Source organism: Schistocerca nitens, chromosome 3 (assembly GCF_023898315.1).
Source record: "Schistocerca nitens isolate TAMUIC-IGC-003100 chromosome 3, iqSchNite1.1, whole genome shotgun sequence".
Taxonomy (NCBI): Eukaryota; Metazoa; Arthropoda; class Insecta; order Orthoptera; family Acrididae; genus Schistocerca; species Schistocerca nitens.
The window spans coordinates 381841478-382418193 of record NC_064616.1 but is presented as its reverse complement, the minus strand read 5'-3'; the positions used below and the strand labels follow the sequence as shown (position 1 = coordinate 382418193).

The 576716-nt window shown below is 42.4% G+C and overlaps 1 protein-coding gene across 1 annotated transcript; it reads right to left on the bottom strand.

Moving 5' to 3' along the window:
- Positions 1-141025: 141025 nt before the first annotated feature.
- On the bottom strand, positions 141026-542638 carry LOC126249243 (liprin-alpha-1). The gene is made up of 26 exons (XM_049950901.1): positions 542471-542638; positions 521376-521379; positions 521050-521210; positions 460446-460610; positions 388721-388795; positions 380559-380678; positions 375361-375438; positions 373142-373309; positions 368973-369092; positions 326238-326375; positions 308748-308904; positions 306257-306378; positions 290430-290542; positions 275812-275944; positions 261008-261225; positions 253540-253732; positions 245176-245265; positions 228499-228662; positions 228267-228314; positions 223863-224043; positions 214432-214595; positions 207405-207599; positions 190809-191072; positions 157251-157407; positions 156973-157089; positions 141026-146896 (listed from the first exon to the last, which is right to left on the bottom strand). The coding sequence occupies exons 1-26, from the start codon at positions 542636-542638 to the stop codon at positions 146810-146812; spliced, it is 3600 nt and encodes a 1199-aa protein (XP_049806858.1). The 3' UTR covers positions 141026-146809.
- Positions 542639-576716: the final 34078 nt, after the last annotated feature.

Genomic DNA, 576716 nt, shown 5'->3' with positions numbered 1-576716 from the left:
GCGCGTTGTTGTCAAAATTCAGAACAGGTCGGAAGGCCATGCCCATAATGCTAAAACCGTTCTGAACTGGGGAGAGGCTTGGTATTGATTTAGAGAGTTGTCAGGCGCCCTCCTTAAGCTTATCGTGCAAAATTCTGTCCAACTGGCGCGTTATTGTCAAAATTCAGAGCTGGTCGGAGGGCCATGCCCATAATGCTAAAACCGTTCTGAACTGGGGAGAGCGCCGACAGAGTGGTCAAGCGGTTCTAGGCGCAACAGTCTGGAACCGCACTACTGCTACGGTCGCAGGTTGGAATCCTGCTTCGGGCATGGGTGTGTGTAATGTCCTTAGGTTAGTTAGGTTTAAGTAGTTCCAAGTTCTAGGGAATTGGTGACATTAGAAGTCAAAGTCCCATAGTGCTCAGAGCCATTCGAACCATTTGAACTAGGGAGAGTCTTGGTATTGATTTACAGGGTTGTTAGGAGCCCTCCTGAAGGATATCGTGCAAAATTCTGTCCAACTGGTGCGTTATTGTCAAAATTCAGAGCTGGTCAGAGGGCCATGCCCATAATCCTAAAACCGTTCTGAACTTGGGAGAGGCTTGGTATTGATTAACAGAGTTGTTAGGAGCCCTCCTTAAGGATATCGTGCAAAATTCTGTCCAACTGGTGCGTTACTGTCAAAATTCAGAGCTGGTCGGAGGGCAATGCCCATAATACTAAAACCGTTCTGAACTGGGGAGAGGCTTGATATTGATTTACAGAGTTGTTAGTCGCCCTCCTTAAGGATATCATGCCAAATTCTGTACAACTGGCACGTTATAGTCAAAATTCCGAGCTGCTCGGAGGGCTACGCCCATAATACTAAAACCGTTCTGAACTGGGGAGAGGCTAGGTATTTATTTACAGAGTTGTTAGGAGACCTCCTTAAGGAAATAGTGCAACATTCGGTCCAACTGGCGCGTTATTGTCAACATTCATAGCTGGTCAGAGGGCCATGCCCATAATGCTAAAACCGTTCTGAACTGGGGAGAGGCTTGGTATTGATTTATAGAGTTGTTAGGAGCCCTCCTTAAGGATGTCATGCAAAATTCTGTCCAACAGGCGCGTTATTGTCAAAATTCAGAGCTGGTCAAAGGGCCATGCCCATAATCCTAAAACCGTTCTGAACTGGAGAGAGGCTTGGTATTGATTTAGAGAGTTGTTAGGAGCCCTCCTTAAGGATATCGTGCCAAATTCTGTCCAACTGGCGTGTTATTATCAAAATTCGGAGCTGGTCGGAGGGCAATGCCCATAATACTAAAACCGTTCTGAACTGGGGAGAGGACCGGCCCGAGTTGTCGAACGGTTCTAGGTGCAAGAGTCTGGAACCGCAGGTTCGAATCCTGCCTCGGGCATGGGTGTGTATGATGTCCTTTGGTTAGTTAGGTTTAAGTAGTTCCAAGTTTTAGGGAATTGATGACCTTAGAAGTTAAGTCCCATAGTCCTCAGAGCCATTTGAACCACTTGAACTAGGGAGAGGCTTGGTATTGATTTACAGGGTTGTTAGGAGACCTCCTGAAGGATATCGAGCAAAAGTCTGTCCAACTGGCGCGTTATTGTCAAAATTTAGAGCTGGTCGGAGGGCCATGCCCGTAATGCTAAAACCGTTCTCAACTTGGGAGAGGCTTGGTATTGCTTTACAGAGTTGTTAAGAGCCCTCCTGAAGGATATCGTGCAAAATTCTGTCCAACTGGTGCGTTAGTGTCAAAATTCAGAGCTGGTCGGAGGGCCATGCCCATTACGCTGATACAGTTCTGTGCTGGGGAGAAGCTTGGTATTGATTTACAGATTTGTTATGCGCCCTCCTTAAGGATGTCATGCAAAATTCAGTCCAAGTTATTTATTATTGTCACAATTCAGAGCTGGTCGGAGCGCCATGCCCATAATCCTAAAACATTCTGAACTGGAGGGGGGGTGGTATTGATTTACAGAGTTGTTAGGAGCCCTCCTTAAGGATATCGTGCAAATTTCTGTCCAACTGGCGCGTGATTGTCAAAATTCAGAGCTGGACGGAAGGCCATTCCCATAATGCTAAAACAGTTCTAAACTGTGGAAAGGCTTGGAATTGATTTACAGAGTTGTTAGGAGCCCTCCTTAAGGATATCGTGCAAACTTCTGTCCAACCGGCATGTTATTGTCAAAATTCAGAGCTGGTCAGAGGGCCATGCCCATTATGCTAAAACCGTTCTCAACTGGGGAGAGACTTGGTATTGATTAACAGAGTTGTTAGGCGCCCTCCTTAAGCATATCGTGCAAAATTCTGTCCAAATGGCGCGTTATTGTCAAAATTCAGAGCTGGTCGGAGGGCAATGCCCATAATGCTAAAACCGCTCTGAACTGGGGAGAAGATTGGTATTGATTTAGAGAGTTGTTAGGAGCGCTCCTTAAGGAGATCGTGCAAAATTCTGTCCAACTGGCGCGATTGTGCCAAAATTCACAGCTGCTCGGAGGTCCATGCCCATAATCCTAAAACCGTTTTGAACTAGGGGAGAGGCTTGGTATAGATTTACAGAGTTGTTAGGCGCCCCCATAAGGATATCGTGCAAAATTCTGCACAACTGGCATGTTATAGTCAAAATTCCGTGCTGGTCGGAGGGCCATGCCCATAATGATAAAACCGTTCTGAACTGGGGAGAGGGCCGGCCAGAGTGGCCGAGCGGTACTAGGTGCAACAGTCTGGAACCGCACTACCCCTGCGGTCGCCGATTCGAATCCTGCCTCGGGCAAAGGTGTGTGTAATGTCCTTAGGTTAGTTAGGTTTAAGTAGTTCCAAGTTCTAGGGAATTGATGACATTAGAAGTGAAGTCCAATATTGCTCAGAGCCATTTGAACCATTTGAACAAGGGAGAGGCTTGGTATTGATTTACAGGGTTGTTAGGAGCCCTCCTGAAGGATATCGTGCAAAATTCTGTCCAACTGGCACGTTAGTGTCAAAATTCAGAGCTGGTCGGTGGGCCATGCCCATTACGCTGATACAGTTCCGTGCTGGGGAGAAGCTTGGTATTGATTTACAGATTTGTTAGGCGCCCTCCTTAAGGATGTCATGCAATATTCTGTCCAACAGGCGCGTTATTGTCAAAATTCAGAGCTGGTCGGAGGGCCATGCCCATAATGCTAAAACCGTTCTGAACTGGGCAGAGGCTTGGTATTGATTTACAGAGTTGTTAGGAACCCTCCTTAAGGATATCGTGCAAACTTCTTTCCAACTGGCGCATTATTGTCAAAATTCAGAGCTGGTCGGTGGGCCATGCCCATGATGCTAAAACGATTCTTAACTGGGGACAGGCATGGTATTGATTTACAGAGTTGTTAAGAGCCTTCCTAAAGCACATCGTGCTAAATTCTGTCCAACTGGCGTGTTATTGTCAAAATTCAGAGCTGCTCGGAGGGCCATGCCCATAATGCTAAAACCGTTCTGAACTGGGCAGAGGCGTGGTACTGATTTACAGAGTTGTTAGGAGCCCTCAGTAAGGATGTCGTGCAAACTTCTGTCCAACTAGCGCATTATTGTCAAAATTCAAAGCTGGTCGGAGGGCCATGCCCATAATGCTAAAACCGTTCTGAACTGGGGAGAGGCTTGGTGTTGATTTACAGAGTTGTTAGGACCCCACCTTAAAGGATATCGTGCAAAATTCTGTCCAACTGGCGTGTTAGTGTCAAAATTCAGAGCTGGACGGAAGGCCATGCCCATAATGCTAAAACAGTTCTGAACTGGGGAGAGACTTGGTATTGATTTATAGAGTTGTTAGGAGCCCTCCTTAAGGATGTCATGCAAAATGCTGTCCAACAGTTGCGTTATTGTCAAAATTCAGAGCTGGTCAGAGGGCCATGCCCATAATCCTAAAACCGTTCTGAACTTGGGAGAGGCTTGGTATTGATTAACAGAGTTGTTAGGAGCCCTCCTTAAGGATATCGTGCAAAATTCTGTCCAACTGGTGCGTAATTGTCAAAATTCAGAGCTGGTCGGAGGGCAATGCCCATAATACTAAAACCGTTCTGAACTGGGGTGAGGCTTTGATATTGATTTACAGAGTTGTTAGTCGCCCTCCTTAAGGATATCATGCAAAATTCTGTACAACTGGCACGTTATAGTCAAAATTCCGAGCTGCTCGGAGGGCTATGCCCATAATACTAAAACCGTTCTGAACTGCGGAGAGGCTAGGTATTTATTTACAGAGTTGTTAGGAGACCTCCTTAAGGAAATAGTGCAACATTCGGTCCAACTGGCGCGTTATTGTCAACATTCATAGCTGGTCAGAGGGCCATGCCTATAATGTTAAAACCGTTCTGAACTGGGGAGAGGCTTGGTATTGATTTATAGAGTTGTTAGGAGCCCTCCTTAAGGATGTCATGCAAAATTCTGTCCAACAGGCGCGTTATTGTCAAAATTCAGAGCTGGTCGGAGGGCCATGCCCATAATGCTAAAACCGTTCTCAACTTGGGAGAGGCTTGGTATTGATTTACAGAGTAGTTAAGAGCCCTCCTGAAGGATATCGTGCAAAATTCTGTCCAACTGGTGCGTTAGTGTCAAAATTCAGAGCTGGTCGGAGGGCCATGCCCATTACGCTGATACAGTTCTGTGCTGGGGAGAGGCTTGGTATTGATTTACAGATTTGTTATGCGCCCTCCTTAAGGATGTCATGCAAAATTCAGTCCAAGTTGCATATTATTGTCACAATTCAGAGCTGGTCGGAGGGCCATGCCCATAATCCTAAAACAGTTCTGAACTGGAGGGGGGGGTGGTATTGATTTAGAGAGTTGTTAGGAGCCCTCCTTCAGGATATCGTGCCAAATTCTGTCCAACTGGCGTGTTATTATCAAAATTCGGAGCTGGTCGGAGGGCAATGCCCATAATACTAAAACCGTTCTGAACTGGGGAGAGGACCGGCCCGAGTTGTCGAACGGTTCTAGGTGCAAGAGTCTGGAACCGCAGGTTCGAATCCTGCCTCGGGCATGGGTGTGTATGATGTCCTTTGGTTAGTTAGGTTTAAGTAGTTCCAAGTTTTAGGGAATTGATGACCTTAGAAGTTAAGTCCCATAGTCCTCAGAGCCATTTGAACCACTTGAACTAGGGAGAGGCTTGGTATTGATTTACAGGGTTGTTAGGAGCCCTCCTGAAGGATATCGAGCAAAATTCTGTCCAACTGGCGCGCTATTGTCAAAATTTAGAGCTGGTCGGAGGGCCATGCCCATAATGCTAAAACCGTTCTCAACTTGGGAGAGGCTTGGTATTGCTTTACAGAGTTGTTAAGAGCCCTCCTTAAGGATATAGTGCAAAATTCGGTCCAAGTGGCGGGTTATTGTCAAAATTCAGAGCCGTTGGAGGGCCATGCCCATAATGCTAAAACCTTTCTAAACTGGGGCGAGGGTTGGTATTGATTTACAGGATTGTTAGGAGACCTCGTTATGGATATCGTGCAAAATTCTGTCCAACTGGGGCGTTATTTGCAAAATTCAGAGCTGGTCGGAAGGCCATGCCCATAATGCTAAAACCGTTCTCAACTGGGAAGAGGCTTGGTAATAATTTCATAGTTGTTAGGAGCCCTCCTTAAGGATATCGTGCAAAATTCTGTCCAACTGGCGCGTTATAGTCACAATTCCGAGCTGGTCGGAGGGCCATGCCCATTACGCTGATACAGTTCTGTGCTGGGGAGAAGCTTGGTATTGATTTACAGAGTTGTTAGGCGCCCTCGTTAAGCATATAGTGCAAAATTCTGTCCAACTGGCGCGTTATTGTCAAAATTCAGAGCTGGTCGGAGGGCCATGCCCATTATGCTAAAACCGTTCTGAACTGGGGAGAGGGCAGGCCAGAGTGGTCGAGCGGTTCTAGGCGCAACAGTGTGGAACCGCATTACCGCTACGGTCGCGGGTTCGAATCCTGCCTCGGGCATGGGTGTGTGTGATGTCCTTAGGTTAGTATGGTTTAAGTAGTTCCAAGTTTTAGGGAATTGATGACCTTAGAAGTCAAAGTCCCATAGTGCTCAGAGCCATTTGAACCATTTGAACTAGGGAGAGGCTTGGTATTGATTTACAGGGTTGTTAGGATTCCTCCTGAAGGATATCGAGCAAAATTGTGTCCTACTGGGGCGTTATTGTCAAAATTCAGAGCTGGTCGGAGGGCAATGCCCATAATGGTACAACCGTTCTGAATTTGGGAGAGACTTGGTATTGATTTACAGAGTTGTTTGGAGCCCTCCTTAAGGATATTGTGCAAAATTCTGTCCAAGTGGCGTGTTATTGTCAACTTTCAGAGCTGGACGGAGGGCCATATTCATAATTCTAAAACCGTTCTGAACCGGTGAGAGGCTAGGTATTGATTTAGTGAGTTGTTAGGAGCCCTCCATAACCATATAGTGCAAAATTCTGTCCCACTGGCGCGTTATTGTCAAAATCAGAGCTGGTCGGAGGGCCATGCCCATTATGCTAAAACCGTTCTGAACTGGGGAGAGACTTGGTATTGTTTTACAGAGTTGTTAGGAGCCCTCCTTAAGGATATTGTGCAAAATTCTGTCCAAGTGGCGTGTTATTGTCAACTTTCAGAGCTGGACGGAGGGCCATATTCATAATTCTAAAACCGTTCTCAACCGGTGAGAGGCTAGGTATTGATTTGGAGAGTTGTTAGGAGCCCTCCTTAACCATATAGTGCAAAATTCTGTCCAACTGGCGCGTTATTGTCAAAATTCAGAGCTGGTCGGAGGGCCATGCCCATTATGGTAAAACCGTTCTGAACTTGGGAGAGGCTTGGTATTGATGTACTGAGTTGTTAGGAGCCCTCCTTAAGGATATTCTGCAAAATTCTGTCCAAGTGGCGTGTTATTGTCAAATTTCAGAGCTGGTCGGAGGGCCATATTCATAATTCTAAAACAGTTCTGAACTGCTGAGAGGCTAGGTATTGATTTAGAGAGTTGTTAGCAGCCCTCCTTAACCATATAGTGCATAATTCTGTCCAACTGGCGCGCTATTGTCAAAATTAGAGCTGGTCGGAGGGCCATGCCCATTATGCTAAAATCGTTCTGAACTGGGGAGAGACTTGGTACTGTTTTACAGAGTTCTTAGGAGCCCTCCTTTAGGATATCGTGCATAATTCTGTGCATCTGTCGTGTTATTGTCAATATTCAGACCCGGTCGGAGGGCCATGCCCATAATGCTAAAACCGTTCTGATCTAGGCAGAGGCGTGGTATTGATTTGCAGAGTTGTTAGTCGCCCTCCTTAAGGATATCATGCAAAATTCTGTACAACTGGCACGTTATAGTCAAAATTCCGTGCTGCTCGGAGGGCTATGCCCATAATACTAAAACCGTTCTGAACTGGGGAGAGGCTAGGTATTTATTTACAGAGTTGTTAGGAGACCTCCTTAAGGAAATAGTGCAACATTCTGTCCAACTGGCGCGTTATTGTCAACATTCATAGCAGGTCAGAGGGCCATGCCCATAATGCTAAAACCGTTCTGAACTGGGGAGAGGCTTCGTATTGATTTATAGAGTTGTTAGTCGCCCTCCTTAAGGATGTCATGCAAAATTCTGTCCAACAGGCGCGTTATTGTCAAAATTCAGAGCTGGTCGGACGGCCATGCCCATAATCCTAAAACCGTTCTGAACTGGAGAGAGGCTTGGTATTGATTTAGAGAGTTGTTAGGAGCCCTCCTTAAGGATATCGTGCCAAATTCTGTCCAACTGGCGTGTTATTATCAAAATTCGGAGCTGGTCGGAGGGCAAGGCCCATAATACTAAAACCGTTCTGAACTGGGGAGAGGACCGTCCCGAGTGGTCGAACGGTTCTAGGCGCAAGAGTCTGGAACCGCAGGTTCGAATCCTGCCTCGGGCATGGGTGTGTATGAGGTCCATTGGTTAGTTAGGTTTAAGTAGTTCCAAGTTTTAGGGAATTGATGACCTTAGAGGTTATGTCCCATAGTCCTCAGAGCCATTTGAACCACTTGAACTAGGGAGAGGCTTGGTATTGATTTACAGGGTTGTTAGGAACCCTCCTGAAGGATATCGTGCAAAATTCTGTCCAACTGGCGCGTTATTGTCAAAATTTCGAGCTGGTCGGAGGGCCATGCCCATAATGCTAAAACCGTTCTCAACTTGGGAGAGGCTTGGTATTGCTTTACAGAGTTGTTAAGAGCCCTCCTTAAGGATATAGTGCAAAATTCGGTCCAAGTGGCGGGTTATTGTCAAAATTCAGAGCTGTTGGAGGGCCATGCCCATAATGCTAAAACCGTTCTAAAATGGGGCGAGGGTTGGTATTGATTTACAGGATTGTTAGGAGACCTCGTTATGGATATCGTGCAAAATTCTGTCCAACTGGGGCGTTATTTGTAAAATTCAGATCTGGTCGGAGGGCCATGCCCATAATGCTAAAACCGTTCTCAACTGGGAAGAGGCTTGGTAATAATTTCATAGTTGTTAGGAGCCCTCCTTAAGGATATCGTGCAAAATTCTGTCCAACTGGCGCGTTGTTGTCAAAATTCAGAACAGGTCGGATGGCCATGCCCATAATGCTAAAACCGTTCTGAACTGGGGAGAGCGCCGGCGGAATGGTCAAGTGGTTCTAGGCGCAACAGTCTGGAACCGCACTACTGCTACGGTCGCAGGTTGGAATCCTGCCTCGGGCATGGGTGTGTGTAATGTCCTTAGGTTAGTTAGGTTTAAGTAGTTCCAAGTTCTAGGGAATTGGTGACATTAGAAGTTAAGTCCCACAGTGCTCAGAGCCATTCGAACCATTTGAACTAGGGAGAGTCTTGGTATTGATTTACAGGTTAGTTAGGAGCCCTCCTGAAGGATATCGTGCAAAATTCTGTCCAACTGGCGCGTTAGTGTCAAAATTCAGAGCTGGTCGGAGGGCCATGCCCATTACGCTGATACAGTTCTGTGCTGGGGAGAAGCTTGGTATTGATTTACAGATTTGTTATGCGCCCTCCTTAAGGATGTCATGCAAAATTCGGTCCAAGTTGCTTATTATTGTCACAATTCAGAGCTGGTCGGAGGGCCATGCCCATAATGCTAAAACAGTTCTGAACTGGAGCGGGGGTGGTATTGATTTACAGAGTTGTTAGGAGCCCTCCTTAAGGATATCGTGCAAATTTCTGTCCAACTGGCGCGTGATTGTCAAAATTCAGAGCTGGGCGGAAGGCCATTCCAATAATGCTAAAACAGTTCTAAACTGTGGAAAGGCTTGGAATTGATTTACAGAGTTGTTAGGAGCCCTCCTTAAGGATATCGTGCAAACTTCTGTCCAACCGGCATGTTACTGTCAAAATTCAGAGCTGGTCAGAGGGCCATGCCATCATGCTAAAACCGTTCTGAACTGGGGAGAGACTTGGTATTGATTAACAGAGTTGTTAGGCGCCCTCCTTAAGCATATCGTGCAAAATTCTGTCCAAATGGCGCGTTATTGTCAAAATTCAGAGCTGGTCGGAGGGCAATGCCCATAATGCTAAAACCGCTCTGATCTGGGGAGAAGATTGGTATTGATTTAGAGAGTTGTTAGGAGCCCTCCTTAAGGAGATCGTGCAAAATTCTGTCCAACTGGCGCGATTGTGCCAAAATTCACAGCTGCTCGGAGGTCCATGCCCATAATCCTAAAACCGTTTTGAACTAGGGGAGAGGCTTGGTATTGATTTACAGAGTTGTTAGGCGCCCCCCATAAGGATATCGTGCAAAATTCTGCACAACTGGCATGTTATAGTCAAAATTCCGTGCTGGTCGGAGGGCCATGCCCATAATGCTAAAACCGTTCTGAACTGGGGAGAGGGCCGGCCAGAGTGGCCGAGCGGTACTAGGCGCAACAGTCTGGAACCGCACTACCCCTGCGGTCGCCGATTCGAATCCTGCCTCGGGCAAAGGTGTGTGTAATGTCCTTAGGCTAGTTAGGTTTAAGTAGTTCCAAGTTCTAGGGAATTGATGACATTAAAAGTGAAGTCCCATATTGCTCAGAGCCCTTTGAACCATTTGAGCAAGGGAGAGGCTTGGTATTGATTTACAGGGTTGTTAGGAGCCCTCCTGAAGGATATCGTGCATAATTCTGTCCAACTGGCACGATAGTGTCAAAACTCAGAGCTGGTCGGAGGGCCATGCCCATTACGCTGATACAGTTCTGTGCTGGGGAGAAGATTGGTATTGATTTACAGATTTGTTAGGCGCCCTCCTTAAGGATGTCATGCAATATTCTGTCCAACAGGCGCGTTATTGTCAAAATTCAGAGCTGGTCGGAGGGCCATGCCCATAATGCTAAAACCGTTCTGAACTGGGCAGAGGCTTGGTATTGATTTACAGAGTTGTTAGGAACCCTCCTTAAGGATATCGTGCAAACTTCTTTCCAACTGGCGCATTATTGTCAAAATTCAGAGCTGGTCGGAGGGCCATGCCCATAATGCTAAAACCGTTCTGAACTGGGCAGAAGCGTGGTATTGATTTACAGAGTTGTTAGGAGCCCTCAGTAAGGATGTCGTGCAAACTTCTGTCCAACTAGCGCATTATTGTCAAAATTCAAAGCTGGTCGGAGGGCCATGCCCATAATGCTAAAACCGTTCTGAACTGGGGAGAGGCTTGGTGTTGATTTACAGAGTTGTTAGGACCCCACCTTAAAGGATTTCGTGCAAAATTCTGTCCAACAGGTGCGTTATTGTCAAAATTCAGAGCTGGTCGGAGGGCAATGCCCATAATACTAAAACCGTCCTGAACTGGGGAGAGACTTGGTATGGATTTACAGAGTTGTTAGGCGCCCTCCTTAAGGATACCGTGCCAAATTCTGTCCAACTGGCGCGTTATTGTCACAATTCAGAGCTGGTCGGAGGGCCATGCCCATAATGCTAAAACCGTTCTGAACTGGGGAGAGCCTTGGTATTGATTTACAGAGTTGTTAGGTGCCATCCTTAAGGATATCACGCTAAATTCTGTCCAAGTGGCGCGTTATTGTCAAAATTTAGAGCTGGTCGGTAGGCCATGTCCATAATCCTAAAACTATTCTCAACAGGGGAGTGGCTTCGTATTGATTTACAGAGTTGTTAGGAGACCTCCTTAAGGATATCATGCAAAATTCAGTCCAACTGTGGCGTCATTGTCGAAATTCAGAGCTGGTCTGAGGGCCATGCCCATAATGCTAAAACAGTTCTCAACTGGTCAGAGACTTTATATTGATTTACAGAGATGTTAAAAGCCCTCCTGAAGGATATAGTTCAAAATTCTGTCCAACCGGAGCGTTATTGTCAAAATTCAGAACTGTTTGGAGGGCCCTGCCCATAATGCTAAAACCGTTCTGAACTGGGGAGAGGCTTGGTATTGATTTAGAGAGTTGTTAGGAGCGCTCGTTAAGGATATCGTGCCAAATTCCGTCCAACTGGCGCGTTTTTGTCAAAATTCAGAGCTGGTCGGAGGGCCATGCCCATAATGCTAAAACCGTTCTGATCTGGGGAGAAGCTTGGTATTGATGTACGGAATTATTAGGAGCCCTCCTTAAGGATATCGTGCAAACTACTGTCCAATTGATGCGTTATTGCCAAAATTCCGAGCAGGTCGGAGGGCCATGCCCATAATGCTAAAACCGTTCTGATCTGGGGAGAAGCTTGGTATTGAAGTACAGAATTATTAGGAGCCCTCCTTAAGGGTATCGTGCAAAATTCTTTCAAACTGGCGCGTAATTGTCAAAACTCAGAGCTGGTCGGAGGGCCATGCCCATAATGCTAAAACAGTTCTGAACTGGGGAGAATCTTGGTATTGATGTAGAGAGTTGTTAGGAGCCCTCGTGAAGCATATAGTGCAAAATTCTGTCCAACTGGCGCGTTAGTGTCAAAATTCAGAGCTAGTCGGAGGGCCATGCCCATAATGCTAAAATCGTTTTGAACTGGGGAGAGACTTGGTATTGGTTTACAGAGTTGTTAGGAGCCCTCCTTAAGGATATCGTGCAAACTTCTGTTCAACTGGCTCGTTATTGTCAAAAGTCAGAGCTGGTCGGAGGGCTTTTCCATAATGCTAAAACCGTTCTAAGCTGGGGAGAGGCTTGGTATTGATTTACAGGGTTGTTAGGAGCCCTCCTTAAGGATATCGTGCAAAATTCAGTCCAACGGGCGCGTTATTGTCAAAATTCAGAGCTGGCCGGAAGGTCATGTCCATAATGCTAAAACAGTTCTAAACTGTGGAGAGGCTTGGAATTAATTTACAGAGTTGTTAGGAGCACTCCTTAAGGATATCGTCCAAACTTCTGTCCACCCGGCATTTTATTGTCAAAATTCAGAGCTGGTCAGAGGGCCATGCCATCATGCTAAAACGGTTCTGAACTGGGGAGAGACTTGGTATTGATTAACAGAGTTGTTAGGCGCCCCCCATAAGGATATCGTGGAAATTTGTGTCCAACTGGCGCATTATTGTCTAAATTCATAGCTGGACGGTGGGCCATGCCCATGATGCTAAAACGATGCTTAACTTGGGACAGGCTTGGTATTGATTTACAGAGTTGTTAAGAGTCTTCCTTAAGGATATCGTGCTAAATTCTGTCCAACAGGCGCGTTATTGTGAAAATTCAGAGCTGGTCGGAGGGCCATGCCCATAATCCTAAAACCGTTCTGAACTGGGGAGAGGCTTCGTATTGATTGAAAGAGTTGTTAGGAGCCCTCCTTAAGGATATCGTGCAAAATTCTGTCCAACTGGCGCGTTATTATCAAAATTCAGAGCTGGTCGGAGGGCCATGCCATTAATACTAAAACCGTTCTGAACTTGGGAGAGGGTTCGTATTGATTTACAGAGTTTTAGGAGCCGTCCGTAAGGATATCGTGCAAAATTCTGAAAAAGTGGCGCGTTATTGTCAAAATTCAGAGCTGTTCGGAGGGCCATGCCCTTAATGCTGTAAGCGTTCTGAACTGGGGAGAGGCTTGCTATTTAATTACAGAGTTGTTAGGAGCCCTCCTTAAGGAAATAGTGCAACATTCTGTCCAACTGGCGCGTTATTGTCAACATTCATAGCTAGTCAGAGGGCCATGCCCATAATGCTAAAACTGTTCTGGACTGGGGAGAGGCTTGGTATTGCTTTATGGAGTTGTTAGGAGCCCTCCTTAAGGATGTCATGCAATATTCTTTCCAACAGGCGCGTTATTGTCAAAATTTAGAGCTGGTCGGAGGGCAATGCCCATAATACTAAAACCGTTCTGAACTGGGGAGAGGGCCGGCCCGAGTGGTCGAGCGGTTCTAGGCGCAACAGTCTGGAACCTCACTACCGCTACGGTCGCAGGTTCGAGTCCTGCCTCGGGCATGGGTGTGTATGATGTCCTTTGGTTAGTTAGGTTTAAGTAGTTACAAGTTTTAGGGAATTGATGATCTTAGAAGTTAAGTCCTATAGTCCTCAGAGCCATTTGAACCATTTGAACTAGGGAGAGGCTTGGTATTGATTTACAGGGTTGTTGGGAGCCCTCCTGAAGGATATCGTGCAAAATTCTGTCCAACTGGCGCGTTATTGTCAAAATTTAGAGCTGGTCGGAGGGCCATGCCCATAATGCTAAATCCGTTCTGAACTTGGGAGAGGCTTGGTATTGATTTACAGAGTTGTTAAGAGCCCTCCTTAAGGATATCGTGCAAAATTCGGTCCAAGTGGCGGGTTATTGTCAAAATTCTGAGCTGGTCATGCTGGTCATGCAATATTCTGTCCAACAGGCGCGTTATTGTCAAAATTTAGAGCTGGTCGGAGGGCAATGCCCATAATGCTAAAACCGTTCTCAACTGGGAAGAGGCTTGGTAATAATTTCATAGTTGTTAGGAGCCCTCCTTAAGGATATTGTGCAAAATTCTGTCCAACTGGCGCGTTATTGTCACAATTCCGAGCTGGTCGGAGGGCCATGCCTATAATGCTAATACCGTTCTGAACTGGGGAGAAGCTTGGTATTGATTTACAGAGTTGTTAGGCGCCCTCCTTAAGGATGTCATGCAAAATTCTGTCCAAGTTGCATATTATTGCCACAATTCAGAGCTGGTCGGAGGGCCATGCCCATAATGCTGAAACCGTTCTGAACTGGGGAGAGGCTTGGTATTGATTTACAGAGTTGTTAGGTGCCCTCCTTAAGGATATCGTGCTAAATTCTGTCCAAGTGGCGTGTTAATGTCAAAATTTAGAGCTGGTCGGTAGGCCATGTCCATAATGCTAAAACTATTCTCAACTGGGGAGTGGCTTCGTATTGATTTACAGAGTTGTTAGGAGACCTCCTTAAGTATATAATGCAAAATTCAGTCCAACTGTGGCGTCATTGTCAAAATTCAGAGCTGGTCGGGGGGCCATGCCCATAATGCTAAAACCGTTCTTAACTGGGCAGAGACTTTGTATTGATTTACAGAGTTGTTAGAAGCCCTCCTGAAGGATATCGTGCAAAATTCTGTCCAACCGGAGCGTTATTGTCAAAATTCAGAACTGTTTGGAGGGCCCTGCCCATAATGCTAAAACCGTTCTGAAATGGGAGGAGGCTTGGTATTGATTTAGAGAGTTGTTAGGAGCCCTCGTTAAGGATATCGTGCCAAATTCTGTCCAACTGGCACGTTATTGTCAAAATTCAGAGCTGGTCGGATGGCCATGCCCATAATGCTAAAACCGTTCTGAACTGGGGAGAGGCTTGGTGTTGATTTACAGAGTTGTTAGGACCCCACCTTAAAGGATTTCGTGCAAAATTCTGTCCAACAGGTGCGTTATTGTGAAAATTCAGAGCTGGTCGGTGGGCAATGCCCATAATACTAAAACCGTCCTGAACTGGGGAGAGACTTGGTATGGATTTACAGAGTTGTTAGGCGCCCTCCTTAAGGATACCGTGCCAAATTCTGTCCAACTGGCGCGTTATTGTCACAATTCAGAGCTGGTCGGAGGGCCATGCCCATAATGCTAAAACCGTTCTGAACTGGGGAGAGCCTTGGTATTGATTTACAGAGTTGTTAGGTGCCATCCTTAAGGATATCACGCTAAATTCTGTCCAAGTGGCGCGTTATTGTCAAAATTTAGAGCTGGTCGGAGGGCAATGCCCATAATGCTAAAACCGTTCTCAACTGGGAAGAGGCTTGGTAATAATTTCATAGTTGTTAGGAGCCCTCCTTAAGGATATTGTGCAAAATTCTGTCCAACTGGCGCGTTATTGTCACAATTCCGAGCTGGTCGGAGGGCCATGCCTATAATGCTAATACCGTTCTGAACTGGGGAGAAGCTTGGTATTGATTTACAGAGTTGTTAGGCGCCCTCCTTAAGGATGTCATGCAAAATTCTGTCCAAGTTGCATATTATTGCCACAATTCAGAGCTGGTCGGAGGGCCATGCCCATAATGCTGAAACCGTTCTGAACTGGGGAGAGGCTTGGTATTGATTTACAGAGTTGTTAGGTGCCCTCCTTAAGGATATCGTGCTAAATTCTGTCCAAGTGGCGTGTTAATGTCAAAATTTAGAGCTGGTCGGTAGGCCATGTCCATAATGCTAAAACTATTCTCAACTGGGGAGTGGCTTCGTATTGATTTACAGAGTTGTTAGGAGACCTCCTTAAGTATATAATGCAAAATTCAGTCCAACTGTGGCGTCATTGTCAAAATTCAGAGCTGGTCGGGGGGCCATGCCCATAATGCTAAAACCGTTCTTAACTGGGCAGAGACTTTGTATTGATTTACAGAGTTGTTAGAAGCCCTCCTGAAGGATATCGTGCAAAATTCTGTCCAACCGGAGCGTTATTGTCAAAATTCAGAACTGTTTGGAGGGCCCTGCCCATAATGCTAAAACCGTTCTGAAATGGGAGGAGGCTTGGTATTGATTTAGAGAGTTGTTAGGAGCCCTCGTTAAGGATATCGTGCCAAATTCTGTCCAACTGGCACGTTATTGTCAAAATTCAGAGCTGGTCGGATGGCCATGCCCATAATGCTAAAACCGTTCTGAACTGGGGAGAGGCTTGGTGTTGATTTACAGAGTTGTTAGGACCCCACCTTAAAGGATTTCGTGCAAAATTCTGTCCAACAGGTGCGTTATTGTGAAAATTCAGAGCTGGTCGGAGGGCAATGCCCATAATACTAAAACCGTCCTGAACTGGGGAGAGACTTGGTATGGATTTACAGAGTTGTTAGGCGCCCTCCTTAAGGATACCGTGCCAAATTCTGTCCAACTGGCGCGTTATTGTCACAATTCAGAGCTGGTCGGAGGGCCATGCCCATAATGCTAAAACCGTTCTGAACTGGGGAGAGCCTTGGTATTGATTTACAGAGTTGTTAGGTGCCATCCTTAAGGATATCACGCTAAATTCTGTCCAAGTGGCGCGTTATTGTCAAAATTTAGAGCTGGTCGGTAGGCCATGTCCATAATCCTAAAACTATTCTCAACAGGGGAGTGGCTTCGTATTGATTTACAGAGTTGTTAGGAGACCTCCTTAAGGATATCATGCAAAATTCAGTCCAACTGTGGCGTCATTGTCGAAATTCAGAGCTGGTCTGAGGGCCATGCCCATAATGCTAAAACAGTTCTCAACTGGTCAGAGACTTTATATTGATTTACGGAGATGTTAAAAGCCCTCCTGAAGGATATAGTTCAAAATTCTGTCCAACCGGAGCGTTATTGTCAAAATTCAGAACTGTTTGGAGGGCCCTGCCCATAATGCTAAAACCGTTCTGAACTGGGGAGAGGCTTGGTATTGATTTAGAGAGTTGTTAGGAGCGCTCGTTAAGGATATCGTGCCAAATTCCGTCCAACTGGCGCGTTTTTGTCAAAATTCAGAGCTGGTCGGAGGGCCATGCCCATAATGCTAAAACCGTTCTGATCTGGGGAGAAGCTTGGTATTGATGTACGGAATTATTAGGAGCCCTCCTTAAGGATATCGTGCAAACTACTGTCCAATTGATGCGTTATTGCCAAAATTCCGAGCAGGTCGGAGGGCCATGCCCATAATGCTAAAACCGTTCTGATCTGGGGAGAAGCTTGGTATTGAAGTACAGAATTATTAGGAGCCCTCCTTAAGGGTATCGTGCAAAATTCTTTCAAACTGGCGCGTAATTGTCAAAACTCAGAGCTGGTCGGAGGGCCATGCCCATAATGCTAAAACAGTTCTGAACTGGGGAGAATCTTGGTATTGATGTAGAGAGTTGTTAGGAGCCCTCGTGAAGCATATAGTGCAAAATTCTGTCCAACTGGCGCGTTAGTGTCAAAATTCAGAGCTAGTCGGAGGGCCATGCCCATAATGCTAAAATCGTTTTGAACTGGGGAGAGACTTGGTATTGGTTTACAGAGTTGTTAGGAGCCCTCCTTAGGGATATCGTGCAAACTTCTGTTCAACTGGCTCGTTATTGTCAAAAGTCAGAGCTGGTCGGAGGGCTTTTCCATAATGCTAAAACCGTTCTAAGCTGGGGAGAGGCTTGGTATTGATTTACAGGGTTGTTAGGAGCCCTCCTTAAGGATATCGTGCAAAATTCAGTCCAACGGGCGCGTTATTGTCAAAATTCAGAGCTGGCCGGAAGGTCATGTCCATAATGCTAAAACAGTTCTAAACTGTGGAGAGGCTTGGAATTAATTTACAGAGTTGTTAGGAGCACTCCTTAAGGATATCGTCCAAACTTCTGTCCACCCGGCATTTTATTGTCAAAATTCAGAGCTGGTCAGAGGGCCATGCCATCATGCTAAAACGGTTCTGAACTGGGGAGAGACTTGGTATTGATTAACAGAGTTGTTAGGCGCCCCCCATAAGGATATCGTGGAAATTTGTGTCCAACTGGCGCATTATTGTCTAAATTCATAGCTGGACGGTGGGCCATGCCCATGATGCTAAAACGATGCTTAACTTGGGACAGGCTTGGTATTGATTTACAGAGTTGTTAAGAGTCTTCCTTAAGGATATCGTGCTAAATTCTGTCCAACAGGCGCGTTATTGTGAAAATTCAGAGCTGGTCGGAGGGCCATGCCCATAATCCTAAAACCGTTCTGAACTGGGGAGAGGCTTCGTATTGATTGAAAGAGTTGTTAGGAGCCCTCCTTAAGGATATCGTGCAAAATTCTGTCCAACTGGCGCGTTATTATCAAAATTCAGAGCTGGTCGGAGGGCCATGCCATTAATACTAAAACCGTTCTGAACTTGGGAGAGGGTTCGTATTGATTTACAGAGTTTTAGGAGCCGTCCGTAAGGATATCGTGCAAAATTCTGAAAAAGTGGCGCGTTATTGTCAAAATTCAGAGCTGTTCGGAGGGCCATGCCCTTAATGCTATAAGCGTTCTGAACTGGGGAGAGGCTTGCTATTTAATTACAGAGTTGTTAGGAGCCCTCCTTAAGGAAATAGTGCAACATTCTGTCCAACTGGCGCGTTATTGTCAACATTCATAGCTAGTCAGAGGGCCATGCCCATAATGCTAAAACTGTTCTGGACTGGGGAGAGGCTTGGTATTGCTTTATGGAGTTGTTAGGAGCCCTCCTTAAGGATGTCATGCAATATTCTTTCCAACAGGCGCGTTATTGTCAAAATTTAGAGCTGGTCGGAGGGCAATGCCCATAATACTAAAACCGTTCTGAACTGGGGAGAGGGCCGGCCTGAGTGGTCGAGCGGTTCTAGGCGCAACAGTCTGGAACCTCACTACCGCTACGGTCGCAGGTTCGAGTCCTGCCTCGGGCATGGGTGTGTATGATGTCCTTTGGTTAGTTAGGTTTAAGTAGTTACAAGTTTTAGGGAATTGATGATCTTAGAAGTTAAGTCCTATAGTCCTCAGAGCCATTTGAACCATTTGAACTAGGGAGAGGCTTGGTATTGATTTACAGGGTTGTTGGGAGCCCTCCTGAAGGATATCGTGCAAAATTCTGTCCAACTGGCGCGTTATTGTCAAAATTTAGAGCTGGTCGGAGGGCCATGCCCATAATGCTAAATCCGTTCTGAACTTGGGAGAGGCTTGGTATTGATTTACAGAGTTGTTAAGAGCCCTCCTTAAGGATATCGTGCAAAATTCGGTCCAAGTGGCGGGTTATTGTCAAAATTCTGAGCTGGTCATGCTGGTCATGCAATATTCTGTCCAACAGGCGCGTTATTGTCAAAATTTAGAGCTGGTCGGAGGGCAATGCCCATAATGCTAAAACCGTTCTCAACTGGGAAGAGGCTTGGTAATAATTTCATAGTTGTTAGGAGCCCTCCTTAAGGATATTGTGCAAAATTCTGTCCAACTGGCGCGTTATTGTCACAATTCCGAGCTGGTCGGAGGGCCATGCCTATAATGCTAATACCGTTCTGAACTGGGGAGAAGCTTGGTATTGATTTACAGAGTTGTTAGGCGCCCTCCTTAAGGATGTCATGCAAAATTCTGTCCAAGTTGCATATTATTGCCACAATTCAGAGCTGGTCGGAGGGCCATGCCCATAATGCTGAAACCGTTCTGAACTGGGGAGAGGCTTGGTATTGATTTACAGAGTTGTTAGGTGCCCTCCTTAAGGATATCGTGCTAAATTCTGTCCAAGTGGCGTGTTAATGTCAAAATTTAGAGCTGGTCGGTAGGCCATGTCCATAATGCTAAAACTATTCTCAACTGGGGAGTGGCTTCGTATTGATTTACAGAGTTGTTAGGAGACCTCCTTAAGTATATAATGCAAAATTCAGTCCAACTGTGGCGTCATTGTCAAAATTCAGAGCTGGTCGGGGGGCCATGCCCATAATGCTAAAACCGTTCTTAACTGGGCAGAGACTTTGTATTGATTTACAGAGTTGTTAGAAGCCCTCCTGAAGGATATCGTGCAAAATTCTGTCCAACCGGAGCGTTATTGTCAAAATTCAGAACTGTTTGGAGGGCCCTGCCCATAATGCTAAAACCGTTCTGAAATGGGAAGAGGCTTGGTATTGATTTAGAGAGTTGTTAGGAGCCCTCGTTAAGGATATCGTGCCAAATTCTGTCCAACTGGCACGTTATTGTCAAAATTCAGAGCTGGTCGGATGGCCATGCCCATAATGCTAAAACCGTTCTGAACTGGGGAGAGGCTTGGTGTTGATTTACAGAGTTGTTAGGACCCCACCTTAAAGGATTTCGTGCAAAATTCTGTCCAACAGGTGCGTTATTGTGAAAATTCAGAGCTGGTCGGAGGGCAATGCCCATAATACTAAAACCGTCCTGAACTGGGGAGAGACTTGGTATGGATTTACAGAGTTGTTAGGCGCCCTCCTTAAGGATACCGTGCCAAATTCTGTCCAACTGGCGCGTTATTGTCACAATTCAGAGCTGGTCGGAGGGCCATGCCCATAATGCTAAAACCGTTCTGAACTGGGGAGAGCCTTGGTATTGATTTACAGAGTTGTTAGGTGCCATCCTTAAGGATATCACGCTAAATTCTGTCCAAGTGGCGCGTTATTGTCAAAATTTAGAGCTGGTCGGTAGGCCATGTCCATAATCCTAAAACTATTCTCAACAGGGGAGTGGCTTCGTATTGATTTACAGAGTTGTTAGGAGACCTCCTTAAGGATATCATGCAAAATTCAGTCCAACTGTGGCGTCATTGTCGAAATTCAGAGCTGGTCTGAGGGCCATGCCCATAATGCTAAAACAGTTCTCAACTGGTCAGAGACTTTATATTGATTTACGGAGATGTTAAAAGCCCTCCTGAAGGATATAGTTCAAAATTCTGTCCAACCGGAGCGTTATTGTCAAAATTCAGAACTGTTTGGAGGGCCCTGCCCATAATGCTAAAACCGTTCTGAACTGGGGAGAGGCTTGGTATTGATTTAGAGAGTTGTTAGGAGCGCTCGTTAAGGATATCGTGCCAAATTCCGTCCAACTGGCGCGTTTTTGTCAAAATTCAGAGCTGGTCGGAGGGCCATGCCCATAATGCTAAAACCGTTCTGATCTGGGGAGAAGCTTGGTATTGATGTACGGAATTATTAGGAGCCCTCCTTAAGGATATCGTGCAAACTACTGTCCAATTGATGCGTTATTGCCAAAATTCCGAGCAGGTCGGAGGGCCATGCCCATAATGCTAAAACCGTTCTGATCTGGGGAGAAGCTTGGTATTGAAGTACAGAATTATTAGGAGCCCTCCTTAAGGGTATCGTGCAAAATTCTTTCAAACTGGCGCGTAATTGTCAAAACTCAGAGCTGGTCGGAGGGCCATGCCCATAATGCTAAAACAGTTCTGAACTGGGGAGAATCTTGGTATTGATGTAGAGAGTTGTTAGGAGCCCTCGTGAAGCATATAGTGCAAAATTCTGTCCAACTGGCGCGTTAGTGTCAAAATTCAGAGCTAGTCGGAGGGCCATGCCCATAATGCTAAAATCGTTTTGAACTGGGGAGAGACTTGGTATTGGTTTACAGAGTTGTTAGGAGCCCTCCTTAAGGATATCGTGCAAACTTCTGTTCAACTGGCTCGTTATTGTCAAAAGTCAGAGCTGGTCGGAGGGCTTTTCCATAATGCTAAAACCGTTCTAAGCTGGGGAGAGGCTTGGTATTGATTTACAGGGTTGTTAGGAGCCCTCCTTAAGGATATCGTGCAAAATTCAGTCCAACGGGCGCGTTATTGTCAAAATTCAGAGCTGGCCGGAAGGTCATGTCCATAATGCTAAAACAGTTCTAAACTGTGGAGAGGCTTGGAATTAATTTACAGAGTTGTTAGGAGCACTCCTTAAGGATATCGTCCAAACTTCTGTCCACCCGGCATTTTATTGTCAAAATTCAGAGCTGGTCAGAGGGCCATGCCATCATGCTAAAACGGTTCTGAACTGGGGAGAGACTTGGTATTGATTAACAGAGTTGTTAGGCGCCCCCCATAAGGATATCGTGGAAATTTGTGTCCAACTGGCGCATTATTGTCTAAATTCATAGCTGGACGGTGGGCCATGCCCATGATGCTAAAACGATGCTTAACTTGGGACAGGCTTGGTATTGATTTACAGAGTTGTTAAGAGTCTTCCTTAAGGATATCGTGCTAAATTCTGTCCAACAGGCGCGTTATTGTGAAAATTCAGAGCTGGTCGGAGGGCCATGCCCATAATCCTAAAACCGTTCTGAACTGGGGAGAGGCTTCGTATTGATTGAAAGAGTTGTTAGGAGCCCTCCTTAAGGATATCGTGCAAAATTCTGTCCAACTGGCGCGTTATTATCAAAATTCAGAGCTGGTCGGAGGGCCATGCCATTAATACTAAAACCGTTCTGAACTTGGGAGAGGGTTCGTATTGATTTACAGAGTTTTAGGAGCCGTCCGTAAGGATATCGTGCAAAATTCTGAAAAAGTGGCGCGTTATTGTCAAAATTCAGAGCTGTTCGGAGGGCCATGCCCTTAATGCTATAAGCGTTCTGAACTGGGGAGAGGCTTGCTATTTAATTACAGAGTTGTTAGGAGCCATCCTTAAGGAAATAGTGCAACATTCTGTCCAACTGGCGCGTTATTGTCAACATTCATAGCTAGTCAGAGGGCCATGCCCATAATGCTAAAACTGTTCTGGACTGGGGAGAGGCTTGGTATTGCTTTATGGAGTTGTTAGGAGCCCTCCTTAAGGATGTCATGCAATATTCTTTCCAACAGGCGCGTTATTGTCAAAATTTAGAGCTGGTCGGAGGGCAATGCCCATAATACTAAAACCGTTCTGAACTGGGGAGAGGGCCGGCCCGAGTGGTCGAGCGGTTCTAGGCGCAACAGTCTGGAACCTCACTACCGCTACGGTCGCAGGTTCGAGTCCTGCCTCGGGCATGGGTGTGTATGATGTCCTTTGGTTAGTTAGGTTTAAGTAGTTACAAGTTTTAGGGAATTGATGATCTTAGAAGTTAAGTCCTATAGTCCTCAGAGCCATTTGAACCATTTGAACTAGGGAGAAACTTGGTATTGATTTACAGGGTTGTTGGGAGCCCTCCTGAAGGATATCGTGCAAAATTCTGTCCAACTGGCGCGTTATTGTCAAAATTTAGAGCTGGTCGGAGGGCCATGCCCATAATGCTAAATCCGTTCTGAACTTGGGAGAGGCTTGGTATTGATTTACAGAGTTGTTAAGAGCCCTCCTTAAGGATATCGTGCAAAATTCGGTCCAAGTGGCGGGTTATTGTCAAAATTCTGAGCTGGTCATGCTGGTCATGCAATATTCTGTCCAACAGGCGCGTTATTGTCAAAATTTAGAGCTGGTCGGAGGGCAATGCCCATAATGCTAAAACCGTTCTCAACTGGGAAGAGGCTTGGTAATAATTTCATAGTTGTTAGGAGCCCTCCTTAAGGATATTGTGCAAAATTCTGTCCAACTGGCGCGTTATTGTCACAATTCCGAGCTGGTCGGAGGGCCATGCCTATAATGCTAATACCGTTCTGAACTGGGGAGAAGCTTGGTATTGATTTACAGAGTTGTTAGGCGCCCTCCTTAAGGATGTCATGCAAAATTCTGTCCAAGTTGCATATTATTGCCACAATTCAGAGCTGGTCGGAGGGCCATGCCCATAATGCTGAAACCGTTCTGAACTGGGGAGAGGCTTGGTATTGATTTACAGAGTTGTTAGGTGCCCTCCTTAAGGATATCGTGCTAAATTCTGTCCAAGTGGCGTGTTAATGTCAAAATTTAGAGCTGGTCGGTAGGCCATGTCCATAATGCTAAAACTATTCTCAACTGGGGAGTGGCTTCGTATTGATTTACAGAGTTGTTAGGAGACCTCCTTAAGTATATAATGCAAAATTCAGTCCAACTGTGGCGTCATTGTCAAAATTCAGAGCTGGTCGGGGGGCCATGCCCATAATGCTAAAACCGTTCTTAACTGGGCAGAGACTTTGTATTGATTTACAGAGTTGTTAGAAGCCCTCCTGAAGGATATCGTGCAAAATTCTGTCCAACCGGAGCGTTATTGTCAAAATTCAGAACTGTTTGGAGGGCCCTGCCCATAATGCTAAAACCGTTCTGAAATGGGAAGAGGCTTGGTATTGATTTAGAGAGTTGTTAGGAGCCCTCGTTAAGGATATCGTGCCAAATTCTGTCCAACTGGCACGTTATTGTCAAAATTCAGAGCTGGTCGGATGGCCATGCCCATAATGCTAAAACCGTTCTGAACTGGGGAGAGGCTTGGTATTGATTTACAGAGTTGTTAGGAGCCCTCCTTATGGATATCGTGCAAATGTCTGTCCAACTGGCGCGTTACTGTCAAAATTCAGAGCTGGTCGGAGGGCCATGCCCATAATGCTAAAACCATTCTGAACTGGGGAGAGACTTGGTATTGATTTACAAAGTTATTAGGAGCCCTTCTGAAGGATATCGTGCAACATTCTGTCCAACTGGCAAGTTATTGTCAACATTCAGAGCTGGTCGAAGGGCCATGCCCATAATGCTAAAACCGTTCTGAACTGGGGAGAGGCTTGGAATTGATTTCCAGAGTTGTTAGGAGCCCTCCTTAAGGATTTCGTGCAAAATTCTGTGCAACAGGCGCGTTATTGTCAAAATTCAGAGCTGGTCGGTGGGCCATGCCCATAATGCTAAGACCGTTCTGAACTGGTGAGAGACTTGGTATACATTTACAGAGTTCTTAGGAGCCCTCCTTAATGATATCGTGCTAAATTCTGTCCAACTGGCGCGTTATTTTCAAAATTCAGAGATGGTCGGAAGGCCATGCCCATAATGCTAAAACTGTTCTCAACTCGGGAGAGGCTTTGTATTGATTTACAAAGTTGTCAGGAGCCCTTCTTAAGGATATCGTGCATAATTCTGTCCTACTGGCGCGTTATTGTCAAAATTCAGAGCTGGTCGGAGAGCCATGCCCATAATATTAAAACCGTTCCGAACTGGTGAGAGGCTAGGCATTGATTTCCAGAGTTACTAGGAACCCTCCTTAAGGATATATTGCAAACTTCTGTCCAGCTGGCGCGTTATTGTCAAAATTTAGAGCTGGTCGGAGGGTCATGCCCATAATGCTAAAACCGTTCTGAACTGGGGAGAGGCTTTGATATTGATTTACAGAGTTGTTAGTCGCCCTCCTTAAGGATATCATGCAAAATTCTGTACAACTTGGACGTTATTGTCAAAATTCAGAGCTGGTCGGAGGGCCATGCCCATTGTGTTAAAACCGATCTAAACTGGGGAGAGGGTTGGTATTGATTTACAGAGTTGTTAGCAGCCCTCCTTACGGATATCGTGCAAAATTCTGTCCAACTGGCGCGTTATTGTCAAAATTCAGAGCTGTTCGGGGGGCCATGCCCATAATGCAAATCCGTTCTGAACTGGGGAGAGGCTTGGTATTGATTTACAGAGTCGTTAGGACGTCTCTTTAAGTATATCATGCTAAATTCTGTCAAACTGGCACGTTTTTTTCAAAATTCAGAGCTGGTAGGAAGGCTATGCCCATAATGCTCAAACTGTTCTCAACTAGGGAGAGGCTTGGTATTGAATTACATAGTATTAAGAGCCCTCCATAAGGACATCGTGTAAAATTCTGTCCAACTGGCGCGTTTTTGTAAAAATTCATACCTGGTCGGAGGGCTTGCCCATAATGCTAAAACCGTTCTGAACTGGGGAGAGGCTTGGTATTGATTTAGAGAGTTGATAGGAGCCCTCCTCAAGTATATAGTGCAAAATTCTATCCAACTGGCGTGTTATTGTCAAAATTCAGATGTCGTCGAAGGGCGATGCCCATAATGCTAAAACCGTTCTGAACAGGGCAGAGGCTTTGTATTGATTTACAGAGTGGTTAGGCGGCCTCCTTAAGGATATCGTGCTAAATTCTGTCCAACTGGCGCGTTATTTTCAAAATTCAGAGATGGTCGGAAGGCCATGCCCATAATGCTAAAACTGTTCTCAACTCGGGAGAGGCGTGGTATTGATTTACAGAGTTGTCAGGAGCCCTCAGTAAGGATGTCGTGCAAACTTCTGTCCAACTAGCGCATTATTGTCAAAATTCAAAGCTGGTCAGAGGGCCATGCCCATAATGCTAAATCCGTTCTCAGCTGGGGAGATACTCGGTATCGATTTACATAGTTGTTAGGAACCCTCCATAAGGACATCGTGCAAAATTCTCACCAACTGGCGCTTTATTGTAAAAATTCATAGCTGGTCGGAGGGCCTTGCCCATAATGCTAGCCGGCCGCGGTGGTCTAGCGGTTCTGGCGCTGCAGTCTGGAACCGCGGGACTGCTACGGTCGCAGGTTCGAATCCTGCCTCGGGCATGGGTGTGTGTGATGTCCATAGGTTAGTTAGGTTTAAGTAGTTCTAAGTTCTACGGGACTTATGACCTAAGATGATGAGTCCCATAGTGCTCAGAGCCATTTGGACCATTTGAACCATAATGCTAAAACCGTTCTAAAATGGGGAGTGGCTTGGAATTGATTTAGAGAGTTGTTAGGATCCCTCCTTAAGGATATCGTGCAAAATTCTCTCAAAATGGCGCGTTATTGTCAAAATTCAGAGCTGGTCGGAGGGCCATGCCCATAATGCTAAAATCGTTCTGAACTGGGGAGAGGCTTCGTATTTATTTACAGAGTTGTTAGGAGCCCTCCTTAAGTATATAGTGCAAAATTCTGTCCAACTGGCGCGTTATTGTCAAAATTAAGAGCCGGTCGCAGGGCCATGCCCATAATGCTAAAATCGTTCTGAACTGGGGAGAGACTTGGTATTGATTTACAGAGTTGTTAGGAGCCCTCCTTAAGGATATCGTGCAAAATTCTGTCCAACTGGCGCGTTGTTGTCAAAATTCAGAGCTGGTCGGAGGGCCATGCCCATAATGCTAAAACCGTTCTGAACTGGGGAGAGGCTTGGTATTGATTTACAGAGTTGTTAGGCCACCTCTTTAAGGATATCATGCTAAATTCTGCCAAACTGGCGCGTTTTTTTCCGAATTCAGAGGTGGTCGGAAGGCTATGCCCATAATGCTAAAACTGTTCTCAACTGGGAAGAGGCTTGGTATTGAATTACATAATATTAAGAGCCCTCCGTAAGGACATCGTGCAAAATTCTGTACAACTGGCGCGTTATTGTCAAAATTCAGAGCTGGTCAGAGGGCCATGCCCATAATGCTAAAACCGTTCTGAACTGGGGAGAGGCTTCGTATTTATTTACAGAGTTGTTAGGAGCCCTCCTTAAGTATATAGTGCAAAATTCTGTCCAACTGCCGCGTTATTGTCAAAAATCATAGCTGGTCGGAGGGCCATGCCCATAATGCTAAAACTGTTCTGAACTGGGGAGAGACTTGTATTGATTTACAGAGTTGTTATGAGCCCACCTTAAGGATATCGTGAAAACATTCTGTCCTACTGGCGCGTTATTGTCAACATTCAGAGCTGGTCGGAGGGCCATGCCCATAATGCTAAAACCGTTATAAACTGGGGAGAGGCTTGGTATTGATTTACAGAGTTGTTAGGAGCCGTCCTTAGGGATATTGTGTAAATGTCTCTAAAAGTGGCGCATTATTGTCAAAATTCAGAGCTAGTCGCAAGGCCACGTTCATAATGTAAAAACTGTTCTCAACTCGGGAGTGCCTTGGTGTTGATTTACATAGTTTTTAGGAGCCGTCCGTACGGATATCGTGCATAATTCTGTCCATCTGTCGTATTATTGTCAAAATTCAGACACGGTCGCAGGGCCATGCCTATAATGCTAAAATCGTTCTGATCTGGGGAGAAGCTTGGTATTGATTTACAGGCTTGTTAGGAGCCTTCCTTAAGGATATCGTGCAAGCTTCTGTCTAACTGGCGCATTATTGTCAAAATTTAGAGCTGGTCGGAGGGCCATGCCCATAATGCTAAAACCGTTCTGAATTAGGTAAAGGCTTGGTATTGATTTACAGAGATGTTAGGATCCCTACTTACGGATATCGTGCAAACTTCTGGCCAAGTGGGGCGTTATTGTCAAAATTCAGAGCTGATCTGAGGGCCATGCCCATAATGCAAAATCCGTTCTGAACTGGGGAGAGACTTGGTATTGATTTTTAGAGTTGTTAGGTGCCCTCCTTAAGGATATTGTGCAAATGTCTGTCCAAGTGGCGCGTTATTGTCAAATTTCAGAGCTGGTCGGAAGGCCAAGTCTATATTGGTAAAACTGTTCTCAACAAGGGAGTGGCTTGGTATTGATTTACAGAGTTATTAGGAGCCCCCCTTAAGGATATCGTGCAAAATTCTGTCCAAATGGCACGTTATTGTCAAAATTCAGAGCTGGTTGGACGGCCATGCCCATAATGCTAAAACCGTTCTGAACTGGGGAGAGGCTTGGTATTGATTTACAGAGTTGTTACGCGCCCTCCTTAAGGATATCGTGCAAAATTCTGTCCGACTGGCACATTATTGTCAAAATTCAGAGCTGGTCGGAGGGCCATGCCCAAAATGCTAAAACCGATCTAAACTGGGGAGAGGCTTGGTATTGATTTACAGAGTTGTTAGGAGCCCTCCTTAAGGATATCGTGCAAATGTCTTTCCAACTGGCGCGTTATTGTCAGTATTCAGGGATGGTCGGAGAGCCATTCTCATAATGTTAAAATCGTTCTGAACTGGGGGGAGGCTTGGTATTGATTTAGAGAGTTGTTAGGAGCCCTCCTTAACGATATCGTGCAAAATTCTGTCCAACTGGCGCGTTATTGTCAAAATTCAGAGCACGGCTGAGGGCCATGCCCATAATGCTAAAACCATTCAGATCTGGGGAGAGGCTTGGTATTGATTTACAGAGTTGTTAGGAGCATTCCTTAAGGATATTGTGCAAAATTGTGTCCAACTGTCGCGTTATTGTCAAAATTCAGTTCTGGTCGGAGGGCCATGCCTATAATGCTAAAAGCGTCCTGAACTGGGGAGAGGCTTGGTATGGATTTACAGAGTTGTTAGGCGCCCTCCTTAAGGATACCGTGCCAAATTCTGTCCAACTGGCGCGTTATTGTCAAAATTCAGAGCTGGTCGGAGGGGCATGCTCATAATGCTAAAACCGATCTAAACTGGGGCGTGGCTTGGTATTGATTTACAGAGTTGTTAGGAGCCCTCCTTAAGGATATCGTGCATAATTCTGTCCGACTGGCACATTATTGTCAAAATTCAGAGCTGGTCGGAGGGCCATGCCCAAAATGCTAAAACCGATCTAAACTGGGGAGAGGCTTGGTATTGATTTACAGAGTTGTTAGGAGCCCTCCTTAAGGATATCGTGCAAATGTCTTTCCAACTGGCGCGTTATTGTCAGTATTCAGGGATGGTCGGAGAGCCATTCTCATAATGTTAAAATCGTTCTGAACTGGGGGGAGGCTTGGTATTGATTTAGAGAGTTGTTAGGAGCCCTCCTTAACGATATCGTGCAAAATTCTGTCCAACTGGCGCGTTATTGTCAAAATTCAGAGCACGGCTGAGGGCCATGCCCATAATGCTAAAACCATTCAGATCTGGGGAGAGGCTTGGTATTGATTTACAGAGTTGTTAGGAGCATTCCTTAAGGATATTGTGCAAAATTGTGTCCAACTGTCGCGTTATTGTCAAAATTCAGTTCTGGTCGGAGGGCCATGCCTATAATGCTAAAAGCGTCCTGAACTGGGGAGAGGCTTGGTATGGATTTACAGAGTTGTTAGGCGCCCTCCTTAAGGATACCGTGCCAAATTCTGTCCAACTGGCGCGTTATTGTCAAAATTCAGAGCTGGTCGGAGGGGCATGCTCATAATGCTAAAACCGATCTAAACTGGGGCGTGGCTTGGTATTGATTTACAGAGTTGTTAGGAGCCCTCCTTAAGGATATCGTGCATAATTGTGTCCAACTGGCGCATTATTGTCAAAATTCATAACTGGTCAGAAGGCCATGTCCATAATGCTCAAACTGTTCTCAACTCGAGAGTGGCTTGGTTTTGTTAGAAGCCCTCCTTAAGGATATCATGCAAAGTTCTGTCGAACTGTCGTGTCATTGTCAAAATTCACATCTACTCGGAGGGCCATGCCCATAATGCTAAAACCGTTCTGATCTGGGGATAAGCTTGGTATTAATTTACAGAGTCCTTAGGAGCCCTCTTTAAGGATATCATGCAAACTTCTGTACAACTGGCGCGTTATTGTCAAATTTCAATGCTGGTCGGAGGGCCATGCCCATAATACTAAAACCGTTCTAAACTGGCGAGAGGCTTGGTATTGATTTACAGAGTTGTTAGGAGCCGTACTTAAGGATATCGTGCAAAATTCTGTCCAACCAGAGCGTTATTGTCAAAATTCAGAGCTAGTCGGAGGGCCATGCCCATAATGCTAAATCCGTTCTCAACTGGGGAGATACTCGGTATCGATTTACATAGTTGTTAGGAACCCTCCATAAGGACATCGTGCAAAATTCTCACCAACTGGCGCTTTATTGTAAAAATTCATAGCTGGTCGGAGGGCCTTGCCCATAATGCTAGCCGGCCGCGGTGGTCTAGCGGTTCTGGCGCTGCAGTCTGGAACCGCGGGACTGCTACGGTCGCAGGTTCGTATCCTGCCTCGGGCATGGGTGTGTGTGATGTCCATAGGTTAGTTAGGTTTAAGTAGTTCTAAGTTCTACGGGACTTATGACCTAAGATGATGAGTCCCATAGTGCTCAGAGCCATTTGGACCATTTGAACCATAATGCTAAAACCGTTCTAAACTGGGGAGAGGCTTGGTATTGATTTACAGGGTTGTTAGGAGCCCTCGTTAAGGACATTGTGAAAAATTCTGTCCAACTGGCGCGTTATTGTCAAAATTAAGAGTTGGTCGGAGGGCCATGCCCATAATATACAAACTGTTATGAACTGGGTAGAGGCTTGGTATTGATTTACAGAGTTGTTAGGCCGCCTCCTTAAGGATATCGTAAAAACTTCTGTCCAACTGGCGTGTTATTGTCAAAATTCAGAGCTGGTCGGAGGACCATGCCCATAACGCTAAAACTGTCCTGAACTGGGGAGAGGTTTGGTATTGATTTACAGAGTTGTTAGGCGCCCTCCTTAAGGGTATCGTACAAACTTCTGTCCAACTGGCACGTTATTGTCAAAATTCAGAGCTGGTCGGAGGGCCATGCCCATAATGCTAAAATCGTTCTGAACTGGGGAGAGGCTTCGTATTTATTTACAGAGTTGTTAGGAGCCCTCCTTAAGTATATAGTGCAAAATTCTGTCCAACTGGCGCGTTATTGTCAAAATTAAGAGCCGGTCGCACGGCCATGCCCATAATGCTAAAATCGTTCTGAACTGGGGAGAGACTTGGTATTGATTTACAGAGTTGTTAGGAGCCCTCCTTAAGGATATCGTGCAAAATTCTGTCCAACTGGCGCGTTTTTTTCAAAATTCAGAGCTGGTAGGAAGGCTATGCCCATAATGCTAAAACTGTTCTCAACTAGGGAGAGGCTTGGTATTGAATTACATAGTATTAAGAGCCCTCCATAAGGACATCGTGTAAAATTCTGTCCAACTGGCGCGTTTTTGTAAAAATTCATACCTGGTCGGAGGGCTTGCCCATAATGCTAAAACCGTTCTGAACTGGGGAGAGGCTTGGTATTGATTTAGAGAGTTGATAGGAGCCCTCCTCAAGTATATAGTGCAAAATTCTATCCAACTGGCGTGTTATTGTCAAAATTCAGATGTCGTCGAAGGGCGATGCCCATAATGCTAAAACCGTTCTGAACAGGGCAGAGGCTTTGTATTGATTTACAGAGTGGTTAGGCGGCCTCCTTAAGGATATCGTGCTAAATTCTGTCCAACTGTCGCGTTATTTTCAAAATTCAGAGATGGTCGGAAGGCCATACCCATAATGCTAAAACTGTTCTCAACTGGGGAGAGGCTTGGTATTGATTTGCAGAGTTGTTAGGAGCCCTCGTTAAGGATATCGTGCAAAATTCTGTCCAACCAGAGCGTTATTGTCAAAATTCAGAGCTAGTCGGAGAGCCATGCCCATAATGCTAAAACCGTTCTGAACTGGTGAGAGGCTAGCTATTGTTTTCCAGAGTTGCTATTGACCCTCTATAAGGATATAGTGCGAGCTTCTGTCCAGCTGGTGCGTTATTGTCAAAATTCAGAGCTGGTCGGAGGGCCATGCCCATAATGCGAAAACCGTTCTGAACTGTTGAGAGGCTTGGTACTGTTAGGAGCCCTTCTTAAGGATATCGTGCAAAATTCCGTCCAAGTGGCGCGTTATTGTCTAAATTTAGAGCTGGTCGGAGGGTTGGTTCAAATGGCTCTGAGCACTATGGGACTTAACTACTGTGGTCATCAGTCCCCTAGAACTTAGAACTACTTAAACCTAACTAACCTAAGGACATCACACACATCCATGCCCGAGGCAGGATTCGAACCTGCGACCGTAGCGGTCACGTGGTTCCAGACTGTAGCGCCTATAACCGCACGGCCATGCCGGCCGGCTGGTCGGAGTGCCATGCCCATAATGCTAAAACCGTTCTGAACTGGGGAGAGGCTTGGTATTGATTTACAGAGTTGTTAGGCGCCCTCCTTAAGGATATCGTGCAAATTTCTGTCCAACTGGTGCGTTATTTCAAAATTCGGAGCTGGTCGGAAGGCCATGCACATAATGCTAAAACCATTCGGAATTGGGGAGAGATCTGGCCGTCTTGCAGGCCGAGGTAGGGTTTAGCAAGCGTGTAAACAAGCAGTAGAAGCCCTTGACATATGCGGGCGGTCACTATATTGCTGTAATGTAAGTCCACGATGACTCTCCATGAAAGGCAACAAAACGTGTCATATGATATCGTCGACGTACTGTTATGCCGTAGGGGTGCCGCTGATGACAACCAGAGGGGTCCTACTAGAAGAGAAATGGCATCCTACAGCATCACTTTTAGTTGTCGGGTCCTATGGTGGGTGAAAGTGAGGTTGGTAGCCCACCACCGTGTGGGGCGTCTCCGAACAAATTTCCGTTGATCATCGGTGTTCAGTACGAAGCGGGACCCATCACTGAAGATATTTCTGCCCCCGTCAATGAGATTCCAACCGGTAGATGTGTCTGGAGACGCCCCAGATAGTGGTGGGATACTACCTGATTGTCGCCCGCCCATACGGCTCGACAACCTCGAGGCACCTGGGGTGCCGTTTCTGTTCATAGCAGAACGTGTTTGGTTGTCATCCACTGCACCCTTATAACACAGCGGTACGCCGACGATATTCTACGCCACGCTTTGTTTCCCTTCACGGCAAGCCATCCAGGTCTTACATTTCAGTAAGAAGCACGGCGAGAGTTTTCGCTGCTTGATTTCAGGCTTCCCAAACCCTAACTTGGCCAGCAAAGTCGCTGGACCTCTAACCAGCTGAGAACCTGTGGAGCGTTGTGGGAGTAGCTCTAGATTTTGACTATTTAACGTGCCAACTGAGAAGAATTTGGCACGATGTCTCTCAACGAGACACCCAACAATTCTACCAATCAGTGCCATGCCGAATAACTGCTTGCATAAGAGCTAGAGGTGGACCAATGTGTTACTGACTTGCTCAATTTGTAAAGCACTTTCTCTTGAATAAATCAACCAATTTTTCTGATATTTTAATAATTTGTTTGTCTGTACATGTAACGTCATGCTCAAATACATCCGAACGACTTGAATTGGGTTTCGCCTGATTTGTACGCAACCCACAAAACACAAATGTCTTGCAGCTCGTTTCCTCTCTTTTCCGTACTGTCGTTTGACTATACAAAATGTTTATTGCAAGAGACCACAAAAGAAGTGCTCTTATGGCTTTCAATCCATATGCAAATTAATGCGATGATAATACAAATATTTATTAAAATAAATGACATTTCAAAAAGCAATATCACCTTGAAATTATATGACGTAAATTTTTGTATTGGACTCTATCAACTATTGTTCCTGTTAACTAACCACGAAAAATCTTAAGTATAGTTTCAGTCACAAGTAACAAAGTGTACGCACATTTAAACTTGAAATGAAATGGCGTAGAGTTTTGTGCTAGTAGGAGATTCGAACTCAGTACGTAATCGAATTGTTAACTAAGCACAATCAAATGTTAAATATCGTAACTTTTCACCAGTAATAAGACTATTGAAACTGAAACGACAAGACGATAAAATTTTACCTCTCCGGGATTCTCAGCAAGCACCTATCGTCGTTGACTTCTAATCACCAACTGACGTGAAAAAATGGTTTATTTCACCAGTAGAGTCATGTGGACATGCCTCAACTAGAAATAACATGAGAGAAAGTTCTATGCTGACTGGGAATCGAACCCTGTACTTATCATCGTTGTTGCCTACACATGAAGAGAGACTGAATATCGAATACTTTTTCATCAGTAACTAAGAGTGGCATTTTTTACCTTGAAATGATATGATGAAAAGTTCTGTGTCTGACTGGGAGTCGAAACCAGTACCTGTCGTTATTGTTGACAAACAGTGGAGAAAATCGTAATAATTTGTCACCAGTAGTCTCGTGTGCGCATGCTACACCTTGAAATGACGGGATAAAAACTTTGGTGTCAGACCCGGGTTAGAACACAAACACGCACCAGTGTTGGAGACCCTGAATGGTTCGGAACTATGGAGAAACAATGAAATGGTGGAAATGTATCACCTCAGGGGAGTCAAACCCAGTGAAACGGGAGATGAGAGTGCGAGTCAAGTCCAGCATCAATATTTCCGAAATCTTATGTTCCAACACAATAAGTAATAAGTGCCCCGTGATCTTACATGACGACTGGCTCATTGCTAAAAGAACTCTCGTGTAATAGGGCTTACTGGTGACAGAGTTTCAATATGACGTGACTTCCGCCTCAGTCATGGGCCAATCTACACCGACTAACAAAAATGGTTCAAACGGTTCTGAGCACTATGGGACTTAACATCTGTGGTCATCAGTCCCCTAGAACTTAGAACTACTTAAACCTAACTAACATAAGGACATCACACACATCCATGCCCGAGGCAGGATTCGAACCTGCGACCGTAGCAGTCGCGCGGTTCCGGACTGAGCGCCTAGAACCGCTAGACCACCGCGGCCGGCTACACCGACTAACCTCCAATATGTAGCGAAGGAACGTCGTGCTTAGTTTGAATTAGGAACTACGCTGCAACAATACATTGTCCAACGCGCTTTACCAGAGGTGAAGAGGGGCTGTTTGTGCTCGTTAAAAATGATTACCTCATGTGAGAATCGAACCCAGACCTTAAGTACACGGAGCTAGAATCTTTCCAGCAGACCCCTAACATACACAAGGCAGGCGTTCGCGCTTCTATAGTAAAGAAGAATGCTACACACTGAAACAAAAATTCTGATCCGTAGAGTTTGCTTACAACCTGTTCGAAACATTGTCTCCTTGCTCGTTCACGTCGATATTTACTAGCTGCCTTAGTTACCCAGTGTGTGCTTTGGACCCCATTTTGTAATCACTAAAATAAAATCAGCCACCTGCGCGAACTGGCAGCACGGTAGGATGCGGAAATATCCGCAGGTAGTGTTACTTATCACTTGTGATTCTGTACTGATGTATATATTTATGGTGGGCTCATAAATATGTCGCTGTGGAAACGCAAAGGCAACTTATCGAGTACACCCTAATCTTTAGGATTTTAAATTGCATTTCGTCTCATGTAAGTACATTTCCAAGGTTCAAATGGCTCTGAATACTATGGGACTTAACATCTGAGGTCATCAGTCCCCTAGAACTACTTAAACTTAACTAATCTAAGGACATAACACATATCCAAGCCCGGGGCAGGATTCGAACCTGCGACTGTAGCGTTCGCGCCGTTCCAGACTGAAGCGCCTAGAACCGCTCGGCCACAACGGCCGGCATTTCCAAGGGGGTAGTGACATTTTATCATGCAACATTTTGCATGTTGGACATTGATGTTTATAACCCTCGAAGGCCAAATTTACCTGAAAAAGTAGATTGGTGCGTAACTTAATGGAGATTTTGTTTGACGTGTTGTTAATATACTCATCAGTGGTCATTTTGTACTAAACTGTTCTTGCCGTATTGACAAAATGTTGCCTGTTTGAAGGTTACGAGGATTGTAGATTAAGCGTTATAAAAAGGAGCGTGAAATGGGAAAAGACTAACATTTTTGATATTTTGTTCTCGTAGGGTTTGATAGACGGTTGTAGGCAGCGGAGGCAGCTGGGAAGATTTTGGTGTCAATGGAATAAGTGCATAAAAGTAAGCACGTCCAAAATTGTTTACTCATTTCTATTAGAATCGCTTCGACGTGAATTATTCGCCACATCCAATAAGAGCTTTGATGAATGACATTATTTTGGTTTACCAACATGGAATACCCCGGTTACCGGCAATTGTGATGAACTGCGACCATTTTACCTCCGTGGGACATTTATACTCAATGTCGGGTGAAAATGAAAGACGAAAGCTTAAGGATAAACATCCCATAAGCTATAAGGTCATCAGAGACGAAGCAGGAGCTACGGGTGGGAAGACTGGGGAAGAAAATCAACTTTTCCCGTTCGCAGGAGAGGTCCCACCATTTGCCTTCATCGAATTAAGAAAATGACAGAAAATCAAAATCATAACGGTCAGACGGGGATTAAAACCACTGTGCATTAACTTAATAAACAGAAAATAGTGCGGCGCGGAGTGGTGGCGTGGTTTGAGGCGCAATGTCACGGATTGAGCGGCCCCTCCCGTCGGAGGTTCGAGTTCTCCCTTGGGCATGAGTGTGTGCATTGTTCTTATCATAAGTTAGTTTAAGTAATGTGTAAGTCTAGGGACCGATGACCTCCGCATTTTGGTCGCTTAGGAATTCACGCATTTTAACAGAAAATAGAGGCTGGCCCTTACGGAAAGTATCTGAAGCAAAGGCTAGTGTGAGTCCCCAAAATGTTTCTTTATGCATATGGTGTTCACAACTGCATCCCAAGGATGTGTGAGTCGCACTTGTGATCTATTACCAACAACAGAGACGCCACGCAGTCGCAACACACGAAAAGTTAAAAGTAATGTCACTATTGTACGACAACACGTCTCTACACGCTATTGACTTCATTAAAGAAGTTTGGCTGGAAAGCAATCCCCAACGGACTACTTCTTCAGATTTAGCGCCCTCAAGTGGTTATCTATCTCGCTCCTTATCGAACAACCATCAAGAACTATTCTATGTGGACGTAAATGCACTTTACACTTAGATTATCGACCTCTTTATCTCCAAAAGAGTAGCTCTCTTCAGGCGTGCAATCCAAAAACTGTCTGACTGTCGTCAGATTGTTTTAGTTAATGGGTGGAGAGAATGTGTTGATCATTAATTTCTTTCTTATGTTTTTCTGTTATATTCCATAAACCAACGAGAAACGCAATTAATAGAACGAAAGGTATCTGTAACAAGAGACTGCCAAAAACATAGCGTTTTAGCAAGATATTACGCACTTTTGACCACCACATGGTCTGTGTCTAGTGAAGTCCTGTGTCCTACCCAAGAAGCATTTCAGGGTTACCATAGAAATATGCAAATTTTACAGTGAGGGTAGACCCACACTTAATCAACTGAATTGTGTAATTAAAAAAAGCTAAGATGTGTGTCGGTATAAGTAGTAAAATATAAGTTTTAACAAGGCTGCATGTCACAATTCCTTAAATTTTTCACCTTTAGATCTACAGGGTACTAAATCAAAATTGCTGTGAGACTTAAGATGGTGGAGTTACGATTTCCTTAATGGTTTTCGATCTAGAAGCTTACAGGTCGGTAAGGGAAGTCAAAAGCCGACAAAACGATTAAGTTTGTAGCTAGATTAGAACCTAGAACAGAGGCAGCGTTTTCGGCAGGAAGTGACACGTTAACACTTTTTTTTTCGTCTGTGCATAACTCACTTATCTTATTTATCATAGAGGGCAGCCAGCCCTCTGGCGAACACCCTGAGCTACCGTCCCGGCGAGCCAGTACTGCTACCCAGGCTTCTCAGTGCATATTCTTCATTAACAGAGAGAATTAGTAAGGTTCAACATGAGATTACTTATAGATTCTGTGTAGAATGACCTTTATGGAATCAAATATTAAATTAGACACCCCCAATGTCAAACTTTAAGTGAGTATCTACCAGATTATTTATCGAGAATGGCGACGACATATCAAGTGAATTTAGCAGGACAAGGCCGAACACATCAAGAAGTAAATCGGCAACACACAGTTGCCAAACGCATTCTGAAACGTTGCCAATTCTCCATTAGACTAGCTATGGGAGGAATACGTTGGCTCGGTTGAGGTGTTGAGCTGGCTAGCAACTGGGACTCTCTCCTTTCGAAGACGCTGCAAAGCTGTCTGTTGCCTCATTGACTGGCAGCTGAAGTATCTGAAGCATAGCCCAGAGCTTTATTTTTTCATTCCTGTAACTATGATTTTGATCTAAAGTATAGTTACGAATAATTTCCAGTCTCACCGACTGTAAATCGGACATCATAAATAAAGAGTGGGGGGGGGGGGGGGTAGCGGGGAGGAATAATTTGCATGGCCCTACTCTTCGGTAGCTGCCTAGTTACATTTCCCCTTCAAACTGTGAAATTCATACACCAGACACGTTACACCTCTTTTTATTTTCTGGCATCATCCGTGGTTACACGGCAAAAATTATGAGGAGGTGACACTTTTAATTCTTTCGATCATTATGAACTGAAAAACAATTTTTCCTAAGAACACTTTCATTGGCATATACGGAAAACTACGAATGACTTAAGGTTTCAAATCGAGGATGAGCGAAGTGGGTTTAAGAAGTAGCAAAGAAGTGTGTCCAGCGAGTGTGTGCAAAGCAAATTCGATTCGTGCCTCTGCTGACACAAAGACAGAAGCACTTGTCATCAGGACATGTAATGTTTCTCGTTAAGAGAAACTGCCATTCTGTTTGTAATAATCAAAGTAATGGCTCTGAGCACTATGGGACTTAACATCTGAGGTCATCAGTCCCTTAGAACTTAGAACTACTTAAACCTAACTAACCTAAGGACATCACACACATCCGTGCCCGAGGCAGGATTCGAACCTGCGACCGTAGCGGTCGCGCGGTTCCAGACTGTAGCGCCTATAACCGCTCGGCCACACCGGCCGGCAATCAAAGTAATGAATAGTATAATCCAGTCGTAGTGAATACAATATAATCGCTCATATTGCTTTGTCAGTGAAAGCCAAATGTATCTGATGAATGGGAGTGTCAACATGCAGTACACTTTAAACGGAGGGAAACCAATATGTAACATGTCCACAAGATTAGCATGGGTTAAAGTTTCTATGGAGTGCTTCGCATTAGCGAAGGTTGCTCTGCTTTTAGTTCCTGATAATTTCACGCATTTCCGAAACTTCGTATGAGAATTAACATAGTGTAACTGTTGAAACAGATTACTGCGTTAAACAGTACACAGTTTGTGGCTGAAGATGGCTCCGATGATATGCAGTATGAGTCCGAACTACTCTGACTTGTGAAAAGTCAAAGACGGGTTATATCTTCTTAGTAACGTGTTGCTCACTACTATAATTCGTTGCTTGCTTCAGTTATTGTGTGAATTCCCGGGGCCGGTTCTAGAATATTTTTCGGAGCAAGCGACTTAGCATTTGGGGCCCGCCCTCTCCCTACTTTTCCCTCGTAATTTATCACTCGTATAAATTTTCGATACTAAAGGTGATATGCACAGTATACAAATCTAGCGTTTGGGAGCCAGCGACGTCGTATGCGGCCGTTACTGATTGTGATACAGCGTGTATAGAAATCTTCCAGTTGTGGCCCACTCTCAGCTTGGTACTACGTAACCAAGGCAGCTAGTAAATATCGATGTGCACGAGCAAGGAGAAAATGTTTCGAACAGGTCGTAATCAACCTATAGGAATTAGAATTTCCTTTCAATGTGTAGCATTCTTCTTTACGACAGAACCGCGAACCGCTGCCTTATGTAGGTTAGTGGTCTGTTAGAAAGATTCTAGCAGCGTATGCTTAAGTTCTGGATTCGATTCTCATATGAGGCAATCATTTTTAACGAGCACAAACAGCCCCTCGTCACGTCTGGTAAAGCGTATTGAACAGTGAATGGTTGCACAGTGGTTCCCATCTCAAATTAAACACAACGTCCCTTCGCTACCTATTGGAGGTTAGTCGGAGTTGATTATGCCATGAAGGAGGCGGAAGTCACACCACGCTGAAACTCTGTCACCAGTAAGCTCTATTACACGAGAGTGCTGTCGTCATGTAAGATCACGGGACACTTTTTTTCTTATTGTAATGGAACATGAGATTTCGGAAATATTGATGCTGGACTAGACTCGCACTCCAATCTTCCGTTTCGCTGAGGTGATAAATTTCCACCATTTCATTGTTTCCCCATGATTCCGAACTAGTCAGGATCTCCACGACTGGCGCTTGTTTGAGTTCGAATCCTAGTCTGACACCAAAGTTTCTATCCTGTCATTCCAAGTTATTGCATGCGCACACCAGACTACAGATGACAAATTATTATGATTTTTAACGCCTCTCCGCACATTATCAGCAATAACGATGGGTACTGGTTTTGACTCCCAGTCAGACACAGAACATGTTCACACAGAGATGTTCACATCTCGCTACTGGTGAAATAAAGATATTTCTAACGTCTGTTAATGACTAGAAGTCAACGACAATAGGTGCTTGGATAGAATCCCGGTAATTCGAATTTTTTTCATCTCGGCGTTTCAGTTTCAATCATCTTACTACTGGTGAAAAATTACGATTTTTAACATTTGATTGTGCTTCGTTAACAATCTGATTAGCTACTGCGTTCGAATTTCCATCCAGCACAAAACTGTATGCCATTTCATGTCAAGTTTAAATGTGCGCACACCTTGTTACTTGTGATCGAGACCATAGTTAAGATTTTTCGTGGTTAGTTAACAGGAACAAAAGTTGATCGACTAGAGACCAGGTTTCCAGTCCAGTACAAAAATTTTCATCATATAATTTCAAGGTGAAATCACTTTTTGAAATGTCATTTACTGTAATAAATTTGAGTTGTATAGGCGTAATTGCTGTGTCATCTATAATAAAATGTTTTCTGATATTTGTATTATCGTCTTATTAATTTTCATCTGGATTGAAAGCCACACAGAGCACTTTGCTTTTGTGGTCTCTTGCAGCAATCGTTTTGTATAGTCAAACGACTGTGATCCGCGTGGGTTGAGGCGCCTTGCCAAGTTTAGCGCGGCTCCCCCCGTTGGAAGTTCCAGTCCTCCCTCAGGCATGTGTGTGGGTGGGTGGGTGTTGTCCTTAGATTAAGTTATTTTAAGTTAGATTAAGTAGTGTGTAAGCCTAGGGACCAATGACCTCAGCAGTTTGGTCCCATAGGAACTTATTACAAATTTCCAAATTTTGTTCAGACGACTGTGCCGAAAGAGAGCAAAGGATCTGCAAGACAGTTACGTTATATGGGTTGCATACTAATCAGGTGAAACGCAATTCAGACCGTTCGAATACTTTTAGCATGATAGTACATAACATCTACCGCTTTCCGTCCCGTTCAGGTAATTGCTGCGTGATGCGTCTTTTTTTAATTTTTGCGTTAAAATGTATTATTTCGACCAGGTAAGACTCACGAAACGGCAACGGCGGGAAAAATCGAAGAAATTAGAGCCCGAACGGTGGTTTATCGACAGTAGCCCTCCTCACTTTATGCTGGCGAATAGAGCGAGGAAAGAGGATACTGGACGTTTTTGTCGACATATTTCGTGATATGCAGTGATGTTGGAAAGCCTGCAGGCCATTGAGTTAGTGGTAGCCGTCGTTTGTCGAAGAAGACTTCAACATTCTTCGACACAAATTGAAAGACTCTCCTCGCGTGTGATCTCACTCATTACACGTGAGATTTATCTCAGAGATACTTGCCTGCTATCTGGGCCAGTTATGCTTTGCGTTTGTAGTCACGTCTGGCTCACGTGTGTGCTCTTCCCTAGCTTGTACGGCAATAAAAAAGATTTGAACACAATAAATCACGTGAATGGGTACATAAATAGTTAATCATGAAATTTTGTAGCAAAGTGGATAACGATTTTAGGTTTTGACTGCACATACTATGAGTATTGGGGCAAGGGGGCCATCACCCCAGAGTACTGTTATCCAGGATGACGGCGATGACGTCATGCAATATGGCAGCCGTGACGTCATCCAAGACGGCGGCTTTTGGCAGGAAATTTGAATTTTGGCGGGAAGATAGGTCAATTGGGCTACCTCCACTGACCTAACCCCCCTCCCCTCCCCTCACCCAAAACAATGGCAGGAAGTTCAAATTCCAACAGGATAATGCATCATACCACAGTTACCTCTACTAACCTAAGAAAATTGTGCGAAGATAGGTCACTTGGGCTACCCCCACTAACCTAAGTCACCCGACTGCCGCCTCTACCTAGGAACTGGCGCCAACTTTGAATTTTGGCGATAAAGATAGGTCAATTGGGCTATCTCTACTAAGCTAAGAAAATGGCTCGAAAGAAAGACCGTTTCGACTAACTTAAGTCACCCGACCGCCACCTCTTCCTAGGGACTGGTGGGAAAAGGACGCAGCCTGCACTGGACTGGTACAATTTATTTAGAAATAGAGAATATTTATCACAGTGACAAAGAACACATACTCTGACATGCCACACAGCATACAGACCTGCAAACTATTCCTAAATAACTCATGTATATTGCTCTACACACATACCTGCTAATTGTAAACTGTCAAACTTGTACAGCCTACAGACATGCAAACCACTCGTAAATAGTGCAATACATTTACGTCCAGAGAGCCAAACAACTTGTAAATTGTCAAAACAATAATCCATCTGAAAGACTCTGCGCGCCGGCCGGTGTGGCCGAGCGGTTCTAGGTGCTACAGTCTGCAACCGCGAGACCGCTACGGTCGCAGGTTCGAATCCTGCCTCGGGCATGGATGTGTGCGACGTCCTTAGGTTAGTTAGGTTTAATTAGTTCTAGTTCTAGGGGACTGATGACCTCAGGAGTTAAGTCCCATAGTGCTCAGAGCCATTTGAACCATTTTTTGAAAGACTCTGCAAACATGCTTGCTAATCATCAACTGTCTAAATCATGCACCAGTCTTTATTTAAACAATTAGAGACAGCACCACCATCCAGTGTGTTCACCAGGAGGTCCGCACTCCAACTGACCTAGCACACAGTACCACCACCAGAGGGCGCTGTCGTCCATCCCATGACATAATCCAAGATGGCAGCCATGACGTCAGCTGATGACGGAAGTACCGTTATCCAAGATGGCGGCAAACAGTGTGTTCACCATGAGGTCTAGAACTAGTGCAGAGAACCACCACCAGAGAGCAGTGCCATCCTTTTTTTGTGATGTAATCCAAGATGGTGGGGGGGGGGATGGTGGGAAAAGGACACTGTCTGTGCTGGACATGAGTCTTTATTTTGCAGGCAGCCTCTCCAGCACTCGATCTGGAGTCCAACTGACCTAGTACACAGTACTGCCACCAGAGTGTACTGTCATCCCTCTCATGACATAATCCAAGATTGTGGTCTGGAGGGGGTAAATGGCGCAAAAATGACTCAGCTGCACTGGGCTACTGGGGAGAGTGAGGAAGGAGTGTTTTGTGATGGGCTTCGTAGCGACAACACTTCGCTGTAGAAATGGCCTACGAAGTCACCGCCACACTTTTAATAGCGGGCCGACCGGTCCGCTGGAACAGTGAACAGAAAGATGAAAACCCAAACACTCGGATTAAATGAAAGTCGGTACTTATCTTTATTAACGACAATACAGAACACAGTGGTGAACATGGTCTACAGAAAACTGTCTAGTTCGAGTCGGAGCGGCTAGGTCAGCATCGGCTGACGACAAACAACAACTCTGCTGCGATGAACACACAACTGACTAGCAGGTACACAATTCGGTGGCGAGTCTACAACTGAGCGGCGAATCCAGAACTGTCCTAGCGCTCGCGACTCCAGCGCTTAAGAAGCCAGAAGCCAGCGGTGGCGCGCGCTGCTTATGCGGACGGCGTCCGGACTTTGATGCTGCCAACCTTTTGGCAGCGGGCTCAGTTGGCATTACTGGCTAGGATATAACACTCCTCCCCCCCAAATCTCCGCACCGTCGTTGAATAATGACGTGGCGAGCGTCGACGGCGGGGGAGGGGTCTGGCCGCAGACGTAGCAGAAGAGACCGGGGCGGAGACTGTTGTCGGTGGCAGTCCCCGGTCCGCTCCTCAGCATTGGCTGCGCGGGGCCTCGGGAAACACCGACTGAAAACCGAGGTCAGGGTGCACGCCTGTGACCACGGGCGCAGCTTCTGGTACTGGACGCGACGTGGCGTCGGGACCCACGAAGAGAGGCAGCGTCTCCTGACGCTGCGTCGACGGCTGCTGAGTGGGCGCCGGACAAGGCGCTGCGGTGTCAGACTCCTTGGGGGTGCCCAAGGAAAGCGGCTGCAGGACAGGCTGCACAGCCACCGCTTGGGAAGGCAGCCCGGCTGAGGGGTCGACGTCCATCAGCTCCGAAGGCGGTGGCGACTGAAGAGGGACCGCAGGCGCCGGAGCGACCACCTGGGGCGCTCCCGGATGAAGCTGCGCGGGAGGCATCAACGGGACGGGCTGTCGGCGTGGTAGCGGCGACGGCTGCTGCTGCTGCCCTGGGGGCGGCAGCGAAGTCGGAAGGCGCGGCTGGAACCCGCCGCGGACCAAATCTGTGGACAAAGAACGAGCGGCAGAATCCGGGCGGCCAGCGCGGCGCAACTGGTTCTGATGCCTCCTGTGCACCCCAGTAGCACCTTGAACAGTATAAAAACCGCGACCCTGGACACTTATCACGGTACCACGTTCCCAACGACGGCGACCGTGATAAACTCTGAAAAAAAACGGCGTCGTTGCGCTGAAAACGCGTGCGATGCTCAGAAGCGGCGGGTCGATCCGGGGGGTGCAACAACCGTAGTAGGGTGCGATGACGACGGCCGTGGAGAAGCTCCGCAGGCGAAGGGCCGTCGCGTGGCGTGGTCCGGTACGACGACAGGAACGTGATGAGGGCCTGCTGACGAGAGTGCGTAGCACGAAGGCGGTCCATATGATCCTTGAATGTGCGTACAAAGGGTTCCGCTGCACCATTCGATTGAGGGTGGAACGGCGGAGTAAGAACATGGCGAATGCCATTGGCAGAACAAAAACCTTCAAATTCAGCAGAGGTAAATTGTGGACCATTGTCAGACACTTAAACTTCTGGAAGACCCTCAATACAAAAAATTGAAGTCAACGCCTGTATAGTTTGTGCAGACGTTGTAGACTGCATGGGCACAACAAACGGAAAATTACTAAATGCGTCTATCACGATGAGCCAACGAGAATTCCAATATGGACCAGCGAAATCAATATGTACTCGCTGCCAGGGACCGGCAGGGCGTGCCCACTCAAAATAGCGTTGAGGCGGAGCAGCTTGGTGTTCGGCACACGTCGAACAATCTGTAGACATCTGCGTAATCTGCTTATCAATGCCGATCCATGTACAATGACGGCGGGCTAGCTGCTTGGTGCGGACCACTCCGCAATGACCTTGATGCAACAAGTCGAGGACCTTGGATTGGAGCACTTGGGGAACCACTACACGAAGCTGGTCATTCTCGGTGCGTAACAGCAAAACTCCGTGCGAAACAGACAACAGATGACGTTGCGGATAATAGCGACGAACCACAGGATCCGATATGTCCTTTGCCTTGGACGGCCAACCACGTTGAACAAAACGTAATAGTAAGCTCAGATGAGGATCCGTAGCTGTCTCCCGTGCCACCTGACGATAATCAATCGGAAAATCCCGGAGGGATTGATGCTCATCGGCGTCAATCTGATGGCAAGAGTCGTCAGAGGAATCGAAGACATCATCCGCAGCAATCGGCAATCTAGAAAGCGCGTCAGCGTTTGCATGCTGAGCTGTAGGGCGATACAGTATCTCATACTGGTAGTGTGATAACAAAAGAGCCCAACGTTGTAGTCTCTGAGCTGTCCGCTGAGGAACTGGTTTAGACGGATGAAACAGTGACGTCAGGGGCTTGTGATCTGTTACTAAATAGAATGGTCTACCATAGAGGTAGTGATGGAATTTTGTGACACCGAACACAATAGCCAACGCTTCCTTGTCCAATTGGCTATAATTACACTGAGCTTTGTTTAGCAATTTAGATGCGAACGCAATAGGACGTTCGGTGTTACCGACTCGGTGAGACAACACAGCACCGAGGCCGAAAGAAGAGGCATCACAAGCCAACACCAGAGGTTTGTTAGGGTCGTAATGGACCAGACAACGATCATTCAATAAAGCCTCTTTAAGCTGCTGAAAGGCTGATTGGCAATCAGCTGACCACACAAACGGAACATTCTTACGGCGGAGACGATGCAACGGTGCAGCAATCTGTGATGCATTAGGTATAAACCTAATATAATATGTCAAGTTGCCAAGAACTGCTTGCAATTCATGCAGATTGCGAGGGGCGGGCAAATCACGAATAGCTGCTAAATGTGACTGGGAGGGATGAATGCCTTGAGCATTAATAACATGTCCCAGATACTCCAACTCCGTAAGGAAAAATGAACATTTATCGATGTTGCAACGTAGGCCTGTCTGAGACAACACTGTAAACAAACACTCCAAATTACGGAAATGTTCAGCAGGCGTCCGACCGGACACAACAATATCGTCTAAATAGTTGCAACACGATGGCACATTAGCCAAAAGTTGGGACAAAAAACGCTGAAAAACAGCCGGAGCTGACGCACAACCAAAAGGCAAACGCAGAAAACGGAACAACCCCAACGACGTGTTTATGACAAAATACTGTTGTGATTGCTCGTCGAGGGGCAATTGCAAATATGCTTCACGGAGATCAATTTTGGAAAAGAAACGAGCTTCCCCTAACTTATCCATCAGCTCGTCCGGTCTAGGTAAAGGAAAAGAATCAATGACAGTCTGAGGATTAACTGTCGACTTAAAATCAGCACACAAACGTAACTTGCCAGACGGTTTCTTTATAATAACTAAGGGAGAAGCCCACTGGCTCGTTGAAACGGGTTGAATAACACCGTCGTTTTGCCAACGACGAAGTTCATCTTCTACAGGTGCCCGGAGGGCGTGAGGCACTGGACGAGCACGAAAAAATCGAGGCTGAGCATTATCTTTTAACGTAATATGAGCGGCAAAGTTCGCAGCACAACCGAGTTCGTCTTTAAATATGTCACTGTATCGGTTACACAAATCGGTTATGCTGTCTTGAGGAACAACAACAGAATTAAGTTGCAACACATTGTCTTGGATAGACAGGCCAAACAAGTCAAAACAGTCTACTCCGAAAATGTTTACACTGTCTGTAGCGCGGAGCACTGTGAATGAAACTGTTTTTGTGTTGCCACGGAATGTGGCTGGGACACTACATACACCTAACACAGGAATTTGTTCTCCACTATAAGTAGCCAAAGAATGTTTTGCCGCTGAAAGTTTAGGGCGGCCGATAGCCGCATTCGTAGCACTATTTATGAGAGTCACAGACGCACCAGTGTCTAATTGAAAATTGAAGGTCTTATCCTGGATGCGTAGCTTCACAAATAGTTTATTACACTGTCTCTGGATCGGTGCAGTGGAGGCGGAAGACACAAAATCAGTGCGTTTAGCGCGTGGTCGCTGCTTACGACAACTCGTGGGTTGGGCGGGTGGAACAACAACTCCCGCTTCACTTGCAGTCTGTACATTACTTTTTACAGCGTTTGAATTACGCTTGGGTCGCATAGCAGAGGGCTGGGTGGGTGGCTTATTTCGAACAAGTTTATTACCCACACGAACCGTGGAAGAGTCTTTAAACGCGACCTTCTGGGCGGGCTGGCTTTGAAGAACATGAATATCCATGGGCTGGGCAGCACTAGAATTGTTCTTGCGTTTACGCAAACAAACAGTCTGGATGTGTCCTTTCCTTCGACAAAAGTGACAAACCGCGTTTCTTAACGGGCAACGTTCACGAGGATGAGCAAGAACACACTTAGGGCAAGACTTAACTCTATCATTTTGCACACGCGGCTGACGAATGTGTTTAACATGACGCGGCCGGCTAGTGTTTACAGTCTGACTCTGCCGGTGGGGCCGCGGGCGTGACATAACTTGCTTAGCACAGGCAATTTGAGAAATACATGGCTGATCTAACTCACACTCAGCATAGTCAAAAGTATCTTGGGCTTCAATAATGTTCATCACAGTCTCTAATGACGGGTCAGGCAACTTTAAGATAGCAGCACGAATACGAGAATCTGCAATGTTTTGAGTAATAGCGTCTCGTAACATGACATCACTGTAGGAAGCTCCACACACACAATTAAAGCGGCAATGACGGGTGAGGCCCCGTAAATCTGTTAACCACTGTTTATTAGATTGATGTGGCAGTTTCTTTAATCTGAAGAACTTGAATCTGGCCGCTGCCACATGAACTCGCGACTCGAAATACTCAGCAAGCTTGGTAACAACAACGTCATAGTCTAAAGCTTCTGGCTTGGATTCCGGGAACAACTTACAAAGTAGTCTATAGACTTCCACGCCTGCAGTGGAAATTAAATAAAGCTGCCGCTCATTACCTGTGATTTTGTAGACTGACATGTGCGCCTGCAACTGCGCGAAATATTCTTGCCATCCTTCTCGTGATGCCTCAAAAGCACGAAAAGGCGGTGCTGCCTGTGCTTGTTCCTTGTGTGGTGGTGGATTAGCCGCTTGTTTGGCGATTGCTTCCACCAGACTTTGTATTTGCTGACTCTGTAACAAGATCAACTGTTGTAATTCGGCAGACATAGTGAACACAAATTAAACCAGCCCCCAAAATTCTATCTCAAGAAACAAGTTGAACCAGCCCTGCACACGAGTTCGGAAGTCCTCGTCGCCAGTTTTGTGACGGGCTTCGTAGCGACAACACTTCGCTGTAGAAACGGCCTACGAAGTCACCGCCACACTTTTAATAGCGGGCCGACCGGTCCGCTGGAACAGTGAACAGAAAGATGAAAACCCAAACACTCGGATTAAATGAAAGTCGGTACTTATCTTTATTAACGACGATACAGAACACAGTGGTGAACATGGTCTACAGAAAACTGTCTAGTTCGAGTCGGAGCGGCTAGGTCAGCGTCGGCTGACGACAAACAACAACTCTGCTGCGATGAACACACAACTGACTAGCAGGTACACAATTCGGTGGCGAGTCTACAACTGAGCGGCGAATCCAGAACTGTCCTAGCGCTCGCGACTCCAGCGCTTAAGAAGCCAGAAGCCAGCGGTGGCGCGCGCAGACTTGCGGCGATTTCCTGTATCGCTGGCGCTGCTTATGCGGACGGCGTCCGGACTTTGATGCTGCCAACCTTTTGGCAGCGGGCTCGGTTGGCATTACTGGCTAGGATATAACAGAGTGAACTCTATTTATTTTGGAACATTTCATTTAGGGATGGAGTATATTTATCACACTGACACGAAACACTCGCCCTGATGTGCTTGGGGTCACAATACACAGTCTGCAGACCTGTAAACTACTTCTAAATAACGCTCTCCAGACATGCATACAACTCCTAATTTACTGAAATAATTTCAGCACAGATATACAAACTCCTCCTAAATAATGCAGTACACTGATGTGCAGACACGAAATCAACTTGGAACCTGTCCAAATAACGCATAGCACAGCCTGCAGACCCGCTCGCAAAATAATGCAACAGACACACAACCAACGCGCGCAAGCACCGTCAACCACCCCGTGTCCACTAGACCGCACAGGAGGCTACAGGCAGCCCCAGCGAAGTGAAGCGCCTCACAGCTGTCAAACCACGCACAGCTGCCCTCATACAAGAGGTGGCGACATGCTTTTCATACTTGATACCTGAGAAATTCCTCTCGAAATACGTGTTCACCTAGGCAACATTGCTGACGTGACCAGGCAGGAGCACAGAAGCTCCAGGGGCGCGTGAGCCGGCTCAGCCACGAGCTGCCGCCGGACGCAGGTGAAAGTTGTTTCTATTTTTGAGCATACAGCCAGTGTTATACTGACATCACAGAAACCCAAGGCACGCTCACGCTGGTCTCATATGTGAGGCGCCTCTGGGGAGCACGTGTCTTTACTGTTGATGTCACAGTAGCACAGACCACATTGTTCCCAGCACAACACAAGAGACATGTCTAACCATGGTTAACTGTCCAGCATGATTGACGCAATGCTGCAAAGTGTGCGTGCATAGCTGCAAACCATCGCAAGCGCATCTAACAAGGTTCTTATACTGATGTCACATGACTATAAAATAAGAACTCAGTCGAACTAGCGGAAATTGTATAGTGTCCCTGAAATAGTTAATGCTCGCTTTCTTGATTTCTCGGCTTGTATGCACGGAAATTCTTGCCCTAACAGAACCTGTTTACGAAAATAGCGCAGAATACTGTCGAATTCAGTCTTCCTCGCAGATCTAATGTGATACCCCATCCATCACGTGTTACCCTTCCTGCTTTCAACACACACAAACGTCCCCTCCACAATGTAGTGGCTCCTATATCCCAACACAAAGGATGTGAATGAATCGAGCATTATGATTGGCTCTTATCGAATATACCCGCCGAATTACTGATGCCGCCACTATCAAAGCACCGTCCACCTTTTTTGCTTCTGCAGACGAGACTTTTCAGCGGTTATTTTACACAGATCGCCATATTGCACTGGCAATTTATCTTACAAACTACCATACATATAGTCAAATACGGAAAGACTCTTACTCATTTACACTGCTCTCCCACTGAGGACAGGAGCTTGAATATCAGTGGGCGAAACCGATCTCCAATCTAGCAATATATCACTGCGTACCATGTCGATGTAGTAAACATACAATTCGTATCCTGCGCCAAACAAAATTATCCCTTTTACATCATGCTCACATATATCGCAAAGACAGACACTACCGTATATATACTCCTCTCAGCACTAGATACTTTCTGGCAGCCGACGATCACATGTCATCCACACCCAAAGTGCGACCAGAGCACCCTCAGCGGACCAAAGTCACTCTCAGAACTGTTTTACAAATTCGGGATCGTTTCCCCTCGGCACAAACACGTTACTGTTTCTGCTCCGAACCTGCTTCCTTGCTTGCTCGCTTTTCTACACATATCTCCAGACTCAGGGATTACAAAAACACATGTATTTTTCCGCATGGTTAGCCATAATATTATACCATTTTCGCGTCACTTCTCGATATCAAGCACACAGCAGTAGCCTACTGATCGCACGCGCAACACAATTCTGAAGATGTAGACTGGAAATTATTTCTCTACAAACCCAAAACTTTAGCTAGGTGGGGCGTGCTGTAAACCACTGATTAACTAGAAACTTGTCATGTCTGCAAAGACATTTACTCGAAACAAATAGAGCAAACTCATATTTCCACTCTCGAATACCGATGTTGGTGATGCAGTAGATTCCAAATCATCCCTATACTTTACAAGGTCAACTAAAGTGTTTCTCATGTCTAGAGAACCAGAAAATGTGTCTTCCACACGTTAGATACACACACCACAATCGACCTTCTCTCAACAAAATGTGCAGAAGCATTCAACCGAGCAAATTACATGGGTGGGAATAACGATCCAGCGCAAACACACCTCCATATTCAATCTTCTCAAATTTCCACGCAATCACGAAAGTTATCCAACACGTACTAAGTATTAGTTCGCTATTTGGTCGTCCAGAGGACAACACGGTTAATTCATCTACATTCCTACATTCCAACAGGCGTCTCCAGTCTGATAGCTCCTACCGTTAACAGGAAATGTGAATCACCACCGCACAGGTCACAGGCACTGCAGGCCGAGCACGTACAGGTAGAATGTTTATCCTAAGAAAGTGGTCACATATATATTTTATCCCTGTACATACAACTAAATGATACGATCGCGATCTCAGTTTAACGACATTCGACAATGAGCAAAGTATCGGAAATACGCTCTGTTTATGGCTGTGTCTCTTGAAATAGAAATGTCAGTACCACTCTTATGACTTGACATACTCTTCCCATGCTATCACAGTACTCCACGTCAAATCCATACCGTCCTTATGAATGGAAATAGTCATTTCCTTTACAGATGCCGGAACACAAACACATACTTTATAAGCCTGATGCTCAAATACGAACATATCACACACACCCTACTACTAAGTATAATACTTCATCAATAACCGATCGTTGGCGACATGAAATAATACTGAGAGAAACTCAACCATGGGTGGACATGTCTCAAAAGTTTTTCTTACGAGTGCTACCACTGTGTCTAGAAAGAGAGATGTAATCGGCCAGATGTTAAAAAAACTCGATCCCAACAACTACTCTATGTTATTGTCACAAGCGGTCATGTTTCTACAGGTGCACACAAATATCCATGTTGAAAGCTATACTGGCTTTATAAATCGAGGTACGACATTACCTCTGAATAAGGTGGTTTTTCTATCCAGACAAATACCGAGAGGGTGATCGCTGGTGTGTATATTATTAGACCAGCACTCCAGTTACACGTAGCCCTCGATGCAACCTTGTTATAAAATGGCTGAATATTGAAAGTGATTCGGCTAAGGGACGTGGTATGTAAGCAGTATCTGCGACTCCCTCACACCCCCAAGCTAGATATTTCTATAGTACTTGTAACGTATACTGACTCGATACCATATCAGAGGTTCTGCAATATATCCACTGAGTTATAGGCGATGACTGATTGAGAAGGAACACAAGCAGTATTAGTAGATTATGTGCTGATTAAGGTCATAAGAAAATGTACACTAGCTTTTCAGATCTGTAGTGCTACACTATCTACTAGAAATGATGTCCATTATTTGGAATCAAGTCTTTCCATTCAACCACATACCTGCATCGGATCACACCCACAAGTAAATCATATTTCTGGCACTCTCATATCTCGAAACGAGACACCTTTCTCGAATATGTCTGCTACAGTAAAATTCCAACGTGGTTTTAGTCAGCCCCTACGCATCTTGCAACTGCTCCCATTTCTACAGCTTAGCGCATGTGATCGTTCCAATTTAAGTCGGAACTGAGCAGAAGTCAGAGAAAGACATATCCACCACCTTCTGCAACCCATGTATAAACAGAACGACCTGAGTTAGTGTGTGTTTTGACCATTCGGTGGAAATGAGTGCAATGTGGAACGTCTCCGAACTAGATACAGATACTGCAGACCAAAGGAGATCTGTGTCCATTCAAATCTATAAGCCCAACATGCTATCATCGTTATTCTGCACAATCCAACAGAGAAAATTACGAACTGTAAAAGCTCCGCTAAGTTCACCTGATATAGAACTCACCTAGGCGCCATTGCTCATGCGATGACGCATAGCTGCGATGTGGATCCGGCGCAGAGAGAGAGTTGTCGCAGTGCTTCCCAGAGTAGCATTCCTTACGGGACACCCAGTCCGTCATCAAATTTACCTCTCAAAATGGTACTGCTGCCTATGCAGGACAATTCTATTAAATATACAGCTTTTGATCCATTGCAGAGGACAGTTTAAGGTTTCATCACCCGTACTGTAGGATGATGACTGTATCCCAAATGGCTCTGAGCACTATGGGACTTAAGATCTAAGGTCATCAGTCCCCTAGAACTTAGAACTACTTAAACCTAACTAACCTAAGGACATCACACACATCCATGCCCCAGGCAGGATTCGAACCTGCGACCGTAGCGGTCCCGCGGTTCCAGACTGAAGCGCCTATAACCGCACGGCCACACCGGCCGGCACCGTATCCCACAGACTGTACTGTAACTAACAAGAGGCGCTTCCTGTGACCCTGTGTCGTTGTTTGAAACATTGTCTTCTAACACGCTTCGTACACTGCCATACATTTTGCTTTTCTGCCACAACTTCGAGGCTTGTCTCAGGTCCTAAACTGACATTAAGATGCTCTGATCCACGGCCTCTCACAGAAAACTAGACACCGCACGGTGTAAATCATTTTGTTACTGCAATACCATAACACGCGACACACGGTGGATGATTTTAAATAAAAGACAGTTACAACATAAAGAAACTAGAAGAGTTTGGCTGCGTTATGGAGAGTTTACAAACTGATGTCCGAAAGTGATTGACGACCTCTACATTTAAACTCATCTGTCACAGTTATGGAATAGATGGTGGCTCTGCGTTCCCTTTCGACTGATTTCTCATATTGCACTCATGTACGCGATCACTGTTTCACTGCTAGCAACCCCCAGACGTTTTCACCCATCCACAACACTCATTCCTCAACTCAAGCAAGCGTTGTCAGTCAATCATTATGTGGTAACCAACTGCGCACCAATGCATGGATGGTAAGGAAAAGACGCCGCCGATGTACTGTAATAATAAGCAACACAGTTGATAGCGCGAACAATTTTAGCAATTTTACAGTAACTTCAACACCGGCCAGTGCCGTTTCCAAGGGGGCCGTCTTTTTGCAGTCGGTGGGTGTCTCCGACTCCATGACCACCTCCCCAGCAGCTTGCGTTTCCGTGTCGGCCGGGGAGTGGTCGTTTGCGTTTCCACGTCTACCCCTGTACTGGTGGGGGTCAGCGCCTCTTCAGGCGTCGTGCGAGATGCGAGGGCAAGGGCTACCCTCAGTTGTGTCAACTGGCTACGCATCTCATCCAGTTCCGCTCTCACGACCGTCCTCTCCTTCGCCATGGCGGATTTGAGCGCGGCAACGGCGTCTCGGTGGCTTTCCGCAACGCTTCGCGGAACCCACCGTCGTCGTCTTCGCGGCGGCGCGGCCCGCTTCCCCTACTTGATTATGGGGCCGGGGCGTCCGCCTTGTCTTCTTGGGCCACCACCTCTTCACGTGTGGCGACCACTTCCTGCCGCTTCCATGACTTCAGGTAGCCGCAGTTGTGCGAATTTGCGGCGTGCGCACCGCCACAGTTCACGCACGCGGCCGCGGTTCCCCTCGGTTTGTCGCAGTTGCGTGTATCGTGCGGTTTCCTGCACTTCACACACGCAACTGCGCCCTCGCAGGTCCTGCCTATGTGTCCCATGTTTTGACAGTTATAGCACTGTAATTGTGCCACGGTCTTCCACGGACTGCAGGCCGATGTTAACAACGTCAACGAGCGCGTTGCCGATACAGCGGCAGACGCGCACGGTCGCGCCCGCGAAACGTAAACACCTTCGCAGTAGAGGAGGACAGACAGGAAAATTTCACGGACGAGCTCCGCTCGCTGCTAACAGCGATGAAGGAGATGATAAAAACCCTCCGCGTGGAACGCGAACAGGATACGAACACAGAAAGGTGAGTTTCGGCAATTTTTGAATAAAGAAGCAGTATACAGGGTGTTACAAAAAGGTACGGCCAAACTTTCAGGAAACATTCCTCACACACAAAGAAAGAAAGTATGTTATGTGGACATGTGTCCGGAAACGCTTACTTTCCATGTTAGAGCTCATTTTATTACTTCTCTTCAAATCACATTAATCATGGAATGGAAACACACAGCAACAGAACGTACCAGCGTGACTTCAAACACTTTGTTACAGGAAATGTTCAAAATGTCCTCCGTTAGCGAGGATACATGCATCCACCCTCCGTCGCATGGAATCCCTGATGCGCTGATGCAGCCCTGGAGAATGGCGTATTGTATCACAGCTGTCCACAATACGAGCACGAAGAGTCTCTACATTTGGTACCGGGGTTGCGTAGACAAGAGCTTTCAAATGCCCCCATAAATGAAAGTCAAGAGGGTTGAGGTCAGGAGAGCGTGGAGGCCATGGAATTGGTCCGTCTCTACCAATCCATCGGTCACCGAATCTGTTGTTGAGAAGCGTACGAACACTTCGACTGAAATGTGCAGGAGCTCCATCGAGCATGAACCACATGCTGTGTCGTACTTGTAAAGGCACATGTTCTAGCAGCACAGGTAGAGTATCCCGTATGAAATCATGATAACGTGCTCCATTGAGCGTAGGTGGAAGAACATGGGGCCCAATCAAGACATCAACAATGCCTGCCCAAACGTTCACAGAAAATCTGTGTTGATGGCGTGATTGCACAATTGCGTGCGGATTCTCGTCAGCCCACACATGTTGACTGTGAAAATTTACAATTTGATCACGTTGGAATGAAGCCTCATCCGTAAAGAGAACATTTGCACTGAAATGAGGATTGACACATTGTTGGATGAACCATTCGCATAAGTGTACCCGTGGAGGCCAATCAGCTGCTGATACTGCCTGCACACGCTGTACATGGTACGGAAACAACTGGTTCTCCCGTAGCACTCTCCATGCAGTGACGTGGTCAACGTTACCTTGTACAGCAGCAACTTTTCTGACGCTGACATTAGGGTTATCGTCAACTGCACGAAGAATTGCCTCGTCCATTGCAGGTGTCCTCGTCGTTCTAGGTCTTCCCCAGTCGCGAGTCATAGGCTGGAATGTTCCGTGCTCCCTAAGACGCCGAGCAATTGCTTCGAACGTCTTCCTGTCGGGACACCTTCGTTCTGGATATCTGTCTCGATACAAACGTACCGCGCCACGGCTATTGCTCCGTGCTAATCCATATATCAAATGGGCATCTGCCAACTCCGCATTTGTAAACATTGCACTGACTGCAAAACCACGTTCGTGATGAACACTAACCTGTTGATGCTACGTACTGATGTGCTCGATGCTAGTACTGTAGAGCAATGAGTCGCATGTCAACACAAACACCGAAGTCAACATTACCTTCCTTCAACTGGGCCAACTGGCGGGGAATCGAGGAAGTACAGTACATAATGACGAAACTAAAATGAGCTCTAACGTGGAAATTAAGCGTTTCCGGACACATGTCCACGTAACATCTTTTCTTTATTTGTGTGTGAGGAATGTTTCCTGAAAGTTTGGCCGTACCTTTTTGTAACACCCTGTATATCGGCCTAGTCGCAAAAACTCATCTCAATCCCGGTGTGTTCGTACGAGTGGCAAATTACATATGCCAGCGTTCATATAGGCTAGCTGCGGGAGGACGCACCACAGTTTATATCAAAACGTCACTAAAAAACCATGTGGCACAGCTGCAGCAACTGCTCGGGCTTGAGACTGCTGCTGTTGCAGTCACAACCAAGCTAGACAAAATCACGTTTGTGGCAACCTATCGGCCTCCACGAGGTCTACTCGATCCAACGGACTTCGAGGCATCGATGACCATTCGCGGCAAACGTTTGTCGCGGGGGATTTTAATGCTAATCGCTCCGACTGAAATTCCAGGGTGACCAACAACAGTAATGCCACTTCTGCACATCGTTAGGAGGCAAAACGGAATAGTACTGGGGCCCCACGATCATACGACGTACCCAACAAAACGGCGGGCAAGCGCATGTCTTAGGGCTGTGGGAAACGTCACCATAGCAACTACGGGAGTCGCACTCTACTCAGATCACCTTCCTATGTTGTTCGACCTGGAGATGACAGGTAGACAAACTGCAAACCGCTGTAGGCCACTATGGAACATAAACTGGGAACAATTTAGAGAAAACGTACACTGTCCGAGAGCCGGACGAAGCAGGTGTAGAAGAAACTACCAGGAGATCCACTCAAATGGCACTACAGGCAGTGGACGCTGTATGCCCCAGAGGTCCACAGAGATGGTGGGACGATTCTTGACAGTCCCGCCCAGAGATGCTGGAAGCAAATGCTCACAAAAACCAGGTATTCCGGGAATGTTGGTAATCTTCCCCCTAGTTCTGCGTCGTTTAGTAAGGTATAATTTGTGGAGCAGTGTTTTTAATCGTTTCCGTTTGAATGCCATCTGGGCCAGCGGCTTTCCTATTTTTTAATTTTCTGATTGCCAAGGGAACCTCTTTACGTGCAAAAGGGGCAGTGACTCCATTATTCGCATATGGTTCAGTTAGTTGTCTGCGTAGTTTGTGTGTTGTCGGTTGTCTTGTGTATAGCCGTCTTCGGGAAGGAGTTTACTCAAAAGGCATTGAGCAGCGCATCGCCAACATTTTGTGAACGTGGGATCCGGTCTTCCAAGCGTTGACAGTGCTGATGGCGTTTCTTAACGCTCTGTTTGTATCTTAAAAGGTGGTCCCCAGACGTTTTTTCGTGTGTTGGAGTTTACAAATTTGTCCCAGTGGCATTGTCTGGTATTTTGGAGTTTGTATCGTTGTTTTGCGTCTAAGCAATGTTGTACTCTAATGGTTCATTCCTAAGGTGTCTTAGATTTTTGGTAGTAGCGTCATTTGTCTGTTGTTTCGTTTCTCAGACTTGTTAATGTGGTGGAACATGGCATTACTTGTTTTTATATTTAGAGGTGAGTTCTCAATTATCTGTTTAAGTTTATTACACTCTGCTTGGTTTAAGATTAGTCATTACTGTAGTGTGTTGTGTATGTTTGTGTCATTAGTCCTCGTGTGTTAGTACTGCGGCTTTCTCGACGTCTCCAGGGCCTTTGACTGAGTGTGGCATGAGGACCCCCTCTACAAACTGTTAAACTGTTTGTATTGGCGGTACCAAAGCCACAGTGGGGCTCATCGCGTCTTCCCTAGCGTATGTGCCAGAGACGGCGCGTCGGCAGCTAGGCAAACACTGGCGGGAGTGCCGCAGGGGTCCATATTCGACTCCCTGCTGTACTTTCTACACCTCCAACACGCCAAAGGGGAGAAGATCGTTTTAGTACTAAGTGCAGACCGCACGGCTCGGCACACGGGGTGTCTTAATGCATACATCATGCGCCTGTGCCTGTAGATGGCATGCGATGCACTGGGAGCACGGGCCACTAAGTGGCATCTAAAATATAATGCCACAAAGACGCAGGCCCTCACAGTTACAAGGAAAACAGTGCCTGACGACCTCCAGCCGGTGCGGAATATGGAAGGCCCCGTCCCATGGTCTCGCACTGCAAAATATCTGGGCTTGACTCTCGATAGGCACGTCACATGGGGCACACATAAAAGAATCTAGGAACAAAGCGCTTGGCATACTGCAGGCGCTATGTCCAGTATTAAATCCTGAAACCACCTTACACCCACACTGTGGCACCGCGCAGTATTGATTCCCTCTGTGATGGAATACGCGGCCGTAGTGTGGGGGAATGCAACCGATTGCCACATCCGATGCCTACAGGGATTCCAGGGTAGAGCGCTAAGGCTGGCAATGCATATCCCGCGCAGTTTCCTAACGCTGGGGCTGCGTGAGCTAACAGAAATTCTCATGATAACGGACGGGGTAAAATAGACTGCACGGGTATTTTATGGAAAGGCACAGCAGTTAGTGAATAGACTAGTCTCTAATTTAGGAAATCGGCTGCACAGAAGGGATACAACCCTGTGATCATATCTGCAATGATAATAACACTCTGTTATAGCTCTTGGTTCAAATGGCTCTGAGTACTATGGGACTCAGCTGCTGTGGTCATAAGTCCCCTAGAACTTAGAACTACTTAAACCTAACTAACCTAAGGACAGCACACAACACCCAGCCATCACGAGGCAGAGAAAATCCCTGACCCCGCCGGGAATCGAACCCGGGAACACTCTGTTATAGCCAGATAGGTGAAAACCCTAGAACGTATATTACTCACAAACACTGATGAAACACAAAAAAGATAGGGAAAAATAGAAGACACAACGAATAGGAACTGCGGATATAGTGGGAAAGCATTTAGCCTGCACAATTTAGAGGCTGTAAAGAATTGCACAAGAAGGTTGGAGCAGAGCATCTTGACACTTTGCCTGAAGATGATCGATACGAAACTCACTGAAATGTTGTGACAATATGACGCCACCACTCGGAAGATCACCCGAGATGATTTTATTAGTACCGTTACCGGTTTTGAAATGGTACAATTTTTCAACATACGGCTTGCATGCTGTTTTCCGTTCGAAGCCTGTAACGGACGGTATTTTTTCAATAAAGTAATCTAAAACCAGCTTGTGACTAGTTGCTGCTGTACAACATTAACGATAACTGTGTTAGAAAGTCTTTTCTGATGACTGTTGTCTGGTGGGAGAGGAGGGGGGCGTGTACGGAAGTAAAACGTGGACAATAAGCAGTTGAGACAAGAAGAGAATAGAGGCTTTTGAAAGCTGGTGCTACACAAGAATGCCACACAGTACTGTTCAATGTGCATGAGTGCACAAGTTCGGCAGTCAACAGTTACGTCACTCTTAGATGAGCCCATCCACCAGGCAGGGTCGTATCACATCGGATGGAAAAATCGGCTTTTAATTGTCCTGCGGCCCAAACCGGCATAAAAAAACAAAATGAAATCGGTTTGCAATTGTCGTGAGACTGGCACAAGACATGTTCAACACGCTGTCCATTGTCTTCTGCCACAGGATGAAATCGGGAAACGGCATGTTCCACAACAGATCAGAATTTGTCGGGGTTCACTTTCAGAAAGCGTTGCGCAATTCGTGCCTTCAATTCAGCTACGCTCGTTATTGGAGCACTGAACACATGTTTCAAGTAACCCCACAGCCGAAAGTCACGCGGATTTACCTCAGGTGATATGGACGGCCAGGCTGTAGGGAAATGACGGCTAATAATTCTAGCAATTCCGAAATGACTCTGCTGCAGCAGCCACTTCACTGGCTGTGCAATCTGCGCAGGAGCGTCATCTTGCATAAAAATAATTCTATGTACACATCCACGCTACTGAAGGGTGGAATGACGTTGGTGCGCAAAAGGCTCTAATATGGTTTACCAGTGATGGTGCAGGTAACAGGACCCTCGGGACTCATCTCCTGGAAAAATATGGTTCTACAATAAACGATGCCGCAACACGGACCACAAAGTGACTTGTGCAGAATGAAGTGGTACCGGTTGATGTGCTTGCGGATTTTCCGTTGCCTATATTCTACAGTTCTACGTATTGACATATCCTTGGAGATGGAAATGGACTTCACCCATCCACAGTATGTTCCATGGCCATTCATTGGCCATTTCACACATCAACAGTATGTTCCATGGCCATGGCCATTTCTATTCGCTCGAGAAATTACAGACCGAAGGTTTATCTTGCTGGCAGGTCATTAGGAAGCAACTCCTGAACATCGGTGATTTGCATGGATATAAGAGCTTGATGTTTCGTAGGATTTTATGCATCGTGCTCGCGGGAATGTCCAACGTTCGGGCATTCCCCACGCACTCATGTTTGCACAACTCCCGCGACCCCACCTGCAATGCTGTCTTTTTATTTGGCAGTAAGTTCCTATGGGACCAAACTGCTGAGGTCATCGGTCCCTAGGCTTACACACTACTTACTCTAATTTAAACTATCTTACGCTGAGGACAACACACACACCCATGCCTGAGGGATGATTCGAACCTCTTACGGGGGGAAGCCGCGCGAACCGTGACAAGGCCCCTGACCGAGCGGCTACCCCGCGTGGCTGCAATGAGATGAGCACATCTTCAGCACACACCGGATCAGCTGCTTCCCTCTCTCTACCACACTGCACTTCAAAAGAGTCTGTCTTTTCAAATTTTGCCATCATTTTCTACAGACCCTTAGAGGAGGAATTCTGCAGAGGTGCTAGTGCACAGTTACCGGTCGTGTAAAATATCTTTACCAGCAACGTGCGTCATGGGGGACAGTGATGTTGGGCGTCTCGGACGCAAACTGAGGAACAGCTGTGTGCCGCGCGTCTGTTGGTGTGCATATTCTGACGCGCCATCTATTGGTAAAATTTTCGCCTTTTTTTTCCCCCTATGACGTTCCCACAGCGTCAATAATACACTGTACAAATTTGACGTTTTGTGAGCTGCGGTTGCCTTACTACAGCGTTTTGAAACTGGAATTCGTCACTACTGACCATTAAAATTGCTACACCAAGAAGAAATTCAGATGATAAACGGGTATTCATTGGACCAATATATTATAGAATTGGCATGTGATTATATTTTCACGCAATTTGGGTGCATAGATTCTGAGAAATCAGTACCCAGAACAACCACCTCTGGCAACGGCCTTGAAACGCCTGGGCATTGAGTCAAACAGAGCTTGGATGGCGTGTACAGGTACAGCTGCCCATGCAGTTTCAACACGATACCACAGTTCATCAAGAGTAGTCACTGGCGTATTGTGACGAGCCAGTTGCTCGGCCACCATTGACCAGACGTTTTCAAATGGTGAGAGTTCTGGAGAATGTGCTGGCCAGGAGAGCAGTCGAACATTTTCTGTATACAGAAAGGCCCGTACAAGACCTGCAACATGCGGTCGTGCATTATCCTGCTGAAATGTAGGGTTTCGCAGGGATAGAATGAAGGGTAGAGCCACGGGTCGTAACACATCTGAAATGTAGCGTCCACTGTTCAAAGTGCCGTCAATGCGAACAACAGGTGACCGAGGCGTGTAAGCAACGGCACCCCATACCATCACGCCGGATGATACGCCAGTATGGCGATGACGAATACACGCTTCCAATGTGCGTTCACCGCGATGTCGCCAAACACGGATGCGACCATCATGATGCTGTAAACAGAATCTGGATTCATCCGAAAAAATGACGTTTTGCCATTCGTGCACCCAGGTTCGTCGTTGAGTACACCGTCGCAGGCGCTCCTGTCTGTGATGCAGCGTCAAGGGTAACCGCAGCCATGGTCCTCCTAGCTGATAGTCCATGCTGCTGCAAACGTCGTCGAACTGTTCGTGCAGGTGGTTGTTGTCCTTGCAAACGTCCCCATCTGTTGACTCAGGGATCAAGACGCGGCTGCACGATCCGTTACAGCCATGCGGATTAGATGCCTATCATCTCGATTGCTAGTGATACGAGGCCGTTGGGATTGGCTCTGAGCACTATGGGACTCAACTGCTGAGGTCATTAGTCCCCTAGAACTTAGAACTAGTTAAACCTAACTAACCTAAGGACATCACAAACATCCATGCCCGAGGCAGGATTCGAACCTGCGACCGTAGCGGTCTTGCGGTTCCAGACTGCAGCGCCTTTAGCCGTTGGGATTCAGCACGGCGTTCCGTATTACACTCGTGAACCCACCGATTCCATATTCTGCTAACAGTCATTGGATCTCTACCAACACGAGCAGTAATGTCGCGATACGATAAACCGCAATCGCGATAGGCTACGATCCGACCTTTATTAAAGTCGGAAACGCGATGGTACGCATTTCTCCTCCTTACACGAGGCATCACAGCAACGTTTCACCAGGCAACGCCGGTCAACTGCTGTTTGTGTATAAGAAATCGGTTGGAAACTTTCCTCATGTCAGGACGTTGTAGGTGTCGCCACGGGTGCCAACCTTGTGTGAATGCTCTGAAAAGCTAATCATTTGCATATCACAGCATCTTCTTCCTGTCGATTAAATTTCGCGTCTGTAGCACGTCATCTTCGTGGTGTAGCAATTTTAATGGCGAGTAGTGTAATTATGGACACGGTATGTATACCTCATTTTCTCAGCATATTTACAGTTGTAAGGAAATAAGCAAGAGTTGAATATTTTGCAGCATCACAACAATCACTTTGTAATACGTCTGTACAAGATGGTGCTTAGAAGAAAGGAAGAACTCATCATTCTAGATGAAGGATACTGTTGTAGATACGGCAGCGACCTCAGACTTTGCTTCAAATCAGCATGCGACTAACGGAATCAAGGGCTATAAAACTTTGAGATTCTGCTGGAAATGGAGTTTTGCGAGACTGCTGAGTCAGAGAGAGAATGTGATAAACTAATCATTATTCTGGTATGCTGTTATAGGAAACAAAGTCCGTTGTTATTGTGGTAAACGTGCTTGTTTGAGGAAAAAGAGTGATCTTACTTTGAGATCGTGTTGTGGTACGCTGTACATCCCACACAGGAAAACATTTTTTGTGAGAAAATTATTGCGTTTGTGACAGGAAAATAAGTTACGTTTAGTGAGGATAAAATGGAGTGACTCGATTCGACAGTGGGTGAGTTCCAGAGTGGCAATCCAAACATCCGACCAGTCCGCAAATGGTCACTAGATTTTCGTCTGTTAATCATCGCTTCTTTTACTCCTTCAGTGATTTCGGAATAAAGACAGCTTTACCTTTTTGTGTCAGAATTAAGATCGGATGTGAAGCAGTTGATTTAAAGAGTGCACTACCAAAAAGCTTTCTTTTCTGTGCGGAAAATATGGTTGTTTATGACTCACTACAGGTTAAATGTTACTATTTTGTAATATAAGTGCTCAGCGCCAGTACTTTTTTCTTGCTAAATTTGAAAACATGCAATTCATTGTCTAACAATATTACTGCTAATTTAAATTCAATCATGATAGCTAGTGCTATACATATTTCACATTTATGAATTTTGCCGTTCAAAAGAGAGCATTAGTTGTTGGACAACGTTCTTCTTGTCTGCATTTCTAATCCCTATGAAACGTACGCAAATACAGTACCTTACGAAGATTTTTGTACCTAAATGCATTATTAACTTCTGATAGAAACAGAAGGCAGTCGTATGTTTGAACTTCCCGCGCTTCCTGTCCAACAGGTGGAGGTTGACGTGTCGCTGATATCTGTTTTCTAGAGAACATTGCGACTGTTAGTGAACGGTGTGACGAATTGGACTTGCATTCGAGAGGGATGAAATCCAGATTCAGCTTGACGGAGGTTTCTTCGAAATGTACAGGCCAATATTCTTCCCCAATGAGATCCAATCCAAATCTGTGCTCCGCCTAAGAGACTTTTCGACGCCATAATGAACAATAATCTTCCTTTCACCCTCAAACTTGCTCAAATTTAGCATACAGAGTTCTATCCAACTGAAACTCTGTCATTTGTTTTAATGGGTTTCGTTGTGTTGATTAAGGTTGATGCTCCAACATTAACAGTAGTGTTTAACGTACCAGGTCATTACAGACATGGCCGTACAGGGTGGCCGAGCGGTTCTAGGCGCTACAGTCTCCTGCCTCGGGCATGGATGTTTGTGATATCCTTAGGTTTAAGTATTTCTAAGTTCTAGGGGACTTACGACCTCAGCAGTTGAGTCCCATAGTGCTCAGAGCCATTTGAACCATTACAGACATGAACGGGGAGAACAACGGTCTTGCCTATTTCCAAGCAACTATTCTGCTATTCGCCTTATGCTTATTGAGGAAGTAATGGGAAATAGAAATATGAAGAGCCATGGTCAGATGGGGATATGAACCACATTCCTCCCGAATAGTGGTTCAAACCCCTGTCCATGCATCCAGACTTAGGCTTTCAGTGATTTTGCTAAATCCCTTAATACCAATGCCGGGATGGTTGAAAGCGAACGGTCGAGATCCTTTCCCAATCAGAGCTTGTGCTCCAAAATTACGAATCCTACACTAATCGATTTAACATACTCGCAGTAGCTTAATCAGTATGGATTGTACCAAGCGAAATGTTATAACGTACAACTGATGCTCGACAACTTCTTTCACAGCTGCACAACGTAAGTCAGTTTTCGGAAATAACCTTTTTTGGTGAAGGGAGAACAGTAGAACAACAGACAGTTTCGTGCGGTCGGTCACAACTGTGACAGAATTCACGTGCTGAACGTTTGACCAGAGCAGAGCCGAGGCTATCGTAATGAGTAATTACTCCGCCTCAATGGAGAAACTTAAATAGGAAAAGTGAAGCTTAATAACCGTGTGGGGCGCAGACAAAGGCTAGATAGCCTCAACGCCGTATTTAGCATGCCGGCTTTCCCCGACTCGCTGGGACACACGCCTGGATCAATACTAGCGCTGGCTGGGAATCTCATTCACTGTCTGAGACAAAAGAACTATCCGAGGTAACTCTTTAAAAAAAATTACGTTCGTTGTAAGTTCGACTGAAAATCTTGAGTGAGACGTGCGACCATTTTACATGATTAATATGAGTCAAAAAAAGCTAACAGATGGCAAAATTTAGTCACTAGATATTAATGGAACGCCTTTTCTTTCATAACACGTATCTAGCGTAGCCCATCTACAGATGGTGTGCTAAATTAACAACACATTTTTATATTAGAGATGTGAGTGCATACAGAAACGTATTAATACGGACACAAAGGTTTGAAAATGAAAATATACTCCTGGAAATTGAAATAAGAACACCGTGAATTCATTGTCCCAGGAAGGGGAAACTTTATTGACACATTCCTGGGGTCAGATACATCACATGATCACACTGACAGAACCACAGGCACATAGACACAGGCAACAGAGCATGCACAATGTCGGCACTAGTACAGTGTATATCCACCTTTCGCAGCAATGCAGGCTGCTATTCTCCCATGGAGACGATCGTAAAGATGCTGGATGCAGTTCTGTGGAACGGCTTGCCATGCCATTTCCACCTGGCGCCTCAGTTGGACCAGCGTTCGTGCTGGACGTGCAGACCGCGTGAGACGACGCTTCATCCAGTCCCAAACGTGCTCAATGGAGGACAGATCCGGAGATCTTGCTGGCCAGGGTAGTTGACTTACACCTTCTAGAGCACGTTGGGTGGCACGGGATACATGCGGACGTGCATTGTCCTGTTGGAACAGCAAGTTCCCTTGCCGGTCTAGGAATGGTAGAACGATGGGTTCGATGACGGTTTGGATGTACCGTGCACTATTCAGTGTCCCCTCGACGATCACCAGTGGTGTACGGCCAGTGTAGGAGATCGCTCCCCACACCATGATGCCGGGTGTTGGCCCTGTGTGCCTCGGTCGTATGCAGTCCTGATTGTGGCGCTCACCTGCACGGCGCCAAACACGCATACGGCCATCATTGGCACCAAGGCAGAAGCGACTCTCATCGCTGAAAACGACACGTCTCCATTCGTCCCTCCATTCACGCCTGTCGCGACACCACTGGAGGCGGGCTGCACGATGTTGGGGCGTGAGCGGAAGACGGCCTAACGGTGTGCGGGACCGTAGCCCAGCTTCATGGAGACGGTTGCGAATGGTCCTCGCCGATACCCCAGGAGCAACAGTGTCCCTAATTTGCTGGGAACTGGCGGTGCGGTCCCCTACGGCACTGCGTAGGATCCTACGGTCTTGGCGTGCATCCGTGCGTCGCTGCGGTCCGGTCCCAGGTCGACGGGCACGTGCACCTTCCGCCGACCACTGGCGACAACATCGATGTACTGTGGAGACCTCACGCCCCACGTGTTGAGCAATTCGGCGGTACGTCCACCCGGCCTCCCGCATGCCCACTATACGCCCTCGCTCAAAGTCCGTCAACTGCACATACGGTTCACGTCCACGCTGTCGCGGCATGCTACCAGTGTTAAAGACTGCGATGGAGCTCCGTATGCCACGGCAAACTGGCTGACACTGACGGCGGTGGTGCACAAATGCTGCACAGCTAGCGCCATTCGACGGCCAACACCGCGGTTCCTGGTGTGTCCGCTGTGCCGTGCGTGTGATCATTGCTTGTACAGCCCTCTCGCAGTGTCCGGAGCAAGTATGGTGGGTCTGACACACCGGTGTCAATGTGTTCTTTTTTCCATTTCCAGGAGTGTATATAAAAAAAATTGTTTACAGAAATACGTACCGCGCAATACAATGTAATTACAATGATGTGTCAAAGAAGTCTTTCGACTTTTAAGACAATGTTCTTAACTTATTCACATAAAGAAGGAAACATTGGTATCACACGGAGACAGCAAGCAGACGAATGAATGAATATAGCGGCTCACTACTGCATAGGTAACCTCGCTTATGGTCTGTGGCGTGTAAATGGTGCTGTCGCAGCCCGCCGGTACAGGATAGTAAACCTTTACTTAAGATTTGTTTTACAATAAAAACAGAAATTTATACAAATTCAAAACAGAGCCTATTTCATGCCAACATACAGGCAAAATAAAACATATTTAAAACAAGTGGTAAAAGATAAAAAAGTAAACCGAAAAACTTAAACCTTAGCATAAAACCGTAGATATGAAGAAACTCGTTTTATTTCACTCTATTTGTACGCCACAAATAAAACAAAGGGTAGTACAACTGTTCTAGCGAGAGTTTCAGAATAGAAATTAAGCTAGTAGCTCATCAATGATGTTGAAAAACCACTGTTAATACTTGTTACTTGTTCATTGACTGCACTATCTGGGTTAGTACGACGGTGAGCATAAATTTTAAGGTCTTCTGAAACATCCAAACTGATGTCAACATGACGTAACTGGTGGTTATCGTCCCTCAAATGATAGCCTAGGGCACTACTAATACTTGCGTAATAGTGCTCCCTGAATCTTGTTTTGAAATCTCTTCCCGTGTTGTCTACGTAAATATTGTCACAGGACTCGCATTTAATACTATAGACGCGTGCTTGATTGAATTTACCTAATTTTTCATCCAAACTGTAGCGTAAAAATAACCCAAGTCTTTTCTTTGTACGGAACCCAACCCGCACTTTACACCTCCTGAAAGCACTGGTAATTTTGACGCACCAGGGGCCAAAATATGACATAGAAATGTGATGACTTTGTCTGTAAGTGAAATTGTCCTCATTTCTACTTTATTAAAAATCTTTTTACCCTAATTTCGGATGTTTTTCCCTGCGAAACCGTTAATTAAGCCAAGCTGTAGTATCGTATTAATTTGTTTGTTAACTGTAAAATTGTCCAGTCCTAACTTTGCCACCCGACAGAACATTGAAGAAAAATACGTACGTTTATGTGTAGCCTGGGTGACAGGAATCAGCCGCTATAATTGGATCTGTTGTAGATGGCTTCCGATATATGTCAATATTCAGCTTTGAGCGTCACCTTGAAATCTGCAGATCTATGAAATTTTACGAACCCTCATTTTCAAATTCTATCGTAAATTGAACTTTTTTGTGCATGAAATTAAAAGCTTCTGCTAAAGCCTGAAATTCGTCATAGTCATCTAGATAAATAATGAATATCTCATCAACATACCTGCAGTAAAGGAGAATTTTCTTACAAAGGTCTTTGTGAAAACATGAACAAATATATATGAAAGGAAGCCAGAAAGCTCATATCGAGCCCAGCTTTCTGGTAATATGGTTTTTGATTGAATGTCAAATAGTTAAAAGAAAGAGACAGCCTAGTAAGCTCAATCGGTTCCACTCATTGGATGCACTCATTTTTCCAAATTTCAAAATCTGTCACTAATTAAGGCTACAGAGGTACTCTTATCTTCTTTAGTTACTAGCACATTATTTTAATGTTGCTTGGTGTTAAAGTTTTTAACATTAGAAAACAAATAATTTGGAAGTTGCTTTATCGTTTAGTGGAAAGTAAAGCACTACATGCTTTTACGGCAATGTCAGTTCGCGCAAACTGTGTAGCCTTAATTAATCACAGAGAATACATTTCCAAAGCCTTGGAATTTTTTTACATGAAATGACAGAAAGAAATACAAAAAACAGCTATTGTCAGCTTTCAATAATGATCTTAAAACCTATATCAATAGCTCAAATTGTATGTTATATTCAAAATTTAAAAGGAAACGATTAATTAACAAAAATGCCAAAATTTCGGTCTAAGGTTAAGTTCCATAAAATAGGCCATCTTATCTCCCCAGTTAGCAGTGCTTGTCAAAATCTTAAATACTTACTTAATAGCTTTTGAGATACCAAGATAAAAGAGGTGTTAGTTTACATCATTCCTACAGTGTAAAAAATAATCACGAAATAGTGTACATTTTTAAAAGTGTAGAACATCCAACTTATGCAGTACTTGCTTCGTTCAATATTAAGAGTCTCTTGACAAATATTCTCTCTGAAGAAACTTTAGATGTTGTCTTGAATTTTCTTTTGAAATCTGGAAAAATTGAGTATTCCGCAGCAGTGGAATTGATGGAGCGTACTTGGCTGTTTCTTTTAACTACTTGACATTCAATCAAAAACCATATTACCAGAAAGCTGGGTTCATTATGGGCTCTAACCTTTCTGGCATTCTTTCAAATATACTCGTTCATGTTTTAGAGAATAAATTTTTTAATGCCCACAAAGACCTTTGTAAAAAAAATTCTCCTTTACTGCAGGTAAAGCCTACATAACAGTTTACATTAATAAACAAAACGAATAAAATAAAATATAATAAAATTAATACTTGACAGCTGCTTCGGGAGGTATAAAACATGGAGAGAGATGCACAGAATAATTAAAAGGAGAAATAATTATCAACGTAACCACAGAAGGTACAAGGAACTTAAGCAATGTCAATAAGATAAACAGAAATGAATAAATGCGGGAAAATGGAGGAATGTGAGGGAAAAACAGTGAACGCCATCTTTGAGAGTGTTGTAGTACTGCATATAAAAAAAAGTTGAACAATACACAAATATAAAACGAGCAAACAGGAAAAAAAATTAACACTATACTCAAAACTGTGCCTCCATAACAGTTTGCATTAAATAAATTAACCAAGTAAAATAAAAAAAATGTTCCGTTGGGTGACGAAGTTAGGACTGGAGGATTTTACAGTTAACAAAGAAATTAATACGAAAGTACAGGTTATTTAACGGTTTTACAGAGAAAACAATCCGAAATTTGGGTTAAAAGATTTTTTAATAAAGTAGAAATGAGGACAATTTCACCTACAGACAAAGTCACCACATTTCCATGTCATATTTTGGTCTCTGGTGTGTCAAAGTTGCCAGTGCTTTCGGGAGGACTAAAGTGCGGCTTGGGTTCCGTACAAAGAAAGAGACTTGGATTATTTCTACGCTACAGTTTGGATGAAAAATTAGGTAAATTCAATCAAGCACGCGTCTATAGTATTAAATGCAGGTCCTGTGACAATATTTACGTAGACAACACGGGAAGAGATTTCAAAACAAGATTCAGGGAGCACTATTACGCAAGTATTAGCAATGCCCTAGGCTATCATTTGAGGAACGATAACCACCAGTTTCGTCCTGTAGACATCCGTTTGGATGTTTCAGAAGACCTTAAAATTTATGCTCATCGTCGTGCTAACCCAGACAGTGCAGTCAATGAACCAGTAAAAAGTAATGGACAGTGGTTTTTCAATATTTTTGATGAGCTACTACCTTAATTTCTATTTTTCAGTTATCACTAGTACAAATGTACTATCTTCCATTTTATTACCGACCGAGGTGGCGTAGTGCTTAGCACGCTGGACTTGTATTCGGGAGGACGATAGTTCAAACCCGCGTCGGGCCGTCCTGATTTAGGTTTTCCGTGATTTCCCTAAACCGCGTCAGGCAAATGCCGGGATGGTTCCTTTGAAAGGGTACAGCCGACTTCTTTCCCCATCCTTCCCCAATCGGAAGGGACCGATGACCTCGCTGTTTGGTGTCATCCCCGAGTCAACCAACCAGCCAATTTATTTTATTTCTGTCGTACACATAGAGTCAAATAAAAGGACTAACTTCGTAACTACGATTTTATGCCTAGGTTTAAACTTTTTGCTTTACATTTCTATTTTTACTACTTGTCTTAACTATGTTTTATTTCGCCTGTATGTTGGCATCAAATAGACTCTGTTTTAAATTTGTGTAAATTTCTGTTCTTATTGCAAAACAGATCTTGTTAAATATTAATGGTTTACTGTCCTGTATCGGTGGGCTGCAGCACCCCAATTTAAGGGGGGACGTAGGAGAAAATGGACGTGTTTACATAATCCAACACAGCTTTTGGTGCTTCAGAAATAACAAAACCAAATTTTGCACGTGAGTTAATTATGTTATGGGCTACATACTCGATTTTTTTCAAATTTTTTTCTCAAAAAGTTTTTTCATGGGTTTGTTGGCAATTTTCGCAACACATGCTATCACACAAGGAACATTTTCTCAAAAATTTCTTTACTTACAACTTTCATATTCTTGTAGGTAATAGGTAGTAATCAGATAAACAAACGTGCGGAACAGTTTCTTAGTATCAGTTCTAGAGCTCTTATAAGTATTTTTATGCGTATGAAGCAAAGCAGTTTCTGTTTCACAGAAAACTAAACAATTTTAATCGAAATACACTTAGAAAAAATTTGTGCCACAAGCATTTGTGTTATACTATGAACAAAGTCTGCAGAAAATATCACTTTTCTATCTCCAATGATTCAGAGGAAAATGTTCCTTATACACTGAAAAACGAAAGTTCCGGGAAATGCACGTAAAAGATTTTATAAGGATTTAAACAATAAAATAGTACCTTACTGTTAACCATGACCACACATTTGGTCTTCTTGCCCTTCTTGTACTTGTTTCCTTTTTATCTAATGTGTCTGGCGTGCCCTTTTGGCTATATGCTTCACAGACAGTTCATAACATGCAACACGTGCAGTATCTATCTTCTTCAATAGCTTCTCGGTGAAGCAACCTGCAACAAATCCTAATCCAGTAAGGGTCCTTATTCTTCAAATGTTACCATCGTTAAACTCCATAGATGCATCATATGTGGCAATTTTAACAACAGTAGATGAGCTAAATGTTGCAGTTGTTTCAAAGAAAATGCCTTTTTGCATGCTGCACATCGAATTTTTTATTTTTATTTATTCACCCAGACGCGTTTCGCCTTTTTTACAAGGCATCTTCAGTGGGTGTCCTGAAATATTACATGATTTGTCCTTTTTACACATAGGTTATGGTTTCACAGCTAGGTTATAGATTTAAAAAAGTTACTTAATTTTTTTATGAAATGGAAAGGTACTTACAGGTAACTTCTAATTCACTAAATCTAAGCAAACTGCTTTTTTTCATCTGGCAACCAGGTGGATCTAAATGTTGTTTTTGGGCAGCTCTCCCAAATGAGACTGTTAAAGCTTTCATTCAGGTTTTGTGTTCCACCATGGGTACATTTCTTTAACAAATCTGGAAGAGCTATAAACTGGAATGTTGGCTTTATCGTGCTTCAGACGGCTTCAAGAAGACTGTGTTTATGTGAATAGGTTTTGTTTCCTGTTTTTGCCTTCTTATATTTGCACCAGAATTATCACACAATTCATGTACTGGCTTCTAATCACTTGACAACTTGTGAAATAATATTGCCCACACTGCCGTCTGCATCGCCTTCAAATCTCCAGTGTTTTGCCTTATTGATTTGCCATAATATGTTTGCAAATTGTGAATCTCTTTGTCAGTCAGGCGTTGTGGCCCATCATTGAGTTTTATACCTTTTTGTTCTCGTTTCACTTTCAGAAGTCTCCCGCCCATCCTCTTCTGAATGTGCCACATACACTCTAGCTTTTCAATGTCGCATCCATTTCCATATGGCTTGCTCTCTACAACAGATATGAAAGCACTAGAATCTCCGTCACAAAGATATTTCACATATCTAACTCCATGCCTCATTTCGCTCCGGTGAAATATTAATTTCATTCCTGCTGGCTCCATGCCACCACTAGAACCATCATAATCCCTGTTGCAAATTATTTTGTGTTTTTTTGCCATTGTCTCTCTTCTTCCTTATTGTCTAACGTCTTCCTCTGTGCACAAATAGAGCAATATTTGGACATCATCTGTACGGAAGTGTGGCCCTTTTCATCCATGTGCTATCACATAAAACACATAGATCTGTAGAAGGCAAAGGGTCATTTGCTACTGTCTGAATGTCTTTGTTAAATAAAACTGCCTCTTTCACTGTTGCTGACAAACTGCTATTGCATTCTGTTTCCAAGGGGTTCAGAAGATGATTGTTTAGTGTTGAGTACGTGGCAGACAGAGATGGCATATTCATTATTGCACAAAACAAATTGCTACCTTCCCTTCCAACACATCTCATCCCATAACAGAATCTTATGTTGGCTTCATACACCCAATTCTTAGCAGTTAATGTTTTCAGTTGAATGTCAGTTTGACAGCTGTCACAAAACAAGTGCATATTACACACAATACCATCTCTGTCATTGCTGTCATATAATCTTAAGGATTTATTGCAACTGCTACCACATGCATACGAATTTTTAATGGTAGAACACATAATTTCTAAATCAATTATCCTAAAACCACTATTCACTTCGTCTTTAGTGGACTGAAACTGTACACTAGTTTCAAGTTTCTTCTGCTAACTGCTCATCGTCTTAGCTTCACAATTATCTTCCGCTGAATCATGTTGACTCACTTGTAGAAACTGTTAATTCACACGTAAATGGCGAGCTGTAGCCACTTTCTTAAACACTTTACCACTACATCTAGGCATTTTAAACGGTAAACCACACAAAAAAGCTTGAACACAGACGCAATTCTCAGACTAACAGCAGAACTGAAATGTTATATTTCTGCTCCAGAGACAATAACAGCTGCCACCACAGATAGCTAGCGGAATGCAAAAATAACACGACGTAAACGGGTCCACAGCATTCTATACTCTTCTACTCTTCTGATGCTTTCATGACAGCAGGAAGTAATAAAACATCGCAAAGAGTGTCGTCTAGAAAAGTGGGCGTGGTGCTGCACAGTGATTGAAACAAGACAGCTTTTTCATCATTTGTAGTTCGAATTAATCTGTGAAAATTGGAGACAGTATTTCTAAAATGCTACAGGACTATCTGGTGGCCAAAATTTGTTTTTATCATTTTTGACCAATTTTGCCTACGTTTCCCCCTTAAACGCCACCGAGCGTATGTGAGGTATCCCACACAGTAGTGAGGGCTTGTATATTCATTCGTCTCCTATCTGTCGTATCGATATTTCTTTCTTTATGTGAATAAAGGAACTTAATGATAGTGAAAGTGGAAAGATTTCTTTGTCACAGCGTTGTAATTATATTGTACTGTGCTACATATTCCTTTCTGGGGATGGATAGCACCAAAACAGTGATCGTGTATAGGACTGCAATGTGAGGAATCAGTCAAAATGGAACGCAGAGCCATAGCTATTCTGCCACTGTGACAGATGATTTTAAATGTAGAGATCATTAGTCACTTTCGGACAGCAGCTTGGAAACACTGAAAAACTCCGCCAAACTCTTCCAGTTTCCTTAAGTTGTAGCTGTCTTTTATTTAAAATCATCTGCTGTGTGTGGCGTGTTATAGTAGCCAGAGTAACAATATAATTTACACCATGTGATGTCTAGTTTTCTGTGAGAGGCAATGGATCAGAGCGTGTTAATGTCAGTCTAGAACCTGACATACATCTCGAAGTCATGGCGGAAAAACAAAATGTATGGCAGTGTACAAAGAGTGTTACAGCAGAAAAAAGACAATGTTTCAAACAACGACACAGAGTCACAGGGGCAGTCTCTTGCGACTTACATTATGGTCTGTGGGATGCGGTCATCCTCCTACATTACAGGTGATGAAACTTTAAACTGATCGCTGCATTGGATCAACACCTGTATTTTTAATAGGATCGTCACATGTGCTCGATGCCGGCATGCATGTGATATTTGTTTTCGATATATGGGAGGAGAGAGATTCGGTAAAAACCTTGTCGAGTTCTCTATCGGATGAAGTTAGTGGAGCTTTTTCCTCTGTTTCCTCTGTTGGATGGTACAGAATAACGATGATATCATGTTGGGCTGATAGACGTGAATGGGACCTGAGGGTCGTGGATATGCTTCAGCCTGTAGTATCTGTAGGTAGTTTGGGGACGCACCACAATGCGCCCATTTCCACCGAATGGTCAAAAGGTGGTGGCTATGGCTTTCTCCGACTTCTGCTCAGTTCCGACTTAAATTGAAACGACCACATGTGCAAAGCTGCAGAAATGGCAGCAGTTGCAAGATGCGTAGGGACTGACTAAAACCACGTTGGAATTTTACTGGCGGCCGCGGTGGCCATGCGGTTCTAGGCGCTTCAGTCTGGAACCGCACGACTGCTATGGTTGCAGGTTCGAATCCTGCCTCGGGCATGGACGTGTGTGATGTCTTTAGGTTACTTAGATTTAAGTAGTTCTAAGTTCTAGGGGACTGATGACCTTAGATGTTAAGTCCCATAGTGCTCAGAGCCATTTGAACCATTTTTTTTAATTTTACTGTAGCAGATAGGTTCGAGAAAGGTGACTCGTTTCGAGATATGAGAGTGCCAGAAACATGCTATGGCATCGATACAGAGTGCGTTACAAATACTGGAGAAATATCTAGTGGTGGCTGTGTGAGGGGATTGCAAATACCTGTTTCATACCACACTCCTTAGCAAAATCACTTTCGAAATTCGGCAATTTATTAATAGGGTGCACCATCTATTGCAAAAACAGACATAATGTCTTATGGGATAACAGCAATCAGTGATTATATAACGTTACTTAAAATCCGTCTTGATTGCAAATTTTTTTTTTTATTCATATGACCGGTTTCGGTTCATTCAGAACCATCTTCAGATCTGATATTTCAGTTACAGGAGTAACCCGTCCAAATCCAGCAACTTTCACATATGTGACGTAGCATGTGAAAGTTGCTGGATTTGGACGGGTTACTCCTGTAACTGAAACATCAGATCTGAAGATGGTTCTGAATGAACCGAAACCGGTCATATGAATAATAAAAAAAATTTGCAATCAAGACGGATTTTAAGTAACGTTATGCACCATCTATATTTAGTGTCATGGTATTTGTCTGGAAAACTAATTCATTCATAGGTAGCCATACCTCGATTTATAAAGCTGGTATAGCTTTTAACACGAATACTTGTGTGCATATGTAGAACCAAGACCGCTTGTAACAGTAACGTACAGTAGTTGTGGGGGATCGGGTTTTTTAACATCTGTCGGTTTGTAAGACGATTACACCTCTCTTTTAAGACACGGTGGTAGCACTCACAAGAAAAACTTATGAGATATGTCCACCCATCGTTGATCTTAGGTCAGTATTATTTCGTATCACCAGCAATCTGTTATTGACGAAGTATTATACTTAGTAGTAGGGGGTGCATGATAGGTTCACCTTGAGCATCAGGGTTATAAAGTATGTGTTTGTGTTCTGACATGCGCAAAGGAAATGACTATGTCCAGTCGTAAGGAGGGTATGGATTTGATGTGGAGTACTGTGATAGCAAGGGAAGAGTATGTCAAGTCATAAGAATGGTAGCGATAATTCTATTTCCAGAGCCACAGCCGTCAGCAGGGTGTATTTCCAATACTTCGCTCATTGCCAAATGTCATTCAACTGAGACTGCAATCGTAACATTTAGTTGTAAGTACAGGGATAAAATATATATGAGTTCGGTTTTTTCCTAGGGCGATTCTGTCTCTGCTTGCTTGGTGTGCAGTGCCGGTGACTTGTGGCAGGAATGATTCCTGTTTCCCATTAACTGTAGGAGCCGTCCAAATGCAGAGGCCTGCTGGAGTGCTAAAATTTTAGCACCGACCAATGATGTGACAGCATGTTTCCCAATTTCAGTATCATAGCTAAACCACCCCTTTTCCACTATGCGAGTATCATTGCGAATGTAAATAGATGACTGTGCAGTAGGTCCAGTAATTGTTAATTGTCGAACACACGCATTATCAAATTATACCAGACAGCGCTCTAAATATTTCTAGCACCTCGACCACGGTGCATAATTTACGATCTATCTCTATGTGTATGGGAGTCACAGATCATTCTCTGAATCTTAGGATAAAATTAGAGACTAAAATGCCTCCCTGCACTGTCTTTGACCAGCCCACCCTGCATCAATGTTACCGATTTAATCTGCAGCTGACTGGAAGTGGACCGCTACATTCCGCATCTCGTGAATGAATGTAGCTAGCCGAGTCATCGCCCATGCAAGTACACAAGATTTCTCCAGATGCTCCCATGTCGAGGAGGTTAGCACCACTTATCGGTGTATAGTAACAGATTTGAAAATGTTGTGATGTAATAGCAGATGGTTAAGAAGAACAAGAAGCGGGTGATTTTTATGCATGATGGAGCTCAAGACAGATGGAGTTCGAAGCCTTTTACATAAATCAACAACGCTATCAACTGTAAAGTATAGTTCTAGAGTCTAGGATCAGTATGTGGAAGGTACTGGTACGAGAGAAAATAAACACACGCACTCCTAAGGCTACAACGTTCCACACGATAACAGGCTATAATGGCAGATTGCTTGAGTTTCCGACCTATCAGTCGTGTGGAATGCAGCGCTGTTACTATTCCGATGTAATAAATATATTTCCAGTGCATGACATACATCCTTCTTGCTGGTTTCTCTACGATAAACTATGGTATCAAACCGTAAAACGAGAAAACTACTAGCTTAAAACAGTAGCTCTGTGTGATACATGCACAATATAGCTTTTGTGAGGTGTATAGCGTCCACTGTCCACATCTGATCATGGTACAGAAATTATGCTATGCCCACATGAATCCTATATAAAATGATCGTTAGTAACGGAGAATACCTCTTACAAGGAAACAGATAAACTCATAGCAGCGGTGTCCGACATGTGAAATTACAAGTCATGCCATCACTAACTCTGTAAACAGCACATCCCTCAAGCAGATGTATACACAGGGGATTGCAGTGTCTCACAAACACCTATCGCTAACTTAGTTATGAAACTGAAGTATCGATTTTACACTTAACATGCGACAGGAGAATGGAGTATATTGCATAAATCTTGGTTCGTTTAGAGGAATGTGTCACGTTTCATCACACATGAGATGGAAGTCCACTGATGGCCGAGAGGTTTACTGTTAACGATCGCTAGTAGACATTGCTCTAAGACCCACACAGGACAAGCAGTTGTATACGAGTCGAACGCAGGTTATGCCACACAACTGATGCATCCTGACAGAACATCAGGAAAAAAAATGGTCAAATGACCTGCAGCAACTTCTCCCTCTATCTCTCTCTCTACAATGCATCATCAGTCTACCATTAAATCGTACCTCGCTACAACTCCATCTCAACCAACCAATACATCCACTCTATGTTGTCCTTTAATGTACATCAAGTAAGTTTAGAGGCAGATGGTTCTCTGTCTTCCTGAAAAGCGTCAAATACAGTAGCCAACTTGCGTGTATCATTGTTACCTCAATGGACATGCAGTAAAATGCTACCTTGACAGAAAAAAAAGTGACTGTTTCCCTGGTTCCCTTCACTTCCATGTCGATGTTTTCTCAGATACCTCTTGCTGTCGCATACTTTTTCCCATTTACAAATTGTTGTGCACCATGCAGAAGACATGCAAGTACTTTCTCAATTTCCCTGCAGTTCGGTGTATATTCCATCAATATATACGTATTTTCCGCAGTTCTATCGATTTTCTTATGTCAGTTCTACCCATGTGATCAAGACATAACCTCTCGTACCGTGTTCTAAAATTGATTGTAAATGTAGTACAGCTGCCAACACCTAGCGCAAATGCACTGATCAGGAATTATAGTATAGCACTGTAGTAGATTGTATCCAGTCGCCTCCACCCTGTATATTCCAAAATAAACAAAGTACACTCCTTCCTCTCACCAGCAGTCCAGCGCAGGCTGAGTCATTTTCCCCTCAAGATAGCCATCTTGGGTTACATCATGGAATGGACGACAGAGCCCTCTGGTGGTGGTACTGTGTACTAGATCAGTTGGACTCCAGACCCCATGGTGACCACACTGTTTCCTGCCATTTCCCCCCACCCCAGATCGCCATCTTGGATTACATCATGGAATGGACGATAGCGCCCTATGGTGGCAGTACTGTGTACTATGTCAGTTGGACTCTGGACCCCATGGCGACTACACTTGATGGTGGTACTGCCTCTAATTGTTTAAATAAATAGTGCATGCAAAATAAAGACTTATGTCCAGCACAGGTTGAGTCCTCTTCCCGCCATTTCCTAGGATGAGGTGGCAGTCAGATGACATAGGTTAGTGGAGGTAGCCTTTCTTAGGTTGGTAGAGATAGCCCAATTGACCTATCTTCCCTCAAAAGTTCAAAATCCGCCATCTTGGATGACGTCATCGCCGCTATCTTGGATACACCTGGCAACAATGGAGAGTGGGGTGGTACAAACATAGCTCCACTACTATCTCTGCCGCCGGAAAAAGATCCTGCAAGAACGGGACCAATGAAGACCGAAGAGAATCGTTCACAGTGACATACATGCAGTCCTTCTGTAAACTGCTGCAGATTTTAAGGGTGGACCATCAACAAGTTTTAGCGTGCAAACCATTCAACGATTCAACATCGATATGGGCTTTTGGAGCTGAAGGCTCACGTGTGTAATCATGATGACTGCACGACACAAAGCCTTATGCCTTGCCTGGGCCCGCGCCCGGGTTCGATTCCCGGCGGGGTCAGGGATTTTCTATGCCTCGTGATGACTGGGTGTTGTGTGATGTCTTAGATTAGTTAGGTTTAAGTAGTTATAAGTTCTAGGGGACTGATGACCATAGATGTTAAGTCCCATAGTGCTCAGAGCCATTTGAACCATTTGAACCTTGCCTGGGTCTGTCAACACCAATGTTACACTGTTGATGACTGGAAACATGTTGCCGGGTTGGATGAGTCTCGTTTCAAATTCTACCGAACAGATGGACGTGTATGGGTATGGAGAAGACCTCATGACTCTATGGGCTCTGCATGTCAGCAGGCTACTGTTCAAGCTGCTGGAGGCTCTGTAATCGTATGGAGTGTGTGCATTTGGAGTGATATGGAACCTCTGATACGTCTAGATACGACTCTTACAGGTGGTACATATATAAGCATCCTGTCTGATCACCTGCATCCATTCGTGTCCATTGTGCATTGCTACGGACTAGGGCAATTTCAGCAAGACAATGTGACACCTCACACGTCCAGAATTGCTACAGAGTTGCTACGGGAACACACTTCTGACTTTAAACACTTCCGCTGGCAACCAAACTTCCCAGACATTAACATTATTATTGCGCATATCTGGGATGCCTTGCAACTTGCTGTTCAGAAGAGATCTCCACCCTCTCGTACTCTTATGGATTTATGGACAAACCTGCAGGATTCTTGGTTTCAGTTCCCTCCAGCACCTCTTCAGGCATCAGTCGATTCCATGCCACGTCATGTTGCGGGACTTTGGCGTGCTCGCGGGGCTCTACATAATTAGGCAGGTGCGCCAGTTTCTTTGGCTCTTCAGTGTATACACATTCGAAACTGTTAACGGTACTTTTTGAAAAAAGTAAGCTAAAACTAATTGTGGCTGGTTGCTGTACACTATCAACAAAATAACAAAATGCTCCTGTGTTGATAATGGTATTTTCGTACTACGACATAGCTGTCCGCCGGCCGCAGTGGCCGAGCGGTTCTAGGCACTTCAGTACGGAACCACGCGGCTGCTACGGTCGCAGGTTCGAATCCTGCCTCGGGCATGGATGTGTGTGTGATGTCCTTAGGTTAGTTAGGTTTAAGTAGTTCTACGTCTAGGGGACTGATGACCTCAGATGTTAAGTCTCATAGTCCTTAGAGCCATTTGAACCATTTGAACATAGCGGTCCGGGAGGGGGAGGGGGGCAGGGGTAGTTGCCCCTTCCTAGAATCTGGTGTACAGACTTTTTATGCGTTACAGAATTTTCCAGCGTTTTTGGAAATAATTAGTTGTAATTCTACTGAACCGTAGATTTAGAATTGCCAAATGTAGAGGGAAACACCTTGGCTTTAGCAGGTACTGCATAACTTGGATTAGTTTATTTGTCAGTCTGGTCACGGGAAATTATATTGTTTCCTTGTAGCAGTGGCTATTTCGGCACTGTTTTGCTGGTATGGCAATTGTGAGTCTTATAAGTACACTGTCGAAATAGAACACAATGGTGAAGTTCACCTGCCCGACAGTCATCGCTAGTTCTCACTAGGACATCTCTTTCCATAGTGGCCATCGCAATTACATCGTAGTTTACTATGTGTCCAGAACAAGACTCGTCAAGGCTTGCTGAGAATGCATTCAGTTTTACTTGACAGAGCGATTGTAGATGGCTCTAAGGAACACGCTGCAATGTAGGAGTGTTCGTCTGTATTACATTTATGGACTCAGTGGCATCACTCGAAAAGAAGATAAAAAAAATATGAAATTTCAAGATCGTATAAACGCACCATGAAGAGTATTTTATTAAATGAATTAAATGATATGTTTCCTACACGTTTCTGTTGATATTCAGTGGCACTTACTTGATATACTTATTTTTCACTGTCAGACTTTCACTTCCACGTGTAAACCTAATACTGTTGGTAAGTGGATGAACATATTTTTTGTAAATATTTTCTAGCTTCATTTCCTGACTAACCTGATTCGCAGAATGTAATGATATGAGAATGTAATAGCAGATCGTTAAAGCAGTCTCGATACTATAAAAATGAAATACGCTTACCTTTTTTTTGGTGTAACAATAATCTGTTTCCTAAATATTGTTTGTATAACTACTGAAGGCGTGAAATACAAGGTGGTTTGTATATTTCCTGTTAAATTAGTCGAAATTGGCAGTTTTAGAATCTTGCCTCCTCCTGGAAAAATTTCTGCGGACGTCCATATAGTATGGCATCTGAAATTTGTGTGGTATTATGAGGCCAATCCATCACAAGTAGGACATGAGTGATCGTCGTGATCGATCCTGTTCAGTAGCTTGTGCGATTTGCCGACGATCAATGGGAAAAGCCGTCAGTGCTCGAGAATCAGACTGATCAATTTGAACATAAGAGGTTTTGGGCGAATCGAATTCCACATCAGTTCCCATAGGTAAGCTAGAGAGAATATCTGTGTGTGCATGGTGTGTCGTAAGACAGCAAGGTAATGAGCAATGTTGCAGCTTCTGTGCTGCACGATCAGGCACGTCTTTCATCGGATGAAAAAGAGCTTTCAACGACTTATTATTAGTCACGAGAAAAAAAATTCTGTACTGCAGATATTGATGAAATTTCGCGATGCCTTATATGGTAGCTAAGGCTTCATTTCCATCGGACTGTAGTTATCTTACACGAAATGTACTCGCAGTTGCGGATATGGACAACCATCAGCTGTGTAATGGCATGACGACAGCGAAAATTTGTGCAGGACCGCGACTCAAACCCGGATTTCCCGTTTATCGAGAGCGGTTGCCTTACCATTAGGCTATCGGAGCACGGCTCACCACGAGACCCAAACTTCCATATGTCGTCGTTCCTGCATCACAGCCTGTAATCGTACATCCATTATGTATGTTCCCATACAGGAGAGACATTTTAACTGAGAGTCACCTATCCGGCATCGGCAGATAAATATGATATTGCAGTGCCGGTGTTGTTCTGAAGTACTGTGCAATATTCGTTCGGACATGCATGCATCTCCAAAGAACAGGCACTGCAGGTACTACAGACGTTATGAAATACATGAAATATATTTGCAGTTGCGAATATGGTCAACCCTCAACTGTATAATGGAATGACGACAATGAAAATTAGTGCAGGACCGCGACTCGAACCCGGATTACTCGCTTATTGCGAGCTGTCCCTGGACGACGGGTAGGGCAGGGGTCGCCACCCAAGACTTGGCCATCCCGCCGCCATGCCCAAGCATCGTGTTCTAGGATCGAAGGATCAGGGAGAAGATGTAACCGGACTGTCTATGTTGTTTTATTTATTTATTTGTTCAATTTTTTATAATTTTATAATTTTTTATTTTTATTTTTTTAATTTCTTAATTGTATTTATGGGTTTATTTTTGTTTCAATAAAAAAAAAGATCCTACAACTGCCGCAGCCGAGCGTCCGAGTGGTCTTCTCGTCTGTTGGGAGGGGTTCCCTCCTATTCCGTCCGTAGAGGATCAATATGCTCGAGGATTCTTCTTCATTTTCAGCATCTCATACCCGGAACGCCCCAGTGAGCAGGAAGATCCGCAAATAATGAACGTAAATAATTTGCAAAACGGTTTCTGTACTTCGGGTGGCGGCTGAAAGCTGCATGTGTCGTCCCGTCATCAGTAAGGACCAAAAGTTGAGTGTACCTTTCTGAGCATCGCAAAATATGTAGTAAACGGCCATGCCTTTTAACCAGTTAACGGCGTTCGTCCTGGTCGATGGAAAGTATACGCCGGCGGGGCGCAATATATCATCAGGGGAGATAGACTCCGGCAATCGCCGCAAGAGTAATGCCAGCATGTGCTGCGTCAGTAGCCAGCACTCGCTGGTCGTGGCACAAGTCAGGCAGTGTGCATCCGAGTCAACGACTGAGCAGGTCGGACACAAGGGGTCGTCCATCAGATGAATAGGATGTAGCCTCTGACGAGTAGCGAACTTCCCATTCACAACCACGTATCACAATGAACGTCGCGTCGTAGGTAGAAAAGGCGTGTGTACCGCTCGCCACACCGTGTTGCAGGCAACCTCAGGACTTCTGTGTGCAACTGTATTGATAGGTTGCTGCTGTTTATAGAGGTGATAATAGTCCTTCGTGCTGGGCATCCGTGTCGTCGGAAGGTCTGACCGTAATTAGCTGACATCAATCAAGAACTCTCTGATGTGAGCGAGTGCCGGTGAAATATGTCCTACAGAAACCGGAGGTGCAGAGAGTGTGGTGCCACTTCATCTATCAGGGTGCCCGTCAGAGTGGCGTGGGCAGAGGTCCACGTGCGACACATTGTGTTCAGATAAACCGATCGCGCATGGTTGTAGACATGAATTAAACCGATACCGCCAGCCCGCTGCGGCAGTGCCAGGGTGGCGTATCGGACTTCAAAAACGAGGCCGGCGCTCACGAAATGTCGATATGCTGCTTGAAATCTGTTGGCCATCGTAACCGGCAAGGGAAGGACATGCGCAAAATAGTTCAGTCTGGAGACGAGATAGGTGTTGAAATAACGTGTTCTGAGGAGCATATCCATGCGACGCAATTTGTTGCCCCGTGTCAGAGCACGTGTCTGGTGTAGAAGCCGGTGGCACGTAGCCGCCGCCGTGCGGCGTACATTGCTATAGAACTGCAATCCTAAACATTTGAGTACGGGCACCCTGTCAAAGGGCACCGCCATTGCGTGGGAAAGCCCCCTTCGACATCTATGCATTTTGTCTTCTCCACGTTGATGACGCTCTCAGCGACTGCCCCGTACTGGCGTAGTCACTGAATCGCCATATGCATTTCATCCTCTGATCTGGCCAGGAACACCATATCATCGGCGAATGCACCATAACGGAGGGTCATGTCCCGCATTGAAATGCCTGCTAATCTCTGCCGTAGACCATGTAAAGCTGGTTCAAGCGCTGCTGCAAATAATATACCCGACAAGGGGCACCCTGGTCGCACCGATCGTTCAACAACAATGTGACCAGACAGGTAACCATTGTCCATCATGCGGGAGCGCGCTCCGTGGACCAGTCGAAGGACTCTTGTCCAGACTCTGGAGAGAGGCCCATGTGTTCCAAAACTGCGTGTAGGAAGCCGTCGTCGACGCGGTCGAATGCGTGGTCAAAATCGACGGCGACAAGGGCGCCTCGTATTTTGCAGGCCGCCGTCAAAGCAATTACGTCGCGGTATGCTCCTAACGCTGTATAAATGTCGCTGACACCACCTAAACATGTCTGATCGGTGTGAATGTCTTTCCCGATAGAGGTGTGGAGACGCGCACGGAGGATGCGGGCGAAGATCTTGTAGTCGTTGTTGAGGAGTGTGAGTGGGCAAAAGTCCTGCGACCTACAACCACCATTCGGTTTCGGTACTGGGATCAAGATGCCGTCTGTGAATTCCGTGGGGACAGTAAAATCAGGGAGGATCAGTTCTTGAAACATTTGGAGCCACTTGTCGCCAATAAGGTCATATAAAGTGCGGTAGAATTCGAGGGGTAAATCGTCAGGCCCAGGCGATTTGTTCAGTGCTCCACGTGCCAAGACCGATGTCAGCTCGTCGGACGTAATGGGCAACAGCAGACTATCATCCGGTACCACGTCCCTAGGGGCGGCAAAATCGTGCAATAGCTCGTCATAATCACGTACGTTTTGCGGATGTTCCATGTACAAGGTCCCATAGTGTCAGGCGAACGTGTGCGCTATGTCCGTTTGCGTTTGCGTCACTCAGCGGCCACCCTCCTCTGTGTTTACCGCCATCATGAGCCGACGTTTGCGGTGGCGCCTCTCACGCACAATGTGATAGACTGATGCCATTTCGTTGGGGATGCAGTCTTGCACTTGCTTACGGATGCGAACACCTTCTAGCTGCTCTGCCCTGATGCGAAGTAGACGAGCTTTGATGCGTTGTATGGATGTCTGACGTTCGGGAGACTGTGGTTGCGTCACCAGCTCACGTAACGCTGTATAGTAAAATTCCGATGTTGTCCTTTGCCAGTTCCATCTATCACGCCCATAGGCCATCAGGGTCTTGCGGAGTGCAGGTTTGACACATCCCAGCCACCACAGCAACGTGGAAGCATACATGGGCAGGCGCCTGAAACAACGACGTCACGTCTCAGTAACTGCTTGCCGACACACTTCCTTGCGAAGGAGGGTGACGTTCAGCATCCATGGGCCTCTGCTGCGTCTTGTGAGTTGTTGGGGTAAGGTGATAGTGCAGATATACGCGAGATGATCTGTGAAGGCCGTCGGCCAGAGTACTGCACCACGGGTTGCTGTGCAGAGGGCATGCGAGACGTATATCCGGTCCAGACGACTGGCAGAGTCGCTGGTAAAGTGCATGTATTCGCACTTGTTCTCATGATGTAACAGCCATGTGTCGTGGAGCGTGAGGTCACGTACCAGTGCTTGTAGAGGCATGGGACGTAATGCGGCATCTGGTCCTCGGGCCACAGAACACTGTTAAACTCGCTGCCCACTATGTAATGGTCCATATTTCTTTGCGAAAGTGGGGCTACCTCCTCCGAATAGAAGACATGCCCGTCACCGTGCTGCGAAGTACCGGATAGAGCGTAGATGTTAACGAGGCAGACTGCGCCAAGTGTGAGGGCGATGCCTCATCTGTTCAACAAGTATGTCACGTCCATTGCTTCCATGCCATCTCGGAGAAGGATGGCCGTTCCCCCTGCGCCATCACCAGAGGGTAGACTGTAGGTGGTGTAGCCATATAGGTCTAAACGCAGCTCGGGACAGACCTCCTGGTGAAGGCAATGTCCAAGTCTGCTGCTCTGATGATGTCGTGTAACATGCGCTTCTTGACAGTGGAGTGGACACCATTGACACTGACTGTTCCCACATGGTAGGACTTAGACATATCAAGTGTCAGACACAGTGTGCCGGTGCAAGCCCACGGAGAGCTCGCACACCACACGGCCATCCAGCCGCATGACATGCATTACTGTGCCATATGATCCCCTGACTCGCAGAGCCCTCCAGGCTAGATGTCAGCCATGGGCTCTGGAGGAGGCAGCGACGTGTGCTGTGCATCATCGGCCTCCATGTCGTCTGCCCAATCACCAAGAGAGGATTGGGAGGTCAGTGGTGGCTGGTCACTTCCACAGGAGCCCACATTTTGGGAGTCAACCCGGTGCGCCTCGTTTTCAGGGCCACCAGATGTAGGGAAGTGTTCCTTGTCGTCAGGCGCCTTCCGGTGAATGAGGCCGTTGGAATCCGTTGCAACTGTAGGTGCATCAACGGAGTTGATGTCTTCCGCCATTCTCACATCCCTGTCGCATTCTTCAGCTGACAATCGCCTCTTCTTGTGTCGCTTGGGTGATTTTTGCTTGCGGGTCCGAGATCTGACATTTATTGGAGGGCGAGGTTCGACACGGTTTCGGTCATCAGTAATCCCTGTGTCCAATCCCGACAGTGATAGCGGCTGGGTGCCCACGACGCCGCGGTGGGCAGAGGTTACAGGAACCTCTGCACCGTTTGGCTGCGGTGGTGTTGTCGGCAGTGGCGGCGGCACTGTCTCTCCAACGGAGCTCGCAGCGGCTTGAGGTAATAGCAGGTTTTGATCACCCATCACATCGTGTCGTGCCGCCTTCACATACGTTAGCGGGAGAGAGGTCATCGTGGATCACTGGGGAAGGTCATAGCGGGGCACCTGAACGAGGCGGTGCTGCAGACACTCAGTTCTAACATGGCCCTCCTGGCTGCAGCCCGAGCAGGTCCTCGGTTAGCCATCATGTATAACAATTGCGTGGCAGCCGCCAACGAAAACATATGGTGGAACGTGCTTCTAAGTTCTGTGCGCACGTGTCGTATCCCGTTAAGGACAGGGTACGTTTTGAATGTATTTCATTTCTCCTCTGTGTGGCTCAGAACTATGCCATATGCCCGCAGCGCATCAAGAACAAGGTTGGCGGGCACTTCGAATGGTGGTTCAAAGATGCACACGGTACGCACCCGGAGACCAGCACAGTCAACTGCTACCACGCTCACATTACCGTCTGCGTGGCAGAAGCGAAAGCCGTTTGCAGACCGCCGGAGGAGTCTGTCGCAGACCGCTTCGTCAATCAGTTTGAGGTACTCGGTGCTAGATACAATAGACAAACGAATGCCTATCAGTTCTTGCGGTTCTATGTGCATGATGTCTCGAAGAAACCGTTCAGCTTCATGGGCCTTCGGTCTCGTGTACGATGCGTTGAATGTTAGTTTGATTGTAGCTTGTTGATTTATTTATTTATTTAATCGTATGGCTAGGTCCCTCCGTCGGGCAGACCGTTCGCAGGGTGCCGGTCATTCAATTTGACGCCACTTCGGCGACCAGCAGTCAATGAGGATGATAGGATGATGACGAGGACAACGCAACACCCAGTCCCTGGGTGGAGAAAATTCCCCGACCCAGCCGGGAATGGAACCCGGGCCCAGAGGATTGACAATTCGTCATGCTGACCTTTCAGCTACCGGGGCCGGACAGCTTGTCGAAATGAGAACGCCACGGCGGGTTGGTACCGGTACTATAAGGCAATACAACGACGCAACCGCGCGCTAGCGGGTAAACAAACAATGCCTACGGAGCGCTGCTCGCCGTGCCGAGCCGCCCGCACGGATCACGGCTGAAAGCCGACAGTACCATTAGGCTATCCGAGCACGACTCAGGGCCTGACCCAAACTTCCATGTGTCGTTGTGCCTGCGTCACAGCCTGCACTCGTACATCCATTATGTATAGTCTCGAACAGGGGAGACATTTTAATTGAAAGTCGGTTGCCCAGTATTGGTACATAAATACGATATTGCAGTGAGTCGAGCTTGTATAGCCTAATGGTAAGGCGACTGCTCGCGATAAACGGGAAATCCAGGTTAGAATCCCAGTCCGGCACAAATGTTCATTGTCGTAATTTCGTAATAGGTCTACAGCTGATAGTTGTCCATATACGACAGGCATTGCAATGTCGTAGTTGACTTGGATTTTGTTTGACGTCTTATACGTGAATGCTATGGGGCTCTCTTTCTTTCCAACTTTGTGAGATAAAATTGCCACTATTCCATGTGATGATACATCAACAGTAAGTAAGGTCTACTATCGGTTTCTGTTGACCTAATGAATAAGATATGCATTTTTCAACTTTTGAAAAGATCATTCCAATTCTTCAGTCAATTGTAAAACAACATTTTTACGCCAGCTATTTGATCTTCATTTGGAATAAATTTAATGTAGTAAGTTTTCCTGTACGTCTTTAGGAGAAAGATTTAGTCAAAAGATGAGCGCCATGGACGTCAGTAAGGTGTCCTAAATATTCAATTTTGTTATTGAAAAATGAACATTTCTGCACATTGCACACAAGTCTTGCGTCAGTGAAAACTTGAAAAACTGATTATAAATTTTTGAGATGCTATTCTGGTGTTAGTATGGACACAATGATGTCATAATAATAATTTCAGGATGACGGAACTTTCGACCTCACTTGTTCAAGGAAACATTGAAACAATGCAGGAGCAGATGCACTTCCAGAAGGAAGCTGATAAAATCCGACGTGCATATTGACCATATAATTTTTTCTTTCCTCATGCAGGGGAAGTTGAAGGTAAACATCGGCTAAATCAATTCTGAAAAATAATCGTCCACCCGCTAGGCGATCCATGAGGTCCTCATGTCGAAGTCTGAAAGAATTAATTACTGTCTGAACGTTAACTGTGACTTTAAAGTCTGCACAAAGTCTGATTTTCCCGTTCAATTTTCTAGTGATAACTAGAGGAGATGCCAAGTGGCTTGCAGAAATGCAGTTCAAAACATCAATTTCTTCCCGTCTGTAGAGTTTAGTTGCAACTTCATTGCGTATGGCGCAAGGTACCATACGTACAAAGTTGAACTTTGGTTGAGCATTGTCCTTAAACGTAAAGTGCACTTGAGAATTCTTTACATGTCTCAATGTGCCATCTAACGAATGTCTCTATTTGTCACACAGCTGTTGAATGGCGGTATGGAAAACTTGAGTATCAATATTAGCACATTGTGCTCCTAACACAAATAAATCAAACGCCTCCACGCCAAAAATGTTCGGACCAGAGCGTAACTGAACTTCTGTTAATGACACTAATGTAATCGTATTCTTATATTTTGCTTGCAAAATGCACGTGTCCCAAGAACAGAGATACTTTCGTCATTGTAGGCTGTGAGGTGCAGCCTTTCGAAATTGCAGGCTATGAGGTGCACATGTGATTTCTGTAGCTTAGAGTATCCCATTTGCTCATGCGTATTCTGATTAACTACAGTAACTGAAGCACCAGTCTCTAACTGAAATAATGTAGTTTGATTGAAAATCTGTAAAGACGTGGGCAGTTTGCAGTTACTCCTCTAAATGTAAGAGGTATAACTTGCGGAAGACTGCATTCGTTTGACGTGTGAGCAACGGAGGGTTTTGCTGTTGGTCTATTTGCGGAGAGCCGATGCGAATGAGCAGACTTTTACATTGTGCGTGTAGCTTTGCAATTCTACGTTTGCGCCTGCAGTGCCTGTATTTTCAAGCGGGACAGGAGAGAATCGAGAAAATGAGATCATATTTATGTCTATTTTCTCAATTTTAGATTCGTGTGGAACGGAGTTTACGTTGCGATTTTTTTGCAGTCATACTAACTGTGTGTATCCTGACTTATGGCCGTGTCGGCATTTTGCTTTGCGGAAAAAGGAATTTCTGCTGTCATGTGTTACATAACATTTGACGCAAGACTTGGAAGCATGTGAACTTGCAGGAAAGCTGGCTGGGGGCCTCGTGCACTGAGCACACCGCTACTTGCGGCTGAACATGCGCCGTGCGGTTCTAGGCCCGTTTACAACAATACCCTGTAAGCGTTGCACAAGCAGGCATGTCAAATTTTATTTCCGCGTTGTCTCACACTTCCTGAGATTCAGTCACTTTAAATCTATCAGTGAAACCAGGATTACGACGCTTTAAGATCTCAGCCAGAATTCTGTTCTCAGTAAGGTTGTGAATAATAGCATCGCAAAGCATTTCGACTTGAAATGAAGCTCCACAAGCGGAGTTCAATTTAAAAAACCTCGTCGTGCCCTTGAGTTCAGCGATCCATTCCTTGTAAGCTTGATTACTATGATGACGCGTACGATAACATTTTACACGAGTAGTAGGAGTTACATGTACCTGAGACTCAAAGAAGTCGTCTATCTTCCTAACTATTTCCTTGTTGGGTAGGTTTCGGGGTTCTACAAGGGAGAATGAATTTTTGGTACAGTCGCGCTATTATAATTTGTATCTTTGAAAAAAAAAAAGAATGGGCGTCTTCAGTTGAGTCGTTGTTGTAGGCTACAAAATGCTGCACCATCTGTATTTTGTACTCTGTCCGGTCCTTGTGTTTTGCATCGAGGGAACGGAAGGGAGAATGCGGCACTTGGCCTCCATAATTCTGTGCTTTAATCATCATTGGCCGCTGAGCTTGTTGTGCATCAGGCAGTCTGGTAATACTCGACAGTAGCGTTCATTATGTGAATGTGTACATTATCTGAATATAACTGATTCGCCTACATGAGCAATGGATCCACCTTCTTCAGTGCGGATGCACAAGTACGTCCGACCTCTTGCGGGAATCTCAGAGTAGCGGGCGACGAGGAAATGGACAGGGAGTGCGGATAGATGGCGCTCGCTGGGAATGTGGGTCGGCCGTGAGGCGTGCTGAGTTGTCCGCACAGTCGCGCTGACACTGTGTCCCCGATGGCGCACGGTTAACGCACCTGCCCAGTAAGCGGGAGAGCCCGGCTTCGAATTCCCGTCCGGTACACACCTTCACTCGTTGCCGCTGATTCCGCGTAATGTTCCGATGCAGCTGACATCATTAATCCCTTCCCTTTCCTTTCACCCCCCCCCCCCACCTTCAATTTACATACAAGTAACGTTTATATTTGTTGCCTCTGAAACTGATGAGTGCAGTGAGTGATGGATTTCCTGTGGTTGCCATTTTATACAAAAAATTGTTGTTGTTGTTGTTGTGGTCTTCAGTCCTGAGACTGGTTTGAAGCAGCTCTCCATGCTACTCTATCCTGTGCAAGCTTCTTCATCTCCCAGTACCTACTGCAACCTACATCCTTCTGAATCTGCTTCGTGTATTCATCTCTTGGTCTCCCTCTACGATTTTTACCCTCCACGCTGCCCTCCAATACTAAATTGGTGATCCCTTGATGCCTCAGAACAAGTCCTACCAACCGATCCCTTCTTCTAGTCACGTTGTGCCACAAACTTCTCTTCTCCCCAATCCTATTCAACACCTCCTCATTAGTTATGTGATCTACCCATCTAATCTTCAGCATTCTTCTGTAGCACCACGTTTCGAAAGCTTCTATTCTCTTCTTGTCTAAACTATTTATCGTCCATGTTTCACTTCCATACATGGCTACACTCCATACAAATACTTTCAGAAACGACTTCCTGACACTTAAATCTACACTCGATGTTAACAAATTTCTCTTCTTCAGAAACGCTTTCCTTCCCATTGCCAGTCTACATTTTATATCCTCTCTACTTCGACCATCATCAGTTATTTTGCTCCCCAAATAGCAAAACTCCTTTACTACTTTAAGTGTCTCATTGCCTAATCTAATACCCTCAGCATCACCCGACTTAATTCGACTACATTCCATTATCCTCGTTTTGCTTTTGTTGATGTTCATCTTATATCCTCCTTTCAAGACACTATCCATTCCGTTCAACTGCTCTTCCAAGTCTTTTGCTGTCTCTGACAGAATTACAATGTCATCGGCGAACCTCAAAGTTTTTATTTCTTCTCCATGAATTTTAACACCTACTCCGAATTTTTCTTTTATTTCCTTCACTGCTTGCTCAATATACAGATTGAATAACATCGGGGAGAGGCTACAACCCTGTCTCACTCCCTTCCCAACCACTGCTTCCCTTTCATACCCCTCAACTCTTATAACTGCCATTTGGTTTCTACACAAATCGTGCCGGCCGCGGTGGTCTAGCGGTTCTGGCGCTGCAGTCCGGAACCGCGGAACTGCTACGGTCGCAGGTTCGAATCCTGCCTCGGGCATGGGTGTGTGTGATGTCCTTAGGTTAGTTAGGTTCAAGTAGTTCTAAGTTCTAGGGGACTTATGACCTAAGATGTTGAGTCCCATAGTGCTCAGAGCCATTTGAACCATTTTTTTCTATACAAATTGTAAATAGCCTTTCGCTCCCTATATTTTACCCCTGCCACCTTCAGAATTTGAAAGAGGGTATTCCAATCAACATTGTCAAAAGCTTTCTCTAAGTCTACAAATGCTAGAAACGTAGGTTTGCCTTTCCTTAATCTAGCTTCTAAGATAAGTCGTAGGATCAGTATTGCCTCACATGTTCCAATATTTCTACGGAATCCAAACTGATCTTCCCCAAGGTCGGCTTCTACTAGTTTTTCCATTCGTTTGTAAAGAATTCGCGTTAGTATTTTGCAGCAGTGACTTATTAAACTGATAGTTCGGTAATTTTCACATCTGTCAACACCTGCTTTCTTTGGGATTGGAATTATTATATTCTTCTTGAAGTCTGAGGGTATTTCACCTGTCTCATACATCTTGCTCACCAGATAGTAGAGTTTTATCAGGACTGGCTCTCCCAAGGCCGTCCGTAGTTCTAATGGAATGTTGTCTACTCCCGGGGCCTTGTTTCGACTCAGGTCTTTCAGTGCTCTGTCAAACTCTTCACGCAGTATCATATCTCCCATTTCATCTTCATCTACATCCTCTTCCATTTCCATAATATTGTCCTCAAGTACATCGCCCTTGTATAGACCCTCTATATACTCCTTCCATCTTTCTGCTTTCCCTTCTTTGCTTAGAACTGGGTTTCCATCTGAGCTCTTGATATTCATACAAGTGGTTCTCTTTTCTCCAAAGGTCTCTTTAATTTTCCTGTGGGCAGTATCTATCTTACCCCTAGTGAGATAAGCCTCTACACCCTTACATTTATCCTCTAGCCATCCCTGCTTAGCCATTTTGCACTTCCTGTCGATCTCATTTTTGAGACGTTTGTATTCCTTTTTGCCTGCTTCATTTAGTGCATTTTTATATTTTCTCCTTTCATCAATTAAATTCAATATTTCTTCTGTTACCCAAGGATTTTTACTAGCTCTCGTCTTTTTACCTACTGGATCCTCTGCTGCCTTCACCACTTCATCCCTCAAAGCTACCCATTCTTCTTGTACTGTATTTCTTTCCCCCATTCCTGCCATTTGTTCCCTTACGGTCTCCCTGAAACTCTGTACAACCTCTGGTTTAGTCAGTTTATCCAGGTCCCATCTCCTTAAATTCCCACCTTCTTGCAGTTTCTTCAGTTTTAATCTACAGTTCATAACCAATAGATTGTGGTCAGAGTCCACATCTGCCCCTGTAAATGTCTTACAATTGAAAACCTGGTTCCTAAATCTCTGTCTTACCATTATATAATCTATCTGAAATCTGTCAGTATCTCCAGGCTTCTTTCATGTATCTAGGACACTGGACTCGCACTCGGGAGGGCGACGGTTCAATCCCGCGTCCGGCTATCCTGATTTAGGTTTTCCGTGATTTCCTTAAATCGCTCCAGGCAAATGCCGGGATGGTTCCTTTGAAAGGGCACGGCCATCTTCCATCCCCATCCTTCCCTAATCCGATGAGACCGATGACTTCGCTGTCTGGTCTCCTCCCCCAAACCACCCAACCCCCTCTTCCATGTATACAACCTTCTTTTATGATTCTTGAACCAAGTGTTAGCTAAGATTAAGTTGTGCTCTGTGCAAAATTCTACCAGGCGGCTTCCTCTTTCATTTCTTATCCCCAATCCATATTTACCTACTAAGTTTCCTTCTCTCCCTTTTCCTACTACCGAATTCCAGTCACCCATGACTATTAAATTTTCGTCTCCCTTCACTATCTGAATAATTTCTTTTATTTCGTCATACATTTCTCTAATTTCTTCGTCATCTGCAGAGCTAGTTGGCATATAAACTTGTACCACTGTAGTAGGCGTGGGCTTCGTTTCTATCTTGGCCACAATAATGCGTTCACTATGCTGTTTGTAGTAGCTTACCCGCATTCCTATTTTTTTTATTCATTATTAAACCTACTCCTGCATTACCCCTATTTGACTTTGTATTTATAACCCTGTATTCGCCTCACCAAAAGCCTTGTTCCTCCTGCCACCGAACTTCACTAATTCCCACTATATCTAACTTTAACCTATCCATTTTCCCTTTTAAATTTTCTAACCTACCTGCCCGATTAAGGGATCTGACATTCCACGCTCCGATCCGTAGAACGGCAGTTTTCTTTCTTCTGATAACGACGTCCTCTTGAGTAGTCCCCGCCCGGAGATCCGAATGGGGGACTATTTTACCTCCGGAATATTTTACCCAAGAGGACGCCATCATCATTAACCATACAGTAAAGCTGCATGCCCTCGGGAAAAATTACGGCTGTAGTTTCCCCTTGCTTTCAACCGTTCGCAGTACCAGCACAGCAAGGCCGTTTTGGTTAGTGTTACAAGGCCAGATCAGTCAATCATCCAGACTGTTGCCCCTGCAACTACTGAAAAGGCTGCTGCCCCTCTTCAGGAACCACGCGTTTGTCTGGCCTCTCAACAGATACCCCTCCGTTGTGGTTGCATATACGGTACGGCTATCTGTATCGCTGAGGCACCCAAGCCTCCCCACCAACGGCAAGGTCCATGGTTCATGGGGGAAGACAAAAAATTAAATACGCTTAATTAGAATATGAGTGTAGTAGAAAGACAAACAGTAGAATTCTGTTATTTTGACTTCTACGCTGAAAAATGATCTCGTCGCCAGATATGTCTGTTAAATCAAACTCTAGTTTTCCTTCCTTCTTTCAGAAATAGCTGTTGTGTCCGTAGTTGATACAAGGTGGTATAGAACACTACGAACTTTTCATAAAATCAATACTTTTATTTACACTATACGCAAAGTAAAGCACCGGTATCTTATACATAACTTCGATTTCCTGCTTCTCTGCTTCACACTGCTTCTCATACAGTCAATCACTGAATCGTCTGTTCGATATTATTGATCACTTGCTAACAGTTTCAGTTAGCGAATACCGGACATAGCGAGTACGGCGGTGGAACGATGCCAGCCTGTCCGTAATTAAAGTTGCAGTTTCAAAACGCTGTAGGAAGACAACCACTGCTCAAAATGACATCAAATTTAAACGGCATATTATTGACGCAGGAGGAAATGTGATGGGGAAAAATTGACGAAAACTTTAAAAACAGATGGCGCTTTAAGCGTCTGAACGTAAATGGGATCGGGTACAAACGGCAAATAAATCTCAATAAGACAGCTATGCACATTACACCTTCCGTACTGTTCGATGTGGATGACTGCACAAGTTCGGCAATCAACAGTTGCGGCACTGTCAGGTAAGCCCATCCAGTCAAGGTCGTACCCACATCGAGTGCGAAAAATCGGTTTTTAATTGTCCTGAGCCCAAAAAACCGCATACCCTGGCACGTCTGCTCAGCACCCCCCACCCCGCTTATGGGTCCTCATTCTCCATTGGCTTCTTACCCCCCTCCCACCCTTCACTTTTCCTCTCCTTCCCCCCTTTTTTTATTTCTCCATCATCTGTCCAGTTTCCCCCCCACCCGCTCTCGGCTGTGGTATGTCATATTTGTGCCAACTTTTTAGTGCCGTGTTTAAGTGAGTGTTCAGTGTTGTGCGTCTTTCCACAGTGTTGCGAACAGAAATCATGCTGTCGCTGGGTGTGTATTTTATATCTTGCGAACAGAAACCAGACTGTCGCCGTGTTTTTTTTAACTGTCTGTCTGTTATTTTTCTGCTTCTTGTGTATTCTCTTAGCATCATCGCCCATGTGTTTTATGTTTTAAGTTCTAGAATTTTCTGCCATTTTACCTTTAAGTCACCGATTTTATCGCCAACTGTTATTTTTTATTATCTTCCTCTTTTTAACACAAATTCTGTAGGCTGCAGAGCGGCGTAATCAGCTGCTGCCAGCCCGCCCCCTTCGGGGGGAATTGAAATTCAATAAAGAAAAAAAAAACGCATAAAGACCAAAATGAAATCGGTTTCTAATTGTCGTATGACTGGCACAAGACATGTTCAATATGCTGTCCACCGTTTCTGCCACAAGTTGACACTGACAGACAGCTTGTTCCACAACAGATCGGAGTGTGTCTGGTTTCACGTTCAGCATGCGTTGCACAACGCGTGTCTTCCATTCGGCTCCGTTTGTAATTGGACCACTGAACACAACACTTTTCAGATAAACCCACAGCCAGAAGTCACACGGATTAAGACTGGCTGTAGGGAAATGACTGCTGATAATTGAAGCATTTCCGAAATGACCCTACAGCAGCTGCTTCATTGGCTGTGCAATGGGCGCAGGAGCACCGTCTCGCATAAAAATGATCCACTGGCTGATGTGCGTGCGAATTTTCCGTTGCCCATATTCGCAATTCTGCGTATTGACATATCCTTGGAGATGGACATGTGCTTCGAATGTCCACAGAACATTCCATGGCCGTTCATTGTCCACTTGCATGGGAGCAAGAAATTAAAGAGCAAACACTTGTCTCACTGGAAGATCAGCAGGAAACAACTACTGAACATGGGTGATTTTGTATGGATAGCAATGCAGGATGTTTCGTCGGATTTTATGCACCTTGCTTGCAGGCACATCAAACATTCTGGCAATTCTCCATGCACCCCATGTTTGCACACCACTGTGCTCGACCCTACTTCCAATGTCGTGGCCAAATCTTCGACAGACGTCGGATCAACTGCTTACATCCCTCTCTCAAAAGAAGGTTCAAAAGAACCTGTCTTTTGAATTTTGTAATAGTTTTCTTCAGACCCTTACCAGATATTTGACCAAAGCCTTAAGTGTCCACAACTTCCGCAGAGCTACTGGCACACAGTCACTATTTTTGTAAAAGAACTTTATCAGCAATGTGCGACCTTCATGGAGACAATCACAATAGGCGTCCCACATACACAAACTGAAGAACACCAGTGTGCCACGCATCTGCGGGTTCGTGTACTCTGATACTCTCCCTTGACGTTTCTCCCTGTGTCAATAATATGATGTTGAGATTTGGCGTCATTCTCAGCAGTGGTTTTCTTTCTACAGCATCTTGAAAGTGGGACTTGAATTATAGACACCCTGTACTTGGTGTCAGGAATAAGTGGGTGATAACGAGCAACACTGTGGGACAGCATTCATCATCTTCATCTCAACACAATGAGTGAGAATGATCTGTTTCTGACTTTTTCCACATGATTCCTTTGACAATGTTTAATTGTTTGGATGGAGGGGTGGATGTAATGTGCGACTGGTGAAGTAGACCCAGTCAACAATAGAGGGAACACTAAAGACCCTTATGGCGGTTTGCACACAGTTAAGTGTGGGCTGTGTAATTTACTGGGGCATTGCGGTCTTCAGCTGTGATCTGTTGGCACAAATGCGTGCGGATAATATGGGCTTACAGAACCGGGTAAATACATGAAGTGAGGATAGATACTCGTACAGTATATCAATAACCATCCTAGATGCAAGTATTGCTGCCCTAGTTTTCCCTTTCTCGGGAAAATCGAGAAAGTATACGTTATGTTAGTACACTCCTAGCACCACTTCATTCACATACTCAAACTATCTGGAGTTGATTTCTGTTAACTTGTAATGCTCTTCACACTCAGTTGTACTCTGGAGCAGTTTATACCTCCAATGTTATTTATATGGCAGGAAATTTAAGGCAACCACAGATCATGCAGCATTAAAGTGGGTATTTGGGCTGAAAATACATCAAGCAGATTAACATTTGGGGCACTGAAGCTTAGTGAGTTTGAATTTGAGGTAAGCCATCAATTTGGCAAGAATCACAGGAATGTAGATGGCCTCAGTAGAAATGTTGCTGCGTTATGAAGAGGTCACACTGCTGAAGAGTGACAAATGGAGCAAGCAGCTGGAGAGTACAGTAAGCTTTTTGTGATGCAGCCACAGTTGATCATGCATGATGGGTTGTTATGCAAGAAAACAAAACTCTGACAACATATTGCAGTTACAGCCACACTGCAGAGAAAGCATTAAGACAGGCACACAATCACTGCTAACAGGCCACGGGGCGTAAAGAACCGTGGCGCAACATGTGGCAGAACAATACTGTTGTTATGCATTTTAACTGGATGTGGAACAACACGTGAATAATGTTTAACATGTGCACCGTAGGCTGAATTGAGCCATCAGCATATTCCACTGCAAAGATTACCAGTGGTTAATAAGCAATTTGAAATGACTAGAATGACGCTCTATGTCCTTCGGTACAAATTCTGGCAGACTGTTTTTGCTGCAAAGAGAGAATGGTAGTTATCCAATTCCACAAGCCGACACAGCGGCTCAAGTCATGGTAAATAATCACATGTTGAAGTTTGGTGTCCCAGAAACACTGATCCAGATCAGGGAATCAACTTCATGTCATAATTAATGAAACTCATAATTAATGAAACAGCTTTGTCATTTATTGTGCATTTGTAAGTTAAGGCCAAGTGCATTATATCCACAGGTGAACAAATAGAGTTCATCAAACCATAGTGAAGACGTTAAGTCATTATGTAAATTGTCATCATAACAACTGGGATACACTGTTAGCACACATGGCCACATCATATAATTCCTAGCTTCAGAAAAGCGCAGGCCTCTCGCCACATGTGGTAGTATACTGCCAGAAAATGACATCACCATTTGATTTGATCAAACCTAAAGTATATAAGAATGGAGAACCAGTACAGAATTACACAAGAACTTTGTGGGAGTTACAGAAGAATGTACAAAAACTCAATACAAAGGCACTTGAATTTCAGGAATAAACAGGACAGCAGCATGCAAAGTTACCTGAATATCATATAGGACTGTGGGTGACATTGACAAGCTCTCACACCCCAAAGGGAAAGCAAAGAAATTCTTCTTTCACTCTCAAGGTCTGTATCAGGTAAATGAAATGACCTCACCAGTGAATGTAAATCTACAATTTCCTACCCATACTACCATCATCCACGTTCATTATTTGAATTTATTTGGGTGTCTTGTTAGTGTAGTAAATTGGGGTGGGGGGAGGGTGTTGTTTTGTTTTCTATGAGCTGTGGATAGTAAGAGATAGTGTTTGTTTATTTTGTGTACGGTTATAGTTACCAGTCGCAGCGCTAGCAGATCCCAATGTCAGATACGCATGTTACGCTATTCACCTGTGTCCTGTCATATCAGAAACTTTAGGAAAATTTGTACATATTGATATGAAGGATATCTTGCTCATTACACCAGATAGCAAAAACCAAGCACTGATGTCAGCCGACAAGCTGCAGTGATGTGAAAGAGAGCAAATTTCAATATACCCTTTGATGGTATTCCAAACTGTCAAGGAGATGTGTGAGGCAGTGTTGTTCCTTACGTGCAGTGGAGGGGGGAGACTGGTGTGGAAGGATATCCTAGGACATCCTCACAACAGAACCATATTTTCAGAAGTGGGATCTCACTAGGTATACTCAGAATTTGAATCAATTATATTTATTACCACTTGCTACAAGCAGGGTCATTCAAAGGGATAAAGGGAATGGAACACTTGAAACTACGTGACTGTGGGATACTACCGTAGAGTGCACACAATGCTGGCAGCTCTCTGTAGCATATGGATGGCATTTGGAATGGTAAGTGGTGGTGGTGATGGACTGGTGGGCCCAGATACACACTATTGACTGACAGAAATGTTTTAGTCAACTGTAAGTACATATCACATTGTTAGTAATGTGAGGCAGACATTCTTCACTCCAGTGACCCTGGCCAGCATCATTTCTCACAGACTGTTTCCACCATGGTTAGTAGATGACCTAGTAGTGACCCTGAGATGATGGCATCAGGCCAAGTGACAGCCAATGGGCTGACTGTAGGCTATGACCTTGGCATCAGAGGGGTCCTCCTACTCCTGCTGAGATGGCATTCATCAGTAGAATGGCCATTCTTGTGAGTCAGGTCCCACATGTGTCCACTAAAGAAGTGGGTGGAGACTGCCATTTATGGAACATGACCTGATAGCCACTGACAGGACTCTGGTGATGACAGGCACGGACGGTAGGACACACTGTGGCACCAAATCTCACATGGAGACTCAATGCAAGTGGTGGCTCCCCTGACCTGGTCTTGAACCCATGGCTACAGCTGGTGGTGTCTAGTCATCTCATTGTCTGGCATGGACCCACTGTTGTGATGCTCCTGGTCCCCAAATGAATCTGTCTCAAAATACATACCTACACTCCTGGAAATTGAAATAAGAACACCGTGAATTCATTGTCCCAGGAAGGGGAAACTTTATTGACACATTCTTGGGGTCAGATACATCACATGATCACACTGACAGAACCACAGGCACATAGACACAGGCAACAGAGCATGCACAATGTCGGCACTAGTACAGTGTATATCCACCTTTCGCAGCAATGCAGGCTGCTATTCTCCCATGGAGACGATCGTAGAGATGCTGGATGTAGTCCTGTGGAACGGCTTGCCATGCCATTTCCACCTGGCGCCTCAGTTGGACCAGCGTTCGTGCTGGACGTGCAGACCGCGTGAGACGACGCTTCATCCAGTCCCAAACATGCTCAATGGGGGACAGATCCGGAGATCTTGCTGGCCAGGGTAGTTGACTTACACCTTCTAGAGCACGTTGGGTGGCACGGGATACATGCAGACGTGCATTGTCCTGTTGGAACAGCAAGTTCCCTTGCCGGTCTAGGAATGGTAGAACGATGGATTCGATGACGGTTTGGATGTACCGTGCACTATTCAGTGTCCCCTCGACGATCACCAGTGGTGTACGGCCAGTGTAGGAGATCGCTCCCCACACCATGATGCCGGGTGTTGGCCCTGTGTGCCTCGGTCGTATGCAGTCCTGATTGTGGCGCTCACCTGCACGGCGCCAAACACGCATACGACCATCATTGGCACCAAGGCAGAAGCGACTCTCATCGCTGAAGACGACACGTCTCCATTCGTCCCTCCATTCACGCCTGTCGCGACACCACTGGAGGCGGGCTGCACGATGTTGGGGCGTGAGCGGAAGACGGCCTAACGGTGTGCGGGACCGTAGCCCAGCTTCATGGAGACGGTTGCGAATGGTCCTCGCCGATACCCCAGGAGCAACAGTGTCCCTAATTTGCTGGGAAGTGGCGGTGCGGTCCCCTACGGCACTGCGTAGGATCCTACGGTCTTGGCGTGCATCCGTGCGTCGCTGCGGTCCGGTCCCAGGTCGACGGGTACGTGCACCTTCCGCCGACCACTGGCGACAACATCGATGTACTGTGGAGACCTCACGCCCCACGTGTTGAGCAATTCGGCGGTACGTCCACCCGGCCTCCCGCATGCCCACTATACGCCCTCGCTCAAAGTCCGTCAACTGCACATACGGTTCACGTCCACGCTGTCGCGGCATGCTACCAGTGTTAAAGACTGCGATGGAGCTCCGTATGCCACGGCAAACTGGCTGACACTGACGGCGGCGGTGCACAAATGCTGCGCAGCTAGCGCCATTCGACGGCCAACACCGCGGTTCCTGGTGTGTCCGCTGTGCCGTGCGTGTGATCATTGCTTGTACAGCCCTCTCGCAGTGTCCGGAGCAAGTATGGTGGGTCTGACACACCGGTGTCAATGTGTTCTTTTTTCCATTTCCAGGAGTGTATTTATATGGGTAAGAGGTGCCTTTATAGCATTATTACCCAGCCACTGGTCTCATAGCTCACAAAAAGAGTCTTACCCTGGTATGGTGACATCACCCTGCCCACTTTGGCCATTACCACTGTGCAGTGCAAGTTTTGCGGAGTACACGTGGCCTGTTTCACAATCCTTTTGTGTACACGTTTTTCTAGCCCACTTCTAGCCACACTGTGCTTACTGGCCCACAGTCGTTACTGCAATATTTCATGGCAGCTTTCTTATAACTTCTTACTAATCACACTAAAAAGTGGGGAGTGACACTACACCAATTTCCTCCACAGGCAAGACCTGGGCCCTAGGGTCTTGTACAGGACCAGTTCTTTACTGTGTCTACTTCCACCTTTGATCTATAAAATAACCACACACTACTAGATTGGCAACTTTTAAATGCTATACACTTACTACATTAAAGTTTATCTGCTTCCCATCTTCCCCAAGCTCTACAAATTCATTCTCCTCTGATATTTATACTACAATACTCCTCATACACTTACTACGGCTATCATAACTTCAGCCTCTCCTAGTATTGCTTTTATTTATTTATTTATTTATTCCATGTGATCTGATGGCACACAGTGTGTTGCAGATATCGGAAAATGTCATTTAACATTGTTAACATGTATTAATGTAAGCCTATAGTATTCTAATGTATTATATTGCTCAATGTTTTCAATTTAGCACAAACAGCAAGATTACTGTTCTAAGTATTCATTTACAGAGTAAAAACAGTGACACAACAAATATGACTTCATGGCTTTGCTAAATTTTATGTTGTCTTCGATGGACTTAATACTAGTGGGAAGACTGTTGAATAGTTGGAGGCCCATGTGGAAAACTCCCTTTTTACACAGTTGAGTGTTTGTACGTATAACATGCAGGTTTGCGTTTTTCCTGGTGTTGTGCTCATGTATTTCATTATTTTTTACGACTCTGGCGTCAGTTGGCACTATATGTTTTCTGAAGAATTTTAGAGTCTCAAGAATGTAGAGGCAAGGCAGTGTAAGGATTTCTAACTTTCTGAAGATGGGTTTGCAGGAGTCTCTGGGTTTGCTCCCATTAATAATCCTCAATGCTCTCTTCTGGATTCTGAATGTGCTCAGAGCAGTTGGAGCATTTCCCCAGAATATTACACCATATTTTAGGTGGGCTTGTATATAAGCGTAGTATGCACTGGTTAATGTTTTCAGGCTAGCACATGTTTTCAGTACACTCAATGCATAACAGCCAGTACAAATCCTGGCATTTACCCTTCCTGTATGTGTATTCCATTTCAGGTCATCTTGAGCCCACAGACCTAGGAATTTGAAAACAGTGTCGGTATCTATTGACTGGTTATTTATAGTGACAGATGGCTGAGAGGAATTTGCATTTTGTGTTTTGTGGAAGTTCATGGAAGCTGTCTTTTTGGTGTTGATAGTTAATCTGTTGATTTTTGCCCAGTTGCTGAGTTGATCAGTAGCCACGTTCACAGCTTTTTGCACCGCCTCTGTATTCCCCCCTTTGAGGAGTACAGTTGTGTCATCAGCAAATATTATTGTTTTGTGTGCATCAACATTCAGGCTCAAGTCATTAATATACAGGAGGAAAAGTAGGGGTCCCAATACTGAGCCCTGTGGAACACCTTGCTTTACAGTTTTATTACTTGATAGTATTTCGTTTATTGAGTTGCTTTGTCTATTAATATATTTCATGCTGACTCTCTGTATCCGATTGGTTAGGAATGTAGCAATCCAGTTGTTTGCAATTCCTCTGATACCGTAGTGTTCTAATTTTTCCAGTAATATTTTGTGGTCAACAGTGTCAAAAGCCTTTGACAGATCCAGGAATATGCCTGTTATGGGTTGTTTTCTATCTAACAGTTCTAAAAGCGTATTTATGCAATCATATACTGCAGTTTCTGTCGATTTGTTGCTTCTCAACCCATGTTGAGCTAAACTTAGTAAATATTTTTTTTCAATGAAGTCCATCATTTTTTTGGACATTATTTTTTCAAAAACTTTATAAAAGCAGGATGAGATTGAGATAGGCCTGTAGTTATTCATATCTTTATTATCACCTTTTCTGAAGACAGGAATTACTTTAGAAAGTTTCAGAGCTTCAGGGAAGATACCTGCCTGGAAAGAACAGTCACAGAGGTGAGTTAATGGTTCAGCAATTGTGTGTTCACAATTTTTGATTACAGCTGCTGGGATACCATCAATTCCAGCTGAATATGAATTTTTTAACTCTCTGAGGGCTTTTGCAACATCGTTTTCAGTGACTTTGGTAATGAAAATTGACTCTGCACATGTGTGATATTTTTGGTTTGCTGGTTGGTAATTTGTGTTAGGATTATTTTGGACCAGTTTTTCAGCTATGCTTGTAAAGAAATTGTTGAATGAGTCCACCACAACTTTGGGATTAGATATAGATTCATTGTGGAGTTTGATTTCTATGTTCGTATGTGAAGCTTTCATTTCCCCTCTTTCCCTTTTTATGATATTCCACATTGCTTTTACTTTATTGCTGGATTTGTCAATGTACTCATCATTCTGCATCCTTTTTGCTTGTCTTATCGCTCTTCTTAGGATATGTGTGTAGTTTTTATAGTATTCTGTTAGTTGGGGGGAGTCACTACTTTTTTACATAACATGTGGAGTATTCTTTTATGTTTGCAAGAAATTTTTATAGCTGGTGTAATCCAACTCTTGTTTCTATTATTATTTATTCTTACTGGTTTTTGCGGAAAGGCCTCTTCAAAGTGGTGGATCATTTTGTCACGAAATATGTTGAATTTCGTGTTGACATCATTGACTGTGTACATCTCTGTCCACTTTTCTTTACTAAGGAGGGCATTTAGCTTGTTCAAGTTCTCTTGGGTGAAAAACCTTCGTAAAGTTTTAGGTGGGACTGGGTTTGAGGTATCTTTGCTAACATCGACCTTTAGAATGACAGCTTGGTGGTCACTGAATCCTGCATTGTATACTTCTAGAATTGGATTAAGTTTATTTCTATTTGCAAAAATTTGATCTAGAGCTGTCTTGGATGTGGGTGTTATTCTAGAGGGCTCGTTTACAAGGCCATGCAGATTATAAGTTTTTGCAATGTTAATCAATGTTTCCCTGTTTCTGTTGTGGGTGAGAAAGTCTATATTAAAGTCACCACATATGATCACCTCCTGTTTCCTCTGACTTATTTTGGATAGAAACAAGTCCATTTGTAACAGAAAATCATTAATACTACTGGAGGGGGGACGGTAGATTGTAGCTACAATTAGATTTAGATCTGTAAGCTTTATGGCTGCACATTCAAAGATCTTATCTGTTCCTATTTCCTTTAGGGTAGGAAGTGGGCTATATTCAATGTGTTGTTTGATGAAGATGGCAACCCCACCAAGTCCATCATTTGATCTGGAGTAGTGTTCACACAATTTGAAGTTGGGTAGTGAGAATAGCTTAACCACATCAGTGCAGAGCCAGTGCTCTGCTAGGCATACTACTGAGATATCACTGAGTTCACTGGTCAGCAAAATGCTTTAGTCATCAGTTTTGTTGCTCAAGGATTGGACATTGTGATAATAGATTTTCAGGTCTGAGTGGGGTTTACTCAGGGGGCTCGAAGTCATATTTACTGTGTCACTGACCTTTAGTTTAAATTGTGCTGTATTCCAGGTATGTTGACTTCTGAGCAGTTGTGCAGGTTCTGTTGGTCGTCCTTGGCAGCCATCTCATCTTCCAGGTGGGCCTGAAAAGTATCCACATGCACTTCACACTGTTGAGGCATCACATTGACGTTTTGGAGGGATGTCTCGATAATGTTCACCATCAAATTATTGATCCTTTCAGGTTGCTGACCTTTTTGAGGGGTCAGGGGGTTTGTGTTTCGTCTCTGTGACTTCGTGACCCATTTGTCTAGTGTAGTTTGCACAGTATGGTCCCTATTACTCTTTTTATTTCCCATCTTGTTTATCTTTATCCAACTGCTTATTAGCATCTGTTTATGGTTTCTGACTTTTGGTTTCTTATTGTCACCCATAGTTGTCAGGAAGGCCAGTCTATTGCAGATAATCTCCTTGCCACATTTGTTTAGGTGTAAGCCATGTGTTGTGAAGTGGTTTCTGGCTAGTCTCTCTATTTCAAAGTTCACAGCAATTCTTTTTTTGTACGCGTGTTTAGCTAAATTCAGAGCCTGAATCAGGTGGAGGTTTGCAGTATTAATTTTACTATTAAAATTTTGAACATCATATCTCCTGGGTATAGGATGGATAATGATATTCATTTTGTGACTTAGATCGACTATTGGTTCCAGTGGTTCTACCACATGCTTCAACATTAGATCGAGAGGTTTGTCTATGTCGTTAGAACCCCCTACTACAATCAAACTATCACGTGTACCGAAGCTTCTTGTCAAATATTCTGCGTTTTTTATCACTTCTTTTAGTGGGGCGCCAGGTATTACTATGCTTTTTACCTGGTATGAGGGCCCTAGTTTGTCTTGCAGTATTTGAGCACAGTCTCTTCCATGACTGTCACTTAATATTAGTACTTTCATTTTTTCCGAGATTTTCTTGCTATGTAACGTTCTGGAATTTCTTTCGTTTTTGTCCTGCACATATATTGATGCTTGAGAGATTATGTTCGTCGGCGGATTATTCATACACTTTGTGGCGGGTTGTTCACTTTGGGTTAATTTTTGCGTAAGATATTGAGCAAAGTTAGACTGCAAATTGACCTTGCTAGCATCTTGCACCCGGCGGTTATCAGTAGTTACACTTTTAAAATCACTTTCTGGATCCATTTCACGTAGGCGTACCCCCACATTAGCTTTGTTTTCAGTTGCAGTTTGTTTACATTCAGATTTTACAGGGCTACGATCACACGTGGCGCTAGACAACACACGATTTCTGAGCATTGCATTCTGAGCACGATTTACGGCTTGTCTATTTCTCGTAGTACGTTGTCCCGTCGAACGCCAATTTTTGTTACCGATATTTACGTTCGGTGTGCGGACAACGAGTTCATTGTTCGTGGTTTTATTGGTTACTGCCACTTCAAGTTCATTACACTTCACTAATAGTTCATGATACTTCACCAGTAGGCTTTCAAGCTTCAGGTTGAGGTCCATTATTTCTTGTTTCAACGATGTAATTATGTGATCCTGCGGTTTTAGAGTATTGTTTACTTTGGATTCAGCTGCTTGTATGATGCACTGGCGGCATGTCCACTGTTCTTCACTGTTAAAGTATTTCATGTTAACTTTGACGCATTTTTCGTGATACCAGTAATTACAGTTAATACACAGAATACCTCGTATAACTCTTTTCGAACATATTTTGCACTTATTACGGTCGAAATTCGTTGGAACTCACAAGGGTTCCTGGGTCTGTACATTAACATCAATTATAAAAAACTTATTTCACTGCTAGATCTCTTCCCATGCTTATGCACAAATTACTTCTAACTCTCCATCCCACACTTAAAAACTAAAAATGACACTCTTTCTTTGTTAATAACTTATCCTTAACATATCAACTTTATCAGCACATGGTATGGCTTCATTAAAGTTTTACACTTTGGTGTCTCATCTGTCTATCTAGTGGTTTCTTAACCCTTTGTTTTGGAACAACTTTCAGAACTTTGTGCTTGCAACAAAAGTTTCCCCTGTACTTTCCCAGGAAAAATACTCCCAGAACTATCATCACAAGAAAATCACATACAGAACTACCATTCACAACACTTCAACAAGTAGTCCTACATATTCCTCCCATTGTAGTGATCATTTGAATTCCCCCCAAAATGCTTAATTTTCTGGTACTCCAGCTACTCTAAAATAGCTTCCTGCTGCCTTGTGGCACTATACCATGCAAATTATATCTTAGTGTATTTGTCCACCATTTAACCTCTAAGCCGGATGCAGTCATCCACCCTGTTCCAGAGGAAGCTTCTCGGCCCGCAAGGTCTGGGCATTCACAGAGGTTGGATTTGCTACTAGTTGGGAGTTCCAGTGTTAGACAAATACTGGGGCCCCTTAGGAGCATGGCTACCAAGGAGGGGAAGGAACCCAGTGTGCACTCTGTGTGCATTCCAGGAGGCGTCATTCTGGATGTGAAAAGGGTGCTCCCAGATGCCATGAAGAATACAGCGTGCATCCAACTGCATGTGGTGGCTCATGTCGGTACTAATGACATGTGTCACTTCAGATCGGAGGAGATTCTCTCTGGTTTTGGGTGACTAGCGGAAATGGTAAAGACTACCAGGCTTGCTTGCGAGATTCACACCATCTGCAGCATTGTTGATAGAAACGACTGTGGTCCTTGGTGCAGAGCCGAGTGGAGGGTCGAATCAGAGGCTCAGGCGGTTCTGTGACAGTGTAGGCTGCAGATTCCTTGACTTGCACCATCAGGTGGTCAGTTTCTGGGTTCTGCTTAATAGTTCAGGAGTCTACTTCGCACAGGAAGAGGCTACACAGATACTAATTGGATCATTTTGCTGACCACTGAACCCAGAAGAGAGAGTTGCTGAACCGTTCAAAGAAAACTTGAGTCTCATTTCAAATAGGTACCCCAATCATACAATTATAGTCAGTGGCAACTTCAGTCTACCCTCAATATGCTGAAAAAATTATACGTTTAAACCTGGCGCAGGCATAAAACGTCATCCAAAATTGTACTGAATGCTTTTTCAGAAAATTATTTTGAACAATTAGTTCATGATCTCTCTTGAATCGTAAATGGTTGCGAAAGCATACTTGACCTCTCAGCAACAAATAATCCTGAACAAATAGAGAGTATCATGGTGGATACAGGGATTAGCAACCACAAGGCAGTTGCTGCTAGGCTGAATACCGTAACACCCACAACCATCAAAAAGAAACTCAAAGTTCATCTATTTTAAAAAGCTGATAAAAATGCTCTTAACACCTTTTTAAGATAGGCCTACTTAGGGATTACAATTACAAATAACCTAAATTGGACCAATCACATAGATAATGTTGTGGGTAGAGCAAAACGAAAGACTGCGATTCATTGGGAGAACACTTAGAATGTGCAACAGGTCTTCTAAAGAGACTGCTTACACCACACTTGTCTGCCCTATCCTGGAGTATTGCTGTGTGGTGTGGCATCCACATCAGGTGGGGCTGACAGATGACATCGAAAAAGTTCAAAGAAGGGCAGTTCGTTTTGCATTATCGCAAAATAGGGGAGATAGTGCCACAGACATGGTACATGAACTGGAGTGGCAATCATTAAAACAATGGCGCTTTTCATTGCAACGAGATCTTCTCATGAAATTTCAATCACCAGTTTTCTCCTCTGATTGTGAAAACATTCTGTTGGCACCCACCTACATAGGGAGAAATGATCATCATGATAAAATGAGAGAAATCAGGGCTCGCACAGAAAAATTTAAGTGCTCGTTTTTTCCATGCACCGTTCAAGAGTGGAGCGGTAGAGAGACAGCATGAAGGTGGTTCATTGAACCCTCTGCCAGGCAATTTATTGTGAATAGCAGAGTAATCACATATATGTAGATGTAATTGGTTTGTCTCGGATAAAAGACATTCCGCATGACAACTCTACAATGACTACAGCTTTCTGCTGCTGGAAATTAACTTTGACATGATGTTCAGACACTTTTCAGGCTCACATTGCACACTTCACACACCTCAAATTCGTTGCATGCATCAGACAGTGGCTGTGCTGTAAACAGTTCACTGCGTTTGTCAGCTACTTTCCCTGGAAGGCTGTGACACAGTACTTGCATTCGCACTACATTCTGAACCCCACGTGTAAACTCTTCGATAGATTTTGCCCTGTCAACTTGATCATCCACTCATCTCCTCTTTCTTTTTCTCTGTTCACACTGCCTCTGAGGAGATGTAAGAGGCAATCAAAAAGTTTCCATTCAAAGTCATACAGTCCAGAATCGATATGCTTGCTATCACCCCATCAACGCACCAGGTTCAAGTGTGGTGCCAAGTCCTGCCAAGGGACTCATTGCGAGTGGCAGCTGCCACAACCCAATCTTGAACTCTCTGCTGCAGCTGGCAGTGTCAAATCGTCTCATCATCTGATGCATACCTAATCAGGTGGTGCTACTGGACTCCGAATGAATCTGCCTCAAAATTCATTCTTATTTATACAGCTTGGAGGCACCTGTGTTGAATTATTACTTCACCCATGGTCACACAGCTCTCAACAACAATCTTACCCTGCTCACTTAATCCATTACGGCTGTGTGGTTCAAGGTTCTGCTGAGTACTGCTAGCCTGTCTCGCAATCCTTTTGCGTACATGTTATCCTATCCCACATGACACCACACTGTGCTTACCAGCACACAGTTGTTACTGCATTACTTTTTGGTGACTTTCTTATAATGTCTTACTGATCTCTCCAAAATATAAATAGTGACACTACATTATTGAATGGTAGAAAGTGTGACATCTCAGGACCGACTTTTTGGCTACTGGCAGCAATAACAGGAGATCCGGCTCTAAACCTAACGTATCCACTACTGTATTAGACAGATAATCCTCTAGAAACACTGTCCAATAGGAATTTGACTTACCTGAACACTACCCTGGATCCTACAACATTTGGTTCTCTTAATGAGTTTATGATCACAAAGAAGAGGCCATTAGCATGGAACAGATGTTCCAACATAATCATTAGTACCACAGCAGGTACCATTAGGGCTCCATGGTTCAAGTTTCTGCTGAGTACTGCTAGCCTCTCTCGCAATCCTTTTGCATACATGTTATCCTATCCAACACAACACAACACCACACAGTGCTTACCAGCACACAGTTGCTACTGCAATACTTTTTGGTGACTTTCTTATAATGTCTTACTAGTATCACCAAAATATGGATAGTGACACTATATTACTGAATGGTACAAAGTGTGACATCTCGAGACTGACTTTTTGGCTACCAACGGGGGCTATGGCTCTAAACCTAATGTATTCACTACTGTATTTGACAGATTATCCTCTAGAAACACGGGGGGCTATGGCTCTAATCCTAACATATTCACTACTGTATTTGACAGATTGTCCTCTATATACACTGTCAGGTAGGAACTTGACTTACCTGAACACTACCCGGGACCCTACAACACCTGGTTCTTTTGATAAGTTTATAGCCACAAAGAAGGGGTCATTAGCATGGAACAAATGTTCCACCATAATCGTTAGTACCACAGCAGGTACCAGCACAAGGTCATTGTAATAAGAATCTCATCTTCAAATGCCATCTTAATCTTGGTTCTTGCACAGCCCAAGTCCTATCAATAGCAGAGAAACATCCTCCCTCTCTAACTTCAAGTCCATTAAATTACAGCTGAGTCGGTCAACCGTAAGGTTTGGACAGTTACAAGTGTATCACTCTCCATACACCATGTGACAGAGTCAGCAGTGAAGAAAAAACAGTCAGTGTGGAAACTCTAAATAATAAGAGTGTAATAAAATGTAAACAGTACTATGTTATTTTAAGCAATTCTCAGGTTTAGCAGCAAAATGAAATTTGGTGGACTAAATCTTCTTAAGGGTGGAAGAGTATTTTGGCAACACACCTCCATCCAGAATTCACATCCCATGGCAATGTGCACAAGCTAGCTGCTTATGAAATCCTCCTGGGGGGGCTGGAATATTGCTGAAGCAGCATGGTCCCAGACCCCAGCCTGCCACAGTGGCAAGCTAAAATTTCTCAGGGGGTGCAGCCTTTGTCATCTATGTGACGACAAATCTGGGCAGAGCCACTATAAACCTCCATATGAGTGTCTTACAGAATAAATAAATTTATTGCTGATTGACTCTACAACCACCAGAGAGCCCATAATACACAACCCACCGACCTGCAAATGCCATCCTGAGAGACCATCCTGCCATTAATGGTGTCCACACCCCCAAACACATTGTACTTGGTGTCAGAAGTAAGCCAGTGATAATGAGCAACATTGTGGGGTAGCATTTAGCATCTTCTTCTCAATGTGGTGAGAGAGAACAAACTGCTTTTGGACTTTTTCCACACAACTGTGTCGACAATGTCCAACTGTTTGGGTTGGACGGTTGGAGGTAATGTGTGACTGGTGATGTAGACGCAGTCAACAATTTGAGTGACTTTAGAGGGAACACTAAAGAAATTTATGGTAGTTTGCACACACTTAGGCAGGCAGTGTAATTTATTGGGGCATAATGGTCTGTGTGCCCAGTCTTCAGCACTTATCTGTTTTAAATACAAAAGGACCAGGTATCAGGCCAAAGAAAGTAAAAAATGTGCATGTAGTGCCCAGATGTAAAGACTAGAAGTGTGTGTAATAAAAGTTTAATGGTGATATCAGTATTAAGTCCTTTCCTGAGATATTTTTCCTATTGTTGTAGACACAGGCTTTACAATGAGCAGATTATGGGAACTAGAGGTTGTCACTATGGAGGCAGTTCAGGCTTTGCTTGAACAGATGGCACAAAAGGGAGCCAGTAACACAGGCTCACAGAAGCTAGCAGAGGCATTAAGTGAGGGTAGATACTCATACAGTTCGTCAGTACCCATCCTAGATGCCAGTACCATTACATGAGTTCTCGTTATTCAGGAAAATCATGAAAGGATCTGTTAGCATCTCTTGGCAACATGTTGACAGCTGCAATGCTGGAATGTTGTTCACAGGAACAACTGTTGTGAATGGCTAAGTTATGGTTGATGGGAGATGTGAAAATGTGTGTTATGTACCATGAAGAGTTAAGAAAGGCTCAAACATTTGAGGCTCTGAGGGCATGCTTATTACAGCCTTATAGGAGCAAGAACAGTTGTGGTCATTGCCAGGAGCAATTTATTACTGTATCACAAAAGCAGGATGAGTCCATCAAGAGTTTCGTAGACAGGATTGGGGAGCATAATTTGAATATTTATGAGTTGGTGGAATGTGGTGCTACAAAAAGTTCATTCTGCAAAAACCAAAACATAGAGTGTTAGGCACATTTTAGCAAGGATTACCAACCAATGTCAAGAAAGGCACAGGCAGATTTTTCTAAAGACTTAGCAGGAGCAATAGGAATGACAGCATCAGTGGAGGGGTTTGAGGTGGTGAGCCAGGTCCAGGGTGGATTTTTTCTGCTTATGTCAAATGTTTGCAACATGGATGACCAGGCCACATACGGCAAGATTGCTGTCAACCATAGTGTGGGAAATGTGGAATTGTAGTTCATTAGTAATGGGACAGTAGGCAGAATCAGGGGCAAGATAGAAAGGCAGGAAGCTGCTACAGGGCTACCAAGTGGCACTCCCAGTAAATTTTAGTACACCTAAAACATGTGCAGAGGCAGAATTTTGCTTAATCGGCCTAGCTGATGGAAGGAAACATAAGCCTTAGTGGACACAGGTGTGCAAATGTCTGCAGCAACTTTGGACCTCATAGGGAAAGAGGTAGTTCAACAACTGTGATATAAGTTATATGGAGTAGGTGGTAGTGTTGCCCATTCACTGGGATCAGTGATGATGTGTTTTCAGATAGGAGCATAGAATTTCTGGATAATTCTCAAAGATTTGTACATGGGCTGTTGTATGCCTACAGGAAGTAGTTGGTGAGCAGGTAGTGCCCATTGGAATAGGTAAATTTGGGACTGAAGACACACACTTGTCTAAAGGGTTGTTAGTCACCAATTTGAAAATTTAGGAGGTGAAATGATTTGGGTATGATAAATTCAGACCCTAAGCATAAGTAAACTGCCATTTTAACTGTATTATTGAGGGAAGTAAAACACTTCAATGGGACAGAAAGATAAGCAGTAAGGAATTGCTAGAATTTGAGGAGCTATTTAATCCTCCTGGGTTTTGCCAGCAACCATGCCAGCACAGCACAGAAACCCAACTGGAAATGAGCCACCTGTGTATCATAAGCCATACCACATACCACATGATGTACAGCTGGTCATGAAGGTGTTTATTAATCAACAGTTACAGGGCGGCATTACTAAAGAGAGTAACAGTCCTTGCAGGCAACGGCAATTATAATAATAAAAAAAGTAAACAAGTGGAACTAAAGCTGTTACTACAGACACCCTAATGATCATACAATCACAGACACTTATGCAGTACCAAAAATAACAAACTTTGCAAAATTTGCAACAGTGCAGATATTTTCATCCCGCCATGGGTCTGTGAAGTGACTATCATCAGAAGTAACATGAGAAGACAGGCCAAAAATGAAATTTACAATACCTTGAGGACATTACCAATATCACTGTATGCCTTTTGGGTTAAGGAATGTGCCAGCCACATTTCAGCATTTGTTAGATGGCATTTTTTGAGGGTTAAAAACAAGGCAGTGTATGGTATATTTGGACGACATAACTGTCTATGTGAAATATATGGAAGAACATGTGCTACAGCCAAGGGAAGTATTGAGGAGGTTATGTGCATTGCACCTAACACTCAGTACAGAGAAGTATCATTTCACACTGCAGGAAGTATGATATTTAAGAAATATTATCTATCAGTCATGATGGGGGTCCAGACAGATCTTAGATTATTTATATGATATTTATATGATAGGAAATTTAAGGTAACCACAGATCATGCAGCATTAAAGTGGGTATTAGGGTTGAAAGATACATCAAGCAGATTAACACTTGGGGCACTGAAGCTTAGCGAATTTGAATTTGAGGTAAGCCATCAATTTGGCAAGAATCACAGGAATGTAGATGGCCTCAGTAGAAATGTTGCTGTGTTATGAAGAGTAGGTCACATTGCTGCAGAGTGACAAACGGAGCGAGCAGCTGGAGAGTGCAGTAAGCTTTTTAAGATGCAGCCACAGTTGATCGTGCAAGATGGAGTGTTATGCAAGAAAACAAAACTCTGACAACATATTGCAGTTACAGCCACACTGCAGAGGAAGCATTAAGACAAGCACACGATCAGTGCTAACAGGACATGGGACGCAAAGAACCATGGCGCAACATGTGGCTGAACAATACTGGTGTTATGCATGTTAACTGGATGTGGAACAAAATGTGAATAACTGTTTAACATGTGCACCATAGGCTGAACTGACCCATTAACATATTCCACTGCAAAGATTACCAGTGGCTAATAAGTGATTTGGAATGACTGGAATGACACCCTATGTCCTTATGTACAAACTCTGATGGGGAATTTCTATGTGCTGACTATGAGAGATCATTTATGCTGCAATGAGAGAATGGTAGTTATACAATTCAGCAAGGTGACACAGTAACTCAAGACATGGTAAATAATTGAGTGTTGAAGATTGGTGTTCCAGAGACAATGATTCGGATCAGGGCACCAATTTTATGTCAGAAATAATGAAGTAGCTTCGTCATTTCTTGTGTATTTGCAAGTTAAGGACAAGCACGTTATATTTCATGTGAACAGAGGGAGTGCATCAAACAATAGTGAAAATGTTAAGCCATTATGTAAATTGTCATCATAACAACTGGGATATCCTATTAGCACAACTGGTCATAGTTCCCAGTCACTAAAATTTTCTACCTTTCCATTCTGTTTGTCAATTCAAACCAGATGTGTGTAAAGCCATTAATTCCATAAAACTTAACTTTGTCTAAGCAATTATCAAGATCCATTCTGTTTGTCAATTCAAACCAGATGTGTGTAAAGCCATTAATTCCATAAAACTTAACTTTGTCTAAGCAATTATCAAGATCTACGCAATCAAAAAATGCCTTGGAAACATCACAAAAATACCAACTGGCAATATATTATTGTTTAAGGCTTTTATTATTTGATGAGTGAATATATAAATAGCGTTCTCTGTTGAGAAACCTTTCTGGAATCTAGACCGCAACCGACATGATAAGTATATTGTTTGCAATTAAGTGTGTGATTACTCTTGAGTACATTACTTTGTTGAATATTTTGACAACAGATGTCAGTAAGGAAATTGGACTACAAGTGTATAAGTCTAAGTCTGTCTCACCACCTTTCTTATGAAGTGGCTTAATAATTGTGTATTTTAACCTGTTTGTAAAGATTCCCTTTGCTAGTGATGCATTGCATATATCACTAAAGACATTACTTATTAAATTGGAACGACTTTTCAGAATTCTACTTAAAATTCCATCAACCCCACAAGAGCTTTTGTTTTTTAGAATTTTTATAATTTCAATGAATGATGCTGGAGCTACAACTATTTGCTTAATGTTTTGTGGAATGACATTTAATGTATTCTCTTGTTTCTTTAACTGAACCATATAATCCTACATTTGATGCTACATTTAGAAAGTGATTGTTAAAACAGGGTGTATAGACGAACAAGGAAAAAAATTCCCACATTTCTCCCGGGTTTCCCAGTTAAAAATACACTTTCTCCCGGGTGAAAACACTCTTTTTTCCCTGTTAACTGATAGTATATTTTCTCTCGGAACTGTATAACTTATCAGTCCTTTGAATGATTATGGTTTTACACATGGGCGTAGAATTTTCCGGCGCTATCAAAAACCAAACACAGGGAATGGTTTGATAATTCTGGTAAATTTCCGTGAAAGACTGGAACATTTTTGCTGTGCCTCCATTGTTGATAAGGTTGATTGTTCCAAGGATCTTGCAGCATACAGCTGACTGTAGACAGCCATCCGAATTGTTCAGTGTATCAACTGTCATTGAAAATGGAGAAAACAAAGTGTCATGCTGTTACTAACATTTTATTTGAAGAGTTGAACTGCCACAGAAATCAAAAGAAAATTGGCTGAAGTTCACATGGTCTCCGTACCACCATTGGATATCATTTACTTTGGTATTAATGAATTTAAACACCAAAGTCCAAGTGCGGTTAGGCCACCCAGCTGAGGACCTCACTAAGGAAATGGTAATGCAAGACTGTTGAATAAAAATTCGTGAGATTTCTGACACTGTAGGCATCTCAACTAAGTGAGTACATAATATCATGCCTGGAGAATTGGCTATGAAGAAACTGTGTGCAGCATGGGTGCCATGATTGCTCACAGTCGACCAAAAGCGCATTTGGCACAACATTTCAACACAATTTCTGCCAATATTTAATCACAGTCTGCAAGAATTTTGTGCCAACTTGTGACTTGATCAAACCTAGATCCACAATTGCACACCATAGTCAAAACAGCAGAAAAAAAATGCCGAAGGCTGGTGAAACTGCACCAAAGAAGGCAAAGACCATTTTGTCATCTGGTAATGTGATGACCACTGTTTCTTGGGATTCCCAAGGAATAATCCCTATGGATTACTTGGAAAAAGCACAAGCATAACTGGACCTCATTATGCATGATTGTTGATCATCTGAAACTTGTGTTCCTGAAAAAATATCAAGGTTAGCATGCAAAACAGTGCTCTTTCACCAGAAAAATGCACGATATCACACATATAAGTGATAACAATGGTGAAAGTGCATGAATTGGGCTTTGAATTAGTTCCTTATCCACCCTATTCATCAAACTCAACCCCAAGTGACTTCTTCCTGTTCCCTAAACCGAAACTTTGGCTTGCTGGCAAGAAATTTCCAACAAATGAAGAAGCGATAGTTGCAGTCAGTTAGCGCTCTGCAGAGTTTGACAGAATGTATTTTTCCTTATGAACTTGCAGCATGCTACACATGAAAAATAGGTCTGCAACTTGTCTTATAATTTAAATAAATGGTTGTAGCTCTGTCTAACTTGCACTGGGAAGTATCTTTTTCTTATTTCTTGTTCGGACTAGTTTCAGACACCTGCCCCTGCGTGACGGTCAAAGCAGCACTAAGGCCAACTTGACAACAATAAATACACCAAATGCCTGTCTTATGTGGTCTATTTACTGCTGTTGACTTGGCCATAGTGCCGCTCTGACAGTCACAGCAGGGGCACTTTTTGTTATAGGCTACCGCCTGTATTTATCACACTTATGGCATGAATGCTTTGGAAATGACAAATGTCCAAAAGTAGTCACCATCACAAAAGTAAAGAAGATACTTCTTAGTGTAACTTATGACAGAGTTACAGTCACTTTTTTCACCTATTTTCCCAATAGGATGAGAAAGTTGGAGGATTGCTGGACAAGTATATATCATGTAAAGGAGACTACATCGAGAAGTAAGGTGAGTTGTTTACAAAACAAACATTTTTATTTGCTTTTTTTTTACCAGAATCATCAAACCACCCTCGTAGTATAAGCCATGCAGTATTTTCCAGTGACTTATAAGGAGGAGGAGCTATGGTCTTTCTTGGGTTCAGAAAATTATTATAGAACATTTATATTGGAATTAGCAGAGACAGCATGAACGCTCACTCACTTACTGAAGAAACTGAGTGAAGTTCCACCGCACTTCAGAGAGTTGAATTACGGGAAATGTGAAATTAAGGGAACTGTAGATGACTGATCCTGTTTTGATTTTTCCAAATTATGTAAGGAAATTCGTCTTTTCATGTAACGTCAGACATCTGATACTTGGCTGCATATTAAGTCAAGACATAAACACAGTGGAGCATCCCTAGCCTCTGCTTCATGTCAGTTAAATAAAACAGAGATAAATTATTCTACTACAGAGAAGGAAATCCTAAGCTTCATACATGGTGTTACATACTTCCAATGTTATTTATATGATATGAAATTTAAGGTAACCACAGATCATGCAGCATTAAAGTGGGTATTAGGGTTGAAAGATACATCAAGCAGATTAACACTTGGGGCACTGAAGCTTAGCGAGTTTGAATTTAAGGTAAGCCATCAATTTGGCAAGATTCACAGGAATGTAGATGGCCTCAGTAGAAATGTTGCTGTGTTATGAAGAGTAGGTCACATTGCTGCAGAGTGACAAACAGAGCGAGCAGCAGGAGAGTGCAGTAAGCTTTTTAAGATGTAGCCACAGTTGATCATGCAAGATGGAGTGTTATGCAAGAAAACAAAACTCTGACAACATATTGCAGTTACAGCCACACTGCAGAGGAAGCATTAAGACAGGCACACAATCACTGCTAACAGGCCACGGGGCGTAAAGAACCATGGCGCAACATGTGGCTGAACAATACTGGTGTTATGCATGTTAACTGGATGTGGAACAAAATGTGAATAACTGTTTAACATGTGCACCATAGGCTGAACTGACCCATTAACATATTCCACTGCAAAGATTACCAGTGGCTAATAAGTGATTTGGAATGACTGGAATGACACCCTATGTCCTTATGTACAAACTCTGATGGGGAATTTCTATGTGCTGACTATGAGAGATCATTTATGCTGCAATGAGAGAATGGTAGTTATACAATTCAGCAAGGTGACACAGTAACTCAAGACATGGTAAATAATTGAGTGTTGAAGATTGGTGTTCCAGAGACAATGATTCAGATCAGGGCACCAATTTTATGTCAGAAATAATGAAGTAGCTTCGTCATTTCTTGTGTATTTGCAAGTTAAGGACAAGCACGTTATATTTCATGTGAACAGAGGGAGTGCATCAAACAATAGTGAAAATGTTAAGCCATTATGTAAATTGTCATCATAACAACTGGGATATCCTATTAGCACAACTGGTCATAGTTCCCAGTCACTAAAATTTTCTACCTTTCCATTCCGTTTGTCAATTCAAACCAGATGTGTGTAAAGCCATTAATTCCATAAAACTTAACTTTGTCTAAGCAATTATCAAGATCTACGCAATCAAAAAATGCCTTGGAAACATCACAAAAATACCAACTGGCAATATATTATTGTTTAAGGCTTTTATTATTTGATGAGTGAATATATAAATAGCGTTCTCTGTTGAGAAACCTTTCTGGAATCTAGACTGCAACCGACATGATAAGTGTATTGTTTACAATTAAGTGTGTGATTACTCTTGAGTACATTACTTTGTTGAATATTTTGACAACAGATGTCAGTAAGGAAATTGGACTACAAGTGTATAAGTCTAAGTCTGTCTCACCACCTTTCTTATGAAGTGGCTTAATAATTGTGTATTTTAACCTGTTTGTAAAGATTCCCTTTGCTAGTGATGCATTGCATATATCACTAAAGACATTACTTATTAAATTGGAACGACTTTTCAGAATTCTACTTAAAATTCCATCAACCCCACAAGAGCTTTTGTTTTTTAGAATTTTTATAATTTCAATGAATGATGCTGGAGCTACAACTATTTGCTTAATGTTTTGTGGAATGACATTTAATGTATTCTCTTGTTTCTTTAACTGAACCATATAATCCTACATTTGATGCTACATTTAGAAAGTGATTGTTAAAACAGGGTGTATAGACGAACAAGGAAAAAAATTCCCACATTTCTCCCGGGTTTCCCAGTTAAAAATACACTTTCTCCCGGGTGAAAACACTCTTTTTTCCCTGTTAACTGACAGTATATTTTCTCTCGGAACTGTATAACTTATCAGTCTTTTGAATGATTATGGGTTTACACACGGGCGTAGAATTTTCCGGCGCTATCAAAAACCAAACACAGGGGGAAAAAAACGCGTTTTGGAAAGATCTTTGATGTGCAGCAACATGTGCGCTGCATATTTTCATATTATGAAAGTATAAATTTGAATTCCTTCACACACCGCATGTTACTTTCCGAAGCATTGAAATTGAGATTGCGATGCCCTTTTGTAAGCCAGTCACAGCTCATGTCACGTGGTCTTGCCAGCCGATGACAGCGGGTATTCAGAGCTTAGGACACGTGATATAGTCAGCCAATAGCAACATCACTGTTAAGCAGCGCGAACACACAAACAGAAAAAGTTAATGGTTTAAATTAATATACATACTGTTGCCACACGAAATGCAAAGCTTTCGCGTACAATATTGGCCTATAAGATTAATATGCTGCAAGAGAAACTACGCTTTCACATATAATGTTGGTCTTTTACGCGTGTATTACAATTTAAGATATATTACACAAATGTGCCAGTAAAATTTTTAATAATGACATAAATTTCTGATCTTCTGGGCTCGAAATTCATCTGAATGGCTCGTCATCAAAGAGTTGAGTTTAAATGAGAGTGAAACGCTCTGTGATTTAAGAAATTCATCGTACACTCTCGCACATACACTCCTGGAAATGGAAAAAAGAACACATTGACACCGGTGTGTCAGACCCACCATACTTGCTCCGGACACTGCGAGAGGGCTGTACAAGCAATGATCACACGCACGGCACAGCGGACACACCAGGAACCGTGGTGTTGGCCGTTGAATGGCGCTAGCTGCGCAGCATTTGTGCACCGCCGCCGTCAGTGTCAGCCAGTTTGCCGTGGCATACGGAGCTCCATCGCAGTCTTTAATACTGGTAGCATGCCGCGACAGCGTGGACGTGAACCGTATGTGCAGTTGACGGACTTTGAGCGAGGGCGTATAGTGGGCATGCGGGAGGCCGGGTGGACGTACCGCCGAATTGCTCAACACGTGGGGCGTGAGGTCTCCACAGTACATCAATGTTGTCACCAGTGGTTGGCGGAAGGTGCACGTGCCCGTCGACCTGGGACCGGACCGCAGCGACGCACGGATGCACGCCGAGACCGTAGGATCCTACGCAGTGCCGTAGGGGACCGCACCGCCACTTCCCAGCAAATTAGGGACACTGTTGCTCCTGGGGTATCGGCGAGGACCATTCGCAACCGTCTCCATGAAGCTGGGCTACGGTCCCGCACACCGTTAGGCCGTCTTCCGCTCACACCCCAACATCGTGCAGCCCGCCTCCAGTGGTGTCGCGACAGGCGTGAATGGAGGGACGAATGGAGACGTGTCGTCTTCAGCGATGAGAGTCGCTTCTGCCTTGGTGCCAATGATGGTCGTATGCGTGTTTGGCGCCATGCAGGTGAGCGCCACAATCAGGACTGCATATGACCGAGGCACACAGGGCTAACACCCGGCATCATGGTGTGGGGAGCGATCTCCTACACTGGCCGTACACCACTGGTGATCGTCGAGGGGACACTGAATAGTGCACGGTACATCCAAACCGTCATCGAACCCATCGTTCTACCATTCCTAGACCGGCAAGGGAACTTGCTGTTCCAACAGGACAGTGCACGTCCGCATGTATCCCGTGCCACCCAACGTGCTCTAGAAGGTGTAAGTCAGCTACCCTGGCCAGCAAGATCTCCGGATCTGTCCCCCATTGAGCATGTTTGGGACTGGATGAAGCGTCGTCTCACGCGGTCTGCACGTCCAGCACGAACGCTGGTCCAACTGAGGCGCCAGGTGGAAATGGCATGGCAAGCCGTTCCACAGGACTACATCCAGCATCTCTACGATCGTCTCCATGGGAGAATAGCAGCCTGCATTGCTGCGAAAGGTGGATATACACTGTACTAGTGCCGACATTGTGCATGCTCTGTTGCCTGTGTCTATGTGCCTGTAGTTCTGTCAGTGTGATCATGTGATGTATCTGACCCCAGGAATGTGTCAATAAAGTTTCCCCTTCCTGGGACAATGAATTCACTGTGTTCTTATTTCAATTTCCAGGAGTGTAGTTCCGGTGTAACTGCCAGACTGGTACTTTGACGGTAATGTTTTACAAACCACCATTCGGAATATTTTCCCGTGACCTGTTAGAAATAGGTTCATTTCTGCAGTTGCCAGAGGGCGCCAGATGACATGCATCACCACGCTTGTGCAGCTATGAAGTTGTAGGGAGCCCGTATGTTCGTACGTGTTGAACATTAAAAGATCTTACGTCATAAAAGAAAGAAGATATCATAGGATACTCCAAGAGCATCGGAATTTCGTGACCCATACTGAAATGTGCACATTCGAAGTCCACATTTGTATGTCCAGATTCCCAGTGAAGTAGGCCACAAGCTGATATTAAGTTTTTGGTGTGGTTTTTGGAATGTAAATTTTCTTGGAGTACCAGTACTGTGTTATCTCATGTTTGGTTCTTTTTTATGGCATAATGCCATATGTGCAAGAAGTTGAAAATGCGCACTTGAAATGCAGCGAACAGTGTGTGGAATTAAACACTTTGTTTGAAATATACACTACTGGCCATTAAAATTGATACACCAAGAAGAAATGCAGATGATAAACAGGTATTCATTGGACAAATATATTATACTAGAACTGACATGTGATTACATTTTCACGCAATTTGGGTGCATAGATCCTGAGAAATCAGTACCCAGAACAACCAGCTCTGGCCGTAATAATGGCCTTGATACGCCTGGGTATTGGATGGCGTGTAAAGGTACAGTTGCCCATGCAGCTTCAACACGATACCAAAGTTCATCAAGAGTAGTGACGCGTATTGTGACAAGCCAGTTGCTCAGCCACCATTGACCAGACATTTTCAATTGGTGAGAGATCTGCAGACTGTGCTGGCCAGGTCAGCAGTTGAACATTTTCTGTATCCAGAAAGGCCCGTACAGGACCTGCAACATGCGGTCATGCATTATTCTGCTGAAATGTACGGTTTCGCAGGGATAGAATGAAGGGTAGAGCCACAGGTCATAACAAATCTGAAATGTAATGTCCACTGTTCAAAGTGCCGTGAATGCAAACAACAGGTGACTGAGATGTGTAACCAATGGCACCCCATACCATCACGCCAGATGATACGCCAGTATGGCGATGACGAATACACACTTAAAATGTGCATTCACCACGATGTCGCCAAACACGGATGTGACCATCATGATGCTGTAAACAGAACGTAGATTTATCCAAAAAAATGACGTTTTGCAATTCGTGCACCCAGGTTCGTCTTTGAGTACAATATCGCAGGCGCTCCTGTCTGTGATGCAGCGTCAAGGGTAACCGCAGCCATGGTCTCTGAGCTGGTAGTCCATGCTGCTGCAAACGTCATCGCACTGCTCATGTAGATGGTTGTTGTCTTGCAAGCGTCCCCATCTGTTGACTCAGGGATCGAGACGTGGCTGCAGAATCTGTTACAGCCATGAGGATAAGACGCCTGTCATCTCGACTGCTAGTGATACAAGGCTGTTGGGATCCAGCAAGGCGTTCCATATTACCCTCCTGAACCCACAGATTCCATATTCTGCTAACAGTCATTGAATCTCGACCAACGCGAGCAGCAGTGTCGCGATCGATAAACCGCAATAGCGATAGGCTACAATCCGACCTTTATCAAAGTCGGAAACGTGATGGTACACATTTCTCCTCCTTACACAAGGCATCAAAACAACATTTCAACATACAACGCCAGTCAACTGCTGTTTGTGTATGAGAAATCGGTTGGAAACTTTCCTCATGTCAACACGTTGTAGGTGTTGCCACCTTTTGTGAATGCTCTGAAAAGCTAATCATTTGCATATCACAGCATCTTCTTCCTGTCGGTTAAATTTTGCATCTGTAGCATGTCATCTTTGTGGTGTAGAAATTTTAATGGCCAGTAGTGTATTGTCTGCCTCAGCAGAAAAGATTAATAAAAGAAATTTTCTTTAGCAAACCGACAAAAATAACTTCATTTTTCTGCATGGCAATTAATGCTTTACTGTTAGAAAGGTGGAAATAAAATAAAATCTGCAACTAATAACCCATTTTAGCCTTCCATAATCATGTGAATGTATTTTAATTCACTTGATAGCTCCCAGCCACAAAAATCTGTTTTGTTTTCATTTGACGTGAGAGCAGTAAACGAAGAGAAAACAGCAAAATCGCTCAATGTAAACACGGGTCACGTGGAGACAACCCACTTCCCAACTGTAACTCAGACTGCTCTGCGCATCAGCCCTGGCCTGGATCTACAATATTTCCGAACTGGGGCAATATCCCACCACTACCTCGAGCATCTGAGATAGAACGTCAAAAATTTTAAAAAATCTAATTTTGAAAAATATGTTCATTTTGTAGCGCACATCATTCTGAAGAGTCTGATGCATAAAACACAATTGTTCGAGGAGATGTAACACATGTTATTTGGTCGTAAGTGTGCCAAAGTGCAGTGCCTTGCCTCCTCACACAGCAGTCTTCTATCGCGCATCACTGTTATTCACTCTGTGGAATTGAAACGTGTATATTTTGTAATGGATGCCATCAAACCATATTCAGGACAGTGGAAGTTAAAATGTCTTGTGGTGCCTCTCCTGCTTACAGTCAGCTGGTTTGACATCCTGTCCCTCTTCTTCTTTTTTTTTTTTTTTTTTTAAAAAAACTCTTCAGAAAATTTGCACTCTTTATTTCCTACCAGTTAACAACTTGCTGCTTTGTGTGACATAAAATTAAATATAGGACACACAAACCCAGTAAAGACATGAGACAAGCAAGACAATACACATTTCTTCAATCCTTAGTTCCTAGAATTTGTCTCTCTCTAATCTTGCTACAGCTTTACATGGTGTGCTTTCCTTTCTGCGGAAGAATGTATTACCTCCTCAAAGTTCATCAAAAGTTTTGCTACATGAAAAGTTTAAATGTCATTGTCTAATAACTGATAAGCTGTTAATACAAATAGGACCCAAGACTGGTGTGGTTTCCCGATCTGATTAGGTCTGTTTTGTCACTGTCTGGTAGATAAAACAAAATAGGCCTTTCTAATACTGCAACAATTGTAACATACACCAAATAAATGAGACTCCTTTAGCACAAACAGTCTTTTTTGTAATGACAATATAATTCACAAAGTACCAATATCAAATGCCTATTAGGCCTACTACAAGCAAAAAGCTTTATGTTACGAAATAGTTTTACACTTCACTTCATTCATATGCTCCAGTTTCTCAAGCATGAGATCGAATAGTAGTACGAAGTTTTTATACAAACTTGGAATCGTCATATTGTTCTATAATTTGTGTGATGTCCCCGTTTCTTCTCTTTCCTCGCTCTAACAAATAGTCTTGTTATCACTAATTCTGTAACTGTTCTTGCCAATGTCAAAGCTTATTCACAGGTTGACTTCACTAATTCTGCCAGAATCACCGGTTTAGGTATCCCGCGATTATTCTCCAGTTAGGCGTTGTTACATGTTCGTACAACGCGTTTTCCGCACTTCTTCCAGAATAGAACTTAAAGTGGCTGCTAGCTGGGGACTGTACAACTGGCCCTTATTAGTATAGCAATCTCGCCAAAAATTTTCTGTCAAAATTTCATTTTCTTGGATATACCGAGAAGGTAATACATAATCTTTCTTACCTGTTATTCGTTTATTTCCACTCGTGTAGTCTGAATCTATGGATTTTGCTAGGAATTATAACAACATTCATCATTCGCAAACCCAATCAACCACAGAATCAGACAACGGTTGGCATTCATCCGTTCGGCCTTACTCCGCTCAGCTCGTATTGCCCCTGTTGTCTGTAGGAAAGTTTGTTTCTACATGCGACAAGGATTCCCCTGACAGAGACATCATGTACACTATGCACGCATTCACAAATCAACTTACGATTCATTCAGAAATCAGAATGTGTTCAAAAATGTTCAAAAAACGACAGGAATGCCTTTCAAAGTCATATGAATAATCAATAGACTAACGTGCGCTAGATGTTAGTCGCTTTGTGAACAAGGTTTTTCCCCTCAAGAATATGAATTGCCCCCCCCCCACCCGCCCCCCCCCACCCGCCCCCCTCCTCCTAGATCTGGGCCTGCTGCGCATGCATGAACCTGGCAGCTTGGGTGCTGCAGTAAAATTTTTCCTGGTAGCATCTAGCTGCTTGCTGCGAACTGCTTACACAGCCAACAGCCACATTTATGTAGCCAGAAGTGGGAGAAGGTACTACTCTACTGCACGTGCACATGATCCTGCTCGTAACTACTAAAACGAATCTAATGTAAGCATTTGTGATGCCACGCTCATCCGAGGCAATTTGTTGTTATGAAGCATTGCATAGTCTTCCTAAAGCCTTTGACACATTTTGCTGTTGGCAGACGCTTGTATGAGCACTGTGTTTTGTTGCTGTATATGGGGCATTTCCTTTGCAATTTAAGTTTTATTTTCGTTTCTCTCGTTCATGTTTTATTGCTGCAGTATTATTCTGCAGTAGTGGGATACAGTAATATCGGTTCTTACCAGACAAAACTACAAAAATTTAACTGAAAACAAAAACAATGGAAAATTCCTGGAATTCTAAAAAATTCCTGTGTTTTTCCCAGTTTCCTCCTGGATGAAAAAGTTTCCGGGGGTTTTCCCAGATCTCCTGGGTCATATACACCCTGTAAAAGTACTTGCAACATTTGAATTATCATTGTCTTTTAGTTTAATTTTTATGGAATATTTTATACTGACACTATCCTGTCTCCAATTTCGCAATGTCCCATACAGTTTTAATCCTACTATCTGTCAGGACGTGCATACTTATTGACATTTTAATGAATTCCATTAAAATAATACGGTATTTTTTGCAGTATGCAAGCAATGTGAGATCTTGACTTACTCTGGTCTTTACATAAACCTCCCTCTTCCTCTCACAAAACATTTTAATTCTCTTAGTTATCCATAGCTTACTTATTTTTTAAATGGATCTCCTGGATATTTTTTTAGGAAAGCAACTTCCAAATATCGACACAAATTTACTATGGAATAAAAATTTGACATTAGCATATCTTTCTATATATACCTCATCCCATACCATCCCTTTTAGCTTACTCTAACACTGTATCCTGTTCTCATTAATAAGCCTCACTGCTTTGTATGAACCTGCCTCAGGGTTTGTTTATTTTGTGATGAAGAGGAGGAGGTGGAGGCTGGTGGCCAGAAGACATCCTTGGGGGGGGGGGGGGGGGGGGGGATGGCTATAAGCTCTATGGGACTTAACATCTGAGGTCATCAATCTCCTAGACTTAGAAATACTTACTTAAACCTAACTTAACCTAAGGACATCACACACATCCACGCCTGAGACATGATTCGAACCTGCAACCGTAGCAGCAGTGCGGTTCCGGACTCAAGCACCTAGATCTACTCGGCCACAGCAGCCGGCGACTTCCTTGCAAACCAACCACATTTTCAGAAGACAGGACCTCACTGGCTGTACTTATAATATGAACCAGTCATAGTTACTACCACTTCTTACAACCAGAGACACTCAAAGGGACAAAGAGAATAAAATGCTTAGAACTATGGAACAGCGTGACACGTGACACTACTGAATGGTAGAAAGTGTGATAAAAATTGGGATTGACTTTCTGGCTTCCAGCAGCAATAACAGGGGCAAAGTCTCTCAATCTAACATATCAACCACTGCACCTGCCAGATAATCCTATAGAAATATTGCCAGATAGGAGCCTTATCTACCTGAACACTACCCTGTATTGTACAATACTCGCTTCTCTTGACAATGTTATAGCGGCACAGAAAGGACCATTAGTGTGGAATAGATGTTCCAACATAATCAACAGTACCACAGCAAGTACCCACACAGGGCCATGGTAAAAACCACCTCATCTTTGAATGCCATCTTAATCCTGGCTCTCGCATAGCTTATGTCTATCAATGGCAGAGAAACATACTACCTCCGTAATTTCCAGTCCATTACGTTACATATGAGTGGGTCATCCCTAAGATTTGTAAAGTTACAAGCACACCAGTCTCTGCACACCATCTGACAGAGTGGGCAATAAAGAAAAAACAGTGAGGAAGTTGTAAATACGAGTGTAAGAGGATGTAAACAATACTATATTATTTGATGGACCGAATCTTCCCAAGGGGGGAGTAGTATTCCAGCAACACCCCTCCATTCAGAATTCACACCCAAAGGCGAGATGGGCAAGCCAACTGCATATGAAATCCTGCTGCCAGGACTAGAATATCGCTGAAGCAGCACAGTGCAAGACACCAGTCTGCCACTGTTGCGACCTAAATTTTCTCACAAGCTGGCGCAACACTGTGCTGCCTTTGTCACCTATGTGACCAAAGGTGGTGAGCTCTGTCACAACCAAGCAGAGCCACTACAAATACCCACCACTGAGACCCTAGCAGTACCTCGTCTTCATCTGCAACCGACGACAAGATACCACACGCCAGCCACCAGTGCTGGTGCCACCAAGAGGGAACCACCTTCAGGGTGACTTTGTCCAATCCCAGGACATCTCTGAGAGGTTCAGGATTCAGGGTCTGTGCACCATTCCACCGGACACCTGAGTGCCTGCCAGAAAGGGAGGCTGTCTAGTGCACATGCCTGTTGCCTACCAAACAATGACATTCTTTGAGGTAGCTCTCCTGCCCAGCATTCTCACACTGCTGCAGCCATGCACATAACCATACGTTATGCCAAACTAGCAACTGCTGCCTAGATGTCTTTGCATACCACTGTCAATCTCATTATGAGCATATCACACAATAAAGACTGTTATTGCTAACTGACAGCTTCTGATTCTAAAAGCACCAGATAACATGTGTGTGTGTGTGTGTGTGTGTGTGTGTGTGTGTGTGTGTGTGTAAGTATAATCTAACTTCTGCACCATTTCAGTGCAGTAATGTGTCCATTGTAAATAAGTATTACAGTAGTTGTATTACATGTTTATTACCTTATAAATAAATAAAAAACTTTTTTATTTTAAATTCAGTGCGTTAGTATTTGTAAAATGACTCTTAGTGTTCATTAAAAAATGACGATCATTCCACTTGGGACCTGTGGAATGGTACATTAGCTTATTTGTTTTAGTTGTAAATATTTGTCATGTACTGTTGTTTTTCTGACATGTTCCACATCCTGGAGGACCTCCTCACTACGGATCAATTGGAATGAAAGTAAATCTAATCTAATCTAATAGCTAGTAACATGTAAACCATCAAACTGCACACGCCACCCTGAGAGAACTATCTTGGCATTAACGGTATCTGCACCCCTAACACCATTACAGGATATATGAAACAAAGAGAAGTAAAACTCTTTTATATCATCTTACAGAATTACAGAAGAGGAGGTGTAGGAGTGGGGGAGTGGGAGGAGAGGGAGGGAGAGAGGGGGGGATTCAGGAGTGTTAATACTGAGCTGTCAGTCAAATTTAAGGGCTAAACATACAGAGCACTAAATGGTAGGGAAAAGTAAAGTATGGGCATAATGAAGGATAAAAAAAAAATTGAAGTTGGTCTATGGAAAACATGAACTAAGAGAATGGTGTAAAAATGTGTGCAAGTTAAGAGCAGATGACTGTTAAGAGCTTAGTACCCCAGTCTGTAAATCCAGTTTTAGGTTTTCTATGGTTCCTCAAAATCACTAAAGGCGAGTGTCAGGCTGTTTCTTATGAAAAGTCCATGTCCAATTTTTTCTCTCATTTTTGTCCAATATAAGCTTGCACTCCACCACTAATGGCCTCCTTGTCAAGGGACATTAATTCCTACTGTTCCTTCTTTCTTCAGTGGTGCTAAGACAGAGGATTCAATTAACCTGAGTTCTCAGACATGTGTAAAACTCTAGCCGTCTAGTTCCATAGCATGTTCGACTTAACTTCTTAGGTCATCAGTCCCCTAGAATTTAGAACTACTTAAACCTAACTAACCTAAGGACATCACACACACCCATGCCCGAGGCAGGATTCGAACCTGCGACCGTAGCGGTCGCGCGGTTCCTGACTGTAGCGCCTAGAACTGCTCGGCCACTCCGGCCGGCTTGGCAGTTGGACATCAGTTTTGAATTTTGCTGGTGTGAACATATATCATCTTGGTGTTTGTTTGACCTGCACTTGCTTTTTAATCTTCCTCAACCTATCTCTCAATCCTATCTAATATTTCTGAAAGCTAGGATAATGTTTCTGCTTTCACTTTTACATGTGTTTATCAACAGTACTACAGGGTGTTTCAAAAATGACCGGTATATTTGAAACGGCAATAAAAACTAAACGAGCAGCGATAGAAATACACCGTTTGTTGCAATATGCTTGGGACAACAGTACATTTTCAGGCGGACAAACTTTCGAAATTACAGTAGTTACAATTTTCAACAACAGATGGCGCTGCAAGTGATGTGAAAGATATAGAAGACAACGCAGTCTGTGGGTGCGCCATTCTGTACGTCGTCTTTCTGCTGTAAGCGTGTGCTGTTCACAACATGGTTTATTCCTTAGAACAGAGGATTTTGCTGGTGTTGGAATTCCACCGCCTAGAACACAGTGTTGTTGCAACAAGACGAAGGTTTCAACGGAGGTTTAATGTAACCAAAGGACCGAAAAACGATACAATAAAGGATCTGTTTGAAAAATTTCAACGGACTGGGAACGTGACGGATGAACGTGCTGGAAAGGTAGGGCGACCGCGTACGGCAGCCACAGAGGGCAATGCGCAGCTAGTGCAGCAGGTGATCCAACAGCGGCCTCGGGTTTCCGTTCGCCGTGTTGCAGCTGCGGTCCAAATGACACCAACGTCCACGTATCGTCTCATGCGCCAGAGTTTACACCTCTATCCATACAAAATTCAAACGCAGCAACCCCTCAGCGCCGCTACCATTGCTGCACGAGAGACATTCGCTAACGATATAGTGCACAGGATTGATGACGGCGATATGCATGTGGGCAGCATTTGGTTTACTGACGAAGCTTATTTTTACCTGGACAGCTTCGTCAATAAACAGAACTGGCGCATATGGGGAACCGAAAAGCCCCATGTTGCAGTCCCATCGTCCCTGCATCCTCAAAAAGTACTGGTCTGGGCTGCCATTTCTTCCAAAGGAATCATTGGTCCATTTTTCAGATCCGGAATGATTACTGCATCACGCTATCTGGACATTCTTCGTGAATTTGTGGCGGTACAAACTGCCTTAGACGACACTGCGAACACCTCGTGGTTTATGCAAGATGGTGCCTGGCCACATCGCACGGCCGACGTCTTTAATTTCCTGAATGAATATTTCGATGATCGTGTGATTGCTTTGGGCTATCCGAAACATACAGGAGGCGGCGTGGATTGGCCTCCCTATTCGCCAGACATGAACCCCTGTGACTTCTTTCTGTAGGGACACTTGAAAGACCAGGTGTACCGCCAGAATCCAGAAACAATTGAACAACTGAAGCAGTACATCTCATCTGCATGTGAAGCCATTCCGCCAGACACGTTGTCAAAGGTTTCGGGTAATTTCATTCAGAGACTATGCCATATTATTGCTACGCATGGTGGATATGTGGAAAATATCGTACTATAGAGTTTCCCAGACTGCAGCGCCATCTGTTGTTGAAAATTGTAACTACTGTAATTTCGAAAGTTTGTCTGCCTGAAAATGTACTGTTGTCCCAAGCATATTGCAACAAACGGTGTATTTCTATCGCTGCTCGTTTAGTTTTTATTGCCGTTTCAAATATGCCGGTCTTTTTTGAAACACCCTGTAAATACTTCACCTCCTGAAGATGATTAATGGCCAGAAACCCTGCCTCTCATTTTATTGCTTTTATGAACAGAAAGAAATTATACTTACCAGAAAACATCTATTGGAACAACTACATCTGGACACACCCACAGTTAAAACCATGGTGCCTCCAACCTTTGTAAATTTTAGGACTATTAGATACTTGCATGACGGATTAGAACCTTAGTCACATTTCACATTTTCTTGAAAAATTATTCAGTTCTGCATTCAATTTATTTCCCAAAGAGTAATATGAACTATTTTATAAAAATCTGCATTCTGTTTATATGATACACTAATAAAATGTGCATGAAATATTTGATAATTAAAATAGCTGAAACTGCAGCCTTTCAAATTTGACACTCAGGTTTTCATATTTGCATAGATCTTTTGCTGCCAAGCTGGATGATATATTTCTGGAAAGAATGCAGTGAGAAGCTAGTTGTTTACAACACTTCTTGAGATAATCTACATCTACATCCTTACTCCACAAGCCACCATACCATACATGGCAGAGGGCTCCTTCTGCTACTATTAGTTATTCTCTTTCATGTTCCACTAGCAAATAGAGTGAGGGAAAAATTACTGTCTATATGCCTCCGTACAAAGCCATATCTCTCTTATCTTGTCTTGTCTTCACTGTCCTTAAGCGAAATGTGCATTCGAGGCAGTAGAATGATTTTGCAGTCAGCTGCAAGTACAGATTCTGTAAGTTTTCTCTACAGTGATTCACAAAAAAGCATTATTTCACTCCAGGGATTCTCATTTGAGTTCACGAAGCATCTCCACAATACTTGCATGTTGATTGAAACTATCAGCAGAAAATCTGGCTGCATGCCTTTGAACTGCTTCAATATTTTCCTTTAATCTGACCTGGTGGGGATTCCTAACACTCTAGCAGCACTCAAGAATGGCTTGCACTAGTGTTCTAAACATGATCTTTTTAGATGAGCTGCATTTTCCTAAAATTCTCCAGATGACCTAATGTCAGCCATTTGCCTTACCTACTACTGGTATTACATGTTTGTTCCCCTTCATATCACTTTACAATGTTATGGCTAGATATTTAATCTATATGATTGTTCCAAGTACCAGACCACTAAAACTGTATTCGAACATGATATGGTTGTTTCTCTTACTTATATGCATTAACTTACATTGGTCTACATATAGAGCAAGCTGCCATTCATCACACGAACAAGAAATTTTGTTTAAGTATTCTTGTCTCCTCCTAGAGCCAATCAGTGATGACCCATTCCCATACAACATAGTGTTATCAGCAAACAGCCACAAACTAATGGTCACTCTGTCTGTCAGACCATTTATGTGTGTAGAGGACGAGATCAGTCCTACCGTACTTCCCTGGGACACCCCTGGTGATACCCTTGTCTCTGATGAACACTCGCCATTGAGGACAACATACTGGGTTCTGTTACTTAAGAAGTCTTCGAGCCACTCACATATTTGGGAACCTAACCCATATACTTGGACCTTCGTTAACAGTCTGCAATGGAGTATCATGTCAAGTGCGTTCCAGAAATCTAGGTATATGGTATCTGCCTGGTAACCTTCATCTGTGGATTGCAAGATATCGTGAGAAAAGGGCAAGCAGAGTTTCACACATATGATGCTTTTTAAATCTGTGCTGATTTTGGGACAGCAGTTTCCCCATCTTAAAAAAATTTATTATATTTGAACTGAGAATATGTCCAAGAATTCTGCAGCAAACCGATGTTAAAGATATTGGACTATAATTTTACAGGTCCATTCTTTTACCCTTCTTATATACAGTAGCCACCTATGCTCTTTTCCAGTTGCTTGTGACTTTGCATTGGGCAAAAGATTCACAATAAACACAAGCTAATTAAGGGGCTAAAGGCCAAAGAGTACTCTCTGTAAAGCCAATTTGGGATTCCATCCAGGTCCGGCAACTTATTTGTTTTCTAGTCTTTTAGTTACTTCTTAATGGCAGAGATGCCCATTTCTTTGTCATCCATACAGGGGTCTGCACAACGGTCAAATGATTGTATATGTCTCTCTGATCCTCCAGTGTGTGAAATTTAAAACTTCACTTTTTCTTTTGCTGCCTTCTAGTGCCACACCTGACTAGTTGATGAGCAATTTGATGGAAGCCTGCAACCCACTTAGTGATTTCGCACAGGAACAGAATTTTCTCAGGTTTTTGGCATGATCTCATCCTAATACATGACTGTGGGACTTCTTGTATTCTTTGGGCATTGATCTTTTTGTAGCCGCCTGAATTTCTAGTAAATTTTGCTTGTCAACATTTCTGCATCCTTTTTTGGACTAAGAGTGCAACGATCTCTGCCTCTCAGCATTTTCTGAATTTTGTTATCAAGCCACGTTGGATCTTTTTCATCCTTAATACACTTACCCAGCACATACTTCTCTAGAGTGTGATATACAATCAGTTTAAGCTCTGCCCATAATTCCTCTACATCAATCATATTGGAACTAAATGATGCCCATTCATCATCTACATTGGATGCTAACAATTGCTTATCTGCTCTTTCCAGCATAGAAACTCTACTAGCATTCTTGATGGATTTATGTACTTAAGTAGCTGCTGTCAATATGATGAAAACATGATCAATAATCCCTGTATCTATACACCTATACCAACATTACTGATAAGGTCAGGCACAACCTAACCTAACCTAACCTAACCTAACCTAACCTAACCTAACCCAGTATTTCTGGTGCATGTGGGTTGTCATGCTAACTGTTCAAGACAATTTTTGCAGAATATGATCAGAAGAACTTCACAAGACTCTCTCCCTTTACCACCTGCTAGTAAATACAAAATCAAATAGGGGTAATGCAGGAGTAGGTTTAATAATGAATAAAAAAAATAGGAGTGCGGGTTAGCTGCTACAAACAGCATAGTGAACACATTATTGTGGCCAAGATAGACACAAAGCCCATGCCTACTACAGTAGTACAAGTTTATATGCCAACTAGCTCTGCAGATGATGAAGAAATTGATGAAATGTATGATGAGATAAAAGAAATTATTCAGGTAGTGAAGGGAGACGAAAATTTAATAGTCATGGGTGACTGGAATTCGTCAGTAGGAAAAGGGAGAGAAGGAAACATAGTAGGTGAATATGGATTGGGGGGAAGAAATGAAAGAGGAAGCCGCCTTGTAGAATTTTGCACAGAGCATAACTTAATCATAGCTAACACTTGGTTCAAGAATCATAAACGAAGGTTGTATACCTGGAAGAACCCTGGAGATACTAAAAGGTATCAGATGGATTATATAATGTTAAGACAGAGATTTAGGAACCAGGTTTTAAATTGTAAGACATTTCCAGGGGCAGATGTGGATTCTGACCACAATCTATTGGTTATGAACTGCAGATTGAAACTGAAGAAACTGCAAAAAGGTGGGAATTTAAGGAGATGGGACCTGGATAAACTGAAAGAACCAGAGGTTGTAGAGAGTTTCAGGGAGATCATAAGGGAACAATTGACAGGAATGGGGGAAAGAAATACAGTAGAAGAAGAATGGGTAGCTCTGAGGGATGAAGTAGTGAAGGCAGCAGAGGATCAAGTAGGTAAAAAGACGAGGGCTAATAGAAATCCTAGGGTAACAGAAGAAATATTGAATTTAATTGATGAAAGGAGAAAATATAAAAATGCAGTAAATGAAGCAGGCAAAAAGGAATACAAACGTCTCAAAAATGAGATCGACAGGAAGTGCAAAATGGCTAAGCAGGGATGGCTAGAGGACAAATGTAAGGATGTAGAGGCTTGTCTCACTAGGGGTAAGATAGATACTGCCTACAGGAAAATTAAAGAGACATTTGGAGAGAAGAGAACCACTTGTATGAATATCAAGAGCTCAGATGGAAACCCAGTTCTAAGCAAAGAAGGGAAGGCAGAAAGGTGGAAGGAGTATATAGAGGGTTTATACAAGGGTGATGTACTTGAGGACAATAGTATGGAAATGGAAGAGGATGTAGATGAAGATGAAATGGGAGATAAGATACTGCGTGAAGAGTTTGACAGAGCACTGAAAGACCTGAGTCGAAACAAGGCCCCGGGAGTAGACAACATTCCATTAGAACTACTGATGGCCTTGGGAGAGCCAGTCATGACAAAACTCTACCATCTGGTGAGCAAGATGTATGAGACAGGCGAAATACCCACAGACTTCATGAAGAATATAATAATTCCTATCCCAAAGAAAGCAGGTGTTGACAGATGTGAAAATTACCGAACTATCAGTTTAATAAGTCACAGCTGCAAAATAGTAACACGAATTCATTACAGACGAATGGAAAAACTGGTAGAAGCGGACCTCGGGGAAGATCAGTTTGGATTCCGTAGAAATGTTGGAACACGTGAGGCAATACTAACCTTACGACTTATCTTAGAAGAAAGATTAAGAAAAGGCAAACCTACGTTTCTAGCATTTGTAGACTTAGAGAAAGCTTTTGACAACGTTAACTGGAATACCCTCTTTCAAATTCTGAAGGTGGCAGGGGTAAAATACAAGGAGTGAAAGGCTATTTACAATTTGTACAGAAACCAGATGGCAGTTATAAGAGTCGAGGGGCATGAAAGGGAAGCAGTGGTTGGGAAAGGAGTGAGACAGGGTTGTAGCCTCTCCCAGATGTTACTCAATCTGTATATTGAGCAAGCAGTAAAGGAAACAAAAGAAAAATTTGGAGTAGGTATTAAAATTCATGGAGAAGAAGTAAAAACTTTGAGGTTCGCCGATGACATTGTAATTCTGTCAGAGACAGCAAAGGACTTGGAAGAGCAGTTGAACGGAATGGACAGTGTCTTGAAAGGAGGATATAAGATGAACATCAACAAAAGCAAAACGAGGATAATGTAATGTAGTCAAATTAAATCGGGTGATGCTGAGGGGATTAGATTAGGAAATGAGACACTTAAAGTAGTAAAGGAGTTTGGTATTTGGGGAGCAAAATAACTGATGATGGTCGAAGTAGAGAGGATATAAAATGTAGACTGGCAATGGCAAGGAAATCGTTTCTGAAGAAGAGAAATTTGTTAACATCTAGTATAGATTTAAGTGTCAGGAAGTCGTTTCTGAAAGTATTTGTATGGAGTGTAGCCATGTATGGAAGTGAAACATGGACGATAACCAGTTTGGACAAGAAGAGAATAGAAGCTTTCGAAATGTGGTGCTACAGAAGAATGCTGAAGATAAGGTGGGTAGATCACGTAACTAATGAGGAGGTATTGAATAGGATTGGGGAGAAGAGAAGTTTGTGGCACAACTTGACTAGAAGAAGGGATCGATTGGTAGGACATGTCCTGAGGCATCAAGGGATCACAAATTTAGCATTGGAGGGCAGCGTGGAGGGTAAAAATCGTAGAGGGAGACCAAGAGATCAATACACTAAGCAGATTCAGAAGGATGTAGGTTGCAGTAGGTACTGGGAGATGAAGAAGCTTGCACAGGATAGAGTAGAATGGAGAGCTGCATCAAACCAGTCTCAGGACTGAAGACCACAACAACAACAACAGTAATCCATAGGTTAAATTCACTTCCAACTAATATTGAGTGATCTGGATATTTCTGTGATACTGACTGTAGACTTTCTTTGAATGATTCTACAACTGTTATGGCAAATTGTGTGGCCAGTAAAACCATCCAATGGTTAACTTAAGTTCATCCACGCTGGTTACTTGCATACAGATAATATTACAATCAGATTCAATTTCCACCTCACCAGACACAGTATTTTTGTCAATTGCAATGAAAACTCCCCCTCCGATGGCACCTAACCTGTCTTTTTCCACGTATGTTCAATGCCTCATTAAATATTTCAGAGTTTTCTATTTCAGGTTACATATAGTTCTCATTTCTGAGTATAATTTGAGTGGAACAGCTTGTCTTTACTTTGTAAGTGATCTGACTTCACTCTCTGTACATTGACTAGTGAGCATTCATCACATGACCTCAAGCTACTGCCTATCCTAAAAAAAGAAACACACAATCTCTGCATGTACTCTGTTACCTGAGTAGCTGCTTCCTTTGTGTCTTGCACCACTGACCTATCACGAGGAGTCCTACAATTCACACCAGATTATGCAGACAAAACCATCACAGAATCAATCAAGCCATCGGTTGAGATCCTCTATTCTGCTCCAAACCTAAGGACCCCAATCAACTCTAGGAACAATGCTGCAAATTGCAAGCCCTGCTTGCACCCTGTGTGAGAGGCCAACACAGCCTTCATCACTTCTGCCAGCTGCTGATACGAACTGAGGATGATCTCAGAACACAAGCAAAAGGTGTCGTTGCTGACAACATGGGACACAACTTGAAGATGACTGCACCCTGCACCCTCAATAGCCCCAGGTAGGGCTTTCTCCACATCTCGGATAAGGCTGCTGACAGAGATACATTGTGCACTTCTTTCTAGCTCTGTAAGCCTTTTTCCTATAGGCTCTATAACACACCCAGCATTGGAGCTCCCAATAAAAAGCAACCCCTTCTGCCATGGTCCTACTTGGTCCCTGCCGAACAAACAGCCACATGTCAACTCACAGGGCGAATGAACGAGGCCAGGTCACAAGGCCAAGCCCCACACTGAGTCTCCACCTTGAGCAACACAACAGTGTTATGGCCGGCCACTCACTCTGTGGTAAGTGAGGATCCCCTGCACCAGGTGCACTGGAAGGTGCCTCACCAGCAGAGCCCATTAGTGAAGCAAGTGACTCCTGGGGTGTCTCTTGCGAAATGCCAGTTCCTCCACTGCCACTACAGCCTGAGGCTGCAGGCTACACATGGCTGGCCACATCCAACAGCGTCTTCAGCTGTTCGTGAACTGCAACCAACTCCTCCTGTGTTCGCACACTTCCTGCTCTCTCCTTGTCCATGCAACCGCTAAAATTCTAATGAATGCAACAGGTAAAAAATAAAACCTGCTGTCTTTTAGACAAGGATCTGCACTAACCAACTTGTTAAAAACAAATGCAGGCTACTAGAGGGAATACTGAGTGTATCGCTGACACTAGTTCCTTGTGTGCAGGCAGACACAAACAGAGGATCTACTCTTGAAGCGGTCCACAAACGGAGGCTGGCCCCTGACAAGGAAAGGAGAGAGTGGGTAGTCACATTAATATATTCAAAACTATGTGACTATGGCACTGCAGGCATCACTAAGCTACACTACAGAAGCTACAAGCTACAAAGGATGAAAAGAAGACATAGAAATGACTCCTGTCACCTTTTGTATACAGATTTGCACTACCAAACTTCTTAAGATCACACAACCTAGCTACTAGAAAACACTGAGACTACTTCACTGAACAATGACAGACAAGGATGATCAGTCGATATCAAATGTCGCCAGCCTAAATAGTGACATCTACTATAGCATCACTAGAAATGGATGAGTGATGTGGATGGTGAACTGCTTGAACTGTTGCTAAATGTTGCAGGCAGACAATCAAACTCTCAACTGCAGCATCATCATTACTTGCGAATCATAATGCAGTCATTTTACTGCAAATAAGTCTGAGGCCGCATTATGTTAAGATTACATTAACTAGTGTAGCCATCTTATTTCTTTGAGCCTCACTTACTGGATAACCATTTGTGTAAATGTTAGTTCAGAAATCTTGGTGAGGTGACCTTCACAACAGACAATTTATCATGTTCATGATCCATTGACTTCTATGGGATCCACAGCTTTCAGCAAACATTGGTCTCAGGTTATTTTGATATTTTAGTTTTTTTGTATTTTCACCCTTGAATTTGTAAATTTACTTATTTCACAAAATATTTTTGTCAGCTTATAACAACACACACACACACACACACACACACACACACACACGCGCGCGCTTGCACTAGGAACATCTGTTGGCGAATTATAACCCAGATGCTGAAGAAGAGGGTAGCTGAAAATATATAGTTTTCTTGCATGAAATGCTTGCTGTAAATGTGAATGCAGGAAATAAAGCACAAATATGTAGCTCAGTGTTTCATAAATCTAAAAACTAGAAATAAATTCATTCAGCCAATATAGAGATATGATGACCAATTTAATCACAATGTGTCAAAATAAACATAAATGGAAAGCATTAGGCTGTCAAGATACGTTCCCAGTACACATTCATTGTCTCAACCTCTCCCCCCTCCCTTCTCCCAAGTCACCTTCATAGGTCTACATTACATTGAAGTACTCGGGTGTAACTCATGATCAAGTACAAACAGTCAGAAATGTGAGAATAAAGTCTGTGAAGAACTTTATTTACATATTTCACTATGTTTAGATGTATAACATGTTTGACTTGTGACAAATAACAGTAAATAACAAGATAGTCACATTCTGCACTGGAAATAAAACTTTCAAATCAGTTTTCTATAGTTAAGTTTATTCATTGCCTTACTCAGTACACAGCACTCTTCACTCCGAACACTGTACAATACATAAAATGTATTTCCATGCCTAGTTAACTAAGTTCCAAAACAATTTATTTTAGTTATGGGAAATGCTGCTTCATTTAACGTGATTTTCCAACCAAAGAATATTTTTCCACATCTGATAAAATGTTTTACACTTACATATGCTCACTTTTTTATTTTTTTATTTTTATGACGAAAGGCATACAGAAATTCTGGAAAGAAGCACAATAAAGCATTAACTTTTACACAAAAAACTACTGCTTGCCATGTGTCTTTAGTAAAATGTTAGTTTCCTCTTTAAATACAGAAAATTTCAAGAGCAGTGGAATGTGAGCTTTTCTTGCACTGTTAATTTCATTCTCAACATTTTGAGAGTAATTTTTTATTGACGCTGAAATATTTCTAGCATATATTTCTTAATATGCCAAAAACATTATTCTCACACTGATAACTGCAGTAGCTTTTACACTCTCTTCATGCAATGCCTGATGAAAATATTTATTATTACATAATATTGTAGAATATCCAGAGTGAAATTGGTTTTTCAGAGCTTGTCTCTTTGCTTTCTTTCTCTTTATTATACCTAGCATAACTTTCATGTTGGAGATGTACTCTGAATTCTACCCTATGAATAAAGAAGAGCTGAAAATGTACTGTTGTTAAAAATAAAAGCTGCACACTTCAAAATAACTTATAAAACAACAACAACCAACCCTGCACAATTATAAATGGTGAACACGCATCTAACAATGACAGCCTGCTGTAAGGACAAAATTTTCAGCTCAGAATTTCTACTATCTTTTTAATGCTACACTACATTTGCAATGTGATTCCACAGCTAAACAGTCAATGGTTATCATGCTGAACGTAATTTTTACATCAAGACTTGCAAATATGGTAAGTGGTAAAATTAGAAACATGTATTCCAGCCTCTCCAACAGTTCCCAAAAACAAAAGTATGCATAAACCATAAAGCAATCAACCATTAATCTGGTGGCCACAGTTAGTGACATCCCCCAAGAAGTTTTAAATACAATTAATCAAACAATTTTATTTTGGTGCTAACTGTGAAGTACATTGAAATAATCTTATTTAAAGCAATAAATGACTCTTCTTAGGAGTAAACAAGAATTTTGAAGACATATGTGCTTCAAAGTTTTTGTTTCCTTGGGAAAAAAATATGACTCATAAATATCACTTCGTAATACCCTTATTTCATTTACTATCACTATGTCATTTACTGGAGGGGCTTCAGTAGGTACATGGCATATTAAGTTGTCCCCATATACATGTTTACAAGTACATTTCCATCCAGCTATGATAAATAGTAAACAGCTGACAAGCTGAAATAACATACCACCAACATATGTTACTCAATTTTAGTGATTTGAAAGAGAATGTAAGTTCTACCAAAATCACAATCAGCATCAACATTTGTAATGCAGTGACATAACCACAAAGAAGCTGTACACTGAACATAAATAAACCACAGAATATATCAAAACAGTTACTGTGTGTAAAATTAATAAATGCACCTTTGATCAACACATCAGTCAACTTAATTTCTTGTTAAGTCGATTCACTGATAAATACATAAGCTATCTTATGTATTTGTTTGACGTGTAAACAATAAATGAAGTTCTTTACAAGAAGTACTATTTACAGTAGTTCAATAAATAACTTAAATTTGTAGGTGAAATTGTAAAGGAAGTTAATAATTAAATAAAAAATGAAAGCCACAGATATACATAAAAGTAATCAAGAAGGCTGCAACAATCAGAAAGAACTGAAGGTCATGGTAGAACAAATGAAACAAAAAATCCTAAGATGCTAGAACCACAGATTTCGTAGATTATATACAGAGAGATGAATCAGGCAATTCACATAGTCTGTGGCAGAGGTTATCACCAAATGATAAAGAATGCAAGATGTAGACGAGAGAGAGAGAGAGAGAGAGAGAGAGAGAGAGAGAGAGAGAGAGAAGCATGGAGGGGGCAATAAGATTATCATTCTTTCTTGGGATCGTGCTTTTAGTGTCATGATAATCCCCTTGGCATCTGGCAAGGCTTTGATGTTTCTTCATTTCTTTTGCTCATTAGGAAGAAACATGTTATTGTGGAAGCCTGATATTACATATTAATTTTGAAGAATGTATGTCTGTCTTACTGTGACCTTCATTTCTTTTCTGTGAGTGCAGTACAGTCAGATTCATGTATAGTGTAATTACTAAATGTGATGTAGAGCAACTCTCTTGAACAGCTACTTAATGTATTGGAGAATGGTACTGATGGTCAAAATGGTAACTTATAACAGTACTGAACACAAATTAACAATTGTTAAATAATGGAGTGACTTTACAATAAACATTATAGAAATATCTTAGGCAACAACATGCAAGTCTATTTTACTCTTAGCCACAAAGTTACGCAAAATGCATGTAAGCAACATATAAGATAAATCTCGAGTAAACCTAATTTGTCTACATGTTCTGATTAAGAGCAGAAAGTAGTTTTCAAAACATTCATGCTAAACACATCAGTCTTGGACACACTGAAAAAAGGCAGAATTAACTTTATAAACCTATATCATCCCCCATCAGTCAACTGTAAAAATATACTTCATTCAATGAATATATATAATCTCGAGTCTGATAATTATGAAAAATAATTTAAGAGAGAGAATACCAGCTGCTCGCAATTAAGACTTTTACGCATCTTTCAGGACATTTTTCCTCTGAAATTAATGGTGATCTATCTTTTGTACTTTGTAATGAACTGTTTGGATGGAATAAATTGTCTACAATGCTGATGCTTCCCCATAACAAAATTAATTTGCAAGCATAGCCTTCATTATTCATCCAGTACCATCACCATGCACTAGTGGCCTTTCATTTATGGTAAACAGGGATATGTTCTTCACTGTATTACGACAGGTAAATGTGGGAGGGGAAAACCACACAAACACACCTCCACAGCATGTTTCACACATCAGCCAAGTCAAATAGGATACTCTTGAACCTAAAATGGCAATGGCAATCACTAACATGGAAGAAACATGTACTAAAAAGGAAAAAAATCTAAGACAAAAGTCGAAAATGATAGAAGAAAGTCGACAATTAAATATGGTGTAACATACATAAAAACACACAATCTTTAAAGAACAGTTCAGCTAAATGGATGGAATTGTTTGATTGGAATGACACCAGTTCCTGCAACAAATGGACAAATAAACATTATACTGTCAGTGATTTTCAATTACAGTGATTCTTTATGGCACTGTGAAGCCAGAATACTTCACCGAATGCTTCACAAGTCACATGGTGAAATATTCATAATTACAAACCACTAACAGAAGTTCATCAATTTTTCTCAGAACACAGCACCCTTTTTCAAAAATGAATTGAAGAATTAATTTTCTCAGCATATACAAAGACTCTTGTTGCCACAGAAATGTACTACTTATTAACCTTAAAAGCATCCCCACAATAATCTATCCTTGCAGTGTTTCCTTGAAATAAATAACATGAAAAGGAAAATAAAATAAAAACATTATAGCTGTGAAGCTGTGTTCTGATGTGAAACTGTAGACTTACATAAAATATAAATTCCAAACATAAAGAAATTGTAAAAAAATTTAAAAAATTACCTACAAGTTGCACAAATGTTGTCCTTAAAATTCAACTGAAAAGAGAGGCTTTTTTAATTTACTTTGTATTATGATACAATAGTTTCTGTGCTTACTAATTATATGCACTATTATCAGAAATGTACAAACACTTAAAAGTAATTACTGCTGGAACAAGAAACTGCTGTTATGTGTGGAGATGGGGGACATTTGCAGCAGTAGATATACTTTCACAAAGCATTTAGACAGACAATGCACAAAGACACAGACTGGGTTTTATGTATACAATCTTTCCAGTGTGTTTACAGTTCAATATGTTTCTGTTCACTGCACCATTTATTTATTAGGCCAGCACCTATTAAAAACATCCACATTATTTAAGCAAGTAAGCAACATGTGGCAACATTCTATACAAAATCAGAGCTATTACAGTATCTTGTGGTTTCACTTACATTATTGACAGTTACTTATGTGAGAGTTTTTTTTACAACTGTAGGATTTATTTCATTGGTCCTTCTTTAGTATTTAGACTAAGGAACGTATCTAATGACAATGTAGCAAGAAAGATTTATTATAGCCAATGAAATATTAGAGAAAAGGCCATATCACCAGTTCCAATACTTCACTTCAGGAAATTATGAGTATAAAATAATACTGGAGACAATGGATACACAGTGTCTGATATACATTCTCATACAGCAAATTTTCCAACATATTTGTACACACTATTTATACAACTTCCAACAACTTTGGTAACCTTTTCATTTAACTAGAATCAAATATCAATTCATGCAATACAATTCTTTGAAATAATCTTCATTTTGTACAATTACCTAGGCTCATAAACTTCTATGAATTTCAACATGTCATCTGCCACCATCTTCTACATAACTGAATGCTTTCTGAGCAACAGAGCACCTCTTTCTGATAATCAGTAATGATGTGATGACACTGAACAGTTTCAACAACTACCGGAAATGACAAAGTAATGATTTAAATATTCAGGAAACATTACACATCACTTATTAATATAATAATACACAATACAATAAGCGGAAATACTGACTTTATCCGCACCTGTGTCTCTCCGATGGCACTGGCTCGCGTAATAATGCATTTACAATACTTAATATTACTCTTAAAGCTCTCTGTCGTCGACGAAACATAACACTAGATTTTTTTTTTTTTTTTAATAAATGTCATAAACAAAACTTAAAAACTTCATCTCTCGACAAGGATGGAGGTAGCATAGGATTCATAGTGGGCATTTCTGATGATTCGACAGTAACACTACACTCTTTAACAGTTCTGAGAATCGACTGGTTTTTCCTTTTTAACACTTTGTACAACACAGATAAATGAGTTAATAATGAGATTCAGTTCTGCTGATGATTTAGTTTTTGAAGTTCAAGAAATACCTAACATTCAAAATGCAATAAAAGAGTTACAATATCACTGTCTGACTTATCAACTGACGCTTCAAAACTCTACACACATTTTATTAGAAAAGAACAGAGTTTGTCCATGGAAATTCTACCAAATATTATACAAATTTTGTAAGCTGCAGCAGCAAAGGTACTACAGCTCATTATACTCCAGTCACAGTGACCGGTCATTAAACATTTGCTTAAGATAAGTCCAATTGCTTGGACATATTTTTATATCTTAAAACAAACTCTAGTTTACAGTGTCTTATAAAACATCAACTCCTACCATGTTACTGATAATTTTAGACTTGATGTAGTTGTGTACATTTTAAATAAAATATCAGTTATACAGTATCTTGTCAATACAATGACTCAGAAATGTACATCTTGTAGGGTTATGTGATCTTCTGGAAGCAGAACCAAACATATGGACACGATGCAAGCAAGTCACTCAGTACATTTCTTAACAATCTGGCAAATAACACAGCCACACACAGTCAAGCAATGTCCACAGCAATTTATGTGTGTGGGTGTCTTGTAGTGTAATATCAAGATTTGGGTAACTCAGATTCAATTCGGCGTTCTGTTGCTACCGACAATAAGTTGTTGAACTCCATCTCGAGCATCTGCCGTGCCTGCAAGGAAATTTAAGAAACATTTTAAGAATCATATACAATTTACTGACTAACAAGTGTCAAAAGGCAAACATATTTATTCATTTTGTTCAAACTTGATGTTTGTGAAGTGTTATTGTGAAGTAAGCAAATGTCCTTTTTCAATCCACAATGGCCTATCATTATTCATGGGTATTTGTAAATAGTAGCAGCTACAGCTGCCAATAAACTAGCTCTGATAAACACTTTTTTAATAAGACTACATGTTCATGTCAAGTATTAAGCTTTCAAGAATTTCCAACATATCAGACTGGAATACAGTACTTGTAACACACAGTTGTACAAACAAGAAATGAAGAAATTTGTTAGTTTATATGGCCACTACTGACATATATATATATATATATATATATATAAAAACAAAGATGATGTGACTTACCGAATGAAAGTGCTGGCAGGTCGACAGACACACAAACGAACACAAACATACACACAAAATTCAAGCTTTCGCAACAAACTGTTGCCTCATCAGGAAAGAGGGAAGGAGAGGGAAAGACGAAAGGATGTGGGTTTTAAGGGAGAAGGTAAGGAGTCATTCCAATCCCGGGAGCGGAAAGACCTACCTTAGGGGGAAAAAAGGACGGGTATACACTCGCACACACACACATATCCATCCACACATATACAGGGATATGTGTGTGTGTGCGCGCGAGTGTATACCCGTCCTTTTTTCCCCCTAAGGTAGGTCTTTCCGCTCCCGGGATTGGAATGACTCCTTACCTTCTCCCTTAAAACCCACATCCTTTCGTCTTTCCCTCTCCTTCCCTCTTTCCTGATGAGGCAACAGTTTGTTGCGAAAGCTTGAATTTTGTGTGTATGTTTGTGTTCGTTTGTGTGTCTGTCGACCTGCCAGCACTTTCATTTGGTAAGTCACATCATCTTTGTTTTTAGATATATTTTTCCTACGTGGAATGTTTCCCTCTATTATAACCTATCATTTATATATATATAACAGAGGGAAAGATTCCACGTGGAAAAAATATAAGCTTTTCCACTCCCGGGATTGGAATGACTCCTTACCCTCTCCCTTAAAACCCACATCCTTTCGTCTTTCCCTCTCCTTCCCTCTTTCCTGACGAGGCAACAGTTTGTTGCGAAAGTTTGAATTTTGTGTGTATATTTGTGTTTGTTTGTGTGTCTATCGACCTGCCAGCGCGTGTGTATATATATATATATATATATATATATATATATATATATATATATATATATATATATATATATGAATGACTGTAATGACAACAATGATGAATCTTTGACTGTGCTGCATTATTACCACATGACAATTTACTTCTTATGGAAGACAGTGTGATATTCACATGTAATCTAAATCAATGGTTGTGAACAATGTGTTGGACAGTTCAGTAAGCCAGATGGAGTTTTCCACAAGCTAGCAGTCTGCCATCCTCCTTGAATTAAAAAAAAAAAAAAAAAAAATGTTTTGGATCACCAGTCATTCGACAACTGCAGCTGCCTGACACGTAGTTCAGAACATACAAATGCACACAGATTTTTCCACCACTTATTTTCTTAGTCTTAGTTATGATCTGTGACAGTCTGCCCTTCAGCTTTCAGCTTTGCCCTCACTTTTGGTATTGTCGGCATTATCATATACAATCTTTTACACACTGTCACAATCTTTGATGATTTGAGTCACTCCCAACACACCGGAAATATTAATCATGCACATCATTTAACAACAAATTTTCTACCACGTAGGGACATTGCACTGATGAAGTTCAGAAAGCAGCCCTGTGTACAGTGAGTAACTTGGGATCAGAGCTACATCAGGAGAGATATTTCAAGGCAATGTCTGTGCAACCAAAATGCAGCACATATTGTCACTCCTTGTTGGATCATTACTACTTATACAAATTATTATTATCATCATACAAAGACACAGGACATCAAAGAAACCTTATGCAACTATAACAGTTACACTGCTCTTGCAGTTATCTTGTTACTACAAAATTTGCATAATCATACATGGAATGGAATGCGATTCTGCCTGGCAATCTACGCAAACAGGGATGAGAAGTAAAGAGACAGTGTAGACTTACTGCCAGCACCTCACTGCTGAATGTCAAGAAGCAGACGTAACCAGAAACTTGGAAGGGGAGAAATTCTGGGAATAAGTACTTCTCGGTCAGCAATACCGCCCATCACACACGGAATACTTTGAACCACTGTAACACAGCATCTGTTCTACATGTTCAAGGCAACCCTGAGCAAAATACTAAGCTGAGTCACAATAATGATTAATTTACTGACTGTGCTTCAAACTCACGAACCAGTAGGAGGAGGATTAGAGGTGACTACTAATTTTATGATAGTTATCAAGGGAATTTCTTACTGAAAACAAATGCAGTTTTTTATGACAGTTGGAATGTGTGGAGTTTGTTAAAAACTGTCAAATTTAAGAAAGCCAAAAATTATAGGTTAAAAAATGTCAGTTTACTGACAGTGAATGTTGGCCAGGATGATTGTGAAACTGAAAAAGTGTTGTCAGGCCGTTTCCAATCTATGCAATTCAGAGAAGCTTGAGGGGGTGGGAAACAATGTGTATGTGAAGCAGTCATTGAAGTAGAGCTTTGATGTTCAGTGGCATGCTCCCTTGAAAAGGCTGTACAGCAATTAAAGTACATGTAGTATATGACAAGACCACTTTCACATATGGTTCTGCTTCTGATGGAGAGGACACACTACTGATAGGACAGGAATAGGATGTAGCGTGTGGATGCAATGGACAAGTCTTGCACCTAGACTTCCAAATGTGTTTGAACTATGTGGCAAAGGTTTGGAAGTTGGACTGGCATAAGAATGGACCAATACACTTTATAGATTGATTTGGTGGCAGAAACCACTTTGGGAGAGGTAGGATTCCTCATTTCAGTGTACAATTATTTGTACAGGCCTCTGATTCCCCAACCACCCCCATGAACTGGCTGCAAAGAAACACCTCCCTCATCAGTGGCGTAGCGTGAGGCGAGACTTTGAGACTTCGTCTCCCATGTATTCATGCTTAAAAAAGATGCAATAGTAATTAATAATAAAAATATAAAGAACTTTCTACTAAGAGCACTAAATGTGGGAAGACATCAGTTTTGTAGCCCGTGCCGCCGCACTCATGAGTATTGGTGTATCTGCCTGCTTGAGACTCGACTGCTCTCAGTCTCTGCCTCCCTTCCCTTACCTGGCTGTGTGCGCCTGAGTGTTCTCGGCTCCCCTCCACTTCCCCAAAGGCCGGTGCGCTGCACTTGCTAGCAGGTATCGAGACTAGTCTCTGTCGCTCCTATGCTGGCTTTTAACACGGAAGTGAACAGTCGCGCGGTTTGTGTTCATAGCCATTCTTGGGTGAGTTTAGTGCATATTTTCGTTGTGTCGCCAACATGAGTGAGCCAGCAACTGTACACCTTATAGAATTTTTATTGAAAACGCCTTTTTCTACATTAACGTACGAAAAAAAGTGCGAATTGAAGGACAAACGACCTACTCCTATACTCAGGGCAGTTTTAAGTGAAGCCAAATAAAAACGCACTTTTCAGACAGCCTGGTACGAAAAGTATGCTTTACTGACTGCAAATGCAGTTAATAACAGATTATATTGTTATATATGTCTTCTGTTTGGTGGTGAAAAGGAATGATGCAAAGAGGGCATTTGTACAATAAAGAACTTTGACAGGAAAACACAAAAACATCAGCCATCAAAACGTCACCTGCAGAACAAAGAATCATTTCAGTTATTGGGAAAAAGTAGAACTGAGCACGCCCTTTCTGAAGCCGCTCATCTGACAGCGATAAAATACAACCAACAAGTTGCATCCAGCAGTATAAATAAATAATACTACACATTGATCTTGCCAAAAGCCGAGAAGCGATTCTTCTTAGTGTTGTAGCTCTCTGGGGCACTCTGGGATGCACTCTGGGTGCCCTGTGTGCACAGTAGATACATAAGTACTTAAAGAATGTGTATAGGGTGGTTTTGGTGTGGGGTTGGTGGGTGGGTTTCTTGTTTTTTTAATTGTGTTAGAATATTTCTTATCTTTGCGTGTCATTTTCTTATCTATTATACACTGTGTGTGCGATGTGAATACACAGTGTTAATAAGTGCTTAAAGAAGTATATGTAGGGTGGTTTTGGTGTGGGGTTGGTGGGTGGGCATTTTACTCTTGTAGTTGGACTTAGAGTTTTTCACTGGCTGTGCGCCTCCGGCACCGCTATATATATTTACTTAGCTCGTGTTGCTGGAAAATCAAGTTGGAGATAAGGATTGCGCAACTTCCGGTTGTGGTTGCGCAGTAGCTGCCTTGTTAAGAGTGAGTGCTTAAGAGAGAACGGTCATTCGGCAGCAACACGGGCAGCAAGACTGGCTCGTCTTATTCAGGCAATTGTATTTCTTTGTAAACAAGAACTAGCCTTTCGCAGCCATCGAGAAGACGAATCCTCCAGCAACAAAGGTAACTATCTGGAATTGTTGGATTTACTAGCTCAAGGAGAGCAGTTAATCCGAGACCATCTGTCATCATCCTCAACCTTTAAAGGAACGTCTTCAGATATACATAATGATGTAATAGAAATGATAACTCTGGCAGTTAATGAGAAAATAAAATCTGAAATTAAGGAGTGCAATTTCATTTCGATTCAGGCTGATGAAACATTAGACGTATCATGTAAGAGTCAAATGAGTATAATATTCAGGTACTGTATTGCAGACAAAATTGAGGAAAGATTCGTTGGATCTTAAGATGTTTCTGGGGATGAAACTGCTGAAGGTTTGTCAAATATTGTTCATGCAGTATTGAAAGAATGGAACGTGAAAGGAAAAGTGGTTAGTCAAACATATGATGACGCTTCAGTAATGGTGGGCAGAGAAAGAGGACTACAACAATTGGTGAAACAGTTCTGTCCCTATGCGCTGTTTCTTCATTTTTACGCACACCAACTGAATGTGGTACTGTTACATGCCTCCAAAATCATACGACAAGTATGCATGTTTGTAAGTGATCTTACTGCATTCCATTCGTTTTTCAGCAAATCATCAAAACGAACTGTATTGCTAACTGAGACAGGATTTAAACTGCCACATGCAAGCAACACTCGCTGGAACTTTCGTTCCAGGCCAGTTTCAACATCTAGTCATTTCTCAGGACTATATAGTGTTTTTAATTATATATTTGATGATACAGACTCTCAGTGGGACCCAGAATCTTTGAGCTGTGCTTTGGGAATGAAAAGACAGATGGATGATCCTACGTTTGTCTACTTGCTTTGTTCTACAGTGGGTGCTTTGTTTATGTTGACCATCTCTTTAATGTTATTCAGTCAAAATATGTCAGTATAACTGCTTGCCATGATGAAATAAGAACTGTTTTGAGAAACTTACGACAGTTAAGAATGGAAACATTCGTTGATGAATGCATTAAATGCAGCTTGTGTTTGAATGGCAGCTTATCATTCTGTGACAGTCAAAAGACATCTCTCAGGTCACTAACTTACGAGATACTGTATTTGCAAATTGTTCAGATGGAAAGAAGGTTTCAAGACTTTCCCCAAATTCAGCTTGTTGAACTTTTGAACAAAAAGTGTTTCCCGAACTATGAAAAAGAATCATTCCATGTATGAAAAAGAATTCCCAAAGTTGAAACTGCTTCAATTATTGGAACAGTACCCTTTTTTCAAACAAGAACAAGTTGTAAATGAACTGTGTAACATATACGCTGCTGAGAAAAAACACTTATCTCCAAGAATCCTCTTAAAGTACATTGTCAACAATGATTTAGATTCTGTTTATGAAGAAACAACGAAGTTCCTGCATTTAGTTTTGACCCTACCAGCAACTACAGGAAGCAGTGAACGAAGCATGAGTACTCTTAAATGAGTTAAGAATTATTTAAGGAATTCAATGTCCAACATACAGCTGTCGTGTTTGAGCACGTTAGCAATAGAATAGTCACTACTTGGAGAGCTATCCAGTGGTCAGATCTTTGTAAACCGAGTTATAGACTTATTCGTGGAAGGAAAAGACAGGTGCATTGTACTTGTGTACAAGAAAATGTAAGTGCTTCTTCTCTTGCTGCTGGAGTTCTACCAATTTGTCATCGTTTCTTGAACAAGTTATTATTATTATTATTATTATTATTATTATTATTATTATTTGTTGCGGTGGTAGTGGTAGTAGTAGTAGTTGTTGTTGTTTTATTTGCATTTTGTTTCATTTGTTTAAAGTATTGTTTATTGTACTATTTTGTCTCCCTATAGTAACTGCAGTCTCCCCAACCTTTCCAACCACGCTATGTCACTGTCCCCCATTACCAAATATCATCCCAGAATGAAATAACTTAACAAAAGCTCCAACATGGCTTCACTGTTAATGCTTCTCGTATGTGATATGTGATTCAGAAGTTTCACTAAATTAACAAAGAAATACATATGGCCTTTCTGCACTACAACAGGGTTTTCGATTGAGTAAATAGGATTCTGATTTTGCTAATAATGCAAGGGAAAGGACTAACATATCATCTAGTATTTTACATCCAAACTTGATATGGTGGAACAAAAATACCATTACAAAAAGGGAAAATACATGAAGAATATATCACCCAACAGAGAGTTGTGACAAGGAAGCAATCTGCTTCTCACTGTGTATGCTGATCTGTTAATATGTACTGGTTGGTAGTTAAAGCATCCCAATGGAGCTCACTCAATCTTGAGACACTTTAAAACATTTTTATTAGCTGATCAAAGAATAACAAACAATCAGATAATAATATCTGGTTTCATACCTTATGTCGTTAATATATTTTTAAAAATGCATGAATAAAATAAACTCAGTGACATTTGCTGGAAAATAACCAGTGTGAATTCTATAAGTCCTGACAATTGTGTACATTTAAGTTTTCTGGGTTGTGTACATTTTAGTTTTCTGGGTTGTGACATTGCAGAGAACTTGACAAATGATACTGATATGAAAATGAAATTCAAGGTTTGTGCTGTATGAAACAAAGACAATCCTGTCCCTGACATAAAGGTTAGAGGAACAGTTGGTGATTGTGAGAAAAGATGAAAAACCTTTTTTTCTATTTCTGATAAAAAATATTGTGATCCTAGTTGTATTTTGAGTGCTGAATTGAAAACTGTTTTTGGTTTTTTTCTGTCAGGGATAGTTTATGAGTAATCGCAATTTTATTTCTCTTTTCAGTTCCTGATATAGTGCAGCAAACGTGAGGTGAAATTCGTCAAACAAATGCACATCTTTATGATGTTATAAGTTCATCACATTAATGGAGGGTGGGATCTAACATATAACACAGTAACCTTTGTGTATACACATTAAAGCATTTATTTGACATGAGAAATTACAGAAAATTGACAAACAATGAGCCACTGCATTGTAATGCACATCACTTTTTTCTCTTGTATTGTGAATCTTTCTTCTCTCGAATGATATTCCAGCAATAATCTGCTAACATAGAAGGTACCCACTTCCCTTCATAGCGCCTTTCTATGGTAGAAATGTCTTTATGGAATCTTTCCCCATGTTCATCCGATACGTCACTACAACTCTCTGTGAAGTAGTCCAGATGAGAGTCCATCATATGTACCTTCAAAGACATATTGCACCCCAAATCCTGATATGCTTTGATCATATCCTTCACCATTTCATTGTAGTTAGTAGCTCTTCTTCTTCCAAGGAAGTTTTCCGACACCATCTTGAAACAGTCCCATACGTTTTTTCTTTACCAGTTAAACATGCTTCAAAATTTGCATCTTTCTGCAGCTCCCTGATTTGTGGGCCCACACATACATCTTCCTTTATTTGTGCAGCTGAAAGATGGTGGAATTTGGTAGCTAGATATGCAAACCCACAGCCTGTTGGATCCATGGCCTTCACGAATTGTTTCATCAGGCCAAGTTTGATGTGAAGTGGTGGAAGCTACCAGACTTTCACGTTGTACATTCTTTTCGCCAACTTTCCATCTTCGCCTAGGCCATTTCGTTTTCACGTAGTCAGAATTTCGGTCTCGACTATCTCACTCGCAAAGAAAACATACTTTGTGTAGCCTTGTTGCATTCCCAGTACCATAGCAATTACCTTGAAATCTGCACATATTTTCCATTTGTGTTCATTGTATTTTAATGAATTTAGCTCCTTTGTACGAATTCGTAATTCTCTTTTGTCAAACTAGTGTAAGGTACTGGAACAGAGGGTATTTTATTTCCGTTGTGGAGCAAAACACCCTTCAGACTTGTTTTCGGTGCATCTATGAAAAGTCTCCACTCCTGTGAAATATAGGTGAAGTTCAGCACTTTCATCAGGCCAGCAACGTCTTTGCAAAACGTCAGTGTTTCGTCAGTTGAAAAATAAGAAATAAAGGCATGTTCTCTGTGCCTGAACACACTGATTTTAGTACTTTGGTGCAGTAGATTATACTCTTGTAATCTTGAACCAAGCAGCTGCGCCTTTTGGTTACTTAGTCCTAGATCACGTACTAAATCATTTAAATCTGCCTGTGTTAACAAATGTGGTGATGACTCACTTGTGCAGTGATATAAAGAATCATCATCTGTGATTTCTTCAGTACTACTTATTTCACTGTCACTCGGAATTTGACCTCGGGCTCTTGAAGGTACTGGAAGGTTGTCGGAATGCTGCACTGGCATTCTCGCTAAAGGCACATCTGGGTAAACAATGTGCCTCTTCGACTTTTTCTTTGTAAAACCCTGAATTTTTGCTAGACAGAAATAACAATCAGTGACATGGTCCTTAGGCTCCCTCCACACCTTGGGAACAGCAAACAACGCCACATTCTCTTTACCTTTCCACCACTGAATTAGTTTGCAGTAACATGTAGCACAACAGAAATGTGGTGTCCATTCTTTATCTTGGTCTCCTACCTCTACTCCAAAGTAATGTTTGTATGTTTTTCTTTATGACTGAAGAAATTTTCTTCCTATTTCTGGCAAAAGTGAACTTCCCACAGATGTAGCAGAAGTTGTCCGGCTTATATCAACATCCACGACGACGTAGCATTTGTGCAAATTTAAAAGTACCACTCTGGTAATACACCTGTATTAAATTAATAGTAGGGAACTAGAGGAACGCTGATGTGTAAAAACAAGCAGTCGTTTTACCTTCAGCACCAGGCTCAATCAGTTTACACACAGGAACTAAAAGATTCAACAGTGCTCGGAAATATGACACACAGTTACTTGTCAGCCAAAACACCCACTCGTTAAGACTGACACAAATTGCGGCTAACACCACTGTTGTAAACTCGATGCATCTGCCCCTAGGAGGCGTGAAGCTTTACTGCGGAGGCAGCGACCGGCTGTCGCCGTTCGAGTTAATGAGATGTTTCAGGTGGTCTTAATGACATAGGTGTGGCGGGGGATAACCTAATGATGTCTGATTCTTCCCACCTGCTGTTGCACAAGAAATTATCACGTTCTATCACTACTGGATACGGCAACATACCCGTATTTCTCTACAACGTCTCTGTGTATGCCTTAAATTGTGAATATACATATATATACATATTACATAAAAAGTATCCCTGACAACGATATTTTGTTTACATATTGGAATTTCCCATGGTAAAATGGTCTAGAAGCACAAACTTTAATATCAGAAATAGAACCCATGTCGAACAGTGTTACAGCTAACTGAAATGAACTGCTTGAGGTCAGTTAAAAGCTGCACAAGAGAAGACCACATTGAAAATGACAATAGCCAAAATGACTACAGACAACACCATGAATTAAGACTACAAATGATTACAGGATGATGTGATCTATTCAGACATTGTGGTGATGAACTAAAAGTTGCCAGCTATTTTTCTTCAACAGAAGTTCCCTTCTCAACTCCTTCTGAGCCAATATCTTTTGGTTTAGGGTACTTTAAGTTTTAATCTTTATCAACCTGATGTAGTCATATTTTGCCTTTTTCTTTTTATACAGAGATGCTACAAATTTTATGGCATTTATAAATAGAGAAACCACTTTTTCACCAGCCTCAGAAAACACTGACAGTTTCATACCTGGGTATTTTGAGTTGGTATTTGCAGGGCAAGTGCCATACCATTAGAATCAAAGCTTTCATCAAGTGCAATTAGTGCTCCATGAACTCCAGACTCCAGCAGGTTGTTAGCATATTCCTGGAAATACGAGGCCAAGAAATACATTTCTGAGCTGAATAATGACATGCAGTATTTTATATAACAAACAGAGTGACAAATATCTTTTACATTCTCTGCAATTATAAAATGTGATCCGCAAATGTTCTAACAGTTTAAAATTTTGGATATATAAACAATACCTTTAATCCAATAGAAGTGACCCAGCGGATGACTCTTTCATTTGACCAAACCAATACATCAGTCAGTTCATTTTCAGATGATTTACGCCGCTCTTCCAGTTGCTTACGATCATAGTTCAGTCTCTTTAAGCATGATATTCCATACTGTAGACTAGTCCTGAATGAAATAAAGTTAAATAGAATTGAGAGTAACTGAGCTGCATCTTTATAGACAATGGTACAGGGACTTACCTTTTTCTTTATTTGCCAAAGTAAATATTTTTCAGTACATATAGTGTGTGTCAGTTCTTACAGTTCCAATCGTGGCATATTGCATGATCATGTGGAAACAGTTTTACAGTAATAATAATATCAGAGACTTTTTTAAACATGTAACTGAGAAACAGTTTGTATATTTCTGCTGATGGAGGATACATATACATATTTCAAATGATCATGTTAAAACCATGTCTAATGTTTATGTTAATGTTTAACTTTGTGTAGTAGTAACACAGACACTGTAAGCAAAAGTAATTTCCTTAAATTACATATTTGAAATGTGTAACCATTTTGACAATATAAATTAAAGGAAGAGGTAGATACCCAGTGTTTTTAAAAAAAAGGTTTTGCACAATTTCCTATTGCTTACATTTTTTATTATTCATATAATTATATTCATATAATTTTGTTGTGTTTTCTGAAAACTGTTCTACTCTGAGGAGTGTTTTTCCAGATTATAGTGCTGTACTAATGCTGTGAATGTAGAAGAGCAATGTATACAGTGCTCATTACTGTAATAGTTTTGTTACTGACAAGGATCCTTACCACACATGTCAGTTTAGACAATTTCAAATGTGGCGAAGTGCTACAAGAGTTTTGTTTAGATTTTCTGGAGTATGAATGTAAAGATGCTTAACTTCCAAGTTTCCTCATTTTTTGAGGTACACACAGCACTGTAAATGTGATTTACAAAACACAAAAGGTCTCTGAATGAATATTTGCGCAACTTATACCAGACTACAGACAACACAGTGTACGATGTTATAGAACAGTGGAAATGACAGCAAATCATGACAACTCCAGCATAGTTACATGACTAAATGGATGATATCCTCATCCCCATAATAGTGAAAAGAGAAATTTAAATGGTAGAAAACACAATATTCAATTCAGTAGACTATGGCACATAGTACATACTATTAGTGTTATTTCACCACTATTGTAATGCACTGAGGACAGGAAATACACGTCTATGCACAAGCCTTCAGTTCTTTAATTTTGTAACCATAGTTTTTATATGGATGACTTCTCTTTCAGTAATTTGGGATGTTTCTCTGTCCCAGTTCATTACAGTTAACAACACATAATATAGCACTCTATTGCAATCTCTTCATAAAAAGCCCAGTTAACATGATGAATAGATAATATGAACGGACACAAGCTGGACAACTCTTTACCTGTACTTCTGAGAAGAAGATACTCTACTATAATGCAAAAATAAACCACTTATTTATAACTAGGTATTTAAAATAGTTTATTCAGTAGACTATAATTAGTTTCAACCATCCAATGTTACATAATGGTTGTCACATCATTTTATCAACTTCCAATGATGTCACCATGACCGGACATCAAAACCTAACAAAACACTAAAAGTTTTTATTAAATCTCTGGAGAAATAATGAACCAGAGAAGTTCCACAAAATATGAGAAAATGAATGTTAATGCATGCTGTGCAAAAAATTAGAGCAACGAGGTGAAGGTTGCGGCAACTCTCAGAATTGGTACAATACAACTTAAAGCTATGAATATCTTGCACTACATAAATTTCACAGCTCTTGCTTTGTTGTTTTTATGTAGCAAGTTAATCATCTGAATAAGAAATGTCAAGCAAAACACTGGTTTTGGTATCCATCAGTAACAGCCTCAACAAAGCAGTGCAAATCAATTCAATATGTGTGCCACATATCATGCAGGAAGGGTGGCCAATGTGGAATGACATACAATCAGTTTCCCATATGTCCTCAAAAGTTGATGTAAAATTCATTTTTTTTTTTGCCTTGAATAACTCTGGAACAACTCCCTAATGCCAGTGTGACACCATCTCCCTTAGCAGTTGTGTGGTAATAGGGAAACCAAGTGCTTCTGTATTGAGCTATAAACCCTGTGTAAAAAGTTAAACCATGTGCACCTACTAGATATAAGCAAAATAAAGCATGAAGAAAATGCCAGACACAGGTTTCACTTAAACAGAAATGGAAAGCTGAAGTCAGTGAGTCAGATAGTGGAACTTTGTGACGGACTGCATGAAACGATGGACCCAGAGTTATTATGAATGCGAAACTCTTTAGTTCCTTTTCTGTCTTTTTTCACTCTGAGTTCTTTCTTTCCGCCAGCAACTCAGGTGAGCTGTCATGAGAGATTTCCGTGCAGGGGTGTGATACAGTGTCGTAAACATGCTTCTTTCTGCAAGCCCTGAGCAAAGAGATGGTCACCACAGCTGGGAGCCAAGGGAGGCCAGATACATCCAGATGCAGTAACAACAGGTGGTGTCCTGGTGAAACTAGGAGACTGGAAAACTTCATGGCTGCCCAGCCTTAAGAATGCTTTTTAGATAAAAAGAGATCTATGCGGCGGAAAAAAAGCTTTGAAAGCAAAAAACCACACCACAGGAAGAAAGGAAGAAAACAGGTGTTCTGAATTGAGCTTGTGGAGCTGGGAGAGCCAGCACAATTTCTATAATAGTGAGCAGAACATACTTCATCTTGGGCAGGCAGGGAGGACACTTCATCTTAGGTGGGCACTGGGAAATCTTCAACTTCATGACCTAATCAGCCATCTTTGGCTCTGTCTTACAGAGTTTGGACTTTGTTGCAAAATGTATATAGATGTCATGGCCAGACTCACAGTCAGCAGCCACCATTTCAGTCATCCACTATGGTAGAACTATACAAGCATGGTGAGAATGAGCAGCAACGACAGGTTCCATGATGAATAGACCATGAATTTTTATTTTTTTTATTTTGAGATTGATTTGGCTTAGCTGAATTCACACTTGCAGGTCCCTTGACTTACTAGGTGCTAAGGCAAGGAAAGTGCTGCTTTGATATAAATTTCTAGAAATTTTATTCCTAGTCTGGTCTTCAATTCCTCTGATTAGTCGCATTTTCAATCATTGGAATTTATATGGGGACTTTTAATCATTTTATTCACAATCCTACACTCCTGGAAATTGAAATAAGAACACCATGAATTCATTGTCCCAGGAAGGGGAAACTTTATTGACACATTCCTGGGGTCAGATACATCACATGATCACACTGACAGAACCACAGGCACATAGACACAGGCAACAGAGCATGCACAATGTCGGCACTATTACAGTGTACATCCACCTTTCGCAGCAATGCAGGCTGCTATTCTCCCATGGAGACGATCGTAGAGATGCTGGATGTAGTCCTGTGGAACGGCTTGCCATGCCATTTCCACCTGGCGCCTCAGTTGGACCAGCGTTCGTGCTGGACGTGCAGACCGCGTGAGACGACGCTTCATCCAGTCCCAAACATGCTCAATGGGGGACAGATCCGGAGATCTTGCTGGCCAGGGTAGTTGACTTACACCTTCTAGAGCACGTTGGGTGGCACGGGATACATGCGGACGTGCATTGTCCTGTTGGAACAGCAAGTTCCCTTGCCGGTCTAGGAATGGTAGAACGATGGGTTCGATGACGGTTTGGATGTACCGTGCACTATTCAGTGTCCCCTCGACGATCACCAGTGGTGTACAGCCAGTGTAGGAGATCGCTCCCCACACCATGATGCCGGGTGTTGGCCCTGTGTGCCTCGGTCGTATGCAGTCCTGATTGTGGCGCTCAACTGCACGGCGCCAAACACGCATACGACCATCATTGGCACCAAGGCAGAAGCGACTCTCATCGCTGAAGACGACACGTCTCCATTCGTCCCTCCATTCACGCCTGTCGCGACACCACTGGAGGCGGGCTGCACGATGTTGGGGTGTGAGCGGAAGACGGCCTAACGGTGTGCGGGACCGTAGCCCAGCTTCATGGAGACTGTTGCGAATGGTCCTCGCCGATACCCCAGGAGCAACAGTGTCCCTAATTTGCTGGGAAGTGGCGGTGCGGTCCCCTACGGCACTGCGTAGGATCCTACGGTCTTGGCGTGCATCCGTGCGTCGCTGCGGTCCGGTCCCAGGTCGACGGGCACGTGCACCTTCTGCCGACCACTGGCGACAACATCGATGTACTGTGGAGACCTCACGCCCCACGTGTTGAGCAATTCGGCGGTACGTCCACCCGGTCTCCTACATGCCCACTATACGCCCTCGCTCAAAGTCCGTCAACTGCACATACGGTTCACGTCCACGCTGTCGCGGCATGCTACCAGTGTTAAAGACTGCGATGGAGCTCCGTATGCCACGGCAAACTGGCTGACACTGACGGCGGCGGTGCACAAATGCTGCGCAGCTAGCGCCATTCGACGGCCAACACCGCGGTTCCTGGTGTGTCCGCTGTGCCGTGCGTGTGATCATTGCTTGTACAGCCCTCTCGCAGTGTCCGGAGCAAGTATGGTGGGTCTGACACACCGGTGTCGATGTGTTCTTTTTTCCATTTCCAGGAGTGTATTTATACCCACTCATGCCAACACCTTAACATGCCCTTTTGTGAATCTCACTGAATCACTGTGCATCCTACACTGACTGTCAGTTCAATCCATGTTTTAATGAATCTTTGCATTGTTATAATAAATTTAACTTGAGTGTGACATGTAATTTTATACAGTAGCTATATGAAACCTTTCTCCAATACATTGATTGAAAAAAAAAATTGCAGCACCAAGGGGGAGTTGTGCAACATAAACAAAAGTTGGCAGGTGTGTTTCTACATCTGAAATATGATGTATACTCATATTTCATGCCAGTCACCTAAGAGTGGTGCTAGTAGCGCCACCACGAGGATGCGAATCAGGTTTTCTTTAAATACATGCTGTTACAGTCATTAGTGTTGGTTAACCTTTGAGACTGGATGTGGTGAGTTGATATTAGTTAAGAATGTCATTAAGGTGACAAAGATGCCGATATCAGCACCTCACTGAGTTTGAATGACATTGAGTAATATGGCTATGAGAAGCTGTATACTCCTTCCATTATATTGTAGAAAGACTTGGCAGGAATAAAGCCATTGTACATGATTGTTGGCAGTGGTGGTCATGAGAACATACAGTCAGAAGAAGACCAGGCTCCAGACGGCCACATGGCACTACTGAAAGGGAAGACCATTGCATTTGCCATATAGCTCCATGGCATCATACAGCATCTGCAGCAGCAATTTGAGCAACATCTGGCACCACAGTGACACAACAGACTGTTACAAATTGGTTACTCTAGGACAGCTCTGAGCCAGATGCCCTGTAGTGTGCATTCCACTGACCCCAAACCACAGTCATTTGCGACTTCGGTAATGTCAAGTGAGAGCTCATTGGAGGGCAGAGTGGAGGTCTGTTGTGTTTTCTGATGCAAGTTGGTTCTGAGATGGTGTCAGTGATGGCATTGTGTTAGGAGGAGGCTAGTTGAGGGCCTCCAACCAATCTGTCTGTACAATACACACACTGGACCTACACCTCAAGTTACGGTCCAGGTTGTGATTTCGTATGACAGCAGGAGCACTCTTGTGGTTATCCCCCACACCCTGGCTGCAAATTTGTACATCAATCTGATATTCAACCAGTTGGGCTGGCATTCATGAACAGCATTGCCAGGGGTGTTTTCCAACAGGATAATGGTCACCCCCTTACCGCTGTTAACCTAAAATGCTCTACAGTATGTCGACATCTTGCACTGGCCTGCTCGATCACCAGATCTGTCTCCAATTAAATGCATATGGCACATCTTCAGATGACAACACCAGCATCATCCACAAACAGCATTAACTGTCCCTGTATTGACAGACCAAGTGCAACAGGCGTAGAACTCCATCCCAGAATTGACATCTGGCACCTGCACAACACAATGCATGCATGTTTGCATGCTTTTACTCAACATTCTGTTAGATGTACCAGTTATTAATGTACCAGCATTTCACATTTGCAATGGTTTATCTCGTGCTTACATAAACCTGTGATCTTGCCATGTTAATCACTTAAATATGTTAGAGAGACAAATTTATTTCCAAAATATCATTACTGTACATTAATTATTTTTTGGTGTAGCAATTTTTTTTCTGTCACCATATATCTATGCAGCCATAGACCCAAATTGTCATGTTTGTTAGGGCCACCTCTATTGTCACTCCAGATTGCAGAAGTTTCTGTGATGTGACTTTTTAAATTAATTTCACACGATTTCAAGGATGGGGCAATCAGCTTGCTGATTAAGTCATCTGTCACAGGTCTTACAGAAATCATAGTTTCACATGATGAGTCAGAAAATAAAACTGGAAAATATTCAGAACAAATTTTTGTTACTATATAAATCACATTAAGATAATATTGAAAGTTAAAAATCTGAAACATTAGAAGAGAAGAACTGACAGAACCCTGTTCGACATCAACAGAAATAAAAATGATGCCTGTCTGAGGAAGGGACAGAAAACAGATTGGAGACACTGTTTTGGTAATGTTCTGTTAACCTTCACATCCACTTTGACTGTAGGACAGCACCGACACCAACAAAGCAGCAAGGAAAAGGGCATAATGCCCCACGAACAGCCTGCACTTTATTAGAATTGCAACCAGTCATTTCTAGAATTCTGTAATAAATAAGAAATCTGTACCCAGGTTCCAGAAAGGCAAGCACCCCCTCTTGGTCTTCCCTTGTGGGTGCCTATGACAAAGCACTAAATGTGCATTATCTTACAAATAAGTTCAATCTGCTGCAAGTCTCTGTGGATGAGCATTCGCCATGCCTATTAGCAATAACAGAACATATACTGAAAGTCACTGAAATTTGCTAATCCAGTACCTTCGGAACCTGACAGTGCCAAACTACTGAAAATGTCAAATAACTGAGTGTCATCTACAAACATCAGTGCATGGAGTGTGAGACACTAGGTAAACAATAGATGATCAGTCTTTGATTGTTTATTGTATGTTCTCTGCTTCTGTTAAGGTTATAAAAATGTACAATACTGTATAAAACAATGTAAAACAACATTTTAGAGAACAAATGAAAAATAAATTATGCCTATATTCTGTACTGTAATTTTAAGATTTTATGTTAAGTTCAGGACATACAGTAGTATACTGCAGTACAGTACTGTGTATGCCTTATACTACAGTACATGCAGTATTTTCAAACTTTACTCACTTGAAATAAGAACTAATGTTTTTTTAATTGGTCTGATTTTTTCTTCAAAAAATTTGCTACATATGGTACGCAAATTTACAAGTTCTTCAGTGCTGTATGATTTGCTGCTTCCAGCAAATCTTATAAATGTATCAATAGTGGCAGCTGCTTCATTACAGGTAAGTGGAGGTGTTGAGTTTATTACATCAGTCCCTTCTTCTTGTTGTGGCCCTATCACACTTTCTACTGTCAGTTCATCTGATAATGATTCGACTACAGGTTCTTTATTGTCAATATCTATCCAGGCCAAAACTTAATCTTCCAGCAAATTTCTTATTTCATTTTGGGCAATATCTAACAGTTTAACAATAGTATCATTTTCAACTGGAATAGTGGAGTTTATATCTTCTTCATAGGCCTCTAAACATAATTTTCACCAAGAGTAACAGGCTTAATTGTATTCTACACCACAGTGGTTTCTGGAATAGACCATCACTGAACAGTCTGAATTGATAAGCTCTTGAAGAAACGAAACTCTGTAAAAACATTTCAAATTTTGAATTACTCCCTGATCCATTGGCTGAATCAGGGAAGTAATGTATGCTGAATGGTAAGTGACAAAAATATTCCCTGAGATCAAGTTAGACACTGGAGGGTGAGCTGTACAGTTACTAGCAACAGTAAAACACTGCTCTGTTCAGGAAAACCAAGGTTTTTTTTATTGTCTCTCATAGGAAGTATAAATTATGGAAAAACCTGTTCCTTAAACAATTCTGAAGTCATCCATTCTTTGGAATGAACTCCATAAATTATAGGAAAATTTAAAACACTTTTAAGAGTTCTTCACTTTTTGGCTTGCCAGTATCATAAGGAGCCAACATGTGTTCACCCAAAGCATTTGAACACAACAAGACTGTCAACTGATCTCTGTTTTTAGTTTTTGGCACACTTTTTATCTTTATCTGCCAAAGGCAAACAAATCCAAAGTAGACTGATTTCATCGGCACTGTAGATCCGACTAGCAGTTAAGTTATCATGTTTAATCAAATAACAAAAAGTTTCTTTGAACTCTTCAGCTGCATTTTGATCTGCCAATTGTAGCTTCTCACCTATATAAAGCTTCCAAATTCAATGGTGAATTTTGAATCAGTATAGCCAACTGTAAGAAAATACATATTCAGTTTCTATTAACTCCAAATCAGCATATAACTGTTCACCTTTATCCATAATCATAGGCGCAAGTACAGGTTTTCATTCAGAGCTTATGGCACAGAACCACTTGTACAAAATTTCATCCCATTGATCTAGTTTGGGCTTTTTCAAAGTTTTTTTGGCATTCAGTGTCTTTTACTGCAACAGTCTGTGAGACAAATTTTTAAAGTTGACCTTTATTTTTTTTTTTAATATCATAATTGTTGAAGAACCAATTTTATATTCTTCAATAAATTTATTTCTATTCTCACCTTTCTCAAGCCAATTTAATGACATCAATCTATTATTGTGTTGTTAATATAACATCTATATGTTTCACTTCCACATTGTTTTTGAGAGGTGCTTGATTGAGAAAACATTCACACAACAATATACAGCACTACTGTAGTTGTGATACAGAACAGCACTAATTGTGATTACACTTTACAACACAGCTTTTTAATCACTGTAGACCATTGTTACATGACAGGAGCTGCCTGAAAGGCGACTGAAACAATTTTTGGCACTACATGACTCAAAGTTATTGAATGCTGCCAAGCACAACCAAATTCTGCCAAAAAGCATCTAAAATATTCAGTATGTATGAAGTGATGCCAGATTATTGAATGTGCCAGACTGTCAGATGCCAGATTAATAGGCTTTTACTGTACTATTAAAACAGTGGCACAATGTACATTGAACATTGTGCAAAACTCATCAAATGAATTCACAACTGTGAAGAAAGACTTACCATCAGCTATAGAATGGAATGATTACAATGAAAATTTGTGTCGTACTGGGACACGAACCTGGATTTCCCACTTATCGCTGGTGCAGGAAATGGGCTTTACGTGTCAGCCCCAAGAAAACTGTTACAGTACCATTTACAAGGAAGCATTTCCAGCACACATACTCAAATCTTAAGCTTCTCAATGAAACACTACCTGTAGAGAAGGTAATGAAGTATCTAAAAGTAAATCTGGATGAGAAGCTATCATGGACTGCTCACAAAAAGAACAGATGTTCCAAGGCGAAAGGTACTCTTACGAGTACTAGGAGTGCCTCTGGGAAAAACTGGAGTCTACTCCCAAAGAGTAGGTACTAGATGCACACTACCATAATAAGACCTATGGTAATGTATAGGACTACATTAGGGTGGAACAAAGTAGAACAGAAGGTTGCTGGTAAGGAGCTTGGCAAAGTGCAGAGACTGGCTTGCTTAGCCATAACAGGCTGGATTAGCAGCACACATACCGATGGGATGGAGACTATGCTGGAGGATGGACATGCCCCCATAACACCTCTGGATTAAAATGGAGGCGGGGGCATACAGGCTAAAAACTGGAAATGACTGGATACCCTTCGGGTATCCTGAATCTCACACATATATGGGGAACGTGGCAAATACAAAAATGGTTGGGGAAATGCAGGCTGACTACAAATTAACTTCTAGCTGCTTCAATAAACCTTTCAGTGTAACAATTAGCAGTAGGGAGCAGTGGAAGAACAAATGATGCCACTGTGCAGGAGACATAATCTGGTTTACTGACGGGACAAAAACAGACGAAGGCACTGGGGCTGGGGTCTACAGGGTAAAGCCTAGACTAGACAGTGAAATCTCTTTAAGTTAACTGACCACAGTCCTGCAGGTGGAAATACCTGCTATCCAAGTGTTCACAGAGGTGAATTTGCATAGGCGTTACAAAGATCATAGCATCCACATTTATTCAGACAGCCAAGCAATTCTGAAATCTCTGTCAACCCCTGCAACAAGATTGAAGATTGTTGCAGAATGCCACAACGTTCTCATAATACCAAGGAGAAAGCAACAGGGTAAACCTGCTGTAGGTCCCTGGCCAATCGTAATCAGTGACAATGAAAAAGCTGATAGGCTAGCTAGGACAGGTGCGATGACTCCATTTACTGGATCGAAACCTGTCCTTACTGTCACTAAGGCAATGGTTAAATTAAAACTATGAAACTGGATCAGAAGGCAGCATGTAGAATATTCTACCTATGATCCAAAAACAAAAACATGGCAAGCTAATGATGTAAAAGTAATTTTTAAGAGAAGTTCTGTAAACCTGAGCTTGAAGAGGAGACAGAATAAACTCACAGCACGACTGATGACATGCCATGGGTATTTTAAGAAATACCTACATACAATGGGTATAGAGTTGGAAGCCTCTAGATGTAGATTGTGTGGGGAGGGTAATGAAGCTGCACCACACCTGATCTTCCAGTGTGATGTATTGGAGATCACAAGATGAAACATTCGCCCCATCAAGTCCTGAAGAAATTGTGTTGAGTAAATGGCCAATAAAGGGCCTCCAACTACTCTTAAATAGTACTGGTTGACTTTATTAGAATCACAGGGAGTGAAATCACACAATAAACCCCGTTTTCATGGGCAATAGTGGGCTAGGACATCTGTTGTTTTAATCTCCCTGTTCAAATCAAATCAATACTAGATCGAAACTTCTGCCAAGCTTAAGTAACTTAGTCAGTCAGGCTCCAGATCTCGGATGATAAACACCTACTGAGTGTCAAGTTAAGTGATCATCTTTCCCTGCCTTTTCCTCAAAGAATATTTTTAAAATTTTGTGCGCATTTCTGTTTAAGAGGTGTATGCTCGCATTTTATAAATGTAAACTTGCACAATCTGTTGTGCAGTTTTCATTTCTTCTGAACAACCAGCTACATAGCTCACTAAGGCATCAGCATCCATTGGTGTCACATCAAGAGGATAGCAAGTTGCATATCTAGGATTCTGTCTGCTTTTATAGTTTAGTTGTTCAATTAGTCTTGCTAGGATGTGTGCATTGTGTGTGCAGATGCTGGAGCAGCTGGACACAGTTCACGAACAGCTGAATGTGCTGTTGGCTACAGTCAGCTACCTCTAGAGCCACATCGGGGAGTAGCGGCAAAGGAGAATCTCACATATCACACAGGACATCTCAGGTGTCGTTTGTTTCACCCACAAGCTCTGCTACCTAGCATACCCGATGTGGTGGATGTATCCACACAGCAGAGTGAGTGGTGAGTAGTAATGTGTTCACATCGCTTGAGACAGAGGGCCAAGGTGGAGACTGGTCATCTGGCCTCACACATTCACCCTGTGAGTCGACAGGTGACCACTCCTTCAGCAGGGTCTGAGCAGGCACATGGAGGGAGGGAATTACTAGTTATCGGGAGCTCCAATGTTAGGCACATTGTGGAGCCCCTTAAGCAGATAGGGTGCAGGGCTGGAAAGACAGTCAATGTTCACTCAGTATGTCTGCCAGGGGTTCTCATCTGAGACGGGGAGGTGGCATCACCTGCAGCCATCAAGTGTGCAGGGTGCAGTCATCTGCAAGTAGTAGCTCATGTCAGCACCAACGACACCTGTGAATGGCTTCTGATACCATCCTCAACTCAAACAGGCGTCTGGCAGAAGAAGTGAAGGCTGCTGACCTCGTGCATGTGGTGCAAGCAGAGATTGCAATTTGCAGCATTGGTCCCAGAGTTGATCGGGGTTCTTTGGTTTGGGGCCAAGTGGAGGGTCTCAACCAAAGGATACATGAACTTTGTGACAGTCGTGGCTGCAGATTTCTAGACCTGCATTATTGGTTGGGGATTTGGAGGACTCCTCGTGATAGGTCAGGAGTGCACTAGATGAAGGAAGCAGCTACTCAGGTAGCAGAGTACTTGTGGAGTGCACGTGTAGGATTTTTAGGCTAGGTGGTAGATTGAGATACTCTGACGAACACTCGCCAGTCGATACACAGCAAGCAAAGTCAGACCATGTTCAGAGTAAAGATATTTCAACTGTCAAACTTTTATCAGTAAATTGTCAAAGTACTTGAAACAAGTTCCCAAATTTCCTGCTCTCCAGGAAAGTTCTCTCACTCAAATTATTCTCGGGACCGACAACTGGCTGAAACCTGAATTTCAAAGCTCCAAGATATTTAGCGACTCATGGATCATATAATGGAAAGACAGATTAGAGGCCATAGCAGGGAATGCGTTCATTGCAGCTGACAAAAATATTGTCCCTACTGAGATCAAAGTTGAGTGTGACATTGAAGTTATCTGGTCATGTATAACAAGTCTATGTGAAACCAAGTTAATTGTTGGATGTTTCTACCAACCACCTGATTCTGCTGTGACAGATGTGGAATCATTCAAAGAAATTCTACAGTCAGTAGCATGTAAATACCCAGATCATGCATTACTAGTTTGAAGTGGCTTTAACCAACCAATTATAGACTGGGGTGTCCACAGATTCATTGCAGGGGTATAGAAATATCTTAAACCCCACAGCTACAAACAGGCTGCACCTTATCAACAACATCAGTATAGAAAGGGGATTAGCAATCGTGATGTCATTATAGAAACTATGGTTACAAAAGTTAATAAATCAGTTAAGAAGGGTAGAAGAGTGTTTCTGCTGGAAGAAGCATATAAGTAGTTGTTAGCATCTCATTTAGATAGTGAACCGACATCAGTTAGTTCCAGTAAGGTGTTCGTAGTGCAATTATGGCCTAAGCTTATGCATATTGTAAATTGTATTCTGGAGAATTATGTGCCTAGAAAGTGGATTAAGGAGAAAGAAGACCCGTCATGATTCAATAATGACGTACAGAAAATGCTGAGGAAGTAGAGGCTGATGCACTCTCGGTTCACAAGAAAATGAGCAAATGATGACAAGCATATGTTAGCAGCAATTCATGCATCTGTGAAAAGAGCTACACACAAAGCATACAACAACTACCACCATCATACCTCAGCAAAAGACCTGGCAGAGAATCCGAGAAAATTCTGGTCCTATGTAAAATCACTAAGTGGGTCAAAGGCTTCCGTTCAGTCACTTGTTGGCCAGTCTGGAGTGGCAGTTGAAGACAGCAAAATTAAAGCCAAAGATTTGAATTTCATGTTCAAGAAATTATTCACACAGGAAACTCAAACAAACATATGGTTATTTGACCATCAAAGGACTCCTTTATGGACAACATAGTAATAAGCATCCCTGGTGCAGAGAAACAACTGAAGGCGTTGAAACAAATAAGTCATCAGGTCCAGATGCAATACAAATTTGGTTTTTCCAAGCATACTCTATGCCACTGGTCCCTTACTTAGTTAGCATTTATAGTGAATCTCTTGCCCTGCGCAAAGTCCCAAGTGATTGGAAAAAAGTGTAGGAGACTAAAGTGTATAAGAAAGGCAAAAGAATGGATCCGCAAAATTATTGACCAATATTCCTAACATCGGTTTGCTACAGAATCCTTGGACATATTCTCAGTTCAAATATAATAAATATTCTTGAGACCGAGAAGCTTATGTCCACTAAGCATCACTCATGGGAAACTCAGCTTGCCTTTTCCTCACATCATATACTGTGAACTATGGGTGATGGGCAACAGGCACATTCCATATTTCTAGAAATCATATGACACGGTGCCCCACTGGAGGCTGTTAATGAAGGTATGAGCATATGGAATAATTTCACAGATATGCGAGTGGCTGAAAGACATCTTAACTAATAGAACCCAGTATGTTGTCCTCAATGATGAGTGTTCATTACACGCAAGAGCACTCTCAGCAGTGCGTCAGGGAAGTGTGATAGGACCACTGTTGTTCCTTATACACAGAAATGATTTGGCAAACAGGCCGCCATGTCATCCTAGGCCCACAGGTGTCATGGGATGTGGATATGAAGGGGCATGTGATCAGCACATTGCAGTCCCAACCTTACGTCAGTTTATGAGACCGGAGCTGCTACTTCTAAATGAAGTAGCCCCTCAGTTTGCCTCACAAGTGCTGAGCGCACCCTGCTTGCCAACAATACTTGGCAGACCAGGTAGTCGCCCATCCAAGTGCTAGCCCAGCCCGACAGTGCTTAATTTCAGTGAGGAACCAGTGTTACCACTGCGGCAAGCCTTTGACCGTAATGTTGCATAGTGATATGAAATGTTGCAAAGCAATACGAAATGTTGCAAAGCGATATGAAATGTTGAAAAGTTATATGAAATGGAACAAGCATGTGAGAATTGTGGTAGAAAAGGTAAATGATCAACTTCAGTTTATTGGGAGAATTGTAGGAAAGTGTGGTTCATCTGTAAAGGAGACTGCATAGAGGATGCTAGTGCGACCTATTCTCGAGTACTGCTCGAGTGTTTGGGTTTCATACCAGCTCAGATTAAAGGAAGATGTGAAAGCAATTCAGAGACAGGCTGTAGACTTGTTACTAGTAAGTTTGAACAACATGCATGAGTTATGGAGATGTTTTGGGAACTGAAATGGGGACCCTTGGAAGGACTGAGAAAACTTACAGAAGTGGCATTTGAAACTGACTGCAGAACAACTCTGTTGCCTCCAACACACATTGCACACCAGGACCATGATGATAAGATATGAGAAATTAGGTCTGATATGGAAGCATATAGATAGCCATTTTTCCCTCATTCTATTTACGAGTGGAACAGGAAAGGAAATTACTAGTGGTGGTATGGGGTACCCTCTGCCATGCACTGTAAGGTGAATTGCGGAGTATCTATGTAGACATAGATGCAGATGTAGATGTAAGTTAAGGCAGAATATGTATGTTGTTGACCATTTATATAAAGAAACGAAACTACATGTATTTAAGGAAAAGTACAATCAAGCCAAATAAAAGAGACATTGTGGCAGACCTTTCACACTTAAGAAAAGAGATAAACAATGCTGCATGGAGCATTCAGCCAACATAGCAATGGCATCATGGATCTCAATCAATAAACAGAATAAAACCAGTCAGCATTAGACATGAAGGCCACCTACTGAAAGATCCAAATACACTATGCAACTTGTTCAATAAGCACTTTATCTCTCTTTTTGCCCAACCAGCCTCCCTTGTATATCTACAGGCTGACACACCAAAGAATATAAGACATGGCTTAGGGCTTGAATTTGTAGAGGTGAATCAATAGGAGATATGTAATGGAATCCAAGAGCTGAAGAACAAGCAATCATGGGATGGGATATCATCTCGAGTGTCCCTTACCTATCTTACAAATTATAGTATTAGTGAAAATATATATCCAAGTGCATTAAAAGTAAGTGTTACTCAGCCAGCCCATTAGAAGGGAAGTAAGGACAATGTTTCAAATTACAGACCAGTATCACTAATGCCAAACTCCAGTAAAATATGTGAACCAGTTATCCTATCCCAACTCATAGCCTTCTTATCAAGATATCAAATGCTTATTGAATCACAGAATGGATTTAGGAAAGACCTAAGCATGGACAGTGCTGTTCTCAGTTTCTTCCATTAAGTATACATTAATATAGAACAGGATATGCACACTGCTGGAATATTTCTCAGCCCAAGCAAAGCTTGTGACTCAGTAAACCATGGGCTTCTCTTTACATAAAAAAAAACAGTGTGGGCACACAATATTAACATTACCTCAAAGAAACTTCTAGCTATGTACCTCATGAATCACAAACAGTGTGTCAAACTGAAATACAAAATTTATAATAAGGTTTTAGCTTTCAAACAAACAGGGGAAACAGTGATACAGAAGACCCTCAATGTTCAATTCTTGGCCCTTTCCTTTTCTGGAACATATTACACTAATAACATTGTACATATGTACAACTCTCACACTGTAAATTATGTTGATGACACCTCAGTTTTATTCTATGGCAAACACTCCAAAGAAGTGGAATTTTTATGTAACTAATGGGGTATTAGAATTAAGTACATACTTCCATGCTCATGGACTCCATCTGAGTAAGTCCCAGGTATTAGTATTTGCAACTGGCAGCTTACAACACGCATATATAAATGACATAGGCAGGATAATGGTTGAGGAAGTAAACAACTGTAAATTCCTATGTGTCCATCAGGACCCAAACCTTAAGCAATTTAACCATATTAATGGTGACACTGTTTACACCACCAATAGATATACAGCCCCTTAGGAGATTACATTGCATAGATTACATTCCATTAGAACTACTGACAGCCTTGGTAGAGCCAGACCTAACAAAACTCTACCATATGGTGAGCAAGTTGTATGAGACAGGCGAAATACCCTCAGACTTCAAGAAGAATACAATAATTCCAATCCCAAAGAAAGCAGGTGTTGACAGATGTGAAAATTACCAAATTATCAGTTTAATAAGCCACTGATGCAAAATACTAACACAAATTCTTTACAGACGAATGGAGAAACTGGTAGAAGCCGACCTTGGGGAGGATCAGTTTGGATTCCGTAGAAATGTTGGAACACGTGAGGCAATACTGACCCTATGACTTATCTTAGAAAATAGATTAAGGATAGGCAAACCTACATTTCTAGCATTTGTAGACTTGGAGAAAGCTTTTGACAATGTTGACTGGAATACTCTCTTTCAAATTCTAAAGGTGGCAGGGGTAAAATACAGGGAGCGAAACGCTATTTACAATTTGTACAGACACCAGATGGCAGTTACAAGAGTCGAGGGGCATGAAAGGGAAGCAGTGGTCGGGAAGGGAGTGAGAAAGGGTTGTAGCCTCTCCCTGATGTTATTCAATCTGTATATTGAGCAAGCAGTAAAGGAAACAAAAGAAAAATTCGGAGTAGGAATTAAAATCCATGGAGAAGAAATAAAAACTTTGTGGTTTGCCAATAACATTGTAATTCTGTCGACAGAGCGAAGGACTTGCAAGAGCAGTTGAACGGAATGGACAGTGTCTTGAAAGGAGGATATAAGATGAACATCAACAAAAGCAAAACGAGGATAATGGAATGTATTTGAAGTAAATCGGGTGATGCTGTGGGAATTACATTAGGAAATGAGACACATAAAGCAGTAAATGAGTTTTGCTATTTGGGGAGCAAAATAACTGATGATGGTCGAAGTAGAGATGATATAAAATGTAGACTGGCAGTGGCAAGGAAAGCATTTCTGAAGATGAAAAATTTGTTAACATCGAGTATAGATTTAAGTGTTAGGAAGTCGTTTCTGAAAGTATTTGTATGGAGTGTAGCCATGTATGGAAATGAAACATGGACGATAAATAGTTTGGACAAGAAGAGAATAGAAGGCTTCGAAATGTGGTGCTACAGAAGAATGCTGAAGATTAGATGGGTAGATCACATAACTAATGAGGAGGTAATGAATAGAATTGGAGAGATTAGAAATTTGTGGCACAACTTGACTAGAAGAAGGGATCGGTTGGTAGGGCATATTCTGAGGCATCAAGGGATCACCAATTTAGTATTGGAGGGAAGTGTGGAGGGTAAAAATCGCAGAGGGAGACCAAGAGAAGAATACACTAAACAGATTCAGAAGGATGTAGGTTGCAGTAGGTACTGGGAAATGAAGAACGTTGCACAGGATAGAGTAGCATGGAGAGCTGCATCAAACCAGTCTCTGGACTGAAGACCACAACAACAACAAGGAGATTACAAAAATCATTATGCTGTTACAAACCTGATATTATTCTTGATATAAGAGTGTTTCAAATGAAATATTAAAACCTTTTGGCAACTTAAGTGAACCACTCTTCACCTACCTTTGTCATGGCCAAAGGCATTTTTTTACTAACAGAATAAAAGATGCAGAAGTGAGAATCATCAATAAAAACAGGGATAGCTATATTGCCTAATTACAGGCTCATTTCAGTTTTTTCAATCTTTCCTCAATGTTTTGAGAAAGTGGCCTACAAGAAAAAACTGTCATTTTTTAGAGCACAACTTGTTAACTGCCACATGCTTTAGCTTTCATAAAGCACTCGTCTCAGAAAAACCCATAAATGATCTCACAAAGGAAGTCCTGGCAGTGAAAAACCACAAAATTATCCTTCTGGTACATCCAGTCAATATATAAAGGCTTGCAATTGTATGGACCATTAAATTCTACTTTGGAAACTAAAATATTATGTCGCAAATGACCTCTTGCTTGGACGGAGTCTTATACTCATCATCATCATTTTAAATACAGGGCTTAGCCATCATCCAGTTCCCGGCTTCACGAAGTTTATGTCCACCATTACTGGGGTCAACCTATGCCTCTCATTCCTATCGAGATGTAGTTCAGAGGATTGCAATTTCTCTCTCATTTCAGTCCATGATGCTTCCACCTATCTCCATATATTCAGATATTGCCTCATTAACAGCACATGCATTCAATTCATTGCAAACATTGTGGTTATCTGACATTGTTAGGGGGAAAAAAAGGATAAGTGTTTCTTTTTTATTGTTTCGTGTGCTGCTTGATATTTGTGCTGCTTTTCATCTGTATCATTACCATAACTCGTGTCACAGTCAAGATATTTAAAATGTGCCACCTGCCAAATTATTTCTTGGTTAATTACTATCCTTGACCATACTGGGTATTTACCTTGAAAGACCATAACTTTCATCTTATGAAGTGAGATTTCAAAACTGTTATCTTTACATACTTGCTTTAGCTGATTTACTGCTATATGGAGATCATTTTCACTTTCTAGTGTTGTTACCTTATCATATGCAAATAGTAGTGCACTTTCACTTCTGAGCCAAAACAGTTTGACCATTGCCCATCATAAGATTGAATGCTGCCAGGTAGTATTGCAGGTACATGATGCAGAAAGGAAAGCATGTGAGCACATCAGAGATAAACAAGCAACTGTTCTAGTGATAAAACGTGCATCAGGTCATGAAAACTACTGACTTGAGTGACCTTGATGAAGTGCAGATTGTTATGGCCCAGCACCTGGAAATGAGCGTCTTGTCAGGTGGTCACATGCTGCTGTCATGAGCTCCTACTGAAAATTGTTGAGGACAACAAAGTACTGGATATTCACACCCCAAAAAAGAACTTGGAGGTCTGATGCTGCTGCCCCCCCCCCTCCCCCCAATAAAGCAATATATGTGGTGAGCTGGTGCTAGCACAAGTGTTTTGGAGCACACTGTTCAGTGCATATTGACAACCATGATGGTCCACAGAAGATAACTCCTACATGTTCCCATGTTGACCAAACATCATTATCAATTACAATTACAATGTGCACAGAATCATCAGACAATGGAAATCTGCCTCCAGGTCAGATGAATCACATTTCTTGTAACACCAGTTCAATGGCTGTGTCAAGATATGTTGCCATCAAGGTGAACAGCTGTTTGAAACATGCACCACATTGAGGATGTACGCTCGTGGGGGCAGTATTATGCTATGGGGGAATTCACCTGGCCTTACATGGGACCTCTGGTAGTAATCAAAGACAATATGACAGGTGTGGACAATGTAAACGTTATTCTGGATGACCTGCATTCTTTCATGCTCAACAGAGGAGGTCTATTATAGAAGGATAACTGTCCATGTTACAATGCTAGAATCATCAATGGTCTGTGGAGCATGATAGTGAAATGGCATTGATGATGTCTAGGCCATCAAATTTTCCCAATATGATCCCAATGAACACACCTGGGACACTATTGGGTACCAGCTCCATACACAAACCACACAGGAATTGCTGCTGCTTTCATCATCATCTTTGTTTTCCTTTCATCTACATCTACATCCATACTCTGCAAACTACCATGAAGTGCACGGCAGAGGGTACATCGCATTGTACCAGTTATTAGGGTTGCTTCCGATTCCATTCCAGTATTGAGTGCAGGAAGAATGACTGTCTGAATGCCTCTGTGCTCGTTCTCATGGTCCCTATATGAGCGATATGTAGGGGGTTGTAGTATATTTGTAGAATCATCATTTAAAACCAGTCCCTCAAACTCTGTTTTAGACTTTCTTGGGACAGTTCACATCCATCTTCAAGAGTCTGCCAGTTCTGTTTCTTCAACATCTCTGCACACTTTCCCATAGGTCAAATAAACCAATGACCTTTCATGCTGCCCTTCTTTGTCTATGTTCATTATCCCCTGTGAGTCCTATTTGGTACAGGTCCCACAAACCTGACCAATATTCTAGAATGGGTCACACAAGTGGTCTGTGAGCAACCTCCTTTGTAGACTGATTGCATTTCCCCAGTATTCTAGTTATAAACCAAAGTCTACCACTTGTGAACATTTAAAGCAAGCTGCCAATCTTTGCACCACTTTTACATATCATCAAGATCTTATTGAATATTTATGCAGCTTCTTTCAGACAGTAGTTCATTACAGAGACCCACAAGGTCATTAATATACAACGTGAACACTAAGGGTCCCCACACACTTCCATGGGGCCCACCCTAAGTTACTTTTGCATCTGATGATATCTCCCCATCCAAGGTAACATGCTGTGTCCTCTCTCCCAAAAAGTCCTTCATCCAGTCATAAATTTCACTTGATACACCATCTGACCAAACTTTTAACAATAAGTGTACATGTGGTACTGAGTAAAATGCTTTTCAGAAATCAAGAAATACTGCATCTACCCTACTGGCTTGGTATAAAGCTTTCAGTATGCCATGTGAGAAAAATACAAGTTGAGTTCCACATGATCGATGTTTTCGGAATCCATGCTGGTTGGCATGGAGGAGGTCATTCTGTTTGAGACACTTCATTATGTTACAGCTCAGAATATGTTCTAAGATCCTGCAACAAACTGATGTCAAGGATATTGGATGGTAGTTTTGTGAATCACTTCTACTATCCTTCTTGTAGAAGGGGCATGGTTTTTTTGTTTGAGGCATCTACGATAAATTATAGTAAGAAGAGGTGCTATTTCAGCTGCAAATTCAGTATAGAATCTGATAACAAAAATCAGAGGCTACATTTGCAAACTGAAGCACAAGAATAGAACTATACTTGTAATATAAAACATAAAATGTAATGTCCTATGTTGTTTGGTACTGGGTCCACTACTGTTTTTAACCATGATACATGACATTTTAATGACTCTCTAAATATGGATCAACAGCAAATATTTCATTCCTACACCTTAAACTAATCATATACTATTCCAAACATACAAAAAGACAACTAGCTATTACCAGAAATAGATATTAATGAGCATACACTGAATAAAGAACAACAAGCAAAATGCTAGCTATTCTGTTCTGTAACAAGCTAAACCACAGTCAATACACAAACTAATTGAGAAGCTCAATCCAATATGTTTAAAACAGAGAGCATATCTCACTTTGATGACTTGAAGGTACATTAACTTCTGAATCAGACTGATGAGGTCAAGGTGAAAAGATCCCCCAAGTGGAATGGAGATGAAGTTGACATCAATGAAAGAAAGAAGATTAAGCCTTAACATCCTATTGACAGTGAGAGTGTTGGAGAAGGAGCTCAAGCACACATTTAGGATGACTGGTGAAGGAAATTGGCTGTGTACGTTTTAAATGAGTCATCTTGATATTAGCTTCATAAATTTATAGATACCATGGAAAACCTAAATCTTTATGACTGGACAGAGATTTGAATCCTGGTCTTCCCAAATGCAAGTCCAGTGTTTTGCCTGTCAGTGATAACAAAGAAATCTTGTTTCAGTTACACTGGTATGTATTTCTTTAACGGATAAGCTGGAATTTCATGCCATTGTAAAATTCTCTGTTTTGGAAAAAATATTGTTGACAAAAATTCAAAGTTCTTGAAGGTTTACAACAATTAATACCTGGTTGACTGAAAATGTTACAGTTCTCTTTAAGACGATCCATGTAAAGAATGTCCCAAAACTGCAACCACAGATTAAAACATTATAAATTGCAAATTTTAGGTTTGGATGATCAGCAGCTACATGTGTATGAAGGAGTGATGCCACAGGCAAAACAGAAGAAAGAGTACGGTACCATGTGGTTATAATTAAACTGAAGATGTTCCGAGTGCTGCAGTGCGGATTGTATGCAGTACACAATGCTGAAACATCAAAGGTATGTTCATTAATTGGTACTCTTGGACAGTATGCTGGAAAAACATAATAGTTCCACTTTCCACCTCAAGTAGTCAGAATGTGGTATGGATGCAAGAAAAGGGGAGGAATGATCAAACACATGATAATGGTGGTTCTGGCACATTTATTAGGGTATAAAGTTATATAAAGGAAGTTACAACATGTGTCAGGATGGTTTTCAATCAGCAACTTGTGCATTCATAAGAGCATAGTTGACAGTTGCTAACAGCATATCCGGGGTGATCAAAGAGATACGTCATTGCATGCTATCGCTCAGATTAGGAAGAGCCCAGATGCATCCCTGACAGACACAATCTTTCAGATATTTCCACAACCAAAAGACACATGAATTTAGATCGGGTTATATGTAGAAGGCCACACATCTTGAAATTGCCTGGAGATGATGGGGTCATCACTGAAGATTTCTCAAAGCAGACCTATCACCTGGCAAGCAACATGTGGTTTCACCTCATCTTGCATGAAAATAATGGTACAGTTGCATTCTTGCAAAGCTGGAATCATCTGTTGCACAAGAAGGTCCTTATAATGTGCAGATATCACTGTACGAGGTGTGCTCAAAAAGAAACCAAACTTTTGAAACGGTGCGCCAACCAGCACTGAAAGAGCACTGCGGCTAGAGACCACACCTAACAGCAGCTTTAGGCAACATACTGCCACTTGCCTTGTGTCACTGGGACAATTAGTATGCGAACCACAGTGGCTGAAGTAAGCACGTGTACAGCCTGATCATCGGATTAAGTGCAATGAAGGAGCTTGAAGAAAAACATGGGTGTGTGAAATTCTGCTACAAACTTGTTTAAACTTTCACAGAGACATTTCAAATGCTTATCCAAGCATACAGGGAGGACTGTACGAGTTGCACACAGTGCTACAAGTGGTTTAAACATTTTCAATAGGGCAGAATGTCTGTCTGTGATGATTCCAAGTCTGGACATCCTTCCACATCAAAATATGATGGCCATGCAGATAGCGTTCATGCTGTGATTCACAGAAATCTTTGTTTAACTGTTTGGGAAGTTGTTGACAATGTGGGCATCAGTATAGCAACATGCCATCAAATTCTGAGTGAAAAACTTGAGATGCATCATATCAGCGCAAAATTCGTACTACGTTTGTTGACTGAAGATCAGAAACAGACCTGTGTGAAATGTGTGAAGAACTGCTTGCCACTGTTAATGACAATCAAAACTTTCTTATGAACATCATAACAGGTGAAGAGACGTGGGTATACAGCTATGATGCTGAAACGAAGATGGAGTTGTCACAGTGGGTCGGCAAAGGGCCACCTCATCCATGAAAAGCACACATGAGTCGATCAAAGATGAAGGTGATGGTTGTGTTTTTTGACTACAAAGGCATTATCCATCATGAATCTGTGCCACATGGTCAGATGGTAAACAAAGAAGTCTACCAGGAAATCCTAGTGCACATGAGGGATGCTGTGTGCAGGAAGAGGCCTGAATTGTGGGAAAATCAGAGTTGGATGTTGCATCACCATAGTGTACCAGCTCATGTGTCATTCATTGCCTGCAGCTATCTAGCACAACACCACATTCCCATTGTGTCCCATCCATTGTATTCTCTGGACCTAGCCCCTGCAGACTTTTTCCTGTTTCCTAAACTGAAAAACACGTTGAAAGCACATTGTTTCCAAACCATATAGAAGACACAGGACAATGCAATGAGAAACCTGTCCACCATTCCACAAAATGCGTTCCAGGAGGCATTCTGAAACTGGAAGAAACAATGGAAACGGTATTGCCAGTAGAGTAGACTATTTTGAAGGGGATAGGGCTTAAAATGTTGTACAATAAGCAATAAAGCTGATACAGGAAATGTTCGGTTCTTTTTGAACACACCTCATACACCTACCGGGCCTGTGAGGTATCATCTCCATGAAGAAAAATGGACTGAAAATGAAGGAGCTGGTGAAACAACATCACACAGTCTCATATGGTGAGTGAGGTGGATGTTCCTGTACAACATGTGGCAGAGTAGAACCACATGTGCAACAGTTCTGTGCATGCACAGCACTGTGCAGAATAAAATGAGATTCATCTGGCCAAAGACTATTCCCTGGCACAAGTCAGCGAAATTCTGGCAATGCAGCACTGCTATTGCTGCCATTCTAATAAAAAAAAACTTTACCAGCAGTGCAAAGTCTTTCTTCTAAATAGTCACTGTGCTTTGTATGGATAACTTCAACCTTCTTAATGCTTTACACCAACTGTCACTTCACAAACAGAATCAACATGTGTTGCCAAGCAACAAGCAGCATAAAGATGTCAAAACAGGAAACTTTTCCCATCCTGATAGCTTCCAGTGCCATATTTTCAACTGATCACTGAAAGTGGAACTTTCTTTCTCTCTCTCTCTCTCTCTCTCTCTCTCTCTCTCTCTCTCTCTCTCTTTTTAATGAACATACAGTGTTTCAGTGTCCTCTGATATATACAGCCTGCACTGCAGCACTCAAACATCATCAGTTTAGTTATAACCATCTGGTATATTCCACACTGAGTTAATTATGAAAAAATTATGTGTAAGACAAGCACGGCAATCTTTGAATTAGATGGTTCTGCAACAGCCGCAGAATATTTCAGGATGAATGAAAATTTGTGCTGGAAAAGGCTCGAACCCAGATTTACCGCCTGTGGTGAGCAGTTGCCTTAACCAGTTCGGCTCTCCAAGCATGCTTCCAGGAGTGACCCAAATCTCAATTTGTCCTGTGTCTACTCTTCATACCACTTCACACCCAAAAATAAAACAGCAGTCAATGAAATTTAGTGACCCTGAATGAAAAAATGTGCATTTGACTTCATCTATCAGAAAAGTTAATCACTAACATTTTCTTTAAAGTAAAAGGTGTTATTTTTATTGGCTTCCACGCAAATAATTCAATAAATCAGATGACTATTGCACACGACATCTCACCAACTTGAGGGAAAAAAATATGTGAGAAAAGACTTGGACTGAAAATAACAATAATAATAATAATAATAACAACAACGATCTTTCAAAAAGACGATGCATCTCTCCAACAGAAATGTTCACCCTATCCCTAAGATTCAGCACCCTCTGACTTCCACCTATGCCCACATTTTTATGAATTCGTGGCTGCAAACTGTTTTCAATCCTATTCAATAGCTGTGACAGCCACAGATGGGTATTTTGGAAAATTTTCATAATCACATTTCAGTCACTGAATCTGCTCACTGGAAAATGAAACAGAGTCTAAACAAAAAGTAAATGCATGTTTTACCTAAAAAACACCTTTCACTGTCTGTCCAATATCTTTTTAACATAAAACAGGTAATCCCTAAAAATTCACTAGACAACAAAGCATTTCTATTAGTCACTCCTCATACAAATATCAAATTCTCTTGCTTCAAGGATTTAAAAAATACTGCTAGCTGTATGAGAAGTACAAAGGTCTTTCATAAACAGGTCTCCACTGTTACACATGTAATTGGCTTGTTTATTTTTAGTAAATGCTTCTGTAGTGAAGTCAATATTAATCTAGCATCAGGGGGTGAACAGCAGTTTGTAACAGAGCAAGTTGGGACTATCCTGTATTTCCTTACACCACTCCTGACACAATTTTATTTTGTTTTGTTTCTGACATATTCTTATTAACAGTAAATATACAATACAGATACTTCAGGAGTAAAGGAGACCATTCACTGAAAAGCAGAAGCATTGAGCCATTGACAGGCATACACAAAAAAAGAAAGAAAACTTGCTAGCCCTCAGAGTAATCCTTTTCCAAGCTAGAGTACACACACACACACACACACACACACACACACACACACACACACACTGTCTCTTTACAGCACTGGCTGAAGCGTTGGGGTTGTATCAGATAGGATGGGTAGAGGGAGACAAAGGTAGGACGCAGGGAGATGGGATGGGGGTGGGTGGCTAGCAGATAAAAGGGAGGCAGCTAGCTTGTTGGTTAGGAATGCAGGAGGAAGTTGGGATTGGGCGAGGGGGCACGTGTTTACGGGCTAGGCTTGTGATGGATGGGTGTCAGTGCCAGTGGAGAGCTGTGCACACTGAATGTGATGCAGAGACATGAATTGGGAGGGTGTGGTACAACAGAGCAAGGGAAAACTGTGGGGTGGAGGGTGTGGGATACTAGAGATTGAGGCCAGGACAGTTACAGGAGTGAAGGACATGTTGTAAGGATAAACTCCTGTCCACTTAGTTTAGAGAAGCTGGTGGTGAGGGAAGGATCCAGATGGCCTGAGCTGTGGAGCAGTCATTGAAACTGAGCAAATTACACCTGCTTTCAGAGGTGACCTGGTCTCCGATGGGTGGCCACCACCAACAGTGGATGACACACTTGTACAGTGATGAGCACTCCCTTTCCCAGTATGCTGAAGATCTCACGAAGACTTTCACAGATAGGTGCTACACCCCCCCCCCCCCATATAAACAGGTTTCTCATGCCGTATTCTCACACACCCCCAATCCTCCCACCTACCACACCCAAGAAACAGCTACAAAGTAGTGTCCCTCCCCCCTCATCACCATTCAATATCACCCCGAACTAACAACTGAACCTTTTCCTTCACCAGCACTTTTTTTATTTATTATCATGCCCTGAAATGAGGGACGTCCTTCCCAGATCCCTTGCAGCCCTTCCAAAGTGGTGTTCTGCCAGCCACCGAACCTACACAACATCCTAGTCCAACCCTACGCCACTCCCACTCCCAACCCATTGCCACAGATATCATATCCCTGTGGAACACCCTGGTGCTAGACCTGTTGAAATGCACCCACCCAGCACTTCTTACTCCATTCTTGTCACAGGCTTATCCTACCCAACCAGAGGCAAGGGTAGCTGTAAAAGCAGCCATGTCATATACCAACTCCGCTGCAAACAATACACAGCTTTTTATGTCAGTACGCCTGCCAATGAGCTGTCCACCAGCATGAATGGCCACCGCCAAACTGTTGTCAATAACAAAGTTCACTTCCCAGTGGCACTAGATGTAGCTGAGCATAAAATGCTCAATTTCAATGGCTGCTTCACAACCCAGGCCGTCTGTATCCTTCCCTTCACCACCTGCTTCTCTAAACTACACAGGTGGGAGTTATCCTTGCAACACATCCTTTGCTCCTGTAACTGTCCTGGTCTCAAGCTCCAGTAACCCACTAGCCCCACACCCTCCACCTAGCAGTTTCCCATTCCTCTGTCCTATCACCCCCTCTCAATTCACATCTCCACCACGTCACCTTCATCGTGCGCCATTCTACTCTGGCTCAAACCACTATGCCCACATGCCTAACCTGTGCACCTGCAACCCATCCCTCCCACATTCCTGGTTAGTAAACTGGCTGCCTCCATCATCTGAGCCACTAGCCACCCATCTCCCCCCCCCCCCCCCCCTACCCACCTCACCCAAAACAGCCCCCATCCCCAACGTAGACCACTTACTGAAATGTAGCAGTGGCAGTGTGTGTCCAGCTGACACCATATAAGGGCATAGGTGTGTGTAAGGGGGGGGGGACATGCACGTGTTTGGGCATGTGCACATGCACCTGTGCACTCTACCTCATGAAAGGATTGCTCTGAAAACCAGCATTTTTTTTCCTGGTCTGCTTTACTCCTGAAGTATTTACATTCTACCAGATCTTTCCTGTAAATACATGATAGTTACACAAAACAGATAATTTCTTACCAATTCAGTATTTCATTAAAATTTATTATTTATGGAATAGTGTTCAGACTAGTGAAGATAACAGTATATTTGGTTTCTATGGAAACATTTTCTTTAAAGGAATATTCAAGATGTATGCTACAGGCAAACCAGGTGATGCTGAAGTCTTCTATGAGAAAATAAAAACCAAACTAAACTAAACTTCATTCCATCTGAACAGGCCTTGGAAGGCCCAACAGTACTGACCGACCACCACGTCATCCTCAGCCACAGGCATCACTGGATGCGGATACGGAGGGACATGTGGTCAGCACACTGCTCTCCCGGCTATATGTCAGTTTACAAGACCGGAGCCACAACTCCTCAACAAGTAGCTCCTCAGTTTGCCTCACAATGGCTGAGTGCATCCTGCTTGCCAACAGCGCTCAGCAGACTGGATGGTCACCCATCCAAGTGCTAGCCCAGCCTGACAGCGCCTAACTTCGGTGATCTGACGGGAACCAGTGTTACCACTATAGCAAGGCCATTGGCTCTATGAGAAAATTGCTGTTTCTAAATTAATAGTTCATATTTGAAAGTTCTAATTCTCCCCTTTTCAAGAAACATTTTACCTTTTCCAAAAACCTCGTATTTCAAAAGTTATTTATATTCAAAATTTTTGTGTTCTAGAAAGTTCCAATCTTAAACTGTTGTTATTTACACAATTCAGTACCATAGTTCTGCAGCCCTGATTTTTCTGGTTCCAAAAATGGCCACTTTCATTAAAATAACTTGTGATTTTGTTAATTATTCAAATTACAAAATTTCACTTTCTCGGAACTTACTACCTAACGTATAGTAAGACTGTATTTCAATAATAGCAGTTTCTGATATTACATGCATCTATAATATGCAAGCTTTGTACATGAAGCCTCAGTCCATTGGTACTCCCGGCTGTTCCAGTCTGTGACACACTATAGAACGTGCAGTTATTAAGTCATTGCCCAAGAGAGAAAATGTACACACCATGTAATATTCAGTATAGCCATATAAAGTAACATGTTAGCCTACCAGAAGTGAACTTGTTGCTATGGTTCTAACTGGTATAATTCACTAACCTGCTTCAAATATTAAAGCTCCTGTGTGTAAATAAATATGAAGAGATCAAAAATAAATTGCTGCAGTGTGGTGCACTTTATTCAACATAAAAATGTTATCGGATCTATTACTAGCAGAACAAAAGACCAACAGAAAGCCTAGCATTGTATGACAATACTACCAAGGCAGAACTTCACACTGATGCTAGCAGTTATGGTATAGATGCAGTTCTAGTGCAAATTCAGGAAGGTGTTTATGCTTCCAGAGTACTGCCCAAGAGCACTCTCCAAGATGAATTACTCTACAACTGAGAAAGAGAGCCTTGGAGCTGTTTGTGCCATCAATGAGTTCTGGCTGCATTTATTTGGTGAACCATTTATCAGTGTGACAGGCCACCATTCACTACACTGGCTGCTAGCCTGAAGGTGCCTTGAAAAGCAAGATGTGCACTGAGGCTTCACGAGTACAGTGTCACAGTGGTATACAAATGCACACTCAAGTACAAGGATGTCCACTGCCTTTCAAGGAATCCTTTGGCAGAACACAGCAGCTTTCATGAAATCTTAGTCATAGCTACACTAAATGACAATGCTGCTGAACAGAGGGTATATCCAGCACTTCTAAAAACCACAAAAGTCTTAAATGATGCGGAACTGACCAAATGACGATTCAAGTTAATTAATGGAGGGGAACTAAGATTGCGTGAAGCATAAATCTTGCTCGTCATCCCAGCTCAGCTATGGCCAGCTATCCCAAAGTATTGCCATGAAGCTCCAACAGCTGAACACATGGGATTTGTAGAGATTCTAGACAGAACTAGACACAGGTATCAATGGCCAGGTCTCTACCAACTCATTAGACAGTATGTGAATCAGTGTAAGGAGTGCCAGAAACAGAGGCACATGCCGCAGTTGCCTTCAGAGCATTTGGTACAAATTCCTTCTGCAGCTACGTCATGCCAATGAACTGGATTTAACTCTTTGGGAGGTTCCCAAAGTCAACAAATAGGAATCAGTGGATAATAGTCCTTTCTGGCTACCACATCTGTTATGCTGCCATCAAACCTGTGTCGACTCCTGAAGCTCTGGAAATTGGAAAGTTCCTTGCAGAAGAGGTTATTCTGAAACACTGAGTACCCTATGTGATGGTCTCTGATGATGGAAAAGTTTTCCAGTCAAGAGCAGTATTAGAAGTAATTTCACACTGCAACATCATAAACAAGATGACAACTGCCCGTCTCCCACACATGAATGGCCTCACAGAATGCTTTAGTATGATGTTGGTAGATATGCTTTCGATGTACTTTGATGCTGAACAGAGAGACTGGAATACAATACTGGCCATCGTGACATTCACATATAACAAAGTGAAGCACAATGCAACAGGCTTCACAGGCTCCATAGCCACAAGGTCAAAACGCTAACCTATACACTGATTCTGTTTCAGCTGGATGATACTCAGGATGACTAAGTGAAACACCCCATCACCAGGGCCAAAGAAGCTGGCTCACATACAGACCATGAATACCAGGAGAAAGACTGAGAACACTATTATGCCATGCACTGGTCAATACGATCCAGCCTGGGAGACTTGGTATGGATTTTTTCACCTGAACGGAAAGTAGGACTATTGGAAAAGTTATTATGTGCTACTTTAGGCTGTATCCTAACCTTTGCCACTTATACAATGTCACATACAAAGTCAGGGATTCTGGCCCTTCATCAAGAAAAAAAAGCATAGAGACATCGTCAATATCCTACATACCGAGCCTATCACAGTTTTGGGACACAAATCGAGATGGGGGTTCTCATTCAAGGAAACTGAAGATGCCCTCAAAGATCGCAAAGCTTTGATGGGAGGGGCTACCTCCAATTTCCATCATATGTAGTGAAGAGTATGTGGTAACACAACCAAAATGTGAGGATCTGCCAGTGCTACCATACAGAGGACCACTGACAACATCCATATCCATGGTGTTGTAGTTCACTTAAATGACAACTTCTGAAACAGCTGGTCACTACTGTTTCTCCAAGGGAGGGAGAAATGCCATAAGCTGTGCTGCACGCAGTGTGGGGTAGTGGTTAGTGTCACTGCAAGATGTGCTAAGGACAACACCATTATCAACTATTTGTTATTTAGTATTTATCATTTGTGGAACGATTTTGTAATTTCTCATGTTTGTCATGTTTGTACATTCTGGGATATTTGACGTTTGTATAAATACCAGCGTTCTGGGACATTTGATGTTAGTATAAATAGCTGCACTTCACATCTAAGCATTCAGTTCTGCTTTGTTCAGACGCTGGTGTTCATAATAAATATGTTTTCATTGCTAAGTGTTGTAGTTTCACTGACAACCCTCCTTTGGGATTGAACTTGAGTGTGGTTATGTCGTGACATTATGGATAAAGTAACTGCTCACGCAGACTTCATCATACAAGAACATTACTTCTGACTTCTGCAGCTGCAGTTCTTCACACACTTGTTTCAGGATAATCTTCTACCTATGTAAATGCAGATCGAGCATGCGAATTTTATAAGATGTATCATAATTTCTTGTTGTTGTAGTTAATAATATTGTGCCTATAAATTTCTGGAATCATTACCATGTCAATCATTTCCATGTCAAAAAAACAGGACTGAAATTTAATGTTAATGTTATTCATACTATATGGAATCACCGAGACTGCTCTGTGACCAGTATAACCTCAATATGTATATAACAAATGGATGACCTAAGACACATTTGTAACTACTGTGACAGACAGTAGTATCACAGCCAGTGCATAAAAGTACACAATCAATTAGAAATCAGCAACAACATCTAACACGACAATCTATGCCAGTGAGTATTAAATAATCTAACGTAAGTAAATTGGCCCATACTAAAAAGATATTTGTTAGCAGATATATGTTTATTAGCACTTTCTTGTAGTTTTGACCAATACTGTTTTTATTTTACTTGGTTCATTTATTTAATGAAAACTGTTAGATAGGCACAGTTTTGAGTATAGGGTTAATATTTTTCTTGTTTGTTCCTTTTATATTTGTATATTGTTCAACTTTTTACTTTTTATTTAAAATACAATACCACCACATTCTCAAAGATGAAATTTACTGTGAGTTCCCTGACACACTTCCATTTTCCTGAATTTATCCATTTCTGTTTATTTTATGGATATTGCTTAAGTTCCTCATATATTCTGTAGCTACAGTGATTATTCTATCTTTTAATTGTTTTGTGTATCATTCTTCATCTTTTACACCTACTGCATCACTCTCCATGTTTTATACTTCCTGAAGTAGCCTTATCAAGTACTAATTTTATTTTATTGGTATTTTTATTAATATAAACTGTTATTTAGGCTTGCTGTTCCAGTTTTGTGTTAAAGTTTTTTCCTGTTTACTCCCTTTATATTTATTTACCATTTACCTATTTACTTTTCACATTGCATTACCACACTCTGTCAAAGATACTATTCACTGTATGTTTCTCGCATGTAACTTCTTCTCCAATGTTGTTAACAAACATTGTAACTTCTTTGGTGACAATAGTCAGTAAATGTCTGAAGATGGCCTTGTAAGCCGAAAATTGGCTAACACAATAAAAGTAATACTGTAGAACCAAAGCAAACTAGTGCTTTCCATTTATTGTACTGTTGGCTACCAAGAACCAATGGAAGATTCAGTTAACTCAATACTATGATCTGTAAGAATAAGGGATTTTTATTAAAAGAACCATAAGGTATATTTTGTGTTTTCTGATTTATATATTTTCACATTCTACATCTGTATATTTTTCTATCAGCAAAACACAGACCTGTGATATTTTCTATATTAGTCATAAAGTTCGTTTTATTATGAATGCTCCGACTTAAGACTAAAAAAACCATCTCCACACTATCTACTTCTAGTTTTTTCCAGTTATTCCTCAAAAATGTTCATATTGTCAACCACGTCTCCATTTATATCAATGAAAATAGTCAAATTTCGAAAATATTATATAATTGGATAAGCAGAAAAATCTACTCACTAAGTGGCCTTCTGCCAGAAGAAGGAGCCACTGGCTCCAAAAGCTTGCTCATTTCTTTAACCTTTATGTGTGTGTTTTTCTGCCACCACTTGATGAGTAGATTTTTCATCTATACAATTATATTAAGTTTTTTGTTTAGGAAATTTATGTTTAATCCCTTGGCATCTTTAATCCTGGTTGTTGTGTGTGTGTGTGTGTGTGTGTGTGTGTGTGTTTTGTAATTAACCCAGTCATAAGAAGAACCCAATCTGTTATGAATAGCTAACCGTAGCAGATGTTTCTAAATGGTGCAAGACTGAAATAGGGAAGATATAAATTTAAATTTGACTGAATGGAGGAAATCACATAAAAGGACGGTGAGTCTGTGCTTTACCAGTAACACATTTTTTATGCAATTCAGTTGGTGAACATTTTATATTCAGTCAAAAAAAAAAAAACATTTTGGCCATTTCTGCTTACCTGTGGAAACTGTCCACCATCTTCAACTGTCCACGTAAGTCTTTTTTATTAAGATGATCGAGCATACGAGCATCCACTAGACATTCCATGAAGGTTGTGCGATATTGTGGCAGGCCCAGGGAAGGTAACCATGCATTCCCCACCCATTCATGATTCATATCTCCAAATGCTAATGTGGTACGTGATGTCTTTGGTGCTGATGGACTTGTCAGAGAAACCATCTCCTGAATGGCCAGTCGGAGTTTCAGCCTGTGAAGCGGGTTGCTGTAAAACAAATTCCACTTGTTACATGTATATCACAACTATGCATAGAAAGGAGTAACACAAAATAATGTATTTATATTTAACAAGAAAACAACAACAAAGCTCTAAGAAGACATGCAAAATAAAAAAATAAAAACAAACAGGGAAACAAAACTTATTGCAATTCAAATAAAGGATTAATACAAGTAAAATAAAAGGCAGGAGGGACATAAACTTCTTATTTCATATGAAATTTACAAATTTTGCATGAGAATTTACATAGTATTTCTTCTGTGCTGCTCAAAAAATGCAGACAATAACTATGGTAGTCTGTGTTCACAACTATACGTTCTTGTTTCAACCTTTGGATGACTATGGTGAACTCTTTTTATGATATGGCAAGGAAAGAATAATGTATACCTGGTATGATATCTGTCTGTAGTGTAAGTATTCTGAAGGGATAAAAATCCTGTCAGAATTTAGAGTGGAAAAGCAACTTTCAATACCAGCAGAAAATGTAGAGACTGTCAAATGTGTGCAACTTCAGTGAATGTAGTGTGGCTTCCATGTTCCTCTTTTCACACTTTAGTGAAGTGTTAATATGGTGGCTTTTGTTGGAAGAGAACTAGGAACTCATGATAATTTTCCTTTAGGAAACTTTCACAGTGTTTGGTAGGAGAGTAATGGTTTCTTTAACCATCTAGCCAGGCTGACACACATGTGCGTGCTCAGCACTTTCTGTATGATTCTGCAGGGCATGCTGCTATCATGCTGGGTATAACTCCTGGGCTATTTGTAAGCCGGAAATTACTATTCTCCTGTTGAATCTTTTTCTATTTCTCTGGAACATCAGGAGTCAGATTTTACACGTTCTCAAGTGTCACAGTCAACAGAAATGGACACGTTATGACATATCTGACAGCACCATAAGATACACCAGCTGTCATACACTTGTAAGCAACAAAATGTTGACCAACAAAATGTTGCTAACAATTTATGGTAATATTATGAAATTTATGTCTAAGCAGCACAAAAAATCCGTAAACATGATTTTCCACTAAACTACAATTTGCCCTCTTATTAGAAAAACATGTTTGCACTGCAAGTTGAATCAGATGTATTATATTACTTCATACTGTATAATGAAAGTTGTTATTTTCAACCACTGGATGTCACTTGAAAATCGATGTGATTGTCTGAAACCATTAGTGACAATACAATAATGCAGTTGTGTTGAAATTATTTCTTCAATTATCACTCAACAGCTGTGGAATCTCCTCAACTATGGGAGAGATTGTAACAATTTATATTTTGCTGTGCAGCAGCGACGTTGACAGTGAGACTATATTCTCACAATATGTCGAAACAAGCTGGATACTTTGGTGATGAGGGTGATTATACTGAATACAATGAATTCAGTGAAGACTCTACAAATTTGGGAAGTGCCAACAGCAGCTCTGAGGAAAACTTCAGTGACAGAAATGAACAATCAGAGAGAGATGTTGGAATTGCAAGTTTTCACACATGGAATGAAACTGACTTGAGTAATTTTCCTCAAACTCCTCCAGGTTGCCCTTTTATCTGAAGCCTGAAAGTAACAACAAATTTAGATACAAATACTGCACCACTTGAAAATAAATTTTTTGACAACATTTTGATTTGTATCCTGGCAAACGAAACCAGTAAGTATGCATACTAGGAAACCTCAAAGAAGGTGTGCTGTATGTTGTTGTCAAAGAAATGCTGATGGGACAAAAATACAGAAACAAGAACATGGAGCAAAGACTGCAATGTGGGCTTGTGTATGGAGCCTTGCTTCAGGATATACCTTACTCAGAAAAATTATAAAGAAGTTTCTCTAGGGTTTAAAATGAACACAACTGTCACATTTCCCACATTACAAATATTAAATGTCAATAAATAATTACTTCTAAATTCAGGCTTTGGTTTTCTTGTTACACTCCTTTGATATAATCCTTATAGCTATTCTAATTATCAAATAAAACCAGTGCACAATTTAATACAGGAAAACCAGAAAATTAGTGGCAGTTGGATGATTAATTGATTAGATTTAACAGGCTTAACACAAATGTTTCACTGTTTACCAATAACAAAAATAAATGTAATGTGTGGTGTTAGCAAATATAATTCAACTGACAGGTATATTTTCATTTTCAACATAAGACAAAAATAAAGAACATACTTGTAAAATAAGTTGACAGAAAATAACACCAAAATTAGCAAAAACTAACTCTTGAACTGGCCAAAAATAACTCTGGTATTGATCAAAAACAGCACAAAACTGGTAACAAGTAACATCAAAACTGGCAAACATCAAAAAATGCCCAAAAAGACTGAAATTAGCACTAAAACTCAATTATTTTTACCCACTTTTAACACCTGACAAGTAGTCAGTGAGATGTGGCATGATTTCTGACATCAGCATGTGCAGTAGTCATGAGCTGGTTTTATGTGGTGGGGGAAGCAGCTTACTCAGACCTGTGATGGATGTGTGTTTTGGGTATGTATTTGTACTCAAGTTCATCAAACAATTTATTCTGAAAGGTAACAAGATTTCTCTCTCTTTCATGTGTGCCTATCATCATCAGCTTAATGCCACTGCTATTAGGTGAGTGGTCTCCTTTACTCCTACATTATTTGCATTCTGCCAGAACTTTCTTACTATAAGCAGTTATTTTATCATTTCTATATGCAGCTCTACAAAGTAGTGATACTTTTCTTATGATGTTTTTGTATAAGCACTTGAATTCTGGTGATTATTAATGGAGATTAAATGTAGCCAATGCTTCTTTTTCCGCTCTCAGTGATTTTCTACCTATATTTTTAATTTTTTCTAGTGAATATAGAGTGTGAGGCAGTTGAGACAGGCCACTCTCATATATATCCAAAATGAATAAACATATCAAGCAGTTTTTGGCAAGTTACAGCAGACAACAGGGCAAATTTCCTGATGTTTGCAACAAATTTTTATTATTTATAGTCGCTGAATTACAACATCCACATTGATTTTTCAAATGAATCTATATACTTTTTTCTATGGAATTTGAAAGAAGCTTGTAAGAGAACTGCAATGACATAACACGTATGGGACTTGATCAAATAGTATCAAGATAACAGTGCTGCAAACCACTGTCCCGAGAACACGTAACTCAGGTATGGTTCTAGCATTTACATGTGTGCTTGAAGCCCAACAGTCTGTGTTCCATTATTGTACCAATCTGATAACTTGCCCATAAAGCTACTAATACATTCACAATGTATATGACAGTCTGAAAAATAAATATCATCTATGGTAAATGTCACCAAACTATTAGAACAGCAGTGTGATTGTATGCTGAAGACTATCAAGATCACACCAAGCACTCACGATCTGTCTTTGCAAACATTATAACAAAAGTTCTAGTAACTGGAAGTGCGGAGGATAAAATATGGCAATGAGAAGGAAGAGCAACTGATGAAAGTAATGTAACTAGCATTTTAGCAAGTCACACAAAAAGCAAATGATGCAACTTTTGGTGCATTTTTTCAAAGCATGCATTATCAGTCTCTGTTTTATTGACGGGAATCTAAATACACTCAAGTATTTTGGGTTCCTAAGACATGCTGCTGCCATAGTTATTGGAAGACAGCCCACTGGACATAGGGCAATCAGTGTGGCACCAACATGATGGATGTCCCTCCCATTCAGCACATGTCATAACAGACACCCTTATGAGAACCTTTGGAGAGAATTGGAATGATTATTCAAGGAATGCAAAACGATCTGCACACTCATCAAATGTAACATTTCTACTTTCATCTGAGATGAAAATTAAAACATGAGATCTATTAGGAAACACTGATGGCTCCCAAAAGCATGAACTGCCTTGTAACAAGGACCTGTGCTGCCATTAACTACACATGAAAGTCAACAAGCAGTATTGTTTCTCTGGAATGATTTTACAGTGTATAACAATGCTCAAAGTCAATATTTTCAGTGCTTGATGTGCCAGCTGTGTTGGTGAACACAGGAACCCTACCTGAGTTACGTGCTTGCTCACATTTTGTACAGTGGGGCAGACATCTGTAGAATATCACCTCCTGACGGCACGCGATTGGTTTGCAGCACTGTTCTCCTGATACTATTTGATCAATTCCAATACATGTTATTTCACTGAATTCTCTTAGGAGCTTTTTCAGTTGCCACAGAAAAAGTATACAGTCCCACCAGAAAAACACAAAGTTGGCGTCATAATTCAGAGACTGTAAACTATAAAAATTACTTGTGGAAGTCTGGAGATTTGCCATTTTTTCATTCTGGGCACACCTGGGGTGGCTTGTCTTAGATGCCTCACTTTGTATGCCTTTATTCTGTAACGTCACAACTATACAGATATTATTACAGAGTTGACGACAAATATATTTCATTCAGAAACAAACTATCATAAACACAGACTGAGTGTGCACTAAGCATTCATAAGAATACCCACATGGCAAAGAAAATAAGGGCCTTCTTTAAATATCGTCAAACCAAATTTGGTTTGTTGTGATGTCCTGAAGTTTGCGCCGAGCTATACTCCCTTCATCATAAGAATAAACCTGATGTAAACAAACACAAACGTGATGATTGGTCAGCAGATGTAGCTCTCGTACACTGATGTTCTTCCACTCTTGGAAGTAGATCCAACTTATGTATTACATATTTTATTAGTGAGTCACTGTAAATGAAACTTTAAGACATTCTGATATATTAACAGCCATCAACGTTTTCGTTAATCATACTTTAGCAATGTAATTTTTATTTCAAAAATTGTATACAGTCACAGTCTCTGTAAGTGCTGCTTGTGCTCTGATTGTCTCACTGTCCATATGCATCGCAAAAATAGAGGACACTGCTACCTGCTTCATAGTGAAATGCACGCCAAACACTGTTAATGGCTAGAAATAAGTTGTTCTTAATGTTTTTCACAACATTACAGAGAAAATCGAGGTTTAACGTTTGTTGAGAAACACGCTAGAATAAATATAAGAGACAAAATTTTAATTGTAATCTTGGTGTAATTGGTAGTGTAATCGTTCGATAACTGAGCGGGCTGCTGGATGGTGGTTCGAAACCTGTGGTGATCAACAATTTTTTCTGTTGCATTTGAATACCTAAATCATTTAAATATGAAATTAATCAGTATGTGGTAATTAACTCATACTTAACCATCATTTTTTCAAGGAAAATGCACATCTTCTGGTTTCTAATTACATCTCACATGCAGAATTCTGGTTTTCATTCCAAATACAGATTCTGAATTATCAATATATTATAAAAAATTGTTACAGATTTTGAAGTTAACAAAACATTACACAATGACACTTTTTGGAGAAAAATGAAAAATCAAATACTCATTGCTTGAACATGCCCACTGTTTTATAGGACAGATATGGTCTCACACGAGCCAAAGTGATAAGCATCATAGAAACACAGAAAACAATTTTCATGGTGTCGAGCACACTGTACAAATGCTACATTTTTACAGTTGTAACCATACCACCACTATCTGAACCCAATAGATTTGATCTAGAGCCAAGTTAATGGACCTGTCAAGAGAAATAACAAGACATTTAACCAGCCAAACTTACTGGAACTAATGAATAAAGCTTTGTGACATGTCACTGCCGAACGATAGCGAAATGCACAAGAGCATGTCATAAAAGAAAAGGAGGAGGAAATGTGGACATTTTGGTGGCTTGGGATTCTGTTGTTGATTGTCTCATTACCAGCATAGCAGTACTGAAATGTACCACTTTCCTTGGAGACCGATATGAAAGTAGTTCAGAGATTACCAGACGACTGACTGTAATACCTTCAGTGGCTTCAATATTTAACTAAATGGTGAAATTCCAGCTGTTTGCTTTTACGCTGCACATAGCTCATGTAGAAAAATTATCCTTGTTGAAGTCTGGAATTTTCATTAATCTCATTTTTAATTACAGTACTACGTTACTTAAGATCATCAGCATGTTTTCCTTCAGGTCACCTAAGATGCGTATCGCCTGAGTTCTACCATTATTTCTTCCTGTTAAAACTAAATGACAGTCAAGGCTATAGTGTTCTCTACTCATCTCTCTTTACATATTTACTGCAACTGTTCACACCACCGCAGATTAGTTGGACTAGGTGGGTGGCCAGTGCTTCCCAAGTTAAATTCGCTGATGAAGCTGTTGTCCTGTATTAGTTCCAGAAAACACAGAAGAATACAGAGTGTAATGTTTACATAAGGTTTATTCTTATGATGAACAGAATATAGCAAATAACATGTAGCCCTGTAGGGTCTGCTTGACAGCCCCAGTACATAATATGGACTGCTACACATGGAAAGAACCGTGGGACATGCACTTTGTTTATAGTGTAGCTGAAAGCACTAGTCTAAGAGCCTCATCCAGTGTACTGCAAACATTTCCCTGCATGAAGATGTCCACAATACTGCAATCCACTGTCGGAATATCGAGACATTGATAGTACACAGAGACAATGCAAGCAAACAACGAATGGTGCCTACACATACCTCTGAGGAACATGGTCTGTTATGCTTTGAGAATAGGTCCAAGGAAAGCACATGAGCAATTGCCATTGAGTTTGGTGTTCATCGTAGTTTACTGTGAAATGTGTTGTGGAGTAATGGCTTCATCCTTTCAGTCCTGTCAGAGTACTGACCTTGGAACCATTACCCATCTCAGCTAGAGTTTGCACAGTCATTTCTTTAACAGCCTAACTACGATTCTCTGTCCTACATCCACATCTACATCTACATACACTCCACAAGCCACCATAAGGTACATGGCAGAGGGTACCCTGTACCACTACTATTCATTTCCGCTACTGTTCTACTCGCAAACAGAGCAAGGGAATAATGACTGACTGTACATCCTAATTTCTCATATCTTATCTTTGTGGTCCTTATGCATGATGTATGTTGGTGATAGCAGAATTGGTCAGCAGTTGGCTTCGAATGCCAGTTTTTCTTAATAGTGTTTCCCAAAAAGAATGCTGCCTTTCCTCCAGGGATTCCCATTCAAGTTTGCGAAGCATATCCATAACACTTAAATTTTGTTCAAACCTACCATTAAAAAATTTAGCTGCCATCCTCTGAACTGCTTCAGTGTCTTCCCTCAATCCAACTTGGCACAGATCCCAAACACTCGAGCAGCACCCAAGAACAGGTCGCACCAGCATCCTACATTCAGTCTCCTTTACAGATGAACCACTCTTTCCTAAAATTCTCTCATTGACCATTAGCCTTCTCCACAATAATTTTCACATGCTTGTTCCAGCTCATATCGCTTTGCACTGTTAAGCCCAGATATTTAACGACTTGACTGTGTCAAGCTGGACACTAGTAATACTGTATCCAAACAATACACGTTTGTTCTTCCTACTCATCTGCATTAACTTACATTTTTCCACATTTACAGTTAGCTGCCATTCATCCCACTAACTAGAAATTTTGTGTAATTCGTCTTGTATCTTCCTACAGTCACTGAACTTTGACACATTACTGTACACCACAGTGTCATCAGCAAACAACCACCTAGTTAGCAGCCTTCAGTGGGGCACAGTGTCAAATGCTTTCCAGAAATCTAGAAATATGGGGTTTGCCTGTTGCCCTTGATTCATAGTTCTCAGTATATCATGTGAGAAAAGGGCAAGCTGAGTCTTGCATGAGTGCTGGTTTCTAAAACCATTCGTGGACATCAGCTGCTTAGCCTCAAGATAGTTTATTATATTCAAACTGAGAATGTGTTCAAGGATTTTGCATCAAACGGAAGTTAAGGATATTGGTCCATAATTTTGCAGGTCCATTCTCCCTTTCTTATATACTGGAATCACCTGCACTTTTTCCAGTCACCTGGGACTTTGTGCTGCGCAAGAGATTCATGATAAATGCAAGCTAGGTAATGGGCCAATGCCATACAGTACTCTTTGTAAAGTCGAACTGGGATTCTATCCAGACCTGGTGATTTAATTGTTTTCAACTCTTTAGGTTGCTTCCCTATGCCAAGTAAGCTTATTTCAATGCCATCCATTCCATACAGGGGTCTGTTCGATTGTCAAATGACAGTATGTTTGAACAGTTCTCCTGCATGAACAATTTCTTGAACGTGAAATTTAAAACCTTGGCTTTTTTTTTTGCTGTCTTCAACTGCTACACCAAACTGGTCAATGAGGGACTGAATGGAAGCCTTAGACCTGCTTAGGGAATTTATGTACAACCAGAATTTTCTTGGGTTGTCCGACAAATCTTTTGCTAACATGTGACGTTGGTAGTCGTATGCTTTGTGCATATATCTTTTCACAGACACACGAATCTCTACCAACCTTCGCTTGTCATCACTTGTATGTCCCCTAGAGTGCAACAGCCTGTTTCCCTCAGCATCTTATGAATTTCGTTATTAAACCATGGTGTATCTTTTCCATCCTTTATCCACTTACTAGGCACACAGCTCTCCAGACCATGATTTACAATCTGCTTGAACTTCGCTCATAATGCCTCTACATCCATCTTACTGGTACTAAATGATGCCAGTTCACTGTCTAAGTAAGATGTTAATAACTGTTTACCTGCTCTATCTAGCAGAAACACTCTCCTAACCTTCTTGACTGATTTATTAACGTTCGTAAATAATAGCTGCAATAATGACATAATCGCTAATCCCTGTTTCTATACTGACATTGTCAATAAGGTCTGGCCTATTTGTAGTTCCAAGGTCTAAGATATTTCCACTGCATGTGGACTGACAAGCTAGCAATTTTCTATACGCAGCAGGTTAAAGTCATCTCCAATTAGTATTGCATAATCTGGGTATTTACACACTATTGACCATAGACTTTCTTTGAATGACTCTAGAACTATCACAGCGGAATTGGGTGGCTGGTAAAAAATCCAACAATTAACTTAGTTTCACCTACACCTGTTATACACAACCCGATAACCTCACTGTCACATTCAGCTTCAACCTTAATACTGGAAGAGACAATATTTTTGTATACCGTAATGAAAACTTCCCTTCTATGGCCCCTAATCTGTCTTTCTGATATATGTTCCACAAGGAAAATTACCAAACAGTGTACATTTTGAGAAGTTATTTTCTTTTCTTTAGATAACCATTTCAGCATCTCAATAATGCCATCTTCAGGCTCAATACGCAGTTCACATATAGACAGTCAGATACATTGATATACGCATACTGGAGCCATCAGTATCTGGATACTGTGAATTCGTTATTCGAGTGTTTCCTCTAAACACTTGGCAACAAGACTTGACATACTACAGTCTGCTAGTATTGATATATCTGATTGTCCATAAATGAGGTGCATATTGTGTCTGAAGATGGCATTACCAAGATGCCGCAACTGGTTGTCTAAATAAAATAAAATAACTTCTCAAAATACATGGTCATTTAGCAATTTTCCATGGTATGTATTTGACTAGCCACTGTCTTGTATTCACAATGGATCAACAGGGAAGACTCTGTTTCCAGAATTTTTCTGTTTATGGATGAAGCTAAATTTACTCAGGAAAACATATGAAGTTGTCACTACTCTAATGTGTGGATGGATGAATATCCATGTACAACAGTTATGGAAAGTGTTTGAATGATATTTCTGCCCTTTGACTGTACAAATTTCTGTATTTTATATTACTCTCATGATTTTGGCCTTAAGCCATTATCAAGTACAACAACAAGAAGAAAGTTTTTGTACAAATGTATAGAAAGGGAAAGGACTAAAATTTTGCATCAGCATTCCACTCCAATGCCAGATTAAAATTATCAAACCAATACTCCTAACATGTTGGCTATAATTAGATTTTGTGAAGTGAAGGCGATCGGCCACTATGTTGTCTGTGGTGACAGGTAATACCTGAAATTTGGTTTTCTTGTCCACATTCTTGATGCTGTGGATCTCTGAATATCCAATTCCCCATCAATTTCTGAAACTGAATGTCCCATGCATCTAGCTCCAACATCATTCCCTGTTAGTTCTTGTTGTGCGCCTATAATCATGCCAGAAATTTTTTCACATGAATCACCTACGCACAAATGACAGCTCCGCCAATGCTCTGCCTTTTCATACCTCACATATGCTGTACTACCACCTTCTGTATATGTACATATCATTATCCCACGACTTTTGTCACCTCTGCATTTACTACTATTTTTGGTTCCTAATAAAATGCATAGACATAATTTTGGGATCCACATGAAAATACTGGCCATTAATGTACCATCTAATGGTAGATTTAGTTTGTATTAATATCCAATTATGTCACAAATAACTTTAATAGTGACACCCATCTTCAACATGCTCCCCAAAATCCACAAACCTAACAATCCTTGGTGCCCCATTGTGGCTGGTTACAGTGCCCCCACTGTAAGAGACTGAGCCCTTGTTGACCATCATTTGCAACCAATTGTCTAAAACCTAGCCTCCCACATTAAAGATACCAATCACTTCTTGCACCAGCTCTCCACCATCCCCACACCATTACCCGAGCGGTCGACACTTGTCATTCTTGATGCAACCTTCCTATACACCAACATCCCTCATGCCCATGGCCTGCTATGATTGAACACGACCTCTCCCAATGCCCTGAAGATCCAAAAGCTATCACTTCATTCCTCATACACCTAACCAACTACATGCTAACCCATAACTGCTTCAACTTTGAAGAAGGTATACAAACAAATTTGTGGCACAGCCATGGGTACCCGCATAGCACCCTCCTGTGCCAACCTCTTCATGGGCCACCTAGAGGAAACATTTCTAGCTTCCCAAAACCCTGGTCTTGTTCAGGTTTATTGATGACATCTTTATAATCTGGACCAAAAGCTAGGACATCTTATCCTCATTCCTTCACAATCTCAACACTTTCTCTTCCATCCACTTCCCCTGGTCCTCCTCCACCCATCGGGCCAACTTCCTAGATGTCGATCTCCTCCTCTCAGATAGCTCCATCCACATCTCGGTCCACATCAAAACCATCAATTATCAACAGTACCTCCACTTCTACACCAAAACATCCCTCCCGTACTGCCCGGCCACCCATGGCAGGCACATCTGCAGTAATGAGAACTCCCTCGCCTAGTATGCTGAAAGCCTCACAAAGGCCTTCGCAGACAGGCAATGCACTTCGGACCTAATGCACAGACAGATCTCCCATGCCATATCCCCCCCACACCCCTGATCCTCGCATCCATCCCAAGAACCAACCATAAAGAAGCGTCTCCCGTGTCACTCAGTACCTCCCAGGTCTGGAATGACTGAACCGTGTCCTGTGTCAGGACTTTGATTATCTATCATCATGCCCTGAAATGAGGGACATCCTACCAAAGATACTTCCATCCCCTCCCAAAGTGGTGTTCTGCTACCCACCAAACCTTCACAAGATCCTACTCCATGCCTATGCCACTCCCACCCACAATCCTCTGACACAATGGTCATACCCTTGTGGAAGACCCAGAAGCAAGACCTGTCCAAGCCACCCACCCGGCACCACCTATCCAGTCCTGTCACAGGCTTATCCTACCCAATCAGAGGCCGGACCACCTGTGAAAGCAGCCATGTTATACACCAGCTCTGCTGTAACCACTGTACAGCATTTTACATTGGTATGATAACCAACCAGCTGTCAACTATAATGAATGGTCATTGCCAAACTGTTGCCAAAAACAAGGCGGACCACCCAACGGCACAACATGCAGCAGAGCAAAACATGCAGGATTTCAATGGCTGCTTCACAACCAGTGCCATCTGGATCCTCACCCCCACCATCAGCTTTTCTGAGTTGTGCAGATGGGAGCTATCCTTATAGAACATCCTTTCATCCTTTGCTCCCGTAATCACCTTGTTCTAAACCTAAGGTAGCTCGCTGTTCCCCCCACCCCCACCCAATAGTTTGTGTGTGTGTGTGTGTGTGTGTGTACACCATCCCCTGTCCCAGTATCCCTGCCCAATTCATGTCAGCTAGTTGTGTGCTGCTATCTCATGTTCCAGTCTGTAAAATCGTGTGCCCAGCCATCTGCCACCCCCCCTCTCTACCTGCACCCCTAACGAGCCCACAGACTGCTCCCCAATCCCCTCCGTGCCTCAGCCCACCCCATCCTGCAGCCCCACCTCACCCCAGTACACTCACCTTGAGCCAGGAAAGAGCTGCTAGTTGAACTGAGCACAATCTAGGGAGACAGGGGTGTGTGTGTGTGTGTGTGTGTGTGTGTGTGTGTGTGTGTGTGTGTGTGTGTGTTTTTCCTACAAGCTTGGAAAAGGGAGTTCATTCTGAAAGCTAGCAAAGCTCTGTACCTTTTGTTTGTCTACATATCGACGACACAGTACTTCTGCCTTTTGGTGAGCTGTCTCCTTTATTCCTAAATAATGAGGTTCATAACTGGGCACTTCAGCCACCCTCACTTTCAGCACTTGAGACCCAACCGTTCTGACTGAGTATTTTCCAGATATTGACATACTGTACATTACTTGCAAATATATCAAGGGCAGACACCACCTAATCAAATGCCACTGATTCCAACTGTGATTAAGCAGAATAGTTAGTATCACCAAACAATATCACAAACCTTCCAGTGCAGGTGTTGCCTTGAGATTTCACAGTGGACCCATCGGATGGGACATAGGCTCCCTTTGACTGCCTCAGTTTGGACGAGGTAAAAACTGTGTAACTTCTGCCCTATATGCCTATTTCATGCACAAGGGGTGTGATAGTTGAGGATACTGATCTTAATGATACTCTAGAGCTGATGAAACAATACAATTACTTCATCAAAAGTGCTACAGCTGTCAGTCTCCCAGTTTACGGCAATTCACATGCAATAAAGGCAACTCCTCCTCTATTTAACTTCACTGTGTTTATGATACAGATCTACATTATTATCAATGAACTACAGTTTGATCCTATAATCTAAACCGTACTTAGACAATGGCTATGGACTCTAATTGATGTGATTTTTTTATGCAGTGGTGTATCTTTTGCTGTGTCCCTTGTATTCTTCTGGTCATGTATCTGGCGGTGTTTGTACCATGCTGTATTATTCTCAATGCTTTAGCTCTGCTTATGTGTGTTCTAATTATGTACTACAGAATTCTACCTACTCCAGACAGGACAAAAACAATGGATGTTGAAAGAAACTGTGTGCATCAGAACTTGGAAGCCTGCACTAAAGAAAATATGTGAGCTTGTGGTACTCTTAATACTGATGAAAGAGAGACCCACTGTGAGAAAATGGATCAATAATATCAGAAAATAATGAACAGAATACATCTATGTAAACTAGAAAACTTATAGGAACACAATGCAAAGTTCAATAAAAAACATAATATTTAGTTACGATCAAACATTAACAATTTATTCTTTCATAACTAAACATGTAATGTAATATACAGGGTGAGGGGCAGCTAAGCCATAACACCCCTTGTATCTCCCCAACCATAATAGATACAAAGATGCTGTTTGGACAGTGAATTGCAGGGGCAGGGGCTACTTGAATACATCACATTTCATGTTTGTGCTATTTTTTATTACAGAGATATGAGGCCACATTTGGCTTCTTTAAATGGAACCCTATGTTAAACTTTAGCGTAACATGATGGGCTTAAAAGACGAAGACGGTTTCAAATATGTGTATATCATAATATTGAGGCGAACAGTTTTTGAGACACAGATATGTTCTCGTATCGTGTTCGTCCTTCGAAGTGGCATCATCCAATGCAACCTTTCCTGTTGTGTAGAGTACATGGTAAACGAGGAGAGTCCATTTCTTACACAAACACGGCCATTTACCTGACAATAGTAATACATACTGCTATATTTTGCGCAAAAGTTAACTGATGATGTCGTGCAAACATTATTCAGTTATTTGACAACTGTGATACCAAAATAGTAGACAACATACAGTATTAAAATACTGCAAGATGTTAATACATTTTAAGTAGCAGAAATACTAATGTAAATGAGGAGGCCCTTATTGGTCACAATTATTTCATATGTATTTGTTTTTTTATTTGAAAATATTTACTATTGATCACAATACGAAGCAAATACACACAAAGATGCAAAATACATACTGTAAATGGTACAAAACTTTACTGAAGCATGTGCTCAAAATGCTTAATCTCTGCTGCAATGCACATCTGTAGTCGCCATTCGAATGATTTGTGAACACCCGCGAGGGTGTCACGTGAGATATCAGCGCACGCTTTGATGATACGTTGCTTCATATTGTCTAGCATAGTTGGTATTTGAGCATACATTTTACATTTGATTGTTCCCCACAGAAAAAAAAAATCAAGAAAGGTCAAATGAGGAGACTGAGCTGGCCACTTCACTTCAGCATGTCGTCCTATCCAACAATCCAGGAACTTTTCATTTAACAGCTCTGTAGCCACACAGGAAGAGTGAGCAGGACAGCTGTCATGTTGGAACCACATGCACTGATGCGTAATTAGTGGTACCTCTTCCGGTAAAATGGGCAGAACGTTTCACAGGAACTGTGCACAGTTATTGCCATTTAGTATACCCGGAATGACATACGGCCCCACAATGACATTTCTGACAATGCCGCACTACACGTTAACACTCCACAGTTACTAATGCTGTACCTGTCGAAGCCAATGAGGGTTCTTTATTGACCAGCAATGCATATTATGCAAATCCACATTGCCATGGTTGGTGGAAGTCACTTCATCAGTAAAAAGCACCCATTGAAAAAACATTGGATCATCTTGTAGGTGCTGCAGAGCAAACCGGCAAAATTCCTGGCGCTGGTCGAAATCCACATGGGAGAGTGCTTGATGTAATGAAAGGTGAAACGGGTGAAATCTATGCTGGTGCAATATGCATAGAACACTTCTCTGACTTATACCACATTCTGAGATGATACGTTGCGATGAAACAGTACGGTGGTTATGCACCAACGCTAGAATGCCCTCTTCATGTACCTCTCCAGTTGCAGTTTTCTGCCTTGTCCTCTGTATGGCATTCCATGATCCTGATTCAAGTAGTTTCTTGCAAATACATGCAAGAAATGGTGACGATCAGTATACAGCTCTCCGTATTGCTTTATTGCTCTAACAGCATTTCTTCTGCTTTCACCATACACTAGAAGCGTATCTAACTTTCCTTCATTGGTGTACATGTCTGCTCCAAGAAACTGTGATGGAAATGCGATGTCTCATTAACCCAGCAGCACATTTATACCCTTCTCTCCAGCTACCTCGTGCGTCAACTTACGGCGTTATTGAGAAGCAGGAAAACAAAACCTTCCCTGTTAAGCTCCTCAGTAGTCAACAGGAAAGGTCACATTGGAAACGCCACTTTGAAGGATGGACATGATACGGGAACATATCTATGTCTCAAAAACTATTTGCCTAAATATTACGATATACACATATTGGAAACCATCTTTTTAAGCCCATCATGTTACGCTAAAAATTAACATAGGGTTCCATTAAAAAAAATGGCCTCATATCTCTGTAATAAAAAATAGCACAAACATGAAATGTGATGTATTTAAGTAGCCCCTGTCCCTGCAATTCACTGTCCAAACAGCATCTTTGTATCTATTATGGTTGGGGAGATACATGGGGTGTTATGAATTAGCTGCCTCACTCTGTATATAACACACAATGTTTTTTTAGTTATTGTTTGTTTGTAGGTAACAGACACAGCAACAATCAAACCTTCAATAACAGGTCTGAATATTTAACAAGTAATTGTATAGTCTTCCATAAGTTGAATGTGAGAAAAATGGATTTTTCTTGCAGTAAATCAACATTTTGTAGTCATATAGCTGACTGCAAGGTGCCACAGAATGACTCTGTATCATGGGTAGCTGAACCCTAAAAGGGCATAGTGAGAATCAATTAAACTGATTAAAAGGTTTTCACTGGTGGGACTGTGGATGATGACATTAACAAAGTCAAAAAATATCATTCAAACTGGCCTAGAATTACTGTAATCTGCAATCATTATATTGGTTATAAAATGACATGAAATTTTCCCATCCATACATTTAGTCTCTCTCTCTCTCTCTCTCTCTCTCTCTCTCTCTGTGTGTGTGTGTGTGTGTGTGTGTGTGTGTGTGTGTGTGTGTGTGTGTGTACACACACCCTAACAACAAATTTATGCAGGTACAGTTCTAATGATTAATTAATATCAATCAAATACTACAGCTTTTTTATGTGTAATCGGTAATTAGTTGTGTGATGACAGTAATGAAAAAAATTAAATCATATTTGCAGGATTTATTTCTTTCAGATGGACATGACAGACTCCAATTCTCAATTACTCTTACCTTATTCCAATCTCCCTTTGGATTTCAGTATCACTGAGTGCACTCATTATAGCTCCTGACTTTACATTGGCACGGCATGCAGCAACGTACCACGCAGGCATTCCCACCCATAGCTCCAACCATGCAACAATTGTCGGACCATTCCACAATGCAAATGGAGTTCCTGCCTTCATCGCTTCAGCCAGGAGCTCATGCCTAAAACAAGAAATCACTTAAGCTGTGGATTTTTATAGCCTAGAATTCTGTAGCACGACAGTCTCAGTTACTGTTTCATATCACATGGACACAGGTTTCATTATTGTCAACAATATCAAACTACTACAGTCTCCAAAGACTTTTTATTATTTCCTTACACAACTGGACACAGAAAATCCATCATTGTCTTTGTGGCGAATTATGAAACAAAGTGAATAATTGTAAAGATTTGGGATCCGCCAATTCTCCTTCTCATATGCTATGAAAGAAGCAGTCGTATTAGTTTGTCTATGACGTGACCAACAATGTGGATACAGCATTATGAATTCATGCATATGATATGATAAAGTCCACATGAAATGGCAAATTCAAACCTCAACATTTTTCATCAAAAATGTGTATTTTTTCATGCTGATGTGTTCTCCTTTTTATACTATACAGACAAATGATATGCATCTCATCTATTTTCAGAGAACACACATACAAAAGTGTTTAAAGGACAGTGTCCCCCATATACGTACAGAAGATAGTATTGGTCAAAAGTAACTGTTTTAATTTTATGTGTGGAAACAAAGCTCGTTAGGCACCCATCTGTTGAAACTACAAGAAGTTTCCCATGTTGTTATAACCCACTTTTTAACATCCTTTAGCCATAATACCAAAAGAAACAGGAAAGTGTTTAAAGACACATCATTAGCTTTGAATTTGGTGAAATAAATGTGTGTTATCAATAATGCATCATATACCGCCACCTTTAAATGTCACCATAGCCAGAAATCCAAAGGGCTAACGTCAATTGAATATGGAGGACACACTGCTGATCATCCTTACACAACCCAACACTAATTAAATACACTATCTTTGGCACAGATAGCAGCTGTGACAGGGCATGGCATGGAAGCAATGGGGCTTTGGTAGGTCACTGGAGGGAGCTGGCACCCCATCTGCACACACAAACAACATAATTCATATAAATTCCAGGGACGGGGCCAATGAGCTCTGCTGCCATGTTCAATCACATCCCAGTTGTGTTCGATGGGGTTCAGATCTGGCGAGTTGGGGGGCGGGGGGAGGGGGGGGGGAAGGGGGGGGGGCAGCACATCAATTAGAACTCGCCAGTCTGTTCCTCAAACCACTCCATCACACTCCTGGCCTTGTGACATGGAACATTATCTTGCTGAAAAATACCACTGCTGTCGGGAAATATGATCATCATAAAGGGATGTACACGGTCTGCAACCAGCATACAATACCCCTTGGCTATCATGGTGCTTTGCACAAGCTCCACTGGACCCATGGACGCCAATGTGAATGTTGCCCAAAGCAAAATGGAGCTGCTACCAGCTTGTCACTATACCCCAGTACAGGTGTCAAGCAGCTGTTCCCCTGGAAGACGACAGATTCGCGCTCTCCCATCAGCATGATGAAGAAGGTATCAAGATACATCTGACCATGCAATGCTCTGCCACTGCGCCAGCATCCAATGCCGAGGCTCACATGTCCATTTCAGTTGTAGTTGCCAATGCTGCGGTGTTAACACTTGCACATGCATGGGTCGTGGGCTGTAGAGGCCAATCATTTGGAGTGTTCGGTGTACTGCGTGGTCGCCACATTTGTACTCTGCCCAGCATTAAAGTCTGATGTCCGTTCCACCATAGTTCGCTGCCTGTCCTGTTTTACCAGTCTACCCAGCCTACGATGTCAGTCATCTGTTATGTGGGGTGGCTGCTCAACCTCATGCCATCTAGACATCATTTCACCTTGTTTTCACCACATGTTGAAGACACTCACCTCTGCAATCATCAGACACCCATTAAGTTAGGCAATTTCTGAAATGCTCATGCCGAGCCTCTGGGCCATCACACTCCACCTTCAGTCAAACTCAGATGGATCATGCAGCTTCCCCATTCTATGCACGGACAGCACATTCACTGATACTACATGCACCATGCATGTCTCTGACAAATAGTCATTCCTCAGCAGGTGACACTGCTATCGCCTGGACAGGTTTATATCAATAGCAGGTCAGTGGTCATATGGACTCTGCACGGCCATACAATATGCATAAGTCCCACCTATTTTTTCCCACTGCACAAGTTACATTCTCTAATAGTATAGGTCTTTTCTTCTTCTTCTTCTTCTTCTTCTTCTTAGATCTTCAACCATCAGGTTGGTTACCACCAGTTCACCATGCTTTTCTGTCTTCGGCCTTCCTCTCGAGAGCAGTATAGGTTGTGCAGCTGGTATCCTCCACGATCTGGTTGATATATTCTAGTCCCCATCTACCTCTTGTATTTTTACCTTCTGCTGTCCCTTCAATGATACTTTTAATGATACCATCATCTCTCAGCAGATGGCTCACCCATGTGTCCCTTCCATTTTCAATTACCTTCAGGAGACAAAGCTTCTCTTCCTCCACTCTGTGAAGCACCTCTTCATTTGATATCATGTCTACCCATGAATCTTGAGCATTCTGCAGTAGCACTACATCCTGAAGGCTGTTATTTTTTGTTTTTCTGTTTCTCTGAGCATCCATGTTTCCCTTCCATACAGTAGCACACTCCAAACACATGCCTTTATGAGGTTTTCCCCCAAGATGTTTGTCTATGCTGCTTGATGTGAAAAGGTTTCTTCCCTTATTAAAAGCAGCTTCTGCCCAGTTGATTTGGCTTCCAATATCCTTTCTTGACCTTCCATCTCATGTAAGTTTACACCCCAGTCATGCAGAGAATTTGACAGTCTCTAGTTGGTCATTGTTAAGTGAGCATCGGGCAATAGTGTTTTGTATGCCAACTACTAAGATTTTTGTTTCACCTTTATTAATTTCATATTATAAGAAAAGCTGAGGGTGATTTACTGAACTGTTCTGTAGTTCTCAGGCCCTACAAGTCTCTCACTCACAATTAGAGCCCATAAACTGAAAAAGTGAGCCTGATGTTATGCTTCCATAATCACCTTACAAATTGTATCTGTCCACACATTACCTGAGTAATTTATTATTCCTCTCTGTTTGAATTCCACTTCATTTATAAATAAGATTCTACATGTGAACTGTGGAATACAAGCCACTGACAAAATGGTCTTGTGGCCTGAGAACTTGTGCACAGTACGAGTGACATGGGTAAAGTAACATCTCTGATAGTACCGACTATGTAAGCAAATGATTCATGCTTTCAGCAGCTACAGTTCATCTCAAACTGTTTTTGGAGTTATCCTTACTTGTCCCTCCATTCATTTCTCTACATTCACTGTGGGGTTTTAGTGGAGTACACTTTGATCCTTTGCACTGTTATGAATGTTTCTGTACCTGCATGTCACTGGCATAACATGCAGAATATTTTTGTCTTCACTTGGAATGCAGCAATGTGGATATTCTTTTGGCATATATGACATGTAAATGTTGGTTAATGTCACTGCTTAAACTATGGAAGAAGAATACCTTGTTTACCATTTCTCAAGTGGAATAACATGACTCAATTTCAAAGCAGCATTACACATACTACATGGAATCACTAATATTGTTCTGGAACCTGCACAAATTAAATATAATCTGTATGGAACAGTTGATGCAGAGATTGCTGTGACTGCCTTTGGCACCAAAGTCAATTGAAAAAGTACAAAAACAAATGCGATCAATAAAAAATGTCCAATGAACTTCTACAGGAAGACATCCTATGCCACTGAGTACTGAACACTCGCAACAACACAAGTAAATTACTCCAAATCTCAACAGACATTTATTTCTGGAGATATGCCAATAGAACTTTTTCTTTATTTTTGACCAATGATATATCTGAGAGGAAGATAGGACATTCATGTTTAAACACCTTTTACATTAAAGTCAATGTCACTACAGGAAAGAATTTTTTTTTTTCTACATCTTTCTTTTTCCTTGTGTCACCCATGCAAGTCATCCTTGGTAGTGTTAAAAGTTGTGTTTCAGAAGTCTTCAAAACACAACACTAATAAAGCACAATGTTAGGATGCTGATACGTCACAAGATAACTATTTGCAGTTATGAGGCTTCTTCATCAAACATTAAAAAAATTAGGACAGAATAATAAAATACCCATAAGTCTTTACCACAGAGCCAAAATTGTCTAAAATTATTTAACAGCTATCACATACTTAAAGTACATGGTAATTTTTGTACAAAAACATCTATTCCTGCAGAGTGTGAATATTTCACAGGAAAATTACATTTAATGAAAAATTGAAATTTGTTTCATTTTTATAAAATATATTAGTGTCAGCTATAGAAAATGAGTTGCCTCATGCAAAGTACTGTGAGAGTCTACACTTTGTGCCAAAGAATAAATGAAACAGATTATTTACTCTCATGTTCCCAATAAAACATTCCACTAAAACATTCCACTGACATGCATATATTTATGGGTTTATACTTCAAGAATGCATCATGAGTAACACTGAGTGGTAATAGTTTTTTCACTACAGACACTAAACAAATCACAGACATGGAAAATCCTCTAAAGGGAGTCATGAACATAACAGTTTTCATCATAATGAGCTAAAAATTAATTAAATTCATCCTAAAAAATCAGTGCAAACAACAAAACTTGCAATGTTTTTGACATTTCATACAACCATGCTATCTATAAACATGCAATTAAGCATGAAGATGAATTGTGGGAGATTTAAAACCATATGAAGCAAGCAATATTGGTCAAACTCTGGTGGAATACATCCAATAATCAGTCTAAATACTGGCAGCCCTCCTTCAAAGCTACACAGGTCCATTACTTTTCATTTCCTTCATTCAAACATTACATTGTTGTTTAACATACCAGTTAGTGTTTGTTCACCTACAAACAATGTAACTATTGTCAAGATGTTACAAAAGAAACAAAGAATGAATTGACTCAAATACACATTTTAATGAAATTATTTCCACACCATGACTGCATAACTGACTACAACTGATAATATCTATTCGGCATTGCATATTACTGACAGTTGGAGAACAAAGATGTTTCCAGAACAGCAACAGTGTTCACATTGACCAATGACTCGTGAACTTGACAAAAACAATGCAGTCAAGAACACAGGCCACATGAATGAAGAAAATAATCCTAAAAAGTGTGGTACCAAGTGTAAAACCTTAATGCATAGAATCTGACTGAATTAAAGCAATAGATCAAATGAAGATATCTGGAGACAATAAATGTTTATTCTGAAGAAACACATTTCAACACCTACAAAAAAGGAAGTTAATGTTTTAGGAAGTTTTAACACAGTCAATGTACTGTCTATTTCAATGTGATAAGACTCAATAAGAAATCAAATACAAAAAAGTTAAGAGGCTAATGATGAAAGTTCATTATATACTGTTGTCCAAAATTTCTCAGGTACTCTTAGGACATCGTTTTTTTTTTAAGACATATACTCCAGTGAAGAAAAGGAACATTTCAAATATTTGTGTTACTGGCATATACAATTTTTAGAGTACTTTAAACACAGCAACACAAACAGATAATACAGAAAGGTCATAACAAAGCAACAAAGCAATTGCTTGGCATCCCCACTGGGGATGTTAGGTTAAATAATGGTTAAAATGAGGTATGAAGCCAGTATTATGGCCTCATATTTAAGGATGGAACTGGCAGACAGACAGCTTCTGGTCAGCACACTAGCACACAAACATCCTTTGTTCAGTTCCAAATGCCACTGAAGCATGATGTGGAGTTAGGGTAGAAGAAACTTTTGAAAGTTAAAGTGTTATTTCAGAATAGCAGAGTATATGTTGGCTTTCAGTTTACTCTTGCCCATTCTGTTCATTTCTACAACCACTATAACAACAGGAAAACAACACTACATTATACAAGATATGCCACAGTCATTCACAAACACAGTTACACATCAGTCACAAGATGCACAGAGATTATATGACGACAATGGCAATCCACTTTCGCTAGAGTACTGCCACACAATCTGCACAGGGTATCCCACATTGTCACTATGCTCCGTCACTGAGCTGTGGATTAATCACACTAGAATCTATTTTTGATTGACAAAACACAAACTATAACAAAAAATCTGTTTCCCATAACTTTACATCTGCCCTAAGCACATAAGTGGTTGTTACAGTAAATAAATCTCTTATAATGAAAATCTCTTACTTGAGTATTTTAAAATACCTTTATTTGTGAAGAAATTAAGATGTCACGGCCTACATATTTGTAGAATGAAAAAATAGTCACAAAAGCCACGTATACTTTGTAAATAATAACATCAAGTTGTAAACTGATATCACACTCTCAATTCTCTACCCCCAGTTGCCCCAAAACTGTGTACGTGTACCTGGCCACTTGATTGATTCATTATTGCCATGACGTCATTATAATTACACAAAACAGTGAAATTAAAGCTTCACAATTTCCATGAACTGGATAAATACAACTTAAAGACTATGCTACTAACTCTGTCACACAATGCTGATGATCTGAAGGTAGATAATTTATTTCATCTGACCTATTTTATCAATTTTCTTTTCGTTCTGCACTCACTCAATTATGACTTCCACGTTTTCACAATTCAGCAGTGAGTTTACATTCCAAAGTCATTACAGTCATTCACACCATTTTAATACAATCTGCAGATATCAGGCCCCTGTTAAAGGAAAATCTCTTGGGTGCTCATAAAAAATAAAATCTTACCAAAGCAGATAGAAGCTGCTTTATGGCACTGTAAGTAAGAGAAAAAGCTGAGCACACATAAATAACAGTATACATGCACATATATGCTGAAAGCGTACATAACTCAACATTTAGTCTGTAACACCAAAAATCCTTAAGTTTTATACTGAGGTACACACTTTTTCTTTTTCCGTCGATCAAAATCACCCTTCTGTCCAAGCCCCCCACTGAGGCTTAGGGTATCACCTCCTGAAATGTCAGCATCACCATACGCTGCTGACATAGCTGCTGCTTCGGCCACTGGAATGCCCACACCAAGCATTGATGGTTCCTTTGCTTTACCCTATTGAGAAAAAAAATCTTATCTACTGATTTGTCCATGACATGAACATTCATCACATCAGATAAGCTATGTATTAAAAATTGGGATACAATGCAAAGAACTTTTTTTTTTACATTAAGAAAATGTACTGAAAATGAATGCAAACTATGTGTTACATAGAACAGAGTGAAAACTCAGTTCGTACATTCTGTTCTGTTGTGAATGATGGAAAGTAGCATAACATTTCTTTTAGATTCTCAGTTTTCAGTAAACCTTCAATCAATCATGATCAAATAAGCTAATTCCTCAGTACTCAGATATACATCAAACTGACTGGGGATGTTAGGTTAAATAATGGTTAAAATGAGGTATTTATTATGTTTCCATTTTCAAATGGGCAAACAACTTTTGTATCTAATAAAGGCAACAATCTCAGTGACAGCTGCCTGTTACAATGCATCTGTTCTTGATGACTCCAAGTCACCAAGAAATAATTAGAATGACAACAAACATACTGATAAAATCCCAGTGGAAGCTAGCATGGAAAGAAACATTTGACTTTACTGGAACACAAATGTATAGGTCACACAATGTGTGCGACACAAACTAGTAATGTGAGCCTCACTTCCTTTAGTATTTTGGATATCACTAAACTTCACATTTACTGTCCACATTTGTGGTAATGGTTCTGACATTGTGACAGCAGAGGAAGGGTGAAGGAAGATTCTTATTAATTAATTTTTTTTGTTTCTAAGCCTATATTGGTAATACTGCTCTCAAGCAACATAAAAATTCCACCTCATTTCTTGTAATATGTTTGAAGTTTCATACTTGGATGGACAATGATGCTTCCAAGCAACATTTAAGCTCTCATAAACATCCATATTATGTTGTCCCTGATGAAAAGTTTCCAAGTGCAGTGCATTTCAGAGGACACAATGCAAGTTATGTTAGCATCAGTTCACAATGTAGCAATTTCTTTTGATTTTTTGGTGCTGTTTTTTCTTTTGCACTGAAAATTTCTTATAAATGAAAAGAGGAAGTCTTAAAGGTTAGTTGTTATACAAATGTGTCAGCTAATTCTTAGCAGGGACATTGCATATGGACTGGTCTTTTCTGGGAAGAAGCAGCCTGACTTTGGCTACAGAATGGAAATCAAATCCAGAATAAGATGAAAAATCCAGAATAAGATGAAAAATCCAGAATAAGATGAAAAATCCAGAATAAGATGAAAAATCCAGAATAAGATGAAAACAGCAACTCCTGTAGCAGTGAATGACATATGATATGACCGTTTTGATCAGTGACCAGAGAATGGGCCAAAAGGGAAGCTGTAGGATTTGCCCTCAGAGGCACATGATGGTAAAATATGTAGAATGGTTGCACACTTTGGACCAAAAAAGAATTTTTTTAAGGACATTTCGCAAAATGCAACAATTTATGTAGCCACAGGAACAATGTTTTAGTAGTTACATTGAAGCAAACATGCACTTTTTGTGGGCAATGATATGTACAAGTAACATACTGTATTTTGAAAAACTGCATGTAAAACTGTTCACATGATTATACACATCTAATTCAAGTAACTTGATGCTTTTTATTCACAATATTTTTGCATGTGTCAAATAAAGGGTCAAGAACATAATAAAATGAAGAAAGTAAGAAGAATTATAAAGAAGAAGCTTCAATGCTATGTGGTCTTATTTGTTTAAATTTATTAATAGCATTTTCCATGTTACTTGTCTCTGTTCAGCTATTTTTTAAGTTGATCAGTGTAGCTGTGGGCCATGAAGAGTAAGTGGCACTATATTCTAATATTACCCTGACAGGAAATTAAAGTTTACTACATAACAGAAAATCAGAAATTCATGTTAACTGATTCCTCCACTGCTTCTTGGAACAGCAGCTTCATAATTGTGAATGAAAAGCACAATAGTATATATGTTCTACTGTAACATACACAATACTGTGCTTTTTATTTATAAGTTATAAACTTATATTTATACACATATATTGATGAAATGGGCAGCTGCAAATAGTGCAATGTCTCTAAGAAAGTGGACAACAATAGCTTCAAAAGCTAGCAGACATAGAAATTTGGTGAACATAGTAAATCTGTACAAATTACAAAAAAATTGCTCAGGGTGAGACAAACAATTATTGATATATACAATTAACTGGATGGGTAGACCATTACAAGTATTTTAATGCCTGTCAAGTGTCCATTACTTTTTTATTAGTTTGAATAAAACAGAAACAGTGAGGCTCTACTCAGACCCAGAAAAGCTCTTGCGTGGCATCAGAGGAATCCCAGTAGAGTGGTTCGGATTATATCTTAAGCAAACAGCAAGTAGAAAGCAGTAAGAAGACACAATTACCAACCTTTCTACTCTGATTATGGAGATACTGCACACAATGTACCACACAGATCAATATTAAGACTATTATTGATCCTTCTGTAACCAAATAATTTACTGTTAAAAGCAGAATCACTATTAGTACTCTCTCTTCACATAAACCAAGTACTTTCTCTAGTAACAATCGTCAATTCCATAAGACCAAACTCTTCTCATCCCAAATACTAGTTCAGCATCAAAACCACTGTCTCACCTCACACAAAATGAGCCCTCTAATGAGACATGCTTTTGAGCAAACCCATACCGATCGTGTGTACTGATTTCCTGATGCAATCTCCTGGATATTGCTTTTCTTATCAGCCTACAGTTATGTATTTGCGTTTCACTAAAGACTGGAAAATTTTACAAACAACCTTAAATATAGCTAGGTCAAAATAAATTGCAACATTTGCTACAAATATTGATGGCAATGTGACAATTTTGTACTCATGGTCTGTCTTATTACATTTGTAGAATAAGTTATATTGAGTGGCAGGTCACACTTCAGTTCCTTGTAATATGAAGTTTAATTATGTATTATCATCATTTTGCTTCAATTTCCATTCAAGATGTTTTAAAAGTACATCTCAAATTCACTGACATCATTCTTTTACAGTCTTTGAAGTTTTATAATTTGACAGTTTTTTAAGCTTAACCATTTTTCATCTTTATACCACAAAACTGGAAGTTTCTTATCTCAATGAGAAGAGTGTTTATCCATAAAAGTTCATACAATAACCTTAGCTTTATGTTTCAATATATTAATTTTGCAAGTCTGGTTTAGTCTAAATGAGGCCCACATACAATTTATTTTGTTTCTTCATATTATATCTTTTGAGCTGTATTCGAACTTCCTGGGAAACAGATATGTAAGTGCCTCACGGTGTTCAATTGAGTAGAAACCTAATTAATAATAATAATAACAACATGAAGCAGTCAAAAGTAAAACTGTGATTTTTCTTCTACACTGTTTATAGCCTGAGACATTCCATGGACACCAGTAATGATGAAATAAACTCGTAGGGAATGAAATGTCTTCCAGCCCAGATAGAAATAATGTCAGTTCAGCATATCGTTAGAGCTCAAATCACCTTTATACACCACAGGTACAGAGCCTTTCAACGTTTTACATCATGGAGGAAGTGGGCTACCACTTTCTATTGTATAGTAAGAAGTAGCAAAAAATGTTGATGGCAGTCTTTTTTCTTTAATTTCATCCAGTAATATCACCACCACCACCACCAGCAGCAGCAGCACCACCATCACTACAAGTTGTATAAAACTGACCCAGAAAGTAGATTTTGTAGGCAATTAAGATGGTATGAATTCACATTATATTTAATGTCTTTCACTCACTGTCTGCATTTCACCTGATTGGATCATCCTGGCAAGTATACTCCCCACTTTTATGATGCTGTAAATAGCATAAAGTTTGCTATTGTATTTGTTTCAACAGAACAAAGAAATCACAGCAAACCACATGACAAAAAGATATGGCAATGACTTGTATGTCTGTTAAAAAGCACAACTCATTAAATTCAACAGAATAGTATCAAGTGGAAGCTTCAGAATGCACAGATACACAACTATTATGGGCTGATGTCTACGAAAGTGTTACACAATCAATCAACTCACTTTTACTAGCAAGCTCTTAAATGTATAAACAGATAAATGTCAAGAAGTAGTGAAGGCATTTTGAACTCTGGGTCTTCCACTGGGTAGCCTACAGCACTGTTTCACCATAAAACCTTCAGGAATAAAGCATTCACCAGATTTTTTAAAGAATGTGATATATGCACATTCTAGAGCTTTTGACTTTAAATATTGTAGGCTGCGAATTTTTAAAACCCACACAATTAGTAAAATATGAGATTTGTTTTGCGTTACATACAGGAGTTCTGTTTCACAAAGAAAAGATAAAAAAGAAGAGGTGTGAGAAGAATAAAAAGGAGGCAAAAATTTCTAATAAAAAAAAAAAAGAGGGAAAATGGACATATACAGAAGGAATTTTATTAAAAGTGGACAAACTATGGCACTTTTTTCCTATGTAAGTCAGTTATGTAACTTGCTTGACAGTGTAACATTAGTCCCCCTATTTATACACCCATAAGTCCAAAATAATATGAACATCTGCTTAATAGCATGTTGGTACACCTCTGAAACACAATGCAGCAGTGATTCTGCATGGCATGGGTTCCAACAAGTCTTTGGTAGGCTTCCAGAAGTATGTGTCACCACATGTCTACGTACAGGTCACACAGTTCTTAAAAATTATTGCCCAGAGGTTTCAGTCCATGGATCTGGCATTGGATAATACCCCAAATGATTTCCATCTGGTTTGAATCAGGCATATTTGGTGGCTGTAATACCAATGTCAGTCCACTATCATGCTTCTGAAATCACTGTAGTACAATTCTGGCTTTATGACACGGATAGTTATCTTGCTGGAAGATGTCATCATTGTTGGGGAAGACATCAAGCATGAAGGGATACAGGTGGTCTGCAATAATGTTCACATTGTCCACAGCTATCATCGTCCCTTTAATTACTACTACAGGTCCCACCAAAGGCGAGGTGAATGTTCACCTCAGCACATTACTACCACCATCAGCCTATGTGCGTGGCACAATGCATGTTTTGAGCAGCTGTTCACCTGGATGACAGCAACTCCCAACACAACAGTCACCTGGTGTAACAAGAAATACAACTCATCCGAGCAGGTGACACATTTCCAATCTTGATGATCCCATGCCGACTAAAATTGTAATTAATGGTGTCGATGGGTCAATGTGGGGGCGCAGAGTGGTCACCTGCTACCAAGTCCCACGTTTAAAAATGTGCTGCACTTTACACAGTGGGCAAGATTCTGGCCTCTGTGTTCTGTGATGAGGTGTGGATATCCAATACCTTACTGCCTACTCATGGTTTTCCCATCTTTGAACCACTTTCCATACATGCTCATCACAACAGCATGCGAATAGCTGACCATCTCCACCATTTCTGACATGTACATTCCAAGGTGCCAGGCCATAACAATCTTCTCTTTGTCAAAGTCAATAATTTCAATGGATTACCTCATTTGCAGCCCATATCAACAATATAAAGTTTCCCCATTTTCTCTGCTTCACTTATATATGGTACTTTCCTTATGACATTCTACAACTGCAACATCACTAAGTGGCATCCAATCTCACAGTGGTCACTGGTCATAAGGTTTTGATACATCAGTGTGTATTAGATACAGGACAACAAACAGTTGAGGAGTAAAAGTAAAAACTCATCAAACATCAGAGTTATTGAGTCACTGAAAGGCACTGTAAACAAAGGTTGCAAAGCTCTGGATCTTGTTTGTTATGTGCACTTTGACAAATGAACACCTCTTCTACTTCACAAACTTTTATTTCTTAATTTATTTACAGTATAATATAATTCCCTTCTTTGTCATCTTTCAAGTATTTTCCCCTCTCCCTATCCTGCAACGAGGCAGATTGTGGTTCAAAGATTAGTAAAACTACTAGTAATATGTACTGACTCAAAACTGAACTGTGAACTTCACATAAACTATGTCTTCAAGAATACATCTTGGGTGAACCACTTCATGTGGAAATTAACTGATGAGTCAATAAGGAATATCTTAGTATAGCTTACTTTGGACTTTTTCAGTTATCTTACAAACTGTTACTGTTGGGACACATCTGTCATTCAGCGATGTTCTACTTATAAAGAAAAAGGTACTACAAATAATGTCCAAGTTTGGTCCCACAGAACACTGCTGTCCTCTATTCACTAAGGTCAAAATATTGAAAGATGTAAATCTCTGTACCTACATATCACTGATCTATGTTAAAACAGTTTAACAGATTTTGACACTAGAGAGAATACATTTATCATGACACCAGAGACAAAATGAGTTTTAACATTCCTAAACACAGAGTGACGAAACAGTAAACTCTCACAAAGTGAACGGTCTGAATTCTTTTTAATAAACTGTCACATTCTGAGATGACCAAACCTTCAAACAATTTCAAAACTAAGCTGTATAACTGGTTAGTTGACAATCCATTCTACAGTGTAACAGAATTCTTTGATACCTTTAATGTTAAAATTGACTTTTAAGACTCTGATTTTAAAGCTATATAACTGGTTACTATTAAATGTTAAATTTTTACGTGTATTGTGAATACTGATTTTCAATATTGTGGGTGCAACTGTAGTAGACCTACGTTATTACTCTGTGTGGACGGTGCCAAATACAGAATCTGAATCGGATACAGTAAGTGTAGTTTTGGTCTGTTGGTTCCCCATAGTCCAGCAATCCATATTTCTCTGAAGAGTCTAGTTATTTTACCTGTATCTATTACAGTGGAACCTCACTTAATGAGCACCTCCCATAACACATAATTTGCATAACGAGCAAAACAAACTGTAAAAAAATTATTCACTTGTCAAGTGATGTTTCACATAATGAGTGATGACGATTTAGTGTGCTGTCACCAGCCACTCGTGTGTGGCAGGGGAAACATTTAACAATATGAACACCTTTCACTGTCAGCACTGGCATATGAACAAGGTCTTTCGCACTTACTGCAGTCTGGGTTTAGTGCTCTTTTTGCTACCATATTAATGCAGCTTATATCACACATTTTTCTAAACTTGGGTTCACACAGTGTTGTTTTGTATGCAAATTTTAATAAACTTCACAGAAATGTCCCCAAAGATAAAGCCACAAGACAGCAACCGTAAAAGAAATAAAATGACCTTTGAAATGAAATGTAAAATCAATGAAAAATGCAAACATGGTGTGACCATTGCTGATTTAGTATGCACGTACAATTGGTTTACGTCAAATATTTGCACTATCCTCACGAACACGGACAAGATTAAAGAGATAGATGCTTCAAAGGGAGTGACAAGAGTATCTAAACAATGGTTTCATATTCTGGGCAATGTCAAAAGGTCGTTCCTTATATGGATAAATGAAATGCAATTGCAAGGTGACACTATTAATGAGAACATCATTTGTGAGAAGGCGAGAATTATTTTTGCTGACCTCGTTAAGAAGACGCCAGGATAATCAGTGGCCGAGAGTGGTGCAAGAAGCTTAAGAGAAGAACCTGTAGCCACAGCGTTGTGAGGCACAATGAAGCAGCCAGCTCCAACACAAAGGCAGCAGAGAACTTCATCAGCAACTTCAAGATGCTTGTAGATTCTGATGGTTATGTGCCGCAAAAGGTTTTTAGTTGTAACGAGATAGGTCTATTCTGGAAAAAGATGCCAAAGTGTACCTTTATAACAGCAGAGGAGAATGCATTGCCTGGTCACAAGCCAATGAAAGACCATCTCACACTGCTATTCTGTGCCAATGCAAGTGGCGATTTGAAAATCAAACTGCCGGTTGTTTAGCATTCAGAAACTCCACAAGCCTTCTAGAAATGTACAGTCCAGAAGAGCAGGTTAAGTGGGATGTGGAGGTCCAACAACAAGGCTTGGGTGACACATGATATTTTATTGCAACTGGATCAATGAAGTGCCTCATCCTTAGATGAAGAAATACTTGCTTCTGACGAATCTGCCACTCCGCGTCTCGCTTGTTATGAACAGTGCTCCTGCCCATTCTCCAGGCCTACAAGATCACCTCCTTAAAGAATTTCAGTTCATCAAGATCCAATTTCTGCCTCCCAACACCACTCTGCTACTCCAGCCTATGGACCAGCAGATTATATCTAACTTTAAGAAGGTCTACACTAAAGCACTCTTTGAGCACTGCTTTGAACTGACTGAACCCATCTATCTCACTCTCAAAGAGTTTTGGAAATATCACTTCAACATCATTGCCTGCATCAAGATGATAAAAAAGGCATAGGAAGTGGTTACACAAAAATAACTTTCATTTCTGGTTGGAAGAAGCTTTGGCCGGAATGCATTGTCAAATGTGACTCCGAGGCATTTGAGTCAGTACCTGTGAAACCTGTAGTCAACGAGATTGTGCCTTTGGCCAAGAGCCTGGGACTAGAAGTGGGTAAGAAAGATACTGATGAACTTTTGGAAAATCACAGCCAAGAAATGACCACCAAAGAGCTTACAGAGTTGCAGTGTGTTTCACAGCAGGAAGTTGCGGAGAGGAGTTCTTCAGAGGAGGAGGTGGTGGTAACAACAAAGCAGCAATTTTCTGGAGCAATAAGAGAAATGCTGAAAGCATGGGAATAGGTTGCATTGTACACTGAGAATTATCACCCCAATAAGGCAGTGGCTACAGATGCTACAAATTTATTTGATGATAAAGCTGTGTCACATTTTCACTAAGTGTTAACGCATCAGCAGAAAAAAATGACTATACATAGCATCATAGTAAAAAAGAATTAGTTACGTATCATGAATAATACAATACATACTACTGTAGGTATAATTTTCTTTGAATAAATGACACGAATAAGTTAAAACTTTTAGTACTTTTTCTGCATGGAATATATTATTGCATTTCATTTTAATTTTTACGAGATAAACTATTTCACTTAAAGGTGTTTCGCACTATGATTAAGAATCTGGAACAAATTATGCTCACTATGGGAGGTTCCACTGTATATCTTTTAACAACACATAAACAACACTGGGAAGAAAAGCTAACAGGCTGCAAGGCATTTTTTGCAATAGTCATTGGTTAAACTGTTTTATATAATAAATTGAGTATCATGTGATGACAAAGAAAGAAAAGAACCATGACTTTCAATAAATAATTATCTTTGTTTTTAAATGCTCATACATATCAATTTGACTGTCAGTTACATGAGTAAGCCCTTGGAAGTTTTTGCTATGATTAATTTCTTTCCATAAAAAAATTATATTGACACAGAAGAAAGCACCAAGATCAAAAGGCAAAATAAGGAATACTGACCTTCTCTTTCTTGCTGAAAAATCTACCGAGGGAAGATTTGATGCCTTTCTTCTTCTGGGCAGCAGCAGCAGCTGCAGCTGACGCACTGACAGGTGTAGTACTGGTAGCATTCTTGTGCAGCGAGTCTTGACTGCTGTGACGAGAAGACAGAGGGGAGGGAGGTGTGGAGTAGCCCCCCGGCCTGCTGGACACACACACTCACTACTCTACATCAGCCATCACCACATAAGCAGCCATGTCACCAATATATACAACTGCCAACTCTAGGGCAGTCCTTCCAAAAATACAAAACAAATAAAGGCAGAACAATATCACACTTCAATCTGGTGCCACATTTATTTAAATTTCTTCAGTTATTGCAAATCAAAGCAAAACGCCAGACCACTAGGGAACTGTGGAAACTGATCAAGATGTAGTCTCAAATTACCAGAAGAGCAACTGCAATGGAGTTACATCATTACAGAAAATTTTTTAAATTTATTTATAGTTTAATCCAGTGTTTAATGCCTTTGCTACTGCAAGAATGCAAACAAATTTTGATTCCTACATGCGAGCAACTAGTTATAAAGAACTCAGAAGAACATTCTTTCCTCAACATCAGTGTTTAATCCGCTTTGTATAAATGTTTTGCCGACATTTTAAATTGTAACAAAATATTTCAGAATCTGCATAAAGCACTTAAAGTCATTTAAGCATATTGTGACAAAGAATCGGTCCAGGTGGTAATGTAGCAAAAATGCTGCAAGATAATCTGATGAGATGAAATGGGAAAATTCCTAGCATTCCTGCAATTCCAGATTATATTCCAATTTGAAGAGATAACAAATGTAGTGTGAGAAACATGAGTAGACGGGTTTCCACGAAATACTGCACACTGTTTAGACTTCACAGATATGGCAAGCATGCACAAAACTAGTGGAAAAGTCACGATACTCACAGCTAAAAGGCAGGAAAAGACTTATGTCCAATAGATATCTGCTGAACACAGAATAAAGAGGCGTCTTATTTTACAAGTAGAGTGACAGTTTTATAATAAATATCCACTAAACACACGAAATCTTCTTCATTTAAATAAAAACCAAAGAAATTACCTAAACATTTGGGCTGAAAATTTCTGGTACTTTCATTCAAACAGAAAGTATTTTTTAACTATAAGACAGTTGAGATTATGGAGCTTCTTAACACCTAAATCTCCAGTACAGCCATGGTACATACACAAATAAATTTGTTTATCGAATCAAGATTTGTTTAAATTGAAGTCCTGTTTCAACTGTGAGGACAAGGAAACCAACTGTTTGGACTTCGCATGTGTGCATGCTCCCATAGTCTTTCATTTGGGTCAAGCAAGATAAGAGCCAAATCAACACCTTTTAAAAATAACTAAATAAATTATTGGCCATTTTAGTTTTAATGTCTGACAATTCAAATATCAGTTCTGATTTAATGGAACAATAAAATAATATAGTGTTAGTGCGTTGTAACATTAGGATGATGTGTAGCAAACAATATGCACCTAACCCACTTTTGCAACAGTGGTGTCCAGATAATCTGCACTGTACATTTCTGTTCTATTTAGAACAAAGGTAAGAGAGAGACACTCTGTGCAAAGATCTTTGATAAAAAAAATCTATTTCACTGTATATTTTCAAGAAGAGAAGTTTTAGGGTTTAACAACCCACTGACATCAAGGTCATTAAAGAAAGAGCACAAGCTTGGATTGTTTCAAGGAAGGGGAAGGAAATCAACTGTGCCATTTCAAAGAAACCATCCTGCCATTTGCCTGGACAGATTTAGGGAAATCATAGAAAACCCAAATCAGGATGGTCTGTCACAAGTTTGAACCATTGTCCTCCTGAATGTGAGTCCAGTGTGCTAACCACTGCACCACCTCACTTGGTACTATAGCATCACAACCAGCATGTAGGATACTCACTGCAATGAGCTTTCAGTAAACTGCTCTATGGCTGCAAGATTGTTTCGATGTCAGAGCTGTGACATAGCTGTGGTGATGGCTCTATCTAGTTTCTCATGCTTCTGAATGCAGAATGAAATCATAGAAATGGTGCAAAAAGTTTCTTTAACTGTAACAATGAAGTAGTCTAAACTACAAAATACAAAGTGATGCAAATGCAAAAGTGATACATGCACAGAGAAAATATTTAGATGTGTGGAAATGGCTATAATTATAAGCATGGTAACTACATTTCAGCAGTGTGTTTATGACAGAAGCCTATTTGTGCAGATATGCTTCAATCATACAGTAGCATGTGATTAAGCAAATGGAAATTTACATTTTCTCATATTCAGTTACTGTAAGGTACGTTTCAAAATCACAATAACATTATCAGATGTCAGCTACCGGCATATTAATGATTCAAGAGAACAGCTATGAGCTTTAATTTAAGTAGCGTAGATTCTCCTGAGCAAAAATTGGTGAGTTAGTGTCATATTAATTTTTTTTTAGCTTTCCTAAGACAGTTTAATAAAAACAGTGATGTAACAAGTCTACTTTTAATTTAAAAATCTTACTCCTCAAACTTCAAAATTAATTCTGCCACAAATAACTTTACACGGTAACAAAGAAATGCCCCAAGTTTAAATTAAAGCTGCAATTCAGTGAGTAAAATGCAAGTAATATGTGTGAAACAGGGATTCAAAAATGAAAATCAGATTAAGAGAAATGAATGTAAATACAGTCACTGCATAGTTACAAAGAGGTTCTTAAGAGCCTACACAAGGAAAATATGATTAGACTGCACTGCATTAAACTAATGTGAAACAAATAATCTTCTATATAAATATTTTACAAATTGTAGCTTTTGTTTTACTAAATAACAGTAAAACAAATTAACTTTTCTTTGCTAAATATCTGTTAAGCAGATACACAACTGATGGCAGTGAATTACAGCTTTAATATTCCAACATGACTTTCACACCTATTGTTGTTAGTTTGCACAAGCTGTCATAATTTTTAAATAGCCTTTCTACCACGTTACCACATTCACCTTATTCCATACTTCTTAAAATATGGTATACATCACAATTTCTATTTCACGTGGAAGAAGCAAGAGATTTATTAAATCTTATGATAAAAACTGAATGCAACTATTCTTTTGACATCTGCTAAGCCAATTGCTTTCAGAAAGGAAAGGAAACTGCTTTCAACAGGAACAGTGAACAAACAGTAACATAGCATTTCAAGAAAATTGATTAATACGTCACAATTTATTTACTACTAAATTCAATATGTATAGTTTCTTCACCATATTTCATTAAAGTAAAACATTTTACTGCTTAGTGAGCCACCTAAACTAGTATACATTTTCCCTATCTTTATTTTTTAAGGCGTCAGTTGTAAATGTATAAATAAGCTATGGTACTTGCTATTCAGGATGGTTGAATAGGTACTATTCAGGATAGTCGAACAGATACTTTACCCCTGCATGTAATAGTAGTGTAAATACTTTCCCGTTTGTAACATCAATGTTATTAAAAATAAAATACAGTATTTACATATTCTTTACAACGAATGTGTTGAGGTATCAGTACTAAGTGAACAAAACCAATTCAGCTAAAATTATTAGTCTTTAGTTGCACTGTCAATAAAAATCAAACTCTCGTGTGTATGGAAATAATCTTACAGACAATTCAATCAATGGGAGTGAAACACACTATCAAAAAGATTAAGGCTGAAAAGTAAATATGAAAAGCTGGACTGAGCAGTTTACATTTGTGCCAGTTATGTTTAGAATCAAATGCAAATATGGTCTCCTTAGAACGAAAAGGTTTGGAATTCTTGTAAACACTTCCTATTAACTTCAAATGTGTACTACTCAGCGGTTTCCGATGTCCTGTATCAACAGAAAAGAGCTGCACAATATGAGACATCGTTTCATAAGACCCTAAAAACTTTTCTCTGTCAGCCCACAGCAATGAAAAATCTACATATGTTAATGAGAACCATAAGAGACCACCTATGAGGCATAATATTTATCATCAGCTTCCTCAATGATTTTAAACCTATGTAACATGAAATATTTAAAGAAGAGAAGTACTTTCATGAGGTAGCCATGAGATTGTACATTTGACAAGACAGATAACTTGAAAAATGTATTTATTACATGAAAAGTAAGCACATGAAACATCCAAAAACTATTTTTTTTATTAACTCAAACTCGTGACAGAACTAGCATTTACTCCAAAGCTATTACTGTCCCTTACTAAGCCAGTGATTTAACAAGATCAAAAGTATTTATAATTGGCTACTCTAAGAAAGTGCCAATGAAAATTCTAAGTATCAGAAATTTTTTGCACTACTGTATCTCCTTTGATACGAGAGACCAAATACAATTTACAAGAGATGCTACAATAAAAGAACATGCAACTTCTGACACAACAACTAACCTTAGAGCAAGTCCAGGAGATGGCATTGCTACTCCAGAGCCAGTACGCCTGTGACCAAAGAAGGACATCTGTATTGTCAGCACATTAGTTACACTTGTGTGCTTGTATACTGTGTGCAGTCCATATAGGACCGCAGAAAGTTTATTACTCGTGTGGCGGTTATAGTTCTTTATTTTTTCAGGTCAGTGAATTTGTGACTGACTTGTGTAGTAAATCAGGTTCACGGGCTTACCTGCGAAGTTCCTCCTGGCTCTGTGCTAGAGCCTGAGCAACACGTTCAAGGCGCAAAGAGCGAGCTGTCAGAGGGCTTGCTGCACCACTTTCTACCGATCCTGGGACAGGAACGCCAGTAGTGCTGCCAGCATCATCCTGTGACAGTTCTCCAGCCAGCTGCAACTGTAACAAGTTTTGCACCCTCAGTAATGGAATTTTTAATGAAATTATGCTACCAAGGAGTAATAGAATTACATGCAGAGATAGCTAAAGCAATTATGTAACACCACTGTAGAAGGGTGTTCACGATAATTTTCAGCTGTCCTTTCTTAGTTGGCACTGAAGAGAAATCTCAAGTTATTACAAATTGTCCCTGAATTATTAACAAAAACTACTACGTACACAGTGCTGAAGGTAAATAATAAATGACACAAAAATTTTACATGTTAATGCAAAATCCTTGGAAAAGGGGGCGAGGGGAGATGGCATGGCAAACCACTACTTAACTTGTAACTGAGCACTGAGCACAGGACTGAACTGATATGCAAATCACAAATTCAACATTGTAACTAAGTTATGATCCCCTTCTGAGCAACAGCATGTGAACTGCTACCACGCTTTTACCAAGAACTTGCAGTAGGGTGGAAAACATTATTTCACACATTTGTTCCTCTAGAAGGTTAATGTTACTATTGCAAATTTTACCCAATTTCTCCCCCCTAAATGCCTTTAAAGAATATAAAAATATCAGAGAAGAATTACAGTATGAACATCACTGCCAAACTGTGATAGCAACAGTTTTGTCATTTATTTTTCCTCTGGGACGGTCATGTATTTGTGAGATCCACATTCGATGAACCTGTGCTCACAATGGAGCTGGCAGTTGTTTCTGTGGCCAAATGCTTTTTCTGATACCACATTGATACCTCAGTATAAGCAAGGCATGTTTGTACTTATTCTACAAACTATATAATGTCTGTTACGTGTTTTTTTTTTTTTTTTTTTTTTTTTGATACTTTACTGTTTGTCTGTTGTGGCATAAATGGGAAACTAATCAGGAATTCTCCTGAGCATGCATGTAAAATTGCTTAACTCCCCGTGTGTGTGTGTGTGTGTGTGTGTGTGTGTGTGTGTGTGTGTGTTCAATGTACTAGAGCAGTACATAGCAGTCAATAATCAGCACACAGATCTTATCTAAGTCGGGCTCACATTGTCTCACACACTAGCACTCTACACACTACATCTGGTCATAATTAATACATGACCATATATAGCTAAAAGCCTTATAGAGAAAAAGTTTTCATTCAAAAAGTTGTCCATTTTAGTATGAATATTATTTTGCTCTGTTCTTATATGCCAAAATTAGTGAGAAATGTTCCATCAATATTCTTTTTACATTTTGTTTCGTTTCTCTGTACGATGTGCAGCAACACTGTGTTTTCTATCATAATATTTATGACCCAGCAGCCAATCAATAGGCACCAGCTTCTAGTATCATCCCTGAATATCATCTTTTAGTTCTGGAACATTTTTACATACGTTAAAAACAGTCAAAAACCTTAAGTTTTCTGCTCCAACATCAATGTTTCATCACAGTTCAAATTAACACTGTTAGCATTATGCTACAGAACATACAAGGCATTTGTTGCTCACTGTGAACTAAAGTGCACCAAGGCACACTTGAGAAAATATCTATAACCCACTTGTGACGAACGTTACATTTCTGAGGAAAAACATTGCCTTAGAAAATCTATAACATAACACACAACTCAAAAGTGTAATTCAGCTCAGCAAGAACACAAAACTAAAGAAAGATTTATATTAGTTCATAGCATCTACAATAAAATACATGGAGCACAATCACAGTAGTTTGAATTTGAAAATGTCTGAAGTTAAAAAATTTTCTTTCCAAAAGCCTGTAGTAGAAAAAAATGATAAGTTCATGAGTAAGGAAAGAACTACTGGACCAGAAAAATACTATTGAACAAAACATGACAACTCTGCAGCATTGTTCCCTCCTACTTCAGTATAATGACTCTTTTACCTTTGGTGTCTCATTGGTTAAGGGCAGCGGTTTTATTCCTTAGTTACTTCTGTATTTATCAAATTCGCTGTCCACAGCAGTTGTTCACAATGAGTTTGTTTTATTTACTTTTCCTTTTATGTGTTTAGAGAACAGTGGTAAGCCAAAATGGTGTACAGACGAACTATATACCAGACTGTTTAAGGAAAAGGATATCATCGTCTACACACATAGATATATTGAATTAAAGAATGAACAAAAGGCAACTTTGAGCAAAATTAAACTGCTCAGATGTTTCTTCAAAACACTGTATAGTCATTTTGTATTATAAAGACAAATTTCCTTCTGGCTCCAAAAGAGGAAGTCAACATTTTGTGATTGACAAACTGATTGAAATAGTTGAGAGAGAAACTCTTGGGGCACACTTACACATATGCCTCAGTAGAGATGGGCTGCAACTACAGATTTGGCAGTAGGTAATGGCTGCAAGTTTGATCCAGTTAATAAGAAATAAAACTGAAGAGTTAATTTCCTTTAACTGTTTTTTTTCCTTTAAGGCAGATGAAAGAAGTGTTCACAGAAAGTAAACAAATATGAACATAAAGAAATGTTACAAATAAATCTAACACAAGATGCAAGTGTTTGTAGACAGGAAGACACAAAGAACAACATAGAATGCATGTCAATAACATAGGGTTTTATCAGCAGGGAAATACTGGTGCAAATCTAGATATAAGTTCTCAACAAGGAGAGGGAAAGTATTGAGAATTTGAAAATAGCTTCCTTATTTATTGGTTTAATTCGTGTAGCATAATGACCATAAACATAAATCAACAAACTTCTAATCAAACGAGGTTAATAATGTGTTAACACAGGATTTCTCAAAAATGTCTAGAAATATATACATATAGAAATAATCGAATAAAAAACTAATAAAATACAATATCTGACCCATAACATTTTCTAAGCACTGGAACTTCAACACTACCTGAAAAAAAAATGTGAAGCACTCTGAAGGGGAGGATGAAATGAAATGACATAAGACTTCATGGTTTGGAAGTGTATGTAATGTTATTTCAGTGATTTCACTATCATGTCAAATTTACAAGGAACTTGACATGATCAGTCCACTGATCAGTATGATGCATTTTTCTCTGGCCTGGATGCATGCACTGATTCAGTTGGAAACGGTGTCATTAAACCATTGTATTGTGTTCTGAGACAACCTGGCCCACAACTGTTTCAACTGGTCCTCGGTATCCTGATAGTGGCACTGGGACGGAGTTGACATCCGAGCTGGTCCCAACAATTCTAGAGATGTCGATGACCACTGGAGTACATCAATATCGTGGAAACAATTCATACAGAGACGTACCATGTGTTAATGAGCACTGCCCTACTGAAAAATGGTATCACAATACAGTTGCATGAGAGGTAAACCATGAGGATGCAGGATGCATTTGTGAACTAGTAATGAACTCCCTGCAGCATTCTGTGTCATCCCAAATGATTAATCAGAGACTGTCAGCAGCTGGACACTGTCGCATGAGTAGGCTGCCATTAACACCACAACACAAATTACTCTGTTGGGAGTGTTGCCGTGGCCAGAAAATGTGGACTGCTGATTACGTACTACCATTTTGTCATTAGGGTTCCCTCGATCACTACCAGTCACAACTTTAAGTCATACACAATAGCTCCCCACACCTTGGCACCAGGAGTAACACTGCTGTGCATCTCCCACGCATTGGAAGAATGGGATCTATCCCCAGGTCAGAGCCATGCTTGTCAACGGTCATCTATGGGAGTGTAAAACTGTAATTCATCACTGAACACAATGCAATACCATTCATCAGCAATCCACGTTTTTTGGCCACGGCAACACTCCCAACAGAGTAATTTGTGTTGTGGTGTTAATGGCAGCCTACACATGGGACAGTGTCCAGCTGCTGCTGACATTCTCTGATTAATAGTTTGGGATGACACAGAATGCTGCAGGGAGTCCATTACTAGTTCTCAAATGGCCGTTCAGATATGAAGGGGTTATGATGTTCCTGGTGCACCAATATGGCAATCTCCCTTGTAGTGGACAGACGTAGCTGACCAGAACCTTGATGGAGAGTATGCGTGCTCTCATGTTTCGGTACAGTCAAACATTAGGGCCACTGCCACATCCAAATTCCCCAAAAATTTGTATATTGCACGACTTCACCATGGGCCAAGCGGAGACCCACAATTAGGCCTCTTTTGAACGCTGTCAGGTGCTAATAATGCTGTCTCAAATGAGTACATGGCCTCTTCATGAACTTCATAGTGATTACACAACATGTGACACTTTTCACACCCCTTATATACCCCACCATACAAAAATATGGGAAACTTCTTTTTTAACACCATGTACATAGACAATATTGTGCACTGGTGCAATTTTGATGTTGCAAAAATAATAAATATATGAATATACAGAAAACTGAGATACGAAGGGTGGTTAAGCCTTATGTAATTGCATATAATGCGCTAAAGAACCAGTTATCACTATTTGAGCACAGAAACTGAACATGAAAACAGAAGCCAAAAGGCAGAAAACAATGAAAATATAATGACACACCAACAAATTACTTACTCCTCATGAGGAGGCAAAATCCATTGGAATCACAAAAGTTCCTACATTTTGTGGGTCCCACGTCACTGTGAAAATGTGGTGGCAATTCTTATTCTTACCTGGAGAAGACATACTGCAATATTAAATGTAAAACTGGAGCACACTTAAAAGTTCTAGGTGTACTTGCCCTTGAATACAGGGAACCAGAATGGATGCAAAGCTCCTATCAGACAAGCAGGGCTCTTAGGACAGAACATAGGATATTAATAAACTCAGTTAGAAGAAGCCCCTTTGGAATCATAAATTCTATCACTGAGATAAAAAATATTGTTGCACTCACAGAAAGACTAACTTGGCTGATAGACAGATTAAGTACCAACACTCAAAAACAGAGCCACTTTAGGACATGGTTATATAGTATCAGAACATTTGGATTTTCAAGGTTCCAGTGATTATAAGCACTCCTCAACATTTCACAGTTTTTCAAGAAAATAGGGGAAGGTTATGAGGATAAAAACTTGCAACTGTGATCTACATGTACAAACAGCTACCTGTTATAAGAAATGAAGGAGGAAGGGGAACAACTGAAAATCAGCCACAGGTGAGGTTTTAGTGGGGTTCTCATCATTCTCATCACTGTCAATGTGAATGCTGGGACTGAACAATTTCCCCTTATTGGAAACATAAAATAGATAACTTTCCAATCAAATGTTAAATGTGTGAATCAATTAAGCTTAAAAAAGAGATTACCACTGAATATTGTAACTGAGTTTTGGGTTTTCATTTCAGATATGCATTCCTCACTTCTCACATGGAAAGTCAGTTTATTTATTGGGATGACAATGTGTAACACGATACCAGAACCAAACTACAAACTACTCTGTGTGTGTGTGTGTGTGTGTGTGTGTGTGTGTGTGATATTCTGTTTTCTCACCATCTATGCAAGTCAACATGAACACACATAACAATACAGTTATAGTTTCTGAGTTAATGTGTTACTGTACCACAATTGCAAAATCACAGCACAGCTTCCCACCCCTTTTTAGCATTTCAGTCTGAACAAATGTTAAAACAGATAGATATCTTAACATCCAATAAAACAATGTTGTACCTTTAGGGCACAGATATTGTGACAAAAAGAACTGTAATAACTGTATTACCTCATATAAAGCTTCATATGTATACAGATAATCTTTCAATTAAAGGTAACTGTATGTCACCAAAATAACAGTATTTTGTTCAGCTACCTCATTTGTTATTTAAAACTCTTTAATTCACTGTCGTACGATCATTCAAAATTAACTGAATTGCAAAGTATTTAAAAATTCTGGTCTGATCTACCGAAGATAGAGGTCACAAGTACAGGAGCAGTGCTTGCTTGTATGAATGTATGTGTGTTTTCTTTCCTAAAGAAGGCTTTTGCCAAAAGCTAAATGTGTAACAGTCATTTCATTGTGCCTTTCTGTAACTCAACATGTCATCTTTACAACAAGTAGGAATCTATCCTTTCCCAGATTTTTTTCCCAGAGTGTCCTTTGTTGTATTTACGAACCTTATTTCCCATTAATATGTTAGGCACACACACACACACACACACACACACACACACACACACACACACACAGAGAGAGAGAGAGAGAGAGAGAGGTGGGGAGGGGACGGGGGAGGGGTGGGTTAAGTTGATGTGAGTGAATATACCTTTAATTTAACTCATATTAAGAAGTGTAAATTTTATGAAGAAGAAGTGTATATTTTATGAAGAAGTAGTGTATATTTTATGAAGATTCCGTATGGTGTTCCACTTCTTATGAAATGTGTTATTATTATCAGTGTCTAGATAAATTAAATCTACATATATATCTTACAAAACACAAGATTACTGCTTCTTGTAAATAGTAAGTAGATGAAGATGACAAGGGAGATGATATTCTGTAAGAATTTGACAAAGATCTAAAAGAACTACAGGACAACAAACCAATGGGTATTGATGACATCCCTGCCAAACTAATAAAGAATGCTGGTGACAGCATGAAAATGATGAAGCTTAAACCTATTAGGTCCATCTATAACAGAGGAGAGATACCAACAAACTTCCAGAAATGCATCATTGTTCCTATATCAAAGAAGGCAGCCGCTAAAAAATGTGAACAGTAGCAAACTTTAAGCCTAATATCATATGCATAAAAAATTCTCATAAAAATAGTTCTGAAGAGAATTGAAGAGAAAGTGGATTAGGAACAAGAGAGGCGATTCTGGCAGTGAGACTCCTTATTGAAAAGCAATTACAGAAAATAAACCAACTTATATTGCCTTTGTAAACCTGGAAAAGGCATTTGATAATGTTATTTGGCAAGACATGTTCAGAGTGCTGAGGAAAAGTAGAATGAAGTACAAAGACATCTGTGTGATACTCAGTTTCTATAACAATGAGGTGGCAGTGATTAGGAAATGTCACCAGGAACAAGAATCAAATACTAGAAAAGGGGTAAGACAAGGGTGTGCTCTCTCTCCTCTTTTATTCAATGCTAACATCCAGGGAGCTATAGACCAAGTGTGAGAAACTACTGAGGTGGGGAAGATAGACATGCTACATTATGCATATGATACTGCTATTAGTCACTGAGGTAAAAGATCTAGAGGAAGTCCTCAGAACAATGGAAAGGATTTTCTACAATCAGTGGGGAATGACAATAAATAAGAAAAAACTAAAGTGATGGTATGCAGTACAGAAGCAGAATATGAACCTCTGAGAATGAGAATTGGAAGAGAGGAACTGGAAGTGATAGAGGAATTTACCTACCTGGGAAGCAAAATCACAATGGATGGTAAAAGCCAGAAAGAAGTTGTGAGCAGAATACAACAGGCCAAAAATGCATTTAATCGGAGGAGGAACTTACTCACCAGCAAGCAAATCAGTCTCAAAATAAGGAAACATAACAAGAAAGCCCTGTACGGATGTGAAACTTGGACAATGGGAAGAGAAGGGAGAAGATGGCTAGAGGCCCTGGAGATGTGGTGCTATAGAAGGATGATGAAGATCAGCTGGAGAGACAAAGTAACAAATGAAGAGGTGCTTAGAAGAGTACAGGAAACCAGATCTCTGTGGAGGTACATCCAAACAAGAAGAGACAAACCTGTAGGGCACATCCTAAGATACAACATCACAGGAACAATAGTAGAAGGAGCTATTGAGGGAAGGAACTGGCAGGGGCAAAAAGGATATCATACATACAAGAGATTATGAATGATGTTGGAATGTAAAACATATGTGGAAATGAAGAGGAAGGCAGACAGAAGAGATGAATGGCGGTCTGCTGCAAACCAACCTTAGGGTTGATTCCACCCAGATTTAATTAATCAAAGCACAACTATCTAATTTTTCATATTCTCTAGTTCCCTCTCAGTTGTTTTTGTTGTCGCCCATGTTGCTGTTGCTGCTGTTGTTGCTGTTGTTGTTACTGTTTCTGCTGTTTGCTAGCATATCCCGTTAAGAATTAGACAGAGTAGTTCTTCATATATCCCACAAAAGTTGCATAATCATCGGCAATTTTTCATCAAAAATTTACTGTGTGCCAACATTTCAATGAACATTTCTCAAAATTCACTTTTCTAGCAGTTACTGGGAACCAACACTCTCCAAAAGCGTCATTAAATTATTTTTTTTAAAAAAAAACTTATTCCGTTGTGTAGAGAGGAGCCTCTGAAAATGCACAGAATTCTTGAACCTCCAGTTCAAATTAAATTCAATTCCTTAATATTTCATTTCAGAACTCACAACTTTCTATTTCTGTCAATGCCACATGCTGTAAAATTGGAGGTTGTGTACTAATAAAAATGAAATGAACATCAATAATAGTCAGTAACTTGCAGGTCATAAAGCCTAACTACTTAGTAGAAAATTTACATAGCCACCTCTGAACACAAACATTTACCTTCGAGGTACACTGACGAAAATGGAAAGTGTTACATCATGTACACCTTGACTGAAGACTACCACACTCTTGCTCCAGTATTTCCATGTCTGTGGGATATGCTGATTAAAATTTAATCCTTACCTAATCTTATTTTCAGTAAAGAAATAAAGCTATTCACACCGATGAAGAATAGTGTGAGCGCATGATGGCTACTGGGAGTGTCTATAACATTACTGAATCTTTTCAGGTGGTGCATGCCCAGATAATGTGCATAAGCAGCTTATACTCATCTTTTCAGCTTGGAGGAAGGTTGAGTCATTGACACTGGGGACATGGAGAAGCTTATCAACAGGTCACACAGACAGTTAGCTATAGTGCAATGCAGCAGGACAATAGCATGGCAACAAGAGTTCATACAGGTCCTTCCAGCAGGACTACACCACAGGGTCATTTGACCCTCTGATTAGTAGGGAGATGATGACGGCTGAATTCTCAGCAGAGGTTACAGGCAGAGCACCACCACAAAACATAGGGAACAGCTTATTGGAAGCTGGGTTGTAATCTCAAGCTGCCATATGCCATTTACTGCTGACTCTGTACCACAGGCAACAGAAACTTGCATAGTGTAAAGCCAGAGTCACCTTGGACACTGAATGGAATCCTGCAGCTTTAAGCGACGAATTTCACTTCTGTTTGTGGTGGTCAGGCTGACGCTGACACTGACACGTCTGTAGATAATCAGATGAAAAGTCACAGAGTGCAACAAATCTTGTTACCTGTACCTCTCCATATCTTGAAATCATGGTGTGGGGAGCTATTTGATATAATAAGAGGACTGATTTGGTTACTGTTGAAGGGAGCATGAATGCTTACTAGTCTGTGCAAGAACAGTAAACCCTGCTGTCATAGCCTTCATGACCGGTGTACCATATAGTATAGTCTAGCACGATAATGTAAGGCTGCTGTTCACATCATAAACACCTTGAAGAATGTACAGATCCATGACCAGCCTGCCAGGTCCCCTAATAGGTAACCAACAGAGCATGCCTGAATGTAATGAGAAGACGTATACTTTCACATTAGCCTCTGGCCAGTAGTCTTCATGAACTAACACAGCATGTGCTTCAAGTTTGGCAAGATCATCATTGAGATGACATTTGGAGGCTGTTTCCTTCCATGTCACAACAAATAAGAATGTGAATTCAAATGGTTCAAATGGCTCTGAGCACTATGGGACTCAACTGCTGAGGTCATAAGTCCCCTAGAACTTAGAACTACTTAAACCTAACTAACCTAAGGACAACACACACATCCATGCCCGAGGCAGGATTCGAACCTGCGACCGTAGCGGTCGCGCGGTTCCAGACTGTAGCGCCAGAACCGCTCGGCCACCAGCGGCCGGCAATGTGAATTCATTCCATTGTTGTCACACTGATATTATCATTGTTGTTGTTGTTGTTGTTGTTGTTGATGATGATGATGATAATGATAATGATGACAGACATTGGTTCCAAATGGGATTTAAGTTTAATAACTTATTACCCATTATGTGATGAACATCTCCACAAAGTCAGGTTGGTATCAGAACCAGTGCTTCATGATATAATATATTGCATTTCCATCAAAGTATTTCAGTTAATTTAGTAAGTGATTAAAAGACATCTTAAATCAATATCTGGATATAATTAAACCACTTTAGTTATTAATCTAACAGAATTACCATTTCATCAGTCCTGTACAAATGCTAAATAGTATTTCCTCTCTTCACTCAAATTGCAGCAACAGTTTAAAAATTAACATAAATCCTTTTTTCCCTTCTTCACTGTATCAGCTACACTGTGGTGAAACCATATGATTGTTCTGAAATTCACTGAACTCTGCCATTTGTTACTGGTATTGTTATCCCAGTTGTCATATGTAATTTGACTGTGTTCATTATTTGCATTATGAAATTCATATATTTTGCAGAGTATGAAGTTCATATTTTCTTACATCCATTTGATCAGTTATAATAATATCACCATACAAATAGTCAGCCCAGAAATGTTATCACTGCAATTTCTGAGTCAGAACAAAATTGTAGTTTTGCTCACGTGTGGAAATTAATTTCCATTTTTTTATAGCTGCAGTTCAGATCATAACACACTATCAATTTCAGGCTGCAACCTTTATTTACTGCCAACAATCTGAACTCCTCCACTTTCTACAAAACGTACAGAAAACAGAATGTAAACAGATATAATATAATTTCTAGATTTTATATTCTTGTACAATACAATATAACAGGAAATGATTTCCTTACACAAATTTTTTTAAGAAAGCCTCCACTAAGATAACTGATTGTGCTTAATACAAAATATTTACTGTCATCATCCACCATATTAATTTATCTTTAATCTGCATGATAGGATCATTCTCCAAAATGTTGTCAATCCAATGGCTTGCCCAATGCACCACCTCTATTGGTGACAGTTAATGTAAAAGGTACTGACTCTTTGTTAAATTTCTGTTGTTTTAATGAACATGCCCAAGATATTAAAGCTATACCAAATAAAACTGCTAAATCTTCACTATAAAATTCAGCAGCCAATTTATTCTCATATCAGAACACTGATCTTTGGACAGACTAAACCAAACTCACTTTGGCTTGCTGTAAGAGTGCTGCATTTACAGTAAGCACCAAGTAAATTCTTTACCATAAACTAGTGAGAAATTGAAAAAAAAATGTTTTAGAGACATCATACTTTCATGGGAAGGTGATATAAAGCAGTAATATAGCAAGTGAAAGTGTACTGTCATCCTGTGTATGGAGTAGGAACCATTTACTGAGCACGAAAATATGGAGGCCAATAACTACTGTATATGATATATTGGAAGGTCCAGGTTGGAATATCAACAATATTAGGGAAATGACAGATTGCTACTCATCATAAGGATAACAAGCTGAGTGGCAGACAGGCACAATGAAAAAAGACTGTCACACATTTAGCTTAAGAAAACACATACACAGAGATACACATATTCACATCCAGGTCTGAGCTGCTGGAGACAGCAGTTATGTGCATGATAGATGTGCTTGCTTTTGTGGATGTGTATATGTTCTTTTCTAAAGAAGACTTTGGCCAAAAGCTCAATGTGTAACAGTCTTTTCATTGTGCCTGTCTACAACTCAACAAGTCATCTTTATGGTGAGTAACAGTCTATAATTTTGCTACTGTTATTTATAAACTGGAAAGATAGTTTTTTGTTTTGAATACTGAACTGGTATAACAAAAATATATATATCCTGCATGAAAACTATTGAATAATTGTTCAGCACAATAATATGAGGTGTCAGCTGTGCATGAATCTGTGTGCTAGTGAGCGAACAAAGGTGCAAATATTTGTTTTTCCAGTTCATGATGGCAGTTACATACAGGTTCATGCAGGGACAATCAGGTCAGATGAGCAGTCACTGCAGATTATATTATGACATTAAGCACAAATCAAGACAAATGTTGCATCCAGAGGATCTGCCCAGTTCCATCTCTCAACTCATTGTCACATAGCACACCTCAGGCAGTGTTACTAAAGATGCAACTGGAGAGATGAATGGCACAAAGCTGACTTAAGTTATGACAGTAGTCAATGTATCTGCATCAGTGATGGTAGTTTACAAGTATAGTATCAATCAATAGGACAACCACTGCAGGACTGTATCGAACAAATCTGGGAATCGTGTGGCTTGGGTAGTCCACATTGGCCCATCACTACTTATGTATGTTGAAGAGGTACCTAAGAGTGCAGTGTACATCCAGATTATCATCCAGCTCATTTGTTGGCATTACTAAAAGGTACAAATTATGACCTCTTCCTGCACAAAATTTTTTCCTGGGTATACTTCTTCACTGTCAAACATGCTTTCCACTATTTTTGGTAACTAACTCCTGAATATGACATAGATCTGGTGATGAATGGGACTTTGCAACAACAGGCGAGAACAGTGTGAAACACTATCTTCTAAGATGGCATCTAATACCTTTATGATCAGTTTATGCCCATTGCAGAGCTAAATTTTAGCTACAGAATGTTACATACGTGATACTGATGTGCAAGACAATTTGTCCATGGGGGGACAATCCTGCAGTTATAATCATACAGACTGTACAACCTGTACAATACAAGATTAAAACTTTATTTAAGTGGGGTGCTTGTTTCAGGGTACTTATTTTTCATTTTTCACTAGTTGATTAATCTACCCATTCATGATTGAGTAACTCTGTAGTACGAAAGAGGAAACTCTAGACAGTACAACATGTTTTCGTTATACAAATAATTTCCTTGTCACTCACTCTGTTATATAAGGTCTTCTAAGAATGTTTTAACAAAAATTAATACTGCATTTCTTCACTTTTGAGTCATGTGAATGCTGTTTTTTTCCCCTGTATGCTGCTGTTAACAACATTCCAATTATAATGTTAATCACTGATCATGACAGTCTAAACAATGAATTCTACTGAATTGTGATGATAAAGCCTTCAACAATCACATAACTCAAATAAGCACAAAACAACTTGCTTTTTTCAGGAACGTTGTAGTAAATTTGATAATTTCAAAGTTCCTATGACTCACTAATTTAGAGGTCAGTAAAGTGTCTTTGCTTGGGGACAATGAGAGACACGTATAATTCTAGGGGACCAGTTATGTGAACCATCTTAAAATAACATGTTTAATAATTTCCAACATAAGTTTTGAAGCACAGTTTCAGTGTTCAGGCTTCAGCACACTACTGAGAGAATTTCACTGCTCCAACAGTGTGACAGAATTAGATGAAAGTGAATAGTGTGACGATTTTTCGTGTATATTGGAATATAGTTTTCTCAAGTATTTGATGTTCACAGTACTAGCACACATTCCAATGTTGTTCACTCATGAGCAACATCACCCCAACAATGAAGTTGGGCTTCCAAATGTACTTTAGTGATTATGAAACAACAGTACTTTTGAGATGATTACTGTCATTCCCCATGAAACATTACATTTATCAGCTAGTTGCACTAAGTGTGATACAAGAAATTTTATTTTCTTTAATCAGGAATCACTAGTATCCAAAATATGTTAAAAGTAGTTGTTAACTGTAGAGCACTAAAGAGGGGAAAATGTTACACTGTTACTAAACCATTGTAAAGTGTACTACTACACATTTTATTCAGAGGAAGTCATAACTAATAGATTATGCATGAATAAATTAAAATTATTAGATCTCCAGTGGAATGTTATGTAACAAATTAAGTACAAAATGTCCTGTTTTATACACTACTGCATTCGTAAATTTTAGATTACTAGATTACTAGATTACTAATCTAGTGTCACTGTACCTATCCGATTGCAGTACCTAATTTGTGCTACATTAGCCCATTAAAATAGTATATCAAAACACTGTATCTTATTAGGTGTGCCATATAGTCTTCTACTGACGATCAGTATGTCTAAAATAGCATTCAGACAGGCAATAACTACTGAGTAAGGTGGCACATTGGACTTGAATCTGGGAGGACGGCGGTTCAAACCCGTGTCTGGCCATTCTGATTTGGGTTTTCTGTGATTTCCCTAAACTGCTTCTGGCAAATGCTGGGATGGTTCCTCTGACAGGGCATAGCTGACTTCCCTCCCCATCCTTCCCTAATCTGATGGGACTTATGTCCTCGCTGTTTGGTCCCCTAACCCACATCCATCAACCAACCAACAAACAGGCACGTGCTTGTACACATAATTTCACATTGTTGAGTACAATGCATTTCATACTATGTTACTTTACACCCTAACTAGGAGCACACATTACCTCCTCAACTGGTTTAACTGTAACTGACTCACTCTCTGGATGTAAAATAAAAACCTCATTATGTAGAATTTCATGTCATACAGAAAGAACAAGAGGACATAAACAGAAAAAATACCGGAAAACACACACAGCAACAGATCTCTACTAAATTCTTTCGTGTGTACATTAGCAGCAAATGGAATTGGTCCTGTCATATCCTAGATCTGCTAAAAGATTTCATTCTGCAACTTTTGTTTTGTTGGAAACTGCATCATCCACACAGAAGGATGATGTCAGAGATTTCACTTCAGATATTTCCAATTTCCATGCATTGTTGTCTTGCAGCATCACCTTTTGGGATAATGAGTACCTGTCAAAAATAATTGCTCAAAAGAGAGTTATACACATTATGAGAAGTGTTTATCTATGAGACACTGGTAGGAATCTGTTCTTACAATGACATCTCATTGAATGTTTCAGTAATGAAAACTGCTCCCTCTTCAAAGCAAATAGTACATACCATGACCACAATATGATGTCACAATAGGACTTACATAGCAATCAACGAATTTCACCACCATGCAGAAAGAAGTAAATCGTCCAGACATGAAAATTTTCAATGTTCTGCCTACAGACATTAAACGTCTTGCTCTTGAAAAATCAAAATTTGAGAGCAAGATGAAAGAATACCCATTGCAAATTAAATAATACAAATAAATTAATAAGTTTTGTAGTATAAATGTGTGGGCATGTGTGTAGTTTTATCTCTAACTCATGATGTCTCATTAGAGCAAGGATAAATATAAATAATTTTTTGTTGTAAAAGATATCACATACATTTTCATTTTCATGTATTAAGGTACATCGTCTTCTAGATGACTCACTCTTGGTGAAAGTTTATACAACAGCTCTAAATGGAACTTATTCTTTCCTCATGCTTATTTTTATTGTTTCTTCCTAATCTCCTCTATGTTGATGAACACAACACTTCCCATTTCCTGTCAAGTATCATGAGAGACATTCTGGCCCGAGCTGCCAGAGTTGGTGGTCATGTGTGTATGAGGTGTGCTTGCTAGTGTGAATGAATGGTGTGTGTTCTCTTTTTCTGATGAAGGCTGTGGCTGAAAGCTTATGTGTAAGTGTCTTTTAAGTGTGCCTGTTTACAACTTAACATGTCATCTTTACGGTAAGTAGCAATCTATCTTTTCTTACCTAAACTATTGATAAGAAGATATATTTTCACAATAATTCTTGGCATACAGAACATGATAACAACCTATACTGACACAATCTGTCTAATTTTATTGAGAAACACATGTCTATTATGGTTCTCCACAAAAAAGTATTTCAAGAGAGAAATATATATTTGTGGACACACGTTTCTATTCCCATTATCCTTTCAATGCATACAGAAATGTTTGTCTATGTACACCTGTGTGTGGCCATTGGAAAACAGTAATCTCTTATTACAGATGCTTGCCCGTCACCCACGTGAGGAAATGTGTGGACTCAAGATGTGTAAAACTTTAAATGCATGGAAAATGGCCAGCAACTCATTGAAAAGCTGCACAGGTTCTCGCACAACTGGCATTTAGTTTAAAATATGGTAAGTAATCACAAATATTTGTTGTAGGATGAAAGTCTCATAGAATTGTTTAAATCACAACATATTTGCTATGGACTGTGCTATTTATTACAATTAAATAATATAATAAATAATTCAGTCGATGGCAAGTATGATGTACCTATAAAAAAAAATTTTTTTATTTTTTTATTTTAGGTGTGAGGAATGTGAATAGCCACCTACTTATTTACTGGTAATTACAATACAGTTTACAAACACAAAATATACTGTTAATATAGTAAGGAGCATAGTTTACTGCACTCTCCACACAGCTGGTCAACAATTTAATGTCTACATTAACTTTTTTACTCCTTTCTTCATCCTTTAGGATAAGTGCTTAACAATTTCTCTTCCCTGTCTTTGATCCAAATTGACATTCTGTGTCACAAACAGGAAAAAGTATTTTAAATACTGATCTAACACAGAATTTTGTTTTGAAGCCAATATTTACAACTTTACACATTCATCAGTAAACTATAGTGAATGTAATTAAATTTATAAGGTTATGAGGTATTTTGGCCAGTGCTACCAGTGTGATCAATTATAAGCAAGTGTGTATTTTTCTTAAAGATTATTGAATAAAAACCCACCAAAATAACATCTCACCTGATTTCAAGTTGCAGCCACATTAACTGAACCACAGCAGCTATTACATGCACCACTTCCCTAACTTAAATTTAACAGAAAGACACAGTGCAAGAGGTCTCATGCAACAGGATGTGCCCTTACGAACCTGACTAGCAGGCAGTGACTCAGAAAGTTGGCCCGGGCTGAGGGTGGAGGCATACTGATGCAGGTGGGCCGGAGACATAGAGGCAGGGGCCTAGAAAAACACACACCAAGTCACCGCAACACCAGGTGCCACACTCGTACGCAGTAACTGTGGTAATAACAGTAGAGTGAATCCAGAAAACACAGTAAGTGAAACAACATACAAGATTGACAAGCTACAGTATAAGCTATAATTTTCAGTTAGGATTCAAAAGTGGGTTAGCAGTGCTTCTCTCGTGCATTGAGAAATAGATTTGCCAAACAGTTCAGATCTACTATAAACACACAGCATTGAAAAGAAGAAATGTTACACAGATAATAAAAATAGTCAATAGGTTTTGAGAGACCAAAGATTTATTTTACACAACATGCAAAGGCAGTTATCTTACAATTACAGTAGTACAGCAGGAATACCACAGCCATTTGAAAATAAGAGGACACAAAACTGAACCATATACACAAAATACAACTATTAAATGAACACAGTTTCCATAAATTTTAAATATGATAGCTTTTAAATTATCTCTTATGTTCTTTACAAGCTGTTGCTTATATCATCATCGTAACAAACCTATCTGCGTGTAAAAACTAGTGGATATAATCAAACAAATCCTCAAAAACTTCAGTATCTCTTAGGATATTTATATTCTGGCATGTTCACAAACAGAATAGACAAACATGACATTCCTGGTAACAAAAGGTTTGCACATGTAAATCCTCAAGATATGGTGTGTGTTGTCATCTAAAATTTCAAGTATTAAGAACAATACTCCACCAGCCCTGTCTGTTTGAAATTTCCTGGCAGATTAAAACTATGTGCAGGACTGAGACTCAAACTCAGGACCTTTGCCTTTCACAGGCAGGTGCTCTACCATCTGAGCTACCAAAGCCCAACTCAAGACCCGTCCTCACAGCTTCACTTCTGCCATTACCTCCTCTCCTACCTTCCAAACTTCACAGAAGCTCTCCTGCGAAACTTGCAGAACTAGCACTCCTGGAAGGAAGGAAATTTGTAAGTTAGGAGACAAGGTACTGGTGAACATGAAGCTATGAGGATGGGTCGTGAGTCATGCTTGGGTAGCTCAAATGGTAGAGCACTTGCCCATGAAAGGCAAAGGTCCTGAGTTTGCGACTTGATCTGGCAGACAGTCTTAATCTGCCAGGAAGTTTCATATCAGTGTACACTCCACTGCAGAGTGAAAATTTCATTCTGGACTCCTCTCTCTCTCTACCTCCCCTCCCTCCTACTCTCATATTTTTATACGACATGCAGTCACTGTCAAATATTTATTGTGTATAGCTTCTCCACAGTCTATAGATCTTTTAATGTAGGCAGCCACATAAACAAGACAGCATATGGCGAAATATCAAATATTTAGCAATAATACTGACCGTTTGAGATTGACACTGATGATTTGTGCAATATATTGGACAAGACTGCTGAGCTTTAAATATATTGACACTTGCTCAATATATTGTGCCCTTTAAGGGTAGTATTGTACCATGCATGTCAGTTCCTACTGACAGAGAGAGAAATCCAGTTCCCTCAGAAATAATTTCAACAGTGAAATCACAAATGTAAATTACAAAAAAATCAGAAGTGGGCTGGAAAATATACATGAAAGCACCATATGTACTTTAAAGAAATAAAGTTCCTGATAGATCAAGAAATATCACCCACTTTGTCCACAATAGCAGAGGAAACCAATGATCATGGAGTCGTAATGTTGTTGTTGTTGTGGCCTTCAGTCCTGAGACTGGTTTGATGCAGCTCTCCATGCTACTCTATCCTGTGCAAGCTTCTTCATCTCCCAGTACCTTCTGCAACCTACATCCTTCTGAATCTGCTTGGTGTATTCATCTCTTGGTCTCTCTCTACGATTTTTACCCTCCACACTGCCCTCCAGTACTAAATTGGTGATCCCTTGATGCCTCAGAACATGTCCTACCAACCAATCCCTTCTTCTAGTCAAGTTGTGCCACAAACTTCTCTTCTCCCCAATCCTATTCAACACCTCCTCATTAGTTATGTGATCTACCCATCTAATCTTCAGTCATAATATTAAGAAGAAATGTTTACTTTCCTTGTAGCAGCTCTCAGAATTGGCAAATAGGATTAAGTCAGCTGTCTTATGAACATACATATTATTTTTTCTTTCAACAGTTGTCACATCACAAATCTACAATCATGTAAGCTTTCTATCAGCATAACTGTTTTATTTCATTTGCAACAATTGTTACAATAAAGAAATGCACAGGAAACAGTACATGCACACAGTTCATTTATTTAATCTGTAGTGAATTGCCACTGTGGTTTACAAATATATACTGTCATGGAAGAGTCCCTGGTCCACTGAAATGTTCACAGAAAACTTTTTGAAATCATTTCGCAGTTCTGCTACCATCTGAGCTACCCCAGCACAACTCTCGACCCATCCTCACAGCTTCACTTCTGCCAGTACCCCCTCTCCTACCTTCCAAACTTCACAGAAAATCTCCTGCGAAACTTGCACAACTAGCACTCCTGTGTTTTGCAAGGCAAGCAACTTACTAGCAATATACAACCACATCATTGAGCACTGACTAGTTTGGTATGAAGGCAGATTTCTAGCTGACATGCCACACACATAAATATTAAATGATGATATTGTGCTATACGTGGTCTCACTCTTTGGGGCAATATACTGACACATCATTATTGTGCCAATAATACTGAGGATGTAACAGCTGCTTCACACCTTGCACTGTTTGTGCCCTACTGTCTACACAAATAACTCTCATTCTGGAAAAATTAACATTCTGTGTCATTGTGCAGCCTATTTCCAAAATTATGAATTGTTTAAATACTTTCTACTGATGTAAAAAGTTTTTTGACAATGTCTTAATTAAAGAAGGAAGCCTACAGCCAAATACCACAATAAAAAAAAAGAGAGTGTGTCGCTAAAAATGTCAGACAAAAGTTATCTGAATGGTCAGTTATGTCCTTTATAAATAACTACATGAGAAATGCCATTTCACAGTTTTCTAAAAATTTGACCTAAAATACTGGTCCACAATTTAGGCCACTATTTTTATGCTCGGTATTAATGTATTCTGTGGCACTACAAAATGCAGTTCACCATGATATACAGTTTTAGTTTGTTAAGCACCAAAAATAATAGAGAGAAATATAGAGCAAGTCAACTTTCTATAGATCATGTTTCATCTATTACCACCACCGCCACTAAATTAAGATTTTTCCCTGAAGTTTAAAATACTCTGAAATATTTGTAACAATTTATGACAAAACCCACTGCCTCAGTAAAAGAATATAGGCTATTAAAATTGCAGGTCATAAGCATGCGAAAGTTCTAATCTTTCAAAATTTAAGTAAATCTAGATCCTAAAAACATTACCTCACTCTAGCGAAGACTCAGGCAGATACAATGGATTCTCTTTGGTGTGTGTGGGGGAGGGGGGGGGGGGGGTGAAAGTAATATCTTTTTACTGGCATCTGAAAGATGATACTCACAGCAAATTAAACAACAACCAAAATTAAATTTGATAACATGCTTGAAACCTCAATTTCTTGTAGCATATAACTAAGTACACATGCACACACAATATGTATGCATTTGAGTGATACATAAATATAATCTGCCAGGAGGAAAGTAGACATATAGTATCTCCTGCTTCTTCAGTTTTAAAATCATGCTGCCCATCAAATTAAACACAAGTGAACGGTAATAGGGAACTCTAATACTCTTTCAGAAACAAAAAATATACCACATTTTTAGAAAAATGACAACAGGTACACAATATCTTAGGATGCGATCTGAATTCACTCAGAGACCTTGAGATTCAACATCATTCCTACCATACCATTGTTACAAAGAATTGGAAGATAAACTGAAATGCAAGGCTAAGCACAAATAATAAAGAAAAAGAGTTGTTTGGATCGTGTGAGTAATTTAGGCAGTTATGTGGCATTTGTGTTGGCTGGTACATCTCACTGATACAAGCCCACTGCTGCAATAAATAAATCAGAAGGCAACGAATACCAACAAAAGTGGAATGCAAAAGCTTTGGACAGGCAGTAAAAGGTAGCATTGAAGCAACAGTAGTGATGTTACAAATGTCCTCAGTGTGTAGACAATAAGCAACCTGTGGTACTATGTTTACAGGTACGTAGTGTACCCATTCATTGATCATCATCGTATTGAGTTTTTCTGTGAAGGAGAGTGCATAACTCATGTTGAGAGAGTGAATATCAGCCATGTAAAGTTGAAATGTGGCAAAAACAAAGTGGGCCACAGTACATGTCAGCCACAAATCTATAATTTTTTTAGCACAAACATTGAAAGGAGTAAAGGCAGATCCTTACCATATAGCTGAGGCACTCAGCATACATAAATTAGGTTTGTAATTTGAAGTTAACTCTCTCTCTCTCTCTCTCTCTCTCTCTCTCTCACTCACTAATTTTTGAATTATTTGTTTCACACCCAATACTTCAAACTTTTGTATTAATTTTTGAATACACCCAATTCAGATGAGGTTTTGGATCTAATTTACACCAGGACAGCAATTCTAATTAACTGTAAATGAGGTTCTCCTGCCATAGTTGAAAAAGCATTCAACTTAAAAGTATTGTAAAAGAAATTAGAAAGCCAATAATGCTAATTCTTTCCTTCGATCATTCAAGTAATGATAATACATTATCACTTAAAAGCCCAGACTAATTGATTTTCATCTGAAGAAACACATTCAAGTACAAATAAAAATTGTATATAGGCACTCTCATAACCTTACAAATTTATAACTGTAAGGCCAAAACCACGAAATACAAACATTATGTGCATTCAGCAAGTTTCCAATACATTTACAGAACAGGAAATTGGGTCACATGCTACAGCACGCGTATCTAGTATGTTATAAAACACCGCACATAAAAACAGAATTTTTCAGTGTTCATATCTCAGGTTCTACAGGCGATAAAAATGTAGGGTCAAGTGTTTTGCATAACCCTTGGGCTAGGGACCATTTGTATATCCATCAGAAGGATCATCTTAGTGTCACTACCCTACAATACAGGGTCAATGTATGAATATTGCACACTTACTCCTGCTTAAACAAACTGAGAAGATCAGTTGGTTTTTTTTTTTTTTGCATTTGATGTGGTCCATCGTGGGCCTGATGGGACTTATGGAGGCACCATTAGTTCATTTGTGGTTCCCTGGGAAACCCCATGGAAAGGATGTCCTTACTACATTTTTGCCATCACCAGTGGACCAATACCCAGCCAAGGATTCCAAGACGGATATGCACAGCAAATGGCTGAAATTTTCACAATACATTCTGAAGATCCTGATATTGAAGAACCTTGAAAATTTTCCTGATATCTTCATCGGTTTCCAAGATACGGATGTTCAAAGTTACTCTACTTCTACACCTAAAATTCTGTATGACATAAAATATAAATAATATATAACAGAAGTAAATTGCTCAAATTTTAACAGTAAATTCTCTGGGCTTTCATCTACAAATGTCATCTACCTGTTTTCAAAAATCTTTACCCATTATCAAGAAACACCCCAAAAGCTTGTTTTTTGGGTACTAAAACCCAGCTGTGGATTCAGACAGCTATGCACAGCAAATGGCTGTAATTTTTATGTAGTATTCCTAAGATCCTAAGCTCTAACACCTTGAAAATTTTCTTCATGTCTTTATCTGTTTCCAAGATCCAGAGGCTAATAGTTATCCTACTTTTACACATAAAATAAGCACATAAAACCTGGCCTGAAGCAAAAACATAGTTTACAAAGTGACATAGCATGGAGAAATATTGTGTAAAGTGTCTTTGTTATCATCTGGGAACCCCATGTTGTAGCACTAAAGCACATGCAAAACTTCTGTACACATAAAATCTGGTCCGAGGTGTAAAATTAGTGTTGCATTATTTCAATTTCACATAAGTAAACTATATAAATTTTACTGACCAATACATTTCTTTTCATACGCGTTCCATGCCCTGCTGCAACAGGGAAAAGAAGAGGACCACTGGAAAAATGCTCCTAGTGGAGGACAATAAATGTGAACACATTCCTGTTTACATAAAATACTGAATGAAAAGTGATTTACCATCTGTCTAATTCTACTTTTCTCAGCACCTTCAAAAATCTTCCCAAAAAGTTTGGCAAGAAAACATATTCACACTTTTTTATGCTGAGAGAGAGGATAATGGCAGTGGCAAGAAGACGGAAAAGTAATAAGCAGGTGAGAGCAAGTGATAATAAGAGACAGAGTATACAGGGTGTCTGTGGAGGAAAGGTCAATATTTTGAACAGTGATAGTATAAGTAATTCTGACCAAAAAATGTTATATGAACACAGGTCCGCAAATGCTTCATTAGGGAGGTATGGGTATTGAAAGGAAATTTAATTTTGCAAAATTAATGTGCACATCGTAAACATAGAGGGTGTTTCACTAAATGTGTTTGCCTCTGTAAGTTGCGAAGTAATAGGTGACGGAAATACTTATTGTGGTAGGTCACCATAAGAAACGGTACACTGTCTGCGGAGCTATGAACATAGTTTATTGTGTTATTATCCAAAGATTTACAGCAAATAGATACAATTTTTAAATGGAACAATAGTTGTTTCTATCATGCACTAGAATCAGTAACACCAGCTGTGTATACATCAATTTAAATTACATTCCTATCACTTTTGGTTTGGGAGCTACAACCCTTCAAAGTTTCAGGGACCATCTCAACAACACCTACCCTCCCCCCCTGGATTGGCTGTGGCGGTGCTATTAACTGGCCTCCAAGATCACTTGACCTTACACCTTTAGATTCCTGTTTATGGGGTTGGATGAAATCAGAGGTGCACAAAGTGAGGGTAAATACATGAGATGAACTGCTTCATTGCATGATGGATGCTGCTGAATTGATTAGGAACCAACCACAGGCAACTGAACAAGCAACACAACATGTTATTGCTAGAGCGCAAAAGGGCATTGACATTCATCGCGGGATATTCGAACCTGTTCTGTGAACTGTACAACATCTGTACGATAAGTGTTACAGCCGTTTGTAAATGACATGGTACGTATTTTTCAACCAAATGCATGTAACAAGCATGTTGTAATGCATTATGTACTAAATGCAAAGTAAACAAACATTATGTAAAATGTGTAACATAACTGTACTTCTCTGTTACATTGTTTTCAAGAACATCACATTACAGTACAGTTGTATTGCGTATACATTCTTGTTGTGCACATCAATTTTACAAAATGAAAGTTCCTTTCAATGCCCATACCTCCATAATGAAGCATTTGCGGACCTATGTTCATATAATGTTTTTTGTTCAGAATTACCAGAATTACTTATACTATCACAGTGTAGAATATTGACCTTTACTCCCCAAACACCCTTTATGGCAATGACAATTAGAGGGTGGTGGGGGGGGGGAGGAGGGAGAGGGGGAGGGGAGAGAGAGAGAGAGAGAGAGAGAGAGAGAGAGAGAGAGAGAGAGAGAGCTCCAGCTCTGCTGTATGGTTAAATGATGGCACAGAGACACTAGCAATAGAAAGGGATGAATGAGTAGCAGTAAAAGAGAACAAGAATGACACAGTGAGAGTGAGAAGAGACTGTGGTAGTAGGAAAGAACAAAGGGGACCGTGTCTGTGACACAGGAGATGATGACAGTAACACACGAAGAGATAAGGACAATGAGTTGGGCTGAATGAGTGAGAAAGGGCAACTAGCAGTGGATAGGTATGGGTGCCTTACAACGATGGACTAGTGGGTGTGAGATAGGGAAGCTTGTGGGAGTTTGAGGTGAGTTGCATGTTAAAATAAGTGCGAATCCATTCCCATTCCAAAATTTTTGGGAAACATTTTTAAAGGTGCTGAGAAAGGTAGGATGAGGCAGCTTGTACATCACTTTTCAGTCTGAGTCTTTTAAACAAACAGGAGCATATTCATATTTTGTGCTCCAATAGGGGCGTTTTTCCACTGGTAATTACTTCTTTCTAAAGCCGTAAGGTGTGTGTGTGTGTGTGTGTGTGTGTGTGTGTGGAGTACAGAGGGAAGAGGGCGCACAAACAAACGCATGTACTTAGCAGTTAGTAGTGCAGAATTAAATGATATGATGTATTGGGAAGAAGATGCAACAGTATATTATTCCTAAATGCAAAACAAAACTTAGGAGACCACCCACTAACTTCACTGTGAACAACTGGGAATGCTACAGATGCAGGTAACTTTATACAGCCATAAAAGTGATACTTTTCATTCCACTACCATTACACATCACATGCTTGAAACAAAGTAACAACTTACTGTATGATATTTGTGGAGATAATCTCTCTGGGGTGAGTGATGAGACTTTGGTGTGGATCGACCACTAAGTGGTGGTGATGTGCGCTCAAAACTACGGCCCCGAGCCAAGAGGTTCATGTGCTCCAAGCTCCCAACACGTGACTCAAGTTCTTCAGCACGTGCCTCTGTGCTTTGTTTCTCTTCTTGTATAAGTCTGAAATGCAATACAAATAATTTCTAACACAAATACAAGCAAACCAGTAACAGAATGTAAATCTGACTCACAAAATTACAAAAGTTTCTGATGATTTTTTCAGATTTTTTCTATTTTTCTGCAAGTAAACATGAAGAAACTGGATGTTCAACATCCCATTAAAGTCTGCAAAAGACAAAAGTAGAAATTGGCTTCATCTCTGTTTGTAATTGACCCTACCACCATTTGGCTGATGTGATTTACCTTTCGAGGACTTTTTATATTATTATTTCCATTTCTGTGGTGTGCCAAGGTTCTGGTATGTTCTCGTTTCAAGCTTAAATTTAGTGTTAAACTATTATTCTATGAACACTGAAATGACAGTACACAATATTAGTCATATTATTTAACCATACTTGAATGTTTTATGGATTAAACACAACCAAACGAACTACATACTGAATGTTTCATTCATCAACATCTGTTTTGTATCCATGTATTTGTTTTTTGCATGGGTTACAGCAATAGCTGTTATCAAATCCATTAAGACATGGCATTATTTAGCTCACTGTTCTAACTCCCTTATTCTGAGTTACTAGGAACCATATCTAAAAATGTCCACATCAAAATGATTGCTGTGGATTGCTTGCCAAAGCATGTGCTGCATGAAGTACATCTGTTAGTGTTTATGTTTCTGGCATATTTGTATGTCACACATCTTCCACTTTTGTCTAATAACTCTCCCTCAGCCTCTGTCTCTCTCTCTGGGACATGTGAAATGTCATAGAAGAATTGAAACATGTGCAATAACTGTCTGAGTAATCATTTCTGCAAGATGAAGTTTCATACAAAAGAACAACAATTTTTTTTCCAAATATGTCATTTTATCAGATTTTACATTGTTTTCCTACCCTCATGAACCATAGACGTTGCCAAGGTGGGAGGCTTGTGTGGTTCATAGCATAGGTGCAACCACATTAGAGGGGTATCTGTGGAGAGGTGAGACTAACATATGGTTTTTGAAGATAGGCAGCAGCTTCTTCACTTGCTCCAGGGGCAACAGTCTGATGACTGACTGATCTGACCTTGTAACATCAGACAACAAGGCCTCGCTGTGCTTGTACTGCGAATGGGTAAAAGCAAAGAAAAATTACAGTTGTTATTTTTCTAAAAGACATCCAGCTCTGCTGTATGGTTAAATGATGGCATTCTCTTGGATAAAATTTAAAAAGCGAAATGGATCAGCTAAAGTTAGATATAGTGGGAATTAGTGAAGTTCAGTGGCAGGATGAACAGGACTTCTGGGCAGGTGAGTACAGGGCCTAAATACAAAATCATATAGGGGTAATGCAAGAGTAGGTCTAATAATGAATAAGGAAATAATGATGTTGGTAAGTTTCTATGAACAGAATATTGAACATATTACCCTAGCCAAGTTAGACACGAAGCCAACGCCCACCACAGTAGTACAAGTTCATATGCCAACCAGTTATGCAGATGATGATGACGATGATTAAATTGAAAAAAAAAAAAATAAAAGTAAAAAAATAAAATAAAATACGTATTAAGAGGTAAAAGAAATTATTCAGTTAGTTAAAGAAGAGGAAAACTTAACTGTCATGAGGGACTGGGATTCGACAGTGGGAAAAGATTGAAAACCAAAAATAGTATAACAATATGGACTGGGGGAAAGTAATGAAAGAAAATGGTAACTGGCAGAATTTTGAAAGGAGCATAATTTAATTATTGCTAACATTTTATTTAAGAATTATGAAACATGGAAGAGACTTTGACACCCTGGAAGGTTTCAGGTTGATTATATTATGGTTAGAGGCACATTCTGAAACAATATTTTAAACTGTAAATGGACCATCACACTCTCACTATTTGTTGTGCAATAATATTGTGTCAATATATTTTGCAAAAGTGTGAGGCCAAGAAACAACACATTACTATTGTGCAATATTTATGCCTGGGAAGGTAGAACTCTGCCTTTGTGGTGAACATATCAGCATTTGATTATCTAGAACTCCAATGCATTATGAGCACAATCGCTGTGTACTGCAAAAACAAAAAGGGCAAGGGAAGTGGTAATGGGCAAAAAAGTGGCTTGGAAGGTATTCTGCACAAGGTCAAACTAACATGCTACGAGAACTAGCACAGAGACAGATGCCTATCAAAATATTTTAACGATGAACAAGGAATCATTCAACAGATTCATGAACTTCATTACAGCTTGCATACAGAGAAAAGATACTGTTTGTATACTCATCATATTTCCCTTTCCATAATGTTGGAAGCATTGTGATTCCAATTCCAAAGGAAAGAGGTGCTGACAGTGGGAATATTGCCAAACTATCAGTTCAGCAAATCATGGTAGCAGAATTCTGACACAAATTATTTATAGAAGAATGGAAAGACTGATGGAAAACAACCTCAGGGGAGATCAGTTTGGGTTTCGGAGAAATGTAGTAATATGCGAGGCAATACTGACCCTGTCACTTGTCTTGGAAGACAGATTAAAGAAAGGCAAACCTACATTTACAGCATTTGTAGACTTACAGAAAGGTTTTGGCAATCTTGAATGGAATACACTCTTTGAAATTCTAAAGGTAGAAGCAATAAAAAAAACATAGTGTGAAAGTTTATTTATATATGTACAGAAACCATACAGCAGTTGTAAGAGGCGAAGAGCATGAAAGGGAAGCAGTGGTTTGGAAGGGATTGAGACAGGGTTGTAGCCTAGCCCTGAAATTATTCAATCTGTACACTGAACAAGCAGCAAAGGAAACAAAAGAAAATTTTTGGGAAGGAATAAAGTACAGGAAGAAGTAATAAAAAAACCTATGAGGTTTGCTGATGACACTGTAATCCTCTTAGAGACACCAAAGGATTTGGAAGAGCAGTTTAATGGAATCGACAGTGTCAGTATGGAGGACATAATTTGAGCACCAACAAAACATAAAACATGGGTAATGGAATGTAACTGAATTAAATCAGGCAGTTCTGAGGGATTTAGATTATGAAATGAGACACTAAAAGTAGTAGAAGAGATTTGCTACTTTGGAAATAAAATAGCTGAGGGTGACTGAAGTAGATAGGATATAAAATGTAAACTGGCAATGGCAAGAAAAGCAATTCCGAAGAAGATAAATTTGTTAACATATCAAATGAGTTTAAATGTTAGGAAGTCTCTTCTGAAGATATTTGTCTGCAGTGTAGCATTGTACAGAAGTCAAATGTGGACAATGAACAGTTCAGACAAGAAGAGAGAATAAAAGCTTCCAAGAATGCTAAAGATTAGATGGGTAGATAACATAAATAATGAGGTGGTACTGAATCGATTTCATGAGAAAAGAAATCTGTGGCACAACTTGACTAAAAGAAGGGATTGTTTGATAGCACATGTTCTGAGACATCAAAGAATAATCAACTTAGTAATTGAGGGACGTGTGAGGGATAAAAATTGTACAGGAAGACCAAAGGATGGATACAGTAAGTAGGTTCAAATGGATGTAGGTTGCAGCTGTTATTTGGAGATTAAAAGGCTTGCACAGGCTTTGAAGTGAAGACCACAACAACAACATATTGTTTTTATTTGTAAAATGAATCACTTAATCATTTATTACCACTATATGAAAGAACACACAGAATTTTGCCTTCTGAAGAGAAAAAACTGAAGAGATAATCTATATCTCCGTAATTTCAAAAACTGCTTTTACTCTGCCAGCAATTTTGATGAACCCAGATTTAAATTTTCACTCTGCCGCAGAATGTGCTGTGATATGAAACTTCCTGGCACACTAAAACCATGTGCCAGACCTAGAACTCAGGACCTTTTCTTTTTGTGGACAAGTGCTCTACCAACTGAGCTACCCAAGCATGACTCACAACCTGTCCTCACAGCTTTACTTCTGCCAGTACCTCATCACCTACCTTCCAAACTTCATAGGAGTTCGCTTGTGAAACTTGCAGGACTAGTATTCCAGAAAGAAAATATATTGTAGCAGAGTGTGAACTAATATGAAACTTCCTGGCAGATTATAACTGAGTGCTGGACCAAGACTCAAACTCAGGACCTTTGTCTTCTGCTGGCAAGTGCTCTACTAGCTGAGCTACCCAAGCTAAACCATGTCTCCATAATATCCTTTTTTTCCAGTAGTGCTAGACCTCCAAGTTCCACATGAGAACTTCTGTGAAGTTTGGAAGGTAGGAGATGAGGTACTAGCAGAAGTAAAGCTGTGAGGATGAGTCTTCAGTTGCCCTTGAGTAGCTCAGTTGTCAGAGCACTTGCTCACAAAAGGCAAAGGTCTTGAGTTTGAATCTCAGTCCAGCACACAGTATTTATCTGCCAAGAAGTTTCAACTTTGATGAAGCTTGCAATGGCATAAAGATAATATACAGATTCATGTATTAACATACCATGATACACAGTTGTTTAGCCATGTTGATAGTCTTGTTTCTTTTGTGATAATGTAGTGTAGTCATTGCTAGAAACAGAAGAACTGAGCATGGACTTTAGTAGACTGATGTGAACAAAATGCAACTAACAATCTAATACAGGAGAGATGGATATGAATAATGTGACTGTAGACACTTCATGATATTTCATATTCACTGTACAGCAGTATCACACAGAACACCATATCCTTGTAACACTTTGTTTGGTTCTAAGATACGCTTTCCACACTGATTCTTATATGTACCTTACAAGACAACAAATATTGGTCTTGTTAAAGCTGAATATGGCTATCAACTAGTAATGTCACACCATGTTACATTGTACTGTGCACAAAACAGTGTCCTTCAGAAAATTTCTACCCACATACAATATATATATACTAACAATGAATACACAAAATAAGATCTGTCCCCACACAAAGCTGGCAATGCTATAGCAGAAAATACCCGTCCCAGGTGGTACCAGAACTATCATTTTGACTCTTTACCATTACAATCCTTAATGCTGTTATTCTTTGAACACATGGTTGTAACTGACATTGATTTATTTATTGCCTCATTTTTGCCATTGTAACAGAATAGTATTTTACTGTTACACTTCAGATTCCCTTTCTACAGTGTATCTTCTATTATTTTTGACTTCCTAATTTCACATTATTTGCATATACATTGAGAAAGTGTAACTGGATTGCTTCTAAATAAAATGACCAATATGCTACAGTTTTTGGTGAGATTAAGATCAACTAAAAGGAAGGATACAGAGCACACTGTGACCGACAAGGAAGGGGACTTGAACATCACTCTTCACGAATACAAGTACAGTGCATTAACTAATGTTCTACATCTCATGTGGAAAAGTTAAGCAGACCTCACCCCTCATTCTCTCTCATTCACTTAGAGAAAATTCACATTCACATTTTTGTGTAAATAATTGTTCTAAGTGAGTCATCTGTTGTAATTTCATTTCAAACTGTAATTAACCTATGGAGTAATGCATAGTAATATAGTATTCTGCAACAGAATAAAGCTAAAAAACACTAAATGACACACTGCAGTTTCCAGCTGGTTACAATCTTAGTGTGTGTGTGTGTGTGTGTGTGTGTGTGTGTGTGAGAGAGAGAGAGAGAGAGAGAGAGAGAGAGAGACTAATACAAAACTCGAGGATTTTTGGGTGTAAGAAGTTACTTTGTTGCTCAGCTTTGGTGAATGAGTGTATTTCATTTGTTTTCAGTTACCAGAACAGTTGTTCAAAATACACTCTGTTACTACAAATGAGTAATTTCAAAAGTAAAAATATAATATTAATGTAAAAGTTTCCTTTATCAAACAGAATAGTAGCATTCAAAGATATATATGGAGAAGTGGAAATTTATTACACTATTTCTTTGCAAGACTTATTACCACTATTATCATACCAATCACACTAACTTTCCATGAAATGTATAAACCCCCCCCCCCCCCTCACAATGCACCCCATGCCTCCACAACACTTACATGAAAGTAAAATAAACTCCATACACTATCATACTGACTGTCATACTATATGACATTGGCCCGCTGACTGATCATTTCATTTCATATTCTGCATGAGGTGTCATTTGAATGCATTACCAACGTGGGGAGAGTGTGTATACATATACGTGTGTGTGTGTGTGTGTGTGTGTGTGTGTGTGTGTGTGTGTGTGTGTGTGTGTGTGTGTGTGTGTAAGGGGGTGAGGATGCAAAATAATCCGGATATATCAATCCTTGTCATTGATGAAAGCTTCCCCTATTGTACGCATGGTGTTCAATGGAACCCGTTTCATTCTATGTTAAATTCTTTGGTAGTATATAAGGTTCAATCAAAAGTTTCAATATCCTACTTAAACATGCTGGCCACTTAGCTATGGATGTTTGTAAAACATTTATACAATTCTATTTAAATGCATATTGTGCCTTCTTGTCAGCATCCCACATTAAAATTACTGTCTCTGATGGGTGAGTCACTTCAAAGTACTAATAGTTATAAGTTTGCATGTTCAACGGATCAATATTACACATCATTCTTGGTTAGAAATACGAGAAGCAAATTATTCACATAACTGCCTCAAATTTTTTTCCAGTGCTTTGTACTTAATCATGTTCAATTTCTTCTCTCTCTCTCTCTCTCTCTCTCTCTCTCTCTCTCTCTCTCTCAAAAAAAAAAAAAAAAAATAAAATAAAATAAAATAAAATAAAAAATATTATATATTCACATTGGAAATTTGTAAATGGAGTAGGGAGAGTTATCATGTAGATATGATTTCATGTAAGTCTGCAGGCTTTCATGGTCGCTGTCACTAAAGTTAAAATTTTCTGGGTTGTTAGGCCACATCATATTTCCTCTAAAATAATCAATGTTTTGACCCCTCTGCTGGGATTTTCTTCAGGATATTCTGGTGTCCGGTGTTCTAGGAATAGTGGACACTGGAAGATCCTGAAGAAGATCCCAGCAGAGGGTCGAAATGTCTATTACTTTAGAGGAAATATGATATGGCCTAACAACTCAAAAGATTTTAAGTTTAGATATGATTTCAGTTTGTGTTTGAAGTTGATTTTGTTATCTATTAAATTCTTTACATCACTGGGTAGGGGTTCAAAAACCTTTAATGGCTGAATACCTCACTCCCATCTGTGCCACACTACGGATGAGCAGTGGGTACTGTAAAGTCATTTCTCCTTTTAGCATTACGTCTGTGAATTTTATGTTGTTTTCAAACTATAGCTGATTGTTAACAACCAACCTCATAATGGAACAAATGTTCATGCAGCTGATGTCAGTATGTCCTACTGTTTAAAGAGCTGTATAAAGCTTACCTTATTTCATTGTTGATAGCATCCAACTGCTCTTGTAACATCATTGCCAGAGTCTGAGCATCAGTATGTCCTGATGGAGAAAGTATTTCTGCAGCACTGAAGATGCTCTCATTGTCTTCACCTTCTGCATCACTCGAGGCATCAAATGCCTGCTGAACATTTGCCAAGACATGTGCCTGCTGCAGTTTTTCCCAGTCTTGACAGATGCCCATTGATACCTAAACACAAAAATTGTGTTACTTTACAGAAACACAGTACCATCAGCATACATAATTTTCTTATTATGTTGCAAGTAAATAGGACAATCACATCAACTGCATTCTTTAGGTCTTTAAGATAATTAGATGTACAAGAAAACACATTATTTAAAGGTACTTTGAGAATATAGAAAGTAGATTTAAACAAATAAACTGGACTTCATGTCGGCAACCCTGCACAAGGCAAGACTGTAATTTTATGTCCACAGATCATAGCAGGGGTTTAGAAAGCATCACTCATGCACAACTCAGATTGCCCTATTCTCACATGACATACTGCGAACTATGGATGAAGGGTAACAGGCAGATTCCATATTTCTAGATTACCAGAAAGCATTTGACACAGTGCCCCACTGCAGGCTGCTAACTAGGTGTGAGTATATGGAATAAGTTCACAGGTATGCGAGTGGCTCAAAGACGTTTTAAGTAACAGAACCCAGTATGTTGTCCTTGATGGTGAGTGTTCACCACAAGCAAGGGTATCATCAGGAATGCCCCAGGGAAGTGCGATAGGACCGCTTTTGTCTTCTATATAAATAAATGATTTGGCGGACAGGGTTGGCAGCAATCTGTGGTTGTTAGCTGATGATACTGTGGTGTACAGTAAGGTGTCAAAGTTCAGTGACTGCAGGAAGATACAAGACAACTTAGACAAAATTTCTAGTTAGTGTGATGAATGGCAGCTAGCTCTAAATGTGGAAAAATGCAAGTTAATGTGAATGAATAGGAAGAACAAACCTGTATTGTTTGGATACAGTATTACTAACGTCCTGCTTGTCACAGTCAAGTCATCTAAATATCTGGGTGCAACGTTGCAAAGCGATATGAAATGCAACATGCATGTGAGAACTGTGGTAGGGAAGGCGAATGACTTCGATTTATTAGGAAAATTTTAGGAAAGAGTGGTTCAGCCATAAAGGAGACTGCATATAGCATGCTGGTGGGATCTATTCTTGCTTAAGAATTTGGGATCCATATCATGTTGGACTGAAGGAAGACATTGAAGCAATCAGATTTGTTACCGGTAGGTTTGAACAACATGCAAGTCAGAGAGAGATGCTTTAGGAACTCAATTGGAACTCTCTGGAGAGAAGGCAATGTTCTTTTCGAGAAACACTATTGAGAAAATTTAAGGAACTGGTATTTGAAGGAGACTGCCAAACAATTCTACTGCCACCAACATACATTGTGCGTAAGGACTATGAAGATAAGAATCAAGAAATCAGGGATAATTTGAACAAATATAGACAGTCGTTTCTCCCTCGCCCTATTTGCATGTGGAACAGAAAAGGAAATGGCTAGTAGTGGTACAGAGTACCCTCTACCACACACTGCTGGTGGCTTGTGGCATATCTATGTAAATGTAGATGTAGAAGAATCACGAGTTATTGTATTCTAATAAAGATAAGTCATTTAGATTGTAGTAACAATTAATTTAGTACAGATTCCTCAATAAATATGTGTATTAGTGTGTTTTTTAAGCTTATTATTAAAGGTTTTAGTTTTTCTTATGTAATATTCCAGAAAACGTGAAAAGATCATACAGTCAGGTTGTCGTCATATTTCCTTTTATGTTTGAATGCAGTAAACTTAGAGCATATCACTTAATTTTTCATTTCACTTTCCAGCAATTTAGGTAGAGTGCACTTCTGCATTATTTAGTTCACATTTGCAGGAAGTAGTGCAAATTTTACGTTGTTGATTCAGAAACTTTGTATTAGTAGTTTGTTTACTTACAATTGCATAGTCCTAATTTTTGTAAACCTGTTTCTTATTTATTGGTAACTCAGTTAATTGACTTAATGTTACTAAACTATTACACTTAGTGAGAAGGGCTCCAACTTCCTGTAGAACTGTTAGGTCCAGGCTTTGGTGTTATGGGTGCTGTAGTTAATACCATATGGGTGACTGTCATGGTATGGCAAGTGGGGAACTATATGAAGCTTTTCAGTTGTTTTGTAGGACATATACTAAAGATAGGAAAATAGTGGAAATGGAGGGGAAAATTGCTGCCCTTCAGGCTGAATAATACAAGATCAGGAAAGGTCCACGTCTACATAGATACTCTGCAAGCCACCTTAAGGTGTGTGGCGGAGGGTACCCTGTATCCCTACTTGTCATTTCCCCTCCTGTCCCACTCGCAAATAGAGTGAGGGAAAAATGTCTGTCTGTAAGGCTCCATATGAGCCCTAATTTTTCGTACCTTACCTTTGTGGTCCTTATGTGTAATGTATGTTGGCAGGAGCACAATCATTTGGCAGTCAGCTTGAAATGCCTGTTCTCTAAACTTCCTCAATAGTGTTTCCTGAAAAGAAGGTAGCTTCGCGCATATATCTTTTCACAGACACATGAATCTCCACTAACCTTCGCTTGTCGTCATTTGTATGTCCCCTGTTGAACCTAGAGTGCAACAGCCTGTTTTCCTCAGCATCTTACGAATTTCGTTATTAAACCATGGTGGGTCTTTTCCATCTTTTATCCGCTTACTAGGCACGTAACTTTCCACACCATGGTTTACAATCTGCTTAAAGTTTGCCCATAATTCCTCGACATCCACTGTACTGGTACTAAGTGATGCCAGCTCACTGTTTAAATAAGATGTTAATTATTGCTTATCTGGGGTACATGAAAGGAGCCTCCACGAAGATTGCAATGATTTCCGACCAAGATAAGACTTGCAATCAGGTGTACCCTGGGCGTCAGGTTTCTCTGACGGCTGATCCTTTCACACCAGAAACATCATCTTGGTCCTTTTCAGGACCACAGTTGACCATCATATCGATGGATATAGAAGGTATATCATCACCAAAAGAAGAACTGTTACAAGGGCTGTGCAGACAAACCGAGTGCGATGTACTCTGCATACAGGAGACCCACAGAAGCTGTGAAATGAGCAGACCAAAAAATAAACGGAATGCGACTGGCTACGGAAAGACCCCACCCAAAATACGGAAGTGCTATATTTGTCCAACCAAATATACAGATATCATCATCATCCTTTACTGAAGCAAATGATATTGAAATCTTAACTTTAGAAATCAAAGGCTGTACAGTCACATCCGTATACAAACCACTGGACGTTGATTGGTTCAAATGGCTCTGAGCACTATGGGACTTAACTGCTGTGGTCATCAGTCCCCTAGAACTTACAACTACTTAAACCTAACTAACCTAAGGACATCACACGCATCCATTCCCGAGGCAGGATTCGAACTTGCGACTGTAGCGATCATGCGGTTCCAGACTGAAGCACCTAGAACCGCACGGCCACACCGGCCGGCCCGGACATTGATCTCAAAATCAATCTACCTGATAACTTTTATAGTCGACACACAAATAGTGACTGGTGACTTCAGCTGCCACAGTACCACGTGGAGCTGTGAGCATGATGATGAGAATGGTACAGCATTACAAGAATGGGTGGAAGGCAATCATCTGAGCCTTATATATGACCCTAAGCAACCTGCATCTTTCAACAGCGGCAGATGGAAACTGGGATACAACCCCGAACTGATATTTTGCAGCAAGAACATCTCACAAAAGTGCATAAAAACTGTCTGCAACCCTATTACAAATACACAGCACAGACCGATCATGTGTGAAATTTATGCAGCAGTTAGACCACAGACAGTTCCGTTCAGAAGGAGCTTTAACTTCAGGAAAGCCAAATGGCCGAAGTTTACAGAAACGCTGGACGCTGCAGTTCCCAATATTGAACCTTCACCAGACTCGTATGATACTTTTGCGAGGGCTGTAAAGAGGTGCTCCAGAACTGCAATTCCTCGAGGTTGTCGAACATCATACATTCCTGGTCTAACTTCAGAACTCAGTGCTCAATTTACAGAGTATAAGGTACTATTCGAAGAAGATCCATTCGGCGAGACAACGCTATCGGCTGGGAATAAACTTATTGCATCTCTGAAAGAATCCAAAAGGAATTCTTGGGTTAAAACTATGGAAGAACTTGATCTCATCAGAAACAGTCATAAAGCGTTGAGATGATGGAGATGCCTCAATAACGACCCAACCAGATCCACAGCACACTGCAACATTACTGCAGATCAGATAGCACACCAACTGCTCATGAATGGGAAAGGAAGCCATAGAATCAAAGTTCCGAAAGTACAGCAAGAGGCCCAAGAACAAACAAGGGATCTGACTCTCCCAATCGAGATATCTGAATTAAACGAGGCTATTAAGGAGAGCAAAACTGGTAAAGCATCCAGTCCAGATGCCCTCCGTATGGAGCAAATCAAGAATTTCGGCCCAGAAACAAGGAGTGGATCCTGCAGCTTTTCAACAACTGTATGAACCAGTGCCAAATACTTAGCCTTTTGAGTCACCTTTATAAGCTGTTCGAACGTATGATTCTGAATAGAATCCTACCAGTAATAGACCCTCTTCTCATACCCGAACAAGCAGGATTTCGACCAAACAGAAGCTGCACAGGGCAACTTTTGAATCTCACTCAGTTTATAGAGGATGGCTTTGAAAGCCGTCGAGTAACGGGCATGGTCTTCATGGATCTCACAGCAGCGTATGATACTGTCCATCATTGGTTACTCAATGCAAAATTATACAATATGATCAAGAACGCCCACCTCATTAGACTACTCAGCACTCTCCTCCAAAACCGCAGGTTTTTTGTTGAATTTCAAGGACAACACAGTCGCTGAAGAGCACAGGAAAATGGTCTACCTCAGGGAAGCGTTTTGGCTCCACTTCTCTTCAACATTTATACCAACGACCAGCCATTGACCCCAGGCACAAGGAGATTCTTATATGCAGATGACCTAGCCCTTGCTACGCAGAGCTTATGCTTTGAAAGAGTGGAAAGAAACCTGACAACATCACTTAGAACACTGTCAAGTGACTACAATTGGAACCAACTCAGACCAAACCCTTCGGAGACACAAGTGTATGTCTTTCATTTAAGGAACAGGGAAGCTAATCGTGAGCTACATACTGCATGGTCAGGCATCCAACTCCAGCATCATCACGCACCTAAATACTTGGGAGTCACTCTCGATAGAACTCTCACATTCAAAACTCACTGCAAGAACACCAAAATGAAAATCTCCGCTCGAAACAACCTAATTCGCAAACTAGCTGGGACACAGTGGGGGATCACATCCACAGGACAGTTCTGGATTCGCCGCTCAGTTGTATACTCGCCACCGACTTGTGTACCTGCTAGTCAGTTGTGTGTTCATCGCAGCAGAGTTGTTGTCTGCCGTCAGCCGACGCTGACCTAGCCGCTCCGACTCGAACTAGACAGATTTCTGTAGACCATGTTCACCACTGTGTTCTGTATCGTCGTTAATAAAGATAAGTACCGACTTTCATTTAATCCGAGTGTTTTGGTTTTCATCTTTCTGTTCACTGTTCCAGCGGACCGGTCGGCCCGCTATTAAAAGTGTGGCGGTGACTTCGTAGGCCGTTTCTACAGTGAAGTGTTGTCGCTACGAAGGCCGTCACAAAACTGGCGACGAGGACTTCCGAACTCGTGTGCAGGGCTGGTTTAACTTGTTTCTTGAGATAGAATTTTGGGGGCTGGTTTAATTTGTGTTCACTATGTCTGCCGAATTACAACAGTTGATCTTGTTACAGAGTCAGCAAATACAAAGTCTGGTGGAAGCAATCACCAAACAAGCGGCTAATCCACCACCACACAAGGAACAAGCACAGGCAGCTCCGCCTTTTCGTGCTTTTGAGGCATCACGAGAAGAATGGCAAGAATATTTCGCGCAGTTGCAGGCACACATGTCAGTCTACAAAATCACAGGTAATGAGCGGCAGCTTTATTTAATTTCCACTGCAGGCGTGGAAGTCTATAGACTACTTTGTAAGTTGTTTCCGGAATCCAAGCCAGAAGCTTTAGACTATGACGTTGTTGTTACCAAGCTTGCTGAGTATTTCGAGTCGAGAGTTCATGTGGCAGCAGCCAGATTCAAGTTCTTCAGATTAAAGAAACTGCCACATCAATCTAATAAACAGTGGTTAACAGATTTACGGGGCCTCACCCGTCAGTGCCGATTTAATTGAGTGTGTGGAGCTTCCTACAGTGATGTCATGTTACGAGACGCTATTACTCAAAACATTGCAGATTCTCGTATTCGTGCTGCTATCTTAAAGTTGCCTGACCCGTCATTAGAGACTGTGATGAACATTATTGAAGCCCAAGATACTTTTGACTATGCTGAGTGTGAGTTAGATCAGCCATGTATTTCTCAAATTGCCTGTGCTAAGCAAGTTATGTCACGCCCGCGGCCCCACCGGCAGAGTCAGACTGTAAATACTAGCCGGCCGCGTCATGATAAACACATTCGTCAGCCGCGTGTGCAAAATGATAGAGTTAAGTCTTGCCCTAAGTGTGTTCTTGCTCATCCTCGTGAACGTTGCCCGTTAAGAAACGCGGCTTGTCACTTTTGTCAAAGGAAAGGACACATCCAGACTGTTTGTTTGCGTAAACGCAAGAACAATTCTAGTGCTGCCCAGCCCATGGATATTCATGTTCTTCAAAGCCAGCCCGCCCAGAAGGTCGCGTTTAAAGACTCTTCCACGGTTCGTGTGGGTAATAAACTTGTTCGCAATAAGCCACCCACCCAGCCCTCTGATATGCGTCCCGAGCGTACTTCAAACGCTGTAAACAGTAATGTACAGACTGCAAGTGAAGCAGGAGTTGTTGTTCCACCCGCCCAACCCACGAGTTGTCGTAAGCAGCGACCACGCGCTAAACACGCTGATTTTGTGTCTTCCGCCTCCGCTGCACCGATCCAGAGACAGTGTAATAAACTATTTGTGAAGCTACGCATCCAGGATAAGACCTTCAATTTTCAATTAGACACTGGTGCGTCTGTGACTCTCATAAATAGTGCTACGTATGCGGCTATCGGCCGCCCTAAACTTTCAGCGGCTAAACATTCTTTGGCTACTTATAGTGGCGAACACATTCCTGTGTTAGGTGTATGTAGCGTGCCAGCCACATTCCGGGGCAACACAAAAACAGTTTCATTCACAGTGCTCCGCGCTATAGACAGTGTAAACATTTTCGGATTAGACTGTTTTGACTTGTTTGGCCTGTCTATCCAAGACAATGTGTTGCAACTTAATTCTGTTGTTGTTCCTCAAGACAGCATAACCGATTTGTGTAACCAATACAGTGACATATTTAAATACGAACTCGGTTGTGCTGCGAACTTTGCCGCTCATATTACGTTAAAAGATAATGCTCAGCCTCGATTTTTTCGTGCTCGTCCAGTGCCTCACGCCCTCCGGGCACCTGTAGAAGATGAACTTCGTCGTTGGCAAAACAACGGTGTTATTCAACCCATTTCAGCGAGCCAGTGGGCTTCTCCCTTAGTTATTATAAAGAAACCGTCTGGCAAGTTACGTTTGTGTGCTGATTTTAAGTCGACAGTTAATCCTCAGACTGTCATTGATTCTTTTCCTTTACCTAGACCGGACGAGCTGATGGATAAGTTAGGGGAAGCTTGTTTCTTTTCCAACATTGATCTCCGTGAAGCATATTTGCAATTGCCCGTCGACGAGCAATCACAACAGTATTTTGTCATAAACACGTCATTGGGGTTGTTCCGTTTTCTGCGTTCGCCTTTTGGTTGTGCGTCAGCTCCAGCTGTTTTTCAGCGTTTTTTGTCCCAACTTTTGGCTAATGTGCCATCGTGTTGCACCTATTTAGACGATATTGTTGTGTCCGGTCGGACGCCTGCTGAACATTTCCGTAATTTGGAGTGTTTGTTTACAGTGTTGTCTCAGGCAGGCCTACGTTGCAACATCGATAAATGTTCATTTTTCCTTACGGAGTTGGAGTATCTGGGACATGTTATTAATGCTCAAGGCATTCATCCCTCCCAGTCACATTTAGCAGCTATTCGTGATTTGCCCGCCCCTCGCAATCTGCATGAATTGCAAGCAGTTCTTGGCAAATTGACATATTATATTAGGTTTATACCTAATGCCTCACAGATTGCTGCACCGTTGCATCGTCTCCGCCGTAAGAATGTTCCGTTTGTGTGGTCAGCTGATTGCCAATCAGCCTTTCAGCAGCTTAAAGAGGCTTTATTGAATGATCGTTGTCTGGTCCATTACGACCCTGACAAGCCTCTGGTGTTAGCTTGTGATGCCTCTTCTTTCGGCCTCGGTGCTGTGTTGTCTCACCGAGTCGGTAACACCGAACGTCCTATTGCGTTCGCCTCTAAATTGCTAAACAAAGCTCAGTGTAATTATAGCCAATTGGACAAGGAAGCGTTGGCTATTGTGTTCGGTTGGTTGGTTGGTTGGTTTGGGGAAGGAGACCAGACAGCGAGGTCATCGGTCTCATCGGATTAGGGAAGGAAGTCGGCCGTGCCCTTTGAAAGGAACCATCCCGGCATTTGCCTGGAGCGATTTAGGGAAATCACGGAAAACCTAAATCAGGATGGCCGGACGCGGGATTGAACCGTCGTCCTCCCGAATGCGAGTCCAGTGTCTAACCACTGCGCCACCTCGCTCGGTATATTGTGTTCGGTGTCACAAAATTCCATCACTACCTCTATGGTAGACCATTCTATTTAGTAACAGATCACAAGCCTCTGACGTCGCTGTTTCATCCGTCTAAACCAGTTCCTCAGCGGACAGCTCAGAGACTACAACGTTGGGCTCTTTTGTTATCACAATACCAGTATGAGATACTGTATCGCCCTACAGCTCAGCATGCAAACGCTGACGCGCTTTCTAGATTGCCGATTGCTGCGGATGATGTCTTCAATTCCTCTGACGACTCTTGCCATCAGATTGACGCCGATGAGCATCAATCCCTCCGGGATTTTCCGATTGATTATCGTCAGGTGGCACATGCGACAGCTACAGATCCTCATCTGAGTTTACTATTACGTTTTGTTCAACGTGGTTGGCCGTCCAAGGCAAAGGACATATCGGATCCTGTGGTTCGTCGCTATTATCCGTAACGTCATCTGTTGTCTGTTTCGCATGGAGTTTTGCTGTTACGCACCGAGAATGACCAGCTTCGTGCAGTGGATCCCCACGTGCTCCAATCCAAGGTCCTCGACTTGTTGCATCAAGGTCATTGGGGAGTGGTCCGCACCAAGCAGCTTGCCCGCAGTCATTGTACATGGATCGGCATTGATGAGCAGATTACGCAGATGTCTACAGATTGTTCGACGTGTGCCGAACACCAAGCTGCTCCACCTCAACGCTATTTTGAGTGGGCAAGCCCTGCCGGTCCCTGGCAGCGAGTACATATTGATTTCGCTGGTCCATATTGGCATTCTCGTTGGCTCATCGTGATAGATGCATTTAGTAATTTTCCATTTGTTGTGCCCATGCAGTCTACAACGTCTGCACAAACTATACAGGCGTTGACTTCAATTTTTTGTATTGAGGGTCTTCCAGAAGTTTTAGTGTCTGACAATGGTCCACAATTTACCTCTGCTGAATTTGAAGGTTTTTGTTCTGCCAATGGCATTCGCCATGTTCTTACTCCGCCGTTCCACCCTCAATCGAATGGTGCAGCGAAACGTTTTGTACGCACATTCAAGGATCATATGGACCGCCTTCGTGCTACGCACTCTCGTCAGCAGGCCCTCATCCCGTTCCTGTCGTCGTACCGGACCACGCCACGCGACGGCCCTTCGCCTGCGGAGCTTCTCCACGGCCGTCGTCATCGCACCCTACTACGGTTGTTGCACCCCCCGGATCGACCCGCCGCTTCTGAGCATCGCACGCATTTTCAGCGCAACGACACCGTTTTTTTCAGAGTTTATCACGGTCGCCGTTGTTTGGAACGTGGTACCGTGATAAGTGTCCAGGGTCGCGGTTTTTATACTGTTCAAGGTGCTACTGGGGTGCACAGGAGGCATCAGAACCAGTTGCGCCACGCTGGCCACCCGGATTCTGCCGCTCGTTCTTTGTCCACAGATTTGGTCCGCGGCGGGTTCCAGCCGCGCCTTCCGACTTCGCTGCCGCCCCCAGGGCAGCAGCAGCAGCCGTCGCCGCTACCACGCCGACAGCCCGTCCCGTTGATGCCTCCCGCGCAGCTTCATGCGGGAGCGCCCCAGGTGGTCGCTCCGGCGCCTGCGGTCCCTCTTCAGTCGCCACCGCCTTCGGAGCTGATGGACGTCGACCCCTCAGCCTTCCCAAGCGGTGGCTGTGCAGCCTGTACTGCAGCCGCTTTCCTTGGGCACCCCCAAGGAGTCTGACACCGCAGCGCCTTGTCCGGCACCCACTCAGCAGCCGTCGACGCAGCGTCAGGAGACGCTGCCTCTCTTCGTGGGTCCCGACGCCCCATCGCGTCCAGTACTAGAAGCTGCGCCCGTGGTCACAGGCGTGCACCCTGACCTCGGTTTTCAGTCGGTGTTTCCCGAGGCCCCGCGCAGGCAATGCTGGGGTGTGGACCGGGGACTGCCACCGACAACAGTCTCCGCCCCGGTCTCTTCTGCTGCGTCTGCGGCCAGACCCCTCCCCCGCCGTCGACGCCCGCCACGTCATTATTCAACGACGGTGCGGCGATTTGGGGGAGAGGAGTGTTATATCCTAGCCAGTAATGCCAACCGAGCCCGCTGCCAAAAGGTTGGCAGCATCAAAGTCCGGACGCCGTCCGCATAAGCGGCGCCAGCGATACAGGAAATCGCCGCAAGTCTGCGCGCGCCACCGCTGGCTTCTGGCTTCTTAAGCGCTGGAGTCGCGAGCGCTAGGACAGTTCTGGATTCGCCGCTCAGTTGTATACTCGCCACCGACTTGTGTACCTGCTAGTCAGTTGTGTGTTCATCGCAGCAGAGTTGTTGTCTGCCGTCAGCCGACGCTGACCTAGCCGCTCCGACTCGAACTAGACAGATTTCTGTAGACCATGTTCACCACTGTGTTCTGTATCGTCGTTAATAAAGATAAGTACCGACTTTCATTTAATCCGAGTGTTTGGGTTTTCATCTTTCTGTTCACTGTTCCAGCGGACCAGTCGGCCCGCTATTAAAAGTGTGGCGGTGACTTCGTAGGCCGTTTCTACAGTGAAGTGTTGTCGCTACGAAGGCCGTCACAAAACTGGGTATAATGCAGAGTGTGATCTTGCGAAGATAGCATCAGCATTGAAACATACCAATGTTGAGTTTGTATCTGCTCTCAGATGCCACAATGAATCTCATCTGAATTCTTCTGCTAGCAGAGTTAATTTGGAGATGGAACGGCTGCTTATTTCAGGTGCTGGGGCACATTTTGGCCTGGTTCCTGTTGATTACCTAGTAGATGGGATTATACTAGGCATGGCCTTCACCTCATTAGAAGGGGAAGGGTAAACTGACTGGGCAAATAGCAGAAAATTTATGGGGTGAAGGCATTGTCATGAGTGATAAAATACCAGTGGTTACAGGGTTCAGAACAGCACTTTTTTAATTTTGCAAGGACAGAAAGAAACTAAGTTTTAAAAGGAGGTTAGTTAGGATTGAAAGAAACATTCAGTTTGAGAAAGAACAAAATGACATAATTATGGCATATATAATCATCACCACAAGCCGCTGTTGATTAAAAATTTTCAGCAATCAGCAGATACTTTATTTCCACACAATTTCAACTCAGTCAGTGTTAAATGCCATCTACCTTTATTGCTTCAAATGGTTTGGGTACTAAGAAGTAATTAATGAACTAATTACCTGCATTGTTAAATTAGAGGCATTAAACCCAGCTGACGTAATCTGCCTCTCTGAACACCATGTGACCTTTAGTATAGATGTGTTACAGCATTTAGGTCAGTGTCTCACGTTTGTAGAACAGCCGCTGCCGCCTCCTCCTCCTCCTCCATTACTGGCATGGCTGCCTCTGCCACCACCACAGCTTCATCCACAACCAGCACAGCCCCTCTTGACACCTCCATTGTGGCTTCCATTCCTACAGATCCATTTTCTACATCACTTCGTCCAGCCCTTTTATCTTTGGTTGAGCCATAATCCCATTCCCTGTGCCTCCCACTGACCTTTTCCATCCGGCATATAGTGGGGCACTCTTGGAAGTTCTGATGCAAATCTCTGTGCCACATCTGATCCTGTCACTGTTGCTGCCTCCCAGCTGCCGGCTTGGCTTATTCAGTGACGACTCTGCCTTTCTGTCGTTTTTCATGTCCCCGATCATGGTGGTTGCATCAGTGCCACAGCGGATGCCTGGTTACCCCACAGCATCGTCCCATTTCGAGCCCGATAAAAGGACACCTCTCATCAGCCGCTGATGCCACCAATGGCTCATCAGTCCCGCCGTGCCTCCTCCCTACAGCAGCCTCATCACCTCTAAGCTGGCTTCGCGAACTTTCCTTAAGGAGGCAGGGATATTGTACTGACCTGGGCTTCATTGCTAAGGAACTTAGTCATGTAATGTGGGCTGCCACTGCTCCATGTCATTGGAGAAACCACCGTCTTAGAAGTAGGGAGCAGTATGGCAATAACATAAGCAAGCCAGGCTGCTTCCAACCACCCCTCCTGCAGCCACCATGGTAATATGTGCTGCCATGTCAGGATTCTGCAGAGATGCCTTCTCCTCCACCAACCCCGATACCGGTTGCAGGCTCAAGGCCTCCAGCCTCCAACACCATCACATTCGCTGCTGCAGCTTGCCACATTGCCACTGGCTCCACCACCAGCACAGCCTCCTGCTGATGCTGCTGCTCCTCCTCCTCCTCCTCCTCCTCCTCCTCCATTATCGGCACAGCTTCCTCTGCCCCCAGCAAAGATTCCTCCTCTGCCTCCGCACGGCTTCTCTCAACATCTCTGTCGTGGATTCCATTCCTATGGTTTCATTTTTTGTGTCACTATCTGCTCCCCTATCACTCTTAGTTGAGCCATCACTCCCATTCCCCATTCCTCCCACTGTCCTTTTCATCAGGTATATGGTGGGGCACTCATGGAAGTTCTGATGAAAATCTCTGGGCAACATCTGGTCCCATCACTGTCGTTGCCTCCTGGTGGCTGGCTTGCCCCCCCCCCCCCCCCCCAACATCAACCCTACCTGTCTGTGATTTTTAATGTCCCTGTTTGTGGCAGCCTTTCCTATCGGTTGCATCAGGGACAGACTTGATGTCTGATCAGCCCACTGGCATCGTCACATCTCAGGCAGCCACCACTGATCGAGTATCACCTTTCATCAGCCACTGATGCAACCAAAGGCCCATTGGTCCCAGCATGCAACATCCTGGCATTAGCTGCATCATCTCTCAGCTGTCTTTGCCACCTCGTCTTAAGGGGGCAGGGATATTGTACCCACCTAGGTTCCATCGTTAAGCAACACAGGCATGTACTGTGGGCTGCCGCCACTCCAGGCTGTTGGTGGCAGCACTGTGGGAGATGCAGCAGAACAGTATGGCAATAACATAAGCACACCAGGCTGTTGTCAGCTGCACCTCCCACAGCCACTGCTAGTGGTGTAGGAGTTGTCACAATCAGTGCTGCCACTGCAGGCACTGGTTCTTCCTCCATAGGTCATGTCTTGTGCTCACCGATTGTCACAGCTGTATTCTTCCACTACGTGACGATACAGGGCACCGCCTGGCAGCTCGGGACCAGTTCACATCAGGAGTTGCTCTGGGCCAAGAGCCGATCAGATTCCGATCCCTCATTTGGAACTCACCTTGCCGTATGCTCTGAGCAATGTCTGAGTGGTCACTCCGCATCTTGTCCAAGTTCTTGTCACTAGGCCCAACATTGGCTGCACCTGAATCCTACTACTCTCCACCAATACAGCCATAATTAAATTGCTCCAATAAGAAATCTCCCAATGAAGCAACCACTTTTTTGTATTCTGTTTATGAGTGAAAATATAATTCATTTATTCTTGCTTCCTGGTGCATGCTAATTGGTGTGGCTCTTGTGATCATGGCACGAAAACTGTGAACACCAGCAATGAGATATTAACCTTAGTTTTTGACTGAGATTTCTCAAATATATTACTTTGTGAGGTCACAAAAAACTTTAGGTTTCCAGGCATGCATTTTACTACAAGACTAAGAGGACCACCCATAAAGTAGAAATGAAAAGGACTGTCATCTGAACCACTTATTTCTAATTAAGAATATGGATTTTGGTGCCATATTTTCTTGTATTCAGAGTTCAACGCCAGGCCACAAGGAGCCCTGCTGCCATTCTCTGCTTAAACATGGGCCTTGCACTACTTATACTTTGGTGTTCTGTAGTGTGAATACTCAAAGCTCACATGTGTGCACTCAGGTTTGAGTGGTTAATACTTATCAGTAATGTCTGCTCACTGGCTTGTTCACTGACTTCTCTACATTGCTTTTTAATGTTGATGTCATAGGCTGCAATTTGACTGTTGTTCTTATAGACTAGATTTTTTTTTAACTTGGACTTTGAGTTTACAATTTCCTGTGCCTTACTTTACAACATTCAACATTTTTGCTTCCTCTTGATCCCTTCTTGCCCAGGTATGAGATAAAAAATCTGAAGCTTTCAGAAGTAATACTAAATGTTTTAGTGTCACTGTTTTCATTAATTTATATAAATCTCTTATTGAAAACTCTAATCAGTTTTAAGAGATTACCTTGGTGGGGTCCTCTTCTAATGCAGTTGTTACACGTGGCTTCGGTGTTCTTCGGGCCACAGCATGTGGATCGAAACTCGAGTGACTTGGTGTACGAACAAAGTTTGGATCTGCACCACTTGGAGATAGGCTCCTGCATAAACAAAAACCAAATATGCCATCAGACAATTATAATTCTTACAAGGTGGTGGAAAACTGGACCACAAAGAGCAAGCTTATGAGCTTTGTAGTAAAAAATTCACACAATCCTAGAGGCTATGCAAAACCAATAGCAGCTATGACATTAGTACCTATTAGATAACACATTCAAACTTACTGTCTCATACAAAACTCTATTGCAAAATTAATGTTTAAAAGAAACTTACTTAATTTAACATTTCACTCTGCAAGTGTCTGTCATTAGAACTGTATGGATTTGATTTTCATTGTCTTTAAACTCAGTGCCCATTTGCAGATGTACATCAACTGATTACTGATTTTGGTCTGTACTAACCACCTTCAGATCTGTTTTATGGTGAAAAAGTATAAATACATATAAATGAGCAATATATACTAAACTAATTAACATTACACTAGACAATGCTGCCATATGGGCATAGATATTAAAGAAGAGCTACATAAATGTATCCAAATGTCAATACATAAAAATATCCATGGGATAAAAGCAATTACACAAAAACAGTGACATCAATTAAAATCAAATGTGGAATATATACAGCATGTTCGGAAACAGAAACCATAATATGACATCTGATGTGTTGAGATGTCATACATAAACTACCAACTGATGGAACTGTTGACATTGCATTGCAGAGCAATCATGATAAGCAGAATACCAGAGCACTTGGCAACAGTACCAAGTGTCATAACTCCAGACACAGTTTACAGGACTAAGTTTAATAAAAATACAATCGTCGTTATGATAGCTACAAAAAATAGAACATTAAAAATACTAACCAACTACTGAAATGTTAAGAATGGAAATAAAGTGGCACAAGCTGTGCATGCAGTTATGACACCTGACAACTGTCATCAACTGTGCGGTGTTCTGCGATCAAGATTGCATGGCAATATGATGTTAACAGTCCCATCAATCACTAGTTTATGTATCAAGTCTAAAGATAGGGGATGTTGTCTTATGAATTTTATTTCAAGACATGTTGGACGTATTCTGTATTTGATCTTTATTAATACTGACAGCATAACTGTTTTCATCCCATGAACTTTTTTACGTACTGTCATTCAGGTAAGTTTATCTAGCCTACGATTAATGTCTATGCACATACGGCAGCACAGTCCGGTAAAATCTTACCTTATGCAGTTTACATTGCACATTTATTTGTATTTACATTTTTCAATCATAAAACAGATTTGAATATGTTCACCACAGACTGAAATCGATTATTAACTGATGTACATTTGTAATAAAACATTGGGATTAATAACAACTAAAAATCAGCATTCCCTGGATCACTGTTTCACTTCATTGTGAAAATTTATTAACTCATAAAAATAAACATATTTGGTTCTCCCTTAAGGTTTTCACATAAATCTGCAGAGGAGTTTGAAAATAATTATTGAATGTAGCTCTGGCATTCACAGGCCAAAGTTCAGATGTAATGCTCAAAACATATTGGACAAACATTTGACAAGAAGAATGGCAATGCATACCACAGAATCAGTATGATCCAACAACAACATCAGAAAAAATCTTAAAGTAAGATCATTAAACACCCAATTAAAAAAGATGAAAAACAAGAAAGGAAATTTAACATCAATTTACACATTTCTATGAGAAGTTTTGAAGAAGTGCTTATACCACATCAAAAGATATTCCTGAACATAACTTGTAAATTTGAAATCTTTCAGACTATAAGCCTTAAAAATGATGATAACTTCCTTCTACTACATTCTTTATAAAAATAATATCCTGAATCACTCCACTATTGAACTATATTAGCCTAGACCAACAAATTCATGTGTCCATCCACTGGGTCCCAAATTCTGCCAAACATAATTCTAAAGTGTGTGCTTCATTTGTAAATTTCACATTGAAGGAGGTATTAACAAAAAAAAAAGATCATACTGTTCTAATGGCCTGTAGTTACAGCAAAGATTCATTAACAAGAGGATAAATGAATGAGCCATACCCATATTCAAAAACTGTATGAAATGATAAGAAGTAGAGAGGTATAGAGAAGACAAACAATTCACCTACAATTGCCTATAAGACTGATAATAGAATGAATGTGAAAAACTACTGGGCGTTTGAATCTAATAAAGTGAAATGAACACTACTCTCTTCAGTAATATTTCACGTTATTGGATTTGTACGGAAGTTGACTGAATTGGGTAACTAAATTAATTTAAAAACATATTGCTCATTTTATAGCTTTCAGTCTAGCAAGTATATGAGTCAGTCTCTCTCTATCATCTCTGAATGGACATGTTCAAGATAGTACCAGAATGTTGATGAAATTCTGAAAGGCGGTATTTGAGAAAGTGGCAGATATTGATGATATTTAGCAACAATGATTGAAACATCATTATCATCTCAATTCAGAGTCTATCAGATGCAAAACTTTTATTAAAAATTTGTGTACTATCTTAACTTTCCACAAGGTAATGGGAAATCACAGTAACTGGTTACACATTGCTGCAAACATGATAAACATTATGCCTTAGGTATTTATGTAAATAAAACTTTCTTTTTTCTTTTGTTAGTCATCAATCCATCAAATGACCATTTCCTACCTTATGCTAATCTTTTCATCTCTACATAATTATTACACCCAACATTTTCTGTAATATGTTTTGCACATTCTTGTCTTGATCTGCCAGTATTATTTTTCCTCTTTACTGTTCCTTCAGCACCAGGTTAAATATATCTGGCTGCCATAGCAAATGTTGCATTAACCTGTCCTCATCCTTATTTTTTTTTTAATACTTCTTCATTTTGTGCCCATGTAATTTGCAACTTCCTTTGATAGCATCACATTTCAAATGCTTCCAGTTTCTTCTAGCATTGGCATCTGCTCCCTTTGCATTTCTATTCATCTTTCAAAACTTTCTTTTACCTCCTTTATCGCCTCTTCAATATGCAAATTGCATGGTGTAATATCACTTTATATTCTACCAATTATCCCTGCACAATTCTATGAGTGAATTACGTTTCCTACTTAACCATCTACATACTCGCAGAATCGATGCGCAAAATAGTACAGTACAATACTATTCCATGAGCGCATAATTATTCTTTGTAATATTCTCTCTGGTGTGTGTTGAGAGGACTTCTAGGATTTTCTCCTGCCGAATAGCCGCATTGAATAATTGTAATTTTGCTATCGAGATTACTGGAAGAAAGAGATTGGAAATATATTGTATGCTAATCAAGAGAATATACACTGAGAATTTACATCAAAGGTCTGTAACGAATTTCAGTATACATGTATTCTCTAATTGGAAATTTGCACAGAGGTGTCGTGTCGTTGGTAATCAGGAGGGAACTTCCAATGAATTGGAAACGAATCTGCAATTATTAGATCCAAGAGCTCCATTATTTCATTGGATAATTAAACTCTATCAAAGCAAACTTTCCACTTGATCTGAGGTTTCCCCAACTGACTACGCAAAGCAAGAAAATCAAGACATTTTATTTACACAGGATTGCAGATCGCTTCGAATCATCGAGACTGAGGACAAGGAGAGTCGTTGTCCGATTCTGATTAAACAATTAAAGCTTAATTATAACTTTCTTGAGCGACTGTGATGACTGTGATATGGCTGCTTATGAATGAGATCATTAGTAAAATACTAATAACTAAATTTCCTCCTCACCAGAAACCAGTATAAACACAATATTAATTAAAATTATAATGGCAGTGGTCATAGGCTGCAATCCTAGCTTACACCATTAACCAATGGTGTAAGACAACTTTACACAAAGTTGTCTTTCTTCACCTTCCCCTAACTACTCCCAGTTGTGTATTGTAGATACTCAAGTCATTTATTTATCACTATACTTTAGCCCCAATCTTTTACAGATTGTGAACATTTTTATTCATCCTCAAACCCTTTTATCAGTTCATAAATGCTAGGAAAGTATCCTGATTTTTCTTCAGTCTATCCTCCATTACCAAGAGCAATGACACAATTGCTTTATAATACTGTTTCTCTTCTTGAAATCAAACTGATCCCCACAGGGTAAACCTTCAATTTTTCTTTCGATTTTTCAGTATATTATTCAGATCAGCAGTTAACAAGCATGACTTGTCAAGCTAACCCTCCAGTAACTATCATATTTATCTGCCTTTTCTGGTAATGTGATGATAATGCTTTTCTAAAAATCTGATGGCAACTCACCCATGTCATAGATGCTATTCTTTGGCATTGTCAACTGGAGGAGACACGCAATCTGTTGATTTAAAACGCATGTGGATAAAAATTCTATGTCAAGATCATAAATTTTGTTTACTGACTACCAGTTCTGGCTCATTACCACGGCATCATCAGATAAATTTAAAATCTTGTTCAGGGTGTAACACTCATTATGCATCATCATGTTTTTTGGAACTAAGTTGCCCTAGTAACACAACAATATCCTAAAGTGAAAATCTAAGTTGGTTAAGTAAATTCACAATTTTAATCACTAATCAAATGTTGTTACAGTGCCCATTTTGCCACACACATGTACAAATGATTGACAGAACTTATAGTTGCATTACCTGTGAGTGGATGTAAACAAGATATCATTTCCAACATTCATATCAGAAACAAGGAAAAGTGGGCTCCAGTTCCAGAGGGATTTCAGGCACTCAGACCTGGGAGAATAAATCACTTTCACAAAGAAAACCGAGGACAGATGTAACCATGTAAGGGTCGTCCACTAAAACACTGGGACAAGAAAGGCTGGAGGGTATATTTAGTGTGAAGGGCCAAAAGGTGGGGCCAGTGCAACAAAACATTGATCACAGTGAGGGGTGCCCCCACAAAAAGAGAAAGGGGGGGGGGGGGGAGTGCAGAGTAGAAAACCATGGGTCAACCTAGCATGGTGATACGAAGACACCAGAGGATGGTAGAATTCCACTGGGAAAGGCACGGAGGGAAGATCGCCATGTGGTGCGAGTCTCCTGTATCAGACATGGGGGTAGCCCCCAAGAGTCAGCCCACAATTAAGCAAAAAGGGATTTGGCATAAAGCCGCAAATTCACTCCTGGAGTGGTCACGGAGAATGGGGACAGGTGGCAGCCCACCCAGCCAGATTATCGGCAAGTTCATTACCCGGGATACCCATGTGACTGGTAACCCAAAGGAAATCAACCAAACAAGCAGCAGTGCCAAGATCTGCGAGAAGGTTGTGGGTGGCAGAGACTAAGAGGTGGCGAGACAAACACCAAGCCATATTCTGAAGGCCAGTCATTGAGTCCATACATAACAAATCTTGGGTGAAGGAGGACCGAAGGAGGACCATTTAATAAAGCGGAAAGCTAAACGGCCATCAGATCCACGGTAACCACACCACACATGGCAGGCAATAAATAATGTTCTGTGTCAACAGAAGACATGAATGCATATCCCATGCAATCAGTGGATTTAGAGCCACTGGTGTAAGGAACCATAGCATCCTGAAACTCCCATAAGAGTTTGCAGAACAAACAATGGAACACCACTGGAGTGATGAAGGCCTTCGGGCACGGAAGGGATCCATCAGAATCTGGGGCTGAGGGAGTGGAGATAAGCAAGACAGAGCACACCATTAAATCAATCCGAGGGCAGGCAGTGGGCAGGCGACATCCCAAAGCCGCAAAAAGAATAGAAGAGGATAGTGATGGCGATGAAAACCAAATGTTGGGACTGCCGAACTGAAAGGGGAAGGATCTGAGCATCAACCAGAAGACTATTGACAGGACTAGTGTGAAAGGCACCAGTGGCTAAATGGATACCACGGTGATGAAGCGGGTCCAAGAGAAGCACTGTGGAAGGGGGCAGTTGATCTATAAACCTGACAAATATTGTCAAGATGAGCCAGAACTAATGGCCAATAATGATGGAGAAGAGTCGAATAATTTGGGCCCCAAAAGATGTGGGCAAGGGAGCAAAGGACACTGAGTTTACGAAAACAGCCAACTTTCAGATGGTGGTTATGGGGCAACCAAGTAAGCTTACTGTCAAAAAGAAGACCCAAGATATGGAACTGGGGGATCATGGTCAGGTGTTGGGTATTGAGGTACAGTTCCGGATCAGGACTGTAGCACAGCAACAGAAATGCACCACCCTCGACTTAAGGGGAGAGAATTGAAAACTGTGTGAGTGTGTTCATGCAGAAGTGTGCTGTCTGGCACCCTGGAGCTCTTGCTCCACAGAGGCCACCGACTGGAAGCTAGCCCAAATACAGAAATCATCCACATACAGAGCAGGGTGAGCAACGGTCTGGCAGAGGCCAAAAGTCCATTAGCAGCAATGAGAAAAAGAAGGACACTTAATATGGAGCTCTGTGGAACGCCATTCTCCTGGGCTGTGGAGAGCTGAGAGCGGTGCCAACCCGAACTCTGAATAACCAGTGGGACAGGCACTGGCGAATAAAAATTGAAAGTGGGCCCTGAAAACCGCACTCATGGAGCATAAGTAGAATGTGATGACATCAAGCTGTGTCATAGGCTTTATGAAGAGAAAGATGGTGGTGCTGAGAAAAGGCCTGCCAAACTGCAGTTTCCAATCGAAGAAGAGAGTCGATCAGACTGCACCTCTTGAAAGCTGCAAGGAGATAAAAAGTCCCGATATTTGAGGACCCAACAGAGCTGACGAGCCATCATCTGTTCAAATAACTTGCAGGTGGCGTTGGTCAGACTGATTGGCTGGTAACTATCAAGGTACGACAGATCCTTGCCAAGGACAGAAACGACAATAATGTCTCTCCAGAGAGAGCAGAAAATGCCTTGGAGCCAAATACTGTTAAATACCTGGAGGACATATTCTCATTGTGGAGGACTGAAGTGTTGAAACAATTGGTTATGGATGAAATCAGGGCCAGGGGCCAAATCATGGGAAGAAGAGGGTTAGAAGTAGTTTCTATTCAGTAAAAGCTTCATATTGAAGGATTCCACCCGACAGAGGGTAAAAAATAAGTGGGAAGCTTCAGTCTGCTGTTTCCAGAGGAGGTGTCCCACCAGGAGGGGGGCCCATCACTGGTGGGCACCGAAGAAGGGGGACACTTCTCCAGCCGGGGAGGTGGAGCAGTACCTGGAGTGGATGGCACTGGAACTGGAGGGGAGCAGGAGAGGAGGGGGAGGGGGCAGAGGGGTAAGGAGGAGGAGTAAGGAGGCGGAAAGAACATAACAGAGGCAATGTTAGAGATCATCAACACAGGGCTAAGACTGCCACATTTCTGATGAGCCTCAGTGTAAGATAAATGATCCAAGGACTTTTACTCCTGCATTTTCTTTGCCTTCTTATAAATCAGGCAATCTGGTAGCGCAGACAGTGATGGTCATGACAATAAACACACACAGATGGCAGAAAACAGGGGCTCCCCTCACACAGTGGATGTCCACATTCACCACATATAGGGTCTGCCGTGCATCAGGAAGACGTGCTTGAAATGCAAACACCGCACATCACACCGACAACACATAACCTTGACTTTCTTCGGGAGGGTATCTCCCTCAAATGCCACGATAATGGTGCCAGTATTGATGCAATTGTTCTCACGACCTTTCTGCACACACCAAACAAACTGAACGCCCCTATGAAAAATGATTTCCTGAACCATATTCAAAGACTGGTGAGGACACTGAGACGTCACGAAGATGGTAACAAGCATGAAGGGCTTGCAGACTGGGTGCCAGAAGAAGTTTTGAACAACAAGAACCCAGCTACATCTTACAGAGAGACTTCACTTCACCAAACTTGTCGCTGATATTTTCCACAAGGATAGATTGCATGCAACCGGTGGTGGAGTGTTTGTCGCTGTTAGTAGTAGTTTATCCTGTAGTGAAGTAGAAGTGGATAGTTCCTGTGAATTATTATGGGTGGAGGTTACACTCAACAACCGAGCTGGGTTAATTGGCTCCTTTTACCGACCTCCCGACTCAGCAGCGTTAGTGGCAGAACAACTGAGAGAAAATTTTGAATACATTTCGCATAAATTTCCTCAGCATGTTATAGTCTTAGGTGGAGATTTCAATTTACCAGATATAGACTGGGACACTCAGATGTTTAGGACGGGTGGTAGGGACAGAGCATCGAGTGACATTATACTGAGTGCACTATCCGAAAATTACCTCGAGCAATTAAACAGAGAACCGACTCGTGGAGATAACATCTTGGACCTACTGATAACAAACAGACCCGAACTTTTCGACTCTGTAAGTGCAGAACAGGGAATCAGTGATCATAAGGCCGTCGTAGCATCCCTGAATATGGAAGTTAATAGGAATATAAAAAAAGGGAGGAAGGTTTATCTGTTTAGCAAGAGTAATAGAAGGCAGATTTCAGACCACCTAACAGATCAAAACGAAAATTTCTGTTCCGACACTGACAATGTTGAGTGTTTATGGAAAAAGTTCAAGGCAATCGTAAAATGCGTTTTAGACAGGTACGTGCCGAGTAAAACTGTGAGGGACGTGACAAACCCACCGTGGTACAACAACAAAGTTAGGAAACTACTGCGAAAGCAAAGAGAGCTTCACTCCAAGTTTAAATGCAGCCAAAACCTCTCAGACAAACAGAAGCTAAGCGATGTCAAAGTTAGCGTAAGGAGGGCTATGCGAGAAGCGTTCAGTGAATTCGAAAGTATAATTCTATGTACAGACTTGACAGAAAATCCTAGGAAGTTCTGGTCTTACGTTAAATCAATAAGTGGCTCGAAACAGCATATCCAGACACTCCGGGATGATGATGGCATTGAAACAGAGGATGACACGCGTAAAGCTGAAATACTAAACACCTTTTTCCAAAGCTGTTTCACAGAGGAAGACCGCACTGCAGTTCCTTCTCTAAATCCTCGCACAAACGAAAAAATGGCTGACATCAAAATAAGTGTCCAAGGAATAGAAAAGCAACTGGAATCACTCAACAGAGGAAAGTCCACTGGAGCTGACGGGATACCAATTCGATTCTACACAGAGTACGCGAAAGAACTTGCCCCGCTTCTAACAGCCGTGTACCGCAAGTCTCTAGAGGAACAGAGGGTTCCAAATGATTGGAAAAGAGCACAGGTAGTCCCAGTCTTCAAGAAGGGTCGTCGAGCAGATGCGCAAAACTATAGACCTATATCTCTCACGTCGATCTGTTGTAGAATTTTAGAACATGTTTTTTGCTCGAGTATCATGTCGTTTTTGGAAACCCAGAATCTACTATGTAGGAATCAACATGGATTCCGGAAACAGCGATCGTGTGAGACCCAACTCGCGTTATTTGTTCATGAGACCCAGAAAATATTAGATACAGGCTCCCAGGTAGATGCTATTTTTCTTGACTTCCGGAAGGCGTTCGATACAGTTCCGCACTGTCGCCTGATAAACAAAGTAAGAGCCTACGGAATATCAGACCAGCTGTGTGGCTGGATTGAAGAGTTTTTAGCAAACAGAACACAGCATGTTGTTATCAATGGAGAGACGTCTACAGACGTTAAGGTAACCTCTGGCGTGCCACAGGGGAGTGTTATGGGACGATTGCTTTTCACAATATATATAAATGACCTAGTAGATAGTGTCGGAAGTTCCATGCGGCTTTTCGCGGATGATGCTGTAGTATACAGAGAAGTTGCAGCATTAGAAAATTGTAGCGAAATGCAGGAAGATCTGCAGCGGATAGGCACTTGGTGCAGGGAGTGGCAACTGTCCCTTAACATAGACAAATGTAATGTATTGCGAATACATAGAAAGAAGGATCCTTTATTGTATGATTATATGATAGCGGAACAAACACTGGTAGCAGTTACTTCTGTAAAATATCTGGGAGTATGCGTGCGGAACGATTTGAAGTGGAATGATCATATAAAATTAATTGTTGGTAAGGCGGGTACCAGGTTGAGATTCATTGGGAGAGTGCTTAGAAAATGTAGTCCAGCAACAAAGGAGGTGGCTTACAAAACACTCGTTCGACCTATACTTGAGTATTGCTCATCAGTGTGGGATCCGTACCAGATCGGGTTGACGGAGGAGATAGAGAAAATCCAAAGAAGAGCGGCGCGTTTCGTCACAGGGTTATTTGGTAACCGTGATAGCGTTACGGAGATGTTTAATAAACTCAAGTGGCAGACTCTGCAAGAGAGGCGCTCTGCATCGCGGTGTAGCTTGCTCGCCAGGTTTCGAGAGGGTGCGTTTCTGGATGAGGTATCGAGTATATTGCTTCCCCCTACTTATACCTCCCGAGGAGATCACGAATGTAAAATTAGAGAGATTAGAGCGCGCACGGAGGCTTTCAGACAGTCGTTCTTCCCGCGAACCATACGCGACTGGAACAGGAAAGGGAGGTAATGACAGTGGCACGTAAAGTGCCCTCCGCCACACACCGTTGGGTGGCTTGCGGAGTATGAATGTAGATGTAGATGTAATGGCTTCTTGGTGGTGAAAGTGTCCCCATCAGTCCTAGTGCAGGTCAAGTACTGTGGAAAGTATTTCACCCCAAGCTGGCAAGTTTGGCCCTCCTCCCAGTGTGTAGCCAGAGAAGGGAATGCTGCAGGGTCAAAGCATCAGCATTAAATGATCAATTGCTAACTGAAGTGATGGCCATAAAAGAATGGCCAGTTTTTTGGAACTTAATGTGTTCCATATGCAAAGCATCAACCCTGATACCACCCACTCCAATCAAGGGCTCTCCCCATGAGCACCACCCAGTCACAGCAAGGGCCATCTGGCATGGCAGTCAATGCCAGGAGTTCCAATGCTCCAGAATGACACTGCTCCAAGGCCATGCACAGGGAGGCAACAGCTCAGATATCAGAAATGTGATACCTATGTTGTCAGGGTGCTCAGTCAGATGGGTATATAACACTCCTATCACATGGACTGGCTGCACATACTGGCAACCTTAAAGGTGAGCGGTAGGGGGGAAGGGGGGCTATGGCAGGGGGGGAAGGGGGGAAGGGGGAGAGGAGAGAAATCCACTCCATAGATGCTAGGGAGGGAGTTCTTACCCAAACAGCTCATACTATGGGGGGAGAGAAAATTTAGAAATGGCTGTCAAAACCCAAAGTGGGATCAAAAATGCCAAAAAGGAAAGGTGAAAGAGACAAGGCAAAGGGAACAAAAACCAGAAGGAATATAAGAAACCCAGTGGATAGACATGTCATCATAAATAAGAACACCAAGAGGGGGGAAGGAAGGGGCAGAGGGGAAGGAGTGAGGGCAGGGAGGGAGAGGCACAGAGAAGAAAATGGAACCCAGGATGGAAGAATAGGCCACAACAACTTGGGGGCCTGTGTACACCATTGTGCCATGCACGGACTCATAAAAGAGCTGTAAGGGACAACCATCCCGCCCTGTGGAGATGGGGGGGGGGGGGGGGGGGGCGGCAAAAATAGTGTGGAAAAGATAACATCAAAATTGAAATTATTTATTTTCATAAGCATTAATATTTTTTATTTAATCACCCCTAACTGTACGCTTTATCTATCACAGGGTTCTTTGTTAATGTTAAGAAAGAATAAACAGTGGGAAACACACAATTGACAACCAATTTAGTGCCATGATTACTATACTTTTATTTTTGTAAGGAAGTATTAATTTCAATCTCTATATGGGAATAATAATTATTACTACCAACAATTTACACTTTTAAATTTTCATTTCATTAAATGTACTTCACATATGAAAATTATACAGTCAATTGGAAAAATGAAACAGTTAAATGGGAGTAGCATCATTAACTATGCTCACAAGGTAGGTGTTTCAACTATAGGAGTTGTATTTGGGTGAAACTCATATCAGCCTCATTTCAAGTCGGTGAGGACAGTGGTGAAGATCCCCTGTTAAGGAAATGCCTTGTTTTCGAGCAATCAAGCCATGCATTCATGAGCCAAATGTCCACTTTTCAGGCAAATGGCAGTGTTATTCCGAAACAAAAAGAAACTCTACAATATGCTGTACAGTATGTAATGAAAAAGATTGTTTGAACACTAACAGACACATTTATTTTTATTCTTTAACATGCATACATACAAACATACGCACACATACATACACACAAATACACATAAGTAGAAAGATTACATTCATTCACAATTAGTATGAGATATAATATTCCTACAAATACAAACTTGTACTTTTCTATTGTCAAATGGCATTTCTATACTGGTGTGTTTTTCACTGCATCATACGACAGTGTTCAAATCTGATGATGAGGTTTTTAACAAAACGTTTCGGGCAGAACTTTTAGGAACATCGCAAACAAATAACAGCACCTTATCCACAATGTTTGATACTACAGTCACTATTCCCTACTCCGAACACTGCCTCTAATATGCTGTGAAATTCATTACAGTTTCCTCTGTGACACATCATCAGGTCTGCTGGGTTTTAATGACATGCCCTTGAAAACCGGCAAAGCAATTTGTGATAAACAAGTGAATGAAGTTTCATTATCAATATTCGGTCACTTAATGTATCTTGCGATGCCTCAAAAATAAATTTATTTCTGACACAATTTTCAAGCCTGCAAAAACCAGTTTATATTGCCTGAAGAGGTAGAGATATAACAATTGGATGTGTTTAGTGCTTTGCGCAGGGATTATTTTTGTGTGAACATGTTTTCCATTTAAGAACTTCTGAATTTCAGTTTCTCGAAATGTAGCTTCATTGGTTTCGCAATTCAAGAGTCATGCAACAGTAAGGTGGTCTTTTAAATATGGGATGAAAATATTTTTTAACCAAAAGGTGTTTTCCACGTTATTAGCAGCTTCACCCTTGCTTGGAACTGTTCATTTTGTTCTTGGAAACAAATCTTTGTACCAAGAAATCCAGCAGATGACATATGAAGTTGGAGATTATAACAATGTGTTACAGATGAAATAGATTTCACTACAGCAGGTGCGTGCTTTTCTCCCTACATTCAATTAAGTTCATCCACTTCCCATTTCATATTCAAATCATGAATGGTCTGAACTGAAAATACTGTATCCTGTATCCACTTTACCCTTCGCCTGTGTAAGACATAAAACTTGTGTATAAGTGCTGCAGCAGACTCCATTACATCTTTTACATCCTTCTTTTCTTTCATCGACACAAATATGTTTCAAAAACAAATAAGATTTTCTCTTTTAAATCAGTCTGAAAGGGTACTGAAGGCAAGACATTTACAATTGTGTTTTTTGGCAGAAATAATAGTCCAATTTCTTAAACTGAAATAATGGACAATCAGACCACAACCCCTGTATTTCTTAAATTTTTCGAACATTTCCTTTTTTATTAAAGGATTAAAGAACACTGGTATAGTTTTGTAGGGATTTTTTTCTAAATATTACCACATTTGTTGTACAATTAAACTACTATTATGCTTATTTTTCGACTTCTCTGCAAATGAATTCATTTTCTGATAGCTCTGTACAGTAGTTTCTGTCAATTTGTTTCATTTAGCTCCATCTGATGATGATGGTTCATACTTGTTTGTAGAATAACCATCTTCATTCCCACTAATTACTGCTGCGGCCCCACAAACACATTCATTCACAAAGGTATAATTTACATTCGGAGATATTTCTCCAAAGAACTTCTTGTTAATGAGCTTCAACAGTGTACTGACAAAAGAAAGGTCTTCAGTTTCATCATCTATCACATTATGATACACTGTTGACTGTGCCACATAGTTTTGTAAAACATTCACAACACGAATTGGATTGATGTGATGCATGTTAGCTGAAAAACAAATGTTTATAATATCAATGTGAAAACTTTTAACTAGAAGAATAAATGTACTAACAGTACAGTGGCAAATCCATCAATATTAAACTTTAAATATACATGAATATTTAATGACATGAAACCAGAATTATCTACAATGTATAACTGCACACTAGTGCACCATGGGTAGTTCCCTTCACACAACAACAGCAGTGGGGACTGCATGGATTAACATATCACAAAGGTCCCATCTCACAATACCATACCATACAGCATGCACTGCAGTAGTGTAGTTGTGCACAAAAAGGACATATAGTTCACAAATTATGTATCTTTATTATTCAAAAACTAGGCATTTCCTCAGTAAGGGGCTACTACCATTGCAATCTGAGACACACAACGAGCCCAGTACTTACGTTTCACACAAATTTGACTCAAACAGTTGAAACACTTACCTTGTCAGTTACAAAACTAAATATGAATCTTCGAAGAACTTATAATTTTCACATGTTTTACATTATCAACAACTGGGCTGGAAATCACAGTAATAGTGGAAATGATGATTATAGTTTATATCCTCTTTTGAAAAATTCATTTTTCTTGAAACTATTACTGTCAATAGTTTCTGAAGTGAAATATTATGACTGAAGAAACTCATAAAAGAAACAGTGCAGCTGATACACAAAGATTCGCTGCCGGTACTTCAGTAACTGAAAATGTAAAACATGGAATTTTTTATAATACCTTCTGCTTTCCAGATCCTTTTGCAACTTATCTAACCTTGTTAAAGCATCTGTTTGTTGAATGTTAAATGCTATCTCTTGCTGAAGCATCTGCCTCTTCACATTGTCTATTTCAAGTCGTGCTTTGCTCAGTTCTTTGACAATGTCACCCTGAAAAAGAACATCCTTTTTTATTTTAATATGTAACAAACAGAGGGAAAAAAACAAGAAATGTAGGGACATTTATTATGACTACCCACATATAACTAGGCAGAAGAAATTTTATTTAATCTTTGCATTTATGTTTATGTAATTTACTCAAGTGTCCACCAACACCTAGTACATGCATGAAGGACTTCTCTGAAGAAGCTAGTATGGTTAAGTTTGGTTTTCTTTCTTTTTTTGTGTGTTCCAAGTATCAAAATGACAAGTCATCATTATGAGGAACTTCTCAGTATGTTTGGAAATAGGATATATTTTCTCTGAGAAAACATGGCTACATGCTGGCCATTTACGTAAGTGGGTTTATTGAAATCTTACTGCTTACATAAAAGGACATTTTGAAATCTTTATCTACATCAAAATAAGATGAATGCAGTCCAAACATAAATATTCAGAAATTCATCTAGGAAGTAGGAGAAGTCGTCAAGCAGAAATGATGAGTTGAACCTTAATCCGTATATAGTACGTAACAAACCACACAAAAATAAAGACCAAAGTATGTTATGTAAACAGTAACAGTAATGGGAATTTAAATGATACAGTATTCTGCTTCGCCGGCCGGTGTGGCCGAGCAGTTCTAGGCACTTCAGTCTGCAACCGCGCAACTGCTACGGTCGCAGGTTCGAATCCTGCCTTGGGCATGGATGTGTGATGTCCTTAGGTTAGTTAGGTTTAAGTAGTTCTAATTTCTAGGGGACTGATGACATCCGATGTTAAGTCCAATAGTGATCAGAGCCATTTTTTGAAGTATTCTGCTTCATTAAACTGACAAAAACATAAGCCCAAAGAATGATACAATGTGTAATGGCTACAATACGCTTGACTGAAACACGTCATTTGTGTACAACACATTCTTATGAGCAAAATTCAAATACATCTTTTGGGAAGCAGTCCATATAAAAGAAGTTTGGGGAGAGATTCTTGCAGCACACTTAACAAAGTAAATAGGGAGTATTTATCACCTATCTCAAAGCAAAGTGAAAATGTAGAAAATGTATGACACAATATATGTTTTTTCTCTAAACAGAAATAACTCTAGTGTCCATTAAAATCAAAACCTCACAATTAATTTTGTCAGTACAAGATTTTTTATCCACAATGGCTTGTTAATCTCTTGAGGCAGACATTTAAAATATGAGACATTACAAATATGAAAAGTAGCCCAACAAACAATGAAAACAAAGTAATTTCTTGTCTCATTACAATCTACATCTATGAAACAACTTTGGACGAAATCAATCTTGTTACTCCAATTTTTTAAGGAAAGTAATCATGAATTGATAGAAGGAAGGAAGATTTTCCATGTCTTCTGTTTTTCCACTTCTTTTATGAAGTTCCAAACTGTATTTTTTAATGTGACTACTTGTAAGGATAGCTGCAGACCTTTCTGCTTCAGTAACTATAAAGTAGACTTATTCCTTTCCCAATCACTGTTAAAGGATAACATAGATGACTAAGCAAACAACTGACACTCACATACTACACACCTGCTGAAAAGCAGGCAGGATATGTAAATTACCTTAATTTTCTTGCAAACACTTAAGGGTCAAAATCAAGTTTCACTCAGTGGTTTCTGACTTTCATAAGTGCAGCAGTAATTGATATTAGCCTACAGTCACACTCAGCAAATTCTTGACTGCATAACAGTTTCAGACAGTTTCAATTTGCTAGCAAATGTTCCAGAGCTGTATTTGTCTAGTAAATAGCACAGATACACACACACACACACACACACACATGGGAAGTTTTCTAGACATGTTTTCAAAAAGTTACCAGTAAAATGGTTCTTTTATAGAGTGTTATAGTTGGTAAGAACACACTGACAATTTTTTGTTTAACTATTGTGGAGGAAAGACTAAGTGACATCAAAACAATAGTAGTGTCAACAGTTACATATATTAATAGGCCTTTAAGAAAAGAAGCAAAATATTTTTTGAACAAATGCATGAAGAAAGTTAGCGGTAATTATATGTGCAACTAACAATAAATATTCAGTCATGGGGACAAAAATGCGAAGGAGCTACGTCTCGAATTCAAATACATTGTAGGAGAGACACCAGATAAATCATGTGACATAGAAGGAAGTAAAGAATGGGAAGATGCTTTTGATTTCACAGACTGTACTAGAAAATAAAAATAAGAGAGAGCTACTACGAAAAATTAATAGGTTCACTGATGGATAAAAGCTGATCATAACATGTTCCACACATCTGTACATCTGTGTGGTGTATATACAACATGTGATGACATCCCCAATAAAAGTTTCCCACAATCATAGTAAATATGTGCACAACTATCAAAAATGTGAAGTCGAGATGTAAAATAGAAAAATGCAGTCCTTACATGGATTTTGTCCCTGTAGCAACAGACATACCGATATAATACATTAGTGTAACCATTTAAGTGGAAACACACACTTTTAGATGTTGACCATACCATGTGTGTTGCCAATTCCATATTTATGCTAACGTATTTTATGTATGCTGGTACAGTGATAAAACCCACAAAAGGGTTACACTTCTTCCATGTTACAAATGGACTTCACATAATTGATAATTTTCCTTATATATACTACGATTGTGACAAACTCTTATTAGGGAGGTCATAACATGTTCTGTTTTCCCCTTATAAATGTGTGGTTCATAACATACTATAATCATAAAAAAATTATTGTGATGTAGTCTGATGATTTCCAAGAGAGTGACATTAGCTAACTGGAAAATAATGAAATAAAGTGTTCATTTCAAAATGAAATGACAGTCGGTCAGGAAAATCACATCCTTAAACTAGTTTTTCAGTTGAATCATCAGAACACTCCACGTTGACTAGGGACATAAAATCAGTCAAAACGTCAAAATAATTCAGTCAGTCATTGGTCACTGACATGAGTGGTTTAGTCTCCTGAAACTGTTTTAAAATAGGGCTACTGTCTTGCAGATCCCAGTTCTGATTATTACATGCATGCGAAAACAACATATATGGAAACCACTAGACCTGTTACTATAATTATTATAACTTATATGGCAAGTATTCTTCCACTGTGCAGGAAGGGTGGTGATGTCTGCCAACATGGAAAGAGCATCACTGCTTAAATGCAGACTGCAGGCACCACTTATTTCCTGCTTCATTACTAACTACTTTCAGGCCTTTCCCCTTCCTTTCCCAGGCTTTAAAGCTTATGTCAGTACCAATAATGGCTGCTGGTAAAGATATATTGAGTTTTACATTTCCATTAATTACTGAACACAAGTGGTTCCTCTTCTACCAACAGTTTATTTAATATCGCAGGGACAATGGATTACTGTATACATGTCAAATCCTTTCCAATTTCCAGGGAAGGGTCTAAGACAGAGTTTCAATACTGCAGACCTATATTTCTGATGTTCATCAGCTGTAGAATTATGGAACAACTTAGGTATGCATATTATGACTTTCTGGAATACCATAAAAGCTGCTTAGAAACCAGAGTGGTTTCTGTTAGTTGTCATCCACTCTGCGTATCTTATCTGCTTGTGGGATCCTGACTAATGTGGATACGGGCACTCAGATTGCTTCTGGGTTCTTTTTACTTCTGTGAAGCCTTGAAACAAATCCATACCAACACACAGCAAGTAAAATATGTGCTTAGAAAATATCAGACCATGAGGGCTTCCTAGCAAACAGAATTCAACTGTTCATCCTCATCAGGAAGAGGTCATTACAAGCAGAAGTGTCATCTAGCATACCTCAAAAAGGTGTGACAAGATACTTGTTATTCATGGTGAATAAGAATAAGATACAGGATAATGTTGCCAGACTTCTGAGACAGTGAATGAACAATGCTGCTCTGAGTCATACGTACATGCATTTTATTTGTCTGTTAGGTCATGGTCATTCATCACCTGTACATATCATATGGGATATGTCAACATGATGAAGTGCTGGCGGGTGATATACATATGATGCCTATCTACAGCAGTTATAAAAACTAGGTGGTACAATTTTTGAATTACATTTTTAAATGAATCTGATTTTTATCAGTAATAGCCATGGTCCAAGGTTTATTTCTGTGTCTAACATTTCATCTCCTAATACTGGAGGCTAAAATGACTCAGATAGCATTTTCAAATTCGAACAAGTTCAGTAGAATTTGAATTACATAATAGAGATGCCTTTAATTAACATTAACATTAGAGGAATACACAATTCACCAAATACAGATTATGAAGGTACTAGAGTTTAACATGCCAGACATTCTTAAACATCATACTGTTACAGTATGGTATCAAACTTCTACAGTTGATACAAAGATTATGCCAGCAGTACAAGTTTTAGGATGTCACTGAGGGGCACAACAAACATACTCACAAAGTTAGCTTTCGGCCAACAAAGACTTTGTCTTTCTGCGACTCAGTATCTCCACTATATAGTGAGTAGCAACTATCATTTCCATAATGTTGTTACATTCCATCCTGGATTTTCCACTGTTTGATTAATTGTCCTATGTAAGTTTGATTGGGTGTAACATATTTCATTGGATATATAGTAGTTTCTGACTTTCAAAAACGTCAGTGGTCCATTTACACAGCTGTAGAATCCACTGTGAGCAGTATCACACATCCTATACTGCAATAGATTTTTCTGCTAGAATTTTGTGATTAACCATGTTAAAACCCTTTGTCAGATCAAGGAAAAGGCCAATATTTGGCAGTTTATTGTCCACTAAATTTGTCAGTCTTGCAAAAATTCAACCAGATCATCCAGTGTTGTTTTATTTTTATACAATACAAACTGGGCTGGTGAAATAAACTTATTTTTTTTTGCAAGAAATATTCTAGGGTAGTAACTACAGCATATTCAAACACTCCACAGAACAAAAAAACAGAAATGACTGCTACAAGTCTGTAGCTAGTAACCTTATTTCTTTTTGGCATTTATCTGGTAATAAAAATGCAACCAGTCACTTTTTGACAATTTATTCAACCATGAACATATTTTCGAGCCACTGCAGGCTCATCTTCAGATGGAGGGTTTTTTTTTTTTTTCTTTTTTGTTTAAGGGCGCTCAACTACTGAGGTCATTAGCGCCCAGTCACAATTGTTAGAGCACATAGAATCTAGTAAAACTCAAGGAGGGGGGACACCAGAAAGTTCTTACAAAGATGCAGATAAAATAAGTGAAAGAGTTAGATGTCTTTGGACAATCCAGTCAAAGTAATGAAACGAAGAACACGAGCAGCTGCTCGAGCGTCATCCGCTAAAATATCCTGCAAAGTAGATGGCAGAGATAGGACAACATGAGATTGAATAAAACGGGGACACAACAATAAAACATGGCACACTGTTAATGCATGACCACAAGGGCACTGCGGGGCTGGGTCACTGGAGAGCAGGTAGCGGTGGCTAAACCGGCAATGCCCAATCCGCAACCCGGTCAGAAGGACCTCTTCTCGCCGAGATGGTCGGGAGGAGGTTGTCCAAGCAGTTGGGAACGGTTTTACTGCCCGGAGCTTGTTTCCTTGAAGTGAGGGCCAAGTATCCCACCACAAGGACACAAGCCTCTTACAAAAAACCCCACTAACGTCAGATGACAGGATACAATGGAAGGCTGGCTGAGGCAGGAGGACTGCAGCCTTGGCTGCAGCATCAGCAGCCTCATTCCCAGGCACTCCTACATGGCCGGGAACCCACAGAAAGCTGACAGGAGACCCACCCTCAGCAAAAGAATGGAGGGACTGCTGGATCCGTTGCACCAAGGGATGGACCGGATATGGAGCTCCAAGGCTCTGAAGAGCACTGAGTGAATCAGAGCAGAGTACATACGATGAATGGCAGTGGCAGCGGGCATACTGAACGGCCTGATGGAGAGCAAAAAGCTCGGCCGTAAAGCTGGAACATTGGTCGAGGAGCCGGTATTTAAAGGTGACGACCCCGGCGACAAAGGCGCAGCCGACACCATCGTCAGTTTTGGAGCCATCAGTGTAAATAAAGGTGTGACTGGCAAGTCGCGCACGAAGTTCGACAAACCGTGAGCAATACACTGCAGCCAGAGTACCCTCCTTCGGGAGCGAGCTGAGGTCGAGATAAACATGAACTGGAGCCTGGAGCCAAGGTGGTGTCGGGCTCTCACCCTCTCTGAAGGTGGTAGGGAGGGCAAAATCCAATTGTCGAAGCAGGCGACGAAAGCGGACTCCAGGGGGCAGCAGGGCAGACACATACAACCCATATTGATGGTCGAGAGAATCGGCGAAGAAGGACTGATAAGAGGGGTGGTCGGGCATTGACAACAGCCGGCAGGCATACCGACAAAGTAGTACATCGCGCCGGTAGGTCAATGGTAATTCGGCAGCTTCAACATAAAGACTCTCGACGGGACGAGTGTAGAAAGCTCCGGTCGCAAGACGTAACCCCCTATGGTGGATGGAGTTGAGACGGCGTAAGAGGGATGGCCGAGCAGACGAGTAGACGAGGCTCCCATAATCCAGCTTTGATCGGACTATGGACCGATACAAGCGAAGCAGGACAGTGCGATCCGCTCCCCAAGATGAACCACTAAGAACTCTGAGGACATTAAGGGAACGTGTACAACGGGCAGCCAAATAAGAGACATGCGGAGACCAACAAAGTTTCCTGTCCAGTGTGAGCCCTAGGAACTTTGTTGTTTCCACGAATGGGAGAACAACGGGACCGAGATGTAAGGATGGCGGAAGGAACGTTTTATATCGCCAAAAGTTGATGCAAACCGTCTTCTCTTCAGAGAACCGGAAGCCATTTGCCACACTCCATGAGTATAGGCTGTCTAGACAATGCTGAAGGCAGCGCTCCAGGAGGCATGTTCGCTGGGCACTGCAGTAGATCGCGAAGTCATCGACAAAAAGACAGCCTGAGACATTAGGTGGAATGCAATCCATAATTGGATTGATCGCTATGGCAAAAAGGGCTACGCTCAAGACGGAGCCCTGAGGCACTCCGTTCTCCTGGAGGAAGACGTCGGACAATACAGAACCCACACGTACCCTAAACTGTCGATCTGTTAAAAAGGAATCAATAAAAAGGGGCAGGCGACCGCGTAGACCCCACCTGTGCATAGTGCGGAGGATACCTCCTCTCCAACAGGTATCATAAGCCTTCTCCAAATCGAAGAACACGGCGACCGTTGGGCGCTTTCGCAAAAAGTTGTTCATGATGAATGTCGACAAGGTCACAAGGTGGTCAACAGCGGAGCGGCGGCGATGAACGCCACATTGAACATTGGTAAGAAGCCGTCGAGATTCAAGAATCCAAACTAACCGAGCGTTAACCATGCGCTCCATCACCTTACAGACACAGCTTGTAAGAGAAATGGGGCGGTAACTAGAAGGAAGGTGTCTATCCTTCCCGGGTTTGGGTATAGGAACAACGACGGCGTCACGCCAACGCATGGGGACTTGACCTTCGGTACAGATGCGATTGTAGCTACAAAGAAGGAAGCTTTTGCCTGCCGGAGAAAGGTGTGCCAGCATCTGAATGTGAATGGCATCTGGCCCCGGAGCAGAGGACCGGGACAGTGCAAGTGCACGTTCAAGTTCCCGCATAGTAAAGGGGGCATTATAATTTTCCAGATTCAGCGAGTGGAAGGAAGGTCGCCGAGCCTCTTCTGCCTCTTTCCTGGGAAGGAAGGCAGGGTGGTAAAGGGCGGAGCTTGAAACCTCCGTGAAAAAGCGGCCGAAGACGTTGGAGATATCCACAGGATCAACAAGGACCTCATTACCTGAAGTCAGGCCAGGTACCGAGCTGTGGGCCTTAATGCCCGACAGCCGGCGCAGGCCACCCCAGACGACAGAAGAGGGAGTAAAACTGCTAAAGGAGCTGGTGAAAGAGGCCCAACAAGATTTTTTGCTGTCTTCGATGACTCTACGGCATTGCGCTCGGAGTCGTTTGTATCCAATACAATTCGCCAACGTAGGATGGCGGCGAAAGGTGCGTAAAGCACATCGTCGAGCACGGATAGCGTCTCGACAAGCCTCATTCCACCAGGGGACGGAAACACGACGTGAAGAAGAGGCAGTACGAGGAATGGAACGTTCGGCAGCATTGATGATAACAGCCATGAGGTATTCGACCTGACTGTCACAACTGAGAAAATCGTGGTCCGGAAAGGTCGCCAGGGAGGAGTCAAGTCCCCAGTCAGCTTTCGGTATGTTCCAGCTCGAAGGACGTGGGGATGGGGTGTGGTGCAGGAGACGAACGACACAGGGGAAGTGGTCGCTCGAATAGGTGTCAGAAAGGACATAGCACTCGAACCGACGGGCAAGAGTGGTAGAACAGATCGAGAGGTCCAAGTGGCAGTAGTTATGGGTAGAGTCCGAGAGGAAAGTCGGGGCGCCAGTATTGAGGCAGACAAGATTGAGATGGTTGAAGACATCCGCCAAGAGGGAGCCTCTCTGACAGGAAGCAGGAGAGCCCCAAAGGGGATGATGGGCACTGAAGTCGCCAAACAAGAAAAACGGCAGAGGAAGCTGGACAATGAGGTGCATCATGTCAGCCCGACTAACTGCAGATGACGATGGAGTGTAGACGGTACAAACAGAAAAAGTAAAGGCAGAAAGAGTAATACGGACAGCTATTGCTTGGAGTGGGGTGGTCAATGGGATGGGATGGTAACAGACATCGTCCCGAACGAGCAACATGACCCCACCATGAGCTGGAATACCATCCACAGGGGTGAGTTCAGACAGCTCCGAGTTATAGTGGGTAAAAGCAATACGGTCAGTTGGGCGCAACTTGGTTTCCTGGAGACCAAGGACGAGCGGACAGTGCAGGCGGAGGAACAGTTGTAATTCCTCCCGATTAGATCGAATACCTCTTATGTTCCAATGTAACAAAGCCATCGCTAGTCAGAAAAGAGGGCAAACGAAACGGGTGAAGAGCTGGTCACCTCGACGACCATGGAGGGCCAGGTTTCGAGGGAACAACGCTACAACCGGCGGGAGGCGGATCCTGTTCCATCGAGTCGTCGCCAGCGGCGGCCGCTTTCCCGGGTTGCGTAGGAGGGGCAGCATCATTCGCCGACGAGAGGCCACCCGAGCGCCTGGCAGCAGAGCATCCCGGCGACACTGAGGACGGCCGGGAGCAGCAACTCACGGATGGAGCGTCAGACGAAACGCGCCGGGGTGGAGAGGGGGATAAAGACTTCTTCTTGGAGGCCTTCTTGGAAGTTCGATGAGGCACGGGTATGGTGGGCTGGACCCGAAGAAGGTCCTCACGCGCGGGGTCCGTTTTGGAACACTGGACCTCGGAAGCCGGGGTCCGGAACGTTTCCCCGATGGACGCCTGAGAAGACGATCGCTTCTCAGGCGGCAGAGGGAGAGGAGGAGGAGGGGTGGCCCCTGGGGCAGAGGGGGCAGGGGCCGCGAGGGAGGAGGATTTGGAAGGGAGGGATTTGGGAGTCGGAGGCATAGACCCCGGATGGATAGGGGGGAGGATACTGTGGAAGGAGTGGACACGACTGAGGCAAACGAAGTAGTCAACGTCACAGGATGGAGGCAGTCATACTTCTTCCTGGCCTCAGAATAAGAGAGACGATCCAAAGTTTTTAATTCTTGAATCTTCTTCTCCTTCTGATACGCGGAGCAGTCTAAAGATCTAGGCGAGTGGATGCCAGGACAACTGACGCACCGAGGTGGTGGGGTGCATGTATGTTCCTCACGAAGAGGACGTCCACAATCGCCACAAAGGGGCTCAGCCTCACACAGTGATGACATGTGCCCAAAGCGCAAACACCGAAAGCAGCGCATAGGAGGCGGGACGTAAGGTCGCACGTCGCACCGGTAGCACATCACCTTTACCTTCTCCGGGAGAACGTCCCCCTCGAAGGCGAGGATAAAGGCCTCGGTGTCGATTTGACGTTCTTTGGGGCCGCGCTGGACTCGCCGGACGAAATGCACGCCTCGGCGCTCCAGGTTGGTCCTGGGCTCCTCATCAGATTGCAGCAGGAGGTCCCGATGAAAAACATCCCCCTGCGTCCTATTCAGTGCCAGATGCGGGACAATGGACACTGGGATGTCCCCTAGTCTGTCGCACGCCTGAAGCGCCGCCGACTGTGTGGCGGAGGTGGTCTTTATAAAAACGGACCCCGAACGCATTTTACTGAGAGCCTCGATTTCCCCGAAGATGTCCTTGATGTGCTGGACAAAGAACATGGGCTTGGAGGTGGTGAACGTCCCCCCATCGGTCCGAGAACAGACTAAATAGCGGGGGAAGTACTTCGCCCCAAGCCGGCGGGCCTGTCCTTCCTCCCAAGGAGTGGCCAAGGGGGAAAGGGCAGGAGAACCAGAACCAGAGACAGTACCTTTCTTTTTAAAAGACTCGGCCGCAGAGCGACCTGATACATGTTGACGTTTCATCTGCGAAACGTCCGCCCCGATACCACCCACTCCGACCAGGGGCTCTCCCCACGGGCGCCACCCAGCCTCAGCAAGGGCCACCTGGCAGGATGACCGTTGCCGGGAGTCCTGATGCCCCAAGGAGACGGGCATCTACTCCTTGGCCGACGTGGGGAGGGTGCAGCTCAGGTATCGGCAGTACGATCCCTGTGTTGTCAGGGGGCTACAACCTAGAGGGTACATGACGACCCCACCACAACGGGCTGGCTACCGTGCTGGATTTCGGTTGAGATGGAAAGTCCATCATGATCGTAGGTGCAGATGGGGACGCACTATGGGCGTAACTTGTGCAACCCATCAGGCGTTTAGGCCCAATTTGAGGAATAGTGGGTGTGGTTACAACGCCGTTACAATGCTGAGTGCCAAGGTCTTAGTGCACTGAGGACCAGTGATACACCACGTAAGGCGTCCTTCCCCAAAAGGCTCGTACTTCTGTAGAATTTTGAAAAATGGGGGTCAAACCCCAAGGGGGACCATCACATGGAAGGCTGAAACGGTTGAAACTCCTTTTAGCCGCCTCTGACGACAGGCAGGAATACCTCGGGCCTATTCTTACCCCGGACCCGCAGGGGGGATGGAGATGTTAGAAGAACATTATGTTGTGGACCAAGTGTAGCTAGATGCAGTGCTGGTGCTGCTGGCAGAAATGAAGGAAATTTAGTAATCAGTGACGAATTGGAAAGTTTTTTATGTTTTAGGGACTTACAGTGCACTGCCTTGTGGTATTCACATCAGATTGCTTCTTATAACATGCATTATTAAGCAATGTACACAAATAAACACAGCATGTAGCTACACTTGGTTTTAAACTGGTTCACAGGTTGTAAACATTCGATGCTTTTACAAAGAATATGGATATGATGGATACTTTACTACACAATAGCCTTTGTCAAGAGATGCATTGTGTTATGATACAAATATTACTAGTACAGATTTTACATTTCAGTAAATGTCGCTGGCTGCATACAAAAGGTAAACAGCTAGAGGTGACTGTTAATACATAATTAAAAACTTTTAGTAAGTTACACAATACCATAGTCGTTGCACACCAAGAAGAACGAGATTTATGCATGAAGATGAATTATTGTCATTTTTGTTGTTTTGGTGCCAGGGTATCCTGGAAATGCTGGAAGAAAAGGTTTTGTGTTGACCCAGTCTGTTCGTTCAGGATTTTTTGTGGTGACTTTAGTTTGTGGATGAAAATTTCTAGTTGTTAAAGGAGGTCCATCTGTAGTCCTTTCTCAACAATGTGTAGCATAGAAAGACTGTCATTGATATCATCATCAGAGTGTTCATAATGAGCAACATGTGATGCAAAACTGGACTTATTTAAGTTTTTGAGTCGAAGGGCATCCATATGTCCTTTGTAGTGGGTTGCAAAATTTCTCCCTGTTTGGCCTATGTAGAAGGAAGAACAGGAGCATGTGAGTTTGTACATGCCAGAATTTGTGTGCCAATCTCCAGTGGATTTATTATTGCAAACAATTTTATTTTGTAGTTTATTGTCAGTGTGGAAGGATACTTTTATGTTGTGTGGTCTGAAAAGATTGGCAAGTTTATATTCTTTTGCCAAGGAATGGAAGACAGACAAATTTTGGCATTTCTTTCTTAGTTTGTAATGGCGACAGTGGTTGCTTGAGTTTACTTTGGATTTTTTCAACTAGGGTGTTTATCAAAGAGGCATTATAATCATTATTTTGGGCTATAGATTTAAGTATGTTCTTCTCCCGTTGATTCGTTATAGTGATCATAATATGGTGTCATCAATTTATGTGACAAGTCTTTTGAAGCAGAACAGTTTTAAATTTGTTCAATAATAACCACTTGGCTGCTCTTGTAAATAAATTATTTAACAACTGGTTTCGTAGCCTAGCAGCTACATCATCATATGTTAAATCGTATGATGATGTGGCTTCTAGGCTATGAAATTGTTCATGAAATAAATTATTTACAAAAACAGCCAAGTGTTATTATTCAACACATATACTTATGGATGCTGTTGTCCCTCACACATGATAATGCATAATTTTGTCTTCTTAAGATCTACACTGAATAAACATTTCTCAACTAATCTTTGGATCACTGCACTGCTCCTAAGGATGTTATGTCAATAATTATGATACACACTCATATCTATACTTCAAAAGTAAATTTCTCAACTAATCTTTGGATCACTGCATTGCTCCTAAGGATATTATGTCAATAATTATGATATAAATTTATCTCTATACTTGAAAAGTAAAAGTCACTGTTTACCTGTGGTAGCAAGCACATCGTATGCCAGTATCATATACCCTAATACTCCCCCATCCTTCTCACTGAAACGTGAAGTAATAAGCTTTGAGGTATTTAGCAAGGCATGGGATGTATAATGAAAAGATAAATCAGACACCTTAGGAGAGGGAGTGTTCATTTCTGTCAACAAAAATATTTTGACTACTGAGATTGAAACTGAGTCTGGCTGTGAAGTTATCTGGACACAAGTAGCAGGCCTAGTTGGACTAAAGTTAATTATCAGATGTTTCTGTCATAAAAGTTTGAGAATCATTCCAGGCAAGTCTATTCTCAGTAGCACGGAAATATCCCAATCATGCAGCATTAGTTAGAGGTGACTTTAACCTAACAAATATAGACTGGGACATCTCTGGATTTATTGCAGCTAATATGAGCAGACAGCCCTATGAAATAATTTTGAACACATTTTCCGAAAACTGTCTTGAGCAGCTAGTTTCACAGCCCACATAACCAAAATATTTTAGACCTTGCAGCAACAAATGTGCCTGACTTATCAACAGGGCCAGTGTAGAAACAGGGATATCTTATCCTGATATTATCATAGTGACAAACAGCAATTCTAAAGCAATCGTCTTTGAGGGGAAAAAAATAATCAGCCAACCTATTGTGTACTGCAGGTTTATCTGAGCCCTTTGACCTAGGTTTTGATAATTACAATTTTATCTTCTTCAGGAGGAAATTGCTATGCTACAGATGTTAAAATCTTCTTCTGAACAAGATAATTTTTTAAACCTACATCAAGGGTTCCAATAAATCTGCATTACACAAACAGTTGGCTGAATTTTTCATCTTTCAAAGACTAAAGTTGATAAATCAGTCAAGAAGATTAGAAGAGTAACAGTGCTAGAAAAAGCATTTCAGCAATGGAGGGACATCAATTAGTTCCAATACAATGGACATAGAGGAACTATGGAAAAGTTTAAACTGATTGTAAATCACACCATGGATAAGTATGTGCTGAGTAAATGGATAAAGGACCAAAAAGATCCACTGTGATTTAATAATAATATTCAGAAAATGCTAAGGAAGCAGAGATTGTTGCAGTATCGGTACACAAAAAAATACACATAAGTCAACAGTTAAAAGATAGTAGAATTTTTTGCGCATTTAAGAAGATCAAAGAGCGAAGCATGTAACAACTTCCACTGTCATGCCTTAGCACAGTTCTTAATGAGAACCTCAACAAATTCTGAACCTGCATAAAATCACTATGCTGGTTGAAGGCTTCTATTCACTCACTCATCAATCAAAATAGTGTGGCAATAGAAAACAGCAAAAGGAACACTGAATTTTTAAATCACATGTTTAAGAACTCATTCACATAGGCAGATCATACAAACATACCATCATTTGACCATCACACACACTCCTGTATGGAGGACGTAGTAATAGGTAACACTGGCATACAGAAGCAACTGAAAGAATTTAAAACAAATTAGTTGTCACATGTGGATGAAATCTCAATTTGGGTTTGCAGAGAGTACTCTACGGCATTGGCCCCTTACCTAGCTTTATCACAAATCTCTCACCCAGTGAAAAGTGCCATGTGGCTGAAAAAATGTGCAGGTGACTCCTGTAGATAAAAGGAGTTAAAGAACACACCTGCATAATTGCAGATCAATACTTAAACAATGTTCTGCTTCAGAATTCTCGAACCTATCCTGAGTTTGAATACAATAAATTTCCTTGTGACAGAAAAGTTTCTGTCAACAAATCAGCATGCATGTAGGAAGCACTGTTCATGTGAAACGCAGCCTGCCCTTTCCTCGCATGATACCCTGCAAATCACAGATGGATGGCAACAGCTAGATTCCATATACCTAAGATTTCTTGTAAGCATTTGACATAGTGCCCCACAGCACACTGTTAATGAAGGTCTGAGCATACGGAATAGGTTACCAGATATGCGAGTGGCTAGATGACTTCTCAACTAATACAACCCAGTACACTGTATTTGGTAACAAGTGTTCAACAGAGACAAGGGTATTGTCAGGAGTGCCCCAGGGAAGTGAGAGAGAACTGGTCTTATTCTCTACATACATAAATGATTGATGGATAGGGTGAGATGCAATTTGCAGCCATTTGTTGATGAAATTGTGGTGTATGGGAAAGTGCCATTAAGTGACGGGGCACATACAAGATGACTTATGGAACTTCTAGTTAGTGTGACAAATGTTAGCTAGCTCTAAATACAGAAAAATGTAAGTTAATGCAGATGAGTAGGAAAAACAACCCTGTAGCATTAGTAATAAGCTACCTGACATAGTCAAGTCGATTAAACATCAAGCATACTGTTGCAAAGCAATATGAAATGGAACGACCACATGAGGATGACAGAGAGACGGCAAATGGTTGACTTCGGTTTATTGAGAGAATTTTAAGAAAGTGTAGCTCATCCACAAAAGAGACTGCATATAAAGCGCTAAAGTTACCCATTCTTGAGCACTGTTTGAGTGTGTGGGATCACCACCAGATTGAATTAAAAAGATGACAATGAAGCAATTTAGAGGTATGCTTTTAGATTTGTTACCAGTAGGTTCGATCATTGTGCAAGTATTACAGAGATACTTCACAAACTGCAATGTTAATCCCTGGAGGGAAGACGTTCTTTTCACAAGGCAATATTGAAAAAAATTAGTGAACCAGCATCTGAGGCTGCCTGCACAACAACTGTACTGCTGCTGACATACATTTCGCATAAGGCCCACAAAGAAAAGGAAAATTAGCGCTCATGCAGAGACATATAGACAACCATTTTTCCCTCATTCTATTTGCAAGTGACTAGTAGTGGTACATAGTACCCTTCACCATGTACCATGCAGTGGCTTGCCAAGTATGTATGTAGACGTAACCCCCCCCCCCCACCCAACCCCACTCACACTCACACTCACTCTCTCTTTCATGATCACACAAAAACAAATGAAAAAAATAAATTTTTCTATATATGTCAAAATTATGTAACACACCTTTTCTCCCTGGAGGTCTTCTGCAACTTTTCGGGTTTTTTCCAGTTCCTGAGTGAGTGCATTTTTCTCTTCTAGAGCATGCATCCTTTCCTTCAGGTGTACTTGAAGCCTTTCATTTGATTCTAAAACAAACACTTCAGTTACACATTTAGCACCACTTCATTCATAATACAATATATACAATACAGTAATACAAAACTTTTAATATTAATTTTTTTTAAATTTCCTACAGCAGTTTTATCCACCATACAGAAATGAATTGTTAGTAAGCTGAGCAAATACAACAAGAGATGCTGCACAAACATGGCATAAACAAGCTAACATAAAGTTGTCATTCTCTGCTAAACTGTCACAATGATCAATGACAGCAGAATATCATATCATTCCACTCACTAGTCTGGATGACCAAGAACACTGTATTATTTGAACTTACTAGGAATACATTTGTGATCATAAGACAAACCCTTGTTCTTCAAGACTGAAAGTATCTCACTAGCTTACTGGTTCCCATGCGACTGCAATACCCAGTTTGCTACTGTGCCCCAAGTCTAAGCTAGAAGGTGAGAAAATTTTGTCACAACATGAAATGTAACAGGGAAGAATAACTCCACTTGCTCTGATACCACTCCTGACACAAATACTATCTTTACTCCTTTCCTTTAAGTAGCTAATACATATATCACATGTGCACGGAATATCAAAATTATTTTATGTACTGTATTTTTGTAATGTTTATTGTTCAAAATGTGACAGGCTTTGCTGATGATCATTTTATAAGTGTTTGTGAACTTAATAATCTGACAAAAAGAATAAGTGTTTGTTTTAGGATTGGCATATCTCATTTCAGAGAACCATTCCTTCACAGTGTAAAGATCAGTTTGTATTGTCTCAAAATTTTGTAAATCAAGAAATATCACTATTCACTACTGTCATTGTCGTAAGTGACTCAAATTATTCACATTTTTGAATGTAAACCTTCCAAAAACCTGGCATTACCATCATGTTGAAATAACTTTTCCACAACCAAAAATCTACACTTTTACTGGAAAAATACATTAGTTAGTGAAGTATCTCAAGCACAAATTTCAGTTTCTAGAATATTGTTGGCTGGCTTTACTTGAAACTTTGGAGAAAAGAGAAAAACTCAAAGTTAACTCCTGAAAATAGAACTGAACACTGCTGTCATTTAGCAGATATGCAACTCCTCGCTAGTGGATGTAACTTCATTTCTAAATCGGTATAAGTGTCTTTGATGTTGTTATTAGATACATAATTGCTCTCCCTCCTTTTTTTTTTTTTTTTTTTTTTTGTACGACTTTTTCTACACTAATCTAAGTTGAGAAATCATCAAAGTCAGTCGCCGTTTAGCCTGCATCGAGTAATGTTCTACCAGTCATTTCATCAATAGCCATTAAAGTCAGTCACCACCAAGTTTCACAGAGTGAGATGTATTCAGATTCTGCCAGAACAAGGAACTTCAAGTTCTGAACTGCAACAAGACAACTTATGAGGCACGACAGTCAGTAGTGCTACAAACAATAACTCTGAGCACCAAGATGATGGTGATGATGCTAATAATGTTAATAATAATAATAATAATAATAATAATAATAATAATAATAACAACAACAATGATGTGCCATTTGAGACTTTCCCGACATTACAACTGCTTCATTGGTTCACGGGCATCAAGTCGGATAATGTTGTGGAAGCTGCACAATGTATACATTGCCCAGACATGCCACACTGTTAAGGATAGATTCACTGAACACGTCACACCACATTGTGTCAGCCAGGAAAGTCAGCTGTTGTTGAACACTGTCTTGCCATGAGACATAGCACGAACTGTGGACAGACAACAATCCTTTTGTCCACTTCCATGTACTTGGACTCAGTCTTTAAAGAAGCAGTCAAAGTATGTATAAGTAATGACCTGCATAATAGAGACATAGGATTTCAGCTCAGCAAGGCATGGGAACCAGCACTGGCAGTACTAAGCCATCATCAGCTATAGATGAGCAAATCTGAGTCAGCAAAGACGGGGAATTGGAGCCTGCACAGTTAAACTGGACACCAACACTATGTCCACAAATGTGCTGGGCCACAATTTGCGGCCAAGCTTTTCCTGCAGTGCGACTGTGAAGACCATGGCCCATTTCTCCGGCACTGGATGTCGCTATACTCTATGATTTGTCTACGATGATGTTATAGCCCCACCCCCCTGGCACCTGTGCTTTTCTAGTGAGCCAGTGTATATATTGGTGAGACACTGCAGCAACGTGTCAGTAAGCACCTGAAGATGACAAGCAACTGTCTTGAAATACTGTGCAGCTTCCACAACATTATCCAACACGATGCCAATGAATCAATTAAGCAATAACAATGATAATAATATAATAATAACATTACCACCACCATCACCAACAACAACAACAACAACAACAACAACAACAACACTAATAATAATAATTCAGAAGTGAAACTGGATCACCTGATAACAATTTGTCCACAGTTGATGATAGCCTTGTATTGTGTTCTTCGTTCATTTTAAGCCTTTGGTTTAACCGCAACAGCTCAGCATTTTTCTCCTCTAATTGGGCCTCTAAGCGCTGAATTCTGTCCTCTGCTGACCCGTGCCTCTCTTGAGCCTGAGAACAAAATTTAAAATGTGTTACAGAATTGTAGCAGCATCCATCACACAATAATATTAGCTCTTACTAAGATCACCTGCTACTTACTGCAGTAACTATACTGACATTCACCTGAAGTGACAATTGAAAATTTGAGCCAGAACCAAAACACTGATCTGGATTTTTGCAAAATGCAGGAAATCTATGTTCAAGTCCTTGCTCTGGCACAGTTTTTCAGTTGTCACTCCAGATGGACTCGTGCAGCTGGCAGCACAATAGCAATTGATGCACCTTACATAATAACATTCACTGTTGAACTCATCAACACATTTCCCTTTCTTGGAATTCAAATATACTAAGATGGATGACTGGATTACTACTATGCCAATCAGTGATGAAGTACTGAAACTGCCATTTCTCCGTTCAAGTATCAAATGGACAGAGATTTTTTTTATTTTAATGCTTAACAACACTCAAACAATATAGTCTTCAGAGATCGAGCATTTTATTACTCCTGAGGAAGAGATGAATTGGCACTGTACTCGAGGGAGAACCATTCTAGAATTTGTCTAAAGCAATTTAGAGAAACTGTCAGAAAACTGGTTATGACAGACAAACGAATATATAAACCATACTCTTGTGACATACAAGAGCTAAAGTGACATCTCTGCCACTGATGTCACAAGGCTACGTTACAATGAATACGGTCTCTAACAAACAGTACTAAATAACTTTTGCGATGTTGCAGTGCCTGTGTTATTGTGAATTACGATGCAATGTTCCTTCAGACATGCATGGCAACTACAGCCATTACGAAACACATTGCAACCTCTCACCTCATCATTTGGCTATCTGAGCATGACTCACGGCCAGACCCAAACTTCCATATGTCATCAAATGTGTCTACAACATGTGCTTGTACATCCATAATGTATATTCCCGTACAGGGGTGACATTTTACTTGAATGTCACTCGCCTGCTGTCGGCGGATAAATGTGATATCGGAGTGCATGTGTTATTTCAAATTACAGTGTAATATTCATTCAGCCATGCCTGCACATCTGCAGGAACATGCAAAAAATTGTATTTAAAGACGACTGATCTGGAGTGGAAACAGTTCACCAAATTGAAGAGTAACATTCATGGAACAGTACATAAAATGCTATTTTCAACACTCCACCCTCCGTCGGTGAACACACTGATAAAGACAGTGGGGTGACGAGAGATGAGGGCTTTTGGATAATTGACCTTGCAAGCAGTTGGTGAGTGAAGCTGAAGCAGTTTTGTCATACATTATTTGTATGGGAAGCACAATATATGATTTCAGTAGATATTCCACAAAAAGGAACAAGGAATTGATTGACTGATTCCAAAAACAAAGACGAATGTTTCCCTGAGACGGGTCTGGAAAAAAAAAAAAAGGACTTCCATGAAAATTCTTGAACTTATCACAGATGAATTATTTACTCCTTTCATTAGAGAAAGCAAAAAATGTGCCCTATCAAAGAATAAAAATAATAAGATTGGTTCTCCAGAGGAGATTAATGATACACAAGACAGCCTTATTCTCTCAAGTTACAATGTTTTGGGGAAAAAAAGAAGTTACTGGAGTACTAAACCTAACATGAAGAATATATTAGTATACGTGTGTATGTAGAGAGACAGGCTTTTATTAATCAACATATATTTCACATGAAAGATTATCTATTTTTCCCACAATGACAAATTTTTCAAAATCCCCACATATAAATCATTCCAAGACTTGATTTATGAACCATTTTATTTTATGTGAATTACTAGACTAGGACGAGTCCATGGTGAAATATTTCGGCCCATATCTTTGCAAGCAGTTTAAAAGTGGGAAACACATAATGTTTGGATATAAGGTCTAGTGGGATACTTGATGAATTTTGAAGCCAGCTGATGGAACATTAAACCAGCAATGAACCCAGAATATGATACAATTTTTGATAAAGAAACATTCCTACCATTCCCCTTCTAGACAAACTATCAGATAAAAAATATTAAGTTTACAACATAGTTACAGCCATTTTCTCCAGCAGCTGTGATTTTCTCAAGCACTTGAAAGGAGGTTGTATCTTGAGAACTGGAGAGTAAGGGACAATGGAATTCCAAAAGATTGCACATTGCAGCTCCTTAGCAAATGAGGACACTGAACGTGGAACATTTTGAAGAAATATCAAAGAAGAAGATAATATTTTGTTGGAAAATGGGTGGAAAACATTGTAGTTTCACTCATCTCGAATTTCCTTGGGAGAAACCCCAGTCAAGTGTGGAACAAGATATTTGTTCCAAGAAAAAAAATGTTCCCAAACTGGCAGTAACTTGTAAATACAACAGATACATTACATAAGTGAAGCAGACAGGCTGGACCAGGAGATTAACCATGACCATATTTCAATTGGCAGAAAGAAAGAGTACTGTTCAATACCATATTTTTGTAAGGAGAGACATGCATGAACCGTTCAATGAATCCAAAAGTAAAATCTGTCTACAGACTTAACAGAGAATCCTAAGAAGTTTTGGTCTTATGTTAAATCTCTAAACAGACTGAAGCCATCTATCCAGACTGTGACTGTAATGGCAGTGAAATGGAGGATGACAGAAAAAGCCAAAATAAGAAACACCTTTTTTCAAACTGTTTCACAGAGGAACAGCGCACTGCGGTGCCTCTTTTACACCGTAGGATGAACAACAAAATGGCTGATATCGAAATAAGTGATCGTAGGATAGAAAAGCAACTGAAATCACTCAACAGAGGGAAGGCCACTGGACCTGACGAGATACCAATATGATTCTACATAGAGTAAGAGAAAGAACATTCACCTTTTCTAGCATCTCTTTGGAAAAGAGAAGTGTTCCTGATGACTGGAAAAAAGCATCGGCTTTTCTCATTTTCAATAAGGGTCATTGAACAGAAGTACAAAACTATAGGCACAGCTGCCTAATGAACTAAATTAGGGCGTATGGAATATCACACCAACTGTGTGACTGGATTGAAGAGTTTTCAGCAAGCAGATCACACCCTATCATTCTGAATGGAAAGGAGCGGTCAGATGTAAAAATAACTTCAGATGTGCTCCAGGGGAATTTTATAGGACAATTACTTTTGACAATATATATAAATTAACTTGTAGAAAATGTTAAAAGTTCCATGATGCTTTCTGCACATGTTGTTGTTCAGTACAGAGAGGCCACAAAACAAAATCAACAGACAATCTATGCTTGGTGCAGGGAGCGGAAATTGACACTCAACATAAACAAATGTAATTTTTGCTAATATATAGACAGAAAGACCCTTTACTGTACAATTACACAATTGTGAACTATCAACAGAAGCAGTTAATTCCATAAAATAACTAGGAGTATGCGTATGGAGTGATTTGAAATGGAATGACCACATTAAAATTAACCGTGAATGTGGCAATGCCATACAGAGATTCACTGGAAGAATCCTCAGAAATGCAGTCTATCAATGAAGGAAATACTCTAAAAAATGGTTGTTTGACCAATATTTGAATACCACAGAAGTGCAGCAAGTTTCGTTACAGATTCAGTTAAAAAGTACAAAAGCATCACAAGAATGATCAACCAGCTCCAGAGGCAGACACTGCAAGAGAGAATACATTTTCAGAAAATTCAACAGATATACTCTAATTCTTCAGGCTATCTCTGCCATATGTTGACATGTTGAATAATTGTGCCTTCTGCCGGTTGATTTTACGATTTTGACAGCATGACTCACTGTCTTCTTCAGTTGCTCCCTGAGACAGCATCAGGAAGTACCTGAAGAAGACAGTGAGTCACATCCTCAAAATACCATGCGAGAATGATGTGAATAACCAGCATAACAATTGATTACTCAACATGTTAACAACTATATTGCTATGTATATCTTATGAAAAGATGACAAAGATAAAATTAGAGAGATTCAAGCCCACATCAAGGCTTACTGTCAATCATTCTTCAAGTGACCTAATCGTGACTAGAATAGGAGAGGCTAGAAGAGACAGAGATACACAAAGTGCCCTCACCCATGTACTGAAAAGTGGCTTGTGGAGCATCAACATAGATGCAGATGTAGACAAGGTTTTTGGATGCTGCAAAAAAATATTGCCTGTCAGTTGTACGAAGAGACAGAGAGTAAAATAACAAAACTTTATTTCAGGACAGAAATACACTTAAAAAAAATAAAATAAAATATGGCGCCCCATGAAGGAATTATCTGAATGGGGCAGAAATCGCCAGATGCGAGCTTCACAAATTGATCACGTTAGTAACGTGTGGGTCCACCCATGCCCCTAATGCAAGCAGTTATTTGGTTCTGCATTGACTGACAGAGTTTTTGCATGTCCACCTGAGGGATATCACCCCAAATTCTGTCCAACTGATGCATTAAATCATCAAAATCCCAAGACAGTAGGAGGGTCTTGACCATAACACTCCAAATGTTCTCAATTAGGGAGAGATCCAGTGAGCCTTCTGACTGAGGTAGGGTTTGGCAAGCATGAAGACAAGGGGCAGAAACTTTCGCCATGTGTGGGAGAGTATTATCTTGCTGAAGTTTAAACCCAGGATGGCTTGCCTGTAATGGTAACAAAAATAGAGCAGAGAAAATCATTGGCATACCACTGTCTAGTTAAGGGTGCTACATACAATGTAAGTAAAATCGCTAGGCGGGTCTAAGACTTTCATCCAGACACTCGTTGACCAGTCTGGTGTGACAATTGAAGACAGCAAAACAAAAGCTTAAGTTTTAAATTTGACATTTAAGAAATTATTGATGCAGAAAAATTTTACAAGCCTACCATCATTTGACCACCACACACGAGTCCCATATGAATTACACAGTAGAAGGATCCTTGGTGTAAAGAAACAACTGAAAAAGCTGGAAACAAATAAGCTGTCAGGTCCATATGGAATCCCAATTTAGTTTTACAAAGAGTACTCTACAGCACTGGCCTCTTACTTAGCTTGCATTTATCATGAATTGCTCAACCAGTGCAAAGCCCAAGTGATTCGAAAAAAGCAGAGACTATTCCTGTACATAAGAAGAGTAAAAGAATGGACTCACAAAATTACAGACCAATATCCTCCACATCGGTTGGCTGCAGAATACTAGAACATATTTTGAGTTTGAATATAATAAATTTCTTAGAGACCAAAAAGCTTATACCCAAGAATCAGCATGGTTTTAGAAAGCATCACTAATGTGAAACTCAGCTTGACCTATTCTCCCACAATATACTGTGGACTATGGTTGAAAGGAAACAGGCAGATTCCATACTTCTGTATTTCTGAAAAGCATTTGACATGGTAACCCACTGCAGTTTGTTAATGAAGGTACAACCATATGGAGTAGGTTCCCAGTTACGTGAGTGGCTTGGAGACTTCGTAAGTAATACAAAGTAGCACGCTATCCTCAACGGCTGGTTGGTTGTTGCTGATGCTGCGGTGTATGGGAAAGTGTCAAAGATGAGCGATTGTAGGATGAGACAAGATGACTTGGACAAAGCTTCTAGTTGGTGTGATGAATGGCAGCTGGCTCTAAACATGGAAAAATGTATGTTAATGTGGATGAGCAGGAAAAAAAAACCCATAATGTTTGGACACAGCATTAGTAGTGAGCTCCCGTCTGACAGTCACATCATTTAAATATCTGGGCATAACATTGCAAAGCAATATGAAATGGAACAAGCATATGAGGATTTCGGTAGGGAAGGCAGATGGTTAACTTTGATTTACTTGAAGAATTTTAGAAAAGTGTGGTTCATCTGTTCAGGAGACCATGCATAGGACACTAGTGAAACCTATTCTCTACATCTACATCCATGCTCCGCAAGCCACCTGACGGAGTGTAGCGGAGGGTACTTTGAGTACCTCTATCGGTTCTCCCTTCTATTCCAGTCTCGTATTATTTGTGGAAAGAAAGATTGTTGGTATGCCTCTGTGTGGGCTCTAATCTCTCTGATTATATCCTCATGGTCTCTTCATGAGATATACATAGGAGGGAGCAATATACTGGTTGACTCCTCAGTGAAGGTATGTTCTCGAAACTTCAACAAAAGCCCATACCGAACTACTGAGCGTCTCTCCTGCAGAGTCTTCCACTGGAGTTTATCTATCACCTCCATAACGCTTTCAAGATTACTAAATGATCCTGTAACGAAGCACGCTGCTCTCTGTTGCATCTTCTCTATCTCTTCTATCAACCCTATCTGGTACGGATCCCACACTGGTGAGCAATATTCAAGCAGTGGGCGAACAAGTGTACTGTAACCTACTTCCTTTGTTTTTGGATTGTATTTCCTTAGGATTCTTCCAATGAATCTCAGTCTGGCATCTGCTTTACCGACGATCAACTTTATATGATCATTCCATTATAAATCACTCCTAATGCCTACTCCCAGATAATTTATGTAATTAACTGCTTCCAGCTGCTGACCTGCTATATTAGAGCTAAATGATAAAGGATCTTTCTTTTGATGTATTCGCAGCACATTACACTTGTCTACATTGAGATTCAATGGCCATTCCCTGCACCATGTGTCAATTCGTTGCAGATCCTCCTGCAATTCAGTACAATTTTCCATTGTTACAACCTCTCGATATACTACAGCATCATTTGCAAAAAGCCTCAGTGAACTTCCGATGTTATCCACAAGGTCATTTATGTATACTGTGAATAGCAACAGTCCTACAACATTCCCTTGTGGCACACCTGAAATCACTCTTACTTCGGAAGACTTCTCTCCATTGAGAATGACACGCTGCATTCTGTTATCTAGGAACTCTTCAATCCAATCACACAATTGGTCTGATAGTCCATATGCTCTTACTTTGTTCATTAAATGACTGTAGGGAACTGTATAGAATGCCTTGCGGAAGTCAAGAAACACGGCATCTACCTGGGAACCCGTGTCTATGGCCCTCTGAGTCTCGTGGACGAATAGCGCAAGCTGGGTTGCACACAATCGTCCTTTTTGAAACCCGTGCTGATTCCTACAGAGTAGATTTCTAATCTCCAAAAAAGTCATTATACTCTAACATAATACATATTCCAAAATTCTACAACTGATCGACGTTAGAGATATAGGTCTATAGTTCTCCACATCTGTTCGACGTCCCTTCTTGAAAACGGGGATGACCTGTGCCCTTTTCCAGTCCTTTGGAATGCTATGCTCTTCTAGAGACATATGGTACACTGCTGCAAGAAGGGGGGCAAGTTCCTTCGCGTACTCTGTGTAAAATCGAACTGGTATCCCATCAGGTCCAGTGGCCTTTCCTCTTTTGAGCGACTTTAATTGTTTTTCTATCCCTCCGTCATCTATTTCGATATCTACCATTTTGTCATCTGTGCGACAGTCTAGAGAAGGAACTACAGTGCAGTCTTCCTCTGTGGAACAGCTTTGGAAAAAGACATTTAGCATTTCGGCCTTTAGTCTGTCAGCCTCTGTTTCAGTAGCATTTTCGTCACAGAGTGCCTGGACATTTTGTTTTGATCCACCTACCGCTTTGACATAAGACCAAAATTTCTTAGGATTTTCTGCCAAGTTCTCGAGCACAGCTCAGGTGTTTGGGATCTACACCAGATCAAGTTAAAATAAGACATTGAAGCATTTCAGAGGCAGGCTGCTAGATTCGTTGCCAGTATGTTAGAACAACATTCAAGTGTTATGGAAATGCTTCAGAAACTCAAATGAGAATCCCTGGAGGGAAGAGGATGTTCTTTTCAGGGAACACTATTGAGAAAATTTAGAGAACTGGCATTTGAAGCTGATTGCAGAATGATCCTACTACCACCAACATACAATTCGCGTAAGGACCGTGAAGATAAGATACAAGAAATAAGGGCTCACATGGAGGCATATAGACAGTTGTTTTTCCCTCACTTTATCTGCAAGTGGAACAGCAAAGGAAATGACTAGTAGTAGTACAGGGTACCCTCTGCCATGCACCATACACTGGTTTATGGAGTATGCATGTGGATGTAGATGCAGCTGTAGATGTAGATGACAACCAAAGGGATAATGTTATTAACAGAAATGGCACCCCAGACCACCACTCCTGGTTGTCGGGCAATATGGCAGGCGACTTTCAGGCTGGTATCCCACTACTGTCTAGTGCATCTCCAGACGTCTTTGCTGGCCACTGGGGTGCAATTTGAAGCAAGGCTCATCATTGGAAACAATTCTACTGCAGTCATTAAGATTCCAGGGCAAAGACGTGTCTGGAAAATTGTAAAGCAAATTTCAGTTTTCAATGATAAGTTTCTCTCAAACAACTGTCTGCAGTCACTCAAATTTGTGACTCATTTAATATCCACAGAAATTATCAGTGGCTTTTGTAGCAGCACAATGGAGATAAAACTGAATTAATATTCAATGTGTTTAATGCTTTATGTTAATCAGTATGGAAAGCCAGTTTTGCTTTGTAAAATGTGATCAAGATCTGTATAAATAGAAGAAAGACTTACAAAACGTAATAAATACATTCCAAAATGAAAATCGCAAAACTATGAAAGAAAAACTCTCTGAAAAACATACTGTATAGTGTGGCCATGAAGTCCCATTCCCCACCACACACACACACACACACACACACAAACGCAAGTAACAACCAAGGAAAATCCTTAAACTTGAATAAATAACATGAACAACAGTTTTTTAGAGAAGTTGTCTTGAGATACTAACTATGTAGAGCTGCTCTTGAGAGCCAATGCAACATTACTGATGGAGATCTAAGAGACTGGGCCCTCAAATCGCAATTGAGGTGAATGTTGCTAATTTCAAGTCTTCTTCAACTTGGTTAAGCAGGTGATAACTTCTGTTTATTGGTACAACTCTGAAAAATTGCAGTAAGTTTACAAATGAGATTGCTTACAAATCACTTGCACGACTCATTCTGGAATATTGCTGAAGTATGTGGGACCCATACCAAACAGGACTAACAAGGGATACTGAACATATACAGAGAAGGGCATCATGAATGGTCACAGATTTGTCTGACTCAAGAGAAAGTGTTAAAGAGATGCTGAAGAAACTGAACCGGCTGACTCTTGAAGACACATGACTTATCCTGAGAGAGTCTACTAACAAAGTTTCAAGAATTGGCTTTAGATAATGATTCCCTGAATATACTACAACCCCTTATGTGCTGCTTATATAAAGATCATTAGGACAAAACCAGAATCACTACAGCATGCACAGATGCATTTAAACAATCCTGCTTCCCACGCTCCATGCATGGATGGAACGGGAAGAGACCCTAATAACTGGTACAGTGGACGCACCTTCTGCCATGCACTTCATGATAGTTTGCAGAGTATGGATGTAAATGTAGATATAGACTCAAGAAATCATGCACAATAGGGAACTGGAAAACAATAAAGTTTGCTTCAAATAAAAGTGTACAGGAGATACCATTAATTCATGTCATTTGAGGTTTATCAGGATAAATGTATTCTTAAATTTCAGTCATTTGTGGACTATCAGTATGTATTGGCATAATTTACAAATTGCTTTAAGTATGCTCAGTATGCAGCATAATAATCCAAGCAATGGCTGGGACTGTTTATTACTCCACTTCAATTCTGTCTAAATAAAACTAGTAATTACTGTGATAATTAAAGACATAACTGATAAAAGTCATCTGTAATGTAACATGAACTACTGATTTATTTTCCTCTGCTAGTCACCTTCATAAGAATGACGTATACAACAGTCTAGCTGTCAATGCAAACTGCCTCTTATTCCGAACGTTAATGATACATGACATTTTTTGTATGGTTTAGGTGCTTCAAATTTGTTTGTGTCACTCTGGATATTAGAACTATGCAGCACTACCCTCTCTTGTCTACAGGTCACATTTTTATATTTTTGTTGCCCAACTTGAAAATAGCAGCTTCTAATAAAAATGTTCCTCAGTACACAATGAAACTATATTAAATTTCCTAAAAAAAGATGCTATTCATTTTTTTCTCTAGGGCTAATTGATTTCTGCATTTCAAGGGATGAAAAAATTGTGGTATATTAAAAATATTGTTTTAACATTGTAAAATTAATGTTTATCTCTACATGAAGTGGGTTAAAAACGAAAATTAAATGTGTCAAACAATGTAAAAACCAAGATGGAATGTAACAATATTATGAAAGTGGCTTCAGCTGTCAGAAGCTGTGGTCTTGTTTGTGTGAGTTGCGTTTGCACATGGGCGTGTGTGTGTGTGTGTGTGTGTGTGTGTGTGTGTGTGTGTGTGAGAGAGAGAGAGATCTATTTTTGACAAAGGCCTTGTTGGCCAGAAGCTTATTGTGTGACAGTCTTTTTGTTGCACCTACCTGCGACCTGCGACTCAGCATCTCTGCTATTTGGTGAGTAGCAACTATACTTTTATAAAATTAAATGTGTGTACTGTGTTGAAGTGAAGTAGAGCTGTATTAAGGGATAAATTGTGTTCTGTGGGTGTAACACTGTGGAAGAGAGTCTACCCCTCTATGTCGTGAGAGGCAACTACAGTGTGTTTCACAAAGTTATACTGACCTTCCATAGTGTGCCTTATGAATAACTGGTAATGCAGTGCACAGACATGCCCAGGGGTTGTTTATTTTTTTCAAAATGCATTAACGCTATATGGAGATCAGATGTGAGTTACTAATAACACTAATGCAAGAAAAGCATATGGGCAGAATATATGTAAATCTCTGCATACTATTGCACAATAGTAGAGAGAACATTCAGTACAGCAGATGTAGTGTTCTCCCCAGGAAGGCAACTTTGCCCACCATGAGCGCTGCTCACTTTTTGGTTTACAGACAGACTGTACCTCCCCAGCATTTCCTGTCCAGTTCTATTGTATGAGCAGACAACAAAATAACTTCACTGAGCTTGTATTTATACAGTGGAGTTATTGTCAGTTTATTAAGTGAGTACTTATTTGCAGTTTTTATGTGAGCTATTATGTAAAAAGCACCAAAAAGCTCAGCAGCTGGATCTATCAACTACTTAACGCAATGAAGAGCCTGTCCCGAGTGTAACACACTGTCATGTATTCGACAATGTTGATTTCATTGTCTTCGTTATCACTGTCTAGAATATTTTTCACAGAATGGGGGTATCAAATGCGTCACCCCAGCCTGAGCTATCCCAACATCTGAAGAAGCCCAGAGGCTTACATTGTCTCCCTCTACAACAGAAGTACAGAACTTCAGATATTTCAAACTGAGTCACGCAAAGCATCCCAGCAGATAACTGTTGTGGACTTTAACACAAACCAGTACTATTCAAAAGGGCACATGCACACCCGTACTAGAAGGTACACCATCGATTTGTAATAAGTAGCTCTACCTGGTGCAGCCCATTCTACAAGTGCCAGCAATTTCTGAATGGAAAATATTTATGTTACCTACAAGTAACACAATAACAACACAATTAATGATGAGATAAATACAATAACTTTGTGGACATTCATTAATTCACAACCATGTGACTGCGACACAATTACACAGCTTTACAATACGCTATCAATAATGTACAGCAGTGAGGTGCTACAATTACCAATCCAGTCCCTTACCCACCAAAACTACATAAGTCACTCTCATCACACTTCAAAATTAAATGCTACTCGGTCACTGTTTGTATGAATGAATTTTATATAAAAGCTCACTTACCAACTGGAACTAAGTACTCATGTAATGAACTGAAAGTAACTCAACTATAAAAACACGTTCTCAGTGAAGTTATTTTGTCTATTTACAGAAGAGAAGTGGACAGAAAATGCTGGGAAGTTATAGTATGTCTTTAAACTGAAAATTGAGCAGTGTCAGTGGTGAAGGAAGTCACGCTTCCCTGAAGAAGACTACAGCTGGCAAACAGGATAACTAAGAATCAATTTCCCACTAGCAATGTACAACAGTGTGAAGAGATTTATGCAGGTTCTGTGAATCTGCTTTTCTTGCACGAGCATTATTAATAACTTATATCTCCATTCCATATATGCATTTTGCAGAAATAAACATGCCATGAGCAGGCCTATGCACTGTGTCACCAGTGATTTATAAGGCACATTGCAGATGGTCAGTATATCTTTGTGAAACACCTTGTAATTGCTTCTTGTGACATAATGGGGTATATAGACTGGGGAATTACCTGCTCGATCTTCAGTTTGTGAAGGAGGGGTGTGCATGAAAACAATCCTGGACCTACCACCCTCTCGTACATCCCTGCCCCTCCATCCTGTTACATCCATGGAACAAACTTTATTCCTTAATACAGCTCTAATGCACTTAGATGTGGTACATACATTCTGATAATTTTATACCATTAACACAATGTTTTTTATAATCTGCAATTTTTTTCATCCCACGCTACACGGATACAATTAGTCCTTGAGAAAAAAAAGATGAATGGGACCATTTTTATAGGAAATTTAATGCAGTTTAACTGTGTACTGGGAAAAATTTTTGCTAAAAACAGCTGTTTCCGAGTTATTCACGAAAAACATAAAAGAATGAACTTAAAATGCCCCTCTCCCCCCCCCCCTCCCCCACCTGCTCTCCAACCACACACACACACACACACACACACACACACACACACACACACACACACACACACACACCACTGGTCAGGATTTTCAGTACATTGTTAATGACCCTTCCTGCTACAACTGCTCAAAAATTTGTGACTACACAAATTTTTCTCCCAATTTTCTTTTGTTGACTGGACTATTATGTGTGTAAAGGCATCAGATTTTGAACTGTAGTAACATTATAAGTTAACTCATATCAGCAGAATCACAAAATTGACAAGAGAAATTTCAGTCCGTCCTCTTTGTTTCTGGAGTTTCAGCAGAGTTATTTGGAGAAGCAACTATGAGAAAGGATATACAAAATACACTAAAGAGCCAAAGAAACTGGTACACCTGCCTAATATTGTGTAGGACCCCCATGAGCACGCAGAAGTGCTGCAACATGACATGGCATGGACTCGACTAATGTCTGAAGTAGTGCTGGAAGGAAGTGACACTATGAATCCTACGGGGATGTCCATAAATCCGTAAGAGTACAAGGGAGGTGGCAATCTCTTCTGAACAACACATTCCAAATCATCCCAGATATGCTCAATAATGTTCATGTCTGGGGAGTTTGGTGACCAGTAGAAGTGTTTAAACTCAGTGTGTTCCTGGAGCCACTCTGTAGCAATTCTGGGTGTGTGGGGTGTCGCATTGTCCTGCTGCAATTGCCCAAGTCCATCAGAATGCACAATGGACATGAATGGAAGCACGTGATCAGACAGAATGCTTATGTACGTGTCACCTGCCAGAGTCGTATCTAGACATATCAGGGGTCCCACATCACTCCAACAGCACAACCCCACACCATTACAGATCGTCCACCAGCTTGAACATTCTTCTGCTGACATGCAGGGTCCATGGATTCATGATGATGTCTCCATACTTGTACACATCCATCCGCTCAATACAATTTGACATGAGATTTGTCCAACCAGGCAACATGTTTCCAGAACAGTCCAATGTTCGTGTTGACAGGCCCAGGTGAGGGGTAAAGCTTTGCATCATGCAGTCATTAATGATACATAAGTGGGCCTTCGGCTCTGAAAGCCCATATCGATGATATTTTGTTGATTGGTTTGCACACTAACACTTGCTGATGGCCCAGCATTGAAATTTGCAGCAATTTGCAGAAGGGTTGCACTCCTGTCACATTGAACGATTCTCTTCAGTCATTGTTGGTCCCATTCTTGCAGGATCTTTCTCCAGTGGCAGCGATATGCGAGATCTGATGTTTTATTGGATTCCTGATATTCACAGTACACTTGTCATATGGCAAAATCCCCACTTCATCACTACCTCGGAGATGATGTGTCCCATTGCTTGTGCACCAACTACAGCACCACGTTCAAAGTCACTTATATCTTGATGAAAATGAAATGAAATGTTGTGTGACGAGGGCCTCCCGTCGGGTAGACCGCTCGCCTGGTGCAAGTCTTTCGATTTGACGCCACTTCGGCGACTTGCGCGTCGATGAGGATGGAATGATGATGATTAGGACAACACAACACCCAGTCCCTGAGCGGAGAAAATCTCCGACCCAGCCGGGAATCGAACCTGGGCCCTTACGATTGACAGTCTGTCACGCTGACCACTCAGCTACCGGGGGCCATTGTAGCAGCAGTAACCAATATAACAAATGTGTCAGGCACTTGTTGTCCTACATAGGAGTTTCCGACCACAGTGCCATCTTCTGTATGTCTACATATCTCTGTATTTGAATATGCATGCCTATACCAATGTCTTTGGCACTTCAGTGTGTGTTAATCTAACTCAATCATTCCAAAAATATATCTTACAACAAAGGATTATCTTCTAAAATGGCAGGAATATAGTACATTGGAACTAACAGTAAATTCTATTACTGTATAAGAAAAGAATGCTACAGTTCACAGAAATCAAAATCAAAGATAAGTCAGATTAGAAACTTGAAAACATGTTTACACCACAGGCTTCATAAAACACTGATGAACACTATGACAAATGTTTTGTCAATAATCCATGCTAAAGTGAGATTAATAGTGACAGTGACAAATACAATACTAAAAGGAGTGATTCTCTAATATACTCTTCAGTGAATATTAGCTTCACTTCAGAAATAAGTGAAGTAAACAGTCATAAAAATTCTTTGATACAAGGAAAATATTTAATAAAGAGCATGAGTGTTTGTGTGTAAACCAAAGTTATTTCCCCCCCTCGGCAATTGCTTCTAATTAATATTGCAATTACTGAGCAGAAGTAGACAGTCAATTCATGCTCATAAATGCCCAGCATGTTAACTACTGTACAAATGATGTGATCCACATCGTAAAATTTATCATAAATTGTATCAATGTAACATATGCATTACCTAAATAATTTTTGTAATAGTCTCATAAAGGACTACTTCTTCTGGTCTGTCGTACAGTTTCTGCAATACTGGCTTCCAAGGGACACATATTCGTGCTCCAAAATTTAATGGTTGTGTTATAGTGACAATAACACTGCTTAGCACAAACAGAATGTACACAAATAGATGTTAATTACTTTCACTCTACAATTAAGAACTTGGTGAAAATGTGACTTAAGCAACTGGGTAAATAAGATGTATATTGGAAACATGCAAGAATTATACAGAATAACACAGACATTCATAATTACAAACTACAGCAAGTTTTGGACTGAAAAACAAAGAAGTAAAGACAAATTAGTGACTCAAAATATCATACATCTAGATAAAGTGCATGGTGCTGGTAAAATACCTAAACTTTTTTCTAAGACACAAGCAAATAAAAGTTACCCTTTCAGAGAGACACTGTGCTTCATTTTATTGCACTGTTAGTACATCAGTATGTGCTTCTTCCACATAAATAATGAGAATGAAAATTATTATTATGTATTTGTATCAGCAATTACTAACTGATGTTTTAGGCCAGATTTCAATGACAATTAAGGATTTTAAGTTACATTATTACGAGGTGCTGTAAATATGGCAAATCTGTGATTTTGACACACAACAGCAAGGCTAAAAAGTTAAGTTGTGTATTGATACCAATCATACACAGGGTGTTACAAAAAGGTACGGCCAAACTTTCAGGAAACATTCCTCACACACAAATAAAGAAAAGATGTTATGTGGACATGTGTCCAGAAATGCTTAATTTCCATGTTAGAGCTCATTTTAGTTTCGTCAGTATGTACTGTACTTCCTCGATTCACTGCCAGTTGGCCCAATTGAAGAAAGGTAATGTTGAATTGTGCAATCACGTCATCAACACAGATTTTCTGTGAATGCTTGGGCAGGCATTGTTGGTGACGTCTTGATTGGGCCCCACGTTCTTCCACCTACACTCAATGGAGCACGTTATCATGATTTCATACGGGATACTCTACCTGTGCTGCTAGAACACGTGCCTTTACAAGTACGACACAACATGTGGTTCATGCACGATGGCGCTCCTGCACATTTCAGTCGAAGTGTTCGTACACTTCTCAACAACAGATTCGGTGACCGATGGATTGGTAGAGGTGGACCAATTCCATGGACTCCACGCTCTCGTGACCTCAAGCCTCTTGACTTTCATTTATGGGGGCATTTGAAACCTCTTGTCTACGCAACCCCGGTACCAAATGTAGAGACTCTTCGTGCTCGTATTGTGGATGGCTGTGATACAATACGCCATTCTCCAGGGCTGCATCAGCGCATCAGGGATTCCATGCGACGGAGGGAGGATGCATGTATCTTCGCTAACGGAGGACATTTTGAACATTTCCTGTAACAAAGTGTTTGAAGTCACGCTGATACGTTCTGTTGCTGTGTGTTTTCATTCCATGATTAATGTGATTTGAATAGAAGTAATAAAATGAGCTCTGACATGGAAAGTAAGCGTTTCCGGACACATGTACACATAACATATTTTCTTTCTTTGTGTGTGAGGAATGTTTCCTGAAAGTTTGGCCGTACCTTTTTGTAACACCCTGTATACCATGAAACATTTTATATTCCAAATCAGTTCCTTGTGCATAAATTAGAATAACAGACAGGTCTGCCACACAATCAAAATTCAGGTAGAGAGCAGTTTTAGGAAATTTAAAGTAGCTCAATCTGAAACTGCTATCCAGAATTTGAAGATTATACTATGCCTGCTCTGACTGAAACATCACCCACATTGACAGTTCAATTTGTCAAGCTATTTTATACAAGCAAACATAATGATTCGGTAGTAGGTTGCTTTCAAGTAATCACCTGACAAAGTTTGCCACTCATGAGAATTGCTTTGTTTCTGGTGTGTTGAGTGACATATATTCAGCAGTTTCTAGAGAGTTTACCCACACTTTTTTAAATTTCAGAACATTACTGTATAAATACAAAAAAGTCACACTTATTGTTTGTGTCAGATTATTTAATTATTTCCTCTGCGGACCTCATAACAATTTTTGGGAATTATTTTCCCCATAAACAGAATTACGACTTTCAAAAATGTGACCAAAATTTGGTCTAAAATCTGAACTTACTATGTATTTTTAGGAAGTAAATTGTGACACTTCCTTAGAGCCATTTTCTAATGTTAAAATGGGGAATTCATTACGTATGAAATTACAAAACATAACAATGAAAATTTCAAAATACAACTAAGTGCACTAATGGTGATCAAAATGAAACTGAATGAAGTGTCTAGCAATAACAATAATTATATTTCAACTTTTTTTTTAGAAAGAACAAAACAGTACACAAGGGCACTATATGGACAGCAGGCTGCAGAGTGGTCTGTGGTGGGGAGCGTACCTGCACCCTCACCTGGGTCAGCGCCTCCATTCTTTGTTTTAGTTCTTCCTCCATCTCTGGTAGCTTTGCAAATTGTGCAAGTTTCTGTTCAGAGAGCTCCAGTTTCTCCTGGATGGCATTTATCTTCTCCTCTTGCAACTGTTAACACAGAGAATTGATTTATTTTTTTCAAAATAAGTTGAGAAAATATATATATATATATATATATATATATATATATATATATATATATATATATATATATAAAAAGATGATGTGACTTACCAAATGAAAGTGCTGGCAGGTCGACAGACACACAAACATACACACAAAATTCAAGCTTTCGCAACAAACTGTTGCCTCATCAGGAAAGAGGGAAGGAGAGGGAAAGACGAAAGGATGTGGGTTTTAAGGGAGAGGGTAAGGAGTCATTCCAATCCCGGGAGCGGAAAGACTTACCTTAGGGGGAAAAAAGGACGGGTATACACTCGCACACACACACATATCCATCCACACATATACAGACACAAGCAGACATATTTAAAGACAAAGAGTTTGGGCAGAGATGTCAGCCGAGGCAGAAGTGCAGAGGCAAAGATGTTGTCGAATGACAGGTGAGGTATGAGTGGCGGCAACTTGAAATTAGCGGAGATTGAGGCCTGGTGGATAATGGGAAGAGAGGATATATTGAAGAGCAAGTTCCCATCTCCGGAGTTCGGATAGGTTGGTGTTAGTGGGAAGTATCCAGATAACCCGGACGGTGTAACACTGTGCCAAGATGTGCTGGCCGTGCACCAAGGCATGTTTAGCCACAAGGTGATCCTCATTACCAACAAACACTGTCTGCCTGTGTCCATTCATGCGAATGGACAGTTTGTTGCTGGTCATTCCCACATAGAATGCGTCACAGTGTAGGCAGGTCTGTTGGTAAATCACGTGGGTGCTTTCACAAGTGGCTCTGCCTTTGATCGTGTACACCTTCCGGGTTACAGGACTGGAGTAGGTGGTGGTGGGAGGGTGCATGGGACAGGTTTTACACCGGGGGCGGTTACAAGGGTAGGAGCCAGAGGGTAGGGAAGGTGGTTTGGGGATTTCATAGGGATGAACTAAGAGGTTACGAAGGTTAGGTGGATGGCGGAAAGACACTCTTGGTGGAGTGGGGAGGATTTCATGAAGGATGGATCTCATTTCAGGGCAGGATTTGAGGAAGTCGTATCCCTGTTGGAGAGCCACATTCAGAATCTGATCCAGTCCCGGAAAGTATCCTGTCACAAGTGGGGCACTTTTGTGGTTCTTCTGTGGCCGGTTCTGGGTTTGAGAGGATGAGGAAGTGGCTCTGGTTATTTGCTTCTGTACCAGGTCGGGAGTGTAGTTGCGGGATGCGAAAGCTGTTGTCAGGTTGTTGGTGTAATGCTTCAGGGATTCCGGACTGGAGCAGATTCGTTTGCCACAAAGACCTAGGCTGTAGGGAAGGGACCGTTTGATGTGGAATGGGTGGCAGCTTTCGTAATGGAGGTACTGTTGCTTGTTAGTGGGTTTGATGTGGACGGACGTGTGAAGCTGGCCATTGGACAGGTGGAGGTCAACATCAAGGAAAGTGGCATGGGATTTGGAGTAGGACCAGGTGAATCTGATGGAACCAAAGGAGTTGCCTGTCCAATGGCCAGCTTCACACGTCCGTCCACATCAAACCCACTAACAAGCAACAGTACCTCCATTACGACAGCTGCCACCCATTCCACATCAAACGGTCCCTTCCCTACAGCCTAGGTCTTTGTGGCAAATGAATCTGCTCCAGTCCGGAATCCCTGAAGCATTACACCAACAACCTGACAACAGCTTTCGCATCCCGCAACTACCCTCCCGACCTGGTACAGAAGCAAATAACCAGAGCCACTTCCTCATCCTCTCAAACCCAGAACCGGCCACAGAAGAACCACAAAAGTGCCCCACCTGTGACAGGATACTTTCCGGGACTGGATCAGATTCTGAATGTGGCTCTCCAACAGGGATACGACTTCCTCAAATCCTGCCCTGAAATGAGATCCATCCTTCATGAAATCCTCCCCACTCCACCAAGAGTGTCTTTCCGCCATCCACCTAACCTTCGTAACCTCTTAGTTCATCCCTATGAAATCCCCAAACCACCTTCCCTACCCTCTGGCTCCTACCCTTGTAACCGCCCCCGGTGTAAAACCTGTCCCATGCACCCTCCCACCACCACCTACTCCAGTCCTGTAACCCGGAAGGTGTACACGATCAAAGGCAGAGCCACTTGTGAAAGCACCCACGTGATTTACCAACTGACCTGCCTACACTGTGACGCATTCTATGTGGGAATGACCAGCAACAAACTGTCCATTCGCATGAATGGACACAGGCAGACAGTGTTTGTTGGTAATGAGGATCACCCTGTGGCTAAACATGCCTTGGTGCACGGCCAGCACATCTTGGCACAGTGTTACACCATCCGGGTTATCTGGATACTTCCCACTAACACCAACCTATCCGAACTCCGGAGATGGGAACTTGCTCTTCAATATATCCTCTCTTCCCGTTATCCACCAGGCCTCAATCTCCGCTAATTTCAAGTTGCCGCCACTCATACCTCACCTGTCATTCGACAACATCTTTGCCTCTGCACTTCTGCCTCGGCTGACATCTCTGCCCAAACTCTTTGTCTTTAAATATGTCTGCTTGTGTCTGTATATGTGTGGATGGATATGTGTGTGTGTGCGAGTGTATACCCGTCCTTTTTTCCCCCTAAGGTAAGTCTTTCCGCTCCCGGGATTGGAATGACTCCTTACCCTCTCCCTTAAAACCCACATCCTTTCGTCTTTCCCTCTCCTTCCCTCTTTCCTGATGAGGCAACAGTTTGTTGCGAAAGCTTGAATTTTGAGTGTATGTTTGTGTGTCTGTCGACCTGCCAGCACTTTCATTTGGTAAGTCACATCATCTTTGTTTCTAGATATATTTTTCCTACGTGGAATGTTTCCCTCTATTATAACCTTAGGGGGAATATAAACAAAGATGATGTGACTGTGACTTACCGAACAAAAGTGCTGGCAGGTCGATAGACACACACAAACATACACACGAAACTCAAGCTTTCGCAACAAACGGTTGCTTCATCCAGAAAGAGGGAAGGAGAGGGAAAGACGAAAGGATGTCGGTTTTAAGGGAGAGGGTAAGGAATCATTCCAATCGCGGGAGCGGAAAGACTTACCTTAGGGGGAAAAAAGGACAGGTATACACTTGCACACACACACATATCCATCCGCACATACACAGACACAAGCAGACATTTGTAAAGGCAAAGAATATATATGAGTGGAACATTTTTTGATGAGGTAAGCTACTTCAGACACTTTATATTGTAACAACATTTTGGGTTTGCTGCATCAATGGATTAGTGGTACTGCCATACAAACAAGTGAACCACAACTATCTCCTTTTCATAGGTGATTGTCTACAGTGGTTAAATAATTTGGAAAAAGCATATTTTTGCCATCATCTGTAAATTTTATGTTTATTCTCTACTGGTTTTGATGGTTACAATCATCTTCAAGGAGAAAACATTGTAAATCAATGGATCATCCATATATTCCCACCAAGTATGAGCCATACAAATGTAAAACATATATAATTGTCATAATAGGCTTTCTTAACACAGTCCATATAAATACACTGTGCCTTTTCACAGTTACAGTAGTGCATGTTTGGTGATAACTCCACACTTAATAATGACTGGTCACTTACTAAGTGTGGAGTTATCACCAAATGTGCATTACTGTAATTGTGCCATGGCACAGTGTGTTAATATGGACTGTGTTAAGACAGACTATTATGACAATTATACATGTTTTACATTTGTGTTGCTCACGTATGATGGAAATATATGGTTGACCCATTGATGTAAAACATTTTTCGCCTTTAAGATTTTTGTATCAATAAAAACCAGTAGAAAATAAACATAAAATTGAACAGCTGATGGCACAAATATGATTTTTCCAAACTATCTCTATGCTGCATTTAATCAATATACTCAGAAGTTCCATCTCATTGACAGGTTTACAGTCAAAAGTCTGGGAATGCAAGGTCAAATAAGAGTCAAGTAACATATTAATTAATTCCCATCACCTACTTGCCATGAACTAATTATGGTGGTAAAATCAGAGATTCTAGCGCATACAGATATCTATTGACAGTCGTTGTTCCCATGCATCAATCATGAATTGAGTGTGAAATGGAGGACACTATACTGGTACATGTAGAACTTTTTGCAACATACACTGCGGCTTGCGGAGGTGTGGAGAGAGCGAGAGAGAGAGAGAGAGAGAGAGTGTATGTAACTTACGGGCACTCAACACCAAGGTTATAAGCACCCTTACACACATTAAAAGAAACGAATGTGGATAAAATCTCTAAAATTGTTGTTAAACACTGAGAAGGAAACCTATAAAATGACACTCAATGACTTCCAATAACACTCAATGAGTTCCACCCAATCATGTTGAGTCACACAAACACTCTATCACATAGGCTTTAATGAACTGGAGAATAGAGAAAGATACTATTACTGGGATTAAAACATACATAAAAGCTATAATAAAAGCACAGCAGAAATGTGACTGGCTGACCACTTACAAAAAATATAGGTGAGCCAGTCACCTTGTTAACACACCTCCCCAAAAATTTTTTGAAACAGGTTGGACACAAGACAAAATCTTAAAACTCTGACAAAATTCATTTCAATGTCACTTAAAAGAGAGGGTAACTCTGCCGCTGCCCTTTGGTCTGAAAATAAAACACACTCTAGTAAAATGTGACACACAGTTACCTGTGTGCCACAAGAACCACACACTGGAGGACACAAGAACCACACACTGGAGGATCCACTCACCAGAACAAGAAGTCATGCGCCAGAGGACTGTGGCCTTTGCAAAGACAAATAAGCAAGACTTCACCCCATCTTCATGGCCAAAAGGAGGTACACCACGGCTGTGTAGTGGGCTTTACTAGACACAGCTTATTATCAAGCATTTCCAGACGCTCTTCTTCCCTTCGGCGTATGACTCTGTACCTCAACAGTCAGACAAGAACCTGCAGAGGGATGTCACACTGAACTAATCAAGGATCAAGATATGCCTCCTTGGTAACTACATTCCTCTTTTCATTCCCTGCAATATCATGCGCCCTGGTACCCAGCAGAAGGACACCTCCTTTTCCAGACATTGCAGCTACATGAGGCCATCTCGGATATCCTGAACAGCTTTATCCTCTGGGTACAAAGTTTGCAGACACTGAAGGGCACTCAGGGAGTTGGAACAAACAAGGAATTTAACAGGCAAGGCACACCTCATCTGCTCCAGTGCCCTCAAGATTGTGGACACTTCAGCGTCAAGTACAGTGAACTCTGGAGGCAACTGAATCTTGAGGACACAATCTGGGAAAACAACAGAGCAACCAACAGAGCAACCAACAGAGTTCCCCTGTTTAAACCCATCTGTGAAGACAGCTACATAGTTGTGGTGCCAATTTAAAATGTTGAAAAATGTTGCATTAAAAACAGAAGCAGAGTGCAGTCTCTCCTGTACAGCACAAAAACTAAAATTACTCTGGGCCTCAGCTGTAGGCAGGGTGGCAGTCAGTAGAAACCCCAGATCTGAGCCGTACATGCCCCACACCAAGGGACTCCAGAACGCATTTTGCACAGATCACAAATGGCCTCATTGCCCATGAATATTTCGTAAAGAGGTGTTCCATAGTTGGACAATCAACAGTATAGTATGTTGGGGAATAGGGAGTAGCAAGAGCTGACACCCCTGATGCACCATGAGAAGCTGCCACTGGCTGGTAAGTGCAGTTCACCAGCCTCACAGTAATGACAGAACACTGGATCCTGGCTGATAGTGGCAACATCCTCTGCCATTGTCTGTACAATGTCTCCAGGTGTCATTTGGATACACCCCAATCCAACAACACTGCTATAGGTGACCAACTGCCTTGTTGGCTGAGAAGCTTCCTCTGGAACAGGGTAGATGACTGTATCCGGCTCAGAGACTTGAAACCTGTTTGTCAAATGAACTGGGGAGACCCTACGATCAGCACCTCGAAAAGTCTTTTGCTGCCTGCCAGACCTTGGAATGATCTCCCACTTGACAACAGGTGAGGGGTCAACTTCAGTGCAGGCAGTATCCGGGGCAGTCAGAGCAGCGGACAGATCGGGGGACATGTGGGTCATGCTCGGCATCCCTCGCATCCCCGCGTCCGATCCCCAATGGTGATACCCCTTGGCAGCAGCATCAAGCTGTGTGATTGAAGCCAGCACTGCCTGGAGCTGTGAGCAAAGGGTCACCAACTCAACTCGCATCTGTACACAGCAATCACAATGCCTATCCATTACTGAAGTCGCTCCTATTTGAAAACCGTAAAAATATGTATAACCGAATGGTGCACTCACCATATTAGCAGCAGGAACACACGATGTTCTCTCACTGATGGTCTAACCGTCACTGAGCTGTTCCTTATGGGAAATGTGTGTTGGCTACAGTAGAATTATTCAGCAGTCAACTTCAAATGGCAACTCTTTATATGTTCTCAATAGCATTCTGCAAAAAGAATGTCATCTTCCCTCCCGTGATTGTCAATTGAGTTAACGAAGCATCTCTGTAATAGTCATGTGTCGACTGACCCTACTGGTAACAAATCCAGCAGCTCACCTCTGAATTACTTCAATGTCTTCCTTCAATCTGACATGCTAGGGATCCCAAACACACTAACAGTACTAAAGAATGGGTCACATTAATACCCTATATCTGTTCTCCTTTACAGATGAAGCACACCTTCTTAAAATTATCCCAGTAAACTGAAGTCAGCCATTCCCCTTCCCCACTACCATCCTTACATGCACACTCTATTTCATATCGTTTTGCAATGTTAAACCAAGATATTTCACTGAAGTGACTACATCAAGCTGCACCCTACTGATGCTGTATCCAAACATTACGGGGTTGTTTTCTCAACTCATATGCATTAACTTACATTTTTCTACATTATAGCAAGCTGTCATTCATGACACCAACTAGAAATTTTGTCTAAGTCATTTTGTATCCTCCTGCAATCATTCAACAGTGACACCTTCATATACACCATAGTATCATCAGCAAACAGCGGCAGATTGCTGCTCGATCTGCCCATCAGATTATTTATGTATATAGAGAATAAAAGTGGTTGTACCATGCTTCCCTGGATCACTCCTAACAATGACAATGATGACAATGACAATAATGATGACAGTAAATCTACAGGAACTCAACTACATGGTTATTGGTCTTTGGATTCTCTCTTATCATCTGAAGATAAAGGTATGGGCATTTTTTTGTCCTCGTCTTTGTTCAATAGAAATAAAACGATTGCATGTTTTGTACTAGGTACATGAATGGGAAACTAGCCTACTAAAATTCATCTGTTGAAATATAAAAGTAAGATCATCATGCATAGGAAGTATGAAAGATGGTTTATATTCATTTCATCATCTGCTCGAATCTGTGACAGGTGGTGTCCTAGGTCCATCTGATGATGCACGGCTTGGGTACTTATACAATGTTTGAGGATGTTGTGCACCATTCAATGTTTCTTATTGTTATTGTACAGAAGTTCAAGAGTTATTTTGCTATGTACAATTCTGAGACTGCATCAGGAAATACCCTCCTTCTTGAGCTTCATAGCAAGGTATTCCACACCTGGTTGGTGTTTTTGATAGTCTGTAGATCATTGGCTTGCACACAATATTTCTGTGGTGTCACTGCCAGACACCACACTTGCTAGGTGGTAGCCTTTAAATCGGCCACGGTCCATTAGTATACGTCGGACCCGCGTGTCGCCACTGTCAGTGATTGCAGACCAAGCGCCACCACACGGCAGGTCTAGAGAGACTTACTAGCACTCGCCCCAGTAGTACAGCCGACGTTCATAGGAATGGTTCACTGACAATTACGCTCTCATTTTCTGAGACGATAGTTAGCATAGCCTTCAGCTACGTCATTTGCTATGACCTAGCAAGGCGCCATTACCAGTTATATTGAGCTTATTATAAAACCTATACCGTCAAGAGCGATGTACACCAATTATGGATTAAAGTTAAGTATTACATCATCTACGTACTTTATTTGCAATTCTCAAGACATTGTCCTGTTCCAGACCTCACGCCAGTCTGCGTGTAATTAAACGCGTGCATTTCGGCCTCCTCTAGCAACACGGTGTTGGCTCTTCTGCCAACACTACATTGGCGCCGAGGATTTTGTGTTTGTTGATAGACTGATTTCATTGTGTCATGGCTTCGCCACAATCTCCAGATGTACTGTCCGCATTTTATCGCTTGCAGAATCAGCAGATGCAGGCCTTATTGGATGCCCTTGGACAGCTCATCCAGGGTCAACGTGCAATGCAAAACGATGCGGCCGCCGCCGCTCCACCGCTACCGCAGCCACAACATGCAGTTGCACCACCTTTTCGTCCTTTTGATGCGGCACTGGAAAGCTGGACGGAGTGGTCACGCCAATTTGGATTCCATCTCGCCGCCTACAGAATTCAAGGTAACGAGCGGCAGCCTTTTTTGTTAGCATCCGTCGGGGTGCACACGTACCGTGTGATAGTGAAATTGTTTCCCCGATGCAACGTAGCAACTCTGTCCTACGACGAAATGTTGTCTGCATTCGATGCATATTTCAAAGAATCAGTCAATGTCGTTGCAAAAAGGTATACGTTCTTTCGTACAAAACGTATGGCCGGTCGAACTAATCGGGAGTGGGTTGCAACTTTGCAAGGCCTTACTAGGGATTGTGCTTTTGAGTGTGAATGTGGACTCCCTTATTCAGATACAATGGTACGTGATGCAATTGCACAGAATGTTTCTGATGTACGTATCAGGGAACAGATTTTGAAACTAGTCAATCCCTCCCTTCAACAAGTGGTGGACATATTGGATAGGCAAGACACACTTGACCTTGCTCAGGAATCATTTGAAACTTCGCCAGCTGTGTGTCACATTAACCGGCCCGCCAGGCGAACTGCACGGAACAGTAAACAGCCCTCGCGCCCGTCCGCGCTGCTGCCGCCAAGCTCTCCGCTACGTTTGCCGCGCCAGCAAGCAAATGCAGTGCTAAAGTCATTCCCGCGGTGTGCTACTAGACATTCGCGTGAGAATTGCCCGTCACGCCAAGCTCTTTGCTTTTTCTGTAATAAAAAAGGACATGTTCAAAGTGTTTGCCAGAAAAAGCTAAGATCGGACACTCACAACCATTCCAGGCCCTTTGCTTCGCGCCGGAATCGGAATCGAACCAAGAATACTCAGGCTCATGAACCTTCGCCCATGGACATTCATGCAGTTCATTCCACTCCGCCCAGTGCCGCTCTCTCTAACAGTGACTGTGTTTGTCCCACAAAAAGTGTGCATCGACGTCGCAGGAAATCCCGTCAAGTCGCAAGTGATTCTGTACCAGTGTCAGTTCACGTTGCACGAGACAGTCGCTCTTGTCGTCAGCAGGACAATAAACTTTTTGTAGACCAGCTCGATACCGGAGCTGCAGTTTCACTGATCAATAAAGACACGTACAAACAACTGGGCACACCTCCATTGCGTGCCGCCAATGTTAAGTTAAATAGTTATTCAGGACACGCTATCCCTGTGTTAGGACAATGCAGCCTTCTTGCAACATACAAGGGACAAACAAAACTTGTGTCATTTTACGTACTTCGTTCTTCTTCTGCAGTGAACTTGTTTGGTTTAGATTTATTTCAGTTGTTTAACTTGTCTATAGTCAATCAGGTACTATCAGTGAACCAGACTGTGCCTTCAGCCAGTGTTTCTCGTCTACGTGAAGAATTTGCAGATATTTTTGCACCGGGCCTTGGTTGCGCTAAGAACTATGAAGCACATTTGGAACTGAAAGTAAACGCGCAACCGTAATTTTTCAGAGCGCACAACGTTCCCCACGCATTGCGTGATGAGGTTGCAAGAACATTACACGATTTGGAATCACAGGGTGTGATTGAACGTGTGCAGGCTTCTCTCTGGGCATCACCCTTAGTAATTTTGCCAAAACCTTCCGGAAAATTGAGACTTTGTGTGGACTTCAAGGCAACAGTGAATCCACAACTAGTGATTGCAACTTTTCCTTTACCCCGCCCGGAAGATCTTTCTGACAAACTGTGCCCGGGTAAATATTTTTCGAAGTTGGACCTCGCGGATGCGTACTTGCAAATACCAGTGGACGAAGACTCCCAGCGCGTCTTGGTGGTTAACACGCGTCTTGGTTTGTACCGCTTTAAAAGACTGCCATTCGGGTGTGCATCCGCCACTGCATTGTTTCAGCAATATCTGCAAACTGTTTGTGCGTCGGTCCCTACTGCAGCAAACTATCTGGACGATATTGTGATCTTCGGAAAGACAGAAGAAGAACATTTAGCCCATCTCAGAACATTATTTCAGGTATTGCGACATAATGGTCTTCGCTTGCGGAAGGACAAATGTGTGTTTTTTGCTCGTGACTTACTCTATCTGGAACATGTCATCAATGCCCAAGGCATACATCCCAGTCCAGAGCACCTCCGTGCCCTACAAGACTTGCCTTCGTCGCACAATTTGAAGCAGCTACAGAGTGTGCTGGGAAAAATGAATTACTATAAGAAATATGTGCGCAACGCCTCTTCCATTTCAGCTCCGCTTCATCGCTTACGCCGTAAAGGTGTTCCGTTCGTCTGGACGACGGAATGCGAACGCGCCTTTCGCCAGTTGAAATCAGCGTTGCTTTCCACTACTTGCCTTATGCCATTCGATCCCCAGAAACCCCTTTTGTTGATGGTAGATGCATCGGATTTCGGGATCGGTGCTGTGCTTGCGCACAAAGATGGATCGCATGATCGCCCTATTGCCTTTGCGTCCAAATTGCTCTCGTCTGCGCAAAGAAATTATTCACAGATAGAGAAAGAAGCTTTGGCTCTCGTGTTTGGTGTTACTAAGTTTCATGATTTCTTGTATGGTCGTCACTTTACCATCATCACAGACCACAAACCTTTGACATCGCTTTTTCATCCGAACAAGCCTGTACCTCCACGTCCAGCGCAGAAATTCATTCGCTGGTCTATTTTCCTCTCGCAGTACCGCTACGATATCTTGTATCGGTCCACTGCTAAGCACGGAAACGCCGATGCATTGTCCCGTTTGCCTGTTGCTGAGGATAGAGCATTCGATTCTTCCGAACTTGCTTGCATGTTCATTGACTCGAAAACCGATGACGTGGTCGAATCGTTTCCAATTGATTTTCGTCGAGTAGCTACAGCCACAGCTGCTGACCCTGTCCTTGCTACCGTTCTGCGTTTTGTTGCTACACAACGGCCCTTGTCAAAGTCACGGATCGAGGATCCGTTGGTTCGCCGATTTTTTGCTCACAAGGAGAGACTTTTTGTTCGACGTGGTCTTTTGCTGTTGCGTTCTGATAATGATCAGTCCAGGGTCGTGGTCCCACATTCATTACAGTCCTCTGTCTTACGGCTTCTCCACCAAGGACATTGGGGTATAGTGCGAACGAAACAACTTGCTCGTCAGCTCTGTACTTGGTTCGGAATCGATGCTGCGATTACGCATATGTGCTCTTCTTGCATGGCGTGTGCCGAACAACAATCTGCCCCACCGCGGAAATTCTTTGCATGGCCCAAAGCCACTTCCCCTTGGCAACGCTTACACATCGATTTTGCTGGTCCCTTCTGGAATGCTTGATGGTTGGTTGTGGTAGATTCATTCAGTAATTTTCCTTTTGTTGTCTGGATGTCTTCCACGATGTCATCTGCCACCATCCAAGCGTTATCCGCTATCTTTTGCATTGAAGGTCTTCCACAGACTATTGTTTCTGACAATGGCCCACAATTCATGTCTGCAGAATTTCAGTCATTCTGCAAGGCCAATGGTATTCAACATCTGACATCCACGCCGTTTTCGCCTCAGTCAAACGGTGGCGCTGAACAATCGGTCCGGACTTTCAAGTCACAGATGTTGAAGCTGAAAGAGTCGAATTCTCGGGAGGACGCGTTATTGTTCTTTTTGTCCTCGTATCGCTCTCAGCCCCGAGATGGTCGCTCGCCGGCTGAGTTGCTCCACGGTCGTCCTCATAGAACCTTGATGTCTTTGCTACATCCGCCGCATCAGGTTCCTGTGCAGCGGCAGCCACCTGCTTTTGCTCCAGGCGACGTTGTATACTATTGCAACTATCGCGAGTCACGGCGTTGGCTCGCAGGGCGCATTCTTCGCTGCCTCGGCCGCGCTATGTATCTGGTTTTGGGGGCCTCAGGTGAGGTGCGTCGGCATCTCAATCAGCTGCGCCTCTGTCGTCGCACGGGTTCTGCCGCTCCCCGTCTGCTTTCAGCGACGGTGCCGTCAGGTCAGCGCCCTGGCGTTTCCTAGCTCCCCTCGGACCGAATGGTTGGGTGCGGGTGGCACAGCCTCACCTGTTGTTAGGCTCCCCACATCGTCGCATATGTCAACATGGGGTCCTCCCCACGGCGGGCGGAAGCCTTATAACACAACCGTCCGCCGATTTGCGGGGGAGGAATGTGGTGTCACCGCCAGACACCACACTTGCTACGTGGTAGCCTTTAAATCGGCCACGGTCCATTAGTATACGTCGGACCCGCGTGTCGCCACTGTCAGTGATTGCAGACCAAGCGCCACCACACGACAGGTCTAGAGAGACTTACTAGCACTCGCCCCAGTTGTACAGCCGACGTTCATAGGAATGGTTCACTGACAATTATGCTCTCATTTGCCGAGACGATAGTTAGCATAGCCTTCAGCTACGTCATTTGCTATGACCTAGCAAGGCGCCATTACCAGTTATATTGAGCTTATTATAAAACCTGTACCGTCAAGAGCGATGTACACCAATTATGGATTAAAGTTAAGTATTACATCATCTACGTACTTTATTTGCAATTCTCAAGACATTGTCCTGTTCCAGACCTCACGCCAGTCTGCGTGTAATTAAATGCGTGCATTTCGGCCTCCTCTAGCAACACGGTGTTGGCTCTTCTGCCAACACTACAATTTCCATTTGTCTTCCCACTGTTTCAGGTTATGGCATTGAATATGTGTCCTAAATTTAGTACTTTTGGATAACACTTGTTGACTGTTTGCAAAGCACTCAAAAAGTGCTGCATATAATGGAATTATGTTGAGGGAAAGTCATTATGTATTGCAGTGCTCTATGTCAATGACAGGATTTTTATCTGTTATTTATCACTTCTTTCACCTGTGGCACCGTTTGTTGATGTGAAAAATGCTGAGCTACACCACAGTTTGGAATTCATGTTAAACTGTAGGTCACCCTACAACTGACTGGTTAAGTCAGTTCAAAGATCAGAGGAAGGCAATGGCATACTGCTTCCAACAGCACCATGCCTAGAAAAGCACTGTGGTGTTCAAAACAATCTTCACCCTGATCACTGCTTCACTTACTGTTGATGACTATTAACTCTGCAGTGAAAAAATTGCATTCTTTTGCTAGAGAACATTGTTGTCGATTCCAGCTGTGTATGTACACATAGTTGACTTTTTCATAATTTTTGGCATCATCAGTGTACAGGAGATTCAAATGTGGCTACTCTTCGATGACTGAATAAAATGCAGAGCGATAGAAACTGGGAGCTACACTACTGGCCATTAAAATTGCTACACCAAGAAGAAATCCAGATGATAAACGGGTATTATTTGCACAAATATATTATACTAGAATGGACATGTGATTACATTTTCACGCAATTTTGGTGCATAGATCCTGAGAAATCAGTACCCAGAACAACCACCTCTGTCTATAATAACGGCCTTGATACACCTGGGTATTGTGTCAAACAGAGCTTGGATGGCGTGTACAGGTACAGCTGCCCATGCAGCTTCAACACGATACCACAGTTCATCAAGAGTACTGACTGGCGTATTGTGACAAGCCAGTTGCTCGGCCACCATTGACCAGACGTTTTCAATTGGTGAGAGATCTGGAGAATGTGCTGGCCAGGGCAGCAGTCGAACATTTTCTGTATCCAGAAAGGCCCGTACAGGACCTGCAACATTTGGTCATGCATTATCCTGCTGAAATGTAGGGTTTCGCAGGGATCAAATGAAGGGTAGAGCCACGGGTCGTAACACATCTGAAATGTAACGTCCACTGATCAAAGTGCCGTCAACGCAAACAACAGGTGACCGAGTCGTGTAACCAATGGCATCCCATACCATCACGCCGGGTGATGCGCCAGTATACCGATGACGAATACACGCTTCCAATGTGCGTTCACCGCGATGTCGTCAAACATGGATGCAACCATCATGATGCTGTAAACAGAACCTGGATTCATCTGAAAAAATGACGTTTTGCCATTCGTGCACCCAAGTTCGTTGTTGAGTACACCATCGCATCCGCTCCTGTCTGTGATGCAGCGTCAAGGGTAACAGCAGCCATGGTCTCCGAGTTGATAGTCCATGCTGCTGCAAATGTCGTCGAACTGTTCGTGCAGATGGTTGTTGTCTTGCAAAACGTCCCCATCTGTTGACTCAGGGATCGAGACGTGGCTGCACGATCCGTTACAACCATGTGGATAAGATGCCGGTCATCTCGACTGCTAGTGATATGAGGCCGTTGGGATCCAGCACGACGCTCCGTATTATCCTCCTGAATCCACCGATTCCATATTCTGCTATTGGATCTCGACCAACGTGAGCAACAATGTCGCGATACGATAAACCGCAATCGCGATAGGCTACAATCCGACCTTTATCAAAGTCGGAAACGTGATGGTACGCATTTCTCCTCCTCACACGAGGCATTACAACAACGTTTCACCAGGCAACGCCTGTCAACTGCTGTTTGTGTATGAGAAATCGGTTGGAAACTTTCCTCATGTCAGCATGTTGTAGGTGTCACCACCAGCGCCTACCTTGTGTGAATGCTCTGAAAAGCTAATCATTTGCATATAACAGCATCTTCTTCCTGTTGGTTAAATTTCACGTATGTAGCACGTCATCTTCGTGGTGTAGCAATTTTAATGGCCAGTAGTGTATATCGTCTTTGGTGTCACACCGTAGGTCCATCCTTAATATTGGTTGGGGAACATACCACAGAGGCATTTGTGACTGGAAGCATAGGACGCTCATGTCCTGATGACATTGTTGTTGCCAGAGGTCTTCCAGTTGTAGTGCTCCTAGTTGTGCTGTTCTAATGCGAGTCATGAGTAACTGGGACATTGGATTGTGATATAAAGTGGAATGACAGAGGTTGTTTGGCAGATGATTAACCATGATGCATAGTTAAATTCAGTGGTAGTATTCTCACTTCTACCAGAAGGCCATTGATTAGGTCCAGTCAGAAAGCTCCAGTTGCCAAACGGACCCCATTGTGGCATATAGAGTATAATATTTCTAGTACTGCTAACCCATAAACAAAGCTTCCATAGCCCAAACAGGATAAAATGGACACTTTATAAAATTTTAATAAAACTGATTCACACCACAGTATTTGTTATCAAGGAAAAGGAGATTATCGAGTTTTTTGATGCAAAAAGTCTTGAACATGTAAGTTTATTATCAAAAATAAGTCCTAGAGAAGGGTCCTGGTCCACTACTTCCAGTAATTGGGTTTCGAGTTATAGTTCTGGATGAGGACGGACAGAATTTATTCCACAAAAAGAGTGTGATGCATGGTTTGGTATCTGTGGTTCAGCGTCTATTTTTGTGCCTTCTATACATCTGTAGGTGGCATTATGCTATGCATAACAATACAAAACTACAATATAAACAGTGCTGGTGTGCCTGTATCTCCCATCATGTCTACTATGCCATATACTACAATTCCGAAATGTGTGACACTTAAAACTGATATCTGTGGTATTCCATTTTCCCCACACATATTTAACTAAGAGTTATGCCCATCCTGACTCTAAACAGTTCAAGCAATTTAAAAAATTGTATGAACACAGGTAAATTTTCTCGAAAACCCAACTTGGGTATAGTTTATAAAACAAGATGCTAGCACATTGTCTTGGGTAAATAAAAAATACTGCAATCAGATATCTGCGGTGCACAAAGGCCTCTCTAATCGCAAACTCCTAATTTATGATTGTATGAGATTATCAACAGCAGTTCAAGTCCTTCACAGTCTGTATCGGACTCGGGAAAGGAGATTTCTTGATTCCAAACACCAACAAAGTTGTACATTAACCATCCTTTCTAGCAGTTTACCCAATTTACTTGTTACGTTGATCTGTCTGTAGGGGTTTCTATTTCTGGGTCTTTTCATGGCTTCAGCATAGGTATTGTTATATTACCTCTCCATTGTGACAAAAATTCACAATCTTGCCAAATACTGTTAAATATTTTTTGAATAGAGTTTTTACTATTTTCATCAATATATTGAAGCATTTAATTATGGGTGTTGTTTGGTCCTGGGGATGTATCCCTACATTGTTTTAAAACATTATTTAGTTCCTAGGCTGTAAAGGGTGCACATAGGATACCAGGTCTGTTGGCGTAAAAGATGTGGTATTATGTTCTGTTAAAAGATGACACTGAGTGAAATTATGACAGTAATTCTTAGATGCTGACATTTCTGCATAATATATTGCTGAAAGTTTAATAGTGGAAGGTGAAATGGTGTTAATTTCCCATTCATTAAGGATTTCCTCAATTCAATTAGTTTCTTCAAATCTACTAATCCACTGTAATTTGTACGAGTACCGCACTTGTGAAACTGGGATATGTACCGTCACTGAAGAAATATATCATTCCAAATGTTCCATCTTCATTTGTTTCACTAAGTAATGTGCTTTTGGTCTTTATTTTTTGAATAAAATTAAATTTTCTTTAGAGCGGTAGTGCATATGTTATTGCAGAGCCCTTTGACATTCTCTGCATGGAACAGGTTTCCATTCAGGATGTTTGATGTTTGGTTTGTGGGGTGCTCAACTACGCAGTCATCAGCACCCATATAAAGTTACAATTTTTACACAGTCCAATTTTTTATACAGACCAGTCTAGCCACTGTCACAAATGAGGATGATGATGATAATGATGATGATGAAGTGATGACGACAACACAAACACCCAGTCCCCGGGCAGAGAAAATCCCCAACCAGGCCAGGAATCAAACCCGGGACTCCGTGATCCATTGGCAGTTTCCATTCAGGAGGACATTAAGAGAACTGCATTGGAGAGTTCACAACTTGGATGATTGTTTCTGTTGACTTGTACTACTTAGTCAATCCTTTTCTTTGTATTAAATGTGATCTATGCTTTAATGGTGAAAGCATTCCAATTGGCTCTTCGCAGTAACCAACATGGTAAACAATCGGTGTGGTGTAAATTTGGGACCAATACAACAGTCAGGTAATAGCCACTATCATAAAGGTCATTATGAATGCTCCATTGGATCATATGTGCAAGGTTAGGACTGTAGATTGTCAAACTTACCGCAGAAAAGGAGCCATAGGTGGTGCTGAATTGTTTTGGGGCTCCCAAATTTATTAGGCAGAGATCAAGATCTAAGAATAATCTCTCTCATAGTTTCCCTCTACAAGTTATCATCTTGCTGCCCCATACATGATTATAGGCACTAAGATCTCCCAATAAAATGCAAGGTGGGGTAACAGTTTAATTATGTCCTCCATTTCTCTGTAGGTAATATCTCAGTCAGATGGAAAGTATATATTACAGATTAACATCATAATGCCCAACCGTACTCTAACGGCTATTGCTCCAAGCATAGTGTTTGTAAGCATTTGTTCACTGAATGTGTTTGATCTGACTAGTGTGCAAACACCTCCAACTGCTCATTGCATGTTTATATGTTTCTGTCACATGAGCTATATCCTCCAGGAGTAGGGAGAAGGTCTTCCAAAAATCCTGATTCCTGTATTGTTATACATATTGTAGGATAGTTTGTGATTGTAAAATTTCTTCCAGGTAGCAATCACAGCACTTACAATTCCAGTGTAAAATCAATGAAAAGGCGTCGCATGGTCAGTGAAGATGAAGGTGATATATGTTGATCTGTAGACTTTTTCCAATGCCTCCTGTGCAGCTGATGTAGTGTCCACTGAGTCTTCTGCTGTCAAGAAGAGTTCTGATTCTATCAGTACTGACAAATTAGTTCTTTGCCTTTTTCTTGTCCTGTCCTTTTCCTTTTTTTCTCTTTTTGCTATTTTTCTGCACGTAATTTTTCAGGTTGTACGTCTTGGTGAGAGGACTATCAGACACTTGACTAGTATCTGACTGTGCATTAGTAATATTTTGGGAGGATAAAGGTGTGAAATAAGTTTTCCTCTTTTGTGCTGTCGGAGGGACACGAAGTGTTTCCTGCTGTATCCACTGGGGTGATCCTTATGGCTCTGAGAGTTTGGAAATCAGGAAGAAAGGAAATCTCTATTGCACATAATTTTTCAGTCAGGTTGCATGTTCTCAGTTTATAGCAGGTGGCAGATTTGGTTTTGAAAAAGTTGAGGAAGGAAGAGTGACAGCCAAAGATTTCACACAACCGGTCATCATGTCAACTGGACGCATGCATTCACATTTTTTTTTTTTTTTTTTGCCTAGGATATGACAAGTGATCCATCATTTTATATTATTCTATTTTCATTTATTTTTTTAAAAACTAGGCATACCATGGAATGTGGAAAATGGTGTTCAACACAGTTCGCATAGAATGGCAGTTATTCACAATGGCAACCCTCTTGCAGTGATCTTCTGCTGTGCAATAGGATGATGCATCTAAAATGTAAGCAGTGGGGTGAAAGATTTCACATCACAACTCTACACCATAACTTTAACTTTGTCTGGGACGATATTTTCTCCAAAAGCTGAGATGAAAGCACCTGTGTCTATTCACTTATCTTTTGGACCTTCTTTGTGCCTGTCAGACAATTTGTATGTCTCACCATGCTTGATTAGCTATTAACACATCATCTGTCTGGAGTGCAACATCTCTGTGGAAGATAACTCCTTGCACCATATTCAAATTTTTATCTGGGACAAGAGTGACTGTTATGTCGCTCAGTCACAATTTATGTTAACAACCAACATTTGCAGCTAAGAATTCTAAGGGAACTGGACATAAGTCCTATTCTATGTCCTGCCATTGCTGCAGCCACTGCAAGTGTGACCTCACCAAATATCACATAAGATACTTGACCTGGGATGTTAGTAAGTAATGCGGATAGATGATTTCGTGAAAGTGATCATCCATGTGTGTGTGGATTGGACTGATGAATCTGATAGTAATTGAAAATTAATAAAACCAAGATACACAAGCAAGCACAAGTGAGAGAGGGGTAAGAGGGTGAAGATGGGTGAGCTGCTGTGCTAAAAAAGCAGCCTGAGGCCGCAGGAAATGTCATGTGATGGGACACACACCCTCTAGATTCCGACCCACATTTCCTAACCCTTCATTACCACAATGAAATGTAAACCAACAACAGATATCAAAGAATATGAATTAAAAAGGCGGGAAGGATGGGGGAAGGATGGGAGCCAGGGTGGACCACCAAGCAGCAGCACCTGTGGGACCCCTGGGTCAGAGCAGGTGATGGTGCATCCCCCCCCCCTGTCCCCCCCCCAAAAAAAAAAGAAAAAAAAACTGTCAAGCAGCTGGTGAGGGCCAATGTGCCCTACCTCAAAAAAAAGGAGTAAACACAACCTTTAGAGGTAAAATGTGAAGCCAGATCAGCCACTATGGTGTCATTCAATAGCACCAGAGGCAGTTTGTCAGCAAGTTTAAGGTTTCCCCAAAAGGTGCCCACATTAGGGGAGTCCAGCATGATGTGGGCCACCATCAGACAGGCACCTCATTGACAGAGGGGTGGATCCTCCAGTTGTAGGATGTGGCCATAGGTCACCCAAGAGCGGCCAAAGTGAAGCTGACAGAATGGTAAATTCCCTGCGAGAAGCAAGCATGGAGGGAGACTGTCACACGACTGTGGTCCCTTTTATTGTTTGCTGTTTGTTCAGGAAACCAGGGCACACCAATCCATGTTCCAAGCCTCCAACAAACTGACAGTGTAGAGTTGAGTGAAGGTTTGGTTCCAGTGCCCCCACCTCCAAAGTCAGTATCCTGGTACCCAAACAGGCTACTGTCCTATGTTAAACATATGGGTTGGATTGATGTTATTCTGTCTGATTATAAAATTTAAATAGCATTTATGGTCAATGTTACCACAAAATATGTTATTTTTATGTATTTATAGCTTAAAAATCATTAAATATCAAGGTCTGATCACATGATTGAAAACGCTCTGTTACTGGTTGATGCTCTGGTGATGTTATAGGCGAGGAGTAAGACGAAGCTATATGTGTGTTATAGTAGCATTAGCCAAAGTTGCGAGGTTTTCACATACTTTTTCCGCAAAGAGTTTAGCTATTTAGTGATGAAAAACACAATTACAACTTTTAAGTAACAACAGAAAGGAAATTTGTGGACACTGATAGTGGAAGCCTTGTGTAAGTCGATGCATTTATGCTCCACCCATTTAGAGCGGCAATATGTACAATGACAGACATTCTCTAACACATTAAACTCACTCAGAACAAAAGAATTGTAGAACTTTTGCAAATGGGTCCATATATTATAACTAGATTGTCAGCTATCAGTTATGAGCTATGACCCAAAGTGCAATAAAATTATTGTTGGCACAACTTAGTGCCAATTTCTCTGTAGAAGACATTCAGCAGAGAAACTCCTTCTAGCAGGTGCTCAGTGGTGCAACAGATAACACAACCATCTGCAAAGAAAGAGGTCACATGTTTGAATCCTGAGTGTCATATTTTTAAAGGTTTTTCACGAAATACAAAAATAGCGCTAGCAAGAGCTGATTGTAGCAGTTGCTTCAATTGTGGGATGTGTTATAGAGAGCTTCACATTACTCTTAATCTGAGAAATGGACAAGGGAGGATAAATGAATTTACTTTGTGAACAAACAATTCACTTTTTGGAAGATAGTGAAGATATCGCCAAATGCCCACAATACAACAAGATGAACGACAATGAGGTTATATCGAGTGATATAAAGTGTAAAACATGCAAGTGACACACACATAATGGATGTGATGTTTGTGAGTGTAAACTAACATTGACATCTGAAGCAGACTTAGGTTGGTGGTTGATTTGGGGGAGGGGACCAAACAGTGAGATCATCGGTCCCATCAGATTAGGGAAGGATGGGGAAGGAAATCGACCATGCCCTTTCAAAGGAACCATCCCAGCATTTTCCTGAAGATTTATTTCATCTTTATGTAAGATGATGAAACTGCAAAAGTTTAAACAGTAAGGATCCTAGCTGGACAGTATGAAGATAAAAACACTGTTTCTCATAAAGTAAAAAATGTGTGGTCACATTAACTAGACAATATCTTTCTGAACGTAAAGTGTGTGAACAGCGATTGCAAATGTAAGTGCATGTAAACAGCAAAGAAGACACAATAATATTTTGTTTTTGATCGGAGTGGTGAATATTTGTGATTGTGGTTTGGTTGTCATACGAGAGGATTGTCGAGTTGTTTTACAAATAAGTTAAAATGTTCTTTCAGATTAGATTCAAAGCAGCAATCTATGGACATCAACTCGTAAAATTTAACAGTCTACTGCTCTAAGAACTAAGCTACCAAACAAATGAGATGTAGTTGGATAGAACAACAATTTTCACTTTGAGTTTAATTTCATTGAATGATGCTATCCTTCTTTATAATAGTGGGGGAGCATATCCTGGCGTTAAGTTAATGTTAACTTCAAAGTGCAATATATTTTTAATTAACTTGTGCGTCAATGTGGTGGCAATTTGCCAGTACACATTCTATGCATCTTCTCATTCTCTGGAACACTCAAAAACAACTTTTCAGGGATTTTTATGGATGTATTTGTACAGTATGGTACTACACACCATTTGTAACCCACTTTCTGAAGCGTAAATTCTAAAACAAGACATCACTGTGAATTATCATTATGATAGTAGGAGTAGTGAACAACCCAGTGACATCACAGGCATTACACAATTCAAATGGAGCATTTTCGTGGGCATTCAAATTATTTGAATTTCATTTGTGTTTTTACACAAGAATACTTAAATTCAAGAGGAATAAAAGCATGTCAGGAGTATAAAATGACATAATTAAAACTTTAAGACAATCTCCAGGAAACAGTCTAATACCCTACTGGCCAACTGGTCAGCATGTTTGTCTCCTGGGATTCCAGCTTGATGGAGTTCAGAAAGGAGATCCTGGGTAGCCACAGCTAACAGGTGTCGAAGGTAGCACTGGTTGATAGGCAGACTAATGCTCAGGGAGTCACTGCCAATCTAGAATGACTTGCCAGTGCAAGGATGAATGTGACAGAGAGCTCAGGAAATTGCCACCAGTTCTGCAGGGAACACATTACATCTGTTCAACAGGGAGCATAGTTCACTGCAACTTGCATGTGCTCAGGCCAAACCGTCATAGAGCCATCAGTGTATACCACTTCCGAACTCAGAAATGTATCAACAATGGCCTGGAACATGTGGCGAAAAATCATGTGGCCAAGAGAGTTCTTCCATCCAAAGAGTAAATCGAGACAGGTCCAAAGATAAGGTACACACCACCGGGATGTAAAGAGACAGTGTGGGAAGTTGTAATTCAGAGCACAGACACTATATGCAAACTGCGATCATGACTCCAGTACTGGCCACTTATATGGGAGGTGGATCTCCCTACTAGGAAAGAGGACACAGTAGCTCAGATGCTAAGGGCAGCAGTGAATGTGTATCACATAGCTAAACGACAGTTGTTAGCACCTGATATATAGTGGAGGGACCCCACCCTCTGTGAGTAGGCTGATCATAGGGCTGGCCCAAAAAGCACCTGTCACATGTCAGACCACGCCATGGTGTATTGGATCCAGCATCCACAATGCTGAAGGTGATGCTGAATCATATACCAGACTCCTGTAAACAAGAAAGTACAAGATCACAGCTTTTTAAAGCCACAAAAGGGTAGAGCGGTCTATGATGCAGATGGTGTTACTGAGGCGGTGAAGGGTACTAAGGTGTGACCAACATAGTCCCTTAATTTGGCAGAGATAGGAAGCCACATCAACCATGCATCAAAGACCAGTCCCAAAAAGCAATGAGACTCCACCAGACTGAGCAACTGGTTGTCGAGGTAGAGTTCAGGTTGTGGATGGACGGTACGACAGAAACAGTATTGCCAAGATTTGCCCTGGGACAGAGCCAATAGACGCCAATGCTTAAGTTATGATGACAGCTGCCAGCTCATCATATGTTCAAGCAACTTACAGAGGAAATTAGTGAGAGTAATTGGACAATATCTGTCATCTCAAGGGGATCTTTACCTGATTTCAGTACCAGGATGATCATACTTTCTCACCACTGAGATGCAAATACATCCTTGCTCCAGATATAGTTGAAAATGGCGACGACATGACATTGACATTAGGCATTTAAGCACTTTGCCGTGGATGTGATCTGTCCCTGGAGCTGTGTCAGGGCAAAGGGATAGAGCATTGAGAAAGTCCGACTCACCAAACGAGTATTATAGGTCTCTAGGTAGCATGTAGTGAAAGGTAAGTCAATTCACTCTACCCGAAGATTGAAGGGACAAAATGCAGACAGATGACTCTCAGATGCAGAGGCTTGAGCATAATGCATAGCAACATGTTCAGCAACAGCATCTGGGTCAGCATAGACAACACCATTCAGGGAGACACCACATACACCTGTGGAGGACTGGTGTCCATAGAGATGTCGAACCTTTGCCCAAACCAGGTAAGCAGGGATATGCAGTCCAATGGTAGTAACATAGTAACATACTATTCCTAGCATTCTTGTTTCTGTAATTTTATTAGGTGGTGGACCCATGCATGGAGCCATTTACAGGCATTGAGTTGCTCCAGCAATGGATGTTGCTTTCGGTGTTGGAGAGTCTGTCTGCAGTGTCTGATTGCCACAGCAATTTCTGGAGTCCATCAAGGTACTGCCTTCTGATGGGGGGGATCCACAGGAACAGGAGGTCACTAAGTCTGCTGTTGACAGAATGGTTACGGTTGTGCTCTGAACAGATGCATTGATACCTCCACATGGCGGAATGCTAAGGGTGATGACAGAGGAAGAGGTGTCCCCGTCAGCATTGTTGAGAGGTCATCCGAGGGAACGTCCATGCAAGTAATGCTGAAGGAGTGGCAGGATGATCAGAAAATGATCACTGTCACAAACGTCATAATGGACTCTCCAACGGATGGGGGAAGAAGATCAGAATCTAAATGGGAAATATCAACTGTCAAATAAGATCCATATGCCACACTGAAGTGTTTGGGAGCACTGGTACTCAAAAGACAAAGACTGAGCTCTGCGAGCAATATTTCAATAGCTTTACAGTGGCCACTGGTTGAAACTCAATCCCACAATGGGTTGTTGGTGCTGAACTCACCCAAAATAGAGGAAGGGTTGGGGGAGCAGAAAAATCAGTGCATCCAATATAGTATGAGGCACTTCACCATCATGAGGAAGATACACACTGCAGACAGTAAAATCCAGAGCAACCCTCACACAAGTAGCCACAGCCTCCATAGTCATACCACGTGGCACATGTCCAGAATGCATGTGCGAACTCCATGTGACACTCTGTTATAATCAGCTTGATTCTTAAAACAGCATAGCAAGACACAGAGGGTAGGGTTTGCAATGCTGGAAACAAATTTTCCTAGAGGGCATTGCAGAAAGCAGGATAAATGCATAGGAGACACAGTAGTTCTTCCAGGTGGCAGAATAAAATGCTACATTTTTACAAGAGGTTCATGCTGCCAGTATCATGTGAAGACATGGAGCAAGAAAACAGGCAGGTCATGACCCAAGGTCACTTGCTGCCACTGGCTATGAGAATATGACATCAATATGCATCAGTTTTGAAGCAGGTTGTATGGAGGGATCCAGTACAACGGGAACCACCAGAAACTCTGCCTTGGGTACAGAGATGGAACATGAGTAGTTCAATGGCATGGGGACTACCAGAACCAAGTTCATCTTTGGGGTCTTCTTTTTGTACCTCTTCTCCTTGAATGATTTTGATGTCCATGAGGGCTTCTGTGCCCTAGTTTCGAGGACAGAAGAGGAACAAAAAGCCCTATGATGCACAATCTGTGACTCCTAAGGCCACTGGTTGGTAAACTATGTGATCAAAAGTATCTGGACACCTGGCTGGAAATGACTTACATTCTTCATGGAGTGCTGCAATGAGGAGAGGTATCTATGTCAGTCGGTGAGGCCTGGCACGAATTTGGCATTCCAAAACATCCCAAAGTTGTTCCATAGGACTCAGGTCAGGACTCCATGCAGGCCAGTCCATTACAGGAATGTTATTGTCGTGTAACCAATCCGCCACAGGCCATGCATTATGAACAGGTGCTCGATCGTGTTGAAAGATGCAATCATCATCCCCGAATTGCTCTTCAACAGTGGGAAGCAATAAGGTGCTTAAAACATCAACGTTCGCCTGTGCTGTGATAGTGCCATGCAAAACAACAATGGAGGGCAAGCCACCTCCATGAAAAACACGACCACAGCATAACACCACTGCCTCCAAATTTTATTGTTGGCACTACACAAGCTGACAGCTGACATTCACCAGGCATTCGCCATACCCACACCCAAGCATCGGATCGCCACATTGTGTACTGTGATTCGTCACTCCACACAGCATTTTTCCACTGTTCAATCAGCCAATGTCTACGCTCCTTACACCAAGCGAGGCGTTGTTTGGCATTTACCAGCATGATGTGTGGCTTAAGAGCAGCCGCTCGACCATGAAATCCAAGTTTTGTCACCTCCCGTCTAACTGTCATAGTACTTGCAGTGGATCCTGATGCAGTTTCGAATTCCTGTGTGATGGTCTGGATAGATGTCTGCCTATTAAACATTATGGCCCTCTTCAACTGTCGGCAGTCTCTGACAGTCAACAGATGAGATTGGTCTGTACGCTTTTGTGCTGTATGTGTCCCTTCACGTCTCCACTTCACTATCACATCGTAAACAGTGGACCTAGGGATGTGTACGAGTCTGGAAATCTCATGTACAGACATATGACAAGTGACACCCAATCACCATATTTGAAGGCCATGAGTTCCGCGGAGCACCCCATTCTGCTCTCTCACAATGTCTAATGACAACTGAGATCGCTGATATGGTGTACCTGGCAGTAGGTGGCAGCACAATGCTCCTAATATGAACAACTTATGTTTTTGGGGGTGTCCAGATACTTTTAATGATGATGATGTTTGGTTTGTGGGGCACTCAACTGCACGGTTATCAGCACCGGTACAAATTCCCAACCTTTGCTCAGTCCAATCTTGCCACTTTCATGAATGATGAAGAAATGATGAGGACAACACAAACACCCAGATATTTTTGATCACATAGTGTATGTGGTTGCAGATCAGCAGAATCCTGGGAGGGATGCATCCCAAGGGTATCCTTCCTGGTGAGCGATGCCAGAGGTGGTTGTTACTGCTCTGGCTGGAGATTTGGGTCTGACATCTCTGGGGAGTGGGGATTCGACACTCTTAAAGTGAGTGTGGGGAAACTGTATGAGAAGGGGCCCCAACCGCCAAGAGAGTGGGTGTAGCTGAGTGGCTTCAAGGGCCCAATGTGGAAGGAGGAAAGGACGAGGGTACCACTGCTAGAGATGACGACATTGTCTTAGCCATGGCAAATGTGATTGTCGTATGTACAGGATGGAGATTATCATGTTTATTCTTAGCCTCATGATACATGAGCTGGTCATGAGTCTTGTATTTTATTTTCTCTTTGAAAGATGATGCAGTCCAATGAACAGGGGAAATGGTGCTCCTCACACTTGACACAGATGTGGGAGAGGCACAAGGAATATCCGCGTGGAACTGACTCCCAGAATCACTACAGATGGGGCTGGAATTACAATGTGAAGACACATGCCCCAATTTCATACATTTGAAGTATCGCAATAATACACCGTCACCTTGACCTTTTCAGGCAATGTGTCACCTTTAAAGGTCCAACCCTATTGTCCTTTGGTCCCCGATGGGCACAATGGACAAAATGCACAACCTGCCACTCCTAACTGGCACTTAACTCATCAGTAGTCTGTAAAAGGAGGCCACAGTGGGAGATGATACCCTATAATGTACTGAGACTGTTATGAGAGTGATAGATAAGGAATGGCACCCAGGTGAGCAGTGCCCACAACTGAGCAAGGGATACTAATCAGAACTGAACTACTTTTCATTTTCTAAATCACTGTACTTCGCCCTGAGCCTATCCTCAAGATTTTCAACAAAGAATAATGGCTTTGTGGCCAAACTGGGATCTCTGTGGGTCCGAGAGCAAACTAAGTACTGTATGGAGTATTTCTCTCCTTGCCTCTGAGCCCTACGTTCCTCCACAGAGTAGCCAGGGAAGGCAACATCGTGGGGTCACCCTTCTCTGCATTGTACTAATTCTATCCTTCAGAATAGACTGCTAGGGCAATACAGTTCCTGGCAAAAGAAAGTTGAGCCTCTTCACTTATGGATCATCTGCCTCGTGCCACCCACTCCAAACAGGGGCTCTCCACATGGGTGTCACCCAGCCACAGCAATGGCTACCTAGCCGGTGAGGCATTGCCCTGACTCCCCGTGCCCCGTGTACGTCTCACAGCTCATTGCAGTGGGGCTCTAATATGTACACTGGACGGCACCAAGACGAAGGAACACTCTCAAGAATAAGTCCCAGTTTAGCTTGCTAAAACCATAAAAGATACATTTTTATTTGACAAGAAGCTAGAATCCATATTCATCAAACACATCCAACAAATATTCATGAAAGGGAGGTCTTCCCACAAGGCAGTACTTTTATCTAGAGTAATATATTTTCAGCTGCATACACAAATGGCCCCATATTTCCACAAGGAACAACAACTTGGCTTGGCTATATATGTAAAATACTTCTACTTATGTACATCTTAATGTTGCTGAAATAGGTATTCATCTCATCTTGCAACCTGCTCAGACACACAGTAGTCAATCAGATAAATGTTTTCAATAGCAAGCAAATCAGCGCATGACATTTCCAGCTCAGTCTCCTAACCTGTCACACTCTGGAGGGCAGCTCTGCAAGAATCTACATCTACATCTACATAATTACTCTGCAATTCACATTTAAGTGCTTGGCAGAGGGTTCATCGAACCACAATCATACTATCTCCCTACCATTCCACTCCCGAACAGCACGCGGGAAAAACGAACACCTAAACCTTCCTGTTCGAGCTCTGATTTCTCTTATTTTCTTTTGATGATCATTCCTACCTATGTAGGTTGGGCTCAACAAAATATTTTCGCATTCGGAAGAGAAAGTTGGTGACGAAATTTCGTAAGTAGACCTTGCCGCGACGAAAAACGTCTTTGCTTTAATGACTTCCATCCCAACTCGCGTATCATATCTGCCACTCTCTCTCCACTATTATGTGGTAATAAAAAACGAGCTGCCCTTGTTTGCACACTTTCGATGTCCTTCGTCAATCCCACCTGGTAAGGATCCCACACCGCACAGCAATATTCTAACAGAGGACGAACGAGTGTAGTGTAAGCTGTCTCTTTAGTGGACTTGTTGCATATTCTAAGTGTCCTGCCAATGAAACGCAGCCTTTGGCTCGCCTTCCCCACAATATTGTCTATGTGGTCTTTCCAACTGAAGTTGTTCATAATTTTTACACCCAGGTACTTAGTTGAATTGACAGCCCTGAGAACTGTACTATTTATCAAGTAATCAAATTCCAACAGATTTCTTTTGGAACTCATGTGGATCACCTCACACTTTTCGTTATTTAGCATCAACTGCCACCTGCCACACCATACAGCAATCTTTTCTAAATCACTTTGCAACTGATACTGGTCTTCGGATGACCTTACTAGACAGTAAATTACAGCATAATCTGCGAACAACCTAAGACAAATGCTCAGATTGTCACCCAGGTCATTTATATAGATCAGGAACAGCAGAGGTCCCAGGATGTTCCCTGGGGAACACCTGATATCACTTCCGTTTTACTCGATGATTTGCCATCTATTACTACGAACTGCGACCTTCCTGACAGGAAATCATGAATCAGTCGCACAACTGAAAGGATACCCCATAGTCCCGTAGCTTGATTAGAAGTCGCTTGTGAGGAATGGAGATTGTCTCTTAGGAAGGCTTCTAGTGACACTTTATCCGCTTTTTTAAATAAAATTATTTTGCGTTTGTTTCTGGTGGATTTGGAAGAAACGGTATTGAGCCTAGCTATAACGACCTTGTGATCACTAATCCCTGTATCAGTCATGATGCTCTCTATCAGCTCTGGATTGTTTGTGGCTAAAAGGTCAAGTGTGTTTTCGCAACCATTTACAATTCACGTTGGTTCGTGGACTAACTGGTTGAAATAATTTTCGGAGAAAGCATTTAGGACAATCTCGGAAGATGTTTTTTGCCTACCACCGGTTTTGAACAAGTATTTTTGCCAACATATCGAGGGAAGGTTGAAGTCCCCACCAACTATAACCGTATGAGTGGGGTATTTATTTGTTACGAGACTCAAATTTTCTCTGAACTGTTCAGCAACTATATCATCGGAGTCTGGGGGTCGGTAGAAGGAGCCAATTATTAACTTAGTTCGGCTGTTAAGTATAACCTCCACCCATACCAATTCGCACGGAGTATCTACTTCAACTTCACTACAAGATAAACCACTACTGACAGTCACAAACACTCCACCACCAATTCTGCCTAATCTATCTTTCCTGAACACAGTCTGAGACTTTGTAAAAATTTCCGCAGAACTTATTTCAGGCTTTAGCCAGCTTTCTGTACCTATAACGATTTCAGCTTCTGTGCTTTCTATTAGCACTTGAAGCTCAGGGACTTTCCCAGCACAACTACAACAATTTACAACTACAATTCCGACTGTTCCTTGATACAATGACGTCCTGTATTTGCCATGCACCCTTTGAGATTGCAGCCCACCCCGTACTTTCCAGAGGCCTTCTAACCTAAAAAACCACCCAGTCCACACCACACAGCCTCCACTACTCGTGTAGCCGCCAGCTGAGTGTAATGAACTCCTGACCTATTCAGCGGAACCCGAAACCCCACCACCCTATGGCGCAAGTCAAGGAATCTGCAGCCAACACGGTCGCAAAACTGTCTGAGCCTCTGATTCAGACCCTCCACCTGGCTCTGCACCAAAGGTCCGCAGTCGGTTCTGTCGACGATGCTGCAGATGGTGAGCTCTGCCTTCATCTCGTAAGCAAGACCGGCAGCCTTCACCAAATCAGATAGCCGCTGGAATCCAGAGAGAATTTCCTCAGATCCAAAGCGACACACGTCATTAGTGCCGACATGTGCCACCACCTGCAGCTGGCTGCACCCTGTGCTCTTCATGGCATCCGGAAGGACCCTTTCCACATCAGGAATGACTCCACCCGGAATGCACACTGGATTTCTTCCCCTCCTTAGCCGCCATATCCCTAAGGGGCCCCATTATGTGCCTGACATTGGTGCTCCCAACTACCAATAAGCCCACTCTCTGTGATTGCCCGGACCTTGAAGGCTGAGAATCATCCTCTGAAACAGGGCAGGCTGCTGCACATCCTATGGAGCACACAGACACCATCATTATCAGATCACACATTACTGTACATTCTGTATTTTTGTTCCAGTGATCACTTTTCTGATTCAGATTACTTCCTTTATTCTGTACACAGCAATTTATTTTGAACATTCAAATTTCTTCTTAATTTGAATATGAAGTCCCTTTCAGTACTGTGTTTTCCTATTTTATTTATGCTGTGTCGAAAGTTCTAGATATTGGTGTAGTTTCATTACATTTGGTGACTAAAAACTGAGTTTTTCCTTGATTTATGGAGAACAGTACAATGCCATTTATTCAGTGAATCAACTCTTTGACATACATCACAAATTTTCTTATTATTGGTAAAGATTTGATGCTACATTTTTCTTTTCAAAAGTTGTAAAATTGTAACAATTGTTGAAGTCTTCCCAGCATACTGAATATTCTATGAGGTTTCAGGATTGCAGCCAGATCATGTTGACTTCTTGCCACGTATTTTGGCTGGCAACTGTCCAAACATTTTCAGGTGAGTGTCCGCCACTGGAGACTGCTAGTACATGGTGTCAGCTTTATAGTAAAAACTGGTGTGGAAATGCATGTGCATCAGCGACCGTCACAGGAGCGTCCTCTATAGAAATCCGTGTCTTGTGCAAATACTATTCCATCTGTGGTGTGCAGGTGCATGCGTAAAGGTGAAACTACATGACGCCTTCTGTTGGCATGCACGCTTGTGTTGCTGAACACAAACGTCAGGTGCTGCCAGATGTGTGATGATGAATAAAATGTTTTCTCTCAGAAGAAATTAAAGAGATCACCAGGTCCCAAGCCTTGTCCAGCTGAAACCTGCTTTCACGAATTATAAGATTTTGTGCTAGATGTATGTCCACAGATTCTTTAATTACTGAATCCCAAAAGGATCTCCACAGGGCCAAGATTTTTGTGGCAGAAAAATCCATAGTGTCCTGTGGTAAAACAATGCTCAGCTACAGCTGACTTACTGGGCTGTGAAAGATGAGTGTGGCCCTCATGTTCAATGCACCTTTCGTGTACCGTGCGTATTGTCTGATCTAGGTAAGCTTTGCCACACTGGTAAGGAATTTTGTAAAACCCAGCCTTCTGCAGACCCATATCATCCATTAGTTAACCGAGAAGGGCACAAATCTTTGCCGGTGGCCAGAAGATCACTTTAACTTGATATTTCCTTAAGATTCTGCCTACTTTAGATGAAACATTGCTGATGTATGGAAGAATGCCCTGGACTTGAACAGTTTTTCCTTCTTAGCACTCTACAAATCTGATGTGGAGGGTAACCATTTTCTTTGAACACTGACCATAGATGTTCTAGCTCCTTTGCAACGCTGTCCCCATCAGAAACAACATGAGCCTTCCCTTAGAAATTCACACACAACATGAGCCTGATGCACCAACATACCTAGGATGCCAGTAGTTTGTCAAGGGTGATGGCAGCTTGACACTTGCTGATAAAGGTCTTTATGTGTGAGCTTACGGTAGACCGAAAGTCCTAATGACCCATCACTCTCCTAGTAACAAAATAGCCAAAATATTGTGACAAGAAGTCAACATGATCCAGCTGCAATCCCAAAACCTCATAGAATTATATCACTTATATTCTAAAAACTGCCCTCAGTGACAAGCGAGATATCTCCACATGATCAGTCCATAACTTGGTGACATGATACACTGAACCGATAAGCCACATTGTAGCATATAGCACATGTCATATGCTGTTGGAGGTATTGAGTGTTCCAGCATGGTGAGACACAAAATAATTTACTGTTTTCTGATAAGAGTGAGGTAGTGAAGGCACAGAAGTGTGATGTTTAATACTGGAAATTGCTACACTTATCAGTTGCTTCAAACCAGTAGTAGTGAAAGGTTATTATGATTGGCATTAAAATAACGAAATTGAATAACTGTTGAGAACAGCGAAATGCTGATTTGTTAGGCAAGTGCTAGTTGCATCGACTGGAAAATGTCAGCATAACAAAACTGGGTCCCAAGTGATCATCCACAACAACAATGCTCAGCTTGAGGAAATATCACATGTGTTTCATTAGTGGAAACCATAAAGTATGCAAACTTGTCACATATCACATTTAATCAGCCATCATGCATTGTATCCTTCCATCTTGCTAGTACAGCATGACAGGGCCGCGTGTCCAAAACGTTGGGCCACGTGTAATTCGTGTAGGAAAAAAGACCACATTGTTTCTGTGTGTCAGTCCCCTAAAGTTCCTGTTGACGAGGACGAGACATCGGACATGGATGTTAACTGTGTGCTTTCTCAAACCAATAAGTTGTGTGTGTGTGTGTGTGTGTGTGTGTGTGTGTGTGTGTGTGTGTGTGTGTGTGTGTGTTTTTTTTCCGAAACACAGAATGGTGTTAGCTCCTTATGTCCTATAACTGCAAACTGGGTGAAATTGCAAATTTCACTTTACAGTGGTTAACAGTTTGCTGTAGTTTAAGTACTTCCCCAACAATAGTATGCAACATGGATAAGCAAGTGAAAATACCATAGATAAGTACGCACTTCACTACATGAGTTAGTCTAACTGAAACCCACTGCATCACCAACTACTCGGAAAAATTAATTGGTGAAAACAACTTCATGAGAGGGGGTCACAAACTCAACAGCTGACAAGCTGCAAAAGGTCTTTCACTTTGAGAGGTTATGGATATCACCTTTAGCAGTCCTAAAACCAATAAAACCCATCCTAATGAACATTTGAGAGGCTTTACCGAATTTACACCTCTAGTCAGATGATTTTTCTTCCATCTGCACATAAACATTCATGTGTCTACTGGACAGCTATATCTATATTGTTGTGACAGTGCCACGAGATTTAAACGTGCCGCTACATCAGTACGCGACCACAGCGATAGAGGCGCTCTGCAGCTCGGCTGAGCGCGGGAGCGCCACCTGGCTATGAACGGCTCCGGCCGCATGTCACGGCATGGCAGTTGAGTGACAGATACGGAGTTGGTAGCATGTAACCCACTATTGTTTCTATGTTTGTATATCCATGCAATTTATTGGTGATTAAAGGTTATAACACTTTTTGGCGACGAGGATGGGATATTTTTTTTCTGCGTTGGGAACTTGTGTGTTCGTGTCGAGGCAGACATGGAACAGCTTCTGCAAGCGCTCATTGAACAACAAACACAGCTGACGGCTGCTATTCAGGCGTTGTCGACGTCGCTTACTCATCGTCTGTCTTCCTCTTCTCCGCCTCCGTTCCCTCCTTACGACGAGGCTGCTGAAGACTGGCAGGATTATGAGAAGCGTTTGCGGCAACACTTCTTGGCTTTCGGCGTTGTCGACGCTCCTACGTGTAAGTCGTTATTTCTATCTTGGATTTCCCCACGGATCTATCAGCTGCTATCTCAGTTAGCCCCTCTGCGGGAACCTGCCTCTCTGTCCTTCCACGAAATGTGTGACTTATTGTCTAACTATTACCAAAAAAACACCCACGTCGTTGCCGCCCGCGTGGTGTTCTACCGGTGTCGTAAACAGCCCCATCAATCTTACCGGGCTTGGGCGGCGGAACTACACGGTCTGAGTAGGAAATGTCAGTTTGTCACGGACACTCATCATGAGTCTTATGCTGATTCAATGGTTAGGGACGCTATTCTACGGCTTGCTCCTGATAAAGAAGTTCGGCAACGTGCCTTACAACTGCCAAACCCGTCGTTGTCGGAAGTTCTAAGCATCGCTCAATCTTTTGAAGTGTCTCACGCTGCTGGTGCGCAAATAGATGCGTGGTGTGATGTAGGCGCTGTGCAGACCACTTTTGACACGGACAATTTGCCTGTTTGACAAGGGAACGACGATGTGGTGGCAGTTCACTCGCGTCAACAACGTCGCGTTGGGCCGCCACGCTCGCAGCGAAAACAGCAACCACAGAAGCATGTTCATACCGCACTTCCTTCTTGTCCACGTTGTTTCGTACAGCATGACAGGGCCGCGTGTCCAAAACGTTGGGCCACGTGTAATTCGTGTAGGAAAAAAGACCACATTGTTTCTGTGTGTCAGTCCCCTAAAGTTCCTGTTGACGAGGACGAGACATCGGACATGGATGTTAACTGTGTGCTTTCTCAAACCAATAAGTTGTTTGTTACTGTTCGTGTTCTGGATAAAGACATTCGCATGCAAGTGGAAACTGGCTCTGCAGTAACTCTCATTAATTCTCGCACGTATTTGGAGTTGGGCTCCCCTCCCTTGTCTCCAGTTATGCGAAATCTGCGAACTTATAATAAGCAGTAAATTCCTATCGTTGGCCAGTTTGATGCTTCCACTGCCTACAAGTCTGTTGTTAGGCCTCTCACGTTTTATGTGGTGGATCATGCGGGCACTGAAAACCTGTTCGGTTATGATGGTTTCCAGTTGTTCGGGTTCTCCATTGATGATGATGTGCACCTCATATCTGAGGATATTCCGTATCAACAGCTGGATGGATTGTGTTCTGAATTCTCGTCCGTGTTCTCTGCTGGTCTGGGTCGTGCCAAGGACTTTGAAGCCCACATTACTCTTAAACCTACAGCTCGCCCTAAGTTTTTCCGGGCACGCCCTATTCCGATGGCATTGCGTGCACCTGTCAAGGCTGAGATAGACAGGTTAACAGCTTCAGGGATTCTCCTTCCTGTTACCTCCAGCGAATGCGCATCGCCAATCATGGTGGTTTCTAAACCAAACGGGAGTCTGCGATTGTGTGGTGATTTTAAAGCCACTGCCAACACTCAGAGCCTCATTGACACTTATCCTCTTCCCCATCCTGAGGAGTTATTTACCAAGCTCGCTAGGGGCCAGTTCTTTTCCAAACTTGACTTATCGGAGGCGTACCATCAGTTGCCATTGGATGCGTCTTCCAAGGAATTTCTCGTCATCAACACTCCTTGTGGGTTGTATCAGTACCAGCGGTTACCATTTGGCGTCGCTAGCGAGCCGGCCATTTTTCAGCGGTTTTTGGAACAGCTCACGGCTTCCGTTCCCAGCTGCATCAACTACCTGGATGACATTGTTGTCACGGGGTCACCTTCGCAATTTGCGTTCACTGTTTCGGGTTCTGCATTCGGCTGGGTTGAAGTGCAATCTGGACAAGTCACAGTTCTTCCAACCCTCCATTGTGTATCTTGGTTTCCACTTGTCCTGTGAGGGTATATGTCCTCTACGTCAGCACGTTGCGGCCATTACCGCTCTACCCCGGCCGTCTACGGTCAAAGAACTTCGTGCGTTTCTAGGCAAGATTGCTTATTATCACAAATTCATTCCATCCGCGGTGGCAGTGGCTCATCCTTTGCATCAGCTGTTACCCAAAAACGTTCCTTTCTGTTGGTCCGACGAGTGTGAGCAGGCTTTTGTCCGCCTGAAGGCTCATTTGCAGTCAGCGCCTTGTCTTGCCACATTCCGTCCGGGTCAGCACTTGGTTCTGGCGACTGACGCGTCACAGTATGGCCTAGGGGCTGTTCTAGCCCATCGGTATGAGGATGGGTTGGAACAACCCATCGCCTATGCTTCCAAGACCCTCAACGATGCCCAACGGCGTTACTCTCAAATCGAAAAGGAGGCGCTCGCTATCATTTATGCTCTAAAAAAGTTCAGCGTTTTTTTTGTACGGTTCTAAGTTTCACCTCATCACCGACCACAAGCTGCTGGTCTCTCTGTTCAGCCCCTCGGCGTCGCTTCCGGATAAGGCAGCTCACCGCCTGCAACGTTGGGCCTTATACTTGTCTCGTTTTCACTATGAGATTCACTATCGCCCCACGGCCCAGCACGTTTGTATATCCACGCAATTTATTAGTGATTAAAGGTTATAACATATATCTATTACCTTCAAGGCACATTATGGTATGTGATGGAGGGTACCTTACATACTATTTGCATTTCCCTCCCTTTTCCTTTTCACTTGCAAATGATATACAGGAAGAACAAGTATCATTAAGCCTTCGTGCAAGCATGAATTCCTCAAATTTCACTTTCATGATCATTTTGTGAATTTGTATGTGGCAGAAACTATGTTGTCCAATGCTCACAGAATTTTAATGATAAAATGATGGGCAACACCTGTCTCGTAATATCTCTGACTGGAGTGGAATAAACATCTATTTCATGCTCTCTCATATTCTAAACATGCCCGTGACGGGATATGCTCTCTCTTCTTCATGACTTCTTTCTCACTTCTATAATTCCATCTGGTAAAAGACAATACTTGAGGACTGGTCAAAAGAGAGATGTGTGAGCTGCCTCCACCATAGGTAATCACTTTTTCTAATGATTCTTCCAATGACTCTCCATCTGAGATTTGCTTTTTCTGCAAATAATTTTATGGGGCAGTTCTAACTTAAATTAACCTGGTGCATAATCCTAGACATATAATGGTTGTGACTTATACCTTTGATTGATAGCTTCTCATGGAACCAGTCAATAAAGGTTCCTGACACCTATTTACACTGGGGTGACAAAAGTCACACAATAGCAATATGCCCATATATAGATGGTGGTAGTATTGTGTAACAAGGTATGAAATGGTAGAGCACTGGCATAGCTTTTATTTGCTCTCAGCTGGTTTACAACACGATTACAGCTGCATGATGGGAAATAATAGACTTTGAACACGGAATGGTACTTGTAGCGAGATGCATGGGACATTGCATTTCAGTAATCATTAGGGAATTCGATATTCTGAGATACGGTGTCAAGAATACCAAATTTCAGGCATTACCGCTCATCGTGGCAGTGCAGTGGCCAACGGCCTTCATGTAACGACTGAGAGCAGTGGTGTTTGCACAGAGTTGTCAGTGCTAATAGACAAACAACATTTCATGAGATAATCACAGAAATCAATGTGGTATGGACGACAAACATATCCGTAAGGGCAGTGCAATGAAATTTCACAGTTATAGGCTATGGTACCAGACGACTGACGCAAGTGCCTTTGCTAACGGCATGACATTACCCGCAGCACCTCTCCTGGGCTCATGACGATATAGACTACTGCAAAACCGTGACCTGGTCAGATGAGTCCCGATTTTAGTTGGTAAGAGATGATGGTAAGGTTTGAATGTGATGCAGACCCACAAAGGTATGGGCCCAAGTTGTCAACAGAGCACTATGCTCTATTGTGGCTCCATAATAGTGTGGGCTCTGTAAATGTTTGGGTAGTAAGAAACCATTTGAAGCCATTCATGGACTTCATGTTCCCAAATGACGATGGAATTATTATGGATGGCAATGTGCCATGACACCAGGTCACAACTACTCATGACAGGTTTAAAGAACATTCTGAAGGATTTCAGTGAATAGCCTCCAGATCACCCGACGTGAATTCCGTCAGTCAGTCAGCAGTAGCCGGCCGAGACACAAGCAGCAACAGGGAAGTAACCGATATTGTGACCTTTACAAGTTCCTAACCAGGAGGGAATTTTATATCATCATCAGTATGCTTTAATGGTTTAGTTCCTTGAGTTTCTGTGTGTTTATTTAATATCTAACAGCCACAGTTCGCGCATTTTTGTTTGTGTCAGAAAGTAAACCAATTTTGTGACATATTACAAGTTCCTAATCAGGGGCGAATGATTTAGTTTCACCTGAGTGCTTTGGAAGTTAGGTTTTTCAATCTCTGTGTATTAATCTAATTTAATAGACACATTTCCTGCATTTTCATCAGGGTCTATAGTAGAGTTGCACAGCACGTACCGATAGTCCATTTATCTGCATAATTTAGTTTTCCACCATCTTCAGTATGGACAGGAACTGCGATTGTTGTGTGTGGATGCGAGACAAGTTGCTGACACTTCGCTCTCAGCTTCAGGCTGTGATGGCTTCGGTTACACAGCTTGAAGCTGCAGTGGATGGGCACCACTGTTATGGGCCGGCCGTGGGGATCCAACGGATGTCCAGCATGTCCGAGTCCTCCGATCAGTCCTCACTGGTGGCCAGTCCACTTACTGCTCACACTGAGGTTGACCCCTCACCTGTGGTCAAGTGGGAGTTCGCCCAGGGGTGTAGCAGGTGGCAAAAGACTTCCCAGGCAGCTGCACGTAAGGCCTCCCCAGTTTGTCTGACAAACAGGTTCCAGGTGCTGTCTGTGGCTGACGCTATCGCTGAGCCAGATGCTGCCACCTGTCCTGTTTCAGGGGAAACCTCTAAGCCAGCAAGATCCAGACAATCACAGAGGGTGGGGTTATTGATAGTTGGTAGCTCCAACGTTAGGTGCGTTACAGGGCCCCTTAGGACATGGCTGCCAAGAAGGCAAAGAAAACCAATGTGCACTCCGTGTGCATACCGAGTGGAGTCATTCCAGATGTGGCACGGGTCCTCCTGGGTGCCATGAAGAGCACAGGGTGCAGCCAACTGCAGGTGGTTGCCCAAGTCGGTACCAATGATGTGTGTCTCTTTGGATCAGAAGAGATTCTCTTTGGTTTCGAGCAGCTAACAGAAGTGGTAAAGGCTGCCAGTCTTGCTTGCGAGATGGAAGCAGAGCTGACCACTTGCAGCGTAGTCGACAGGAGCGATTGTGGACCTCTGGTATAGAACCGAGTGGAGGGTCTGAATCAGAGGCTCAGATGGTTCTGCTACCGTGTAGGCTGCAGATTCCTTGACTTGTGCCAACGGGTGGTTGGGTTTCGGGTTCCGATGAATAGGCCAGGTGCCCACTGTATGCAGGAGGTGGCTACACAAGTAGCAGGGGCAGTGTGGAATGGGCGGGGCAGTTTTTTTTAGGTTAGAGGGTCTCGGGAAAACACAAAAAGGGCATCAGTCACAAAGGGTGCAGGCCAAACACAGGAAGAACGTAGATACAGGAACCATTCGTATTACAGTTGTAAATTGTCGTAGCTGTTTTGGGAAATTACCAGAGCTCCAAGTGCTAATAGAAAGCACTGGTGCTCAAATCATTATAGGCACTGAAAGATGGCTAAAGCCAGAGATAAGCTCAGCTGAAATTTTTGTGAAGAACCTATCAGTGTTCCGAAAGGACAGACTAAACACAGTTGGCGGTGGCGTGTTTGTTGCTGTTAGTAGTAGTTTATCTTGTCGCAAAATTGAAGTAGATAGTTTCTGCAAGTTAGTATGAGCAGAGGTCATTGTTGGCAACCGAATAAAATAATAATTGGATCCTTTTACTGACCTCCCAATTCAGATGATACAGTTGCTGAAAGATTCAAAGAGAACTTGAGTTTGATTTCAAACACGTACCTGACTCATACAATTGTAGTAGATGGTGACTTTAATTTACCCTCGCTATGTTGGTACAAATACATGTATAATTCTGGAGTTACGCATAAAACATCATCCAAAATTGCGCTAAATGCATTCTCTGAAAATTATTTCGAGCAGTTAGTTCATGAGGCCACGTTAATAATAAACGGTTGTGAAAACACACTTGACCTCTTAGCAACAAATAATCCTGAGCTAATAACGAGCATCAAAATGGATACAGCGATTAGTTAACACAGGGTTGTTGTAGCGATATTGAATATTGTAACCCCCAAATCCTCCAAAAATAAACAAAAAATATACCTATTCAAAAAAGCAGATAAAAATTCACTTAATGTCTTCCTGAGAGACATTCTCCACTCCTTCCAAATTAAGAATGTAAGTGTAGACCAGATGTGGCTTGAATTCAAAGAAATGGTATCGGCAGCAATTGAGAGATTTATACCAAATAAATTAACAAACAAAGGAGATGATTCTCCTTGGTACACAAAACGAGTCAGAAACTGTTGCAGAAACAATAAAACAAACATGCCAAATTTAAACAGACACACAATCTCCAAGATTGGCAATCTTATACAGTAGATCGAAATTTAGTGCAGACTTCAATGCAAGCTACTTATAACAGTTTGCACAATGAAACTTTGTCTCAAAACCTCACAGAAAATCCAAAGAGATTCTGGTCGTATGTGAAGTACGTTAGCTGCAAGAAACAATCAATGCCTTCTCTGCGTGATAGCAATGGAGATACTATCGAAGACAGTGCTGCCAAACCACAGTTAATACACACAGCCTTTCGAAACGCCTTCACAAAAGAAATCGAAGTAAATATTCCAGAATTTGAATCAAGAATAGCTGCCAACATGAGTAAAGAAGAAGTAAATATCTTCAGAGTAGTGAAGCAACTCAAATCATTTAATAAAAACAAGTCTTCTGGTCCAGACTGTATACCAATTAGGTTCCTTCCAGAGTATGCTGAGGCATTAGCTCCACACTTAACAATCACTACAACTGTTCACTCGATGAAAGATCCGCACCCAAAGACTGGAAAGTTGCACAGGTCACATCAATATTCAAGAAAGATAGTAGAAGTAATCCACTTAATTACAGGCCCATATCATTAACGTCGATATGCAGCAGGATTCTGGAACATATATTGTGTTTGAACATTATGAATTACCTCGAAGAAAACGGTCTATCGACACACAGTCAACATGGGTTTAGAAAACATCGTTCTTGTGAAACACAACTAGCTCTTTATTTGCACGAAGTGTTGAGTGCTACTGACAAGGGATTTCAGAGTGATTCCATATTTCTGGATTTCTGGAAGGCTTTTGACGCTGTACCACACAGGCAGCTTGTAGTGAAATTGCGTGCTTATGGAATGTTGTCTCAGTTATGTGAATAGATTTGTGACTTTCTGTCAGAGAGGTCACAATTCGTAGTAATTGACAGAAAGTCATCGAGTAAAACAGAGGTGATTTCTGGTGTTCCCTAAGGCAGAGTTTAGGCACTTTGCTGGTCGTTTATCGACTAATAAAGTCATCAGAAGATCAAAACAAACTGCAAAACAATTCAGAAAAGATATCTGAATGATGCGAAAAGTGGCAGTTGACCCTAAATAACGAAAAGTGTGAGGTCATCCACATGAGTACTAAAAGAAACTCGTTAAACTTCGGTTACGCGATAAATCAGTCTAATCTAAAAGCCATAAATTCAACTAAATACCTAGGTATTACAATTGCGAACAACTTAAATTGGAAAGAACACATAGAAAATGTTGTGGGGAAGGCTAACCAAAGGCTGTATTTTATTGGCAGGACACTTAGAAAATGTAACAGACCTACTAAGGAGACAGCCTACACTAAGTTTGTCCATCCTCTTTTAGAATACTGCTGCGCCGTGTGGAATCCTTAACAGGTAGGACTGACGGAGTACATCGAAAAATTTCAAAGAAAGGCAGCACATCTTGCATTATCGTGAAATATGGGACAGAGTGTCACAGAAATGATACAGGATTTGGGCTGGACATCATTAAAAGAAAGGCGTTTTTCGTTGCAACGGAATCTTCTCACGAAATTCCAAACACCAACTCTCTCCTCCGAATGCGAAAATATTTTGTTGACACCAACCTACATAGAGAGAAACTATCACCACAGTAAAATAAGGGAAATCAGAGCTCGTACGAAAAGATATAGGTGTTCGTTCTTTCCGCACGCTACACAAAATTGGAATAATACAAAACTGAGAAGGTGGTTCGATGTACCCTCTGCGAAGCACTTAATGCGATTTGCAGAGTATCCATGTAGACGTAAATGTAGAACACTTACAGGACATAATCAAGAGGTCAGTTCATGCATAACATCCTGCACTGACAACAGTTGCGCCATTATGGATGGCTATAGAGGCAGCATGGATCAGTATTTCTACATGGGACTTCCAACAATTTGGTGAGTCCATGTCACATTCAGTTGTGGCACTACATCAGGCAAAAGGAGATCCGACATGATATTAGGAGGTACACTATGACTATTGTCACCTCATTTAGTGTGCAGCTAACCTACCATTGGCATACATTACATCACAAAACTATCACCAAACTGCCACAACAGCTGTTGTGTGGTTTATATTAAGCAGGTAGACATCATTCACAGATCTCAAAGAGCACAATAATACCAATATAATTTCAGTCAGCATATTGTACAGTAAATATAATTATACAGAACAGTTTGGACAATAACTGTAGCAGCAGTACTAAAAATAGATATTAGCAGCACAGTCATTTACACATGTATCAGTACAAAGCTAATTGTCACATGATAACATGACATACCTTTAGTTGTGCTTCCTTGTGCTGTAACTCTTGTTCAAGTTTCTCATTTAGATCATGCAAGGAAGTTGATTCTCTCTGTGCATTCAAGTACCGTTTTTCAAGAGTTGCTATTCTTTCTTCCTGAAAATAGAAAATAATATATTGCATTAAGGTCAAAGGAGTAAAGAATGCTAATAAATACATACTGGTTTTTGAAAACTGCAATTCAGAAGCTGCAGGTAACTACATCGATGAGAAGGTGATTAAAATGTAGGAAAAATTGTTAACATGAAAATTAAAACAATAATTTCAAATTTGATGAAAAAAGGAATGGTCATCTTCAAGATAACAGCATCCAATGTTTGACAATATGTTGTTGGCTTATAATTAAAACCTCATACCTCAGAAAAAGTTGTCTGTGGTTTTCTCACTTATTACAGTTGTCCAACAATATACACAATTTCCTTTTTACCCACTAGAGTGCAACACATAAATTATAAGTGCTCATTGGCTTACTAATAGTTAAGATATGAGGTTTTCAACCTAATAATGCAATAAAAAATATATTTTTGAGATATGAGGTTCTCATTCTAAGTTGATGATACGGGAGGGGGTCATAAACTTAATCCATGCTGGGTTCCACTAAATTACTGTTGGTACAGTCACTGATTTCCACAAAAACAAAACACAGTCATAAACCATAAACAATTAAAATTAAATAAAATAAGAGGATGATTGTTGTTGTTATTATTAACAGTAACAACAGCAACAACAATGTGTCTCTAACAAGTACCATAATACTAAGTTTTGAGTGGGGTCTCACTCAACACTTCTGATTATATACTCAAAAGTGATGGACGGAAACCACACAAAACTTATCTTAAGGTATTTCTGTTATGTTTCACTTATCACCCATAATTGTAAGAAATCATACATCCTTTGAGAACATTAGAAAAATAAAAATGAGAAAATATTAAAAGCTGATAAAATGAAATGTGGCATTCAGTTTGCTATTAACCCTTTGACTGCTGTGGATGAGTTAACTTATCATGCTTCGCTGTTCCCCAGTTGGTGTGGATGTAAGGAAGCATGGTCTCTGGGTTTTCGTTGAGCACTAATGATATGTTTACATGTCCTGTTCTTCCAGGCTTCTCACTGCTGCAGACAAGATTAAGCATCTGCATGCTCTAGGAGTGTTGACAAACAAGGCTGAATTTCTGTACCATTCTTCCACAGCTTTTCAAGAGTTTTGGCTGCGTAGTTCAAGTGTGTATCTATGTTTGTTGCTGTGGTTCTCCACTACAGATTTTGACTTTGGTCAACACACAGAGAGATCCTTTAGACACACACTATGTGCAACTGTGAAAGTGCATTCTCTTATGTTCCAGCAGACACGAGTCTGGGCAGCAATGCATTTTTGCGCATGTACATAAATTTTGTAAACATTGCAAATCTCCTTACTTTTTACGAGCAGTCTGACAATTATGTATTAATAGATAACAAAGTTATGTATTACCACTGTTATGTGACACTGCTTGGAACTATGTTTACAAATTAACGCCAGTCTTTGTACCTCCTGCAATTTTGATCAGCCAGTGAGTTCTGTGTTCTGCCGGGGTCCTCCACTGAAGATTTTGACTTTGCTTTGCGTGTTTTTGTCAATATTAACTTTGTGTTCTTCTGTTCTACAAGAGAAATGTCACATCACCATGGTTGCACAGACAGAGAGATCCTATAGATTCTCACTAGGTGCAACAGAGAAAGTCAATTCTCTGATGTCAGTAGTAGTGATAAGTCTTCAATAGAATCTCAAAGTAATAGTCCTCACCCTTGTATGTCTACTAGTACAGCACTGAGTACTATGGGACTTAACTGCTGTGGTCATCAGTCCCCTAGAACTTAGAACTACTTAAACCTAACTAACCTAAGGACATCACACACATCCATGCCCGAGGCAGGATTCGAACCTGCGACCGTAGTGGTTCGCGCGGTTCCAGACTGTAGCGCCTAGAACCGCTCGGCCACTCCGGCCGGCCACAGGTGCAATCAGCATACATTCAGAATCTGAAGAATCAGAAAGAGACAGCAAAATTCTTCTGAAAAAAAGCTCACCATAGTGACAATTTTGACTGTAAACAAAATAACTTCCAGCAATTAAAGCATTTGTTTTATGAGTCAGCTTCATGGTGCAAACAGCAACTGGTTAATGACTCAGACATTCTGTCATTTTTCATGATATTCCTGTCAGAAGAACTGGTTCATTTTATAGCAGGCAAAATGAACTAATTTTATGTATACACCAAGGCAAATACTTCATAATTCATGCTTCCTCAACTGTCGAAGTGGAAAGATACTGGATTTGAGCAACTTTATTATTTTGTTGCCATTTGTCTTCTAATGGTTCAAGTTAAAAAGTTCAAAATAAGTGATCACTGGTCCAGGCACTTTACTGACCATTCTAAGAAAAGCATGTTAATGCGCATGGTTTCCACAAAACAGGAAGTTTGTTGAGGAACCAGATACCAATGCAAAACTTGGAATGTACCATTTTGTGTTGCACCCTGTTTCGAGACGTATCACACAAATAAGTGTTACTGACCTTCAGGAACTAAAACTGGTAGTTGAAATTAACTGGCACCTGTGAATTAATTATTTTAAAAAAAGAAGGGCAGAAATGCAAAAAATGTAAAGAAAATTATAAAATATATTTTTAGCTCCACCATTGCTGGTCCAAAGCCCAGATTAAAAAGAAGGACATAAAATACATACAATGGGTGTAAAAAAGTATTCAAACAGTTGACAACTTCATCTGTTCTGATGAGAAAGAAATAGACTTGACATTTTATGAAACTTCATACTGAGAATTGTAAAAAATATTCAAACAATTAAATTCTCTCACTTTGGAGCACCTCAGCAAATGAAGAAGTATGCTGGTGAGAAACAGATGTAGTGTTTAAAATGATGCTGTATTTATTTTGTACATGGTGTAATTACACAGCATACACTCCACAGGTAAACCAAAAATTGTACATATTCATTTTTTACGATATCCCAAAATTATTCATATATAACATGAACAATTACATTAGTGTATCATGGTTTATAATTCATGAATGCTGTTTAGGGACCTGAAAATGATTGGCAATACATACTGCACTTTTTACAAAATATTCAAATGATGAAAGATTCTTAGATTGAAGCATCTAACTGGAGGAAGTAGTATGCTGGCAACAGATGGACCCAATTGTTCCTATGCAGCACTATTAGCCTACGTAGTGTCAGTTAACAAAAAATTCCACAGATTCATCTCTTTGCGGTCACTGGGAGCACCAAGAGCTTAGACAAAGTGGAGAGAGTGATCTGCAGGAGGCCAGCATGAGTTATTCAGCAGGCAGGAAGCTGCCCCCCATGAAAGGGCTCAGGCGCAGATAGTTGACTTCGGGCATAAAGACACTGCACTTCGCACAACCTATTGCAAGCAGCTCTGTAGCAGCATAAGGATTAAAGTTCGTAATTTTTGAGTCAGTTTTCAGCTCTTGCAGAATTTCATTGAAAATACTGACTCTTTTTTAATGAACTGATATTGGTGCCATGTGGCATGATATTGTATACTGCTCATCTTTCTGAAAATTAATTACATGTAATGATCTAAAATGCAGATTGTCTCTATATCTTGACTGCACTGAACTGAAAGGGATCTTCTTTTACACCTGTTGCTGGTTAAAAATAATGTGTGTAAATAATGAATAATTACTCTGGTATCTCAGTGTAGGACTTATGTCTACATGAAGTACATGTGGTTTGCATTTGTGTTGGGATACTCTTTTGTGACTACCATATGGATGAATTTCTTAAGGTTTCATTCTTATAACCAAAAAATTGTCTGTTCAGTCTTGTTTAAGAACAAACATCATGTTGTTTATAATTACAAGGAAATGTGGTTTTCCACAATCAGCAATCTATTTGCTTGTAAACTTGTACTAATGTAATGCTTTGTTGCAGAAAAACACACTGCAGGATCGTCCTATTTTATTTATATTCAACTTACAGTCAGGTCATTTAAACATAAGTAAAAATTAATTTGGTGATCAGAAATTAAACAAAATGTATTTCCATTCTCTTTAAAGAAATATATGAAGCACAAAGTGGATGAAAAAAACAATGAAAAAATTCTCAAAAGCAATAACAACCTGATCTTCCTTCTGAGCAACATTTTCTCGAAGATCACGCTGCAGTTTTGAATTTGCTTCCTGTGCTTTCATAAGTTCCTTCTGTGTTTTTGCCAGTGTTTCCTCAAGTTCTGAAATGCGACCCGACAGTTCTGACACCCGTCTTTGCCATGAACTTAATTCTGCACTCTGTGAAAAAGAAAACGTGTAAATATTAAATGCTGACAAATTCAAATTTTATGCTCTCTACAACTACATTACATTTTTTGTAGGCCTTTCTGTCAAAGTAATAGGCAAAATCAATTTTTGATTTACCAACATGTTATATGAACTGTTCTTATGTAATATATGAAAATAATGATTTTGTGTGTGTGTGTGTGTGTGTGTGTGTGTGTGTGTGTGTGGGAGGGGGGGGGGAGGAGGAAGAGACTGTTGGGTGTTGGATGAGCAGACAGGGACCAGAAGTCTGATGGGAGAAGAGGGGGGGGGGGGGGGGGGAAGGGTGCAATGCAACAGGGACACTGTGAAAGTGGGAGAGTTATGATGGGACAGAACAGGGACTGGTTATGGTGGGAATGGGGCGGGTTATGGTGGGACAGGGGCGAGTTACTGTGGGAAAAGGGCAGGTTACGGCAGGGAAGGGGTGGGGTGAAGGGGGAGGGGGAGGGGAGGGGTGCACATGAGAAAGGAGGAGTACAGGGGGAGGGGCGAGTTGCAGGGGTGAGGCATGAGCTGCATGGGGGTGGGGAAGTTCGAGCTGCGGGGGGGGGGGGGGGGGGCAAGTGTGAGCTGTGGGGGATGAGCTGCAGGGGGGGGGGAGTGGAGAGGGATGGATGAGCTGTGGGGGAGGGAGGGGGCAGGGCTGAGCTGCAGTGGGGGCAGGGCTGAGCTGCAGGTGGGGGGAGGGGTGAGCTGCAAGTGGGGGGAGGGGTGAGCTGCAGGTGGGGGGAGGGGTGAGCTGCAGGTGGGGAGAGGGGTAAGCTACAGGGGGAGGAGGGGTGAGCTACAGGGGGGAGGAGGGGTGAGCTACAGGGGGGAGGAGGGGTGAGCTACAGGGGGGAGGAGGGGTGAGCTACAGGGGGGAGGAGGGGTTAGCTACAGGGGGGGAGGGGTGAGCTACAGGGGGGAGGGGTAAGCTGCAGGAGGGGGGAGGGGTGAGCTGCAGGGAGGGAGGGGTAAGCTGCCGAGATGTGTGATTAAACTTCATAAAATAAGTGTTCCGTATTTTCCAACCAATGCCAAATATGAATTAATTTACTGAGACAAAAAATGCATATTTTAATATCCCAATAAGTCAATGGAAGTTACTGAACTACATATCTTCACTAACTTGGAATTTAGAGGTAGTACGAATGACAATAAACAACTTCAACCAGCTAAAACACAAACACACACTGATTACAGTACAATTAAATACAGTAAATCTCTTGCAAAAAATAAACATACACAATCAAATAAAATAAGACAGGCAGCTTTGTAATTCTGTGCAGCAATAACAATAACTGCATGCCATGTATCATCATTAAGTTTGTATACTTACATTCCAGGGTCTCTGAAGAAATTGAATAATTTCACGACACAACCAAATATACTTTTAACTCTTATTATGGAGAGTCACATACACTTTCTTCAGGGCTTTTAATATGCTTATTACATTCTGAAAAATGTAGCTACATGAACACAAACATTTCTTACAAGAGCTAACTTTTTATTTAAGCCATATGAAGTGTTAAATTATATTTTTGGACATTATCTTATTCTGAGATATTGATTTTAGTTATCTGTTTACTGTTCAGTATGTCTTATGATATTTTATGTACTCCGAAAGTCCCTTCTCTCTCTCTCTCTCTCTCTCTCTCTCTCTCTCTCCCCCCCTCCCCACCCACACACACACACACACACTCACACACACACACACACACACTAAATAACCAAAAATTAATTACAAGCAAAGCCACATTACCGTTTTTTGAACACAAAGTACAAAACCAATATGTTAACACAATACGTTCATCATTATTTAATTAAAATGTTTAAAGCAATACCATTTGATTATTATTAGTTTTAGGTCTTTTTTACTTGTATAGTTACCCAGACAAAAAATTTTATTAGTCTCAGTATTCTTTCCACATGGGGAAGGTACTACTGAAATAGTAAAATCTCTCTTCATTTTAGATAGTGGTATAAGTTTTCAGATTTCACTGTTTTACAAAATTAATTGAGTGACTCCCACTGCTCACCTGTTTATCTACTGTATTCTGCAGCTCAAGAACACGTGCCACATCAGAATCAGGTTCGATGGCACCATTAGAGAGACGCTGCGTGCAAGAAACAATGCTTACAACAACATCAAAAACATAAAACAACCACCATTTCAGCTGAATCTATGAGTGATAAAAGCAACTACACAGCAATAGTGTCAGGGGGAGGAGATACGGACATAGACTGAATATGTTACTGGAATATAAAAATTCAAGCCAATAAAGTATCATTACAAAACAACAATTTCTAAGATACCAGGTTGCACTGTACTGTAGCAGCGAGCAACAAATATGAGAATGATTAATAATCTACATCTGGAACATTTAAAAGTTTTGAGAGAAATATAATTCTACGGGAACATAACTACAATCACGTAATCTTCACAACTGCTTTGAAAACAGTGCTTGTAGTGCAAGAGAACAAATATACTTCCAAGAGTCACTATAATTCAGTCTGTAGCATAATATGGAAATCTTCAGTGAACTATTTCTAAACTTCTGCATGAAACGAAGAGTTGGATTTGCAACATGCTGCTCAGTTATGAGAGAATATTTCAGTTTTTAACTGGAAATTTTAAATGTGGTTTCTGAATTACCAAGTGCAATATACTGCCAAATTAGTGCTATTCCCTGATAAAAATCTCGTACTTGAATTTTTTTCCTCATTCTTTCTTCTATTTCAATCACCCAACAAGCCACCCACCTGCTCACAAATGGCGCCACTGACACACAATTTTATACATACATATCACAGAGCATAAAAATTCACTTCCGCTATAAAATAATAGGTTTTCATATTTAGATTTTATGTTTGAAAATTTCATATTATTTCCATGATGCAATTATCATCATATACACTAGATGGAAAACGATGTTTCTGCATAAGCTGTTAATCAAGTCAATCAACATTCAGTTTTGTATGTGAATATTGCTTTGTAATGATAGTCAGCTGTTCCACAGAACTCCTACTGAACTACTAAAACTGAAATATGAGCTCAAACCTACAAAAAATATGAAAAAATATCACACACACTGAAAGAAAAATACCAAAAATAAAAGGTATTCTGTTTTATAAAACATATTTAATAAAATAACAAAGAAAGAAAGAAAGAAAGAAAGAGCTTTCCATAATGGTGAGATATTAACTCTAGCCACAATCTGATATCAGCCTGACATTCTCCATTTGTAAGTCTGCAAATCTAAGTATTCATACAACAGCCCTATATCTTTTTTACTGCTTTAAAAAACTAAACTTCACCCTATTAGGCCATGAAGGCCCAATGGTACTGTCTGGCTGCCTTGTCATCCTCAGCCCACAGGCATCAATGGAAATGGATATGGAGGGGCATGTGGTCAACACGTCACTCTCCAGGCTGTGTGTCAGTTTACGAGACCATTTTTACTGTTTTGACAACCAAAATAATAGCAACACACTTCCTAAAACAGTACTTTTGAGGTTGCAAAAGAAACACGTCCCTTAGTAAGCAGAGTGTCAAATTACAAATCCAGAGATTTACGTCTCCGATAACAGTGCTTCTACAATTTTCTGTACCATTTACGTGACTTTCATTTGAGCAAACACTCTGAATACATGAAAAATGTGAAGATGTACCATGGTCTTTATTCCTTGTACTGAAACAGAGGATGACAGACTAAAGGCCGACATACTAAATGTCTTTTTCCAAAGCTGTTTCACAGAGGAAGACTGCACTGTCGCTCCCTCTCTAAATTGTCGCACAGATGACAAAATGGTAGATTTAGAAACAGACAGCAGAGGGATAGAGAAACAATTAAAATCGCTGAACAGAGGAAAGGCTGCTGGACCTGATGGGATACCGGTTCGATTTTACACAGAGCACAAGAAGGAACTTGGCCTGCCCTTCTTGCAGCGGTGTGCCGTAGGTCTCTAGAAGAGCGTAGCGTTCCAAAGGATTGGAAAAGGGCACAGGTCATCCCCGTTTTCAAGAAGGGATGTCGAACAGATGTGCAGATCTATAGACCTATATATCTGACGTCGATCAGTTGTAGAATTTTGGAACACGTATTATGTTAGAGTATAATAACTTTCCTGGAGACTAGAAATCTACTCTGTAGGAATCAGCATGGGTTTCAAAAATTGTGTGCAACCCAGCTTGCGCTATTCGTCCATGAGACTCAGAGGGCCATAGACACGGGTTCCAGGTAGATGCCATGTTTCTTGACTTCCGCAAGGCATTCGATACAGTTCCCCACAGTCGTTTAATGAACAAAGTAAGAGCATATGGACTATCAGACCAATTGTGTGATTGGATTGAAGAGTTCCTAAATAACATACCTTCACCATGTCATTCTCAATGGAGACAAGTCTTCCGAAGTAAGAGTGATTTCAGGTGTGCCGCAGGGGAGTGTCATAGGACCGTTGCTATTCACAATATACATAAATGACCTTGTGGATAACATCGGAAGTTCACTGAGGCTTTTTGCGGATGATGCTGTGGCATATCGAGAGGTTGTAACAATGGAAAATTGTACTGAAATGCAGGAGGATCTGTAACGAACTGACGCATGGTGCAGGGAATGGCAATTGAATCTCAATGTAGACAAGTGTAATGCCCTGCGAGTACATAGAAAGAAAGATCCTTTATCATTTAGCTACAATATAGCAGGTCAGCAACTGGAAGCAGTTAATTCCATAAATGATCTGGGAGTAGGCATTAGGAGTGATTTAAAATGGAATGATCATATAAAGCTGATCGTCGGTAAAGCAGATGCCAGACTGAGATTCATTGGAAGAATCTTAACGAAATGCAATCTGAAAACAAAGGAAGTAGGTTACAGTACACTTGTTCACCCACTGCTTGAATATTGCTCACCAGTGTGGGATTCGTACCAGATAGGGTTGATAGAAGAGATAGAGAAGATCCAACGGAGAGCAGTGCACTTCGTTACAGGATCATTTAGTAATCGCGAAAGAGAGATGCTCAGTAGCTTGGTACGGGCTTTTGTTGAAGTTTCGAGAACATACCTTCACCAAGGGGTCAAGCAGTATATTGCTTCCTCCAACGTATATCTCGTGAAGAGACCATGAGGATAAAATCAGAGAGATTAGAGCCCACATAGAGGCATACCGACAATCTTTCTTTCCATGAACAATACGAGACTGGAAAAGTAGGGAGAACCGATAGAGGTACTCAAGGTACCCACCGACAAACACCGTCAGGTGGCTTGCAGAGTATGGATGTAGATGTAGAAATGTTGATTTTATAAATTTCATAATCTCTTTTATCATGAGGCTCAATAGACCTTATGATACCCATAAATATTTCAGTCACCTGACAGGCACACATTTCATTATCAGATTTACATAGTAAACATAAAAAAAGGAAAGTAATGAATTGCAGATATATTGCAGACCAAATAAAAAAGTAAAACTTAAGTGGCAGAAATAACACTCATTAACATACCTGATAAAACAAATAACCAAAATAGAGAAAGTGTGAAACTGAAATTTTATGCTTGGATAAGCAGATGAGATTCATCATATGAATGCTGCGTTCCTGAGAAATCAGTATTCTGATATAACGAAGAGAGTACTGAATGTTTTGAGGTCATGGATTACAGCATCCACAAAATATTACTTGAAAAGACAATACTTTTTTTACATGATGTTACATGCTACAATGACAAACTCAAGAAACCATGTAACAGCACTCAATTTACCACCACTTATACAATTCCAGCATTTCGTAAGGCTTTCATGTCACGAAACTTCACAAGGCATGGCAGGGGATTACCAAATTCCATGTACTTCCTCTCCAATCATAAAAAACATAGAAGCCACTGTTGATTGGGGGATACAAACAACTCATTAGTGGCACGCCACCACTGAATACACCTTTTGAACTTGTGAATTGTCAGATAAAAGTTACCATGTAGAACCTGTGCCTTATAAGACAGGGGAAGGAAAGAATCAGAAAATTGAGAAACAAATGTTCAGCTGATCAAGTGAGTCAACTTAATTTGACTAGAAGATTTAACTTCATTACTTTCTGAAGACACACAGTGGTTCCCAAGGTCAGTTCTCCATCTAGGCCTAATTACAATTAGGACAATACCAGTAAGTTACAATCTACTACAGACACACCGCTCAATCGTGAATGGAGGGAAAACTTGTCATGATAACATGACATTTTTTAGAAAGAAAAACATTGTGTGGAGCAGCATAATAATTTGGCAGCATAATGTTATTGGTATGTCAAATACCTCTTGTGAAATGAAAAAGAACTAAATACGTAGATCACTTTATATGGAGGAGAAGCATAGATAAAATAAACTAAATGCAATAAACAGAATAATCCATTCTTTTTCAATGTAAGTAGAGGCAAACTCATTATGATTTTTTTCTTCATGTTTCACAAATGTTACATCGTGCTGGTTTCAGTTAATTTATGAATATCTAAAAATTAATTTTTATCTAAAAACTTTCAGTACATTCATGTCTACAACATTTTCATCCAATAACATGTAAACCCTACAGCAAATACCGATATCCATGCAAAAAGGCATTTCAAAACTAAGTGTAGGCAGTTGATTTATTAGGAGAAGCAGTATAAAAGTCCACATGCAGTACTTGTTTAAGCATACAACTACCACAAATCTGCAAACTACAGCAATTCCAGTACAATGAGAAACAAACGGAAATGAACATTTATTCGTAACTGAGAATAGTTACATTTGAGAATTAGACTGTGTTCCCTTTTAAGAAAACAAAGGTAAATGAAAACAAACAAGGCTTAACTTCCGCACACTTAATTACACAAAGAGGATTAGACATGTTTAGTTGATTAAATGAATGAACTTAATTTGAATAGAAGGTTTCACTTCATTAGTCTTTGAAGACACACAGTTGTTCCCAAAATAAGTCCTCCAGCTACTTTGAATTAGGAAAGTATCAGAGGATGCACTATTTCCAGAGACAATACAACCATGAATGATTTATACTGTTAATAACAAATGTCACCATTGACCCTTGTGTGCTAGCCAAATTAAAATATCAGTTTGACAAAACAGAGCCTGAGTTGAGCTTTAACCAATTAAAAGACCCTGAATATAAATTTCATTTCAGACATTAATACACAGTGTAAGACCACAATAGATGTTCAATAGTACTTCTGTCACTCACCGACACAAGGCATTACCTTAGTAAGGGCAGCATGGGCTGTTGCTTGATCACCCTTATGTTCTTCATCCTGTTGACCATTTTCCTTTGGTCTACTACTCTCATCAGCTGGAACACGACCTAATTTGTACTGCTGTAACTGAAATGGAGATGACACAGTGATTCATTAACACAGTTCACAAAACACAAATCCATAACTCTAGAAATTTTATACAATGATTGTGTTAAACAGCTACTTCTTTAACAATTGATTCTTATCCACTTTAATTGTTGACAGAAATTAAAACAGTCATAGAATGTCAAGGTTCACAACGCGACAGAACCCTTATCAGCTTTATACATGATTAAGTGCGTGTCTTTTATAATACATTAATCATACACTGTCTCAATTTCTGTGCGGAATCTCTATGCTTCGCTGCATTTAAAGCTGCTCTGTCCCGTTTATTGTCCCGTATAGGGAAACGTGGTACCAATATTACAGTACAACATGATCAAAGCGGAAAGTGTATATTTCGGAAATCTGCCCAAACCGTACAAGTATTTCAATCTCTAAGCGTCCAATACACTTTTATATGCTAATTTTTTATAAGGTGGAACGTGCCTAACGCGGAAACGGACTGCAATTTTTAAGACTTAATTAATAATTCATTACAGCGAAAAAGAACTTGTACAGTACTAAAAGAGATTCGGCGTAGGGCGGTGCTGCGGCTGTGGAAATCAAACCACTCTGCTATGTACAACAACGAACAACTTGCGCGCACTTTCGGGACATCAACAGCAAGCGGTCTGTTTGTCCGCGTTTCTCTTTTTCCGTTATTACTGACGGGTGGTGGAACTTTGTCGCGCACCTACGAACACTCTGCTACATTCTGCGCAGTTAAATAGGTGGGTGTTGTTCCATCAAACAATGGTTTTACCCGTCAGCGTCAAGCATTCCAAAGAAATGCACTATCTGCATTATTTTCTGTCAGTTTCAGTTGACAAGTAGCACTGTAAGTGATACACGACGCAGAACAAAATTATGTGTCGCTAAGACGTAACGAATAGATTAAGGTAATCGACGGGAGTGAGAAAGACAACACACTGTGAGCGCGAACTAATACGTTTCACATGCGGTAAAACACATGTTTATGATAAATTGATGAAAGGGAACGGGCAAATGGAAAGAAAGGCGACGCGTCGTGGCATGGAAGCAATGAGGCCTTGGCAGGTCGCTGGAGGGAGTTGCACCACATCTGTACACAACTCACCTAATCCCGTAAATTACTGACAAGGGAATGGTTCGTAACTGCACAAAAAAGGACCCATGTTGCATGAGGCTCTGAAAGTCGCTTAAGAGCTTGGAAATACGGAGTTCCAGCCAGCCATAGGCTGTCTGGACAGTTTCAAAGCTAGGCACAACATCGTGTGGAATGAAGTGTGTGGTGAAGGTAGGGCGTGTACGAAAGTGTTGCAACAGAACGGAAGACAATACTGTACGACCCAATTGCGAATTATGGCCCGAAAGACGTGATCAATGCCTATGAAACGGGACTGTTTTATAGCGCATTGCTCTCAAAATCTCTAGCAATTCGAGGTGAAAAATGCACCGGCGGAAAAATGTCCAAGGAAAGACTCACTGTACTGCTGTATTGAAAAGTGTTAGGTGAAATGGAGAAGCCATTGCTGACGGGAATTGCGGCAAAACCGCGTTGTTTCAAAAATATAGAAGTCAGTTAGCTTCCAGTCACTTAGCGAAGCAATAAAAAGGCGTGAATGGTGGCTGGTCTTCTGGAAAAATGTCTGGGATCTTTCAACGCCAACGAAAAAATGAAATCAGCAAGTTCTCATCTTCCGAGACAATGCAAACGGACACCCTAAAATCAAGTTATCAAACGTGAAACTGGCTTAGTTACCACCAAGTTCAACCAGCCTCACAAAACCCATGGATCAGGGCGTTCTTTACACAGTCACGTCTCATTATAGGCGATAATTGATGCAGTTTCTTGTACTTAGTGTTGAAGAAGCCGCAAGTGCATTTGCTCTTGCAGGGTCAGTTTCCGTCCTACATTCAGTAAACCGTATTGGCTTGGCAGTAAGGGAAACAAAGCCCCAAACTGTCACCAAGTGCTTCAATATGGCAGCGTTTGGAGGTCAAGCATATGACGCTTCTGTGGCCATCGAAATTCAAGTAAATGTCACAGCAATTGCTGAATTAATTAAAATGCGAAACATTTTATGTAGTGCAAATGAATAAATTCGAAGTGATGACTTTGTGTCAACTGACTCCACATTTACTTCTCCAACAGATTTAACAGGAATCCACGATAGAGAAGATGATCCGGAAGAAACAAAGGAAGAGGAAGTGGAAGTGGAGCAACATGCTGTACCTAGAAAAATTAATACATCTGAAGAAGCTATTTCATGCACAAACGATGTTATCCAGTTTGCAGCACACACACAGTCTCCTACGCTGTTGGAACTACTGTATAGTGCAAAATATTGCGTAGAAAAACAATTCTGAGCAGGAAATTCAAACAGGTTTCCCTTCTTGACATGAAGCGAAAAATGTGAAATGTAAAGCAAATAAACCCGGAAACAATATGTATGTATCTACAACAATAATGTTAGGGTAAAATTACAGAAATTCCGCATTATTTATCAATTAATGTAATAATCTTGGGCTCTATTGTACAGTATAACCTAAAGTAAATGAACATACATTGTGCACGACCGAAGGACGTAAATACGTACATAATTACGAATTTATATTTCTGTGAATGATACCTGACAAATTTTATGGAGCCTAGTGAATTTTGTGTAATTCGGAAGCTTGGCCAATTTGGAAAATCATTTTAGTCTCATTTTATACCGGTTTCGGATTGTTTTACTATATTTGCCCCCTTTCTGTTTTATTCTAAGTTACTGAACATCTGCATGATGCAGTCTGATATGACTATTACGAAAGTAGTTGCATGCCTTTAGATTTGTTCTTTTCTTCATTCACTGTGATCAGTTAGAAACTGCACATTCAAATACTAGGTCACGTATCATCACTGTCTCTGTTTATAGGTAAAATTTTCTACAAACTTTTGTTATGAAACAGGGTTCGGTACTTGCTTTCCCTATATTTAGTTTTTCTATTCATTGCAGATCACGCCCAAATGGTTATCTGTACATACACTGATCGGCCAGAAAATTATGACCACCTACCTAATAGCAGGGTATGTACACCTTCGGTACGGACAAAACAACGGCGACGCGTCGTGGCATGGAAGCAATGAGGCCTCGGCAGGTCGCTGGAGGGAGTAGCGATACATCTGTACACACAACTCACCTAATCCCGTAAATTCCTGAGAAGGGCGATAAGCTCTGGCGCCACATTCAATCACATCCCAGATTTGTTCGATTGGGTTCAGATCTGGCGAGTTTGGGGAGCCAGCACATCGATTGGAACTCGCCATCATGTTCCTCGAACCGCTCCATCACACCTCTAGCTTTATGAAATGGTTCAAATGGCTCTGAGCACTATGGTACTTAACATCTGAGGTCATCAGTCCCCTACAACTTAGAACTACTTAAACCTAACTAAGGACATCATACACATCCATGCCCGAGGCAGGATTCGAACCTGCCACCGTAGCGGTCGCGCGGTTCCAGACTGAAGCGCCTAGAACCGCTCAGCCACATCGGCCGGCTAGCTTTATGACATGGCGCATTATCTTGTTGAAAAATGCATTGCCGTTTGGAGACACGATCGTCATGAAGGAGTGTACGTGGTCAGGAACTAGTGAACTATATTCCTTGACCACCATGATATCTCGCACGAGCTCCACTGGACCCATGGATGCGCACGTGAATGTTCCCCAGAGCATAATGGAGCCGCAGCCAGCTTGTCTCCGCCCTGCAGTACAGGTGTCGACGAGCTGTTTCCCTGGATGAGGACAGACTTGCGTCATCCCATCGGTATGATGAAGAAGGTGTCGGGCTTCACCAGATCGTGCATTGCTCTGCCACTGTGCCAAAATGCAGTGCCGATGGTCACGTGCCCATTTCATTCGTAGTTGGTGAGGTCGTGGTGTTAACATTGGCATGGCCCATCGGCTGTGGATGCCCATAGTTACGAGTGTTCGGTGCACTCGGTGTTCAGACACATTTGTGCTCTGCCCAGCATTAAAGTATGATGGTATTCCGCCACAGTTCGCCACCTGTCCTGTCTTACCGGTATGCCAAGCCTACGACGTGTGACATCTGTAATAATGGGTGGCCACCCAGTTCCATGAAGTCCGGACATGGTTTCACCTTGGTTTCGTAACATGTTGAAGACACTCACCACAGCACTCCTCAAACACCCGACAAGTCGTGCTGTTTCTGGAATTCTCGTGCCAAACCTCTGGGCCATCAAAATCTACCCACGGTCAAACTCAGATAGATTGCGCACCTTCTCCATTCGACATGGGGACAGCATGCTCACTGGTACTATATGCACCACACGTGTCTCTGATCAGGAGTCATCCCTCGCCAGGTGACACTGCTACTGCCTGGACGGCTATATATTGATAGTAGCTCGGTGGTCATAATGTTCTGACTGCTCAGTGTACACTATCTGATACAGAGATATAAGAGCTCAGTTACATATTACACAATTTTAGATTCATCTCTTATGCATTATCTTAAACATTCAAAGTGGACAATCATTTACTTCACTAACTCAGAATTTTAAATACTTTCCTACATCCTTGGAGTTTTTGCCTTTCGCACAGAATTTATGGACAGAGCAGTCATCATAACATGCTTGTGTATGGCATGTCTGACAGTCCTTGTCCTTCAGTTCAAGACTCATTTAAAAACTGTGGCCCTATAGTATGTAACACACTCAAGCATATGTGTAATACATCATTAATTCATGACATTCTCCTGGGTAAATTAAAATTTGTTGTTCTAGGCCTCTCTTTATGGAGACTGCAATACTGGTCAGTTTTAACCCTTACATAATTTTCCAAAATTTTCAAAAAGTCAATTTGTTTGGGGCTCGTTATCCACTTGTTTAGTAATGGAATACTTAGTAAACCACAGTGTGGACATCCGAAGGCTGCTCTGCTGAAGCAGGTATTTGTACTTTCACTGAACACACAATTTTTTTACAGAAGCATAAACTATCAGATACTGGGATGTTATGTGACTTATCAAGGGCATTTTATTGTGTCAGTCATAATACACTCCTGGAAATTGAAATAAGAACACCGTGAATTCATTGTCCCAGGAAGGGGAAACTTTATTGACACATTCCTGGGGTCAGATACATCACATGATCACACTGACAGAACCACAGGCACATAGACACAGGCAACAGAGCATGCACAATGTCGGCACTAGTACAGTGTATATCCACCTTTCGCAGCAATGCAGGCTGCTATTCTCCCATGGAGACGATCGTAGAGATGCTGGATGTAGTCCTGTGGAACGGCTTGCCATGCCATTTCCACCTGGCGCCTCAGTTGGACCAGCGTTCGTGCTGGACGTGCAGACCGCGTGAGACGACGCTTCATCCAGTCCCAAACATGCTCAATGGGGGACAGATCCGGAGATCTTGCTGGCCAGGGTAGTTGACTTACACCTTCTAGAGCACGTTGGGTGGCACGGGATACATGCGGACGTGCATTGTCCTGTTGGAACAGCAAGTTCCCTTGCCGGTCTAGGAATGGTAGAACGATGGGTTCGATGGCGGTTTGGATGTACCGTGCACTATTCAGTGTCCCCTCGACGATCACCAGTGGTGTACGGCCAGTGTAGGAGATCGCTCCCCACACCATGATGCCGGGTGTTGGCCCTGTGTGCCTCGGTCGTATGCAGTCCTGATTGTGGCGCTCACCTGCACGGCGCCAAACACGCATACGACCATCATTGGCACCAAGGCAGAAGCGACTCTCATCGCTGAAGACGACACGTCTCCATTCGTCCCTCCATTCACGCCTGTCGCGACACCACTGGAGGCGGGCTGCACGATGTTGGGGCGTGAGCGGAAGACGGCCTAACGGTGTGCGGGACCGCAGCCCAGCTTCATGGAGACGGTTGCGAATGGTCCTCGCCGATACCCCAGGAGCAACAGTGTCCCTAATTTGCTGGGAAGTGGCGGTGCGGTCCCCTACGGCACTGCGTAGGATCCTACGGTCTTGGCGTGCATCCGTGCGTCGCTGCGGTCCGGTCCCAGGTCGACGGGCACGTGCACCTTCCGCCGACCACTGGCGACAACATCGATGTACTGTGGAGACCTCACGCCCCACGTGTTGAGCAATTCGGCGGTACGTCCACCCGGCCTCCCGCATGCCCACTATACGCCCTCGCTCAAAGTCCGTCAACTGCACATACGGTTCACGTCCACGCTGTCGCGGCATGCTACCAGTGTTAAAGACTGCGATGAAGCTCCGTATGCCACGGCAAACTGGCTGACACTGACGGCGGCGGTGCACAAATGCTGCGCAGCTAGCGCCATTCGACGGCCAACACCGCGGTTCCTGGTGTGTCCGCTGTGCCGTGCGTGTGATCATTGCTTGTACAGCCCTCTCGCAGTGTCCGGAGCAAGTATGGTGGGTCTGACACACCGGTGTCAATGTGTTCTTTTTTCCATTTCCAGGAGTGTATATAATAAAGAAATTAAGTTTTATGGAATGCTTTGTACAGCTAATTCCTTTTTTAGTTGCTGTTTAAGAAATAAGATGCAGAAAGTTACACTATGATGTATAAGCAATAGAATTAGGGATCCCACATCACTGTCATCTGCATGGGGAGAAATGACTGTTCTGAAGGACTGAAACATGGGCCCATTACTGTTCTTGCTTTACATTCATAGTCTTTATTTGAATCAAGAGACAGAACTAGTCCTTTTTGCAGACATACAAGCATTATTGCCAAGTCGAGTAAAGAAGCATCCACAAGGAAAACTGTAAGTACTGTTTTTGTTGAAGTTATTATGTTGTTTTTTACAAATAGACTAGCTCCACACTGTCAGAAAACGAAACTCAAAGTACTGCACTGTCAAAAATATCTCACCTCCTATCAATGTTGTGTACAAACATAAAATAATAAAGAGGATAGAAAGTTAAAAGGTCTTGGGTCTGTGTACTTATGAAATTTGAACTACAAAAACCTTACAATAAGCTTGTTAAAAATTATGTTTAGTACTTTTACCATTAGAATAATTGCTAACTTGGGGGACACAGAAATTGGTAAGTTAGTATCTTCTGCATATTTTCATTCACTGATGCCCACAGAACAATATTCTCAGTAACTTCTGACTTAGAGAACAAGTATTCATAGCATAAAGGAAAGTAATTATAACGTATAAGGTTCACATAATTATATCTAGCAGGCATCTGTTTATACAATTTGCAATATTAACCATAGACTCTAAGTACGTTTATTCAGGGATGACATTAGTTTTCAGCAATTCATTGCAGTTTGAGAGTACGAGATACATTCATAAATACAATATTAGAATGAAAAATGATCTTCACTTCCCTCTGTTGAATTTAATTTTGATACAGAACAGTGAAATGTGCAGCTGCAGAACTCTTCAACATTCTGCCCAGGAAAAAGAATTGTGTGACACACTGCAGAAGTGTCAAATGACCAGCATGAATAACATATCTGATTTTATTGTCGAATAAACTTTTGACCACGTATATAAATTGAAAAATATACTGTATATTCATACTTTTGTCATCAGAACCCTACAGACTCAGTTTCTGTGACTGTAACAGCAAACAGTTAGTAGTATGCTGTACCTTCTAGCGAAATATCAAATTTTCTGCACTGTCTTGCAAGGCAAGAGTGGAATAAAAGGTTATGAGCACAAAATTTAGGTCCACCAAGCGATTTTAATGAGGACATCAATGTTTCCTGAAACACAAAACATTCATTTCCTATCACCATTGACCCAGTGATAAACCCCTCTCTTAGTTTCTTGTGCTTTCATAAAAATTTAGTTATGTATGTTTCCCAAAGTCTTGGATCACGTATATTATTTTGCACTTTCATCAAAACTAATGTTGACAAACTTCACTTCATGAAAAATAAAGAAGAAACACAGATACAGTAATCTGAATGTAGGTAAAAAAAAAAAAGGAGGAGAAAACATTGTGACATATTAGTCCCATTGATGGACATGAAAGAAAGAGTATTATAGAGAAAGCCATTACTTACTTCTTCTTTGGTAGTTGAAAGCTCCTCTTCAAGGGCTGCCACCCTCTCCAGAGCAACCCGCAGTCGTTCTCTAACCTGCACATACAAAGAAATTTTTCAGAGCTTCTGAAAATACAAAACCCTGAAGCTCAGGAATTTAATTGTCTAAGTGTGTTATTTTTAGGGGGGACAAAACCACATAACAGCAACAGTTCCATTATACCTACAGGCAGAACATCTCTATTATCAACAAGTCTGTGTATAATCTTGAGGATTGAATACAATATAAGGGCAGCCTCGGATCTACAATACTTCCGAACCGGGTCAAAATCTTGATAGTGACGCACTCCTTTCCCTCTCGAGCGTTTGAGACAGGACGTCAAAAATTTACAAAAATAGATTTTTTTAAAAATATGTTCACTTTGTAGCGCACAGCTTCCTGAAGAGCTTGATATACAAAACATATACACTGATGTCCAAAATTAAAGTAACAAACGGAAATTTTGCAAGGTTGCGTTTATTTTGCCACAAAATAGTATAAAAAAGTGAAAGTAAAGTAGAAACAATGTAAAGATTACAGAACGTAAACAACTGGAACATGCATAACTATATACAAAAACGTTCTCCGTTTTCTCCAACTTAACGGATTTACACACACACATTCCAGCAACTGGTTAGCGTACTTACTATGGCATGCGATCACCTCTGGCAGCAATATAGGCCTGACAACGACGGGGCATGCTGTGAATGATGTCATTAATCTTATGTTGAGGCAATAACGCCCATTCTTCCTACAGAGCTGCTCGGAAATGTTGGTTGCTGACGTGGTGCAACCCGTCTCCTTAGCGATACTGGTCTCTTTCCACAATGTTTGAGTCCCGAAGTCGTGCTCCACATTCTCTCTAGATGCGAATCCTTCGATAATCGCTGTACAGACCAAATCTGTATTCATCTGTGAAAAGAAGATTGGCCCACTGTTTGACCGTCCAGGTGGCATGTTGACGACCTCACTCTAGACGTTCCCTTTTACGAAGATGCATCAGAGTTACACATACAGCAGATCTCCGATAATAAAGGCCATTTTGCCGAAGCCTTCTGTACACAGTTTGCCAGGAGGCAACACGTCCAGAGGATGCTGAGATGTCACGTACCAGTTGCCGTGCAGTACTAAGTCAGTACTGTTGTGCCCTTACAGCCAAATAACGGTCCTCATCGTAGAGATGCTGGATGTAGTCCTGTGGAACGGCTTGCCATGCCATTTCCACCTGGCGCCTCAGTTGGACCAGCGTTCGTGCTGGACGTGCAGACCGCGTGAGACGACGCTTCATCCAGTCCCAAACATGCTCAATGGGGGACAGATCCGGAGATCTTGCTGGCCAGGGTAGTTGACTTACACCTTCTAGAGCACGTTGGGTGGCACGGGATACATGCGGACGTGCATTGTCCTGTTGGAACAGCAAGTTCCCTTGCCGGTCTAGGAATGGTAGAACGATGGGTTCGATGACGGTTTGGATGTACCGTGCACTATTCAGTGTCCCCTCGACGATCACCAGTGGTGTACGGCCAGTGTAGGAGATCGCTCCCCACACCATGATGCCGGGTGTTGGCCCTGTGTGCCTCGGTCGTATGCAGTCCTGATTGTGGCGCTCACCTGCACGGCGCCAAACACGCATACGACCATCATTGGCACCAAGGCAGAAGCGACTCTCATCGCTGAAGACGACACGTCTCCATTCGTCCCTCCATTCACGCCTGTCGCGACACCACTGGAGGCGGGCTGCACGATGTTGGGGCGTGAGCGGAAGACGGCCTAACGGTGTGCGGGACCGTAGCCCAGCTTCATGGAGACGGTTGCGAATGGTCCTCGCCGATACCCCAGGAGCAACAGTGTCCCTAATTTGCTGGGAAGTGGCGGTGCGGTCCCCTACGGCACTGCGTAGGATCCTACGGTCTTGGCGTGCATCCGTGCGTCGCTGCGGTCCGGTCCCAGGTCGACGGGCACGTGCACCTTCCGCCGACCACTGGCGACAACATCGATGTACTGTGGAGACCTCACGCCCCACGTGTTGAGCAATTCGGCGGTACGTCCACCCGGCCTCCCGCGTGCCCACTATACGCCCTCGCTCAAAGTCCGTCAACTGCACATACCGTTCACGTCCATGCTGTCGCGGCATGCTACCAGTGTTAAAGACTACGATGGAGCTCCGTATGCCACGGCAAACTGGCTGACACTGACGGCGGCGGTGCACAAATGCTGCGCAGCTAGCGCCATTCGACGGCCAACACCGCGGTTCCTGGTGTGTCCGCTGTGCCGTGCGTGTGATCATTGCTTGTACAGCCCTCTCGCAGTGTCCGGAGCAAGTATGGTGGGTCTGACACACCGGTGTCAATGTGTTCTTTTTTCCATTTCCAGGAGTGTAAATTTGGAATCGTCATATTCTTACATATAATGTGAGTGATGCCCCCGTTTCTTCTCCTTTGTCGTTCTAACAAAGAATCTTGCCATCACTAATTCTGTAACTACTCATGCCATTGTCAAAATTTATTCTCCGGTTCTCTGGTTAGGCGTTATTACGTGTTCGTACAACAACGCGTTATTCCGCTAGAAACGCTAAAAACGGCTGCTACCCGGGGACTGTAGAACTGGCCTTTGGTAGTAGAGCGATCTGGCAAAAACTTTCTCTCAAAATTTCATTTTCTTGAATACACCGAGAAGATAATGTGTAATCTTTCTTGGCTGTTATTCCGGTTAGTCATTTATTTCCACTATGGTTGTCTGAATCTACAGATTTCGCTAATAATTAAAATTCCGGCCAGGGTGGACGAGCGGTTCTAGGCGCTAGTCTGGAACCGCGCGACCGCCACGGTCGCAGGTTCGAATCCTGCCTCGGGCATGGATGTGTGTGACGTCCTTAGGTTAGTTAGGTTTAAGTAGTTCTAAATTCTAGGGGACTGATGACCTCAGAAGTTAAGTCCCATAGTGCTCCGAGCCATTTGAATAATTATAATAACGCTTATCATTCGCACACCCAATCAACCACACAAACAAACAGCGATTGGCATTCACCCGTTCTGGTTTATTCGGCTCAAGTCGTATAGCCCCGTCCCCTTTTGTCTGTGGGAAAGTTTCTTACTTCTAGATGCTACGGGGATTTCCCTAGCATAGACATCACGTGCACTATGCACGCATTCAAAATTAAACTTATGATTCCTTTAGAAATCAACTTAGAATGCGTTCAAAAATGTTTAAAAACCAACAGAGATGTGTTAAAAATCATATGAATAACCGATAGACCAATGTGCGCTGGATGTTAGGCGCTTTGTGAAACAAGGTTCTTTTTCTTCAAGAATATGAATTTGTAGCCCCCTGAAATTGCCGCCCGGGGCAGATACTCCGCTTAACCCCCCCTCCCCCTCCCCCTGCAACCATCCGGGGTTGTAGACGGGACGTTAAACCCTCTTCTGGCGTCCGGGAGGGTGAACAATACATAAAGCACTGCTAAAACTCTCTTCCTTACCAGACGTGTTGAGATGCTCCTCCGTATGCCTTATTTACATCCCGCTGTTTACACTTACTACACAATAAAAAAAGCACTTTCACTCAACACGGGTTGGAAGTGAGTTTCGTTACTGCTCTGTACAACAGAATCTCAACTTTAAAGATACAGAATCCACTTGAAGTACTTGTTTATTTTCTCTTTGGCACTGAATTGCGACGTATGCGATATTTCAGTGATTCAAAGTACAACAACCTAATACTGGAATTCTGCAGATGCCTGAATTACTTGCGATGTAGTCAAAACTTATGGAATACGAGCCTATTAATTGTCACTGCCTACAGACTACGCGCACAACACTTTTCCCTAGTAGTTCTTCAGCGTTTGGTGGGCAGCTAGACTGTGCACGTTGAACAGACACAAATTTAAGATCCCCGGGGCCACAATGCCATAAATGTGGAAACTAGTTAGTCTCCACCGACCAGTATACAGAGTGAGGTCCCTTTGACCAATAGCTTCTTGATTACTACGATAGTTCCTAGCCAAGGTCAAAGAATTGTTTCAGATACAACTGTGATCTTAAAAACACCAGCTAAGCGGTGCGCGGAACATCACAGCGCCATACCTCCAGTTAGGAGACCCAAAAGTTGATTATCAATGATTTGAACCAACTACTCCGTTTTGGTATGCTTCGAAGAAGACCCGTTGCCTACGGGTAGTATCTTTGACTGATAATCAAAACGTCCTCGGTCGCGAGGTGGTACACTGGTTAGGACACTAGACTCGCATTCGGGAGGACGACAGTTCAAAATTCGCGTCCGGCCATCGGTATTTAGGTTTCCCGTGATTTCCCTAAATCGTTTCAGGCAAATGCCGGGGTAGTTTTTTTGAAAGGGACGACCGACTTCGTTTCCCATCCTTCTCTAATCTGATGGGACAGATGATCCCGCTGTTTGGTCCCCTCTCCAAAATCAACCAACCAACCTAAAAAATCGTCCTAGGTCCGGCTTCGAAACCCGCCACTGCTTAAGTTTTGATTAATAATCAGTATTGCCGACGGCTTCCGGCATAAGAAGTCGCTCTCATTCTGCCAATGGCCTTGTCAAAGAGGGTGGAGGAGCGGAAGAGGTTCAGGGCACTCTCTTCTTCTCGGGGTGAGAAATTGTCCCTAAAGGCAGAAGAATCAACAATGATCAACGGCATGAGGATGCAGAAGGCACTGGAAACCACTGCACTAAAGGCACATAACGTGTATCCACAGTAAGTATGGCCTGTAATTGAAAAAGTGTCTTAATGATCTCTCCACTGGAAAAAAAATCCGGAATAGTCCCCCATTAGGATCCCCGCGAAGGGATTGCCAAGGGGGAGGAGATCATGAGAAAAAGGCTGAATAAGAAACCAAAGGCTAACGTTCTACGAGTCTGGGTGTGGAATGTCAGAAGCTTTAACGTGGTATGGAAGCTACGAAATCTGAAAAGGGAAATGCAAAGCTCAATCTAGATACAGTAGGAATCAGTGAAGTGAAACAGAAATAACCCAAGGATTTCTGGTCAGATGAGTATAGTGTAATATCAACAGCAGCAGAAAATATTATAACGGGAGTAGGATTCGTTATGAATAGGAAGGTGGGGCAGAGAATGTGTTACGATGAGCAGTTCAGTGATAGCTTTGTTCTTATCAGAATCGGCAGCAAACTAAACCAACACCGACAACGATAGTTGAGGCATACATGCCGTCGTCGCAAGCTAAAGATGAAGAGACAGAGAAAGTATATGGAGATATTGAAGGGGTAATACAGTATGTAAAGGGGGATGAAAATGTAATTGTCATGGGGGTCTGAAATGCAGTTGTAGGGGAAGAAGTAGGAGAGAAAGTTACAGGAGAATGTGGACTTGGGACAAGAAATGAGAAAAGGGAAACGCTAATTGAGTTCTGTAATAAATTTCAGCTAGTAATAGCAAATAATCTGTTCGAGATTCAGAAGAGGAGGTGGCATACTTGAGAAAGGCCGGGTGATACGGGAAGATTTCAGTTAGATTACATCATTGTCAGACAGAAATTCCTTAATCAGATACAGGATTGTAAGGTGTACCCAGGACCAGATACAGACTCAGCTCACAATATAGTAGTGATGAAGAGCAGGCTGGAGGCCCCTGTCCGCAGTGCTCCAAACGTTCGCAAATGCTGGCCAAGGTAGGGTTTGGCAAGCATTAAGACAAGCAGTAGAAACTCTCGCCGTGTGCGGGCGGGCATTATCTTACTGGAACGTAAGCCCAAGGATGGCTTTCCATTAAAGGCTACAAAACGGAGTGTAGAGTATCGTCGACGCTCCGCTGTGCTCTAGGGTGCCGCGGATGGCAACCAAAGGGGCTCTGCTATGAAAAGAAACGCCGCCACAGACCTTTACTCGTGATTGTTGTGCCATATGGTGGACGACAATGAGGTTGGTACTCCACCGTTTTCCGGTGCGTCTCTAGACACGTCTTCGCTCGTCATTGGTACTACATTCGAAGCGGTTCTCACCACTGAAGACAATTCTACCACAGTCAATGAGATGCGCCCGATATCACTGCAAACGTGCTTGTTGGTGTACAGAGGTCAATGGTGGCCGGCGCGAGGGGCGCCGTCCGCTCAGCCCCCTTTCTGTGAGCTGCCTACGAATGGTGGTTGTGGTTACTGAAGCACCAGTAGTACATCGGATCGATGAAAATGATGAAGCCAGGGCTCTGAGTGCCTCTCTGACGATTGCTGAATTCTCACGTTCTTTCGTCTCTCCAGGTCGACCGCTTCCTTTTGGACGCTGTGATCGTCCATGGCTCATCCATTTACGCCAGCATCGTCGAATAGTGGCAACGCTCCTATTTAAATGTCGCGCGATTCGACGATTACTTAGACTGGCTTTTTTGAGCCCAATCACGTGTCCCCTCTCAAATGCTGATATCTGTGTATATTGTTCACGCGCCTGTCTGCGAGGCATAGTTACTATCGAACTGAGTACACAGAATGAAATTCGCGAAGAGTACGCCCTGCTATCGGACATGTCCCTCACTTACTAACTTAGCTAGCTGCGCGGTGAAATTGAGCTGTAGCGTCACACATTCATCCATCAGCCGCCAAAGTTTACGATTTTGCATTGTCCGTCGATACCTGTATGAATATCAGTTCGTTACCAATTTGCGGAACTTCTTCGTGGTGCGTCTTTTTTTCCCATAGAGTGTACATAAAAGCTCATGGAAACGAATTATTCAGCCACCTGTGGAAGTAGACATTCCTGCACTGCGTTGCACTTCGGCGTAAGTGAAAAGCTTTGCCAGTTATGCTACAACTAAATAACGTTAGATGACTGCCAGGACGTCTCAATCAGTTGACGTTCGAAGCTTTGCTCTTTCAAAACTGAATTAAAAACTGTGAAATAAATATCATTAATGAAAAGTGGATTTCGGATATTTTAGTGAACAAGCACTAATAAAGACTCGTTTTACCCGTTCTGTTTGATAGCCGGCCGAAGTGGCCGTGCGGTTAAAGGCGCTGCAGTCTGGAACAGCGAGACCGCTACGGTCGCAGGTTCGAATCCTGCCTCGGGCATGGATGTTTGTGATGTCCTTAGGTTAGTTAGGTTTAACTAGTTCTAAGTTCTAGGGGACTAATGACCTCAGCAGTTGAGTCCCATAGTGCTCAGAGCCGTTCTGTTTGATAAAAGAGAGAGAGTGCATCAGAAGTATAACTTGTTTACTTAAGAAGTTCGTTTCTAGACAAGGGTCTCACGAAGTTTCGACTGCAAGTACGTGTGACTTACATTCCTTTAAAGTGGTAGAATGGTTACACGTTCTTAAAGGCTTAAAGTCGCTACATAGTTCTCAAGAACCAATCATTTGATAGAGTAGGAGTGCGACAAAACTCAAGTGTGAACAATACTGAGATTAGTGCTGCGTGTTAAGAGTGATAGAATTAACATTTGCTTTACAGATTGTTACACATCCTACATTTTCTAGGTATGTGTTATTAGTGGTAGGATATGTGTAATGTACCTGAAAATTCACAATATTCAATTAACTGTTCTGTATGACTTAAGTACTTGCATATTATTTGAGAGATCGAGTTCATATGTAGTTTCGTCCGGCCTAGTTATTACTCGCCGGCCGTTGGGGTCGAGTAGTTCTAGGCGCTTTAGTCCGGAACCGCGCTGCTGTTACGGGTCGCAGGTTCGAATCCTGCCACGGGCATGGATGTGTGTGCTGTCCATAGGTTAGTTAGGTTTAAGTAGTTCTAAGTCTAGGGGACTGAAGACCTCAGATGTAAGTCCCATAGTGCTCAAAGCCATTTGAACCATTCTGTTATGTTACTCGGTGTGTGTGTGTTTCTATGGGAAATTAATGACTATTATTCGTAGACACTGTGGACTGATGGTTGTTGTAAAAATGATTACCAGTCAGAGGTGCTTGCACATTAGCTCATTCTTGGTAGTGTCAATCACGTTGAAACATAGTAAATGCCGCGCGGGGTGGCCTTGCGGTCATAGGCGCCTCGCACGGTTCGCAAGGCTCCCCCCGTCGGAAGTGCGAGTCCTCCCTCGGGCGGGCGGGCGTGTGTGTGTGTGTGTGTGTGTGTGTGTGTGTGTGTGTGTGTGTGTGTGTGTGTGTGTCACAAATTTCCCATTTCCCGTAGTAAATGCTATACACTACAATAAATGTCATAGGATTTCAAATTTATCTATTATTCGCAATTTTTTATTCATAGATGACGTATAAACGTTTTTATTCACGTAAATGAATATATCGAATACATATTTTATTTGTTATTTACGCATTACGAATAATAACCGTTTAATCTATATTCGTCATTTGAATAAATTTTGTCCAACTGGCTGCTGTTGTAAAAGTACGGGAAGTATTACAACAGAATAACAGTCTGTCGATGATATCATCATTCGTGACTCAGCAGTTGTTCGACTGGGGAAGGAAACTCAAATGAAGCATCATTACATTCTCCATATGTGATTAAATGAAACCACATAAACTAGAGATACGTTAAAAAATGTCATCTTGTCAGGTTCCCGGCCGGATGAGTTCGTGGAAACGGTGTAACTTTTCGATGAGTGTCACTGCCGTCTTCTTGTGGCGTAGACTTTGTCCCACAGTGATGAAAGTGACATTTATCAAAACAGGGTCCACCACCACCACCACCACCACAAGTTGTGTGGACGATGACATTTTGCCACGCGGGTTGCCATTGGATGGATTAACCTACCCTTTTTCTTTGCTTTCATTACTGCAAAGTTTCGTCATTGAAGCTATTTTCAAATGATTGCATAATATGACCTGTCAAAACGGTTCAGACCACACAGAGAACTGAGCACATCTTCACGTTCACGTGTGAGAAGTTGACCGTAAGATGTCGCTGCTCAGACTCCACTAGATTGTTCACCCCAAACTTCTACACTACGTCGCAGTTGTTGAATATAAGCTTAGTGCCATGTCTGATTGTAAAGTCTCGCCAACACCCTGCGTTTCTGCCATTGTACGAATGAACGTGCGCTTGGCCTCTAATGCAATAATTTCCAGTTGCATGAGTTGTATTACACAATTATTCGAAAATGTCATCACTGCCGAAACTACGCGGTTACAAACGAAAAATAAAGGGAAGTTTTAGTCCAAGGAGGTTATGAAAATGTTAACACTGAGTCTTCCGGAAACGCCGCGCCATTTTGAAAAACTCGGGAGCGTAGAAATCGGAGAACTTAGTATTACAGGTTGGCAAAACAAGTTACACACAGCGACACGACAGAGGGCAGGTGTTGGGTGAAGACTAGGAAAGGCTGGAGGAGGCAGCCTCAAGTGGCGGCGCGGACTAATGCGGCGGCAAACAGCGCCTCCATTAGCTCCGGCTTAGTGCACACACCAACACACGACCACCACATCGCCATAATCTGTGCTTTTGTAACACACTCAGAAAAAAAACCCTGCAGATGTGCCACTCTTTATTTGAAATAAACGTTTTTGTTTTATTTCATTTATAATTACCTAATATCGCCTCTTCGAGCACTATTTAAAATGCAAAATAGTCTCGTGCAGGAAAATGACTTCTTACAGTACTGTATGTGTGAACCAAACCAAAAAACACTATTTATACAATTTATTTGTTAACGTTATGTGTTTCGGCGATTAACAGTAATACCCACTTTCCCGCTACAATATAAGAAATGCACAAAAACATATGAAGGAAAGATACCCAAATAATGGGGCTGCGCAACAGCGTCCAAGCGCTGGTTACTCATGCAGAGTTCCAGGTCAGGAAGAGCCGTGGTAAGACGACAGAAATGCAATATTCGCATACCTTTGGGAGGAAACTGGTAGCCATGGGAATGAGTCCAAGCAGAGGCTCTTCGGTGGCTCCTTGTAGCTAGCTGGCGATCAAACGAGGCAACAGTTTAAGGGAGATATAGAACTCAAACGTCGTCGACAAACAGTGTGGCGTTAACCCACTGACAGTGACCCGGGCCGCTGAGGTACGCCGTTCTCGCCGGCCGGTGTGGCCGAGCTGTTCTAGGCGTTTCAGTCTGGAACTGCGCGACCGTTACGGTCGCAGGTTCGAATCCTGCCTCGGGCATGGATGTATGTGACGTCCGTAGGTTAGTTAGGTTTATGTAGTTCTAAGTTCTAGGGGACTGATGACCTCAGATGTTAAGTCCCATAGTGCTCAGAGCCATTTGAGCCATTTTTACGTTGTTCTCTTACACAAATAGGGAGCGGAGCGACGCACGTTACCTAACCGTAAACCGTCGGAAGAATAAAAACTGATGAATAAAAATCGGTAGGAAGTCGCGAAAGAACCAGTTATGGAGGGAAAGTGAAATGCGACGGCGCCAAGCGCTGTCGCGTATCTTATGTAGATAAAACAGAATGCAATGAAACGTTGGCGTTTAGCATAAGGCTGTGGGATCGTTGTTGCTAATCTAACCAGATATTCGCTTCTGGATCGCCTGCTCTGCAAACTACATTGATAGGTGAACAAAACGGCTCTTGATTCGAGAATCCAGCATAATCGTCGGCTACCGCCCTTTTAAACAGTTTGCAGAGAACATTGATGTAGTTATTCGGTCGTTAACTGTCTATAATGCTGAGTTTTGCCTGACTTCAGGATTGGGATGATGACACAATTTCTCCATTGCGAAGGAGAAACACCTTATAGCCAAATGTGCATCAAGACCTTGAGTAGATGGAATCTGAGAGTCGCGTTCAGATGTTGGAACAACTGATTATTAATCGAATTATGGTCCGGGAACATACTGTGTGGCGAGTCAATTGCCTGAAACAGTTTCTAGTTAGTGGAAGTTCATTATAGAGGGTTATTCAAAATTCCTATTACAGACTTCTAGTGGTTGTAGAGGGAACTTAGTAGATGAAGTTTTGATCAAGAACCCATGTTCTAAAATGTACCACTTGGATGTAGAATCAGTTTCAGGATCGGACCATTTTCTAATCTCCCGTTTCACGGAACGAACACAGTCGAGAGCGCAGCGTGTACATAGAGCACCACAGCCAACTCTCCTACTTTCGAACGCACCAATTTCTTGCAGACATTGTTGTTATTGGACGAATGTTTTATGTGATGTCATAATTACAACAGGGACTGGCGACGCCGCCCTCTTCTCAGATTGTGTGTGTACTGTGAAGTGGGAGATTTGAAGCTGATCCGATCTTCAAAATTATTTTACATCCAAACTACATTTCAGGATATGGGGTCCTCATTAAACTTCATCTACTAAGTCCCCTCTATAACCCCTAGAAGCCTGTAATATGGACTTTGAATCACCCTGTATAATTCAGGGGTTAAAGGATAGGGGCATGTCAGCAGGAGGACAAGTGAACAATGGGCGACGCACCACGTATAGTGAACGCTACTTTCAAAATACCTTTCCAGAATCGAGAAAAGTTGTAGAATTTAGTAGCCTGAAAGTGTGTTATCAATACAGGCTTGTGATAAGATATGCCGCAGCTGATAGGTAGTAGGACAGCAATGCTGATTTCGGATGATCCTGACATTGAGCCTCAGGTTACACTGATAAGGGCATCTGGTGTCAGGTTACTCACTTGGGCTCCTTGGTGCCCCCACACTCCCTCTCTTCCCTGGGGAACCACTGGGAATTTACCAAACTCACCCCCCCCCCCCCCCCAAGCCTTAGGCTCAAAATGGCTCTGAGCACTATGGGACTAAACTTCTTGGGTCATCAGTCCCCTTAGAACTACTTAAACCTAACTAACCTAAGGACATCACACACACATCCATGCCTGAGGCAGGATTCGAACCTGCGACCGTAGCGGTTGCGCGGTTCCAGGCTGTAGCGCCTAGAACCGCTCGGCCACTTCGGCCGGCTCAAGCCTTAGGAAACTGGGCAAGTTATTTTCAAGGTCATGACATAACTCTTTAGTGGTCGCATGAAATAAAATTGGCGGGAAACCCCTCCCCTAGTCCTGGACCAATGAGGATCATGCATCAACAGGACAATTGGATGGGAAGGATTCACTCTGGAGCTGTGCAGCTCAAGAAGAGGTTGTAGGCTGTCTCTATTTGTTAATAACAAATTACGTTAACTCATGTCACTTGAGGTCTACTTCTTAGTAACAGTTTGATATCACGTAATTCGAGGCACCAGCAGAGACCACATCCCGGCTGATGTGTAAGTAGCGCCATTCTTCCACAATTGTACGTATTTGTTACCCATTTTCGTATTTTCCACAATTTTACGTTCTCTCCACATTTTTTCGTATTTTATTCAATTATGAGAGCTCCATCCGTGACGGAAACTCAATGGACTAATAAGAATCGTGATCCCTCTCCTCTCGTTATCATCCTGTATAACTAGCTCTAGTATTTATATCTTGCCATTTTAGGTCTGTGTATCACGGGGAGAGGTTCAGGTTTGTTGTATCAACAATAATTCTATAGTGAAAGGGTTTAGAAATAATAACAATGATATAACAAGTTAACTTTACGATTTATTATTAACAATTTCTTTCTTTGCAATACAATTTTTTAAAATAATTTCTTTTATTTACAAAGCTGTTTGTTTCTAATGATTTTTTCACAAAGATATTTTTCTTAACAATAATTTGCAATTCTAATTTTTTCACTTTTTTGTTGACATATTTCCATTTATTTACACTAACACTAGTATAGAGAAGAAGGGGTTTAAACGCTATGTTACCAGTTTTAAACATGGGTGTTTCTCAGCAACTATATACAATTTTAAAGTATAGGAATCACATAACTAACCGGTTGCAAACAACTGTTTGGTACATTGACCTAGGTTTCGACACCACTAGGAATATCTTCACCAAAATGAAATTTTGAGAAATCCTATAAAATAATACATAAAAAATTGAGTATGACAAAAAAAAACATTAACCAGGATGACAACTGTCATGACGTACAAATGTTACCTAAGTACAATTACACTGCGAGAAGGCCATAGAGTTTAGAGCAGGTAAGTTCGCGTCAAAAATAAAATAAAACACAGTCCACGCTTTGGCACGTATGCCTAGCTAGGAACATCAGACTGATCGGCACAGTGGCTTACACTGCTGCCACGAAAACAATACAAGCTTGTCGGGCGCGGACAGTGACAGATGCCCATTTGTGACATTACAACAGAAATAACTGAAAAAAAGGACAGTTCATTATTAAAACAAAATACAAAGGACGAGAGCTTAATGTATTTTTTAAAATACACAGTAGTCAAGTAGATGAAGAGCCATATATTAGGCTTTATAAACATTAGTGTTACATGAAGGACAGAATAATATAGAAAATTTATACAAACAGCTGTACAATCCAAAAAATATCTGCATGAAGGTAACTCTATGAGATTCGAAGAAAATAATGTTTCGGAACTAGCAAAAAGTAGAAGAATCAAAATTCCGCGAGTAGTGGATTAAAAGCATTGACAAAGTTTTTGGTGCGTAATTGTAACTGTTCACTGAGGATGAGACCATCGTTTTTAGACATACGCTTGAAAATCTCCAGGTCTTCGAGTACGTCGAGCCTATGACCTTTCTTTTCCGTATGTCAAATGGAAATTTCTTCAACGCTTTTCGGTTTGTGAGTGGAAATTAACAGATGATCAGCAAAAGTGTAATTATGTACATTAGTGCCTCTTTTTCCTAATAAATGTTCTCCGTACCTGATCTTCCGGTTTGTCCTATATAATAAACGGGACACGTATCACAAGTGATTTTATATACTCCTGAATTGTGTATAGGAGCAACTGTGGACTTGAGATTGTGAATAAGATTTTTTTGCAAGTTACTGTTAGTGAAAAAGGTAACTTTGCATCCATATTTTTTAATTAAAAGACGACGAGTTTCATAAAAAATACTGCCTAGAAATGGAACCTAGAAAACATTTTTGCACTCGTAACTGTCAGAAACAGCACTGATGCCTAAACTGGTCACTTTAGCGTCAGTTTTAACTTTGAACATTTTGTCAACTATCGAGGGATCATAGCTGTTATTAATTTCAATAGTTTTTATTATATTCATCTCTTCATTGAGCTTGTCAGGTGACACTGGTAGAGAAACGGCACGAAGAATTGCTGAATAGAAAAATGCTTTTTTATGGGAATGAGGGTGCACTGAAGAAGCGGACACAGTTTAATGAATGTTAGTGGCTTTTCGAAAAACACAAAAAAAGTCTATCGTCATCAGTAGCAATAGTGAGGTCCAAGTACACTACTGGCCATTAAAATTGCTACACCACGAAGATGACGTGGTACATACGCGAAATTTAACCGACAGGAAGAAGATGCTGTGGTATGCAAATGATTAGCTTTTCAGAGCATTCACACAAGGTGGCGACACCTACAACGTGCTGACATGAGGAAAGTTTCCAACCGATTTCTCATACACAAACAGCAGCTGACAGGCGTTGCCTGGTGAAAAGTTGTTGTAATGCCTCGTGTGAGGAGGAGAAATGCGTACCATCACGTTTCCGACTTTGATAAAGGTCGGATTGTAGCCTATCGCGATTGCGGTTTATCGTATCGCGACATTGTTGCTCGCGTTGGTCGAGATCCAATAGCAGAATATGGAATCGGTGGGTTCAGGAGGGTAATACGGAGCGTCGTGCTGGATCCCAACGGCCTCGTATCACTAGCAGTCGAGATGACCGGCATCTTATCCGCATGGCTGTAACGGAAAGTGCAGCCACGTCTCGATGCCTGAGTCAACAGATGGGCACGTTTTGCAAGACAACAACCATCTGTACGAACAGTTCGACGACGTTTGCAGCAGCATGGACTATCAACTCGGAGACCATGGCTGCTGTTACCCTTGACGCTGCATCACAGACAGGAGCGGATGCGATGGTGTACTCAACGACGAACCTGGGTGCACGAATGGCAAAACGTCATTTTTTCGAATGAATCCATGTTCTGTTTACAGCATCATGATGGTCACATCCGTGTTTGGCGACATCGCGGTGAACGCACATTGGAAGCGTGTATTCGTCATCGGTATACTGGCGCATCACCCGGCGTGATGGTATGGGATGCCATTGGTTACACGACTCGGTCACCTGTTGTTTGCGTTGACGGCACTTTGATCAGTGGACGTTACATTTCAGATGTGTTACGACCCGTGGCTCTACCCTTCATTCGATCCCTGCGAAACCCTACATTTCAGCAGGATAATGCATGACCAAATGTTGCAGGTCCTGTACTGGCCTTTCTGGATACAGAAAATGTTCGACTGCTGCCCTGGCCAGCACATTCTCCAGATCTCTCACCAATTGAAAACGTCTGGTCAATGGTGGCCGAGCAACTGGCTCGTCACAATACGCCAGTCGGTACTCTTGATGAACTGTGGTATCGTGTTGAAGCTGCATGGGCAGCTGTACCTGTACACGCCATCCAATCGTATACAATGGGAAAGTTTGAAGAGCTTCACGAGCAAGTGGTCTGATTACTACAACCGTAGAACACGGCGCCGGCCGGAGTGGCCGTGCGGTTCTAGGCGCTACAGTCTGGAACCGAGCGGCCGCTATGGTCGCATGTTCGAATCCTGCCTCGGGCATGGATATGTGATGTCCTTAGGTTAGTTAGGTTTAATTAGTTCTAAGTCTACGCGACTGATAACCTCAGAAGTTAAGTCGCATAGTGCTCAGAGCCATTTGAACCAGAACACGGCCTGACGGGCTTCCAGCGCACAGTTAAACACACGTACTGAAGTCAAGTGTTTGCTTACAATAGATACGACAGGGGAAACGTTCTGGAACCTCTTGTCCTGACGGCAGTGCAGTAGTTTAAGGCGCTAATAACTTTTTTAGTATTTCGTCAAGTTCCACACATGTGCCTTGAAACCTTGAAGGCTTTATCCAATGAGACAGAGAAAATGTTTTGTTATTTATTTTACGTGACGTCCCCACTGGACCTTATGTATTTAGAACATAACGACACAACATGATGTGGTGCTAGAGTAACCTAAGATTACAGCTAGGCTGCAAAAGCTGTTAACAATATAGTAAATATTTACCCTCAAAGTGAGTGAGAACCTAACGCTTCCAATTTCACAATCTGCTGCATGTGACCCCTTAGAAACAAAGCATTTTTGCGAGAGTAGGTATGTAGCAAATGGATATTTTATGCTATGTTGCTCTATACACCTATCAGAGAAATAGTCATGGTCAGGTAACATGCACTGTGATAAATACGAGCGTAGTATTTACATAAATTCGATAGGACTTATTACGTGAACTGTTAAGTCGTTTTACATAGATAAGGGATCCTGTATTCTTAAGCATGTGACATGAAATATACCAGTATAGTTGGCGAGAGGACGATGTTATTTTAACGGGAATGAATATCCATTCACGCCCTTCATAGTGAGCCATTACTTAAGAATTGCACGACAGTCTAATATCGATCGTAAATAAATTCCTTTCTTAACACGCCATGCGGAACATATTTTTGTAATTACTTTTTTATAGTGTATTCTTATTTACCGGCCGGACAGCCGTGCGTGTTAAGCGTTGCTTCCGGAACGGGGAAGGGCGCCGACCCAGGATCGAATCTGCCCGGCACATTAACGACGAGGGCTAGTGTGCTGGACGGCCTAGATGTGTTTTTTTAGGCTATTTTCTCAGTTATACGATTTCCAAAAACTTAGAAAACTTTCGCACACTTCCACACAGATAACAATATACGCAGACAGTTGCGATACACACATTCCGTCTCTTCTCTGGGGATAACGTAGTAGTGACAGGAAGGACATCTGGCCACCCTTTAAATTAACCACGCGAAATTCGTGAATAACCATGCCGATCTCGCCCTGATGAGGGGTAAAAGCAAAAGACAAAGGAGAAGGAATTATTTTGTGATCAAGCTTTACCTATTTCTGAAACAACTAATACATTCCGTTCAGGAAATACTTTCTCATTTCTCGAGTTTGCTTACGTGATAAAAACTGGTTTGTATATAACTGGCGTAGGGAACACACAAAAAGTGTTTGTTCACCTTTGTACACAGGGATTGTAAACTGTTTTCATCGACACTGACGAGGGGCAGGTCGTGATGGCAGCTCTGTTACGAACGAATTGCATGGAAAGACCAATGTTACACTGCCCTTATTTTAAATCTAAAAGTAGACGAACAGTTGTTGCGCAACTAAAGCAGTGTCAATGTTGAAGAAGCAGAACTGTTTAGGAGAATGTTGTTCGTAATACACTGTTGGAAATGTGGCTATGTTATCAACCTGACATGACAAAAATTCGCCTGTAGGGAGTGCAGGAAGAAGAAAGGCAGCTTACAGTTCAACGTTTCGTCAACAACGCGGTCATTAGGAGCGGAGCAAAAGCTCAGATTACGAAAGAACTGGGAAGGAAAGCGGCCGCGTCCTTTTCAAAGGGGTCATCCCGGCATTTTCCTACATTTGTACGGATGGATGGGGACTTGAGCCATCTTGCTCCCGAATGAGAGTCCAGTGTGCAACCACTGCGACACATCGCTCGTCAGAGTACAATAACATCGTGACTGAAGTTCATAACAAGGGAAACAAGTTGACTCATGCTTGGTTAGCGGATTGATTTGGAGGAGGGCACCAAACTGCGAGGTCATCGGCCCCATGATCTAGGATGGCACAAATCAAGGAAGGAAAACAGAAATATCACGGTCCAGTCAAGGGGAAGGGATAACGTGCAAACAAAGAGGCAAAAGGTATGTCAGAGAAGCAGAAAGAGGAAAGAACAGGAGTGGGGTGGGTGGAAACGGGGAGAGCAAGGGTGTTTCAAAAACGCTATGAGCAGTGGGGCACAACATCACCACTGAACTGTCCCCATATCCAAACCATACAGTATCACGATACAAAGAGGACAACACTAGGAGAAAAAGACACAGGGGAAGTGGAAACAAAACTGCAAAACAGACCAGACAATATGGAGGGAAAAGGCGGGGAGAACCTGGCCGGTGTGGAGGCAAGGTCCAGGCCATTACAATCAACGCCTACGCCAACTGAGGGACTCAAATTCCTGAGGAAAATTCAAGGACTTATACCTGAGAGTACAAACCACTTCCACAAAGAAAACCGAGGACAGACATAATCATGCAACGGTCGTCTTCTAAACACGAGACAAGGAAGGTGGGAGGGCATATTTACTGGCAGTGCAAAAAGCCAAAAGGTGGGGGCAGTCCAGATAAATTAGGTTCACCGTCAGCAGAGCCCCGCAACTACAAATAGGGGGATATGACGGGGGGGGGGGGGGGGGGGCTCACAGCAGAGTTAAGTACCATGGGTCAACCTAGTATGGCCAATACGAAGACGGCAAAGGATGGTAGATTCCCGCCAAGAGACGCAGAGGGAAGAACGCTATATAGTGGGAGTCTCCTTGATGGTGCGAAGTGAAATTTACTGGATTTGGGGGGGGGGGGAGGGGAGGGGGTAGCCTTCCAAGAGGCAGCCCACAATATAGCAAAATGGGATTTAATGTCAAGTTGCAAATCCGCCACTGGAAAAGCTACAGAGAATAGGGGGTAGGTGGTCGCCCCCAGCAAGATAATCATCAAGTTCATTACACAGGATACCTATGTGGCCAGGAACCCAAAGGAAATCACCTGAACAAGCAGCAGTACCAAGATCAGCGAGAAGGTCGTGGATGGCAGAGACCAAAGGGTGGTAGAAAAAACACTGAGCGAAAGCCTGAAGGCCACTAATTGAGTTTGTACATAATAAAGCAAGAGTGAGGGAGGACCTTTTAATGAAACGGAGGGCCTGAAGATGTGCATCAACTCCGCAGTAAACACCTGGGACGAGATGGCAGGGACGAGATGGTGTTATGTGCCAACAATGAGATCCTGTAACTCCCTTAAGAGCATACAGAACGAACAATGGAACACCATTGCAGCGATGGAGGCTTTCAGTCGCTGGGAGACATACATCCGAATCCGTGGCTGAGGAACTAACCAGGGGTAGTGGTCGGAGAAAACGTGGAGAAGAAGACAACGAGGGGAAGTGGAAGTCATGGCAGAGAGAAGTGAGGCAGAGCCCAACTGGTAAACCCACCTCAGGGCTGGCAGTGGGCAGGCAGCGGCCCAAAGCTGCGAAAAGAATTGTGTAAGAAGGGTGAGCATGGGGGGGGACTGGATAGAGACAGAATAGGAAACCAGGAGCTGGGACCACCGTATCGAAACGCGAGGGATCCCAGTATCAACCAGAAGACCATCGATAAGGCTAGCAAGAAACGCACCAGTGGCTAAATGGATACCACTATGGTGAACCAGGTCCATGAGAAGCATGTAGGTGCAGCTGATCCATAAACTTGACGACCATACTCCAGATGAGACAGAATTAATGCCCAGAAAGGGCGAAGAATGATCGAACGATCTGCACCTCAAGACGTGTGGGGAAGGAAGTGAAGAACATTGAGTTTACGAGAACAGCCAACCTTCAGATGACAGATATGGGGCAACGAAGTAAACTTCCTGTCAAAAAGAAGACCCAAGAAACAGAACTGGGGGACCATGGTCAGACTCTGGATATTGAGGTAGAGCTCCAGATCAGGATGGACCTTCACACAGCGACAGAAATGTATCACCCTTGACTTAAGTGGGGAGAATTGAAAAATGTATGAGAATGTCCACATGGAACCGTGCCAGATAGCATCCTGGAGCTGCTATTCCACAGAAGCTATGGAGTGGGAGCTAGCCCAAATCTGCAAAAGTAACTGGTTAATAGAAATCGAGAGAGCCCCATAGACCCCACTAGTGGACTGTAAGGAGGATGTGATGGCACCAGGCTGTGTCATAGGCCATATGAAGATTGAAGAAAACTGCAACATGATGGTAGCGAAAAGGTCTGATGAACTGTGGTTTCCAATTGAAGCTGATGTTCGACTGGAGACCGTCCCTGCTGTAAGCCACACTGGTAAAGAGATGAAAATTCCTGAGATTCATTGACCAGTTGAGCCGATGAGTCACCATCCGCTCAAGTAACCTGCAGTGGACAAAGGTCAGGCTGATTTGCCACTACCCATCATTGTACGACTGATTTTTGCCAGGCTTAAGGACAGGAACCACAATACTGTCTCTCCACTGTGAGAGGAAAATGCCTTGGAGCCAAATACAAACACCTGGAGGAGATGATGTAGTTGAGGAGGATTGAGATGTTAAAGCAATTGGTTATGGGCCGAATCAGGGTCAGGAGATGAATTGTGGGAAGAACTGAGAGCCAAAAGAAGCTCCCATTCAGTAAAATGTTCACTGTAGGAGTCCACCTGAGAAGGGCTAAAAACTTAAGTGGGATGCTTCAGCCTGCTGTGCTAGAGGAGGAAGGTGGCTGAATATGTGGCTCACGCCTTTCCCGTCGCAAAATGGGTCACGAGGTATTCCACAAGAACTGATGGATCTGTACAAAGGTCACCTGGAAGGGCAAGGCCCCGAACGGATGATTGCTGCTGATAACCTTGGAGGGTGTGGAGTGCAGCCCACGCCTGTGATGAAGGGACACAAGAACCTACAGAGGGGACAAAGCATTCCCAACCAGTTTGCTCTGTTTGATTAAGTAATGAGAGCTGGTGTGAAGACATTTAAAGGCAAGAAGACTGGCGGAGGATGGGTGCCACTTAAGATGTTGCAAGACATGATGATGACCATAGATAGCAGTTGCACCACAGAACTGGCCAACAGCGAATGGGGCTCGTAAAGTGGAGAGAATCAATGAGAAGTAGCGTGGTCACTATCACAGAGGTCATTGTGTGGCGACTAGTGTGAGGAAGAAAGAAGGGAGAGGGAGAGTGTGGAAGATCAACAGCAGAGAAAGTACCACATGCAGCACTAAAATGAGTAGGGGAACTATCACGAAGAAAGCACAGGTCGTGGTTCACAGGGAAATGGTCAATGATGGTCAATGATGAGCCCCTGACTAGACGAAAAAGCATTGTCTCACAAAGGTTGATGGGCATTAAAATATCCAAGGATAAGGAAGGGAGGCAGTGTTGCTGAAGTAGGGCAGTTATCCAGCAGATGTAGGTGGCCTGTCAGGAGGGAGACAAGAGATTTCAAACCGTGATGGCGGAGTCCAAGTTGACCTGAATGTCGACGACTTCCAATGTGGTACAAAGTGGGATAGATGTACTAACAATACCCATTCAGACTGATGTGCAGACGCCACTGGAAGCCCTCAAAGAGCCGACCCAGTTCTGACAGAAAGCACGGAAGCTACAAAGGGATGGTGAGAGAGCACAAGTAAAATGACATTCCTGGAGAAGAAGAGAAGGTGCCGCGTAGAAGGCAATAACGGATTGCAACTCTGAGAGGTGACGGCAGTATCCATTACAGTTCCATTGAATAATCATGGAGTGGGTATCCAAACGGGAGGCGAACAGACAGGAGCTACCATGATGAGATTTTCACTCTGCAGAGGAGTTGGCCCTGATATGAAACTTCCTGGCAGATTAAAACTGTGTACTTTACCGAGACTCGAACTCGGGACCTTTGCCTTTCGCGCGCAAGTGCTTTACCAACTGAGCTACCCAAGCACGATTCACGACCCGTCCACACAGCTTCAATTCTGCCAGTACCTCGTCTCCTACCTTCCAAATTTCATAGAAGCTCTAACGTACAGGCCGACCTCGTCTGTTGACGGCCGGAGACCGCCGACAGTTGAAGAGCATCGTAAGGTGTAATAGGCAGACATCTATCCAGACCATCACACAGGAATTCCAAACTGCATCAGGATCCACAGCAAGAACTATGTTAGTTAGGTGGGAAGTGAGAAAACTTGGATTTCACGGTCGAGCGGCTGCTCATAACCCACACATCACGCCGGTAAATGCCAAACGACGCCTCGCTTGGGCCGGCCGCGGTGGCCGCGCGGTTCTAGGCGCTTCAGTCCGGAACCGCACGACTGCTACGGTCGCAGGTTCGAATCCTGCCTCGGACATGGATGTGTGTGATGTCCTTAGGTTAGTTAGGTTTAAGTAGTTCTAAGTTCTAGGGGACTGATGACCTCAGATAAGTCCCAAAGTGCTCAGAGCCATTTGAACCACCGAGCGAGGTGGCGCAGTGGTTAGACACTGGATTCGCATTCGGGAGGACGACGGTTCAATCCCGCGTCCGGCCATCCTGATTTAGGTTTTCCGTGATTTCCCTAAATCACTCCAGGCAAATGCCGGGATGGTTCCTTTCAAAGGGCACGGCCGACTTCCTTCCCCCGTGCTTTCCTAATCCGATGAGACCGATGACCTCGCTGTCTGATCTCCTTCCCCACACAATTAACCAACAACCAACCATTTGAGCTTCGCTTGGTGTAAGGAGCGTAAACATTGGGCGGTTGAACAGTGGGAAAACGTTGCGTAGAGTGTCGAATCACGGTACACAATGTGGCGATCAGATGGCAGGGTTCGAGTCCTCCCTCGGGCATGGGTGTGTGTGTTTGTCCTTAGGATAATTTAGATTAAGTGTTGTGTAAGCTTAGGGACTGATGACCGTAGCAGTTAAGTCCCATAAGATTTCACACCCATTTGAACATTTTGATGGCAGGGTATGGATATAGGAGATGCCCGGTGAACGTCATCTGCCAGAGTGTGTAGTGCCAACAGTAAAATTTGGAAGCGGTGGTGTTATGGTTTTGTCGTGTTTTTCATGAAGAGGGCATGCACCCCTTGTTGTTTTGCGTGGCACTATCACAGCACAGGCCTACATGGAAGTTGTTCTTGCTTCGCACTGTTGAAGAGCAATCCGGGGATGGCGACTGCATCTTTCAACACGATCGAGCACCTGTTCATAATGCACGGCCTGTGGCGGAGTGATTACACGACAGTAACATCCCTGTAATGGACTGGCCTGCACAGAGTCCTGACCTGAATCCTATAGAACACCTTTGGGGTGTTTCGGAACGCCGAATTCGTGCCAGGCCTCACCGACCACATCGATACCTCTCCTCAGTGCAGCACTCCGTGAAGAATGGGCTGCCATTCCCCAAGAAACCTTCCAGCACCTGGTTGAACGTATGCCTGTGAGAGTGAAAGCTGTCATAAAGGCTATGGGTAGGCAAACACCATACTGAATTCCAGAATTACCGATGGAGGGCGACCCGAACTTTTAAGTCATTTTCAACCAGCTGTCCGGATACTTTTGATCGCCAAGAGTGTAAGACTGAAATTTGAACAATATAACTCCACTCATTAGAAAGCTGTCACAACAATTTTTACAGCTGCCGAATGTCTTTCCATAATAAATTAGGACATCCGGAATTAAATTCGCTATGATAGGATTCCTGCCCAGGTTTGTGATTTGCATAATCACGGGTGCAAGATAAAGTTTTTTTAACAACACCACGATTATTACTAAAGTCAACCAAATTTCACAAATACCTGTTCCATTTACAGAGTGACAAATATAAACAATTTAGTGGAAGGCTGGTGGTACTGGTGGCGTAATCTGCAGTGGCTGTTAACATGGCGGTGCTGCAGTCGTGGCCTGGCCCTGTTACAGATCTTCTTGCCGTCGGATTTATATTTTTATAGGGCCAAAAACCATGCCATGACAATGGTATCACTAAATGCCGCATCCGAGGTCCATAAATACTGCTCTTCAGCTCCTCTGGCCTCAAAACTCCAAAAATATGAGCCACAATGTTCCACTGCTGCTAACGAGATGTTAACCACAGCACTGCTCAGCCCAGACTCCTTACCTGTCACACAGGACGAGTTTCCACTTGTGCGCCAACCACACCTTCTCCACTCCGCCAGGCTACTTCCGTAGTTGCGGGGCTTCCCCACATGTTTTACGTTCAACCCTACGTTCCCTAACTATGGACCAAGTCATTTACAGTACATTATATAACAATCATTCCAGTAGTTATTTAAATCCATAAGCACAGTTTCAACAACATCGTTCAAAAACTTCACATAACTGAAATGTATACATTCGCAAAGAATTTCCATGACAGATAGAACACTCTACATAAGCAACACTACGAAATTACATAGAAGTATCGATACAGATACAAAATAGGTGAAAATGGGTGTTACAAGTGTACGTATGCGACTGGAACAAACGTTTGAAGAGTTAACGCCTTAAAAATGTCATATCTAAGTGTTAACGCTTCATTCCGCTTCAGTTGTCAGCAATTTTCTTAATTTATTCCGCGACAGGTTTCGAAGCTTAAATCTTATCCGAGCGGGCTAGCCGCGCGGTCTGTGGCGTCTTGTCGCTGTCCGGGCAGCTCACCCCTCGAGCATGGATGTGTGTGTTGTCCTTAGTGTAAGTTAGATTAAGTAGTGCGTAAGCTTAGGGACTGATGACCTCAGCAGTTTGATCCCATTAGACCTTACCACAAATTTCCAATTAAATCTCAATCTTCAGGTGCCACCAACTAATTATGGGAACATAAATGTGTGGCGGTCGGGCCATACCTACTACGTCAAACAAACGACAAGAGCATAGAACTGGCAACCACAGCGCCTGCCTGGACAGCACAACGCACTCCTAAGCGTTTGTCTGACGTGGGTGAAATCTCCCATGACTGACTGGTCCGACTGCCACACATTTATGTTAAATCTTCATCTTCAGATGCCACCAAATAATTATATTTGGTGGGATGTGAAGATGAAGATTTAAGCTTCTAAACCTATCGTGGACTGAAATAAGAAAATTACTACAAAATGAAACGAATTTTTATTCTATAAATATGTTTCTCAGTTGCGGATGTTCACTTAATCAAATATTTTGCATCTACGTCCAGTTTACGCTACAAGCAATTGCTTGCGATTGTCCAAGATGTACAACTGTGAAACGTGGAGAACGCCACAGCACTAGCAATAGCATCGCGTGTGCCAGTAGCAAGTCATCCGATGGCCCAAGCTGATCCACGAGGGGAGTTAAAAGCAGCGCACGCCGGCCACATCTGGATAGCGTTCATCCTATTCGTGCACCCATCAGACCAACTCTCTCGTCGGCGATAAGATTATGGCACTGCGGGCAGTCTGCAAACTAGAGGTACCCGAAACTCAAATAATCAATACCGAACCAGAGGATAGAACGCTTTGATTTACGTTACACAGGATTGCAGAAACTTCGTAAAGCACAGGTGCCCATCGATGAAACTGTCCAAAAAGAGCCAATGCTTCCTTGAATAGTGAGAGGTAGCAGTCTGCTAGCATTTAAACGAGTTAAGCTTTACATAACACTCACAGATTAAGATAAATATAATACAGCAAAGAGAAAAAGACTGAGTAGAAATTTCAGGTGCTGGAAGGACGAAGGAGTAAATAATGAAATACTTCGAATTAACACGGAAAGAATGTCGAAAAGAAAGGAAAAGGGATAAATGGAGACGCTTCATGCGCGCGCATTGGACAAGGATGTAAAAAAACAGCCCTGGAATCCCAGCATTTACCTGACGAGATTTACGTAAATCCTAGACCAGGATGGCGGGATGGAGATCTGCACCGCACTGCTCCTGAGGGGAAAGGATGACAAAGGAAATTAGCTTTTTAAGGTCTCGTCGACGACGAGATCATTAGAGACCGAGCCGTAGGCTCAGACTGGGGAAGGAAATCGGCGGTGTCTTTTTCAACGCAACCATTGCAGTATTTGATTTAATGTGACTTAGGGAAACCTACATTTGCACGACTCGACGGGGATTTGAACCTCCACCGCCATTGTCTTGCACCTCTCTGGACCCCGAATACAAGTTGAGGATGTTCAGCACGCCACAGACATGAGCTGCTTCCAAATAAAATGGAAAGAAGGCTCGACCAACCCAAGCCAGCTTGGCTCAAGCATAAATGTGACGAATCTTAAAGAGAAATATAGTATATACAAGTATACGGAACAACATTATACAGCAAGCCAGGTGATTAAGTTTAGCGTCGGAGAACTGAGGAACAAAACTGTTGATAATAAAAGTGCAAATCAACAACTGCTGTTACGAAGAATAAAGAGCAGCTAAGTGGAAAGAGAAGACCGTGAGTTTGTATCGCGTAATGGACGCAGGCCGGTGGGGGCAGTATTATGCTGTGGGGGACATTCACCTAGGATCTGGGACCAATGGTAGCAATCGATGTCATCAGGGCAGCTGTCGACTACGAAATTATTATGCGGGTTACCTGCATCCCTTCATTCTTGATATCTTACCCACAGCGGTCTGTCCGTATCACAGGGAGAGAATTGTGCAACAGGGAGGTTTGACGAGCACGATACCGAACTCACGTTGATATCTTGGCCATCAAATTCGCCTGATCTGAACTCGATGGAACATATCTGCGACACTATAGGACTCTAGTTCAGCGTTCGCAAACCATCGGCCCGTAATTTACAGAAATTGCGTGACCTATGAGTAGACACTGATGCCACATATCTCCCGAAACTTATCAAAGACTTGTCGAATTCGTGCCACGCACAATCGCTGCTGTATTGTGTTCCAAGAGTGGACCAACGCGCTAAGAAGCAGATGGTCATAATGTTTTGCCTGATCATTGTATATGTAGATGTAGACTGAGCTGGTGCAACACTGACCTTTCCTGGAGTTGTTGCCGGGCCTTTGTGCACGCGCAACATTTCTGCAATCCTACTCACTTGTCGTTGGCGCACAGCTCTACTGCTTCCTCTCGTTGGGGTTCAATTCGGGCCATTCTGGGCGTTACTATTATCACTAGCGGTAGTCATGAGTCAGAGAGAGAGAGAGAGAGAGAGAGAGAGAGAGAGAGAGAGAGAGAGAGAGAGAGAGAGAGAGAGCTACCAGGTCGCAGCAGCTCCTAAAAATTATACGGTCCAGCAGGAAATTTTCATAAATAAAATTAACACGAACCAAAAAATTAAGAATCTTATCCCATGTCTGCCACTAAGCCTTATAATTAAGTACTTTATCTTCTAATATTAAGTCAGGACATAAGTTCGTAGAGTTTCTCCATAAGTTTAACAAACACAACAGATACACATAAGAGAAACTTTAGTGACCAATAACATCGAATTAAACAACAAATTTATTGTTACCAGTCACTGTTTATTTATATACAAAAGGCGTTTCGAAGGATTAAACCCCAATCATCAGGTGGATTTACATGTGTTTGTTTGTTAGTATGACATATCTCTGTTGTGTTACGATTTTGGGGTAACTTGTGGCATTGAGACAGTGGAGAAACAAAAATACTATTTCAGAACATGGTTTAGATATACTAAACGTATATCCAAAGGCGAAATAAAACACGTAAAATAGAATACCTCCAGTTGTCACAGGTTCCTTGCTCTACCGTAACACATCACATGGTGCCTGGAAGGTGGAAGGAAGGGTGATTAGGTTTAATATCTCGTCGAGATCGAGGTCGTTAGAGACGGAGAACAAGCTCGTATTGTGTCAAAGATGGGGAAAGAAATCAGCCGTGCCCTATGAAACAAACAATGCCGGCATTTGCCTGGACCAATTTAGGGAAATCACGGAAAATCTGAAAGTAGATGGCTAGACGCCGGCTTGACCCGTCGGCCTCCCGAATGCGAGTCCAGCCTGCTAACCACAGCACCACTTCGCTCGGTATGGTGTTTGGAAGCTACAAGTTGCAAAGAACATGTAGCAAAAGAGAAACATTGTCTCGAAGTACAATGAATATATATCATTATTATTTCGGAATAAATTTTAAAAAGATTGCGGAGATCTTCACTGTATATAACAGTTTCCCAACGCTGGGGTAACTTTTCGATTCCGTGACTGTAGAAATCACTTGGTTTTGAGGCGAAGAACTCGATCCATGTTCGGAGCGCATTTTCATCCGGAAAGGAAGTTCCTTGAAGGTTGTTCGATAGAGAGCGGAAAAGGTGCAAGTCTAACGGCGCTAGATGAGGTGAATAACGTGGGTGCGGCATGACTTCCCAATTCCAACTTCTTTCGTCAGTCTAGCAGAATGCGGGCGGACGTTATCGTGGAGTAGCGTCACTTCTGCTGATGAGAAAAACCAAGTGAACACATCGATTCAGTAAGTTGCTGGAAAACAATCGACTCATTGTAGTTTTACGTATCGATTGAATTATTCGTTCAGTCTTTGAGTGAAACCAGTCTGTGGGAGCAACCGAATGAAAACAGGCGGCACAGTCCAGCGCAATCAGTCCTGAGCGAAAACATCCGATAATTTTGCCACTGTTAAATCACTGATGCGGACTGCGCTCTGCCGGCAGTAGTGGCCGAGCGGTTCTAAGCGCTGCAGTCTGGAAACGCGCGACCGATACGGTCGCAGGTTCGAATCCTGCCTCGGGCATGGATGTGTGTGATGTCCTTAGGTTAGTTAGGTTTAAGTAGTTCTAAGTTCTAGGGGACTGACGACCTCAGAAGTTAAGTCCCATAGTGCTCAGAGACATTTGAACCATTTGAACTGCGCTCTGTTATCGTCGGTAGTCGCTGTTATTGTCGTTCCGATATTTGCTTTTGACTGAGTGCTAATAAATAGCTGTTGGTTCAAATCAAATGGCTCTGAGCACTATGGGACTTAACTGCTGAGGTCATCAGTCCCCTAGAACTTAGAACTACTTAAACGTAACTAACCTAAGGACATCACACACATCCATGCCCGAGGCAGGATTCGAACCTGCGACCGTAGCGGTCGCGAGGTTCCAGCCTGTAGCGCCTAGAACCGCACGGCCACTCCGACCGGCAGATGTTAGTACAGTATTACTTCATTTTATGAATAGGCATTTTCTTAATAGTCAACTTTGTACCTCGATCAGAATGCCGAAAGTTTAGTGGCGCGTGAATGAAAGAAATCATGTGACCTCAGAAGTTAAGTCCCAGTGCTCAGAGCCATTTGAACTGCGCTATATAAAATACCTGAAATGATTATTCACGCCGGCCCCTGTGACCGAGCGGTTCTAGGCGCTTCAGTCCGGAACCGCGCTGCTGCTACGGACGCAGGTTCGAATCCTGCTTCTGGCATGGATGTGTGTGATGTCCTTAGGTTAGTAAGGTTTAATTAGTTCTAAGTCTAGGGGACTAATGACCTCCAATGTTAAGCCCCATAGTGCTTAGAGCCATTTTAACAATTTTTGATGATTCATGTTTTTTAACTATATAATTAAAGAAATTCAAAGAAAATTGCCGAATGATGACAAATGTTTCAAAGAAAATTAACAAATGATGACAAATGCGTCTGTCAAAAACATTCCACAAGTGATAATACATTGAGATGACAAAAATCATGGGATAGCGATGTGCACATATAAAGATGGTCGTAGAATCATGTATACGAGGTATAAAAGGGCAGTGCATTGGCGCAGCTGTCATTCCTACTCAGGCGATTCATCCGAAAGGTTTCCGACGCGTTTCCGGCCACAGGACGGGAATTAACACAGACACTCAACACGCCTGTCGACAGCTTAGGGTCTTTATTTAATTATCATTTCATTCTAGAGAGCTGCATGGGCACCGATGGTATCTGTTCTTTCGGACATGTCCGAAAGAACAGATACGATCTTCATATAGTTAAGGCTAACCTACCATTGACCTTCTTCTGAGCGAATGCACACGCATTGCCCGAACTCTTAAGGTACTCGGTAAGATTGTCTGCCGCGAGTAATTAGTGTAGTGGGTAGGGGCACTACGAATGTAGTATGTGGACATTAAGTTGGGAATGTGGTTGTCACGGGGAGCGTGCAAGGGATAAATCCCTGCAGTCGAACTATCCTCTGTGCCCTCGGTGGCTCAGATAGGTAGAGCGTCTGTCATGTAAGCAGGAGATCCCGGGTTCGAGTCCCGGTCGGGGCACACATTTTCAACTGTCCCCGTTGATGTATATCAACGCCTGTCGACAGCGTAGGGTCATGATCTAATCATTATTTAATTGACTGGAAATGGTTATCTTCGGCTACGTGGAGACTATTTGTGGACATTCATGGGCTTCAGGATGGAACTTTTAGGGTTGACAACGCGCCATCTCACCAGGCCACAACTGTTTCCAATTTGTTTGGGAAACATTCTGGAAAACTCGAGCGAATGATTTGGCCTCCCAGATCGCCTGACATGACTCCAATCGGACATTTATGGGACATAATCGGGAGGTTAATTCGTGCACAAAATCCTGCACCGACAACAGTTTTGCAATTATGGTCGGCAGTAGGGGCAGCATGGCTCAATATTTCTGCAGGGGACTTCCAGCGACTTGTTGAGTCCATGCCACATCGAGTTCCTGCACTAAGCCGGGCAAAACGGGCTTTGAAAAATGTGTCATCAAATAACTAAAAAATATGGTATCTTTTATGCTTTCTCTTCACTTAACCTCAGAAATTACTGAACTCAAGTTACCAGTGACGGGTGCAAACTAGTGGGAAGAAGGGACGAATCTTCAGTTAATTTAAATAGAAAAATTGTTGTTAATATATTCAAACATAAATTTTGAAGCATCACTAATTAACTTTTTAAAACCATCTGGACATACATATTTAATGTCAACATCACGAAAAATTCGTATTTAAATAAATAAATACATACATTCTGAAAGTGCTTCATTTTTACAATTTTCCTTTTTATTCACTTCTCCTTGAAGCAAAATGCTGTATTAATCTCTAAAAAAGTTGGTAACCGTACTCAAGTTTCATATATAACTGCAAAGGCTAAAAAAAAGCATTGCAAATGAAATCACTCAAACCCAGTTTCTGAGGGAAAACATTCCTATAACCGACATGGCAGCATAGACTAGTTTCATTCGACAAAAACTGAATAAATGAAAACACAATCGACTGGCGAATCAGTTGTCCCATCACCAATCATTTCACGCAATCTTCCTGGGCGTTGATCTTGGATTGCGTCAGCAAGACGTCTCAGTTGTTGACAATACATGTCAGTACTGATGGTTACACCTCGGGGAAGTAATTCGTAGTACACCAGACCGTCGCTGTTCCACCAGATAAATAAGATTATCTTTTGTGGATGCGCAACCAGTCATTTCTTTTCCTAATGTTAACATAAAGATACCATTTCTCGTCACCAGTATCAAGACAGGTCAGGAATAGTCGACGTTGTTCACGAGCCAATTTATGACGAGCAAGCAGAGATGCTCAGATGGCCATCTGCTGATTTTTGTGATTCTGGCTTAGAGCATGTGGTACCCACACACCCGATTTTTGAACCTTACTCACTGCATGCAAAACGGTGGAACGATCACAGTTCATCACATTTGATAGTTCTCGAGTAGACTGACGTGGATCGTTGTAGATTAATGCGTTCAAACGATCTTTATCAAACCCCGATGGTCTTTCTGAAAGTGAAGAATCACTAACGTCTGAAAGATCCTCCTGAAATGAGAAAACTATTTCCTTGTCGTGTTGCGTCCCGTGGTATTATCCCCATATACGGCGCACGTGTTTTTGGCTGTCTCTGCTACTGTCACCCTTCTATTGAGCTCAAACACAAGAATATGCTCCTATTTCAACACTTGGCACTCCATTTTACAGCGTCCACAGCCCCGATCACTACCACCAAGTGACGAAACAACAATATGTAAACTCAAATGGCAACAGTGAACTACAAGTGAAAAATGACAATCGATCAATAAACACATAGCAACCGGAATAGCAAGGTGCAAAATAAAAACGCTACGAACTTACGCACGAACTTAATAATTACATATTTATACACTTAAAATGTGGAAATAACAGTAACTCTGTCATTTCCGTATTCTGATACAATAAGGAAGAATAGGGCTTAAAGTCCTGTCGATGACACGCTCATTAGGGACGGAATAAAAGCTCGGACTGAGGAACGAAATCGGGAGTGTCTTTCTCGAGTAATCACTTTGGCATTTGTAGGGAATCCATTGAAAACATGTTTGGATGGATGGACGAGGATTTGAACTCCCGTATTCCAGAATGAAGCTACAACGGGATCTTAACACTGCGCCACCACGGTCGGTTTTCTCATTCAGGGGTGTTCATTCTTATCGCTAATTTCTAGTCTTTCAAAGTGCCGACTGAGGATATTTGTACTTCAGAGGCTCGGCAGCGAATTTTAATGCTAGGCGGATGAAATTTCAGTGCATAATCGATGCCGTACCGCTCGTTCAGCTCGGCTAGAGCTATGGAAACGCGACACAGAGATGGCATCCCGGTACAGTAGCCAGTTTCTGGATTCACTGAACAGGCTAAATAAATTATTGCATGGGTATATCTGAAATATGCTTATTAAAAGAGGAGTACTTTCCTTCAAAGGCTAGAAGACGATTTATTCAATTACAGTCGCATATGAAACACATTTGCAAAAGTACATCTTCGGCACAGTGAACGAGGATAAATTTTCCGATATTTCGAATACGGTGATATTTAAACGAGGTACAGAAACAAAAATTCCATATGAAACGAAGTGTGTTTAAGGAACATGGTACAACTCTGGACGAAAACGACACGACTGTCACCGAGAGGAAGAATACAGAGCTACAAGAAGAAGAAGAAGAAGAAGAAGAAGAAGAAGAAAGTGCTATCATGACAACTTGAATATTTCGGAGGCAGCTATGGCAACTATCTCCTCTGCCGTTTATCAAGTTCAGAACGAAATCTATTGCTTGCAGATGACAATGTTCTATGTATGGCTCAGTTTTGAAGATGTGTCATGGTCAATTCCTGTTTCGTGTTAATTTTTTTTAATCAATGTATACATAACTATGATTGTTATGTAATCATTTATATATTTAACTGTATGTATTTATCACGCTTCTGACACGGGTAAATAAAAAGAGTTACAGATACTAATGGCACTCAGTACGATGAAACGTAAATTGTTTTATTTCGCCCCTTCTCACCCATCGATTCATGTATAATAGCTGCACAAACTGGCAGACACAATACACTACATTAAAGGATACACTCGTTCAGAGCAGTCTGACAGCTGAACACTTCCTTGAAGCTACAATAAACGTGGGAAAGAAGGAGAGTATCGAGGTAGGATGACGTTCCCTAAGAGCTGAAAATTCGCATCGAGCACGCTTAGATGATAAACACCTCTGAACATAAGATGCAAGTTGTTAAGGAGCTATTTGATCCTGTGTCAACAAGTGAACAAGTGAGGCTTCTAAACCGCCTGAAGGTCTTCCCTACTTCGATATTGGTAACATTATTTCTATGTGACTACGTCTGCAGCCTGGGCAGTCAGTGAGCAATAGGGTACAAATTTTACCGTAATTCCATCATTCCAAAAGACATGTTTCTCCCTAGAGTAGTTATTAAGGTTTGCTGTTTTGAAATGTTTTGGTTGGTTGGTTGACTGATTTTTTTTGTGGTGGGGGGGGGGGGGGGGGAGAGAGAACAAACAGCGAGGTCATTGGTCCCATGCTCTAAGATGGCAGAAATCAAGGAAGAAACAGCACAAATAGCACAGTCCCGCAAGGAGAAGGGATAACGGTAAAAAACACGAGAGAAAAGGGAAGTGAGGGCAGCAGAAAGAGGAAAGAACAGGAGGGAAGTGGCTGCTCCAGAAACGCTACATGTGCTAGGGCACCAGCACCGCCACCGACCCCTCCCCACAACCACACCACACCATACCATTATCACGATACAACATGGACAACACCTCGGGAGGAAGACACAAGGAAAGGGGAAACAAAACTGAACAACAGACCAGACAAAATGGTGGGAAAAGGCGACGAGAATCTGGCCGGTGTGGAGGCAAGCTAAAGCCTTCCATGTCCAACACCTACGCCAACTGAGGGACTTGAATTCCAGAAGAACATACAAGGAATTAAAACCTGAGAGGACAAACCACTTTCGCGAAGAAAGCAGAGGGCAGACGTAACAATGCGAGAGCCGTCCGCTAACACCCGTAGACAAGGAAGGTGGGAGTGCTGTGAGGGGAGCCTCGCAACTATAAAGACGGCGGACAATGGTCGATTCCGACTGGGAGAGGCAGAGGGAAGAACGCCACGTGGTTATTAGACGGGGGGGGGGGGGGGAGGAGGGTAGCCTCCCAAAAGGCGGCCCATTATTGAAGAAAAAAGCAGTTTATGTAAAGAAACAAATCCGACCCCAGACGGTACATGGAGAATGGGGGCACGTGACTAACAATCAACAAGTTTATTTACCTGGGCTACCTATGTAGCCAGGAACCCAAAGAAAAACAACTAAACAAGCAGCATTACCACTATCAGCGAGAAGGTTGTGAATGGCAGAGACCAACTGACGACGGGGGAAAACTCCATATGATAGCCTGAAGGGGGGGAAAACTCCATATGATAGCCTGAAGGACTTTTATTAAGTCTCAACATAACAAAACTTAGGTAAGGAGGACCGTTTACTGAAGCAGAGGGCCGGATAGATGGCCATAAATTCTGCAGTAAACACCTCACACATGGTAGACAGGTGATGGTATTCGGTGCTAACAGAAGACGTCAAGGCATATTCCACATGATAGGCAGATTTAGAACCATTGGTGTAAAACACAATGGCATCCCGAAACTCCCGTATGAGCATTCAGGACAAAGAACGGAACACCACTGGAGCGATGGAGGCACTCAGACCCCAGAGAGAGATCCTTCCCAATCTGGGCTGAGAAGCTAACCATGAGGTGGGGGCTGTGTGGGCGGAAAAGAACGTGGGAAAGCAGATATGGAGGGGAGATGGAAGTCATGGCGGAGAGAAGCGATGTGGAGCTCAAACAGTAAACACACCTGACGGCAGGCAGCGGGTGGAAGATGGGTCAAAGCTGCAAAAAGAATAGAATATGAAGGGTGAACGGGGGGGGGGGGGGGAGAGAGAGAGAGATGGTAGTGACACCATAAGAAACCAGAAGCTGGTACCGCCGAATCGAAAGGCGAGGGATCCCAGTGTCAACTACAGAACTATCGAGAGGGCTAGTGCGAACGGCGCCATCGGCTAAACGGATACCACGATGGTGAACCAGGTCCAAGAGCAGAAGCATGGAAGGCGCAGATCACCCATAAACTCGTCCGCCCCCGGTAGCTGAGTGGTCAGCGCAACAGAATGTCAATATTAAGGGCCCGGGTTAGATTCCCGGCTGGGTCGGATATCACTCCAGCTGCACAAGCCCACACCATTACAGAGCCTCCACCAGCTTGAACACTTCCCTGCTGACATGCAGGGTCCATGGATTCATGATGTTGTCTCCATACCCGTACACGTCCATCCGCTCCATACAATTTGAAATGGGACTCGTCCGACCAGGCAACATTTTTCCTGTCTCTAACAGTCCAATGTCGGTGTTGACGGGCCCAGGCAAGGAGTAAAGCTCTGTGTCGTGCTGTCATCAAGGGTACACGAGTGGATCTTCAGCTCCGAAAGCCCATCTCGATGACGTTTCGTTGAATGGTTTGCTCGCTGACACTTGTTGATGGCCCAGCATTGAAATCTACAGCAATTTGCGGAAGGATTGCACTTCTGTCACGTTGAATGATTCTCTTCAGCCGTCGTTGGTACCATTCTTGCAGGATCTTTTTCCGGCCACAGAGATGACGGAGATTTGATGTTTTACCGGATTCCTGATATTCACGGTGCGCTCGTGAAATAATCGTATGGGAAAATCCCCACTTCATCGCTACCTCTGAGATGCTGTGTCCCATCACTCGTGCGCCGATTATAACACCACGTTCAAACTCACTTAAATCTTAATAACCTGCCATTGTAGCAGCAGTAACCGATCTAACAACTGCGCCAGACATTTGTATTATATAGGCGTTACCGATCGCAGCGCCGTATTCTGACTGTTTATATATCTCTGTATTTGAATACGCATGCCCGTACCAGTTTTTTTCTTTTTGCGCTTTAGCGTATATTCGCAATTACGAGTATAAAAAACCATCACCTATACAATGGAATGACGACCATGAAAATTTGTACCGGGACTGGACTCGAAACCAGATTTCCCATTTATCGCGAGCAGTCTACTTACCATTAGGCTATCTGAACAGGATCCACGGCCAGACCCAAACTTGTCAGTCCATTAAACAGCTGATGGTTGTCCATAATCGCAACAGCGAATATATTTCATGTATTTGATAACGGCTGTAGTCGCTGCACTGCTTGTTCCTTTGGACATGCATGCATGTCCGAAGGAGCACTGCATCATAATTCTGAACAAGACGGGCACTGCAATATCGGAATACTCATCATGACGATGTAGAAGAAAGGGCACACTCGGTCACTAAAAATGTCAAAATAAACATCCTGGTTCATGTCTACAATAACTGAACTAATACGCCCCTGTCATGGCACCAAAAACACCACTAAAATTTGAAAGAATTATCTTCGTCCTCAACTACACCCTCAACACACTGCGGATTAAACGCCCTATTGCGTCGTGGTGCACTGAACGCCTCTAATAATTTGAAGAGAGGCAGCATCGCAATCCGTCGGCCCACGCTACACGCCTCCGCCTCCGGTAGTGTACTGTCGAGTTTCTGATTCGTTTGGCACACCGAAGATGTGTAGTCTTATTCGCGAAATGCCGGCTTCCAAATGTCCACGGTATTCATTCCCCTTCGCAATGTTCGCTCGAAAACTAATTAAGATGGACCACCATGCCGCTCCCTAACAAGTCGTGACACTCGTCTCTAGTCCTTGTCGGTTTAGGATACATTTACTAACACTCTTACTCAGGACGTGTCCTTGGGTACGAGTGATACACCATTCATTCATTGTACACATGTGTCGGTACACCCAAAAATCTGGGAACTTCCACCACGGTGTATACATGGCCCACATCACATTAGAACGTAATTTTGGGTCACTGGAAGGTCTAAACACGATATCTTCTTTCTGCCACTCTGTGACGTCTGCACTTCCACTACATTCACTACGCTGCCTGCAAACAACCGACTGGCACGGACACAGCACTTCACCACCATGACTTGGCCAGGACACAGTCACGTGACCGCCTTGTTGCCAGCTCTACACTTTCTACAGCGCTCCAGTGCGGCCAGAGTGGTCTTTCATGGGAGTGATTAATTTTTGGATGGTTAGCTCTTACATGCTCCACAGATTAACCATCAAACTCAGTAAAAAAAAAAAACAGACAATTACCCAAAACAAATGAATCTTACAGCACAAATATTAACAATACATGTATACAAAGAAAATCCAGAAAAAAGTTGAACAATAAAATCAAGGAAAAAATAAATATAAAAGCGCAGCTACAAAAAAGCACACACACACACACACACGTCGGTATGAAAGTGTCTAAACAAACCTGATTTCGTTATATTAGCAGTACTCACAACACACGCGATTAAAAAATGGTTCAAATGGCTCTGAGCACTATGGGACTTCTGAGGTCATCAGTCCCCTTGACTTAGAACTACTTAAACTTTGCTAACCTAAGGACATCACACACATCCATGCCCGAGACAGGATTCGAACCTGCGACCGTAGCGGTCGCGCGGTTCCAGACTGCAGCGCCTAGAACCGCTCAGCCACACCGGCCGGCACGGTAAAATCGCAAAAGGGTGAATGTGCAACAACGTTTTTTGCGAGTGAAACCTTTCATAGCAACAAGGGAAAAATTTGTCAACTTCAAAACCTATAAAAAGGACTAAGACACGCCTGAAGTACATTGAGGTGATAAAAAGTCTTGGGATGTCTCTTAATATAGTGTCGGACCTCCTTGCGTCCCACGTAGTGCAGCAACTCGACGTCGCATGGGCTCAACAAGTCGTTGGAAGATCCTGCAGAAATTGAGCACTACAGACGCCCATAATTACTGAAGTGTTGTTGGTGCAGGATTTTGTGCACGAACTAACCTCTCGATTATGTCCTATAAATGTTCGATAGGTTTCATGTCGGAACAGCTGGAAGGCCAAATCATTCGCTCGAATTGTCCAGAATATTCTTCAAACCAATCGCGAACAATTGTATACCAATGACACGGCACATTGTCATCCATAAAAACTACATCGCTGTCCCTGAATGGCTGCAAATGGTCTTAGAATGGCCGAACATAGCCAGAGGACCCAGTCCATTACATGTACACAGCTCGCACCATTATGGAGCCACCTCCAGCTTGCACAGAGCCTTGTTGAAGCTTCGATGGATGGCTTCGTGTGGTGTGCACCACACTCGAACTCTACCATCAGCTCTCACCACCTAAAATCGAGACTCATCCGACCAGGTCACGGTTTTCCAGTAGTCTTAGGTCCAACCGATAAGGCCACGAGCCCAGGAGGGACGCTACAGGCGATGTTGTGTTGTTAGTAAACGCACTCGCGTCGGTCGTCTGCTGCCATAGCCCATTAACGACAAATTTCGTCGCAATGTCCTAACGGATACGTTAGTCGTACGTCCCCCACTGATTTCTGCGGTTTTTGCACGCAGCGTTTCTGGTCTGTTAGTACTGACAACTCTAAGCAAACGCCGCAGCTCTTGGTCGTTAAGTGAAGGCTGTCAGCCAACGCGTTGGCCGTAGTGAGAAGTAATGCCTGAAATTTGGTATTCTTGGCACTCTTGACACTGCTGATGTCGGAATACTGAATTCCCTAACGATTTCCGAACTGGAATGTGTCATGCGTCTAGCTCCAATTACCATTCCACGTTGAAAGCCTAAATTCCAGTCATGCGGCGATTAAATATATCGGAAACTTTTTCACATGATTCACCCGAGTAGAAAAGATAGCTCCGCCAATGCACCACCCTTTTATATCTTGTGCACGCGATACTATGCATATCGCATATCGCTATACTTGTCACTTCAGTGTAATTTGTACAGCACAGTCATAAGCGAAAACTGTTTTTAATCTGTCAGAAATAAAATGTAGAAACTTATTATGTACGCTACATTTAAAGAACCACCACTGATGATGTTTTGTGAATTGAAACCACAATTTGCAGTGCGCTTAAGACAGAAAAATAGTAACTGATATTGTTTCGGACTTAAATATTTGCGCATACGCAAGAGTTGCCAACATTTTCTCTCCGAAGCTCATGGGATTGTAAAAACACAAAAAAGGGGGCGAAAACCTGCATTTTTAACTCAACTTCCTCATAGGGATAGATAGAAACACACACACACACACACACACACACACACACACACACACACACACACACACAGAGAGAGAGAGAGAGAGAGAGAGAGAGAGAGAGAGAGATGGGGGGGGGGGAAGGGGAAGCGGGGTCGGAGGGGCGGGGGCGGCGATATGCTGGTGATAGGCGCCGCGTAAACTCATTATGGGGCTGCGCTTGCTGATATTACCTGCCTGTGGCGCTGTTCTCTCGCAAGAAAACACTAGCAAAGCTGTTATACGGCTAGTATATGTTAAGCTGCTTCTTCCACTCCGTCAAGAGGCGTTTTCGCAACGATATATGCACTGTGTGTCTCCGTACGTTTGTAGTTGTAAATGTGTGCTGTGCATCATTTGAAATGTTGCGGACCGCGGGTTGCCAGAACATGCCCCTTTTTTACTTTACATGGGTAGTTTAAATTTTACTTGAGAGAAGAAGAGAGAGAGAGAGAGAGAGAGAGAGAGAGAGAGAGAGAGAGAGAGAGATATTTCCGTAAGTAAATCAGGATGTCTTGGATAGAATTTGAATCACAGTCCCACAACTACTTAGAAGCCTTTTATCAATACAAAACTTCGCCATCATTTATTTTCCTTTCTTGAGAATGTTTGGGACGAAAATGAGGACGCAATATTTTCAAAATTATCCCTACATATACTTCAATTTTACATATCGCAGTTAAGAATATAGCTCAAAGAAATTTGTTCATGGACAATTTAACGTTATGAAAAACCGCCGTGAGGACTACTATATCAATACAAATTTAAACAATTCATAGAGCAGGTAGAAAATCCTTATACATCCTGGAAAGAAAACTGCAGCTTAAAGTAGTCAGTGCTCTCTGTTAGTATTCACTAACTTACCTGCAATGGAAGCACACTTCTCGTCGGGCTGATTTACCAGAATAACTTGTGGCATACAGGCAGAGCGAGGTGGCAGACATACATCGATGAGCCAAACCACTATGGTCACGTGCTTAAGAGCATGTTGGTCCGAATTTGGAACTGAGTAAGTGGCGATTCCGCGTGGCATGGACTCGACAACTCCTTCATAGGTTTCCGGATATATCTGGCACTAAATGTCAGCTGTGGCCTCTTCAATGGGATTAGCCCGCTAATTTATAGAAACGACAAAAACTCTAAACCTCGAGATGTTTGAAAGGGGATTAGAAATCCACTCCTACAGAATGCGAGTCTTCTATTATAATCGCCGTCGACCGCTGAGCCATCCCAAGGACGAATTACGAACCTCTCTCATAGTTTTCCTTCCACCAGCACATTTCCTATCTTCCCAATTCGTTCAGGATTTCTGTTCGTGTCTGTTCCTTTTCTATGACTGCTGTGAACGAGACGGCAACGCGTGTATCCTTTGCCACGTGATTTGTCAATACGATTACTTCAATTTTTGTAGAAAGCCCGTCACGGACCCCACTTATAGAAGAGGCAGTGTAATGAAAACGAAACAGATGGAAAAAGTAAATAAACTGTTTACTATTTCAAAAATAATCGTCTTAACAGTTCATTCATTCATCCCACTGTGAGACAAGACCGAACTTCTGCAGCGTACTAGAAACAACCTTGGCAAGATGTGTGAAATAATAAACAGTTTACTTGCTTTTTCCTTCTGCCTCGTTTTCTTTGACTGTCTTTCATATGTGTACATGAATACGAGATGAATTTACTTCTACCTAAACAAGGGGTTACTTGGCCTCAAATGAGCGCATAGACGGAAAGGTAACTGCTATTTAATTAGTATATATTGTTACATATACTGTCTCTCTAATTGTTATATAATTAGTATAAAGAGCGTATCTCGGTGGCTCAGAACTTCATAAAGTAGGTGACACGTGTCGTCCCACGCTAAGACCACTGCGTAATAACAGTGGTGCACTGTCAGAGGACTAAATGTTTGCGAGTTTGTTGCAGATACACGGATAGCAGGTGCATCACAGAGTGCGACTGAAATGGCGCCTCAAATGTAAACGTACTCCAAACCTCGAGTATGCGCGGCAGTACGATTCTTGTGTGCAAAACGTTTAAACTGCGGTGAAATTCTGGCGGTATATGGATCAAATACAATGTTGTCACGTCAGCCGTAGTAAAATGGCACCAGTAACTCGATGAAGGAGTCACAATCGTGGGTGATGCTAATTGGAATGTCCAGATCTTGTACCATGTGATTTCCTTATTTGCGGTTGCGGCAAGCTGAAAGAACATATGGGAGAAAGACATTTTCCAACGACGAGGCCGTTCACACAGCAGTTCTCGAATCTCTACGTGACCAAGAAGTGAATTTCTATCATAGAAGAATTGAACAATTGGCAGACATTTCCCTCCGTCATTTACAGAGACTTTGTGGCTGTTCAAATACAGTATCATGTATCTGTATCACTTTGAAGTGTAGTCCGGCATTCAATAACAGTTGTTTGGTCTGCTATAACAATGCGTAACCAACTTACTTTGGAGTCCCCTTGCAACAGTCAAACACGAAATACAAAGGGGGCTGGATCCACTCCTCGTCCATTCTAGGATTTTTTTCAGTCGCTTTTCTTTTTTTCCACTCCTGGAAATGACTTGTCCATGCGAAAAATGCTCTGCGGTTCCAAGTGCATTCCTAGCGCATGTTGCGCCGAAGGTCCCCCTAAAACTAGTTGGTTAGGTCCGTTCCAAAGATTGGACGATGAAGAACCACGCCTACTACGGTTTTCAAATAAAATTTCTGGTTGATAATTGCTTTATACACTCATGATTAATGAGAGCAACATTTCAAATCGACATATCACTACTCGGTATATGCAGCTTCTACTCGTCACGGAAATCACATTTATTGTATGAAGTAAGAATTATTTTCAAAAACATAGTCAAGCCACCCGTGTACGGAGATGCAAATAAATTATGGTTTAACTGCAGAGAGAAATTGAACACATTTAATAAATCTGGATAACAAAGAAGCCGTTGTCAACAAATGTAGATGTCCAGTGGTATGTGACAGAAGAGCAGTGTGGCGCAGCGTTCCTCAGGGAGCACAGTTAGTGCACTAAGAAGTAGTCAACTGGAAACCTATACTGTACAAGAATTACTGATGAGACAGGAAAACTGAGTAAATGGTAAAACATTGTAACTTTAAATGCGTGTCAGGCACACAAACGTTGTACCTGAAAGATAAATACATTTTGAGGATTCCGCCTTGTGTAAAACATACCTTTGCTTATCTCTCTTACCCATATACTAAAAACAAAAAAAAACAAAAAAACAAAAAAAAAATCACACCACGAAGGAATTATCTAAATGGGACGGAAATCGGTAGAAGTGGTACATGTACAGACAAACAAATAATTACAATTCCATAAAAAATTGAATGATTTATTCAAGAGAAAGAGCTTAACAAATTAAGCAAGTCAATAACGCATTGGTCCACCTCTGGCCCTTATGAAAGCAGTTATTGGGCTTGGCATTGATTGATAGTGTTGTTGGATGTCCTGAGTGATATTCTGTCCAATTGGCACATTAGATCATCAAAAATGCCGAGACGGCTGGAGAGCCCTGCCCATAATCCTCCAAATGTTCTCAATTGGGGAGAGATCCGGCGATATAGATGGGCAAAACAAGGTTTGGCAACCACGAAGACATGCATAAAAACTCTCACCGTGTGCGAGCAGGCATTATCATGCTCTAATGTAAGCCCAGTATGGCTTGCCATGAAGGGCAACAAAACGGGACATAAAATATCGTCGACATACCATAATGTAAGGGTTCCACGGATGACAACCAAAGGAGTCCTGCTATGAAAAGAAATGGCACCTCACGACATTAATCCTGGTTATCGGGCCATATCGCGGGGAACGGTCAGGTTGGTATCCCACAGCTGTCTGGGGCGTCTTCAGACACGTCTTCGGCCTGGAATCTCATTCACTGTAGAAGAATTGTCTTCAGTGATGAATGCCACTTCCAATTAAGCTCCGATTAATAGTATCTGGGGACGGGGTGGGGAGGTGGGGGTGGGGGTGTATCATCCTTACTGTTGTCCGCAACACGTGCCGACAATCAGGAGTGATGGTGCGGGGTGCCATTTCATTTCATTAACGGACCCTTCGGTTGTCAACCTTACAGCACAGCGGCACGTCGACGATTTTCTACACCTCGTTTGCACTTCATGGCAAGCCATCCTACACTTACATTTCACCAAGATAAATCCCGTCCGCACACGGCCAGGGTTTCGAGTTTGTCTTCATGCTTGCCAAACTCTAACTTGGCCAGCAAAGTTGCCGGATCTCTCACTAATTGAAAACGTTTGGAACATTATGGGCAGAGCCCTCCAAACAGCTCGGTATTTCGACGATCTAGCGTGCTAATTGAACAGAATTTTTTTTTTTTTTTTTTGGAAATTTGTGGTAAGGTCTTATGGGACCAAACCGCTGAGGTCATCGGTCCCTAAGGTTACACACTATTTACTCTAACTGCACCAAAATGGATAAGTGGTTGCATAAAGCAAGTGTCTGTAGACAATCTGCATGCTCTTCCTGAATTTTCTGTCTCGCCTTATCTGCCCAAAACTCCTAATTCAAAAACGGAGCTTACTGAAAAGGACCATAACGTTACCTCCACCTCAACATCGTGTTCTTAGAATGGGAAATCATGTTGTTGTTGTTGTTGTTGTTGTTGTTGTCTTCAGTCCTAAGACTGGTTTGAAGCAGCTCTCCATGCTACTCTATCCTTTGCAAGCTTCATCATCTCCCAGTACCTACTGCAACCGACATCCTTCTGAATCTGCTTAGTGTATTCATCTCTTGGTCTCCCTCTATGATTTTTACCCTCCACGCTGCCCTCCAATACTAAACTGGTGATCCCTTGATGCCTCAGAACGTGTCCTACCACCCGATCCCTTCTTCTAGTCAAGTTGTGCCACAAACTACTCCCCAATTATATTCAATACCTCCTCATTAGTTATGTGATCTACCCATCTAATCTTAAGCATTCTTCTGTAGCACCAGATTTCGAAAGTTTCTATTCTCTTCTTGTCTAAACTACACTCCTGGAAATTGAAATAAGAACACCGTGAATTCATTGTCCCAGGAAGGGGAAACTTTATTGACACATTCCTGGCGTCAGATACATCACATGATCACACTGACAGAACCACACGCACATAGACACAGGCAACAGAGCATGCACAATGTCGGCACTAGTATAGTGTATATCCACCTTTCGCAGCAATGCAGGCTGCTATTCTCCCATGGAGACGATCGTAGAGATGCTGGATGTAGTCCTGTGGAACGGCTTGCCATGCCATTTCCACCTGGCGCCTCAGTTGGACCAGCGTTCGTGCTGGACGTGCAGACCGCGTGAGACGACGCTTCATCCAGTCCCAAACATGCTCAATGGGGGACGGATCCGGAGATCTTGCTGGCCAGGGTAGTTGACTTACACCTTCTAGAGCACGTTGGGTGGCACGGGATACATGCGGACGTGCATTGTCCTGTTGGAACAGCAAGTTCCCTTGCCGGTCTAGGAATGGTAGAACGATGGGTTCGATGACGGTTTGGATGTACCGTGCACTATTCAGTGTCCCCTCGACGATCACCAGTGGTGTACGGCCAGTGTAGGAGATCGCTCCCCACACCATGATGCCGGGTGTTGGCCCTGTGTGCCTCGGTCGTATGCAGTCCTGATTGTGGCGCTCACCTGCACGGCGCCAAACACGCATACGACCATCATTGGCACCAAGGCAGAAGCGACTCTCATCGCTGAAGACGACACGTCTCCATTCGTCCCTCCATTCACGCCTGTCGCGACACCACTGGAGGCGGGCTGCACGATGTTGGGGCGTGAGCGGAAGACGGCCTAACGGTGTGCGGGACCGTAGCCCAGCTTCATGGAGACGGTTGCGAATGGTCCTCGCCGATACCCCAGGAGCAACAGTGTCCCTAATTTGCTGGGAAGTGGCGGTGCGGTCCCCTACGGCACTGCGTAGGATCCTACGGTCTTGGCGTGCATCCGTGCGTCGCTGCGGTCCGGTCCCAGGTCGACGGGCACGTGCACCTTCCGCCGACCACTGGCGACAACATCGATGTACTGTGGAGACCTCACGCCCCACGTGTTGAGCAATTCGGCGGTACGTCCACCCGGCCTCCCGCATGCCCACTATACGCCCTCGCTCAAAGTCCGTCAACTGCACATACGGTTCACGTCCACGCTGTCGCGGCATGCTACCAGTGTTAAAGACTGCGATGGAGCTCCGTATGCCACGGCAAACTGGCTGACACTGACGGCGGCGGTGCACAAATGCTGCGCAGCTAGCGCCATTCGACGGCCAACACCGCGGTTCCTGGTGTGTCCGCTGTGCCGTGCGTGTGATCATTGCTTGTACAGCCCTCTCGCAGTGTCCGGAGCAAGTATGGTGGGTCTGACACACCGGTGTCAATGTGTTCTTTTTTCCATTTCCAGGAGTGTATTTATCGTCCATGTTTCACTTCCATACATGGCTACGCTCCATACAAATACTTTCAGAAACGACTTCCTTACACTTAAATCTATTCTCGATGTTAACAAACTTCTCTTCTTCACAAACGCTTTCCTTGCCATTGCCAGTCTACATTTTATATCCTCTCTACTTCGACCATCATCAGTTATTTTGCTCCCCAAATAGCAAAACTCATTTACTACTTACTTTAAGTGTCTCATTTCTTAATCTAATTCCCTCAGCATCACCCGACTTAATTAGACTACATTCCATTATCCTTGTTTTGCTTTTGTTAATGTTCATCTTATATCGTCCTCTCAAGACACTGTCCATTCCGTTCAACTACTCTTCCAAGTCCTTTGCTGTCTCTGACAGAATTACGTCATCGGCAAGCCTCAAAGTTTTTATTTCTTCTCCATGGATTTTAACACCTACTCCGAAGTTTTCTTTTGTTTCCTTTATTGCTTGCTCAATATACAGATTGAATAACATTGGGGATAGGCTACAACCCTGTCTTACTCCCTTCCCAACCACTGCTCCCCTTTCATGCCCCTCGACTCTTATAACTGCCATCCACTTTCTGTACAAATTGTAAATAGCCTTTCGCTCCCTGTATTTTACCCCTGCCACCTTCAGAATTTGAAAGACAATATTCCAGTCAACACTGTCAAAAGCTTTCTCCAAGTCTACAAATGCTAGAAACGTAGGTTTGCCTTTCCTTAATCTATCTTCTAAGACAAGTCGTAGGGTCAGTATTGCCTCACGTGTTCCAACATTTCTACGGAATCCAAATTGATCTTCCCCTAGGTCGGCTTCTATCAGTTTTTCATTCGTCTGTACAGAATTCGCGTTAGTATTTTGCAGTCGTGACTTATTAAACTGATAGTTCGGTAATTTTCACATCTGTCAACACCTGCTTTCTTTGGGATTAGAATTATTATATTCTTCTTGAAGTCTGAGGGTATTTCGCCTGTCTCATACATCTTGCTCACCAGATGGTAGAGTTTTGTCAGGGCTGGCTCTCCCAAGGCTGTCAGTAGTTCTAATGGAATGTTGTCTACTCCCCGGGCCTTGTTTCGACTTAGGTCTTTCAGTGCTCTATCAAACGCTTCACGCAGTATCGTATCTCCCATTTCATCTTCATCTACATCCTCTTCCATTTCCATAATATTGCCCTCAAGTACATCGCTTTTGTACAGACCCTCTATATGCTCTTTCCAGCTTTCTGCTTTCCCTTCTTTGCTTAGAACTGGGTTTCCATCTGAGCCCTTGATATTCATACAAGTGGTTATCATTTCTCCAAAGGTCTCTTTAATTTTCCTGTAGGCAGTATCTATCTTACCCCTAGTGAGATAAGCCTCTACATCCTTACATTTGTCCTCTAGTCATCCCTGCTTAGCCATTTTGCACTTCCTGTCGATCTCACTTTTGAGTCGTTTGTATTCGTTCTTGCCTGCTTCATTTACTGCATTTTTATATTTTCTCCTTTCATCAATTAAAATCAATATTTCTTCTGTTACCCAAGGATTTCTACGAGCCCTCGTCTTTTTACCTACTTGATCCTCTGCTGCCTTCACTATTTCACCCCTCAAAGCTTCTTCTACTGTATTTCTTTCCTCCATTCCTGTCAATTGTTCCCTTATGCTCTCTCTGAAACTCTGTACAACCTCTGGTTTACTCAGTGTATCCAGGTCCCGTCTCCTTAAATTCCCACCTTTTTGCAGTTTCTTCAATTTTAATCTACAGTTCATAGCCACTAGATTGTGGTCAGTGTCCACATCTGCCCCTGGAAATGTCTTACAATTTAAAGCCTGGTTCCTAAATCTCTGTCTTACCGTTATATAATCTGTCTGATACCTTCTAGTATCTCCAGGCTTCTTCCATGTATACAACCTTCTTTCATGATTCTTGAACCAAGTGTTAGCTCTGATTAAGTTATGCTCTGTGCAAAATTCTACAAGGCGGCTTCCTCTTTCATTTCTTACCCCCAATCCATATTCCCTTATTCACCTACTACGTTCCCTTCTCTTCCTTTCCCTACTATCGAATTCCAGTCCAGAAATCACAGAAATCCAAAACAAACAGATTCCTGGTTAAGCTTGCTGAGTGCACTGGTTGGTTACAGAAGAGCAACAAACGGAGGGACGGACATGACTTCACGTACTGCAAGTTATGTTATTGTGTTTTAACAGCGCACAAACCTGAAATTTTGAGGCACACAGTCTTCCAAACATATTAATCAAATGAAAACTGTTACATATGCTTCTAACATATTTTCAATGTTAAATAGCAATGGCGACAACGTAAAAAGAGCAGAAATTAAATTAACAGCACTTGTCGCTGCCGATAATTTATCAATCAACGCCTTGGCTAGACTGATTCCTCTCTGTAAGAATGTCTTTTCTAATTTAACAATCGCTCAGAAAGAACTCTTAATGTGTTATTAAGGATATGTGAGGGAAGTCATTTTGAGAGTCCTTATATAATAAGCTGAAACATCCGGGTACGATTTTCTCGCTGATCATGAAACGACTGATCTACGTGTTCCTAAACAATGTGCATTAACAGTCGTGTATTATGATACGGATTCAGGCCAGATTAAAACTAGTTTCCTGGATATGTTTGGAGTTTTATCGGATACTGCTGACACCTTATGCAAGCCAGTGACAGATTCTGTAAAATCAAAGGGCATTAATACTGATAATTTCGTTGGTTTTAGCTCGGACACGGCCAATGTTATGGTTGGAGACCATCATTCAGTTTTTTCCAACCTAAAAAGACACTTCCCACACGTACCATATATTAAATGCTCTTGTCATATGAATCATCTTTGTGCTTCAAAAGTAGGCGAAGAACTTCTGAGAAGCGTCGAGAATTTGCTGAGAAACTTAGGTTCTCATTTCAGTAGAAGTTTTGGCAGGAAAGAGAAATTTAAAGAATTTCAAGCGTTTACTGAAATACGACTTGCTGCTGCCGGCCGCTTTGGCCGAGCGGTTCTAGACGATTCAGTCCGGAACCGCGCTGCTGCTACGGTCGCAGGTTCGAATCCTGCCTCGGGCATGGTTGTGTGTGATGTCCTTAGGTTAGTTAAGTTTAATTAGTTCTAAGTCTAGGGGACTGATGAGCTCAGATGTTAAGTCCCATAGCGCTTAGAGCCATTTGAACAATTTGAACTTGCTGCTGGCTGCTGCTTATCCAACGGTGGCTGGGAGCTCACTTACATATTTCAATACCTTTCTTCAAAGTACGTCCCCCTCCTTCACAAACAAAAGTCAGAAGAGGAAAAAAATGCTAAAATATGTGTGTTCTAATTTTCCTAATTTTGATTTTATTAAGGCAATTCCAATTTTGCTGTTATACCATGCAAATCCAAGTCACTTCGTTGGATTAGATAAGATAAACCTGGGTATCGCTGCACAGGAAACATTTGAGGGACTCAACACGGAAGTGCAGCAACAGAACATAAACTGGTTTTACAAAAGTTGCTTGAATTTCTATGTAGAGCTTGCATCACAAATCAAAAGAGGATTTAACTTCTCAGACACTATTTCTGAAACGATTTCCGCAGTGGGACCTAGCGTAGCCCAATCCCACTACGCTGTTAAATCCTTGCTCCCTATCGTAAAAAGGTTTCCTGTTCTTCGAGAATTAATCAACTGGCAGCAGCTGCATCCTCAACGTAAAAATCGTGTTATGCTGGAGCACGAGAAACTTGGATTAGCTGTTTCTAAACCTACCACTGCATATTGAAAGAGTGTTTTTTATACGATATCTACAGCCAAAACTCCAAATTTGTCAAATTTACAAAAAGTAATCTTCCTTCTCCTCTGCTTTCCCTTTTCAAATGCCTCAGTGGAACGAGTGTTTATTACCCTTAAGAACTTGAAAATGGCTCATAGGAAAAGACCGAAAACTGAAACAGTAGTAGCACTGATGGCTGCAAAAGAGTGATACAAGCTGAAGGAAGATGTGTTTCTTTCGAATCGACGAGACAAAAGATGAGAAGCAGTGTATGGCAGCGCGAGGAAACTCGGATTAGGTAAGTAAAATGTTTAACTGTTAATTTTTAATCTAATTTATAGTCATTTTTCTAGTATGTAAGCATTTCTGCAACTATTTTTGTAACGGACGGTATTTTGAGGTAAAATCGTGTAATCTGACGATCCTGGGTAGGTAATTTAATTGATAAGCGTTGGAAACACTGACTGTAATTCACTGAGTGTCTTCTACCGGTAACGTGCGAGGCAGCACACGTCGAGACGGTCAAGTGAAATACGATGCCGATGATTTTTCGTCGCAATTAACAGTGCCTCGCAAAACGGTTTTGTGTATCAACTCACTAGATGTTTTATAACACGTACGAACAAATGCAACACGCTCTTTGGATGGCATAGTGTAACGGGTAACCGAAAATCATTTGTCGTATTGAACAGTGCCTTAGTGTACGGTCGTGTGAAGTTTTGAACATCTTGTAACACCGTGGATCATTAGACTGTGTCCTCGTTAGGGTACTCTGCACATAGTTAGCTTCCGCTAATTTGATTTAATGAATGAACATAATCAATACACATAATCGAGCCATTACTTGCGTTATGCAATTTTGTCCTATGATGACATGGTTGGAGACCGTGGCTGTTATTTGAAGACAAATGTTGATGGTGTTGAGACAGCAACCAGCCACAAATTTAAGTTCCTTTATTCAAAAGGTACCGTTACCGGTTTCGAATCATTACAATTCATCGTCAGACGGCTTTCATGCTTTCATTAGAACATGTGGTGCATTTTTTAATGTTTAATTGTGAAATGCCGGTTTGGAGTACTTGTCTTCATAGTTTCCATCCAGCAGATGGCGTTCGTAGTTTCCGCCACATTCCCATCATTGCACACATAAATTTGTATAACAGAGCTTCAGATTTCTCACTGAATACATTTCCACCACATTCCTACCGTTGAACACGTAAATTTGGATCACGGAGCACTTCATATTAGACACAGAACAGACTTCCAACACGCACCGTATGTTTTGATAGATACAAAGTGTTTACAAACTTGCGTTTCTTGATTACCACTGAAAGTGAATGACTAAAAAAAAAAAAATCAAGTGGCATCCTAAGTCTGATAACTTTATTTCGTAGCACTGGATTTTCTCCACACTGCCACTTCAGTTTAGCGCAGTTAATTGTTTGAACGTCGAATCCTGTGCCTATACGGGGAAGATGGCAATCGGGACGAGACCTATGAAACAACTTTAGAAGAGGCGAGGTGGGCAAACCAGTGTCAGCGATGCGAGGAAAGTGAAAAGACATATCCCCATAAATTGTAGTATCGATAAGACTTGGCATTTCTGCAAGCTGGGTAGAGCATTTTATGAACCCCACCACGTAACGCATACGTTAACAGGCATTATGATAATAATCCACCGTCGCCATTGTCTTTTTTCTCTCTTTTAACGTTACAAATTGTACTGGTTCGAAAAATACCGAGACACACACTAGCTGCACAGATACTCATACTATTTAATACAGAGGTGATTCCAGTTGGTGTAAGCAAAACTGTAAGAAATAGTGGGCCAGGTACAATCGGAAGGGCATTAAAAGAACGCCACGCCGTTGAAGACATTAAAGAAACACTTTCATTTTTGTTTTTATTTTATTACTTATTTTCATTTCAAATACATTGTCATTAACTACAACTATTTCATAAATTTATTGTTACGCTGATGGAATTACAATCTCCGCGAGACATAGGAGTCACAACTTTATATTCCATAATGTTTTATTCTTAAGTCATATTTTGTAAATCTAAGCAATAAATAAATAAGTTAAGCAATAAATAAATGGCGACAAGGGCCTCGGACGTTTTGTTGTGCCCTATACTGATATCATGCGCAAGTTCTTCCTTCTTGTAGATTACAATGGTTATGAATGCATAACTCAGTTCGTGAACGCCATAAAACGGGGTGATGATACGACTAGATTGCCGTGGGCAGTGTGCTTCGTTGATCTGAATCCGACTGAGCACGTTTGTTGGTTCACTTGGTAGACTTATACAAGAAACACCTTGAGTGCGAGGTCGCAAGTTCAGTAGTTAGTTAGGCTCATTTAAAAGTGTTGTGTTAACAGTTATTACAGGAAGAATATTAGCTGCTAATGACTCGCCATGTGATCAGGAGAGCGACAGAAAATAAATGTCCGGAAGGTGCAGAGATCAGCCTTCTATGGACTGTATGTATTACAGTTCACAAAATGGACATCAGCGACATTCAAGAAATGTTCAAAACGAACTAGTAACATGCACCATGAACACCGAAAGAAAAAGGGCGCGCCTCAGTGATCATAAATGTTCTCATCATCAATATCGAAGGCGAACTCCTTGGGAGTTACAAACCGTGCAGGACGTTCAGCTAGGTATCCACTTTTAACGAATGTACACTCCTGGAAATGGAAAAAAGAACACATTGACACCGGTGTGTCAGACCCACCATACTTGCTCCGGACACTGCGAGAGGGCTGTACAAGCAATGATCACACGCACGGCACAGCGGACACACCAGGAACCGCGGTGTTGGCCGTCGAATGGCGCTAGCTGCGCAGCATTTGTGCACCGCCGCCGTCAGTGTCAGCCAGTTTGCCGTGGCATACGGAGCTCCATCGCAGTCTTTAACACTGGTAGCATGCCGCGACAGCGTGGACGTGAACCGTATGTGCAGTTGACGGACTTTGAGCGAGGGCGTATAGTGGGCATGCGGGAGGCCGGGTGGACGTACCGCCGAATTGCTCAACACGTGGGGCGTGAGGTCTCCACAGTACATCGATGTTGTCGCCAGTGGTCGGCGGAAGGTGCACGTGCCCGTCGACCTGGGACCGGACCGCAGCGACGCACGGATGCACGCCAAGACCGTAGGATCCTACGCAGTGCCGTAGGGGACCGCACCGCCACTTCCCAGCAAATTAGGGACACTGTTGCTCCTGGGGTATCGGCGAGGACCATTCGCAACCGTCTCCATGAAGCTGGGCTACGGTCCCGCACACCGTTAGGCCGTCTTCCGCTCACGCCCCAACATCGTGCAGCCCGCCTCCAGTGGTGTCGCGACAGGCGTGAATGGAGGGACGAATGGAGACGTGTCGTCTTCAGCGATGAGAGTCGCTTCTGCCTTGGTGCCAATGATGGTCGTATGCGTGTTTGGCGCCGTGCAGGTGAGCGCCACAATCAGGACTGCATACGACCGAGGCACACAGGGCCAACACCCGGCATCGTGGTGTGGGGAGCGATCTCCTACACTGGCCGTACACCACTGGTGATCGTCGAGGGGACACTGAATAGTGCACGGTACATCCAAACCGTCATCGAACCTATCGTTCTACCATTCCTAGACCGGCAAGGGAACTTGCTGTTCCAACAGGACAATGCACGTCCGCATGTATCCCGTGCCACCCAACGTGCTCTAGAAGGTGTAAGTCAACTACCCTGGCCAGCAAGATCTCCGGATCTGTCCCCCATTGAGCATGTTTGGGACTGGATGAAGCGTCGTCTCACGCGGTCTGCACGTCCAGCACGAACGCTGGTCCAACTGAGGCGCCAGGTGGAAATGGCATGGCAAGCCGTTCCACAGGACTACATCCAGCATCTCTACGATCGTCTCCATGGGAGAATAGCAGCCTGCATTGCTGCGAAAGGTGGATATACACTGTACTAGTGCCGACATTGTGCATGCTCTGTTGCCTGTGTCTATGTGCCTGTGGTTCTGTCAGTGTGATCATGTGATGTATCTGACCCCAAGAATGTGTCAATAAAGTTTACCCTTCCTGGGACAATGAATTCACGGTGTTCTTATTTCAATTTCCAGGAGTGTATATAGAATCATACTGATATAACTGAGTGATAAGAACCGATGGAATGTGATGGCATGCAACCGAATGCATCTACAAATTTTCGCGCCGATTCCGTAGTTTGCTGTGCATCGTTAAGTTGATGCTTTGTTTGAAATTTCGTTGTCTTATGCCTCCCAATTCTGTTGCACTGTTTCAAGTAATGCTAACATCAACTGTTTCCCTTGAAACCACTAATCTACGTAGCGCGCAATTTTATGTGCATAATGCATTAGGTCACTCACCATTGGACACCTCCAGTTGCCTCTCCGTGTTGCCATTAGTAGCCAATATTGTGGTGGCATGGTAGCCAATATGTGGGGCGTCGAATGCCGTAAACATCATTGGCCATTTGTGACCTCTCACTCAAGGGGTTCCTTGTTGGAAGACGTGGTAATATGAGCTTAGGCACTCTTGACGACTGTTGATGCGTTGGTTAAGTTCAACGCACAAGTTGTATCTATATCACCTGTTTACGGGGTGTTACACCGGTGCAAAGCTGGTAACATTCGAAAATTTCAGTATATGACCCACCTACACTAAAAAAAAAACCTTTTGTGAAGTATCTAAGTTAATTCAGATTTTACCTTTGCAGAAACCTTCCTTCAGGCTCAAACTTGTGCAGTCTCATAGAGGAACCTAAACGGAGTATTTTGCAATAGTCAAAACTGAATATAAGGTACTGAATGAGCAAAGCGTACGAAGAATGCGTCTGTGAATTGCTTACGTTTCATACGAAACAAATGCCTTCTGTAGTTCCATGACTAGCGCGATCGTCTGATGCCATTAATATGGCGTTACTTGAGGTTTTTGGTGTAGAAAACCCCAGTAGAAGCTGTAGGACAAGGTCTTAGCTGCCTGACCCATTGGAATGAGAGGTAACACGGATATTTGCGGCAAAATTTTATCCGCTACTGTAACGCATGCTTTGAGACTGGCATTAGCCACTTCGGACAGATGTAAATAATTTATATTGTTGTTGCAAGGCTTCAGTTCCTCACGACGTTAAGAAACTAAACACTCACCTTTGACCATTTGTTCTTTATCTCAAAAAACTCAGTTTACGATCCTGTACCATCTGTACAGTTTTCACCCTGAAGGTAGAGAGAGAGAGAGGGAGAGAGAGAGAGAGGGGCGTTCGTGTTGTACTCCGCCGGGGTATGTGTCCGCCGCCGCTAGGCTCGGGTTTGTGGCTCATAACGCATATCAGTGAAAGTTTATTTAGTGTCACAGAAACATTGCACGCCTATGCGATCAGTCATCAAAAGTGTTTTTGGACAAATATGTAAAAAATGGTTGCTATTTGTGTTTGTGGATATTAACATACTAAACTTCAAACTATCGAATATCATGCCTTTGGCCAAAACCGCAAAGTTACTCCTAACAACTTTTTCGCCCGGGATTGCTTATCTCACTGCCGTATTTTATTTTTCTATTCTCTCTCAAACTAACATTAGCAAATTTCTGTCCGTTGTGGACGTATTAGAACTCGTCAACTGAGGTAATTGAAGGTAATTTACAACCTATAATTGATTAGCTGCAACCAGTTGCTTTTATAGGTGTTTATTTTTCTATGATGACATTTCAAGATGCCTGCCATCTCACCTTCAGATGTTTACATGTATTTAGGTGTCGCGAACACTGTTTCTTTTGTAACGGAAATTTTATGACAGTTACTGTTAAACATTGAAGTAAGAAACGATGTTCACGACGAGCAGATAAATGTAAACATATGAAGATGGGATGAACATAAAATGACCGAAAATGGGTGCCATTCATATGGGTGCATCACCCCATAATGTCACGCATGCTATAATTTTGACTTGACGAGGCGGCCCGCGAGCTTAAGGGAGGGACGTGAATCATGTCCGACTGTGACCAAAGATTACCCACGTCTGCTGCACAGCGTCATAGGTAGCATTTCCATTAATTGTTTCTCAGCAAAATAAATAAATAAATAAAATAAACAAGTGGAACGAATACTTCGCTTCAAAGCACGATTCATAAACAATCTAAAATAAAGAAATGCTCTATAATTTTTATATAAAGAGGTGGAGCTCATTCCGCATGACATGGACAAAATATAATCATTTGCGGACGATAAGTTGTCAATCTTGTAACTTTGGCTAAGTCCTCTAACGTGCACGAAACAGGTATATGAGCAACACTGTGGGGAGTGGAATGAGGTCTGCTCAGCCCCACACTCGCAAAAAACAGACCCGATCACTGAGATTAGTTTCGCTCCACGTGCCAACAGAACGGATTCGGTTGGGTGACTTCAAGGGAATCCATGAGCGAGTCCTCCACCAAGTACCAGACATCTTCCCTGATGCTGGGCTGTCGTACGCCACGCTAGTAGTCTCGTTTGCTGTGTCTGACGTCCGTTGTGTCAAGAAAATGTTCCACTTTCATCGTGAACGTGCTTGCTGGTAACTAGAAAGAGGACAAGTTTCTGATGGTCCTCCCTTTTGTAGTGGGTCGTACACTGGCTATAAGGATACGGCACGTCTCGTTGACAGCAACCGCCACTGCTTTGGTGTACTGGACTATGTATCATACAGGCTGTGGTGTCGTCTGAGGAGTGAGGTCCCATGTTAAAGTTTGTACCTCACGGCGGAACCGCAAGCGAAGGACAGTTGCTGCAAGACGCAACCACGAATGACAGACGGCGTCGCAGACGCACCCTCAAAAGGTTCGATACGCCGTCGCTGCGGGAAGTCTACTTACGTCTACTCTTTGATAGCCTACTCTGATAGTAGTGTCGTATAGTTCTCATCTGGCAGCGAGCTAGTGTCATTAGTCAAAAATGTGTCTAAAGTTCATAGTTAAATGAAAGTGATATCTGAGTATCATTCAGTACAAGACAAACTGTGGCGACGTTACACTACAGTATTATTCAGTACAAGAACAGTTACCACTGTGCTCTGTGACTGTAAATATATATCTTCCCTCATATGGACATGGATTTCTACTAAATACAAGTACTCTGTATTAAAGTCTTTTACTGAACTGAACTAATATTCTTGGTATATTGTATCCGCCCGACCTCCTGCAGACGTCAAACCTATTAAACTGTTGCCTACGCTTGCTACGACGTATATAAAATGGGTCATGTATACTCAGCTGCACCGAGTCCTCAAAGTTTCTGATTGTGCTCACATAGCTGTTTCTGTTAAACTGCGCACATTACTTGTGGGAGCGAGTTTCAGCATGGCGTCCAAGACAGTTAAAAGACAAGGTGCGGTCCAACATAACCTCTACATACACTCCTGGAAATTGAAATAAGAACGAAGTGGCCGTGCGGTTAAAGGCGCTGCAGTCTGGAACCACAAGACCGCTACGGTCGCAGGTTCGAATCCTGCCTCGGGCATGGATGTTTGTGATGTCCTTAGGTTAGTTAGGTTTAACTAGTTCTAAGTTCTAGGGGACTAATGACCTCAGCAGTTGAGTCCCATAGTGCTCAGAGCCATTTTGAAATAAGAACACCGTGAATTCATTGTCCCAGGAAGGGGAAACTTTATTGACACATTCCTGGGGTCAGATACATCACATGATCACACTGACAGAACCACAGGCACATAGACACAGGCAACAGAGCATGCACAATGTCGGCACTAGTACAGTGTATATCCACCTTTCGCAGCAATGCAGGCTGCTATTCTCCCATGGAGACGATCGTAGAGATGCTGGATGTAGTCCTGTGGAACGGCTTGCTATGCCATTTCCACCTGGCGCCTCAATTGGACCAGCGTTCGTGCTGGACGTGCAGACCGCGTGAGACGACGCTTCATCCAGTCCCAAACATGCTCAATGGGGGACAGATCCGGAGATCTTGCTGGCCAGGGTAGTTGACTTACACCTTCTAGAGCACGGTGGGTGGCACGGGATACATGCGGACGTGCATTGTCCTGTTGGAACAGCAAGTTCCCTTGCCGGTCTAGGAATGGTAGAACGATGGGTTCGATGACGGTTTGGATGTACCGTGCACTATTCAGTGTCCCCTCGACGATCACCAGTGGTGTACGGCCAGTGTAGGAGATCGCTCCCCACACCATGATGCCGGGTGTTGGCCCTGTGTGCCTCGGTCGTATGCAGTCCTGATTGTGGCGCTCACCTGCACGGCGCCAAACACGCATACGACCATCATTGGCACCAAGGCAGAAGCGACTCTCATCGCTGAAGACGACACGTCTCCATTCGTCCCTCCATTCACGCCTGTCGCGACACCACTGGAGGCGGGCTGCACGATGTTGGGGCGTGAGCGGAAGACGGCCTAACGGTGTGCGGGACCGTAGCCCAGCTTCATGGAGACGGTTGCGAATGGTCCTCGCCGATACCCCAGGAGCAACAGTGTCCCTAATTTGCTGGGAAGTGGCGGTGCGGTCCCCTACGGCACTGCGTAGGATCCTACGGTCTTGGCGTGCATCCGTGCGTCGCTGCGGTCCGGTCCCAGGTCGACGGGCACGTGCACCTTCCGCCGACCACTGGCGACAACATCGATGTACTGTGGAGACCTCACGCCCCACGTGTTGAGCAATTCGGCGGTACGTCCACCCGGCCTCCCGCATGCCCACTATACGCCCTCGCTCAAAGTCCGTCAACTGCACATACGGTTCACGTCCACGCTGTCGCGGCATGCTACCAGTGTTAAAGACTGCGATGGAGCTCCGTATGCCACGGCAAACTGGCTGACACTGACGGCGGCGGTGCACAAATGCTGCGCAGCTAGCGCCATTCGACGGCCAACACCGCGGTTCCTGGTGTGTCCGCTGTGCCGTGCGTGTGATCATTGCTTGTACAGCCCTCTCGCAGTGTCCGGAGCAAGTATGGTGGGTCTGACACACCGGTGTCAATGTGTTCTTTTTTCCATTTCCAGGAGTGTATTTTGTACAGTGTCGATTGATTCGCAGAAGAGGTTCGAACTTCTTTTTATCTTACCGTTCCTCAGAATAAAAAAAAAAACACAAATTTTTAGCGTGCACTGTTTGAGTTGGCTCCTTTCATGGTTGGTAGAGGACGTCTAGGGCCGTTAGCAACTTCTCCTCCATTGTTAAAAATATCTTGTCTTGTACATTTACAACACGGTCGTTGCCACAGAAGAAAAAAAGAGATAATTTCAGAAGGAGACTGATAATTCCCATACATGATAAAGAGGGCGCTAACACGTGTCCTTCAGGCAAGCCACTTTTTTCTCACCACTTGCTTCCCTGACAAATTGACAATATAAATAACGCAATAATGCTCATTACTGTAGTCTAACATGAAATGCCAAAGGGAAAAAACCGCGTTTCTACGACGACCCTGGAAGAGAGAAAAGTCAGTCATTTAGGAGGAACGCGAACTTGGGGTAGAGATTCTGATAGTGGATTAAGAAGCTCTGCCGGCAGCCCAGAAGCGCGTGTGTCGGCTCGACATTGCCTAATGGCTGTTAAAACACCACTTACCGCTAATCAGGCAATTTGCTGGCGCGGACGCTTCCGCCGCCCAACGGAATTACATCAGCTGCAAGCGCTCCCTCACAAGTCGCCAGCGACTGCCTACGGATCCTTCACAAGTTTACCTTTCAGCACTTAGTTGACAGGTTCTGCTTACCCATTAAGTTTCGTGCCGCCTTTAGTACGGTGGTCCGGTAGTTTGAGGACAGAGTAAAATCTGCAAAGGGGGTAACTATAACGAAGTTTGTTACGTGAATAAGCTACCGAAGGGCTTTTGTGGACACCACACCACAGTTGAGACTGTAGCATTTTCTAAAATCTTACATTCCTGCCCCTTGCGGGAACAGGTGGGTTGTTAGAGACCCCCGTCAATGAAGATGTTAGCGGCATGACCGCGAATTATTTAAATTTCCAACATACTCGTCCTCCACATTTAAACGCTGACAAGGTCTCCAACACCTGCAATAAACAATTCTCGCCGCTTCCAACCAGTGAGCTCTTGGGCTGTTGTTTTTAACACGTTCGTCGCGCTTCCCCCACATCTGGGTCACGGGTAAGCTTCCGTGGGGGCCCCGATACCCACATATAGGTGACACTCTTATTGTTCAAGTTAATAGAATTTGTATTTGGAATTTTCAAAGGAATTTAATGAAATAATCAGTGAAATATAACTATAGGATCTACAACATAAGCATACCAAAAATATACTCATAACACTAAGTTTTCTTCATTTATATGTAGGATAACGTATTACATTATACTGTTCCGCATGATGTTCGTTAAAACATGCTAAAACATTTGAGGTGATTCTGGACAACTGGAACAATAGGTCATAGTTGTTTTTACATTTTTCTTCGCGTGTTTGCCTGTTCTTCTGGTAACATAGGTCGCACATCCTTCGTACAGGCTTGCCCTGCTGATTCTTACGATTCTCTAAATTGTGGGACACGTTCCTTGTTCTATTTCTATTACTGCCGAGCATAGCATTTTCCTCAGACAACCATTCGGTACAGAGACGTTCCCGAATTTTTTTATTTCTATTTTTATAATTGTGGCCCTCTGGTACACGATGTGACCATTTATTGTACTTGTTTCTAAAAGCAAATGTAGTGCTAACTTCCGACAACATTCGATGTCTCGTACCGTTGTGTCATACGACACCATCGGATCGCTCCTGTCGATGCGAGTTTTTCATTATAATGTAGCAGTATCGTCAAACGTTTCTGTTTCGGAGAAAGATTGCGATGCATAAATCCGAGCTTAGCGTCATAACAGGTGCATGTTTTGTTGGTAACACCCTAACATCGCGAACAACCTTCCATATTAGCACCGCAATACCGTTGTCATTTTCACGTACTCTCTTTTCAGTGGGTACATTGGAAAACATAGGCATAAATTTTTTGCTGTGCAGTACAGTTCCAACGACGTGTGCTTTGAATTTTCTACATTTGGCTGCTGACTCATAGCTCGTGTAAAGGTTGTCGACAAACAAACTTCGTCTTTCATTTAGCAATTTAGCTGCAAGTTCAGTGCAGACGTTTTCGGCTATAATAACTTGCTTTCTTCCGCTGGTATCTCATCCAGAACATACTGTCGCAGACCATGTATACCCTTCGGTAGAGCACACTTTGACACGTTTTATACCACACTTACGCGACTTCTTTGTTATGTATTGCCTGAACCTTAGTCGTCTCCTCCAAGGAACCACTGTCTCGTCGACTACAGTATCTTTTCCTGGTGAAAAGACATTTTGATAATTGTCTGTCAATTTGTTTAGGAGTGGTAAAACTTTTCCGAGTCTGCTACTCTCACTTACGGGACATGTTGCTGCGCGGAAATGGAAAGTTATAAATAAGGTCCACTGACCAACATCTAACGAGCGATGTCTGTGCTTGACCATTCCAAATCATTAGTCCGATAAAGTTTGTAATTTTTTCGGACATTGCGGGTTTCCATCTAGTCAGTCGAGCATGTTCAGGCATTTCATGCTGAAGCAGTTTTTGCTCTGCGTGCCTATTAGTATCTGTGACTATAAGGCATATCACTTTTTCGGCTAAGAATAGCGAGAGTGCTTCACCTGCGCTAATATCAGACGGCAAATACATCAGCAGCCCACCTTTTCCGGTGAACGGAAATGACTGTTGCCTGTTAGCGAATTCGTTACGCTGGATATTGTCCAGTGAATCAGCAACAGAGTTCAGTTCCTCTTCTTCGTCTGCAGCAAATTCTTCCAACATATCATCTAGGTCTTCAGTTGCATATGATTCATCCCTATCGAGGTCTGAATTCGATGAAATTCTATTTATCATTTTTCGTCTAAAACGCATTTCTTCGTCATAACTATTCTTCTCACATTCAATTATTCTTTTACGCGGTCCAAGGAACATTTCGAGGACACAAAGGTCACTGACGTATCTCAAACATTGTATGCTTTTCGACTCAATGACGGGTCTGGGACAACTGCAGTGAGATTACAGGCAGTCCCCTAGCCGAAATGCTTATCGCTTTCGCCATTTCGGAACTAAACACTTTATTCTTTGTAATGAACCGAGGGCTTCTTTTCTTCTTTTGTTTGTGCCGTTGTCCCGCAGTTTCGGCATGGTTAGTGTCGGATTTGGCGAGGTTAATTTTAAGGGGTGACCGGATGCCCTTCCTGCCGACATCTCATACCCTCCGGGCAGAATTAGTGTACCACAGCTGTCTGCACCTAGTGTAAACCATGGAATAGTGCGAACGTGTTCAGATGTCTAAGAGTCGTGTGACTGAGGCGGAACGTGGGGACCAGCCTGGTATTCACCTAGTAGCATGTGGAAAACCGCCTAAAAACCAAATCCAGGCTGGCCGGCACAACGGCCTACGTCGGTAATCCGCCGGACGGATTCGATCCGAGGCCGGCGCGCCTACCCGTGTCCAGGCAGCAGCGCATTAGAGCTCTCGGCTAACCTGACGAGTTATCATGAACCGAAGGCTCAGTAGCATTAAACTACCGGTAGCGCATGTGCTTACTCGAGTTACCACGTTGCTGTTCCCGCTCAGGTGTGTGGCGCGCGAGCGACCATCTCGCGCTACAAGATGGCTGCTTAGAGCCGACCAGCTGTTTCTATAAAACGGCGCCCCGAAACTATAGAATACTGTAGCTGGAGAGTAAGGCTACAAAATTAGCTTTACTTAGGGAAATAAAGCGAAAAGGAATGCTGTGCATAAAAATTACAAACGGAGGAATCTTCATGGAGAATTTAATAATTTATATCATCAACTACGAGGATCACCAGACAAATTCTTCGACTACGCGTGAATAAGCAGAGTAGTATTCGACAATCTCATCAATAGATTAAAGACGAATGTTTTTTTTACTTGATCAAGAACCCATAAATGCAGAAGAATGACTGACTACTAAATACAAAAAATGAGCGCAGTAAGCAAAATCTAGCTCTGATGTAACGGTAGCGTTCCTGGTTTGTGAATTCGGCTACAAAAAGGTCCTTGGTTCGATGACAACTACTTTCTACACTTTACCCGGCTAAGCTACAATTCGGTATAATAAGTTGTATGTATACTGTTTACACTGGATCGCTAAGTATATTTTAAGGTCTTGCCAAAGTACTTGATCTTTAAGGGTATACACACCTCTCCCAGGTTATCACACACATTAAATTCCTAATAAATCACAATGAACCACCCTGAAATTTTACAGATATTTGATGTTGCGAACGTAATTCGTCAGCAGTCAGTGTTAAGGCCAAGCATTTCAGTTAATCTGAATAGTCTGTAAAAGTAAGGCATAAAAATTTTTGGAAGAGAAAATCGAAACTTTTTGTGAAATGATTTGTCCAGAAATATGAAATAAAAAATATTAGGGAAACGTTTGATGCGCTCGATTTTCTGTTCGTGATTTCGAGCATCATGCAAAGGCACGTGGGATGTTTCTCTGATCTATTTCTTTCTTATACACAAATCAGTTCACAAAATATTTGACCGATTTCTTTCATTTTTTATTTTCAAGTTTTATTCGGAAAGCATGATCTTACTGACTCCTCGTTTGCCTTCCTAATGTCTTCTGTTCTCGAAAATCCTAACTTTGGTACTTGATTCGAAGGAAGCCGTTTTGACGTTTAAATACCGCACCAATGTATCTTTTTATGTGCAAAATAAGCAGGTCTTGAACAGATGAACTTTTTCACACTTCATTTACATAGCTTGGCAGGAGCTTTCCATGAAATATTTCAATTTTTCCTCAACTCAGTAATTAAGTTTTCCTTAATTACCCTGATTACTTTCAAGCAGTTAGACCTCACGCTGGTCACTTTGATACCCCGTTTGCCTGTTTCTTTGTTTGGCTATGAAAATTCGGACAAAACCTCATGGTGTAATTAACAGAGTGTCTTGTTCTCGCTCTGCTCACGCGTTTACAAAAACGTATCGTGGTTAATCACACGATAAAATATCCCTTTCTGCGTGCTGTCATTTCCAAAAAACATCGTTTCGATATCTTGAGCCGTTTATGAGATACGACGATTTTTACGACCACTTGATTCCCGAAGCGCAGGAAAGGCCCGCGGATATAACAACCAATGTCTCAAGAATGAAAAGATACATCATTCCGCTCTCAACTTTAAATAAAATTTAGATATATTGTTTACATTTCATACACAATAATGTATGGCCTTAAATGAACTATACGTGAAGTCTACGAATGTGATTTTACCTCTGCAAATTCTTAAAAATTTCGTGCAGAAATGTGCTCAGTTTCGTGCAGCACAGTAACTATGGCGAAAATAACGAAAATAAATTCAGACCTTTATCGAGCAAAGATAAAGCTATAAGATGAGGAAAAATCAATTTTTTTCACCGAAAAGTTTTCTTAAACCCATAGCTGCTGTCGCGCATGCTGCAATGATTCGCCAAGAAGACATGTGGCTGTCGCTTCACTGTCGCGCGTGCTGCAGCGACAAGATACAAACACGTTTGAATTCGAACGTCGCTAGTTGTAGCATACAACAGGCAGCGCCACGGACGTCGGCCATGTAGGACACTTCCGTAACCATACCTGCAGTGGTGTTTCGTCCCTTGCGACGAAACAGGCTCCCAGCTCGCGCAAGCGCATGCGCAGTTTTGAGTTTGGGCTGCGATACGCGGCTGATGCGGACGCCGTCGGACAAATGCACCGGTGACTTGCGACTGAGATGTTCTACATAGCGTTGTCGCATAATGTCTACGCAAAGAACACAAAAAAGAGACACTCACAGAAAGTAATACTCTGTGAGTTAAGTCTCTCAGCATCAGTGTCTTTAGATTTAAAGCATCGTAAGTACAAGGGCGCTTTGCTCCAGTATCATCACTGTAGGAAAATGCCACTTGGTCGAAAATTCCTTTGCTTATTCCAAAAGTTTTTCTGTTCAAGGAACTGGAAATGAACAGGAGAAAGTTTGTAGACAAATGCGGACAGTACTACTTCCACAATTTTGTTGACGTATTCTGTAGAGATTCGGAAGGAAAAAGCTAGAGATGGGAAAGATTCACTTATTGTTAAAAACCTGAAAAAAGATAATTAAGCTAGGCCGCTGTTGTAAGTCTATATTTCACGGCATGTAAGTGATATTTTCAAGAGTATATGGAGAAACATTACGGCCTCATGTCGTAGAAATAGAAGAGAAAGAATGCTTGGAACAGGATCAAATGTTTCAGCGAAGCCAAAGAAATGGGTTCTGTATGATCATTAGTTTTCCCTGGGTACTGTTCAACACGGAAGACAATAAGTAAATTTCTTGATTTTAAGCGTACTACTTTCCTCTGCCGGTGGTTTTCGCTTATTTGCCTCCGGGAAAAATAATTAAGCTGTTGAAGCGCTTGCAGGAAATTTAAGGACAGGCGTAAATTTAATTGAATCCGTACGTGTCCCTAAAGTAACAGCATTTCAGTCAATGTTTTAGATGATGATATTATACATCTTAACTACTGGTTTTCAGTTAAGTTTCACTGCTGTAGCTCTAATAATGGAATGTGTTACCGTTATGTAAACAGAGCTAAGAAATACTGTTTTGCTGACTGAAATGTTTTCTTTCTCGAAAACTGATACTCCTACAGCTATGAAATTTTTACTATTGTTCTATTACAGCATAGAGATCGTGCAAATACTAACGATAAAAAATTCCGTTCTTATGACTAAATTTTATCTTTCTCGAAAATCGCTACTCCTATGAAATTTTTACTGCTGTTTTATTACAGCATAGAAATCATACGAATACTAACTGCTCGTTTCGTCGCCTCTCAAACAAAATTTTACCTCGAATCAGTTTCCTTCCGCGACGACTTCCGATTGGCAACATTTAAGGCCCATTTTGACTGTGGTTCCATTACAATCAAGACACGGAGAAAAGAAATGTGGGGTCAGTATTAGTCTAAGTGTTGCCAATCAGTAGTTATCGTGGATCGAAACTGACTAATTTTTCCACCGAATTCACCGGGGAAAAATAATCTTACTATTCTATCCATTTTGGTTGGTGAACACCGCAGCTGTTTTTGTGAATTACAGTGTAAGAAATACTGCAACCAGCCGCAAGTTTTCTTGAAATGATTTTATTATATCATTACCAGTTTCGGGCCTGAGCCCATTGTCAGATGCTAGCGTTGACTTTTTTTTTATATTTGTATCACCCTGAAAAGCCCTTTTTCTGGATGACACAAATGTGAAAGAAGTCAAACCTACCATCTGACGATGGATTCAGGTCAGAAACTGGTAATGATATAATAAAATCATTTCAAGAAAACTTGTTGCTGGTTGCAGTATTTCCTACAGCGTAATTTAAAAATAATCTTGTTTGAGAGGTAACCAAATCAGTAGGAATTTTTTCCCACACTGTATTATTAATCTTGTGGTTGATACGGTTTAATTTAAAATTTATTAGTAGTAGAACAAGTAGTTGTAGAGAAAGAACACTTTTAGTTGCGAAAACAGGCTATTTTAGCTCTGTTTTCAAAACGAGAAACATTAAGTCTTCGAAGTATTAGAACTAGAGCAGTGAAATTTCAACTATAAACTCATAATTCAGATATCTAATATCATGTTAAACATTGACTGAAATATTGTTACTTAGGTGACACATGTGGATTCAACGAAATTTAGATGTGTCCCTAAGCTTTCTGCAAGCACTATTGATACATTTGGCTAACAAAACAAGAAATATTTTGTTGCAGATCTGTCTCGAATATTTGACTCTTTCAGTCGGAAGAAAAGCTCAACAGTACTGTTTCAAACGTTGACTAATTCCAGAGACAATACAGAAATTGTACCCATACTACTTAACCTGGGAGAGCATGAGATGAGAGAGAGACAAGATCCATTAGCTATTTCATATGGACATACAACTTCCGTGCAAATAAACAAAAGGTCTTGATCCCAATGACACGAGTTTACTTAAGAGGAAGAAAATTGTTGAGGACAAGATGTATCTTCTGCTAGAAAACAGAAATAAAGACAGACTGAAAGGGAGAAAGCATCCGCTGAACTGAAAATAAAATACTTAGAGGCGCCAATGAAGAAATGTCTAATTTTTTTTTTTTTAGTGAGCGTGGGTATGACTATGAGAACACCTCACCCCACTACTTTAGTTCAGTCAAAAAACGCATATGGTATTTAGGAATTAAATGATGAATATAAAACTGAAAAACAAGAAGCTTAAAAGTGTGAGAAACAACTAATATTATTTGAGAATGGTAGGGCAGTACGTATTTCACTCTAAAATAAAAGTGTTGAACTTTTTAGAACATTTCGCAAGTTTCTTAAAAGCAGCTTGCCGTTTTAACGAATATAGTTTATATTAAGTTCTCTCTCTCTCTCTCTCTCTCTCTCTCTCTCTCTCTCTCTCTCTGTTGCTGTAAACTTGTCGATGGTCGGGGAGGGGGGGGGGGTAAATAAAGACTTTTATCACAGTTATTAAGTACTATATAGAAGTTATTACCTAAATTATATGAAAAGTGTTAATAAATAGCTATTTTCCAAACGTTTGACTCTTTTCACCTTAAAGGAGAAATGTGACTGCATGTAGCGGGAAAGGGTTCAATTACCATCTGAAAACATTCGTTCTTAACAATAAATGAGGAATTACTTACCGTTCCATGATGTGATAAAAGTTACTAGTTGTTAAACAAGTAGAGCTGTGACAAAGAGAAGAATTATTTTAATAATTTTATTCAACAATTTGTGTATTATTGAATAAAATAAGCGTCACTGCGAGCTTTTCAACTGAACTGACGGTTTTCTTGAACAGGTTGCTTTTTTTCTATAAGATGCAAAATATGCGCAAACCAACCTAAAATAAAGTCTGAGTTTGGTGTCGTCATTTACAAGGTTTAATAAAAAATATTACAACAACCTTCACTGTAATGTCCCGCAATATCATCATCATCATCATCATCATCAAGCTGAGGAGCGACGATAATATGACCGTATCATTTTCTTCTTGTAGTAAAATATCTAAGTAGTTCAAAATCAGATTCAATTCGACCGCGCTTCCCTCCATTCCGTTGCCGCTGGTGTCGCAGCTGCGCCTGGGAAAACAGCGGCGACCAAAGACGAAATTCTGTCGTGTCGCCGTATAGCTAAGCGAGCAGGCAGCCTATTTCGCCGGGGGTGTCCGTCGCTGTCGCACTTTGGACAACGCACCTTTATCGCTCCATGTACGTTCCAGCGCTCCGACAGTTTTATTTGGGCCCCGCGTGAAATTCAACCGAATCGCGCTGAGCGATGAACGTGTTAAAGGGGCTAAAGAATCAAAATTCCTGGGGGCTTAGTCGGGACAGCAGGGTGGATGTTCCCAATGAAATGTTCGCAATAACCCTTGCGTTGGTCTTGCTGTGGGAGAGCGGGCACAATCAGCTACATTAATCAGGAGTCCAGGCCCTTTGCTGCGTAGCGCCTGTCATAGTTCCCACAGAGTGGTACAGTGGGATGCGGCAATAAAATAAATGGGGATGCAATTTCACCATAACCTTCCGTACAGATAGCACCACTGTTAACTAGTTTATCTTTCTCCGTTCGGGGGGGAAGTGTGTGTGTGTGTGTGTGTGTGTGTGTGTGTGTGTAAGGATGGATGCTCCATTTTCCATGGAGGATCACTCTCGCCCATAACTCACACCTGTAATGATCTGCATTAGGAAATCATCTCCTCCACTGTTGCGCATGATGTGCTGCAAGTATGGGCCCGTTCTGTTACATCTGTGCCCCGATAGACAACTTCATAATAATTCAACCGCTTACGAATGATTGAAGCGATTCCTTCAAAACAAGCCAACACACACGCCATAATGATATTTACGGATTGCTTCCAAACGTAGCAATATGACATCACAGGGAAAAAGAAAACTCCCGAGCGACCAGGACGCTCTCTGTTTATGATTCTTCTTAGTACTTTATTGAATTCTTGTAAAAAAAATTCAACACATGTCTCAACGAAACACAGCTGTCACTACATTTCACGATGCCCATGCTCCGTGGACAATTCCGTGGCCGACAAAAATCGCAACTGCGCGCACTTCTAGTCGGGTACGCTCCTGTAACAAGCTTGCCATCTGCACCTGCTGCAGTGCAAAGAGCTCTCAGCGGAACGCTGTGCTATGGCTGAGAGAGTGGACTCGCATCCGGGAGGACCTGGATTCAAATTGACGTCCCATCACCCAGATTTAAGTTTTGTCGCCGTTTCCCAAAATTTACGAAGGCAAATAGTTGTTTCGGAAGAACACGGCCAATTCATTTCCTTTCCACATCTTTCCCCGACCCGAGTGGAAATGAAACCATCTTCCTTCCGTACGACGGATTTGTGCCCAAAGTTTTCATGCTGTTGCGACAGTGCATTGTATAAAACATACGCACATTTTGTTCATAATTCATTTCTTGAATAAAAACGACTTACTTTTTGATTCACCTCCGTATTTGCAGTGATAGTTGGTTCGATAATGTTGGAGTATAGTTTATTACATTATATTTTAGTTGAGTTTCTTAATTTTATTAAATTTTTGCTGGTGCCCGAGTGCTGGTTCCCAATCGCCTTAAAGGTGTGTGTGTGTGTGGGGGGGGGGGGGGGGGGGGAGGACCCGTGCAAAATCTCATTTCATTTTTACTTTACCTGTAATCGTGGCTCTCTTGTAGTTCTATTTCTGATTTCCTTCTTCTTTTACGCTGAAGACCGTCGTGACGGCTTTCGACCTCCCTTCGCTGGACATTATATGCAAAATTTCGTCCCACAATCTACGTAAAGCCATACCTAGGAGCATGCCAGTTACACTAAATCTGTTGCGTTGGACTTTTCAGTACTCGTCGTTAGTCCTCGACCGCCTTTACTGCTGTCGTCACGAAAGGCAGAATAAGTCCAGCACTTAGTCATCTTTCTTGACAGTTAATAAATTAACCTTATTGTGTTTCGTACGCTTTAACTGGGATTCTGGTAAATCTCAGAAGTTTGGTGCCCTGCAAAATTCCGTTGTCTTTCCCACGCATGCAGTTCTCTAGCATTCTTTACACCGCATAATGTACACTGAGATACTGAAACCTCGCAAGCCATCGGGATCCAGCGACAAGAGCTTCATACGGAGAGCGAAACTCATTCTACACGGCGTAAAACGATGTGAGTTAAATAATATATTCTATGGGAGATCCCGAAATTATACTACCTCGATGAAGGTATACTTGTCTCCCCTACAGGACGCCTGGGAATCAAAAACGGATCCCAACAGAATCTTTCAACCCGAACAAAATATAATCTCGTAACATTACTTCTAAGAAAAGGTACATGCAAATAAATTTCTCATCAGAACAGAGGCGACTGCAAATACACAGTTTCCTATAATCAACTGTTACAGTCATAGTCACTAAGTGTCATCCACACCTAGAAACGAAATGTTGACTTCGGTAATTAAATTTAAACTGCGGATTGAATCATAATGTAGCTCCATTTAAATCATGCGATATGAAATTCCGTATCCCGTGGATCTATCTGCACGCACTTCTTTTTATACAGTTGCTTCCATCAGGTACTAACAAACCTAATGTTAAATAAAATACACAAACTAAGTAGTAATGTGAAAGTAAGTTATTGTTATGGGTGGAAGCATTTATTCCCTGCGTAGCAACGTCAACTAACTCCACAAACACACAAAATAGCATAATGTAACATAATAACGTATTATTTCACGTTAAGGGACCTTCCATGTTCCTAAGAGTCAATTTCCGTTGCTGTATTAGTAAGTACTCTTTCTGTCAACACAAATCATTTTTGTAGTAATATTTTATCTACATGGTCACTCTGCAGTTCACAATCGAGTGCTTGGCAGAGGATTCATTGGACCACCTTCAAGCAAATTCTCTACCGTTCCACTGTCGAACAGCGCGCGGGAAAAACGAACACTTACATCTTAATTTCTCTTATTTCATTGTGATAATCATTCCTTCCTATGCAGGTGTTCGCCAAAAAAATATTTTCAGACTCTGGGGAGGAAGTTGGTGAATGAAATTTTATGAGAAGATCCTGCCGCGACGAAAAACGTCTTTGTTCAAATTATTGCCACCGGTATTCACGTATACATTTTCTTAACACCAGATGCAAGCAACTGATTACAAATGAAGCATCTGAAGATAGATCCAAACGATCTGAAATGTCAAAGTGTATAATTTAAGTAAAGTTATTTTGTGACTGGAAGCGGAATTTATACGTACGTACATTACAAGCTTGGTCACGATATGATTTCTCATTATGTTACAGAGGTGGGTGTGTGTGGGGGGTGGGGGGGTGGGTGTTCACAATTCGTTGTTGGTGCCCTCCAATATACCTTGCCGTCACAACCCGCATTAACGAGCTACGAAAGCTTAAGTTTTAAAAAATAACGTACTACTATTGAATTAAAACACTTCATAGAAATAGTTTACATCAGTGGTTCAAACATCAATCAGTATAATGTCTGCGAAATTACAGTTTAAATAAATACAACATGTGAAAAGTATTTATCCAATAATTTAAGAACTATGTGTGACATCGCACTGTTTGAGGAATTTTAACAACAATAAACTTTCACATCTTCACAATTTGCACGACAGAAAACTGAAGTGTACATTCACTGTTGTTATTTCACTATGCTCTATAATTGAGAACCGAAGTCTTCAGACTATGGCTATGCAAGCATATATTCTGTCCTTTTCACCAACTTTCGGGAAAGTCAGTCTTCCAGTATTTTTTTTTTCTTAGTGGAGGATGTTGGCCCCTTCCTGTGATTTGTCCGTTCCATTTGTGGATTCATGGGGTTGGCAGCAGGTATCGTCATCCAGTTAATTGACGCGGTTTCTTGGCTGGAATGATTTCTACAGCCAGTCAGGCCGAAAACCAATTCACATGGGCTAATACTCAGAAATGCAACTAAACATTTTCCTGTTTTCAACGAAGCTTGTAATTTCTCATCTTCGTTATCATAATACTGTGTTCTCCGAAAGTTACCAATAAAATTTGTAAATTAATATCGATAAACTTGTAAATTCTTTTAGCAAATTGCTTTTTGGGGGGAGGGGGGAGGAGGAGGGTAATGATCCCCTTAAGCCAATCCCGTCCCCCTTCCCCTTGGAACCGCGCTTAGGGTAACGCGCACGGATTGCATACTTCGCTGTAAATATTTTCTTCGTAAATTATGTAAAATTGTAAGCAGTTTGAAGTAGTTAATCCGGAAGAAAATAGCAAGGCGTATTTTTGGACAACAATAATTGTGACCAGCACGTCACTTCCGGGATTTGGGGAGATACGCCGGAACGGCAGACTTGATTACGAGAAAACTTTCGCACTCTCACAGTTGGAGTACAAAAATTCCGTCCCGTGGAATGGGGGGGGGGGGGGGGAGGGGGAGATATGGCGACACGAAGGGCATCTGATCACCCTTAATGACAACTCCAGTAATTAACATGCCGACCCCGTGAAGTTAAAGGATGAGGAGGAAAAAGAAAAAGAATGCTAGTGTGCAGATTGTAGACTAGGATGAGATAAAAGTGCGGGTCACCTTCTCGTCGAGCGCTTTGTGGTGCTCGAAGAGGCTCTTGAGCGCCTTGAGCACCTCGACCTCGCTGGAGACGCCGGACTGCGCCGCCGCCTGGCGCTTCACCACCGTCATCCTCAGCGAGCGCTCGTGCCGCGACACCAGGCACTCCAGGTGCTCCAGCAGCAGCTGCAACACCCAAACACCACCACACTCTACCACTGTTGGCTCAAATGGCTCTGAGCACTATGGGACTTAACATCGGAGGTCATCAGTCCCCTAGAACTTAGAACTACTTAAACCTAACTAACCTAAGGACATCACACACATCCATGCCCGAGGCAGGATTCGAACCTGTGACCGTAGAAGTCGCGCGGTTCCGGACTGTAGCGCCTAGAACCGCTTGTCTACCACTGTTGCTTCATCCTCAACGGCAATAACTTTAACGTATTGCGCATAAATACCCATTACTGTTCGACATCACTAATGGTGATAAAACATTGGAAACAATAACAACTGAAAAATACTTACGAGTAACAATCCGGAGCAACAATGACCACATAAAATGTAGGAAAAGCATAGGCCAGACAAATTCACTGGAATAATCTTACGGAATCTACTTAACAAGGGGCCAATAAAATATTGGTTCGATCTGTCCTCTACTACAGCTCGTAAGCCTGCCGCACTGACCAGCTATGACTAAGAGGAGAGAGAGAATATCCTTCGTCGTGGGTTTGCTTCGTAAGCGCGAGAGCGTTACGAAGTTATCAAATTTCAGGGACAGACGCTACGAGAGACGCCTTATGTACCACGGGAAAGCAGACCTCCGGAAGAGGAAGACAGCATATTGCTTCCTACCACATACATCTCGCGAAATCACCAAGGCGAGAATATCAGAGGAATTATAGCACATACTTCGTTCTTCGCGCCTATCATTCGCAGATGGAAGAGGAAGAGGGGAAGTGGTAGTGATACCACAAGTACTTACACTACAGCTCTTAATATAGCTTGAGGTGCGACATGAAGATGTAAATCATCGGACAGTTTCCTTATTGGTGAAAACTGCCAATTTCTTCTATAGTTCTTGCGCAGTCTTTACATGTAAAGAACAAACGCGACATCAAAATTAAGCTTCCCTAACTGATAATGAAAAGAAGTCGTTTGATAAAGTAACAAAATTATAATATATGTGTGTGGCTATTACCGCTTCTGCCACACTAAGAAAGAAAGAGCCGTAAGGTACTGCTGGCTGGGAGACCGCCAGAGGGATGTCCAGACGCCTACTCAGAAACGGTTTTTAAGGTTGAAAAACAAGCACAGTGTCTTTGTTCTATTGATGCGAAGGAAAAACACGAATAAAAAAGGATTCTTCCACAGTTCGCAATGGCTCCTTCCCTTGCACTGTGAGTCTTGTCTTAAGCGTATCTGTTCAGTGTAGCTGGCTGTAATGTTCGTGTGTATAGTGTGGCGACATTTGTGTGTTGTAGGATGACGAGATGGAAACTGTCCAACCAGGTGTCGGCACACCGCCTACTCCTCTCAAATAGTACCAGGCTGCCGAGCTGGACGTCCCCACACAATAGGCGGATCACCATCGGCAGTCGACGTGCCCTTATCCCGTGAGATACTGCTGACAAGGGAACCTCCCCATCGCACCCCCCTCAGATTTAGTTATAAGTTGGCACAGTGGATAGGCCTTGAAAAACTGAACATATATCAATCGAGAAAATAGGAAGAAGTTGTGTGGAACAATGAAAAAAATTAGTAAAATATACAAACTGAGTAGTCCATACACATGATAGGCAACATCAAGGAGAGTGTGAGCTCAGGAGCGCCGTGGTCCCGTGGTTAGCGTGAGTAGCTGCAGAACGAGAGTTCCTTGGTTCAAGTCTTCCCTCGACCGAAAATTTTACTTTCTTTATTTTCGTAAAGTTATGATCTGTCCGTTCGTTCACTGACGTCTCTGTTCACTGCAATAAGTTTAGTGTCTGTGTTTTGAGACCGCACCGCAAAACCGTGCGATTAGTAGACGAAAGGACGTGCCTCTCCAATGGGAACCGAAAACATTTGATCGCAAGGTCATAGGTCAACCGATTACTCCACGGGAAAATACGTCTGATATATTCTATACGACACTGGTGACGGCATGTGCGTCACATGACAGGAATATGTTGTCGACCCACCTAACTTGTACACTTGGCGAATGGGTAAAAAGATTCTTCTACCTTGCCCGATTTAGGTTTCCTTGTGGATGTGGTAATCACTCCCAAAAAAGTGATGAAAACATAAGGGTTTGTCACATAAACTGAAAATAAAAAATTAAACTTTTCACTCGAGGGAAGACTTGAACCTAGGACCTCTCGTTCCGTAGCTACTCTCGCTAACGACGGGACCACGGCGCTCCTTGACTCCCAGTGTCCTTGATGTTGCCTATCTTCGCATGGACTACTCAGTTTGTATATTTTACTAATTTTTTTCATTGTTCCACACAACTTCTTCTTGTTTTCTCGATTGATCTGTGTTCAGTTTTTCAAGGCCTATCCACTGTGCCAACTTATAACTAAATCTGAGGGGGGTGCGATGGGGAGGTCCCCTTGAGAGGTATGAAATTCAACACAGGATACTAAAGCAACGTCTGCTTATCAGGCAACTGTCACGCCATCACGTCCACGTCGCCCCCCGCCCCCCCTCCATGCCAAAAAATTCTGGCGATGAAAATTTCTTCCGGAACCAGGATTCTACCTGGTTACTTTAGACTCTTCACTACGGCACAGTCTACGGAGGCGGGTTCTTTCAGACAGCAAGTTTATTAGTAACAGTGTTTACATTCGCCGAAAAATCTTTCGTGCTACCAGGAAATCCAGAACCAGCTTCTTTCCTATCTCCAGTCGATTAAGAGACTTCACAAACCTAAGCATGAAAATTTGATACAAGTGGCAGTTGTTATAGTGAACATCGAATATTTATTATCTTATCCCAGCTGGGCGGGGAACACTGCGATTGTGGTTAAATGTAGCGGTTGATTTGCATACAAATTTCTAACAGTCGCTTTATAACTTTCTTCAAACAATTTTATTCGGCCATTTCGGCCATTAGACAGTACGCTTAATTTCAGATAGTAACGAAACGTACATGCGAATACCTTCTATGTCTGGCTACTCACTGGCACTGTGACACTGGCGCTTGCTTCCATAACAAACCAAATAACATCGCTATACTTGATTGGTATACAAAATGCAGAATCAATATACATTGAGCTGACAAAAGTCATGGGATAGCGATAAGGCACATGGCGGTAGTATCGCGTACGCAAGGTAGGAAAGGGCAGTGCACTGGTGGAGCTGTCATTTGTGGTCTGGTGATTCATTTGAAAAGGTTTCCGACGTGATTATGGCCGCACGACGGGAATTAACACACTTTGAACGCGGAATTGTAGTTGGAGCTAGACGCATTGGGCATTTCATTTCGGAAATCTTTAGGGAATTCAATATCCAGACCTCCACAGTGTGCCGAGAATACCAAATTTCAGGCATTACCTCTCACCACGGACAACGTAGTGGGGCGAAGGCCTTCATTTAACGACCGAGAGCAGCGGCGTTTGCGCAAAATTGTCAGTGCTAACACACAAGCAACACTGCGTGAAATAACCGCAGAGATCAATGTCGGACGTACGACGAACGTATCCGTTGCGAAAGTGCGGCGAAATTTGGCGTTAATGCGCTATGGCTGCAGACGACTGACGCGAGTGCCTTTGCTAAGCACGACATCGCCTGCAGCGCCTCTCCTGGGCTCGTGGCCACATCGGTTGGATCCTAGATTACTAGAAAACGTGACCTAGTCCGACGAGTCTTCATTTTGTTGGTAAGATCTGATGGTAAGGTTAGAGTGTGGCGCACATCCCACAAAGCCACGGACCCAAGTTGTCAACATGGCACTGTGCAATCTGGTGGTGGCTCCATTATGGTATGGGCCGAGTTTACATGGACTGGGTGGGTCCTCTGGCTCAGCTGAATCGATCATGGACTGGAAATGGTTATGTTCAGCTACTTGAAAACCATCTGCAGCCATTCATGGACATCATGTTCCCAAACAACGATAGAATTTTTATGGAAGACAGTGCGCCATGTCACTGGTCCACAGTTTAAGACATGCACAGAAAAACGGGCAAACCCTCAAAGGTAAAAGCTTATAGATAATCCTAATGTGATATTTAGGGATGAGACCAAAGTCAATTTTGATAGTTCCCGTACCCAGCAACAGATGGCAACATGCATCTCTGAGGTTTTACATTTGAGGGGTAGCCCTTTTTCTCGCTCATGTCTTCATTTGTTCGCGATTGGTCTGAAGAACATTCTGGACAATCCCAGCGAATGATTTGGCCACCCAGATCACACAACGTGAATCCCATCAAACATTTATGGGACATAATCTAGAAGTCAGTTCGTGCACAACATCCCACACTGGCAACGTTTTCGCACGTCTATAGACGCAGCATGACTCAAGATTTCTGCAGGGGACTTCCAACGACTTTTGAGTCCATGCCACGTCGAGTTGCTGCATTAAGCCTGGCAAAAGGAGGTCTAGTTCTATATTAGGAGACATCCGAAAGCTTTTGTCACCTCAGTGTAAACACAATTACTCTGCTGTAATGTTCAGTTGCACTTCAAAATACTTTCGTATACTGATCTGGTCTGCTCCTGGAACGCCCCAAAGCCAAAACACACACACACACACACACACACACACACACACACACACACACACACACACACACACAAAACACTTGGTAACAATTTTTCATTCCGCTGCGTTGTTTAGCGAAACGTCTACCCGATAATTAAATGCAGTAATTTTTTTCTGATCAAAACTTGAAAACACGAACTCACCCCATCTTTTCGCCCGCGATTTCCGTATTTTGGGAGCTTTGAAGAAAGACATTGGCGGACGTCGATTTGCTTCGCACGAAGAGGAGCACGCCTCGGCTCAGTAATTGTTCCATTGGCAACAGCAAACATTTTTCCATGTATGAATTGACCGTCTGGTCTCACAATCGAATGAACGTATTAACAGCTATGCCGATTACTTTTGAAATAATAAATGGCGTACTTACTTTTTTTTCCGTCTGTCTCGTTTTCATTTGACCACCCCTTATATGTATTCGTTCTTTCAATCGAGATCACTCTTTAATGTTTTAGTTGCCTAAGATATGCGTTCATTCTTCTGAATGAAACCAGTCTGCAGTACTTTCGTTAGCTGAACTGAAGCAGTAGTATACAACCGGTGTACAAATACCCCCCCCCCCCCCCCCAAGAGTAGCCCGAGCCCCGGATGTTCATGAAGAGATACAGGGGGTACGACAAAGCTAAAATCACCATTGTAAAATGTGAATGGTCTCAGAAAATAAAGAAAACAAGAGCTACATACAGAATACCTTTACTGGCCTTCACAGCAACCACCAGTAACTACAACACGCTTCTGACATCGGTTGTAAAAGCGGTTGGAAACAGTCAGCAAACGCTTCTTGTGGAATCTCTCGAAGCAACATGGTCTCGCGCTGTTGGATATCCACATCAATACAGGAGACGAGACCTGGTGCTGGCAATACGATCTGGTAACAAAGCGAAAGTCAATGGCATGGCCTTCATCGTCTTCCCCGCCTCAAAAAAAAAGTCGGCTGACAAAATCCATGACTACGACGACTTGATCACCTTTTTCGACAGCAAGGGCTTCAGCCATTATGGATTTCTGCCTGAGAGAGGAGAAGACGACGAACATTATGCCACTGACTGTTGCTTGGTCTCCGGATCGCACAGGTAGCACCAGGTCTCATTTCCTCTAATGATGCAGATATCCAACAACGCGTGACCCCGACGCTTCGATCGAGTGCACAAGAGGTGTTTGCTGACAGTGTCCAACAACAGTTTCACAGCCGATGTCAGAAGTGTGTTGTAGCTAATGGTGATTATTTTGAAGGCCAGTAAAAATATTTTGTTTGTAATTCGTGTTTTCTTTATTTTCTGAGACCATTCACTGACCTTTTCAAACACTTCCTGTATATATTCATTTAATTGTGCACGGAATACATTAATTCTTATCATTTAAAACTGATTAAAATTTTGCTGTATATTATATTATTCCAGATGCAATAAAGAAGTAACTTATTACAGAAAAGATGTGCTGATGTCCACTGATTAAAAATCATTTGCATCTAGCCCTAAGGCACATATTCAGGTACTTATTTATGTGATAGGTAAATGTATTATGCTAAAATTACGTTACCGGCTACATACGTAAAAATCGTAGCCATGCATAAAAACATGTTTACGTTTTAAATTCTTTGAAAAATAGCAAGTACAGTATTTCACGGGCGTGAAAAATCACTTTTCACATTCACACGTTGGTTGCTCTAAGCCTGTCTCTAGCCATCACTGCAAACGTTGTGTAACCGCGTTCGTACACATCTGGGCCGCTGGGAGCGGTAACTAGAGTAGCCTGATTCCCAGCGCATTCAATTCTGAGCAGAAAGATTCTATCGTTTTGGCCCTGTTAAATCATTACTGTTGACTGCAATCTGCCATCGTCTGTCATCACTGTTATTGCCGTTCCAAGATTTGTTTTTTATTGAGTACCAATAGGCAGCTTTTACTCTAGTTTTTCGTCCATGTTATGAACAGGCGTTCACTTATAGTGTGTTTTCGGTCAAAATGGGGAAATGCGCAGTGGCATGGGAATCGAAGAAATCCAATGTCTGGATAAAAAGTGATCCTCTAGATAAATCTAATGCGGTATACAGTACCTGCGAGGATGATTCATATTCTGAAGTTGTATTAACTAAAGAAATTTGAAGAAAATTAACGAATGACTGCAAACATTTCTCACGAAAAAAAAACTGTTTCCGAAAAATGACAGTATATACTTAAAAATCAAGTGACTGTATCATCAAGTAATTAATATATTGTCATTTTCTTTCCGTTCACGTCACCTCAGTAATCACCGAAAGAGAATTACCAGCGATAGGTGCAAAGCAGCGGGAAGAGAGAGACAAAGCTTCGATAAATTTAAATCAAAATAATTGCTCATTTATTTAGAAATAATTTTATACTGTTGCGCCATTTATCAACCCTTTAAAACAAACAAAAATGCAATAAGTTCGAAAAACTCGAATTTAAATAAATAAATACATAAATTTTGAAATATTTCAATTTTAGAAAAGTATTTTTCATTCATTTGTCACTGAAATAAGGTAAGTATTTGACTTAAAAAAAGTTGGCGACCCTAGCCATCGTTCAAAAATAACCGAAAAGGCTGAAAAAGTAGGTAATGTAAGTGAAATCACTCAAACCTGGAGACAGAGAGAAAGTATTCGTAGAGCAGACGTGACCGCAGCGACTAGTTTCACACCACTAAAGAAAACCGACTGAACGAGAACCCAATGACGCCAATCGGTTGTTAAAAGCAAGTCGATTGTCCCATTACTAGCCGCCGCAGCAGAGGTAGGCACAGCACTGCCGTATCCACTGCAAACCTCCCGATGCAGTTAAGTTTCTTAGTCAGACTCGGGACTCATAAATGCTGATACGTGGACAGTGCATATAACAGCAGTAAAACGTGTCCATGGAGTAACAAGTAAATGCGGAAGAAAAGACTACATGAAAATATGGGTTGTCTGCCGAAGTTCTCTAGCAAGTATTCAGGAAAAATCTTCCAACTAAACAGATACCAGTCAGAAGGGTTTACACGCAGATAGATGAAGACTTCAGAGGAAAACCATGTAGCAAGGGAAAGCTCATACCTAGTACTGATAAATTGTCAATATGTTTAAGGTACCTAATTAAAATGTGTTCTTATCTCAATATTTATTACAGCTAAATGTAAGCAGTCCCATACGAACATTTATGGAGAAGCGATAAAGAAGAACAGGGACAGAAGAAAACTTGTGCAGCCTTGCCACTGGCACCATACCTGGCTGCGCTTCAACCTGCGCACTTATTCTGCAGGTGCCACGCTTTTGCCTCCTCCCGCTCTAGGCTACAGCTGGCCACCTAGAATAACATCTGTCTAGTGATACCCGGGCAGAAATTTGCTCTGAGCAATATATGTTTCTGTCGCGCACGTACTATAGAGGTTATGGTGTGATGTGTATGGTTATTCCCAATGGTTCAATAAATTTACTCACCAATTTTAAGTTTCACTGCTTGATATCTCATACTTCGCTATAATTTTTGTAACATATGTTTCAAGACTGTATGCATACTGCAGTATATTTTACTTGGCTTGTAGTAACCGGCGGCCGAACACTTCCAGTGTTAAGTCACCTCAAAGAAGGCGGAGTGGGGTGTGTTTCAGAACAACCTCTTGCCCTTGAGGTGGGAAACTGCTCCTAAAAGGCGAATAAATCAGCAATGATCAACGGCATTAGAGTGCAGAAGGCAATGGAAACCACTGAATTAAAGATACAAATGTGTATCCACAGGAAATACGGTCTGTAACTGAAAAGTGTCATTATAAGGAGAACCGACAGCTCCTGGGTTCGTGATCTTGTCGTCGTGGATGAAGATTCGAGTGACCGTAGCGTAAGTCAGATGGTTAAAAGTGAGATACAACCCATGCAGTTAAAAACTGTAGCTGGTCACTGAAGCATACACGAAGAAGAGCCACATAGTCAGTACAACTAAAATGGGGCGAGGAACTAAAATGGGATGAGAAGATGGAGTGTATACGGACTTACGTCAATTAGCTTAGACAAATAAAATACATACTCAAAATAATTAATGATGCAAAGCAGAGGTAGAAAGTACCAGGAGGTGCTCTCGCTACATCGGCCTGACACCGAACGTTAAAACGCATTAAATTTTATTATTAAATCCACCTTCCCTCAGGGAAAGTATGACCTCGTCCGCAGGTATTTGTGGTATGGAGATAGACAGATTAATGGCTCGTCTCAGATCAGCCAGCAGGGCATATACTGCGAGAATGTGGGCTATCGTGAGATGACTGTCCCTCTGCAATTAGGGGAGTCATCTTGGCGCAAAAAGAACTCGTGGGAGTGGCCGATATGTAGTCAGCACCTTGGTGGTCCCCTTGATTGCTCTCAGCCTGTCGAGGGTCGTGGTAGCCTGCCATTCCATAGCTCAGGTTTTTAAAACTTTATGTCGCTGCTGCAGTCTCAAGTCTGTGCCCAGAATTCGACGTTCAACTTCGTCTCCCTGGTTGCTTCTTTAGCTAATTTGTCGGCAAGTTAATTTAGCACACAATACCCACGTGGCTCGATGTCCATATGACTTCTATTGTCATTCCGAAGCTGTGGAGATCAGCAAACAGGTCTTGGATTTTAGCGCCCGTAAGATCTTTGAGGTAGAACAGATGCCTTGGAAGTAGTTCATGATGTCGCTACAAACCAGGAAGTCCTTCGTCGCAAAAGTTTTAATGAACTGCACAGTCCGTAATATGGCGAACAACTCTGCAGAGTATACACTCCATACACTCGGCAGAGAATATTTCTCACGCCTCCATTCGCGTGGAAACGCAAAACCGTCAGTCACTGACTTGCGATCCGTCTAGAACCATGTAGAATTTGGGTGCTCATGGAGAAACGAACGGGATAGGCACGTGAGAATAGACGCCTTCAGGCCACAGAAGATGTCTATCTGAATCATAGGATAGGATACACACCACGCGGGAAGGGGTTGGCTTGTTGAGAGGGAACCATGTCCAGTTGGAGGAGGAGGCCGTTGGAGGTCCTTTCATCTAGCCCCCAGTCGTAACCCACCTGGTCTACTCATTTTTATTCGTTAACAGCCTGAACTGTTGATTATGAAACATGTATGGGCAGGGATCTCACAGACTGTGAAAGCTTAGTTGCTGGTGTCTGGCCCTGAGTGGTGGGACACCACCTCCCACCAGCTGGCTGTCTACATGGCTCATATGCAAAGCACCAGTTGCTAACCGCATACCACTGTGACGGACAGGGTCTAAAAAGCTCAATAATGATCGTGCTGCCGACACATAAGCAACACAGTCATTGTCCAGGAGGAATAAAATCAAAGGTTTGTAAAATAGCAGAATCACCACATGGTCTGCGTCCAATAGTTCAGGTATAAATGTCACAAGCAGAAGATGAAGAGACAGAGACAGTATATAAAGATACTGAACGGGTAATTCATTACTTGAAAGGAGATGATGAGCTAATAACCATGGAGAATTGGTACGCAGGCATAGGGAAGTAAGAGAAAGAAAAGTAATGGGAGAATATAGGCTTGGTAAAAGGACGAGAGAGGATAATGGCAATAAATTGTAGAAATTAATATCAAATACACCGTTCAAAAATCACAAGAGGAGGAAGTGCGGGTGGAACAGGGCTGGAGGTACGAGAAGATTCCAGATGGATGACACCATTGTTAGACAGAAGTTTCCAAAACAGATACTGGATTGTAAGGCTGGGGGAGCAGATTCAGTATCGGATCACAATTTAGTAATGATGAGAAGAAGCACTGTACAGAGAAGTGAGATACTGAAGTAATGAGAAATGGTGAGCTGCGGTTGAAATTCTCTGAGGCTATAGATACTGCGATAACTAATACCACTGTAGGCAGTACGGTTGAAGAGCAATGGACATCTCTAAAAAAGACAATCTCAGAAGTTGGCCAGACAAATAAAGCTATAGCAGAAGATATACCTCAACTGATCCACAAAAGAAGGAAGTACATAAATATTCAGGGAAATACAGGAATACAACAAAAATATAAGTCACTCAGGAATGAAATAAACAGAAAATTGCGTGGAAGCAAAGGCGAAATAGCGGCAGGAATAACGTGAAGAAATAAAAATAAAAAAAAAAAAGACGTGGTCGTCGGAAGGACCGACTCAGTACATAGAAAAGTCAAAACAATTTCGGTGAAATTAAAAGCACAAGTATTAAGAACAGAGTCTAAAGCAGATAGGCGAAAAAAGTACATTCAAGGTTTCTATGAGGGGGAAGTCATATCTGATGGCGTGACTGAGGAAGAAATGGGAGTCGATGTTGAAGACAGAGGTGATCCAGTATTAGTGTCACAGTTTAATTTAGCTTTTGAAGACTGGCGATGAAATAAGTTAGAGGGATAGATAACATTCCTTCGGAATTACTGCAGGAAGTGACAACCAAGTGACTGTTCACGTTGGTGTGTAGAATTTATGAGTCTTGAGAAATAACATAAAACTTTCGGAAAAATATCATCAACTCAATCTCGGCGATAGCAAGGGCAGATATGTGCGATAACTACTTATATATACAAAATGCTGACAAGAATAATATACAGAAGAATGGCAAAGAAAACTGAGTATCTGTTAGATTTCAGAAAGTAAGGGCAACAATGAAGCAGCACTGGTGTTCAGCTTAATATTGGAAGCAAGACTGAAGAACAATCAAGAAACGTTCATGGGAGTTGTCTACCTGGAAATGTAAATTGGGCACGTTGTTCGAAATTCTGAGACAAATAGCTGTAAACCATAGGGAAAGATAATGTACAACTGAAGAAACAATGACGATTAAAATAAAGGTTCAAGCGTGGGACTAAAATTCAGGGTGAAAGGATATCAGTGATAACATTCTCTGCCGGCCCGGGTGGCCGAGCGGTTCTAGGCGCTACAGTCTGGAACCGCGCAACCGCTACGGTCGCAGGTTCGAATCCTGCCTCGGGCATGGATGTGTGTGATGTCCTTAGGTTAGTTAGGTATAAGTAGTTCTAAGTTCTAGAGGACTGATGACCTCAGAAGTTGAGTCCCATAGTGCTCAGAGCTATTTGAACCATTTTTGATAACATTCTCTGATGACACTGCTATCCTCCGTGAAAATGAATTTCAGGGCATGTTAAATGGAACCAATACTGTAATGAGTACAGAGTTAGGATTCAGAGTAAACCGAAGAAAGACGAAAGTAATGACTAATGAGTAGTAGAAACGAGATCAGCGACAAACTTGACATTAAAATTGGGGACCTCAAAATGCACCAAGCTAATGAATTCTGGTATCTTGGAAGCAAAGACAGTGATGATGGACGGAGCATAAAAAGATTATCATAGGCAAAGACGGCATTCCTGCCCAAGAGAAGTCGGCTAGTACAAACATCGGTCTTAATCTGGGAAAAAATTACGGAGAACGGACGTCTGCAGCTCCGCATTGAATGAAGGAATAACTTCTATAGTGCTATAGGAAGCTGTAGATGATAAAAAGTTTAGGGGAAGACCGAAATTAACTACGTCTAATAATTGAGGCCATAGGGTGCACGTGCTGTCCTGAGATGGCGCATCGCATCGATGACTGATGACTTTAAATCTGCATATATTTGTCCATATTGAAAATACCATAACAAGTGCGCGAACCTCGTATCAGCAGCTGAAGACAAAAAATGTTTCTTGTATCGTGTGGCCAAGGTTTCCTCGATTCGTGCAATGCAGCAGTAGTGTTACCAGGTCAACATTTTTGTTGCTTTAACAGTGGCAATCACGATGCTCGTTTCCCGTGTAAATGAGTCAGAATTCATAGAAAAGCAGAGCACTTTATCTCTATTAGGATATCCAGAGCTGCTAACAAAACTGAGCGTCTCCGGTAAGGGAGCAATTATTTATTTATTTATTTATTTATTTATTTATTATTAGCGAATGTCCCCACTGGAGAAGGATAAGCAGGTGATTTTCAATCTTTCTTAAGGTTTTCTTATTTTCCCAATATTTCTTCATTTTCTCCCCGAGGGCCTTCTTTCTTTCTTTCTTCGGTCGACTTTGGTCGGTATGGTTTTGGACCCATCTCTGGAATAAACTTCCACTTGTCGATTTTGCTTCTGAATGTATCCCTGTCTGATGTGTTTGTTACGTAAATTTTTGCTTTTGTCAAATCCTTCCTAACTTCAGTTACCCAAGGTATTGATGCTTTAAGTGATGTAACATAGTCCAACAGACGTTTAGTTAGTCGTTTCCAGATAGTCCGTATAGGTGTCCTTAGAACTTCATTCGTCTCTTTCTGACGTCAATTTCGATGTCTCATACTTTTTCTGTTATCTCGATGGTTTAAGTGTGTATCGTGGTCCCAGATTTTTTCTAATAATCTTTCTCTCTACATTCTTGCTTTCTTGTAAATCTAGTTTTCGATTCAATGAGTGTGTTTCAATTGCATATGTGACTGTCTGTCTGATTACTGTGTTGTAGTGTCTGATTTTAATGCATTCTGACAGACATTTTTTGTTATACAAATTTGAAACAAGTGCAGACGCTTTCTTGAGTTTCTTCAATCTGTTTTTTGTGCTATTTTTTCAAGTCCTGTTGGTTCAATAATTTCTAGTTCGATTGGCTCCCGAAAGTTTTGTTTTCTTTATTCCATTTCCCGTTCTTTCATTACTTTATCTAAAACTATGTTGTGTAATAGTAGTGAGATCCCATCTCCTTTTCTTACTCCTGTTTTAGCTAAGAATGGTTCCGAAATTTCACCTATGAATTTAATTTTTGATTTGGTCTCTGACAGTGTTTATTCCATCAGTTTTTCGAATTTTGGTGTCGAGTCCGCGTTCTCCTAGAATACTACTTAGAGACTGTCTGTCTATAAAATCGTATGCTTTTTTAAAAATCAACAAATGTGCAGACTATTGGTTTCGACCTGATTGCTTTAATTTTTAAAATAGTAATAGTAGTAGTAGGTCTGTTCTGAGCATGATCTATTAGGTCGAAAGCCGGCTTGGTAATCTGAAATTGTATGTTCTAGCTGTTCTTGTGCTCTCTTTAGAAGACACACGTATAAAATTTTGTAAGTGACCGGCAAAAGTGAAATGCCTCTGTAGTTGTTTACATCTGCTCTCTCTCCCTTTTGTGCAAAGGGTGAATTAGTGCACATTTCCAATCCTCTGGAATTTTGTCTGTCTGTCAAATTTCTTGGATGATTTGAGTGATTTATTAAGGAATTTGGACCAAGGTTCTTAATTCTACAATTCCATATTCTCCCGATGACTTATTATTTTTGAGCTTCTTAATGTGACTACAAATTTAATGTGACTACAAATTTCTTCTTGAGCCGGCGGTAGTAAAGTTTCATTCGTGTGTTCTGGTTGTAATCTGGGAAATATGGTACTTGGTTGTGAGCAATTTGGAAGTTGTGAGAAATATTTAGCTACTTCTTGACAATTTTCTTTGTTAGTTAGTGCCAATTTTCCATTTTGTTTCCTGGAACAGAGGTTTCGTAGAGTATATCCTTTGATACTTTTTGTAAAGGTAGTGTGTTTTGTGGTTCCGAAAGTCTTCTTCAATTGAGTTTAGTTGTTCATTAAGATATTTTCTTTTAGTTTGGCTAAGTATTTTAGCTGTCTGCTTTCTGACTTCGAATAATTTCTCTTGTGTGGTTTCTGATTTGCCACAATTATTGTTTAAGAAGGCTCGCTGTCTCTCTTCTATTGAATTCCACCATGGGTGCTTGAATTTTTTCTTTAATGGGATAAGTTCTCTTGTTTTCCGCGTAATTTTCGTTTGGAAATCTCTCCAGTTGTTTGTAGGTTGGTTTTCCCATATTTATGTAATTTCTGATTCTTGGAATTTTTCAAATCAAATTTGGGAATTAGCGTTTTCCTTCGGCATTTTCTCTTCGTTATAATTTAATTTTGACGCAGACTCTGTATTTGCCCCTCTGCGGACTTGTACGTCGTGTACTTCTTTGTGGAAATGATAGGAGATCGCGCCATGGTCTATTCGAAATTCATCTAGCTGAAGGATCGGGCATGGGCACGTTTTTTTGCTTCTTATAGTTCTTTCGAAGTGAAGCAATTATAAATAATAATGTGGCAGATGACTTAGTACTGACGTTTGGCGCCGTGCAGGGGCGACGCAGCCAGTAGGCCAGTGGGCGGGTATTTGCATCGACTTCATTAGCAGCAAGCGGGGCCTCATCACGCGCAAACGCTGAGTGCTCTGCAGCTGCCTGCGCGCCTTGCTCGCCTCACAATCACCGCTGCAACTCCTCACCGCCCGATCCCGAGCCACCCTAAATGTCACCATTTCTAAATCACCTCCAACAACCCGTATCAGTCCAATATCTAGGCACGAATAATCGTACGTTTATTGTTCGGGAGCTTTTCTCATTGTTTCTATTCACATCCGTGTCAACGAAGCGCTGAATTCTGCCTTCCATCCTCCACTGACACAAAAACCGTACGACTATACAATTATTCGGCTGTAAACCGCAGTACAGCTGTTGACAGTGCGCTTCTCTTATTTCGAGCCAATGTTAGCACTAACGTCATGGCTATCTCATCATTGATTTCCTACAGTTTCCTGCGCCTTCATCGTAGTAATGTGTGAAATGCGCGCTTTATATGTCCAGTATTACACTCAGGTGACAAAAGTCATCGGATAACCAATAATAACGTGTGGATCTACTTTTACCCGGCGTAGTGCAGCAACTCTACGTTTCATGGACTCAACAAGTCGCAGTAAGTCCCATGCAGAAATCCTGAATCGTGCTTCCTCTAAAACCAACCGTAATTGTGAAACTGTTGCCTGTGCAGGATATTGTGCACGACCAGACCTGGCGATTATGTCCCTTAGACGTTCGATGGGATTCAAATAGTGCAATCTGGGTGGTCGATCATACGCTCGAATGATCGAGAATGTTCTTAAAATGAATCGCGAACAACTGTGGCCCAGAGACATGGAGCATTGTCATCCATAAAAGATCCATCGTTGTTTGGAAACATGAGGTCCATGAATGGCTGCAAATGGTCTCCAAGAAGCCTAACATCGAGAGGACCCTGTCCCTTCCATGTAAGCATAGCCCACACCATTATGGAGCCACCAACAGCTTGCACATTGCCTTGTTGACAACTTGGGTCCATGGATTCGTGGGGTCAGCGCCACACCCGAACCCTACCCTCAGCTCTTACGAACTGAAATCGGGACTCATCTGACCAGGACACGGTTTTCCTGTCGCCTAAGGTTCAGTCGATATGCTCACGAGCCCAGGAGAGGCGATGCAGGCGATGTCGTGCTGTTAGCAAAGGCATTCGCGTCAGTCGTCTGCTGCCATAGGTCCGCAGCTCGTGGTCGTGCGGTAGCGTTCTCGCTTCCCGCGTCCGGGTTCGATTCCCGGCGGGGTCAGGGATTTTCTCTGCCTCGTGATGACTGGGTGTTGTGTGATGTCCTTAGGTTAGTTAGGTTTAAGTCGTTCTAAGTTCTAGGGGACTGATGATCATAGATGTTAAGTCCCATAGTGCTCAGAGCCATTTGAACCATTTTTTTGCTGCTATAGCCAAATTTCGCAACACTGTCGTAACGGTTACGTTCGTCGTACGTCCCACATTGATTTCTGCGGTTATTTCTCGCAGTGCTGCTTTTCCGTTAGCACTGACTACTCTGCGCAAACGCCGCTGCTCTTCCCTAACGATTTCCGAAATGGAATGTTCCATGCATCAAGCTCCAACTACAATTCCGCGTTCAAAGTGTGTTAATTCCCGTCGTGCGGCCATAATCACCTTTCACATGAATCACCTAAGTACAACTGACAACGCCGCCAGTGCACAGCCCTTTTATACCTTGTCTACGCGTTACTACCGCCATCTGTATATGTGCACATCGCCTTCCTACGACTTTTGTCACCACAGTATTTTTAAATTGCCTGTAATCGCAAACATATAACACCTAATGTACACAAGAAGCCAGGGCATGATTGCATGTGAAAGCATTAATTCTTCGCTGAAGTTAAATCTGTTCACAAGCAGCATTTTTCTTATATCTTTCAAGGAGTAAGGCGGGCTATTTATGCTCCGATCCGTTATAGAAATCGGTTGTTTTCTGAGCAGGACTCAGGGCTTCCCAACTGGAGATATTTGGGAGGCGATTTCCAGTTCCGGCATTTGCATTATAACCAAGTAAAACGTGCCTAAAGCCGTGGTTGGAACCATAGGACTAGACAACAATATGGGGACCCAGTATGTCTGTCTGTATATACATGGGGAAAAAAAGTCGATTGTTTGCTCGACACATACAGCAGCGCATGTGAGTGGGCTAAATTGTCAAATCAATAACGTGATCAGCACCAGGAGAGAAAGAAAGGCGTGGAAATAGAAATGCTGGAGTTAAGGAAATACAGCTGTATTAATAAACGTTACCACATAATTCAATTCAGTTTCGCACCGCCACCAACTGAACGAAATTATGGCTTACGGACTATAGCACCACTTTTTGTGACGAGATTCAGGACTTATTAGCAAACAAAAATCAACACTTTGGACTTAAAAGAACGAAATCGTCAGATGCAAAAGCAACTTTGAAAGTATTCGTTAATTTGCAGCGGCAGAAATGTATAGCGAAACGCACGAAGGCCAACTATTACTGAAATGAACAGCAGGGCACCCTCAACGTAAATAAATGCGGCATGATGTGCATGAATAGGAGGAAACACACCTTACATCTTCCAACTACACTGTTAGCTGTCAATCACTGGGAACAGTAACAACGGTGAGATCATTACGAGCGTCCGCCAGGAGCAACGAAAGGTATAATGAGTACAGAAAACTAATTGTAAGAATAGCAGATGTCAGGTTGAAATTCACTGGAAGACGGCAAAGGAACTGTAATTCATCCACAAAAGAAGACACAGAGTCTTGAGTAGAGAGAGAGAGAGAGAGAGAGAGAGAGAGAGAGAGAGAGAGGGGGGGGGAGGGGAGGGGGGAGGGAGCGCGAGTGGTATTAAAAGTATCGTCCGCCATTCTTCGTAAGGGGCCTTGCGGAGTATTAGATGCAGATGAAGATTATTTCCGAAGTGCACGTGAATATTTAATACGATGTACGTCCTGCTAAGTACAGGCGCTGACGTAAATGCATAAATGTACTGGAACGGTATTAACAGGAAAGCGGCTTCCGTGAAACGCGTTATTAGCCGACAGAGTGGGGAGTGCTGGCGATGGCAGCTGCCTCACACTATTTCCTGCTGCCGGTGCCGCTTTGGCAGCCAGCAAGCTGATAGCGACGGGAATTTCCGCACGTTCTTCAGAAAAACTCCATAGCAAAAAGTGCTACCTACGGAAAGCGAACGACGACAGCACGCACACTATACAGTTGACGTCTCTCTCTTACATATCTGACATACTCATTACTGCACTCCGATGCAGAAACTGGCCTGAAACGCTAGTTCCAGATATTTCTTTGCATTCAATTTAAATTTATCAAAAAAAACTAACTCCGTCTACAGGCCGCAAGCGACCCATCGGGACCATCCGACCGCCGTATCATCCTCAGGTGAGGATGCGGATAGGAGGGGCATGGGGTCAGCACACCGCTCTCCCGGTCGTTATGACGGTTTTCATTGACCGGAGCCGCTACTATTCGGTCGAGTAGCTCCTCAATTGGCATCACGAGGCTGAGTGCACCCCGAAAAATGGCAACAGCACGTGGCGGCGGGATGGTGACCCATCCAAGCGCCGGCCACGCCCGACAGCGCTTAACTTCGGTGATCTCACGGGAACCGGTGTATCCACTGTGGCAAGGCCGTTGCCTAAATTTATCAAAAGGAAAGACAAACTATTTCTTTTTGTCTCGTTAATGTGTGGTGGTGATCGACAATTCCAGAGTGGAAGAGTTGGCTCCAAATAATAAAATAATAATAATAATATTTGTTAGAGTTTCAAAGCAGTAGCACAGTAGTAAATCTGAATTCTGAACGATATTCTTTTTATGTTAGATCAGAGTGTGCAGTATCGCGTTTATTAAATTCCGACTACGAACAGCCTCTGGAATTATATTTCAAGATAATGTTTTCAACAGCTGTAGCCTAACACCAGTAACTTCTGGCGTCGTTATGTGACCGAAAACGAAACGTTGAACGTCCGTTACGACACCGACGCAAAACTGCAGTTACAATGGTGTACCGTCAGAGGAGAAACTGCGTCGAAAAGAGATAAAGCCGGTTTTTTCATACATAAAATGATGGCGACAAGTTTCCGAAATCCTCCCTCAGGGGATTATGACTGATTACCTGGAGAAAATTAGACAGGGACTAGGTCTTGCGATTCTCTATGTCCTATTGTTGCTGATGCACTCTGAAAGTGACGAAGTAACTCTCTCACTTAATATCGTTTATGAGCCGCTTCTATACCAAGGCAAGTGAAAAACAGTAAGATTAGTGCACAAAAATAAATATAAGGCTGATGCACCTCGACAACGCCCTACATCTCATGACTACCGTTGCCACCGAAAAAGTACAAGAGATAGACTTACGAACAACCAGCTCAAAAAAGTTGTGTACCACCTGTATGTCTCCAAACATTTGTGGGATTCCAAAGGAGCACAAATTGGAAGAACAAGTCTTACGAAATAAAAAATTTCAATGTGGAACAGAAATTAAACACTATCCAAAAGTAAGGCAGTTTATTAACAGTGCACCTCTGTGCAGCTGGTTACCATGTTGTTCCACATACAACTTGTTGACTCCTCCTTGGCATGCTGTCCGAAGCTGGTCGGGACGCTGCTGCTCAAACCTGTCCCACAAATCGACGACAGCCCTTCCTGAACTAACACAATGTGTGAGCAAAGTTAAGACGAGGGCGCACTCTAAGTTTTACTCACTCTAGCACAAGTCTACGGATACTGCAGGTTCATTCCTGCGTCCTATAGGAAGATGTTCACGTGGTTGGCAAGGTATGATCGTGTATTATCGTTCGAAAGACCAACTCATCGCTGAAATGTTGACTGTAAGGCAGGACAATATGTTGGAGGATTCTGCTCTAATACTGCAAAAGCCTCGAATGACCCCAAATAGCCATGAGAGCCAACTGACATCCAAACATCATACCAGCCCATGACATGACTGGCACACCTTCCCCCTTCAGACATTTCCTGTACTAGTCGTTGAAGAAAACCCGACGCCACTGCCAGATTCTATTGCAGGTGTTCCCTTCCCCATCTTCTTAGAGAACCACGCATCTAGAAGGTTTGTACTGTCATTTATATATCTGTTTATTGTATGGTGTCTACAGAGGTAATAAATTTCATACGTTTTCAAATATAAAGCATTTACGTACTAAGAATCCCACAGCATCGGCAAAAACGGCATTACAATAAATAAAATTTAAAGGATACTGAATGTTTAATGATGATTAAGTTATTTCGTTTTCAGATAGCACTTCATTTTTCAATGTGTACGATGTCCAGTGAGTTCAGCTATTCAATTGCTTCAGCTGTCGCTGCCAGAAGATCTACCCAAGTATCCCGGAATTTCTGGTGTGGAAATTCCGTAACTATGTGCTGTATTGTTTCTTTTGAAGCGCCACAGTCGCACTGAGGATTTTCAGCGATTTTCCACTTCAAAAGCATAGCTTTCGTTCTGGCATGCTCTGTTCCGATTCTGTTCACGCGGATCCACGATTTCCGAGGCAAACTCATTCCTGGTAGAGTCTTGGTTGGATCAGTGTAAGCCGCTTAGTTGTGGTTCTCAAACGATACCCATTCTGATCTCCATTGTTCTTCCGAATTATATTTGCGCGGAACGTTGTTCCAAATAAATTTTCTCGTGTAGCTGCTGCCTAAGGTGAGAAGTGGCACTATTCGATAGAATGGATAGCCATGGAAGAAGCGTGGATTTAAGTGTTCCAGATATCAGCCTCATTGCATCATTTAGATATATATCTATCTTCTTAACATGACAGCTCACACACCAGCATTGATCAGCACAAGAATAGAGCACTGCTTGTGGCGCTAAGCGTAGTGTCTTCACGTGTGCTCTCCAGCTTGTTCCACAACTTTTTCTAATCAAGCTATTTTTGGTTTTCAGTTTTTGCTGTGTAGTTCCAAAGTATTTGTTTTAAAGTGAAGGAGCGATTTAAGTATAATCTAAGGGTTTTGGAAACTGACTGTGTTACACGCTTGTAACATAAAAGAATTATGTTAGTTCTCTACGTTCTGTGTGGTTGCTCAGGAGGAAACAGCATACTTCAGCTTCCTGAGGTTTCGGGCGTCCTTGTCATATTTACATACGATATGTAGATCCCTAATGAATATTCACTTCCCTCGCTCATAGTCCTTAGATTCTGTGGTTATCCCCATGTCATTATCCCAACAGAATTCTTCGCAGTTTATATCCGAGACGTCACTTGTATATAGACTGACAACCGCCTATGTTCACCGTCAACGTGCAATAACCACTCACAGACGGCAGGTGGTAGCATTAGCTGTGGTGGGTGTATAGAGCTCGGAAAAAGGTGTAGTCGTTATCGTACTTTGGAAACGGAGCGATTTATCTGACGCCCATAAGGACATGATCACTGGCTTTCGGGCAAAAAGTGGAAGCATTTCCGAAACGGCTATGTTTGTGTACTATTCACGTGCTGCCCTGTTTAAGGGCATAGTGCATGGCTAAATGGCGCTATCCAAGTCCGGCGCTGAGGCAACTGTGGTGCACCACGAGCGATAGATGACGGGGATAAACGACGGCTGCGGATATGCTTGCGGGCGAATAGACGTGCAAGTGTAATGTGCTGCGAATACATAGAAAGATAGATCCCTTATCATTTAGCTACAAAATAGCAGGTCAGCAACTGGAAGCAGTTAATTCCATAAATTACCTGGGAGTACGCATTATGAGTGATTTAAAATAGAATGATCATATAAAGTTGATCGTCGGTAAAGCAGATGCCAGACTGAGATTCATTGGAAGAATCCTAAGGAAATGCAATCCGAAAACAAAGGAAGTAGGTTACAGTACGCTTGTTCGCCCACTGCTTGAATACTACTCAGCAGTGTGGGATCCGTACCAGATAGGGTTGATAGAAGAGATAGAGAAGATCCAAAGGAGAGCAGCGCGCTTCGTTACAGGATCATTTAGTAATCGCGAAAGCGTTACGGAGATGATAGATGAACTCCAGTGGAAGAGTCTGCAGGAGAGACGCTCAGTAGCTCGGTACGAGCTTTTGTTAAAGTTTCGAGAACATACCTTCAGCGAAGAGTCAAGTAGTATATTGCTCCCTCCTACGTATATCTCGCGAAGACACCATGAGGATAAAATCAGAGAGATTAGAGCCCACACAGAAGCATACCGACAATCCTTCTTTCCACGAACAATACGAGACTGGAATAGAAGGGAGAACCGATAGAGGTACTCAAGGTACCCTCCGCCACACACCGTCAGGTGGCTTGCGAAGTATGGATGTAGATGTAAGTGTAGATGTAGAACTGTTTATGACCGTCCAGATGAACCAAGGGGCCACCAACAATGTTTCCTCAATGACCGTTCAGCGAACGTTGCTGCGTATCGGTCTCTGCAGTAGGCGCCTGGTCCATGCACCCATGCTGAATGCTGTTCATCGGCGACGAAGTTTGAAGTTTGCACGCCAATACCGCAACTGACTGGCAACAGTGTCCTTTTCAGATGAATCACATTTTATGCTCCATCGGAAAGATTGCCGTTGGCGTGTATGGCGTGAAACATATGATTGCAAACAAGGAGGGAATAATACGGCCTGTGGGATGTTTTCGTGGCATTCCCTCCGTGATCTCGTCATTCTGGAAGGCAAAATGGATGAACTTGTTTACTAGCATTGTTTTGCCCAACCCCTGTACCTTCTCAGCTATCGACCTTACGGTCTCTTTCCCCAATCTCCAGGCACAGTGGTCAATCTTTGTAACAGTTATCACGTTACAGTGATCCTGTCACTTATTTTTTACCGCTCAGTGGAGCAGTTGGCACTTTGGCCGCTCTGAAGCGCCAACTGGCATTCTTATATCTCTGCCGTTACCTTCGTCCATTGTCCTTCAGACAGCATCGACGAGGCAATCAGAAATGATTCCGATGCAGTGACCCACACCGCTGGACCTACTACCACCTGTTTCTATGGGCTTCTTCCATCAGTAGCTGGTATCATGAGGGACCATAGACATTGGCACAACTACTCAGTACTATGGAAGGGCCCTGCAGCGTCTCAACTGACATCCTGTGCAGATCACACTTATCACTTTTGAGTGACTCCGTGCAAAGGCTCGCTACCTAATTAAATGCAGTAAGAAGGAATGCTCTCCCTTGGGAACATATTCCTCTTCATTCCAGACGTGGACCAATCTCCGTAGTGAACTGGGCCGTCAAAGATCAAACGCTACTGGGACTACTCCCTCATATTTCTACCAGTGCATCGGTTCTTGCTAAACACCTTGCGACCCACTTTGTGACTCTGTCGGTTGTCTCTTCTTACCAAGCTACATTGCTACTGCATAAAATTTAAGGCAGCTCAATATCCTTCACCCCTGCAACGTCGAATTATACAGTGACCCTTTCACTGACTGAGAACTGCTTCAGGCCCTTGACTTGTCACATAGTATGGCCACAGACCCTGATTCGATTGATAATCAGATGATACAAAATCTGAAAGCGGCTCACAGTCTCCATCTACTCAGGGTCTGCAACTGTATTTGGCTATAAGATTCTTTCGCTTCGCAGTGGGGAGAGTCATCATCTCAATTCTTAAACCAGACAAAATCTCAAGGTCTCTCATCAGCTATCAACCGACTAGCCACACAATGATTTCTGGAACCTGCTTGAAAGTATCTCGAATCACAGGGCGTTTTGTCTCCATATCAATGTACTTAGTTGGGAATGGTTTATTAATAACGCGCTCGATCCCCATTTGCCTGTAATACAACAGCGATTCTTCTTGGAATACTGGCATATAATAACTGTATAGTCTCCGGTGGAATGTTATGCCACTCTTCGATCAAAACCTCTTCTAACTCCTGTAGTGACCGAGGGAGGCGGAAATTTGCTCTGGAGTCTGCGCTCCAATACCGCCCACAAGTGACCGATATGTTCAAGTCCGGGGACTGTGCTGACCAGGGAAGACGCTGCAGTTCAAGTGCATGCTCCTCATACCACGACTGTACTGTCCTGGCTGTGTGAATGGGTGCATTATCATCTGAAATGTGGCATCATTGCTGGGGAACAAAACTTGAATTTCGGGGTGCACCTGATCACCTAAAATGTTCACATTATCGTTGACTGTAACACGGCCTTTTAGAGTAATGATGGGATCAGCAGAATACCATGATATGGCTGGCCACAACACCACACTTCCACCTCCATCCTTAACTGTTGGAATCAATCAATCAGTTCTTTTGCTGTAAGCCCGGCCCGATGTTGGAAATAACTAAAACGTTGACTCGTCGGACCATATGACGTGTTTCCAGTGATCAGCCGTCCAGAATTTATGCTCATGACACCATGTTTCATGCTTCTTTGCGTTGGTTGTCGTCACTAATGGTTTCGATAGAGCAGCTCGTCCACGAATATTCGCTTTATGGAGTTCTCACCGGACAGTGTCGATAGATACGGTGTCTCGAAGATGGCTATTGAGCTCTGCAGTCACTTTAGCCGCCGTAGTTTTGTGTTGTTTTGACACAATGCGTGTTAGCGTAGGATTATTTGTGTCATTTAGTTTCGACTTGCTCCCACTATTACGTTTTCACGATCATGTCTTTCCATGTTTTGTGTAGGCTGTCATGACTGTTGAAATAGTTGCTCTTGAAACATTCAATAAGTTGGTTGTCTTCGTTACTGATTCTCCACCTAATCGGGAGCCCACAATCTGCCCACTTTGGAACTCTGCTAGGTCTTTCACTGCACGTCAACCTCGGCCTCTGATTGCAAATACGAAGCGTGCACTACTCGTAAACAAACTGCACTGATGCCTAGTCCGTATTGAACACCCACAGTCCAGCGAGACACATGCCTTACCTGTGTTGTTGACCGTCAAACACAACCATCCCATTACTACCATTGTTCACATTATTTTGCCTGTCCCCTGTACCTTGGACAGCACGAAAGGAAGGCTACCGTCATTGAAAAAAGACAAACGAAGATTAGAAAGAAATTTGTCGGTCAGAAAGCTCCAACCCGACGAGATGGTACTCCCCCCCAAAGAGGATGATGTAAAGCGGAGAGACTTATCGGACTGAGATATCCATCTTAAGGGACGGTAACCTGTGATCGCTACGGTTTTTCACACTCTCACTGCTACTGTTGTAGTACATATGAGAATCCACTGAAAGACGACATCTGTATGTACGAAAGTAAAAGCCCTCAAGATGCTCTCTAGGGATCAGTTTGGTCCCCGAGAGCTAGCACAGTAACCTCATATAGTTAAGGTATTGGTCACCAAAGAACTGTGTTTCTTGAAGAGCAACACAGATTGTTGAACACGAGGTAATTACTTATTGCAGTTGGCAGTAATATCAATTGCAACCCTATTGAATTTTCATTTTAAGTGCGTCCTAGTCAAGGATGAAGGAGCCATGGGGTCTGGTCACACCTCAGGAATTGCTGCCTGTCATCACTGGGAGCGGAACAATCGACAAACATCGATTCTGATGGCGTAACGGTGGGGGTGGATTGGGGGAATCAGACGCCCTGGGGCCACTGGAATAGACTCTCCAAAGATTCCTTCTTTTCATCCTTAGCTACTTTACAGGTTTGGGACTCTTCAGGGGTTATCTGCTGTGGACATAGGAACTGAAGAGGAGTGTGCAGCGCGGTGACCTCAAATTCTTGGCTTCTTCAGCCACTGGTTGGTGTTAAAGTTCAGTGGAGAGCGTTCGCTACCGGAAGCCCAGTCACTGGTAAACGTCAAAGTCAGAAGCAGGGAGTTGAGGTCCCCGAACATGGTGCTGCTGGAACCACAGCTAATTTACCAGCGCGACCACCAGCAGTCGACATTAAGGGAATGATGGGAGTAAGTATTCAAGGTACCGCTGATGACCTGAAAAAAGTTGCAAAAATCGATATCACTGGGATGGGATATAAGCAATCGTACTTTTTCCAGGCTTCAAAACATGAGATGTGATAAGAGACATTAAGTTCCTGGATTTTACACGCCGTAATTGGATAGCACACTTCAGGCATTGGTGTGGGTGACCACCTCAGCAATTGACACATAATGGTGGTTGCTCACATGGGCGTCTCCACGAAGTGGATAACCACTGTCTCCCCAAATTAGGTTGATCGTGCAATGGAAGACATATGCACACTGCAGCAGTTGTGGGAAATACGGTCTCACATCACAATGGTAGACAATTATTTTGGCTCTCTCAGGAAGCGAATGCCCTCTCAGAAGGGAGGATGAACGCTCCGATGGCAACCTTGTTGTCTAGCGGGTTTCAACATACACGATGTACAAAGTTGATACCTGCCGCGCGGGATTGGCCGAGCGGTGTAAGGCGCTGCAGTCATGGACTGTGCGGCTGGTCCTGGCGGAGGTTCGAGTCCTCCCTCGAGCATGTGTGTGTGTGTGTGTGTGTGTGTGTGTGTGTGTGTGTGTGTGTGTGTGTGTGTGTGTGTGTGTTTGTCCTTAGGATAATTTAGCTTAAGTAGTGTGTAAGCTTAGGGACTGATGACCTTAGCAGTTAAGTCCCATAAGATTTCACACACATTTGAACAAAGTTGATACCTCGCTTCTCCAAATTTTCCTATAATTCATCCTATTGCAGCGTCGAAGACTCCTGAAAAATTAAACCCTGTACCACATTCAAGCTCTTATCGGGTGCTACAGTGACAGATACGCCACCAAGTTACTTGCAAGAGAATAATGCTCAGAAGTGGATAGGATTCACTATTTCAACTAAGACGGAAACATTTCATAGTTAGGTGAGAGAATAGATTTATCCAAATACATTTTCGATATTCTCCACGATGAAAACTGACTTAATAGGTAGAAACGACCCTCCATCAGTCCACAAGCAAACCAGACAATGGTTAGGACCAAGTTTCTACATTTCCCTTAATTTTGTTTTTCTCCCACGGCATGGCAATGGGGCAAAGTCCTTGGCTCGCAACGATCCTCAATGAAGAATTCCGCTCTGTATTACGAAGCCGGCAGAGCCTCACGGCCACCGACTGAGATATCCACCATGATGCACATTACTTCGAACAATGTTGGTGGGTTGGCAGTGGCCATCTGCCTTGATGGGCAGTTCCAGTGCTACCAAACGGACACGCACCTACTTCTCGGCATACTGTGGGAGGTAACAGCTCGGGCCTCCATAGTGTACGCCCTGAGTAGTTAGTGGGCTAATACCACACGGGTACCTGACGACATCCTCCCCCCTTCCCTCGCATGGACTGGCTACTATGTTGGCTATTTAGCGACCTTCTTCTCACTGCCCGTTCTTCTGTATAGAATTCTGATAAGGTGGTGGTCAAACACAGATCTAGGCACCAAATATGAGTTAAACGAAGTAAAGTAAATAAAAGTAAAAAAGTTCATAATCGTTGTACTACCAACAAGATAGGTTTTCAACAGGTAATCTGTCCTATAGACCAAGTCTGAGAGCCACAGTGTACGATGGCGGGATAGGAAAGGACGAAATACCGAAATGGCTCAGGGCTCCATGCCCGTCATGCACATACTCACAAAAGAGTTGTCAGCCCCCTGGGAGGTAAGAGACACTTTGGGTCACTACATAATACTGCTTCTAATTTTGTGTTCCTTTCTATATAGATCTTTACAATCATATTTATCACCTTACTTCGCGTGATTCTAATTTTCGTATTTGGTTCGATCTTTTAGAAAGTATCCTCAGCTGGTACTAAACTGTAAGTCAGAATCGCAGTGACACATTGGATTTTGTGGGGGACTGCTTCCATAAGCCGATCCTGCAGAGCCTAATACACGTTGGTTCAAATGGCTCTGAGCACTATGGGACTTATCATCTGTGGTCATCAGTCCCCTAAAACTTAGAACTACTTAAACCTAACTAACCTAAGGACATCACACACATCCATGCCCGAGGCAGGATTCGAACCTGCGACCGTAGTGGTCACGTGGTTCCAGACAGAAGCGCCTAGAACCGCACGGCCACACCGGCCGGGCTCATACGAGTATTTGGACAATTTAAGAAAAGCCTTTTCAAGAAATTCGTGTATTTAAAAGGACGAGGTCAAAATACCACGATTCTGGTGACTAGTCTCACTTAAAATATGTTTTAGTTACTGTTAATAAGTTAAAACACGGATAACGGTACACTGGTAACTTTTTAATATCTTGCCTAAACAAAATCCAATTCCAATAAGCAATACTCTGATCAAACGGAATCGTTTTAGATATATCACAACAACATTGTGTTTGATTTTTTGTTTTGACATTTTTCAGCGACTTCTGTCTTTCTCTGTTTTTAGCCCTTCCACCAACTCGCAAACTAGTTCAATAACCAGGATACACGATTTGCATGCGATCACAACCGGCAATTTGTGAGGGACTCCCAGTTCACTTAAATCTAGTTAATTATCTGTATAGCTTCCTAAGATTGTATCTTAATCATAACACACGTCGTGCGTCTGACGTACTCCCTGTATGACGCCACGGGGATGATGTCACTAGCCATTGAAATAAAAGCAGCAGCCTCAGCTGAAAGGGGCAGTTGTGGTAACGGTCTTACTTGACACAATATCGATGAGTGTAGGTAGCAGACGCTTTGACAGCTATAGACGCGCATGTTTTAAGATAGCGATGTATAGTTTTTTCCCAGGGTGAAGGTGTCAACGGTGAGGGCAGTGATATATTTCACTGCATCGTACTCGTGTTGTTGTTTTTCGACTGATCAACGGTAAACAAACATTAGTCGAAGAGTTATCTATAAATTTAAGACTATTTAAAATACACTGCCTGACAAAAAGAGTTCAGCATCCAGGAGACATGGTCCGATGTTAATGTAACTTCGTACATGTACACATCATCGGCGGGTATGTAAATGATTCGAGTCGCCATCTCTGCGACATACAGAGCGTCCACCAGATTGCATCAGTGTTGTTACCAGGCCTGGGAGGGTATATAAGGGAGTGTGAACTGTGTCAGATGTTGAGTGTTCACTGTAAAGGTCATGGACACGCAGCGTAAGCGCAGGAGACAGTGTCATCAGCGCTTGATAAGTGTTTGACAGGGGCCTCACTGTGTGTCTCCATTTAGCAATATGGACGAATCGTACAATATCCAGATTAGTGTGGCAGTCGCATGTGACTGTCACGTGATGCTATACTGCACGCGAAAGTGAGGACACGCCTACTCGTTGTCAAGTTTCCGGTCGACCACGTCTGACCACGACAGGGGAGGATCGCCGTACTGTGAACCAATCACATCGTAATCCCTTCACAACTGCACCCGCCACCTGAGAATAAATAACGGACTCGTGCACCATTCTGTCATCCTCCACCATTAGTCGGAGACTAGCAGCAGCCAGGCTAGGGAATTACTGTGCCATGCGTTAACACAACACAAACCGCTGCGTTTGCAGTGGTGCCGTGACCGGAAAGTATGGACTGTTGATAAATGGCATCGCACTGTGTTCAGCGATGAATCGCGGTTCTGCATTACCCCAGATAACCATCTCGGCGAGTACAGCTGCGACCTAGGGAGGGGTCCCATTCTTCCTATGTTTTGGAGAGGCATATCGATGTTACTCCTGCGTCCCCATATGCTACCCCTCGTACAACTGTTTCCTGGTACCATGTATCAACAGAACAATGTTCATCCACACATGGCACGTGTGTCGATGAACTGTCTACGTGATGATAAGGTACTCCCGTGGCCAGATGGATCCGCAGATCTGTCTCCGGTAGAACCGGTGTGGTATCAGTTCGGACGTCAACAACGTCTCAGTGTTAGTATTCATGACATCAAGGATTAGCTAACACATCTGCGTCTCAGCTTGTCTCAGGAGAGGATACAACGGCTTAATGTTACCCTTACCAACCTAATTAGTGCATGCTTTCAGGCCAGATGGGGAGCAACGTCATACAGATAAGTGGGCTTATACTACCAAGTTGTTTCTAAATCTGATACTATTTTCTAAGCACTGCAATAACATCATATATTCTGTCAACCCGTTACGTTTCATTTCGGTTTCACCTCTCCTTCTGGGTGCTTCACTTTTTTTGTCAGGCATATTAACGGGAAAGTGGAACTGTAACTCTGTGACAACCAATGCCCACGAGATAATTACGAGAATCGTTCAATAAGTAATGCCCCATTTTTTTTCTCAGAACATATTTATCGTCAAGAGTCAGAATTTCGTGACAATATACATCAACATGTCTTGTCCATGTTCTATTTTTGTACGTAGTCTCCATCACGTTCTATGGCTGTACGCCAACGTTGTGGAAGAGCATGTATTCCCTGCTGGTAAAGCCGGCCGCTGGTGGCCGAGCGGTTCTGGCGCTACAGTCTGGAACCGCGCGGCCGCTGCGGTCGCAGGTTCGAATCCTGCCTCGGGCATGGATGTGTGTGTTGTCCTTAGGTTAGTTAGGTTTAAGTAGTTCTAAGTTCTAGGGGACTTATGACCTCAGCAGTTGAGTCCCATAGTGCTCAGAGCCATTTGAGCCAGCCTGCTGGTAAAAGCTCTTGTCCTGTAGGCGCAGTCACGTTTTCACTGCATGACTGACACTCGTCATCTTCGAAGTGTGTTCCCCGTAGAGAATCTTTAAGCGGCCCAACGAGATGGAAGTCAGAGGGTGCCAGGTCTGGATTGTAGGGTGGATGAGGCAATGATGTCCAACCCAATTTGGCGATGTGTTTCCGGGTTCTCAGACTTCGTATGGGCGTACGTTGTCGTGCTGGAGCAAGATTTCTGCTGGATTCTTGTTCGATGGAACACGTCGGAAACGGTTCTTGAGTTTATTGAGAGTCTTCACGTATGGCTCTGAATTGATGGTTGACCCTCTTGGCATCACATCCACGATAATGACGCCATCGTAATCCCAGAAGACCGTCACCATGACTTTTCCGAAAGAGGGGATTGTCTTGAATTTCTTCTTTTGTGGTGAGTAAGGATGATGCAACTCCATGGACTGCTTTTTGTTTCCGGCGCAAAGTGGTGCATCCAGCTTTCGTCCCCCGTAACGATCCGTGGCAGAAAGGCCTCTCTGTCGGTCTCAAAACGCTCCAAGAATTCAGATGAAATGGCCTTTCTTTGAATCTTGTCCGCTGTGAGCACTCGCGGAATTCATCGTGAGCACCTCTTTGAAAATCCGAGAGTCTCGATCATTGCAGACGCACTTCCAATGCTGACCAACAACTGTACAGCCAATCGTAGAGTTGCGATGGGCCGGTCGGCGCGAATAATGGCATCCGCACAATTCAGCATGTCTGAAACAGTGGCTGTGACCGGACGTCCCGAGCGTGGCTGATCATGGAGCTCTGTTTCTGCATTTCCTGAGGCTGGAACTTTCTTTACCCATCGCCCTACTGTATTCGTATCAACTGCAGCATCGTCTTACACTGTACACAAACGTTTATGGATGTTCACCACGGTTTCTTTTTCTGCACACAAGAATTCAATAACAGCACGCTGTTTGTAACGTGAGTCGTATGTAGACGCCAATTTGACGTTGTACTATGGCTCTGCCATCTGCCAGAACGGTTCGAGACTTCACCGGTGCACAGAACAAACATCAAATGTGAACCACCAACAAGGACGTTTGTCTATGTACATCAATGAATTTTTAAAAGAATGTGGGGCAGTACTTACTGAACGACCCTCGTGTATCCACAGGAGTTTTGCATTTGAGCATCTACTAAGGAGATCTCTCCTTTTGTGAACTAAAGGACAATAAACTATATATAGAGTACAGTAAGATATAAAGAGCTGGTAAGTGCTATTTTAGAACGGGCAGTGAAACGATACACTAGCAGAAGGTGACCTAGATTACACTGCATTACCTAAATGTTACAGAGAATGGTCGCTGCAGTTACAAGCTGGAGAGACTAGATGACTACACAAAACATTCTACTGCGAAGCAACCACGGAGACGATTACGACTTTTTCGTGAAAGGCACAAGTAGTGCGTTTATATTATGCCCCTTCATCTTTATTGCGGTAAGTACGAAAGAACAGCATCTGTAACTAAGAATCTTTTTCTCACTTGTCCTCACTTAATGATGTTCTAAGTTACAAAATTAATATATTTGCAGTAAGGCACCCTATAATGTCTTTCAGTATCACCGTGAATACCGCAATATTCTGCATAATGTTTGGCTGAAAATTTGACGATGTTGCATCAGTTCCGCGAATAAGGAAACACGCAGCGGCAGTTCTCATTAAGGAGTGGCACGGGAGCTGAACCAGTAACGTAATACACACAGCGAGGAACTGTAGCTGAGCACGGCCCCGAAGCAAAAAGACATTGCTGTGCACATGTAGGCCTGTTTGCATCAGAGAGCTAGTTGGCTCCCCGTGGTAAGAGCAGTCCTGTGCTGAAGATCAAGACAGGCATCGAGGTTATGAGAACGAACAATGTCCGCCCCACGTATGACAAACCCATTTTTTCCTAGATATTATAAATCACACAGAAAGAACGAAGTAATTAGGAATGCTCAAAAGTAAGGTCGAAATTGTTACATTGCTCAGACAATATTATCAGTAAGATGATTACATCTGTCAAACAACTTTGTAATATATACAGTAGTAAACCACTCTTTGTAGCACTTAATACTGGACTGCAAGTGACAACAATTTTCAATTGTTCATTTTTGAGCGTGCGTTTCAAGCGAAATATCCTTCGCTCCTAAAGCCAGATAAACAGGCCTGAGTTTCAAATACGGACGTTAGATCACATGATAAATCGAGCAGCAGTTTGTAAGTACAGTAGTGTTTATCAGAAGGTGCGGAAACAATTGGCTGCATGAGAATAAAGGGCAAATGCCGTTTCATTGATGACTGTATTAAATTGTCAAAACAAACCAAAACAATAAGACAAAAGAACTCGAAATACACTTCACAACGCAGACGAAAAGACGTTGCTGACGTAGCTGGGAGGAGACGTCTTCCGATGTTATGAAAATGTACTGGTGTAGGAAAATAGAATAACGTAAGTCAATGTCGTCTTCGTGAAGGAAGGAAAGAAAGAAAGAAAGAAAGAAAGGGAGAAATACTTCTCTAAACGCAACATGTGCGCACGGCTCAGATTTCACTTCAAACTTATTTCATGCTGTAGCCGAAAAGTTAAAAATTTCTTGAAAATGTTTCAACATTTGCAAATATTAAACAGCAAAACCTTCAATGTTATGAAGACGCTGTCTATGTACAACTAAAGCAAGCAGTGCAATTTAAATACACAAAAAACATTTGAAAATGCAACGAATTATTTGTAGTACGAAATAGCAAAGACTCTTACAGAAATTTCTCTTGGCAGCAGTTTCCATGTCCTCGTCAAGAAACTACGAAAATCTCAAGTTTATTTGCGTCAATACGTATAATGCCACTTCAAAGCAAGTTACGCAAAACCGCTTCATATCACATAGCTCCTATAGCGTTGACTACCGTTTATGCCGACAGACACAGAACAGGGAAGGTAGGTAACAAATACGACGAAAATTCTCATGGAAAACGTTGTATGAGCAAAGATCTAAAATTTTAATAATAAAGAGAGTGCAGACGGGTATTCGCGTACAGCAGACGGGTACGTCATTTTCTAAGTCACGAAGTTTTAGACACATTTAGAATTTATTGTATCGAACAGCACAATATTATCCAGCACAACAGCTCGGCCGGTTACGTGGTGAAGAATGACGCAGAAGCTGTTCGAAAGTGAACTTTTCTCTCCTTGTCGAACTTTCTTTCGCGGACTTGAATGACACCGTATGTGAGTTGTTGGTTCGCATGACAAAGATCTCTTACAAATTCAGTATCTTACACTCCTTTTGAAATTGTGAAGATTTTAAGGATAAAATCGAGGGAGCGAAGGGGTATCTACAACTTGTACCTAAATAAAAATCAGTTCAAAGAGTTGAACGACATGAAAGAGAGGCAGTAGTTGAGAAAGGACTCCAACGTGATTCAAATGGCTCTGAGCACTATGGGACTTAACATCTGTGGCCATCAGTCCCCTAGAACTTAGAACTACTTAAACCTAACTAACCTAAGGACATCACACACATCCATGCCCGAGGCAGGATTCGAACCTGCGACCGTAGCAGTCGCGCGATTCCGGACTGAGCGCCTAGAACAGCTAGACCACCGCGGCCGGCGACTCAAACGTGTTTGAACCGTGTAGCCCGAGTTCTTCAGTTTTTAAATTGAGCAAGAGGTAGGGGAAAACGAAAAGAAATTTGGAAAAGGACTTTAAGCTCAGGGAGAAGAAATAAACTTGCCGATCAGATTGTGATTGTCAGAGACGGTTAAGGGTGGTGGTGGTGGTGGTGGTGGTGGTGGTTAGTGTTTAACGTCTCGTCGACAACGAGGTCATTAGAGACGGAGCGTAAGCTCGGGTTAAGGAAGGATGGGGAAGGAAATCGGCCGTGCCCTTTCAAAGGAACCATCCCGGCATTTGCCTGAAACGATTTAGGGAAATCACGGAAAACCTAAATCAGGATGGCCGGAGACGGGATTGAACATTCGTCCTCCCGAATGCGAGTCCAGTGTGAGACGGTTAAGGACTTGGAACATCGTTTGGATAGTGTCTTGATAAGAGGTTAAATGACAATCATCTTCAACGAAAGTAAAATAAGAGCACTGCTTTGCAGTCGAATTAAATCAAGTAATGCCGAGAGAACTAGAGCAGGAAATGGGACCTAAGTAGTAAGCGAGTTTTGCTGTATGGGCAAGAAAATAACCTACGATCGCAGAGTGGTAAATGTAAGGAAAGTTTTCCTGGAAAGGGAAACATCTTTACATCGAATATAATTTTAGGGCTAGGAAATCGTTTGCTAGAAGTAATTGTTTGGAGTGTAGTATTCTATGAGTGTGAAACGTGGACGACAATAAGTACAGGTAAGAAGACAATAGAAGCTTCTGAAACTGGATGCCACAGAATAACGCAGAAGATTAGATGGGTACATACGTCAACTAATGACGAGTTATGAATCTAACTGGGGAGAAAAAAAATTATATCACTTTAAATAACTAAAAGAAGGGATAGGTTCGATAAAGCATTAATGAACAGTCGATGCGGTAAAGGAGGGAAGTGACGTGAGGCGTGTGGGTAAAAATTGTAGAGAGAATCAAGGTCTTGCCATAGTACGTAGGCTCCAACGTATGTAGGGCGGCGCAGTTATGTGAGTGAAGATACACGCACATGATGAACTAGCCTGAAGAGTTGCATCAAACCTGTCTACAGACTATAGACCACAATAACATGTTCATCTATAAACTCGACTGTATGAGCAGAAGACGTTTAGAATTAACAGTCTGGCAAGCCTGTACCTACACACGGCAGCGATGTTGTTGTAGCTCAGTACAAAGTGCGCACTCGTTCTAGTTGAGGAACTGGAAGGACTATGTGTGTTCCATAAATGAATGACTACGGAAACGTCTGCACTTTTTAATTATTCGAGGACTTTCGTAATTGAAGTAAACATGAGAAAACGGAACCTTACATAATTATGTTTCTGCTATACGAAAAGATGGATAAATAGAATATGACAAACTGCCTATTGGCTTCTGTCTCGGGTTCTTCGGCCGACGTTCATCTAATGATTTTTCTGACGTTTCGCCAGCACGAGTGGCTGGCATTGTCAAAGCTTCACCCTCCATTGCCGGTGGTTCACCACCGGCAATGGAGGGTGAAGCTTTGACAATGCCAGCCACTCGTGCTGGCGAAACGTCAGAAAAATCATTAGATGAACGTCGGCCGAAGAACCCGAGACAGAAGCCAATAGGCAGTTTGTCAACAAGTGGCCACGAAAGCCTCAACAATTTTTTAAATAGAATACGTTAAAGAACCCAGAGCCTCAAATAACAATCGAAAATCAAAAAGAATGTTGTCCAACTGGAAAGGCCTACGACAGGCCACGTCCAGAGTTGCTACAGAGTGATTCCAGGAACACTCTTCCGAGTTTAAACACTTCCGCTGGCCACCAGATATGTACATTATTCAGCATATCTGGGATGCCTTGCAACTTGCTGTTCAGAAGAGATCTCCACCCCCTCGTACTCTTACTGATTTATGGACAACACTGCTGGATTCATGGCGTCAATTCCCTTCAGCACTACATACATTAGTAGAGTCCATGCCACGTCGTGCTGCGGCACTTCAGTGTGCTCATGGGGGCCCTACACTATATCAGGCAGGTGTACCAGTTTCTTTGACTCTGCAGTGTATATGTTAATGGACCTTCACGCGACACCGTGACGGAGTTCTCCTGCAAGGCTTATTGCCTTCAGGAAGTGTATGCATTCAATACAATGATACGCCGTCACACACAAGTTCGATGCACCTGAACAAATAATGGATCCAGACAGTGAAAGTTTTCAGTATATCTCATGACGGTTGCACCGGCATCGTTCTTAATCTCCTATTGGTTGAAAAACTGGGGGAAAATTATCCCACTTGCTGGATGGATGAATGGCTGGATGAATTGGTTGCATGAGTATCCTGCCTCCTCCCCTCTCCACACCCTGAACTTTCTTCAGTGTTACTCTGTTTGTCAGCAGGAGCCGCTTTGGAGAATCCACTATGATATACCGGGTGATGGTGGCGATGAAGGGCATAGCTGTTCTCATTTAGATTGTGACGACATTGCTGGTATGCATCTGAAACATTTTGGACATACAACGCCATGTTTTTGTTACCGATGGCAGCATGCCATCGCAACTGATCGCCAATGCCACATTTGACCTTGTGATGGAAATTATTGGTGCTCCTGAGGGACGTGGCTTTTTCGGAATAACTTAAAGAGCATCGCTAACCAGCGAAGATTGCTATCGTAAGCACACTTCTGTATACAGGGTGCCTCAACGGTTAGTATTCAACGATATAACAGAAACGACCAGTCGAAGCAGAAAAGTTTAGTAAACATGGCTCTAAAATGCATATATTAAGAGCTAGGAGCAGCATGTCACCTTTGTTACTGTGAAACATCTCTTCCAGTGAACAGGTGTTCATGGCTCTTAAGATATGCATTTTATAGGCCACTTTTACCAGACTTTTTTGCTTTGAATGTTAATCCAAATGAGCCCAATCTACCAGCTGCGTATCTACGTAAGTAATATGATTCTCTCTCTCCCACGATATGTATGCGTAAATATTTGTGTGTGATAGTTTTATGCCATAATCCTTTGTTTTACAAAAATAGCGAGCAAATCCTAGACACTGCCCACACCTACAGTTGGCTTTTTGTCATGGGGCATTGTGTCAGGGAGAGCCAGATCCCTGATGAGGAAGTGCCCGGGCCTTGTGCAGATGATGGGGATTTTGCGAGGGAATGTATAAGCTCTTTCTCAGCTATGAGCACAAAGGGAACGGGTCTACTAAAGGATGACCCAATACGTAAGACTGATGACCATCGATGTTAAGTCCCATAGTGCTCAGAGCAATTTGAACCAATACCTAAGTGGTAATTCATACTTCTACAATAACAATTCACACTTGCCAATGCTTATATATTTTTGTTTCTATGTGTACCTGATAACGATATTGCGATGGCTGAATGGGTTGATACCACAGCCATCGGCACTGAACATAACCAGATGGCTGAGATATTTCCATCCCATCCTATGACACCATTCTAGAATGTGAGTTCGCAGGGATGGACGCCAATTATAGACAATCGAATAGGTAAGTATTAATTCATATCACAATAATGTCCGCGGCTCGTGGTCTTGCGGTAGCGTTCTCGCTTCCCGCGCACGGGGTCCCGGGTTCGATTCCCGGCTGGGTCAGGGATTTTCTCTACCTCGAGATGACTGGGTGTTGTGTGTCTTTCATCATCAATTCATCCTCATTCACTCGCAAGTCGCCGAAGTGGCGTTAAAGAACTTGTGGAGCGGCGGCTGAACCGCCCCGCGAGGCGCCTCCCGGCCACCAACGCTCATTATTACCACAATAATAATTTACACTGAACATACAATGCTTACTGCCGTGGTACCATTGGCATCATGAGCCCCCGCACTACTTCTAAGTCGTTTGGGTTGCCGCAAGCTACGGAACAGACGCTTTTGAAACTAACTCTGGAACTCCACAGGCAGACTAGCAGGTGGCGAAAATTGCGTTCCAGCCAGGAGACCAGGCGGCGTGCATGACGTTGACCTACCACCACTTTGCCTGCATCCGCAGGTTTACGTGCCAAAAACAGTCCCCACATAGATCCTTACGCGAGGCAGTTATTTAGGTGTGAGCGCGAGCTTAGCAGGTCAGTTCCATCGCAGCAAGCAACAGACCAGATCTCCGCTATGCTTCACTCTGGACTCCGCCACTATCTTCCGAGACAGCACGCTGACTCCTCCGTCTGGACTCGGGAGTGTGGCCAGGACTGACAAGAGGTAGTGCCAAGACTTTACTTTGTTAATCTACACTTGCAATACTTAGAAATGTTTCTAACCTGTATGACCGTCAATACTTCTCCCTTGAAGTACTACAGTAAGATACTTCGAAAGTGTTTCGTTGCCTTGGCTTAAGGTAGAGCTCAGCCTGTTTTCAAGCCCAAGAACAAAGGAATTTGCTGAACTTTATTTAGATTTTAAGATTTGGCTCGCCTTTAAAGTGTGCATATTAATTCCAAGCGTTGAGAAATTTAATTATTTGTTTTCGGGATTCGGGAACTTTAAGTCTGTTTGTCATCGAAGAATTATTATTTGTTTGTTTGTTCGCTTGTGGAAGAATTTTGTTTAATTTCAGACATAAAGGAATTTTACCACCATAATATATTAAGGATGTTGTTAACGTTGTGTTAGACAAATAATAAACTTCTGTCTCTGTGACTACCTGCCCCTTCAGTGGATATCTCCGTGGACCTGCATATACCACTTATCAGATATTTTTCTTTTTTATAGGCAGGCTTGATAATGCCATGGCTATGGTGGACTTAGATCCCCATATTGAGTTGGACAATATATTGATTAATACTCAACCTCTTAATGGTCGTGGTGGTGGTGGTGTCGGTGACGGTAATATGAAGTCCCGATGTACGGATACTGTCATGGAATGTGGCCTAAGTGCCACGTAATAAAAATATTATGTACACTAGCATACGGTTCGTGGTTTGGAATTCACACAATACTTAACGTCACTTTTTTTTGCCCACAGGGCTGTGGGAACAATCCAGAGGCGGTCTTGTGCCAGCAACAACAATGTGGCCTAGACCGTCAACGTCATATCGGCCCAGACTGCCATCATATTCGCTTTGGCCCAGGCCATTGACTCATAAGTATCAATCGACTAGCAGTAGTTTCGTAGACTGTCCTACTAGTGTAGGTCAATCGCATGGCAGCTTTAAATTACTTAGGGGCGCATTTGGGAACAGGATCTCCTACGTCCACATTGTTAACCCTACCACAGGCTCCAAGATCAGACCCATTTCCTAAGCGCATACTGACCCACTGCGGAAAGGAAGCTTCCCAAAATCATTAACAATCAGCAGTATCTCGGTAATAAATGCACTGCAGTTTTATGCTGTGAACTCCTGTACCCCAAACACAAGATGCTAATGGTGATGAGAGAACCGTTATCCACATTTGGGGAGAAAAAAAAATGGCATGGGAGGTGAGAGATTTTATCTTTAGTGTCATACAGGGCTAATTTTCCAAAATGCAGAAAGAGGCTCCGGTAAGGTATGCAGCTTTGTACTTCACCTGGATATTTACTTTTTTTATTATTAAAAAGGGGGAGGCGGGTAGTCTTCACTCAGGCTGCATATTCCAATGATGCCAAGTTTAAGTTTGTATGAAGAAAGGAATCTTCCCATATGAATATCTCGATTCCGAAAATACTAAAAAAAAAACCACATTGCCCAATTTAACTGCATCGTATAGTATTCTAACAGGCAGAGCCACAATAGATGTGGAGTATGGGCATGCGGTAAATGATTGGCAGGAGTTCAACATCTCATGTAAGACTTTATGTGGACATGGACGTACACTTATTTGCAAATATTTTCGATAAATTCCACAGTGTATTCATCGAAACACACAGCCTGGACCCTGTCTTCTATTACACTGCACCAGAGCTTTCATGGGACGCAATACTGAAAGAGATATATGTCAGTATCGAACACTGTTTTTCGAATGTGGGGTTTACAGGGGACTCTGCCAGTGTGGCCACAGGCACGCCAAGACAAATAACCGGCGAATGGTTGAGCAGTTCACCTTATCTGACGATCTGAATTACATCCTGTACTTGGATGCAAACAATTTAGATGGACATGCCATGCAACATTCTCAGCCAATTGGAGGGTTTCGAAGGGTGCCTCATGATGTAATCATCGGATTAGGTAATTTCTTAGACGTGGCAGTGGATTCTGATATAGGATATGTGGACATGGACGTGGCATATCCTAATAGCTTGTATGATGCACACGGTGATTTGCCGCTATGTTCTGGGTGCCTAGTTTGCGAAAATGTTCCCTCCCAAGCTTTTGATGACGCAGGGGGATAAAAAGACATGGATAATGCACTATATAAAGCCAGCAGTGCTGCAGTTTGGGAATGGAACTAATTAGACTCACGTTATTAAATCAAACTATTCACGCTGGTTGAAGGAATATATGACCATAACACCGAAAAAGGGGCTTCTGCAAGTGACTTAATTTTTTTAACTTATAAACAACGCTATCTATGGGTAAACAATGGAGACTGGTAGAAACCACTGCTAAATTCATTTAACAATGAAATGATATCGGCATTATAGTGCACTAAATTATATCACCAAGCCAAATTTTAGACGGACCACAATCCTCAATAAAGATTTTGCTGCTCTGGAGATGGTTGAGGTTTCGGCAGAGTTCATAAAATCTGTCTACAAAAAATGGCTCTGAGCACTATGGGACTTAACATCGTAGGTCATCAATCTCCTAGACTTAGAGCTACTTAAACCTAACTAACCTAAGGACATCACACACATACATGCCCGAGGCAGGATTCGAACCTGCGACCGTAGCGGTCGCGCGGTTCCAGACTGAAGCGCCTAGAGCCGCTCGGCCCCACCGGCCGGCAAACCCTGTCTACGTTAGTATCTTTGAACCTATTCAAACTCCATATTTACCAGTTCCATGGCGAGTTTCCAAAAACTCATTTCACAGATTCGAAGTTACTTTACATGGACACAGACAGCTATCAGAACTAGGTTTCTAAGAGAGTCAACTTTTGGAGATAAATTCAGATAAATTTTACGAGTCAGCACAACCAGTAGACATACTAAGAGTTAGTACAATTCGTGTGGAGTATAATTCTGTAACGAATATGTATCTCCATAACCTAATGATTCAAACAATCTCTGGATACTTGGTTACAGTGGGCCCAAGATATAAAATCGTTGAGGTGCCTGACTGTCTAGACTTTAGACCATATCGAGTTGATTAGTGTAGATCAGGACAGGCATCTAGTCGACTTTCAAGGCGAAGATATCCTAATATGTCTACAATTGAAATAGCATTGGCGTAAGTATAAAAGCGATTCACATAGCCATTATTACACTACTTCGAAGCAGAAGCACAACATAATAAGGGAAATTCAAATGGTTAAAATGGCTCTGAGCACTATGGGACATCTGAGGTCATCAGTCCCCTAGAACTTAGAACTACTTAAACCTAACTAACCTAAGGACATCACACACATCCATGCCCGAGGCAGGATTCTAACCTGCGACCGTAGCGGTCGCGCGGTTCCAGACTGTAGCGCCTAGAACCGCTAGGCCACACCGGCCGCCTAAAGGGAAATTGCACGTTCCTTAAATTGACAGGCTTGAATACCAGTTGTCTGCTTTGGGTGCTGGTAGCTGTTTTGTGACTCCTTCTGGATGCCTGGGCTCCAATCAGACTGAACTACTGTTGGTGTGTTATGCCGCCAGTTATAGCCGAGTTTGGCTCGAGGTACCCGCTTTCATCTTTGATGCTCTTTTTCAGAGCTCGCACAGACAATTCATGAAATGCACATTCTCTTAGCGTTTTCCAGCATTGCTTGATGAGATGGCTGTTGAAATAGAAACATTTCCTGGTTACTTATCTGAAATCTTTATTTCAACGGACTCCGTAAATATGCTGTCCCATAGTTTGGCGTTTGCATGAAAATACCGGTTACTTTGTATTTCGTTATTATATTCAGAGGCAGTGCTTGGCGACAGCTCATTTGCTTGGTAGCTTTAGACAGGTGTGTTCTGATGTTCCCTGCACCTTTCCTTGACTTCGAACAACCGAAGAATTCATGGAACATTTAAACTCTATCCAGCTTAATATACAATTTTCGAAGAAGCTTGAAAAACATGGACAGCTACCGTTCCTTGACCTGTTAGTTAAGACAATAACGGACGGATCTCTCCATCACAGAAAATACAGAAAATCCACTCGCATTGAATATCTCCACGCCTCGAGCCATCACCATTCGGCACGAAGGAATTCCATGTTGAAGCCTCTGGTCCACTGAGATCGAATGCTGTCATAAAAACTGAGCCTCACCGAAGAATTACAGCACCTACGAATATTGTTCCGAAGGACTTGGTACCCCTTCGGAACTGAGCGGGAGTTGCTGTCAAAATGAACAGCGCCTGAGGAAGGGATTAACACTGCTACAGAAAAGGAGAAGCATAGAATCGCTTATTTGGCTTATGATAGCTCGAAGAAAACGGTAGGGTCTTGTCGATACATGGCATCCGGGGTGATTCACTCCTATCAATACATATCAAAAATATCATTTGTAATGCTAAATGTTTAGATCTCCTAAAGACCGATGTGTACCGCACTGCACGTGAATGTGGCGTGTCACGCGTGGGAAAGACTGTAATAACAGTAGAAGGGGGGCACAAGGAATATCAGTGGCGCACCCTACTAAAATATCATCATCTCTCACAGAGCACAGCCTCAAACATAATCATGAAATGAGATATGACGAGGTCAGTATCGCGGATCGAACGCCATGTTTCTGGGAAAGAATAGTCAAGTAAGCCATCGAAATAAAGATGTAGGAAAACCTAATAAGCTGGAATGGAGGTTCCAATTTTAACGAGACTTGAGGCACAGTACTCAAAATATTTGTACCTCCTGCCATCACATCCTCCACAGCTGCAAAACGCTGAGAGTATGTGTGGTTCACGGAAATCCAGTGAGGGCTCTGAAGAACAAATGAGCATCAAAGGGCATAGCAAAATCTGGGACACAAAGTCTGCTACAAATAGCGACGCGACACCAACAGTACTTCAGTTTGGTTGAAATCCAGGCAGAGTGTACGCGTAACAACACAGCTCGCAGCACCCGAGGAAGATAAAAAGTCTCTAGCGCACTAGTACTTGATTTGTTTGTTTTGAAGAGTCAGCGACCATTCGTTTCAGCCTAGTAAGCCAGTCGGTCAGGTCCCGACTGTCACGTGGCAAGCACGTACAAAGTGATAAGTTACATATTTAGCTTGTTCTGCGTTTTCTTATATTGTGTACGTGTGTTTCTATTTACGAGGTTTAATATCGCGTTTTGTAACTATGAAGTGTAGAACCGGAAAGTCTGCAGCACAGTAATCATTTCTTCTGAGCAGCTAGCTACACAGCTCATAAGACATCGGCCTCCAGTGGTTACACGTTAGTATGGTAGCTAGTTGCTTATCTAGGTTTCTCTCTGTGTTACGATAATCAGTTTTTAAATTTGTAATACTAGATTGTGTAGGATGTGAGCATGCTGTGTGCGGACGCGAACAGCTGAATACGCTTTTGGCTACGGTCGTTCACCTTCAGACTGCTGCCTCGAGGTGTAGCGGTGGCGGAGAATCTGACGCGTCGCTTGGGACACTTTAGGTGTCGCTTGTTTTGATATGAGGCTCTGCTGCCGAGACACCTCCTAGTGTACCCGACACGGCAGATCCGCCCTCAAAGTAGGATGAGTGAAGAGTGGTAACACGTTCGCGTTGCTCGAGACGGAGGCCTATGTGGTGACTGGCCGGCTGGCCTCGCCTATCGGCCCTTTGAGTGGACACGTGGCCACACCTTCACACCAGCGTTAACGTTAAGGACTTTATGGAACCCCTTAGGTAAATAGCGTTCAGGGCCAGAAAGAAAGTCAATGTGCACTCAGCATGTCTAGCGCGGGGAGGGGGAGGGGGGGGGGATGTGGAAGCCTTGTCTGCGCCTATCGAGCCATCAGGGTGCAGTCGTCTTCACGTTGTGGCTCACATCCGCACCAATGACGCCTGTCGCTTGGGTTCTGAGGCCATCGTCAGTTCATACAGGCCGGCAGGAGGAAGTAGTGAAGGCTGCTGACCTCACGTGCGGGGTGCAAACAGAACTTACAATTTGCAGCATTGTTCTCAGAGCTGATCGGTGTCCTTCGGTTTCGAGCCGAGTGGAAGGTCGTTGACTCTAACAGTCTTGGCTACAGATTTCTTGACCTGCATTATCGGGTAGGGATTTATAAGATTACCCTTGATAGCTCAGCGGCACACTACACAAACGAAGCAGATACTCAGGGTTTTTTTTTAGGCTATCGGTAGTCTGAGGTACTCCGATGAACGCCCGCCAGACGATACGCACATAGCGAAATCAGCCTGCCTCCAGCATAATGACACTTTGACTGTCAAACTTTTATCAGTAAATAGTAGAAGCATTCGTAACAAAGTTCCCGAATTTACGGAACCCCAGGAAATTTCTCACGCTCAAATTATTCTCGGGATCGACAGCTGGCTTAAACCCTACGTAGAAATCTCTGAGATATTTAGCAATTCATGGAATGCATGTGGGAAAGACAGATTAGACACCATAGGAGAGATGTTCTTACCGCCAAGCTGTTTCCACTGTGACAGATCTAGAGTCATTCAAAGGAACTTTACGGTCAGTAGCGCGGAACTGCCCAGATCATGCAATATTCGTTGGAAGCGACTTTCACCTACCGAGTATAGACTGGGACGTCTATAGTAGTGTGCTGCTTGACATAGTCATGTCAAGTAAATATCGGACGTGAGGATGATAGTACGGAAAGCGAATGCTCGACTAGGGTTCACTGGGAGAATTTTAGCAAAATGAGGTTCATCTGTAAAGGAGACGACATATAGGACACTAGTAGGACACATTCTTGAGTACTGCTCGAGTGTTCGGGATCTGCACGAGGTTGTACTAAAGGAAGACATCGAAGAAAATCAGAGGTGGGTTGCTAGATCTGGTACCGGTATCTTCGAACAATACGCGAGTACTACATAGATGCTTTACGAACTCAAATGGAAATCCCTGGGGGAAGCAGATGTTCTTTTCGAGGAACACAAATGAAAAAATTTAGAGAATCGGCATTTGAAACTGACTGCAGAACGATTCTACTACCGCCAACGTACATTTCGCGTAAGGATCACGAAGATGAGAGGAATTTGTGCTCTACTTACGAGTAGAACAGGAAAGGAAATGACTACTAGTGGTGCGGGGTACCCTCCGCCACGCTCCGTACAGTGGCTCTCCATGTATGTATGATTCTGTAGATGTAGACGTAGACGACTGAGTCGATCGCCGAAGTATTGTGCATAAAATGGTAAACAACGACTCGTCCAGAAACCGCAACATTATTATCGCTCTTACCCACAGAAACTTGCAATAAGTGGCCAATACAATCAAGTAACACTACATCTGGCGTAGGAGGTCAATCCATACTGTACGCAGAAGGTTCTCTCTACGCGTGGTCGTGGTGCGTGTTCAGTAACAACTTGACAATGAAGGGGGGCGACGGGGGTGGGGGGCGTGTGGGGGGGGGGGGGGGGAGAGTGGTACTGAACACATTCGAAACAAGCACACCTTGGCTTGGACACACTAACTGGAGTATATACTCTTTCTGGCGAGGCGTGATTTCGTACCGGGTCTGAAAATCTACGTGTTTACATTGTGGGAGAGCGGAGAGTGCGGAACACCACATTTGCTTGAATGGTTTTCTGGCCTATTTTCGGATTTTGTCCTGGGAACTGCGCAATATTTGTGCTATGCAACTGCTTGTGTTCTTCGGGTTTGCCTGCAGCAAGAGGCCACACCACGTCGATTTTGGCATACTTAGTGGGGAGGGAGCGGGAGTTGAAAGTAACTGCTGTAAACACGTATTGGTTACTACGGTTTTATTTCCGAAATGAAAGTTTTCAAAGTTCATAACCCAAAGCCCGACTCAGGAAGACATAGGAAGACTGCACTGTTGTTCCTTCTCTAGATTGTCGCACTGATGACAAAATGGTAGATATCGACATAGGTGAGAGAGGGATAGAAAAACAAAAGAGGAAAGGGATACCAGTTCCATTTTACACAGAGTACGCGAAGGAACCTGCCCCCTTCTTGCAGCGGCGTACCGTAGGTCTCTAGAAGAGCGTAGCGATCCAAAACATTAGAAAAGGGCACAGGTCATCCCCGTTTTCAAGAAGGGACGTCTAACAGAATCAACATGGGTTTCGAAAAACACGATCGTGTGAAACCCAGCTCGCGCTATTCGTCCACGAGACTCAGAGGGCCATAGACACGGGTTCGCAGGTAGATGCTGTGTTTCTTGACTTTCGCAAGGTGTTTGATACAGTTCCCCACAGTCGTTTAATGAATAAAGTAAGAGCATATGGACTATCAGACCAATTGTGTGATTGGATTGAAGAGTTCCTAGATAACAGAACGCAGCATGTCATTCTCAATGGAGGGAAGTCTTCTGAAGTACGAGTGATTTCAGGTGTGCCGCAGGGGAGTGTCGTAGGACCGTTGCTATTCACAGTATATACAGGGTGTTACAAAAAGGTACGGCCAAACTTTCAGGAAACATTCCTCACACACAAATAAAGAAAAGATGTTATGTGGACATGTGTCCGGAAACGCTTAATTTCCATGTTAGAGCTCATTTTAGTTTCGTCAGTATGTACTGTACATCCTCGATTCACCGCCAGTTGGCCCAATTGAAGGAAGGTAATGTTGACTTCGGTGCTTCTGTTGACATGCGACTCATTGCTCTACAGCACTAGCATCAAGCACATCAGTACGTAGCAAAAACAGGTTAGTGTTCATCACGAACGTGGTTTTGCAGTCAGTGCAATGTTTACAAATGCGGAGTTGGTAGATGCCCACTTGATGTATGGATTAACACGGGGCAAGAGCCGTGGCGCGGTACGTTTGTATCGAGACAGATTTCCAGAACGAAGGTGTCCCGACAGGAAGACGTTCGAAGCAATTGATCGGCGTCTTAGGGAGCACGGAACATTCCAGCCTATGACTCGCGACTGGGGAAGACCTAGAACGACAAGGACACCTGCAATGGACGAGGCAATTCTTTGTGCAGTTGACGATAACCCTAATGTCAGCGTCAGAGAAGTTGCTGCCGTACAAGGTAACGTTGACCACGTCACTGTACGGAGAGTGCTGCGGGACAACCAATTGTTTCCGTACCATGTACAGCGTGTGCAGGCACTATCAGCAGCTGATTGGCCTCCACGGGCTCTGCCTCGTGATGATTGGGTGTTGTGTGATGTCCTTAGGTTAGTTAGGTTTAAGTAGTTCTAAGTTCTAGGAGACTGATGACCATAGATGTTAAGTCCCATAGTGCTCAGAGCCATTTGAACCATTTTTTTGCCTCCACGGGTACACTTCTGCGAATGGTTCATCTAACAATGTGTCAATCCTCATTTCAGTGCAAATGTTCTCTTTACGGATGAGGCTTCATTCCAACGTATTCAAATTGTAAATTTTCACAATCAACATGTGTGGGCTGACGAGAATCCGCACGCAATTGTGCAATCACGTCATCAACACAGATTTTCTGTGAACATTTGGGCAGGCATTGTTGGTGATGTCTTGATTGGGCCCCATGTTCTTCCACCTACGCTCAATGGAGCACGTTATCATGATTTAATACGGGATACTCTACCTGTGCTGCTAGAACATGTGCCTTTAAAAGTACGACACAACATGCACGATAGAGCTCCTGCACATTTCAGTCGAAGTGTTCGTACGCTTCTCAACAACAGATTCGGTGACCGATGGATTGGTAGAGGCGGACCAATTCCATGGCATCCACGCTCTTCTGACCTCAACCCTCTCGACTTTCATTTATGGGGGCATTTGGAAGCCCTTGTCTACGCAACCCCGGTACCAAATGTAGAGACTCTTCGTGCTCGTATTGTGGACGGATGTGATACAATACGCCATTCTCCAGGGCTGCATCAGCTCATCAGGGATTCCATGCGACGGAGGGTGGATGCATGTATCCTCTCTAACGGAGGACATTTTGAACATTTCCTGTAACAAAGTGTTTGAAGTCACGCTGGTACGGTCTGTTGCTGTGTGTTTCCATTCCATGATTAATGTGATTTGAAGAGAAGTAATAAAATGAGCTCTAACATTGAAAGTAAGCGTTTCCGGACACATGTCCACATAACATATTTTCTTTCTTTGTGTGTGAGGCATGTTTCCTGAAAGTTTGGCCGTACCTTTTTGTAACACCCTGTATAAATGACCTTGTGTATAACATCGGAAGTTCACTGAGGCTTTTTGCGGATGACGCTGTAGTATATCGAATGGTTGTAACAATGGAAAATTGTACTGAAATGCAGGAGGATCTGTAACGAATTGAAGCATGGTGCAGGGAATGGCAATTGAATCTCAATGTGGACAAGCGTAGTGTGCTGCGAATACAAAGAAAGAAAGATCCTTTACTATTTAGCTACAATATATCAGGTCAGCAACTGGAAGCAGTTAATTCCATAAATTATCTGGGAGTACGAATTAGGAGTGATTTAAAATGGAATGACCATATAAAATTAATCGTCGGTAAAGCGGATCCCAGACTGATATTCATTGGAAGAATCCTAAGGAAATGTAATCCGAAAACAAAGGAAGTAGGTTACAGTACACTTGTTCGCCCACTGCTTGAATATTGCTCACCGGTGTGGGATCCGTAAGAGATAGGGTTGATAGAAGAGAGAGAAAAGATCCAACGGAGAGCAGCGCGCTTCGTTACAGGACCATTTAGTAATCGCGAAAGCGTTACGGAGATGATAGATGAACTCCAGTGGAAGACTCTGCAGGAGAGACGCTCAGTAGTTCGGTACAGGCTTTTGTTGAAATTTCGAGAACATACCTTCACCGAGGAGTCAAGCAGTATATTGCTCCCTCCTACGCATATGTCGCGAAGAGACCATGAGGATAAAATCAGAGAGATTAGAGCCCACACAGAGGCATACCGACAATCCTTCTTTTCACGAAAAATACGAGACTGGAATAGAAGGGAGAACCGATAGAGGTACTCAAGGTATCCTCCGCCACACACCGTCAGGTGACTTGCGGAATATGGATGTAGATGTAGATGTTGACCAGGTGGAATCGTTAGGATATTACATTTGTACATATCAAGCCTGCAATGCAAAATCGAAGAATTAGTGATTACGGGGCAGAGGCCATGAGACTTGATGTCTGCATTTACAGAATACGCCGACAGCCTTCGTGTGCGTGTGATTCTAATCGAACTACTTGTAATATTTTACATTCATTAGCACGAAATGAAAGTTCTCTCGAAAATTATATATCGCCATTTTAGTCAAATTTTAGTGTGAACAAGGGGATAAACTCCAGAATGAGATTTTCACTCTGCAGCGGAGTGTGCCCGACCGAGACTCGAACTCGGGACCTTTGCCTTTCGCGGGCAAGTGCTCTACCATCTGAGCTACCGAAGCACGACTCACGCCCGGTACCCCCAGTTTGGAAGGTAGGAGACGAGATACTGGCAGAAGTAAAGCTGTGGGTACCGGGCGTGAGTCGTGCTTCGGTAGCTCAGATGGTAGAGCACTTGCCCGCGAAAGGCAAAGGTCCCGAGTTCGAGTCTCGGTCGGGCACACAGTTTTAATCTGCCAGGAAGTTTCAAGGGGATAAACTGTTCAGCGTACGAGCCAGCTAACTTTGACAACACTTGTTTTAGCCTAAGTGGGAACTGCATGTAAGCGGTATGTGCGTAATTTTTAACTAGCACACCATAATGCCCCCCCCCCCTCCTCTCTCTCTCTCTCTCTCTCTCTCTCTCTCTCTGTGCGGTCACATGTTAAGACATGGGAACCCTTAATGCATCCAGCAACATTATCGGACATGATCGTTTTGGTGGTCCAGATGGTACGGGGTGAGGAACCGTAATCTTGCATCGGCAAACTGACCTAAAAATGTTTGAACGCGGTGCCCTCACTGGCAACGTGATTATAATACTGTATTTGTTCCCCATGTGCTTTTCTTCAGGGACGCATTCAGTACTGACTTCATTTTTATGGATTACAATGCGCGACCGCATCGAATTGCGCAGGTGGAAGAGATGTTGGGATCGAGATGATATTGGGCGAATGGACTGGCCTGCCCGTTCCCGACTTAAATGCCATCGAGCATGTGAGGGATGTGTTGGGGGAAGTATTGCATCACACCCATATCCACCAACGACCATCCAGCAGTTGCCAATGGAACCCCCTACCACAATGAATCCTTACCAACCCTATGACCAGGAACGGAGCTCGTTGCAGAGTATGCGTTGCCATCCGCTGTGATCACGGACACTATTAAGCACCATATCCGGCCTTGTGTAATGTCCAGGCGACTACCATAAATCGCGGTGACTTTATTGTAATTAGTGTCTTTGAATAAAAGTGTCAAATCTGTTTGTCTCATTACTTATTTCTCTCTCTTACCCTCTGTACTACACGAAAGCAGTTATTTCTATGTATGGCCCAAGTTTCATCGAGCTGTGTTCCTACACAGTGATACCTCATGCGAAAGATACTTTCGTCCACAAGTTTTGTACACCAGTGTATTCTATTAAGAGTAAAGATGGGGTAGGTCGTTGCTTGCCAGACTCTACACTTCAGAAACGTTGCGTATGACTGACAAAATGATTGTTTTGATTTTTGTTCAGGTTGATAGACCCCGTCCCTTAAGTAGTGGGTGCAGTTGGTACAATCGGACAGAACCTTTGTTACATGTCTCGCTAATGTACATTCCAAATGTAAGACTTAATTCTGAGGCCGAACTATTTAACCGGGACACACCATGCAAAGTTTAGATCATGAATCTAGATTTTACAGATCGGCAACTTCCTTCTGGTGGTGGACATAATAGTTTGGCATTCGGCATTAACTTTACAAATGTTGCAGCACTTAGTAACTCTAACCATAAGGCATTTGCTGAGTCGTAGGCTCTGTTCACCTCACGCCGCTGGTGGAGGTGGGGAGTGGTTGTAACGTCACCGCAGGGTATGTTAACATCGAAAGAAACGAACGATGGCGAGAGAAGCCGCAGCAGGCGCCAGCGAATCCGCTCTGACAGCTTGTCGGTGCTTTGTCTACCTGTCCTAGCTCTGAGCTCCCATCCGTTTTCCTGTCGTGTAGAGCGGGTTTCGGGTTTCCTTCCACCAGCAGAGGGGGTTCTAGATATCAATTTCCTCTGTGAAGTTGCAAACACCCCCCCCCCCTCCCTCTTATCCGCACGGCCTCGTGCGCTTTTCTAGAGACGTAGCTCATATATTGGCTCCCTCTTGTCTCACCTGCAGACGACAACGAGCTTGTGCTGTTCAGTCCTTTGCAGCTAGATTTGGTTCTTTCATTTCTTTGCTGTTCTTCCAATGCATCTTTTACCTTGCGAAATAGACTGCCAAAATGTAGTGGTGATATTGAGTCTTTCATTCGCAAAGATAGAATTCCATTTTTGCCTATTTTGCAACCTTTTCACTTACATCAAATATTTTTAATCCCTTCCTAATATCTATATTTATTTTATATTCTAAATTTATGTATCCTGCTGTGATCGTGAGGAATTTAATTTTGTTGGTATGTAATCTCATTTTATCTTTTCATCCAGTCTCGTACAGCAATGTTGCTGCCGACAAAACTTTTATAAAATATAAGTTAAGTTTCTATTCTTACTTTGTTTTGGAAAAATCTTCTAACTGTTCCGTTCAGCCAATAAAACTTCTCAATTTTGTCTTTTTGATCTACGTCTCCTTCGTATGTTAGTATGATCTTTAAAAATTTAAATCGATCTACTTGTTTCATGATCTCGATTTCTAATACTATTTTTCTCCATATTGCCATGAATTTTGTTTTTTGTATTGATACTGACATCTAATATATCCGACATATTTTGTGTAGTTCATAGGCAGCCCCCAATAGTCAATCTTCATTCTTCGAGATTAAAACTGACCGTCTGCAAACAGTATCGTCATATAATAATAACAATTATTATTATTATTATTATTATTATTATTATTATTATTATTATTATTATTTTCCATTGCCGTACAATTTCATAAATGTACGAGGGTTGGAACTTTAATAGTGGCAACTATTTATTTACATCTCGTACAAAATAGATACGTGTTTCAAAGTTTTACTGGCCTTCAAAGTAGTCATCATAATTGTGTATAACCCACTGCCAGCAATGTGGAAGTCGTAGGATACTCTTAGCAGTGACAGTTGTGTTGACAGTTCAAGCGGCGCGGTCTATTGCCTGACGAATTTGTAGCAGTTCTGAGGCGAATGCCGTGAAGTGTTTCCTTCAGTTCAGAAATCGAGATGAACTTACGGGGGCTTAAGTTAGGGGAGTGCAGTAGGTGGTATAGCACTTAGCACCTCCATCTGTCAAACAAATCTGTAACAGCTTGCACTGTACGTGCTTGAGCATTGTCCTGCAAAATGATGGTCAGGTCCTGCAGAAAGTGTATCACTTCTGTCTCTAAGTCGTTCATTTTTTGCACACAATCTACGACCAGCTTAGAGACAGAAGTAATGACACTTTTTGCAGGACCTGATCATCATTTTGCAGGACAATGCTCAAGCACGTACAGTGCATGCTGTTACTGATTTGTTTGACTGATGGGGCTGCTAAGTGCTGTACCACCTACTGCACTCCCCTAACTTAAGCCCCCGTAAGTCCAACTCGATTTCTAAACTAAAGGGAACACTTCACGGCATTGGCTTCAGAACTACTACAAATCCGTCGGGCAATAGACCGCGCCGCTCGAACAGTCAACACAACTGGCACTGCTAGGAGTATCCTACGACTTCCACATCGCTGGCAACGGGTTATACACAATTCTGTTGACTACTTTGAAGGTCAGTAACACTTCCAAATACGTATCTATTTTGTACGAGCTGTAACTAAATAGTTGCCACTATTAAGGGTCCAACCCACGTGTACATTAAAGAGGGGTGGCGATTATATTATTTTTTATTTTCTAAACTATCTATACAAGGTGTAATGGTATGCGTCTTCTTAACATCTCCCGTAACAATTGTCTGTTTACTTTATCGAAGGCCTTTATATAATCTATGAGAAGGATGTGTATTCCTTTATTGTATTCCTTGGTTCTCCATTACTTCTTGCTACATAAATGTATTGTCGGTGCAACTTTTTTTTTTCTTTTCTTTTCTTTTCCGATTCAATTTTGGCCTCCGGACAGAATGCAATCCGTTATGCATTTCAGTCTCTCAGTTATTATTCTAGCATGTTACTTATACGTCGAGTTCAGGAACGATATCCCTGTATAATTTTCGAAATTTTATGAGTTGCCCTTCTTGAAAATTAGTTATATAAGCAATATCTTCCATTCTTTTGGTAATTCCTTCCTTATCCACCAGAGATTCAGAAATTTAACAAACTTTGTTTTAAGTTCTACTGAAGCGTATTTTATCATTTCGCTGTTAAAACCAACACTTCCTACTGACTTTCGGTTCTTTGTATATCTGATACCTTGCTCTAATTCTTGGTCTCCAATGTGATCTGGTTTCATCCCAAGACTTCCTCATTTTGCATGTTCATTTCATCAGCGCACCTTTTTTGTTATAATACATCGAGTCTTTCTAGATCTGCAGCTACATACAAACTCCGCAAGCCACTGTCTGATGCGTGGCGGAGGGTACCTTGTACCACAACTTGTTATTTCCTTCCCTGTTCCACTCGCAGACTGAGCAATGGAAAAACGACTGACTGTATGCCTCCGTACGAGCTCTAATTTCTCTTGTCTTCGTGGTCCTTACACGAAATGCACGTTGACGGCAGTAGAATCGTTCTGCGATCAGATTCAAATACCGGTGCTCTAAATTTTATTTATTTCATTAACCACTTGACCGGGCTGTTCCTTGCGTCGGTATCTGTTCCCTCCACGGCAGCATGTACGTGTACCAGGAAAATAAACACGTCACAGTTTATTTATTTTGATAGTCTCATGAAGGTCTTTACAGCAGAAGCGAACGCATACATAATACTTTTCGGAAGATAGTTGTCTCAAGAATTTTCTTGAGTAATACATTTCAAAATCGGGTTTCTGAACTACGCCTTGTAGGAATAAAATTGTGAAGAAAGAATATAAATATCAGTTGTTGGTTGGTACCTATCTGTGCACATGCGATCGTTGTTTCAGTGTACCCACATGTGAACTTACAAACAGTTCAGCACATTTCTTCGTCTCAATAATTATTATTGTTGTACATAGACTAAAAAGGATACGCTGAACCTGCAACGGGCGGAGAATTTAATGCCTCTGGTAGTAATGTTCGGGAAGCAATGGGAGAAAACATCAGTAACAATAAAAAGTTTGAGGCTTGCTTAAATGATATAATGATTAAGGGGACTGCTAGTGAGAAGCAGAAAATTCGGGTTCGAGTCCCGGTCTGGCACAACTTTTCGTTAGTCAAGACATAGTCATTACATCGCATGTTCCCCATTTCTGATCAGCTATCAATGAAATCATTTCATACCATTACATCGTCACTTCACGATCATCATCATAATCATAATCGTTATCGTCGTCGTAGTCGTCATCGTCATCGTCGTTCAAGAAACTCATCTAAACAGCCGTCAGCGGAGGCCAACATCACAAGGAACGCTTGTCGTGATAGGAACAACATGGCATTGCTCAATTTGTCAGTCCTGCTACAGTTGCCTTTATAATTGATACTTTTGATTACGTGAAGACCTTTACAGTGCGCAAACCACCAAATTATGGATAATTTTTACATCCAAGCTGGCTGGAGCCTTTAACAGTCACAGCAATATCTGGGGATATTAATGCTTTTATGGAAATGCCCAAGCTGCCCTGCAGTGAGCGGAGATTAAATAGGTGCTGTTGATACTTGAGGCCAAACAACCTCCACTCTCTAACCGCCGTTCGCAGTCGAATTACAATCCTACTTAATTCTTGATGGCGAAGGAGTTACTCAACGGTACACGCAAATCATCAGCGACCATATCCTAGCATCACACAAAAAACAAAGCCTCACTGTATTTCATGCACAGGGTGTCCCAGGAGAACGGTCAGTATTAAGGGATACGACATAAACGATCATTCGAAGCAAGAAAGTTAGTAAATATGTGTTCTAAAATGTATTCTCAAGAGCTATGAGCACATGTTCAACACAAGAGATGTTTCACAGTAGCGAAGATGAAGCAGTACTCCTAGCTCTTACTGTATGCATTTTAGAGCTCAAGTTTACTACACTTTTTTGCTTCGAATGATCGTTCCTGTCATATACCTGAATACTTACCATTCCTCCCGGGACACACTGTATTTGCATCAATGTACACATGTCTACTCCCTTCCGTAGACGACTTTCAAGAATCTGAATGGGTAAGGTTCACTGCGTGCTGGGAGCATACTGTGTTACTTATTGGTACTTGTATGGCTTAATACGGTTTCTTGATGCATGCAGCAAGCAAGATTTACAGACTGTCAATCCAGATAAATCAGTTCTCTTACTTGAGTATATTGTTCTGTTCGACATTGAATCTCTTTGCAAAGAGATGGTGCAGGAAGACGTACTACTGACAGCAGGATTTACGGAAGACGAATCCAAAAGCAATGAGAAAGCGTGAAGGCTTCAGAAAGCCTCTGGGTACCCTAACTTGTTCCAAGACGCTACTGTTTGAAGGTTTTTGCACAACAGAATAACTGGGGTCACGTTAAAGAAGTAAAAATAAGCAAATGAACACCAAAACAAACGACCTAGTAGTTCATATCACTCCGAAATTAATAATTGTATGCCGAGAAGACAAACGACCAATGTGTGGATAAAGTGTTTAATGACTCCCCTTCAGTTAGCAGGCAATGATTCATGAACAAGCTACAGACCGGTATCGTTACTTCGTTACATCCTATGATCGAACAAGTATACTTTAGATTTGGAAGAAATGGCACATACAGCTGCTCTATCTCACCCAACGTATAGAAGGTGGTTTCGAGAAGTTGGATCTTACAGCAGCTTACGACAAAGTGCACCACAAAATGATGAGGCTGAAGCTGTACAACACTGCAAAAGATTATAAAATGGCTCTAAGCACTATGGGACTTAACATCTGAATTAATCAGTCCTCTAGACTTAGAACTACTTAAACCTAACTAACCTAAGGACATCACACACATCCATACTCGAGGCAGGATTCGAACCTGCAACCGTAGCAGGAGCGCGATTCCAGATTAAAGGGCCTATAACCGCTCGGCCACAGCTGCCGGCGCAAAAGTAGTTTCATTCTCACCTGCAGAACCAAGTTAGATGCTAGGAACAGTAGTTGGAGGCATCACTGCCACAGTAGTATCCCGCCCCGTTTAACATTTACACAAACGACCAGCCAAAACCTCATCACAACGTAAGATTCATTTATATTATCGACCTGTCTTCAGCAGTTCAGTGCAATGACTCTGAAATGACGGAAATACTACTGACAACAGAGCTTTATGATCTGTAAGTATATAGCAAAAAACACTGTTAGGGCCAAATGCTACGAAGGTATACGTATGTTCACATAGACTTAGTGATCACGGAAGCCAATAGATCGTTTCACATAGTGTGGAAACGTGGGCGATTGGAGCACTGCCTTAGTCTTAGGTATTTGGGGGTTACCGCGGTTGTAACTTTTAACACACGGAAACCACTCTGCTGATACAAGACAGAAGAATCAGCCCAAACCAACTTCGGCCGGATGGACCGTGGGTCGACCTCCCAGCCTCTGGGGCTCATCAGCAGCAGACACAGCCCTCCAACCACCGGTCCACGACTCGACAGCCTACGGCTGAATGGAGTACTGGCTCCGTCCGATCGCAGGGTCGTCGCCTCCCGACGTCGCCGCTGTACCCTTCTGCGGGAAGCGCTGACCTCGGCGCATTCTAGCTTGCCGCCACGGCCTAGCTGTAGCGATCGACCACCGCCTCCCGCCTCCTACGGACGCTAATCTACGCCTGTAGATTTTCAAAAACCATATTTATCAACTGCAATGCTTCGGTGGAAGATGACACACATTTAATGGAATTTTAAGAATGCGCCGTGTTTGTTCTCTCTGACTTGTCCGAAAGAACAGACATCACGTGGAATCCACAGCTGTGATAGGTCACGTGGCGTTGGGTGGGAATGTGGCTCGGCCGAGAGGCGTACCGTGATAATCCACGCAATTGCGATAAACGCTGTGTCTGGGTAGCACAGTGTTAACGCAACTGCCTAGTAAGCAGGACATCCCGAGTTCGAATCCCGCTCTGGCACACATTTTCACTCGTCGCCGCTGATTCCGCGTACAGTTCCGATGCAGGCAGCATCTATACTTCCTTCCCTTTCCTTGCCTTCAATTTACATAATGTATGGAATTTAGAGTCCGAGGAATACTCTTGCTTCATCTTTCTAATTGTCAGCTACGCGTACCACTTGAAATCTGAATAGATACAAAGTTATCCGCAAGCGTACTACTTGCAGATGCATCACCCACCTGTCCCACACTGTAGAACGAACACAAACACAGTCACCCACTACACGCGCGACCTTCCGTTGTTCCTTCACTTTAACGATACGTTGCTCCAGTATGCCCAGTTGTATAGATTTCAAGATCATGTTCATCGTCATACGCAGATAGCTAGACGCTGAACATCCACCGTACCAAGTGACCATTCATCATCTGACTGGAAACGAAACCAAATCACGAAATGATTAATGGAGAACCGATATAAACCACTTTCTGCTGATCTGTAGAGCTTGAAGCCACCTGCAGCAGATAACGAAGCTGCTATCTCTTATTGAAAAGTCCTACTCCCTCCGATAGTTCGACTCCTGAAAAAAATTTATAATACGCACTAGAGTCTGATAAAATCTGTGTTGAAGTTAGTTCATAAGCTACATGAAAAGTTGGTTGTTACGAAAATTCTTTATTTTCAGGTGCATCGAGAAAACTATAAAATAGAATGATTTGTCAATCACCACAGTAGTTTCTTAAAACGACCTGCTCCTTTTTATATAAAGATGGTTCTTGTCCCGTAAAGTGCTAGATTACAAGCCCGTCAAAAAGTTCAAAATGAAATACACACGGAATCTGCACTGAGAGCCAAAGTTTGTCGGTACGATTCCTTATGCAACTTTCGTTTCACTGTACTATTATTTAATGAGTTTCTTTTTTCTTCCTTTTGTGTTGGTTTTGATGGATAATATTTAACGCTCGTGGTAGGCTAGGAAAAGTGGATGGTTCTTTTAATGAAATGTTTCGGATCCACATTGGAAAAATATTAGATCCTCTTTTTTCATTCCACCCCTACAAGCCACCTTCCCCCTCCTCTTCTCCTGCCTCTCCACGTCTGTCTCCTTATGCAGAGAAGATGGATTTGTTTGTGCAATATTGTTTTTCTTTTGAGGGGGTATTGACTTTATTTGTCTGAAGTGAGTGTTGGAGGAGGGGGGAGGGAAACACTCTTTCTTGAGCTTGGATACAGTAACGAACTTTCAAAGTTTTCCCTGAACATTTGCAAACTAAGGCGGCATTTACTGCAAACACCGTTCGAAGCCTATTTTAAGACAGTCACTGGATACTGGATCTTTTAAGATAGCCGGTCTGGGTGGCCGATAGGTTCTAGGCGCTACAGTCTGGAACCGCACAACCGCTACGGTCACAGGTTCGAATCCTGCCTCGGGCATGGATGTGTGTAATGTCCTTAGGTTGGTTAGGTTTAAGTAGTTCTAAGTTCTAGGGGACTGATGACCTCAGAAGTTAAGTCCCATAGTGCTCAGAGCCATTTTTTTTAAGATTAACAGGAAAAATAACTGTTTAATATGGAAGTTTGGTTCAGCATTTTTAGTGGCCCGAATTTCTTGTAGCTCCTTCGCCTGAACAAATGGTAAATTTTCCTACTCGAAGTCAGATAGTTTCGTGATCAATGACGTACGTGACCGTGAAAACCTGGCGTTTTGGGATCACAATCGGTGCCTGTTCTGATTGTTCCACGTTTTCGAAGCTGCTGTTAGCAAATTGCTAAAGTCTATAGCAGTAAACTGAATGTTAAGAGAGGGGTCATGTGTCACAGTGCTGAATCTAGGAAGAAAACGAAAGTAGGAGTCTTTAACTAAACTGTCGCCTGACTAGAGACATATTTACACCATCAGAGCTTCCCTCGACAGTTTTTTCGCCAAATTCAAGTTTGCTACCAGTCACAGTAAACTAAAGCGTATGAAATGTGGGTGGATTTTAGTACATGTCAAATGCAAATACCTGATAATTACGACACGTATTTACTACAGTGAATTTGTTAACTGCAAGATCTCACTTGGAAATAAGACATTCAGGATACTTGTACGGTTTCCTATCAAAACACCGGCCGTTTCAGAAGGTGAATACTCAACTGCCAAAAAGCTGTGAAGCGAGTTCGGCACTGTGGACAAAAGTGAGATGTGACCCTAAATTTAAGATAGTGAATGCTCCTCCTGAATTCCCTTCAGCAAACCAGCACGATGCTCACGTTAACTTCGTTTTTAAGATGTCTTACTACAAATCAAAATCCAGGCAAAAATACAAAGATATCACCTCTCTGGAATACGCAACATTCCCTACCATTTCTTACATCCGCGTACATCCACAATCTACAGTTTTTGGCTTCTGGAACAACAAAAGGCTCCACCTTCGTGCCGTAGCGCGGCAAACACAAACTCTCACAACAATGGCGACGCTTTCTTAGCAGACGAGACAGTTTGAGGAGAGTTGTGTACATTATGAACCTGTGAATCGTATATTGCATTTTAAGTGAAACGCTGGGATGCGGGATCAGACAGGCACCTGCAGGAGGAGCGTTGAAAATTTCCTTAATCCACACTCAGGCTGGAAAAAAATAGGTCATTAAAACCAACGTCGGGTTCAGAAAATTGAAGATATATGTCTCTATTACAGCGACATCTTTAGAAATGGAGAAACTGGTTGAACCTAAGCAAGTCTTTGCTTTGTGCAAGGAATCATTTCGGAATTCATCGGAATTGTCTATGGAAAATTTAAACCAAAATGAAGGGACAAAGACAAATCTACAGACTGCCTTTAGTGAGCCACTTCGTTACGTTAGGAAAAACCATCTTTAATAAACGTGTAATTTACAAGAATGATGAATGCGTGAATTTAAAATATGATATTCCACAGTTGTACGGATAGGTATCCTAAAAACCTGCGCAGTAAAAATATGGGAGTAATCGAATGAATGTTGTATTATGACGTTTGGAATTAGACTTATGAGATCGTATAATCCTCCAAGAAAAACTAAACTTAGGGAAAAGAACGTGCTGGATACAAAAAAAAGTGAGTATACAGAGGTCGAAGAGGGCATGGACAGGGAACGCACGACCTGATCAAGAAACTACAGACATTGGGTGAAACTACCTTGCGATACGATTCTATCAATAAGGTTCACCATCGTGGTTTTTGTGATGAGAGCTTTAATAATTAGTCTCCAGCGCAATGTCAGGCGCGTAATTACCAACTGTGTTGAAATACGTGAGAGTTTACTTACCCGTGTGTTGTTGCGCTCGGCTTTTAGCTCAGCTATTTCTTCATCGCGTTCCAAGAGATGCTCTCTAGCTTGGTTCAGCTCTTTAGTAAGGGTGGCGAACTCCTGTAAAAGAAATAGATAGTTTAACCCATAGAAAATCATAATTATGCTAGCTAACAAGACTGCGAATCGAAATATACGCCGAGAACTGATTCAGAAGCTTTCGAAGGTAGAGACATCATCTCTAGATTACGTCATTAATTTTACTCAGTATTCCATGTATTAATATTCAGCAGACAAAAAAAAGCTCCAGCAAATAATTCGCGCCAATGGAGCCAGGTACTTACCCGTCTGTGAGAAGAGAATATGTCAGCTCATTGGACACAAATCAGACAAATAACTTACTCCAACAACTGCATTACTTCATATTTTACGACATCACTGCGTCAGCCAACAATTTCCTTGACAAATATGTATGTGATGTCTGTTCTTTCGGACATATTCGAAAGAACAGACACCACATATATATAATTACGGCGATGACGGCCAATGATCTCTTCAGTGCGGATGCACACCAGACTCAAATTCTTGCGGGAACCTGTGAAATGCCGCGAGTAATGAGGATAATGGGCAAGAGGCACTACATTAGTAGTGTGTGGATAAGCCGAGAATTTGGGTCTCACGTGAGGCGTGCTGGGGTTTGCTGTCACTGTGTCCGGATGGCTTAGTGGTCAGGTCAACTGCCTACTGAGCAGGGGATCTGGGTTCGAATCCCGATCCGGCACAAATTTTCATCTTTCCCCATTGATTTAAAAATCAATGCCCATTCGCAGTCAATGTCTGTAATCCCTTTGTGTCCTTGATAAATATTTTTTTATACTCAGATGTGCGACATTTAACTTAATGAGCAGCTTACACATTTCCTCTATTATTGTGGTTCAAACGTCTAGCTTAAGTGATAAACTCTTGTGCTCAACATTTTATCTATTTATATATTTATTGCTATTTCTTCACGACCTGACCTCTTGAATCTCTGCTGTAAGATGTTTACCACACAAATGGCACTGGATTAGAATCTGTTACTGCTTAAATTAATACAAAAATTCTTTGTAGCAAATCTTAATTTAACATAACATAATGAGAATACAAATAAAATCAAACTGGTATGTACCCAGCACCAACTAAAGGTATGAAACAGAATGCCACCCACGTACAATATCTTGTTCTATCTCGGAAAGACTTGGAGTATTTACAGTCCCTAACCTGAGTAGCTACATTGAACCGGCACGCTTTGGTGGTTACGTGTTTCGACACTCTTCGAGTCTTCTAAACTCTGTACGTGTTGCCGCTGTTCTGTTCAAAACAAAGTGACGTTCAAATACAAACTAACATGTATCACTGGAGAGAGGTGTTCCGATGAACACTAAAATTCTTGTTTCCGTCGACAAACATTGATCACCTTATTTAAAAATATAACTGCGCAGGAGAAGGTGTAAGCCAAGGCCTTTTAGTAGGAAGCATTGCGGCACTCACCAGTAACTATTTGGAAAGGTCATGTAAAACCCAAATCAAGAAGAGCACGAACACATTGGTCAAAAACTGAATAATTTTATGGCTATTAATCGAAATACTATCACTATTTTCATTTGCACGTCAATCTAAAGTGTTTTAGTAGCTTATGAATTTCAGAGACAAATTTCAGAGACAATTAACACATGTTTATGATGATACTTTCACGCGAGACTCTAGTCACCACTTTCTTTAACAGCAATTTCACGATGAAAGAGCCTAGCACAACAACACACAGAACAGCCCCGCTGAATTAAGTTACAGATTCCCAAGACAATTTTCTCTTTAACACAGTTCTTTCAAGCAGTTAAACGCCACCGTTTTGCAGTTCCTATCTCTTCTAGGAAACTACCCAACACTTACAAAATTAAAGGGTGATCTTACGAAAAATTCATTTACTCTTATTGCGCCGCAAAAGTTCGAAATTTGGTGCCTATAACCTTGTTCTGTAATGGTGCATAAATGGGCCGCTCTGCGACATCACCCTGGGGCTCGGAGACGCCCAGTGTTGAAATCACGAGGGTTTCTTACGGATGGGCGAGGAAAACATTCCGGACACACTGCTGCTCAGATTCTACACGAAAATGCATCAGGAGGTGTCATAAGTCACGTGAATTAAAAGCTACTTCCCTAGGACGTTCTTCTTCACATACTTCACAGTCGAATACAGCAGTTGGCAGTACATTGTGCAACAGTGCCACGTTCTTGACGCCTTTGGGCACTGCTGACACCCCAGAGACGATTCAACCCTTGTCCAAGGGTATTATGGGGTTGCAACCCCACTGAACGTCTCTCTCCCCTGTGGAGTGTAATGTGACCGCAGTTTTTGCTCTTTTATATAGGGGTAATTACTGGGGACCGTTCAAAACCATTCGACGAAATGTGAACGTGATCCGAAACTGAGAAAGGTGTTTATTCTTTCTCACGCCTCCATTTTTCCACACATTCCTGTGGCATGTGAACGGGAGAGGGGAGTGACAGTGACATTTGCGTGAGTAAAACGGCGAAGTGTTCCTCTAAGACCTCAGTTCGGGAACACACACGGTATCACTTGTGCACCTCTGTTGGAGACAACGAAAGTCTGCACAGATACTCTCATCCACCACTGCGTACCAGTTAGTAGGACAAGCAACCCTTAAGACACGTGCGTGATCGCTGTATGCAAATTCCTAACGGTCTCAAGAGGGTTGCCTACCCCGCCAACGGGTAGGAATCGGTGGATGGGTGTCTCTGCACAGATAAATTTGTAAAATGCGCAGCAAAAATGTACGGGTGGCGCCGAGGTTGCTGCTAAACTGGGGAGCCTTAGACGGTCCCCTTGTCATTTTTATTCAACGTTGCATCCTCCCATGCACATATCACAAGAGGACGCCAATAAAGAGGGCTGAAAAAGCATAAACACCCTTTGCGGTTTCGGATGACGTTCAGATTTCGTCGAATGGAATTGAAAGGTCCCTTGTGGTCGCCCTCTCCCCCTTTTATACCAGAGCAAAAATTGCGGTCACGTTGCACTGGAAAGGGCTGAAATGAAGTTCACTGGTGTCGCAGCCCTGTGATGACCTTAGCGAAGGGTTCAATTGTCCGGGGGTTTCAGCAATGTTAAAGCTTGTAAAGAACATTGTCCTGTTGCACATCGCAATGACAGCTGTCATTTTCGACTGCGAAATGTGTGAAAATGAACGGCCCAAGGGAAGGGTTGGTTCCATACACGCCATTTATGACACCCCCCGATGCGTTTTCGTGGCGATTCTAAGCAGCAGAGTGTCCAAAATGTTTTCTTGGGCCACCCATAAGAAAACAGTGCGATTTCAACGCTGGGCGTCGCGGTACTTACGTGGTCGCAGAGGTGTCAACATAACAGGTGAGACGTGGATATGGAGAGGCGTGACGATCTTCCCATTGTGTGGCACGTCCGACGGCGTTGGATGGGAATTGGGGTGAGAAACGTGTAAGATGTGGCCTTTTTTTCGCATGTATCCACACCTCGCTGTTTGAAGCATCGTCGTCCCCGAGGGTGACGCATAGCGCCACGTAATCGTACCATTACAGAGGAAGATTGTAGGTACCTTCGAGCGAAATTTCGAAGATTGGCACCACAATGGGAGAAAATGGCGAGTTATCAAAAAGTGAAGTACTTCGCTAAATAAGAGTAATACGAGAAAGTTCACACAGAATTTACATGATTGACTTACCTCGTGCGGTAGGAGGCTCAAGCGGTATAGAGAATGTTTATCCAATTATTCGATGGTAACCACACTGTGCAACATGTGGCGTGATAAAAAAATTCTTGTACAAAAAAATGCCTGTTTTCTCAGTGTGTATATTATCTTAAGTAGCTGAGGAAACTGTGGCACGTACAGAACTGTAGGAAAAAGTATGAAGTGATGGTTCAAATGGCTCTGAGCACTATGGGACTTAACTTCTGAGGTCATCAGTCCCCTAGAACTTAGAACAAATTAAACCTAACCAACCTAAGGACAGCACACACATTCATGCCCGAGGCAGGATTCGAACCTGCGACAGTAGCGGTCGCGCGGTTCCAGACCGCGGATAAGGAAAACAAGTTTATCATGGTATCACTGGGATCAATTAAATATACAACATGCGTAATGGTGCACATTAAAATACATTAACCTTTCCGGGCCCGAGCAATAATATTCGGAACACAACCTCAATGGAACATCGAGCATTAAATCTTTTCGCCATCAGACACGTGTTGGTAATTAATAATTGACGTGTAAGTAACAGACACTGGATGATGGCAACATGTTGCCGAAACGCGTCTTGAAAATAAACATCGGAAAGTAAAGGTGACTGACGCTGAGAAATTGTTGTTTTAAGAATCTCAAAAACGATTATTTATTTAGACATGGGAGACGCCTGTGGAAGGACGGTATAACGACGCTGTAGCGGCAGTATTGAATCACAGCGACGAGCGGCCAGTGGCGAACACGCGAGCCCGCTCGTTGGCACGGAACACCGCCTGCAGCGCGTCATAGCCCGCACGCACACCGCCAGCCGCAGCCCACACAGCCTGTCTTCCATTATGCTACATTACATTACGCATATTGTCCCTAATACCACCAAAAAGGCAATATTTGTTCAATGGCATCACATTCAATCGTCACAAAAACAACTTACTCACCCACAAATCTGATGACGTCTGCTTCCTGATTTAAGTTCGGATCCTTACTGTACTACTTTCTGATTATTATGAAGAAACGCCGTAAAGGCAATCTGTCGAGTCTAAAATTTCTAATTCAGGGTATTACTGTACGCTTAATACCGATGGGACGCATTTGCTTATCCTACGTACAATCAACAACTGGACAATCGGGTATTCGCAGTCGTTAAGGAATGCCTTGCTACGACACGGTTTGAGGCCGATGAGGATTTTCTGCATATTGTCAACTACTTAAATAACAAAGCGAATGGAATACTTCACCTCGTATCTACGTACGGCGAACGCTTCGGTAGTCACAGTGACTACGTTGTGAAGTTAATTAAATTATGTAATCGTTGGTTTGTTAGTAGTATTGTTAATAAATACATTTGTATTTCCTATATTCTTTACCTTATGAATGATATGAATGAACAACGCTGCTCTCACAATGCTGAAGTCGTATCTTTGTAGTCTCGGACCAAGTTCACTAATGAACCACGGAAAAGTCGTAAGAGATTGCCTCTATCTTCGAATCTATACGTACGTACTTTTTATTATTCCAGGACTAACATTGAAAATTGAGGGCCAAAATCTGTAGAAGCTAATGTTCGTCTTACCGCACAGAAACGGACTTTATAAATATTTTTCCAATTATCATACTGTTTCTCAGAAAATTATTTGCAGAACACTTCTCAGATAGGTAAGTTAATAAAATATGACGCTATTTGAAGGGCCCAAAGCAGATGTCAACAGCATTTCTCTGCCACCTTCATCAAAACGTAACACGAGCGAGAGTACTATTCAGTTAATACGATACTTCCTCAAATTTTAAGGTTGATAAAAACAGCAACAAACGAGGACTTTTGTAAAAGTTACTGTTCTCCGTTCTGAACAGACAGCCTAACGAAACATCGTACGATTTCAATAACGGAATACTACTGAGAGCCCCGTTGCGTCCAAATTCAAACGTTTATGCACTATTCATTAGAAATGGTTGCCCTATGAACAACCTAAACTCCACTACGCAGCAGATTTAGGTCCTTAATACAACGGCAAGGTGAAATTTCTCGACGTGGACAGGTACATACGTACACAATTTTGTTCTCGATGTGTTCGAACATTTTCGCAATACGTCATGTCCAACGGCTGAGGAGTAGTTTAATTTAAAAGCTCAATGTAGAAACTCTGTTGTCTATGTTGGGTCGAATTGATAAAATAGACTGCAGTACGGATCTACATTTCTTTGTTTTAGAACAGTTTACAGCCAACAGGAATTCATCCAAAGTTGGTGAATGTTTATGAAAAGACTGCTCCTTCAATCCCATCACTTGCCTTATTTCATCATCATCATCATCATCTTATTTCTCTCCAAGACGATACATGCGAATAAAAATCTCAATACTGCCATTACAAACGAAAATGTCGAGCAACTGCACAATTTGGTATTGGACGAGTGTGTGTAAAATAGCTGACACAGACATTCCTGGGACGTTCCAGACGATTAATTAACTATGGGAATAGTTTGAGCAAACTGTGCGACGCGTTTTCTGAAGCTGAACAAAACAAAGGATAAGGTAAATTTCCATGAGTGCTGATCTTTTTTTTTTATTTTTTAATTGGATTGACTGTGCGCAGCGATTTCTTTCTGTGCGTGAGGCGACAGTTCACTACTTCGAGTCAGAAACGGAACGCAATGAAAGCAGTGGGTGCAAGCTGATACCTCTGTCTGAAAAAAGACGAGGTCTAATTCATTTGGCGAATAAGTTTACGGCCAGTGTTTGATTCAAAACGGACTGCACATATTGATAACCTTGCAACGAATAAAACAAGAACGGACGAATACCACACAAGTATTGTAGCGGCTATGATGAAGAAATGTGAAAATTGCGAAAGAACAAGTGGGAAAAAAGTCATCTTGCAACTGCACAACGCACCTACACTGACAGTTGCTTCGGTACTTGAAAAATATAGGTTCTTGAAGTACGCACTGAACTGCCTTAACTCTGTGCTATCTCTAAAAACGAAAGCAGTGGAGAGTAGCAAATAGACTTCCTGAAAGATCAGCACTGTGAACTACACTCCTGGAAATTGAAATAAGAACACCGTGATTTCATTGTCCCAGGAAGGGGAAACTTTATTGACACATTCCTGGGGTCAGATACATCACATGATCACACTGACAGAACCACAGGCACATAGACACAGGCAACAGAGCATGCACAATGTCGGCACTAGTACAGTGTATATCCACCTTTCGCAGCAATGCAGGCTGCTATTCTCCCATGGAGACGATCGTAGAGATGCTGGATGTAGTCCTGTGGAACGGCTTGCCATGCCATTTCCACCTGGCGCCTCAGTTGGACCAGCGTTCGTGCTGGACGTGCAGACCGCGTGAGACGACGCTTCATCCAGTCCCAAACATGCTCAATGGGGGACAGATCCGGAGATCTTGCTGGCCAGGGTAGTTGACTTACACCTTCTAGAGCACGTTGGTTGGCACGGGATACATGCGGACGTGCATTGTCCTGTTGGAACAGCAAGTTCCCTTGCCGGTCTAGGAATGGTAGAACGATGGGTTCGATGACGGTTTGGATGTACCGTGCACTATTCAGTGTCCCCTCGACGATCACCAGTGGTGCATGGCCAGTGTAGGAGATCGCTCCCCACACCATGATGCCGGGTGTTGGCCCTGTGTGCCTCGGTCGTATGCAGTCCTGATTGTGGCGCTCACCTGCACGGCGCCAAACACGCATACGACCATCATTGGCACCAAGGCAGAAGCGACTCTCATCGCTGAAGACGACACGTCTCCATTCGTCCCTCCATTCACGCCTGTCGCGACACCACTGGAGGCGGGCTGCACGATGTTGGGGCGTGAGCGGAAGACGGCCTAACGGTGTGCGGGACCGTAGCCCAGCTTCATGGAGACGGTTGCGAATGGTCCTCGCCGATACCCCAGGAGCAACAGTGTCCCTAATTTGCTGGGAAGTGGCGGTGCGGTCCCCTACGGCACTGCGTAGGATCCTACGGTCTTGGCGTGCATCCGTGCGTCGCTGCGGTCCGGTCCCAGGTCGACGGGCACGTGCACCTTCCGCCGACCACTGGCGACAACATCGATGTACTGTGGAGACCTCATGCCCCACGTGTTGAGCAATTCGGCGGTACGTCCACCCGGCCTCCCGCATGCCCACTATACGCCCTCGCTCAAAGTCCGTCAACTGCACATACGGTTCACGTCCACACTGTCGCGGCATGCTACCAGTGTTAAAGACTGCGACGGAGCTCCGTATGCCACGGCAAACTGGCTGACACTGACGGCGGCGGTGCACAAATGCTGCGCAGCTAGCGCCATTCGACGGCCAACACCGCGGTTCCTGGTGTGTCCGCTGTGCCGTGCGTGTGATCATTGCTTGTACAGCCCTCTCGCAGTGTCCGGAGCAAGTATGGTGGGTCTGACACACCGGTGTCAATGTGTTCTTTTTTCCATTTCCAGGAGTGTAGATACTCGACAACTAAGTGCACCTCAATGTTAGAGACTAATCCAGTCTCTATTGGAGAAAGAAGCTTCGAGCCACGCCTGACTCGCACAATCGGTGAAAGCAGTGCCAGCGAAAGGAGAGTGAGCAGGCTCGAATTCCTGTCGGCCACACAATTATTCCTGTCGGCCACAAAATTTCAGACAGTCAGGAAAGCTCAATACAATAGAAATTCCACCGCCAAATAATAACCACGACATGTGCTCTTAGAGCTGTGAATGTCATCCTTCTTCCAATGCATTTAAAGAAAACATAAAAATCTAGCTGCAAAGAAATTACAGATGATGGCCTCGATACTGTATTCTAAAGGCGTGTTATCGTGTTACCCAGTCTCACTATTAAGAAAAATTTCGTAGTCAATGTTACACAATACGTACATCATTCAGACTGAAGCAAAGCGGCTTGGGGCAACATACTGTTATCGCACTGTCATTTGGAAATAAAAACGTGGTTATACAAATGTATGCATGCGATATAATCCAATAGCTTTAAACACCGATTTATACCTGATGTCATATTACAAAACAATTCTACACTTTTTATTTGTTGTTTACTTTCTCCAATATCATTTACAACTTAAGGGACTAGTTAATGTACCTCTAGCGAAAATGTCACTTAGCTTGTGGAACGGAAGTAGACATGGGGCGCAGTATTAGTGAAATGCGTAGAAGTTGCTTTCTTACATTATGTTACGAGAGATTGTGAGATGGGACATGGCGACCCGCCATGAACGTTGGGTATATATCTGATTCTGACATCAGAAGCCTAGCCTTCGAAAACACAATTGTTGAGCTTACATGTAGTGCAACAGATGGCTGGGAAGGTGGACATGCATCTTTAGATTGGAGGCGGTGCCTTTGTCTAGCGGGAGGTAACGTGGCAAGGCAAAAGGCCGTGTACGCGCACGCGATGAACCGGCACACATTAAGCGTGGCGTGCTGATTATATCACACACGGCCAATGGCACGCCACACCAGTAGCTGAAGCGAGTCAATAACAACGTGAGTACAGTTTCTTCGGATGACTAACACGTGGACTCTTATGTGTAGCGCGCTCAGGGGACTGCGATCAATAGCCTGTGACGTGCAGCACTGCTTTGATCTGGCAACACAAAACGACTCTATTAATAATTGGTGGTCGATGAAAACCCGCCTCCCAGTTACGCAGATGCCACCACACTGCGTTTTTATTCGTTGCTTCATTCAGTTCAAGCCTTGGTGAATAAAGGTTCAAACCATTCAGCGTTGACAATAACATCATCATTCCGTTCTCTAATACTATCGAAAATACGCATAGAAGGATACATCCGCAAACATCCTCACGTACATAAAAGGAAACGCAAACAAACTCCTGTCTATTTGAGGGATAACCTTATTTTATGTTTCTTGATTTCTTTCCCTAATACACTGTCGACAGGACCTGTAAACATGATTAAGAGATGATCTTACCGCTACGAAAGTTGTTCTTCGTGGTAGAAATGGGTCTTCCGTCTCTAAACACGAAGCACTGCTTACCAGATAAAACAAACTGGAACGAATCGACTGTGAGCACCACCATCACAACCACCTCATCCGCATTCTTCAACCTGATATGTCGAGAGCAAAGTAAATCATTAAGACTGGGGCATAAAGCGTTTTCGCTGACTGTGGCCCGAACAAACTTCAGAATAATGAGCTTTAGCAGAATATCACGACTAGTTGCATATTAAAGCCAGATATACTTTATCCGAATGAAACCAGGGAAAGGTTGAGGTGGAGTTTGACTACTGATACCTGCGTCGAAGAGACAGCAATGATAACCGTAGAAAAGAAAGAGCCCAACAGAACTCTGCGAAGCAGCAAGTAGAAGGGACGGGTCTGCTTGCATCAAAAACACGTCGCTCAAGCTAGATACTTTTCAAAGTGGTTCAAAAATGGCTCTCAGCACTATGGGACTTAACATCTGAGGTCATCAGTCCCCTAGAACTTAGAACTACTTAAACCTAACTAACCCAAGGACATCACACACATCCATGCCCGAGGCAGGATTCGAACCTGCGATCGTAGCGGTCGCGCGGTTCCAGACTGAAGCGCCTAGGGCCGCTCGGCCACTGCGGCCGGCTTTTCAAAGTGGTGTGCGACTGATTTTCGTATGTATCATTACGGATTTAGCAATCAAGGTATAACATCCACCATGCTGTAGTCACCTCAATGTTTTGGGGCCTAGTGGTCCAGCGCGAGAAGGGTAGCCGCGTAGTCTAAGGCGCCTTGCACGGGTCGCGGGGCTCCCCCAGTTGCCGGCTCGAATCCTCCCTCGGGCATGGGTGTGTGTGTTATCCTTAGCGTAAGTTAGTTTCAGTTAGAGTACGTCGCGTGTAAACCGAGGGACCGATGACCTCAGCAGTTTAGTCCCATAGGAACTTATCACAAATTTCCAAATTTCCTGGTGGTACAGCAGTAAAGTGTACGCCTGAAACCGAAAGGCCACGGGATCGAATCTCGATCGGGTTTTTCGATCTACGTTTTAATTCAATGTTCACCGTTGATTGGTGTGGAGATTTACCAGAAACGGCACGTGGTTTCGATTCCACCAAGAACTGTAGATCCCCTTTCTCGGGTTGTATAACTGTGGTATGTGGCCGAAGTGGAGCCCATTCGAAAGACTTGCACGGAGTCACTGAGCCGCGCGAAATTATTACCATCTAAATGTCATTCCAACTCGACAGAATTTATGTTGCGTTTATTAACGCCTTAACTTTCCCAAACTTAACAATTACGTGCAATTTTTAAGAATTGTTTGTAATTTGCAAGGGTACTCTTTATTAAAATGTAGTCTTTCCATAATAAGTGTGATCATTTATGGTGGGGAAGAGTTGGGAAGATTAATAGCGTTTACGAGCCATCAACGGCTAAATCATTACAGACAGAACAAAAAGTAATAAAACAGGAAATCATCCGTGGTCTTTTCAATATATAATTTAAAGAAATTATAGAAAATAGATCAAGATGATTTGACGAAAATTAGAAACGTTGTCCTACAGATGCGGATCTCGTATCATAACTTTGTCCTATAACCCGGTGAGAATTTAGAGCTTTTCGACACACCTGTGACACAGTTGGTTACGTTAAATATTCGTTAAGTACTTCTGCACGTGTTGGCCGCGTGTGCGGTTTGCTACATTTGCGAAAAAGATTACTTGATTGGCTATAGAGTGCCAGCCGTCGAACCCACTTACACATATGTGAACCACGGGAGGAATTTACTTCTTCCTGAACGAGAGGTTATTTCGACTTCTAAGAGCGCGTGGACGGGAAGCTAATTTGTTCTACAATCAAAATATTTTATTTTATTTGTATTTATTAATATACATAACGTGGTTCGGTAAGCTTAGATGTTAACTGTCAAGCAACAAAGATAAAGGGGTCGGTTCATTCTTTGGTCCATCCTAGAATTTTTTTTTGTCGCTCTTCACTTCACCTCCGGCAATGATTTGTCCATGTGAAAAATTCCGCGTCGCGCCGTAATTCCAAATCCACGTTACGCTGTGGATCCATCTAAAACTATTCGAAAGATGCAACGGGACCATGTCTACTAAAACACTTTAGCTTTCATACCAAACTGCATGTTGATAACAGCTTTAATCCTCCTCAAATCACCGTATCACGATTCTGGCCTAGTGACACGGACAGTCATCATGATGGAAAGTGCCATAGCTATCGGGGAAGACATCAAGCATGAATCAATATAAGCGGTCCGCAAAAGCGTTCAGTTAGTCCACAGCTGTCATGGTGCCTATCTCATGTCTCAAGGAAGCCCAGGTGAATGATCCCCACATAATGTATCTTCATACGTAATACCGTTCCCACTGGTGCATTTTTTTCGGTCAGCCGTTCTCCTGGATGGCGGTGTATCCAGACATGACCATCGAGCTGGTGTAACAAGAACCGTAATTTACCCGACGAGGCAACATGTTTCACTTATCCACTGCCCATTATCGACGACCCCTTCCCCACTGCAATCGTAACTGATGATGTCGTTGAATCAACAAGGAAACACACAGGGATTGTGTGCTGCGGAGCTCCACGTTCAACAATGTGCACTGAAAGGTGTGCTCCAAAACACTTCAGCATGCACCAGTATTGTACTCTGTCGTTGGATCTGCCACATGTCTACTTTACAGTATGGGCAAGCCTCCGACCTCCACGTTTTCTTATGCGTGGACGTCGAACACCTTGTCGTCTACATGAGGTTTCGACGTCCTTCAACCACTTTCCATAGACGCGCACAACAGTAGACGCGAACAGTAAACCATCTTCGCCGTTTACAAGATGCTCGTTCCCAGGCGGCGGATCATAACCATCTCCCTTTGTGAAGGTCGCTTACGTCAGCTGATTTCTCAGTTTGCGGCCCATAATGTCACTAGAACGACTCTCCATTCGTCTCAGCTCCGCTCATTTACTTCGCTTAAGGTATGTCTACACGATGCCTCTTTCCTCGTACGCAATCGCAGCCGCATGGGAATAAAAGGGCATGCATGAAAAATTGTGGAAAAACACATGTAGGCATTTTTCTCATTCTGCAAGCAGTCTACTATGGATAACCTCCTTTGCCTGGGAGTTTGTGCTGCGTTTATTGTGATGAAAAGGCAACAGAAAAAGGAAAATTCAAACGCGAGTGTAGGTAAAGAAGTATCAAATAATAGAAGTACGAGAAATATCAAGTGACGACGTCGTTTTGTTTGCAAATTTTATGAACAAGTCACAGCGAGATTTTGGATTTCCTGCTTGTGAAACTGCAGCTATAAGGCTAGCAGTAAAATTTCGTTAGCTAGTAACTCACTACACAAATACCAGTTTGATCTATGTATTTCACATTTCAAAACAAAGCATTTCATTGATTATTCCTGAAATAGAGAAATATTTAATGGAGGTTATAAGCAAAAGCAATAAGTATTACGCACGGCCTCCATTTCCACGACATTACGCATACACAAATGTGCATGCAAGCAAGAAGTTGAAAAGAAAGAAGGCATCGTGTGGGCGCAACTTTACCGCGTCACGCGTCTGCAACGTCAGCAGGCAGCATGGCGGGAAATGATCATTTGGTTTGTCTCACCAGTCTACATTTATTGTTCAAGCAAACACAGACATAAATTGAGAGTTCTTCTATAGGAAAATATCGCAACCAGAAGTTTAGGCATTCATAGCATGGCACGTAATAACATAAGCTGTATGTTTTCAATGCGTTACTTCGTATATACAAGTACTTGCCTTCGTAGAGGTACTCTTTGGCTTCCAACAAACAGCGGCTCTGTTTTCTCGATGATTGTCGTGAAGCTTTTCAGCAAATTGCGAAACACCATTGACGCAGGGAGTATGGACGACAGTGACCTCAGTCAGTGTTCAAGTTTTGAAACATAAATCGAAGAAACCTAATTACTCTACTCTCTTGGGAAAATATTAAATTGCACGAGGAGAGAGAAAATCAAACCATTCTGAATATTTTGTTTAGTCAGGCACTGTCCGTAGAAAGGAAAGTCCATATTCCATTTACAGTGTTAGATCAGCCAAGAGATTTAGTGTTCTCGGAACCAGCTCAGTGGAATCGCATCAGAGAAATATATAATCAATTTGAAAATAAAATTGTCTACAAATTCTCAAAAAGCGCCTGGAACCTTTGGTTCTCTGTATAACCAGTAAAGAGATTAGTCACTCGTTGAAAATGTAGATACTGACGTTGAATACGGTAAAACTAGAGCACAAGTACTGAATTATGCTTTTCGAAATTGTTTCATGGAAGAGCAAACTTCGTTTTTCTTGTTTGCAACTCTGCTTCAATGTCCATGATGTAATTCCCCCTGATGATTGAGGGCACGACTGCCGAATGCAATAAATGTCGTTTCTCATTCTGTTCCATAGGTTCAGAGCTCCGTGTAAACACCTAGGAATGACATTCCTAATGGAAGCCTAATTTGACCTTCGTAGCTGAGGCCGCCAACACACGGCACTCGACACAGGTCGTAGTGTACGGGAAGAAACCTTCGTAACTACAACTGCGCCACTCAATGAAGCAAATTACAAACCTCGAGTGATTGCATGGTAAAATGTTAATTGTGTTCCATCACGTAGGGCGACAAAATTAAGCCTGGCGGCCCTCCGTTTTGGCAGTGTTTGTCCTTGTTATCTTACGTTGGTTCAAAAATGGTTCAAATGGCTCTAAGCACTATGGGACTTAACTTCTGAGGTCATCAGTCCCCTAGAACTTAAAACTACTTAAATGTAACTAACCTAAGGACATCACACACATCCACGCCCGGGGCAGGATTCGAACCTGCAACCGTAGCGGTCGCGCGGTTCCAGACTGTAGCGCCTAGAACCGCTCGGCCACTCCGGCCGGCAAACGTTGGTGTTAAATATTTCATTCCCCCAATGGTTTTTATTTTGTATGAACTATAACCCCTGTAGTAACATTGTAGTTCCTCTTACAAGCCCTACAGACGCTTCACCGGCCGTTATTATGGCTGGAGCTGGTGAAGAGCGAGTAAAGAGAATAAGCAGTAGTATGTAAAGGTGTCTGAACCAGCCACGAATGCTAGATTGTAATTTTAGGCCTTACTGATTGAAGTGCAATACGGATGAAAATACTCAGGCTATTGCATCGGGATCAGAATGACAACAGCAGCTAGTCTGTTGAGCTCCCGACAACCAAGAATGTTTTCGAGTACAGCCTCAGTGTTTGGAGGCACCGTATGTTTAAACTGCGCAGTCGGCTACGTTCGTTTAAAGTATCACAATATGAGATTTCATGTCATCTGCTGGGATCAAGACAAAAATCGTTTTATGTAAATTAAGCAAGGGTACATAATTTCCTGAAGTTAATTTTTTTTCATTCAGTTTTGCTTTCTGCATAAAAACACACACTTTGGTTTTGCATGTTTGCTGTGGTATGCAGTCTTTCCCATGCAATCTTAATGGAACTATTCGACTACTCGACGCCCCCCCCCCCCCACACACACACACACACTCACACAAAACGTGAAAAGCATTGTCCAAATGCCCGTAGGAGGAGGCAGCTAGAAACAAACTGAAACGAACACACATCCATGAACAAACAAACCTCTTGTTCTGGCATCTAGTGCCGGAGACACGACCCGATCCACAACGTGAAAAGGGGCGTCTGTTTTTAGAACGAAGCATACGAATATTCGACAAGAGTTCTCGAGAAAACTTCTCAGTTCTTCATTCACTACAGCAGGGTGATGAACGATGTAAGTGACGAAGATAACCCAATGGAAAGTGGCAGGGAGGGGGTAAAGAGTGGACACCATTACGGAAACAGCTTTGTCCGCAGGCCATCGTGTGGAAGCTGATGCGTATTTAAAATGCGCTGGTGACCATTTCGCTACTTCACGACCTGACAACACCAGTGAGTGGTATCTATGCTGGAGAAGATACTGCATCCCTCTAGAGAACTTATACGAGGGTAGCTCCATAAGTAATGGCCCATACTTTTTTCTCAACGTATTTATTCTTAAGGGTTATAATTTGGTGAAGATATCAATCAACATTTGTTTCACATGCAGTATTTTTCTACATAGTCTCCATCACATTCTATGTCCTTAAGACAGCGTTGTTTAAAATCATGTATTCCCTGCTGGTTACAGTTTTTGTCCTGCGCTCGTAGCCACGTTTTCGCTGCATGAATTACGCTTTCATCATCTTCAAACTGCACCTCACGTAGAGAAACTTTAAGTGGCCCAAACAGATCGATGTCCGACGACGCCAAGCCTGCGATACAAGAAGTAATGATCTCCAATCCAATTTGACGGCGTGTTCCCGGGCTTTGATGCTTCTGTGTAGGCACGTAATGTCGCTCTGGAGCAAGATTCATTTTCGCTTCTTCACAGACCGAACAAGTCGGAAATGGTTTTGGACTTTGCTCATGGTCTTCACATATGCCACTTGAATTAATGGTTGACCCTATTGGCAACACATCCTCGATAACGACACCATCACTACCTCGACACTGTCGTCATGACTTGCAGTACAGGGAGACGCACTGAATTACTTACTTTCTTGGTGACTGCTGGAATGTTCCGTGCTCCCTAAGACGCCGATCAATTGCTTCGAACGTCTTCCTGTCGGGACACCTTCGTTCTGGAAATCTGTCTCGATACAAACGTACCGCGCCACGGCTCTTGCCCCGTGCTAATCCATACATCAAGTGGGACTCCAGTGATTGCCTCTTTTTTTTTTTTTTTTGGCTCAAAGTGATACACCCAGATTTCGTCACCCGTAACGGTCCATGGCAGAAAAGGCCTATCCTTTGGCTCACACTGCTCGAACAGCTCAGATGAAATGGCGTAAATAAATAATAATAATAATAATAATAATAATAATAATCTTGTCATCTGTTGGAACCTGTCCTGACCACACTTTGGAATATCCGAGAGTCTCCTACATTGTACATGCACTTTCAATGCTCATCAATAGCTGCAGAGCTAACTGTCGAGTTCGGATGTGCCGGTCTGTACGAATAATGACATACACACGATGCATCATGTCCGGAACAGTGCACTTGCTGACGTTTTAGCTCTCTTTGCCCTTCGTCCACCAGCGCTCCTATGAATTGCAACATTACAATACACCGCACGCTAATGTTTATGAGAGTTCACGACGGTTTCTTTTCCCACCACCAAGAACTGGGTGACAGAGCATTGATTGTAACGAATGTCTTGCGTAAAAGCCGTTTTGGTGGTTCACTACGACTCTGCCATCTGTCGGAACTATTCTAAACTTCGAAAATCATCAAATTTGAAGTACCTGGAACGAGGTTTTCCTATATTCGTACATGTTTTGAAGGGTGTAAAAAAATTAGGGCATTATTTATTGAAGATCCTCGTATTCTCAGAAGCTTTTCTAAACAGTGAACAGAGAGTACTACACTGCTCTGCAAAACTTAAGGACGAGACAAATGTTCAAATTTGTGTAAATTCCTAAGGGACCAAACTGCTTAGGTCATCGGTCCCTAGTCTTACGCAATACTTAAACTAACTTATGCTAAGAACAAGAAAAACACACACACACACACACACGAGGGAGGACTCGAACCTCCGGTGGGAGGGGCCGCGTAGTCCGTGACATTACGCCCTAAATCGCGCGGCCACTCCGCGCGGCAGGACGAGACAGTGAAAGTAACGTAACATATTACCAACTCAGTGGAAATGAGTGAATGTGCGGGAGTACGTTGCTAGAGATCTCCCACTCCTTCATAGAAAGCTGGACGTAACATCCATGGCATGAGGTCAGCGTGACTACAGCGCCAAAAGGGGCTGGCCTAACAACACGAGGTAGTTGGAAATGCCGTGTGGCTTGGGCCTCCCGTCGCGTAGACCGTTCGCCTGATGCAAGTCTTTCGAGTTGACGCCACTTCGGCGACTTGCGTGTCGATGGGGATGAAATGATGATAAGAACAACACAACACCCACTCCGTGAGCGGAGAAAATCTCCGATCCAGCCGGGAATCTAACCCGGGCCGTTAGGTATGACATTCCGTCGCGCTGACCACTCAGCTACTAGGGGCGGACACGAGGTAGTTGAAAGAATAGGAAAAGAAGTGTGTGTCAATCGGCGAGCAGTTACGGCGCACTGTGGTGGTGGTGGTCTTCAATACAATATGGCTGGGAAACAACACTCGGATGTGAGATCTCAGGCTTTCCCGGCGAATGTGCTGTATCCAAGGTTCTCGGGTGTCCAGCCGGATCCGTTCGTCGAAGTTCCACGATATTTCGGCGGATAACCGTTCCGCCATCATCAGGTGGTGCTGATGGAATGATCCGTCTGCGCTGTGTCCGTGGTATTTATGTCCGCGGGGTCCCGAGTCGTACCCCGGCGCGGGCGGCCGGCGGGGCGCCGCGTGGTGGGAGGGGTGGGGGAAGCTGCAGCGCCACAACATTCGGATGACTTCCCACGGGGAAGTTTACATTTTGCAACAGGAAGGAAGGGACCCACGCCAAACTGAGGGTGCAATTGCAACTAAATTTAACAGGACTGCAAGGCCCACAATCTCACGCTCCGCAGTGGCACCGTGACTGCGTGGGGGTGGTCTCATTACCCGTCGACCAATACTTTGTTTTCCACAGACAACTCCACATCGACGGCACAGTTTCTGATTGTGCCAGGAGCATAAGGACTTCTCGGATGAGAGCAGATTTATCCTGAACAGCAATTCTGGACGTGCCCGCAAAAGGCGAGATGCGGGAACACGTAATGCACCCAGGAAAATTTTCGAACAAGATCGCTTTGGTGGTGCAGGTGTTACAGCGTGGGCAGGCATAATGTTGAAATGGCGCACTGTCCTCCACATCCTTAAACACGGTGCACTCAAAGCTCACCGTGACTTTAACACTGTACTTCTTGCCCATGTGCGTCTTTTCAGGCGCGCATTAGGCACCAACTTCATTTTTATGGACGAAAATCCGCGGCTGCGTCGAACAGCGCAGAAGGAACAGCTCTCGGAACGAGAGGATATTCGGCGAATGCATTGGCCTACCCGTTCCCCCGAATTAAATCCTACTGAACACGTGTAGGATTGCGTCGGGTAGACGTACTGGAGCACATCCATATACACCAAAGACATTGCAGAAGTTGGCAACCGCGCTGGTGGAGGACTGCAACGTCCTGCCATGAGAATTTCTTACCAACCTCGTGACCATCACGGAAGCACGTTCCAGAGCGTGCACTGCGGTTCGTTATGGTCTCACGCCCTGTCGAGGGAAGCATCATAAATCGCGGTGAGTTCTGTCTAATTATTTTATCTGAATAAACGTGTCATTGTTCACGATTAAAACGCCCGCTAGAGTTATACAGTAATTTACTGACTGAAGGTCTTTCTAGAAAAATGAAATCTTTGTGTAAAGATTTCAGTCAATAAATTACTGTACAACTGTAGCTGATGCTTTAATCACGAGTACTGCATGTAATAGTTGTAGATGTGACGCCAGCTAAAATTTATCGTAAACGTGTCTTTCTGTTCATCGCATTGCGTATTTCTTTCGGTTTTCTTTTGTGGTATGCTGCAGCAAGTCTTTTTATGTACGGTCCAAGTTTCATGTCTGCTGTGACACTTCGCGCGAAAGTTACTTTCGTCCTTAAGTTTTGTACACCAGTGTAGTTCCTCAATTGCAGTGTGCTTTAAAGTAGGTGGTTAGAACCTACCGATACCGGACGTAGCCTTTGACCCGTGACGTAATTATGTTGTGGCATGTTAAGTCAAACGAGTGCAAACAGAGATAGAAGAAGACAATGACTACAGGGTGTTACAAAAAGGTACGGCCAAACTTTCAGGAAACATTCCTCACACACAAATAAAGAAAAGATGTTATGTGGACATGTGTCCGGAAACGCTTAATTTCCATGTTAGAACTCATTTTAGTTTCGTCAGTATGTACTGTACTTCCTCGATTCACCGCCAGTTGACCCAATTGAAGGAAGGTAATGTTTACTTCGGTGCTTCTGTTGACATGCGACTCATTGCTCTACAGTACTAGAATCAAGCACATCAGTACGTAGCATCAACAGGTTAGTGTTCATCACGAACGTGGTTTTGCAGTCAGTCCAATGTTTACAAATGCGGAGTTGGCAGATGCCCACTTGATGTATGGATTAACACGGGGCAAGAGCCGTGGCGCGGTACGTTTGTATCGAGACAGATTTCCAGAACGAAGGTGTCCCGACAGGAAGACGTTCGAAGCAATTGCTCGGCGTCTTAGGGAGCACGGAACATTCCAGCCTATGACTCGCGACTGGGGAAGACCTAGAACGACGAGGACACCTGCAATGGACGAGGCAATTCTTCGTGCAGTTGACGATAACCCTAATGTCAGCGTCAGAAAAGTTGCTGCTGTACAAGGTAACGTTGACCACGTCACTGTATGGAGAGTGCTACGCGAGAACCAGTTGTTTCCGTACCATGTACAGCGTGTGCAGGCAGTATCAGCAGCTGATTGGCCTCCACGGGTACACTTCTGCGAATGGTTCATCCAACAATGTGTCAATCCTCATTTCAGTGCAAATGTTCTCTTTACGGATGAGGCTTCATTCCAACGTGATCAAATTGTAAATTTTCACAGTCAACATGTGTGGGCTGACGAGAATCCGCACGCAATTGTGCAATCACGTCATCAACACAGATTTTCTGTGAACGTTTGGGCAGGCATTGTTGGTGATGTCTTGATTGGTCCCCATGTTCTTCCACCTACGCTCAATGGAGCACGTTATCATGATTTCATACGGGATACTCTACCTGTGCTGCTAGAACATGTGCCTTTACAAGTACGACACAACATGCACGATGGAGCTCCTGCACATTTCAGTCGAAGTGTTCGTACGCTTCTCAACAACAGATTCGGTGACCGATGTATTGGTAGAGGCGGACCAATTCCATGGCCTCCACGCTCTCCTGACCACAACCCTCTTGACTTTCATTTATGGGAGCATTTGAAAGCTCTTGTCTACGCAACACCGGTACCAAGTGTAGAGACTCTTCGTGCTCGTATTGTGGATGGCTGTGATACAATACGTCATTCTCCAGGGCTGTATCAGCGCATCAGGGATTCCATGCGACGGAGGGTGGATGCATGTATCCTCGCTAACGGAGGACAATTTGAACATTTCCTGTAACAAAGTGTTTGAAGTCACGCTGGTACGTTCTGTTGCTGTGTGTTTCCATTCCATGATTAATGTGATTTGAAGAGAAGTAATAAAATGAGCTCTAACATGGAAAGTAAGCGTTTCTGAACACATGTCCACATAACATATTTTCTTTCTTTGTGTGTGAGGAATGTTTCCTGAAAGTTTGGCCGTACCTTTTTGTAACACCCTGTAGATGATTTTTCCTCTGTATAATTTTTTGGAATGTAAGTTGTATTAGCACGGCGGTTCAACCCGACGTCTACTCTAGGTTAGGAAGTGACTGTCTGGTTGTGACGAAGTCACCACAATAACTATAATTGCGGTTATTTTATGGATATTGGATTTCGATACCTGTTTTATGTCCACTATTTTTGATGGCGTCACGAGTCGACCAGACGCGCGGTATCGGCAGAATAGTACGTCCTGGTCTGCATAAGCTGCAGACGTAAAAGATGGGGTGAAGAAAGTGGTATGCATTGACAAAGAAGTGATGTTGATTGTACCTGCAGCAGGGCGAGGTGGAGCACGCAGGGGCAGGCGCGCACAAGCTGTCCGTTCTTCTGCGCGAGCTGCCGCAGCGCGCTCGGGTTGTTGCAGACGGCCTGCAGCAGCGCCAGCACGTCGCCGCCTCCACCTCCGCCGCCACCTCCGGGCGTGCTCTCCTCCTTCATTATCACACCGCCGCACCACACACGGTACACACACAATAGCCACCGCACACCTTGTCCGTCACTCTCGTCTTACTCGCCTCCATGTCTGCGTTTCCCAAAACGATCAACTGCTTCGAGCAAGTTTTTGGTGTAAATTCATAGGGGCATTCACTCATCTCGCATCAAAATTATCAACAGCGCACAGACAACAGTGTTCCCCCTGGCTATCAGAATGGTGCCGCCGAGGTGACAAATTCTGTCTAAAGCCAATTCCATCGTCCCAAAACCCGTGAGGGTGCCTTTCGTGGAAGAGGCTCCTGTAACGTAAAAAATAGGAATCAGTTTTATCCCTCAAATGATCACTCTAAGATCAGGAGAACCGTCACTTTAACATAACTAACAGGACGGCCGCGAATCGTTACGCTGCAGCGTCGTTAAGTCGCCGGTGCCATGCAAGAATATCAATTAGATACGTGTACGTACGATTGGTTTCAAGTGTCTCCTTCAGGACACTCGAGTCATTTCCCATCTGCGCATCACCCAATGCGTTCGAAAAATTTAATGTGTACATAAGAGGTAATCTCTCAGACTTACACTCATTTCCTAAATGTGTTGGCCATATACGAAAATAAAGCAACGTTTATATGGATGACGTCCTTCCAAACTCTGTAGCGAGTGTGAATAAATAAAAAAATAAATCCATAGTAATACTCTTGTTCCTTTTCTAAAAATATTTTTCTAATTATAAAATGTCAAATCAAAACACCGTCAGCCGTCTAAATTTCCCGTTTTATTTTATTTGTGCTACCAATTTCAGCATTACATTACGCCATCTTCAGGCCCCTGTGTAAAGAGAACAATGGTAACAGTAAAATACATGACAAGAGGGTCGGTGTAAACTTTTTTAAGAAGTCAAATTATGTACTTTTACTGTTATATGTTTACTACATATAAGCCCTGTATATACACTCCTGGAAATTGAAATAAGAACACCGTGAATTCATTGTCCCAGGAAGGGGAAACTTTATTGACACATTCCTGGGGTCAGATACATCACATGATCACACTGACAGAACCACAGGCACATAGACACAGGCAACAGAGCATGCACAATGTCGGCACTAGTACAGTGTATATCCACCTTTCGCAGCAATGCAGGCTGCTATTCTCCCATGGAGACGATCGTAGAGATGCTGGATGTAGTCCTGTGGAACGGCTTGCCATGCCATTTCCACCTGGCGCCTCAGTTGGACCAGCGTTCGTGCTGGACGTACAGACCGCGTGAGACGACGCTTCATCCAGTCCCAAACATGCTCAATGGGGGACAGATCCGGAGATCTTGCTGGCCAGGGTAGTTGACTTACACCTTCTAGAGCACGTTGGGTGGCACGGGATACATGAGGACGTGCATTGTCCTGTTGGAACAGCAAGTTCCCTTGCCGGTCTAGGAATGGTAGAACGATGGGTTCGATGACGGTTTGGATGTACCGTGCACTATTCAGTGTCCCCTCGACGATCACCAGTGGTGTACGGCCAGTGTATGAGATCGCTCCCCACACCATGATGCCGGGTGTTGGCCCTGTGTGCCTCGGTCGTATGCAGTCCTGATTGTGGCGCTCACCTGCACGGCGCCAAACACGCATACGACCATCATTGGCACCAAGGCAGAAGCGACTCTCATCGCTGAAGACGACACGTCTCCATTCGTCCCTCCATTCACGCCTGTCGCGACACCACTGGAGGCGGGCTGCACGATGTTGGGGCGTGAGCGGAAGACGGCCTAACGGTGTGCGGGACCGTAGCCCAGCTTCATGGAGACGGTTGCGAATGGTCCTCGCCGATACCCCAGGAGCAACAGTGTCCCTAATTTGCTGGGAAGTGGCGGTGCGGTCCCCTACGGCACTGCGTAGGATCCTACGGTCTTGGCATGCATCCGTGCGTCGCTGCGGTCCGGTCCCAGGTCGACGGGCACGTGCACCTTCCGCCGACCACTGGCGACAACATCGATGTACTGTGGAGACCTCACGCCCCACGTGTTGAGCAATTCGGCGGTACGTCCACCCGGCCTCCCGCATGCCCACTATACGCCCTCGCTCAAAGTCCGTCAACTGCACATACGGTTCACGTCCACGCTGTCGCGGCATGCTACCAGTGTTAAAGACTGCGATGGAGCTCCGTATGCCACGGCAAACTGGCTGACACTGACGGCGGCGGTGCACAAATGCTGCGCAGCTAGCGCCATTCGACGGCCAACACCGCGGTTCCTGGTGTGTCCGCTGTGCCGTGCGTGTGATCATTGCTTGTACAGCCCTCTCGCAGTGTCCGGAGCAAGTATGGTGGGTCTGACACACCGGTGTCAATGTGTTCTTTTTTCCATTTCCAGGAGTGTAATTTGATTTCTTAAAAAATATACACTGCACCTTCTGTTATGTATTTTACTCTGTTGTAACTATTGTCTTCACACAGGGGCCAGAAAGTGGCGTAAAGTGGCACAAACTGATACCACAAATAAAATAAGACTGGAAATTTATACGGATGAAGGTGTTTTGATTTGATGTTTTATACTGAACTGACGATGTCCCGCAACCATCTTGTATAAAAATTTCTTATCTGCCCTACCTTAGGGTTGTTCTTCCTCTTTCTTATCTCCCACACAAGCTTGTTTCAATGTCGTCGCCTCTATATAGCTGAATCCCCCTCCACTAATGAGTAAGGTGGAAACCAATCCTCAGTGCCAATGACAGACTTAACACCAAAGAACTACGATGTAACAGCGACAAAAACACCGGCCTTTAAAAGAGACTGCGCTTATTGAAAGGTTGATAACCAAGCAGATTAACAGCAAGCATCACTGGCCATGCTAAAACGATGGAACCTCTGATTTTGCTTTTCACGAGTCATTCTCTCACCGTCTGCGGGGCGGCGGCAACTAAGTACTACACCAGTTGTAGGGAAGCAGCCTACTCACGCTGCAGCAAATTCACATCAGTTTCCATTGTGTGTTAGTCAGTCTGCTAGCTCTGACGTCATAGATGTTGCGCAATACCTTAAAAATCAAGCAAATGACATAAAACTTTCCTAGTATGTCTGGAATAATGATAAACTAATGTGTGTTAAATATCAGCTTGATAACTTCAGCCGTTTCCTTTATTTGGACGTTTTTCTATAAAAATAATTGGCGGCACAGAAAAGAGCTAGAGACTGAAAAATTTGTATTTAGATTCAGCTTTCATAATGATTTAATAAAAATAGTACTTTGGATTTCACAAATTAAGATGTTAGTGTAAATTCATGATTTTGTGGTTTTCATCTCAAAACTAGAGGAAGCAAGATAGATTAAGTGAGCTTAGATTTTAATAGGTTGGAGGTCCGCTATGATGATGAAGCTGTAAAAAGTTTCTTTCAAATATCTATTAAATTATAGCAATAGCGGATCTCAGAAGGGACAGTTCAGAGCCCATCTGCTGCGTGCAGTGCAATTAAATTAATTCTCTCGCCTAAGTTATTAAAGTTAGCCACGTCAAAAATTTATTATCAATACTTCCCTGCGTGCTGAATGCACAGTTAAATTAGGAGCTTCATCGGCCTTCAGCAAGAGAAGCTAAAATTTATTATGCAACTTGAAGTGGTGCGTTACTAGCACAGCGGCTAGTCGAGACAGCCGATTTGATCGAGCGTTTTCTCAGCGGTCCGCACCCCGGCTTTATATATAAGAGCACTGTGCGAGGAAGCCAAGGCCCCAGTTCTCTCCAGACGCTGAATGACACGCCATCTGTGTCGGGAATCGCGCCGCGCCAGTATCAGTGCTACTAACAGCCTCGGGTGCCGTATTCTGTTACTCGAGATGCGCGTAACCAGTAAAGCGTTTCAAGTAAAGTGTTAATTCGGGAATGATTTTCATTATCTAGCCTCAGTGTGCGTATTGTCGTATTTTCACGTGCCGTCGCGGGACAGACATTCTACCAGTAATTTAGCGTGGCGTTTGATGAGATATTTCATCAAATTATGGCGAGCATTCATTTCAATATTTAATTCGGACATTTATAGTTGCATCAGCGCAATAGACTCTGAACTGTTCTGTTAGTTAGGTTGTAGGGATACTCGTGTGTGTATTTGTGATTTGGAGAATATACCCAAATATTTTGGAATATTGTTTTTGATTAGAAATCCCGGACAATCTCCTAGTTCCTCAGAGCTATAAGCTGCAGCTATAATAATATTTCTCAAAGTGGGCACTAGGAACTCTATTTACAGGCTTCAGGTTTTGTCAAATCGCTTTCTGGGAGTCAAGAACGTTAAATAGAGAGCCAGTGTTGAGAACGGCGAAAGACAGCATTAACAGCATTTTAAAAGCTAGAAATTGACTCGACAAACAAACATTTTGTACTGCAATTATATTTTCCCTTACCTACTCGCCGCCCCACACAGTGACATATAATCTCTACGTATACGCGTCCATTTACGATGTTACTGATATATTCTAGTGTAAAATTCAGCAGTATACAGATCACGTGGAGGTCTTTTACTCCGTTGTTGACATCGAGGTTTCAAATGTTTCGTATGACAGTTGCGCGGTGTACGACATATAAATATTCTGTTATTACCTTGGCATTTTCTATACGTACGGCTGATCATTCGTGTTTTTAACTATGGTAATATACACAAGTCTAAGGAGATGAGCGCAGAGAAAACAATAAAACCAAACGGGTTCACAAACAGGAAAAAAGGTACAAAAATTGTGCAAACAACTAAAATTTATAGGTGATGACGTAAAAGCTCCGACCAAATCGCATGGGCTGAAGTCGAACCTACACAGATTTAAAACTCTTTAACACACTCGATTCATCGTTGGTCGAAACTGACGTAAGTCCAAGGTGATATTTGAAGAATATAAGACACACTCCACTGAACTGCGTGGGATGTTGATGTACGTACTCGAGATGCACGAGAAACAGCTGGGAAGTCATTTTCTGGAGGAGGGTCAAAGCCACTTCGTCACACCCCAGTAACAGGTGGTTCAAGAACAGCCATCGACCACAACTTACTCTTCCCTTCAGCTATTCCTCCTCCATCGATATGTGACGACCTTATTTAACATTAAGACGAAAAACGGTAGTACAAAGGCATAATGTTCAATCTTATTTCCCCTGTACGACGCCTACCGCAGTTGACTTGTGTCTCTAGTTGCTAACATTCCCCTACTTAGTTTGTCCTGATCAATCTTCTCTTGTGAGCAGATTTGCTGAAGAGTTTGGAAAGTAGTAGTAGTAGTAGTAGTAGTAGTAGTAGTAGAGGATCGGGCTTGCAAGACATTAAACAGCATAGTTGTTAGTCCCTTTAACCTCATAATCAACGAGACAACAGAAGAGTTTTGCGAGTAATTTAGGTAAGGTACTGTTAAGAGATATGATGCTGTCACGAGAAATAACCTGCACACAATATTGCACAGAAGATGGACAACTGGAGGAAGAGTGTGGATACATATCCCCCAGATCAGGAACTGTGCCGGAAGATGTGCCTCGCGACTCCTCCTCCTCCTCTGAATCGACACACCACGAGACGTTATCATTACGGGAAAAAAATTCAACATATTAGGGTAACAGGGGCAGCCAACGCTTTGATGTACAGGATGCCCATTCCATAACTAAAAGTTCCAATTTCAAAACGCTGTAAAAAGAGGATCAGTGCTCAGAATGGCGTCAAATTTGAACAGCGTATTATTGGCACAGGGGCAAACTTTATGAGAAAAACATAAGAGACAAAAATTTGACCATCAGATAGCACTGTAAGCGTCACAATATGCACACCAACAGTTGCGCGGCACACGGTCGTTCCTCAGCTTGCGCCCTAGACGCCCGACATGACTACCAGCATGAAGAATCGCGAACTGCTGGGTAAGCTCTTAAAAGAATGGTGACTGTTCCCCAGTAGCCCTGCAGAAGATCGGGACACTCAATGGTATGAAAGAAGGCATTCGTCAGATGCCTGCTAAGTGTATGAAGAAAATAATTATAAAATTCGAAACGACAGGTTCTTTTTAAGTGCAGTGTGGCAGACGGCGGAAAAAAGTTGATCTGACGTCTGTCGAAGATGTGGCCACAGCTTGGCAGGAGCGGCCAAGGGGGGGTGGGGGGGGGGTGGGGGGTGTAAACATGCAGAACACTGGAAATGCCTGCGAGCATGGTGCACAAAATCCAACGAAACATCCTGCATTGCTATCTATTCAAAATTATCCATGTTCAGGAGTCGCTTCCTGCTGACCTGCCAGCAAGACAAAAGTTCACTCTCAAATATCTTACTCGCTTGGAAGTGGAGAACGATTGGTCATTCATCATTCTGTGGATAGACGAAGCCCATTTCCATCTCCAAGGACATATCAATACGCATAACTGCAGAATACGGGCAACGGAAAATCCGCACTCACAGCTAACGGTCCACTTAATTCTTCAAAGATGACTGTGTGGCGCGAATTGACGGCATCGCTTACCGTAAGGCTGTATCTTTTTGAAGACGCTAGTCCTGCAGGTCCTGTTACCTGTACCATCACTGGAAAACGCTATGAGAGTCTTTTGGACACGAGTCTCGCTCCAACCCTTCAACAGCGTGGATGTATGGGAAGGATCATTTTTATGCTAGATGGCGCTCCTCCGCACATCGCACAGCCAATTAAGCGGCTGCTGTAGAGGCATTTCGGAAATGCTAGAATTATCAGCCCGTCATTTCCCTACAGACTGTCCGTCCGGATCACCTGATCTTAAACCGAGTGACTTCTGGCTGTGGGGTTATCTGAAAGATGTTGTGTTCAGTGGTCCAATTAAAAACGTACGTGAATTGAAGGCACGCACTGTGCAACGCATTCTGAACGCGACCCCCGAGACATTCCGATCTGTTGTGGAACAAGCTGTTTCTCGATTTCAACTTAGGGCAGAAAACTGTAGACACCATACTGAACATGTCTTCCGCCAGTCTCACGACAATGAGAAACTGATGTCAATTTGCTTTTCATGCGGTTTTTTGTCTCAGAACAATTAAAAACAGATTTTTCCATCTTACAGCGCCATCTGTTGGTAACATTTTCGTTAATTTTTTTGTTCCATAACGTTTTCCTCTGCGTTAATAATATTCCGTTCAGTTCAAGTACAGGGACGTAAGACAGTATATTACGGGCAGCAGCGCAGCTTTGCGAGGATCTCGCTGAGCCAAAACAAGCGGCAGGAGGCGTCCCCTCCCCAACTCCACCCTACACGTTGACGACTAGAATGGGTGCTTTAAATCAATTAGTAATATAGACTTCCCCACAGAAGGATAAAACGCGAGCTGCTTTCGTTATATCGTCAGCTAGGATCTGTGGTAATGAACGGACGAGATGTAATTACGCCTCACGTCGAGTGAGAGGGTGCACGACGCATGTCTCCCATGGTCAGAAAAATAGGACCATGCTTTCTTAACCCTTAAGGGACCGCCAGGGGTGCAAGACCCACTTCCATTTGTGGCAGCGAAGGTACCCAATCCCCCGTTCAAAGCAGGTAGTAAACACATTTCTATTCGAAGTAGCAAAACATTTTTTTTGTTTTGTTTTAGGTAATAAGGAAAAACGGCTCTGAATATCCTGAATGTCGAGATAAAAAGAAAATGAGCCGCTTGCGCTTAAATATGTATTAGTGGTTTTCGTACCAGTTCGTTATTACACTACGAGGAGGCGAACTGTCTTACCAAAAGCATCTACACATTTATTTCCGAATTTACATTTTTTTATATTTCTTAATATATCTGGAAATTTATTTTCCTACAAGAAACTAATTTCACATATTGCATTCTTGTAATCATTCCATCTTTGAAGTTCCTCAGTTGTTGCTTCATGAATTTTAAATCCGGACAACCTCCTTTTTCTTTTTTTTTTGCGGAATTTGTTGCCATTTTGGTTTAGAACTGAATTTGCTTCAGTACATCAAGAAATCTGCAGGAGTAGAACAGACTATCGTTCTCGCTGTGGAAGCTTTCACAAGCACTGGTCGTTCTCCGTTAACTGCAACTTAGTTTTGCCGACTTGGGTGAAGCCGGGTGTAGCTACTGAAGGAGGTCCAGTGTGTGCTGCAGTTATCGTACGGCTGTGAAACTTTGTAGATATGGTATAATGAGTTGATGTGGAATCGGTTGACGAGGGAATAAAATTAGCTCCGATTTTGGCCACCATGTGCAAATCTGGCGTTGTACACTATCTGTATGGCGGTATGACATCCACGGTGGCATTTGACAAGCCGTAAGGTGACTGAACTGTGTGGCTATCGAGAAGAGAGACCGTGCGCGGTTAGTGAAACTGTTTTATGTGAACGGCGGCAATTACAATGCTGCATTGAGAGAGTATTGCCGACTGAAAGGTCTGAGGAGAGGCCCGACATCATCAGATAGTTTAAAGAAGATGATAATGAAATCTGGAAGTACGGTTGAGCTTGGTGTGGCAACTGGAAGAGGAAAGCTTCCTATTTCGGTGTAAGTTATTGACGAGGCTGGTGTTGCTGTAACTGAGCATGCAGCACGTGCCCTAGGCAGTTCTAGTGCTCGTGCAGCATCACGAGAAGTGCCCACCCCATGGTCAATAATACGGGAAGTTTTGCAGTCTATTTCACACTGGGATCCGTACAGGACCCAGACGGTGCAGCAACTGAAAACTCGTGATCCGCAGAAACGTCCTGAATTTGCTCTTCGGTTTCTGGCACGGATCGAAGGCCAGTACACAGGAACATGTTGTTCAGATTCCACCAGATCTGCTGCGAGCAACTGTTGATCACATCGTTTTTCGGATGCAGCGTGTCGTCGACGTCTCCGGTCCTCATATCCAACAAACTGTGTAAGCAGCGGTTAATACTAAAATCAACTTTATGCCTATCTCATTTTGTTGAGCTTTTCTGACCACGTCCCGTTCCTAATCCATACAAGTGGGAATATTTCTTGGGTTCACAGCGTCATATTTGCACCAGGTGTCGAAAATCGGAATTTTTTCCTGCGTAAATCGGTTCCGCATTAACTCATTAGCATATCTACCAAATTTCGCTGTCGTACTATCTCAAAATCCACACTGGACCTCCGTAACTGCACTTTCAGTATAACCACCCAGTATCTACAACGTATTCGCAAAACGTTCGTAGTTTTTTAGACTCACGCGTCGTCAACGTTCGCCAATCATATCAGTACCCAGCATTGGTAAACCAAAATTTTCCGATTTCATTTCTAGAATAGTAGTCATGTGCGAGTCATAACGTTTGCATCTTTCGCCACCAGCTCTGTGTTAGATGCAATTTACATCCGTGGACTCCTATAACAGCCCACACTTCAATTACAGCTTTCCTACTATTTTCTTCGGAGTCTGGAAACAATGTTGATGGAAATAATTACAGACCTCGATTACCACATGGATCAACAACTGCTGAAGATATGAGCTAATAGACGAAATTTTCTTATCGTTAACTAAAAAAAAAAAAAAAAAAAAAAAAAGAACTATAGGAACGTAATGTCTACAAACAAGCCTATGGATCTTAAACAGCTGACACAAAAACCTGATACTTGAGAGTATCATCAACATATACGTATTGTGTCACACAGACTAATTATTTTGACGTTTTCAGTTTGACAGAATAATAAGTTGTTCTTGTCGGTATCATCATGTAACAACAAATCTGTTCCATCTTTAGTTTTCAAACATTATGGAAGATGAACCTCCCCAATATTTTAGGTAATTTCGATAGTTTTCCGCCTAGCTTTGTAAAGGGATTTAAGGAAGCTGTCGACACCTTTAATGGTTACGTCTTCCGTGTGTTTTGATGGTATCACACATATATCTTCTGTAGCTTCCCTCTTCAGATAACAAACTATTTTCTGCCTCTGAATTTTGTTACCAGCTATTTCTGCGTGGTTGTAGTAACCTTGACTCTCAAGCACATTTGTTTTCAATGGAGGCATTTTAACAAAAATTTTGCAATTCTTAATGTTGCACGTGCATCGCCCTACAGCAGCTTTTAACGGTTTTTGGAATCCGAAAGCGTAACCTTCATGAAGTAACATTTCCTTCCCCATTCTACTCTCAGTAACTGCAACAGAGGCGGCGGACACGTTCACTGCTAAGTGATCTGCCACAGACTGAAACATGAACCCACAAACTACCGCTACGAGGTGGCAGGAAGGGTTCCGGGCTACTAGCTGATGGTAGACTTGTTCGTGAGCCTATCTGGGTGTGGGAGGCGTGGATCCTGCGGCCCGAGTGAGTGGCCATGCCTTAAGGATGTTCCCGACAGTCCAGGTCACTCCGCATGTGCAATGAGTGGGGGGGGGCTCTTGACGTAATACGTAGTCATGTGTCAGGTACGTATGACAAATACGGATGCTACATAGGGGTATAACTCCTCTTCAAAAGGAGCCATGTGACGTTCACCACTTTTTGATGGAGTTTTTATTGTTTTGTGTATGTTGAGCCGAATGTTGGTCATCCACTCTTCAGCCCACTTTTATAAGATACAGCGTCTCAGATGCAGCCTAAATCAGCTTCTAGAATTTGCACTGGCAGCAGGTCAATTGTGAAGGCTTCGTCATCTAATGAATCGTAACGATCATTGCCCAAGAGATCCACGTGGTTCGGAGTCCAAAGAATACCACAGGGCTTCCTGTGCTATGGAGGTCGTATAAAAGTTTGCTAATGACGGAGTCCAACGGAAGAGTAAGAGACACTAATCTGAAAAGCCGTCACACTACGGAGACAGTCACTGCAGGTTGAGCTTTGTGTGTTGCTGCTGCTACACTGTCCAGTCACATCAATGTGACCACCTGTCAAAAGCCTAAATAACAACCGGAAAGAGAGTCATGAGGTTCTCGAAGAGCTGGGCTGAGTATCTTGGTTGAGGACATGTGGCGCGAACAGCCCAATCAAAGTGTCCCACATTCTCGATTGAGTTTTAATCCGGGGAGTTTGGTGGCCAGGGGTGTACGGTTAACACATACTGGTGCTCTGCGAACCACGCACGTACACAGTGTGCTGTGTAACACGTTGCCCTGCCCTGCTGGTAGATGTTACAACGCTGCGGAAAAACAGATTGGATTTAGGGCTGTCCCCAAGGATAGATGCATTCTTGTGTTACCCACTGTGCCTTCCAGAGCGACGAGATCACCGAGGGAATACCCTCCGTCCTGAACCCTTCCGACAATTGTTGGATGTTAGGTTACAGACAAAAAAATGGTTCAAATGGCTCTGAGCACTATGGGACGTAACTTCTGAGGTTATCAGTCCCCTAGAACTACTTAAACCGAACTAACCTAAGGACATCACACACATCCATGCCCAAGGCAGGATTCCAACCTGCGACCGTAGCGCTCGCGCGGTTGCAGACTGAAGCGCCTAGAACCGCTCGGTCACAAGGGCCGGCTGGGTTTCAGACATTCCAATGGAGCATACAAGGTGATTCATCTGAAAAGGCCACCTGTCTCACTCAGCGGACGTCCAGTTGCGGTATTGGCATGCGAATTTCAGCCTTCGTCGCCGATGATCAACAGTTAGCATGGTGCACGAACCAGGAGCGTGCTGCAGAGGACCCCGTATGTACCAACGTTCGCTGAACGGTCGTTGAGGTGACACTGCTGGTAGCGTCTTGGTTCATCTGCGCGTCAGTTGCGCAACAGTTGCACGTCTATTCGCCTGTACACGTCTCTGCAGCCTTCCTTGACCCCTGTAATATACGGCCAATTGTACACCAAAGTTGTCTCTGCGCCTGTTTTGCATAGTTCCATTTTGCCATGCACGGTATACTTCAACCTATGCGGCACGAAGAGTTTGCAAACTTAGCCAGTTTGGAAATGCTTCCTCCCTTAGCGCCGAAAGCCAAATATCATGCCCTTTTGCACGTCAGATAAATCGTTTCGTTTTCGCATTACGACAACGACTGCACTATTTCCCCCGCCCCCCTCCCCCGACATGATTTATATACCCTCCACTGACAGCGCTGTCACTTGCTGTCTGTGAGAGGTTACTGCACGTTGACATCTAACATAGGCGATGGTCACATTAATGTGACTGGACCGTGTAGTTTCGCCTTGTAGATGCCGCACATACAGGCAAGGGCCTAGTTTCTTACCGTCTTTGAAGCCGTCTGTACATCCTCTACGTTGTGTACTCGTACAGCAGTGAATAGAGACTAGGGGAAAGAATATTAGGACCTGTGTGATTCTTGATGCCACATCGAAGGTCCATTCGGACTACATGTCGAGGAATTCACCATGTGCGGCTGGTCCCGGCGGAAGTTCGAATCCTCCCTCTGGCATGGGTGTGTGTGTTTGTCCTTAGGATAATTTAGGTTACGTAGTGTGTAAGCTTAGGGACTGATGACCTTAGCAGTTAAATCCCATAAGATTTCACACACATTTTTTGACAATTCACCATGGGCAGAGCTCCAGCTCTAGGGTAGGCGAGCAAGTTTAATCTGTACGCTGCTATTCGCCCTCAGTTCATCAAGAGAGAGGCGTTGGGGTCCTGGTTAAGTGTCGTGCAACAGGTGCGTTCTAGTCTCCAACAAATCGTAATCACGTAGTTGATTAAGAGTTGGCGGAGTATCTTTAAAGGTGTAATACCTTCTTCTACAAGCAGACAGGGCTCGTGCAGAAATCTGAAGCTCCAGTCTCAACGCCAATTCCACTGGTATGCACAGCATCTAGAAGGACTAAAACAGAAGGTCGTGCTCACTTGTAACGACTCATCTGTAGTCTCATCGGGTTAAGATCAATGACTGGTAAAATTTTACCAAAGTGTTTATCTGTTGCCGTGGATTCGTAGCGAGTGTAATTTCCACATACAAGTTGCCTTGAGCCGCTTTATGTACGGTAATCTTGACGGTTTGTGGTCTAAGAGCAATCCTAGAAAGGAAAAGTACTGTACCATTTCCTATCCGTATATAACTCAGGGTGTCAGTGGGCAGGTGGACTGAGTTCCGCAAAAAGTGTATAACCCAGGCCCCCTGACAGCGGACTCCAGTCGTAAAATGCGCTCGGTTCTGGAACTATACCTCCGAAATCCGTATGGAAATAGTGAAATCATATTTCGTGTTTCTACACCAACAAAGTCGGCGATAGACCATTCGTTCCATGAGCTTACGTAGTCTCGTCGGCAAACTGCTTCGCCCATAGTTGTATATATTGTGGTATTTTTTACCACGTTTAAATATTGCTGCAGTGATACTTTCTGTCCATTGACCTGCTTGTGTAGCGCAACTCGCAACGCGTGGCTTGAGAGAGAGGGAGGGGAGCCATAGTCAGATCCGAATCGAATCCAGGCGGCGAATTAAGGATCGGCTAGCCTCAGTGTGGATTTACGCGCTTTCCCACGCTCGCTTGCGCAAATGCTGGTCTGCCTCAAACGCCACAGAAGTAAATGAAGTTGCCTTCGGGCCGTGGGAGGTGTGTCAAGTTTCCATCTCCGCCTGGGTACCTACAACCACTGAGATGCTGGTCGCTCCACGCAACACGTATCGCACGCGATACACGGGGACTAAAATTTCAAGTAATCTGATCTGCCTTAAAAAAAGCTGCATCCGTCTCTCTAGTTGTTTCTCAGTAAACCGTTTACTTTTCGCCTAAAAAATAAAAACCAAAAACTTGGGATTCGCGGATGTTCTCTGCTAAGCAGTCTCTCTCATTCGATTTTGAGGAAACTATTCGGCAAGAAAATATTTTCCGCATCTTGTCCCTTAGTTATTGTGATACTTCGAAGTAAAATACAACACCGCGAATATTTTCAAAAGTTTGCAGTGAAAAATGTAGTCCCTGGCCAGTTTACGTTTGGTGCGTGTGAAATGTAGCTATCATATCAAAACTGCTTTTAATAGTGGACGGTGAGCGATACAAAAATGGTTCAAATGACTCTGAGCACTATGGGACTTAACTTCTGAGGTCATCAGTCCCCTAGAACTTAGAACTACTTAAACCTAACTAACCTAAGGACATCACACACATCCATGTCCGAGGCAGGATTCGAACCTGCGACCGTAGCGGTTCCAGACTGAAGCGCCTAGAACCGCTCGGCCACTCCGGCCGGTGGTGAGCGATACCTCTTTATTTTCTAGAGAAAGTATGAGAGATATACTGGAGTTCTTCGCGACACGGCTGGCGGCTACGTGCCGGAAGTGCGACTATTGCCTGCGAAGCTGTCTCGTGTTTTCTTCTTCGTATGCTGCCGACACAAACCGCAGTTGGAAATTAAAGAGAAACTTAATGAAATGAAAAGAAACCACGAGTCACCAGCTCACGACATTGACTGTGTTTTTCAGCCTATGCTGCCTGGTTTCAGCAAACAATGTTACCTATATTATTATTGAATTTGTTCGCTGATTTGTGTATAACCTGTTCCCTTTAAAATTACCGTTTGAGCTTACCGCGCTGCGAACTCTTGACGTGATCCGCTATTGGTTTTATCGAATGACGCACGAGCCATATAATTGCGCTCAATCAAAATGTAACACGATTCCTGAACTGTGCTTGGTATAAGCGCAGCAAAAAAAACATACATTCTGTTAACACACGCCTAGTGAAATAGAATGGAAATGAACATCAGGAAAATGAAACTTTTACGGTCGTACAATGCAGCTGTGTGTGTTGGAGACAACGGTACTTTCGCCTGCAATATATTCTTCTACAGGAAAGCGTAAGAAATGTAAAAAATAAAATAAAACTTGTGTTACTGTCTAATAAATGAAGCGAACGTGTAACACATTTGCTACTAATACATACTTCTAGAGAGAAGCGTATAAAATTAAAATATAAATATTGGTTTAGGATCTAATAACGTGAGTTGGGTTCAGATCACAGTTGTACGTTTCTTCGCACGTTTCTCGTTTTCTCTCATTGTTCTAAGACAGCGTGCACGCCATGCTACCGTGTCCTCCCTCTCAACCACAGATGCCCTATTTTTACGTTTTTAAAACGAAGCAAACCTTTCCGTGTTTCTTCTCGACAGAAGTGTACTACGTTATCTAGTCGATAAAGTATATTTGTACGATGGCTGTCCATTTCAGCAGACACTAAGAACACGCAGAATTAGTACCGCAGTTTGACTATAATGTGACTGTACAATGTCGAGCCACGTGCGTCAATCGGGTTGTCTAGTATCGTGGAACGCCTTTGGTCCCGTCTGTACGTAAACAAAGTTTAGTTCCATGTTCAGCCGTCGGCAATTGTAAGACGAACAGGTAATAGTCAACTTGGAAACTAACAAATCTAAAGGAAACGCGATAGAAAGGCGAGACGAGGTAGTGAGTAAACAAGCAAACGCAGAGAAAACAGCAGTGAAACCGGTGCTGCGCTTGGCGCGGTAGGTACCCAAGGGATGAGTGGTCAGGGCACACAGCCTCCGGTCCTTTTCCACGAGAAAGGCGCCTCTAGTTACTTCCACACACTGTGGTCTGGCTCAGAGAATAGGCCTACGATACACAAAGTTACAATACAATAACACACAGTCATATGACACATACGGTCTCCTTACTTTCGGCTATCTTGACGACTGTGGCATCAGGAAGAATATACGACCAAGAAAGTTTAATACCAATTAAAAAAAGTCAAATCCTGAAAATCCCGTACTAGACGGGATAATCATCACGAGAAACAATCAAATAAAGAGAATACTTTCTACTCATTGTGTGGGAGAAGCTCCCTGTCGCCAAATACTTTTGAACTCTGTTGTAATACTTTGTTACAATCAGTAAAGTGGTGAATCATTTGATTGTGTGCGGTATCAGGGCCTGGGGAGGTACTCGTATGTTTGCATTGAACCAGTGCGTTGTTGAAATCCCACTCCGTAAAAGGGGCGTTACAGGTCTCTATCATCGGGTGTTAGAAGATAGTATTCTACGTTCCGTTAAATTTCAGTGTCGACTAAAAACTTGGAAAAATTTCCAGTAATATGAGCTCACACTCCGCTGCAGAGTGAAAATCTCATTCTGGAAACATCCTCCAGGCTGTGGCTAAGCCATGTGTCTGCAATATCCTTTCTTCCTGGAGTGCTAGTTCTGCAAGGTTCGCAGAAGAACTTCTGTGAAGTTTGGAAGGTAGGAGACGAGGTACTGGCAGAATTGAAGCTGTGAGGACGGGTCATGAGTCGTCCTTGGGTAGCTCAGATGGTAGAGCACTTGCCCGCGAAAGGCACAGGTCCCGAGTTCGAGTCTCGGTCCGGCACACAGTTTTAATCTGCCAGGAAGTTTCATTGGAGAAAATTGTGTGAAGCTGATACTTCGGTGTATCAAGTCATCAGTAGTTCGACTATATCGAAAGTATTAGTATTATGTACTCCTCGGTCTAACATTAAGTGGAAATGACGAGAAACGTTTTCTTTCATTGTATCCCATCTTTTCCAAAACCTTACGAATCACAGAAAGTCTGCATTAAGAACTGTGAACTCACTGGGAAGGTGATATTTAAGAAAAGATCAGAAAAAACGGGCCGGTCGCGGTGGTCTAGCGGTTCTAGGCGCTCAGTCCGGAATCGCGCGACCGCTACGGTCGCAGGTTCGAATCCTGCCTCGGGCATGGATGTGTGTGATGTCCTTAGGTTAGTTAGGTTTAAGTAGTTCTAAGCTCTAGGGGACTGATGACCACAGATGTTAAGTCCCATAGTGCTCAGAGCCATTTGAACCATTTTTTTAGAAAAAACGGACTGGCCCTGTTTAGAAGTAGCAATATTCACAACGTTAACATTACAATGCTTACATAAAATATTGTACATACACAGAACAAAAAAATGCTTTACATTATTTTCTAAATATTTTCAGATCGAAAACAAGTTTTAAACATCGCATACGCTGCTGCAGAGTGGAAGATTAACTCGTAATGGAAGAAAGTGTTATTTCCTGAACCCTGATTAGAAGCGACTAAGTGATGTCTGAACTATTAGAGGATTGCTGCAATGTACTTTGTGTTGAACTGTAATCAATTTTGTAATGACCTGGTGATATTTCATATTGTAAACTATTTCAAAGGAAGGCCAAACTGCTCCTTTCAGCAATTGCTTTGTCGGGACTGAAAGCCGGATCCTGTCTGGGCACGGTGATTATTCGAACAAAATACTCTTCCACGGTTTGGACAATGTGTGTGACCTGGGCTTGCATAGATGCACTAGTTCCTCATAACAATATTTCCGGGCCATTCACCCTTAAATCATGCCAACGGTCTTTCTGTGGTACTCGAAATTTTGGCTTCAGAGCTTACAGGTAGCTCAAGCCGAAACATTTTAAAGAGCTGCATTCAACTTTCAGAATACCATGATAACAAAAGTAATGAAAACGATAAATACCGCTTATTGCTGTCAATATATTCATTATCTACGACTTCAGTTTCAATAGTTCGTTATTTTCAAGTACCTGAAGTATAAAATGGGTAATAGATATAAGCTGTTTATATCAGGAGGCCGTGTGCATTCAAACAAGGGTAACAACTATAGCGTAAGTTACCAATATTACAAGCTAAAAAAACTAACCGGATTTATTTCGTGGCGGGCTAGATGATAACAGTACCACGAGTGTAAGTTTCCATACTGTTTGCCCGACTGTGTACGCGCGTTTATTATAGTACGTTCTTTGAATCCATGTTCATGTGCCTTCCAGCGGCTGCATTAGTAATCAAAAGGTCAAACGAATAAATGCTAGTGACATATGTCAAGCGTCATGCTCTTTTCTTTTGTCGGTGATAGTATATGCTGTAAGTATATTTGTATCCTACGTTTCTGCCACCGGTCACTACCGCTCGCTGTTTGACTATGTAGCTCCACTGAAATTGACTGAACTATTGTCATCGTGGCCCTCGTGAAATGGGGTCCGGCCCCTTTTGTCAGCTTTTAATATTGCTAACGTTTGCCACGGTATTCGATCTGTCTTACCCAATACTTTTTATGCTTATTGGAATAAACTTTGCCTCCTGCTTCAAAATTTGCATTTCTACTGCACACTTTAAGCTTCCTGACGTTCTAAAATGACACAATCTGCAGTCGCAGTTAACAACTAGTACAATGACAGCCATAAGCCGCATTTATCGAGGTGAAAAATTTTATAAAGGGTGTCGACCCTCGGTACGACTCACGTGTGTCAGTGCTATCTATCGCTATGTATTAAACGCTCTATTTGTATATAAAAATTGATTGGCTACTTCTACATTAATCAGGGATAAAAGCGTACACAAGTAATTGAAATGACTCGCATGACACTCTGGTAGATGCAAGATGATAAAGAATTTGGCGGAGAGTAATGGCGAGGCGACGGCCAGAATGGAACTGTGAGCCCTTCATATTCATATTCAGGGAGCGTCTTACTGGGTGGCGCTTGAAAGCGTCTTTATCCGAGCTCCTCCGAAGCTATGCGAACGTTCACGCCTTTGCTGCTGTGCCGTAAATTATTCAGTAACGTCAAAATTTTTATTCGCTAGGTGTCATAGAAGCCCCTATTTGAGGGCACTATACGTTGTCTCGCTACAATACATGCTTTAAATCATGCAACTGTGATATTTTCCGAGTCTTTTTCGAACATTTTCTGAACTGGCTGGTGGTCATAAAAAGTGGAGGGTGCCACAGGTTTCTGTTCTGCGTCCGTTGCTTTGTAAATGCAATTTTAGTTTTCTTTGAACGTACTTAACATTTGTGTACCGACCTACTAATTTTCAGTTACATCTGGAAACTCAATTGAAACTTGTTTTCAAAGGAATATAATGAAAGTGACAAACATTGGTTATGTATCTGTACTTTCTCATTTTATTTCATTTTTGGTTCCAGTGATGGTGAGAGCCAAAGTCTCTAAGTCATGGAACGAGTCGCTACGTAGTTTATAAAATTCTGGTAACAGAAAATACGGAAAATAAGAAATTTAAAATGAGAAAAACACGATAAATTATATGTGACAGCATGTACGAGTAAGGGACACGTTACAGATAAAAACTCTGAAGTACAGAGGGGAACTCCAATACAACAAAAACTCGGTGTACAGAATGGACGACGTTATTTCTGCTGGAAAGGCCGTTTAAATTGGAACCAGATAATAGCGTATACCTATCTGCGTAACGCATAAAGAAGAACTATCCAAGCGCAAATCATTTTCCTGCCTAGTGTTAACTGAGTGAGTCCTCTAATTCCTTTTGAATCAGTCCATATCATTAACAAAAAATCCTAATACGGAGTACCTGGACAGGAGTAAAGTTAGAATATGCTTAGCGTACAAAAAGTCGATCAGAACGATGTGAAGTGTCAATCTAAAATTTAGTAGACGCGGTTTTTCAACGGACTTGTGATTCTTGTGAATGCACCGAGTTGGCGCAAAATGTGATGAAAATGGGCAAATGCAATGGAAATAGCAAAGTAAACAATCTTTGGTGTTTCTGTGTGAGTGAAAAACTCTTAGTTCCTCCATGCTGGGTAGCGAACCGGCAACAAGGTTTGTACAGCTGCCAGGTTTTCAGCTTCCTCCCAGTTCATGTTCATGCATTGAAGATTCTTCGCAAAAATTCGTTTCCACGTGTTACAAGGCCTTCCTCTACTTTTTTTATCTTTTGGTTTCCACATCAGTCCTGATATGGGGATTCTTCCATCTTTCATGTGTAGAACATTCCCCGCGAGCTTCAATCTTCATTCAGCAGCACTTAATTATTGAACACGTTTTTAATGTGATATTTCCAAGAAAGGTTTACATTTATCTTCAGTTTTACAAACTTAAAATTTGTGACTTAGAGTATTTGATCATCTTTTGATAATATCACTTCATTCTGTGTTATAAATTGCATGCACTGTGTGTGTGTGTGTGTGTGTGTGTGTGTGTGTGTGTGTGTGTGTGTGAGTGTGTGATTACAATTCTGGTATTGCGAAACAACACTTCAGTCATTTGAAAAAAAAAAAAAAGAAAAAGAAAAGAAAATTACGCATTTCACATTCAGAGGTGCGATAAGTATCATCAGCCTAAGCTTTCGGGGAAAGTATATACCGAATAATTCACGACATGACTTGCAGAACTTCGTGTGTTACATAGGACTCGGTGATTACAACTACTCTGGCATCATCATATTCATTTGCTAATAATGAAAAGAACCGGTATCATTCCTTGACTCAACCTATAACTAGGTTTCCAGATGCGAATAATGGACCGTAAAGTATTATAACTACGTTACAGTGAATGTCCACTATAATCAGAGAAAGCTGCAGCCAAATTGGTTGCCTTGGAAGTGTAGTTGCTGCATTCGAAGCTCGTGCCATACCGTCGTTACGCTGCTTATTACACTAGAGAGAATCTCGTTGAAATAAGAACGATAGGCCACAAGATCATGTGAACATACTGAAACTTAAAGATTACTTAGCTCGCGTGCTATCCAACGACGAGACAGCAGTGGATATTTACATTTATAAATTACGGGTGTGCGCTTTAAACACGTACTGAGCTTGTTTTCTTCGTGAAAAGCTTCGCAGTAGCTATCAATATATATAAACTGATAAAAGGATTCAGTAATGCTTAGCTTTTTTAATCCGGGCAGTTAAAACACATAAAAAGCTGAAAAACATACTGATGATAATATTCAAATAGATAATTCTGATAAAAACTTGCAGGGTAAGCGTTATGGCATTGACGTTATGCTGGATGGCGGTGATGATGGTTTAGGTCGTCTGTAGGACAAGTTCAGCATCCTCCGAGTAAACAGCTGAATGTTATGGAATTATGAGAAAGACAGTGAAAATGAGATACAGGTGACGAGCTGATATTAGAGGGTGGAAGTTGCCTGTTCGAGAAGGAAATTTGTCAGGTGAGCACACCGAAGTTTTGTGTTGAGGATTAGCTGCAATAGGATTAAGAGAGGCTTTGCAGGGTAGGCGGTGTGTGAAATTAAGCGATGGTATCTGGGTGGGAGAAAGTGAAATGGGAGTGCTTCTGTGAATATGTGGCGGTGGTAGTCTGGTGAAATATGAAAATGGTAGCCAGTGTCATGTCTCGAAGGACACAAGGTCACTCAAAGGGGTGGATAATTTGGAGAACAAAGCGGATTATATGTTCAGTGTTGGGGGGCGGGGTGCACGGCTGGTGTGGTGTTACCTCAACAGAAACATTTTTGTCAACTGCAACAAACACTCTCCCTTCTAGGGCCTCTAATCTGTCTTTGCGATATACGTTCCATGACTCGCTGAATGTGTCTGAGCTTTCCACTTCCAGTTTCAGCCAGTTCTCGGTCCTAAGAATAATTTGAGCATGAGGACTTTCCTGGAGGGCAGTAAATTCGGAAACGAACACTTCGACAACTTACTGATAAGATTTTAACAATCAAAGTGTCTTTACTCTAAACGTGGTCTGACTTCCCATGCTGCTTAGCGACTGGTGCGTGTTCATTGGAGTACCTCAAACTACTGTCTAACCTAAAAAACCCTCCTGTGCACTCCACACGTGCTCTTGCTACCCAGGTAGCTGCTTCCTTTGTGTAGTGTACCCCTGCCCTATCGAGGTGAGTCTTACAAATCCCAAACCGATAGCGGCGGCCTAGATATCTACAGCCAAGACCGTCATATAGTCGAGGAACCATTTGGTTGAGACCTTTCTCTCGGCTCCAAACCAAAGAAACAGTACTGTACATTGCGAACTCCGCTTGCACCCCACACGTGAGGCCATCAGTCTCCACAAGTTGTGCCAGCTGCCTGTATGAAGTGATGATGTCCTCAGAACCCATGCGACAGGCGTCGTTGATGCCGACGCGAGTCACAACTTGCAGACGACTGCACCCTACACGCTTAACAGCCGCAGTGAAGGTCACCTCCAAATCTCGGATGAGGCGGTTGGGAACAGCCGTTTTATTTTTTCTGCTAGGGAGTATTGCCTTACAGTTGTAGGAGTACGTGGAGTTATACTGAACTTGCGATTGCAAGCTGCATCAGTGTTTTGGGAGATGACTGGACCTGCAATGGGGGCAGGTAGGCAGATTGTTACACACACTGGTAAAGAGGCCATCGTACTTAATATCTTTGCGGATGAGCCACAATTGGCATATGCACGTATCTTTTAGCGTATACATCGCTGGCATCCGTCACATCAGGTTAGCGCGCTGACTCGAATAGCAGAGGTCGCGGATCGAGTCTCGTGTCCGGCACGGCTTTGCTTTTTCGTCGTGCTGTAACGTTGTGTGTCCATATAAAACAGGAAATACTATAAATAAAACGTATAAACATAATAATCAAGGAATGAGAACACTGCAGTGCTGGTTGTATTGCCTGTATAAGCCAAATTTTTTTAAAAAAAAGCGTCGTGTAGAATGGTATTTTGGAAGAGAACACGGCGACACAACGAAAATTCAATTCCAGAGCACTCCTGCTATGTCACCAACAGGAGACGCTGGAAGAGGATGGCAGGTTTCCTTACCGCAACTAATGTATTACGGAAATTCGACTGCACACAGTCTGTAAGGAGGAACGAAATACTCTCCATAGCGACTTCAGAGCGAATTCTTCACGTAAAAAAGTCGGAATGTAATAAAACTATGTGCAAATAATCTAACGGAAGAGTCCCTCACAGCATACTTGGCGATCCATTCAATCATGGGTTAAATTGACTTCGCAAAAATGACAAAAAAGTATGTGTCATTGAAGGTATACGTAACTGTCTTAACAATCAATATTAAAATATACAAGCTTGCAATCAATCACTAACGAGGAATACAGTCATCCCGAATGGAAATACAAGCGTCAGAACGAGGCTGTATGTGTTAATAATCACGTGAACCACTCTGATCGTTATATGTGCCCGAGCACCCCAAACCGAGGTTCTTCCGCAGTCCACATATCAGCGGGTGATAAACATATATGCCTCTTTGACCTGTCTATAACTCGACAGATGTTTCCAAATTTGGTCTGTTTCGAGTCACCTGCGCAGTAACAAGAACTCTAATAACTTCGTGGGCAATGCTCTAAAATACACAGTGCGACGGAGGTATTCGACATGTTGCATTACACTCTCATCAACATTTGGTATTTTGTACACTGTCGACGTTAATTTTGTTTCCTTGCAAATTCTGGGAGCTACACGTAACATATTTTCTGAATACATACATGCTACACTTATTCCTGAATTGAACTAATTTAGACTTTGCGTCAGGTAAGACGGACGACCCTTACATTTGACGAAAGATTTTGATCATCGAATTAATGTTTACGATAAGTAATACTACGCAACTTGGCGAGAATTTTGCTCTGTGGTTAATAACATTATTGCATTTAATAAATGACAAGATGCCCTACTATGGGGTTCGCAAGCCAAACTACGGTATGTACTTACTTTCAGACGCATTCGACAGCTGCATGGCAGCGTTGTGAATAATTCATTTGGACTCTCTCTTATGGAAGCAGTTCACATATAGAGGGTGAAACAGAACTCCGTCGACAAAGTTTCAGAGGTGGTAGTACGGGTCAAACTAATAAAAACTGTGTAGCAAACATGGGCTCTAAAATGCATACATTCATAGCTATGAGCACTTGTTCAGTGTAAGAGATGTGTTTCACAGTAGCGAACATGAACAAGTGCTCATAGCTCTGAAGATATGCACTCTGGAGCCCATGTTTCCCACACTTTTTTTTCCTTGTTTTGGTCCATACTATCTCCTCTGAAAGTTTCACGGTGAAATTCTGGTTCACCCTGCATAAATGGTCTTTTGTTTTTGACATGTGCTGATCCACTTTACTACCACTTGAGAACGGCCTGAAGTAACGACTTCCCCTAGTCTGGTGTATGGAAGCAAATCTCTGACATTAACTAAAAAGAAGATTACAGTCGGCTGAAATGAAATTTGTTGGGAAAGTTAAAGGATGTATCCTCAGAGATCAACTAAAAAATATTATCAGAGAAGAACTTAATACATTCTTTATAAAAGAAAAAATAGACCAAGGATGGATAAAACCGAAACAACGTATCAACAGAATGGTGGCGGACAGTTTCTTTATACAAGTAATCAATTACAAATAGATAGGAAAGAACCAAGCAGAACGACCGACTAACAGATGACTTCAGTGACGAACGAACGGACACAGCCAACTAAGTGAAATGAAAAAAGAATAAGAATGGCCCGAAATCCAAAACTGCAACTGCGAAGAAAGTATAGTCAATGAAGTCTTTAATGATTTTGCTTGCCTTTAAAAATGTAAAGCTACGCTCGAGTACACTCCTTAGTGGAGTACTGCCAACTATTTCATTCGTGGCTAAGGTAACATTCGATGAAAACAGCATGTGGTAAAGCTCATCAGTATCACGGTCATTAATCCCAGCTTAAAAACGAGCAGTGGCTATTTCTCCTCGATCTTACTCACGAGTAGGACTTCCCCCCTTGCGGTACGGCCGAAGTTACTTTTACGTCTGAAGAGTTCTCTCTGTTGAAAACGTTCGTCAAGTTTCGAAGAACTGTTATGGACTGGTTGGTGGGGATCACAGGAAACGCATCCTGTAATGAAGCTCTAGAAGGAGGTGTGGAGTGGAGGCTGTGGCCGAAGCGCAAACCCATCGATCTGGTCACGTGGGCCGCAGTCAGGCAATAAGTCAGTCTACCTGCTATAATGCGCGAGTCGCACACACAGTCTGCCGCTCCTTGACTGTGGTTGTGAGCAAACCTTGCAACAAACAATCGTTCCTTGTCTGTCCTTTCCTATGTTTACAAGAAGCAGCACAAACAAGAGCTTTAACCGCCTCCACTCGGCATCTTAAGAATGTGAACCGTCTTGATATTCAGAGTGCTCAGACCCAACGACACCAGCACGTTTCAAAACCAAGTGAGTGCTTAACTAACTGTTGAGTCGACATAGACGAGCTTTCGCTAATTTATCGCGTGAAAAATAAGAGATCCCTTTTAGCCTCATTCAAAAGTGAATGATAACTTTCAATTTCAACTAGGTATTTGTTCTGTAGGTCATCTACATTTATACAGAAACGAGAGTGAAGTTGTAAAGAGTTGGGAAACGCAAGAAGAAAGCAGTAATTGAGAAGGGAATGAGGTAGGTTTGTAGCCTGTCTCCCACCTTAATCAGTCTGTGCCCCGAGAAAGCAGTAAATGAAACCAAGGAGAAATTTGGAAAGGCAATTAAAGTTCAGGGAGAAGAAATGAAAGCTTTGAGGTTACCGGACTACATCGCAGTTCTGTCAGAGGACTTGGGAGAGCAGATGAACGGAATGGATAACGTCATCGAAAGAGGTTAGAAGATGAACACCACAAAAGTAAAACAAGGGTAATGAAGCGTGGGTCGTGTTAAAGCAGGTGACATTGAGTGAATTCGATTATGAAATGAAGACACTAACATTAGTACATTAGTTGCGCTTTTTCACAGACAATAACTTACAACGGCTGAAGTAAAGTAGACATGGATTCAGAATGTATAGTGGAAATAGCAAAAGAAAAGATTTCCTGAAAAAAGGGGAATGTGTTAACATCGAACATAAATTTCTGCGTTAAGAAGCCTTTTCTGTCTGGAATGTAGCCTTCTATCGAAGTGAAACGTGGTCGACTAAAAGTAAAGAAAAGAAGAAGCAGAATCTTACAATTTCGACATATTAGGAGAGATTCTGAGAAGTAATGTAAGAACTCAATAAATAGAAAGATGGTCTCTGCGAGTATATATGTATCTTTTTCTCAAGCTTCGTAAGAATTCCGCAGTTTATTTTCTCTGCGTTTGTCAAAGTGGAATCAAGCAGCTGGTTTCACTCAAGAATTATTAATTCTGGACAAGTGTATGCCTCGGGAACACAAAGGACGCTGTCCACGTCACGAATACTGAAAATAAAGGAAACCATGGATCCAGAAGTGAGTTACTATCTGTACGACGAGCGGAACAAGGTAATCATGTACATTCTTTCCTTCTGCATCTGCGTATAACATGATGCTCCCGTTTTTGTAAGTGTAGATACATTCAGTCTGTAACTCAGTAGTTGCTCACTGAACAGCCAGTTTCGTAGCTCCACTGGTGAGCCATCAAGATGGTAGCAACTTGCATATCTAGGATTGTCTGGTTTTATAGTTCACTTCTTCAGCTAGTCTTGCTAGGATGGCTACGATATGTGCATGCTGTGTGCGGTCGCAGGAGGAGCTGGCCGCAGTTCGTGAACACCTGAATGTGCTTTTGTCTACGGTCAGTCACTTTCACACTGCTGCCTCGGGGTGTAGCGGTGGCGGAGAATTTGGCGCGTCGCATGTGATACCTCAGGTGTCACTTGTTTCAACCACTGGCTCTGCAGTCATGAACTGTGCGGCTGGTCCCGGCGGAAGTTCGAGTCCTCCCTCGGGCATGGGTGGGTGTGTTTGTCCTTAGGATAATTTAGGTTAAGTGGTGTGTAAGCTTAGGGACTGATGACCTTAGCAGTTAAGACCCATAAGATTTCACACACATTTGAACTGGCTCTGCTTCCGGGGCACCACCTTGTGCACCTGAGGAGGTGGATCTGCCCTCACAGCAGAGTGAGTGGCGGATGGTAACGCGTTCGCATCGCTCGAGGCGGAGGGCAAATGTGGAGACTGGTCGCCAGGCGTCTCCCATTCATTCTGTGAGTGGATATTGGACATGTGGCCACTCCTACAGCAACGTCCGAGCCAGCACGAGAGGGGGGGGGGGGGGGGGAGACGGGTTTATTAGTTATTGGAAGCTCCAAAGTTAGGCAGCTGAAGATAGCGAAACGAAAGCTGAAGTTTTAAATTTTACGTTCAAGAAATCGTTCACTCACTCAGGAGAATCGTACAAACATACCGTCATATGACCATCGGGAAGACTACCGTATGGACGGCGTAGTAATAAGCATACTTGGTGTACAGAACCTACTGAAAGATTGGAAAGCAATTAAATTACCAGGTCCGGTTGGAATTCCAGTTCGATTTTACAAAGAGTACTCTACGGCACCGGCGCCTTACCTAAATCGTGAATCATTCGCCCTGTGCAAAGTTCCAAGCGACTGGAAAAAGGCGCAGGTGACACCAGTATATACGAAAGGTAACAGAACGGACCCGCAAAATTACAGACCAACGTCCCTACTTCAGTTTGCTGCAGACTCCTTGAACACATTCTCAGTTCGAATACAGTAAACTTTCTTGAGACTGAGAAGTTTATGTCCACGAATCAGCATGGTTTTAGAAAGTATCGCTCGGCGAAGCTCAGCTTGCTCTTTCCTCACGTGATGTACTGAGAACTATGGATGAAGGGCAACAGACAGATTCCTTATTTCTAGATTTCCCGAAAGCATTTGACACGGTGTCCCATTGCAGGCTGTTAACGAAGGTACGACCATACGGAATAAGTTCACAGATATGTGAGCGGCTCTAACACTTCTTAAATAATAGAATGGATTATGTTGTCCTCGACGCCGAGTGTTCATCAGAAACAAGGGTATCGTAAGGAGTGCCCCAGGGACGTGTGATAGGACTGCTGTTGTCCTCTGTATAAACAAATGATTTCGCTGACAGGGTGGGCAGCAATCTGCGTTTGTCTGCTGATGATGCCGTGGTGTACGGTACGGTATCGAAATTGAGTGACTGTAGGAAGATACAAGACGACTTAGACAAAATTTCCAATTGGTGCGATGAATGGCAACTAGCCCTAAATGTGGAACAATGTAAGTTAACGCGGATGAGTAGGACGATCAAACCTGTAATGTTCGGATACAGTATTACTAATGTCCTGCTTGACTCAGTGAAGTCGTTTAAATATCTGGGTTCAAATGGTTCAAATGGCTCTGAGCCCTATGGGACTTAACATCTATGGTCATCAGTCCCCAAGAACTTAGAACTACTTAAACCTAACTAACCTAAGGACATCACATACAGCCGGCCGCGGTGGTCTAGCGGTTCTAGGCGCTCAGTCAGGAACCGCGCGACTGCTACGGTCGTAGGTTCGAATCCTGCCTCGGGCATGGATGTGTGTGATGTCCTTAGGTTAGTTAGGTTTAAGTAGTTCTAAGTTCTAGGGGACTTATGACCACAGATGTTGAGTCCCATAGTGCTCAAGAGCCATTTGAACCATTTTGCCACATCACACACATCCATGCCCGAGGCAGGATTCGAACCTGCGACCGTAGCAGTCGCGCAGCTCCGGACAGAGCGCCTAGAACCGCTAGACCACCGCGGCCGGCTAAATATCTGGGCGTAACATTGCAAAGCGACATGAGGTGGAACGAGCATGTGAGAACTGTGGTAGGGAAGGCGAATTGTCGACTTCGATTTATTGGGTGAATTTTAGGAAAGAGTGGTTCACCTGAAAAGGAGACCGCATATAGGACGCTGATGCGATCTATTATTGAGTAGTGCTCGAGTGTTTGGGATCCGTACCAGGTCGGATTGAAGGAAGACACCGAAACAATTCAGAGGAGGACTGCTACATTTGTTACCGGTAGGTTCTAATAAAATGTAAGTGTTACGGAGATGCTTCGGGAACTCAAATGGGAATCCGTGGAGGGAAGGCGACGTTCTTTTAGAGGAACACTATTGATAAAATTCAGAAAACTGGTATTAAGGGCCACGAAGATAAGATACGAAAAATTAGGGCTCATGCGGGGACACACAGACAGGTGTTTTTCCTTCGCTCTATTTACGAGTGGAACAGGAAAGGAAGTGACAAGTAGTGGTACAGGATACCCTCAGCCACCCACCGTATGGTGGCTTGCGGAGTATCTAGGCCGATGTAGATGCTCCTGCAGAGATGCCACGAAACGATATTGTAGCATTCGTCACCCACTTCAAGCTTACGCGACAAATCATGTCGAATTTCTTCAGTAATGGTGACCATCGACAGTGTTTCTTCACAAACGAAAAGTCTTGTGTACCAGTCTCTAATACAGTGAACTACGATGAACAGGTCGTAACAACTCACTCCGACAGTGGCATTTTTAATAAGACACACGCTATTCAGTCAGAGGATTAAAAACATGGGGAGTATCGACAATCCGGAGAGAATGTTTATGGAATCATACAAGGTGGCCAACGGGAAATAGCACATTTTCAACTGGTCACTCTTCTCAGATGTGGTTGTGCTTTCGCCACCTACCTTATCTAATCGGACGCACGTAGCATGTCATTTAGTTTAGTATGAAACGTTGGCGAGTGCTACTGTGTATTGAGGCAGTGAAGTACAGAGCGTTGCGGCTATCCAACGCGCAACGCGCCATGGAAGAATATCCATGTTCCAGACAGGACAATAAGCAGGTGGATAAAAAAAATGGTATGAAGTGGGTTCTGTCACCATTGTGAAGCGCAAGGGACCTGAAATGACACTTCGAACATCAGAAAATATCCGACGAGTTCGTGCAGCTCTGAAACTAAGCCCACAACGCTCTGTCCGGCACCATTCCACAACATACAAACCCGCAGTCCATCCAGGAAAAGGCCAAGAATAGCCCAAAGGTTGTCGTTGGCAGTCGAACAGTCCGCTGGAATCTCTGGGCTTTTTTATAAAAACAACCACGAACAACCAGTGAGTGTCAGTGCGAGCGGTACGTTGCCATAGGCATTTCTTCATTCAACAGCTGCAGCAGGGACATTGCCATCTAACGTGGTATTATTTCAGCAAGATGTGGCTACAGCCAACATGGCCTGTAAAATGACTACAGAGGCGCCACTTCTCACATCGACTGGTATGGCAATTCGGTGATATCCCATGCAAGACCTGGTTATCTTTTAGCCCTTAATTTTTTTCTGTGTATTTATCTCAAGAACGAAGTTTTTCCACGGTAGCTCTACAATGCCGATGAGCTCGAATCCGTAATCTGGGAAGAAGAGGAGGTCATTCCTGAGGAAATTATTGAGAAATAATGATGAACTTCCGCGAACGTCTTCAGCAATGCATCCCCAATAATGTGGTGCGTTTTCAAGAAATAAACTTATGTGTGACTTTTCGGTAATGTCAGTCTATGTTAAACAATTACGTATAAATTACATTGGTGCAAATATACTCTGAACTTCAGAATAACCAAACAAAAACATAGTATTACGTCGGTGCGTAAGGTCGTAGCGGTTTGTTATGGATGTTGGTATTCTGCTTGCTATGGGTTTATTTATTGATTGTAATTTTTTGTTTGTAGTTCACTGTTGCCGTTAAAGTTTGCATTTTTTTTTAATTCAGGGAACGTGGGTGGAGCTATGGACGCTAGAAGATGGAGTGACAAGTGGAGAAACCGGAACGTTTCTGACATATTCTTCTGTTTGGTGAGTTCAACAGCGAGATGACAGCAGCGGAGGCAGCCAGAAATATTTTCGCTGTGTATGGAGTTAATCATTAGAAAGAGCGCAGCAAGAAAACAGTTTCCTCGTTTTAAAGAGGATTGTTTTGTCATCAGTGACTCTCCACGTTCAGGGAGACCTTCGGGGTTTGATGAAGTATCGTTTAAACGCATTAATCCACACTGATCCATGTCATTGTACTCCAGAACTGGTAAATGCTATAAGCTGTGATCATTCCACCATCGAACGAAATTTGCATGCAATGGGGAAGGTTCAAAAATCGGGTGTATTGGTACCGCATGCTTTAAAGCAACACAAAAATCACCTTTCTCGTCATCAATTAGCTCGTGAACAACACCGCAGTTCCTATCCTGTATCATTACTGGTGACGAGAAATAGTGTCTTTATGCTAATATAAGCAGAAGAAAAGAATGACTGAGCCCAAACAAAGCAGCAACTGCCCGTACAAAGACCTGCGTGTATCCACGAAAGATAATCTTATGCATGTGGTGGAACAGCGACAGTGTGGTGTACCACGAGTTGCTTCCCCGAGGTGTAACCATCACTGCTGACATTTACTGTCAACAGCTGAGACGTTCCGCAGACGCAATTCAAGAACACCGACCAGGAGTACTGCGTGAAGTGATGCTACACAACGATAACATCCACCCGTATTCACCTACACTGACGCAAAACACAATACAGGAGTTGGATTGGGGAAGCCATTCCGCACTCACATTTAACTGATCTTGCGCCGTCAAATTTCACCTTTTCCGGTCTGTATCGAACAACGTTCAACGAACTTCCTTTTCGGATGAAAATGTGCTCCGGACATCGGCCGACGAGTTCTTCGCCTCAAAACCATGTGCTTTCTATATTCACGGACTCGAAACGTTTCCCCATCGTTGGCAGACTGTTGTAAATAGTGAAGGAGAGTATAGTATCGATGACTAAAGTCTCTGCTAAGTTTATTAAACTTATGGGAAAACGCTACGAACTTATGCAACAAACTAATACTTCCCGTGCGTCACCCTGTGTCATAAATTTTCAGTACATACGGGACTACAACTGTCTGAACCTGGCTAATACTCATCCTTTTGCAAGGAAACCTGCTTCAAAGAATGGAATTTGCCTAGTTTCACAAGTGTGGAGAGTACATTCGATGGTGTAGCCAAACAGCCTCAATTCACATCGGTAACGTAATTAGAATCCACACACCATTTTTGAGATAGCTATTCATCACCGATTCTCTGTAATTGTATGTGTGACAAGGTCGCCATTCAGTTAACTGAACATGTATATCGAAACGTCTTACATGGATCGAGTTTGTTTATTACGGGAAGAGATTGTTCGTTTCTGTAGGAATTAATGAAAAGCGAATAACAGTGCTTGCGGAAGACAAACTGTTCGTACCATGCTACAAAAGAACGCTAGGGATACCTCAAAAAGGTTAAAAACATTAGAAAGAGAACCGAAAAAGCTCCAGACCACATGTTATTAGTGAAATTTTAAAGACTGGAGGCACTGACACTAGGTGGTGTATAAGGTGTGCCCTTTTATATTTGGACCAACCGTTACACAGCAAAGAGCAGAGCAGAACAAGCTGGAAGACTGCGCTGTGTAGTGACAAGACATGGTGTTCTAGCAAGGACCTCTTAACATTTTCTCCATAGAGATGAGCATGAGCAACTTCTATCAGCACCAATTCACACCAATCACATGGTATCTTGTTGAACAGTACGTTCCATCAAATAAACTCTAACATCTGTTGTCAACGTCTAAGAGACCTAGAACAGATCGTAAAAACGTCGATCGCGTAATACTAACTGCAGCGGCAATTCAGAAACTATACCTCAAATGTGGTGTAATGTTTGAAACTATGTATGCACGTGAAAGGCGCAAATGAACACGAATGACGCACAGTATTGGCGTTTGCGAAATTGTTGAACACCTCAGTATAGGAAATAGGAACTCGTGCTATGTTCCACCTGCAAATTATAATTGATAGGCTAGTAGAGGTGGCAACAGCGTTCGTACAGATTCGTTTCCTGCCATGCAAAACAATGTAATGTACTGTAATATCAACGAGTACAACCCGCTAGAAAAATAAGACACGGAAAGTCTTATATTGTTAACTGCGAAGATAGTTATCTAAATTTTTTCAATAAAAAGGTAACGATGAGAAAAAACGGAGGAAAAATGGAGAAAGGCATGTGGGCGGGTGGCCGAGGCGCGCGTGCAGCATGTGTTTTGCTCGCAGCAGGCTATAATTGGAGAGGCACGAGTTTTAATGAGAACGGGCTGCCGTGTCGGGTATCGGCCGCTGCGACAACAGACGGCTAAATGAGCGACCGCCCGCTGCCACCCCCACCGAATGGCAGCTGGCCGCCAACATCCCGTGCTTCGTCAAGTATCACACCCAGACGAGCTCTTCTCCCGTAAAAGTAAAGCAGTAAACAGGACGACCGCTCTGGCATCAATTCTACGTTCTCATGCATTTTTACCCTGTCACACACTTTATGCAAAGCGCGCGAACGAAAATTTTTGTGGTTGGTCCCGGCGGAGGTTCGAGTCCTCCCTCGGGCATGGGTGTGTGTTTGTCCTTACGATAATTTAGGTTACGTAATGTGTAAGCTTAGGGACTGATGACCTTAGCAGTTAAGTCCCATAACATTTCACACACATTTGAACATGTTTGAAAATGTTTGCTAGCTGTTGAGTAAAGGTCGATTAAGATTTGAAGGAACGGAATGGGACGGGACAGAACATCGAAACATTACATATTGTATTTCAAATGGCGGCATTCACACAGGTCGCCAATGTAACCGAACGAGACATCAAGGGCAAAGTTTATATGGGGGAAAGTTGACGTTGACGTAGGTGGGGAGGGGAGGAGGGGGGGGCTGTGACGTCTGCTAACATCGTAACAGGCTATTGCAGGGCCTCCATTACATGTTCTCGGACGGCAGAGAAAGAGAGAGATGTGAAGTGGTTACTAAGTGCTTATTACACAAAACGGCAATCCTCCATTGTGGTGGTAGACTGGGAGCTTGACGACGGATATGTCTATCCCCACGAACCCATGCAGTCCAACATCGGGCCACTGAAGCATGTGGATGCCCAGAAAATCCGAGTGTTGCACTGTTGGACAACTGGCCAAATGGATACCCATAATGAGGCTCTTTTTCAAATTCTGCGAAGTGCTGATAACACTGTCTCATACAATCTCCATCTCCTTCGCAGCGATCACTCACCATCTGACACTGTTCACGCCCCTTATACACGGTGTCACAGGATGAATGGTTAATATGCAGGGATATGACATTAATGTTCATTTGTAACAAAACATTCTAGCAAACAGTGGCTCTAAAATGCTTACCTTAAGAGCTATGAGCACTTATTCAGTAAGAGAGAGAAGATATACAAGAGCTCATAGCTGTTAAGGAATGCACTTCAGAGCCCATGTTTACTGTACTTTTTTTTGCTTGAATGATTGTTACTGTCATATCCCTGAATACTGACCACTCCTCCTGGGACACACTGTATACCCAACAAGACCTGCCTAACTACACTCAACACGAATAACACTCACTGTGACATGACTCTGGCCATTCCACCTTTCACAGAGAACTGCAACTTTAATAATTTGCATACCACCGATCGTGGGTACATGTATGAAGTGAATTTACACGGACATCCGACCACACCACCTTGTACTTTACTTTTTTGGCAGGCAGAGTATTATGAGAGAGAGAGAGAGAGAGAGAGAGAGAGAAGGGGCGGGTGGGGAGAGATGGGGCGAGGGGGGGGGGGAGATGGGGCGGAGGGAGGCTGAGCATCAGATTCAGAAAAAGTCAAGATCAGACTCTGCATAAAACGGCTGTAGAAAATACATGAAC

Coding starts and splice junctions, on each gene's coding strand:
- LOC126249243 (XM_049950901.1), bottom strand. CDS start 542,638: ATGAAGGAGGAGAGCACGCCCGGAGGTGGCGGCGGAGGTGGAGGCGGC. Junction 375,439..380,558: donor CCCATGCTGCCCTTACTAAG/GTAATGCCTTGT, acceptor TCTTGCACGCAG/CGTCTCTCTAATGGTGCCAT. Junction 191,073..207,404: donor CAAAGGGAGATTGGAATAAG/GTAAGAGTAATT, acceptor TTTGTTTTACAG/CAACCCGCTTCACAGGCTGA.